This window comes from Sceloporus occidentalis, unplaced genomic scaffold (genome assembly GCF_023333645.1).
Source record: "Sceloporus occidentalis isolate IW3139 unplaced genomic scaffold, rSceOcc1.0.p SCAF_110, whole genome shotgun sequence".
Lineage (NCBI taxonomy): Eukaryota > Metazoa > Chordata > Lepidosauria > Squamata > Phrynosomatidae > Sceloporus > Sceloporus occidentalis.
The window spans coordinates 331,001-887,500 of record NW_028317090.1 but is presented as its reverse complement, the minus strand read 5'-3'; the positions used below and the strand labels follow the sequence as shown (position 1 = coordinate 887,500).

Genomic DNA, 556,500 nt, shown 5'->3' with positions numbered 1-556,500 from the left:
AGTCATAGAAGCCCCGGCGGAAGTGTCGGATAGCAGTGGAGGGTGTCTGTGCGCATTGCGGGGGTGGGGAGGCATATCAGGGGGCAGATTGGCATATAGTGGGTATAAGGCATTTCTAGGGGCAGAGTAGCAAGCCGCGAGGCAGATGTGCATAAGTAGGGGACAGGTTGGCAAAGAAAACAAAAAATGCACTTTTCTTAAATATGAAAAGAGATTACATGTGAATTAATATTTACTAATAAAACTTTTTTCTTATACGGTAGTCTTATACTCAGGGTTTCTTTTTTCTAAATTATTCAAATTTGGGCCTTTCGAGCAACAACCATGTGTAAATTGGTTACAATTTTATTCATATTAATGGTCATCTCTTGAACAGTCTTAAGCAGGATTTGTAAACAATATATTGAAAACATTGAGATCACAAAAAGCCCTTTGCACAGTAAAATGTATTCTCTTACCAGTGGAAGAAAAGCCCCTTGATCAGACTTGTTATGATCAACTGCTGGCATCTCCTCACGTTTTGCATTTTTAAATGGACTAAGTTCAGAGAGCCAACCAGTGCACACACCTTTCCTTGACACAGTTCTTTCCAAGTAAGATGGTAATTCAACTACGTTAAAAACAAAACGAAGCTTTCCAGGGTAAAATAAGTTGGAGCTGCAACGAAGAAGTAATGTGGTCACATTTATCCCATGGCTGTCACTATTTATTAATCTTATTATACTTTATTTATAAAGCGCTGACAGATTCCACAGCGCTGTACAAAGAACACTCACATACTATGTATGTATACTGTAAAAACAAAAAGCAGCAATTAACCCTGAAGTTTTTTAGTGCATCTGTTGTATCTTTTAAAAAAAAAACATTTATCATTATTAACAGAGGATACTAAGGAATAATATTAAAAAAACAGGGACACAAAAACAGATTGCGTGCTTTGCTAATTTGGTAACAAATCTATTGAATTTAATTGAATTTATTGCTATTTCCTTATTGCAAATGCAATGATTGAGCAGAACCCTCCCCTATATACAATTACTGCCAGTCACCTCCAGCGCTGGCTTAGCGAACACTGCAAGCAGGTGTCTGTCCAAACACACAGATGCAGTTTCAACATCAGGTAAGTGTGTTTTACTTTTTAATTTTTTGGTTTATGAAGACTGCATATTAAAAAGTACTTTAATATGCAACCTTGTTCAATGGGGATATGAGAAACATTAAAAACTGAGAAACTGTCCCTTGAACAAACTGACAAAATCACAGAAAATGTAGGTATTTTCTCAATTCTACCGGGTAAAAGACAGTATTCAAAATGCTTAATTATATTTCCTGTGTTTTAAACAAATACATCAAAACAATATATCTTATTGTCAATAAAATATATTAAAAGTATTAGTGCATCATATAGCCTGTAGTTATTAGAGCAGGAATGCCTCTCAGTACTTTAGAGGCAAAACTTTGTTGGTAACATTTGAGTGGGAGTTTATGGTATTCTCCAGGAATCAAAACTTGTATTTTCTTTGCAGCATTATTTAAAATCGAAAAATAGAGCAATGAATATAAATGTGTTATTACCTGGCAGCCGAATACGGTCTGGCTTGTAATTTAGGAAGGTACTCTAAAGAGAGAAAAAAAAATAAAAAAAAAAATAGCATACATCTGTAGCAAAAGTGTTGGCCAGTATAAATGTACATAAGTTTTACATGCAAGGGGGGACTGCTATACTAATGCAAAAAAAAGAAAGAAAATTACCTAGGAATTTAGGCAGCTATGCTATCAAGATGTACAGAACTTTCCACATTCAAAAAGCATGCAGTATACATGTTTCTCCTTAATAGCTGGTGAGGGACAGAAGGTCAGCAAAAACCTCCTGACCCCCATGAGTGTTTGGCTAATTTGAAGTTCCCAAAATTTCCAACTAAACCTTCAATCTAGCAGTCCTGGTTATTGTACAACTGCACCCCCTGCTTTTTCTCTCTGTTGTATTTAAAAACTGGTAAGTTTCTTAAAGAAACAGAATCTCACATTACAGCCTTTGCAATTGCTGGATCACCCTTTGCATTATGTCAAAGATAAGAAATTATCCATTGGTCAGGAGGAGGGCCATTTGTAGAAAAAGACCTGTTGTTAAGTGGACAAACATGGGTACCACTATGTTTTCCCTTCTAACAGATGGAAACCGAAGAGATACTGCAGAGGGAGCAGCCAGCCCTGGGGTAGAAAGAACTTGGTCCTCACTACAGAATTCCAGCCCCATGCAAGGTTCTCTTACACTGACAAAACACAAATGAGTGGTAGAAAGTGATACAGTCATAGAAAGACCACTATTTTCACTTACGCCCATAAATTCATCTTTAAACCCAACCATTTTTCCGTGTTTAGTTGTATTGCACTGGGGTTATCACTACTTGCCTATTAATACACTCAGTGGAGGTCTGCAACTTGGAAAGGCAGTTAGAAGGTCTAAAAGGCTGATTGCCTGGTCTCTTATAAACTGGTTATAATCTGAACTGCCTTGTTTACTACATAGTTCCTGCAGTCTGCGCTTCTCAGACACATTTGTAGTATGCTCTACCAAAGCACGTAAGAAAGCCTGCGAAAACAAAACAAAAAAAATAAAAAAATAAAAATATTATATATTATATATATATATATATATTACACACACACACACAGGAAAATTAGCATTAAGAAAAAAAACATTTAATACAAATAAAAAGGTTCTCTCTATAACCTTTCTAGAGTAACCTATAAGATTATTTCTTTAAAATACATAATTGTAGATTTATTTAACACCATACCGAAATATGAGTGTACACGCAGTATCAATTATTTTACCAGAAAAGGATAGTATTTACTACAAACAACTTGTATCTATAACACATGAAAGGCTTGAGAATTGCCAGTCACAATGGATGGGGCTGAAGGCGATATCCCAATAATAGTGCAGTTATTGCATATGACTGACAATTTCCAGGGTGAGATGTCCAGCATGTGACACAGCGGCTCCTGTCAGAGTGCTCCATGCAGAAAAGATGGTTGAGGTGCAGAAGCAAATTAGGACTTGTGTGTGACAGTAAAGTACGGCGGAAGGGATGTACACTGGAGCACCAGAAACACAAACCCGCTGCCTGACAGCTCACAGCTTTACTGAGACATGTATGGGAATTCCAGGGGTTCGGTGCTCTTAAGGGAGTGGGGAAGATTCCGCTGGCACAGTTGCCAGACCATGGAAAAAACTGCCCTGGAAAAGGTCAAGCGGTTTTGAGGGTAAGAAAAGGTAATAACTAAATAGTGTGTGTGAGGGTTAAAAGCAGTGATTACAGCAACCTGAAGAGGGCTCAATAAAGCCTTGCAATCTCAGAATGATTATTAAAAAATGATTAGTAAAAAAAAGAAAAAAAAAAAAAAGACTGCAGACCCTGGATCTGATACATTTTGGAAAATGTAGTTATGTCTGTGCGTGTTTTTCAGGAGAGATATTTTGGTTATGAAATTTAAATCAGAGGCATACATGATAGTTAATATAGAAGTTAAAAACCTAATTGAAAAGGCAGGACAGAGGAAGTTATAAAGAGAAGTAGAAGAATAGGAACCCTCCGTAAACTGCCTCATTGACCTCTCCATAGGAGAAGAGTACAGCTTTGCCCATGAGCAGCCATATGCGTGGCACATGCAGAGGGGAAAGTAGAGCCTGTCCATGGGCTCCCGAGGTAACGCCTTCCCTACTTATTGCATGTCCTTGTCTGTAACAGGCAAAACTAAAGGCTGTAGAAAGTGAATTTGCAAGGTGTTTTTTATCAATGTGCACAAATAACCACTTCTTAGCAAACACATCTGCTTAACACATTGCTGAACATTCAAGAGTTGCAAGTTAATGTGGTCTGCTTTCCATTCAATAGTAAAGGAAAAATGCCTCCTACTACCGTAGTAATAATGCAAATTATTTTCTGTAAAATTTTCTGAACACATCATCCTTCAGTTGTACAACACTGACATCTACTGGTCAAAACAGAATCTCAAACCATGAAGAAATATATACCATTCTTTGGGATCTGTAGGAGAGTGAAACCCGTTGTAGAGGTTAATACAGTAAAGGAATTTAAACATGCATGGGACAGGCCAGGGGTCGACAAATTTGGTTTGTATCTAGGAGTCAGTTTATTTTTTTTCTTTTCTAAACATGTTTTTATTTTCCAGCACTGTAACACTATATGCTGACATACACACTCATGCTAATGCTATACTGTAACATAAACACCATACATGCTAGCACCACATTATACACATATAAAATTACATACATACAAACCAACTCTACATTACAGACTGACTCAAGCACTATATATATATATATATATATAATGTAAAAGGGTGAAGCCGTATTAGTCCAGTAGACACGATGTCAAAAAATAGAGTATTGCAGAGTATGCGGTGATACCTTTTTTATTGGACTAACATAATATTAAAAAGACAAGCTTTCGAGAGTTATCCTCCCTTCATCAGGTCTGAAGCAATACTAATCAACATGATAGAGGTTACAACTTAAAACAAGTGATGGTATAAGGTGGGGGGGGTTGAGTGGGGTGTCGTAAATAATAGGTCTGGAGGTGAGAAATGCAGAGAGGTAGAGAGAGAACCCAGGGACAGAACAAATAAACTTAGGGAACCAATAACCACAGTAAAACATCAAAGATAACAGCAATTAGACATTGGATGACTAGATGAAGTTCATATGAAGTTCTGGTAGTGTGTAAGGAAACCAGAATCCACATTAAGTCCCTCTTTTATGGTGTTAAAATGTGTAATCATTTTCATCTCAAATGTTTTTCTTTCCTGAGAGTCTCTGAAATTTCCTTTGAGTACTTTAATTTTTAGGTTTTGGATGGAGTGATTGTTCTGTGTGAAATGATGTCCTACCGGGGTGCAATATTTTTCTTCCTCATGGTTTTTGATGGAGCTTCGGTGCAGGTTTATTCTAAAGTGCAGCTTAAGCCCAGTCTCTCCAATGTAGCACCCTACAGTACACAGAATGGCACTGTACCATGCAACAAATCCCGCTGCAAACTTTGCCAACATATATGTGACAGCAACACAGCCAGTCACAACAACAAAACATACAGAATCAAAGATTCTTACTCATGTACATTGGCAAACGTGGTATACATGATACAATGCTCTGCATGTGACAAAGGGTGCTACATTGGAGAAACTGGGCTTAAGCTGCACCTTAGAATGAACCTGCACCGAAGCTCCATCAAAAACCATGAGGAAGAAAAATATTGCACCCCGGTAGGACATCATTTCACACAGAACAATCACTCCATCCAAAACCTAAAAATTAAAGTACTCAAAGGAAATTTCAGAGACTCTCAGGAAAGAAAAACATTTGAGATGAAAATGATTACACATTTTAACACCATAAAAGAGGGACTTAATGTGGATTCTGGTTTCCTTACACACTACCAGAACTTCATATGAACTTCATCTAGTCATCCAATGTCTAATTGCTGTTATCTTTGATGTTTTACTGTGGTTATTGGTTCCCTAAGTTTATTTGTTCTGTCCCTGGGTTATCTCTCCACCTCTCTGCATTTCTCACCTCCAGACCTATTATTTACGACACCCCACTCAACCCCCCCCACCTTATACCATCACTTGTTTTAAGTTGTAACCTCTATCATGTTGATTAGTATTGCTTCAGACCTGATGAAGGGAGGATAACTCTCGAAAGCTTGTCTTTTTAATATTATGTTAGTCCAATAAAAAAGGTATCACCGCATACTCTGCAATACTCTATTTTTTGACATCGTATATATATATATATATACACACACACCGACTCTGACACTACAGTATACACATGCACACGCTGACTCCATCACCATACATACACACACACACCGACTCTGACACTACAGTACACACACTCACATATACTACTCCCACCGGCCCTCCCTCTCTAACCTTGTGGAGAGCAGCCATGCCTTCTTCTGCCATTGTGAATCTGGTACCCTATGCTTTCCTGTGGGGGCACAGTAAGGCGAGTGCTTTGTGTTACCGGTATCCGCTACATCCCTCCCTCACAGGAAAGCATGGGGGTCGGATTCATGAAGGCAAATCTGCAAAACCCTGGGGTTTGTAGGGCCCTGGGATAGGCATATGGCAATAATGAAGCTAAGACAAGACCAAGAACCGATAATGATTAAAGGTAAGCATTCACAACGTGCAGACTAGATAGGTTGAATGGTACTTATTTCCTGTCAATGTTTATATTGTCTTTTTGTAAAATAATCTGTCCACAACACTGAAGGCCTGGATCTGGGAACAATGAAAATATAAACAAATAAAACCTGTCATGTATTTTTTTTGCAATGCCAACAGTCTAAATCAGATCCAAGATTGAAATTGTAGATTTTTGGCACTTAACACAGAAATTCTAATTAAGCAATAGATACATTCAACACCATTGCCTGTATTTATCAGTGGCTCTGTAGTCAGGTAGATAGAGAACCTAACACTCTGTTTTAGGAAACTATACATTTTCTTGCAGACTTTTCTCCTTTTAAAAATGGGTCTCCATATTTTACTATGATTTTTAGAAAAACATGCAAAAACTAATAGGCAGGGTGTTTACCTTCTTAGGAATAGCTCTTATTTCAAGGCACCAAGTTAATAAAAATTGCAAAGAACATTTCTCAGGAATATAACTGGGCAACGAGGCTCCTATGGACAAAAACATATATTAATGATAAAGTCCAGTATATACAAAAACCATGCACTATAAAGCTATAATGTTAAATTAAAAGTATAAATTTGTATTTTAAAACACAAAAAAGAAGTCCTGTTGTCTGGGCATTTGATCCAAACATGAATTCCTGATTTAGTACAGGCACTGTTAATTTTAATGAAAATAAAATAATAATAAGCATATTGGAATTTACGCAAAGGTCACATCAAAGTTCTTTATTAGTTTCCCTTTATTAGTGCCAACCCTTTCCCAGCATTCCAATACAAGGGCAGTTGTTTTGACTGCCTTAGCAAATTTGGGACGGATAATAGCAATGGGAAGGATCCTTAACTCAGGGTTCTAGTTAAGAAACTAAATGTTGATGTGCTCAGAAGTTATGTTGTTTCAACATGTATTAAAATAGTTAAGGAGTTCAAAATGCTTCTACAATACATTTCTTTACACATTACTAGTATGCTGCTTTGCCCTCCAAACTGGCTGCGCATTTTCCATCTTTCTGTTACCTTTTTGTTAAAAATTTATTTAGGAAGGGTCATATCTGGGATAAAGCCATTACAAAATCCATTCCCACATACAGAGGATAAAGCAACGGAACGTACCCTTCTTTTTTGTGTTGGATTTAACGCCTATAGAAACTTGAAAGTCCTTCTTTGCCAAGAGTCCAAGCCTCTGAAGCAGTTCTTCGACTTCTGATGGAGGATTGGGACAAACTACGCAAAATGAATCTCCTGGCTGCCACTCAATGTCCGTGTTCTGAAATGACAAGGTCACCAAAAGAGCCATTTGGTTCATCTTAGCAACATTCACTTGCACCATTTTTCAGCATGTTTTAAAGGGGGGGGGTCTCCCCACAGAATTTTTTTTTATTTCAGCATAAAACACCACACTAAGCTTATTCTTTATGGCAATGCTAATGTAGTCCTTCACAGACTTTCTTAATTACCCAGTCAGACACACTTACTTAAGACTGAGCCTTCTATTGCTTACTATGGGCAATATGTTAAGTACATTAAGCCAACTATAAAATCCCAAATATGTAGCTGTGACAGTATTCAAAAATGGTTTAAAAAGAGATACAATACTTCTAGTGATACTAGGAATTAAAAAATAATGGGAGTTCTCCGTTAAGGTGATTAACAATGGAGGGAAGAGGAAGAGTTGATATGAGTTTACAGGCGAGTTGTAGTTTGACCTCGCCTGTAAAAGATCCAGACGAGAGAGCTTCTGCCGCAAGGAGAGCTTTGCTGGCTCTGTATAGTTAAATCAGTGTGATTCCTTAGAAATCTCCTTACCGAATGGACTATGAATTCTATAGCGCCAGCTCTGTCTTTATTTCTGGACAGACTTGCCAGAGTTGGCCTTTCGTAATAAGCAGTGAAGTGAAGGGAGAGAATCTCTCCTCTTAAACATTCCTGTAGTGAATTTACCTCCTAGAAGTTTTTTATTTTTGCACAGGGTTAACAAGGAAAAACACAGCAAACAAAAAAGTAATCTACATACTGAAACGTCAAGCTCCAGCATCCAGGTTGCTTTCACTGCATCTGCAGAGGTTAGTTTCTCTGCTAGACTTATTGGGACTTTAAAAACATTATATTCTGGATAAAGCACAGAGGGATCCATCTCCTAAAAACATAGTTAAAGACAATTAGTTATACACACTGTAATCAACAACTGAATAAATGCTGCATTTCTGCTCCAAAAGGCAAAATAAATGTAATGAGATTTTCAAGATCCACATCTGTAAACCCCCACCCCCCCAAACCGCATAAGTAAACTTTCCACAGGTTAAACAAAACATGTTTGCTACACTGGGATTAGGTTTTTCTTTTATCATCTACTTCTCTAGACAATATACACATAAAAAAATAAAGATCTAACTAAATTAATGCAGGCTTTGTAGCACGGACAATAATATGCAAAGTAATATACCGAATATCTTCTTCAGACTTCTACTTAAAGAACTGGGCTTCCTTTGTTTTACTTGCTATACCTAAAGTGAAACACATATTTGAATTACATTTACATTTGCATGTGCTTACCTGTCCTTTACAGTCTGGAATAAGAACATCCAAGAATGGAGGAGAGAGAGCGGGCACATTAAGGCTACACTGAGAGAGAGGAGGAACTGAGTGGACAAGAGAAGGCTCAGCTGAGTTTAGAGCCTCTAACTGGATATCTTTATCTGATGAACCATTTGAAGAAAAAGCTGCTTCTAGGTGGATTGCCTGTATTTGCAAGTCCAAATCTTCTGGTACTTCAGATGTCCTGTGGTTAATATTGTTAACATTAATATGATCACCGGTACTGGCATCCATATCCTGATTTTCTGTCCTCAAAGCGAATTCGTTCTTTAGAGCAGTCCACAGGCCTTCAATCCAAGGATCTACAACAAGCTCCAAACTGCAATCAACATTACGAAAAACATGGAATTAAGGAAAACAAAAGACGCAGGCCATAACAGTTAATTCTGTCAGTACTACTGTATTTGCCCATGTATAAGATGCACCTTTTTTAGAAAAAATTGGGGTCCAAAAACTGGGTGCATCTTATACAGTGGTGGTAGCTCTGTGTTGCTCAGCAGCGTCTCTTGGTACAATAACTTTATGCAATATATATATATATATATATATATATATATATATATATATTTGTTTAATTTCGGGCCCCAAAATTAAGGTGAGTGTTATACATGGGAGCGTCTTATACTTGGGAAAATACGGTACTTGCTTTTCCATGACGTCTTTTCTTTTTTAGATCACACAATATAAACAAACATAAATGTTCATGATGTAGTTTTTTTAAATAAACAAAAAAATTGTGACACACTTGTGCAATCATTGTGATGAGTTAATCATTAACATCTTAAAACAGTGGTCAGGAAACTATGGTGTTTATTCACTACAGGGAGAGCAGTATGTTCGGGGAAATCGAATATAAAACCATTTTTAAATGTACTAACAATATCTGACTTTTTGTATATAAAAAATCAAAAACAAATACGTCTAATGGCTTAACAGATGTAACCCGTGAACATGATAGCGTAAAAGGTGGAATTTGAAGGCAATCTCTGCCTCCATGAGCACATGACAAACCACTGTAAGTGACCTAGAAGCTAGAGCTGTACTTAAATATTGATCTTTTAGCAGAGCGTTCTCTTAATGTGTGATTAACCATCATAAAAATTACATAGCCATACCAAAATAACAGAGAAAACTGATATCATAAGCAGAGTTCCATAAAACATGTGAAAAATAATTTGCTTTTATGTGTCTGAAATATACTATTGTACAGTTTAAGGCATTTATGTTGCATGATTACTAGTAATAGTAAAATTATAATATATGTGATAAATAATCTTACCCTACACAATCATCTGCATAACCAGTTCCATAAAAATGCTTTGCACCCAGTTCCTGAAGTCGTTGGTCAATGATTTTTCCACCATTACAAAAATAAGTATATTCAGAGTCTCCCAGTGCTGAGAAGAAATAATATATTTGGGTAACCACAATTCACTTCATAAATGTATAAATGTTTATCTAAGAAATGGGAAATGTGGTCCAGATTATCAACAAGCATATATTTATTTTAATAAGGGCAACTCTTCCCTAGGGGAGCAGAAGGCAGTACCCTCCCATTATACCAGACCATCGCAAATTATTAAAATCATTCAAAACTCAATGAAGTATTTAAGTTATATTATAGACAATGAGTTTCTGTCAATTTTAGCAAGCCACTATGTCCTGCAAAGCAATAAAAAAAATAAAATAATAATAAAAGAACGATCTTTCTAAAGATGCCTATATTTGTTCAGTTTTGCTAGCCAGCTTTCCGACTATATATATGGTGTTATTTCAAAATAATTGTTATTTCTTGACATGATTGCAGTAAGTCATGCACATAAATTACAAAAGACAATGATTTATATCTCATGATTACTACTGTTTATCATTGTGACATGAGCCTGACCTGTTGAGAGAGAATAAATACACAGATTCCCTTTAATATGTGGTTTGCTTTGTTTGTATTTAGCTATCATTTTCCTCTCTCATTTACTGTACACCCACACAAGTTGTATATTGAGGTTTTTTTAGCACAAGAAGGGCTTTCTTTACATACCGTTATTTTGATTGTATCATATAATTTACTATAAAAATAAAAAGATATGGTGAAAAATTGAGAAAAATAAATACAATTTTCCTCATTTTTCATACCCAATGTTCTTATGTTTTTTGCAAGTTTTTGGGCATTATTTTTTTTAAAATCTGGTCATACTGTCTCATGTCTTAGTTGGGACATCTTTGAAGCTGGTAAACTTAACTTACTCCATCAAACTAGGGCTGCAACTAACGATTATTTTAATAATCCATTAGTTGGCCGATTATTTTTTCGATTAATCGATTAAAAAAATGCAATTTTTTTTTTATTTAAAATAATGTAATAAAAAACGTACAATTTACACTTTCATCTCTTTATTGCAATGGCCTCTCGCTATTCACCTTGTTATTTTACTGACATAATAATAAAAGCTACAAGAACCCAAACGCAGTGTTTCTCAAACTAGGTTTTAATACAAAGTTATTAGTAAATATTAATTCATATGTTAACTTTTTTTCATATTTAATAAAAACTGAGAAAAAAGCCTTGTTTATATTTTCTTTTATTTACCAAACTGCCCCCAGTTATGCACATCTGACCCCCAGCTTGCCACTCTGCCCCATATATGCCTTATAGCTCTTATATGCCAGAGATTCCACTGTGCCTCCTGATATGCCACTGTGCCCCCGATATGCCTTATACTCCTTTATGCCAGTGATATGCAACTGAGCCCCCTGATATACCTATTACCCCCAGATATGCCTTATACCCCCTATATGCCTTATAATTTCCAATATGCCACTCGCCCCAATTTATGCCTTATACCTCCCTATATGCCACTGTGCACCCTGATATGCCACTCCGCTTCCCATAAATGCCCTGCACCACCCTGAAATTCTCCGATTCACCACTCTGCCTCCCCCAGATATGCCACTCTGAAATTCATTATACCCCCCATAGACCACTCTACCTCTCCTATACACCACTCTAACTCCCCCAGATATGCCATTCTGCCTCCCTGAAATTCATTATACCCCCCATACACCACTATAACTCACCCATACACCACTCTGCCTCCTCCCCCTCCCATACACCCCTCTGACTCCTCCCCCTCCCATACACCCCTCTGCCTCTCTCCCGACTCCCTGGTGTTTTGTGAACCTCCGTTGCTGACAGGCACTTTCACTGCAGCTTCATAGAAGCCTCAGCGTAAGTGAAGGTGAGTAACGGAGGCTGTGCGATGCAGACCCCCACCGGCTGACAGAGAATCGAGGTCTCCTGCAGAGGATCATCCTCTCTGTCAGCTGGTGGGGGTTTGCATCGCACAGACAGCCTCCGTTACTCACCTTCACTTACGCTGAGGCTTCTATGAAGCTGCAGTGAAAGTGCCTGTCAGCAACGGAGGTTCACAAAGCACCAGGGAGTCGGGAGAGAGGCAGAGCAGTGTATGGGAGGGGGGAGGAGTCAGAGGGGTGTATGGGAGGGGGGAGAGAGACGGAAGTGAGAGACCGGCCGACAGTGAGGGGAATCCAGGTCCCCTGCAGTGTTGCGGGGGATCTGGATTCTAGTGTTATAATCCGATCTCTGTTTGAGGTCGGATTATATAAGGATAAAATCGATAAAAATCAATTCGACTAATAGATAATGAAAATCGTTGGCAACGATTTTCATTATCGATTATATCGATTAGTTGTTTCTGCCCTACATCAAACCCTATATTTTTTTTAAAACCAGAAACCCCAGGGTATTTGAATGCTAGTATTTTAACCCTTTCCATGACTACTAGCCTTTGTGAAACTTTGTGGTAGTTTTTTTTGTGCCCCACCCACCCCACAAACACAGAGTGTAACTCGGATATGAATTTCCAGCTCCTAGTATATGTCACTGTCAAACACCCCACTATGTGTGCAGCAATTGAGTACAGTGATACCACCCATGCATGGATTCTTTGGGTTGTTTGGGGGGTAAAGATCTGCTCAGTCTGTGCCCATGTCCTATTTTTTAAACATCTTTGAATCCAGCCAATTGCATTTATCCCATCAAATCATACATTAAAAAAAAAAAAAAAAAACACACACAAAAAAAAAACTAGACACTTCATGGGCTTTTAAAATGCCAGTATTTTAACTCTTTCCCTGCAATATATAGTGCTAATTTTAATACTCTCTCATAAAAATAAACTTTTCACTGATGGCGAAAGCAGTGGGCAATTATTTTTACATGTTACCATGGATTAAGAAAACAGCCCAGCCCAGGGCTCTATTATATAGTATGTATTACTCCAATTTTGACCCCAGTTTGTTTTAGGGTTTTATTCTAGAGCAATATATTTAATCATTAATAAAAGTCATCGTTAATTTAAATATCCCTCATGATATGCATAAAATAAATCTCTTGATATGACACAATTTGAATAATTTTGGCTATGTCTGCCACCACAATGGAATTGAAATGAAACAATCAACATGCCACTACAGTGCCGAATCTCAGCTTTAATTTGAGAATATTTACATCAAAGTAATTGTACAATTGACTGAGAGATGACCTTAATATGAGACTCAATGAGCTGTCAATGGAAGAAAAGCAGACAATTAGGCCAAAAAAAACCCACACCAACCCATTAGAGAGCTAGCAGTGCATAGACTGTATTTTTTAAATGTTAAAAGTTGTGCTAAAGTGTTACAATTGTGTTGTTACGTCATTACTATGCTAAGGAATACTGTTGTGCATTGAATACCTACCTAGCAATCCATACCTCAGATGAGAAAAATGATCTTCTGCCAGCTCCTTGTTTTTAATTTTTTTCATAAACTTTAAAGCATTGTCTGGTGGATCACCACTGCCAGTTGTAGAGACAACAATAACCACAGGACATCTTTCTTTTTCTAAGCTGAACTAGAAATTATTTTAACAATGTTAACTATTATAGCATATTCTTTGAACAAGAAAAACACACAATATATACGGAGCAATATTAATCAGCTCTACATCACACCCCCCAAAAAAGGGATAGTCCATTTGAAACCCCTACTATACAAGGGAGCGCCTCTTTAAGGTTAGTGCCATAGGCCTACAAGTTAACAAATCATTAAGATAAGGGTACCATTATTTAATTTTATTTAGTGACTAGTGTTACTCAGCTTTTTAGCAGGTTGTATCTTGCTATTGTCATGGTAACACAATGCTTTGTATCTCTAACCCACTATTGTATGGTTATGGTTTACTCATTACAGGCATCAGTGTGACCCATGGATACAGATGTCATGGTATCATCTCTCTTTTACTGGAGCCCAGTCTCGTTGTTTATAAACACTGTAGTTGTCCTCTGTACCATTTGGGCTTTCTAATCAGCGATCTTTCCGAGGTAATTGGTTAGGTTTAGGCAACGGAATGAAAAATCCCTTGAACTCTGCATGAACTGTGGGTATTAACTAAGATGGTCAACGTTAATATTATATTATTATTATGCACTCATCTATACGATATCTAAAGTGAGTGCCAGCAACAATTGTTTTTAGGGGCTCTAAATATTACGTTCAAATCCCATTTTTACCAAGTTAGCTGTTTAAACCATACATTCACCAAAATTGCTAAATCCTTTCATTTGCTATTGTATACCCAATTTTCAAAAAGTAGTGTACCACATTTTAGAGTCTCACCTTATTTATATCTTTAAGACAATGAATATCCGCTACTAATCCATGGTGATCTGCCTGTTGGCCTATTTCCTCTGCAATAGCTTTAGCCTGCCCTTGCTGTGTGCCGTACAGTAGCAAAAACCTCTTTTTTAGCGTGCCACACATGGTAGAACACCAACTGCTCTGTAAAAAGCAAATGGAAAAGTGGGGATACATCCTGAAAGCTAGTTTACACTGTTACACTCACTGAAATAAACTAGTTTACTCAAAAAGTATTAAAGATGCCATCTGTTTCACTTCAAAACATCACAGTAATCACAGAGACATGCAAGAATCAGTTTGTATGACAACAATTAGATTGTAATACAGAAATATAGGTTAAGAGAGATGCTGGGTTCGGTCAGGTTGCCGGTCTCAAAACCAAGAGTGTTTGGCGCTACGTCGATTGGTCACCCTGCCACAAAGTTTTAATGTGATTGGTCTTCTCCATAGCTTAACATGGGGAAGGTAGGCACCTCTCCATTTGGTCACTGATTAGAGACCGACTCTCCTCTGCTTGTTGTCTTATCCCCACCCCAGAGCCAGGTGTTTACACTCACTCACGAACTTTCATTGGTCCCTATGTGTAAACATTCATTGTTTATTGGTGGTCTTGTCTCAATTCCCCACTGACAGCATTATCTGCTTTGAACGTGCAAGATAAGAAGTGTGTGTTTTTCCCTTAACCCCTTCAATCCCAGGGGTTTTTGGTACCTCAAAGCCCAGAGCAATTTTGCCATTTTTGGGGTATGTCGGTTTAGCAACGATTCTCTTTTTCTGTGAATAGTGTACCCATGTAAACTATATATTGTTTTTTAATTTAGTAAAAACAAGCGAAGATTAGAAAAATAAACTAATTTTGTTTTACATTTTCCCTCTGAATCCTCACAAAATTAGGTAAAGTGATGGAAAATCACCTCCAAGTTTATTAATTCAGGTGTCCTGATTTCAGAAATACCCAATTTATATAGATTTTCCAGACTTTCCCAGCACCAGGGAGCATATTATTAGGTGTACAATTTTGTATAATTTTTATGCCTATGGCTTAACGGGTTTGGGGGTTGTGAACGGGAGCAGGAGGGTTATACTGGCTAGATGTTATGCTAGGGCAATGGGAAGTAAGGTTTTTTAATATTTTTTTATATATATATTTTTTTTAAATTTTTTGACATTTTTTATATATTATTTTTACACAGAAATGGTTAGAGGTCCTCCTAGGGACCTCCTGAACATGCCAGTGACATCACAGCTCACATTATATATTTTTTTGTATTATTTATATTATTATTTTAAAGATATATTTAATATTTTTTAAATGGACTAACTTTTTTTTTTTCTGCTTTTCTCTTTCAGGACGGGAGGGGGAGTGAGAGAGGCCAAATGGTTCTTATACACCATAAAATTCTAGGTTTGTACATGTTTCAACACAAAAATATTTAGATCCAGCTGCCTCCTGCTTATATGGCGGTATCTCACATTAAATACAGGAATAAAGGAATTGATGGCTCTGTGGACAACTACATTTTCCTCCGGTCTTATTTACAAGACTTGTGCATTCTGATTCATAAGAAAATGTTTTGTTAGTTTGTACAAAGACGAAACAAATAAAAATTAAGCAGAGAGCTCTGAATTTTCATTTGCGTTCTGTTGCTTTGTATGAAAAGTGTGAAAGAGCGTGAGCAACAACAAATTCCATTCCTGAATTTGGTCCGAAACTCAAAGGGCCAAATCACAAAAAAATTGTCTGAACTGTTTTTTGGCTCATTTGCACAATGAGTAATTACACTAAGGCTAAACCAAATTACAAAATATGTACTTTTTGAAACCATACATTTTGGCAGTTTAGTGTAGAAAGCCATTAAGACATTTATTACCTTATTGAGTCTGCTTCCAAAAATGCTATTAAAAGGCCAGACATTGTTTAAGCAGACTTCTAATTGTAGTAATTGTAATATTTGTTTACCATGTGTTTTGCATGCTACTATTTGAATATAGGCAGGTAAAGCTCTTTAAAAATAACTTGGATTTTATTAGTGTAATAAAGAAGTGACAAAAAGGGACACAATGTGGTTTGGGACATGCAGGTATAGTTCAACCAAATAATGAACATACAAACGGTAATTTTGATAACATTGGTGGAATCACCACAGGTACCATCGGAATATTTCTGCTCATTGTTCCTTATTCATATGTTACAATACGACCACAGTAAATTAAAACGCTAGCACTATAAATAGACAAAAAAAAAAAAAAAAAAAGATTGTACCTTGTACTCACATTAGATGAAGTAAACAAGCCTTCTATCGGTTTGGTGCGTTCTTTCACTGTAATGAATGGTTTTGGTAGAAAGTAAATAGCCAAACGCCGGTAACGACTCATAAAGCAAGTAACTTTAATCCATAATCATTGTACACAAAAAAAGAAAGAAAAAAAAAAAAGCTTTATGCAACATTTGCAACCTGAAGGGCTTTTTTAATGGTTTGGGCCACATTATTCCCTCCCATGTAACAGATTCAGCGCTCTAATGTGCAATTAGACAGGAGTACTCCATCACAGTGTTCTGGTAATAACACTCCCACAGCACCCTAATGCACTGCTTTGAAGATTTTAGGCCACTATTGCATATTTTTTCTGTGCTTACAGCTCCACACATACCATAAAATCTCGAGTAAGATGGGCACAGTTTACTGAAAAGGGGGTATATTAAACCATAATAAATCAAATAATAATAATAGCCATGGTTGCATCACTGCAGCGCCACACTTCTCACACTGGCTGCGTCTGAGAACCGGGAAGTGATGTCATATCCTGGCCATCAGACTCGGTCAGCATGCTGGGGCGAGGGAACACCAATGGAGAGGGCTTTGCCGGTGGCCATGCTCGCCACTATTGGAGACTGAAGAAGAGGACTACGAGGGAGCAGGAGAACAGACCCGTTCGCTGGACCACAAGGCATGGGCCTTCTGCTGATGTGTGTGTATGTGAGGAATGGAGTGAATTTAAGTGTGTACATGTACAAGTGTCAGTATATGCGAGTGTGGGTATATATAAATGTCTTCATTTTGTAGAAATAACCTGTGAACCTTGAGTTAGGGATGCATATTAAATACAAGTGCATCATTTTTATCTACAAAATTGTGTGTAAAGTTACACTTATACGCGTATTATACCCGAGATTTTTTGGTACCCACCAGGGTGTCTTATATATCAGTGTTGAGCACAGAATTATTATTAAAAATTAATTTTGGAACAACATTCAAATACCATCATTTAAAAATGATTCTGACATTATTCATCACTCATCTACAGACACCAGACGGCTTGTTTTTTCCCCCAGAAATCTCATGGTGCTGCCACAACCACAAGGGATTCTGGGTAGGCGCATGCAAATAAGGTCAACAATGATCACCTTTTGCCTCTATATCCACTTTATACGTGGATCCCTTGAAAGTAATTGTCCGCTGTACAAGACAGCCTTTAAGACAAAACTCGGGTAAGAGGTGCAGTAACCAGATCACCACTCATGGTCAGATGATGGAAAACCCTTCCACTTAAAATTAAATAATTAAAAAATGCTTCTACTACCCCCTTAATTTTAAGTGGAAAGGTTTTATATCACCTTTACCCACCATAACTTTTGTTATTGACATTATTCATGAAACCTAACATATAATTGTGAAAAACACACAAAACAAACAGGATGCTGACATCATATGATGTAAACACCCTCAAGAGATAAAATGATGCCATTAAGTAACTTGATTGTAAAAATATAATTCAATGAATTTTACTTCAGTGTGTTTAAGCTACTAAACTAATAACTATTATTTACTAGTCAGCATGCCGCTGTGATGTAACTTTCATTTTTATTAGTTCACTGCGTGGTGATACTTATGGACTTTAAAGTAACTTAGGCAAGTATCAATTTAGTAACAATCACCCCAAAGTAAAATTGATAACAAACGGCTTTCACACTGAAGTTAAGTTAATTGCGTTATTATTACTAATAATAATTCAATTAATTGTATGTCACATTGATTACATTACGGATTATTGCCTATTGTACAATAGTCAGTAATGTAAATAATAATGTCACCTCTTAGTGATCTACTAAGAGTTAAAGTGGATTTATTTCTGCGAGTCACTAACAGAGACTCAAATGCAAATATCCGGTGAAAGCATCCTGAAACATGCGTTATACAAGGAGGGCTTCGGTTTTTATATAAGACACTTACAATAATGACATGTCTAATGTGACAGATCTGCGCAATGATTTGCCTGTCGCTATTATTTAAGTTGTTCAGACTGTTCACATATCTAGATTGTAAAGGCACTCCTCACGTGCTGTTTCTGTAAATCAAATTGTTATGTTATATACTACTTTGTCCTGTCTGCCCATTGTACAGCGCTACATAATATGATGGTGCTATATATATATATATATATATATATATACACACAATAAATAATAACGTGCCATTTTCCTGTAGAATATTTCTTTGGGCTCTAATTATCCGATTCCATCATTCACAAACAGAATAAGTACGGGTTGTGTAAGCTCTACTTTGCCTGAGGCAATCTGATATACCGACAAGTGGTCGTGAAGTTAGAAATGGACAAATACACTAAATAACGCGATCAGCATTAACATTAATACAGTACTTTACCCACTCAAGACGGTTTCTCACCTGTCACGTTACACCGGCACAGAGTATAGCGATTTTTCTAATGAGAAAAGTAACCAATCCCTTTAGCTCCCGTACAATTGAGGGTCAGAAGCTAAAGTTCGCACGCTCGGACTCTGATTGGCTGTTCGGAACGCTATCGCTGAGCGGAATACGGCAGCCATCGTCATGTGGTCGTCGGTAGCCATATTTCTTAAGGGATGAGCGGTCTGTTCAAACCCTGGTTTGATTTTGTCTTGGGGAGCCATTTTTGTTATGGGCAACCGTAAATTGGAATGCTCTTATATAGTTTTTCTGTCAGTTTCAGCCATGCTCCACCTTGTAAAAATTGACTTTACATTTATACATTCCGTCGTTAAAGTTAAACGCGCATAACCCAATGATTGTAATCCGGGTTAATAGCCTTGCTATCGCCGAAGGTAATTTGAAATCATATAAATATTTCATAATTGTATACCGTGAGTAGCTGACTTACATGCACATCATCGTTAAAGGGTAACTTTGGTTTAAAGTCGATTGGTCCATATATACCATTATGTGTTTTCGTTTGTTTTTAAAAAAAAAAAATTATAACTGTGGGACATATTTGTAAACTGGATTAGTTGTTGTCCTTGCTGATTATATATATATATATATATATATATTATTGTTTACTGTAGTTTTTTGTACAATAATGCAAAGTATTTATACATTTCTAGTTGGCAGGTTACTTTGCTGCTGTAGCCAAATATATGGGGGTATTTTCAAAGACTGTAACTACCCATTATATTTTTCTTAAATTGGCTATTGTAAGTTATGGGAGTGGTTTGATTCAGTTTATGAAAATATATATTTTATTCATGTGTATACCACAGATAGTAAGCATTTTCCCTATATGCCCATAAAAAATGCCTTAAGGACAATAATAAAACTAGGGAATTAGGAACCCTAATTGCACTTATTATTTTACTGCTTTTTTTCTTTTTTCCTTGCCCACACTTTGAATATTATAATGTATACATTGCTGTTACTTTAGAATTTCCGGTTTACAGTTAATTACTTAAATTGACAGAAATGAAGTGGATGGTAATAATGTTTAATTTCTGCCCATTGTTGAAGAACATGTTTGCACACATAATATGCCCTTCACTACGAATAAGTAATTTCTACAAAATTATCTTACATTCCCAAATAAGGTGTAGCTTATAACATTTATATCTTGCTAAAATACTGTTTTACCAGTCTGTGAGATCCTGTGATAGATGATATTGTTAGCACCGGATTCAGCAGACTTTGCCTATGCCAGGATCATGAACTGTTTTCTTTCACGGTTGTCATTTTCTTTCTAATTTTAGACAGAGGAATATGGCTTTAATGAAGTTGCACGGTTTTCGTTCTTGCACCTCTTTCGTGATAAGTGCCTTCGGACGAAACATAAGTGAAACCTTAACAAGTATAAAGACGGACAGGAGGTTTATGCGCACAATATGCTGCGGTGGTAAAACGCTCAGGAACACCCCAAGCTTGGCTCCGTTGATGAGCAGAAGACATCTTTCTTCTGCCTTCTATCCCCACGTTTGTGTAGCAGGGTGCTCTGTGCGCCACCATGGAGATACTGGGAGCAGTCAAAAGCAGGTAGATGAAAAGAGATTCATGGAAGACCTTAGTAAGCTTGGTTCTTGCAAGCAAATATTTAGATTATTGGACTCAGTTGGGTTTTTGAATGACACTATGTTATCTGCAGCTTTGCTTAGGATTGTTCAAGTCGAAACGCAAAATGGAATCCTTTTAAATCCTTGTGATGTTTTTGAAAATCCTGTTTTTAAAGCTATTTGCGTACAACTTGAGGAAAATTCTCAGAGGCTATCTGATACTGGCCTTGTGAATTCTTTAAAAGGCCTGGTTCAACTACGTGTAGACCCCTGGAGTACTTTGATGGTGCGTTTAGTGTCCGAAAGCCAAGAACGTCTGGACAAAGGAGAGATGAGTATACAAAACCTTTGCATTCTGGGAGAAAGCTTACTAGAAATTGAAGGCCCCAAATGTGCTATGTTGCAACCTATCATGGATCAGGTGCAGCAGAAGAATGTCAATGAATGGTCACCTGAAGAAATTGCAATGGTTTATAGCTTGCTTCAAGCTGGTTTGGGTGAGAGGGGGCAATATCAGGGTCTATTAAATAAAATGCACAAAGCAACAATATATATCACCTCTCAACTGAATCCAAGATTGATTAGCTCCATACTTAGTGCCTTGGTGGTTCTTGAGCAAAGACAAGCTGTTCCGTTGGTGATAAAGTTGTGCAAAAATTCTGTAAGGCACATACCTTACTTTACAGATGAAGAGCTTGTGCAAGTGTTAGTAGCCATGACAAACTTTGAACATAGTGACAAATACTTCACTGAAGCCCTGGAAAGGCATGTCTCGAAAATGGCCTTTTCTATGTCACCACAGGTAGTTAGCACCGTAATGCAGTACTGCGACAAAAAGCTGATCCTTTCCAAGCCTATTTTTGATGCTGTGGCTGAAAGTTTTGTATATAATTCCGAGAATTTCACCACCCTACAGATTGCTCAGCAAATTATACCATTTGGAAAGCTGAACTACTTGCCACCTAATGCTGCAACATTATTTAGAAAGCTGGAGAGAATTCTGAGCAACCGTTTCTCTCAGTTCCATCCACGCACCCTGCTTAACCTTCTGCACTCATGCATACTCTTAGGGCGCTTTCCTGTAAATTTCTTGGCTAAGATTTTCAATCCTTATTTTCTGCAGCAACTGCAAGGTGAGGTTTGTTATTTTTGTATATGGTATTTATGTAAATGCCTATGTTTGGTATTGTTTATCTCTAACAGATTAGAAGGGGGCTCCTTGGCAGAACATAATCAGAAGTCAACTGCACATTAATTTGCATTTTAAGTGATGCTATCAGTATTACATTTTTTTCACCTGTGTTCCCCAATATAAATTGTAGGGTGTCTTGCATGTAATGTGACCACTCTACTGCACAAATCTTCTCTCTATGACTTGCTGGTGGCGCTCTCCCAAATTGACATTAATGTTGAAATGGCCTTGTAAGTGTAGAATTGAGCGAAGCCGGTGAGACGGTCTTGTTTTTGTCTAAATGTAATGTTTTAACGTGATTTGTTGCTGTGCATTATCATATGGATTGATACTATAAACAAAAAATCTAAAATCTCTAAAATTTGGAGAGATAACTTCCCAGTCATGTAACAAACCCAAAAGGAACAAGCAAGAGTTTCTCCCATGCTTATGAGTTCTTATGCACTACGATATGCTCTTGTAAGGCAAGACAAAATTAAAATGCTTACCTGACAAAAAAGAGGCAGCCTGCTACAGAAGCTACACTACTACCCCTGTGTGGTCCAACTATTCTGGCCACTGATTGGCTGCTACAAGGGAATTGCTCCCTTTTTAAATCGAAGGAACAATGGGCCCATTTAGTCTGCAAAGTAAATAATAGGTGCCAATATCCATACACTCTGAGCCTTAATGTGACAACACTGATTGGATGAAAATATTGCAAGTGATTATATGATAAACTACAAAAAAAACAAAACCATAGTAATGAGTTTACAGAATGTACACAATATATTGTATGAAGGGTTTAGCATATTAATGTAAGTAACCTATTAGTAACTGACAGTGATATTAAAAAAAAAAAAAAGATACTATAACGAGCTAGGTACATCTTAATAGTGTTGTAAAACAACTGCTTGTAAAAACCTAATTAAATAAATACAGATGAAGGATACCATTGTTTTAGAAACAAGGTACAGTATCTCACAAAAGTGAGTACACCCCTCACATTTTTGGACATTTCCACTTAAGGATGTACTCACTTTTGTTGCCAAGGTTAAGACATTAATGGCTGTGTGTTGAGTTATTGTGAGGGGAAAGCAAATTTACACTGTTATGCAGGCTGTACACTCACTACTTTACATTGTAGCAGAGTGTCATTTCTTCAGTGTTGTCACATGAAAAGATATAATAAAATATTTACAAACATGTGAGGGGTGTACTCACTTTTGTGAGATACTGTATATTTTAATACCTCGTTCATTTTGAAACTTGCCTAATCATTGTCTTCAATTATTTGTCATTTTTGGAAATTTCCCTTAAAATAAAAAAGGGCAGCTCATCTACTTCTTTTCCTGAAAAATACATCAACTAATATACCGTATTTGCTCGCTTATAAGACAAGTTTTCTTTTCAGAGCAAATGCTCTGAAAAATAACCATCGTCTTATATTCGAGGTCGTCTTCTCATCAGACCTCAAATAGAGGTCTGACTACATGACTAAGATCCAGATCACGCGCAGCGCTGCAGGGGACCTGGATCCTCCTCTCTGGTTGGTGGACGTCTGTGCGGTGCGCGCAGGCAACCTCCGCTGCTGCAGAGTGGCATATAGGGGATATACGGCATATCTGCATGTGAATTAATATTTACTAGTAAAACTTTTTTTTCTTATAGGGTAGTCTTATATTCAGGCTTCAAGTTTTCGGGGGTGGTCTTATATTCGAGCAAATATGGTATATATATTTTTTTATTTAAATTCATTGGAGTAGTTTCAATACATTTTTTTTCAGAAAAAGGGATCAGCAAACTCTTACAAGATAAAAGAAACTTCTCATTAGAAAGAACCAAGAGACTAAAAAAATGTTTAAGGGGTTTTGAGGGAGAGGTTGTCTATGAAAATGTTTAATAAAAGTCTATTAATGTTTAATGAATGTTGATGACTTGTTTTAGTACTATTGCAAAATACCATAAACAATATAGAATGGCAATATGTTTCAGGAAGATCTGTAAATGTTCTATGGAATCTCTGCTGCAGTGAAATACTTGTTAGATTACTAACATATTTTAACCACTAGATGGCACTAGAAAAGCATAACATGAATCAAGAATGTTTTAAGATATGAAATACTACATTTAAAACTACATCTGCAAATAGCCCATGTGGTTTTAGTCTTAATGTAATATTTAATGCCAGTCTGCTTTGATAATCAACCATTTCAGTTTTTTCACACTTATTACTCACTTTCTCTTAAAAAGTATGGCTGCTTGCAACAGTAAAACTTAGAAGAATCGCATATCACACGTTTAGCACTTCTACTAAACTTACTTTATATAAAATTAGTGTATAGCAAGATATTGTTGCCCCCTTATATATAAATATAGTGTACATGGAATTACTGCTTTTTACATGCCAAAAATGTAAAGCTTTTCTGCTCCTACTGCCTGATGGTACAGGTGCACTCAATTGAATACATAAACTCTAAAAACCAACCTGCAGTTCATGGATTGCTTGTGAAATATACCTATAAATTCCAAGTTCACTGGATTTCATTTGCTAAAAATATTTATAGTATGGTACAGTAGTTTTAAAAGGCCTTTAAAAGGTAGCATCTTAACTTACTAATAATTTCATGAGGCAAATTGTACAATTACTTTGCTTATGTGTCAATATTAACGCATGCATTGTGTTTAAATTGCTTGTAAATGGTAAAAACCTACTACTTATGAGTAATATTCTAAATGCTTGTTTTACATTTTAGATCAGACTGGAAACTTGGACAAATTTGCGCTATCACAGCTAACGCAGCTATTCCTCACTGTTACCTTGGAATGCCCGTTTTATGAGGTATAGTATCATTTTTTTCAAGCATGTGTTTTGAAGTATAAATTGCAATGCAAAAGAAAAAGACTTAAAGATACAGCGCTAGTGTGACTCCAAGTGCAATATGTGTATACATTTATGTAAAGAAATAACCCACCTTCAAGTAATAGATTAATAATGTATATTCCCAAATATGCAAAATGCATGAATAAAATAATTCCCAGCCTTAGATATATTGAGAAGCAATACTGTTCCACTTAGCAAGGGAAACCTAGAATGACAAAGGATAAACTAAAAAAAGACAGCTGTAAGCCAAAGTATAAACATAAAAAGCCATGTTTTATTATTGATAAATATGTATCATATAAAACGACAAATATGTATAAAACACAACAGAATACCAAGACACAAATAATAAGTAATACAAAATAAAAAAGGATGTAAAGATCACGAAGAGATTAAATAAAATCCCCACTTCACTCCGGATAATAGAATACTCACTGTTGAGGAGATTACGCCTGGCCAGGCAAGGTGCCAAATGCAGCTATTTCTCGCTGTTACCTTGGAATGCCCGTTTTATGAGGTATAGTATCGTTTTGCAAGCATGTGTTTTGAAGTATAAATTGCATAATGCTTTCGGTAGTAAACGTTGAATAAGGTGCAGTTGATGAAGATACACTGGTGAAAATACCGTATTTGCTCGATTATAAGACGACCCTGATTATAAGACGACCCCCCAAATCTTAATATTAATTTAGGAAAAAAAGAAAAAGCCTGAATATAAGATGACCCTATAGGAAAAAAGTTTTACCAGTAAATTTTAATTCATTTAAACACTTTTTTTAATAAAAGCTATGCTTGAGAAAAATATTTTGGTTTTATTTCCTTCTATTTTCCAACCTGCCTCCTAGTTATGCACATCTGCCCCAGAAGTGCCTTATACCCCCTATATGCCACTGTGCCCCATGATATGCCTTTTAACCCTCTAAATGCCACAGTGCCCCATAATATGCCTTTTAACCCTATATGCCACTGTGCCCCATGATATGCCTTTTAACCCTATATGCCACTCTGGCACTTAGAGGATTAAAAGGCATATTATGGCATATAGGGAGGTTTAAGGCATTTCAGGAGGCAGAGTGGCATTAAAGGGGTTAAAAAGCATTTCACAGAGCACTCTGCCTCCAGAAATGCCTTACACCCCCCATTTAACACTCTCCCTCCCTCTTCCAAACTTACCGGTGCTTCTGAGTTGGGGGGGCGCATAACACAGGAGGATCCAGGTCCCCTGCATCTGAGCCCCCGGTGCTTAGTCCGGGCAGCATGTAGAGCTCCACGCGATATAATCGCGTAGAGCTCTACACGATACAATCGCGTAGAGCTCTACACGCTGCCCGGACTAAGCACCGGGGACTCAGAAGCACCGGTAAGTTGGAGGGGGCATAACACAGGAGGATGCAGGTCCCCTGCATCCTCCTGTGTTATGCCCCCCCCCCCCTCCAACTTACCGGTGCTTCTGAGTCCCCAGTGCTTAGTCCGGGCAGCGTGTAGAGCTCTACGCGATTGTATCGTGTAGAGCTCTACGCGATTATATCGCGTGGAGCTCTACATGCAGCCCGGACTAAGCACCGGGGACTCAGATGCACCGGTAAGTTGGGTCGGGGGTTAACACAGGAGGATGCAGGGGACCTGCATCTGGGTCCCCAGTGCTTAGTCCGGGAAGCGTGTAGAGCTCTACGCGATTGTATCGTGTAGAGCTCTACACGCAGCCCGGACTAAGCACCGGGGACTCAGAAGCACCGGTAAGTTGGGGGGGGGGGGTTTAACACAGGAGGATCCAGGTCCTCTGCATCGCTGCGGGGGATCTGGATCTTAGTCTCATAATCAGACCTATTTGAGGTCTGATTATAAGACGACCCTGATTATAAGACGAGGGGTATTTTTCAGAGCATTTGCTCTGGAAAAAACCTCGTCTTATAATCGAGCAAATACGGTAATAAAGGGAACACTTAAACAACACAATGTAACTCGAAGTCAATCACACTTCTGTGAAATCACACTGTCCACTCAGGAAGCAACACTGATGGAGAATCAATTTCACATGCTGTTGTGCAAATGGAACAGACAACAGGTGGAAATTATAGGCAATTAGCAAGACACCCCTAATAAAGGAGCGGTTCTGCAGGGGGTGACCACAGACCACTTCTCAGTTCCTATGCTTCCTGGATGATGTTTTGGTCACTTTTGAATGCTGGCGGTGCTTTCACTCTAGTGGTAGCATGAGACAGAGTCTACAACCCACACAAGTGGCTTAGGTAGTGCAGCTCATCCAGGATGGCACATCAATGCGAGCTGTGGCAAGAAGGTTTGCTGTGTCTGTCAGTGTTGTGTCTAGAGCATGGAGGCGCTACCAGGAGACAGGCCAGTACATCAGGAGACGTGGAGGAGGCCGTAGGAGGGCAACAACCCAGCAGCAGGACCGCTACCTCCGCCTTTGTGCAAGGAGGAGCACTGCCAGAGCCCTGCAAAATGACCTCCAGCAGGCCACAAATGTGCATGTGTCCACTCAAACCGCCAGAAACAGACTCCATGAGGGCCCGACGTCCACAGTTGGGGTTGTGCTTACAGCCCAACACCGTGCAGGACGGTTGGCATTTGCCAGAGAACACCAGGATTGGCATATTCGCCACTGGCGCCCTGTGCTCTTCACAGATGAAAGCAGGTTCACACTGAGCACGTGTGACAGATGTGACAGAGTCTGGAGACGCCGTGGAGACTTCTGCTGCCTGCAACATCCTCCAGCATGACCGGTTTGGTGGTGGGTCAGTAATGGTGTTGGGTGGCATTTCTTTGGGGGGCCGCACAGCCCTCCATGTGCTTGCCAGAGGTAGCCTGACTGCCATTAGGTACAGAGATGAGATCCTCAGACCCCTTGTGAGACCATATGCTGGTGCGGTTGGCCCTGGGTTCCTCCTAATGCAAGACAATGCTAGACCTCATGGGGCTGGAGTGTGTCAGCAGTTCCTGCAGGAGGAAGACATTGATGCTATGGACTGGCTCGCCTGTTCCCCAGACCTGAATCCGATTGAGCACATCTGGGACATCATGTTTCGCTCCATCCACCAACGCCACGTTGCACCACAGACTGTCCAGGAGTTGGCGGATGCTTTAGTCCAGGTCTGGGAGGACATCCCTCAGGAGACCATCCGCAACCTCATCAGGAGCATGCCCAGGCGTTGTAGGGAGGTCATACGGGCACGTGGAGGCCACACACACACACACTACTGAGCCTCATTGTGACTTGTTTTAAGGACATTACATCAACGTTGGATCAGCCTGTAGTGTGGTTTTCCATTTTGATTTTGAGTGTGACTCCATATCCAGACCATGGGTTGATAAATTTGATTTCCATTGAGAATGTTTGTGTTAATATCTTTTAGTGGTGTGCTTAATGCATATATTATCCCCTTCAGTACCGGGACGTACCTGGTACTTCCTGGTTAACAGTCACCGGTAGACCGGGACGTTCCAGGTACGTCTCCTCCAAAAAACGCCCCCACATCACCACAATCGCGGTGATCGTGGGGGCGCTGCTGCTGCTGTCTGCCCAGGAGTCCTGGGCAGACAGCACAGCCTGTCTAAGCCCGCCCCCAAGCCCACGATCACTCACACGGAGTGATTTTGTAGGCAGAAACAGCGATTGCAGAAAAATCTGCAATCGCGGTTTCAGCTGCCACAGGCAGCTTCAGGGAAGGGGGGGGGTCTGATCCAACACCCCCCTGCTGCCTGATCGCTCCATGAGAGCGTCAGTGCAGCGTTAACCCCTTCAATGCCGCGATCGCGGCATTGAAGGGGTTAATTCCCGTTTTTTAGGGGGTTCTGCTGCTGGTGGTCTGCCTGGAAGCCCAGGCAGACCAGCAACAGCAAAAACGAGACCCCAGAAGTCCTCCCCTACAATCTCCAGTCTATTGGAGATTGTGTCCCAGCTGCCAGAGGCAGCTTCAGGGACAGGGAGACAGGGTTCTTTGGTCTCCACATGAGTGTGGAGACCAGACCCCCCCCCACCCTTCCTCAGTTAACCCCTACCCCCCTCTTCCTCAATTAACCCCTTCAATGCTGCGATTGTGTATGACCCCCATCGCAGCATTGCAGGGGTTAATATTAGTCCCCACAAGCTTGTGGGGACTAAATATCAATCAATGCTGTGCTTCAATGGAGCATCAGCATTGAAAGAGTTAAAAAAAAATATGTAAAAAATAATAATTAAAAAAAATATATATATATATAAATTTAAAAAAAATTAATAAAATAATAATAATTAAAAAAAAATAACAGCACTGACCTGAAAGTCCAGGGTGCTTCCAGGTCAAATGCTGGGCTGGGCTGATCAGATCGCTCCTGGCCAATAGGAGTGATCGGATCATTATGGCAGCCCACGGATGACCCTGCTCTACAAAGAGAGAGGGGTCATCTAGGGTAATTATGAAAAAACACAAATTATTAATAAATGAAAAAATCATAATTATTACCTGATCACTTGTCGGTGACATTTTAAGTTTGATCGGTCTCCCTGATTGATGTCAGCGGCCTAAACCTGTCACTTACAAGTAATCTGATGAAAAAAAATATTTAAAAAAATGTAAATGCACATGTTCCAGTTTTGCCCTCATAGCTTCCTCAAAAAATACATGAACCATGCATGTGAGGTCTTGTTGGAACGGGGGGGGTGTTGGTGAACAAAATGTGGTGTTTTTTTTCCAGTGTTACACATATGCTGTGCAAGAAATAAATTGCAACATTGAAATGTATTTGTTAAAAATGCAATAAAATTAATTTTCCGTGAACTTTGGCAGACATCAGTGAAGAAAAGGCTAGCTGAAAACTGTCAAAACTACCCTAGTTGAACACCTTGACTTGTCTACTGTTCATAAATATATACTTTTATGGGGTAATTTACAGCAGGGGGCTTCCAAAATGTCCCAAATGGGATATGGGCCCAGGAAACCAATTTCTGAAAATTCCAAATGTGGAAACGAAAATGCGCATGTTCCAGTTTTGCCCTCATAGCTTCCTCAAAAAATGCATGAACCATGCATGTGAGGCCTTGTTGGAACCGGGGGATGTTGGTGAACACAATTTGGTGTTTTGTTCTGCAGTTGCACATGTTTTATACAAAATATAATATAAAATCTAAAGCAACATTGCAACATATGCAAAAAAAAAATAATATAAAAATACCTCAAAATTTGGCAGCAATTGGCGATAAAATCCCTGTTTGAAAAGTGTCAAAATGACCCTAGTTGTACACCTTGACTTATCTACTGTTCATAAACATATAATTTTGGGGGGGTAATCAGTATCTGTGACAACTATTGCAGTTATTAGACTACCATGCCAAATTTGAAAAAAATTACATTTCAAAAACGTGATGCATGCCTTGCAATATTTGCCCTATACTGGTCAAAATAGATAAAAATCCTGGCCATGTTGGGTGGTTTCCAAATCAGGACAAGTTAATGAATATATTTGGGATAATTTTTTCCCATTGGTTTAATGTGTGTACAATTTGTATGTATACAAAACTGTAAAAAAAAGATTTTTTCATTTTTTCCCCACTTTTTCCAGTTTTTTTCAAACAAAACAATGTACTACCCAGCTTACTATGGTTTCAAATGAAAGCCCTACTTGTGCTGAAAAAAACAATATATGATTTGTGTGGGTGCACCAATTGATAAGAGAGAAATTACAGTTGAAGAAAGACATGGCAAAAACACAAAAACGGCTCCGGTCCTTTAGCGACACGTTAGTATCAAAATCCCGGTCCTGAAGGGGTTAATCATTACGTTGTTTTATACCGACTGTACTGGGCAATAACAGTAACTTCTTTTGAGAAATCAGAAATGTCAACAAAAATGGACAGATATATGTGTGTGTGTGTGTGTGTGTGTGTGTGTGTAGAAAAAATAATATAAAGTGAAAAATACAAACACTGGATTAAGAAAAATATATAATTTATTGATTAAATATAAGGATATAATAAAAAGACAAACGACATATTCAAGTAGAAAAACACTTGTGTAAGTATACATGCCACAAAAAAAATATATCACTTCAGGAAATGTTCCCAGATATAAAAAAATGAATATATACACTTGAAAAAACAAGAAAATAAGATTTGAAAATAAAAATGTATGTACCTATACAAACACACTATCTGTACAATAGTTTACCCGGTCTGGAAAACACAAAAGAATTAAGGTGCTGCTTTAAAAGCAACGCATTTCGGATAGCGGTTCTTCAAGCCTCAGAGCTACCTCAGTGTGTCTGTGTGTTTCTTTTGAGCAATATTTATCCGTTTATATTATGTTTGTTTATTGCAGGGCCCAACTCTTCTTCCTAAATACAGACTGAAGACTTTCTCTACAACTGGCTGTTCCCTGGAATCCCCATTAGATGTTCATCTGTACAACAGAGTGAAGTCTGGATTAGTAGATATCTTGGGGGCAAGAATGTATTTTGCATCCCATGTACAGTCTCCTTACTGCTACACACTGGGTAAGATCGGCAATTAGAATCTCGGCTGTGATACACGTCTGTGTATAATATGCAAATTTAGCTTTAGGCTAAATTTTGCAGGTAAATATGAAGTACTTGTGTGTAATATATACCCACCGGATTAGGTCATTGGCTGACAATCTGTGAAAATGATCAATAATCAGTCACCTAAAGAGTCATTAATCATTGATGAGATAGCAATTTATTAGGTTAAAAATTGTTAAAATAATAAAATAATTATTGTAAATAAAAATATGACCAGATCACTTTTGACGAGTTTAGGCCACTGACATTGATAGGTGAATCCAAACAAAAAACAGTGACCTAAAATGTCACTAATCAGTGATCAGATCAGTTATGTGATAAAAATGTAAAAGCACTTGTCATGTTATCATTCAATTTAAATACATAATTATACATACCCAGTGAAAATAATATCTAAAAACATTTTTCTTATTTTGGAACTGCCTTGTTTGCCCCCAGGGTTTGTGGCATTTATCACGTATACTGGCACCTACAGTACATGCCTTTATATTTTAAAGCAGCAGCCCAGCCATTTTGCATAGAGCCCTCTGCATTTTAGCGCATGCAAATTGCTAGTTAGTTTAGAGTTATAAAGGAGACATTTGTCTTATTAACTGCTCCTCCAATTGCCTTTACTGAAAAGGAGCATTGCTTGGTACCTCTTGCACATGTTCTGTTGAACTTCCATTCTAGTGAATGGGGTCTGATCTCCCAGTAAAATAATAAGCAGTAGTATGAATGAATGTTTCTGAAACACACATTTTGGTAGCATAGTTGCAATTGACTGCTACTACTTCCATTAATGAGCTCTCATTGACATCATTGGGAGCGCTACTGAGCATGTGTAACTAATGCATGCAGTTTTTTTCATTAGAGGGCCATTGGAGGAGTTGTGTAACTTAAGAATGCATGCTCTGGGGAACAATGGACACCAGCATGCATTAAAAAATAAAAATACAGGTTTGCTAACTGGACTGTCCCTTTAACTGAAAAATGAAGTGTGACTGAAATTAAGATTTGGAGACCATGAAACAGGTATCATATGTTCCTTGTTGTTCTGTGTTCTTTTTAGATGTAGAGATCAAGTTGGATGAAGAGGGGTTCGTGTTGCCAGCCTTTCAAAATGAAGAGGTTCACAGAAGGTTAGTATAATATTTGTTCACTTCTCATGGCATGTTTGCATATTTCGTGACTTGTGTTCCACTGACATCGCTGGAGGAAGTACATATCTAAATTCAAACCAGAAACATATAGCAATATTATTCATACCTTGTTAATATTGTAGTAAGTGGCTTTGTTATCTTTATTAAATGAAGAGTCGATTAGGTTTTTAACAGTGCTTTAAGTGCCCCTGCAACATCAATTAAAGCAGCCCTTCATGATCCAACATTTCCTGCAACTGTTTGGCTGCTTAAAGCAGCCAATCAGTAGCAGGAAAGCACTCCCATAAAAATCAATGGGAGCACTTGCCGCATTCATGAAGTCAGTGCTGTAGCTTTTAGAGGTAAGTATATTATGTGCAGGGAGAGCTGTTTGGTCAAAAAAGAACTGGCGGCAGGGGGATAGATGCATATGCGGGGGTTTTACAGAATCCACCATGCATTTGCAAAAGGAACACCTTGAAAAATCTTCAATCTATATATAAAAAAAGTATGTGCAAAAAGATAACGGCACCCATTATTTTATTACTGACTGTGTATGTCAGGCCCCCAGCCCCTCATCATACCCCTTACCGGGGTCTTCGGCTGGACACCGTGCTCCGTTGCGGGGCGGACTGCGTCCCCGTCCTCCTACCATGTCTCCCGTGCCGCCAGCCACGCGGCGGATCACTCGGCCACAACGGCCGCCTGCGGCAATTGCTGCAAGGCGCGCTCCCGCACGATCCCGTCCTCATGCGCCATCTGCTGTCCGCCGCACGGTAGTGCAGGGCAGACAAAAGTAACCTTACTTATGCTCACAGGTGTAGGTGGTAACACCTGTGAGTCAGTGGGAGGAACCTGGTCTGTAGGATATAAAAACCCAGCTCACCCTCCAGTCTGAGCTTAGTTATTGAGCTTCTAGTGCCTTGTGTTCTGCTCTGTGTGATTCCCCATTTATCCTGCCTTTTTGTGTTTGACCTCCTGGTATTCGACTTCGGCTTGTTTCTCGTTATTGCTCCTTCGCTGCCTGCCCTGACCCGGATTTATCACTCGGACTTTGTATTTGGCTTATTCCTCCCATCTGGTGCTACCCTGCTCTACGCTCCGTACCTTTCCAGCAAGCATCCCGACAGTGTATTTATTTTTTTGGATACTGTGAATGTTGAATTGTTCCTAATATTATTGCGTCTGAGTTTTACAACGTACTTTGTCATCAACAGAATAGCGGTCTGCATTGACGGTCAAAAAAGGTTTTGCTGCAACAGCCATCATCTCATTGGGAAAGAATACATCAAACAACGACATTTGCGGCTGCTTGGTTATGATGTGGTACAGGTAAAACAAACATTTATTTATTTATTTACCAGACAATACCATTACCCAACTGTCAGCCTCAATTGAACCTCTCTTACCTTCCATGTTAACCCTTTCCTGCCCCGACACAGCAGCCTCTTTTTATAACAACACACTTGCTTCATCCCTCGACACCATAGCTCCAATTACTACATGTTACCCCCGACAATTTAAACGCCAACCATGGCATACCAAAACCACACGGTTTCTTCAGAAGTGCTGCCGCACGGCTGAGCGTTACTTCAGAAAATCCAAATCCAGCGAAGACTTTACTCACTATAAATTCATGCTTCACACCTACAACTCTGCCCTCTCTCTCGCCAAACAGCTCTACTTCTCCACTCTCATATCCTCTCTTTCTTCCAACCCACGACGCCTTTTTTCTACTTTCAACTCCCTTCTCTGTCCCTCCACACCCACACCACAAACCTCTCTCACTGCCCAAGATCTTGCTACCCACTTCAAAGAGAAGATCGAGACTATTAGAAAAGACCTCTCTTCCTTACAACTCCCTCCTACACCACTCACCACCACTCCCTCCACTCCTACTATACTAACTGCCTTTTCCCCTACAACCGAAGAAGAGAGAGCCACTCTTCTTTCTTCCTCTCACCCAACAGCCTGTCCCCTCGACCCCATCCCTTCACACCTCACAAAGTTTCTATGTCCATCCCTTGGTCCATCACTTACCCACCTATTTAATCTTTCTCTATCATCTGGAACTGTACCATCTACCTTCAAGCATGCACTAATCACACCAATTCTAAAGAATCCTTCCTCAGATCCCGTCTGTTTGACCAACTACCGCCCTATCTCTCTGCTTCCTTTTACCTCTAAGCTGCTTGAACGGATTGTGTAGAATCTAGGGCTGAAACAACTAATCGAGAAAATCGATAATGATAATGAAAATCGTTGTCAACGATTTTCATTATCGATTAATCGAAACGATTTTTATCGATTATAAAAATTATAATCTGACCTCAAACAGAGATCGGATTATAACACTAGAATCCACATCCCCCGCAACGCTGCAGGGGACCTGGATTCCCCTCACTGTCGGCCGGTCTCTCACTTCCGTCTCTCTCCCCCTCCCATACACCCCTCTGACTCCTCCCCCCTCCCATACATCACTCTGCCTCTCTACCCGTCTCCGTTACTGACTTCATAGAAGCCTCAGCGTAAGTTAAGGGCAGTAACGGAGGCTGTCTGTGCGCATCGTTTAGACCCCCACCGGCTGACAGAGGATCATCCTCTCTGTCAGCCGGTGGGGGACTGCATCGCTGAGGCTTCTATAAAGCTGCAGTGAAAGTTCCTGTCAGTAACGGAGCTGGGTAGAGAGGCAGAGCGGTGTATGGGAGGGGGATGAGTCAGAGGGGTATATGGGAGCCACCCTCCCATACACCACTCTGGCTCCTCCCCCTCCCATACGGCACTCTGCCTCTCTACCCGGCTCCCTGGTGTCTTGTGAACCTCCGTGGCTGACAGGAGGCAGAGTGATGTATGGGAGGGGGGAGGAGGCAAAGTGATGTATGGGAGGGGGGAGGAGGCAAAGTGATGTATGGGAGGGGGGAGGAGGCAAAGTGATGTATGGGAGGGGGAGGGGCCAAAGTGATGTATGGGAGGGGGAGGAGGCAGAGTGGAGTATGGGAGGGGGGAGGAGGCAAAGTGATGTATGGGAGGGGGAGGGGCCAAAGTGATGTATGGGAGGGGGAGGAGCCAGAGTGGAGTATGGGAGGGGGCAAAGTGGTATATGGGAGGGGGAGGAGGCAAAGTGATGTATGGGAGGGGAGGGGCCAAAGTGATGTATGGGAGGAGGCAGAGTGGTGTATGGGAGGGGGAGGAGCCAGAGTGGTGTATGGGAGGGGAGGAGCCAGAGTGGTGTATGGGTGAGTTATAGTGGTGTATGGGGGGGTGTTATGAATTTCAGGGCATATAGGGGGTATAAGGCATATCGATATTAGGCATATCTGGGGGTAAAAGGGATATCAGGGGGCTCAGTTGCATATCACTGGCATATAAGAGGTATAAGGCATATATGGGGGCAGAGTGGCAAGCTGGGGGTCAGATGTGCATAACCGGGGGCAGTTTGGTAAATAAAAAAAATTTAAACAAGGCTTTTTTCTCAGTTTTTATTAAATATGAAAAATAGTTAACATATGAATTAATATTTACTAATAACTGTATTGAAACCTAGTTTGAGAAACACTGTGTTTGGGTTCTTGTAGCTTTTATTATTATGTCAGTAAAATAAGAAGGTGAATAGAGAGGCCATTGCAATAAAGAGATGAAAGTGTAAATTGTACGTTTTTTATTACATTATTTTAAATTGAAAAAAAAAAAATCGATTAATCGAAAAAATAATCGGCCAACTAATCGATTATTAAAATAATCGTTAGTTGCAGCCCTAGTAGAATCGCCTCACTAACTTCCTCTCCTCCAATTCCCTCCTTGACCCTCTACAGTCTGGTTTCAAACCCCTTCACTCTACTGAAACAGCTCTAACAAAAGTCTCCAATGACTTGCTCTCTGCCAAAGCAAAAGGTCACTACTCTATTCTAATACTACTGGATCTCTCTGCTGCTTTCGATACTGTTGATCACCACCTTCTTCTAGACTCACTTGCTTCTATAGGCATTCGAGATACAGCTCTCTCCTGGATCTCCTCATATCTGTCTAACCGTTCCTTCTCTGTCAACTTCTCTGGCAAGACATCATCACCCCTTCCACTTTCGGTTGGTGTCCCCCCTCAAGGTTCAGTCCTTGGCCCTCTGCTGTTCTCTCTTTATACTTCCTCTCTTGGCAAACTAATCAACTAATTTGGCCTCCAGTATCACCTATATGCAGATGATACCCAAATCTACCTGTCTTCTCCTGATCTCTCTCCATCTCTCATGTCCCGTATTACCAATTGCTTGTCTGCTATTTCCTCATGGATGTCACAACACTACCTGAAACTTAATCTTTCTAAAACTGAACTCATTATCTTCCCTCTCTCCACTCCACTACCTGAATTCTCTATCATTATTAACAACATGACTATCTCTCCTACTAACCAGGCCCAATGCCTTGGGGTCATCCTTGACTCAAACCTCTCCTTCATCCCTCACATTCAGTCCCTCGCCAGATCCTGCCGCTTGCACCTAAAAAACATCTCTCGTATCCACCCATTCCTCACCCAAGAATCCACAAAAACTCTGGTTCATTCACTTATCATTTCCCGTCTTGACTACTGCAACACTCTTCTGGTTGGCACTCCACTGTCTCGACTCTCTCCTCTACAGTCTATCCTAAATGGCGCTGCTAGGCTCATCTTCCTTGCACGTCGCTCCTCTTCTGCTTCCCCCCTCTGTGAAACCCTCCACTGGCTCCCAATTACCTTTAGAATTAAATTTAAGATCCTGGTACTGACATATAAGGCCATCCATAATACTGCTCCTCCGTACATTTCTGACCTCATTAGCAAATACTCTCCTACTCGATCCTTACGTTCCTCCCATGGGCTAAGGCTCTCCTCCTCACTCATCACCTCTTCCTTTTCCCGTCTACAAGATTTCACTCGAGCTGCCCCATATCTCTGGAATCTACTCCCAAGGAACTTTCAGCATTCGCCCTCCCTCCCGACATTTAAGAAACATCTAAAAACCCACTTCTTCAGAGAAGCATACCATCTTAGCTGCTAGAACATCCTTGTCATCGATCCTTATGTTTGTCACCCCATTTCCCTCTAGATTGTAAGCTTGCAAGCAGGGCTCTCTCCACCAAATGTATCGGTTTGTCTTAGTCTGTCAATTCTTGTCTTGTCATATCCCTTGAATTTATGTATTGTATTAAGCGCTGCGTAAACTGTTGGCACTATGTAATATAAGGATAATAATAATAATTTATAGATGATTTTACTTTGTGTCAAAGGGGGAGTGCCATGTAAAAAAAAAAACTCCTTGAAACACAGTGCTGTAAATGTGGGCTAACCTTGACAAAAAACAGGTTTAATCTCATTTTGTTACAATAAAACTATATTATCTGCAGACCTAGAGGCTGCCATTGTTGTCAGCCATCCAGTATTTGGGGTAATTTTCCCTGCTTCAACACCACACTGAATTGATTCTTTATGGCTAATAAGATTTGTTCCTCCATAGACTTTCATTAGTCAGATTATCTGTCTATGTGATTAAGGCTGAGCTATTCTATTGTTTACCACAGGCAGTATGGTAAATATTCGCGTGTTGGTCCAATGTAAGGGAACTACAAAACATACAAATGACTGATACGTACAGTATGTAATCCAGAACTGTTTAAAAAAAAAATAAAAAAGGAAATATTTTTTTTTTTTATTTAGTATTGAGCTTCTTGGGATGTATTAAATACCATTTTGTACCTTTACTGCTTAGTTACAAGAGAGAGCAGAAGCAGTAATTTATTTTTGATTTATATTTTATAACTCAGACTTGGTTTTATAAGCATATTATGTCACTGTGTCTCGGTACCAGCAGCAGGTCTACACGACAGGTGCTTTTTAAAAAAAAATAAAAAATATTACATTTTAAAAAGTACCAGTGTTTATTGTCACTAGGATGGCTGCACGTGTTTCTGAGATCAAAGCCTTTACATATAGTTGAAAGAGCTCCATTTAGATGCACAGTGTACTATTGCTAGTTTACTTTACTTTTCATACAAATTAAAATTCAAATGAAAGTTGGCAATTTTGTTAATTGGTACGAAATGAACAAATAAATAAAATAAATGAAAATAAACCAGAGAACTCTGAAAAAACACATTTTCGTTTGCATTTTTCGCTACCTTCTCTCACAACTGCTTTTGTTTCCCGCTTTCCTTTTCGGGAGCCCTGCTTCTTATCTTGCCTCTTTGTGGTCTTCTGTATTATTTCTTCTGTCTTCCTTGTTCTTTCCTCACCCTCTTCTCCTTATTATCTGCTCCGTTACTTCATGGGGCCAGAATAATGCAGACGGATCCGCATTTATGCACCTCTTTCTCTGTGACTCCATCTGAATCATTCTGGCCTGTTGGAGTGCTTCCTCAAATGAGGAGAGCAAAAAAACAAAAACTGACTACTGTACCTTTACTTTCAGATGTAAGGCATAACCTAAAGTAATCAACAGATTATTAAAGAAAAAAACATTCTATAACTAAATGTTAATAATTTTGTGTGCAGCTGACCAGTTTGCTGAGATACATATTTGCATTTATTAACAATTTGTTTTTCTATTTCAGATCCCATTTTATGAATTTGATCAATTACAAAACAATGAAGACATTGTTGAATATCTTCATAACAAAATATTTCCTCATAAGTACCGATTAAAGTGGTGAGTGTACCACTCAGTTGTGTACTCTGAGACACAGATCTACAGATGTGTATTCTGAAACTTCCAAATAAAAAAAATCATATATATAAATATATACAAAATCTTGTTTACTTTTTAATGCCAAGTTGTGAATATTTTTAATGTTCTTCAATGTAAGAATTGAAGTATGATGTTAAAGAAACTAGACTATAAGTCATTACAGGGAAAAGAAAAATGTCAGAGCGCTAAGCTAGTCCCAGGCTCAAATAATACAAATGTGTAAAATGAGGCCTACCAAAGAGGTATGAGCATGCTTTATATGTATAGTTTTCACATAGATACAAATAAATACAATGCATATGCTTTACCATTTGTGTTTTTGGCTACTGAGCATATATTTGGAGGTGGTAATGGATGCCTCAGTATGCACAGTCATGGCAAGGGTATTTGCACCTTAATGAACCCTTTTCATGTTTAGTATGGCCATACAAAATAATATAATGATGTTATAATAATATATACTGTATGAATAAATGTAGAGTATTTTTAATGCTTTGGAGGGACAAAATGCTTCCTGTAAGCCAATGGAAAATACCTTATGTCGGTAAACTAGTTCAGGTGCCAAAATAACATAACACCAGACACATGTTCATGCAATTAAATTAGCTAGAAGATATCAAATTAGTTAGCTTCAGTTAACATAAAGCCATGTCAGCATCAGTCAACGCCCACGATCGAGAGTACAGAATGGCTGGACATGAATATGCAGTTAGAGGTTTCAAGAGTGTTTTGAATTAATAATTGTGCACCAGATCTTTTTATACTGTCTGCATACAGCGGTAGCTACACAGTCTTCTCTAAGTGAAAATGTGATCTCAGATCCAGCAAGTGCAAAAACTTTGACCAAAATGTTGGGTCAAACTCATGGGTACTGCCTTTATTAACACGTGTGCTTCATCTATACCAGTGATGGCAAACCTTTTTGAGCCCAAGTGCCCAAACTGCAAACCAAAACGACTTATTTTTTTCAAAGTGCCAACACTGCAATTAAACCTGAATAACGAGGGGGCGTGGCCAGGGGACGGCTGGCAGCCTAAGGCCTGGGGGGCAAGTCAAGTAAAGTGGCTCCGCCCCCTCGCACTCACCTTTCACCCCTCACGCTGCTCCCATCACTATGCGGCCATCAGACTGCTGGAAAACGTATCTAAACGGCCGCTGGGTGCTGATGCCACCGGCCGGAGCTACTTTAATCCTTTTTTTTTTAAATTTATTTAATATGCCGGATCGGCTTGCCATATTAAAAATAAGTAGCGCCGGCCGGCAGCATCAGCACCCAGCGGCCGTTTAGATTCGATTTCCAACAATCTGATGGCCGCATAGTGATTGGAGCATTACATTTTTGTGGGTGCTTTTAATTTTAAAATGTGCGTGCTTGTGTGTGTGGGGGGGGGCAAAAGTAAAATCTACCTAAAGCCATATATCACCCATCATAAATCAACAATTTCAGAAAATGTATTTTGAGTTCCTGAACAATACCACCCATGCAGGATTCTTTCCCACTGCCCGGAGAAAAAAAACAACCCCAAACTGTCTGCACCAAAAGACGTGTCTGGAGGACTCCAACCTCTCCTGTGCTACCCCTGTCCTCTCTGCCAGTCCTATGTATCACACAAACCAAAAAGATAAGCGCCACTTCTCTCCACAAATAGTCAGGCCAACTGACGCCAGAACAGGCAGTAAACAGGCCTATGTGTCACCAGTTCTTGATAAACATTGATTTACTTTATTTTGTGCAAAATTAACTGAATAAAACATCCAATAGCTTGGACATTGTCTTTTTCAACCTGTGTAATCTAAACATTTAGGATGGTTAATTAAGCTCAGGAACGCTCTCACAGCAAAGCTAACATACCTAATGCGTCCAAGGCAATAACATAGATACCCCCATGGTATATAACAGAGTTGCTTTGATCCATCCAATTCCATGGCATTTATTACTGCACTAAACCTTAAACATTTGGGGCAAGGGTAAACCGGGGGGTAAATAAAAAGTCGACATCAAGAGGCAAGTCAACTTAAATCTCGCGCTGTTCTGTGCACTTAATTCAGCAGTATTTGAGTGTGGGACACCTGCCTTAGCGTGCCCCACACCCTGAACAAACATGGAATTACATATAACTGCTCCCATCACTTGGCGGCCATCGCATACGGCCGTTGGTTGCTGATTCCACCGGCCGGCGCTGCTTTAATACTATTTTTTTTTCATTTAATAGCCGATCCGGCTTGCCATATTACATTTTTAAAAAAAGTATTAAAGTAGCGCCGGCCGGCGGCATCAGCACCCAGCGGCCGTTTAGATTAGATTTTGGGCGGCCTGGGGGGCAATTGCCTGGGCGTGGCTTCAGTGTTCTCTGGGGAGGGTTCTCCCCCAGAGAACTGCGGGAGATGTAGTCCGCGGGAGCAGACTACAGAGATGGCTCGGCGTGCCAACAGCGGCACGCATGCCACGCGTTCGCCATCACTGATCTATACGCTCTGAAAAACTACATGTTGAATGAACTCTCCCAAACCAATGCCAGGAACATCAATAGTAAATACAGACACTCCTGTATTGAAGGTGTGTTTTCTTATCATCATTTTAATGGCGTTTAACACTTTGCAAGGTATCAGAACCACCTTGTTTAGAGACTCCCATTGTTTCCCACACTTACACGACTAAGGTCTGTAAAGACCTCATATGACTCCTTGCTCACTGTACCGCTGGAACTGATTGTGAACTTGCCCTTTTTGGGGCGGGGGGGGTTGTTAATTCCATATTGTATATTAACTCATAAACTTCTTTGTCTTGTTGCACAAAAAGTATCCTTTTTCTGAGTCAAATTCAAAACAGAAAACACATATTTCAACTAAATATGAGATGGGAGTTGGATCATCCACCCATAGTAATGTAATGCCTGTGCCAGATGTAACTATTACGTATCAATCTGATAAAAAGCCAAACATTGAAAATGGATCAGCTGATCTTACAACTGTAAGGCATATCTGACATATTGTCCATGTTTATTATACATGAGAGCATGACAAAAGACTTGTGCATGGCAAACAAACTTGATTTGGACAAAATTTTTGCTGGGTTAGTTTCCGGACAACAAATTCCTGACTGTTCGGTTTCCAAAGGGAGAGGCCCCTGCCACCTTCTCGACTTTCGCAACAGCAGCAGCAGCATCATCTCAAGGTTTAGGAAGAGATACAGATTCAATTTGACATTGATGAACCACCAGGAACATCACTACGACACCAATGAATACACACATACAGCTCCACGCTATGGGACTGAATTTCTAAAACTAGCCTTTCATCAACCTTTTTGATTAATTGATCCCTTGGATTACAGAATATCATAAGGAAGAAGCAGCATTATTAGCAGGACACTGGGTAGACACTGGCAGATACACACACCAGCCACATGGTACCGGTCACTAAATTTTCCCCACAATTAAAAAAATATATATCCTTCAGCAGAGACAGGGCACAGGGCAGGCCCAGGCAGACAGACACATCTAACAATATGGTACAAGACTGAATCCCTGCCTCCAATATTGGGGAAAAGAACAAGAATTGATCCTCCAGAGGCAGAGTATAAACTGTTTTTAAGGTTTTAACCCCATGCATGTTGTAACCAGTGTCATTTGGTCATTAAGACTTTGTGAAATCTCATTTAGTCTTGTTTGGCAGAAATTATCATTGCACACTATGCGTCTAACCCTTAGCATTTGGCTACATTTAGTTAGATACTTGAATTAGTCTTAAATTAGATTGGCACAATGGCAGTAGCATACCTGGGGGGGCATTCCGCCTCAGGTGCCACTCATCAAGAGGGTGCAACCAGGCCTGCATGGGGTGTGCACCCTTCCAAAGACGGACTATTCTGTTCGCTACTAGAAAAGCAGGCTCGGTTGAGGAGATCAAGGATGCAGGATCGGAGGCCTGTATTAATTATTATTTGGGGTCATATCCCGGCGCTGAAGCTGTGCACACTGCCTGTGTGATTCAGCACCAAAAGGCCTTTGCACTGGTGAGGAAGAAGCTTGAGGAAAAACAAAGCTGCAGCAGATATTGACCATGGAACAGGATAACTTCCATCACTATATACTGTGCAAGATATTCACGTGGTAGGCCTAAAGCTCAAAGTTAGTTGGGTTATGCAGCAGGGCAATGATCAAAAAGCATATAACCAAGTCTACATCTGAATGGCTCAAATAATGTTTTTGATTTTACTTAAATCTGATTGAGAGATGCTGTGGCATGCCATTAAAAAAAACAGTTCATGCTCTTAAACTTTCCAATTCTGCCATGAAGAGTGGGCCAAAATTCCTCCACAGCAAAGTTTATTGCCATTTATCATAAAATTTTATTGCATTTTTTGCTGGCAAGGGTGGCATAACTAGTTATTAGGTTTAGAAGGGCAATTACATTTTCACATTTGTGATGTAAATTGGCAAAATGTGCCAGTTTCATGCATTCCTTAGAATCTCTGATTCCGAGGGCCCCCGACAAGAGGAACTAAAACCAATGGCAAAGATTTATTAATTTGTTTGCCATTTTTTTGCGTCATTACAAACTGTTTTGGTGCTCTATGATGAGGTAAATTGGGAAGGGATTGTGTCTAGGAAGTTATATGGTTGTTATAGAGGAAAGTTTGTGTTTGAGAGAGTCAATGACAGTTACAGTGTTGAGGCTAATGTTGGGGTAAATACAAAGTATGTATATTTGTAATTAATATGTGCTTGATTAAGTTTATGTGTGTATATATGTATGTATGATAGCTGCAAGCCACTTAGGGGGGAAGTAACAGGAAAGACAGCTGTAAGAAGATATCACACCTATACACTATGTAGAGAAGGAAGGAAATGCATCACCTGGAGATAGGCATGGGAAACATAGCAAGTCAATAACATCACATGGTGGGGTCTTGGGAACACAGGACAGGGATCTCATTTACACATCAATAGAGAAATCCCTTAAAAAGACATTGTAGAAACACATAGAAAGAGACTGGATTTGGTGAGTCTCACCCTTGGCACATCACCCACACAGCATACACACTTAGCAGCAGATATTAGATAGATGGGATGTTTGTGAGTGGTATGAATGATTGTCATCTGTATATCACTGTAACTCTGGTTTTGTCTTTGCTGTAACATTAATCTGGGTAGATTCTAATTAAAGCTCTCTCTCTGGTAAGAATCTTGGGTTGGCTGTTTTATTGTAATATCAGGTAGAAAACCTTAGTAGAACTAGACATATATATTATCTGGAAAAGGGGATACGGTTATATGTTAGTTCTTGGAGGAGGTAACAAGGGTATTACATCTATCATTAATACACAACGCAGAGCGGATTATTCTCCACGCATATCAATTGGTGGTATTGGTTTGAGAGAGGAGAAGTATATACAACAGCTAAGATTGATGCTCATCTACCATACTGCAAGTGTCAATTGTGTACTGCAGAAAATGTACTGGGGTGTCGAGGATTGACGAAGCTTCTTCACAAAACAATCAATTATTAAAAATATTGGTATTGAACTGTGTGTACGCAGACAGTGTGTTTTATTTCTTGAAACAGTGTTCATGGGTAGAGTTTAACTCCTTCAATCCCCTATAGACGTACCGTGACGTCCAAAAAATGCCCACAAAGAAACCCCTATGGACGTCCCGGTAAAAAAAATATATAAAAAAAGATAATACAAAATGATTAAAAAACCTTACTTCCCATTGCCCTAGCATAACATCTAGCCAGCATAACCCTTCTGCCCCCATTCACAACCCCCAAACCCGTTAAGCCATAGGCATAAAAATTATACAAAATTGTACACCTTATAGTATGCTCCCTGGTGCTGGGAAAGTCTGGAAAATCTATATAAATTAGGTATTTCTGAAATCAGGACACCTGAATTGATAAACTTGGAGGGGATTTTCCATCACTTTACCTAATTTTGTGAGGATTCAGAGGGAAAATGTAAAAAAAAATTAGTTTAATTTTCTAATCTTCGCTAGTTTTTACTAAATTTCTCATTCAAAGTTTTCAGCTAATCATCCAACTATGGTATCAAACGAAAGCTCTATCTCTCCTTGAAAAAACAATATATAGTTTATACGGGTACACTATTCACAGGAAAAGAGAATCATCGCTAAACCGACATACCCCAAAAATGGCAAAATTGCTCTGGGCTTTGAGGTACCAAAAACCCCTGGGATTGAAGGGGTTAAGACAGCTGAACATTTACACTACCAGCAAAACATCAAGAGCAACTGTTGCACTTTTACTCTACCACGAATACCTCTTGCTTGTGGACAACACAAAATAATACATAATTTATAAATATTGGTGCATTGGACTGTGTGCATGTACACAGTGGGGTTCAGTTCTTGAAATTCTGTTCCTGTGTAGAGTTTAAAACAGTATGCTACCGACAAGACCTCTAGCAAGAGTATATATATATATATAGTGTGTGTGTATATCCATGCTATTTTTTTGATTATAGATATTCTGGTATATCTATTGTATATCAGAAGTACTGGTGAGTATTTCTGACATGGCTCTTACTGTTATTATATAATTTTTTATAAGATGCAAACTGATTAAAAACACTAATTACATATATGTTTCCCAACCTATACAAAGTAAGTAAGTGTGTGCAAGATACCTAATCATAAACAGATGTATCTGCCACAATTCTGAACTATGTGCTGCACACAGAAACTATACATATTTTTTGCTTATTTGTTAGTTACCAATACTATTTTTGTATTTATTGTTTCTGTATTTAGTAGTGTATTAAGATGGGTATGCAAAATATAAAATATAAACACAATCCGTGGTTTTTTTTAAAAAACAACTTTCAGTTAAATAAGCACTTCCTAAAGTATTGTACAGCAATCTAGGCATAGTAACAAAGCCAGTAGGAATGGAATATAAACTCACAGAGATTTAGGAATACCAGGTGCTATTTTAGTAGCTTACTGATTATTGCGTAATTGATTCACTTGGTTAAAAGCATATTGAAGCATATCTTGATTGCATCTTATTCTACCAAATTGTCAGAGCGGCACCTGCACAAATGCATCCTAAAAATAATGTGTATTGGAGAAAGAAGAAGTTGCAATAAAAAACTTTGAGATTGTTGCAGTAAATGGAAAAAAACAAAAGGAAGAGTTATTTATCAGGGCCTATCCCCAGCTCTGAGTGACTCTTTGTGAGGTCGTCCACAGTGTTTGTTGTATTGGAAATCCTGGCAACCATTATACACTTCAGTAGCTGTAGAGGCAGGGGAAACATGAGTAGCTGAAACTACAGAGAGATCAGGCCTTAAACATACATTTGTTTCAGATATTCAGGTGTCATGGAGGTGCACTTTACTGGAGAACGGCAAGAAGCTAAAGAAGAATACAAAGAAATAAAAAGAAAATATCATCAGCCGCACCTTGCATCTTTGTCTGCATTCTCAATTGTGCCCTTAGAAAAAAGATCTAAGGAGCTAAGTTATTTCAATCGACTGAATAAGGTATTTCATGCAATAGTCTGTAGGGGAGACATTATTTGTTTAGGGAAAAGGGCTGACGACAAGGAACAAGTTTATGTTTTTGTCTAGAAGTACACTAACTTTATTTTAATTGTATGTTCTTTCAAGACATGTATACATTTATGTTGCCTTTACTCTATTGTTATAAGCTATAAGAGCCTCGTTTTAAGACCCACATCAACTTCCTAGAAGGTATTTTGAAACACTTGAATATGAAATTATTAAAACATTCAAAATGAATATTAATTATGTTATAAAATATTAGGTCTACATTTTTTGATGTGCAAGTCAACCATGGCTCTAATTGTATTAAGCCTTTTTCTATATTTAGTAGTGTCACTTATGTTATCATAGATTTATAAAATGTATAAAAAGCTATTAACACACCTTGACTTATTTTTAAGAACTTTTAATAAGAATATCCTAAGGCATTGCACAGTATTGATTACTTCACTGTAGTCATAGAATGAATGATGCTTGTAAGGCTGGAATACAAACTTATACGTTTTATATCTATTATATTTAATAGCTTACAAATTATTTAATATGCATGCTGGACTGCACAGAAGCATACTGGAGTATATATTGCTTAAGACTGCTTGAAAACCACACTGTCTCTTATTCCAAACAATATAGTGAATTGTATTTGTGTAATTGGGAATCCTAACAACCACGAAACGTGTCAGTAGCTGTAGAGGCACAGAACACAATAACAGTTGAAGCAACAAAGAAACCAGGATTTAAACACAAATGTGTTTCAGATATTCAAGTCACCTCGTGAAGGTGAAGTTTAACCGAGAACTGTATGAAGCTAAAGAACTACATTTAAAAAGGCGGTATTATCAGCTGCGCCTTACTGCATTTTTGAATGTGTCAAAAGATGATTTAAGGAGCTATAATGATATTCTTTTGGGTCCATTATATTCCATCATAAATGATTTTAAGGTGAAAACCACAAAAGCACACTCACAAAATTATATATAAATTAATTATAGTGTACGTACAATACTTAAGCCTAAGAGGCAAACTGTATGTTTAGATAATTAGGCATGGTGATAATTTCCATAATACTTCATTTCATTACATGAAATGTTTTGGTTTTTTTTTGAACACCAGCAGATTCTGTTCCAGAATGGGGACGACACTAGGCTGCCTTACTGATAGTACTTTACTGCTTTCTCTAAAGTTAAACCAATTAAATATTGTTCTGTATATTATATAATACAAAAATGGAAGCATACCCTGACAATGATGTACTTCCATTTTTCTATTTTTCTGAAGATTTCGAGGTCTTGGGCGTGGGCACATGTCTCATCCCCCCCTACAGCTTATTATTGAGCTGTAAATTGTAATAAAGTCTCAGTGGGTTAAAAGTAGTGCAGTCCACTGGAAGGTATTCCTCCTATCTCCAAAGTTCAAAATCATTGTAGGGATTAAAGCTGCTATCCAATTGAGCAACTGGATAGTACTGCTTTTAAGCTTACGTCTTTATGTGACCATTTCCTACATGTCTGCTTATCTCTTATTTATGTTTGTAACACCGCTCACGGATTGGTTTTAGTTTCTGTTTTTGGATTAGTTATTTTAATCTTTACCCAACGCTCTGTTATTACATATACTCAGGCTGAACACTTGCAACAACTGCCAGTTATTTGTTGGTCTTAATGGACCTTTCCATCCTTCTCTCCTGTTCATTTCATTGAACCACATTGTATGGTAATCACCTAGCATTGCCTTGCTAATATAGATATGTGCCTATTGATGTCTGTATTTTATTACAACTCACCGCTGTACCTACATTGATTTATCATATACCTATTACTTGTTATGTATGTACACAATGTCCTAACAGTCAATGTATGATTTTACATGATGTGGTTCCTGTCTCAAAAAAACAGAATTGACAAAAAAAATGTTGGGATTAGACTAGATGGTGTATTTTCATGTAGTAGCAAAAAAAATATTTCTGTATCGTGTGAGAGAATCCACAATGCAGTAAAATTAGTACTAGACACAAAACTGTGATTTCAAGTGGCTGATATAAGTTGGCTACTATGTAGGGGGCACCAATATAAATGTTTTTCTTTGGGGGGAAACACAACTCTCCTAGTGAGCTAGGAAACGTTAAAAACCCTAGGGCTGGGCACGAATAATGATGTAACACTGGAACAGACAAAATTTACGTGAACAAAGAAATGTATTTCTGTATATCTGCCTAGCTTGGATATTTGTAGATATGGCAATCATATTGTCTGTGAAAACAATCACATGGCAGCATACTCTAGTACAGTGAACGTTACATTACATTTATAGAGAGCCACCAGCTTCAATAGCAATCTATTAAGTGAACAGACCTGTACAGCATAAGTGCAAACACATGGACACTAGTAAGTAAAAGTGGCCCAGTAAAACGCTATGCCATCTTCATTGGCTCCAGTTGTGCCACTGGATTTGTGTAGCCTCTGGAGCTTGGGGCAACCAGTAGGAGATGGCAGAACCAAGAAAACGTCTTAGTTCAGAGACAGGTCAAAATGCTAAAACAAGCAGACTGAATTGCATTTGGTGCATACAAAGCAAACAAAATACAATGCACTGAATGATTTCGTCAGAGACATTTCTGAGTATATATGGGCACCAATCTGTCCTTTTTTCCATATACATGCCCTCTGCATTGTTGGGTGTTCAGTATAGTTGTATGAGACAGGACATTGTATAGTGTTCCAGAAAACCATGAACAATTTTGAAACAGTTTTCAGAAAACAAAGTTTAAGTTGATAACCCAATACACACAGAGTGCACTAATATACACACACAGCCCTTGGAACAATTTTTAAATATTTCATTATACATTTGTAAAAAAAACTTAAATGAAGCAGAAATGAATCACTTACGTTGTAGTTGAACCTTAAAAAATACAATGTTCTGTCAATGCCATGTGGTAAATTGATACGTGATTTAAGATACGTTTCATGAAAATGTACTGTATGTCATAGGGGTCCAAATGAAATAGTTTGCAGAAGAACTTTAATTACACCAGAAGTGCTTCAACTGATCAACTCCACATAATGCTATGGCTGAAGTAAAGTACTCAGTGATGTGAAAAGCACTGTTCTTCTTTCAAATTATTATAATTTAATCCATTATTTCACAGTCCATCTGCAGAACTTCGACACAAAAGTTTTACATGTAAATAGGTCTAGTTTAAATTAGCCTAATTTTCAGAATGTATCACTAGAGTCTTGCGGTATAGAAATCTAGGTCAGCAGCGTTACTTGCCTGCGGTGACAGAAAGAAAAAAAAGATCATATATTTCATGCAGCAAATGTTTTGAATTATTTATTTCATGGAAGGAAGAGCTAGGATAGATAAAGATAAAAGTGTTGGATTTCACCTGGATATCTTTCTGTCATAATTTGAAAATTCTAGATTCACATTTTAGAACAGCTCAGAATTGATGCAGGAACTGCATGACTGCATGAAATGGTCATTGGATATAGGTAGCCACTTTTAGTCCAATAGTCTGGGTTTGTTAGTTTATGAGTCTTGAAGGGGCTGCCTCACTATATCTTAATAAGGTCAGGTACAGTTAATGTTTCACGGTAGTTAGGACTTGCTGGGTATTATGTTTAACAAAAAACGAAAACTGTCTTCGCTTCTTACCCTAATAAAGTTGGCAACAAATATATAAACATAATATAAATGAGAGGTTTTGGTTATATGGATTGGCCAAAGCATAATTAAGCTCACCCGCCACGTCAAGGCACACTCTCAATAGGGTGAGAACCTACTCTCACCTCCGACATAGTGGGCACACAAAGCAGTTTATACTGCTACCAAAACCTTATTAATGTGTTGGGGGAGGTTTAATTGCACCTTTATTTGTTGCCAACTTTATTAGGGTAAGAAGCGCAGACAGTTTTCGTTTTTTGTATACATTGTACAGCCAATACACTGTTTTTTGCAGCATGCTTACACCTATTTGGTAGGCCTTGTATTATACATTTGTATTATTTGAGCCTGTGACTAGCTTAGCGCACCGACATTTTTTCTTTTCCTTATTATGTTTAACAACCCAGGAGCATTTACACGGTTTGAGTTGATGGGCATTCATTAGGATACATAGGTTTGGGATAGCGGTGTTTGGGCCCCAGAGTTTAGATCACCGCACATAATTCAGCATCAGTAAGGGGCTGCTTTATTGGGCATGGAATATTATTAGCAGAAATAGTGCCGATGGTTCAGGTCATTGTGGATAAAACAGTAGGACATTGACTGGGGTGGGGCTGCATGGGAGGTGTGTAGGTAGAGCATCACTGAATTCAGACTTCTTTGGATGCATTTCCTACCTCCCAATTTTTTACTGGTTTCATGGCAGGATCAGTGCTAGCAGGCAGGGGCTGTGGGCTAGCATTAGTGGAGAGGTTAGCTTTCTGAAGTTAAGCTAGTTTGGTGACTCTTGCACTAGTAGCTAAGTGCAGTACTCACTGTAGGCTGGATCCTTGGTGAGTTGCAAGTAGTGCAATCACCATGCAGGTGGCACCCTAGTGACTATGCCTATGTCAGTAGTCTCAGGAACCCCAGCAAGTCATCAAGATCACATCAGTTAGGAAGTTTAACCTCACATGTTTATCAGTTGATTCAGGGGAGGGCTGGCAGCCTATGTCAGTAGTCTCAGGAACCCCAGCAAGTCATCAAGATCACATCAGTTAGGAAGTTTAACCTCACATGTTTATCAGTTGATTCAGGGGAGGGCTGGCAGCCTAAGGCCTGGGGGGCAAGTCTAGTCAAGTGGCCCGTTGCGCCACCGAATCAGCCCACTATACATGGCCATCTTTTCCTGATTTTCTAACGCATATTGATGTAATGTGATGGGACTGGGAGTAAAAAAAATTATGTTTAATACATAAAAAAACAGCTAATCTTTGTAACAAAATAAAATTTAAATATGGAAAAAATTGGACCCTAGGCATTTCCTTGGGCCCCTGCCTGTAATTATCCCCAGAGTCCCTTTGTCCCTCATTCACTAAGCCACACCTCTGTTTTACTTACTTCCGGTAGTTCAGGTATAGATCAAATAAACACATGTAAACAGCACGTGCATGTATAGATCAACTGAATAAGAAATACAAACTCTGTATTTGCAGGTATACATAAATAATGTATGCAAACATAGCATAGCAGAATAACACACAAACCCAGCTTTGCAGGTACAGATCAACTGGAAATCACATAACAACTAAGCATTAAAGGTATAGATAAAAACCCCTAAATTACAGGCATAGATCACAGGATGCACACCCCCAAAGCCAGTCCAGAGTGAGCCAACTTTGTCCCCAAACAGCCCAGGGTGAGCCAATTTTGTCCCCAAACAGCCTGCCCTGACACCAGTACAAACTCTGCAACACCGACACCCAAACACACACACCAGTACAAGCTATGCAACAGCGACACCCAAACACACACACCAGGACAGGCTCTGCCACACTGACACCCAAACACACAGACACCAGGACAGGCTCTGCCACATCAACATCCAAACACACACCAGGACAGGCTCTGCCACACCAACACACACACACACACACACACACACCAGGACAGGCTCTGCCACACAGACAGCCAAACACACACACACACCAGGACAGGCTCTGTGACACTGACACCCACATCCAAAATGCTTTCCACACTGGTTTGTTTGTTTGTTCCCGCCCCCTTTGGTTTTAATGTATTTCCCCCCACACCCTTGTGTATTGCCCCATGTGGATTTGTGCCTCCAGCCAGACCCCTTTGTACATTATGCCCCTTGTGTATTGCCCTTTGTGTATTGCCCCATGTGGATTTGTGCCCACAGCCAGCCCCCTTTGTACATTATGCCCCAACACCCTTGTGTATTGATTTATGTGATGTCCCCAGCCAGCCCCCTCCCTTGTGTATTGATGCCTCCCTTTGCATTGTTAATGACTGACCCATGTAATTTGAACCCAGCCCCCCACCTTTGTGTATTGATTTATGTGGTGCCCCAACCACCCTGTTGTGTGCTTATACCCCCTAGCCACCCCCATTTTTTCATTTAATTGTTGTCCCAATGCAGCCCCCCCCTTTGAATATGGCTCCCCTTCCACCTATTACCCCAACTATTTTTTTTAATTTTTTAATACTTACGTTTTTGCCGCATCCTTCACTGCTGCTGTGCTCCAACGTGCTCTTCTAGCTTTCACGAGGAGCTGTTCCGTGTGACTCCGCCCCCTTGAGCGGCCCATCACATTGACGATGTGACGTGCCGCTCAAGGGGGCGGAGTCACACAGGACACTGGGCGGCACTGTGCAGGCACTCTGGCCGCTTAATGATTTTAAAGCGGCCAGCGTGTCTTATGGCCGCTTAATGATTAACCATTGCAGCCGATGTGGCTGTGACTCTTAAAGCGGCCGTAAGACACGCTGGCCGCTTTAAGAGTCACAGCCACATCGGCTGCAATGGCAGTTCGGCCGGCCTACCGCGGATGCAGCGGGCGTTAAAGACGGCCCTGGTGTGGCCGAATTAGCCACTTAAATGGGCGGCCGCGCGGCTGTTTAATGTAGCCCCTGAGTTGATTCATATGTTTATTACAGTTTGCATTAAAATAAATTGTCACAGTGTTCAATACACTGTGGCCTTTTATCACCATGCTTCCTCTTGTTTTATATATTTAATGGCCGTATTTACATTGTACCATACAAGTGTTTTCTTTTTATATTATTTTTTAACTGCTTCCCCATTTCAGAAGCTCTGATTTGTTTGGACATTTCTGGCTAGTGTATTTCAAAACTATTTTATAAATTACATTAGTATCTAAAACTAATATGCACTGTGTAATATAGTGATATAATAATTCCTTTGAAAATCATTTACACGTTTGCAGCCTACAAAGCTATTCAAGTAATGGATAAGTTATGTAATAAATGTATTTATTTTTAAAAAGGATGAACACGTTTCTACATATGACGCCATTTTCAAGAGGCCACAAGAATACAATGAAAAACTTCACAGAGATGACAGAAAACATGCAAAGCATAATGACTTAAATATTAATGCTGAGGTACCTAATGTTATTTATGCAATCATGCAGCCTCCTACCAATAATGCAATATGGATCTAGACATAGATGTGCATGGCCAAGTAAATATTACTGTACTCATGTGACATTTACAAAGAAAAAATGAATTGCCCCTCTAAAGAATAAATGTGAAAGTGCTCCAAGAGGCCAGGGTAGTGCAGCGGATTACAGAACTTTTTTTGGGGCTCCCTCATCGATTTTTGGACATCGTTACCAATTAACAAAATTTAAAAATTTTGTTAAAATAAAAATGTGGACAATCCGAATGCACAAGTCAACTAAATATAAATATTATTTAATTGTTCTCTAAATGCTAGACTATATCCCATCCCATTTACACACTAATTCATGTGTTTTTGATTTTAAATTAACATAAATCGAGGCCTAAATGTTATTAGTTATTATTTATATTATAAAATATTACTGATTATAAGTGATGCTCTGTTTACTTGAGTTGGATTTCAGTTATTTGTCCGTATGCTATTAATATTTTTTTAATTCTTTTCAGGAAACCTCTCGACCAGTGGCTGTATTGAGCTCCTCAGAATATGGAAGACACTTAAATCTCCATGTTGACAAAGTTAATAGAGATCATGTTAGAATTGGTTTAGTACATGTGGACTTCCACCGCAAGAATGGAATTAGCAATTCTGTAGAAGAAGGATATGGATCTGTCGTACCATCATAAGTAAACTGTATAGCTTGATTAATAAAGCACCTTGCATCCATTATGACGCTCTATATTGTCATGATTTTGTGGTTATATTATATCAGTGGTACTCTACTCCTGTCCTCAAGGGCATCATACATAACAGGAATTGCAAATGTGTACATAAGTCATTTACTAAGTTGAAGTGCCTGTGCTCAGCCTAGAGAGCTGCATGTTGTGACACATTTGCAGCCCTCAAAGCCTAAGTCTAGGTGAGACCCGGTCTTTGCTTTGCTGATGAGTGGCTTGGACATGCTATGACTGTGTGTCCTTTTTCTGTCTGTTATGTTTAAAGAGGCAGTATTGTAATTTGGCCTTTTTTTTTGTTTTTTTTTGTTCCATTAAGCTTTATCTTTAGGCCTGGCGGCACATACTGTGATATCGGCAAACATTTTTTAACAATTCTCAACAAAAATACAGCCAAGCTGTCTGGCAAGCTGGAAAAGCCAGTTGGCAGATAATGATAAAGCCTACTGCTGTGCAAAGCCAAGGTCATTTATTATTAAATTTTTACAGCCTACTTTATGTGCTCACTTCTTTCTGTCTATCAACTCCACCTTTTAGTTTTTTTTCTCCAACAACACTGTGAAGTGGGATAATATACAAAGCAGAGAAAGGAAGGACAGGATAATAACCCTGTGAGGACCTAATGGATATGCAACAATGTATGGCTTGTGTGGTAAAGTGTATGGGAGAGTGGTTGATGGGATATATGTCTCACCTGGTTACCTCAGCCAGGCCTGGTAGCAAACCCAGGTGCTCTCAGGTGAGGCTTCCTAAGCTCGTTACTGGGGAGGAGGCCTTAAAAGAAAGGGCTGTTAGGTTTTCAGAGGGAGGGAGACACTGAATGAAGGAGCAGCTACAGCCAGCGCTGCAGCCCACCAGGTATTAAGCTTTACCCCATACAAAACTGGTTACTTTGCTTTGCGTCAGACCTTAGGCTGCTAGAGAGGTATCCTGCTGTTTAGTTAGAGCCGGACAGGCTTATAGTTTGTTTTATTTACAAGGTGCTCTGTGATTACAACATCTAAATAAACACGCTTTTACGTTGGAAACCTGTGTGAAACTGTCATTGCCGCCCCATGTGTGAGCTGTCCCCTACACTTGCTCCACAATTTGAAAGGTTAAATTGCTGGTGACAATGCATTAGTGGCTGTCCACTGGTGTATATAGTATAGCGATCTTTCTTAATCTCTCTATCTTTGGATCTGACACAAAAGGTACAGTAAATGTCATTACAATATACAGTATAGAGGCCGATGTTGGGAGAAGTAAGACAGGCAGCATTGTTGCAGTCATGTGCATATATCCTAACATTCATACCTTCATGTGTATTGCCCAGATTATTTTTATGTGGGTTGTCCAGAATTGAATCCCCATGCTCACATGCTTTGATGTACATTGTGCTTGTGAGCATATCTTGGCCCAGCTGTAAGAGCTCTGTATAGGTATATCTTACAGTTGCTGGTGATTTTACTAGCACAATTGATATAAATAAATAAATATAGCTGGCAAGTACACTTCAATAATACTGTACTGTAATAGCATGCTTAATTTAATATTTTAATGGCATGAAAGATCTGTGAGTGCAATTTCAAATCTAAATGAAGTCATGTATGTGCCAGTGAATCAATGGAGTGTGGCCACAACCTGCACTTTTACATCTACTGCCTTCACTTTTCAACGCATGTATCCAGCATACATCTGCAGGCAAAAGCATTATGTCGGCCGGCCAAGTGCACTTAAAGGTAAGTGCCCTGTCGTGCCCCAACCCACAAGCATTTGCCCAGTGCGAGTGGCATCAGGCCCAAGCCTAAACACAGCTGATGTCTACTTGCTCCTTCTTTTATCCCCTTAATACAGTGAAATAGATTTAGGAGCTTTAGGCTAAATCAACTCAACATGCTTGTCAGTCTGTGTGAAAATGCCAATATCCATTGGGATTCAGTTACTAAAAAGGTAGCTGTCATGTTCTGCCCAGGCTGCGGAGCTGCATATCTGTCCTGCTTCAGTTTCCCTGTTTTGCTTCGATCCATTCCTGGATTTCCTTTTTGCTCTGTTCTGATCTTCCATTCCTTGCTTCTGCTTCAGCTCTTTGCTTCAGCTCTGTTTCCTTTATAAGGTGTGCCCCACCCATATGTTCTGTTTGTCTCAGTCTGCAGTCTAAGGTATGTCTCAGTGCTATGTGGTTTGATTACATGTGTGGTTTGTTTCGTACCACTGTCAGCAGGGATTAGCGTTAGGACCCACCGTCATTGGAGTACTTTGGCGTAGTGGTGGGCTAAGCATACTATGGCCATATGATGTGACGGAATCTCCAATTGTTATCATATAGTTCTAGGCTAGTTCCTGTATTTGTTTGTCTCTTATGTACCTTTGCCCTTTTTCCTTGTATCATCTGAGGTTGGCCTATCCTTGCTTAAAGGAGAAGCGTCCGAGGATTCTGGCTCCTCACTCCTTCCCCTGTGTTCCTTGTCCTTGTCCTTTGTTGTGCCCTGTATCATGTATATCTTGTCTAGTAATGTTTATTCCTTGTCTGGTTCACTGTAGTGCCCTGTAACATGTATATCTTGTCTGGTTATGTTTCGTGCCTGGTCTCCCTGTCCCTTGCTTGTTATGTTTCTGCTATATCCTTTGCTTAGCTTCCATACTCCCAGCCTGCAGCATCCTGCACGTGATTCCAGTGATATGTTTTATGCCTGCTCCAGGGTGTCTGCAGGATATCACGTCGTTTCATTCTGGACTTCATCCGCTGCTATATCAGGGTGCTGGTGTTTGGCTGCACAACCCTAGGTGCTCAACACCTGGGTGAGTGTGGTCGCCCTGCAACCAGGCCCTGTCCAACTCCACTACTGCACTGTGACTCCTGCACACAATCTTTGGGCGCGCTGGGTCCTTTCAGTCATCTGTTTGGACCCAGTCCGTGACAGTAGCTAGAGTAGTCCATTGCCGAAATGCCAGGTGCTCAGATCAGGCATTTTGTGGACCAGGTACAAGAAGATTAATTGATGGCTACAAAAGTGGCATAGGGAGGACGATTGGTGAGGAGGAATGATGTAGGATTGGGATAGTAAACAGACTTTGTCTGCTACAGACTATACAGTAGAGAGGAGTTGTACCTCAATGATAATGGAGGTGCTGTACTAATGGAAGATGGTTAGAAGGTTGTAAGAGTTTTTCAACTAGGATGCTGGTTGGGTTTGGCAGGTGAATACTGAATTTCAGGGGTACCTAGTATATAAAAGTCAGGGTGGATCTTTCGGAAATTATGAAGGGAATAGAGGAGCGCAGCCAAAGAGGAAATTAAATTAAATCATAGTGTTAAAGGTTACTAAACACAAAGTGAATTACCAAAGACTAGAAATTTTTGAAACTATGGATATGCATTTGATACATTTACAAAGGCTTTAAAACAAACTTGGTACGCAAATATTAAAAAATATATAAAAAAAATGAATGAAATCAAAATTACAGCATCATCCCAACATTTGCTTTTATTAACAATATGCTAAATATATAATTTACTATTTACTTAACAGTACAAATAGAAAGTTCTGCTTACATTTGTATACATTTTATTACTTTAACCTAGTTCTATTTATTCATAAGCAGTGTTGTCCTGCACCACAGTATCCTCTTGCACGCACAAACCTATATGTACACCTGTGCTCATCCTGGCCATTTCATGTCTTTATTGGATTATATCAATACATTTGTCTTGCCTATGCAGTACTACACCCCAATGACTACATTATTTAGGTCCAGATTTATTTATTTTTTTACTTATTTATTACAAATAATAAGGTGCATTTCTTACTTATCAGCTGGTAACTTAATTTGCTGAACCAATAACAATCTATAACACATTCATTTTGGATTCCAGAGCTGCAATTCATGCAAATACCACTTGCCAATTTTAAGGCCCAAATATTGAGTTCTTTATCTTAGATCACAATGTCAATTAGATGTTTGATATTCAAGATTGGGTAGAATATGCAATGTATACTTTTCAAATGTCTTTGCCTACTTTTTTACCTAATGTTTAAATTCCTAATGCAAAAACATCATAAAACACAATTATTCTAACCCCAGAACTCATATCCTCATTGTGAAAAATAATCAGTTTATTAAAAGTTAGGTTATAAACACTGAAATAAATATGAAACAGTATAAACTTTTAATGAATTAGTTAACTTTACAAAAGACAATGACAAACATTTGATACATTTTGTACAAAACTGGCCCTAAGAGTCTCTCGTAAAGAATATGAGGGAGGTTATGTAGAATGGGTGATCCTAATGTGTCACTGGTTATGAGACACAACTGGTTAACACGTCCATATGGTGCAGGTGATAGTGGTGTAAACAAATACTGTTTTAATGCCAGACAACTGTAGCAGACATTGAAGAGGATTGTTGTTTTTTTCAATATCTCCCAACACTCATGATGCCACATTGCCTTGTGACAATGATCTTGTCATTTCAGTATGTACAAAATATGTTTTCAACTCTCCTTTTCCTTTAACATTGATAATCCCTCTGCAAGTGCAAACATATCCCAGAGCTGATAAAACATTACATGTTTCCTCTGTAACCTAGACAAAATGAAAAAGAGACCACACATTAAATATAATATATATATCTAACATATCATCAATTCTTACACGACTGCTAGTCTACCAATGAAACTGAGATCCCCACTGTTTGGTGGCTTTTAGGTATATGACAAACTGTTAATAAGCTGTATATTCTGCAGTAATGGTTGTAATGACAGCTAGTTTGATTCCACCTGTGGGTAGCCAGTGGTAGGTCTGTGCTCTGCTTTTCACTCTATATTTATATATAATGTTTATCCTTTAATACTTTTTATTCAATGGACACAAATGTAAAAAGACCAATGCAATTTATGTTGTCACTCTAGCACAAGCGGTTTAAGGGCTCATACCTGTTCCTGACAAGACACATAAAAAGTAGATCCAGGCCATATGAGCTTGCTTTACAATCATACACAATACACATCAGTTGTCAAATTGCCCCCCACATCATCTATTATATGTTATAAAGGTTCTACAGATGCTCTTGATGATTAATATATGGATGTTTTGCATTCTAGAATTAAAGAGGTAAAATAATTGAACAGACATGTTTTGCACTCCAGCTTTTTTTTTTTTTTTTCCATTCTTTATTTGCTTTTTAAAAATGTACGTACAAAAATTCGATTGTGTTTTAACAAGCGAATTTAACAAACAGAAACCATCCATACATATGACAAAAGTTAAAATTTCAATTGGATCATTTACATTATTCAGAAATATACATTAATTGATCCCCGCATCACCAGGGTTTATTCTGCCTATTAAGTTCTCATGTCTTACTTATGTTTATATAATATTAGTCTAGTTTGCCCTTTTGTAGTTGATCTACCCAGCCATTCCAGAAGGAATATTTTTCTCGGTGAAAGACTGGGTAGCATGCAATTCCCCTCTCCATTTGGCATTGATAAATTAATTGCGCTTTCACTTTAGTCCAGATAATCCCTTCAGCCTTTTTCCAATTCCTTGCCACTTCCGTTTTTGCGGCTGTTAATATATGGAGGAGAAATCTCAAATCGTTTTTATTTGTATTGGGGAGATTTAAGTGTAACAAAGCCTGATCTGGAGTCAGGCTCCATTTTTGTCCAAAAATTATTTGCAAACGAATAGATATAAAATTCCAGAATTTCTTAATAACTGTGCAATTCCACCATATATGTAGCTCATCACCTTTTAATTCCCCACACCTCCAGCAATTTGGTATAGCATTATGATACATTTTTGCTAGTAGTGATGGAACTCTATACCATCTATTCACCAATTTAAACTGTAGCTCATTAAGGTTCAAACAATGAACATGTTTCAGGGCATAATTCCAGTCTTCTGGTTCTATAACACAATTTAAATCTTTTTCCCATTTCTTTAAAGCTGGAGGGGGAGGAATTTTTTTATATGCGTTAATTATACCCAAAGATTTAGTAGTCATTTTATTATATTCATTAGATTTTAATATTTTTATAAAGAGAAGAGTAGCACTGTTTTTGTTATCAAAACAAATATTTTTAATATTTTTGTAATACCTTTAAAATACTTTTAATACCTTTTAATAAAGGTTTTAATCCTTAAGTATTTAAAACATTCCCCTGGAGATAGAGCAAATTGTGTTTGTAGTGTCGGGAAACTTTTAATGATCTGGTCTTCATACAAATCTGAGATCTTTAATATACCAGCCTGTTTCCATGATATCAGGGTTATGTCTTGAACTAGCTTTTCCATTATGGTCAATGGTAAAGACGTAATAATTTTATCTTCCAATCCCATTTTCTTTTTTATCTGGGTCCACCCCCTTAATAAATGTACCAAAATTAAATTGTTACAAGTCTTAACATATTCAAGACTTTTTTTTGGGGGCAGCCAAAAAAGTGTTTGTAAATCTTTAAATGGAGTATTCTAGTAATTCTAGTCCATACCATGATTCTTGTTGTGCGTTATCAAATAAAGTCATTAATATACGTGTGAGTTGCGCAGCCAAAGCATAGTCCTTAATAATTGGAAAGCCCAACCCTCCCTCATGTGACTTTTTTGCTAGTAATTGCGAATTCATCCTCGGTTTTTTTGAGGCCCAAATAAATTTTATAAATGCTTGTTGTATTAATTCTAGCCAGGCATCAGGGACTGAAAAAGGTATTAATCTAAAAAAAATATATACATTTTGGTAATATATATGTTTTGGCAGCATTTAGTCTTCCCATCCATGAGATGTATAATTTTTGCCAATTTTCAAATGACTGGTTCATTTCTTTTATAGTTGGTAGTAAATTAATTTCCAACCAAGCCGCAGGGTCTACTGAAATTTTTATACCTAAATATTCTATTGAGTCTTCAGCCCAAGAAAAACCGAATTTTTCTAACTGGATCTTTTGAGTATTCTTAAAACATAGAGGTAGAGCAAGCGTTTTTGAAGCATTTAATTTATAGTTCGACAAATGGCTATATTGGTTAATTATTGCCATAAGGCCCTCTGTTGACCTTACTGGATCTTGTACTGTTATTAGGATGTCATCCGCATAAAGTTTTATTTTGTGAATCTCCTCCTCCCCACAACCTTTAATTTGTCGACTAGATCTAATCTCCCTAGTTAGGGGTTCTAAAGAAATAATATATAAAAGGGGGGAGAGCGGGCAACCCTGTCGGGTGCCATTAGTTAACAAGAACCAAGAAGACTCAATCCCCGGTTCTACTACTCTACCCATTGGGGTTGTATATAGGGCCATAATGGCTCGGTGGAAATCCCCACCAATGCCAAATGACCGTAGGGCTTCTGACATATATCCCCAACTGACTCTGTCAAAGGCCTTCTCTGCATCCAATGACAGCATTTTAGTAGTAAATAATTACTCACACAACCTGAAGTCTTATGGAGTACAAGAAAATGTCCTGGTATCTGATTGGGTTTGTCTGATTATTTGTTAAAAGTTGCAATAAGCTGTAGTGTTAAAATGTTTTAATTTATTTGAGGACAAATTACCTGCAATGATTGTATTGAGTTAAATGTGTGTATCAACGTTATGTAAAGCTTGTATGTGGTCAGTAATAAATAGCTGAGGCTGCAGTCATTTTCTCAGTGATTAAAATCCATTTATAGAAAACTACGCAATGAGACTCCAAAGGAGATTCAGTAAACATAACAAAAAGGGTATTTATCAAAAAATAAGTACATATACTGTGGCAAGAAAAAGTGAACCCTTTGGAGTTACCTGGATTTTCTGCATTAATTGTTCGTAATTTGTGATCTGATCTACACAAGTATAGATAAACATAATGCACTTAAGCTAATAACACACAAACAATGATAATCTTTCATGACTTTATCGAACACACACATTAAATATTCACAGTGCTGGTGGAAAGAGTAGGCAAATCCTTTAATTACTGGTCGAACCTAGGATGTCTGGTGTGAACAGCTCTGTTGAGGTTGTTTCACAACATCTCTAACTTCTACTGAGCTTTAGCTGGTGGACAGCCACCCTGACATTATCTTTTATGACATCACGATAAACTTGGTAATTCATTGTCCCCTTGATGATGACAAGCTGTACAGACCCTGTGGCAGCATGCTCCCTCCACCATACTTAATTATTGGGATGATGTTTTAACCTTAGTTTCACCAGTCCACAAAACATTTTCCCAGTAGCTTTGTAGAGGGTCAAGTTGGCAAACTTCAGACGAACAGCAATGTTAAATTGGAGAGCAGCGATTTCCTCTGTGGTGTCCTGTCATTGAATCAATGCCTGTCCAATGTTTTGCATATGGTAGACTCAAGAAAGAGGTTAACCAGTTCCAATGATTCCTTCAAGCCTTTAGCTGTTACTCTAGGGTTCCAGGGCTTTTTTTTTTTTTTTACCTCTTTGAGCATTCTGCATTATGCCCTTGGGGTCATATTGGATGGGCACACACTTCTAGGAAGAGTAGCCACAGTACTAAATAGTCTACATTTATAAACAATTTGTCTAACTGTGGGCTGAAGAATACTGTACTTGCTTGATTATAAGACGACCCTGATTATAAGACGACCCCCCAAAATCTGATTAATTTATGAAAAAAGAGAGCCTGAATATAAGACGACCCTATAGGAAAAAAAGTTTTACCAGTAAATGTTAATTCATGTAAACTATGTGAACAGTTGTTTGTTAATAAAAGCTACGATTGAGAAAAATATTTTGTTTTTATTTCCTTTTATTTTTTTTTTCAACCTGCCCCCTCCCCCCAGTTATGCACATCTGCCCCCAGGCTTGCCACTCCGCCCCAGAAATGTCTTATACCCCATATATGCCACTGTGCCCCATGATATACCTTTAAACCCTCTAAATGCCACTGCCATATGATACAACTTTTAACCCTCTATATGCCACTGTGCCCCATGATATGCCTTTTGACCCCCTATGTGCCACTCTGCCTCCAGAAATGCCTTATACCCCTATATGCCACTCCCTCCCCCTCCCTCCTCCAAACTTACCGGAGCTTCTGAGTCCCCGGTGCTTAGTCCGGGCAGCGTGTAGAGCTCTACGCGATTCGCGTAGACAACTTCTGCTGAATCGCGTAGAGCTCTACACGCTGCCCGGACTAAGCACCGGGGACTCAGAAGCACCGGTAAGTTGGGGGGGGCATAACACAGGATGATCCAGGTCCCCTGCATCTGAGTCCCCGGTGCTTAGTCCGGGCAGCTTGTAGAACTGTACGCGATTCGCGTACACAACTTCCGCTGCCCGGACTAAGCACCGGGGACTCGGAAGCACCGGTAAATTGAGGGCGGGGGGCATAGCACAGGAGGATCCAGGTCCCCTGCATCTGAGTCCCCGGTGCTTAGTCCGGGCAGAGTGTAGAGCTCTACGCAAATCGAGTAGAGCTCTACATGCTGCCCGGACTAAGCACCGGGGACTCAGAAGCACCAGTAAGTTGGGGGGGGGGGGCATACACAGGAGGATCCAGGTCCCCTGCATCGCTGCAGGGGATCTGGATCTTAGTCTCATAGTCAGACCTAGTTGAGGTCTGATTATAAGACGACCCCGATTATAAGACGAGGGGTATTTTTCAGAGCATTTGCTCTGGAAAAAACCTCGTCTTATAATCGAGCAAATACGGTATGTAAGCTCTTTGAGATTAATTTGTAACCCTTTTCAGCTTTATGCAAATCAATACTTCTTTTTTGTGGGGAATGGTTCACATCAACAGATACTTCTTGAGAATAGTAAACTAAAAATGTTTGAGGGTTTTTTAAATACAAATAGCTCTAAAACACATTTACAATCCCACTTCAAGGACTGAACTCCATGTTTGCTAACTCCTGACTCCCAATTAGCTTTTGTTGAAGTGATTAGCCTAGGGGTTCACATACTTTTTTCCACCCACAACCAGTGAATGCTTGAATGGGGCATTCAATGTGGACAAGAACAATTGAGTAATTTGTGTGTAATTATTTAAAGCAGATTGTGTTTGTTCATTACTGTAGCTTAGATGATCATATATTTTACTTTTTCTTGCCACTGTAGATTCATGTCACCTGCTAAACTTACAAAGGAATCTCCAACATCCCATCTATAACCCATTTTCTCTAAAAATAACTATACGTTTTTGTTGAACAAAAATCATGCCAATGCCATACCTGTATTTTACCTAAAACACCTGTGCTGTCCATTCTGCTTGCAACATTTACAGTATTACCCCAGATGTCATATTGTGGTTTTTGAGCTCCAATGACTCCAGCTATGACTGGTCCATGGTTGATACCTGGAAAAATTTTAATTTTGTTTATTTACAAATAAATAAATTTCAAAGCAAGCATCTCATTCTATAAAAGAAAATCCAATTTCAATGAATTGCAGTAGTACTGATTTGCTTGCTTTTGAAGTAGAGAAAAATAGAAAGTACTATTAGGCAGAATGTCACCTACCCCAAATGCTTACAGTCTGAATGTACATAGTATCTAATCTAGAAGCACAAGTAAGTGTAAGAGTTCATGTAAAACTATATTAACAGTAATGTGACACCTACTTTCTGCTCCAAAAAGAGACATGACCACATTGACATTATTGCATGCCAACTGCTGTCAAAAGCATCAATCATACAGTGCTATGTTTATTACCATCTAATCTCCACTTTTTACATTTATTACAGCAACACAATCATTTTAAGAAATAATATGGCTACCTAATAAAATATATAAACGATCTGAGTTAATTAATTTATTAGTGAATAAAATAATCAAAGCTGTCCATTTCAGCTACAGTTAAGTGATTTATGTCATAAGATCATTAGTTACAAATGAGTCTGAAAACCCTGAATTATTAACACTGTTTATACACATACCTATGAATGCTATAAGTTTGACCCAGTGTCTTTATTTTCTGGGGCAGTGAGAATCCATCCCCTCTCCCAGTTGTCCTCCCACTCTCAAATTACTTAACACTATCTAGGGCTAGCCCTGCCTCTATTATAGGGCTGCAACAAATAATTGATAATAATCGATAATAAAAATCGTTGACACTGATTTTCATTATCGATTAATCAAACCGATTTTTATCGATTATTAAAGAGAGGGGTTTTCAGAGCAAATGCTCTGAAAAACTCCTCTCCTTATATAATCCGACCTCAAACAGAGATCGAATTATTACACTAGAATCCAGATCCCCTGCAACGCATATCAGGGGGGCATAAAACATATCTGGGGGTAAAAGGTATATCAGGGGCCTCAGTTGCATATCACTGGCATATAAGGAGTATTAGGCATATCGGGGGCACAGTGGCATATCAGGGGGCACAGTGGAATCTCTGTCATATAGGAGGTATAAGGCATATTTGGGGGCAGAGTGGCAAGCTGGGGGTCAGATGTGCATAACTGGGGGCAGTTTGGTAAATAAAAGAAAATATAAACAAGGCTTTTTCTCATAATTTTTATTAAATATGAAAAATAGTTAACATATCAATTAATATTTACTAATAACTTTGTATTAAAACCTAGTTTGAGAAACACTGTGTTTGGGTTCTTGTAGCTTTTATTATTATTATTATTATTATTATTATTATTATTATTATTATGTCAGTAAAATAAGGTGTATAGAGAAATGCCATTGTGATAAAGAGATGAAAGCGTAAATTGTAAGTTTTTTATTACATTATTTTAAATAAAAAAACAATTGCATTTTTTATCCGATTAATCGAAAAAATAATCGGCCAACTAATCGATTATTAAAATAATCCTTAGTTGCAGCCCTAATTATGACTAAACAAGTCCTTGAGACTATCATATAAAGTTAGCCCCACCCCCCTCATAAAGCCACTTCTTCAGAGGGGGAAGGGCTCTGGGAATGTCTACTCTATAAGTTTCTAGGTATCCTTATGCATCATTTCTATAATATGATTTGTGAAATTAATATTTTGCTGTGTTTTGTCGAAAGGAAATAGACATGTTTACCAGGAATATAGCCAAAGTGATTTTGAGGTATACATAATGTCTGATTGATACATACCCACTCTAAGCATGAAGTCATTGAATGAATGTTTGTTTATCACATCAAGTTTTGCAACAAGTGCAAAAGCAAACTCCACCATAGTTCCTATGTGCATGTACTGTCTGTCTGTTTCCTGAAATATATAAATAGAAAAAATACATAATAGGCATAAAATGCTGTTTAGCGATTCATTTCACACATAATTTGAACAAATGTAATAATATAGTGTACAGGCCTAATGTAATTTAAATCAGTGACCACCCACCCCAGTCCTCAGGAACCCCTAACGGTTTTTAGTATTTTTACTTTCCTCCATCACTCAGACTCTGTTTCTTGCAACCTGCAGTACTGAGGGTTCATGATGGCCATAGCTGCGCTTTGTTGGAACATTGAACAGATAAATGGGGTCCATAGTTACTTTAGTTACTTTAATTGTAGTACCACCTATGTATAATTGTAACCTCTGAAAGGTGGTTACAAGTAGTTTATGCAGGTACCCAGGATCCCATAGGTCTTAAAGGCCCTTTACAGTTGAAAGGGAGAAACTTTTGAGCCCCTAAAACTCTACAGCTTTGTAACCACTGGAACATTTTCCTTTTAAACTGCTTGCTTTTAGAATACTTTCAATCTTTGTAAAGGGAATCCAAATTCGTTTGCTTTGATGTACAATACTTAACATGGAGCCTGCATTTATTCAACCATATATCTATTGAGATACATTATCGTGCTTGGGTTTCCCCACCACTCATTCATACCTTTGTGAGCCCTGATCCTTAGAAACTATAAAACCACATGTTGTTTAGAGTGATTGTATGACCAAAACCATATGAACGCCTGACTATCACACCTATATGAGCTTGTTGACATCTCATTCCAAAACCATGGGCAATAATATGGAAACATTCCGGCCCCACTTTGTGACTATAAGAGGCTCCACTCTCTACTGTATAGTCAAGTGAGCATTTGTGAAGTCAGGACTGGCTTGCAATCGGCATTCAAATTTATCCCAAAGGTGTTCAGTGTAGTTAAGGCCAGGTCCCAATGTAGGCACTCAAGCCCCTCCACACCAAACTCATCAAACCATGCCTTTATGTTTGTATGTCTAAAATATATTTGCATGATGTAGCATTACAGCATGATGGAGCTCTTCTACGACAAATTCTACTGCCAGTATGTCTATGGGGATGACATGCCAATGCTTGCTTGATTTGATATACCTGTTAGCAGTTAGTGTTTCTGAAACACCTAAACGCAATAATTAGGAGGCATCTGCATACTTTTGGCCATATAGTATATATGGAAGTATTCTTTCTTGAAATTTAGATATTTTATTACAGAAACATGTTATATATTTATTTTGTCCCTAAGCCTATACACAAGTATTTTTGCTGTTGGTAAACAAACATTTGGTACACATGACAACCTATTTTGGAGTAAATAACAATTAGCTTAATCTTATCTCATATGATATGCAAACAATAAGAGTATAACATACCTGACTGTATTCCTGATTTGGAGTTGCACTAAGTCCTGTAGCTGCCATGTAAGTGCTTCCTATAGTCTTGATCTTTTCAACACCACTGAATTTTGGTTTAGACAATAACTATAAAACAAACATTGTCAAAAGTACATCAAATTAAAATATTCATCTTATCAATCATAAACAATATTTTAGACCTAGAAATGGAAAGCAGTTAAAGGGGAACTCCTACAATTGTTCCTATATTTTCTTATAAAGCATGTAATACATAAACCTTAAAAAAAACCCTATTAATAATAGCTTTATCACTTACCTTTATGTTTCCCATAAGTACTTATCTATCCATGATCCTATTCTACTAATAATAAAAATCTTACATTTAAAACAGCCCTATCTACCCGGACTCTGAGTCTATAATGTAGACTGAAATGAGGTCCATCCAAACACTCTTTGACCCAGTGTAACCTATGAGAAAAAATAGTTATCCACTAATGGTCATCATTTCCCTCAAGTCCACATCCTTGGCCCAGGGAGATGACCATCCAAAAATGAAATAAAATCAGTGCTTAAAAAATAGCATAAAAATGACAGGAAAAACAATAAATGAATCTATTCAATGTCGATATGCACTGGATCCTAAAATGGCTGCTGGTTGTGTGGGAGTGTATACTCCCATACACCATCAGCACTAAGTGGATAGTACTGGCACCCTTGGTAAATATGCGCAAAGAAGGTTGTGAAAAATGTTCTTTATTATTTACCCTTTTCATCTTTTCCTCAACAACAAAAAATACCCAAGAATACACAGAAATACTCTGCTTTCATGGATATCAAACAATTGCAAAGACAACACAGGTTTACCAAAAAATAAAATGTTAAATATATGTGTGGCACAATTATTGGCACCCCTATGAATTCATATGAGAAAATATATTTGAAGTAAATTCCCATTGATATTTTACATTTTTTAGTACACCTCGATGACTAGGAACAGGAAATTGTTCGACCATATGATGTGACGGAATCTCCAATTGTTATCATATAGTTCTAGGCTAGTTCCTGTATTTGTTTGTCTCTTATGTACCTTTGCCCTTTTTCCTTGTATCATCTGAGGTTGGCCTATCCTTGCTTAAAGGAGAAGCGTCCGAGGATTCTGGCTCCTCACTCCTTCCCCTGTGTTCCTTGTCCTTGTCCTTTGTTGTGCCCTGTATCATGTATATCTTGTCTAGTAATGTTTATTCCTTGTCTGGTTCACTGTAGTGCCCTGTAACATGTATATCTTGTCTGGTTATGTTTCGTGCCTGGTCTCCCTGTCCCTTGCTTGTTATGTTTCTGCTATATCCTTTGCTTAGCTTCCATACTCCCAGCCTGCAGCATCCTGCACGTGATTCCAGTGATATGTTTTATGCCTGCTCCAGGGTGTCTGCAGGATATCACGTCGTTTCATTCTGGACTTCATCCGCTGCTATATCAGGGTGCTGGTGTTTGGCTGCACAACCCTAGGTGCTCAACACCTGGGTGAGTGTGGTCGCCCTGCAACCAGGCCCTGTCCAACTCCACTACTGCACTGTGACTCCTGCACACAATCTTTGGGCGCGCTGGGTCCTTTCAGTCATCTGTTTGGACCCAGTCCGTGACAGTAGCTAGAGTAGTCCATTGCCGAAATGCCAGGTGCTCAGATCAGGCATTTTGTGGACCAGGTACAAGAAGATTAATTGATGGCTACAAAAGTGGCATAGGGAGGACGATTGGTGAGGAGGAATGATGTAGGATTGGGATAGTAAACAGACTTTGTCTGCTACAGACTATACAGTAGAGAGGAGTTGTACCTCAATGATAATGGAGGTGCTGTACTAATGGAAGATGGTTAGAAGGTTGTAAGAGTTTTTCAACTAGGATGCTGGTTGGGTTTGGCAGGTGAATACTGAATTTCAGGGGTACCTAGTATATAAAAGTCAGGGTGGATCTTTCGGAAATTATGAAGGGAATAGAGGAGCGCAGCCAAAGAGGAAATTAAATTAAATCATAGTGTTAAAGGTTACTAAACACAAAGTGAATTACCAAAGACTAGAAATTTTTGAAACTATGGATATGCATTTGATACATTTACAAAGGCTTTAAAACAAACTTGGTACGCAAATATTAAAAAATATATAAAAAAAATGAATGAAATCAAAATTACAGCATCATCCCAACATTTGCTTTTATTAACAATATGCTAAATATATAATTTACTATTTACTTAACAGTACAAATAGAAAGTTCTGCTTACATTTGTATACATTTTATTACTTTAACCTAGTTCTATTTATTCATAAGCAGTGTTGTCCTGCACCACAGTATCCTCTTGCACGCACAAACCTATATGTACACCTGTGCTCATCCTGGCCATTTCATGTCTTTATTGGATTATATCAATACATTTGTCTTGCCTATGCAGTACTACACCCCAATGACTACATTATTTAGGTCCAGATTTATTTATTTTTTTACTTATTTATTACAAATAATAAGGTGCATTTCTTACTACTTATCAGCTGGTAACTTAATTTGCTGAACCAATAACAATCTATAACACATTCATTTTGGATTCCAGAGCTGCAATTCATGCAAATACCACTTGCCAATTTTAAGGCCCAAATATTGAGTTCTTTATCTTAGATCACAATGTCAATTAGATGTTTGATATTCAAGATTGGGTAGAATATGCAATGTATACTTTTCAAATGTCTTTGCCTACTTTTTTACCTAATGTTTAAATTCCTAATGCAAAAACATCATAAAACACAATTATTCTAACCCCAGAACTCATATCCTCATTGTGAAAAATAATCAGTTTATTAAAAGTTAGGTTATAAACACTGAAATAAATATGAAACAGTATAAACTTTTAATGAATTAGTTAACTTTACAAAAGACAATGACAATTAAACATTTGATACATTTTGTACAAAACTGGCCCTAAGAGTCTCTCGTAAAGAATATGAGGGAGGTTATGTAGAATGGGTGATCCTAATGTGTCACTGGTTATGAGACACAACTGGTTAACACGTCCATATGGTGCAGGTGATAGTGGTGTAAACAAATACTGTTTTAATGCCAGACAACTGTAGCAGACATTGAAGAGGATTGTTGTTTTTTTCAATATCTCCCAACACTCATGATGCCACATTGCCTTGTGACAATGATCTTGTCATTTCAGTATGTACAAAATATGTTTTCAACTCTCCTTTTCCTTTAACATTGATAATCCCTCTGCAAGTGCAAACATATCCCAGAGCTGATAAAACATTACATGTTTCCTCTGTAACCTAGACAAAATGAAAAAGAGACCACACATTAAATATAATATATATATCTAACATATCATCAATTCTTACACGACTGCTAGTCTACCAATGAAACTGAGATCCCCACTGTTTGGTGGCTTTTAGGTATATGACAAACTGTTAATAAGCTGTATATTCTGCAGTAATGGTTGTAATGACAGCTAGTTTGATTCCACCTGTGGGTAGCCAGTGGTAGGTCTGTGCTCTGCTTTTCACTCTATATTTATATATAATGTTTATCCTTTAATACTTTTTATTCAATGGACACAAATGTAAAAAGACCAATGCAATTTATGTTGTCACTCTAGCACAAGCGGTTTAAGGGCTCATACCTGTTCCTGACAAGACACATAAAAAGTAGATCCAGGCCATATGAGCTTGCTTTACAATCATACACAATACACATCAGTTGTCAAATTGCCCCCCACATCATCTATTATATGTTATAAAGGTTCTACAGATGCTCTTGATGATTAATATATGGATGTTTTGCATTCTAGAATTAAAGAGGTAAAATAATTGAACAGACATGTTTTGCACTCCAGCTTTTTTTTTTTTTTTTCCATTCTTTATTTGCTTTTTAAAAATGTACGTACAAAAATTCGATTGTGTTTTAACAAGCGAATTTAACAAACAGAAACCATCCATACATATGACAAAAGTTAAAATTTCAATTGGATCATTTACATTATTCACAAATATACATTAATTGATCCCCGCATCACCAGGGTTTATTCTGCCTATTAAGTTCTCATGTCTTACTTATGTTTATATAATATTAGTCTAGTTTGCCCTTTTGTAGTTGATCTACCCAGCCATTCCAGAAGGAATATTTTTCTCGGTGAAAGACTGGGTAGCATGCAATTCCCCTCTCCATTTGGCATTGATAAATTAATTGCGCTTTCACTTTAGTCCAGATAATCCCTTCAGCCTTTTTCCAATTCCTTGCCACTTCCGTTTTTGCGGCTGTTAATATATGGAGGAGAAATCTCAAATCGTTTTTATTTGTATTGGGGAGATTTAAGTGTAACAAAGCCTGATCTGGAGTCAGGCTCCATTTTTGTCCAAAAATTATTTGCAAACGAATAGATATAAAATTCCAGAATTTCTTAATAACTGTGCAATTCCACCATATATGTAGCTCATCACCTTTTAATTCCCCACACCTCCAGCAATTTGGTATAGCATTATGATACATTTTTGCTAGTAGTGATGGAACTCTATACCATCTATTCACCAATTTAAACTGTAGCTCATTAAGGTTCAAACAATGAACATGTTTCAGGGCATAATTCCAGTCTTCTGGTTCTATAACACAATTTAAATCTTTTTCCCATTTCTTTAAAGCTGGAGGGGGAGGAATTTTTTTATATGCGTTAATTATACCCAAAGATTTAGTAGTCATTTTATTATATTCATTAGATTTTAATATTTTTATAAAGAGAAGAGTAGCACTGTTTTTGTTATCAAAACAAATATTTTTAATATTTTTGTAATACCTTTAAAATACTTTTAATACCTTTTAATAAAGGTTTTAATCCTTAAGTATTTAAAACATTCCCCTGGAGATAGAGCAAATTGTGTTTGTAGTGTCGGGAAACTTTTAATGATCTGGTCTTCATACAAATCTGAGATCTTTAATATACCAGCCTGTTTCCATGATATCAGGGTTATGTCTTGAACTAGCTTTTCCATTATGGTCAATGGTAAAGACGTAATAATTTTATCTTCCAATCCCATTTTCTTTTTTATCTGGGTCCACCCCCTTAATAAATGTACCAAAATTAAATTGTTACAAGTCTTAACATATTCAAGACTTTTTTTTGGGGGCAGCCAAAAAAGTGTTTGTAAATCTTTAAATGGAGTATTCTAGTAATTCTAGTCCATACCATGATTCTTGTTGTGCGTTATCAAATAAAGTCATTAATATACGTGTGAGTTGCGCAGCCAAAGCATAGTCCTTAATAATTGGAAAGCCCAACCCTCCCTCATGTGACTTTTTTGCTAGTAATTGCGAATTCATCCTCGGTTTTTTTGAGGCCCAAATAAATTTTATAAATGCTTGTTGTATTAATTCTAGCCAGGCATCAGGGACTGAAAAAGGTATTAATCTAAAAAAAATATATACATTTTGGTAATATATATGTTTTGGCAGCATTTAGTCTTCCCATCCATGAGATGTATAATTTTTGCCAATTTTCAAATGACTGGTTCATTTCTTTTATAGTTGGTAGTAAATTAATTTCCAACCAAGCCGCAGGGTCTACTGAAATTTTTATACCTAAATATTCTATTGAGTCTTCAGCCCAAGAAAAACCGAATTTTTCTAACTGGATCTTTTGAGTATTCTTAAAACATAGAGGTAGAGCAAGCGTTTTTGAAGCATTTAATTTATAGTTCGACAAATGGCTATATTGGTTAATTATTGCCATAAGGCCCTCTGTTGACCTTACTGGATCTTGTACTGTTATTAGGATGTCATCCGCATAAAGTTTTATTTTGTGAATCTCCTCCTCCCCACAACCTTTAATTTGTCGACTAGATCTAATCTCCCTAGTTAGGGGTTCTAAAGAAATAATATATAAAAGGGGGGAGAGCGGGCAACCCTGTCGGGTGCCATTAGTTAACAAGAACCAAGAAGACTCAATCCCCGGTTCTACTACTCTACCCATTGGGGTTGTATATAGGGCCATAATGGCTCGGTGGAAATCCCCACCAATGCCAAATGACCGTAGGGCTTCTGACATATATCCCCAACTGACTCTGTCAAAGGCCTTCTCTGCATCCAATGACAGAGTCAGCTGGGGAACCCCCTTCCGCCCTGAATATTCCAGTAAATCAGCAAGGACTCTTATATGATTTACAGAGGATCTACCGGCAACAAATCCTGCTTGATCTTTATGAATCAAACAGGGAAGAACCTTTTTTAATCTTTGGGCCAAAATACCTGTGTAGATTTTGAGATCTAAATTCAATAACGTTATTGGCCTATAACTAGCTATATCCTCAGGGTTTTTCCCTGTTTTCAAGATAGGTATTATGTTACCTCTTAGTAATTCACTAGGAATATTCCCTGTATTCATAACCTCGTTAAAGGCAGTAGTCAAATTATAAGATATTCGGTTTATAAATATTTTGTAAAAATTAGCGTTAAACCCATCCGGGCCAGGGGATTTTTTGACTTTTAATGTTTTTATTCTGTTTTTAACTTCATCAATTGTTATAGGTTTATTCAGTTCCTTGAGCATTTCTTTTGTAGGTTTAGGGAAGGCCTTAGTAGCAAATTTTATTTCCAATTCAGAACATTTCTGCGGAATATTATATAACATACTATAAAACATCAAAAGCTTGTCCTATTGCTCTGGGGTTCAACAGAGTCTTATCTTTATAGACTAATCTTGTAATTCGTTTCTTTACACTTTTATTTTTTTTTTAGTAAGTTGGTAAGCAATTTGTCCGCTCTATTCCTGTCACGAACCGAGGACACAGGTTGATAAGGAGCCCAGGTGCAGGGGATACGAGGGGCTCTGTCTGTACCCCACGATGCATTATGGTCTGGGGTTGTTACAGACAGGCGCAGGAATAAACCACAGACAACAGATCTGGATTAAGAGTTGTATTGAATGAGGTGGTACAACAATATATATAAAGAGTCACGCGACTTGGCAGGAAGCCCACTTGCGGGGCACACGGCAGATAAGCCCACTTGCGGGGCACACGGCAGATAAGCCCACTTGCGGGGCACACGGCAGATAAGTCCTCTTACGGGGCACACGGCAGATAAGCCCACTTGCGGGGCCCACGGCAGATAAGCCCTCTTACGGGGCCCACGGCAGATAAGCCCACTTGCGGGGCCCACGGCAGATAAGCCCACTTGCGGGGCCCACGGCAGATAAGCCCACTTGCGGGGCCCACGGCAGATAAGCCCACTTGCGGGGCCCACGGCAGATAAGCCCACTTGCGGGGCCCACGGCAGATAAGCCCACTTGCGGGGCCCACGGCAGATAAGCCCACTTGCGGGGCCCACGGCAGATAAGCCCACTTGCGGGGCCCACGGCAGATAAGCCCACTTGCGGGGCCCACGGCAGATAAGCCCACTTGCGGGGCACATGACTTGAAGCCCTCTTCCGGGGCACACGGCAGGTTGCCCACTTGCAGGGCACACGGCAGGTTGCCCACTTGCAGGGCACTCAACCAGGGTCGTCCGCTAGTGGGCAGTCATCCTGGGAGTCGCGATGCAGGGCACTCCTCTTGGGAGTCCACTTAGTGGGGCGCAGGCCGCAACTCAGGAACAAGGCAGGTACTGGAACAAGGCAGGTACTGGAACAAGGCAGGTACTGGAACAAGGCACATGGCAGATAAGCCCACTTGCGGGGCACACGGCTTGTAGCCCTCTTCCAGGGCACACGGCAGGTTGCCCACTTGTAGGGCACTCAACCAGGGTCGTCCGCTAGTGGGCAGTCATCCTGGGAGTCGCGATGCAGGGTACTCCTATTGGGAGTCCACTTAGTGGGGCGCAGGCCGCAACTCAGGAACAAGGCAGGTACTGGAACAAGGCAGGTACTGGAACAAGGCAGGTACTGACAGGTACTGGAACAAGGCAGGTACTGGAACAAGGCAGGTACTGGAACAAGGCAGGTACTGGAACAAGGCAGGTACTGGAACAAGGCAAGTACTGGAACAAGGCAGGAACTAAACAGGTAGTCCTTGAACAAGGCAGGTACAGGAACAAATCAGGAACCAAACAGGTAGTCCTCCAACTTCAATGTCAAGGCCCAGACTGCAGGGCTGGGCAGGTTTATCAAGGCTGACTTGATCAGGTAAGCCACTGCAGCTGGACCTGATAATCAGTCTGAGATGTCCTGATTGGCTAGGGCGGCCACTAGTGGTAGGAAACGTGAAATGAAAATGGAAAGTTTGAACAAGTCCAGCTAGCGCATGGTGAAACGTGACAATTCCCTTTATAATACCTATTCATTTTTAAAGAATTCAATGTTATATTTACTTTCTCTAGCAAAAGATTATTGATCTTATTTTTTATTTCTTCAATCTTTTCTGTCAGATATGCTGAAGGGGATTTTTTATTTTCTATTGTCCATAATTGGAGGTTGATATACAGTTCTGAGAGAGAAGACTCCATAGCTTTTTTCCTTTGGGCCTCTAAGTTTATAAAGTGTCCTCTAATTACCGCTTTGTATGCACGCACCATAAGGTGTGTGCTGATATCTCATCTACATCATTCTCTTTAAAATATAATCTAGTAATTTCATCTATGTATGCAATGTCTTGATCTCCCTTTATTAGATTGTCATTCAATGTCCATTCCGGACGATGCTTAAAGGCTAAGCCTTCTACTGAAACAGTAACTAAATTGTGAACAGACCAGGTGATTTCATGTATATTTGATTTCAGAACTCTGGACATCAAACCCAAATCTCCAAGCGGCACTCCAGCATTTTAGTAGTAAATAATTACTCACACAACCTGAAGTCTTATGGAGTACAAGAAAATGTCCTGGTATCTGATTGGGTTTGTCTGATTATTTGTTAAAAGTTGCAATAAGCTGTAGTGTTAAAATGTTTTAATTTATTTGAGGACAAATTACCTGCAATGATTGTATTGAGTTAAATGTGTGTATCAACGTTATGTAAAGCTTGTATGTGGTCAGTAATAAATAGCTGAGGCTGCAGTCATTTTCTCAGTGATTAAAATCCATTTATAGAAAACTACGCAATGAGACTCCAAAGGAGATTCAGTAAACATAACAAAAAGGGTATTTATCAAAAAATAAGTACATATACTGTGGCAAGAAAAAGTGAACCCTTTGGAGTTACCTGGATTTTCTGCATTAATTGTTCGTAATTTGTGATCTGATCTACACAAGTATAGATAAACATAATGCACTTAAGCTAATAACACACAAACAATGATAATCTTTCATGACTTTATCGAACACACACATTAAATATTCACAGTGCTGGTGGAAAGAGTAGGCAAATCCTTTAATTACTGGTCGAACCTAGGATGTCTGGTGTGAACAGCTCTGTTGAGGTTGTTTCACAACATCTCTAACTTCTACTGAGCTTTAGCTGGTGGACAGCCACCCTGACATTATCTTTTATGACATCACGATAAACTTGGTAATTCATTGTCCCCTTGATGATGACAAGCTGTACAGACCCTGTGGCAGCATGCTCCCTCCACCATACTTAATTATTGGGATGATGTTTTAACCTTAGTTTCACCAGTCCACAAAACATTTTCCCAGTAGCTTTGTAGAGGGTCAAGTTGGCAAACTTCAGACGAACAGCAATGTTAAATTGGAGAGCAGCGATTTCCTCTGTGGTGTCCTGTCATTGAATCAATGCCTGTCCAATGTTTTGCATATGGTAGACTCAAGAAAGAGGTTAACCAGTTCCAATGATTCCTTCAAGCCTTTAGCTGTTACTCTAGGGTTCTAGGGCTTTTTTTTTTTTTTACCTCTTTGAGCATTCTGCATTATGCCCTTGGGGTCATATTGGATGGGCACACACTTCTAGGAAGAGTAGCCACAGTACTAAATAGTCTACATTTATAAACAATTTGTCTAACTGTGGGCTGAAGAATACTGTACTTGCTTGATTATAAGACGACCCTGATTATAAGACGACCCCCCAAAATCTGATTAATTTATGAAAAAAGAGAGCCTGAATATAAGACGACCCTATAGGAAAAAAAGTTTTACCAGTAAATGTTAATTCATGTAAACTATGTGAACAGTTGTTTGTTAATAAAAGCTACGATTGAGAAAAATATTTTGTTTTTATTTCCTTTTTTTTTTTTTTTTCAACCTGCCCCCTCCCCCCAGTTATGCACATCTGCCCCCAGGCTTGCCACTCCGCCCCAGAAATGTCTTATACCCCATATATGCCACTGTGCCCCATGATATACCTTTAAACCCTCTAAATGCCACTGCCATATGATACAACTTTTAACCCTCTATATGCCACTGTGCCCCATGATATGCCTTTTGACCCCCTATGTGCCACTCTGCCTCCAGAAATGCCTTATACCCCTATATGCCACTCCCTCCCCCTCCCTCCTCCAAACTTACTGGAGCTTCTGAGTCCCCGGTGCTTAGTCCGGGCAGCGTGTAGAGCTCTACGCGATTCGCGTAGACAACTTCTGCTGAATCGCGTAGAGCTCTACACGCTGCCCGGACTAAGCACCGGGGACTCAGAAGCACCGGTAAGTTGGGGGGGGCATAACACAGGATGATCCAGGTCCCCTGCATCTGAGTCCCCGGTGCTTAGTCCGGGCAGCTTGTAGAACTGTACGCGATTCGCGTACACAACTTCCGCTGCCCGGACTAAGCACCGGGGACTCGGAAGCACCGGTAAATTGAGGGCGGGGGGCATAGCACAGGAGGATCCAGGTCCCCTGCATCTGAGTCCCCGGTGCTTAGTCCGGGCAGAGTGTAGAGCTCTACGCAAATCGAGTAGAGCTCTACATGCTGCCCGGACTAAGCACCGGGGACTCAGAAGCACCAGTAAGTTGGGGGGGGGGGCATACACAGGAGGATCCAGGTCCCCTGCATCGCTGCAGGGGATCTGGATCTTAGTCTCATAGTCAGACCTAGTTGAGGTCTGATTATAAGACGACCCCGATTATAAGACGAGGGGTATTTTTCAGAGCATTTGCTCTGGAAAAAACCTCGTCTTATAATCGAGCAAATACGGTATGTAAGCTCTTTGAGATTAATTTGTAACCCTTTTCAGCTTTATGCAAATCAATACTTCTTTTTTGTGGGGAATGGTTCACATCAACAGATACTTCTTGAGAATAGTAAACTAAAAATGTTTGAGGGTTTTTTAAATACAAATAGCTCTAAAACACATTTACAATCCCACTTCAAGGACTGAACTCCATGTTTGCTAACTCCTGACTCCCAATTAGCTTTTGTTGAAGTGATTAGCCTAGGGGTTCACATACTTTTTTCCACCCACAACCAGTGAATGCTTGAATGGGGCATTCAATGTGGACAAGAACAATTGAGTAATTTGTGTGTAATTATTTAAAGCAGATTGTGTTTGTTCATTACTGTAGCTTAGATGATCATATATTTTACTTTTTCTTGCCACTGTAGATTCATGTCACCTGCTAAACTTACAAAGGAATCTCCAACATCCCATCTATAACCCATTTTCTCTAAAAATAACTATACGTTTTTGTTGAACAAAAATCATGCCAATGCCATACCTGTATTTTACCTAAAACACCTGTGCTGTCCATTCTGCTTGCAACATTTACAGTATTACCCCAGATGTCATATTGTGGTTTTTGAGCTCCAATGACTCCAGCTATGACTGGTCCATGGTTGATACCTGGAAAAATTTTAATTTTGTTTATTTACAAATAAATAAATTTCAAAGCAAGCATCTCATTCTATAAAAGAAAATCCAATTTCAATGAATTGCAGTAGTACTGATTTGCTTGCTTTTGAAGTAGAGAAAAATAGAAAGTACTATTAGGCAGAATGTCACCTACCCCAAATGCTTACAGTCTGAATGTACATAGTATCTAATCTAGAAGCACAAGTAAGTGTAAGAGTTCATGTAAAACTATATTAACAGTAATGTGACACCTACTTTCTGCTCCAAAAAGAGACATGACCACATTGACATTATTGCATGCCAACTGCTGTCAAAAGCATCAATCATACAGTGCTATGTTTATTACCATCTAATCTCCACTTTTTACATTTATTACAGCAACACAATCATTTTAAGAAATAATATGGCTACCTAATAAAATATATAAACGATCTGAGTTAATTAATTTAATAGTGAATAAAATAATCAAAGCTGTCCATTTCAGCTACAGTTAAGTGATTTATGTCATAAGATCATTAGTTACAAATGAGTCTGAAAACCCTGAATTATTAACACTGTTTATACACATACCTATGAATGCTATAAGTTTGACCCAGTGTCTTTATTTTCTGGGGCAGTGAGAATCCATCCCCTCTCCCAGTTGTCCTCCCACTCTCAAATTACTTAACACTATCTAGGGCTAGCCCTGCCTCTATTATAGGGCTGCAACAAATAATTGATAATAATCGATAATAAAAATCGTTGACACTGATTTTCATTATCGATTAATCAAACCGATTTTTATCGATTATTAAAGAGAGGGGTTTTCAGAGCAAATGCTCTGAAAAACTCCTCTCCTTATATAATCCGACCTCAAACAGAGATCGAATTATTACACTAGAATCCAGATCCCCTGCAACGCATATCAGGGGGGCATAAAACATATCTGGGGGTAAAAGGTATATCAGGGGCCTCAGTTGCATATCACTGGCATATAAGGAGTATTAGGCATATCGGGGGCACAGTGGCATATCAGGGGGCACAGTGGAATCTCTGTCATATAGGAGGTATAAGGCATATTTGGGGGCAGAGTGGCAAGCTGGGGGTCAGATGTGCATAACTGGGGGCAGTTTGGTAAATAAAAGAAAATATAAACAAGGCTTTTTCTCATAATTTTTATTAAATATGAAAAATAGTTAACATATCAATTAATATTTACTAATAACTTTGTATTAAAACCTAGTTTGAGAAACACTGTGTTTGGGTTCTTGTAGCTTTTATTATTATTATTATTATTATTATTATTATTATTATGTCAGTAAAATAAGGTGTATAGAGAAATGCCATTGTGATAAAGAGATGAAAGCGTAAATTGTAAGTTTTTTATTACATTATTTTAAATAAAAAAACAATTGCATTTTTTATCCGATTAATCGAAAAAATAATCGGCCAACTAATCGATTATTAAAATAATCCTTAGTTGCAGCCCTAATTATGACTAAACAAGTCCTTGAGACTATCATATAAAGTTAGCCCCACCCCCCTCATAAAGCCACTTCTTCAGAGGGGGAAGGGCTCTGGGAATGTCTACTCTATAAGTTTCTAGGTATCCTTATGCATCATTTCTATAATATGATTTGTGAAATTAATATTTTGCTGTGTTTTGTCGAAAGGAAATAGACATGTTTACCAGGAATATAGCCAAAGTGATTTTGAGGTATACATAATGTCTGATTGATACATACCCACTCTAAGCATGAAGTCATTGAATGAATGTTTGTTTATCACATCAAGTTTTGCAACAAGTGCAAAAGCAAACTCCACCATAGTTCCTATGTGCATGTACTGTCTGTCTGTTTCCTGAAATATATAAATAGAAAAAATACATAATAGGCATAAAATGCTGTTTAGCGATTCATTTCACACATAATTTGAACAAATGTAATAATATAGTGTACAGGCCTAATGTAATTTAAATCAGTGACCACCCACCCCAGTCCTCAGGAACCCCTAACGGTTTTTAGTATTTTTACTTTCCTCCATCACTCAGACTCTGTTTCTTGCAACCTGCAGTACTGAGGGTTCATGATGGCCATAGCTGCGCTTTGTTGGAACATTGAACAGATAAATGGGGTCCATAGTTACTTTAGTTACTTTAATTGTAGTACCACCTATGTATAATTGTAACCTCTGAAAGGTGGTTACAAGTAGTTTATGCAGGTACCCAGGATCCCATAGGTCTTAAAGGCCCTTTACAGTTGAAAGGGAGAAACTTTTGAGCCCCTAAAACTCTACAGCTTTGTAACCACTGGAACATTTTCCTTTTAAACTGCTTGCTTTTAGAATACTTTCAATCTTTGTAAAGGGAATCCAAATTCGTTTGCTTTGATGTACAATACTTAACATGGAGCCTGCATTTATTCAACCATATATCTCTTGAGATACATTATCGTGCTTGGGTTTCCCCACCACTCATTCATACCTTTGTGAGCCCTGATCCTTAGAAACTATAAAACCACATGTTGTTTAGAGTGATTGTATGACCAAAACCATATGAACGCCTGACTATCACACCTATATGAGCTTGTTGACATCTCATTCCAAAACCATGGGCAATAATATGGAAACATTCCGGCCCCACTTTGTGACTATAAGAGGCTCCACTCTCTACTGTATAGTCAAGTGAGCATTTGTGAAGTCAGGACTGGCTTGCAATCGGCATTCAAATTTATCCCAAAGGTGTTCAGTGTAGTTAAGGCCAGGTCCCAATGTAGGCACTCAAGCCCCTCCACACCAAACTCATCAAACCATGCCTTTATGTTTGTATGTCTAAAATATATTTGCATGATGTAGCATTACAGCATGATGGAGCTCTTCTACGACAAATTCTACTGCCAGTATGTCTATGGGGATGACATGCCAATGCTTGCTTGATTTGATATACCTGTTAGCAGTTAGTGTTTCTGAAACACCTAAACGCAATAATTAGGAGGCATCTGCATACTTTTGGCCATATAGTATATATGGAAGTATTCTTTCTTGAAATTTAGATATTTTATTACAGAAACATGTTATATATTTATTTTGTCCCTAAGCCTATACACAAGTATTTTTGCTGTTGGTAAACAAACATTTGGTACACATGACAACCTATTTTGGAGTAAATAACAATTAGCTTAATCTTATCTCATATGATATGCAAACAATAAGAGTATAACATACCTGACTGTATTCCTGATTTGGAGTTGCACTAAGTCCTGTAGCTGCCATGTAAGTGCTTCCTATAGTCTTGATCTTTTCAACACCACTGAATTTTGGTTTAGACAATAACTATAAAACAAACATTGTCAAAAGTACATCAAATTAAAATATTCATCTTATCAATCATAAACAATATTTTAGACCTAGAAATGGAAAGCAGTTAAAGGGGAACTCCTACAATTGTTCCTATATTTTCTTATAAAGCATGTAATACATAAACCTTAAAAAAAACCCTATTAATAATAGCTTTATCACTTACCTTTATGTTTCCCATAAGTACTTATCTATCCATGATCCTATTCTACTAATAATAAAAATCTTACATTTAAAACAGCCCTATCTACCCGGACTCTGAGTCTATAATGTAGACTGAAATGAGGTCCATCCAAACACTCTTTGACCCAGTGTAACCTATGAGAAAAAATAGTTATCCACTAATGGTCATCATTTCCCTCAAGTCCACATCCTTGGACCAGGGAGATGACCATCCAAAAATGAAATAAAATCAGTGCTTAAAAAATAGCATAAAAATGACAGGAAAAACAATAAATGAATCTATTCAATGTCGATATGCACTGGATCCTAAAATGGCTGCTGGTTGTGTGGGAGTGTATACTCCCATACACCATCAGCACTAAGTGGATAGTACTGGCACCCTTGGTAAATATGCGCAAAGAAGGTTGTGAAAAATGTTCTTTATTATTTACCCTTTTCATCTTTTCCTCAACAACAAAAAATACCCAAGAATACACAGAAATACTCTGCTTTCATGGATATCAAACAATTGCAAAGACAACACAGGTTTACCAAAAAATAAAATGTTAAATATATGTGTGGCACAATTATTGGCACCCCTATGAATTCATATGAGAAAATATATTTGAAGTAAATTCCCATTGATATTTTACATTTTTTAGTACACCTCGATGACTAGGAACAGGAAATTGTTCGACCATGACTTTCACAGGGGTATAAATATTAGGGGACACATAGGCCAAATTCCCATTAATTACAATAGGTTAAAACAAGAAACATAGCTGTGATGTGCGGCAAAAGGTCGTTGAACGTCACAAAATGGGAAGAGGCTATAAGAAAACAGCAAAAAAATTTAATGCCCGTTTCTACCGTCCCTGGAAATATTATGAATCAATCTGGAAGATGACGTGTGTCTATATTGTCTCAACACACTGTGAAGAGGATAGTTTGAGTGGCCAAAAAATCTCCAAGGATCACAGTTGGAGAATTGCAGAAGTTAGTTGGATCTTGGGGTCAAAACTACAATCCTACATCACCTATCTATCCAAGTTGTTTGGAAAGGTTTCAAGAAAAAAACCTCTACTCTTACTCAAAAAGAAACTCAACTATCTTTAGTTTGCCAGACACTACTGGAACTTCAAATGGGATCGGGTTCATGGTTACATAAAACCAAAAATAGAGCTTTTTAGCAATAAACCAGAGGTGGGTTTGACACAAGCAGAGAGGTAACTATATGGAAAAGTCCCTCATGCCCACAGTTAAATATGCTGGTGGTTCTTTAATGTTTTGAGGCTGTTTTTCTGGGACCTTGACATTTTGTTAGGATACATGGCATCATGGACTCTATCAAATATCAACAGCTATTAAATGCATACCTGAGTTCCTCTGCCAGAAAGCTTAAAATGGGCCATGGTTGGATCTTCCAGAATGACCCACAACATACATCAAAATCAACAAAAATGGCTTACTGACCACAAAATCCCACCATGGCCTTCCTAGTCCCCTTACTTGAACACCATAGAAAACTTGTAGGGTGAACTGAAGAGGAGAGTCCATCAGCATTGACCTCAAAATTTGAAGGATCTGGAAAGATTCTGTATGGAAGAATGGTCTCAGATCTGTTGCCATGTATTCTCAAACTTTATCAGGCATTATAAGAGAAGATTCATTGTAAGATAACGCTGCTATCTTGGCCAAGGGAGATAGGACAAAATATTGACTAGAAGAGTGCCAATAAATGTGCAACACATATATTTAACAAGTTTTTTGGAAAAACCTTTGTTGTGTTTGCAATTGTTTAATATTCATGACAGCAGAGTATTTTTGTGTATTTCTTGAAGAAAAGTTCAAAAGGTTTAGCAATAAAGACAATTCTTCACAACCGTCTTTGCTTATATTTACCAGTGGTGCCAATATTTGTGGAGGGCACTGCACATTGCATCTTGCATTGACTTTAGTTGTCCCAATTGATACATAACTTGCTTATGTAATGCTTTGCTACATAATAGTTAGTGACATATCTTTGATGGGTTCTTTCCTTGCTATTAATAAGATCTAGTATTCTGATTAACCATGTGGTAGAACATAATACATGTCCCAAGAAAATCATATTCTTGTGCAATGACAATTATCTTCAACGGAAAAGCAACTCATGAAACAGACAACCAGAAGAGCTCAGAATGAATTCTAAACCACCCCTGAGGGCTTTGTACATCTGGAGAAAGGGATCTTTTGCCTACTACATGTTCAATTAACATTTGTATGAGTCACTTCTTCCTATTCCTTTCTCATCATTATGTAACTGCACTTTTGCTACTTGACTCTAATAAGGTGAAGCAGCTTCAGCTTTCCTTTGTGACTGCATTGAAGCATGATATAACTTTGCAAGGATAGAACATTAAAACTACAGCTATACTGAATAAACTCTGTTAGGCTAAAAAGAGAATTTTAGCTTGTTATATTACACAAACCCGAGAAATTTTGAGTCAAAAGCACAGAAATTATTTCCAAAAATGTCCATACAATCTTATTTTTATTTTAACCCCTTGATGACAATTGATGGTCCGGGCATGTCACGCAAAAACATTCAGCCATAATTGACGTGCCAGGACCATCACTGCTTTAAACAGGTGCAGAAAGTGATCGAAGTTTGCTTTCTGCACCCAAAATCTGCATCAAGGGTCATGTCTGGCCCCAGGGGAGGGCTGGCTGCCTACGGCCTGGGGGGCAAGTCTAGTCAAGTGGCCCATTGCGCCACCGAATCAGCCCACAATCCATGCCCATCTTTTCCTGATTCTCTGACACATGTTGATGTAATGTGATGGGATTGGGAGTATGTCAGTACACTAAAAAAAGTCATCATACACGGGAAGCCTGAAGCCACACCGACACACCAAATACACACATACCAGCACAGGATCTGTGACACTGACACCAAACACACACACCAGGACAGGCTCTGCCACACCGACACCCAAAAACATACACACCAGGACAGGCCCTGTCACACTGACACCCGGACACACACACCAGGACAGGCTCTGACACCCACCAGATGAGCTACAACAATAATAAAACAAAGTATTTTCAACACTTCTTTGTCATTGACCCCCCTTTTAGTGTTTTTGCCCCCTTTTGTGTAATGGCCCCAATTGCTACCCTTGTGTATTGATACCGCCAGCATAGATAAAATGCTGCCCTGCAGTATGGGGGATGTATATCTGACTAGTTTGTTTCTTCCATGAGTCTATACATCCCCCATACTGCAGGTCAGCATTTTACCTGGGCTGGTCAGCAGAATGTAAAAGCTATATGTGTCCTGTAAAACATGGCCAATGCCGTCACCCTAATGCGCTCACACCCTTGTGTATTGCTCCCAGCTAGCCCCACATTGTATATTTATCCCACCGCTCAGCTCCCCCCTTTAGTACTGATTTATGTGATGCCCACAGCCAGCACCCTCTTGTGAATTAATGCCCCTCCCCTTAACACCCAGATTTCACTCACAGGATCTGCCTAGCACCGAGAATAGAAGCATAGGACTTCCCACCTTTGCCCCTAAAGAACCCGCCTGTGGTATCCTCAAACAGGCGCCCTGTGCAATGGCTGTGTAAGTGGGGGGCACTTACACAGCCATGCAATCACACACGTATTAATTCATTTATTATTCACATTCATTCACTCATTCATATATTAATTTCCTAATTTACAGATACTAATCATTTATAGATACTCATTCATTCACTCAATGACAGAAACTCATTCATTCCCTCAATCACGCATACTCATTCATCCAAGCTCCCTCACCCCTCACCCCTTACCTGACCTGCAGATCACTCTGTGCCGCTCGCAGACTTCTGCAGGAGCCGCTGCATCCCTTCTGTGTTCTCTTGTACCACCCAGGAAAGCAGAAAGGGAGCGGAGTCATGTGACGTGACGTTAAGTCACATCACTCCACTGGTTTTCTGCTTGTCCTGGGTGGAACAAGAGACGCTGCTCACACAGCGAGCAACGCACAGGTAAGTGCAGGGCGTTTTATAGTAAATTTTATCATACAATTAAAAATAATGACATCTAAAGTAACAATGCCTAAGATGTCCTATGTGTAGATTTTGTAAATAATAAAAAAAAATGTTTTGTGGTTCCTAAGATGCCACAGAGTAATACCAACTGACAAAATATAAATATTTAGTAATGCAAAGACATTATAGCTAACATTTTATTCAAGCGTTATTTGAGTAACAAGCCTCTTAGGTAGTGCTTGGTGCATATGTGTACAAAAGTGACTGTACCTTGGTTAATTTAGCTTAAAAACAGGAACTTGTTTCTAAAACTCTACAACAGGTTTTGAAACTGTATTATTTGTGAACAAGGTACTGAAGCACACAGTGCAGACGGATATTTTCTTGGATAACCTCCTACTTACATCATCGAAGTCTGCGATTATCTCATTTAGCAATCTCAGACATTCCAAACCTTCTTTATTGACATCCGATTCTGTATAAAATTCCTTGAAATCTGGTATAGATGCAAACATTACACAAACACAGTCATATGACTGATGATATAACTCCTACAACAAAAAAATAAAGGGATGTTATAAAGCAGCATAGATTAATAAATTGTATTTTAGTACACTAGTCATGTTCTGACATAAAAACGTACCCAGTATGTGTTTCTGATTATATTAGAAGTAAATATAGCACATATGCATAATCAGTACAATGAATTAGGAAAAGTATAATATAGAATCACCCCTGCTGGCGACCAATAGAGTTGCTCATACAGACTTTTAAAATCCTAATGCAGCAACTTGTCCAACAGAGACCAGTGGTGTCCCTGCTGTGTCAGTTAAATGTCCGTACCAGTGACCCCTTATACAAAACCAAAAAAAACGAACACGAAGAATGTCCACGAATATTCGCCCGAGAGAAGACAGGAACAGGCGAATATTCGCGGAATACGAAGATTTTTTTTTTTGCCGAAGACAAACACGAAGACCTCCCTGGTGCCCAAGTCTATTAGTAACCAACATAAAGAACTACCCATAGACCACAGCAAAATAATATACATAGTGTAATGAAGGATGAGCCATCAGTAAAAAAAAAGAGCAATGTAAATTAACAGAAATATTGTGAATATGTTACTGAAAAATACCGCAAGAATATCATATATACTATAAAAAAAAAGACAAGGGGATGTTCCCATGTAAAGGCCCTGATGTGCTTATCCAAAGCATTTTCTGCAGTAGCAGCATTCTAGGTCAGACCCCCTCCTCCACAAACTGAGTGGGAATGTGGTCAATAACCACAAACCTAAGCATAGGCACTCGGAGGCCTTGGCCCTGCCATCAACCCTGCACTGATGGCTGATCAGTGGCCCAGAATTCTTTCCCTCAACAAAAGGTCTATTTTGCACACATATGCCAAACCACAAGGGCTGGTAATCATACATATGACATGAACAGTGAGGCATGTGATCCTGTGTTTAATAGAGTATTAATATATTTCTTAGCGTGTGAATGCAAAAATGTAGTTGTCATGTGCCTGCATGTTAGACATTTTAGGCACCAGAAGCATTCCGTGTTCCAGTAACAGTGGAGTCTGGTTTAACTAGTATATACTGCAGTTCCTTTTGTAACATAGTAGAGTTTTGAAGATAACTGGAAGAGAAGAGCCATTTTGTAGGATCCTTCAATTCTTCCTTATGGGCTTGGAGACTACGTCAGAGGCAGTATTAAACTTGGTCACACACCCCAACTGTTGCTCCTTCATATTCTTGTTGTTTTGGAGCAAATTGTCCAGTGAGTGTTGTCTTGCTTGTTGGAATTCCATGTCAACTGGGGGTTGCCACAAATGAGAGATCTCTCTTACATCTCTATCAATTGCATTGCATACAGTGTGGTCTCTGTATTATTGCATATAACTCACAGGGACTGAGAGAAAACTACCACTAAACCACCTGATGGTCTTGTAGCAAAGAATCTGTAGATTTTAGAAATAAAGTAGTGTATTACCCATCTAACAGATGTCCAGATCCAGAAACTAGATATGTTGTGTATAACAGGCAAGGGTGAATCTGACCCTGTGGGGAAGGAGTTAACCACTCCACCATCCTTACTAGGCTTCCACTGTATGCTGACTATATAATCAATATATTGTCAATGCCAGACTATAGGAGACTATCCATTGTGGAATCTTACCCGGATCCAGGCTTCATATATATATATATATATATATATAACAGATGGAATAAGTTTCTTGTGATAATAATATTGGACTAACAGAATTATGGATTGACAAGCTTTTGGGAGTTCTCCCTTTCTCAAGTCTAAAACATTTCTGAGCAAAACGACACATAGAATTCAGTGTTGTGTGGCAAGGGAGGGGAGGGGGGCTTACTGCCCAGATCTGATAAGGAAGGGTGAGATGTTGTAAAAGTATGTGTACGTATAGCGGGGGGGGGGGGGTATGTAAAACCTGTGTAGTGGGACAGGAAACCAAAATCGGCATTGAGTCCTCTATTCTTGCTGTTGAATAGTTGAATCGTTCTGACTTCAAAAGTTTGTCTTTATTTGGTATTACTGAAGTCTCCTTTCAGCACTTTAATTTTTAGGTCCTTGATTGAATGGTCATGTTGGGTGAAATGGTGTCCCACAGGGGTACAATAGGAATTTTCCTTGTGGTGTTTAATGGAATGTCCGTGCATGTTCATTCTGCCATTTAGTTGCTGGCTGGTTTCTCCAATGTAGCATCCTAGGTCACATTTAGTGCATTATATCCTATACACTACATTACTAGATGTGCAGGTGTATGATCCTTTAATACTGTAGGTCTTGGTGTTGTGGGTGCCTATGTTGTCTGTGCATATGTGTTGGCACAGTTTGCAGCGGGGCCTTTTGCATGGTCCCTTTTTCTTTATTAATTCTGTCAGTGGCTAGTTTCTGGTTAATTTTTGTTTCAAGTTTGGGGGTTGTCAGGGAAGATGTTTTTTAGTGTCTCATCTTCTGCTAGCATTGGCTATAGGTCTTTAATGACTTTCCGGATTTCTTCAAGCGCTGGGTTATAGGTGACTACAAGTGGTACACGTGTAGAGATTATTTTTTCTCTGTATTGTAGCAGGTGTGTTTGTGGAACTTTGAGAGCAGAGTTGATTTGTTTGTTGATAGTTTTTGATTTGTAGCCTTTCTGTTTCATAGATTTAGAGAGGTCGTTTAGATGCAAGTTGTGGTCATTGGGGTCAGAGCATATTCGATGGTACCTGGTTGCTTGGCTATAGATGATACCCACGCTTAGTATGGGAGGGGTGAAAGCTGGATTTGTGGAGTTAGCTTCATCTGTCTGTGGGTTTTCTGTAGAGAGAGGTGTGGGTCATACCATTGGTACATCTTACTGTAGTGTCCAGAAAGTTTACGGATTCTGTGGAGTACTACATTTTTAGTTTGATTGACGGGTGGAATTAATTAAGAGTCATGGAGTTGTTTCAGTTTTTCCTCACTTTCGGTCCAAATGATGAAGATGTCATCGATGTAGCGGTAATATTTATGTGGTTTGGTGTCCTGTGTTTCAAGGAATCTCTGTTCTAGGTCTGCCATGAAAAGACGCTACTACTACTATATATATATATATATATATATATATATATATATATATATATATATAATATAATATTACCCCCTGCTGCCAATATATATAAATATTACCCCCTGCTGCCAATATATATAAATATTACCCCCTGCTGCCAATATATATATTACCCCCTGCTGCCAATATATACATATATATAAATATTAGACCCTGTTGCCAATATATTTTATAGTGAAAAAAAGGACCCTACCCAAGCATTGCCCCGCTCTACGCTCCCTAGCATGCAATCACTCCCTCCGCTACCACACCAAAAAAAAAATATTTGCCACACTGACTGCAGATCAGTGGAAGAATGTGAGAGTCGGTACAGTCTTCCCTCTGACTGCACCGTGACAATGAGAGGTCCTCTGCCCCATAATCATCCCCAGAGTCCTTTCTCCCCTCATTCACTAAACCATACCTCTCTTTTACTTACTCCCTGTAGTTCAGGTATAGATCAAATAAACAACACATGGAAACAGCACGTGCAACGGAATAAGACATAAAAACCCTGTATTTGAAGGTATACATAAATAATGTATGGAAACATAGCATTGCAGGTATAGATCAACAGAAGACACAAACCCAGCATTGCAGGCAGTGGCGTTGCTACAGGGGGGCAAGGGGGGGGCAATTGCCAGCCCCGTTAAGTGAAGTGGGTGGAGAAAGTTGGCAGCGGGAACTCAGCAGAGTGCACTGTTAGGGCGCGTGTCATCTCTTCAGTCAGGTAAGTTGACAAACTGGGGGCATGGTTGACAGTGGGAGGCTGGGACAAAGATGGCTATGGGAAACTGGTGAGAAACTCTGTCCCCAGTTTCCCATAGGCATCTTTGTCACTAAATAGCTTCCCATAGTCCCATGTTTAGTGACAAAGATGCCTATGGGAAACTGGGGGCAAAGGCAAACTCTGTCCCCAGTTTCCCATATGCATCTTTGTCACTAAATAGCTTCCCATAGTCCCATGTTCACTGACAAAGATGCCTATGGGAAACTGGGGGCAAAGGAAAACTCTGTCCCCAGTTTCCCATAGGCATCTTTGTCACTTAATAGCTCCCCATGGTCCCATGTTTAGTTTCAAAGATGCCTATGTGAAACTGGGGGCAAAGGCAAACTGTCCCCAGTTTCCCATAGGCATCTTTGTCACTAAATAGCTTCCCGTAGTCCCATGTTTAGTGACAAAGATGCCTATGGGAAACTGGGGGCAAAGGCAAAGTCTGTCCCCAGTTTCCCATAGGCATCTTTGTCACAAAAAGGTATCTTTGTCAGTAAATAGATTACCATGGTCCCATGTTTAGTGACAAAGATGCCTATGGGAAACTGGGGGGAAAGGAAGACTATGTCCCCAGTTTCCCATAGGCATCTTTGTCACAAAAAAGCTTCCCATAGTCCCATGTTTAGTGACAAAGATGCCTATGGGAAACTGGGGGGCAAAGGCAAACTCTGTCCCCAGTTTCCCATATGCATCTTTGTCACTAAATAGCTTCCCATAGTCCCATGTTCACTGACAAAGATGCCTATGGGAAACTGGGGGCAAAGGAAAACTCTGTCCCCAGTTTCCCATAGGCATCTTTGTCACTAAATAGCTTCCCGTAGTCCCATGTTTAGTGACAAAGATGCCTATGGGAAACTGGGGGCAAAGGCAAAGTCTGTCCCCAGTTTCCCATAGGCATCTTTGTCACAAAAAGGTATCTTTGTCAGTAAATAGATTACCATGGTCCCATGTTTAGTGACAAAGATGCCTATGGGAAACTGGGGGGAAAGGAAAACTATGTCCCCAGTTTCCCATAGGCATCTTTGTCACAAAAAAGCTTCCCATAGTCCCATGTTTAGTGACAAAGATGCCTATGGAAAACAGGGGACAGAGTTTGCCTTTGCCCCCAGTTTCCCATATGTATTGCAGGTATGCTGGAAAAATACAATAACTCAATCATGCAACCATTGTGAATAATAAGATAATGTAGAATGAAGCTATTTACACAAAACCATGTTGAATCCATTGCCTTATGTCCAGCTGAGCTTTCTGTGTGTAATTGTTTTGTTGTGTTTTATTGTGTGAGCTCTAAATACCAAGTGGGAGTTTATCTATACCTTTAATGCCATGTTTCTATGTGAATTCCAATTAATTTATACCCACAAAGCTGGGTTTTTGTGTTATTCTATAGATCCATATCTGCTGTGCTATGTTTCCATACATTATTTATGTATACCTGCAAATACAGGGTTTGTATGTCATATTTAGTTGATCATTACCTGCAGTGCTGTTTCCATGTATTTATTTGATCTATACCCTCAGTGCTGAGTTTACATGTGATTTGCAGTTGATCTATACCTGCAATGCTATGTTTCCATACATTATAATTGTATACCTGCAGGATGTGTATGTCTGATTCTGTTTATTTGATCTATACCCTCAATGCTGAGTTCACATGTGAATTTCAATTGATCTATACAATGCAAAGCTGGGCTTGTATGTTAATGTGTTGATCTATACCTGCTATAGGCCGCAGGGTCTAATATATATATATCGGTGGCAGGGGCTAATATTAATATATATAATAAATAATATATTAAAGAAACTGCCAGTTCAGCTGTTATTTTGAAATCATATTTAAATTTCAAGTGATAAGTACTTATTATGTAGTTAAAAATGCATGTCTAACGAATATATATATGTGATGGGGCCATCACATAAATCAATAATAAAGGGAGGGGCTCACTGGGGGCATTAATACAAATAGTGCTGGCTAGAGGAGATCATACAAGGGTGTGGGTGCACCACATTAATCTATACTAAAAAGGGTGCTGGCTGAGGCATCAATACACTAGGGGCAAAAACACTAAGAGGGGTATCAACAACAATGCAGTGTGAAAATTCCATCCTGGTGTAGATGTCTGTGTCATAGATTGTGTCCTGCTGGTGGTGTATTTTGGTTATCAGTGTAGCAGAGCCTGTCCTGGTGTGTGTGTGTTTGGGTGTTGGTGTGGCAGAGCTTGTCCTGGTGTGTGTGTTTGGGTGTCGGTGTGGCAGAGCCCGTCCTGGTGTGTGTATGTGTCTGGGTGTCAGTGTGGCAGAGCCTGTCCTGGTGTGTGTGTCTGGGTGTTGGTGTGGTAGAGCCTGTCCAGGTGTGTGTTTGGGTGTGATTGTGGCAGAGCCTGTCCTGGTGTGTGTGTGTCTGGATGTTGGTGTAGCAGAGCCTGTCCTGGTGTGTGTGTGTGTGTGTGTTTGGATGTTGGTGTGGCAGAGCCTTTTCTGGTGCATGTGTCTGGATGTTGGTGTGGCCGAGCCTGTCCTGGTGTGTGTGTTTGGGTGTCCGTGTGGCAGAGCCTGTCCTGGTGTGTGTGTCTGGGTATCAGTATGGTAGAGCCTGTCCTGGTGTGTATGTGTATCTAGGTGGCGGTATGGCAGAGCCTGTCCTAGTGTGTGTGTTTGGTCATCTGTTTCCTGGCACTTAATTCACAGTAGGAACTATTTAATTTTTACTTATCCAGAGATAAAACGCCCTCCTGAATTTGTAGTGACTTCAGGGGACAAAACTTTCAAGGCCCAGAAATCATTTAGTGGAAAAGTTAAGGTATTGTGTTATTTACTCTATTATTTATTTCAAGGATTAGTCACACTAAATTGTGGCTTCAGGCTTCCCATGTTGAAGTATTATGTTAGTCCAATAACAAAAGTATCATTCCATAGCACATTACTTTTGGGAATATTATATATATATATATATATATATATATATATATATATATATATATATATATATATAATATGTTTTAATGGTATGATTTAATGGTGGAAATTATTAATGCCCCCCAGTTTTGACTGTGGTATCTTATGTGCCCCCCCTATATATTGTTTCTAGAGTCGCCACTGATTGCAGGTATAGATCAACTGGAAATCACATGTAAACTCAGCACTGAAGGTATAGATCAAATAAACAACACATGGCAACAGCACTCCAGGTATCGATCAACTGAATAATCCTGTATTTGCAAGTAAACATAAATAATGTATGGAAACATAGCATAGTAGATAAAGATTAACAGAATAACACACAAACACAGCATTGCAGGTATAGATGAACTGGAAGTCACATAAAAACTCAGCATTAAAGGTATATATAAACCCCCCTAAATTACAGGCATAGATAACAGGTTGCACACCCCAAAGCCAGCCCTGGCATCCACATTGGCCACATAGAACCTGAGCAGCACCCAAATTACACACACATAGGACATCTTTGTCCCCAAACAGCCAAGCATGAGTCAACATTGTCCCCAAACAGCCGAGCGTACGGCATCTTTGTCCCATAAACACCCTGCCTGTGCCATCTTGGTCCCCAAGGCTTAAACACCCTGCTTATACCATCTTTGCCTTTTTGACAAATCAATTATACACCTATGATTCATACAAACACTTTTACAGTCACTCACTAATCCACTTTCACACAATACTTTATTCTTTCACTTTTTCACACAAACTATTTACACATATTCATTAATGCATTCTCACAAATTCATTACTTTTCTCAATTCACACAATTCATCCACAAATTAATTCATTTATTCTCTCTCATTCACACAATGCATCCACACATTAATCCAGTCACACTCTCTCTCTCTCTCTCTCTCTCTCTCTCTCTCTCTCATTCTGACTCTTTATTTCGATTGAAAAGTTTTTTATTCGTAGGAACCTTGGTACAATACAGAAAAAATGCCAACAGATCACAGTGGGTAAGTAACAACCGTCACGCAGGACGGTACCATGGTAATGTGAGCGACGTAACAAAAAGACAGAAAACCACGACACAGCGATTTGACGGCAGGCAGGAGACTCCGAGGAGGCCGTAAAAGTAGGATAATTTGGAGAAAATGGGATGGTGAAAACAGCCCACAGCGCGGAGTACTCGAACAGGCGGGACAGGACCGACGACAAATTTTGCGTTTTTGTTTCTTTAACTTAAATACAGTGAGAGCAAATGTAGCATAATGTACAATGTATACAATTTTTGGAGTTTTGGATAAACAGAACAAATGGTCACAAAAGCAAAACAAAAGTAAATGAACATGTTAGCGATGTTTCAGGAAGCCATGTCCGCGTGGTATTTAGCCAGGTAGGACCGAGGGAGGACCCGTAGGCAGGAAAAACATGAAGGGACCATTGCGGAATGAAGCCTAGGTCATCATGGAAGGAGTACTGGTTGGGTGTGGCCTGGACCTAGCATAAATTCGTCTAGAGAGAGACGCGAGTCATAGGGTCAGCAGCATTCAGAGAGGACCTGGCTGGAAAGCCAGGGGGTCCAGGTTTTCATGTAGGAATGTGTGGTGCAGGAAGAATCGTGGGACATTTTCTCCAAGATTCTGTGCATCTCAATAGTAGAGACAATATCAGCGGGGGCAGGAGGGAGAGGCTCTTTCTATCGTCTGGCAATGCACAATTTAGTGGCTAAGAGAATGTGTATGAGGAGTTTGCGAGTTGGGTGTGGAATGGAGTCGGGGAACATATGGATCAGGGCAAATTCCAGAAGATATTCAAAAGGGCAATAAAAAATGCGGCGCAACAGAGCGAATTTTTCCCTCCAAATCGGCTTCAGTACTGGACAGCTCCACCATATGTGAAGCATGGAGCCCGTGTGCCCACAACCCCTCCAGCAGAGTCTAGATAGATTAGTCCACATGTGTGAGAGACGAACCGGGGTGAGATACCAGCGACAGCTGAGCTTCTTCTTCGCATCGCCTCCTCTGCCTCCAACCAGGACTCCAAGGGAATCTCCGTGTGCAGCTCCCTTTCCCAGGCAAGCATATGAGGCAGTTTACGGGCGGAGAAGCGGGCAAGTAATAGGGAGTACCATATGGAAATTGCCCCTGGGTACCTGGGTGCCGACTCACGTAGGGAAAACAGTTGGTGGAGGAACGGGGAGGAGTGACACACGGGAAAGGGGCAGCGAGCCGAGCAGATGGCGGATTTGGAGATATTTAAAAAAATCATGCCGTGGAATGTCGTGCGTGGAAACAAGATGCGAAAAGGGGGACAATACCCCATTCACATATAGGTGGCATAACGTGTAACCCAATGGGAGATTGTTAGATCCGGAATGAGTAATTCCAGAATCCGCAGGGGGGCGATGCGGGTAAGACGGTGTAGGGAGGGAAAACGCTTGGCCGCCCTATCCCATGTGTCAATGGCGTGTCAAAGAGGGAAACAGCTTTGTTGCCTTTCGCGCAGAATTTTTGTTTGAGCTTCAACAGCATATAAGCCGTGGAGCGGGCATTAATTTCTGATAATTGAAATTTGATGTGTTTGATTTTGCGCATAAGAGAGTCAGTCGGATGGCGTTTGTGGAGGGTTTCAGAATCGTGAAGTTGAAGAAGTAGGGAGGTTTTTTCTACATGGGACTGTTTTTGAAGATGGGAAGCTAGACTAATAAACCGTCCGCGTATAACCGCTTTATGAGCGTTCCATATCGTCTCCGCAGAGGAATCAGGGGTGGTGTTGTCTTGGAAGTAGTGTGTGAGATGTGTCTGTATTTGTTCCTTATGTGTGTGGTTGAGCAGCAGGCTATCGTTGAGGCGCCAGCTGCCTTTTCCGGATATGGGGTGGGAAAGTTTAAGGGACAGTATGAGTGGGGCATGATCAGACCAGGATATTGACCCTATGGAGCACGACCTGGCCGATTGGAGAGTGAATTTGTCAAGAAAGATGTAATCTATGCGGGAGTAAGATGTATGTGGTGCAGAAAAATAAGTGTAGTCTCGTTCAGAGGGATGTAGGACCCTCCAAGCATCGAATAATTAGTGAGAGTGTAGTAAGGAGGACATAGTAGAGCCGAGCGTGTGGGTGCGGGAGGCGCGTGTGGTTTGTCTGTAAGTGGAGCTGTCCAGTTGGGGATGTAGGACGGCATTCAAGTCCCCACATAGGATAACATGGCCTTGTTTTAGGGCTTCTAATTTTGACAAAAACGAGCCGAAAAATTGTGATTGGGAGGTATTGGGAGCATAGAAGGAGGCTATGGTATAGCGAATTGAATTAATGTCACACACCAATATGAGGTAACGTCCCTGCGGGTCGGGGCATTTACGTATCAGAGAAAATGACTGAGCGTTCGAAAAGAGGAGCGAGACACTCGCCCTTTTAGAGGCGGCCATGGAGTGATATTGCCAGGTGAAACGTTTGGAAAACAAATTAATCGTGCTAGACTTTTTAAAGTGTGTTTCTTGAACACAGACGATGTTAGCCTTATGGGTCTTGGCCTTAGTCCATAGGGAGTGTCTCTTCTGGGGCGTATTAAGACCCTTGGCGTTGATGGAAAGTATAGTTAATTCAGCCATGGGTATGTGGTGTGGAAAGTGATACAGGAGAAAGGACCCGCAGGGGAGCTAAACCTCCAACTTGGATTGTAAGAAAATACCGTATGGGTGACCACACCCGACCAGTCGAGGCACGGCAACTAGGACATATTGCCCAAACATGGCGATGGGAGAGTGTGCTAAAGATGTAGATAGCACCGGGGGGGTGGAGAGGTGTAGGTGGTAGAGACTCGATTAGTAGGAGTCCGCACAGCCAGAAATGAACGTGGCTGTGTGTGGAGGTAAGGTCGGAGTAAGAACAGAGAGAGAATGCGTGGGTGATTGGCGTGGAGAGGGAAGAGTGTGTGTTGGTGTTTGTAGTGCGAGTGAGCAATGCCCCGTTATGGGGGATAATCAGTGGCCCAGTAGTTGGACGGGAAAGGTCACGGGCCTCTATGGGCCAGAGCCAGAACGTAGGAGCGCTGAGCGCACATAATAAGAGGGCTGAAATCGGGGGTGGCCGAGAAAGGCTAAATTGTGTGTGTGGTGCAGAGAAAATAAACTGGTAAAAGATCAAACAGAAAAAGAAGCTTAAGTAGCGGCCGAACGGGTCTAGGCCAAGGCAACAGTGGGGGGCCCAACGTGTGAAAAAGTCAACAGGTTACCGTCCTGGAAAGCGACACTCCAGGTTTTCGTGGACCAGTCCCTTTTCAGTTTTTTTCTGAGGGGAGACCTTGTCCTTCGTAGCATCTGGAGGTGGTGGTGAGGAATCTGTGTCCGGGTCGATCCCCCATTTGCGCAGAAGGGCCATGCCGTCCTCCGGGGTGTGCAGGATAAACGTGTTGCCATCTCTGATGACGATAAGGCCGATAGGGTAGCCCCATCTGTAGGAGATCTGTTGGGATCGCAAGAGGCTCGTCACCCGGGCAAAGGAGTGGCGTCGCTGGAGGGTAAGCTGAGAGAGGTCGGTAAGTAGCATGATGTTCTGAAAGCGGGGAGGCAGGTCTGGTTTACGTCTGGCTGCTTGCATGATCTTTTCCTTGGTGTCATAAAAATGCACCCTGCTGTGTTTATTCTCCACTTACTGTAGAGGGAATTTACACTTACAGTATTTAGCAATTCAGCAGCTAGTTGCTACGCTAATATTAATGGCTCAGGAAGACAATATAATAATCGTTTAGTTTAGGAATGCACTCAAATCTCTCATACCCATACCTGGGAACTTCTGAGCTCCGGCTACCAGGAACCTTCCCTTGCGGGACACGGCCAGGACTGCACACTGACGTCAGCGGGCGGTCCAGCTGACGTTGGTGGGAGTTCCCGCTGACAGCAGTGGGAAACACCCCATTTAAAGGGGAAATGGGCGGGGAGCGGCGTGTCAAACCCGGAGAGTTCCCAGGTGTGTTCATAAGAGAGGACATTCCTATATACTGTAATTCCTACAGCCTAGATGTAATGCAATAGTGCTTGTCCAAAAGGTGATGGATTTGCTGGCATTTCTACCACATATGGAGGTAGGAGCATTTGGCCCCACACACTCCGAAGCACATTTCCAGGCTATATGACTCCAATTTACCATAAAATAGTAAGGGTGGTTCAGGAACTGTTCGGTACATTTTTTATTTTAGATTTAGGTTTTTGCATGGATGAGAGGATAATATTGTATTGTCAAATATTTTAATGTCTTACCTGGGAGTAATCTGAATGACACTTGAAATATTAACCCTTTAATAGCCCATTGTAAAGGTGTTATGAAGTGACTCACCAGCTGTGCTAACCAAATGGTTCTAATACTGGTCATTATTTAAAGATACACTTAACTGAATCACCTGTATTCAAACAGGGATATCAACCATAATATAGTGGTAGAAAAGCACCAATTGTGAGTACAAAAACATTTATTACAACTAATAAAATACTGGTGGGGAAAAAAAACATAATTAACATAATCCTAGAACTACCAGCCTAGGGGGCCCATTGCCTCCTTCTCTTGTGTATTAAAAGTCAATATACTTAAATATACTGTTTCTTTGACGTTTACCTTGGATGGAGCTGTCTAGGTTTGTTGAAACGTAAGTCTGTTTTAAATTACTTTTCTTTTATCATGGATCCTGTTGATCTGTATTAATGTAGTGACATCACGAGTCATAGCTGAGAGGGAGACCCGAATTTGGAGAATTACTAGGTGAATAGGGTTAGTCCTCAACAGGCAGTATGATATTGTTGTTTTTTTCGCCAGTATTTTACTTTTATCAGTTTAAAAAAAAGATAAGGTTTATTTTAATTTGTTTGTGCATTTTATAACTGGATTAGTTGTATTATACCTTTATCCTGAGATTGGAGCAAAAACCCTGAGACTCAAAATCCTAAAGGTCCCCAGGTATGGTAATCTGTGCTTTGCATTGTCTGATGAAGTGTGGTCATCTGAAAATGTCTAAACCTGTGGGAACTGTGTCAAGATAGGCACTACAAATCCGTAATCATTTCAAAGGGTATTATGTGTGTCTAATGTGTTCAAAGCCATGAAGTCTAAGATGACTAACAGGATGGGGAAAGTCCCTGGCTGCTGTTGCCGCCTTCCTTGTTGCGAATGGCAGGATACAAGAGAACACACTTTATTGAGACTGTGCATTGTTTATAAAGCCAATTTACCAGGGGAGGGGAAATTGACAAACATGGGAAGCAGGAAAGGATTAACATAATTAACACACAACAGAAAGGCAAAGGATTGTGCAGACAACATTGGTACCAGACTAATCCCCTCACACATTCAACCATAATGAATATATAACAGGAAAGGAGATTCGTTTAACTAAAATGAGGGTCACTCTCGGTAGCAGGCATTAGGAAATATAACAAAGCTACTGGGTAAATCTCAATTTGCAACACTCTTCTACCAAAATTAATATTTTCATTAAACAAGATCTCTACCCGATAATGCTTGAAGAGGGTATGGACACTCTCAAACTGCTCCTCTACAGATCTGGTTCAAAGAAACCCCAGCTGCCTCCGACCAAGATGTCGAGACAGCCTTACTGGATTGAGCTCTAAATTCCTGGAAAGGTTCTCTCCCAGTGCACCTGTAGGTCACCAGCCAACAGGATATAGATTTCCTAGTTTTTCCCAGTCCTTTCCTAGATCCAATGAATTACACAAAAAGACTAGAAGATCTTCTCCAATGAGCTGTTCTTTGTTCCAGGGAGTGTAACTGAGATTTCTTGTGAATCTTTGGCTTTAGGCAAAAGACTTGGAAAATTATATCCTGCTGAAGATGGAACAGGGAGAAAACCGTGTGCACAAATTCTGAAGGACCACTCTATCTTCAAAGAATTGAAGGTAAGGGTTCAAAGTTGATAGTGTCTGAATCTCATCCACCCTCCTGGTCGATGTCAGGGCTACCAACAGGACTGTCTTTAAGGTAAGCCGCTTCAGGGAGACCTCTTCTAAAGGTTCAAAGGGAGCATTTGTGACACTGGACAGAACTACATTTAAATCCTTGCAAACAACATCTGATCCAACGATGTAGGGTTAGAAATTTAGAAAGGCGCTTAAACCCACAATGTGGGTAGCTGGTGAAAGTCATTCACGGAGGTCATTCAAGTCCAGGTTCTGCTTGACAGAGATATCTAAATCCACCTGAATACATACTAGGAGCTAAAACGTTTCAGATCTTGCAGTAACTCAGGTTGGTAACCTTCTTCCAGCTCTTAATATCCCCCTTTCAAAAGCCAGGTCGTCAACTTCAAATATGCTGGATTTTAATGCAACAGGACCAATATGACTTCCAATGTTATAGGTCTTGTCACTGACAAGACCTATAACAATAGGCCAATCTGGAGCTACCTGGATCATCAGGGACCTTTCTTTCTGATCTTCCTCAGAACCTTGGCTATGAGGTGTAGAAGAGGAAAAACATAGCCCATCCTGAAGCTCCACTTCTGAGAGGAGGCATTCAGAGCTAAGGACAGACTGTCCACTGAAAGGGAAAAGAAAATATCTGTCTTCCTGTTGATTGTTAAATCCATGAGGTCTATGTCTGGCATGTTCCAAACCTCAGCGATCTTCAGGAAAGTAGCGAAATCTGCCGTGATGTTTTTCTTCCTTCTGAGACGGGTCTCGCGACTGCAAACTTTTTTAACCTCCCTATCTGTCCAGATAGGCCACCACAACAGCTCAGTTGTCAGAGAGGACTTTTGTCAGCCTTCCCATGAAGCCTGTCTTGCCATGATCATAGAGCTGTTCTAAACTAATTCCTAATTCTAGGAGACTGATATGAAGCCGACTCTCCCAGGGTGACTAACATCCTTGGAGAAAAACTCCTTCCAGGGAGGTGCCCCAGACCCTCAGTCTGGCATCAGTGGAAGTGAATGACCAGGGAGGTTCAGTCCACTCCAGTATTGTTCTTTGTAGCCACAATCTAAGAGAGTAGCATACTTCTGCAGGACATACAACCTTCTCATCCAAGTAGGTCACTGACCGGTGCCAAACACTTAGGACAAAATGACTGAGATGCCTGTGCAGAAGTGCCCAGAATAGTTCCTGTCTGGCAGAAGCCATCAGTCCTAGCAGCCTCATAAGTAGTCTTAAGCTGCACTTGTGACTTCTTAGAATAGAGAAGGAGAGTCTGGTCCACCTCAGGATCTTGTCTTCTGGAAGAGTTGTCTAAGTAAGGGATCACTCGTATACCTTCCTTTCTGAAAAAGGCTGCAACCTCTGACAGGGGTTTGGTAAAAAAACTCTTGGGGCTGAAGGGGGGAATATTCAGGGTAGATTTGATGGATTCCATCTTTCGGTAGAAGATGAAATGATTTTATGTCTATGGTTAACCTGAAGCTTTCGCCACAGACTGGGGAGTAGACCTTTCCTTCCTGATTCCCGGAAGCAAGACTTGATGAAGCAACAATTCCTGGATCATACCCTGCAGGGCCAGTCTTCTGTTTGGGTCTGCATGAATTCTTGAAACAAGGAACTGCTCAGGGGAGTTCCTACGAGCTGGCAGTTGTTCTAGAGTCTTGAATGCCTTAAATGTTTTCAGACGAAAGCGAAGGACTTCTCCTGGGCAAAAAAGTTTGCCTCCTGTAGCCTTCTCCAAAACCCTTACCCGCAAAAGGGATACTACACAAGTGGAGTTTAGATGCATTATCCTCTGAATAGGATCTTAGCCATAAAGCTCTTTTAGAATCCACACACAAGGCAGAAGCTTCCGTTGCTCCCTTGATGTCAGGAAGGTACTTGAGAATCTCTTTTTCTCCAGCATCCCCAATCATATCCTCTTTCACTTGTTGCAGGCACTTGGATCAGGAAACAGAAGCTGGCTTAAAGATTGTAGTGGATGCCTCAAAGAGTCTTGGAGGCTGGATGCTAGAAGTCGCCTTTTTGATATCACCGGATTACTAAGGTACATCAGGGTTGTCTGAGGACATCCTGACAAAAGAAATGAATGGATAAGGAGGGAGAAAAAAACAAAAACATATACCATGCAGGCAAAACAGCCCTAAATCTACATGGGCAGGGAAAAATAAATTCTAAGGCATCAGCAGCAAGGTAACAGGCAGGTATACAAACCAAATAGGAGGATACCACCTGTAAAGGGGAAAACAGGAAGTCAAAACTGCTTCCAACGCCAAGGTACTTCCCTCTGCTATATTTTCATGTAATTAGGAACTCGGAAGCGGAAGCATCCCGCACTCACTGGGGGCGCGTCATCCGTTTCAATGGACCTCCACTTATACTGGAATCCGCCATGTTGTCTCGCACTGCCAGAGCAGGATGAATATCTGGAGGAGAAATCAATGTGCAACCGGCCCAAGGGCCAGTGGTAAGTCAGGATCTGCCGAAGGATCCCATACACATACCTTTGTCCCTTTTATAGGAGATCCCCCAAAGACCCGACCAGGGGCTGAAACGAACCAGGCTCACCCCCTTCTTATAGTGGGTAAAGGAGCCAGGGACACAAGCTCTCCCCTGGGCAGGAAAAAAACACTGAAGGGAAGGGACGTTCTGGGTTTTTTCCTGCCCTACCAGGATAGACAGAGCTATCTCCTAATGTCTGCTACCAGAGAGTGAAATGGAAATATTTTGGTTTAGCAACATAAAAATAAACTCTTCCAAATGTCAAAATCAGCATTCAGTTTCAATGCAATAGGTAAAGGTTTTGCTAACCTCATTTTTAAGGTTCCGTGCTAGAAAGTGTTCAGCCACATGTGCAGGAAGCACATTTTCCAATAATACTCGATTAAGGTTCTCCATGGTCTCTATTTCTTCCCGCTCTTTATTGAACTTGTTCTTCCACAAGAAGTCTAACCTACAGTAATATTCATTCTGTTATAAGAGGACACAGAAGTAAAAAAAACAATAGGCATAATGTCCTGAAAGAATCCATTAAGAAAAACAAATAGGCATAAATACCCCACTATCAATGGTAGGAAACTGCTTAGAATTTTTTAATCTGTAGTAACTTGAACCTCGAGGTACTAATTACAAGCAGCCAAGTTCAAACCATAGAGTTTTATTAATTGCATCACATTAAAATATTTTTAAAAATTTTTTTTTTTTTTTTAACAGTTCTTGGTTTTGTACGATATAATGCACTCAGGCAGCTATTTATTAGCCATTAGTATGTGTTCCACTTTTATTAACGCTAACCCTAACCAATCTATTAGACTAACACTGTGACTCCTTATAATAACTTGGTAAACAACAGAATGGCTCATTGTTAACCCCTTCAGTCCCAGGGTTTTTTGGTACCTCAAGTCCCAGAGCAATTTTGCCATTTTTGCGGTATGTCGGTTCAGCGATTATTTCCCTTTCCTGCAAATAGTGTACCCACGTAAACTATATTGTTTTTTCAAGGAGAGAAAGGGCTTTCTTTTGATATATATATATATTTTAAAAAGTGGTAAGAGGTCCTCTTAGGGACCTCTTGAACATGTTTTTAATGCCAGTGATGTCACAATGACATCACTTAGCTCACTTTATTGTTTCTTCTTCTTATTATTATTTATTGTATTATTTTAGTGACTTTTTTATTGTTAAAAAAATCATACACTTTTTTCTTTTTTTGTTGATTTATGTTGCAGCATGTGAGAACATGTTTTTCACTCTCCTCCCTGCTATCCCCTGCATCGATCACACTGTGATCTCCATGCAGGTCCCCATAGACTTGCATAGAGATCACAGTGTCTGTGATCAGTGCTTCATCGGAGTGATTGGATATCCTAGCAGGGTCTAGACAGAACTGAATTTAATGTTTATGGCGAAAACGATGTCTTCTATGAGGCATCTTCTTTAAAGGCCAGAAAGCTTAGTTTGTGTGCCTTGAGGCTGATATACTATTCATATCAGCACTTGTACTACTTGGTATTTTAAAAATGTATACATATAACTTCAATAACTGCAATCTTAGATGTAACCAGTCATAGTCTGCACAAATTATTTACAAAAGAGTTGTAGCCATTTACAACAGTTTTAGGAGGTATTACTGAATCAATAAAACATTATTTAAACATTGTTTTGCTGTTATTTCTTTAGAATCAGTAATATCTAAATTACATTTGGGCATAAAACTAGAATCTGTAAACCGCTACTAATATTATTGGATACAGAAATTATCCACTCCACTAAATTGAACAGCGATACTAAAGTTAATTGTTACATGGCTGTTCCATTTTAAGTACTTTAACTGCCAGGTGTTTCTATGTAAAACACTCATATAGAGAGCCTAATTCCTACTGGTTTAAGCTTAATTAGCCATTTTGGTTGGCTACTACATTTTTGTGCCAGATGGGTTCATTGAAACATCTCTTAAAATTATGAAAAAAAATTACTCCCCTTACTCCCCAACAAGTTAGTTATAAAATATCTTCTCCCTTAATATTCTGTTAGGAATTTTAAGAGATTGTTCTGAAGTACACATAATGCAATACTATGTATGCCATAAAGCCTACCTGTCTGCCAAGGACAAGCAAGGTGACAAAAAATATAAAGAGAGAAAAAGATCCCATTGTCTTCAAGTCTTTTAGTACACCAGGCCTAAAAACAAGAAAAAATATGTTACTGATATAGTCAAATGATCTCCATTAAAGGTGCTGTTTCATCTGCTCTGCTGAATTTAACTATTTTATAAATACAGTACTAGAAGCATCATTCCTACTTTTGCTGAATGTCAATATATTTTCCAAGAAATAATTTAACTTTCAGAGGGATGAATAAAATGAAAGATCCACTAAAGTTTATTTGTACAACATTCTAGAGGGCTCCACTAATAGTTTATTTAAATGAATTGAAATAATCTAGAGACCGGCATTTTAGACCTCAATACTTGTGCTTTAAAATCTTTAGAATGGCAACTAATTGTTAGTATTATACTTGTTAGACTTACATGAGACAAGTGGAGTTTGAATGATACCTTTATTGGCTAACTGAGTAAATATAGATTGCAAGCTTTCAAGACCTCTCAGGTCCCTTCATCAGGCATGTTATACAACAATGGGAAAGACCTCTCTTTAAGTATCAGTCAAATAACATGGTTAAAAATGGGAAGCAGATAACATCAAAATGTCTAATGCAAGGTTCTTTGATCAATCAATAGTGTTAAAATAAGAGGTGGATTGGAGTCATAAAACGAGGTGTCAGGAGGTATTCACAACTTTAATGGGGTCAGGTTGTGTGCATGTCAGGTTTGTTAATCTACAAAGTTATAACGGGATACAAATTCCCTATCCCAGTTGAGGCCAGCATTTAAAGGGTTAAATTTAAGTATTAATTTAACCTCCCATATTTTTCTCTCCATCTGAGTTTTGAACAGTCCCATTAATACAGCCAGTCTGATGTCTCTGATACTATATCCATTTTGACAAAAATGTTCTCCCACTGGTGTCTCTGCTCTCTTGTTGTTGATGTTGAATCTGTGTGAATTAAACCTTTTATGCAATGGCTGGCCTGTTTCACCCACATAGAGGGCTGTTGGACACTTTGCACACATAATAAGGTATACCACATTAGAAGATTTGCAGGAGAAGGCACCATTGATCTTATGCTGTGTATTTGAATTTGGTATAGGCACCATGTGTACAGTGTGGACGTGTGTGCATGTTTTACACCTTCCTTGTAGTCCTCTTCCACTCTTCCATGACGACATCACAGAGCTGGTGGATGTTAGAAACCTTGTGCTCCCCCACCTTCCATTTGAGGATGCCCCACAGATGCTAGATAGGGTTTAGGTCTGGAGACATGCTTGGCTAGTCCATGACCTTTACCCTCAGCTTCTTTAGCAAAGCAGTGGTCATCTTGGAGGTGTGTTTGGGGTCATTATCATGTTGGAATACTGCCCGGTGGCCCAGTCTCCAAAGAGAGGGGATCATGCTCTGCTTTAGTATGTCACAGTACTTGTTGGCATTTATGGTTCCCTCAATGAACTGTAGCTCCCCAGTGCCGGCAGCACTCATGCAGGCCCAGACCATGACACTTTCACGCAGATCATGCTTGACTGTAGGCAAGACACACTTGTCTTTGTACTCCTCACCTGGTTGCTGCCACACACGTTTGATACCACCTGAACCAAATAAGTTTATCTTGGTCTCGTGGGACCACAGGACATGGTTCCAGTAATCCATGTCCTTAGTCTGCTTGTCTTCAGCAAACTGTTTGCGGGCTTTCTTGTGCATCATCTTTAGAAGAAGCTTCCTTTTGGGACAACAGCCATGCAGATCAATTTGATGCGGCTTATGGTCTGAGCACTGACAAACTGACCCCCCACTCCTTCAACCTTTGCAGCAATGCTGGCAGCACTCATACGTCTATTTCCCATAGACAATCTCTGGATATGATGCTGAGCACGTGCACTCAACTTCTTTGGTCGACCATGGCGAGGCATGTTCTGAGTGGAACCTGTTCTGTGAAACTGCTGTATGGTCTTGCCCACTGTGCTGCAGCTCAGTTTCAGGGTCTTGGCAATCTTCTTATAGCCTAGACCATCTTTATGTAGAGCAACAATTCTTTTTTTCAGATCCTCAGAGAGTTCTTTGCCATGAGGTGCCATGTTGAACTTCCAGTGACCAGTATGAGAGAGTGTGAGAGCGATAACACCAACTTTAACACACCTGCTCTCCATTGATACCTGAGACCTTGCAACACTAACGAGTCACGTGACACCGGGGAGGGAAAATGGCTAATTGGGCCCAATTTGGACATTTCCACTTAGGGGTGTACTCACTTTTGTTGCCAAGGTTTAGACATTAATGGCTGTGTGTTGTGTTATTCTGAGGGGACAGTACATTTACAGGCTGTACACTCACATCACATGAAAATATATAATCAAATATTTACAAAAATATGAGGGGTGTACTCACTTTTGTGAGATACTGTATGTGTATATATATATATATATATATATATATATATATATATATTAAAATGTAATAAGAAACACAAAATGTCCACATGTGCTTGCATATACTCGCAAACATCATGTATATCCGTGAATGCAAATTATTTTGTGATTGTTCACATTGAAGAGCATGTCATTTCAGTCTAGTTTAGTAAGTCAAGTTAACCCTAAGCCAATCGATTTCTGGTGAATCGACCCCAAGTTGTAGCAAAGATGTATAGGTAATTTTTGCATGTGTGTAATAAGCATGTTTCAAGTGACCTAAAATAAGGAAACATTGTGAATATCAAACCTGAGACTTTACAGTGTATATTAAAACATTTACATTTCTAGCATTGCCTTGTATGTATGTATTATACTATTGCGTTTTCAATTTTAGCTACTAAAAGGAACCTAACCCAGCAGCACTCACATACCTCTAAGTTCCAGCTTGAATTGATTACTTGAAAATGCAACATGAGACACGGCTTTAGGGAATTAGAAAATTGGACTTTTGGCCAATTTGTGCAAACTTGCTGATGAATGGGCTCAATTTTTTGTTAATTTATGCTTACGGTTTGGTGAATAGATTTCATTGATGGTAACAGTTAGGACAAAAAAATATTTGCTCGGAACCAACATGGTAGCTTTGCTGGTGGAAGGATAACTGCATTTTACTTAAACTGACATTTTTGCTACAAGAGACAACATTTTCTTTCTAAATGTAGGTCACTGTAACAAAGAATCAATTTATTTGACCACTTTGTCTTTAGTCATTGCAGCGATGTTTACTGAAGTTCAGACATCAAATGGTTTGAACAACTAGGTCATGCTAGCTTTTTGTGTCCTATTAATAAATAATGCAATTATATTTGATGCCTCCCACGCTAAAGTTGTGATAGATGTAAGCATTACATTATGAAGAGGTGATAATGGCTTGCTAAAGTCTCAACAGTATATATACAAAGGTGTATTGGACCTGCTTCAGATTAGGAAATACCAGAATAGCATTTAGCAATAAGCCCAATAAATATGATCTTCTCAATATATCTACTTTTACAGGGAGCATACAACTAGACCCAATTTGCCTTATTTTACGGAAGGCTTTAAAAGTAGGGGCTAGTTACATGTATTTCCAATGAAATAATCCTTCCTATTGCTGAATTAACTACTTGAACACACATGGAGGGACAATTAATAACAAAGTATTTTTTACTGTACCTTTCTAGAGATACGGTTGCATACAGGTACCTGCTGTAAGCTTCAAGCATAGGTGCATGTGTATGAAGGAGGATGACATTGTAAACCACAAGTGCAATCAGCATGATTGTCACCTTCAGTTCATAGTTTATCCGTAGGAAGACAGAACAAGAAACAAATCCAAGAATACAACTGTATATAAAGTACTGTAAAAATAAAATGAGAAAAACAAACATTTAAGTACTTAGTTATGTTATCTATTGCAGATAGACTGAAATACACAATAATTAATCAGGTTTACATTTAGTATGGTATTCAGGTATCCAAGTGCATGTCTTCATACAAAAGATTAGATCTAGGTTAAATCTAACCAGCCTACCATGAGGCAATCCAGGGCACAAGATGAGCATAGCAAAAAACACAAAAAGCAGCCCTAGTGTTTCAGGTGAACTAGGAGCCAAGAGGCAGTGATGCCCCAGGTCCCTGCGTGGAGCATATCCCAAATCTGGCACTCAGCATCACATCAGAGACTTTTATGACATAGGATTCTAAACATATAGACATTAATATGTAGTTGGTCTTCCCTTTACAGCTATAACAGGTTCCACTCTTCTGAGAAGGCTTTCCACAACATTTTAGAGTGTTTCTGTGGGGATTTGTGAGGTCAGGCACTGATGTTGGATGAAAAGACCTAGCTCACAATATCCATTCCAATTCATCCCATAGGTGTTCGGTGGGGTTGAGGCCAGGGCTCTGTGCGGTCAGTCAAGTTCTTTCACACCAAACTCATCCAACCATGTCTTTATGGACCTTGCTTTGTGCTCTGGGTCACAGTCATGCTGGAATAAAAAAGGGCCTTCCTCAAACTGTTCCCACAAAGTTGGAAGGATAGCATTGTCCTAAATGTCTTCAAATTAAAATTCAATTTAAAGTTCAAATTAAAATTGCACCTCCCCCAACACATTAAGAAGGTTTTGGTAGCAGTATAAACTGCTTTGTGTGCCCACTATGTAAGAGGTAAGAGTAGGTTCTTGATGTGGCGGGTGAGCTTAATTATGCTTTAGCCAATTTATATAACCAAAACCTCTCATTTATATTATGTTTATATATTTGTTGCCAACTTTATTAGGGCAAGAAGCACAGACAGTTTTTGTTTTTTGTATACATTGTACAACCAATACGCTGTATTTGCAGCATGGTTACACCTGTTTGGTAGGCCTCATATTATACATTTGTATTAGAGCCTGAGACTAGCTTAGCGCACCAACATTTTTTCTTTTCCCTAATGTCAGTTGAAGTTTGGAACTCTTCAGCCATGGAGCCAGCAGAGTGTTTGTGACTTTTACACATCATGCACCACAGCACTCAGTGACTCCTCTTTGTGACATTACATGGTCTTCCTCTTCGTGGCTGAGTTGCTGCTGTTCTCTACCAGAGTTGACCATGGATTATCTAGCAGGAATAAAATCTCATACTGATTTATTGCGAAGGTGGCATCCTATCACAGCACCACACTTGAATTCACTTAGCTCTTCTCAACGACCTATTTCTTCACAAATGTTTGTAATGGCTAGGTGCTTGATTTTACACGCCTGTGGTAATGGGTATAATTGAAACACCTGCATTCAATAAAAAAGAGGTGTGCCCCAATAATTTTGTTTTTATAGTGTAGCATGAAGGAATATTAATGTATAGGTCTGTGCTGACAAGGCCTTTTAGATTTTTTTAAAATCCCATAGGTCCTATTACCACGCAGTTTATAGATCTCCAATTGCCCTTACACCATATAGGCATCATGTATCATGGGCAACATAACGCCATGGTCTTTTGTCAACCCTTATGGGGGTATACAAAATTAAGAAGTAGAGAATGGAGAACAAGTTGATATATTCACTAAACAGTGAGTCTGTAGAAAGGTTTTTTTCCGTTTATTTTAAAATATAAAAATACATGGATATATACAAACACATACAGTACACACAGTGACATTTACATACAAAATAAGTAAATAATACAGTAAAGATATGTATATATAAATATACATATACAATATAAATACATTGTAATGTATACCTAAGAGGAAATCGGATTGAAGATATAAACTATTTTTAATTTTATCAATCCAGCTTCTACATGTCTTGCTTTGTTTATATAACTTCTAATTCATCCATTTTAGACCTTTTTCCATTTTAATAGATGGTGTTTTATCCTGTTCTTAACTTCATACAAGTTGCCCTTCCATTGCTTTGCAATCTGTGGTTTAACCAACAAAAACATCTGTAAAAATCTCTAAAAACCAGGAGGGACCCCCAAGGAAGCAAACGTGAAACATGTAAATACACTGCACATGGAACCTGACCAAGATGTTTTAGGACATCATTATGCTCTTGTTACATTTTCTTTGATGTGATCAAAAAGTCAAACAAAGTCATACTACTTATGGCCAAATGCACTGACTGTGATTTTAATAATGCCCAATATCCTGGATTATATTTGTGCCATTGCAGGAGAGATACAAGGAGAAAAAATTAATATAAGAGTCTCCCAAGGGGGCTGATAGAGAGCCAGAAAACAGGGAAGTGGTCTGCTCTGAAAAGTGCACTCAGATTTTTCACACTGAATCTGTACATATGCTATTGTCCTATGGGTTTTTATTTTCTATCCATTGACATTGGATATTTTTCTACCATCTATACAAGCTAAGTACTTATAATAGTTATTTCTCTAGTGTATAGTGCAATTTATATAGTACCTTACCATTTGTTTGCACATTTTTTAAAATATAGAGTCCAAGCCGGTTCGGCTTGCCGTATTAAATAAAAAATAAAGAAAGTATTAAAGTAGCGCCGGCCGCATCAGCACCCAGCGGCCGTGTGCGATGGCCGTCTAGTGATGGGTGAAAGCTCTGCCCCCTCGCACGGACCTTTCACCCCTCACGCTGCTCCCATCACTATGCGGCCATCAGATTGTTGGAAATCGAATCTAAACGGCCGCTGCGTGCTGATGCCGCCGGCCGGAGCTACTTTAATACTTTATTTATTTTTAATATGATAAGCCGATCCGGCATATTAAATAAATAAAAAAAGGATTAAAGTAGCTCTGGCTGGCGGGATCAGAACGCATCGGCCGTTTAGATTAAATTTCCAGCAATCTGATGGCCGCCTAGTGATGATGAGACTGAGAGCAGCGTGAGGGGTGAAAGCTCCGCCCCCTCGCACTCAAACTGCTGGAGCACCGGATGTCGTGTCACTGACGTCCTGTTACCATAAAAAACGGCAGTCTGCAGCTACCAGGAGGACAAGATGGAAAAGCCCCAAGAAGTGGAAGAAGTAGAAGGTCAGTAAACTGATTTATTTTTTGTACAAACTGTATATTTTTTTGTATTTTTTAAAAACAAAAACAGTCGGTATGTGTGTGTATGTAAGTGTGCTTTTTTAAATTATGTCATTGCAGTCCCAATTCAGCCCCCCATGTAATCTCTGTCCCCAATGAGCCCCTCCCAGTGTCACCCCTGTCTCCATGCAGCTCCCCAGTGTCACCTCTGTCCCCATTCAGGAGGCAGAGTGCCCCATGATATGCCTTTTAACACCCTATATGCCACTCTGCCTCCAGAAATGCCTTATACCCCCTTATATGCCACTCTGTCCCATGATATGCCTTTTAACCCCCTATATGCCAGAGTGGCGTATAGAGGTATAAGGCATTTCTGGAGGCAGAGGGGCATATAGGGGTTAAAAAGCATATCAGGGGGCAGAGTGGCAAGCCTGGGGCAGATGTGCATAACTAGGGGGGGGCAGGTTGGCAAATAAAAGGGAGCGATCAGGCAGCTGGGGGTTTTTGGGTCACAAGTGTGGGGACCTAATCAACACACAACCCCCTTCCCTGAAGCTGCCTGTGGCAGCTGAAAACACGATTGCTGGTTTTCCTGCAACCGTGTTTTCAGCCTACAGGATCACTCTGTGGGAGTGATCACAGGCTCGGGGGCGGGCTCGGAGTGGCTGTGCTGACGCGGGGGCAATTTTTTGTGGATGTAAGAGGCTGACAAAAACCTTGTCGAGCCCTGTATTAATATTGTTATTGATTTTTTTTTTAAAGGTGGGGGGGATCATTTTCGGTTTTTGTCAAATGAATGCTGAATTTTCCATTTCGGTCCAGAATTTTCATTTCAGTGCATCCCTACTATATACTAGGCCAGAAACTGAAGTGGTAGGCCTACACCACATCAATGTTTGGCTTAGTATATAGTGATAGGGGTTATGCTGCATTGTTGTCAATGCCTGGCTCAATGTATAGTTATGCTGTACCACCGTCAATGTGTGCCTCAGTATATAGTGATAGGTGTTATGCTCTACCACTGTCAGTGTGTGTCTCAATATATAGTGATAGGTGTTATGCTGTACCACCGTCAATGTTTGCCTCAGTATATAGTGATGGGTGTTATGCTGTACCTCAGTCAATGTGTGCCTCAGTATATAGTGATAGGCGTTATTCTGTCTGCCTTAGTATATAATGATAACAGTTATGCAGTTTTAAAGTGTGTGTGAGTGTGTGGGATGGTGCCACATACAGGATCCGCCCCAGGTGCCAAATACTCTAGGTACACCCCTGCGCGCAACAGTTTTTTTTTTTTATCCTCCGCGTGATTTGCTCATAATTTACTTATGCAGTGAGCATTTCACCTTTAAAATAGACCATGGAAGTGGAGTCAAAAGGGGTGGAAATATATAGCTCCACCCCCTTGCAATGTGAATTTTTTCAGCTCCACCAACTTCGCTTTATATGGACTGTGTGACAAAGCAAAGTGGACATTAGGAGAGAGGCTTGTCTGTCCGACAGGTTGACATTACAGTAAGTAATACTGTTGTGTAACTAATACTATATTATCACACTATAATGTAGTGCATGAGTGAGCTGTACCAAACACATAGACTAACAATTTAAATGTAACATTTGCAGAAGCATATTGTGCGCACAAAATTTTGGCTCTGGAAAAATTTTTGCACAAGAGAAATTTTCTGCGCACACCACCTAAGAAAAATTACAGGGAACATTGCTTATGGGTAACCTCAAGTTACTTCTACTAGGAGGATGTTCCACATATCCACTACCCCCACAGTAAAGTAAACTTTTATACATTAAGTAAGACTTAATTACATTAAATAAAAGTACAAATCTCAGGGGTCCTGTGGACCTCACGGCACTTCTGCTGGGAGGATGTTCCCCATATCCACCACCTTCTCATTAAAGTAAGTCTTCGTTTCATTAAGTTTATTTCACTTTATAAAAAGACCAAAAAACAAAAGGGCATGAAACGAAATTAATTTCCAAAAAACAAATTAGTAAAAAACAAAAGATTTGTCCAAAATGATTTTGGACCTTGTGCACAAGACCGTTATTCATTGAAACATACTTATATATTGTTTTTAAAAACCCTTCTCAATAATCAATTAATCAGTAATGTTAGATGATCGATGTCTTCGATGACAACAAAACGGACCTAACCATGGCCAGATTAAGGAGTTTGGGGCCCTGGACCAGTTATACAAAAGGGCTCTCTTGAGCCCCAATTAGTTTTTCTCATAAATATAAAATGCCCAGAAAGCATTACCTTTTTGTGTGGCACACCACAAACACAAATCTAATGGTAAGAAACACATTTTGGAATGGATGCTCTATGCTGTGCTACCTGGTACAGGAAGGAAAACAGAAACACATAATCACTTTTCACTTCTCCTAAACACATAGATACAACACACGTAGTATGTTAATGTTACAAAATCACAAGAGACCTCCAAATCATTAAACTTCAGTGGCTTCACTTTTTACAGATGAATAAGGAAGGCGCACATCGTGGTTATCAAAATAACTCCCATAAACGATGTATTCTCCAAAAGCATTGTCCGTGGACGTCACACACTCTGCTTACCTCTTGATGTTGCCCACAAAGACATGGTCAGTGTTAATGGTAGGTTTATTTCAACAGTGAGAGACAGATTAATAACAAAACAATCCAGAATAATGCATTTTAAATAAGTTACAAATTGATTTGCATTGACCCCTTTGCAAAACATGACTTAGTACTTGGTGGCAAAACCCTTGTTGGCAATCACAGAGGTCAGACGTTTCTTGTAGTTGGCCACCAGGTTTGCACACATCTCAGGAGGGATTTTGTCCCACTCCTCTTTGCAGATCATCTCCAAGTCATTAAGGTTTCCAGACTGATGTTTGGCAACTTGAACCTTCAACTCCCTCCATAGATTTTCTATGGGATTAAGGTCTGGAGACTGGCTAGGCCACTCCAGGACCTTGTATGTGTGTTTTGGGACATTGTCATGCTAGATATAATCACTAATAGGTTAGTGATTATATCTAGCAGTTAGTTTAGCGTAAAGGGGTACCACCGATTAGATGTTAGTCTTAGGTTACTTTTAGTGTGTTGTGTTAGTGATAAAGATGATGATCTACTTACGTCACTGCCCACTGAGAGACTGATCAATGATCAGTGACCTACAGGGTCATTAATTAGTGATCATATAGCAATCTGTTAAATTAAAAATGTTAAAAATCAAATATATATATTGTAGAAAAATATAATTGCTATCAGATCACTTGTAAGTGACAGGTTTAGGCCAATCATCTTAATTGCAAACATAAATAATCAATATAGGGTGAGCAATATAACATACGTGTAAAATGACCCCAACACCAAAAGTAGAATATTGGAACTACAGTATTTTACTTATATCTAAAAAAAAATGTCTGCACGTGATCAGCAAAAATCTTCAAAATTCTTCCAATAGTTGAGTCAATTTTTCAATTATCATAAAAAAGAAAAATACAAAATAACGTAATGCAACCTGTATAAATAAATGCACAAAACTCCCAAAGAATATTACTCACAGAGGAAGGAACATGTCATGCTCATATAATAAACTCATCAAGGGTTAATTATTAAATTCAAAAGCTTGCAGGTGAAAAACTCATCCAAAGGTACATCCAAGAAAGACATATATTTATTCTTTCAAATGAAAAATATTTAAATGGAATGGTTGCAAAGTGGTTTGGTGAGCACACCTTTGGGAGCATCACAAATATAGCCAGAAACTGAGTAGTGTGGTAATCCTGTCTGATTTCTCAAATGCTGCTTGTAATATCTTGTAGGCTGCTCCACTTCCTGGATATGTAATCACTGTTGCCCTTCGCCTGCCAATTAGGCTATTTTAAAGTTCAAGCCGCTGTAATTTTGTTACGTTTTGTTCATTTGTAGGGCAGCAGAGAGAGAGAGAGAGAGAGAGACTTTTTTGGGGCAACAAATTTTGTTTCCGAATAAAAGTCTAGTGTGTATGTATAATTGTGTGTTTTAGCATCAGTGTGTTTGTGTTAGCATGGGTGTGTATGTGTGTGTTAGTATGAGTGTATAAGTGTATATGCATGTTATAGGGAGTGTGTAAGTGTGTGTAACCTTCCTTTTACAAATCACAGTGACTGATACAAACTCCTCCAGTCAATGTTTTTTATGTGCTATGAAGTTACCCCGAACACAGTGTGTGTATACATAAAAAATAATAAACAAAAATAGTGTTTTACTATGTAAGAAATAAAAATAACCCCACAAACATATTTCCTCATAATTGGAGTAAATAAAAGCTGATCAAAGTCAAGGACTCTAGTATATAATAACCATTTGAATACTGTAAGAAAACATTCAGTAGATCCTATTTTATGTTTTGTTCCTGACTACTCTCTCTCTGATCTCTGCCTGGATTGACTTTGAATTGTTTTTTTAGACTTTGTCTGTTTTGCTGCTTGCATTGATCCCGGACTATGACTTGTTTATTCTATTGGCCTTTCCTTCTGTGGAAAACCCTCAGGGAGCTCAACCCTCAGGGAAAGGTAGCTAGAGGGTGAAAACCTTGTTGTGCCTATTTTTGGTCCTATTTCTATTTTTGCTATTCCTCACATTTCTGCCTGCAGGATCCCTCTCTCAGAAAAACTATGTATTTATTATATGATAATGAACTCTGTGAGCAGTATTTTACTTGTTAATATTAATGAGGGTATCATGGTTGCTCTTACTCGCACAGCTTTTTTATGCTGAACTATAAAGAGCTAATCAATGTTTTGATCCCATAATTGATTTGCTATTGCACAAGATCCTTATTAAATCTAAGATCTTTATAAAGCACTGACCATGGGTTCCCTATTTGAATATTCACTAATGATAGTCTGTAATTATCTTTTCATTCCTCATTGCAAACTTTTCTTTCTGCTGGTATCTTTTATTTGAAGTATGGCCAATGGGAATTATTACTGTGATCAAAAAGTCAAGATAATTACATAGCGTTACAAAGCATAATTGTGAAGGGAGGGAGCAAGTGTTTTTATTAACAGGTTATATTACATGTCTAATTTTCCTATGTTCCACCAGCACAGCGAGGCATTTCGGAAATGTAGTGCGGTTCACAGATTTACCAATACGATATGTTATTCTGTATTGATAGCTTATGTATCTACACTTCTTTGATTACTGCATACGTCTTATCTTAGCTGATAAAGGAACTAATTTAATTAGTGTTGCTCTGATTGTCAAATATATACACTACTGCCCAAAAGTTTGGGGTCCTTGTTTTTAAAAGAAAAGCAAATTTTGTACATTAAAATAACATGAAATCTGGATCAGAAATACAGTGCAGATGTTAAAGTTGTAAATTACTAAAGTAGCTAGAAACAGCTGATTTTTAATGGAATATATTCATAGAGGTACAGAGACTGTTTTATCAGCATCCATCACTCCTGTGTTCCAATTGCACGTTGTGTTAGCTAATCCAAGTATATGTTTAAAAGGCTAATTGATCATTGTAAAACCCACATAGGTACAAATGTCCTTGTTTTCCATGAAAACTTTCCCAAACGTTTGAACGGTAGTACACAATACACAATATATGACCATGAGTATGTGGACACCCCTCCTAATTACTGAGCTATGTCTTTAAGCCACACCTGAGCAACAGGTGTAAAAAGTCAAGCATACCAGCATGCTAACTCCATAGACAAACATTGACAGTAGAATGGGTCCTACTGAAGAGGTCAATCAATTTAAACAAGGCATGTTCATAGGATGCCAGCTTTGGCACAACCCAGTTTGTGAAGTTTGTGTCCTGCTTGATCTGCCACCATCACTCTAAGCATTACTCACTACAGAATTCCAAACTGCCTCTCACACAAGCCAAAGATTTCGATTTGCAATAACAAACATTGACTTGAGTGGTATGAAGCACACCACCACTGGACTTTAGAGCAGTTGAAACGTGTTCTCTGGAGTGATGAATCATACTTCACTATCTGGAATGGACAAAGGTGGGTTTGGGGATGCTGGGACCTATGCTAGAACTGTAATGCATAGCGCCTACTGTAAAGTTTGGTGACAAAGGAATAACACTGAACACTTTTGGTATAAATTGGAATACCGATCGCAAAACAGGCCTTCTCTTCCAATATCAGTGTCTGACCTCACAAATGCTCTTTTTGCTGAATGGGTACTAATGCCCACAGACACCCTCCAAAATTGTGTGGAAAGCCTTTCCAGAAGACTTGAGGCTATTAAAGCCACAAAGGTGGTGCCAATTCTATATTACCATATTTGCTCAATTATAAGACAACCTCCACTGCTCCATCTATGATGGAGCACCGGAAGGTCTTGTCATGCCGGCGCTCCGTCATAGAAGCCCCAGAAGAAGTGCTGGCAGCAGCTGAGGTTACCAAAGAGGAGGATCCAGGTCCCCTGCAGCGCTGCGGGGAATCTGGTACTAAGTCTTATAGCCAGACCTCTATTTAAAGGTCTGATTATAAGACTACCTCGAATATAAGACGAGGTGTATTTTTCAGAGCATTTGCTCTGAAAAAAAACCCTTGTCTTATCAAGCAAATACGGTAATTCCCATGGTCTTGGAACAGGGTGCCGAACAAGCTCATATAGGTATGATGGCCAGGTATCTACACATTTATATATGTATATATTCTCTCTTTTCTTGTAGCTTTCCTGAAACACCCAAGCCCTCTCCAAACCACCATCTGAAGAGATGCCCTTGCAAGAATCACAAAAGCTTTCCTGAAACATCCCAAGCCCTCTGCAAACCACCATCGGAATGGAGGCCCTCGCAAGAATCAAAAACAGGGATTCAACCTCATTTTGACTTTTTCTAGCTCTGCAAGCAAGTTTACTAATTGATATTAGTAAACCTAATAATAATAATTAGTAAACATTAATCCACAGGTCATGTGAAGCATCTAGGACTCTGTAGTGCTGAAATAAAATGAACAACTTAGGCATTAGAAATGCTATGTGATATAAGCTTTAGGGTATGGATACTTTTAATAAGATCTATCTCTAACAATCTGAAATCGGGGTGCATGAGCCAATAAGAAATTCCTTGCCAATTTAAGTGAATGGGTTGAGGTACCTTTAGGCAAAAATACCTAAAACAGCAACCACTGGATCAGGAGAGAAATTATGATGTGTTACCCAACAGGTAAAATGTGTGCTTCCATAATGTCAGGATTTTAAGTTAGTGCTACCAGGTACATGATAAGGTCCCACTGCAGAATAAGCTCTCCATTAGGAGCCTAATGTGTGAGGCCTTATGAAAGATAAAGTGTAGGTAAGGTCGTTATCTTGATTGGATTGCTCCTATTGCGTTACGACAGGTGAGCGCTTCCATTTGTGAGTTTGTGTGTTCAGGCAACTCAGCATTTTATTCATTGTGAAAGTATCCTACACTTGAATTTACATTTGATGTAAATATAACATATACATTTCCAGGTTCTTGATTACTGTAGCTTACAGTACAAGTGTGCATAATGGGTTCAATTTAAGATTTAATATTCCAGTATTACTAATTGAAAAGGGTGAACTAATTATATAATTATATACAGTATATACAAAAAGTAATTGTGAAAAAAAGGTAGGTAAAATTTTCAACACACCACACAAACAGCAGTGCATATTAGTTACTATTGGGCTTTAGCTCTAACATTGCTGGCAACGCTGCAGGGCAAAGCTGAGTACAACATATACTATATATGTAGCACTGAGATATAAAGTGAATGCAAAAATTACTGTTTTTATGTAATTATATGAGAAAAATAATGATATGGGAATTTACCCGTTTCTTGTAATTTAATTAGTAATCAGTATAATCTGTTGCATGTAATTGGCATTCAACCATATAAATTTTTTATTCTATAATGATAATGAAACTGGGTGCATCTTAACATCAATCTGAACAGGAAAAATTCTCAAAAAAATGCTTCACACAAATTTGTTTTGTTTTTAAGTATCATAATTGTTTACACTGTTCTGTGGCATAAAACAAAAAACTAACCTCACCTTAATTAATATTGTTATTATTATTATTTATCCTTTCTCTATATTTCTCTTTGGACAATAATTTCAATTTAATTTCAAAATGCGATAATTAAAAAAGTGTAGTAAATGAATTTGCCTACGCTGTATAAATTTGTTGCGTAACTACTAGGGCACACTGATATTCTGATTTGAAATATTAAATGCCTGGCATATAGGGATTAAAAGGCATATCATGGGACAGAGTGGCATATAGGGGTTAAAAGGCATTTCTAGAGGCAGAGTGGCATTAAGGGGGTTAAAAGGCATATCATGGGGCACTCTGCCTCCAGAAAAGCCTTAAGCCCCCATATAACACCCCCCCTCCCCGACTTACCACTGCTTCTGGTGTCTGGTGAGGGCAGCGGGTGGAGGCCGGCATTCATGAAGTTAAAGGGGCCGGCGTTCACGCACCGCACCGCCTAATGGTCGTGCCTCAGCTGTTCGTCCCACCCCTTTTAAGACGAAGTCGTGAGGCACTGCCATTGGGCGACGCGGTGTGTGCACACCGGTCCCCTTAACTTCATTAGGTGCCAGCGGCGGGAGGAGGTGGCCCAGGTGCCGCTTTCAATACCGCTCGCAGCCGCTCAGCGGCTGTTTTGAAGGTTGGTCTGCCGCCGGCTGGCCCACAGAGCGACCGGCCCACCAGGAAACAATAATATACATTAAATACAAGGAAAAAACAGCTAATCTGCTGTAACAAAAACATTTTTTTAAATATTGAAAAAAGTGGACCCCAGAAAGCATTTCCTTGGGCCCTGCTCCATGCTTCCTAGCATGCCATCACTCCCTCCGCTACCACACCAAAAAAAAAAATTGCCACACTGACTGCAGATTAGGGGAAGACTGAAAGAGTCAATGCAGTCTTCCCCCCCTTTCTCACCCTAACCATGACTTTGAGAGGTCCTCTCCCCTGAAATCATTCCCAGCCCATTTGTCCCTCATTCACTAAGCCATACCTCTCCTTTCCTTCCTCCCTGTGAACTATAGATCAACACATATAAACAGCACTTGCATGTACAGATCACATACAAACCCTATATTAGCAGGTATGCATAAATGATGTATGGAAACATAGCATATCAGGTATAGCTCAACAGAATCAACACAAAAACCAAGCTTTGCAGGTTTGAATTGAAAATCACAAGTTAACCAGTGTTGAAGGTATAGATCAAATAAACAGAATCAGACATACAAACCCTCTATTTGTAGGTATACAATAATAATGTATGGAAACAGAGCGTACCAGATAGAGATCAACAGAATAACACACACCCAGCTTTGCAGCTATAAATCAATTGAAATTCACATATAAACTCAGCATTAAAGGTATAGATAACCCCTAAATTACAGGCATAGATCACAGGTTGCATACCCCAAAGCCAGCCCTGGTGTCCACATTGCCCAAATAGAACCTGATCAGCACCCACATTACACACATATTACAGCCCAGCCTGAGCCAACTTTGTCCCCTAACAGCCCAGTGTAAGACATATTTGTCGGCAAACAGCCCACCCTTCATGTGCCATCTTTGCATTTCCCCAAATCACTTAAACATCCATGATAGACACAAACACTTACACAGCTACTCACTCATTCACACAAATCATTTACACATATTCATTAATGTAGTCTCACATTAATTAATTAATTAATTCATTCTTGTACGCATTCACACAATTCATCCACACATTAATTCATTCATTCTTGTACGCATTCACACAATTCATCCACACATTAATTCATTCATTCTCCGACGCATTCACACTACCCCATCTACCCCTCCCCTTCTTATTATCTGCCCCTTCTCACTATGTACCCCCTCTCCCCTTTCTCACTGCCTTCCCCCCTTTCTCACTATCTATCCCCTCTCCCCTTCTCACAGCCTTCCCCCTCTGCCCCTTCTCACTATCTACCACCTCTGCCCCCCCTCTGCCCCTTCTCACTGCCTTCCCCCCTCCCGGCACCGGAAGTTTAATACGCGTACTGCGTAGATGTCCCCCGCCAGCCCTGCAAGACCCCAGGGAGTCTGCACTGGTAAATCTTGGGGGGGCACATCTTGGGGGCAGAGTGGCAGCATATCTCGGGGGGAACAGAGTGGCAGCATATTTTGGGGGGGCACATCTTGGGGGCACAGTGACAGCATATCTCGGGGGAGGCACATCTTGGGGGAAGAGTGGCAGCATATCTCAGGGGGGGACACAGAGTGGCAGCATATCTCGGGGGGGCAGAATATCTGGGGTGGGCAGAGTGGCAGCATATCTATTCCACTGTTTTTTTTACTAAAAAGTTTTTCTTTAAGAAAGCACCTAACTTTTAGGATGTGGCCTATATTCGGGTGCAGCCTATATTCGAGCCAATACGGTATATATATCTCACATACACATTGATTAACATATACACACAGTCACATACACATAAAATGCATTTTATATTAATTATTAGGAAGCATTGGGAACCATGTTGATTTCAGATTTAATAATATATTTATATTATACATAAAATCATTACCAGACATGAGCAGTTTCAAATAATTAACCTCTCAATTACCAGACTTGTATAGATTCAGAGAATTAGTTGTTTCATTGCCAGACATGAGCAGATTCATAGAATTTAAACTCCTGGCGCCAGAGCTGCTGCAGTACGCGTTAAGCCCGTATTAACCCCTTAACCGGAAAAAAAAGAAGAAAAACCGAACACAAAGAATGTCCACGAATATTCGCCCGAAGAGAAGACAGGAACAGGCGAATATTCGTGGAATACGAAGATTTTTTTATTCCTGAAGACGAGCACGAAGACGAACACGAAGAGCCCCCTGGTGCCCAAGTCTAATTCTTGATGAGTACTACAAAAAATTAAATTCAAGTCTTTAAGGTAATGGAAGTGTCAGATATTAAAGGGGATCTGTAACTTATATAAAAAGAATGTTTAAGAAATGATGTTTATTACAATTAATTCTAAATAAATGTTAAACATGTAAATAAATATAAAAACAATAGTTTTGAACAAACTCCTCACAGCATTGACCTTTTATAAAGTGAGTGAAAAGTTATCTTGAAAGCAAAAACTTCCTTTAAAACACAAATGCAGAATTATTCTAATTTATCACATTACAAAATATTTACATTTTGCAGGCATGGGACAATATACATCATGTTTAGTTAGTGTGAAACTGAGTTATACTCACGGGCAGAAAAAAATAGTTATTTTGTACAAGCCATTGCTTTCCTTCTGTTGATTCAGGTACACTTTCATTGGACCAGTTGGATGCTGGGCTGATACTTGTAACAGAGTCATCCAGGAAAAACTACAACAAATGAATATAGACGTTTATTAAAATTCTTATTTTATAATTTAATTATGAAACAATGATTTTTATAGTAGCCATTACACTTGTGCACATGTACCAAAAACGATTCGGACAAATTGCTTTGTTTCGTTTTTGGTCCATTTCTTTTTTGACAACGATTATCTTTCCTTGCCCTTTCGATTTGGACGGGATTCAAAGGGCTTTTTAATTCGGAAACAAAATGAATTGTCCCTGACTCAGTCTCTCTCATTCTCACAATCTTTCTTAATGTCCCGCCACCTTCTACGCCAATTGCTTTCGTGTCACTACAGCTCTGCTTCTTCTTTTTCGCTTCTTCTTCTTGAACTTCATTCTTCTTTCTTTGCCTGGTGATCTCTCTGCATTATTCTGGCCTTCTGAAGCACTTTTGCATCAGGGCGGAGCCTTCACTCATACAATGGGGACAACTTATCTCTGATTGGAGGAATAGGCTGTCCCCGTGGTGCTTGCCGAGGCTCTATCCTGTTTTAGAAGGCCAGATTAATGCAGACGGATCTGTGGAGAAAGAGGAACATTTCTGTACTTCTCTTTCTTTGCAGATCCATCTGTATTTTTCTGGCCTCCTGGAGCACTTCCTGAATCAGGACGCCACAAGGACAACCTCCAATCATGGGTAACTTGCCCCTATAATATGCGCTAAGGCTTTGTCCTGATACAGACATGCCAGTAGGTCAGGTTAATGTAGTGGATCACTGGAAGAACTGGATGACTGAAGAAGAAGGAAGAATGAAGACATAGAGAACACCAAGAAAAGGTAGAGAATATGAAGAAAAATAAGAAAAATGTAGGGAGACAGGCATGAGAAAGTGTGATAGAGACTGAATGAGAAAAACAACATTCAAACAAAAATTCTGAGCTTTCTGCTTCATTATCATTTGCTTCTTTTGGGCCCCCTCCTCATTTTCAGACATTTGTACAAATTAACAAAATTGGTAAATTTAGCTAAAATTTAAATTCCCACAAATTAGAATGCATACATATAGTACCCATAATAGTATGTATTAAAGTATAAATGACTTGGTTCTCTCCGAAGCTTTTGACATTGTTGACCACCCCTCCTCCTGCAAGCCCTTCATTTTAATAATATCATTTAAACAGCTCCCTCCTGGATAAAATCATATTGCTGTATATTAGTATCTCCATCTCTCCAACTCTCTGCTACTTCTTCTGCTGTGTCTCTGGGTTCAGTTCTTGGGCTCCATTCTTCTATATCTCGGAGACCAATCTTTTCTTTTAGACTTAAGTACCATCTCTATGCAGATGACACTGTAATTTACATTTCTTTTGTATCATAGCTTTTTAGGATCACGTTGGGGGCATTTCTTCCAGACTTTTGTTTTATATGAACATTTGTCTTGTATGTTACTTTTACTGAAATGTTTTTTTTCTCCCTTTTTCTATTCTTCTCTGTTTCAGTTTGCTTTTCTAGTTACCTCAGACATAGAATGATCCCTGCAAGTTTTTAGTAAGGCTTAATGCATAAATGTTAGACAAAATTAGCCAAATATTACATTAAAGATTGTTTTTTACAACCCATTGTATGATTTATGTCACCGTTTTCTATAGCTGTATGCAGTTTGTCTGCATAGATGCATAGAGTATTGGACAATTACAAAGCAATATACATTATTAATACACCAAACACCAAATATACCCAGTAAAACATCATATAGGTAATGAGGTCGGTAAAGAAACAATTGGCCCATCCAGTTTCTTTAGCAACCTTCACTTATTAATTATTTGGGATATATTTTTGCACACCCAAGCTTTTTGAATTAGTTTTATGTGGTTAAACATTCTAAATTAACCATTCCAGTTCCAGTTCATTTATGATACATATTTGAAAGTGGATCCCAGGAGCCCATCACATATCTGTCGCAAGTTAAGCTTCCTCACAAGCAAATACTTCAATGAGCTCTTTTTATCAACCAAAAAAACTTGACCTCATCCAGGGGGAAGATGGCAAACTAAATCATAAGAATCAATCTTGATGCCCATAAACACAGCTCCAGCTGTGAGCAGCCTTGCTACATTCCGGCCTCTCTGATCCCCCCAGCAGTACGCCTCTGCTCTTAGTGCCCTTCTGCAAAAGTGGGTAGCTTCCAGGTAGACCTTCTTTCATGATTGGAGGAACAGGGTAGAGAGTGTCCAGAGGTAGACCTGATGGCATCCCAAATGGACAAAAAAGTAGATACTTTTTTCCCCCCTTTATTAAGAAGAAGGTACATTGGCAATATATGTTCTTTCCTAAAGCTAGTTCTAAGGCCCCATACTTCACAAGCATTCTCAACATATACAGCTGGCTGCTTGGAAGCTGATAAGGTGAATTTTAATACTTCTGGGCCTTTATCCTAAATTAATGAAGACAGTAGAATAATGTCATTAAAAGTGATATCACCTCAGTTACAATAAGAGCAGACTTCAGTTTTCTGGATGGTGCTATTAGAGATTTTCTACAAGATGGCCTCAATCTTTGTCTCACACTTGTTAATTTGAAAGTTTACATTACCACTATGTAGACAATTATAAAAAAAATTAACTAGACCTACTTAATGTATCAGTCCTTGACCAGTTTCTACTCTTGCACCTTGGGATGTAAATATAGTTTATATAGTTATTCAATATTTTTCCATCCCCTATTTAAGCATATACAAAGACAGCAATTCTGGTCCCCTTTAATGACTATTCAAGCTAGTTTTTTAATTACTCTGGACTTTATGAAAAAGGTAGTTGTGTTAAAATTAAAGTATATCCTCTTTGTATTCTATGGTTTTACATATCAAGACATAATAACAATCATCTGTTATGACATATTACACTATGTAATGATTTATTTAACACAAATAAAGCCAAAGTGGAGAAGCCATGCGTGAAAAACTAAGTATGCCTTATGATTCAATAGCTTTACAAAAGCAATAACTTGAAGTGATAGTTTTCTGTATGACATTATCTCTCACATAGTTGTTGAAAGAATTTTGGCCCACTCTTCTTTGCAATGTTGGTTCAGTTCATTGAAGTGTGCAGGCATTTGTTTTGCACACAGCTCTCTTAAGGTCCCCCCACAGCATATGAATCGGGTTGAGGTCTGGACTTTGGGCCATTGACACACCTTGATTCTTTTCTTCCTTTTCAGATATATCCAGGTGTGCTGCTTGGGATGGCAATAAAAGCATCAATTTTCACCTGGTTATTCTTTTTGCTGCCAATCCCATTACAGCACATAACCTTTCTCTCCCCCGAATTTTTTTGCATTATTTTGTGTCCTGAAGCTTTTATTTATATTAAACAAAAGAATTTGGGTATTGGGGGGATTTATATAGAAGTATGGTGATTTCTGTGTCCTACAAGAGGTCATACCTCGCATCCTCTCGGGTCCCCCTTGGCATCGGTACAACACCCTTACAGACCATCCACGGCACCTTCGGTCCTGCCTGCCAATCCAAATCGGCAAACGGCAGGCTCAACCACCTAAAGTGCTCTAACAAAGCACTCCTGGGGATGTGAATACATGTTTAACTCACACTAATAACTTGAATCCTCACAGTTGTCCAGCATCACCACAGTAACACCTAAACATCCTGTCCTTCCTCTAATTAAAGGTCGATTAACAACGTATATAAACACATTCCTCTTCAGAGTCAGTGCTTCCTGATTATGGAGCTGCCAGTGTGTTACGCAGGTCTTGCTACTGTGTCTCTTCTCCTGCTGTATTCCTAATCTCTGCTTGAATTTTGACCACACTACTGTTCTGCCAGCTCTGACCTCAGCATTCAACCGACTACGATTCTGCCTTACCCTTATCTGTACCTCGCCTCTGGATATATTGCCCTCGTGCACTCACTCACCGTTCTACTTACTGTTTCCATCTCTAGTAAGTAGGTTTAGGTCCTTTTAGACTTGTACATTCGTACTTAGGAGAACAGGAAAACAAACATTGCGTTTCCGTTGTTCAAACCAAATAAACTAATATGGCAGTGGCTAAATGTACATGAAGACGAAGAAGCACAGCACGATTAATCTTTTTTTGTTCGTTTTAGTGTTCATAGATATCTACCTAATCTCCCTGGTCCCTTCTCCCCATACAAGGCACTGCCTCTAGCCTATCTTAAGTCTTCGTAGTATAGCAGGGGTAAACGGGGAGTTAATTGGTCGCCGGCAGGGGTTCGTCTGGCATCAACCAATGAAGAGCAGCTGCCCTCCATAAAGCTGCCCTAAAAGAAGAGGAAAACAAAGAATGTATACAAATATTCGCCAGAAACGAACAAGGGAACAGGCAAATATTCATGAAATACGAAGGTTCCCCCCCCCCCGAAGACGAACGTGAAGACAAACTCATAGACTTAGCCGGAGCCTAAGTCTAGTTTCTATTGCACGTGTGTCCGAACTGTCTCCTGCCAGCGGATTACATATTTCACGGAAAATACTTCCATGAATGATCACATGGATAGCAGATGATTTCTGAGAAACTGTTAACTGTAGAGGCCAATAAGGGCCAATAGGGCATCTGGCTCCTGGTTTTGCAGTAAAAGATTACCTACCAACCTGGATTTACCATCCAAAACCTAGGCCAGAACACTTTACTGTCCCTGATGTTGTAATGTTTTTTCCAGCCTTTCTTTCATATCACACTATAGGATCTATATAACTATATATATATACCGTATATTGTTGCTGGCTCGTGCGGACAGAGAGGCGTGTGGGCTGTCATCACACACCCTTCTCCAGTTGATCTCTGGTAGCATGGATGACTGTATGTTTTATTAATATGCTATACCCTTCTTTTCTTGCTGTTAGTTTACCCAGATTATTTGTTTGCTCTCCTATATTTTAATAGCACCACTAAATCTCTGCTCTGTAACTGAAATGTAATGGATTAAAACAGAGTAGTGGTAGCAGGATTTGCTCATTCAGTAACCAATATTTGTTTTTATTTCCTTTTATTTGCCAACCCCCTATATGCCAATCTGCCTCCAGAAATGCCTTATACCCTCCTATATGCCACTGTGCCCCATGAAATGCACTTTAACCCCCTACATGCCACTCTGCCTCCAGAAATACCTTATACCCCTATATGCCACTCTGGCATATAACGGGTTAAAAGGCATATCATGGGGCATATAGGGGGTTAAAGTACATTTCATGGGGCACTCTGCCTCCAGAAAAGCCTTATGCCCCCCATATAACCCGCCCCCGACTTACCAGTGCTTCTAATTCCCTGGTGTCTAGTGGGGACAGTGGGTGGAGGCCGGCGTTATTTCCAGCTGGTGCTCTGTCATAGAAACCCTGGCGGAAGTGCCAGCAGCAGCGGGGGTTGTCTGCGTCTATCACGCTGCAGGGAATTCTCCTCTATGGCAGCCGGGGAAGGTATGTGCGATGCGCGTAGAGAACCTCCACTGCTGCCGGCACTTTCACCCGCACTCGGTGATAGAAGCCCCAGTGGAAGAGCCGGAAGCAGCGGAGGTTACCAGACAGGAGGACCCAGGTCCCCTGCAGCACTGCGGGGATCTTGATCTTAGTCATGTAGTCAGACCTCTATTTGAGGTCTGATTAGAAGGCAACCTTGATTATAAGGAGAGGGGTATTTTTCAGAGGATTTGCCTTGTATTATAATCAAGCAAATACGGTATTTTACCCCACACTGATAGATTGTGAAAATACCACACAATGATGCAGTTTATTTAATTCTGCTTTTAAAATAAAAGACACGTTTTCCAGAAATTCTAGCAAGGATTAAGGAGATTTTTTTGCTCAAATCCTCTTCCTATAAATTAAGTTTAAACTGTCAAATTGTTTCTTATGCTGGGCAGGGGTAGACTGAGACCATCCAGGGCCCCTGGGCAACAAAAAGCTAAGAGTAAAAACCCTTAAGTCTGACCCAGTCTAGGTCGAAAGGGTCTTTTGTGAACAATTTTGAACGGGCACAGGGAGAAAGAAACAAGTGGTCACAGGGGCTTCCGGGGCCCCGTGCCAGTTGCGACCTCTGTAGTTACACCATTGTTTGGGCCAGTTAGAGAGAGATCCAACAGCCAGTCCAGTTTAACAAGTAATATCTGTTAAGACAAAATATAAACTTCTGATCACTGTTATCACAGACTAGTTTTCTAAGATCTGTTAGTACAGAAATATTGTTAATTGTAAGATTTAGCAAAGAGAAAGTTAAAGGTCAACAGAACGAAGAAAACACTATTTGTCTCCCATGCCTATGCATTTGTTGAAGCACGCATATTTTGCTCTGAACAAATTGAATTCAGATCCATGTCATCTAACGCAGTCATTAAATTAAATTAGCATGTGAGAGCTCAGCAATAGAATTAGAACAAACCGATATGATGTCAGTTTAACATATAATAAACTAAAAGGCTCTTACCATGTTAAACACTGCCATAGTCAAAATTATTGTGGTAGTTGTCACTGTAAGAGTAATTCTAGGCCACGGTCTGTTCAAAATTAATCCAGATGATTTTAAAATCCACAAAAATGAAGCCGATGCCTTTTTGCTGCATTGCTAAACAGGAAAAATAAATAGGTAAGACATACACAATGCTTGTATTTAATGTATCATTTATACATTAATATAATGTCTGCTCCCATCTAACATAAGGTACAAAAAATACATTCTGAAAGTACCGTAATAACATGATAAACAGTTTTCTATTATTTTTTTATGTCATGATGGAGATGACTAAGTTTAACATAAATATATACACATATTTGTACAGTAGCAGAGTGGCTATTGTAACAGCAACTTGACTGAGGCTCTAGGTATGACACAAATGATTGATTGCAGCAAAAAGAAATTACAGATCAGACCCGGCTGGAGACTAAGGAATAATGAGTTTAAAGGCTGTCTGCATTCTATTCACAGCTGGTGCTGCTCCAGAATGCTCATTACATACAGTACCCATAATAAAGTATGTCTGAATTTATGTATTAAAATGAGTTAAGTTTCAAATGAAAATGTACATGTTTGTGAAGCAATCCTGATTGATGCATAATGTATGCATAAAGTATGTTTGATTATTTTAAAGCTCTATTTAATAACACCTAATATCACAGACATGTAAAACATACATGCAAATTATGAAAATTGGCTGCTTTTTAAAACACTGTCACAGGTTGTAAATAAAAAATATAAGAAGACTTATGTGAAGTTATAGTTTTGTAATACACAGAGAATTTAATCTTGGCTATCTGTGGCATTGTTTGTATGCTTTTTCCATGCTATTTTGCCTCAGTTTGTGACTTGACAGAGGCATGTGTTTCTGTTGTGTAGGCTTGTTAAAGGGTTATATAAATACCTTTATATAGTGTAGGGCATTGTTTATAATTTGAGGAACTAGTGTTTATTTTAGAGTTGCTATTTCAGCCATATTTCCAGGACACATCTAACTTTTACATGTCAATGACCTTCACCATGGAACCATTGGTGCCCCATACAGGTCCAGCAACAGATCAGGTGCTGCAGCATGTGGCCATAAAAAAGTGCCAGGGCTACCTCATGATCATCAAACCGACCCTGCTGTAAGGTATTCCACTGCACTGAGGATGTATTAACTTGATTAAGTAATTGATGTTTGTTGCAGCTTCAATGTTTTGATTGGACACATCTCAGAACCAGTTGGTAAACGCGAGGTTAGGGCAAGGCTGTAGTTGTGACCAAAAGGCCACTGTCATTACTTTAACAGCAATTAGACAGCGCACTCTACAGAATAAGACTATATGAGAGACTATAATAATGGTAGGAAAAATAATTATACCAAAATGACTCACATCTCTTCATAGCTCATGGCATTCTAGGTAAAACAGACCTTAGAATAGCAATGATTATTAACATGTTGTCCTCTAGGTGATAGTATAAAACAGGGTTGTTACCAACCATTACATGTTAATTGTAATCTTCATAAAGATAAATCATATTTATGATTGAATGTAATATATATTTAGCAATTCATAGTACAGAAAATGCATGATAGTGAATATGTAAAGAACTGTTGGATGATCATATTAAAGAATTAGCTTTAGTGAACAAAGGTGGGTGTAAGGTTTATATGAGGGTTGTAGCACAGGCACAGTAATCCTCAAAACAGGATTCAAATAATGCAAGCTTTTTTTTGTACAGTTCATGTATCCAGCAGTTTGTGATACCACACACTGGCTTTTTTCCAATTCACAAAAATGAACAAAAACCTCCCAATTGTAGAGTTAGGTATACTTAGCAAGCATATATAGTTTGCCCTTCTAAGTCTCTGGCTACTCATTTTTACCCAGCACCAGACACCTGAATAAGGAGATTCACAGCCCAGTGTCATTCTTTTGCAATCCCACATAATCTCTCTTTGACTAACTCGTCTGAGAGCTGCAAATTAACCCCCTTGGCCACATCCTTGATTGACTAGCTTGCCCCAAGTGTACCTTGTTGCCTCACTCAGTCTGTGGCTAACATTTTTCTATGGTATATGTCACAGTAGTACCATACCTTGCTTTTTGAACAATTGTGTTATTTATGCTGGAGGTAGATGGAAGATAACATACATCAGGAATGTACACTTAATATACAATTATTTGGTTTTATATTTTCTTTTTATATTAATACATACAAAACACACACAAAATGTAAACAAAACAACAGAATTAATGATGTGTTGTCGCAAGAGAATCTCATATAAATAATAAAAAAATTTAGTAGCTGAAAATAGGGGTTGACTTAAAGGGGCTCCATGCAGGCGGAATTATAGCAGCAGGGGGTGAGATGAGGATATATACAATAATGATAAATAAATATTAAAAATGAGATTCCCATATCTTTAAGGCTTTGTCAGCTAATATATGAAACTTCCCCATAGATAAACCTTTCTCCATATGTAATTGAGGGCATTTTTTTACTTTTCCAGTATCTGGCTATAGTTTTAGCAGCAATTAAAACATGGGAAAGCCAGTATGTTTTTTATATTGTCCAATCGTCCAAGAAATATATTGCTATCCTGCCTTATAACATTTATTTCCAAGATACTATTAACCATACTCCAAAATGGATATGGACTGGTACAATTCCACCCTATGTGGACATAAGTGCCCTTTTCTAGGCCACATCTCCAGCATGTATTTGTATAGGAGGGATAAAATGTGTTTAATTTATTGGGGACTAAATACCATCTATATAGAAGCTTGTATTGGAGTTCATTAAGATTTTGACAATGGATATCTTTTTTTAAGTTAACTATTACTTTATTCCAGTCAGCTTCTATACTTAGATCTTTTATCCCATCTAAGATTTTGCCTTTGGAACTGAAGGTCTTTAATGTAACCATCATAAAATTCCAGTTGACCCTGTCAAAAGCTTTTTTAACATCAAGAAATAGGGACAACAGGGGTATTCCTTGTTTCTTAGATATATCCAATATTTGTCTTCTGATATTGTTGCTAGGGCATCTACCCAATATAAAACCAGACTGATCATTGTTGGTTAGTAAGGGAATTATAGCCTTCAACCTATTGGCAATTAGAGATGCATAGAGTTTGATGTCAACATTAAGACAAGAAATAGGTCTATAGTTACTAATTGCTGTTGGATCTTTATAGTTTTTTAGAATAGTTACAATGTTAGCCTGCAACATTTCTTCTGGAAAATCTAGATTAGGATCTATTGAATTAAATAGATCTACTAGACAGCTCTCTATTTTTAGCATCAGAATTTCATAAAATAGGTTTGTAAATCCGCCAGGGCCCGGAGCCACATTGTTTCTTAGTTTTTTGATAACTGCTCTGATTTCTTCTAGTGAAAAGGAGAATTTAACGTTTCTAATTGATAATTCGTTAGAGTTGGAAGCTTAATGTTTCCTAAACATTCAAGGCCCTGAAATCATTTAGTGGAAAAGATAAGGTATTGTGTTATTTACTCTATAATATTTATTTCAAGGATTAGTCGCGCTAAATTGTGGCTTCAGGCTTCCCATGTTGAACGACCAAGTATTATGTGTATATATTTGTTTGTTCATAAAAATGGGCTGCTCAGTCTTAAATACCCGGGCCTATTTTTTGTCCCAGTCTGGGACTGGCTAAGGGTTACTCTCTTATAATGCATACAGTGGATAAGACCCATTATCTAGTAAAATAATCTAAAAAAAAATCTCTAAATGTGTTATGCAGATATAATTATACTAGTTTGATAATTGCTCAGTCCCAAGAGAAAAAAATATATAAATAAATAACTTAACTGTGTCTCGACTCTCTCCTCTATAGTCTGTCCTAAATGCTGCTGCTAGGCTTATCTTTCTTGCACGCCGCTTCTTTTCTGCTTCCCCACTTTGTGAAATCCTCCACTGGCCTCCCTATTACCCTTAAAATTAAATTTAAAATCCTGGTACTAACATGCAGGGCCCTTCATAACACTGTTCCTCCATACATTTCTGCCCTCATAAGCAAATACTCTCCTACTCGATCCTTACGTTCTTCCCATGGGCTAAGGCTCTCCTCCTCACTCATCACCTCTTCCTTTTCCTGTCTACAATATTTCACTCGGGTTGCCCCATATCTCTGGAATCTACTTCCAACAAACCTTCAGCATTCATCCTCGCTCCAAACATTCAAGAAACATCTCAAAAACCTCCTTGCCATTGATACAACCACCACACTACCCTTTTTCTGTGCCTTATGTTTGTCACCCCATTCCCTCAAGATTGTAAGCTTGCGAGCAGGCTTGTCATACCCCTTGAACATATGTATTGTATTAAGCGCTGCGTAAATTGTTGGTGCTATATAAATAAAAGATAATAATAATTTAGTGCAGATATAATAAACTAGTTTAATAATTGCTCACTCCCAAGAAAAATAAAAATAAATACGTAAGTAAAAAATAGAGTATATGTATGTATAGCTAACCTAGAAACAAACCTTACAGTGCATATAATCAAAGTGGGTAAAACCCATTTATCTATTAGAAATCTATTTAACTCAGTGAGGATATAAAAAACTGAATTAGATAATTTATCCTGTTCCACAGTACATTTTTTAGTGATTTACCATATTAAAGGGAAAAAAATAAAAAAATAAATAAAGAAATAATAAATAAAGAAATAATTAAAAAAATTTAAAAAGTGTAGCAGTCGACGCTTTAAATGTTTTTTAACCATTCATAGGCTTCTCGGGGAGTTTTAAAGATTTTCTTCTTGACTTTTTTTATAGGTAACTAAAGTGGATGGATAGCCCCTAGTTATAATTTATCTTTCTTTCATGGCATTGTTTAGTAATTTCTGAGAAGAGTCTCCGTTTTTGACGGGTATAAAATGAAAGGTCTTGGAAAATCTGTAGTTTTGAAAATTTCCCTTCTCCAGGAAGACTGTTACGCACAGCCTTAAGCACCATCTCTTTATATTCATATGATTGAAAAAGGACGATGATATCTCTTGGAGATTCTGAAGAGATGAATTCTGGTTTTGAGATCTGGTGTATTCTGGCTAAAACTTTGCTCCTCTGGTCAAAAGTAAGGCCATGATTTTCAAAAAACTCAAATAAGAATAATTCCAGTTTCCCCTGAGGAACTTCCTCAGTGATGTTTCTAAATCGTAGATTGAGACAGCGAGAGCGGTCTTCTAAATCTGATAGTTCTTTTCCAAGACTTCTATACGGGTCTTATTTTTAGAAATCTGATTTAGAAAGAGATTGATCCAATTGTTCTTCTATATTGAACACCCTATTGCTTATAGACAGAATATAATTTCTTATGCCATTGGATGGAGATTGTATTTCCGTTTTTATTTGTACCATCAGTTGCTCTACTGAAAGAGCTTTTCAGTTGGTCCGAGGAAACTCTAGAGTAAGATTTATTGCATGAATGTTCCATTTGAGAAATGTCTACAGTTGAATACAGGGATGTATTTGTATCAGTATCTTGATTGGTTGAGATTGATGCTGAATCTTTTGCCCCCTTTTAAAGAAGAAGGTGAGAAAAACATTGAAGTGTCTTTCTTATTAGGCTCTGGGCCTTTATTCACCTTTTTTCTCTTTTGGTAAGGGGTCTGTCATGGGCTTTCCTGGACATCATATTGAGGGGAAATTCTAAACAGCTTTGTATAATATATATAATCCCATATTAAAAAATGGAGAAGATTTGTTCAGAAATGGGTGGATATAACAGGCAGTTAGAGGAGCATTCTTAGCCTTAAATATAGGTAAAGTAAATTTGGTCATAGAGGCGTAGTATGACAAAGCAGCTTTCTTAGCCTTAGGTATAAGGCCCACAAAAGCATAATATAGTGGACAGATAAGGCAGCTTTCTTGTCTTAGCCATAAATATAAGGCGCCACATGAAGAAAAAAAATAAATAACCTTTACATATCAAAGAGCGCCATGAGATCTTTTCTCCTTTAGCTTTCCACGCTTCCCTGGCAACACAGACTCTGCAAAGATATCAAAACGGCGTGTGCCAGCGCTTGGAAACGGAACACAGGACAAGGAAACATTAACAGACAGAAACACTGAAGACCGCGGCTAACGGCAGAGCTCACCACTGCAAGCAACTGCGAATCGGCAAGAAGCCCAGGAAGAAGCGGAGAAGAAAGGCACCAAGGGCCTCTCCCTCAGCAGTAGGAGCAGCTCAGATGCAGCTAACCCCTGTCTCACAGAGCGTCTCAACGTGAGTGTACGCGCTCACGTCATCACTCCACCTCCCTGAGGAGAAATTATTCCCAATTCTTTGGTTTTAGTAACTAAGAGAGGCAGGAGCACATATCTTGTGAAAATAATCAGATGAGCTTGTATGCATATTACATACACTATACACAAAAGTATTGGGACAATTGTTGGTGTAATACCAACCAGGACTTTGATGACATTGCATTCTAAATACATAGACATTAATGTCTGGTCCCCCATTTGCAGCTATAACAGCTTCCACTCTTCTCGGAAGGCTTTCCACAAGATTTTGGGGGTGTTTCTGTGGGAATTTTTGCCCATTCATCCAGTAGAGCATTTGTGAGGTCATGCACTGATGTTGGATGACAAGACCTGGCTCACAATCTCCATTCAAGTTCATCCCAAAGGTGTTCGCTGGGGTTGAGGTCAGGGCTCTGTGCAGGCCAGTCAAGTTCTTTCACACTACACTTACCCAACCATGTCTTGTATGGACCTTGCTTTGTGCACTGGGGCGCAGTCATGCTGAAATTGCAAATGTTTTAAATGCAGAGTGCATGGCTAGTTGCTTGATTTTAGAAGGGCCTTGATTTTAGAAGGCCCTTTCTATTCAAGCATGATGTCTTGTCAAAGTTAAGGCAGGTCATTGTCAAAGAAGAAGTTCACTGCTGCTAATGAGGTACAAACAGTTGTTTGAGTGCTTTTATATTTGCTAATGTTTCTTTGACATCTCTTTACTTCTGTGCTAAATTAATATAATTATATATATTTATGCAGCTAATATGTTTCATAGTAACATAGTAACATAGTTCATAAGGTTGAAAAAAGACCAAAGTCCATCAAGTTCAACCTATATACATATTGTGTCCCTACTGTGTTGATCCAGAGGAAGGCAAAAAAACCCTTATGAAGCAGATGCCAATTGCCCCATACCAGGGGGAAAATTCCTTCCCGACTCCAAATATGGCAATCAGAATAAATCCCTGGATCAACGTTCTGTCCCTATTAATCTAATATCCATAACTTGTAATATTATTGCTTTCAAGAAACACGTCCAGGCTCCTTTTGAACTCTTTTATTGAGTTTGCCATAACCACTTCCTCTGGCAGAGAGTTCCATAATCTCACCGCTCTTACTGTAAAGAACCCCCGTCTGTGCTGTGCTATATTCAATATAGTTAAGTTAAAAAAAACCCTTGCAATTATAGTTGTGTCAAATATTGAAATGAAGATTAAAATATGATTGGATAAGAAGCGACCATGACTTCAATGTGACCATGACTTCAATGTGGTAACAAATAGTTCCTTATTGAGTGTCATATAATTTAATGTAGGGTAGCAGCGTGTTTTTTATGCTACAGTCCATTTGCTGACATGAAGAAGGTTAAATTAAGATTGGTATACTTCTTTGCAGGGTGTTTATCTTAAGTTTTATATACAAAGTAGGGGAAAAGGGTCCAATTATCTATGAGACCCTTTTATATAAAACCATAAACTCCAATTAAAATTTAGATGGGTTACTGAATCGAGGGCCTTAATACTCTCCGTTCACTAAAAAGTAGAGTGGTCAGTTGGGTTATGCATTCATTTAAGCAGATTTGACTGGAGTCACATCTCCTTGCACACTAACACTAACACATATTCATTACTATACTAGCTGTTTCTGAGTATATGCAATGTTAAAATGTGTAAGTCACACTAGATGGCATATAAAACCCCATCTCACCAGGCATGGGGGGGGGGCACTGCATGGGTTTCATGCATGATTTAAGCCCCGTATCCCACAAAGCATGGGGTGGCAAGTAAGGGGGGTATAGGTGGATTCTAATACTCAGCCTCCATGTTTTAATTCAATTATGCCCTACCCTTCTGCACACAGGTTAAATGAAAGGGGAGGTATTACCCATTTAAAATAAATGGTGTTTTTTGTAATTATTCCAACTCACATTTACAACTAGCAAGTAACTAATTGGCAAATATGTTGGTAGGTTCTTTGCTTTTTTTTACTCAGTGCTCTGTAGTCAACTTAATGCAATCAAGTGTTATTTGCTGTTGAAAACTTGCAAGAATAGACCTTCTTGATGATCATTAAATAATTGAAAACACTTTGACATATATCAATTATAAGTAAGTGAATAATATATGCCTTAAAATGGAAGGAGGGGTAACTGAACTATTACAATGATTGTGGATATGACAAAGAGAAACTTTATTTATACCTATATGACAAGAAAACAACAATGCTACTGCTCCCAACCCTTCAGGACCATAATGATATTGAATGCTATCATGATTTGCAGTGTCCTTCCTTCACATGGAATGCTATGCAAGTTTATCTCATTTAGCCTTTTATCTATATGCTCAGCAGACTGGCTACTTCTGGCTCCCCAAGGCAAGGAGGGACCAAAATTCATAGGTCCCTTCTCACAGAGCGCAAAGTGAACAGTGAACAATTTTTAAATGAACAGTGCTGCTCTCACTAGAGTTTTCCTCAGAAGAACAGCCAAGGGATCAGCTAATAGAGCTCTGGCACTGCATTCAATCAATTACAGGACTCATCTGTGGATATAATCAATCAGAGATCAGTGGGGTTCTAGCAGCTCTACTTTTCATATTTAGTCATTTTTAAAAAGTTCTAAAAATTAAGTAGCTCATTTTTATTTTTTCATAAAAAAAACTCCCTTTAAATAAATATATTCTTATTTTCTAGAATAAAAAAAGCAATTTATGAAAAAAAGAAATGTGAAAAATATACAAGCGTGCTTCCTGGAAATATGTTATTATTTTTGTTCTTAATGATGGAAACTTAATTTGTTCACAGGATGTAATGTTCACTAAAATATCCAATTACATTTATGTTTGCTATACAAATTGCCAAGTAATTGAACTGTTTATGGTTCTTTAAAACATAATTAGCGTCTGCAAGCTTTTTTCACAAGTGTTTTGAGACAACAATTAAGGCTTTAGACTTTAATTAATGTCCTATTAAAGTATATAGATTGTTTTACAGTAATTTGTGAGTTACCTGTTGTCCTCTTAAATAACAAGGCAACCTTGTCTGACCCTTTGTCTAAATTGTTTTCTATGCAAACACCATGTACTCTACCTACTGTCTTAATATAGCAGTACATTATTACTCAGATATATAATATGTACTCGTCTGTCAGTGTTCAGTAAATATGAAGAGGTTAAATGTAATCATTATGGATAATAGCACTTCTGGAAAAAGCTTAATGGTGTTCCTGTTAACTTACCATACTACACAAACTACAGGAAATGTTTAGCTATAACATGCATTCATAATAACTGACATCCGTGGCTAATGTTGAAGCTGAAGATTTTCAAAAGGAATCACTTGACAATATTGAAATACTTGGCAACTGCCAGCTAATTTTTAGGCATTGATTTTATTTCACTTACTAAATGGTGAGTTGCGATTTGCAGTGTGATTAAGAATTTTAATTCCCTACACAGTGCATCTTGCTTCTTGTATGTGTAATCCAGCAGACCTAATGTACCCACGCCTCATCATTTAGTACATAATACCCATAAATTTAGCATTGTCTGGCCCCACTAGCTAGTCCCTGGAATATATATATATTAGAAATGATTCCACCCTTTTATCTCTATTGAGATCCACACTTCTGTTGGTAGGGATAAGTCCTATCAAGCAAAGGTAAGGAAATGAAATCAATACATACATCTGGTCAATGGTTTTTATACATAAAAAATCAATTACATTGGATATCAAAAGCACTTTGCTTACCATTGGTTCCACTGTTCTATATTGTTATATATATATTATAAGTATTGTTCAGAAAAGTGCTTCTGATATCCAATGTAATTTATTTTTTATGCATAATGTGTTTTAAGTACACAATTAAAATACATCACTCTGAACCAAATGAACTGTTATGATTGTAAAATGAGGATATTCACAAATATTTATGAGAATCATTGCAAGGTAATTAAATTGAACCCGTAATAATGCATCTGATCAAAACTCTTTCTCACAATGTATTTTCAGTGAGTGCTTTTCAATCATTGAAACTTACGGGGCAGTAGTTTTCATTTAATATTGTATTCATGTATGCTTGAATGTGTGAATTAATTTACATGGAAAGCCACGTGTTTTAAGCATCAATTTCATCTAATTGTCTTTCTTACAAAGATTTAGTCATCCAGAAAAAGAAATTTTACTATTTTGCATTTAGTGAAAAATTAATTTGTTTTCCCTTCCTTCGATATCCTGCATCCATGTATGGAGGCTAGTTATGTTTATCTGTTTGACTATAAAAGTTTTATAATTACAGTGCATAAAACCTGACAACAAACTAAGTACATATTGAGTACTTGCAGGTGAACAAACATACATATTCGTGGAAACTTTATTTTTAAGGAAATGTGATAATCTTGTGAGTTCATATGAATTTCCAATTACAAGGAAGGCCTCCAATGTAAGAAATCAAAACAAATGGCAAATCTTAGAACATTTTGTTAAGATTCGTTCGTTTGCCAAATTTTGGCACCATTGCAACACTTTTTGGTGCTCTTTGATGAGGTTTGACGAATTGGAAGGGACTGAGAAGTAGCTAAAATGGGGGAGTGTTATGGCTGTGCTTGATGGGTTCAACAACCTGTGGAAGATTTTTCCTTACTTTTTTACAGTCTGGCCAATCAACATTTACAAGGGGAACAATCAAGCATAGACATATAAGCGTGCTGATGCCATTTTAACCGGCCTGTAACTACTATGGCCATAGCAGTCTCCCGCCGCCGCACTAGAGCCTCGAGTCACCGTACCATCCCTTTCGTGCACTACACGCATGCACGCGCCACTCCAAAAATGGCCGCCGGAACCTGAAGACTCATGCCACATCAAAGATGGCCGACCAGCAACTGACTGCACATGTGCAACCCACTATTTATAGGAACAGTACTTGTTTTTCCCTGCAAGTAGCTGGAGGCGGGGTTATCTGCCTGGGCTATTTAAGGGCGCTTTATCTGTCCATGGATTGCCTGTCGAAGAGATTCTTATCTCCTGCTCTGGTCTCTTTATGCGGTTCTGTGTTGTTCTGATTCTGACTTTGGCTTCGTCTCCCGTTGATCCTGATTTCTCCAATCCTAGACCCCGGCTTTGCTTCACGATTGTCCTGCTTGCTCGAGTCCTGACTTCGGCTTCGTCTCCCGTTGATCTTGATTTCTCCAATCCTTGACCTCGGCTTTGTTTGTGACTACTCACCTGTGTGCTCGCCTGCTTCGGCTCATGTCCAGGTTCCGCATTGCGGATCTCCTACTACCCTGCCCGGTCCGTTATAAGTAGCAGCCACAGAATGATGGGAGTTGGAAGTGTGAGACTGTAAGTGACAATACCAGTGCTGAAGCTGAGACTCATCTGCAGAAGGGTTTTTCATTTTTTTGTGTGTAATGATTGATTTAATTATTTTTGGGCTGCTTTTTAATGTGAAATTTATTTAGAGCCAATTCTTTAAATATGTTCCCATTTTCCTATGAAAGTGTGCCCTTGAAATACACTTACAGTATCTCACAAAAGTGAGTACACCCCTCACATTTTTGTAAATATTTTCATGTGACAACACAATGTATAGTAGTGAGCGTATAGCCTGTATAACAGTGTAAATTTGCTGTTCCCTTAAAAATAACTCAACACAAAGTCATCAATGTCTAAACCTTGGCAACAAAAGTGAGTACACTCCTAAGTGGAAATGTCTAAATTGGGCCCAATTAGCCATTTTCCCTCCCCCGAGTCATGTGACTCGTTAGTGTTACAAGGTCACAGGTGTGAATGGGGAGCAGGTGTGTTAAATTTGGTGTTATTGCGCTCACACTCTCTCATACTGGTAATTGGATGTTCAACATGGCACCTCATGGCAAAGAACTCTCTGATGAAAAAATAATTGTTGCTCTACATAAAGATGGCCTAGGCTATAAGAAGATTGCCAAGACCCTGAAACTGAGCTGCAGCACGGTAGGCAAGACCATACAGCGGTTTTACAGGACAGGTTCTACTCAGAACAGGCCTCGCTATGGTTGACCAAAGAAGTTGAGTGCACGTGCTCAGAGTCATATCCAGAGGTTGTCTTTGGGAAATAGACGCATGAGTGCTGCCAGCATTGCTGCAGAGGTTGAAGGGGTGGGGGTTCAGCCTGTCAGAGCTCAGACCATACGCCGCACACTGCATCAAATTGGTCTGCATGGCTGTCGTCCCAGAAGAAAGCCTCTTCTAAAGATTATGCACAAGAACGCCTGCAAACAGTTCGCTGAAGACATGGAGACTAAGGACACGGATTACTGGAACCATGTCCTGTGGTCCGATGAGACCAATATAAACTTATTTGGTTCAGATGGTGTCAAGTGTGTGTGGAGGCAACCAGGTGAGGAGTAGACTTGGGCACCAGGGGGCTCTTCGTGTTCATCTTCGTGCTCGTCTTCGGGGGGGAAAAAATCTTCGTATTCCGCGAATATTCGCCTGTTCCTGTCTTCTCTTCGGGCGAATATTCGTGGACATTTTTCGTGTTCTGTTTTTCTTCGTTTTCACGGTTAAGGGGTTAATACGGGGTTAAAGCAGCTCTGGCGCCAGGAGTTAAAATGTACGTATGAGCAACTCTATTGGTCGTAAGCAGGGGGCTCGTCTGCCATTGGTTGGCGACCAATAGGGTCGCTCGTACAGACTGTTAAACTCCTGGTGCCGTAACTTACCCAGCACATCCCACTGGTCTCCCTCCCTGTTCAATTAGTTAAATGTCCGTACGAGCGACCAATAAAGTCGCTCGTACGGACATTTAACTAATTGAACAGGGAGGGAGACCAGTGGGATGTGCCGGGTAAGTTGCAGCATTGGGGTTTTTAAAGTCCGTACGAGCGACCAACAGAGTCGCTCGTGCAGACTTTTAAAACCCCAATGCTGCAACTTACCCGGCACATCCCACTGATCTCCCTCCCTGTTCAATTAGTTAAATGTCCGTACGAGCGACCAATAAAGTCTGCTCGTACGGACATTTAACTAATTGAACAGGGAGGGAGACCAGTGGGATGTGCCGGGTAAGTTGCAGCATTGGGGTTTTAAAACTCCAATGCTGCAACTTACCCTGCAGATGCCACTGGTCTCCCTCCCTGTTCAATTAGTTAAATGTCCGTACGAGCGACTTTATTGGTCGCTCGTACGGACATTTAACTAATTGAACAGGGAGGGAGACCAGTGGGATGTGCCGGGCCACTGGAGGAGGCAGGGGATGTGCCCTGCAGATGCCACTGGTCTCCCTCCCTGTTCAATTAGTTAGTCTGTGCCGGGTTAAATGTCCGTACGAGTGACCAATAAAGTCGCTCGTACGGACATTTAACTAATTGAACAGGGAGGGAGACCAGTGGCATCTGGAGGGTAAGTTGCAGCATTGGGGTTTTAAAACCTCAATGCTGCAACTTACCCGGCACATCCCACTGGTCTCCCTCCCTGTTCAATTAGTTAAATGTCCGTACGAGCGACTTTATTGGTCGCTCGTACGGACATTTAACCCGGAACAGACTAACTAATTGAACAGGGAGGGAGACCAGTGGGATGTGCCGGGTAAGTTGCAGCATTGGGGTTTTAAAACCCCAATGCTGCAACTTACCCTGCAGATGCCACTGGAAATCCATAGGTTCGCTGTCAGGAGTTAACTTACAAAGACCGTGCGAGTGAGCCTATTGGTCACCTGCAGGGTCTTCCTCTGGCATCAACCAATTGGTTGATGCCAGAGGAGGTCCCTGTAGGCGACCAATAGGCTCATTCGCACTGCCCTGTAACCCGTGACGGCGAACCTGCGGATTTCCACTTTCGGGAACTGCCTCGATGCCGGGAAGACAATGTAAGTTAGAAGGGGGGGGGGGGAATGGTAGACGAAGACGTAAACGATCACAAAGATCTTCGTGGTGTGTGTCTTCGTCTTCGCCTACGTTTTACCGCCGCCGTCTTCTCTTCGGCGTGTCTTCGGAACGAACACGAAAACGCACTCTTCGTGTTCGTTTTCATGTTCGCCCGAAGACGAATGCACAAGTCTAGTGAGGAGTACAAAGACAAGTGTGTCTTGTCTACAGTCAAGCATGGTGGTGGGAGTGTCATGGTCTGGGCCTGCATGAGTGCTGCCGGCAGGACCGGCCCTGTCATGGAGCAGAGTGGGGCAATTGCCCCAGGCGGCACTTTTGAAAAAGCTTTTTTTTTTTTTTTTAGGGGAGGAGAGAGAGGGACGCCGAGTTGTTTTCGCTTATCAAGTTGTCAGTACCCGCTTGGCGCCCCTCTCTCTCCTCTGCGAGCCCTCTAGCTCGGTCTTGGTGCCGGCTTGTAATGCTGAGCGCCGGAATATGACGTCATTTCCAGCGCTCATATAATGAGAAGGTAGGGAGAGGAGGGGTAGATAATGAGCAGTGGCGGCGGCAGAGGGGGCGGCATTTCAAACTTCGCCACAGGCGACACTATATCTTGGGCCGGCCCTGGCTGCCGGCACTGGGGAGCTACAATTCATTGAGGGAACCATGAATACCAACATGTACTGTGACCTACTGAAGCAGAGCATGATCCCCTCCCTTCAGAGACTGGGCCGCAGGGCAGTATTCCAACATGATAATGACGCCAAACACACCTCCAAGACGCCCACTGCCTTGCTAAAGAAGCTATGGGTAAAGGTGATGGACTGGCCAAGCATGTCTCCAGACCTAAACCATATTGAGCATCTGTGGGGCATCCTCAAATGGAAGGTGGGGGAGCGCAAGGTCTCTAAGATCCACCACCTCCGGGATGTCGTCATGGAGGAGTGCAAGAGGACTTGAGTGCACCTCTGGCTTACTGTATTGAAGCATTAATATTTCTCTTCACTGGAAGTAAAAGGCCTAGCCCAACCCCTGAGAAACAAACTTTAGAGTTGGTCAGACAGGTTCAAAGTTCTCTGGCATCTGCCAAACCCAGACCCACCCATCAGACTGCCAAACAGAGAAGCATGATTCGTCGCTCCACAGAACATGTCTTTTTTGCTCCATAGTCCAGTGGTGGCATTACACCACTTGATCCGGTCCTTGGCATTGTATTTGGTGATGTGAGGCTTACATGTAGCTGCTCAACCATGGAAACCTAATCCAATCCGCTGCACAGTTTTTGTGTTGATATCACTGCCACTTGGAGTTTGGAACTCCTCAGCTATGAAATCAAAACCGCATTGGCAACTTTTACACACCATGTGCCTGAGCACTCAGTGACCCTGCTCTGTGACTTTACGTGGTCTTTTGCTTTGAGTTGCTGTTATTCCTAAATGCTTACAAATGGCTGTGGAATATCTAGTAGACTTGTGCATTCGTCTTCGGGCGAACATGAAAACTAACACGAAGAGTGCGTTTTCGTGTTCGTTCCGAAGACACCCTGAAGAGAAGACAACGGCGGTAAAACGTAGGCGAAGACGAAGACACACACCACGAAGATCTTCGTGATCGTCTTCGTCTACCACTCTCCCTCCCTTCTAACTTACCTTAGCATCGCGGCAGTTCACGGAAGTGGAAATCCACAGGTTCGCCGTCACGGGTTACAGGGCAGTGCGAATGAGCCTATTGGTCGCCTACAGGGACCTCCTCTGCAGGTGACCAATAGGCTCACTCGCACGGCCTTTGTAACCCCTGACAGCGAACCTATGGATTAAAGCGGAAATCCATAGGTTAAAGGGCCGTGCAACCGACCAATAGGCTCACTCGCACGGCCCCTTAACCCCTTAAGGTGCAACAAGTGCACCAGGAGCCTAAAAGTCTGTACGAGCGACCAACAGGGAGACCAGTGGGATCTGCCGGGTAAGTTGCAGCATTGGGGTTTTAAAAGTCTGTACGAGCGACTCTGTTGGTCGCTCGTACAGACTTTTAAAACCCCAACGCTGCAACTTACCTGGCGACTTTATTGGTCGCTCGTACGGACATTTAACTGATAGAACGGGAGACCAGTGGGATGTGCCGGGTAAGTTGCAGCGTTGCGGTTTTAAAAGTCTGTACGAGCGACCAACAGAGTCCCTCGTACAGACTTTTAAAACCCCAATGCTGCAACTTACCCGGCAGATCCCACAATGGAATCTGCCGGACAAGTTACGGCATCAGGAGTTTAACAGTCTGTACGAGCAACCCTATTGGTCGCCAGCAGGGGACTCGCCTGCCATCAACCAATGGCAGACGAGCCCCCTGCTGACGACTAATAGAGTTGCTCATACGGACATTTAAACTCCTGGCGCCAGAGCTGCTGCAGTACGCGTTAACCCCGTATTAACCCCTTAACTGGAAAAACGAAGAAAAACCGAACACTAAGAATGTCCACGAATATTCGCCCGAAGAGAAGACAGGAACAGGTGAATATTCGCGGAATACGAAGATTTTTTTTCCCCGAAGACGAGCACGAAGACGAACATGAAGAGCCCCCTGGTGCCCAAGTCTAATATCTAGCAGGGATGAAATTTCACAAACTGACTTATTGCAAAGGTAGCATCCTTTCACAGTACCATGCTTGAATTTACAGAATTCAGAATGGCACATTTGTTTCATTTTATAGACCTGTGGCAATGGGTCTGATTGAAACACCTGAATTCAAAAATTAAGGTGTGTCCCAATACATACATCTATATGTATGTGTGTGTGTATATATAATATGATCTATATATATATATATATATATATATATATATATATATATATATATATATCATTACTCAAAGCTAACAAGTCACATTGATATTCATACATAACATCCCCAACATGCTGGAAACAAGCTTTTTAAAAAATAATTGGTGGATATGAGATGAAAACAGTGTTCCACAGCTCCTTTAGGTCACAATTATAATGTGCATATAATAAAGCACAAAATCATTTATAAGAAGGTCAACAAGGTGTCAAGCAGCATTATCCTGTAAATGTAGTGTTCAGCCCCTTACCAGTTCACTCCACAGGCAGACTGAACTACCCAGTTGATCTCCTTATAACGCAATGAAGACATTGTGGGGTCTGTTCCTACAGACTTTCAGTTCAGTGATCTCTCTCACTATGATGTCATATCCTGGCGCTCTAAATTTAAGCCATGTGTACTAAAACAGAGGTCTGTAGGAACAGACCTCTCATCACAGAAGCACCGTGTTAAGAAGAAATAGAAGGAGAGGGAGAAGCTTAGATATGGGGAGAAAGATGATAATGAGAAAGGAAAGAGATGATGAGAAAGGGGAGAGTAAGCAGGAAATGGTAGAGGTGGGGAAAAAGGGAAGAGGTAATGAAAAAGGGCAGAATGATGGAGAAAAAGGGAAGAGATTGTGTGAAAGGGGAGAGATGATGTGAAAGGGGATGGGCGAAACAGAAGAGATAGTGTTTTTTGTGTATTGAAATTTTTTTTATGTTAGAGCAAGTGTATGCAAGAATGCTTTTGTGTAAGCAGTCAGGTGTTAAAGGACAAGTGTGTGAGTGTCCATTGCTAGTTCTGTTTTAGGCCTAAAGGGACCAGAATGAATCATTCTAACATATTTTTAACCAAGGGGATACATTAAAAAAAATAGTGTCCTTCAATGTGTCCAGCAACTTAAAAAATATCTGCCCTGAATAATGCCCATGCCTATTCCTGTTTACAAGTTAAAGGCATATAAAAAGCCTCATCATCTGTACTCACCAAGAGTTGTCCAGCAAAACATATACAGAGAGTGAATGCTAATAACAGAAATGCAGCCCCAAAGGAAATTCCAAGAGTAGAAGTTCTGTAATATACAATTTAAAAAAAAAATAGTATTATTACAATTCCATTATGCAAATGAACTATTTTAATCCAAAGGATAAAACCGTATGCTTTTTTGTAATCAGACGTCTTAATACTGATTCCTGGACTGTAATCAGAAGACTTGTGCATTCAGACTCGTACAAATGTCAATTTTTATGAAATTATCCAATTTTGTCAATTGGTATGATGCTTCAAAATGAGGAGTGACCCCAACGAAACAAACTAAAATGAAGCAAAGAGCTCAGAATGTTTGTTGGTTCTTTCTTACTTATGTTGTCTCACACTCACCCACTCTCATTCACATCGCCTCACACCCTCATTCACACTCTTTCCCACTGAATGTCTCCCTACCTTCTCCGATGACCGCTTCATCTCTTTCATCTTCTTGTTATTCTGTCTTCTTTTTTCATCCACTGCTTCTCCGTGGATGTGGCCTCCTGGTGAACTTCCACAAAAGGTCGAAGAATCTGAGGAGCTTTGCCATTTTGTGGAAGTAGACTAGGATGCCAGAATAATGAAGACAGATTCGCTGGGAAAGAGAAGCTTTTCTACACCTCTCTTCCTCAGCAAATATATCTGCATTATCCTGGCATATCTGTGCACATCCTCAAAGGGGCGGAGCCACGGGGACAGCTACTCCTCCGTTCTGCCAATCAGGGGAGAGAGTTTGCCTGGAGGCTACTCTGTTATGTGGAAGTTCACTGGAAGGCCATTTTCACAGAGTAGCAGATGAAGAAAGAAGACACAAGATGCAGCAGACAAAGAAAGAAGACAGAAGAACAAGAAGATGCAAGAGAAGGGAAAGCTGCACAGCAAGGAGACAGGGACACGGAAGGGGTGGGCCGAGAAGGTAGGGAGACATTCAGAGAGAGTGTGAGAGAGAGTGAATGAGACTGTAGGAGAATATAAAGGGAGAGTGAATGACAACAAATTTTGTTTTCGAAAGTACAGTAAATGCCCTCCAATGTATATCCAAACCTAAAGGGCAGAAAATGAAATTAATTGTCTTAAAACTAATGGACAAAAAACAAAAAAATAAAATTGGCTGAATCATTTTTTGGTCTATTTGCACAAGTCTACTAACCAGCCGACCTCTCACTAGCCAGACACATTAAATTTACCTGGTAATTTGTAAAGACACAGTGGTGTAGCTCTTTCTTAATGCTAATTACTGTCTTGTTCAAAGCTTTCCAGCCCAGCCCAAAGCCCAGCACTCTGTGGCAGCTGGTGGGTGATTGTGCGTTGTGTGCAGACAACCTGCGCTACAGCCAACACTTCTACTGAGGCTTCTATGATGGAGCGCCAGCATCGCATGACCTTCCGGTTCTCAGTCATAGAAGTTCCAGCGAAAGTGCCGGCCAGCAGCAGAGGTTGTCTACACGCATATGCTCACCAGCTGCCCCCACTAGACACCAAGGAGTCTGGAGCACGGGGGGTAAGTCTGGGAGGGGGCAGAGTGGCATATCTGGGGGTATAAGGCATATCAGGGGGGCAGAGTGGCAAATCAGGGGCACAGTGGCATATAGGGGGTTATAAGGCATATCAGGAGCACAGTGGCATATAGGGGGTTATAAGGCATATCAGGGGGCACAGTGGCATATAGGGGGTATAAGGCATATGATGGGGCACTATGGCATTTAGGGGGTTATAAGGCATATCAGGGGGCACAGTGGCATATAGGGGGTATAAGGTATATCTGGAGGCACAGTGGCATATCAGGGGGGTATAAGGCATCTAGGCTAAATAAGGCATATCTGGAGAGGGCAGAGTGGCATATCTGGGGGTATAAGGCATTCAGGGGGTAAAGGGAAATCTGGGCAGCAGTGTGGCAAGCCTGGGCTCAGATGTGCATAACTGGGGGGCAGGTTGGGAAATAAAAACAAGAAATGCATTTTTCTCAAAGTTTTTTTTATTCTGCTGTTTGTTTTTAACATCCAGCTTGTTTATTACATTATTTTACATAAACAAAAAAATTACATAATTTTTTTTTATCCGATCGATCGAAAACATAATCGGCCAACTAATCGATTATGAAAATAATTGTTAGTTGCAGCCCTATAGTCTACCAAACCTAAACCCTACTACTTTGCACTGATGCAGAATTTTACTAAAGTTCACTGCACATGCATAGGGTTTGATGTTTGTTCTTTCACTGGTCCCAATGCAGGATTCAGGACTGGCATCTGTGCCACTAAGCAGTGCCACAAAGCCAAAGAAGGCATAACCTTGTGGCTCTTGCAGATTGTTTCAAAAATAAGCACTCTGCAGAACAATGGTTGATCAGGGGAGCTGATACACAATATAGAAAGTAAAATTAATGTAAAAAATATTACTTTACTCAGTGTTTACTATAAATTTGTCATCAAGAAAAAACTTACTTTGGTAATACCAGAATTTGTACAATGAAGATGCAGAAAAATATAAGACACGCACATGTCACATAATACTTGAAGGCTGGCAGTGTAGTCGCCCTGTACTTAAAAAAAAAAATAAAAAATATATATATAAACATTAAACAATAGAAAAACACACATGACACTAAAGTAAACTACTGTACTATTAACTACAACAATTGTTGAACAAACTTATCTTAACTACTACATCCGTGCCCAAATACTTATCTTTCTTCATAGCGGTGGTCAGTGGCATAATACAAAATGGTGAGCTGCATCGCGAAATACCTCCTGGCCATCGTATGTGTGGGCCCACAAAAATATCTCCATAGCCGGCATAATAGGCAGCACTAGATCAATATGGGTTTATCTCTCTTTATTAAAGATATGGTGTGGCTATAGATCCCATTACATAAATTTAATGCATTAACATTTACTACATTTTTTTCTCAGTTTTGAGAGGATATGGTTTGTTAAGGGACATCAGTGTGACGGTTCATGCATGTGCAAAACACTTGCTGCACATGAACAGATGACACATACAGATGGGAACCCGCAGATTCAGTCAAATCCGACCAAAACTTCATGCAATATGGATGCGCCCAGGATGCTATGTAGGGAATGTGGGAGCTCCAAAAAAAAGCTATTTTCTTACATCATTTCAATAAAGTTTTACTCCAATTATGTTGTTATTAGTGTTTAAAAAAAATAAAAAAAATTTCCTCACTACAGTTGTCCTTTAGGTATGGATGTACTCAGTAGCGTACCTAGCAGGGGGGGGGTCCGCCCCGGGTGCCGCTCGTCAGGGGGGTGCCACGTGACCACATGTCCCGGATCCCCGGCAGCCTCGTCACCTTTTTATTTTTTTACACGGAGGAGAGAGAGGGGTGCCTAGCAACCGCTCGGCGCCCTTCAGTCTCCTTCGCGAGGCCTTTAACTCCCCTTTAACTACAAGGGGGGAGAGCGGGGGTAGATAGTGGGGAGGGAGGGAGAGGGGTAGATAGTGGGGGAGAGGGAGGGTTGATAGTGGGGAGGGGAGGGAGGGGGTAGATAGTGGGGAGGGGAGGGAGGGGGTAGAGGGGGGTAGATAGTAAGGAGGGAGGGAGATAGTGATGAGGGGGGTAGATAGTGAGAAGGGAGGGAGAGGGGGGTAGATAGTGATGAGGGGGGTAGATAGTGAGAAGGGAGGGAGAGGGGGGTAGATAGTGAGAGGGGGGTAGATAGTGAGAAGGGAGGGAGAGGGGGGTAGATAGTGATAAGGGGTAGAAAAGGGGGAAAGGTAGATAGTGAGAGAATGAATGTGTGGATGAATTGTCTGAATGAGGGAGATAATTAATGAGGTGGTGAGAATGCATTAATGAATGTGTAAATTTGTGTGAATGAGAGAGAATAAATGATTGTGTGAATTAATTATGTGAATGAAAGTGTGAATTAGTGAGTGACTGTTAAAGTGTTTGTGTGTATGATAGATGTAAAACTGATTTATGGAAAGGCAAAGCTGGCACAAGTAGGATGTTTGAGCCTTGGGGACCAAGATGACACAGGCAGGGTGTTTATGGGACAAAGATGGCACAGGCCGGGCTGTTTGGGGAGGAAGTTGACTCATGCTGGGCTGTTTGGGGACAAAGATGGTAAATCCTATGTGTGTAATCTGGGTGCTGGTCAGGTTCTATGTGGGCAGTGTGTACGCCAGAGCTGGCTTTGTGTTGTGCAACCTGTGATCTATGCCTGTAGTTTTATCTCTTGCTATGTTTCCATACATTATTATTGTATACCTGCAAATACGGGATTTGTATGTCTGATTCTATGCCTCCAGTGCTGAGTTCACATGTGAACAATAATAATAACAATATATATATATATAATTGCTAACAGCAATCACACTCCTATCATGTCAAGTCAGCTAGTACATGCTGGAATCTGGGCATGATAGGAGTATGATTGCTGTTAACAATCATATATATATATATATATATATATATCATTGTTATTGAATTTTTTGTCCTATTTTGCTGTGTTACTTTAAATAAAAGTGTGAGATTTTTTTTATGGTGGGGGTCATATTTGGTTTCGGACAGGTAAATGCTGGATTTTCGGTTTCAGTCCAGAATTTTCGTTTTTGTGCATCCCTAAGCCAGACATTGAAGTGGTAGGCCTACACCACATCAATGTTTGGGTTAGTATATAGTGATAGAAGTTATACTGCACTATTATCAGTGTTTGGCTCAATGTATAGTGATAGGGATTACGCTGTACCACCGTCAATGTCTGCTTCAGTATATAGTGTTAGGTGTTATGCTGTACCCCGTCAATGTCGGCCTCAGTATATAGTGATAGATGTAATGCTGTACCACCGTCAATGTCGGCCTCCGTATATAGTGGTAGGTATTATGCTGTACCACCGTCAATGTCTGCCTCAGTATATAATAGATTAGATTAGATAGATTACATAGGCTGAAAAAAGACATGCGTCCATCAAGTTCAGCCTTTCCTATATCTGTTAATTTGTTGCTGTTGATCCAAAAGAAGGCAAAAAAAACCCCGGTTTCGCTCTTTCCAATTTTGCACTAACCAGGGAAAAAAATTCCTTCTTGACCCCAAAATGGCAGTCAGATTTCTCCTTGGATCAATAAGATGTTTCCCCATAATTAAAGATTATGTTTTTCCAGGTATCCATCCAGTTGCAGTTTAAACGTCTGTACAGACTCCGATAAAACTACCTCTGCAGGCAGAGAATTCCACATCCTTATTGTCCTTACTGTAAAAAATAATGATAACAGTAATGCCGTACCACCTTCAATGTCTGCGCCAGTATATAACCATAGAAGCTATGCAGTTTTAAAGTGTTGGGGGGGGTGCCACATACAGAATCCGCCCCAGGTGCCAAATACTCTAGGTACGCCCCTGGATGTACTACCTTCACTTTTAATTACAGCAATATCTGCAGGGAAAGCCCTAATTTTTGGCTTTTTTTTTGTCCAAGAGCAAGTAGATATCCATTATATTATCTTCTTATATATAATATATTTTAGAAAGCAAAAAACTGATTACACCAAGCTCTCCAGCTGCTTTTTGTCGCTTTTTTATTGCAAGACAACCACTAGGGCTAGCATATTTTTAGCACACATTCAGTTTCTGTCATTCTCTAATAGACCCCTTTATTGAATAATCTGAAAATGAATCATTTTTTTACTTACTTCTTTTTCAAGAGTTTTGTTATGGAACAATAATGATATTCTTTGTATATCCTCAGATTTCAGCCATTGCCTATAAAAAAGATATTTTATATATGTCATCATAGAAATCAGAGACCCATTTTAACTCACTTTGCTAACAGCTCAAAGAATTGGAAAACCAATACCAATTCCAGTACAATATAGCTTATTTAAGATAATTTAGTCAAGAAAATCAAATACTATTATCAAGAAAATCAAATACTATTATCACTTGGGTTTAGACTAATCAATCATTTTTAATGACTAACTAAAGTTGTGTTTTATTGGAAACTGCCTATTAAATATTCAATACAGTAAAGAGAAACTTTTACTTTTTTAAAAGTCCATACATTCTGGATTAAGCAACTGAGAAAGTGCAGCCTGCTAGCATTTATGAAAGGAGCTACATCAGCTAGTAAATAAACAGCGTACTGTATTATACCTTTAAATCTTTGAGTACCAGAGATCTAGGCGACAATCTTATAAACACCTTACCTAGGAATATAAATATATATATTCATAGACTATATGGACAAAAGTATTGGGACTCATTGGTCCTGTCTCCCAATACAAATTCAAAATAGTTTAGAAAGGGTCCCTAGGAAGGGGAGACAGGAACGTATCAGGGTCACATTACGCCATGTGACAACGCAGTGAAACCTAGGCTGCTCGCACAGTGTGGGAGCTGCTAGATATAAAGCTGCAGGAGCGGTGAGAGGTGAGCAGGGGTGGGAGGTTGTATGTATGCATGTATGAATGTTAGCATGGTTGTGTAATTGTGTGTGTGAGCATGGATGTGTAATTGTGTGTGTGAACATGGATGTCTAATTGTGTGTGTGCATATGTATGTGTAGGTGTTTGTGAGCATGTATGTGTAATTGGGGTGAGATGGAGTGTATTTTAAAATTAATGTGCACGTGTGTTATAGTTAGTATGAGTAAGTGTGTGTTATTTGTGTAAACATATGTGTGCCAGAGTGTATGTTGGAAGGGGTGGGCAAAGAAGGCACAGACAAGTTGTTTGGGGGCAATGATGGCACAGACTAGCTGTTGGGGGGGCCCCAGGGCAATTTTCGCACCAGGGCCCTATGGTTTCTAGTTATGCCCCTGACCTGACCATTAGACCTACAGGGACTTTGATGGCATTGCATTCTAAATACAAACTCATTAATATGTAGTTGGTCCCCTCTATGCAGCTATAACAGCTTCCACTCTTCTGGGAAGGCTTTCCACAATAAGTGTTTTTGTGGGATTTTTTGCCTATTCATCCAGTAGAGCATTTGTAATGCAAGGTACTGATGTTGGATGAGAAGGCCTGGCTCGCAATCTCCGTTTCAGTTCATCCCAAAGGTGTTCTATGTGGCCAGTCAAGTTCATCCACACCAAACCATCCAACCATGTCTTTAAGGACCTTGCTTTGTGCTCAGTCATGCTGGAATAGAAAGGACATTTCCCAAACTCCATTGCATTGTTCAAAATGTCTTGATATACTGAAGGGCACATACCAAGACATTTTGGACAATGCAATGTTTCTAACTTTGTGGGAACAGTTTGGGGAAGGCACTGATTTTGTGTATTCCTCCAGATATGCAGTGAAGTCATACAAACTTGCATAACCTAATATAATCATGCCAATATGTTTTTTGTTTTTTTTTATTTAACTCTGAGTTATGATATGTGAAGGATTTGGCTCTGGGCCAAATCTATTCCCTTAATGTACTATGACTACTAAACATAAAGATCATATCATTTTAAATTATTTTTTACTAAAGATACTGTAAATATTATAACATTTTTTTAAAGCTATCAGATGCCTTGTAAAACACAATAACAGCAAGAACTACTACATCTCTATTACAATAATCAATTTCATTACTATGCTAAAGAATAAACCAGAAGAAACAATGCACTTAAGCTAAGCAGATTGTTTCTTTCACAAAGAAACATCAGAAATATAACATTATTTGGTATCTAGTTCAGGTTTAGGTCCAGATACTAATAAATGCTTTTGTGTACGCAAACAGTTAATGCCAAGTATGCAATTATAAGTAGGAATTTCTCAGAGTTTTAGCCAGCATGGAATCTTGTCCAATGCCAGAAATCAAATAAGAACCTGTTCTGCAAACAAATCCAAAAATCTCAATACATAAGCTATTTACCATTCTATTATAAACAGAACAAAGTTGTTATAGCTGGAAAGATATGTGCAGTTTTTGCATTGCTCTGCTCCTTTTTAGCACTTTTGTATTATAGGGTCATTATGTATTATACATTTCTGATGTGGTACACAAATACAAAAGCAAATGTAGCGTTGCTCAGCTACTGTAGAACAAAGGGAACCTTATATTGAAGCTACATTTCCATTGTAGATTTTTTTCTCTATTATCACTAAAAGTCTATAACAACTCAAGATGGGTACAATCTGCAATGTTCTTTCCTTTTATACTTTCGAATCACTTTGATCATTCAGACCAACCTAAAATCTGAAAAACATACGGGATTTAAGAAGAGCCAGGGGACAGGTAATATCGTGCTGATTATATTTCCCACATCATATATATATTTACTGATTATATTAGATAAATAGCATGTTTATAGGCTTATAAAAAATGACTTACTGTTCTGCTAGTGCCTTAAAAACATCAAGGTGCTTTTATAAAATTATATGTTTATTACTTATTTGCGCACTTATATGTGCACAGGATTCTCACAATATGGAATTGTTACTAAATTAGATTTTGTACTTTAGTGAATAAGTTTTAGCTTCACTGTGCATTACAGGAACCCAATCCACCAAGCTTCTTATTTAAGAAAGTTGGTACTTTATAATGCCAAGCTTTCATGGAATTTCATTGTCCTTACCGAAGCAGAAACTCACCAGCATATGTTTTTCATCCAAGAAGTGGGGGTTCTATCACTAAGATGCTGTTTCACCATAATCATCTCGTATGACAGACTCCAGTTAGGGAGGAAACTTGACATTCTAAGATTGCAGCCACCCCCCCCCCAGACATCTAAAGAGGGGATTACTACATGTTACTCTAAAAAAACACTAAAATGTAACAGATACATAATCCTAATGAAATTGTCTTATTTGTTAATATACTGTATGTGAACACTCATGGAAGACACCTCAGAGTTACATTTTCTTGGCAATTGGCAAAGAAGGACTGCTTTCATAGCACAGCTAAATTATTTTTTTAAAGTTGCCTATAGTTTGTACTTTTATTTTTCAGTCAGTGTTTTGGAGTTTATTCAGATGAAGTTTTACCTCAGAGAATCTCACAACTGCTGTAAAACATCTCAAAATAACATTATTATTTTTATTATTTATTGTTTTATATAGCGCCTTCAAATTCCGTAGCGCTGTACAATGGGTGGACAGGACACAACAAGTAGTATGTAACATAACTTTTTGACTTACAGAGACTACAGGGGAGGAGGGCCCTGCTCAAACAAGCTTACAGTCTAGAGGGATTTAGGGTGAATTACACAATAGGTAAAAGTGCCACTGTTAAAAGTATTGCGGGAGAGGGACTAGGAAAGTTGAGCTAAAGGAATATGGGACGGCGTTAATGTGCTATGTTGTAAGCGTCCTTAAAGAAGTGGGTCTTGAGGGATTCTTTAAGGAATAAAGGCACGGAGAAAGGCGGATAGGACGGGGGAGAGCGTTCCAGAGGATAGGGGCAGCACTTGAGAAATCTTGTAAGCGTGCATGAGGGCTAGAGATCAAAGGAGTGGATAGAAGGAGATCATTGGAAGAGCAGAGAGACCGGTTAGGAGTGTATTTAGAGATGAGTGAGGAGAGGTAGGAAGGGGAACCGCTGTGAAGGGCTTTGAAAGTAAGAGTAAGGATTTTGAAATGAATCCTGAAGTGCACAGGCAGCCAGTGAAGAGACTGACAGAGGGGAGAGATGTCTTTCCTCTGAATATACACTGCTAACTACAACCATCAGTCTCCTGCTCTTAAACCATTATTTTATCCATTCAACTATTTTGGCATTGAAAGACTGCATTTTTTACTGTATCAAATGCCTTACTGAATTCTAGATATGATATATCGATAGCAGGCCCGGACTGGGACAAAAAATAGGCCCGGGCATTTGAGACTGAGCAGCCCATTTTTATTTATTTATTTATTTATATGCCAGAGATGCCACTGTGCCCCCTGATATCCCTTATACCTCCTATATGACACTCTGTCCCGTGATGGAAAAACTGACAGCGCTAAAATAGGTATGAAAATATATGCTTTAATAAATAGACAAAAAAAATAGATAATACATAATACAATATCAATATATATATATAAATATATGGACAATACAAGCAATAAATCAAATATTACAGCAATAAAAAAAAATAAAAAAAAAGAATGCACATAATTAATAGATCCCGAAAAAATTATATCTGCCCACCAGGGGTTAATATATCAACAGAAGAAACATGGGGCAAATAAGCAAAAAAATAAAGATAATACTCCAGGCTAAGCTTACCCAGTGGTGCTTATTTGCCCTGTTTTTCTTCTGTTGATATATTAACCCCTGTTGGGGCAGATGGAAGTGAAGTAGTGGAAGTTGCGCACTAAAATCCAAATTCCCAGCAGCACTGCAGGGGACCTGGATCCTCTCTCGCAGCCAGTCACAAACTAAGAAACTCAGACCACGCCAACTGAATTGCGGCGCTCAGCCAATCCTCTAGGCTGAGCAATGTGACTAAAAAAAGTCATCATACACGGGACCCCTGAAGCCACAATCTAGTGCCACAAATCCTTTTTAATAAGATACGCAGGTTGAAATAAGAGTAAATAACACAATACCTTTACTTTTGCTGGGCCTAGAATGTTTTGACCTCTGAAGTGACAAATTCAGGAGGGCGTTTTATCTCTGGATAAGTAAAAATTAAATAGTTCAATTTAATCCTACAGAAAGTAAAGAGCCAGAAAACAGATGACTAAATACACATCAGGACAGGCTCTGCCACCCAGTCAGTCACACACACACACACAAACACACACACACACACAAGGACAGGCTCTGCCACACCAACACCTAAACACAAACACCAGGACAGGCTCTGCCACACTGACACCCGCATCCGGAGGGTTTCCACGGACGCTTTCCCTTTGATTTAGGTGATGGCCGCAGCTGGCTCTCTTGTGTATTGATGCTGCCAGCCCCCACGTGTATTTATGCACTCAAGAGAGCAGCCCCACTTTAGTATTGATTTATGTGATGCACTGATGCCCCAGCCAGCACTCGCTTGTGAATTAATGCCCCCACACCCTTGCGTATTGCCCCGTCAGCCAGCCCTACATTGTGTATTTATGCCAGCCACCCCCCTTAGTATCAAATCAGACCTGGCACCCAGACCTGCCTAGGACCCAGATTGGAAGAATAGGACTTGCCATCTTTGGCCCCAAAACAGCCCGCCTGTGGCATCTTTGGCCCCAAAACAGCCCGCCTGTGGCATCTTTGGCCCCAAAACAGCCCGCCTGTGGCGTCTTTGGCCCCAAAACAGCCCGCCTGTGGCATCTTTGGTCCCATAACAGCCCGCCTGTGGCATCTTTGGCCCCATAACAGCCCGCCTGTGGCATCTTTGGCCCCAAAACAGCCCGCCTGTGGCATCTTTGGCCCCAAAACAGCCCGCCTGTGGCATCTTTGGCCCAAAAACAGCCCGCCTGCGGCATCTTTGGCCCCAAAACAGCCCGCCTGTGGCATCTTTGGCCCCAAAACAGCCCGCCTGTGGCATCTTTGCCACCAAAACAAGGCTGTTTTGGTGGCAAAGATGCCACAGGCGGGCATCTTTGCCACCAAAACAGCCTGCCTGTGGCATCTTTGCCACCAAAACAGCCTGCCTGTGATATCTTTGCCCCCCTTACACATCCATGCTATCACACACACACACACATATTAATTCACAAATATTTACTCACTAATTCACAGATAATCCATTCACTCATTCAGATATTCATACATTGATACTCATTAATTCCCTCATTCAGACACTCATTTACATATACTCATTCACAAACATTCATTCACTCACTCCTTCACAGATACTCATTAATTCACTCACTCAATCTCAAACACTCCTTCATGCAGCCTCCCCTTACCTGAACAACTGAAGATTTAAAGAGTACGTGCCGCTCGGCGCTCGCAGACCAACCTGTTCTTCTGCACAGGAGGAAGCAGATGCGCAGCAGGGTCATGTGACGTACGTCACGTACGTCACGTGATTCTTTTGGATTCCTGCGTCCCCGGCATCCTCGGCTAGCCAGTAAGTAGCGGGCCCCCGCGGAATTAATCGTGGGGGTTGCACGGGCCCCCTAGAGTGGCGGGCCCGGTCGCAGCTGCTGCAGGGTTAAGGGGCAGGTGCCCCTTTTGCCCTGCGTTATAGACGGCCGTAGAGGCCCAGTCAGTCCGGTCCTGACTGGGCCTATTTTAAGGTAGGGGGCTTGGAGCTGCAGCTCCATCAGCCCCTAAATCAATCCGGCCCTGCCGCGGCCCGGCCCACCGGGCAAATGCCCGGTGTGCCAGATGGCCAGTCCGGGCCTGATCGATAGCACCTCCCTGGTTCATTAATTTATTTGGGGGATCGTTGGGAAATCTCACAGGGTATCACCCTTTACTGTCTGTATCTGTCATTTCCTGGTATGTGATTTGTATTTGTACTGTTTATTCTGTGGCATTTTATAAGTAGTACCAGGGCCGGCCCTACAATGGAGCCGATTGGGGCAATTGCCAAGCGCTTTTTTTTATTTATTTATTTTTTATTTAAAGCGTAGGTGCCAGCTTGTAAGGCTGAGCACCGGAAGTGACGTCAATTTCCGGCGCTCAGCATTACAAGCAGGCACCGTGGCAGAGCAGGGAGACTCGCCGCAGGACTGTTTAAAGGTAAGTACAAAGGGGGGGTTAGGGTAGATAATAGGGAGGGTAGATAATGGCGTCGGCGAAGTTTAAAACTTCGCCCCAGGCGGCATTAAGTATTGGGCCGGCCCTGAGTAGTACATTTATATTTGCTTTCATTATTTGTTTTTTTTGTGTATTTCATTCAGCCTTGTGTGATGCATTTTGCTCATTGCATTAGTGCTTGGAGAGCACTTTATTGGCTATAACACCACACTTAATATCAGACATATTGCTATTAGTTTTATTTTCTAGCTTTTGAGTGCAATTCTGATTTATAATATTCTAGTATTTACCCAATTAAAAATTAAATTAGTTTGACAAGTAGCTGGTTAAATAGGTTTGTTGTCAGTTTTGCCTGGAAACTCCAGAGCTCTTTTGATAACTTTGGGTGCATCCCATCAGGTCCCATGCATTTGTCTGTTTTTACTTTATGGTGTTCAAGTAGAACTTCTTCCACTTCTTCCACTATAATATGTATACTGGTATAGAAACATCCCAGTTATTTTGCTCATTGCACCAGGTTTCCTTAACAGCCACTAAATCCGCATTATTACTTGTTACCAATGCAGCCAAGACAACAAAAAAGTCATTAGCTAAAGAAAATTGCATCAATGATTATAGAAAAAAACGTCAATGTATCTGATACATAATCATGTTTCAGGAATATTAACATATATGTTAACTAATATAATTTTTACACAGGAGACATATTTTCCTTTAGAATGTCAAAATAGAATATTAACTTACTTCTGTGCATTTATGCCATCAATAGCTTGAATCATTCTTTCATTTACTTCTTCTTCAAACCTCTTTTTCTGTGATTTAGTTCTAAAAAGAAAATACATTAACTTTGTTACTATTAAATTAACTTACTTCATAAGCAGATGTACGGTATTACACAATCAAAGGATGTCATGATAAATAGTGTTCTGGATTTTTCCCAAATGAAAATAAGGCCAGAGGCATTTTTAAAATCATGTTCTTTGTCAAAATAAATTTATTGACTAATTGCAATGTAACTGTAACGTACCTGGCCGGGAGATCCTCCGGGTCCTCCGCTCAGCAGCCGCAGCCACCACGAAGGAGAGGAAGACCCCCCACCTCTGCACAGCAGCCACAGCCGCCGCGAAGGAGAGGGAGACCCTCCACCTCTGCCCAGCAGCCGCAACTGCCGCGAAGAAGGGGGAGACCCCCCACCTCTGCTCAGCCGCCACGAAGAAGGGGGAGACCCCCCTGCCTTTGCACAGCAGCGGCAGCCACCCCGAAGGCGAGGGAGATCTCCCGGCTCTACGCTCCAAACCCGGCAGCCGCAGACTGAAGACAGGTCCAGCTCCGGTGTCCGGACTCGTTCCTCTTCACGCCACCTAGTGGCGCCGGCGGAGATTGCATCGCCTTATACAGGGAGGTTACGTATACGCCAAACGCAAGATGGCCGCAGAGGAAGTGACGTAACGGCACTTTGAATATTTGGCAGGAAAACGCTAATTTGTGCCTAAACTCCTCTGCCTATTTAAGAGACTCAAATACACTCAGTCTTCGCCTTCTGATGGTCGTGCCTATCTCGGTAAAGCCTATTCCTCAGTACACGTTCCATTTGTCTTCCTGTTGCTTACCTGGCTTGTTCCTCTTTACTCTGTCTTCTGGTATCCTGACCTTGGCTTATCCCACGACGTTCCTGTTCTCCGGTATCCTGACCTCGGCTTGTATTTCGACGTTCCTGATCTCTGGCTCCCTGACCTCGGGTTCCTGGACTATCCCTTACCAGTCCTACCTGACTTCGGTGTCTCCTTCCTATGCTGTGTCATGATAGTAACCAAAAAAATGACAGTAAAATCAAATGTCTCTTGAAGATGTTGTGGGAAAGGCAAAATAAATGTCTTACCACTTACCAGCAGCTTCAAATTAACACAAATTCACTACTTGATAAATTAAGAAATGGGGAAGACTATTTCAGTATAGCCCATCCTCCTACACTAGCAAACAAATAATTTTTCATATATAAACTGTAAAATTTTATTTGTTTTTTCCAAAATATCACAAAAGGTTTCAGCAATTAAATTCCATTATATACAAGGACAGGGACTGTATATTCAAGTAATGGACTATCCTTGCTCCTTTGTCATATCCCTTTTATTTCTGGGCTTGGGAAATATGCAATGTAGGCTATATGTTTATAAAGCTTAATTATAAAATGTGTGTTTATTTCTACAAAACAAGTTCTCTCCATTTAAAATTAAATGTCTGTGTTGATAAACACTGATATCAAGTTAAGGTTTTCCTGCACCTTAAGCTTTTACAATAAACTCTTTATAACTATAAAGAAAAGGAAATATTCAAATAGTAATAGGATCAAGGGCAATTCGGATTTGCATTATATCATGACACTATAAAATGTCAGAGGAAGTTATCCTACAATGAAAATATCACATTATCTTTAATTTTAAGGCAAGACAGGAGGCTTCCTATTTTGCATTACTTCCTTTACTCTCACAGTAGCAGCAAAGAAAGAGTTAACATCATAAGTGGAACAACCAATAGAAAAATGTTACATAAGAGGTATATAAACCCCTAAACCATCCTCCTCTTCCTCTTTCTTTGTTGCTCACCGTAGCTGCAGGTCAGTCCTCTTCCTTTTGTCAGGATTACTTTTATTTGCAAATTCGTATATATATATTATTCAATTATCATTGATTTGTTCGGTATTTTTACTGTATTGCGGTGCCTCGTGTGATTTTGTCCGGTTCAACGGACTTTTATTCTGGTCTGGGGAGATATCTTCTTCCCCCTTCCCACCCGACCTCCGGGTCTCCGGGACTCCCCGGTTCCCGGGCCTCCCCGGTTTTCTTCCCCAGTGCCCCCCCCCCCCCTTATTCCCTTGTTTCCTCTGCCGGATTATTTCCCTCGACGTTCCTTCGTTTCTCCTATCTGTCTTCTTATTTCTTACCTTTCTCGGTTCCCTGCTTTCTCCGTTCTTTCCTTTGCCTGGTTTCCTCTTCTGGTTCGCTCGCGTTTCGCGGGCTTTTCAGCCTTCCAGTGCGGTTTCACCGTTTCGGCCGTTTTTTCTGTATTGCGGCCGGGTCTCTCGTCTCTCTAGTGAGTTCCGGTCGCCATTTTCTACCCATTTCATCGCGTTTCACGTTTTTTCTTTCTGTTTTATGATATTATAGTGTGGTTTGCTCTCCACTTCAGGTGAGCTACTTTTATTTTCTGATTTTTCCAGGTTTTTATTTCCTTTCAGGTGCAATTAACAGACTAACTCTATTCTTGAGTGTCCTTATTGCTGTTTGAGGGATTTTAAAATCGGCTATAAGTCCCAGGATGAGCCCCTGTGGATGATTTATCACATATATATCTGTATTTTAGAGTGCCTTTTTTGCTTCCATTTACCTGCCCTTACACTGCCCTCTCTTTTTCTCTACAGACAAAATGTCTCAGGAAAACATACCATCCCAAGATGCCTTTATGGCCTGGTTGGAATCTAAATTCTCTACTTCGGTAGAGTCATTCTTTTCAAAAATGTCCGCAAATCTACCTAACCAAGGGCAACCTCCTGTCCCGACCGGCCCTACTAATGCCCCTTCAGACTCTGATTCTAATATATCGGAAGGGGAGGCTTCCGGCTCTAAATGCCCCTGGAAGGGCAGCAGTGTATCTGCGGGCAAGGGCAAGGCACCAGCTAAACGCCCTAAGACCTCTGGCACTCCTAATGACCCACTATCCATAGTGGACGAATGGCGGGCAGACTCCTCCATTGGGTCTGATGTATCAGTTAATCTGGCCTCGTCCAGAGATATTGACTCCGGGTTCCTCCGTGAGTATTCGGTGGATGAGCCCCACCTTGCCGATCCCCCTCAATCCCATTCAGCTTCTACGTCCACCGACCTCCCGGTCCTTGACCCTACTGGGTCTTCTATGTTTGATCCCACTACCATGCGCCACCCTAGGGCCACCGAATGGGCTCCCCCTGAGCATATCGCTCTATACCTCCATAAATGGCTCAGAAAGCCGCTCCCTAAGGAGGTTCGTAATAAACTCAGAGCCGAATGCCCCCGGCCTTGCATCCCGGACAAAGTGGCCCTTACGCCAGAGTTTGATCCCAATGTGGTCGCTCTCCTGTCGGCACAGAATAAAGACCCTAGACGTGGTTTGGAACAAGGCTTAAAGTCCACTCAGGACAAAGTCCTGGATATGGTAGGACCTGTCACCCAAATTCTTTCCCTGGCAGACAGGGCATTTTTGCAAAATTTTCCCCTAGATCCCGAAGTTATACACAATTGGGCCCTTCGCGGGGTTTGTCTCCTGGGAAACGCCAACGTCTCTATCGCCACGGAGCGTCGTAAGGCGGCTTTGCTGCGCATGGACCCCCGCCTAGCTGAATTAGGCTCCAAAGATCTAGGAGCGGCCGCTAGCGGCTTGCTTTTCGGGGATGCGTTTGTGAAAGAACTTAATCGCCACGTGTCACTCATGACGTCATGGAACAAGGCGAAGCTTTCCATGAAGAAGGTTTTCCAACCGAACCTTCGTTTTTTCCGGGAGGGCTGGACGACTGCGGGGCCGGGCCGCCAGCCGTACCTCATCCCAAGGTCCCCGGAATTTCCCTCAGCCACAATCTTCATACAGACCGCCCTATCACCAGAGGCCCTTCAACGCCCGTGGAGGTTACAGAGGCAGAGGTGCTCAGGGATTTCCTAGAGGACGTTCCGGTTTTGGTAAGTCCAACTGTTTCTTCTTCTTCTTTCCCTCTGCGGGTTGGGGGCCGTATATCCTGTTTTTTCCACAACTGGGTGTGGATTTCGTCCGACCCTTGGATCCTCCAAACGGTCCAGGGTTTCCAGATAGACTTTGTCCCCCCCCCCATTTCAGATACGCAGGCCTCGTCCTGCTTTCCGATCCGCGGCCGATCAGGCGCTTATAGAGAAGGAGCTCCGGGCCCTGCGCGACAAAGGAGCCATTCAACGAGCCCCCGGTCCCATAGGTTTTCCTCCGTTTTCCTGGTGCGCAAACGCACCGGCGACTTTCGCCCCGTGATAAATCTGCGGTCCCTCAATGCCTTCGTAGTCTATCGCCACTTCAAGATGGAGGGCATCCATCTTCTCAGAGACCTTATGTCGGAGGGCGATTGGTTCACCAGGTTAGACCTCACAGACGCTTACCTTTCTGTCCCCATACACCCGGATCACAGGCATTTTCTCCAATTCCGCTGGGGCAGACAGATTTGGCAGTTCAAGGCCCTTCCATTCGGCCTCATTTCAGCCCCATGGTGCTTTACCAAGCTCCTGAAGCCGGTCATGGCTTTCTTCAGATCCAGGGGCGTCAGGTGCATAGTATACCTGCACGACATCCTGATATTTTCGAGTTGCCGAGAGACTCTGCTCTCGCAGACGGATTTCGTCGTTCGGACCCTTCACAAGCTCGGCTTTATTGTAAACACTCTAAAGTCGGAGCTAATCCCCAGTCAACATATTCTTTTTCTGGGCTTCGAGAAAATGGAGTCTCCATTCGGAAGGAAATTCGGGCTCTTCTCCGCCGAGATTTTTGCTCCCTTCGTCTCCTGGCTCGGGTGGTGGGACTTCTCTCGTCCTCCATTCAGGCGATATTCCCCGCTCCTCTCCATTATCGGGCACTTCAGCGCCTCAAAGCCCACCACTTACGGAAACTACCTTCTTAAGACCAGGTGATTCGGCTGACGCAGGAGGTGCGCCAAGAGCTTCTCTGGTGGCTTTGCCACATGGAGGCGTGGAACGGTCGGGCGATTTTCGGTTCTCATCCAGACTTCGTTCTCGAATCTGATGCCAGTCTGTTGGGATGGGGCGCCGCCTCCGATTCAGCAGCGACCGGAGGTCGTTGGTCTCTGGAGGAGCGCTCGCTCCATATCAACTGTTTGGAGCTGATTGCGGGTTCCTTCGCCATTCGGAGCCTGGCCAAAGACCGCTCAGACTGTTGTCTTCTCCTGCGGATGGACAACTTCTCGGCAGTCCGCTATATCAATCGCTTGGGAGGCACGCGCTCCAAGCGCCTCACGGAGGTAACGAAGGACATTTTCGAATTTTGCCTAGCTCGCAATATCACCCTACAGGCAGAATATCTCCCGGGCGTCGAGAATCTTCTAGCAGATTGGTTCTCCAGACATTGGCGGGATGCGAGCGACTGCAAGCTCCACGGTCAAGTCTTCCAGGATCTCCAACATCGGAGGGGCCCGTTGCATCTGGACTTGTTTGCGTCCAGGACGAATAGTCAGACGAAAGACTTCTACAGCTGGCTTCCGGATCCGGAGACTCTGGCAACGGACGCTTTCATGCAGGTGTGGCCGCCCTGGGGTGCGTACGCGTTTCCCCCTTTCGCCCTCATTCCGAGAGTCATCCACCACTTACGTCGCAGCAGCGGCTCTCTGGTCCTGGTGACCCCCCTCTGGCATGCGCAGCTGTGGTTCCCAGCTCTGTTGCAACTGTCGGTGCGGGACCCTCTGGCGCTGCCGTCTTTTCCTTCTCTCCTGTCGGGCTCGGACGGCCAGCTTCATCCTCTCATCCAGGAGGGTCGTCTTCTCCTAGTGGCGTGGACGATCTCGGGGGACCCGGAGCGGGCTCGGGTCTATTGGACGCAGCTCAATCCTTGCTGCGCGAATCTTGGGCTCCAGGTACCCGAAAGTCGTACCGGGCGGCTTGGCGAAGTTGGGCTGCTTGGTATGTGGGACGGCAAGTGGATCCCCATTCAGCCCCTTTAGATTTTGTACTTAATTTTCTGGCAGAGATGTTTTCCTCGGGAAAATCTTACCGTACCATTAATGTTTTCCGGTCGGCCATTTCTGGAGGTCATGTGGGCATTTCGGGTGAGCCGGTGGGTAAGGCTCCTCTGGTCTGCCGCTTACTCCGCGGCATTCGTTTGTCTCGGCCCCCGGCACCTCGCTATACTTCTCTGTGGGATGTTGCGGTGGTACTCGATTTTCTGCGTTCCTGCCCGGACAACGAGTCTCTTTCTCTGCGTCAATTGTCGGCGAAACTTACCTTCCTGCTGTGTCTTCTTTCTTTTCGTAGGGTTTCCGATGTCAAGGCTCTCGATACCCACGCCATTTCTTTTTCCCTGGAGGGTCTGGTGTTCCAGATCCATAGGAGGTCTAAGACCTTTTCCTCGTCTGTCTCCTATCCTTATTTCCTTGATGACCCTAAGATCTGTGTGGCCAGATGTGTTCGGTTGTACTTGTCTCGCTCTGCTATAGTACGTCCTTCCTCGGTGTCCCAGCTTCTCATTTCTTATGTTAAGCCGTTTAAGGCCGTCTCTTCCCCAACTTTAGCCCGTTGGGTCCGTTGGCTCCTCTCTCTGGCGGGAGTGGATGCTAGTTTTGGGGCACATTCGGTTCGGGGGGCCGCTGCATCTTGCGCCCTTTGGTCGGGGGCTGCCCTGGACGATATTCTGAAGGTGGCGGATTGGTCCCGGGCTTCCACTTTCCGGGAATTTTACTTTTGCCCGGTGTCTTCAAAAATGCAAAATAGGAAGCCTCCTGTCTTGCCTTAAAATTGGAAATTATTCTAGCCTTGGTGCACGAATAATTATAATTTTAATAAAGACAGGAGGCGAGTATTTTCCCTCCCATCCCTCCCTTTCTTGGGTAAGTTGATTGGTTTATTGTACATGTTTTTTTTTCTATGCTCTTGTCTGCTCATCTTGCTGATGATAAAGGGTATGTTGTGTCTCCCAGATGCTTTGTGATTTTATCCTATGTATTTGGAATCTGGTCCTGTTACGTTTCTCTCTTTATTTTCAGCGTGAACTCTCCGTCATGGGTTAGAGGTTCGGCTACTCGTGTTTGAGCTCGGTTGGCTCCTGACGTCACTAGTTCTTGGAGGATTCTGGCTCCGGTTCCAGTTGTGTTCGGTGTTCTGGTCGGTTATCTGCGTTGGTCGTCAAGTTTGATGGACGTTTCTTCAGTCCGGTTCACAGCGCCGAAAGAGGAAGAGGAGGATAGCTTAGGGGTTTATATACCTCTTATGTAACGTTTTTCTATTGGTTGTTCCACTTATGATGTTAACTCTTTCTTTGCTGCTACTGTGAGAGTAAAGGAAGTAATGCAAAATACTCGCCTCCTGTCTTTATTAAAATTATAATTATTCGTGCACCAAGGCTAGAATAATTTCCAATGGTAGTTTATTTTTTAAACCCAATGTGAATCTTGGAGATTTAAATCATCATGTAGTATCTGGAAGTAAATAAAGCAAATGGCAATAAAGTAAGAAGTATAATGAGTTTTGTTTTTTAAAACACAGTCATCTGCTTTTTAACATTACTGATTGCCTTTTGATTGTAATTATAATAATCTATAATTATAGCCAATATTAGGATATGCATAGAAACAGGCTGGAACAGTGAGGGAATTTATACATACTTGGGGTTGGATAAGTACAGTATATATATACACACACACTAATACTATGTGTGTGTGTAAGTGTTAGTTAATGTTGTCGGATAAAGTGTGCATGTATATAAGAGTGTGGTGTTAGGTCATTAGAGCATATAGTGTTGTGTGTTACTGTATGGCATTAGCCTTAGTGTATATATCATTATGTTGTGGTAGAGGGTATGTTTTGGTGTATGATGTTAGCATCCCTGTGCATCAGTGTATAGTGCAAGTGTGTGTGTTACTGTAAAGTGTTTTTAAATATATGATGTTAGAATATGTGTGCCTTACTATATGGTGTTAGATTGTGTTAGTGTATGGTGTTAGCACGTGTGTGTTGTTGTCAGGGTATGGTTTTATCAAGAGTGTGGGTGAGAGTATGGTGTTAGGGTGTCAGTGGTGAGCCTAGGGAAAGCGGCTCCTGGGAGAGGGAGAGAAGAAACAGGAGAAAAAAATGTGCGTGTATGTAAATGTACGGTGTTAGAGTAAGTTTCCATGTTAGTTTTGGGGAACAGCTGAAGAAATACTGACCCAGGCACCACTAACCCATGTTCTTATAAGGTTTGCTTAAGGGGTAAATCATGAGGCGAAGTGATGGGTGTTGCAATGGGTAGGACAACAGGATTGAAAGTCTGATGGGAATGGTATGGGGGCCAAGGCATTAACCTTGTACTGAGCCCCAAGATTTCTGATGATGGTTCTTTTCTTCTGTTTTGTCATCAAATTCTGTGTTTCAATATTTCTATGTCGCAAAGCTACTTGTATGTAAACTAAAAGATGCTACCAAGTACATTACATTTTTAACAATGGCTTGTTCTGAGCTGCTACTTGCAAAACAAAAAATTAAATAATAATGAAATAAACAATAACAAATTTGAGGTCATCAGGTCCACCTTTTAACAAAAGAGATGCCGATGGGGACAATAAATATTAATATGCGTATAAAGAGCCTATACTTATGACCTCCATACTGTAAAGGAGGGATGGAGGATTAAATGGTAATCAAATACCATTAATGGTTCAATGGCCCACCTATTTCCTCTGCACCATCCCTTGCCCATAAAGGATCAAAGTCATATTAACCTTTGGAAAGACCTAGATGACCCTTGTGTTCCTCTCCCTCCTTCCATCCCCTGGAGGGTTAAGTTCATAGAAAAAAACATATTAACACAGATAACAGATTATGACAAACATACCTTTCAGTTCGACGCTGGAAATGATATTGACCCATGGGCATATCCTGTTACAAAGATAGAAATGGTTTTAATTAATTGTGAGAATTGTATTAGAGGATAAGAAATAAAATCATGTGCCATGCAATTGGATTTATTTTACAATAGTTTTTTTTTGTTTTAGGCATGTACAGGATTGCAAAGTTAAAGGACATTTTATTTTAATTGTTTAAAAATAGTTTTAAACAATATGTCTTGCAATTACTCTTTTTATGGTACTTAACGGTTAAAACTTTCTTATATATTGCTGCATGTTGGCATTTTAATAAATTTCTTTTACTTCTTCAATCTAATCACCATACCAAAATAACAGTAATACATTTATCAACACATTATAATATTAATGTGAATACCCTAGACAGTGGGGTAAAACATATGTGAAAGTAACTGAACAGTAGATTGAAAAACGCTACCAAGTATTTTGATGTGAGGATGAGATAAAGAAAAAGGTTTTACGCAGATATGGAGTTATAGCACTTAAAAATTAAGATATTTTGCTCTGTTTTTTTAAATGGTATCAATTAATAAGAATTAAGTTTAACACGATGTCTGTTAATGTAATTGCCAACAGGTAGCTCTCTATCTGTTGAGATGCCACATAAAGTTCTTCTAGTACATGGCTGGACATCAGGTCCTAGGTTGACAAAATCTACCACTCAAACCGATAGAGAACAAATGTAGAGAAGAAAGAAAAGAAGAAAAATATCTGACTGTTGCATTTTATTCGGTTTTGCATATCTGAATGAAATGGGAATAGTAAATTGATGAATCTTCCACACTTAGCTGAATGTGGCATCTCTGTGGCCACTTCTTACATGAGTAATTGACAGGACAGGTTTGAGCAAAGGAACCAGCTGTACCACTGTAACCCTATCTTGAAATAAAGATCAAGAGATGAAGAAATCGGGGGGGCGTGGCTGGACGTGAACCAAGATGGCCGTGTAGTGCCTTTTCTCCTCCACAAAGCCTCTACATAAGCTACTATTATTAGCCCTTATTCTACCCCCTGCCGATCCGATTCGCGGGGATCTTCTGCAGCATGCCCGGGGGACCACGTAAGTCCACTAAGAAGTCGACGGTTCCGGATATCTTCCACCGAAAATCGGCTTCTCCTGAGCTTCCCGCGCTGCCTCCGCCCGAGCCTTTGGGCCTACCGCACGACATGGCGACAGCGGCAGCTTGCACCAGGCAAGATATCGATGACATCAAATCCCTTGTCCTCTCGGTCAAGCACGATTTGATGGATCATATCCGCACAGAACTACGAGAGTTGAAGAGGGACATCACCGAGATTGGGACGCGGACGGACACTTTAGAACGATCTCAGGCCTCCCTGCAACGTGCTCATGGCAAGATGGCTGAGGACATCGTCTCCCTCCACACGGAGGTGCAATCATTGCAGGATGCTCAAGAGGACCTGGAAAACAGGTCGCGGAGGGCGAATTTCCGCCTTCGCGGGGTGCCGGAGACATACCTTGATGTGATGCGGGTGTTGCACGGTCTTCTTCCTCAATTGTTGCCTGACACTCCTCCGGATCAAGTCCTGATTGATCGCGTACATAGGGCCCTGAAACCGAGGCCGAAGACTGATGAGAGACCGAGGGACATTATAGTCAAGCTCACAGACTATTCTCTCAAAGAGAGTATCATGAAGGCTGCCCGGACACTCACTCTATCGCTCGACAACACGGAGGTCCAAGTCTATTCGGACCTTGCTCCTAGGACTCTCCAGCGACGTAAAGCCCTTAAACCCTTGACAGATCACCTCCGGGCCCATAATGTCAGGTATCGTTGGAGATTTCCATTCGCACTTCAAGCCTCTGTCGGAGATAGGAGCTATACTATCAAATCCCTCAACGAGGCTGAAGACTTACTGATGGAATTGGATGTTCCACCGCTGTCCCTGGGCCGCAAACGGAATAGGATGGAGCCCGGCTTGCACCCCGCGGACGCATGGACCGACATTCCCCGGCGTCGGATGACCGATGACACTGCCCCGCGCTCTGAAGATGCGTCGCCTGGATCCACCGCACCTACCTTCCATCGCTGACTGTGCTCCGAACGACTATCACCGGTGTGCGCCTTTGACACTTCGTTTGCCCTCGATTGGTGCTCTACCTCTGCTTTACTCGCCGCATCAGATGGGCCGCTACGTTTGCCATGGCTGCTGACCCCGTTCGTGTGGAGCTTTGGTCCCTTCTATGGGTCTAGATGTCCCCCCACCCACCGCATTGGACCTTTTTGGGGGACTTCTTCTGCTTCGAGCACCCGGTTCCCCGATCAAACTTATTGCGTCTGGATCAGCTAAGTCCTGGTTTTTCTTTTTTTTTTTTTTTATTGTTTGATTATGGGTTTCTGGCGCGGTTTACCTACCACACCACATTTAGCGTTATGTTGCCACTGTTTGGCTCCGCACTGTGTCTCCAAGGTGCCTATGGTCGGTTCCCCTACATGTTTTCGTTACTTCGATCCCTCTAATCTGCTCCCTATGTGGGTAGTTTAACTTTATTCTCCAATGAGGCTGCGGAGGCCGTTTTGGTTGCTGAAGGTTACGTCCCCATTTCACCTGACCGTTAGGGTCTATCTACTGCCTGTCCACCAGGCCTTTCGACCTCCTGTCGAGATGGGGCCTCCACAGTGTCAGTGCAGTAGCCCACCTCGCTGGTTACGGAGTTTGAGATAGTTTTTTTTTGCATTTGTTTTTTTCTTCTATTCACTCGTCGTTCCTCTCATCTGTCCTTTCTTCTTCTCTTCTCTTTTTTTTCCCGTCTCTATACGGGGGTCATGCTGTTTTGGTCCCTTTGACCCACCCTTGTCGCCTACGCCTACCTTCGCATTATACAGCTTCTTTCTCCACCGGATCCCATGGCTGGCGATCTCAAAATAATTACACATAATGTTAGGGGTCTTAACACGCCTCAAAAGCGACGGATGGCCATGCGATACTACCAAAAGCTTCAGTGTGACGTGATTATGTTGCAAGAGACACATCTGCGAAAGACTCATATACCTACCCACTGGCATCGCAATTATAATGCACACTTCCACGCTGCTCACCCGCGACAAAAGAGAAACGGGGTTAGCATCTTTCTACGGTCTTCCCTGGGATTTCAGCTTCACACCTCGAAATCAGATAAATGGGGCAGATATCTACTCCTCACTGGGACTCTCCGCAACATTCCGATAGTACTTCTCAATGTCTACGCGCCCTCCACTCACGCTGTATCATTTTACTCCCTTCTCACTGACCTCCTCTTACCTTATCGCTATCAGCAGATTATAGTGGGAGGTGATTTTAATGCGATCTGGGATCCATACCTGGATAGGAAAGGGGGCACCCCACTACTGCACACTCCGCAGAATTCGAAATATCTCCGGGACTTTGTGAAGACGATAGCTCTGACTGATGCTTGGAGATTGCGTTATCCCAAAGATTTGGACTACTCGTTTTACTCCCATCCTCACTGCTCCTATTCTCGTATAGACTATATATTTTTGAGTCAACATATGATACCCTCTGCCTTCTCGGCGCGAATTCACCCTATCTCCTGGTCAGATCACGGTGCGGTGGAGTGCTCCATCGTTATATCTCCCCGGACTCCTACTGCACGACACTGGAGGCTGGATGAATTTTTGATGACGGACCCATCGATTGTTGCTGAAATTAACAGAGACCTCACAGAGTACTATTCTATAAACGACACCCCTGACGTGAGCCCGCAGACGATTTGGTTGGCTCATAAGGCTTACATTCGCGGTTCCTTCCTTCGAATTGCAGCCAGACGTAAACGACTCCATCAGGCTGCAATCAACGCTCTCACAACTACACTTACCGACCTAGAAGCGCAACATAAGCGCACGTTGGATGCCTCGACGCTACAGTCTATTATACGCACCAGAGGTGAATTGAATTTGTTGCTCAGTCAAGAGGTATTGCATTCATTGAATCTAACGAAACAGAAATTTTTTGCCAAGGCCAACAAGCCGGATACAATGTTGGCGAGACGGTTGAGAGCACAACGTAAATCGCAAAACATAGCCAAGATCATCGATGCTAATCACACGACATGGGTGAACCCAGCGGATATAGCGGAACAATTCGCATCTTATTATAAATCCCTTTATGACGGCAACAAGGCTCCTAGAAACCACGCAGGCTCCGAACATATCTTGCGCTTCCTTGACTCGTTGTCACTCCCGAAACTGTCAGCGTCCCACGTCGCTTCCCTGAGTTTGCCCTTTACGGAGGACGACCTTAAGGCTGCCTTATCTTCCCTTAAAGCATCCAAAGCGCCGGGTCCGGATGGTCTACCAGGCACGTATTACAAAAAATTCCAAAAGATCTTAATTCCGCGTTTGTTGCCGCTCTTTAATGCACTGCTAGACGGGGGCTCACTTACGCCCGAATTGCTGGCTGCCAGGATTATAGTCATTCATAAAGATGGGAAAGATCCTTCTAACTGTGGCAGTTACAGACCAATATCCCTCATCAACGCTGACATCAAATTGTATGCTAAGCTTCTCGCCTCACGCCTCAGTGCTGTTATCTCGACTATCGTCCACCCTGATCAAGTTGGTTTCATCCCACAGAGGGAAGCCCCCGATAACATTCGGCGCACGGTCAATCTGATTGACTTAGCTAACTCGACCGGTCAACCTGCCATGTTACTAGCTCTGGACGCCGAAAAGGCGTTTGACCGCATTGATTGGAGGTACATGTGGGAAGTTTTAGCCAAATTTGGATTTGACGGCCGGTTCCTGAATGGAGTTCGTGCTCTTTATGGGGATCCGCGAGCATCTGTGGCTTTAATGGGTCATGAGTCGTTGCCCTTTGCGATCCGCAACGGTACCCGGCAGGGGTGCCCGCTCTCGCCATTGCTGTTCGCACTCTGCTTGGAGCCATTGGCTGTCGCTATACGAAACAATCCCGATATCACCGGCATAATTGCTCATGGCCGCCAATATAAATTAAGTTTATTCGCGGATGACATCCTTCTCACCTTAACGAATCCTTTGATCTCTCTTCCTAACCTTTATTCTCAACTCAGTGAATTCTCCCTGATCTCCGGCTACAAAATCAATGATGCGAAATGTGAAGCGTTGAATGTTACTTTGTCAGACGATCTAGTTCGGAGGATTGGAGCTGCTTTTAAGTTTGTGTGGAGACAGTCTCATCTCCGGTATTTGGGTATCAACATTACGAATGACCCGTCTACTTTGTATCAGTCCAATTATCCTCCTCTTCTGTCTACGCTCCGTAAAGAACTAGTGCAGTGGTCCCAATTTCCCATCTCCTGGCTGGGCCGAATATACGCCATAAAGATGAACACTTTGTCTCGACTGCTCTATCTGTTCCGTGCTCTTCCTGTGCCGATTAAGAAATCGGATATTGACTCTTTCCAATCACAAATACTCACCTTTATCTGGAATTCCAAATGAGCGCGTGTCCAGAGGAGGACGTTGTACATGCCCAAGCGCAAGGGGGGCCTGGCTGTTCCGCATCTCTACCTCTACTATTTAGCTGCAAGGGTTTCCCAGTTGGAAGCCTGGTCCTTTCCTGAAGGAGTCTTACCGTGGGTGGATATTGAACGCGGTTTCATTTCACACCATCAACTGCAGCTGATTCTCTGGACTGACACTTTGCACTTCCAGAACTCAAACGCCCTTGTGACCATGAAAGCATCTTACCGCATATGGTCCACGTTCAAACACAAATTACGCCTTACAGAACGCTCGTCTTCCTTGACCCCCATAATACATAATCCAGCCTTTCCAGAGGGGCTTGCACCAACTAAATTCGCCTGGTGGACAGAGGCGGGACTTGGAAGAGCGGGCCAGTTGATACACCAAGGCAAGGTGATTTCGTACCAGACCCTACGTGACACTAAGCACATCCCGCCCCGGGAATTGTTCCGCTACTTACAACTCCGACACTTTATGCTGACTTTACTTGAGCGGGGGTACGTGGGTGACCAGACACTGTTTGAACGGAGATTTTTATTTCGTAAACGTCTACACCACTCCATCTCCTCCCATTACGACCATTTTTTGGCCATTAAATTTGGCTCTTCCCCTACGTATCGGCAGAGTTGGCATCAGGATTTGCACAGAGAGTTCTCGGACGAGGCTTGGGAAGCTGCTGCAGAGTCTATGCATAAAATTACCATCAACACTATGGTCAAGGAACGTCTCTACAAAGTGGTCGCACGGTGGTACCTCTCGCCTGCGATGCTATCTCGCATGGGCCCTGGGGGTGATCGTCGGTGCTTTCGTGGATGTGGGGCGACGGGCTCTTATATTCATGCGTGGTGGTCGTGTCAATTTTTAGCGCCGCTTTGGCACCACTGTTTTCAGCGGCTGTCTCAGGCCTTACACTCTCCTATTCCGGAATCTCCTGAAGTAGCGCTGCTAGTGATGGATGTGGACGTTCCAGACCTTTCTCCACATAACCACAGTCTGATACATAGAATTTGTGCGGCTGTCAAACAAGCAGTTGCACGCAGGTGGAAGGGGCGCCCTCCTACGGCGGGGGAAATCGACTCCAATATATGGCACATGATCACTATGGAAAAGATCACGGCGAAACTTCACGATACTATGCACAAGTTTGAGGCAATTTGGGACCCATGGCTTACGGCGTTTGCGGACAAGGACCAGGTGTTGCCTCTACTTCATCTTTAGCTCCCATCAGGTCACCCTGGGGGCTTGGCGCGACTCCTCCTTGCTTCCCCCTTCTCTCGTTTCCCTCCTTTTTCTCTATGCTTCCTTTCTTTTCTTTTCTCTTCTACTTCTCCTCCTTTTCTTCTCTCTTCTCATCTTTTTTTACTGCTCTCGGTTCGCATTTCTTTTATTTCTTTTGTTTTGATTTCTATGTATAAAAATCACGAAAACCACATCTGTGATATGCGCTGTCTAATTCGTCTCTCATGTCAGGATTGAAGTGACTTATGCCTGCCGGTTGTACCCGGCTACTATGCTTTACCGAGACATTTGTTTGCTTCGTCATGATTTGCTGATGTAACCCTGTTGGGCACTGTCTCTTGCTTCACTTCATGTGTTGTACGACATGCTTTGTTTTGGTCTACAGATGTCAATAAAAACGATTAAAAAAAAAAAAAAGAGATGAAGAAATCACACACTGTATGGCCATTAACAGGGACATTGGATCTTGTGACAGACCCACCAAATATGCAAATAGTCACCCCAGCTTCTGGACACCACTAAAATATTGTTATATGTGCCAGTATTCCACCCCTAGGTTGGGGGCTTTAATTGTGGTATGAATTTGTGGTTGCCAGTGATCGCATAGTGGAGTCAGGAAGTTGAAATCTTTCAAAGTTAAATGTTTCCCAGTTAGTGTTTACAAACAAGTGATGGGACATCTGCACAAGTGGCAAGTAACATGGAGTGTCGTTTAACCTGTCTAGGCCAGTGTAATGTAAGGAAGCTTTACTTTAGTGAAAGGGTGATGAATAAGCATAACAGCATTCTAGTGGAAGTTAATATGGTCACAAAATGTAAACAAAAAAATGGGATAGGCATAAAGCTATCCTGAATATGGACTGGATACGGTTTTTACAGTAGTAAAAATGAACAGCCTGGATGGGTTTTTATCTGCTATCAAATTCTATGTTTTTTTGTTTGAGAATGGGTAATAATGGAGATGGATTATTTAAGTGGCATCCAAGAACCTTGGCTGTCCACATTACAAAGCCAGGAAGCACCAATCCTTTGAAGTGGTTAAATATTGGAAGCTTGAGGTTTACCATGACACTTTAATTGTTTGAAAGTTTTAAAGAATGATCAGCATACCCATAGTCTGCAATGTACAGTCTTTATATGCCTATTGTGCTTTAAAAGAGAAGGGAAATTCACTCATAAGCTCCCCGCTCACTATGTTTTCTGAACACGTCAAGTGCCTGAATGATCAAGAATAATAAAATGTGAGTCTGCAAGAACATCATCTCATGACGTTTGATAATGCCTCACATTGTTACTTGTGCTTTCTTTGCCCAAATATTACTAAGTAAGATTTAGAGTTAAATTATGAAAATTAAAGAGGATAAGGGGCGACCTTGTGCAGTTCAATACGGTGAACTGGGTTGACAAGGCTGACAGTGCCCCCTTAACTCTAATTTGAATCACTGGAGATATATAAAGTGACTCTACCTAGCAAATCATACCAACCTCATCTTGTGGAAAACCATAATATTTATAAAGAGTAACAGTGTTGTTATTTTCTAAGTACAGGTATGGTGATATGATTGAATTGGACGGTTAACAAATAACAAAGTTTATTTTAGTATTCTGTTAAATAGGCCCTGGAAGTTCTCTCCAATCACCTTAAGAGCAATGCATTCTGGTACTCCATACAAGCAGTTAATTTCTACAACATTTATTATCAAGGTCTTTGATGTGGCATCTCAGTAAAATGATCTGCGAGTGTTGTTTTAGTAGTGAATCCTCTGTTGCTTGTCTCCTTTCATTTGGATAGTGTGTACCGTATTTTTTATTTTTTTTAATCTCTTTGATTAGGTTGTGCCACCTTCGTTATAAACAAAGGCTAAAAAAGTTGAATTTGTTTATATTAGAAAATCAACTTAGAGGTGATTTCATAGCATTATACAAATACATATGGAGACAATACCAGCCACTCTCTGATTCATTAAGGGTTCATTAATATGACTGTGGAATAAAAAGAGGTCATCCATTTTGACCGGAAGAAAGGAATTTTCAAGCAGCAAAAAAGGGTTCTTTACAGTAAGAACAATAAATATGTGGAATTCATAAATTGCCATTTTGGAGTCAAATCCTTTTTGAGGAACACATGGAAATTCTTCAATGTGTTTTTTGCCTTCTTGTGACAATTCAGGCTCCCCTATCTTCCACACTTGACTGTGACATGGAGAGGCAACCATCATGAAACTATTTTAGAAAGGTAGAAAAACAACCCCTATCAAGAGAGTTGTTGCTGGGGTGAAACCACTGCATCCTCCTTCACTACATTAATTGAATTCCCCTGACTACACACGTGTGGACAGTAATAGACAAGGATTTTATTTTTGAGTTCAGAGACAAACCACTGCCCTCACTCTTCACTAAATTAATTAAATCCCCTTGACTGCACTCATGTGGAAAGTAATAGACAGGGATTGCATTTTTCAGTTTTAAGTCAAGCCACTGCCCCTTCTTCATTAAATTAATTGCATCCCTCTGACTCCACTCATGTGTATAGTAGCAATCAATGATTACATTTGTAAGTTTAACTGATGTTTTAACACAATTTAAAATGTTTTTCATTCTAGTTAATATATATTGTGAATTTCATGTCGGGTGTCGGGGTACACAATTGTCACATCTTTATCTCACTTATCGGTTTGTGATAGTGTCTGTAACAACATAAATGTAATTCTACCACAATATATTTCAAGGTATAAGAATCACAAATGCTAGTAGTAGTCTGTGATGGTTTTCAGAGTTTCGCTAAAGTTCAACAGATATCAGCTGGTTATCAAGAGCACCGTAGTCAAGCATCTAGTCTGTTCTGAATTTTACAACTCAAATTATGTATAGAAAATTTAATTTGTCTAATATTTTAAATTAAACTAAACATAAGAGTTTGCAAAACTTTACCCTGTTGAAAAGTATTTTGTTGTGTGTTTAGGTGTGCCTAAATCCAGTGAGCTCATATTATGGTAACCAGAAAGGCATTGTGTGCCATTCCCTAATACAGTATCATACAATCATTATGAATTTATTAATTCTATGAGCAAAGATTCATGTTGTTCTTCTTAGTTGTTAAATTAATATCTGGTTAATAAAATATATACTACAAAAACAAAGGATATCTTTAAAAAATATAGTACAAATAACACGTTACTTAACGTTTAAAACTTATTTATAGCCTTAATATGCTTATATTATCCAAAGGTATAAATAACATAACATACTTACGAGTACTACGTTTTTATTTATCACAATTCCTGCCAATAATTTGCATAGATATCTGCATGTGAAACCAATTTACATAAGATAATGTATAATAAATAATCTACTACTAACCTAAGTCAAACCAAAACTGAAAACATATATAATTGAAGACCTTTTTGTGATTCACAAGCGTTTTTGTGAAATGCTCTTTACCGTGAATAGCATAGATGAACCGAGACCTAGACTCCATGGCACATTTGAATACCATATTTTGGGGTTTGATGTTTTTGTTTTGTCTAGGTATAATAATTAGGCCTATGATGTTTTCACTGATGTATGTCATGATTATGTGATTTTCAGTTTATTGACCAAAAGCTAATAAATTGAGTTTTTATGTATAATCATAAGGAGGCAATAGTATTATTAATAATAGCAAAAATAGCAATAGTCTTATTTTGTAGAATACCTCCTTTATTTCTCAGTCATTTTCTGTTCTTTTTCTTCTTATTATGTCATTTTACTTAGGAAGGGACCTTGAGTAAGTAAATTAGATGCAGTTTGGAGTAGTCAAGATATGCATCATTGTATCTATGAACTTCAGGAGGAAACACAGTCATTATCTGTCATTATTGTAGGTACTGGCTTAGGCCTAAGTCAATGCACAGCTACAGGTTCTTGCTCAGGACACTGCGTGCAGCAAACTGGTACAGACATGCCTAGTTTCTGATGGCTGTCTGCCACAGGCTTAGATTTATTCTTAGGTGCTATCTACAGGCACAGCACTGACAGAACCTAGCAGCATACTGGGGAACTGGAAGACAGCAGCAATCTGGGCACAGACATAAACAAGGTCAAACACAGAGGGAACCAGAACACAGTACAGAATGATAAGGCAATTGATATTGCAAGGCCGGGTTGAAAATCAGGACAGGAGACATAAGAGGTGTGCAAAATAGAGGCAGAGTAAAGGTTCAAGCAAGGTCAATTTCCAAAATCAGTCAGTCCCAAAACGAGGTACCAAGAGGGACAGAACAAACGCAAATTCCAGAATCCAAGTTAAGGGTCAGGAACCACTGACCGTAGTAAACAGCAAACAGGAACAAAGGAAGGATCAATGCTTAAGCAAGGGAAGCTGGGAGGAACACTATTATATAAAGGCCAATAATGAGATTGGCCGCAGGTGTCACAGGTGTCCCCTTGCAGCCAGGGGACAAGGGGAGACAGGGATCCCAGCAACAACAGAGCATCCTGGTGGCATCATGGGCAAGTGAATAAGCCACCATAGTTGCTCAGTGGTTCCTGACAGTATCACTGTTACTAAATATATCCTGAAAAGGTTTAATTTTATTAGTTCCCCTTTTAGTGAAAATAGGATCATATACATTATTATATATTTGATTTATTTTTTGGCAGGGATCCATTGCCAGAAGACTAAAAACAGGAGGAAATATGTATCCCTGTAAATATGGCTGTGAGCTGAATCACACACACATTGCAGTGTTTTAGCATCCTTGAAACATAACATATTGGTTTTCTGAATTTTTACAAGATAATTAAATATTCCATACTATGGTACTAATCTTGCCATTTTCGGTTGTCATGCTGTCCCGGTGGTGCAGATGAGCAAATGGCTTAGCAGCTCCCCAAGACTCCAAGTATCGTGTCATCCGGACAGACGCTCTCATTTTTGCTCCATCTAAGGTATGACGGGGTCTGAAGTGGTGTTGAGGACTTCGTCTTTCTGCCTGAATCGAAATAGCAACAAAGAAGACAAGTGCAGACAAACAATAAAGGATGGTTAGAAAAAATAACCATTTAGATTTGTTTATTTTATACAGTAACAATGAAGGCATTTTCGTTATGTTTCTAAGAGCCTAAATTACCTTTATAACAAAGGTATTTAAATTCCATGCGTGATGGAATTTCTATACAATACAGATGACAATAAAAGGTTATGACACCTACACTATATACCTGGTACAGTATAATTTAAAAGAAAACAGTAGAAAACATCAAATATGGAATTTATTATCTCACAGACACCACCAATGGACTAACCTTTGGGTTTATAACAAGGTAAGTTATCACACCATTTTCCTTCAGATATGCGTCTCTTATATGCCCATCACCATCCTCTACTTTGTAAGCACCATTCAAGTGTTCCAGTGTGACCGAAGTAATGTGAACACGGCTGTGTGGAAAATATTAGCACTCTAATTATATAATTTTCATATTCTCCAAAATTTATTAAAGGAATGTATTTCAATGTAATCTTCATAATAATAAAGCAAAATATATTTGTAATTTTGCTAAACATGTGTTGTAAGAAATTTTAGATACAAAGTATATTTGATTTTTGACAAGATACACACCTTTCTTATGTTTTTGTAAAATAATTATTAGAAAATGAAAACGGTATGTCACTTGAACTAAATTTTGATGAAAGAAACATATTTGGGACTTTAAAACCATCGAGGGAGACCTCTATAAATAAAACATGCCTCTATCAACATGCCTTTTTGTAAATAAATAAATGATTCCCTATCTAATAATGAAAGGAGAAGACAGCATGCTATTGTTATATGATGATGATTGGCAAATGAGGACAAATGATGTAGAGCACACTCTGTTGTAGTATCCTTCTTTTTACTAAGCATGTGTATTTGTATTATTATTATCTTTTATTTATTAAGCATCTACAAAATGCAATTACAATGTACAATTTAAGTGGGGCAGTTAACACACATAACAAATATATATTAATAGATTAAGACATATAAGGAGTTGAGAACTCTGCCTGTAAGCTTGTCATCTAGCCTTATGGTACTTTTATACAAAGTTCCAGTCTGGAATGATAGGCTTTGGAGGGCCCCGCTTAAGAGCATACAATCTAAAGCAATAGTATGGGTAATTGAAACCTACTTAATCTCTTTACCTACTTAATGTAAAGGCCACCACTGGGTATCTGCTCTTCCTCTTCTCTATTTTGAAGTCACAATTTTAGTGGCTCTTTAGTTCTTTACTTCTTAAAACATGCCATTCAAAACTAGTCATGTTGTATTAATATGTAGAAGAAAAGGTCTCAAGGACTATGTACCATGTATGACATGTATGCAAGCAGCTTTATATATGAATTTGTAAATACAGTTGAAAATGTAGAAATAAAGGTTTATTTAACAGTGACCAGTTTATGTATATATCATATATATATATATATATATATATATATATATATATATATATATATATATATATATATATACACATAATTTATATAAATTAGTTTTAATTTGTCTTACCCAGGAACTCCTCCAGCTTCCATATGATTTGCCAATGTAACATCATGTGACCATACATCATACTGCCATTTTTGTAAACCAATAACTCCACAAAGTACATTTCCAGAATGTACACCAACTCGCATGTTAATGTCAACTCCGGTGGCATCTCTTACTTTTCTAAACAAAACAAATGAATACTTTAGAAGAGCGCTGAATAAGCATTGTAAATACATATTTCAGTGTGGAACAATCATCAAATGTAGAGGGGGATTAAGATTAGAAGGGTAACATTCTCTATTAAGAAAAAATGTATATACAGTGGATATAAAAAGTCTACAAACCCCTGTTAAAATGCCATTTTAAAGAAAGAGACAAAGATAAATCATGTCAGAACTTTTTCAACCTTCAATGTTACCTATAAACGTGAACAATTCAATTGCAAAACAAGCTGAAATCTTTGAGGAGGAATTTAAAAAAAACAACCAACAATAACCTGGTTGCATAAGTGTGCACACCCTCTTATCACTGGGGCTGTGTTCAGAGTTAACCAATCACATTAATCTCATGTTAAATAGAAGTCATTACACACCTGCCATCATTCAAAGTGACTCTGATTAATCACAAATAAAGCCCAGCTGTTCTCGAAGGATTAACCCCTTGATGACAATTGCCGGTCCGGACACGTCACGGAAATTCAAGTCGATAACGACAAATGACGTGCCAGGACCGGCACGTCTTTAAACGGGTGCAGAAAGCGATCTATTTTCGCTTTCTGCACCAAAACGGCGTTGATGTAATGCCTCGACCTCGAGGCATTCAGCAACGCCATTATCAGCACAAAGGGGCCATCTCTGGCCCCTCCCCGGGGCGGACGCCCGTTTTAAAAGCGTTTAGGAGACGATCAACTTAAATGGTGTCGCTGGAATGCCTCGATCAGGAGGCATCCAGCGACACCAAACACTTACCTGGGGATGGACTGTGACCGCTCCGGAGAGCGGTCACAGCCGCAGCTGCCGGAGATCTTCGCCATCAGCAAGATGGCGGCGGCCCGGGAAAAAAACCCAATAAAGACTAAAAAGTTCGCTAGACGGTCTCCAGACCCTCTAGAGAACTCTGGCTCCACTTGCAGGTTGAATATAGGTACTGCATTCAACCATGCAAGTCAATGGAGCTCAGCTTTCTAATCACAGTGTGATTAGAAAAAATAAATTAAAAATAAAATAAAATTAATAATAATTAGAAAAAAAAAATAGTAAAAACCAGTAAAATGTAAAAATAATTTCCCACTGATGTCACTATCAGGGGAACCTTCAAGTTGAAAAAAAATGTGAAAAAAATAAAAAAAAGGCAAAAAAAAAAATATATATATAAAAAATATATTTTTGTGAGCAAGTCCTAAAATTAGCATATTAGCTTAAAACAATTCTCGCATGGAAAGAGTTAAAATACTGGCATATTAAATGCCCATGGGGTGTCTACTTTTAAAAAATGTATGATTTGATGGGGTAAATTGAATTGGCCGGGTTCAACAAGGTCCCAATTAACACGGGGGGAAGGATGGCCACACATCTAATTTCCAATTAGAAAAATGCACACGTACCAAATGTGGCCTTTTAGTTCCCCCCAAAAATGACAAACCCATGCATGTGGGGTATCACTGTACTCAGGAGATGTTGCTGAACACATATTGGGGTGTCGTGTGACAGCGGCATATACCAGGAGCTGTAAATTCATACATAAAGTAGGTGTGTGTGGGAAAAATACACACACAAAAATACTACTGCAAACTTTGAAAAAATGCTGGTGGTAAAATGTGTGCATGCAAAGTGTTAAAATACCAGCATTTAAAATACCCTGTGGTGTCTAGTTTTCAAAAATATATGGTTTTGTTGGGCACACTGAAATGGCACGGCTCAAAGATGTACCAAATAGGGGATGGGCAGTGGATCCCCAAATGCCAAAGTTCAACAGCCAGGCAAAATCATTCATGTGGGGTATCACTGCACTCAGGAGATGTTGCTGAACACATATTGGGGTGTTTTGTGATAGTGACATATACGAGAAATTTTTAATTCATACCTGAAGTAAAATGTGTGTGACAAAACAAATGCAAAAAAATGACTACCACAAAGTTTGACAAAGACTGGTGGTAGATATGGTGCATGGAAAGAGTTAAAATACTAGCATTTGAAATATCCTGTGGTGTCTAGTTTTCAAAAATATATGGCTTTATTGGGCACACTGAAATGGCCCGGCTCAAAGATGTACCAAATAGGGCATGGGCAGTGGATCCCCAAATGCCAAAGTTCCACATTGAAAAATGTGCATGCCCCAAATGTGGCCCTTTTGCCCCCAAACAGCCAGGCAAAATCATTCATGTGAGGTATCGCTGTACTCAGAAGATGTTGCTAAACACATATTAGGGTGTTTTATGATAGTGACATATACCAGAACCTGTTTATTCATACCTACAGTAAAATGTGTGTGAAAAAACAAATGCAAAAAAATTACTACCATAAAGTTTGACAAAGGCTGATGGTAGAATAAGTGCTTGGAAAGGGTTCAAATACCAGCATTTGGAATACCCTGGGCTGTCTAGATTTAAAAAATATATGATTTGATGGGGTAAATTGCATTGGCCGGGTTCAAAGATACCCGAAATGGCACATGGGGGGAAGAATTACCAGATTTGGAAAAAATGGCTTTGAAATAGCAAAACGCTACCTGTACTTATTGTTCCATAACGTGCAGAAAAAAGCAAAAAAACATAAAAACATTGGGTATTTCTAAACTCAGGACAAATAGTAGAATCTATTTAGCAGGTTTTTTTATTACCTTTTATAGATGAGTAAAAGATTTTTCAACTAAAAGTTAGAAACATTTTTTATACTTTTTTTAATAGTAAATAATATGATACAATCAAAACAATGTCATCTAAAGAAAGCCCTTCTTGTCCTGAAAAAAACAATATCTAATGTGTGTGGGTTCAGTAAACGGGAAAGAAGAAAATTACAGCTAAACACGAGCAGCGCAGAAAAACGGCCATTGTCACGAAGGGTACAAAAAGTAAAATCAGCCTTTGTCACGAAGGGGTTAACCTGACATTTGCTTAGTTGCCTCTCAGAGCAAAAGATGAAGATGAAGTTCACCTTTCAGCACGTCAACGACTCAAAGCACACATCCAAATCCACAAAAGCATGCCTTCATCAGAAGAAGATACATTTTTTGCAATGGGCCAGCCAGAGCCCAGACCTGAATCCAATATCTGTGGGGTGATCTGAAGAGGGCTGTGCACATGAGATGTCCTCGCAATCTGACAGATTTAGAGCGCTTGTGCAAAGAAGAGTGGGCAAATATTGCCACATCAAGATGTGCCATGCTAATAGACTCCTACCCAAAAAGTAAGATTGCTGTAATAAAATCAAAAGGTGCTACAACAAAGTAATAGTTTAAGGGTGTGCACACTTATGCACACTTATGCAACCAGGTTATTGTGAGTTTTTTAATTATTTTTTTCCCCCTCAAAGATTTCAGCTTGTTTATTTAAGTGTTCACATTAACCCCTTAAGGACCGGGCTCATTTTTCGTTTTGTACCCTGTGGGACCGAGGCTGTTTTGACACTTTTGTGGTGCTTGTGTTCAGCTGTAATTTTCTCCTCACCCATTTAGTGTACCCACATAAGTTATATATTGTTTTTTTCAGGACAAGATGGGCTTTCTTCAGATATCTTATTTTGATCGTATCATCTTATTTACTATAAAAAAAAATAAAAAAACATGGTGAAAAATTGAAAAAAAAACACATTTTATGACTTTTATTTGAAAAATCTTTTACTCACCTAAAAAAGCAAGTAAAAAAACTAGCTAAATAGATTCTACTACTTGTCCTGAGTTTAGAAATACCCAATGTTTTTATGTTTTTTTGCTGTTTTTTGTAAGTTATAGGGCAATAAGTACAAGCAGCGTTTTATGATTTCCAAATCTTTTTTAACAAATCTGGTCAGTCTGCCTCCATCTCCTCTTTGGAACATCTTTGAAGCCGGTTAACTCAATTTAACCCATTCAAACCATATATTTTTGAAAACTAGACACCCCAGGGTATTCCAAATGCTGTTATTTTAACCCTTTCCATGCACCAATTATACAACTACACTTTGTCAAACTTTGTAATAGTAATTTTTTTTATTTTTTTTTCCACACAAATTGTACTTTAGTTATAGATATACAGGTGCTGGTATATGTCACTGTCAAACAACACCCCAATATGTGTTCAGCAACATCTCCTGAGTACAGTGATACCCCACATGCATGGGTTTGTCAGATTGTTTGGCTGGTAAAAGGCTACTTTTGGGGCATGCGTAATTCAGGTGGTCATTTGGTCATTGTGCCTCCCTCTCCTCTTTATTTAACCCATTCAAACCATATATTTTTGAAAACTAGACACCCCAGGGTATTCCAAATGCTGTTATTTTAACCCTTTCCATGCACCAATTATAGAACTACACTTTGTCAAACTTTTGTACTTTTGTACTTTAGTTATAGATATACAGGTCCTGGTATATGCCACTGTCAAACAACACGCCAATGTGTGTTCAGGAACATCTCCTGAGTGCAGTGATACCCGACATGCATGGGTTTGTCGGGTTGTTTCAGATTTAAAATGCCACATTTGGGAAGTGCGCTTTTTTTCTCCATTTTGGTCAGTCTGTACCTATGCCCTATCTTTGAGCTAGGCCACTCCAATTTACCCCATCAGCCATTTTTTTTTATATATTAGACACCTCTTGGGTATTTGAAGTGCTTTTATTTTAACTCTTTGTTGAGATTTTTTAGAAATTTTAGCACTTGCTCAAAATAATAAACTTTATTTTTTAATTTTATTTTTTTAATACTTTTTTTATATTTTTTTTTACACATTTTGCTGGTACTGGATGGTTCATCTAGTGACATCACTGCATAATTATTTTTAAATGTTAGCACATTTTTTTTTAATTTTTTTTCCATTTTTTTTTTTTTTTTAATATTTTACTAATCACATAGTGATTAGAAAGCTGGGCTCCATTGACTTGCATGGTTGAATGCAGTACCTGTATTCAACCAGCAAGTGGAGCCAGTTCTCTAGAGGGTCTGGAGACCCTCTAGCGAACTTTTTCGTCTTTATTGTTTTATTTCCCGGGCCGCCGCCATCTTGCTTGATGGCGAAGATCACCGGCAGCGGCGGCTGTGACCGCTCTCCGGAGCGGTCACAGCCCACCCAGAGGTAAGTGTTTGGTGTCGCTGGATGCCTCCTGATCGAGGCATTCCAGCGACACCATTTAAGTTTAGGAGGCTTTTAAAACGGGCGTCCGCCGCCATACAATGTATGGCGGCTGTTGACGCCCCGGGGAGGGGCCAGACATGGCCCCCGATGCCGATCTCGGCCTTGCTGAATGCCTCGACATCGAGGCATTGCAGCAAGGCCGTTTAAGCGAAGAAAGTGATCCTTGATCACTTTCTAAGTTTATTTAATTTTTTGACGGTTCAGGACCGTCAAAGGTCATTTAGTGACCTTCTTGTTATGACGGTCCTGAACCGGCAAAGGTCGCGAAGGGGTTAAAGGTGGAAAAAGTTCTGACATAATTTATCTTTGTCTCATTCTTTAACCCCTTGATGACAATTGCCGGTCCGGGCACGTCACCGAAAATCGTGACGATTATGACAATTGACGTGCCAGGACCGGCACGTCTTTAAACGGGTGAAAAAATCGATCCGTGATCGATTTTTTCACTCAAACGGTGTTGCTCTAATGCCTCGACATCGAGGCATTGAGCAACACCAAAAAAAACATTCCCGGCCCCCCCCGATCGCTCCTAGGAGCAAATAAAAAAACATGTTTGAAAGACTGCACGTCTTTCAAACATGGCGGCGCCCGCCGCCGAAAAAACGGGTTTAGGAAGCGATCGCGAGTCGCTTCCTTTGCTTAGCTGGTGTTGCTAAGATGCCTCAGTATCGAGGCATCTTTGCAACACCTGTTTAGCAAAGGAAGCGACTCGCGATCGCTTCCTAAATGCTCAACTTACCTTCCCGGTGCCGGCGTCTTCGAAACACATGCGGTGTTTCAAGATGGCGGCGCCCATCAAGCCGGGGGCGGAGCCTGCTGTCATCATCGGGGGGGGGTGTTGCTGGATGTCATGGACATCCAGTGAATAACACCCCTAGTGGTCAGATCACTCATAAGAGTGATCATGATTTGCTAAATCAAAGGCAATGTTTTCTAAACATTGCCTTTGATCAGTATTGGATCTGCCTCCCTCCTTCACTTGCTTCTAGTGAGGGAGAGAGACAGATCAGTGTGTTTTTAGGTATTCTCAATAATATATATATATATTGATCCAAAGGCTCTTATAAGAGCCACCCATTTAATATTAACCCCTTCATTGCCATTGATCACTGCATAAACAGTGATCTTGCTTAGTGGCAATTGTTTTTGGGGTTCTTTTTTTTTACATTTTTTTTTACTTTTTTTTTTTTTGTACTTTTTTTTTAGGGGTTTTTTAATTTTTTTTATTAGAGCCATTAACCCTTTCCTTCCCCACTATTTTTGCTGCAATTGTTGCCATGCAGCGGTATACGGCTGAGGAGGCATGTTCCAAATTTGGCCCTTTTGCCCCCAAACAATCTGACAAACCCATGCATGTGGGGTATCAATGTACTCAGGAGATGTTGCTGAACACATATCGGGGTGTTGTGTGACAGCAACAACATACCAGGAGCTGTAATTTTACACCTGAAGTACAAAGTATGTTTAAAAAACAGCAAAAACAATTACTATCACAAACTTTGACAAGGGTTGGTGGTAGGATTAGTGCATGGAAAGGGTTAAACTATCAGCATCTAAAATACCCTGGGGTGTCTAGTTTTCAAAAATATATGGTTTGGTGGGGTAAATTTAATTTGCTGGCTTCAAAGATGCCCCAAATACCACATGGAGACAGAATTACCAGATTCAGAGAAAAATGGTTTTGAAATAGCAAAACGCTACTTGTACTTATTGCCCCATAACGTGTAGAAGAAAGCAAAAAAACATAAAAACATTGGGTATTTCTAAACTCGGGACAAATAGTAGAATCTATTTAGCAGGTTTTTTCAGTAGTTTTTTATGATGAATAAAAGATTTTTCAAATAAAAGTGAGAAAAAATTTTTTTTTCTCAATTTTTCGTCATATTTTATTATTTTTATTATAGAAAATTACATCATATATAAAAAATATATGGTGTCTGAAGAAAGCCCTTCTTGTCCTGAAAAAAACAATATATAACTTGTGTGGGTTTAGTAAATGGGTTAAGAGAAAATTACAGCTAAACACAAACACCTCAGAAACGGTAAAACAGCCATTGTCACGAAGGGTACAAAAAATAGAATCAGCCTTTGTCACGAAGGGGTTAAAAGAACCTGGCATTTTAACAGGGGTGTGTAGACTTTTTATATCCACTGTATATATGCATACACACATAATAACTACATTTCCTTTGAATAATTCCGGAGCTTTTTTTCACACAAGGAGCTGTTACAGATAGACGCCGGCAAAGTACTGTTTTACCTTATACTGTCAATCTACTAAGATGCTTTGAGAACGAAGACCAGCTTAGTTGGTTACACAGCTTTATTTGGGCTTTATTTTTGTTGAATAAATCATCACACGGTGTAATATGTCATGTGTTGTTCAATTGAGGTTACATTTATATAATAATCGTGCAAAAAAATAAAAATACAAACGGGGAAAAATAAATGTAATTTATTGATTAATTAAACAAATTAAATATAAGGAAATAATAAAAAGACAAGGAATATATATGTTAGGTATATTCAAGTAGAAAAACACTTGCATAAGTATACATGGCAAATAATCTATACCACTTAAAGAAAATGTTTCCAGATGTAAAAAGTAAATGTGTACTTAAAAACAAGAGAATAAGATTAGAGAATAAATAAAAATGTATGTACCTTTATACAAACACACTATCTGCATAATAGTGTACCTGGCCGGGAAAACACAAAAGACTGAGGTGCTGGTTTAAAAGCAGAGACTAATTTCTTTGATACAAAATTGGAGTTTAGGAATGAACTTAATGTTTGCACTCATTAATACATTAATATATTCTTCTATTGACAAAAAAAACTATAGGCACATTTATATCAATGATATATGTCAGATCAGTGATGCTTGACAAGTCTCGTGTGATCACGATTCCCTACACCTTTCCTATGCTTTAGATTACATGATAATGTTTCCTTCAGGCTATGATTATGATTTGTCCTTCAGCTTAATGAAATATGAAAGGACATTCCATAATTAAAACCAGCTCACTAAAAGCCTCTTTTCATGGAAACTCTGGTATCTTTTGCTACAGTACTGGTGTCCTATTTTTCTAAATGCCACACGTTACAATTTTACTACTTCCAGAAACACTTGTTTTTATACACATATTCATATTCACAAATGGCCCAATGTATGCAACTATACTGTATGTACTATAAGAATATGATAATTTCTTATAAGCATCCAGTGTATGATGAGGTAGCAGACCACAAAATACACACCAGTTAAGGAATAATATTAAAAAATAATATTGTAATATAATTAATTGGAGCCTTAATGAAAACATGACTAAATATGTTTTAAACATCCAAACTAGTCTGAAAAATGGTAACGAAATGTTTCACACTATTAACAGATTATGTAATTTTCAATAAGGCCTTCCCAATGGTTGGACCATAAATACGGTTAACAGAATAATTATGTATAGAAAACAACCAGATCTCAACAATCTTTTTTATTATTTTTTTTTTTTTTAAGTACTTTCACATGCCAAAGCTTTTATAGTTTCTTATCATTTTCTAATAATAAAAGGTTATTTTAGCATACTTGTTATGAGCAAGTCCGCCATAAGAGGATACAAACATTAAAGTTGTAAGGGGCCTGATTGTCTTGGGGCTAGTGATGTCCGGATCATGAACGAATCGTTCATTTGATCCGGTTCTTTTTAGTGATCCGGATGAGTCGGTTCACTAGACTGAACGATTCGTTTGTAACGGTTCAGTCTGTGAATCATGCAGCTGTAACCTGATCCTAGAGCTGTGAGTCATCTGCAGAGCACTCAGACACAGACTCTGGGGTCAGGTTACAGCTCATTAATTCACACAGGAACGATGACTCTTAGAGTCAGAGAGTCGTTCAAAGAGTCGAATGATCCGAAGAGTCGAATGATCCGAAGAGTCGAATGATCCGAAGAGTCGAATGATCCGAAGACTCGAATGATCTGAAGACTCGAATGATTCGAATCTTACAGGGATCCGGATCTTACAAGGATCCGAATCTTACAGAGATTCGAATCATTCAGAGAATATCACTGATACCATACTTTTATAAATAAATACATTAATAATGTTCACACTGCCCCCAGGATTTAGATTCCCCTGAGTTTGCCCCCCCTTTACCTATAACTGCACCTACAGTTAACTTTATTAAATTAATTAAATTAACCCTCAGTCATCAGCATAAAATTAACCCTTATACCCCATCAACCATAACTGCCCCTGAAATTAACCGTAAAGATCCCATTAACCATAACGGCCCCTGAAATTAACCCTAAAGACCCCATTAACCATAACGGCCCCAGAAATTAACCCTAAATACTCCATTAACCATAACTGCCCCTAAATTAATTGCATGTACTCCAGATAAATTACCTAATAAATTGGTATGGTTGATGGGGTCTTTAGTGTTAATTTGGGGGCAGTTATGCTTAATGGGGTGTTTAGGGATAATTTAGGGGCAGTTATGCTTAATGGGGTCTTTAGTGTTAATTTAGGGGCAGTTATGCTTAATGAGGTGTTTAGGGTTAATTTGGGGGCAGTTATGCTTAATGGGTCTTTAGTGTTAATTTAGGGGCAGTTATGCTTAATGAGGTGTTTAGGGTTAATTTGGGGGTAGTTATGCTTAATGGGGTCTTTAGTGTTAATTTAGGGGCAGTTATGCTTAATGAGGTGTTTAGGGTTAATTTGGGGGCAGTTATGCTTAATGGGGTCTTTAGTGTTAATTTAGGGGCATTTATGCTTAATGAGGTGTTTAGGGTTAATTTGGGGGCAGTTATGGTTAATGGGGTGTTAAGGGTTAATTTTAGGGGCAGTCATGGTTGATGGGGTGTTAAGGGTTAATTTTAGGGGCAGACATGGTTGATGGGGTGTTTAGGGTTAATTTAATGGTGAGGGTTAATTTAATTAATTTAATAAAGTTAACTTAAGGTGCAGTTGCAGGTAAAGGGGAATGTAAATCCTGGGGGCAGTGATTATTAATGTATTATTTATAACAGTATGGTGACATTCTCTGAATGATTAGAATGCCAATAAAGGCAGAGAGTCGTTCAAAGATCCGGATCTTACAATGATCCGGATCTTACAATGATCCGGATCTTACAGTGATCCGGATCTTACAGTGATCCGGATCACTGTAAGATTCGGATCCCTGTAAGATCCGAATCTTTGAACGACTCTCTGCCTTCATTGACATCACTGGAGGCAGGGGGGAGGATTCATAATGAAAGGGGCGGGGCCAATCGTTAGTGTGCCTGCACGGAGTTACTGGAAAACAGTAACTCCGTGCAGACACACTGAGTGATCCGAAGATCCGGATCATGAATCGGATCATTTCAGTGAACGAATCGAAATGATCCGATTCACTTTAATGATCCGAACTTCCCATCACTACTTGGGGCATGTGCTTGGGTAGAAAAATAGCTCTGCTGGAGGAGGAGTCCACACTAGGGTGAAGGAGAAGCCAGCCAATCAGAATAGACTTCTCAAGCTGAGAGTTCAGAAGCCTATCTTTATTGGCTGAGTCCCGGCACATGGAACTCAATGTTAGCAGCAGCCAGCACCAGGTAAAAAATCCCGACTGTATGTGTATGTGACTGTGTTTGTGTGACTATGTGTGTAATATCTAGTAATTTTATGAAACAATTACTGCTCATGGCTGCTTATGGAGGGGGTTAATTGTGCGAGACTGCTCATGTCTGGTAATGGAGGGGTTAAATGCCCGAGACTGTTCATGTCTGGAAATGACTGTATATTATATATAAATATATTATTAAATCTGAATAATAAATCAGCATGGCTCCCAATGGTTCCTAATAATTTCTATAAGATAAAATGTGTTTTATGTGTATTTGACGGTGTGTGCATATGTGAGTGTGTATGTGAAATATATATAAATATAAGATATGCCTGTGTGTGTAATCACATCGGCACCATACTGTGTTCTTGAATGGCAGAAATCAAATGTAGTCACCCTCTCCCTCACTGGTAGAGGTGTTGCTAGTGTGTAATGTAATGTAATTCTATATTTAGTTGCACTGGCATGTTATTTAACAAACTGGTTAATTAACATGATTTCCATCAGGATTTTTATCTAGCACACAGCCTTCCCTTGTTTGGTAAGATTCATTTCACTCCAAGTGAACCCATAATGTCATGCTACTTTGAGCTCCAGAATACTATCTTGCAGACAAGCAAGGGCATATCTTCAGTACCATTTATGAAATTTACATTTAACTTACCCTAATTCCAATACGAGAGCCCTTTGGGTGAACTCAATAAAGGATGCACACAACCTTACTATTGATTGCAGATAAATTCACAATAACCAAGTAAATAATATTGAAATAAATTATTTTGTAACAACACATTTGTAAAATGGATTTAATTGAAATAACTAATTACATTAGGTAGGCAATTTGCTGTACTTACTTTATGGCTTCACACATATCCAATCCCATTTTGACACAGTTTTTAGCATGATTTGGAAGAGAGATTGGCAGTCCAGACACACAGTAATAGCAGTCACCTAAGATTTTGATTCTCATACATTCGTTTTCCTAAATGGGAAAAGAATATATAGTTAAAGCAAAAGTATAATTTTCAAAAACAAATTTGCAATGTTTTTGTATATCTTGTATGGTTTGGTCACACACTAATTCTACCAGCAGCCTTTGACTTTTTGGTAGTCATTTTTTGTGTATGTTTTAAAAAAAACATATTTTAGGTATGAGTTTACAGCTATTGTTATATGTCACTGACAAACACCCCAGTATGTATTCAGCAACATCTCCTGAACACAGTGATAACATGCATAGGTTTGCTGGGTTGTTTGTAGACTAAAAGGCCACATTTGGGAAGTGCAATTTAAAAAAAAATTTGGACATCTGGTCAGTATATGCCCATGTCCTATTTGGGACATCTTTGAACCCGGCCAATTCAAGTTACCTCATCAAACCATACATTTTACCTAGAAAATTAGATTGAAACTAGACAGTCCATGGGTATTCCAAATGCTAAAATTTAAATTCTTTCCATGCCATAAATTTTTGTGAACATACAGAGCTCATAAAAGTAAAGTTTTTCTTTTTTTATATTTTTGGACCTGGATGGTTCTCTTGATTTTTTAAAATGTATTTTAAAAAAAGCTGGGTTTCTGACAGGGAGGTGCGGCACGCGCCCAACCCAGCTTCGCGTCCCAGCCGGACTGACCCAGCCCTTAGAGCGGAATTGAAGACATATAAGGAAATTTATTATGTACTATAAGTGGTTTGTGGAAATATATATTTCTGTTATATATAAATGAATTATAGACATTGTGATTGAACAATGCTTTTTTGAAATATTGCAATATTTGTGATTATCACTTTAAGAGTATGTACACCAATCAGCATTATGACCACTGACAGGTGAAGTGAATAACGCTGATAATCTTGTTATCATGGCACCTGTCAGTGTGTGGGATATATTAGGCAGCAAGTGAACATTTCATCCACAAAGTTGATGTGTTAGGATCAGGAAAAATGGGCAAGAGTAAGGATCTGAGCGACTTTGACAAGGGCTAAATTGTGATGGCTAGATGACTGGGTCAGAACATCTCCAAAAGTGCAGCTCTTGTGGTGTGTTTCTGGTCTGCAGTGGTCAGTAATCAAAGTGGTACAAGGAAGGAAAAGGAAGTGCATCGCAGTTTGTTGCTTGTGGGGCTGCATAGCTGCAGAGCAGTCAGGGTACCCATGCTGACCCTTGTCCATGGCCGAAAGTGCCTACGATGGGCATGTGAGCATAAGAACTGGAGCAATGAAAGAAGGTGGCCTGGTCTGATGAATCATGTTTTCTTTTACACCACATTGATGGCTGGGTGCGTCACTTGAAAACACATGGGACCAGGATGCATCCATGGAGGCCGAACCTCGTAACTTACAGGACTTAAAGAATCTGCTGCTAACACAGCACACCTTCAGAGATCCAGTGGAGTCCATGCCTTGACGGGTCAGGGCTGTTTTGGTAGGAAAAGGGGAACCTACGCAATATTAGGCAGCTGATAAGTGTATATCACTTTAAATATAAATTTGTAATTTGCTGATTGCCTCACCTTTTGTTTATTAAATGGGCAATAAAGTTGCACATTTTCACACATTTATGTATGGCTTGAGAAAGATCCCGTAGCAGGATCAAAACATTGCCACTCATGGTGGAATAAACGCCACATTGAAACTGAATGTTATTATTATTATTATTAATAATTTTTAGCACCATTAAATTCTGCAGCGCTGTACAATGGGTGGACGGGACATAACAAGTAGTATTTAACATAACAAGTTGACTTACAGAGACAACAGGTGAGGAGGGCCCTGCTTAAACAAGCTTACAATCTAGAGTGATATTGTTGAGTTTGACTTTGGATTGGTTGGAATCTTACTAAGGCTATTTTTGGGCTGCTTGAAATCAAATTTCCTTGCTTTGAAAAAATGTCATTCTTTGTTTAAGATAGAACAATGGCTCCTCTAATCTGTCCTTGGGGTAAATATTTTTTCCTCAAATAATACTTTGAATGCTTATGTGTGATGGGTGGTCCTTGGGTCCCTCTCAACAAGACTAAGTAAACAAATTTCAGCTAAATTCTGCCTGTATCAAAATTCCCAATCTCTTATTCAGGGCCGGCCCAAGGCAAAATGCCGCCCTCCCCTTATCTACCCTTCCTCTCCCTCCGTCCCTGCCGCCCCCCCCCCAATATCTACCCTTCCTCTCCCTCCCTCCCTATTATCTACCCTTACCCCCCCTTGTACTTACCTTTCAGCAGTCCTGCGGCGAGTCTCCCTGTTCGGTCTCGGTGCCGGCTTGTAATGCTGAGTGCCGGAAGATTACCTCATTTCTGGCGCTCAGCATTACAAGCCGGCACCGAGACCGAACAGGGAGACTCACCGCAGAGGAGAGAGGGGCGCCGAGCGGGTACTGACGGCTTGGTAAGCGAAAACCACTCGGCGCCCCTTTCTCTCTCTTCCGCTTTAAAAAAAAAAAAAGGGCTTGGGGCGGTTGCCCCACTCGGCTCCATTGTCGGGCCGGCCCTGCTCTTATTTTAACTTTGCAATTTGAGATTGAACACTTTTCAGTCACTTATTAATGGATGTCTAAAAATTAACTGCCAACTGATACTTTCTATACATGCATAATACCATTTGCAGAACTTCCATTGATACAACTGAAAGCATGCTAGCGATTGTTAGCCAAGGTAGCTGCTACCTGGCATTACATATGGCTACTGAGCTTAAAGTCACCTAGCACCCCTAAAACTCAGATGGTCTACTCTCTGTATGTTCTTTTAGATTATTAGCATAACAAGTAAATAGAGCAAGTTTCCAAATAAACTTCAGTAAACTCTTTTGAGATTCTTTCAGGTCTGTCAAATCTGAATTGGTAAGGAGCGGAATAGATATAAAAATTCAGGGATGACTACCAACTTCATAGTTTCTATTCTGCTCCTCTAAGAAAGTTTGGACTTCTTTTTATGTTTTTCCAAAGCTTTGGGAAGTTATGTTTAAATGAATTCCCTAATTTTTTTGCTAACTGGATTCCCAGTTAAGAAATGTAATACGCCCTTCATTCAAACCTTCTTGGCTGTTTGATAATCAATTTGTGACAGTCAATTTCTGAAATTGAAAGCATCTGATGTAATGCCCATATTCATAATCTTAGCTGAAGGTGAACCAGAAAGCACCACAACTGCTGTGATACATGGTTCTGGAAAGCCAAAACTTTGGAGCGTTTTTTCATATATTGCTAATGGATCCTATCAAAGGCTTTACCTTGTTTCCCAGCAATTTAGTGCCTATATTTAAGAATGAAATTTGCCTGATGTCCTCTGGAACTTTGGAAGATTTACCTGGCTTAGTTAGAGTAGTTATGTGCATGGATAACATTTGCGACGGAATGGGGCTTGATTCTCTTACGCTGTTAAAATCTTTAGTTAATACTGGTATCAGCGTTGTTGGAAATTTTTTATAGTACTTGCCAGAAAACCCATCTGGTCCCAGGGCCTTAGAAGGTTAAATAACTCTAATAGCCTGTTCTATGTCTTCCTCTGTGAAAGGCTGCAAAAGTTTTTGTTTTTGAACTGACGAAAGCCCCCAGTAAGCTAACTAAATCAAGAAAATTGTATATACTCTATAGCGATGGTTGTGTTGTACAAAAAATTAACAAATCCATTGTTCATTTTAGCTGGGTTGTAAATTTTGTGACACTTTTTCGATATGTATTCCAAAATGGTATTATGGTATATTAGATTGAGCCTGCCTAGTCTTCAGTTTGTTTACCAGCAATTTACCAGCCTTATTCCCCTGTGAAAAATAACTGTGTGTGTGTTTTATTCCGGTTTGTATGTTATTTAACCGTTTTTTTGACTATTTGAATGGCCTCCTCGTATGTCTTTGCATGCTGTGATTTTGGTTGATGGTCAGGTCAGGTTTTGTAGTTCACAAGTGAGCTTTTCTGTTTGTTCAGATGTATTTCTTTATTTTCGCTTATCAAAGCTTTATGGGCCAGCCACACTGTTGCTATAGTGTATTGGTCATTATTTATGTTGAAATATTCTGATTTGCTGAACTAGTTTAAACCTGAAAGTTTCTGGGTATAATAAGGTTTCTTTGAGCTTCCAGGGCCATTTCTGTCTATTTGGATTATCTATTTGTATAAAGGCTGTTATGGGACCTTAATCGGACCAGGATATTATTTTGTACTTCAGCTTGTCTCATACTGTTTATAGTTAATGAAACCATAAAAATATTACCTATCCTAGTGTATTCTGTGGCTTGTAGAACAGAAACATTGCTAGAGTATTTGGCACACGGTACGGAACCCGTATTGCACCCCCCACTTTAAAATGTAAAGACACCCACAAAAAATTAATGTTGGCAAGAATATTTATTAACGGGAAGAAACTAGAAATCTGGAAAAAAATTTATAAAAAAATAAAATAACATTTACTAAACAGATATGGTACATCATAACTCCTATCACTATACCCTGAGCCAGACGTTGACGGTAGTCCAGCATAACCCAATCACTATATACTAAGCCATTGACGGGATAGGCCTCTGCCCATGAAACACCCTGCCTGTGCCACCTCTGCCCCTGAAGCAGCCTGCCTGTGCCACCTCTGCTCCTGATGCAGCCTGCCTGTGCCACCTCGGCTCTTGAACTAGCCTGCCTGTGCCACCTCTGCCCCTAAAGCTCCTGCCCGTGCCACCTCTGCCCCTTAACAATTTTTAGAGTTTCATAGCATGGAATGCTGTGGGGTACTGCCTAGTATAAATTAGTAACTTTTGATCTTTTAAAATGTGTCTCCTAAAAAATATTATATCATCATTCAACAACAACAACAAGTATTTATATAGCGCTTTTCTCCCGGTGGGACTCAAAGCACTTTACAGGTATATGCATACAAGAGAAAAAGAGTGAATTATCTGGATTGGGAAAAAAGATGTGTTTTAAGTCTTTTTTAAAAGTCTCTAAAGATTGGGCCTCTCTGATTGACAGTGGTAGAGAGTTCCAGAATGTGGGAGCAGCATGATAGAATGCAAGAGACATATGTGTGGATCGAAGGGGGCGAACAGGGATGTAGGGCGTTAATAGCTCTTTCAGGTAACAGGGTCCCTGGTCGTTTAGGGCTTTAAATGACAACACACCTATCTTAAAGTGAATTCTCCATTTGATAGGAAGCCAATGGAGAGACCGTAAAATAGGTGTAATATGGCATGAGCGGGACTGATTTGTTAATAGTCTGGCTGCTGCGTTCTGAGCCAACTGCAGTTTGTGAAGTTCTTTTTCTGGGAGGCCTACATACAGTGCATTGCAAAAATCAAGGCGAGATGTCACAAATGCATGGATTAGGGTGGCAGAATTAGGTGCTTTATCCTGGCTATATTCCTCAGGGGGAAGAAGGCAGATTTTGCTGCAGCAGAGATTTGACGTTTAAGTGACATACACTGTCAAGGAGTACTCCAAGATTTCGCACTTCACTTGACCTGAGTAGCTCTGAACCAGTGGCTACTCTAGAAACAATATATAGGGGGGGCACACAAGATACCACAGTCAAACTGGGGGGGCATTCATAATTTGCAAAAGTAATGTGCTATGGAATTGTACTTTTGTTATTGGGCTAAAATAATACTTAATCATTCAACATGGGAAGCCTGAAGCCACAATTGAGCGCGACTAATCCTTGAAATAAATATTATAACACAATAAATAACTTTTCCACTAAATTATTTCAGGGCCTTGAACGTTTTGTCCCCTGAAGTCACTACAATTTCAGGAGGGCATTTTATCTCTGGATAAATATAAATTAAATAATTCCTACTGTAAGTTAAGTGCCAGGAAACAGATGACCAAGCACACAGACCAACACAGGCTCTCTCACACCGACACCAAGACACACACACCAGGACAGGCTCTGCCACACTGACAACCAAACACACACACACACACCAGGACAGGCTCTGCCACACCCACATCCAAACACACACACCCTGGGACAGGCTCTGCCACAGTGACAACTGAACACACACACCAGGACAGGCTCTGCCACACCAACACCCAAACATACACCAGGACAGGCTCTGCCACACCAACACCTATACACACACACCCGAGGACAGGCTCTGCTACACTGATAACCAAAAACACACAAACAGCAGGACACAATCTACGTCATAGACGTCTACATCAGGATGGATTTTTCACACTGCATTGTCGTTTATACCCCCTTAGTGTTTTTGCCCCTTGTGTATTGATGCCCTGCTGCCCATATATATTAATATTAGCCCCAGTTGCCGATAGCAGGTATAGATCAACACATTAATACACAAACCAAACTTTGCATGTATAGATCAACTGAAATTCACTTGTGATCTCAGCACTGAAGGTATATATCAAATAAACAGAATCAGACATACAAATCCTGTATTTGCAGGTATACAATAGTATATGAAACGTAGCATTGCAGGTATAGATCAAATAAATACATGGAAACAGCATTGCAGGTATTAATCAACTGAATAAGACATACAAACACTGTATTTGCAGGTATACATAAATAATGGATCTACAGAATAACGCAAAAACCCAGCTTTGCAGGTATAGATCAATTGGAATTCACATAAAAACACGTCATTAAAAAGGTATATTTAAAACCCCCTAAATTACAGGCATAGATCACAGGTTGCACACCCCAAAGCCAGCCCTGGCGTCCACACTGCCCACACAGCAATCACACTCCTATCATACCCAGGCAACCAGTAAATGCTGGTACCTAGGCATGATGGGACTGTGGGGTCTGCACATCACTTACAGCCACCCTGTACCAGCATGTACTGGCTGACTTGGCATGATAGGAGTGTGATTGCTAACAGCAATCACAGTCCCATCATGCCTAGGTTCCAGCATTTACTGGTTGGATGTGTAAGTGCTGGAACCTAGGCATGATGGGACTTTGATTGCTGTTAGCAATCACACTCCTATCATGCCAGGTCAACCAGTACATGCTAGTACAGGGTGGCTGTAAGTGATGTGTAGACCCCATACTGCTGGCAGCATCAATACACAAGGGGGGCAGCTAGCTAGGTTTCAGCATGTACTGGCTGACTTGGCATGATAGGAGTGTGATTGCTAACAGCAATCAAAGTCCCATCATGCCTAGGTTCCAGCACTTACACATCCAACCAGTAAATGCTGGAACCTAGGCATGATGGGACTGTGATTGCTGTTAGCAATCACACTCCTATCATGCCAAGTCAGCCAGTACATGCTGGTACAGGGTGGCTGCAAGTGATGTGCAGACCCCATACTGCTGGCAGCATCAATACACAAGGGGGGCAGCTAGCTAGGTTTCAGCATGTACTGGCTGACTTAGCATGATAGGAGTGTGATTGCTAACAGCAATCACAGTCCCATCATGCTTAGGTTCCAGCACTTACACATCCATCCTATCACACACACACTCATTCATTCATATACTCATTCATTCACAGATTAATTCCCTCAATCACGCATACGTATTCAAACACCCTCCCCACCCCCTTACCTGCACTGCAGCTCCTCGATGCCGCTCACAGACTTCAGCAGAGGGCGGCCTCCCTCTGCGTTCTCTGGTACTGCACAGAGGAAGCAGGACTGGAGCAGAGTCATGTGATGTTACGTGAACTCTGCTAGGTTCCTCTTCCTCTATGCAGTACAGAAGACCCTCCCACAGGTAAGTACCAGGGCTCGAGGTGCGGCCCGCGTAAGATCGGTTGCCCTGGCTGCCAATCTTACGAGGGACGCCCCCGCCTTATTACCCTCTGCCCCCTCTCCGTCCCTTATCACTTTCTAACCCCTCTCCCTACTCACTATCTACCCTCCCCCTTTGTAGTTCTCTCACCTTTAGGTCCAGCGACGGGAGCACGAGGCTTCTGTCTTTCTTCTCTGCTGCGGTGGCCGCTGCTGAGTGCCGAAATATGACATCATATTTCGGCGCTGAGCATGAAATGCCGGCACCGCGAAGGAGGTAGAGGCCTCGTGGAGGAGAATGGGGGGCGCAGAGCGGTTGCTAGGCGCCCCTCTCTCTCCTCCGCATAAAAAAAAAAAAAGACGGGATTTAAAGTCGCATTGCAACTATATTCCAAATTCAGCAGGGGGGCAACAGGGGGGGCAAGGATTAACCTATGGGGGGGAAATTGCCCCCTTGCCCCCCTGTAGCGAGGCCACTGCTCTGAACCCCCAAATTCTATGCCAGTTTGGTTAGTATTTCCTAGGATCAGTGCAGTTATCCTTTGTCCTCTGATCAACAGGGCTTCTGTTTTATCAGGATTTACCTTTAACCAGCTAGCTTGCATAAGCATCTGTTGAAAAGAGATGTTAGATGCTTCGTTCCTGGTGTAAAGGAAAGGTAGAGCTATGTGTCATCTGCATAGCAGTGGTATCTTAATCCATGTTGTCTCATGATGTCCCCCAGTGGCAGCATGTATATGGCAAATAGAGTGGGAGATAAAATGGAACATTCCTGATGACACCCTCAGTGACCTGTTTGTGAGGAAGGATTTAAACCATGTTAGAACTGTGCCTCCCAGCCCGCATAGGTCTTGCAGCCGCTCAATAAGACTGTTATGATCAATGGTGTCAAATGCTGCTGACAGATCTAGACGAATTAGGATTGAATAATCACCCTTGTCTCTTGCCATCAGGAGGTCATTCAGAACGCAAACCAGGGCAGTTTCAGTGCTATGATGTTTTCTGAAGCCTTATTGGAAAGAATCATAGATATCATTACCTGACATTTTTTAATGATTTTTCCCAGAAAAGGGAGGTTGGAGACTGGCCTATAGTTTGTTAAGAATTGTGGGTCTAAGGAAGGTTGTTTTTAGAAGAGGTTTCACGATTGCTTCTTTCAGTAGGTCTGGAAAATCTCTGGAGTCCAGAGAACATTGGACTATTCTTGTAAAAATTTGGCCTACTGTTTCTGAGCATACAGGGAGGAGATATGTAGGTCCAGGTCACAGGTGGTTGCCCGCAGGTTTTGTGAGATTGAGATGATTTCTTCCTTGCCCAGAATGTTAACTTGTCCACAGGGTGGGGGAATTTGAACCCCCGCTTTTGTACCTCTGTAATGCCATTGGCTGTCCTTCTGCAATAGAGGTCCAGATGGAAGCTATCTCATCTGAAAAGTAGGCTGCAAAATCTTCATATTTGGACTGTGTGAGATTTGTGGAGGTATGCAGGCAAGATTGCTTGCAGAGCCTTTCTACGGTGCAGAAAAGCTGCGCTGGTTTGTTGTGTGCAAGGCTGATTTCATGAGACAGGAATGTAGATTTTTTCTTAGTTATTGTGAGTTGGTAGTCGGTAATGTGCTCGGTTAAGGAATGCTTATCATCCTGGTTGTGTTTTTTACGCCACCTTCTTTTAAGCTTACGGACTTTTTTCTTCAGTATTCTGATGGTGTAGTCAAACTATGGAGCATGGCGGATGGTTTTTATAGGGTCAATGCAAGGCTGTTCACCCTCCTATTATACTGTTGGACTAATAAATTGGGGTCTTTGCAGGTGCCCAGTAATTCTATTAGGTCGAGGCTTGATAAAAAGATTGGTGGAGTCAAACCCTTTAATGAGCGACGTATGGCTAGCCTTGGAGGGGGACATTTGGTTAGCTCTGAGGAGATGGAGAAGTTTAGGCAGTGATGATCTGACCATACTACTGGGTTTACTTTTACATCAGGGATTTCAAGTTCAAGTTGGAACACCACATTGAGTATGTAGCCTCTTTCATGAGTGGCAGACATGACAGTTTGTGTGAAGCCAAAACTACTCATCATGTTTAGGAGATCCTGCCCAAATTGGAAAGCTGTGTCATCAATCCAGGCATTGAAGTCCTCCAGGATTAGCCATCTTGGGTGTTCCAGGATTAGCCCTGTCACAAGATATGCGATTTCCTCTATGAATCCCTTCCCATCGCCAGGTGGCCTATAAATATATGTAGAATCCTGAACCCTTTCTCAGTGGAGATGCTGGCAGCTATGCAATCAAAATGCTTTTTTTATATTAACTGAGAGTGGCCTAGAATTTAAAGAGGATTTGATGCAGATTGCCACTCCTCCAGCCTTGCGGTTGAGTCTAGCACAGTGGTGCACTGAATAATTGCTTGGGACTGCTGCTTCCAAGATAGGGCCTGCGTTTTCATCCAACCAAGTTTCAGTAATGCAAGCAAGATCTACTGATTCTATAAGTTTGGCAATGGAAGCTGACTTGTTTTTCATGTTTAAAATGTTTTTATTGACAGGAAGGAGAAACATACATCACAGTATAAAAGCGGGTGGTATCTGAATTTTTTTCCTTTTTTTTTCGAGATTGTGTACAACCAGTAATAGTACAAAGACCCGTAACATCAGAGGGAATACATAATGCCATCAGCCACATAAGAAAAATGAAGCAAGACAAGGCATGTCACACATAGCATAACTCATATGTTGTAAGAAACATGTTGGTCATATATATGAATAAACAATGTTACAGTAATGACTCGGTCACCGATAGGAGGTCCCATCAAACGGTATCTGATCCTCATAGGCCGAAACCCCATGGCGTGTGGGCCAGGACATAAAATTGTTAAACGAAGAAAGAGGTCTGGTCTATTTGTAGTGGTCCCACCACAAAGTTATACCTGATCGAAAGCAAAAGTTCCCCAACATAATGGACATAAAAATAATAATAAATGTAGCTGTTGTGGCATAGAGATAGAGGCAACCTATTGAGAGGGTAGCTTAATGTCAGCAACAGAAGCCACAATACCTCACCACCACCCACTATGGAAACGAGCCATCCCCAAGGTCCCCCTTAGATAAGCTGACTTGTTTTTTATTGATCTTGCATTGCATAGCACGGCTCTGATAGGGCTGGCTGCAGAGTTAAGATTTTCTTGCAGATTTTTAGCAACATGCTTTAAAATGGGAATTAGGCGGGGGCTAACTATTGGTCTAGCTTTTTGTACTTGCTGTTTCCTAATCTGGACGACTGCAATTGGGTAGGCCTCTCTCTGTGAAGGCAGGTCCTTGGGTGATGAGTCATTTGTTGGGGAGTATTTAAGTCTCCGAAATTGCTAGTCTTCTATTATGAGAGGTCTTGAGGCCATTTGTATGCTCAAATCAAACATTAAGCATGCTGTATCAAAGAATACAGCTTAAATACCTTATTTGTCTTTTAATATGGTGCCTCATATATGGCCCAAGATATGCAAGCTACAAGTTAACATAACTGTATACAACATTACATAGTTCATAAGGTTGAAAAAAGACCAAAGTCCATCAAGTTCAACCTATATACATATTGTGTCCCTACTGTGTTGATCCAGAGGAAGGCAAAAAACCCTTATGAAGCAGATGCCAATTGCCCCATACCAGGGGGAAAATTCCTTCCCGACTCCAAATATGGCAATCAGAATAAATCCCTGGATCAACGTTCTGTCCCTATTAATCTAATATCCATAACTTGTAATATTATTGCTTTCAAGAAACACGTCCAGGCTCCTTTTGAACTCTTTTATTGAGTTTACCATCACCACTTCCTCTGGCAGAGAGTTCCATAATCTCACCGCTCTTACTGTAAAGAACCCCCGTCTGTGCTGGTGTAGAAACCTTCTTTCCTCCAGCCGTAGAGGATGTCCCCTTGTTATAGATACAGTCCTGGGTATAAATAGGTCCTGGGAGTGATCTCTGTACTGTCCCCTTATATATTTATACATAGTTATTAAGTCCCCCCTAAGCCGTCTTTTTTCCAAACTAAATAACCCCAATTCTGATAATCTTTCTGGGTACTGTAGTCCTCCCATTCCCCTTATTACTCTGGTTGCCCGTCTTTGAACCCTCTCCAGCTCCACTATATCTTTCTTGTACACTGGTGCCCAGTACTGTACACAGTATTCCATGTGTGGTCTGACTAGTGACTTGTACAGGGGTAGAATTATTTCCTTGTCATGGGCATCTATGCCCCTTTTGATGCACCCCATGATTTTATTTGCCTTAGCAGCAGCTGCCTGACACTGGTCGCTACAGGTAAATTTACTGTTAACTAAAACTCCTAAGTCCTTTTCCATGTCAGTCGTCCCCAGTGTTTTCCCATTTAATACATATTCCCAGCCTGGATTTTTCTTCCCCATGTGCATAACCTTACATTTATCTGTGTTGAACCTCATCTGCCACATCCCAGCCCAAGCCTCCAACCTATGCAGATCCATTTGTAATCGTGCGCTGTCCTCTATTGTGTTAACCATGTTACAGAGCTTAGTATCGTCTGCAAAGATTGATACTTTACTATGCAATCCCTCTACAAGGTCATTAATAAATATATTAAAAAGAATAGGACCCAAAACTGACCCCTGTGGTACCCCACTAGCAACAGTCACCCACTCAGAGTATGTACCATTAATAACCACCCTCTGTTTCCTATCACTGAGCCAGTTACTTACCCACATACACACATTCTCCCCCAGCCCAAGCATTCTCATTTTATGTACGAGCCTTTTATGTGGCACCGTATCAAATGCTTTGGAAAAATCAAGATATACGACATCCAGCGATTCACCCCGATCCAGTCTTGAGCTCACCTCCTCATAAAAGCTGATCAGGTTAGTTTGACAGGACCGATCCCTTGTAAACCCATGCTGATATGGAGTCATACACTTATTTTCATTGAGATACTCCAAAATAGCATCTCTTAGGAAACCCTCAAACTGTTTACACACAACAGAAGTTAAACTAACAGGCCTATAATTCCCCGGGTCACTTTTTGTCCCCTTTTTTAATATTGGCACAACATTTGCTATGCGCCAGTCCTGGGGAACAGACCCTGTCTGATTGCTCAATCTTATCTCATGCACATTTTACCAGATGTTTATCCCAAATTCTCAATGTTGTACTGTGTTTTTACCAATGTTGAGGTATTGTAGTCTCAGTAGTGAAGAGAGCCATATAAACTTAAGTATAGTAACACCTCAAGCTGTGGTGTATAACCCTGCATACAGATGTGGACATAACTCATGTATGATGTGCCCATATATACCTAGAACCAATATGAATATCATAATTCCGAAGAGTACATTGTGAAAGATAGACTACATCATATAAATATATACCAGTTTATCAACTGCAGCAGTTCTTTTGTGGTTTATATTTTAGTATGTGGATGTGGACAACAGTACATAGACTGCACCACTAGGAAAATAAGAAATAGGTTAAATGAAAACTGTAGAGGTATTTTGATCAGATAAATATAGCATCCCTCTTCACTTCAAACACCATTGCCAGTCTGACTCCTCTTTGTCCCAGAGGGGAGTCAATTGTTTGACATTGTGATCTACTGCAGGGGCTGGAGTGTTGGTGAATGAGTCAGGTAGAGATAACTTAGAAGCTTCATGTATAGTACTGTTCCTGGCAAATTCAGCCAAGAGCAGAAGTTGAGTCCAATTGCCTTGATGATCACCCACAAATTGTTCTAATGATTGGTTGGTTCTTTCTGTGATGCCAATGGTTTGAGAATGATATGCAGAGGAAAAGATCAGTTAATTGATCCTCTCTGTCAAACACAACTTGCTGGGGAATGCCATGCAGACAAATATTTTTCATGAAAACCGGAACTAGTTTAGGAGTGGAGGGTTACTTTGGAAGAGGAACAAAATGAGCCGTTTTTGAAAATCGATCTACAATAACCAGAATTAAAGTGTTGCCTTTGGTCGGAGGAAGTTCTAAGATGAAGTCCATGGCCAAATAAGTTCAAGGATGCAGAGGAATTGGTAAGGGTAAGGGGTAAGAATGCAAACTCTTAGCAGTGGTACATGAAATACAGGAAGCAAAGTCTTTACAATCACTCAAAAATGTCTGCCTATTATTTCATTGTCTGTCTGACAATTCATTGTGAGCATTTACTACTCATCCATTTTCTGTTCTAGTTAGGGCATTTGCATAATTCTTGGAGTTCTATTTTAAATTATTTTGTAAGGTCAATTATGGAATGTATAGACTGGGATGGATTGTTCTGTGGACTAAACACACAGGACAAATGGAATACTTTTAAACACACATTGCAAACATTTAAGCATTATAAAAGTGAGGAATCAGCAGTATCATTTATGGCATATAAAGATGCCAACACAGCCTGCAAAAAAACAATTAAAATGACTAAATTGGAAAATGCAAAACTAGTTGCTAAGGAGAGTAAAACTAATCCCAATAAATTTTTCTTCTGTTTATACCAAGGAAGAACCAATGACAGAGATCATGCTGGCTAATTTTAAGGAATCATTACAGCAAACATGGGATTGGCTGAGACAAGAAAAAGTGCTCAAGCAATTAAATACTTTTAAGGTAGACAAGGCCCCTGGGTCGAATGGTGTACACTCAAGGGTAATTAAGGAGCTAAGCCTAATTCTGGCCCAACCATTATTGCTGGTCTTTAGGGATTCTTTCAGTTCAGGCATATTGCCATTAGATTGGCATAAGGCAGATGTTGTGCCCATATTTAAAAAAGGGATAGAAATCTCAACCGGGCAATAACAGGCCAGTAAGCTTAACATCGGTAGTTGGGAAATTATTTGAAGGGTTACTAAAGGTATACATTCAAGAACATATCTTGCTCCAGAATCCAGTTAGTAGAAGTCAACATAGATTTGTGAAAGACAGGTCTTGTCAAACCAACTTATTAGCATTCTATGAAGAAGTAAGTAAAAATATAGATCTGGGTGTGGCCGTAGATGTGATTTATCTGGCCTTTGCTAAGGCATTTGATTTGGTTCCATATAAAAGGTTACTCTACAAATTAAAAGAAATAGGCTTAGGAGCAAATATCTGTATTTGGAACGAAAATTGGCTACAAGATAGAATGCAGGGAGTTGTTGTGAATGGATGTTTCTCAGACTGTACTCAGTGGAGTGCCTCAGGGGCCTGTCCTGGGTTTTCTTCTTTTTAATTTGTAGGGCAAGTGGCAGATGAGGTCCAACATAGATAAATGCAAAGTAATGAATTATGGTAAAAGTAATAACAATGCAACCTATACTATGAAAGGAATATCCTTGGGGAAAACTGCCAATGAGAAGGACTTAGGAATAATGTAGACAACAGTCTTGGCAATGCCAGAAAGCAGCTGCAAGGGCCAATAAGGTAATGGTATGCATAAAACAGGGTATTGATTCACAGGAGGAGGATATCTTCTTTCCTCTTTACAGGTCAATGGTAAGACCTCACTTTGAATATGCGGTATAATTCTGGACACTGGTCCTTAAAAAGGACAGTATGGAACTAAAAAATTTGCAAAGGAGGACTACAAAATTAATGAGATTGGAAGATATTTGTTATAAAGAAAAGTTAAAAAAGTTAAAACGATATACACTAGAAAAACAGCATCTTACAGAGCTTATGATAACATTAAATAAATATATGCAGGGCCAATATAAAGAGCTCTTCAGTGACCTGTTCATTAACAGAAATGTACAAAGAACAAGAAGTCACCCTCTGAGACTGGAAGAGCAGAGATGTCATAGAAGACAAAGCAAGGGATGCCGTATATTTTGTTAGAAAGGCATGACATACAGAGCTATAAATAGAATAACATTAGTATTATGGAGCTTCTAGATTGTCTCTATAAGTCAAGAAGGAATTTTTCCCCTTGATGGCAGGAAATTTGAAGTAGCTTAATTAGGGTTTTATTTGCAAAGAGTAAGAAGGTTAGGTAGAAGGGTTGAACTTGATGGCCTTAGGTCTTTTTTCAAACCTTTGTACTCTGTAACTATGTAACTTAAACCAAAGCTAAAATTGTAAAATGTATCTAATAAGAAGTGAATTAGCAATTCTATAAAAACAATGTTTTCTTTTGTGTTAGTATTGTTACACCAGATAGACTAAGGGGATTTTTCCCCTTAAGATGAAAAGGGTTTTTAGCCTATCTTGGCTCATCCTTCTCTCATTTAGTTTAAAATTATATATTATTTTTCCAGGCCTTTGTGGAATGTGGAAAAAATGTTTTTTCCTAAAAAAATATACATATATATTTAGGTAGGTATATATAAAATATACCTTGGTATGTCATGTTTTTTAGATGTGGTGGGGTTAAAAGTGGGTCATGCACATAAACTTTAAAAAAAAATAATAAATCAGCAGTAATTCAGTAGGAATTTCAACCTCAAATCTATGGATTTAAGTGTAAAGAAAATATGGATTTAAGTTTCCCCAAGTGTAAAGAAAAATAACAAAAACTGACAGCTGTACACAAACTGATGATCACTGTATTAAAGAGTGATCAAGCAGCTAAAAATACAAACCTATTTAAAAAAATCTTTTACTCACCCTAACAGTCTTCTCTGCTACACTCTGCCTCATGATCAATGTAAGGCAATAATTACCACCAAAGGCAATTGGCTCCTCGAGCAATTACATGCACAGAAGTGGGTTCCATTGGCTGCTGATGGCCTGTCTCCCTGGGCAGCTAGCAGCAGCTGTCCTGCTGCAGATCACGGCTGCAATGAGCCGTGGTTGGTAACGGTAGCAGAGGATGTAATATTACGTCCTAGGCTGTAAAGGGCAGTTTTGCAGGGACTTAATATTACATCTTCTATACTTATATAGTTAAAATCAAATATTTTTTTTAAGTATATAATTTTGATCTTAAGTATATAATATCTCATACAAAAATAGGAATGCAGTTTAATTAGGTGGGTTTTGTATACCTACCTTGGCAATCTGATCAAACTTTCCAAATAACTCATTCAGCATGTGTACTAGCTCTCCTGGGGAACAATCACTGGCCAATCGAGTGAACCCAACAATATCAGCATACAAGATACTGCAAATACACAAATAAAGCAAATGTCTACTTATGGAATTGTTGAACATAATATATTAAAAACAGATTAGATGGCTTCTTTCTTGTTTTATAAATATAAGTAAGGCTAATTTAATAAAGCAATACAAACAGTAAAACATGTAATTACTTAAGGTGTATCTGATATTCCCTGGAAATATTTCATAATTAATAACACAAGATGGATATATATATATATATATATATATATATATATATATATATATATATATATATATATATAATCCTCTATGTAGATTGTATGATTGAGATGTGCCCTTCTCCATCAAATTTATTGGATGTTTTTTCCAAATGTCAAGTTTGCTTTTTACTGCATCAAGAATAGTTGAAACTGTTTTAATACATATAAACAGCAATGTTAATATATTTGTAATACATACTATTTGAAACGCCACAAAAAGAGACACACATTATTAAATCAATGATCTACACATATATGGCTAATTTTCCATCAAAAGATCTAAAAATACAGTAACTTTTCCATCACAGTAGAATTCACATTAGAAACTATTTTATGCCACTAAACACAAAAAAACTCTCATTATATATAAAAATATTTTTGAAGATAGGCTTTGAAATGGAATAATTATTTACTTTCATATAAAAAGTGCTGTAAAAGCCAGTATGAAGAATTTTTATCCTTAATAAAAGTTAAATTAGCATCTGACATCCTGATATTGGGAGAGACTCTTATTCACTCGGCGAGTGAATAAAAATCTCTCCCAGACTCTTACTCGCTCTGATTTTCATTCACTCTCTCATGCTCTCCAATTGTCTCCATACAGTCTCTACCGATCACTTCTGCTTCCGTGTATAGCATCTTCTTGTTCTGCCTCTTCTTGTTCTTCTCTCTCTTCTTTCATCTCTCTTCTTTCTTCATCTGCACCTTCGGACATAGCCTCTCAGCAAACTGCCACCAAAATAGCGGAGCTTCCGGTAACGTCCTGTCGATCCTCCAATCATCTCTGCCATTATGGCAGAAGTACAAGAAGTTGAAGAACAAGAAGATGCGAGTCATGATAGTGGTTGGTAGAGAAGGTAGGGTAGACTTTCAAAGAGTGTCAGAGAGTGAATATGGACAAGAGAATTTGGATGAGAGTGTGAGAGAATGGGGGTTAAAGAGAGCCCAAGCATTTCAGACAAAAATTCTGAGCTTTTTGCTTTACCTGTCTGTTTTGTGGGAGGCCTAATCTTGGTATAAATTGACGAAATTGACAAATTCCATAAAATTTGCAATGTCTACATAGCTGAATGCACAAGTCTGATGTACAGTATCTCACAAAAGTGAGTACACCGCTCACATTTTTGTAAATATTTTATTATATCTTTTCATGTGACAACACTGAAAAAATTACACTCTGCTACAAAGTAAAAAGTAAAGTACTGAGTGCACAGCCTGTATAACAGTGAACATTTGATGTTCCCATAAAAGTAACTCAACACACAGCCATTAATGTCTAAACATTGGCAACAAAAGTACAATTAGCCATTTCCTCTCCATATCCTTTGGTCTTTATATTCTGCTTGTTCCTGACTGCCATTGTTTGCTGCCTGCCCTGACCTATGCTACGTGACCCTGACTATTCTTTTGCCTGATCCTTGGAATTTATCATCTCGTTCCTGATCTAATCAAGACCCATATTGTTACTGTTTCTGCTGTCCTCTGCCTAGAATCTCCTTTGCACTGGGTAGCGGAGCCCCTCATCACAGCTAGGGGCGCCTTTCCCTATTACTGCAGTGAGGATCCACTTCCTGACCAGCCTTAGTGACAGTCATGGCACCCCTAACGAAAAAATTACTGCAGTTTTTCTGAAGTAATAGTGCAGTTTTTGGACATGAAAAAACTGCAATACTGCACTTTTACTGCACATTTACTGCAGTTTTACTGCATTTGTACTTCACTGTACTGCAGTATTACTGCACATTTACTGCACTTTTTTTTTTATATTGCAAACCTACAGTTGTACTTCAATGTACTGCAGCTTTATTGAATTTTTGCAGTATTACTTCAGAAAAATTGCAGTAATTTTTCACGTGCGCATATCCAGAGGTTGTCTTTGGGAAATAGAAGTATGAGTGGTGCCAGCATTACTGCAGAGGTTGAAGGGGTAGGGGGTCAGTGCCTAGACCATACGCCGCACACTGCATCAAATTGGTCTGCATAACTGGCGTCCCAGAAAAAAATTGCCCCCCCCTAGTTTATTCCTTGCCCCCCCTGTTGCCCCCCCCGCCGAATTTGTAACCACCCAGGACAGTCCTTGACTGCTAACGACGGCATGGTGCCGTCGCTAGCAGTCCCAGTCAGGTGCTAACGACGGCACCATGCCGTCACTAGCACTATCTTACCTTGATGGAGGTCTGTGGACCTCCATCACCACCTACCCCGGCGATCTGCCCCTCACACTGAAGGGCATCACCGGGGCCACCCGATCTGCCCGGTGACGTCTCGCGCAATGACGCGATGACGTCACCGCGCAACTTTATTAACAACTGACAATTGTCAGTTAAAGAGGTATGGGGGCATGCTGCTTAGATGCCTGTATCTTAGGCATCTAAGCAGCTACATACCCCCAACATATACCATGGGAAAGGTAATCGCCTCACGGTATATAGATTGTAAAAAAAGAATAAAAAATATTAAGTTAAAAAAAATAAAAATGTAAAAAAATTATTTGGGGGTCTCTAAAGGCAGATAAAAAAAAGATCAAAATTGCCTAGAGACCAATTGAAATTATTTAAACATAAAGTAGTTTAACTTTAAAATAAAAAAAAAAGTTTAAGTATTCTAGCTAAATGATCACTGTGGTAGCCAATGTTACCAAAGCGATCATATAGCTATAAAAAGTCACATTCCCTTTTTAAAAATGGCCGATACTAATTTTTAATCCTATGATCCCTTTGATCATGGGGTTAAATTTAGCCAACGGTAGAGGGAGGCATTTTTTAAAATGATGATGAACTGCAAATATTATTAAAATCAGCCATTTAGCCTGTGTGGTACGTGAGTAACCATATCATCCCTGGAGCGCCTTGCATTTTTACTGCAAAACTGATTTTTGCTGTAAAAGTGATTTTTTTTTCTCCCTTTACCATCATTTCTTTGGGATTGTAAGGGGAAAGAATGGTGTGTGCTACTGTGAGTAAATGTATGGAAAGAATGGCGTGTGCTTCTGTGAGTGAATGGAGATATGAAAGGCGTGTGAATGGTCAGTAATTAGGGTTGAAGCCTTGACGTGGCATTACTGCTCACGTAAGAAGTTATATCCCTTGGCGCATCAAATGAGGGGCTGCATGTGTTTCTAGTACAAACCTGGAGTGCGCAAGACACAAATGAACATGTCGTTATGGTTAGAAAAAACATATTTTCAAGCCAAAGCGACATATTCCATCATTATTGGTGCACTCAGCTTTTGTCCTAGAAATACATGTAGCCCCTCATTTGAAGCTCCAAGGGATGTAGCTTCTTAAAATGGATGAATTGTCTGAATGAGGGAGAGCATGAGTTAATATGTGGATGATTTGTCTGAATAAGGGAGAGCATGAGTTAATGTGATTGTGTGTATCATAGATGTATAATTGTGGAAGGGCAAAGATGGCACTAGCAGGATGTTTGAGCCTTGGGGAACAAGATGGCACAGGCAGGGTGTATATGGGACAAAGATGGCAAATCTTATGTGTGTTAACTGGGTGCTGGCCAGGTTCTATGTGGGCAGCGTGGTTGGGGTGTGCAACCTGTGATCTATCCCTGTAATTTAGGGGGTTTTAAATATACCTTTAATGCCGTGTTTTTATGTGAATTCCAATTGATCTGTACCTGCAAAGCTTGGTTTGTGTGTTCTTCTGTAGATCCATATCTGCTATGCTATGTTTCCATACATTATTTATGTATACCTGCAAATACAGGGTTTGTATGTCTTGTTCAGTTGATTAATACCTGCAATGCTGTTTCCATGTATTGATTTGATCTATACCTGCAATGCTACATTTCATATATTATTATTATTGTATACCTGCAAATACAGGATTTGTATGTCTGATTCCGTTTATTTGATATATACCTTCAGTGCTGAGATCACAAGTGAATTTCAATTGATCTATACATGCAAAGCTGGGTTTGTGTGTTAATGTGTTGATCTATACCTGCTATCGGCAGCAGGGTCTAATATTTATTTATATATATTTATATATATATCGGCAGCAGGGACTAATATTAGGCCCTGAAATCATTTAGTGGAAAAGTTAAGGTATTGTGTTGTTTAAAGGATTTCAAGGATTAGTCGTACTAAATTGTGGCTTCAGGCTTCCCATGTTGAATGATCAAGTATTGTATTGTCCAATAACAAAAGTATCATTCCATAGCACATTACTTTTGGCAATATATATATATATATATATATATATATATATGTGTGTGTGTTTTTTCAGTGGTATGATTTAATGGTGGAAATTATTAATGCCCCCCCAGTTTGACTGTGGTATCTTGTGTGCCCCCCCTATATATTGTTTCTAGAGTCGCCACTGTGCACAAGAAAGCCCGCAAACTGTTTGCTGAAGACAAGCAGACTAAGGACATGGACTACCATGTCCTGTGGTTCGACGAGACCAAGATAAACTTATTTAGTTCAGATGGTGTTAAGCGTGTGTGGCTGCAACAAGGTGAGGAGTACAGAAAGGGGAACTACAGTTAATTGAGGGAACCATGAATGCCAACATGTACTGTGACATAGTGAAGCAGAGCATTGGCAGTATTCCAATATGATAACGACCCCAAACACACCTCCAAGATGACCACTGCCTTGCTAAAGAAGCTGAAGGTAAAGGTGATGGACTGGCCAAGCATGTCTCCAGACCTAAACCCTATTGAGCATCTGTGGGGCATCCTCAAACGGAAGGTGGGGGAGCGCAAGGTCTCTAACATCCACCAGCTCTGTGATGTCGTCATGGAGGACTCCAGTGGCAAGCTGTGATGCTCTGGTGAACTCCATGCCCAAGAGGGTTAAGGCAGTGCTGGAAAATAATGGTGACCACACAAAATATTGACACTTTGGGCCCAATTCGGACATTTCCACTTAGGAGTGTACTCACTTTTGTTGCCAAGGTTTAGACATTAATGGCTGTGTGTTGAGTTATTTTTAAGAGAACAAATTTACACTGTTATACAGGCTGTACACTCACTACTTTACATTGTAGCAGAGTGTCATTTCTTCAGTGTTACAAAATTGTGAGATACTGTATATATATATATATATATATATATATATAAATAAATATATATATATATACACACAGAGAGATTGCAGAGGAGCTGTCATCTTCTACAAAATCTATTGTTTTGCAGCCATTTATTTTAAAAATACCACAGGGAATATGATATCTAAGGCCCAAGGTGCCCCAAACAATATTGGTGATTAATTTCCTGTGCTGAAGTTATGTCCCTTCTCAGAATACCTTTACATGTGACTGCTGACATGGTATATACACATAATATAGATTCCTAATATAGTGCATAGTGGATATTAGTTTCACTTGTACTTTGTTATAGAAACAGACTGCATTGAATATCTATAGCACATGTGTATCTGTATCGGTATCCTACAATTTGCACATGATATATAATTCAAAGCAACAAAAGAACATAAAGAAATAATCTAACTATTAGCACGAATTGTGATTTTTATTCTTACTGTATTAGTGGCTCAGCTTTTAAAACAAAATTTGCAGTGATAAATTCTACATGTGCTATTGTGCATTTATCCGCGAAAAAGGACTTCCTGTTAAACACACTTGGTTTTTACCAAGGAATGCTAACCTGTGGTAAATCTAACAAACATGTCTAGTGAAAACATACATATACCGTGCATTACTATGCATCCTTATATGTGCGTTTAGCATATTTAAATTGCTCGACACTATCTATTGGGCTTCCTGTAGCTTTTAAATTGCTCATATAGATCTAGAATGGAAAATGTCCCCCCCCCCAAGAAAACAAAGCTATTATGTGGAAAGCTCATCAACATCTCTTCTCATTGACCGTCCAGAAGCAAACGGACTCTAAATGAGCATTGGTGTTTGCCATTTTCTTTGATAACCATTAAATGGTAGATAATCAAATGTCAAATCAAATATGAACAAAATGGACTCAAACACCAAGGTACCTACATAACTATTTATATAAAATAATGCTCAAGTAATTAATAAAGCAGGTGTGTTATATTAACATTGTAGTATGCGTGTACATTTATAATTGCTCCTAGAGATCAAATACATAAAATTTTTAGCTTGTGAACAAATGGAGTGTACAGCAGACTTGAGTACCGGTGCTATGCAGATGCTGGGTAGGAACTGATCCACTAACATGGTTCTGACAGTGATCAGCTTTTATTCCTGCCCTGATCTGTAAAATTGTCATGTAGGTACGAGCCTGTATTTCATAGTGACAGCTGGGTATTAATATTATTGAGCTATATTAATCAGAACTAATCATGAATTGAAAAAATATATGGTGATAAGCAATTAAAATGATTAATTTTCTTACTTTGTATAATTACAGTGGTGTGCATGCAACTTTTAAAACATTTTTAAAAATACAACTCATTACAATATCATTTATCAGTACAAAGCAGCCAAGCGTTGATCTAAATGAGAATACCGTATTTTTTTGTACTGTATTATAATATTTATTTCTTCCCTTGCTTTAAAACAAGCTCAGTGTTTTTATTCTACCTACTACAATTAACCCCTTAACGACAATCCACGTACATGTACAGGGTGAAGATGCAATGTGTTAGTGACAATGCCCGTACATGTACGTGGTAGCGTTATTTGCTGTTGATCGCTTGAACGTTTTTGCCACGATAGGTGGCATTGCGGTTTTCCTGGAAGCCTCACAAGTTTTTCAGACCTTCCGATCACCGAGATCGGTGGTTTAAACAACAGACCAGTGATGCAAACCATCACTGTTAAACACGCCCTCTGAGCCCGATGCAAATCGGGTGAGAGGCATTCCAGTCTGCCTCTTCATTGAGGCAAGCCTGCAATGCCCCAGAGGGGGCTACACAACCCCAGTGTATAGTAAAAAAAAAATAGTAAAAAAAAAAAAAGAAAAAAATTAAAAAAATAAATTTAAATATATATATATATATATATATATATATATATATATATGGTAACTGTCAGGGTCCATCTAGGCTGTGGAGCTGCATATCTCTGTTTTTCCCTGCCTTGCCTCAGTTCCCATGTTTTGCTGTGGTCCACTCCTGGATTTCCGTATGCTCTGTCCTGAACCTCTGATTCTTTGAATCCAGTCTGCTCTTTGCTTCAGCTCTGTTTCCTTTATAAGGTGTGTCCCATCCGTTTGTTCTGTTTGTCTCAGTCTGCAGTCTAAAGGTTTATCCTTCTCGGTTCTGTGTTTGGATTCAATGTTTTGTTTATCAGTACTTTCGTATGCAGGGCTTAGCGTTAGGACCCACCGTCATTGGACTTTGGCGTAGTGGTGGGCTAAGCATACTATGGCCATATGATGTGAGGGAATCTCCAATTGTTATCACATAGTCCTAGGCTAGTTCCTGTATTCATGTTTGTCGTTCTCTTATGTACCTTTGCCCTTCTTCCCTGAATCATCTGAGGATTTCGGTTCCTCTCTCCTCTCCCCATGTCCCAGTTAAGTAGTCCTATCCTTGCTTAAAGGAGAAGCGTCCGAGGATTCTGGCTCCTCGCTCCTTCCCCTGTGTTCCTTGCCTTGATCCCCGTCCTTTGTTGTGCCCTGTATCATGTATGTCTTGTCTGGTTATGTTCCTTGCTCCTTGCTCTGTCCTTGCTTGCTATGTTTCTGTTGATACTCTGCTTAGCTTCTGTACTCCCAGCCTGCAGCACCCTGTCATGAGTCTAGTGCTATGTCTCATGCCTGCTCCAGGGTGCCTGCAGGATATCTCCAAGTTTAGTTCGGATTTCCACATCCAGTCAAGTTTGGTTCTGCCTTGTTCTGGACATCATCAGCTGCTATGTCAGGGCGCTGGTATGTGGCTGTACAACCCTAGGTGCTCAACACCTGGGTGAGTGCGGTCGCCCTGCACCAGGCCCTGTCCTGAGACTCCGCTCCTGCACAGTTGCCTGTATGGACCCAGTTCCGTGACAGTAACATGAAAAAATAATTCCCCACTGTAACCAAAAAAAAAAGTGAAAATTATATATATATGTGTGTTTTTTTATGAGCAAGTCCTACAACTAGCGCTATATCTTCCCCGAAAATTCCTGCATGGAAAGAGTTAAAATATGGGCATTATAAATGCCCATAGGGTGTCTAGTTTTAAAAATGTATGATTTGATGGGGTTAATTTAATTGCCTGGCTTCAAAGATGTCCCAAATATGGGACATGGGCACAGACTGACCAGATGTCTAAACGGCAAATACACACCTCACATTGGTGGTCTTTTACCTCCCAAATAACCCAACAAACCCATGCATGTGGGGTATCACAGCGCTCAGAAGATGTTGCTGAACACACATTGGGGTGTTGTTTGACACGGACATATACCAGGAGTGGTAAATTTACATGGGGTAGAATGACCAGATTTGGGGAAAATGGTTTTGAAATAGCAAAACACTACTGGTCCTTTTTGCCCCATAACAGTGAGAAAAAGTAATTTTGTTAACATAAAATCACCATATTTATCATTTTTTAAAATAGTAAACTAAATGATATGATAAACATAATGGTATCTAAAGAAAGCCCTGTTTGTCCTGAAAAATATATAATGTGTGTGGGTACACAAAATGAGAAAAGAAAATTACATCTAAACAGCAACACTGAAAAATGTTAAGAGCCTTCTTCTTCTTCTTCCATTAACACAAAGCCAAACACAAATGAATTAATGTCATTAATGACGCCCACATCCTATAAATGTGCATAATTGTGCATACCTTACATTGGTGTGCCTCTTCACGTACAAATTGTGAAAATTATTTGTATTTTCTAGTTGGCCAGCCCGAGGTCCTTGTAATCTTTGAATAATCTCTGCTTTCATTTCCATTGCAATGTGAGCAGGCAGTAAAGAAAGAAGAAGGCGTTCCTGCAATAAGAGGAAAACACATTTGAACCGCTATTAATAGTAGATAGGTGAGGAAACATTCACTATACATACACTTCTGTTCAAAGGTTTGGGGTCACATCTGTTTTTGTGGGGACCAAGGGAATTTCTATGTGTGCTGTCATAATTGTAAATGGGTTTTCTAAGGATCAGTTAGTCATTTAAACGTAATCTAACACAACGTGGAATACAGGAGGGATGGATGTTGATAAGGTACGTCTATAAAAATATTCATTAAAAAAACAGGCGTTTCCAGCTAAAATTTACAACATTAACAATGTCTTCATTGTATTTCTGATCTATTAGAAGTATTGGGACACCTGATCATTACCTTAACAGGGAATTGTTTAAAAAGTGCATTCTAAGTACACAGACATTTGCAGCTATAACGCTCTTCTGGGAAGGCTTTCTACAAAATGTTGGAGTGTTTTTGTGGATAGTTTTGCCCATTCATCCAGTAGAGCATTTATGATGTTAGGCATTGGTCTTGGATCAAAAGGCACAGCTCGCAATCTCCGTTCCAGTTCATCCCAAAGGTGTTCATTGGGGTTGAGGTCGGGGCTCTGTGTGAGCCATACTCAGGTTCTTCCATACCCAACTCTTCAACTGTGTCTTTATTGACTTTGCTGGAAGCATAGCATTGTCCAAAATGTCTTGGTATGCTGAAGCATCACAATTTCCTTTCACTAGAAGTAAGGGACTCAACCCTGAAAAACAGCCCCATACCATTATCCCTCCTCCACCAAACTTTACATTTGGCACAAAGCGTTCTCCTGGCATCTGCCAAACCCAGGACTCGCCCATCAGACTTCAAAACAGAGATGTGTGATTTGTCACTCCGCATAACACGTTTTTACTGCTCCTGAGTCCAGTGGCACACGATGACCCCACTCTGTGACTTTAAGTAGTCTTCCGCTTCATGGCTGAGTTGCTGCTGTTCCTAAACGCTTACACTTTGCAATAATACCACTTATAATTGACTGTGGAATATCTAGCAGGGATACAATTTCATAAACTAACTCATTGCAAAGGTGGCATCCTATCACAGTACCACGCTTGAATTTACTGAGCTCTTCAACTACACCTCTTTTTTTTGCAAATGTTTGTTGTGACTGAGCCCTCCATCACTGGAGCCACTGGAGAGGCCTGAGAGACAGCCTCCTCCTAATGACTATGGGGCCCTGGCTTTGTAAAGACTATTATATCATCTCATCATTTGCTGAGGGGATTATCTCCAGCAGACAGCCAGGATATGCATGCATCTACCCAGAATCTCTTGTGTGTGTGTGTATATATCTGGTCAAAATGAAAAGAAATCATTGATAAGTACATGCATATGACCAGGGCCGGCCTTAGGGGTGTGCGACCTGTGTGGCCGCCGTCCGGGACTTAAATTATAACATCGTGGGGGAGCGGGGAATGAATGCTGACGTAGCACGCTGCACGCGTCACGCTATGCGTGCAACGTAATACGCCTGCGGCTAGTGCCGGTCTTTGGAGACGCGTGAACGCTCGAATTTTGATCGCGAATGGGGAAAACCTGCCGTGATAAGTCGCAGAGGTGGTTCAAGCTGATCGAGGACTTCTGATTTCGTGGAGCGCTTGTGGACGACTGTAGCAGCCTTGGGCGTCGTGTCCTTCCTTCTCCTTTCTCAAACCTCCCTCTCTGCCGCCCCCCCTTGCGGATTCCTCTTGCCCAGACGCAGAACATCTGATTTTTTGGCCTTCGCGCCTCCATGCTTTCACGTGTCCAGGACAAATAGGATACACGGATCACGTTGTGACTGAATTTTGAATTCTTCCATACAAGATTTATCATCTCAAGATAAGTGCTTTTATTTTCCCTAATAATGAGGCTTATATTATTGCATTGACTCTGACCATTATATATAGATCTCTACACTTGATTATACACACAGATATATGATTAACATTATTATTGTGGTGACAAGTGAAAGATAAGCAAAACAACAATTAACAGAAAGGGAAGACAAAGCACAAGTTAACACCTTTGATAAGGGGGGATAGATTGCAGATTGAAGGGAGGCTATGAGGAGGAGTGGAGTGGAAGGAGACATAAAGATGAAATAAAAGGTGAAAGAAACCATGAAGAGCCTTAGAAGTGGTGAAGAAAAATAGTAATACAAACTATAAAAAGGAGCGTAAACTGGCCTTAAATACAAACGATGCCGCCTAAAAAAGATAAAGACCGAGAAAAGGAAAGAGAAAAGGATAGGAGAGTAAGCTTGGAAAAATCTAAAGCTTTAACGACATACTATTCTCCTAAATCATCAGCCATTACTACAACTTTTGCATCTAAACATCTCTCAAAAGCAGGGGCGTAACTAGACGCCTCAGGGCCCGGGTGCGAGAATCTGTTAAGGGCCCCCCCACCCCCTCACCCCCTCACCCCCCCAAAAAAAACATGATTTTTACCCAACAATTTTTTTTCAACTAATTCAACAAATTCAATTTTCATATTGAATCATATCTGTAAAAAAATCAAAGAAAAAGGGGCGCATGTACAAAGGGCATAATCCAGGGGTGTCCAAGTTTTTTCTGCAGTGGGCCACTTCATCAGAATTGTATACGTGCGCGGGCCGCACTCATTTTTCACTGTGACAAAAAATATGGCCTTTAATAAAATATGCAGATTAAAATAAAGTAAATGACACAAAACCTTTACTCTTCCTCTCACTGATTTCTGGGCCTTGAAAGTTTTGCGACTACAAATTCAGGATTCCCTAGATTTATTCTAGGGATGAACTAAAATGAAAATTCTGGACCAAAACATTCAGGGTTCACTTAGCCAAAACTGAAAAATGACCCCCACCTTTAAATATAATAATAAAAACTCACATGTTTAATAAAAGTAGGTAACACACAATTGGACAAAATTAGCAATATGACTTGGCATGATAGGAGTGTGATTGCTAACAGCAATCACACTCCTATCATACCCAGGCAACCAGTAAATGCTGGTACCTAGGCATGATGGGACTGTGCTCGCTGTGATTGCTGTTAGCAATCACACTCCTATCATGCCAAGTCAGCCAGTACATGCTGGTACAGGGTGGCTGTAAGTGATGTGCAGACCCCATACTGCTGGCAGTATCACTACACAAGGGGGGCAGCTAGCTAGGTTTCAGCATGTACTGGCTGACTTGGCATGATAGGAGTGTGATTGCTAACAGTAGTCACAGTCCCATCATGCCTAGGTTCCAGCACTTACACATCCATCCAGTAAATGCTGGAACCTAGGCATGATGGGACTCTGATTGCTATTAGCAATCGCACTCCTATCATGCCAAGTCAGCCAATACACGCTGGTACAGGATGGCTGTAAGTGATGTGCAGACCCCATACTGCTGGCAGCATCAATATACAAGGGGGGCAGCTAGCCAGGTTTCAGCATGTACTGGCTGACTTGGCATGATAAGAGTGTGATTGCTAACAGCAATCACAGTCCCATCATGCCTAGGTTCCAGCACTTACACATCCATCCAGTAAATGCTGGAACCTAGGCATTATGGGACTGTGATTGCTGTTAGCAATCACACTCCTATCATGCCAAGTCAGCCAGTACATGCTGGTACAGGGTGGCTGTAAGTGCAGACCCCATACTGCTGGCAGCATCACTACACAAGGGGGGCAGCTGGCCAGGTTTCAGCATGTACTGGCTGACTTGGCATGATAGGAGTGTGATTTCTAACAGCAATCACAATCTCATCATGCCTAGGTTCCAGCACTTACACATCCATGCTATCACACACACACACACTCATTTATTCATATAATCATTAATTCACAGATTCATTCCCTCAATCACACACACTCATTCAAACACCCTCCCCACCCCCTTACCTGTACTGCAGCTCCCTCGATGCCGCTCACAGACTTCAGCAGGGGGCGCGGCCTCCCTCTGCCTTCTCTGCTAAAGCACAGAGGAAGTAGGATGTCACGTGAACTCCGCTTCCTCTGTGCTGTCCAGAAGACCCTCCCACAAGTAAGTAGCAGGGCTTGAGGTGCGGCTCGTGTAAGATCGGTTGCCCTGGCTGCCGATCTTACGCGGGCCGCACCTCGAGGTCTCGCGGGCCGCATTTGGCCCGCGGGCCGCATGTTGGACGCCCCTGCCTTATTTAAAAAAAAAAAAAAACTTAAAAAAGATTTCGGGCGGCCCCTTGGCTTGGGCCCCCCTGCCGCCGGGGCCCGGTCGCAGTCGCGACCCCTACGACCCCGGTAGATTCGCCACTGCTCAAAAGACTCTCCGGATGTCTCAGTAGATCTTTCTATGGATATCTGTCCTGAGCCTATACAATCCGATCCAACCCAATCCATTAAAATCAACAATATAAGTCATTTATACCTTAAACGTACTACAGAAATGAAATTAAATACAGCTTCTCTGAAACATGATATTGTCTCTATCTCAGACAAACTTATTTCACAAGCAAATTCAATTCAGGCATTGCAGCTTGAACTGGAAATTGTCAGAAAAGAGTCTAACGATCTTAAGAATAAATTTCAAGCTATGGAAACGAAGCTTACATATTTGGAGGACGGATCTAGGCGTAAAAAACTTAGGATAAGAGGGATCCCTGAGGATATTATGAATTTGGATGACTATTTAAATGGCCTTTTATTAACCTTCATAAAGCAGGACTGTTTGGATCATCAAATGTTTGAAAATTTTCATAGGATTCCGAAGCCGAAGAACTTCACTACCAACACACCAAGAGATATAATCGTCCGTTTTAATAATTTATATATTAAAAATCTTTTTACAACTGAATTTAATAAAAATTCCATACAAAAGGAGCAATATAGGGATTTGAAGCTGCTTCCAGATTTTTCTCTAGCAACACGGAAATTCAGGAAACAATTTTTTGAAGGTGTTAAGAAACTTCGAGATTTGAATATAAAGTATAAATGGGGTTCCCCCTCCAAATTGATTGTCTTCAAGGAGGGTGGGACGCACATAATTAACAATCCTGTGGAACTTGAAGAACTTTTAGCCACCTCAACCTTAAATGAAAGCCAATGATTGATTGATTGGGCAGTTAACCCATTCGTTTCATAATTTAACTGAATCATATATTTACTTATTTTTACATATATTTATGACTATTTATATATTTATATACATATCTACTTATTTATTTATTAGTATATTTGTATTTTCCTATTTTTTTTTTAGGACTAGTTTTGTACACTAATCTTGCCACTATTTATTATAGAGCAATAGTAGAATGTTAATAATTAACTTATTGGCAACTTTGTATTGAGTGGGGAAATAGTTTAATACTATATTTTTATAATTTAATAATAAGCATTGATACATGCATAATTTTTTTTTTTTTTTATGAACATGCACTTTAATATGTGATATATTATCTTTTTTTTTGCGAATTTGCACATTTACCATATGTAGATTGGTATTCTTTATATATAAGTGGCACTTTATTAACATATTTCTATTTCAGTTCAATAGTACATTCTATGAACAATTAGATTAGATTCAATTTGCACATAAGGCACAATTATTTGCACATTTATGCACACCACTTCACTAGTTTAGCATTAATATCACTTTATCTCTGCAAATGGTATATGTAAATTTGTGGATTTGTACATAATTATTATTAGGATTTATTATTTTTTCCTGGAAATTTGCACTTTAATGTGTGACATAATTTTTAATTTATTTATTTTTGCGATTTTGCACAATATACAGGTAGATTGGTACACCCTACATTCAGCACTTTAGCAACCGGTTTACACCTTATTTTAGTAGAAATAGCTTAATATATACTTATATACTTTACACAGATACTGCACACAAGCACTTTATCATTGGACTGTTTAATATATTATAGTAGTGTTAACTTATTATATTAAGAGCCACACGTATTAATATTTACAAATTATTATATTTTTAAGATACAAGTATTTTGCAAATGGGATATTTATATTTGTGGATTTGCACATAATTATTATTAGGATATATATATTTTTTTTTTCTTTCTGCGAATTTGCATTTTAATATGCGATATATTTTTATTTTTTGCGATTTTGCACATTATACAAGTAGACTGGCACACTTTATACCTTTACATGTAGCACTTTATTTAGAGGCTTAGACCTCAACTTAGTAGTATATTATATGAATAATTAAGATTAGACTTAAATAGCTTATTATACACTTATATATTTTATACAGATATTGCATATATGCACCTTATCATTGGACGGCTCTATATACTATAGCAGCGTCAACTTACTATATTAAGAGCTGCACGTACTAATACTTATAAGTTAATATATTTTGGATATGTGTACTTTAAATATGTATATTTGCATATTAATATTATTATTAATATTTATTATTTATTTATTATTTATTTAATTTACTTATATAACTATTTATTTATTTATATTTATTTTTCTCTACCGATAAATATATGATCGTGACGTTTCCCAATTATCGGCACTTACGCATGATACAGCCCGACACATTAGATGGGGCAACAAACACATGAAATGTCTTCATGTGTAAACTGTGCAAATTTAATGTTTTTTGTTGTTTATGTATGTTTTGACGGCAGACCAGATTCGAGGGGGGAGGAAGAGAGAGTGATTATATTTAACACACATGACACTTAAACTTGTATCTATTAAGGATTAAATTCTCCATACAAAAGGGGCTTTTTATATGATATGTTAACCCGAGAACAAGCTGATATATGTTTTGTCCAAGAAACCCATTGGAAGAAGGGTGCCTCTCACTGTTGGAAATATAAGAAGTTTCCTACTATTATTCAATCTAGTTTAAGTGGGAGGAAAAAATGAGGAGTCGCAATTCTGATAAATCAAAAGATTAAATTTGAACAGCTGTATTTGGAATGCGATCATGAGGCAAGATATATTATTCTCTTATGTAAGCTGAATGATGTGATATATACGCTCGTTAACATATATGCACCCAATGTATCCACAGTAAGATTCTTGGAAAAAACCTTTGATAGAGCTCAAGCTATTTCAAAAGGTCTCTTACTGATCGGTGGAGATATGAATTGTATTTCGGAGGTTAAACTAGATAAAAGCTTTTCGTATGGTTCATATCCAAACTTAAAATTGAAATCTTCAGCTAGATCTTTTTCTCTCTGCCTTGCTCGAAATCAATTATTTGATATTTGGAGGGCATACAATCCATCTGAGAAGGAGTTTACTTATTATTCTGCGGTACATCATTCCTACTCAAGAATTGATAGGTTTTTGTCGGACACTAACTCTATTGAATTTTGCGAGTCGCCTAGTATAGGAAATTTGACATGGTCGGACCACGCACCTATTTTTATAACAATTAAAAACAATGAGGAATTCAATATAAGATATAATTGGAGGTTAAATGAATCTCTTTTGTTTTCTCGAGAATTTAAAGAACAACTTCGCAACTTAGCTACAGACTTTATGGAGATAAACGATAATGGAATGGTTTCAGAGGCAACCCTATGGTGTGCTTTTAAAAGCACCATGCGGGGACATCTTATAAAACGTGGCGTATATATAAAGAAATTGAAAGGGGCGACCCTCACTGATCTTAAAGAAATTCAATTTAAAATCAAAGAAAGATTAATGGAGAAGATAAATAGAAATTTAATATCTCTGAAACAAGATTGGTACTACAGTAGCAATAGAGCCAGCAAAAATTTAACAAGTAAAATTAAAAATAAAAATGTGAAAAACAGAATAAATAAGATTGTACTAAATGGCAGAGCACACTTAACTCCAAAATCAATTAGCGAAGCTTTTAGAGAGTGCTATAGTACATTATATAATCTACCATCAGTTGGGAAAGATTAAATACAGATAAATTCCTTTCTTAATACTTTAAATTTACCTAAATTATCTGAGACAAAACTACAAGGCTTAAATTTACCGATCCAACTATCCGAGCTAAATACTACTATAAAGAACTTACCTTCGCACAAAGCCCCTGGCCCAGATGGATTCTCATCTCTTTTTTATCAAAATTTGGAATCTATTGTTTCTCCTATACTATTGAGGGTATTTAATGGGATATCTTTAGGGAATAATTTTCCATCTGAGATGTTACAAACTACAATAACTCCAATTCCGAAAAGTGGAAAAGATCCAACTAAAGTCACAAATTATCGTCCTATATCGTTGATAAATTTAGATATTAAAATATTTTCTAAGATATTAGCTGACAGACTTAGTTCTGTCATGTGTGAGTTAGTCTATTCAGATCAAACAGGATTTTTACTGGGTAGATGTGGTGAGGACAATACACGTAGAACTTTAAATCTAATCTATGAGTTACATCTTAATGAAACGCCTGCTGTTTTCCTTGCGCTTGATGCCAAAAAGGCGTTTGATCGCGTGAGTTGGTCCTTCTTAGAACAAACTTTAATTACTTTTGGTGTGACCGGTCAATTTTTAAACTATACTATGGCGTTATATAAGAATTTGCAAGCAAAAATTTCAGGGTTCAATCTCAACTCAGCCAGCTTTTTTATTAGCAATGGAACAAGACAAGGATGCCCTCTAGCTCCTTTACTATATGTTCTTTCAATTGAACCTCTTGCGACATTAATACGCCGTTCGGATAAAATTATTGGAATAAGCACAGGCCCTTATGAGCATAAGATCTCTTTATATGCTGATGATATTCTCCTCACTTTAGCTTCCCCTGAAACTTTCCTTCCAGAGACTTTGGAATGTATCAACAAATATGCATCATATTCTAACTATAAATTAAACCTAGATAAATCACAAATTATTGACTTTAATATGGAACATCTTCGGTTTGAAAATATTAAGATTAAGTCTGCAATAAACTGGAGTCAAAAATATATTGACTATTTGGGTATTAAAATATATCAGAGTCTTACAGACACTATAGTTAATAATGATATGATTCTTTTAGACTCTTTTAAAACTCAATTTACCCAATGGAAGAATCTGGAAATTTCTTGGATGGGCAGACTTAATACACTAAAGCAGGGGTTCTCAAACTGCGGCCCTCCAGCTGCTGCAGGACTACATCTCCCATAATGCTCCTTCAGCTAAGGGGCTGGCTGAGGAGTATGGGAGATGTAGTCCTGCAGCAGCTGGAGGGCCGCAGTTTGAGAACCCCTGCACTAAAGTCATATGTCCTCCCAAAATTGATTTAGTTATTTAGAATTATACCTTTACCAGTTCCATTGAAAATTTTAAATCAATTTGAAAAACTATTTTCATCATATGTATGGTTGGGCAAAAAATCCAGAATTTTACGTTCCACTCTTACTAGAACTCTTTCACGAGCTGGGCTTAATTTTCTTAACCTATGTAATTTACATCAAACGTGCCTATTTAATCATTTTCTAGCTTGGGGATATTAAACGGAAATCGGAATTACCATGGTATAATTATGAAAGGTGGAAATGCCACAATTTAGATCCATTTCTTTTATACTGGACCAGTATAGAGGACATAAATAGTTTAAAGATTTCCAATCCTATTATTTAAAGTATATTGAGAAATATGATTATCTTTAAGAAAAAATTTGGCACTACGGAACCCTGTTCGTTGTCTACTCCATTGGTAGCCGTACAAAATATGATAAAAGATATTGATTTAAGATCCTGGTTCTCTCAAGGTATCGATACAATATCGGACATTAGTTCTCTTTTGGACCTGATTCCATTTAAAGAACTCCAGGTTAAATATAATCTCCCAAGTAAGGAACTATTTTCTTATCTAAGGATTAGAAACTTTAATAAAAGTAATTTGTTAAATCCTTCAACTAATTTAGACAAGTTTATAAGTAAGCATTACAAAAATCTAATTACGCGGTTAAGAAATATATTGGACCAAGAGCTTACTCTGGATAAACCAAATACCATCTTGAAATGGGAAAGAGATCTGGGGGTTTCTTACTCTTTTGATATATGGTGTGAAGCTTGGAACAACTTAAGGAAAGCGATACACTGTATAAACCTTCAAGAACAATATTATAAACTCCTTCATAGATGGTATTATGTTCCAACTTCATTACATAAAATGTATAATGCTACCTCCAATAAGTGTTGGAGATGTAAATCAGAATTGGGGTCTATGATACATATCTGGTGGGCGTGTGACAAACTTCTAAATCTGAGATCTGAAATCACTAATATATTTAAGTGTTTATTTGACCTACCTTGGGAGAATAAAGCGAAATCATACTTGGCAATTAATATCCTGGCAGCAACCAAAATCTGCATAGCAAGGTACTGGAAAATGGATCAAACTCTTGGTCCCAGATCTTATCCCAGATAAATTATCAATACACAATGGAGAAACACTTTTATCGAACCCACAATAACATTAAGAATTACGATGCAATATGGTCTCCATGGCATAGATGGATTTCTATAAATGACTAAATACATCAAAAAATTCTTTTTTTTTTTTTAATCCTTCTACATAATCCTGGCAATTATTATATTATTACTATCCAAATACGTTTAAAAATATTATCATTATCTCTCTTCTCTCCTCCTTCGATGACTTGGTCTTGTTACCGTCTTGAATTTTGAATGCTATAAAATTACTTCAGTAATATTATATGTACGATGTAAGAATGAAATGTCTTATGTACCATGTATATGTTCGTACTGTTATTTTTAAATAAAGGAAAAAAAAATTATAACATCGTTTGTTTTTTTAAATAAATAAAGTTAAACAAAAAAAACGGTGTTTTAATTTAAGTCCCGGGCAGGGGCGCCGAGCGGTTGCTCGTGAAGTTTTCAGCAACCGCTCGGTGCCCCTCACTCACCGTGAGTCCGTCGTGAGGCCGACATTTCGTGCTGAGCGCCAGAATTATTTTGGCGCTCAGCTGTGCAGCGTGTACCGCGGCAGAGCGGGAAGACGGACGCCTCACGCTCCCACCGCAGGACTCCGGCAACAAGGTAAGTAAGGATAGGGGGTAGATATAGTGATAAGGGGCACGGGGGGGCAGTGAGAAAGGGCGGGGGGGGAGGCAGTGAGAAGGGGCAGAGGGGGGAGATTTTTTTTTCCTTTCTTTTTTGGGGGATGGGGGGGCGCCAGAGGAGTAGTCCGCACAGGGCACCAGAACACTTAAGGCCGGCTCTGCATATGACACCAACCCTATTTTGTCCTTATTATCTACTGGGCATGTATTTCTTACTCCCTTTAAAATCTAAACTGTCACAAGCATGGACCATATAAAGATGTATTTCACATAACATAAACTCGCCACTGACAGCATTATATTGTACATCACTGAGAAACATGTTGGCACATTATAAACAATGAATTATAAAAGTGACATTGTAAATTGTTTTGTGATGATGCATACATATGATATAACTACATCAGTATAGGCTGTTCAAGCAAACTGAACTACAGACTAATTGATCTGTACCGATACATGTATATCCTTTAAAAGAAAAGTCTCTAAATATACAGAAAGATTAACGAATATAGAAATGTCATCTCTAGACAGCTGATTCAAGCATGTTATGAAAGTATTAGACAAGGTAATGAAGTTTTCTATATGTAGGGCAAAAACATTTGTAATACAGCAGTCATGTTGCATGTTTGAAATTGTACTAAAGAGTATAAAGATAGTAACATAGTAACATAGTACATAAGGTTGAAAAAAGACCAAAGTCCATCAAGTTCAACCTATATACATATTGTGTCCCTACTGTGTTGATCCAGAGGAAGGCAAAAAAACCCTTATGAAGCAGATGCCAATTGCCCCATACCAGGGGGAAAATTCCTTCCCGACTCCAAATATGGCAATCAGAATAAATCCCTGGATCAACGTTCTGTCCCTATTAATCTAATATCCATAACTTGTAATATTATTGCTTTCAAGAAACACGTCCAGGCTCCTTTTGAACTCTTTTATTGAGTTTACCATTACCACTTCCTCTGGCAGAGAGTTCCATAATCTCACCGCTCTTACTGTAAAGAACCCCCGTCTGTGCTGGTGTAGAAACCTTCTTTCCTCCAACCGTAGAGGATGTCCCCTTGTTATAGATACAGTCCTGGGTATAAATAGGTCCTGGGAGTGATCTCTGTACTGTCCCCTTATATATTTATACATAGTTATTAAATCCCCCCTAAGCCGTCTTTTTTCCAAACTAAATAACCCTAATTCTGATAATCTTTCTGGGTACTGTAGTCCTCCCATTCCCCTTATTACTCTGGTTGCCCATCTTTGAACCCTCTCCAGCTCCACTTTATCTTTCTTGTACACTGGTGCCCAGTACTGTACACAGTATTCCATGTGTGGTCTGACTAGTGACTTGTACAGTGGTAGAATTATTTCCTTGTTGTGGGCATCTATGCCCCTTTTGATGCACCCCATGGTTTTATTTGCCTTAGCAGCAGCTGCCTGACACTGGTCGCTACAGGTAAATTTACTGTTAACTAAAACTCCTAAATCCTTTTCCATGTCAGTCGTCCCCAGTGTTTTCCCATTTAATACATATTCCCAGCCTGGATTTTTCTTCCCCATGTGCATAACCTTACATTTATCTGTGTTGAAAGATGATTATCCTATATTGTAATACAATACATTCTAACTTTGGACTTGACTGAATGATCCATCTAAACCTTAATTGGTTTTTGTGACACCCCAGGGTTAATAAGTGCCATCTGTAGTAGCTATTGTTTGATTTCTGTATGTCTCAGTATATGTGTGATTATTGTTGTGCTTTTTGTTCCCCTCATGTACTGCCCTGTCCATATTCCACATGTCCTGTCCACGGACTTTAACCCTGTGTAGCCTGGACAATGTAACTCATTAAAGGATGAGGAAGTTATCCCGGTGGTGGTTTGAATATCCCTCAGCAAGGAAGGACATCCCACCGCTGTCACCAAATGTGATGAAGACCTGTGCTTGGACTGAGTAGCTCTGCCGTAGAGATCTTCCTTGCTGCTGAAAGCTTAATTGCTTCATATTCCCCCAAGCACAAGCCAAGACTTAGTGTAGGGGAAAAGCAGAACTATTTTTATAAATACATACAGCACACATATAAATACAGCAAACATGATAGGATTAAAGGCATAATCCCATTAACCACCAGACAGCCCGGAACCACCATACAGTTCTATGGCCAGCAATGCACACCCAACAAAGAGTCACTGTTTCAGGGGTGATCCCGGAGTACCAATGGAGAGCTCAGGGTCCGAAGATGTTATTATCCAAAAAGCGTCGTGATTTGACATCGGGACCTTGAGCAACAGCATCAGAAACACCCCCGGGAACAGTCCGCACGGTAGGCGGGCCAGAGTTCCATAGCTGTGGCTGGGTAAACCCCGGTCCTAAAGATTGGCAACAAAACCAGGGTTCCCGAACGAGCTCCCTCTCTGTAACCATCCCCACAGGAGGGCGTCCATAGTGACACTATTCCAAATGTCAGGCGCCAAGCAGGGGGAGGTGGGATCCAACCAACATTAGGGGTATACAGGGTCTGTGAGCCTTTAATCCTTGGGAAAACCACAGGGATGGGGTGTAACACAGGAAAACAGTTATGGGACCAAAATAACATAAGGGATAAAGAAATGGGCTGTCACATCAAACAAGCAAGATAAAGCAAGAAAATGACCATAGAAAAAAAAGAACGTCAGGAAGTAAGGTGGAAAAAATATGTTGGGCAAAATAAAGAATAGAACTGAAGGAAAAATAGGAAGGAAAAAAATAAAACAGAAGGGAAGAAGACAGCAGCAGAAAGCAGAGAAAAGAGGTAAAAACAGGTTGCTAAAGGCGGGAAATCCAGACAGTGGCATAACGAAAAATGCCAGGGCCTCCCTGTGAGACTTATGTTCCTCCTACATACACATACAGTAACATACACATACTGCAACATACTTGCACATTGTAACACAATAACATACAGTACACGCACAATAATACACACACAGTAACATATTTAGACACGCACATACCAAGCACTGGGAAATAACATCTCAGACCTGGCATGTGGGCACTGAGGGAATGTGGCTCGGCATGTACAGCACTCGGTTGGTAATGGTTTGATGGGGCTGCACTGGTGTTGGGAGTTCCACGCAAAACAGGGGCTGCAGGGGCCTTTGTTACACCAGTGTAGCCAGAGGAAGGGCCCTTCCTGTAAAAGCTCCTTAATCTGGCCTTAACCATATGGTTTGTTTTTTGTGTTTTTTGAAAGTTGTACATACCAACCTCCAAACATGAAACTTTCAGTTTGTTTTGCTTGCCCTATGTCTCATTTGGGACATCATCAGCCCACCAGTTGAAAAGATCTGACAAAAGTATGTTTCTGGGAAGCTGCAAGGGTATATAGCTAGGGGTGAATTCAAAAAATAAAATATTTCTTTCTTGGGTAATTTCTGTATCTGGACATGGACTGATCCTTAGAAGGCTTTTGCTGTTACAAATTGACCACTTCCTCAAAACCTCTGAGACGGTAAACACTTTATGGGATTTTCAAACGAATATAGTTGATTTATTAAGACTTTATTCTAGAATTGTGACAATTATCACTGCTTAAATATTAAATACTTTATACTTCACATGTAAACTAATGCTTTGACTAGCTATTCCAATTCTGAAGTCAGCAGAGGGAACATGTCTGAGGGAGAACCTCTATATGATATAAAGTTTTGAAACAGTAGGTTTTGGAAATTAGTTGACCTGTTAGTGTGAATGTGTATGTGTCTGTTACTGTGAGTATGCACATTTGTGTTAGTGTGAGAGTATATAAATGTGTGCGCCAGTGTGTTAGTTACCTCTCAGGGTTCTCACCCTTCCTCCACTCCATTACTTGTTTTTCTTTGTAGCAAACAGAAACACCTAAATTGATACTAATAAGCAGCCTTTCATTCCTCTGTTTCCTGGATTATCTGCTAATCAACCAGCCCCTTTTTCCTGCTGTGCTCTGGCTATTTAGCTTCAAAGGCCCAGTATCTCTCTGCCCTTGCGTGGTCATTGATTTCCAAGCACACTTACCATTCTTTCTGCTGTTTATCTGTGTTGACCCTGGCCTGGCTGACGTCCCACTCTGGTTCCTGATCCCTGGTTCCTGACTACGTTGTTCTCCGGTAGCTGTACCTGTTTTGGCTCCAATGCCAAACATATTTACCAGGATGGATGTGCAACATCAAAGGATTGAGCAATTGGCACTTGCTATGCAGACTCTCTTAAACCACACGACTCACCTCATCTCTATCTGGTTTTGTGGTTCCTGACATTACTGTCAGCCTCTTGGTTTTACCTGTCCCCCAGGCCAGAAGGCCAGCCCTCCCTGGCAGCATGTTATTTTCCTCAAAATAGTTTTTATGAATAGTTGATCGAAAGTATGTGGGCACCTGACCATCACATCCATATGAGCTTGTTGGACATTCCATTTCAAAACCATGGGCATTATTATGGAACCCCCACTTTTCAGCAGCAACAGCCTCCACTCTTCTGGGAAGGCTTTCCACAAGATTTTGGAGCATGTCTGTGAAAATTTGGGCCCATTCAGCCATACAAGCATTTTTGAGGTCAGACACTTATTTTGGACAAGAAGGCCTGGCTTGCAGTCAGTGTTCCAATTCATCTGAAAGGTGTTCAGTGGGATTAAGGTCAGATACCAGTGATAGTGTGCTATAGACCACTCCAGCAGTCGCTTGGCATTACACATAGTGATCTCCGGCTTGTCTGCAGCTGCACTGCTATGGAAACCCATGTACAGTGCTCCTGCTGATGTTGCTTCCAGAGGCATTTTGTAACTCTGTAGTGAGTTATGCTTCAGAGGAAAGGTGATTTTACTCAGTATGCACTTCAGTATTCGACAGTCCCGCTGTATGAGGTATGTGGTCTACTGCTTCGTGCTTGACCTAGATGCTTCCAGTTCACAATAATAGCACTTACAGTGGCTGGGGCAGATCCAGTAAAACAGAAGTTTAATGAACTGACTTGGGGTAAAGGGGGAGTCCTATGGCTGTGCCACATTTAAAGTCACTGAACTTTTCAGTGCAATCCATTCTACTGCCAATGTTTGTGTCTGGTAATGACCGTGGTCTCCCCGCTCTAAGAGTTAAAGGTCTGTACGAGTGGCTTTATTGGTCGTTTGTACGGACCTTTAACTCTTGGAGTGGGAGATCAGTGGTCTCTCCCGGCCAAGTTGCGGCAACAGGATATTAAAAGTCTGTACAAGTAAACTCTATTGGTCATCGGCAGGGGCCTCCTCTGCCATCAACCAATGAAGTTCAAGTGCACTTGATTGGTTCATGCCAGAGGAGGCCCCTGCAGAAGACCAGTAGAGTCGTTCGCACAGCCCTTTAACTCCTGACGGCGAACCTACGGATTTTCACTCCCGTTAACCCCTGCAATGCTGCGTAGATAAGGTAGGCTAGATGAGGAGGGGACCAAGTAGATTAGTAAACAAAGACAAACACGAAGATTCTTTGTGTTGTGTGGTTGTATTTGTCTTCGCCGCCGCCATGCCGCCGCCATGTTCATATATTTGGTATTCGGGCTGAACAATGAAAACGCACCCTTCGAATGAACAAGTCTAATTTTAATGTTATCATTTATTTGTATTCTCCCTTATTGGAAAAAGAAAGAGACAGAGTAAATAGAAAAGGGTGGGGGTGACCCTTAATTAAATAATTATTAAGGAAGGTTTGCATCATGACAATACAAATCTGGATAGAAAAAGGCTCCAGGCACTCATGGGTTCCATCAGGCAGATTTATTGGAAGAGACGAACAACAACGTTTCGACCTCACGATGAGGTCTTTATCAAATCTGGAGACACTAAGGTTGGAGATTAGCATAGACATTAAATAGACATTACTTGTGGGTTTATGCTCCAAGCCACCAATCATTATCACTAATAGACAAGATCAGCTTTTATGGCAAATTAAAAAAGATGCAAATCTGGGTGAAAGTTTTAATTATGGGAGATTTTAATTACCCAGATACAGATGAAAATTTTGGAACAACAAGTTCTGCTAAGGGCAGCATGTTTCTGAACCTAATAAAAGACTATAACCAGAATGGGTGCTTTGTCTAGATCAGGCAATAACTAACAATGAGGAGCATATAATAAATATCCAAGTAAGATATGGTTTTTATTGGAGATGAATTCAAAAAAGCCAGCTGGTACTGGCAAATTGGTATTTCACCAAACACTTAATTTTAGAAGCAACAACTTTGACAGTCTAAGGGCATCGATTAAACATATGATGACATATGATATGACACTGAGATTAATTTTTTTCTGGACAAAACACAAGACGAGTGGAATAGCTTTAAGCAGACATTAAAGACTTGCACATATAAATGTGTACAAATACAATGTGTTAAATACAAAATAAATAAATAAAAACCAATGTGGCTAACTAGTAACACAAGACAGGTAATACAAAACAAGAAAATGGCATTCACACATACAAAGACCTGTCAATTAACAAAAATGTACAAAGAACAAAAGGTCATCCTCTGAGACTGCAAGAACAAAGATTTCAGTCTATCTATAGCAGGCATGTCCAAAGTCTGGCCCAAGGGCCAACTGCGGCCCGCTTTCCGGACTGATAAGGCCCCACAGATAAGAAGGGATTCTTTACAGTGAGGTATGGAATTCACTGGCAAGAGATGTGGACATCACCGCAAGTGTCGTCATATTGCCCTAAGTTCAAGTGAGGGCAAAATGATGGCACTTTCAGTGATATCCTTGGAGGATCTGGGAGAGGACATCACAGCAATCACAATTTTGGTAGATGTTCCCGCCTGGTTACTAGGATAGAAAAGAAGAGACGTGATGAAAGATGGTAACTGGAAGTTTTCTGCTTAGAAGGTAGGGAAATATTTAGCGCATGTGAGAAAGAGAATGAACAAGAATTAGAATGTAAGAGAGTGAATGTGGGCACCAGGCAACAAATTTAGTTCCCAAACTAAAAATGTCCCTGAATTTTCAGCCAAACCGAATAGGCAGGGAACAAAATTTGTTGCCTGAAAACTAATTGGCCAGAAATGAACAAAAATGTGTCAAAATCACTTTTCCCTATTTGCACACATATAATAAATAATAGAATAAACATTAATATTTTAGACCTTCTTGATCCAAGGAGAAATCTGATAATCTATACCTATCTTTATCTGAGTATGTTGCACTGGCTCCTGCAGATTTCCAATATGTTACCATAATTAGGTTTAGGTAGCAACATTATACAATTATCTCACTCTTAACCTTAGAAAACCTATATTTTAAACTAGTCATTCATTAATAAATCAAATAAAGTAGGGAAAACTAATTATTTCTCTGAGAAGCCACAATCCTTTGTTGCATAGGTATAGTATGTTATATCAATACATACATATATATGCAGGTGACAAAATATATGTCACCTGCATATGTTGCCAAGGTCTCTATATATTTTGTCACCTGAACCCATGCAAGTGACAAAATATATAGAGACCTTGGAGCCCTGAGCTGAAAGGGTTGCATGACCCTGCCTGTCTAGAGGAAGTCCCCCCACCTCTTGGAAGTTATACTGTATTAATTAAGGTGGGAGCAGCGACCCTTAGTTGACTCTGTGTCGTCTATGAATGGGATGGGGGGAGTGGTGATGAAAAAATGAAGGGAAAATTCCCGCCAGTAAATTGAAACATTTTAAAAGGTATATAAAAGGAGGTTGCATGAAGCAGCTGATCTTTGGCATTACTTACTAAAGAAAACCGGCACAGGGAGACAGGAATATATCAGGGTCACATTACGTCATGTGACACCGCAATGAAAATAAGGCATGCAAAGCGTGTGAGCAGTCGCACAGCAAGCTGCAGAAACGCTAAGATGTAAGCTGGGGCAGGAGGAATGTGGTATGTATGTATATATGTATGTGAGCATGCATGTGTAATTGTGTGTGTCAGCATGGATGTGTAATTCTGTGTGTGTAAGCACAGCTGTATATTGTGTATGTGTGTGAGCATGGATGTGTAATTGTGTGTATGGGTGTGAGCACAGATGTATAAGTGGGGTGAGATGGAGTGTGTGTTAGAATTAAGGGACTGACTGGGCCTCTACGGCCGTCTATAACGCAGGGCAAAAGGGGCACCTGCCCCTTAACCCTGCAGCAGCTGCGACCGGGCCCGCCACTCTAGGGGGCCCGTGCAACCCCCACGATTAATTCCGCGGGGGCCCGCTACTTACTGGCTAGCCGAGGATGCCGGGGACGCAGGAATCCAAAAGAATCACGTGACGTACGTGACGTACGTCACATGACCCTGCTGCGCATCTGCTTCCTCCTGTGCAGAAGAACAGGTTGGTCTGCGAGCGCCGAGCGGCACGTACTCTTTAAATCTTCAGTTGTTCAGGTAAGGGGAGGCTGCATGAAGGAGTGTTTGAGATTGAGTGAATTAATGAGTATCTGTGAAGGAGTGAGTGAATGAATGTTTGTGAATGAGTATATGTAAATTAGTGTCTGAATGAGGGAATTAATGAGTATCAATGTATGAATATCTGAATGAGTGAATGGATTATCTGTGAATTAGTGAGTAAATATTTGTGAATTAATATGTGTGTGTGTGATAGCATGGATGTGTAAGGGGGGCAAAGATATCACAGGCAGGCTGTTTTGGTGGCAAAGATGCCACAGGCGGGCTGTTTTGGGGCCAAAGATGCCGCAGGCGGGCTATTTTGGGGCCAAAGATGCCGCAGGCGGGCTGTTTTGGGGCCAAAGATGCCGCAGGCGGGCTGTTTTGGGGCCAAAGATGCCACAGGCGGGCTGTTTTGGGGCCAAAGATGCCACAGGCGGGCTGTTTTGGGGCCAAAGATGCCACAGGCGGGCTGTTATGGGGCCAAAGATGCCACAGGCGGGCTGTTTTGGGGCCAAAGACGCCACAGGCGGGCTGTTTTGGGGCCAAAGATGCCACAGGCGGGCTGTTTTGGGGCCAAAGATGCCACAGGCGGGCTGTTATGGGGCCAAAGATGGCACAGGCGGGCTGTTTTGGGGCCAAAGACGCCACAGGCGGGCTGTTTTGGGGCCAAAGATGCCACAGGCGGGCTGTTTTGGGGCCAAAGATGGCAAGTCCTATTCTTCCAATCTGGGTCCTAGGCAGGTCTGGGTGCCAGGTCTGATTTGATACTAAGGGGGGTGGCTGGCATAAATACACAATGTAGGGCTGGCTGACGGGGCAATACGCAAGGGTGTGGGGGCATTAATTCACAAGCGAGTGCTGGCTGGGGCATCAGTGCATCACATAAATCAATACTAAAGTGGGGCTGCTCTCTTGAGTGCATAAATACACGTGGGGGCTGGCAGCATCAATACACAAGAGAGCCAGCTGCGGCCATCACCTAAATCAAAGGGAAAGCGTCCGTGGAAACCCTCCAGATGCGGGTGTCAGTGTGGCAGAGCCTGTCCTGGTGTTTGTGTTTAGGTGTTGGTGTGGCAGAGCCTGTCCTTGTGTGTGTGTGTGTGACTGACTGGGTGGCAGAGCCTGTCCTGATGTGTATTTAGTCATCGGTTTTCTGGCTCTTTACTTTCTGTAGGATTAAATTGAACTATTTAATTTTTACTTATCCAGAGATAAAACGCCCTCCTGAATTTGTCACTTCAGAGGTCAAAACATTCTAGGCCCAGCAAAAGTAAAGGTATTGTGTTATTTACTCTTATTTCAACCTGCGTATCTTATTAAAAAGGATTTGTGGCACTAGATTGTGGCTTCAGGGGTCCCGTGTATGATGACTTTTTTTAGTCACATTGCTCAGCCTAGAAGATTGGCTGAGCGCCGCAATTCAGTTGGCGTGGTCTGAGTTTCTTAGTTTGTGACTGGCTGCGAGAGAGGATCCAGGTCCCCTGCAGTGCTGCGGGGAATTTGGATTTTAGTGCGCAACTTCCACTACTTCACTTCCATCTGCCCCAACAGGGGTTAATATATCAACAGAAGAAAAACAGGGCAAATAAGCACCACTGGGTAAGCTTAGCCTGGAGTATTATCTTTATTTTTTTGCTTATTTGCCCCATGTTTCTTCTGTTGATATATTAACCCCTGGTGGGCAGATATAATTTTTTCGGGATCTATTAATTATGTGCATTCTTTAATTTTTTTTTATTTTTTTTTGATTGCTGTAATATTTGATTTATTGCTTGTATTGTCCATATATTTATATATATATATTGATATTGTATTATGTATTATCAATTTTTTTTGTCTATTTATTAAAGCATATATTTTCATACCTATTTTAGCGCTGTCAGTTTTTCTATCACGGGACAGAGTGTCATATAGGAGGTATAAGGGATATCAGGGGGCACAGTGGCATCTCTGGCATATAAATAAATAAATAAATAAATAAAAATGGGCTGCTCAGTCTCAAATGCCCGGGCCTATTTTTTGTCCCAGTCCGGGCTTGTTAGTGAGTATGAGTAACCATGTTTAATTTGTGTTAGTGTCTTCATATATGTGTGCCAGAGTGTATGTTGGAAGGGAGGGAGCTAAGGGCAATTTTGGGGGCAATGATGGCACAGACCAGCTTTTGAAGTTGGGGGGCCTGGGGCAATTTTAGCACTAGGTGTAACCACCCTTCCTGTAACTACTATGGCTGTAGCAGTCTCCGGCCGCCGCACTAGAGCCTTGCGTCACCGTGCCATCCCTCTCGTGCACTAACACTCATGCGCGCTCCACTCCAAAAATGGCCGCTGGAACTTGAAGACGCATGGCACATCAAAGATGGCCAACCAGCAACTGACTGCACATTTGCAACCCATGATTTAAAGGAACAGTACCTGTTGTTAATGTTTTTCCCTGCAAGTAGCTGGAGGCAGGGTTATCTGCCTGGGCTATTTAAGGGCACTTTAGCTGTCCATGGATTGCCTGATTCTTATCTCCTACTCTGGGCTCTGTATGCGGTTCTGATTCTGACTTCGGTTTCGTCTCCCATTGATCCTGATTCCTCCAATCCTACACCCCGGCTTCGCTTCACGATTATCCTGCTTGCTCCAGTCCTGACTTCGGCTTAGTCTCCCGTTGATCCTGATTTCTCCAATCCTTGACCTCGGCTTTGTTTGTGGACTACTCACCTGTGTGCTCGTCTGCTGTGGCTCGTGTCCAGGTTCTGCATTGCGGATCTCCTGCTACCCTACCGTCCGTTACGCCAGGTCCCTGTAGATTCTAGTTACGCCCCTGGTTAAGAGGTTTTAGATGGGACCTTAAAGTTCTGCCAGGTTAGAGTTAATAATGACATGTTGATGTTAATTTATTAAAATAAATCATTTGATTTAGTTATGTTTTGCATATTATGAATAAAGAAATGTTGTGGCATTTGGTTAATAAATGCTGTACCCAATTCAAACTCCAGTTTTTTGTGTTGTGGTTTTATTATTTGGGGGTTTTTAGGAAGTAGGGATGTCACTGTATTGGATTTGACAGTGCAAGGGCCATGCAAGGTAAACCCACACATAAAATACACAATATGGGATATGTACAAGGTTTACTACATGCCGGAGCATTGGTCTGCATATAAATCAGCAGCCAGCTGCCCCCTACTCTTTCTTTCTTTCTTTCTTGCAAAGTTTTGCGTTTGAACAATACAAGAACAGTGATGATGCTTTAAGAAAGCAATTGGATACAACCAGCAACCTGACACACAGAAAAAGTACATGTATTAGATTTTCTGTAATCCACATGGATTTAATTACTCACTGTAAAGTGTGTGATAGCAAAATATTTTTACAGAGAAAGAACCTTATTTGGATTAAGGCCATTAACAGTCAACAAGTTCGGAGAAACTATGTTTTCTTCCAGTTGTCAGATTGCTGTTATTTTTGATAAGGATAACCTCTTTGACAAGACACTGAAAGTCACTGAAGGTGACTATTCTTCTTCAACAGAGAACTAGAAGGAAGCTGGACAGGAAAATGTAATACAAATAAATATACAGCTGCAGAATTACACATTTGGGCAATAAAGTAAAACTGCCCAGATAACAATACTAAATACCCAAAGATAAACCTAAATATTTGATTACCCATACAGTTAAATATATATTCACACTTGATGAAAAATTATATGATCCCCTCTCCCAAGACTTCCAGTTTTAGAATCCTCTTTAGAAAATATATCTGATTCATCAGGGGCATATCCCTACATGAAGTCTGGTGCCCCCCATCACCTGGCCACTATACAGTGCCCACAGTTTATTGCATAGGTTGGCTCTATACATCTTTTGTGTTATACTGGATATACTGCAGTGTTTCGGTTCCTTCAAGGAAGGACATGTGGAGGCAGGGTTATAGTTTGTTTGTACACAGTGAAATAACCTCACAATAACTATCACGTACATGGTCCTGTGTAAAAAAGACAACCCCCCCCAAAAAAAGTGCAAACATTATATCGCTGTAATGGAAGTATCACTGAGGTATGTAAAGCATACAAAGGCACACCAGTGTAGTTCAACCTGACCTGTAGCACAAACATTTGCAGGATCGATGAAGATGTTGACATTACAAGCTGTATTAGATGCAGGGTTATAGTTAAGCACATAGTATCTACATGAGACATAAAATTGTTGCTTGGTCATTTACTAGAGAGTTGAGGTTATTGTTACATGTTATAGATCAGGCATGTCCAAACTTTTTTCTAAGAGCGCCAGATTTGATGAAGTGAACATGTGCGAGGGCCGACCATTTTGCCTGACATTCTTTGAACCATTAAAATTAAATGCAAATTAACTATTTTATGCAAAGTTTATTGAAAACGGCATACTTTTCATTTTGTGACTTGGATGATAGGTGTTAAATCACTCTGCCTTTAATATAAAAAAAACAGATCTATATTTGGGCAACTTATCTGTGGGGCCTTATCAGTCCGGAACGCAGGCCGCAATTGGCCTTCGGGCCGGACTTTGGACATGCCTGTTATAGATAGGGGGAGCTACATGTTATCACATGAAAAGATATAATAAAATATTTACAAAAATGTGGGGGGTGTACTCACTTTTGTGTAAATAGGATATTTTACTACTTAATACTAATTTATGATAGCTAATTATTATTATTAGTATCATCATTTATTTATATAGCCCCAACAATTTACGCAGCGCTTTTTACAATACATGTATTAAAGGGGTATGACAAGAATTGACAGACTAAGACACACTGATACATTAGGTGGAGAGGCTCGGCTCCCAAGCTTACAATTTTGAGGGAATGGGGTGAAGACAAACATAAGAAACAGAGTAATGTGAGAGGCATGGCCAGATTTAAGTAGGGGCTGGTGGAGCTGCCGCTCTAGGCCCCTACCTGAAAATAGGCCTTGTACACATGGATGCCGAGGAATTAAGATTCTGTTGTATATATTATATTTATTTCCTATAAAGGCCCTGGCTCTTAATCCGGCCCTGGTGAGCGGTATTGTGGGAGTTGAGCGGTAGTGTGAGTTAATCAGTTATGGTAAAATCTGTGACAGAACTCTCCATCACTGGGGCCCCTGGAGAGGCCTTAGAGCCAGCCTCCTCCCTATCGACTATGGGCCCAGGCCTTGTAGAGACTTCTGTGTGTGGATACAGGGGTTCAGTTTCTGCTGATTTTCCCCATGTTTTAGCACTCAGAGACTCAAAACTGTAACATCAGCTGGACATCCTGTGGTAGGTAGAAGGCTGATTGCCTTTGCATTGTTGCTTGTATAGGTATGAAGTGTTTCCCCTGTTATTGTGTGACTTAGCCCTTGTCTTAAGACCCCCTGTAGGTATGACTAGGTGTCACTGCTGCATACCTAATTATCAATTACACAACAGGTAGTGGTTAATCCTGTGAGCTCCTGTTATCACTGTGTCCTAGTCATTGTCTGTCTCAAGCCAATTATATGTCTATCATCATTCCACGTCTACGTCCCCAATTAATGTAATTATTTATGTCTCATGTCATCCTGTCCTTCCCCCGGATATTATGTTGCAGGATTTGATCTAATTACTTCCTTCCTGACATGGTAATTAGATCATGTGATATTTGTCTTGCCCCTTTCTTACCTGTGTATATATAGCTGTATTTGGTTTTAATAAAGGAGTCCTGTTTTCACCTCAACATGAGTGCTGCCTGATGCTTGGGGTGGGCTGCTATGATCCTTTATTGTCCTTTTCAGGACAATAGCCACGCTGTGTAGCTAAGCTTTGGATAGCCACAGTGCCAATGCAGCTTCGGCGCAGCGTCGTCCCCCCTTCTATCTACAACGCTGGTTTTGCCTGGCGGTGAAGGGGTTAATCGTTGGTGTCCCGGCAGGAAGAAGCAACGTTGGGTGGGAGTACCCAGTCAAGGTACAGGTCGGTCCCGTCACAAAATCATTTTCAATAAATTAAAAACAGTAAAACAATTAAAGTTATGGTTGTATGGTATAATAGACTGTTAGGTTGGTGTGGAAAAACTTGACTGGCTCGAAAAGAGCCCTACTTATACCCCATCAAACACCTTTGAGATAAAATGGGACAGAGATCGCAAGTCAGGCCTTGACTTGCAATGCCTACTATATAAATGGGCAAAAATTCCCACAGAAACACTCCAAAATCTTGTAGAAATTCTTCCCAGAAAAGTGGAAGTTGTTCTAGCTGCAAAAAGGTGGCCAACTTCATATTAATGTCTATGTATTTAGAATGCAATGTCATGAAAGTCCCTGTTGGTGTAAGGGTTAGGTGTCCCAAAACGTTTGTCCATATAGAAACATAGAAAGTGACGGCAGATAAGAACCAGTAGGCCCATCCAGTCTGCCCAACCTCTGAGTACTTTCCTTTAGTACTTGCCCTTATCCTATATCTAGCTTGGCCTTATGCCTATCCCATGCTTGCTTAAATGACTTTACTGTATTAACATCTACCACTTCTGCTGGGAGGCTATTCCATGCGTCCACTACCCTTTCCGTAAAGTAATATTTTCTGATGTTACCATTAAACCTTTGCCCCTCTAGTTTATGCTTGTGTCCTCTTGTTGTGGTAGTATTTCTCCTTTTAAATAAACTCTCTTCCTTTACCTTGTTGATTCCCTTTAAGTATTTAAATGTTTCTATCATATCCCCCCTGTCCTGTCTTTTTTTCCAGGCTATATAGGTTAAGATCCTTTAACCTGTCCTGGTAAGGTTTATCTTGTAATCCATAAACCATTTTAGTAGCCCTTCTCTGCACAACCAACTTCTCCAACATTTCTATATCCTTCTGGAGATATGGTCTCCAGTACTGTACACAATACTCAAGTGAGGTCTCACCAGTGAGCATGAGCACTTCCCTCTTTCTACTGCTAATACCCCTCGCTATACAACCAAGCATTCTGCTAGCATTACCTGCTGCTCTACTGCATTGTCTGCCTACCTTTAAATCCTCAGAAATAATTACCCCTAAATCCCTTTCCTCACACGTTGAGGGTAGGACAGTACCAAATATTCTATACTCTGACCTTGGATTTTTATGCCCCAGGTGCATTACTTTGGATTTATCTACATTAAATGCCAATTGCCACAGCTCTGACCATTTTTCCAGTTTTCCTAGATCGTTTGCCATTTTGCTTCTTCCTCCAGGAACATCAACCCTGTTGTAAATTTTTGTGTCGTCAGCAAATAAACATACCTTTCTATCAAGTCCATCTGCAATATCACTAATAAAAATATTTAAGAGAATGGGTCCAAGTACAGATCCCTGAGGTATCCCACTGGTAACAAGACCTTGTTCTGAATATATGCCATTCAATACAACCCTCTGTTGTCTGTCACTCAGCCACTCCTTAATCCATTCAACAACATTGGGATCTAAACCCAGAGATTGCAGTTTATTTATAAGTCTTCTATGTGGGACAGTGTCAAGTGTAACTTCCAAAAGTACCCCCCATTAAAAGGAAATATTTCACTGCAGGGTTAAATTTCTAAGTAAATCCTCCATTATGAAGGATCAAAAAGATTAAATCAACTAATGATCATGCCATCTTACTTTAATATAACAGTAATTACTTAGGATATATATTTATTTTACCTGTGAGATGAAATCATGGTTTTTCATGACCCTATTCCTTGTAAACCTCTTTAAAATTGGCTGCTAAACTGCTAATGTCACAGCCAGTGATAATAAATTGTAACTTTTACATAAACCATTAGCACAACATTTTTAAAGCATTTTGTAAGATCAAAACTTTAAAAGACAAGAACATTGTAAAACTCTACTAATATATGTTACCTGGTGCAAGTGTAATTTTAAACAAAGTTAAAAAACACAGTGAAAGCTACTTAGAAAAGTGAAGAGGAACCCTGTAGTGATGGACTTAAAGAACTGTTTGCCATACTGTGAAATCTATAGTCCATGATGGGTACAAAATGTTACTCCTGGTGTGGTCTTTATCAACACCATCAGAAAAGAACAAGAGCTGTGAAATTAGAAGATGTAAGGTTGTGAAGGAAAAGATAAATAACACTTTTCAAAAGCTCTCACAGTTTGATATCTCAGTACAAAGGCTTTATCTTTGAGTTTCTCAGAAACTGATCATCTTTTTTTCCACTACTTTTATTTCAGTAATTGCCCTCATTTTTTTTCACAAATTAGTCTGCAGCGAATGTCATCCGTGTCTTCATTTACAGGTGCTTGTGTCCAAAAGTAAGCAAGGAAGGATAAGAGGAGTGCATCTTAAGAAAAGGATGTATATTTTATAAAATACTTTGTATCGCAAAAAATACATTATCCTTCTTTGTACTTCAATTCAGAGAACAAATTTATCCACTACAAATGAAAAACAGTGCAAAAATACAAAGTGGCTAATTAACATCAAAAGACTTCAAAAGAAAGATTTTGATTTATTTTACTGGTTTATTTTATGTTTTTTCTTAGATAATAATATAAATGCATAGCATTTACTTTATCAGATCTATAATTGATGAAAGGTATTAGATAACACATGTATGCAACATGTATATATTTTTTTAAAAGATTCAGAAATTCATCCGAAATCTATGGCAGAAAAGAGAAAAATACAGGTATTTGTATAAATAAGATTAAAATGTGTTCTAAATGTGTAAACCTGTTAGCCAAAGAAATTTCCCAAATTGCGCACACACATTGCAGACATGATTTACCCCTTCAATCCCAGGGTTTTTTGGTACCTCAAGTCCCAGAGCAATTTTTGTCATTTTTTTGTGCTATGTCGGTTCAGCGATTATTCTCTTTTCCTGCGAATAGTGTACCCATGTAAACTATATATTGTTTTTTCAAGGAGAGATAGAGCTTCCTTTTGAAACCATAGTTGGATGATTAGCTGAAAATTTTCAATAAGAAATTTAGTAAAAACTAGTGAAAATTAAAAAAAAACACCTAATTTTTTTTACATTTTCCTTCTGAATCCTCACAAAATTAGGTAAAGTGATGGAAAATCCCCTCCAAGTTTAACAATTCAGGTGTCCTGATTTCAGAAATACCTAATTTATATAGATTTTCCATACTTTCCCGGCACCAGGGAACATACTATAAGGGGTAATTTTTTTGTATAATTTTTATGCCTATGGCTTAACGGGTTTGGGGGTTGTTAACGGGGGCAGGAGGGTTATACTGGGTAAATGTTATGCTACGGCAATGGGATGTAAGGTTTTACATTTTTTTTATTATTATTATTATCTTTTTTATATTTAAAAAAAAAAAAATTAATTTTTTTTTTTTATATATATATATATATATATATATATTTTTTTTTTAAATGATTAGAGGTCCTCTTAGGGACCTCCTGAACATTTTATTAATGCCAGTGATGTCACAATGACATCACTTAGCTCACTTTATTATTATTTTTTGTTTAATTTATATTATTATTTTAATGATTTTTTTATTATTATTTTTTAAATGAATAACCTTTTTTTTTTCTCCTTCTCTGTTTCAGGACGGGAGGGGGGTGAGAGAAAGGGTTTCTCACTCCCCTGCCCGCGATCCCCCTGCACCGATCACACTGTGATCTCTATGCAGGTCCTCACTGTGATCTGTATGCATATCCTGTCCTCCGATGAACTTCCGGGTTACATCAGCAGTGACGCAACCCGGAAGGGAATGCCCGATCGCGTGATCGGGAAGGTTAAAATGTAACAGCTGTTACATCAGATCGGACAGCAGAAAGCCGGCGATGAGTGGTGAGTCCAGGCTGTCAAACAGCCTGATCCAGGGGCGGGCTGGGCCGGGGGGCATGGGGGAAATTGCCCCCCAGGCCGCCCTGAATCCAGGGCCGGTGGGCCGGCCAGATGGCCGGCAGATCGATATTCAACGCAGCCGCTTAGTTTGCGGCTGGATTGAATGCGGCCGTCGTGCAGGTAGCGTACCTGGCGGGCAGGGGCGGGCTGGGCAGGGGGCAATTGCCCCCCAGGCCGCCCTGAATCCGGGCCGGTGGGCCGGCCAGATGGCCGGCAGACGGATATTCAACGCAGCCGCTTAGTTTGCGGCTGGATTGAATGCGGCCATCGTGCCGGTAGCGTACCTGGCGGGGGCGGCCCACCCCGACTGCCGCTCATCTGAGGGGTGCCGTCGCGGCAACTGTGGCTGTGCGTCAGGACTTGTGTGCCGGGATTTGAGAAAAACACTAAAGCCACGCCCACCGTCTTCCGCACCAGAAGGACAGGACACAGAAGAAGAGGAAGAACGAAGAGGAGGAGGAAAAGTGACAGTGACAGAAGAAAGGTAGGACAAGATTCAGGGAGAGTGGATAGTGTGTGAGAGTGATGGGTGTTATGCTGAATGTTTGTGAATGAGGGTTTCAGATAGCATGGATGTGTAAGTGTTGGGTGATAGTATGGCATAGGAAGGCTGTAATCACATTCCTTTCATGCCCAGATTTCAGCATATACTGGCTGCCTAGGCATGATAGGAGTGTGATTGCTGTTATCAATTTTTTTTTTGGTCCAACTTTGGTGTGTTAACAACACTTTTATTGAACGGAATAATTAATATATATATATATATATATTGCAAACAGCAATCACACTCCTATCATGCTAAGTCAGCCAGCACATGCTAGAACCTGGGCATGATAGGATTGTGATTGCTGTTAATTATATATATATATATAATATATATATATATAAATTAATTAATATTGTTGATTTTTTTTTAGTCTAATTTTGGTGAGTTACTTTTAATAAAGTATTTTAAAGTTTTTGGGGGTTTTTTTTTTGGTTTTGGCCAAGTGAATGCTGAATTTTCAGTTTAGGTCCAGAATTTTCATTTCGGTGCATCCCTACTATATACTAAGCCAGTCACTGACGTGGTAGGCCTACACCACATCAATGTTTGGCTTAGTATATAGTAATAGGGGTTGTAGTGCAGTATTGTCAGTGTCTGGCTCAATGTATAGTGATAGGCACGCATTGACGTCAATGTGTGCCTCAGTATATAATAGTTATGCTGTACCCCTGTCAATGTTTGCCTAACCATAGAAACTATGCAGTTTTAAAGTGTGTGTGGGGGGGTGCTACATACATTATATGCCACAGGTGCCAAATACTCTCGGTACGCCCCTGCATCATGCGGCAGTCAGACCCAATGGCTGTGCCTCAGCTCTTTGTCCCACGTCTTAAAAGGGGTGGGATGAAGAGATGAGGCACAGCCATTGGGCGGTGCGTGCACGCCGGCCGCTTTGAATTCATTAGGCGCCGGTGGAGTGACGACAGCCGCTTTCAATGTCGCTCGCAGCCGCTTTGGTGGCGCAATGGGCCAGTTGACTAGACTTGCCCCCCAGGCCTTGGGCTGCCAGCCCTCCCCTGGCCTGATCACCCGTGCAGCGGCAGGGATGTGTCCCTGACACTGCAAGAAGGGCTGGACGCACTGGTACGTCCATAGGGGATTCTTGGGATGCAGTTTTTGGACGTACCGGTACGTCCATAGGGGATTGAAGGGATTAAACCCAATTATTTAATAGGGTACTACACCAAAGCAGCTGAATTTAAAGACACAAAACATGATAAAGAAAATGTTGCACATTACTGACAAAAATGTATTTTAGTTCCATTTCCACATTTTTTGTTACACTCACCTCAGTAATGCAAGCCAAGTCATAGGTTTCTGGGTTGTTAGCAGACACATGAAATGCAACAAAGGCTTACATCCAGGGGCGTACCTAGAGTATTTGGCACCTGGAGCGAATCCTGTATGTGACCCCCCCCACAAACACTTTAAACCTGCATGGCTTCTATCGTTATATACTGGCGCAGACATTGAAGGTGCTACAGCATTACTGTTATCATTATATACTGAGGCAGACATTGACGGTGGTACAGCATAACACCTACCACTATATACTGAGGCAGACATTGACGGTGGTATAGTGTAACACCTACCACTATATACTGAGGCAGACATTGACAGTGGTACAGCATAACACCTATCACTATATACTGAGGCAGACATTGACAATAGTGCAGCATAACTCCTATCACTATATACTAAGCCAAACATTGATGTGGTGTAGGCCTACCACTTCATTGTCTGGCTTAGGGATGCACCAAAATGAAAATTCTGGACTGAAACCGAAAATGCAGCATTGTCCGAAACTGAATATGACCCCCCACCCTAGAAAAAAAATCTCACACTTTTATTTAAAGTAAGTAACACACCAAAATAGGGAATAAAAAATGCAATAACAATATTAATATATATATATATATATATATATATATATATATATATATATATATGATTGTTAACAGCAATCACACTCCCATCATGCCTAGGCATACCCAGATTCCAGCATGTACTAGCTGACTTGGCATGATAGGAGTGTGATTGCTAACAGCAATCACACTCCTATCATGTCCAGGTTCTAGCATGTGCCTGGGCATGATAGGAGTGTGATTGCTGTTAGCAATCATATATATATATATATATTAATATTGTTATTACCGGTATTATTGTTCACATGTGAACTCAGTACGGGAGGTATAGAATCAGACATACAAATCCCGTATTTGCAGGCATACAATAATACTGTATGGAAACATAGGAAGAGATAAAACTACAGGCATAGATGATAGGTTGCACAACCCGAAGCCAGCCCTGGCGTCCACACTGCCCAGACATAGAAACTGACCAGCACCCAGATTACACACATAGGACTTACCCCAAACAGCCCAGCATGAGTCAACTTTGTCCCCAAACAGCCGGAAGTGTGCCATCTCTGTCCCATAAACACCCTGCCTGTGTCATCTTGGTCTCCAAGGCTCAAACATCTTGCTTGTGCCATCTTTACCTTTCCACAAATCAATTATACATCTATCATACACACAAACACTTTTAAAGTCACTCACTAATTCACACTTTCATTCACATAATTACCGTATTTGCTCGATTATAAGACAAGGTTTTTTTAGAGCAAATGCTCTGAAAAATACCCCTCGTCTTATAATCCAAGTCGTCTTCTAATCAGACCTCAAAAAAATCTCCGCTGGGGCCAGGCTGCTTACTGGTGTTTTGGTCGCGAGCAGCTTCTCTTTTACTAGCAGCAGAGTTGTCATATGACTCTGCTCCCCTCATTCTTCCTCTGGGGCGGGGCCAGAGAAGTTGCTCGCAGAGCCGGGCCCCTGCAGAAGTCTGCGAGTGAGAGATCTGCAGTTCAGGTATGGGGGGCGGGGGAGGGTTTATGAGCAAGTATGTGTGATTAATAGAATGAATGAGTATTTAAATGTTTGTGAATGAGTGTGTGTGTGATAGCATGGATGTGTAAGGGGGGGGGTGGTAGCATGGCATAGGGAGGCTGTAATCACACTTCTATCATCCCCAGGTTCCAGCATGTACTGGCTGCCTGGGCTTGATAGGAGTGTGATTGCTGTTAGCAGTTTATATATATATATATATATATATATATATATACCTCCAGAAATGCTACTCTGCCCCATGACTTTAGCTGATGTCCTCTCGCTCGGATCCTCCAATCGAGGGAAAGGACTTCACTGAAAGGGCAGCGATTTGGGCGGAAGTTACCCTTAGGGTAAAATGGTGACACTTCCATTCACGTCTTCACCCCTAATCCTCCAATATTGGGAGAGGACATCACTGAAAGCACCAAGATTTTGGCAGAATTTCCGCTTAAGGCAAAATTGTCGCACTTCTCCGGACGTCCTCTCCCCCGATGCACCAATCATTTGGATGAAAATAGGGGGCATTTTTAGTTTGGGAACAAAATTTGTGGCCCAGTGCCCATATTCTCTCTCATTCACTTTCACTCACTCTCTAACACTGTCACTCAGTCAATCACACGCTCATTCACAAGTGGTACACTTCTGCATCCTCTTGTTCTTCATCCTCCCTGTTCTACCTTCTGTCTTTCATCTTCTCTCTTCTTCTATCTTCTATCTTTGAAAGCGACATTTTGACCTAAGATGAACATCTGCCCAAATTGCGGTACTTTTGCTGACATCCTCTCTCATAATTGGAAGATTGAGGGGGAGGAAGTTAGCAGAAGTGCTCTCATTTTGACTGAAGTTCACCTTAGGTCAAAATCACGTCACTTTTGGTGACATTCCCCATTTTAGCGGATAGATGAAGAGAGAAAATGAAAGACAGAATGTAGAACAGAGAGGATAAACGAAAAAAGAACCGAAATTTTTTTTGGCCCATTTGCATGTGTCTAGTACATGTAAAGGCTTGACATGGTATCAAGTGTACCTTTTTGCCGTAACAGCTGTTTAATTAGAGCAACTTTTATTTATAAGCCATGAAATGTATAAGTCATTTAATATACACAAGTAGAATCAGTTACACTTGTACCTATGATTAAGTCCAGTATTTTGGAAGAAATCTGTCAGAAGTAACTACCACCCTGCTGAGGGATTTTTGTTTTGTTACCTGTGTCATCTGGTTATATATATCTATTCTTTAATAGATGTATTAATAAACTTATTTTTTATACCTACGCGTGGTCCAGTTCACTGCCTTTTTTCTACATCAGTTTTTTCATGCCTGTATGGGATTTTTGTCTTTTAATTTATTTATTCTACACCAGAGTCATCTTCCTTAAGTCAAGTCCACTGCTACAATTCATTATTGAAAGGGACTGATGACCCCAAACACACTTAGAGAAAAAGTAAATATGCTAAAGTATGACCAAGGAAGACATGGAGGAGGACCGACCTTGTCTTCCACTATGTACAGCAGCGTCCGAAGAGGACGCCCCAGGGACACTTACCACAAGAAAAGGCTACATTAAGCTATTTACCTTTTGTACACTGTTTCTTATAAATTCTCATAAACACAGTTTATGTGTATATATATATTTGTATTTACAGTCTATCCATATTTTTCTTTTTTGGCCCTAAACGGAATAGACTGATTAACCCAGGGGCGCTATTTGGTATTGTTTTAATATCTCCTTCATGGAGTCCAACAACTGTAAAAATGTTAGCCATGAACCATGTTTTTGCCTATCCCTGGTTAAAATGAGTGTGTGTGGGAGTGTCAGTGTACAGAGTTAAATGTGTGTGTCAATATAAAGGAATATAATAAGTGTGTGGGGGGGTGACAGTGTACAAGTTAAATTGTGTACAGCATGTGTCAGTGTACAGTGTTACACTGTGTGTCAGCATATAGTGTGTTTAAGGGGAATGTCAATGCATGGTGATAAAACAAGTATATGTGTTAGTGTATAATCCTAGACTGTTTAGGGTGTAAAATGTGTGTGTGTTTGTGGGGGTGTTAATGTTCATATCTCTTGCTTCCATCCTCCTTCAGGTATTCAAGGAGTCGATCTCAATAAATTTTTAACGGCCTCAAACGCCTCATGTTGAGTTCCAATGCAACATAATGTTAATTGCAATTTGTTCGCCTTAATAATGACTGATTTCACTCCTTTATATATTCACTTCCAAATATAATTATTTGTGTGAACTAATGTCTGTTCTATGGTGTAGACACAGCTTTAGCTGCCTGAAGCACATCTGCACACGCACTATATGTGCACTTATAATGACACATGTCTTCACTGATATCCAACCCACCAAAAGGTGATAACATTCACTTGCCTCATATAGATGTTTTCCTGCAAATACTACACACAGTGTTGGTGGGAATTTAATAATATAATCTGCACCATGCTAACTAGGAGCGGCTAAATTATGCTAATTATATGGGATGGGTGGGGATTTTGGGACAGTGGATGTTGCAGAGTTTTAAGTAAGTAAATAATAGCTTAAATATTTTTCAAATGTTGGCAACTATGGACTTCCACTAGGACCCTGTATTTTAAGCTGTATGGATTTGTCATTTTTCCATCTGGGAGTCTTCAATTAATGTCTGTTATAATAGCGCCTCTGGTCTAATTTCAAGGAAGAGGCTGGGTCCAGGTGGTAGTAGCACAGCAGCTCGCACTTGACTGTCAATTAAGCACTACATTATGGAAATACAACAAGTGAAACATTACAGTATATTACACCAGGCGTTACACCAGGGTCAACTAACAATAAAATAAGATTGCCACAGCTGAACCAAAAGATAAAATCTGCATGTGCTAACACTTTTTTTTAAGATAAGGCATGTTTGTTAAGAGGCTTTCTCATCCCTTAAAATAAAAAAAATTATAATGTGACTTTTACCTCTGTTGTAAAGAGTTATGCTACTATACATAACACATACATGCAAATGATCATTACCTGCTGGCGTTTTTCAAACTCCAGTTTAATGCGGGATTTAATGCAATTACAAGTATCTTGATATGTTTGCTGCAAAGCTAGTTCCATTAGATGCTTGTGGTAAGCTCCTGCCAAGTTGCCACAGATAAAAATTATCACATTTGCCAGTATCTAGAAATAGAGGAAATGTAATTATGAGTTTATTTGCCCCGAAACATTACACAGTAATCATTAAGTGACATCATTTAAAGAAAAAGAAACATTATACACATTTTCCTTAGACTTCAGAAGACATCTGTTTGTCTGGCACAAATTACATGAATACATTATTAAACACTTACCTGATAATACCCTATGGCACATGGCTGGTCCATCTTTTCAGTGCTTAAGCCTTTTAAATACTACATTACATAGCCTATTGTCAATTAGTGGGTTAAAAGTGGATACATAATTGAGACATACAGTCAATCATTTAATTTGAGGTCACCATTCATGGTCCGTATATAATATACTAATATAGGTTCTTTAGTATATATAGCTAGTAATAATTCCATATAAAATATCTGTTTTACTATGCATTTTAAAGCACACATTATGAGCAAGGAAAATAATCAGATGTGGTGAGTAATTGTTTCTCCGGAGACAAGGGACATAATGAGTTAATATAATTTATAAGAGGTCATTGGAGGAATACCAAACCATAGGTACATCTGTTTTAATTGCCGATATCTGAAACATCAACATTTCAGATTTCGGAATTTAGTTTCATTCTCATAAATTCAAGTAGCTAAATTAGAATGTTCCAGTTTCCTTCATGTTTTTGTGCACAAGTATATTGCATATTACTGCTGTTCTTTGGCAACAAAAGAATGAAATACTCCTATCCATTAGGCATGATAGATGAGTAGCCTTCTCTGTATTGTAAATAGAATTTTTGATAAGAGATTTCATTTGTGCCCAAAGGAGCAAACCTTCAGAAAGAATTGATTAAAAGTATATGTGTGCTCTTTTGACCCTTTGATTATACCACTAGGGTGGAAAATAAGAAGCATTAGATTAAAAAAGTTAAATTAGGAGTAGGAAGAGGAAGAATGCAAAAAAAGACTGGTTCTAACATTTTATGTCGCTTTTCCAAAGAAGAATACCTAACTAAATGGCATGACAAATGAAGTTCTGTGTTCAGATTGTTGATGGTATTAAAATTATAATGGTAATTGAATAGAGGTCATAGAGTACTGAAATATTTATGAAAAAACATTTAGAAAGAATAAAAACAGGCTGAAAACCAGCCTCACTGCACATAAAAGAAGGCAATTTACATGTTTGCGAATAGCCGCCATAACAAGGTAAGGTATAATCCATGACTTCAATATTGCAGAAAAAATATTATTTTTTAATATTAACCATTTAGGAATGTCATACTGTCCAGGCCCAGAATGGCCATCTGGCGCACTGGGGAAAAAAGTAGCCTCCAAGCACCAGGGACACCTAGTCATCCTCCCATGTCAGAAATCAGAAATGGTACAAGCCTGTAATGGGCATCTATGAGTTTCCATAGAGTGGTATTAAAATCACTTAAAAACTAGAATATAATTCTAGTACAAAATATTTTTGAGCAGTGTCATTATTGGACAACAAGGTACACTATATGGACAAAAGTATTGGGACACCTGATCATTCCACGAACAGGGACTTTTATGACATTGCATTCTAAATACGTAGACATTGATATGTACTTGGTCCCCCTTTTACAGCTATAACAGCTCCTATTCTTCTGGGAAGATTTTGAAATGTTTCTGTGGAATATTTGACTATTCATCCAGTAGAGCATTTGTGAGGTCAGACACTGATGTTTAATGAGAAGGCTTGGCTCGTGCACTGGACCTTGCTTTGTAGTGCCCAAACAAGGTCCAATACACTGGAATAGAAAAGGACCTACCAAGGCATTTCTGACAATGTTATGCTTCCAACTTTGTGGGAACAGTTTGGGGAAGGCACTTTTCTATTAAGTTCTGCATAATTGTTTTCTTGAGAGTAAAAACTTTAACTTAATTTATATCAAGACATGTTCACCTTGTTGATTTTATATTCCTGCTCATTTATACATTTATAGTGGAGATTGTTTCACATAAAAAATACACATTAAATAACTTTGGGTGGTGATAATGATTGTTAATTTCGAGCAACTTGACATAAAAAAGTATTGTAAAATGACATACAGACATACACACAGTGAAAAGTTTTTTTTTATTCTCTTGAACTAGATCTAATGCTAATTAGTCTGACCATGTATTGAAGAAGAGTGCTTAATGTTGTTAGGACAGTTTCCTTCTGCTAAGGCTTGCTGAGTAACAGCAATTTGAACAGTAATGTTTAAATTATTATATTTTTTTGTACAAAAAGTTCTCTTTGGAAATATCACCATTTTGAGTCTAGTGGATTGCACATAAAAGCTAAAATGTTATCATTTTCACTCTCCTGCTAAACTGCTTTCATGTTCCTATATTCCTATAAAAAATGAGGGGATTTTTTTTATAACATTTTTGAAATATAAATAGTAAATAGTAAAACAATTTAATACATTTCTTATTACCTTATATTTTAGGTTAATCTTAATTAACTATAAAAAAATCAATTAAAGTACATTTTACTTTTTGTTGCTTTTAATTGTCTTAAATTATTCCAAACATAGTTAAATATTCCATTGTGTGTATTTAAGACACTGATTTATTTATTTATTAATAAATTGACTTTGCAATACCTCCTTGTAGGAGTTGAGTTACAGTACTTATTTTGTGTGGTTTCCATAAAATTCAGCTGCAAAATGGATATATTTATTTAGACACATCCCTTTAAGGCTCCCTACCCCTTGGTTAACTATGTTGCAATCATCTTTTAACAGGTATATTAATAATAGAAAGAAGATGGGGAGGACTGGGTTTCCCTAGAGTCATATGCGCATATGAAGCATGTATGCTAACTCAGTGGTTCTCAACCCGTGTATCCTCAGGACCCACATTTGTCTTTGGTCATTAAGTCGCGACCCAAAAATAACCTAAGAAAAGTTGAGGGAATGGAAAGGCTGTCCGCGGGCTGCAGCAGGAAGAGGGGAGGAGCAATCAGAGAAAAACTTTATTCAGATCCCACCAGGAGCACACAGCGACCGCAAACCAATCAAGCAACTTGCTTTGCGGTCGGGGAGTAATACTAAAGTACATGCTGGACCATAGGCTGCCTGACGGCCCTGATTGTTGCGGCCGCGATCCTGACAGCCTGCTGCACGCGCATTGCTGCTAGAATGTGTAAGGCAGCCCCAGGAAAGTGAAATTTTCCCGGTATGCCTCTAGTCCGGCCCTGACCCTCCGCGACCCACTGAAGACAGGGTCAGACCCATGAGTTGAGAACCACTGTGCTAACTCATATATATAATTTACAATTTGGAAACAAATCTTAGACAACCCTGGTATAAAATAGATAAATACCTCACTGATATTGAAGATCTATAAACAAGCATGTGGCAATTCCAGTCTAATGCAGAGGTAAAGGCCAATGCTGGACACAATATTGTAAAATTAAAGATACTATTCATGAATAGAAAAAGTTCAAGAAAAAGCTCGGACTTAGCGATAAATTACTGAATACCGTGGGTCTAGAACTTATAGAACTTAATATACCTGATATATGTTTTAGTAAATGGAGAAATGCCAGAATTTAAGAACCTAAAGGTATTACATTAGATAATACTATTAAATCTTTTGACCAACTATCACTGCAATTCAAACTATCTTCCTCAGAGATATTTTCCTATCTGAGGATAAAACATTTTTAACACAGGCATTTTATAAAGTTGATAAAGATATTCAAATAAAACTTGGAAACATATTTAATAAGAAATATACAATTAAAATACTGACCAAGACTCAGGAAGTGATTTAAAAAATGCAATAGACCCTTTGAGAACTATAGCTAGATGGTCTAAAGATCTTAGGATCCAGATCAAAAAAAAAAAGAGTGTCAAAAAGTGATAACCTTGACACATAATATTATTCATTCTATAACAATTAAAGAAAACTATTTTAAGGTTACGAATTATAGATATTGGATTCCGGTAAAATTAAGATCAATGTTTCCGAATGTATCAGATACCTGTTGGAGATATAAATGGGAAATGACAAATCTGTAATAAGCATACTGTATTTGTGAAATAACTTATACACCCGGTTAAATTTTAAATTTACATTTTTATTTATTTATATTTTTTTTTCTTCCCTCTCTTTTTCTTTATCTTTCTTACATTTTAATGTCTAATGATATATACATCTTATTGTATGTACTCGGATAAAACTATTTAATAAAAAGAAGTATTGGATTAAAAAAAAAAAAAATACAGCTGCAACATGTAGAATAGGGGAAGCCATGACGAAAGTCATTCCTTGTCCTCGTCCATTATTACACATATGTGTGGTCTTTGCTGTTAGTAAATTTAGTCAAGTTTATGTACTTGAGTGGATTAACAATTGGACAAAAGGGATATTTGCTCTAGAGTCTTTTGTGGCACTGGGCCACATTTGCTGATTTCTTGTTTTTGAGCTTGTTGTGTTAGGTTATGTGGTGCAGCGGGGGTATTGAAAAAACACAGACTCCATTTCTGGAGAATGAGCAGTGATGGTAGATGTTTTAGGTTCCTCAAATGTTATATGATCAGCCAGGAGGATGTATAGTTAAATGTTGTACTCAGTAAGAGTGGAAGCTACATAGCTCTCTGCTTAAAAGGAAAATGCAAGGTTACCTTGGAAGTATTCCCCAGCCAGCAGTTTGCAGTCACAGGGATAACAATACTCTATAGACTTAGGAGCTTGGATCCAGGCATATAGACACATAGAAACATAGAATTTGAGGGCAGATAAGAACCATTCAGCCTATCTAGTCTGCCCGTTTTTCCTGATGTAAGGAGTTTAAACCCCTATCAGACTTTGGTCAGGTCCTATATCATGTACATTGTTCCTCCTTTCAAATAACTCTCTCCAATGTGTCAATATCCTTCTGGAGATGTGGTCTCCAGAACTGTACGCAATACTCTAGGTGAGTCCTGACCAGAGATCTGTAAAGTGGCACAATCACTTCCAGAAAGTCTCCAAAACTACAATGCAATATCAACTATGTCACCACAAGGTATTAGAAGGGTACCAAGAAAAAAACTCTACTCTCATCCAAAACTAAACTTTTTAGTTTGCCAGACACTACTGGAACTTAAAATGGGATTAGGTTCTATGGCCAGATGAAACCAAAATAGATCTTTTTGTCAATAAACACCATAAGTGGGTTTGACACACAATGAGAGGTAGCCACACGGATAACTACTTCATGCCCATGGGTTAAACATGGTGTTGGATCTTTAATGCTTTGGGGGTGTTTTTCTGCCAGGGAACATTTTGTTAGGATACATGGCATCATACACTCAAATATCAACAGATATTAAATGAGCACCTGACTGCTTCTGCTAGAAAGCTTAAAATGAGCTGTGGTTGGATCCAAAACATACATCAAAATCAACTCAACAATGGTTTAATGACCATAAACCCATGTCCTACTATGGCCATCCCAGTCCCCTGACTTAAAATCTATAGTGGGGTGAACTGATTGGAGGATTGGGAGAGGAGCTACCAGGTTATGTCTACGGAGGTGTGGATGTTGATAGAAGAAACCAGATTAAGGATTGAATATTGAAGACAGAATGGAGAAGAAAGAAGATAGAAGAAAGAAGACGAAGAAAATGCAAAAAAAGATGCAGAAGTGTTCGGGGAAGTGGTCTACATAAAAGGTAGCAAAACATTCAAAGAGTGCAAGAGAGAGTGAATGAGAATGCGTGTGAGAGAGTGTGAGTGAATTTGCAATTTCTATGAATCCGAAAGCACAAGTCTAATATTAATATAAATATTGTATCTATTTCAGCACACAGTAGAAATTATTGAGAACTTGATGTTTTTTCCCTCCTTTGACATGAGTGTAGTAACTTTGGGGGTTAAACTAGGTTATGTGATTATAATAATTCTTATTGTTTTAGTAACTTCTTGGCTCCATTTACATGTGTGTTATCTCCCCACTTATTTTCTCTCTATGCTCCCTAGGCATTGTTATTAGCAGGCTGTTGTCAGTACTGTTAACCAGAATATTACTTGTTCATAAAACAGATTTGCTTTCCTTGTGGAGTACTTTTGTGGAGTAGCAGCTCCTCCAGCTACACAAAGGAAAAGGACCTCTATAAGAGTGGCAGTGCTCAACCTGGATCCTAACAACTAGTGATGAAAGTCAGGAAACCAAGGGGCTCCAAACAGGTCCTGTCACCACGATTTATTTTTATTATTTTAGGCTTATCCTTTCATTGGAGCATACAGTCTTCTGTAAGGTGTAATGTTTACTGCTGCTGCTAAAAACAAAATGTAGGGTTTTTCGGAGTTTAGCTCATGGGAACATCCAGTATGGAGGTTGGAATCATGAATTATTTTTATATATGAAAAGTACAAGATCCAGAACTCGCTGAGCTTATTATTCTATTTCCACTGAATTTTTGCTCTTAGTATATTTTTGTCTCGTCAACATTTTGTAATCATTTGAGGAGACAGCCCACTGAGCCATGATTTCCCTGTAATTATATAATTTTCTAGATATCCACAGTGATGCAGAATTAGAGCTGTTAGTGTTGTTCTGAGTGGTATGAATTTACTGAATTTTTAAGATAAGCTAAAATAAACCACACATATGTGCTAAAAGCATACAGATCATTTACCCTTCCTATGAACCAGTGAAAGTGTTATATTGTCTCCCAGGAATACCCAGGGGATATGTTACATTTTGTTTATGTTTATTCCTTTTAATACTACAGTAACTCACAGTACCAAGAATTTCACTGCTTAAGAGCTGAAATGTCTACTAATTAAATAGAAATTTGTTTATGTGATGAACTCGTTAATTGGCAATCCTTTTGTTAATGGCTTGCAGCAAGTCTGGCTTCTGTAAAACGTATATTATTAACTGAACCCATTCATTATTCAAAGAAATCTGTTTTTTAGAAAATCAGTGATCCCCTGTAAAAAAAGTCCGGCTAATGGCCTGTGGACATCAGTTACTACGCTGAGCATTGCAAGGACCATAAAGAATATATGTCATGCCCCTCTCACCCTTACCTGTTTTCTCCAGCTGTCCTCCATCACTGCATGCCTCCCAAATGATCGCGGAGTAGGCCGGATCAGCGGACTCTAGTAGCGGCACCTACCTGTGATCGTGCGGTAGGCCAAAACTCCGGCTTAAAGTTACAACAGACCCCAGGTGTTGCCCAGACCTCAGCATTATGTTGTACACCTGTGGAGGGGAGGTAAAGCCTGCCTCCACCTTCAGCTATCCAATGATGTTCACACATAGAAACAGGTGCTTGGAATCACTCCTCTCTGGTAACCAATCCAGTGAGGTGCTTGTCCAGCACAGGGGAGGAGTAGATACCTCCAGCACTATAAAAACCCCTCAGACTGTAGCCACTTTACTCCAGTGTTCCAGAACTTTGGTTCCTGTATGTCCTTGGACTCCAGATTCCTGTTCTTCTCTGCTCGCCTTGCTACAGACCCCCTATTAGATTGCATGTTACTTGGCCTTTGACTTTCCTATTGGACTACCCATTGGTCTGTTTCCTGACCCTAGCTTGGATTATCATTTTCTCTGATCGCCGCCTGCCCCTGACCTATTGGACTGATCTTACATTACAAACACAATCCTGACAATATTCTAGAAGCCACAGTTATAGGTAAAAGAACATAAACACATTTAAAATTTACACAACATATAATTGTTAAACTATATGTATGTTGTTCATCCTCCAAACCGTAATCCTCTGAACTGTAATATGTTAGTTCACCTACCTGGGTGGGCCACAGCCAACTCACTCCCTAAGCCAAACCTTCAGGCGTGAAGGTAGAGTTTGAAGAAGAATAAGACAGATACAAAATAGGAAAGCAGAGGGATTTAGAGAGAAATAAGGAAAGATGGGGAGAAAGGGAGGGAGGAAAAAAGGGAGGGATGAGGGGAACAAAAAGGGAACAATACATCACTTGGTAAGCCTGTGCTTGTGATATCTATCAATGTAATGCAAGTCGCTGTGTATTTTAGCATCATCTATGGATGAGTGAATTAGTTCCTTTCAATACAAGCTTTGTATGAGGGCACAGATGTTTTGCACCAGTGTAAGGGGATCGCGCGTTTGGCCGCGTTTAGTAAATGTCGGGTCGGGGAGCTTCTGTATTGTGACTCGGACATTGAGCTCCAGAAGAGGACAATAAGAAGGCAATGCCACCGTACGTAGATAAAGGAGCCAATACCCCCTCCACATTTCCAGCAACTTCTCTCCGTGTCTGAGAAAGATCCACTTAGTCTCCTTGGGGTTCGGTACCACAATGTTACTTTATAAGCCCTTTTCCTGAGTCTTAACTTCGAGGGAGTATTTGTGAGTCAGTCTGCAGATCTTTAACCAACAGGCTCCCGATAGTGGCCGTCCCAATAAGTCTTCCCATTTTCCCATGAATCTTAGGCAGTGGCGGAACTACCGGGGTCGCAGGGGTCGCGACTGCGACCGGGCCCCGGCGGCAGGGGGGCCCAAGCCAAGGGGCCGCCCGAAATCTTTTTTCCTTTTTTTTAAATAAGGCAGGGGCGTCCAACATGAGCCGCACCTCAAGCCCTGCTACTTACTTGTGGGAGGGTCTTCTGGATTGCACAGAGGAAGCGGAGTTCACGTGACATCCTACTTCCTCTGTGCTTTAGCAGAGAAGGCAGAGGGAGGCCGCGCCCCCTGCTGAAGTCTGTGAGCGGCATCGAGGAGCTGCAGTGCAGGTAAGGGGGTGGGGAGGGTGTTTGAATGAGTGTGTGTGTGATTGGGGGAATGAATCTGTGAATGAATGATTATATGAATAAATGAGTGTGTGTGTGTGTGTGTGTGTGTGTGATAGCATGGATGTGTAAGTGTTGGAGCCTAGGCATGATGGGACTGTGATTGCTGTTAGCAATCACACTCCTATCATGCCAAGTCAGCCAGTACATGCTGAAACCTGGCTAGCTGCCCCCCTTGTGTATTGATGCTGCCAGCAGTATGGGGTCTGCACATCACTTACAGCCACCCTGTACCAGCGTGTATTGGCTGACTTGGCATGATAGGAGTGTGATTGCTAACAGCAATCACAGTCCCATCATGCCTAGGTTCCAGCATTTACTGGATGGATGTGTAAGTGCTGGAACCTAGGCATGATGGGACTGTGACTACTGTTAGCAATCACACTCCTATCATGCCAAGTCAGCCAGTACATGCTGAAACCTAGCTAGCTGCCCCCCTTGTGTAGTGATGCTGCCAGCAGTATGGGGTCTGCACATCACTTACAGCCACCCTGTACCAGCATGTACTGGCTGACTTGGCATGATGGGAGTGTGATTGCTAACAGCAATCACAGAGAGCACAGTCTCATCATGCCTAGGTACCAGCATTTACTGGTTGCCTGGGTATGATAGGAGTGTGATTGCTGTTAGCAATCACACTCCTATCATGCCAAGTCATATTGCTAATTTTGTCCAATTGTGTGTTACCTACTTTTATTAAACATGTGTGTTTTTATTATTATTTTTAAAGGTGGGGGTCATTTTCGGTTTTGGCTAAGTGAACCCTGAATGTTTTGGTCCAGAATTTTCATTTTAGTTCATCCCTAGAATAAATCTAGGGAATCCTGAATTTGTAGTCGCAAAACTTTCAAGGCCCAGAAATCAGTGAGAGGAAGAGTAAAGTTTTTGTGTCATTTTACTTTATTTTAATCTGCATGTTTTATTAAAGGCCATATTTTTTGTCACAGTGAAAAATGAGTGCGGCCCGCGCACGTATACAATTCTGATGAAGTGGCCCACTGCAGAAAAAACTTGGACACCCCTGGATTATGCCCTTTGTACATGCGCCCCTTTTTCTTTGATTTTTTTACAGATATGATTCAATATGTAAATTGAATTTGTTGAATTTGTTGAAAAAAAATTGTTGGGTAAAAATCATGTTTTTTGGGGGGGGGCCTTAACAGATTCTCGCACCCGGGCCCTGAGGCGTCTAGTTACGCCCCTGATCTTAGGTCTGGGGTGAGCCTCCAACAATGAACACATTTTTAGTCAGAAAAATTATTTGAACCTTGTAAGCTCCTGGGAGAGATGATGTCTGCCGGGGAACGATGCTACATAGTGTTTAATCTGAAGGTAATGGGAAAGGGGACAGCACTCCACCATCCTTCTTTGACAGCCATGCTCACACTGTGGCCGCCAGTAACGGATGTGATCGCATTAACACTCTTAGCAATTGGGGTCAAAGCCTGCACCAAGCGAGAGTGGAGTATGAGCCTGTTCTTACTGAATCCACAGTTTCTGTGGGAGCCACTTGCAAGATGGGTTGACTGTTGACATTTACAGAAATCACGAAGCGCCACCCCCCCTCTCCTTGGGGCTAGTCAGAAGAACATAACTCTCCACACCCCATATTTCACTTAAAAGCCTGATAAAACTATGTATTTTCAAACACTATACAAAAATAACTATATAAGGCAGCACAGGGAATCTGATAAGTGGCATATTGACGAGTCTCATTATATTATTTATTGTTTTATATTGTGCCATCATATTCTGTAGCGCTGTATGCAGTGGCGTCACTACAGGGGCCCCCCTAGGTTAATCCTTGCCCCCCCTGCCGAATTTGGAATAAAGTCGCAATGCGACTTTAAATCCCGTCTTTTTTTTTATTATTTTTTTTTTTTTAATGCGGAGGAGAGATAGGGTGCGGCCCGCGTAAGATCGGAAGCCAGGGCAACCGATCTTATGCGGGCCGCACCTCTAGCCCTGTTACTTACCTGTGGGAGGGTCTTTTGTACTGCATAGAGGAAGCGGAACCTAGCAGAGTTCACGTGACATCACATGACTCTGCTCCAGTCCTGCCTGCTCTGTGCAGTACCAGAGAACGCAGAGGGAGGTCGCGCCCTCTGCTGAAGTCTGTGAGCGGCATCGAGGATTTGCAGTGCAGGTAAGGGGGTGGGGAGGGTGTTTGAATGAGTATGCGTGATTGAGGGAATTAATCTGTGAATGAATGAGTATATGAATGAATGAGTGTGTGTGTGATAGCATGGATGTGTAAGTGCTAGAACCTAGGCATGATGGGACTGTGATTGCTGTTAGCAATCACACTCCTATCATGCCAAGTCAGCCAGTACATGCTGAAACCTAGCTAGCTGCCCCCCTTGTGTATTGATGCTGCCAGCAGTATGGGGTCTGCACATCACTTACAGCCACCCTGTACCAGCATGTACTGGCTGACTTGGCATGATAGGAGTGTGATTGCTAACAGCTAACAGCAATCACAGTCCCATCATGCCTAGGTTCCAGCATTTACTGGTTGGATGTGTAAGTGCTGGAACCTAGGCATGATGGGACTTTGATTGCTGTTAGCTATCACACTCCTATCATGCCAAGTCAGCCAGTACATGCTGAAACCTAGCTAGCTGCCCCCCTTGTGTATTGATGCTGCCAGCAGTATGGGGTCTACACATCACTTACAGCCACCCTGTACCAGCATTTACTGGTTGCCTGGGTATGATAGGAGTGTGATTGCTGTGTGGGCAGTGTGGACGCCAGAGCTGGCTTTGGGGTGTGCAACCTGTGATCTATGCCTGTAATTTAGGGGGTTTTAAATATACCTTTTTAATGACGTGTTTTTATGTGAATTCCAATTGATCTATACCTGCAAAGCTGGGTTTTTGCGTTATTCTGTAGATCCATTATTTATGTATACCTGCAAATACAGTGTTTGTATGTCTTATTCAGTTTATTAATACCTGCAATGCTGTTTCCATGTATTTATTTGATCTATACCTGCAATGCTACGTTTCATATAGCTAACAGCTAACAGCAATCACAGTCCCATCATGCCTAGGTTCCAGCATTTACTGGTTGGATGTGTAAGTGCTGGAACCTAGGCATGATGGGACTTTGATTGCTGTTAGCAATCACACTCCTATCATGCCAAGTCAGCCAGTACATGCTGAAACCTAGCTAGCTGCCCCCCTTGTGTATTGATGCTGCCAGCAGTATGGGGTACCAGCATGTACTGGCTGACCTGGCATGATAGGATTGTGATTGCTAACAGCAATCAGAGCAAGCACAGTCCCATCATGCCTAGGTACCAGCATTTACTGGTTGCCTGGGTATGATAGGAGTGTGATTGCTGTGTGGGCAGTGTGGACGCCAGGGCTGGCTTTGGGGTGTGCAACCTGTGATCTATGCCTGTAATTTAGGGGGTTTTAAATATACCTTTTAATGACGTGTTTTTATGTGAATTCCAATTGATCTATACCTGCAAAGCTGGGTTTTTGCGTTATTCTGTAGATCCATATCTATATATTTCCATACATTATTTATGTATACCTGCAAATACAGGTATACATGAATAAGACAATTGTGGCTTCAGGCTTCCCATGTTGAATGATCAAGTATTATTTTAGCCCAATAACAAAAGTATAATTCCATAGCACATTACTTTTGGAAATTATGAATGCCCCCCCAGTTTGACTGTGGTATCTTGTGTGCCCCCCCCCTCCCCCCTATATATTGCTTCTAGAGTCGCCACAGGCTGTATGGGAAGACAGGGCATAACAAGTAGTATATAATATAACAATTTCACTTACAACAGGTGAGAAGGACCCTGCTCAAACAAGCCTCATGCAGTTGATCCCACACCAGCACCTTCCAAAGTTGGTGTCACAAATTTTATTTTTTTTCACATTTGCAGTTGTTTCTTAACAGTTGTGGGGTCAAAATGGAACATGCACAATTCAGTTTTCAAACTTGGAATTTTGACCAATCACTCTACTGGGCCCATGTCTCATTTGAGACATAAGAGAGGTCCCATGTTTCAGATTAACCCCATAAACTATATATTCCCTAAAACCACACCCCTTAAAGATTTCAAAGAAATCTAAAGGGAACAAAGAAGTTTGAGGTTTTTGTTCTACCTTTCCACATGTGTAGTGCATTTTAATAATATGACTACTGGGCCCGGTCACGATAGGGTTATTTAGTTTAGTATAGTCATATGTCTTGTGACTTAGGCGTCAGACGTCAACATGTATAGACCACTGTGCTAGATAGATAAGAAAACGCCCAGGCACATAAGAACAAAATGGCGGAGGACCTCTGTTTAAGGTGCCTGGCAAGCATCATAAAATGGAGGGCCAGCCTGCATCACATAACAGAAGCCACCTAGAGACAACACCATGACGTAAAGACACTCGTCACTGGAAAGTCCCCACGACGGCTCTAAAAAGCTAAGGCCGCGACCACAATCTCTGAAACCTCACCTGTGGTGTTTGCAAGATCGTGCACGGACAACCCAGGATGGATCCAGACATCCTTGCGTCCAAGACAAGTGGCTCGAAAAGACTGTTCTGAGGGGTTTCCCAGTCCCTGCTGAGTTGCGAGTTAATTAGCTAGAGGAGTAATAACTACTTGGCATGGTGATGTATTACTTTATTGACACTATAGCATTGATTGCTGTGATATTGATTGATTGATTGATTTGATTGTTTAAGTCGTTTTACACACACATATATACATACATATAAGTTTGCATACACAACTATTTTCTATCTGCTGCAGTAAGATTTCTATATTAAAGTTTTGCTTGATCAAATTGTTGTGCTGTCATTTTGTATCCTCATTGATTGGGCAAAACAACATGCCATGCACATTTTTGGATAGATTCTTCACATTGGGTAACCTAAAATAAAGTCAGGAAACTCAAAAAAATATTTGACATTTGAGCACGTAGATTCCACATATGTGTTGGATGTCAGCATGACACAGTCACTAGAGACCACCAAATCATGAGTGCGCAAAGAGGTTTCAAATTTTTTACAGTTGGGCTTTGGGGGGTAAAACTACACCTAAACACAAAAAAATCCATAAACTATATATTGCCTGAAGGCACATAACCTAAGGGTTTCAAAGACACCCCACTTACCTTTTCATATGGCCCAACACAAACACAAACTTAACAAGAAAACAGATTTGGCTTATTTTTCCTTTACTTTTTCACATCAGACACATTGTGGGACGGATGCTGCACACTGGGATATCTGTAACAAGAAATAAAACATAAAAAATATCCCTCTTCTCCTGAGCATGAAGTTACCACATATGTGGTATGTAAATCTTTAACTGTCACAAGAAACCCCTAAATCATGAGAGTGCAAAGAGGTTTCAACTTTTTCCAACAGCTGAACCAGGCACAGCTCATGCCTTTGGGGGTAAAACTACTCCTAAATAACAAAATAACCCCATAAACTATATATTCCCTGAAAGCACAAAGCCCAAACACCTCAAAGTCTCCCCCTTACCTTTCTACGTGGGCCAAAACAACCACAAATCTAACGGGAACACTGGAGATCAAGGTTTTTTTTCTACCTTTTCAAATTTCATGCACGGAATTTCCATTGTCTTGCACACATGACAGGGTTTTTTGATGAAGTTTTTTTTTGAAAGATGTATTTTTTGTTTGTCTCATTTGCTGGGTTTGGGGGCAATTTATAAATGTTGTTTTTGGGGTTAATTTTTCAAATAACTAACATAGTTTGGTGAAAATACCAAAGGGTTAGATTAGGGGTTAGTGTATAGAGTAAGGGATAACACCTGGGTCTTGTTAGCGAAAATTTGAAAAAAAAACACCTAATTTTTTTTGAATGTTCCCTCTGAATCCTCACAAAATTAGGTAAAGTGATGGAAAATCCCCTCCAAGTTTATCAATTCAGGTGTCCTGATTTCAGAAGTACCTAATTTATATAGATTTTCCATACTTTTCCAGCACTTATAGGGAACATACTATAAGGTATACATTATTCGTAGAATTTTTATGCTTATGGCTTAAGGGGTTTGGGGGTTGTGAACGGGGGCAGGAGGGTTATACTGGGTAGATGTTGTGTTAGGGCAATGGGATGTAAGTTTTTTTTTCTTTTTATTATTATTTATAAAATGAATTTTTGGGTATTTTTATATATTTCTTATATATATATATATATATATATATTTTTTTTTATTATTTTTTTTTTAAATGGTTAGAGGTCCTCTTAGGGACGTCTTGAACATGTTATTAATGCCAGTGATGTCACAATGACTTCACTTAGCTCACTTTATTGTTTTTTTGAAATTCTTGTTTATTCTATTATTTTAGTGATTTTTTTTTTTTTTTAAGTCACTAACCTTTTTTTCCCCCTCCGTTTCATTTTTCAGCATGGGAGGAGGGTGAGAAACATGGTTTCTCACTCTCCTCCCCGCGATCCCCCTGCACTGATCACACTGTGATCTCTATGCAAGTCCCCACAGTATTATGCATACTCTTGTCAGTTTTATAAAATGCACACCTTTAGTTTTGCCTAAAAATATGCTTCTGTTATCCAACATTTTTGGTACTTGGTTTTTGAGATGTATGTGCTCCCTGTGAGACTTACATATGTACTATGCATTGGTAAAATCTATCACCAAAAGGGAAGATTTATACATTTTCCCTTTGTAAATGGACAGTTTGATTTTTCACATTTGTAGGAAAAAAGCACATGTGGATCCAAAAGATATGTTGAGTATTTGTCTTTTATTTGTGGTAGCTATACAGTAGCTCAATCTTTTTAGCGAGTTACAATGGATTGTATTGGGCAGGGTAAATTGAACATTCCAACTCACCGACTTCACTGCATATCTATGCACCAACCTTAGTGAGCCGCTACTACAAGAAAACGGAGTTGGTCTACATAACACAGCTAAAACAATGAGATGCTTTCCTAAAACTCATGGGTTAGTGCATACAGTCCTTGGTTATAATCAGGACACAGTAGTTAACCCACATATTGTTATATTCAGTAAATAACTTTGCGGTTTGAGTATGAAAAAAAACCATGCCAAGTGATATTAAAAATGGCAAAAGTTGATTTTGTAAAAAAAAAAAAATCTCCCCCAAACCCTTGATTCTAGTGTTACACTCACTTTGCAATTTGAAAACAACATCTTTTGGAGTATCTGTTTTCAAAATATACCAACTTTTAACCCCTTAACGTCCATTGCCGGGTCAGGCACGTCATGCAAAACGGTCACTTAACGACCTATGACGTGCCACGTCATCAGACTTAAACAAGCTTAGAAAGTGATCAATGATCACTTTCTAAGCTTAAACGGTGTTGCTGTAATGCCTCGATGTCGAGGCATTCAGCAACACCGAGATCGGCATGATGGGCCATGTCTGGCCCCTCCCCGGGGCGTCAACAGCCGCCATACATTGTATGGCGGCGGACGCCCGTTTTAAAAGCGTTTAGGAGGCGATCAACGATCACCTCCTAAACTTCAATGGTGTCGCTGGAATGCCTCGATCAGGAGGCATCCAGCGACACCAAACACTTACCTCTTGATGGACTGTGACCGCTCCGGAGAGCGGTCACAGCCGCAGCTGCACGCAGTCTTCACCATCCGCAAGATGGCGGCGGCCCGGGAAAAAAAATAATAAAGTTGAAAAAGTTCGCTAGACGGTCTCCTGACCTTATAGAGAACTCTGGCTCCACTTGCTGGTTGAATACAGGTACTGCATTCAACCATACAAGTCAATGGAGGCCAGCTTTCTAATCACTATGTGATTAGTAAAATATTTAAAAAAAAAAAAAAAAAATTAAAAAAAAAGAAAAAAAGAAAAAGCTTAAAAAAAACATGGTAACATTTAAAAATTATTATGCTTTAGAGGAACTATCCAGTTCCAGCAAAATGTAAAAAAAAAGTCCAAAAAGAGTAAAATAAATAAAATTAAAAAATAAAGTTTATTATTATGAGCAAGTGCTAAAATTAGCGCTGTATCTTCCCAAAAATCCTGACGTGGAAAAATTTAAATAAAAGCATTTCAAATACCCAAGGGGTGTCTAATTTAAAAAAATGAATGGTTTGATGGGGTAAATTGGAGTGGCCGGGCTCAAAGATAGGGCATAGGCACAGACTGACCGAAATGGGGGGGAAAAAAAGCGCACTTCCAAAATGTGGCATTTTAACCTCAAACACCAGACAAACCCATACATGTGGGGTATGACTGAACTCGGGAGATGTTCCTGAACACATATTAGGGTGTTATTTGATAGTGACGTATACCTGGAGCTATAAATTTATACCCAAAATACAATTTGTGTGAAAAAAAAATAAAAAAAAAATACTACCACAAAGTGTGGCAAAGGCTGGTGGTAGAATCTGATGCATGGAAAGGGTTAAATACTACCATTTTAAGTACCTTGGGGTGTCTAGTTTTCAAAAATATATGGTTTTATGAGGTAAATTGTAGTGGCCAGGCTCAAAGATAGGGCATAGGCACAGACTAACCAAAATAGGGGGAAAAAGCGCACTTCCCAAATGTGGCCTTTTAACCCCAAACAGCAGTCAAACCCATGCATGGGTGGTATCACTGTACTCGAGAGATGTTATTGAACACATATTAGGGTGTTGTTTGATAGTGACGTATACCTGGAGCTATAAATGTATACCCAAAGTACAATTTGTGTAAAAAAAAATACCAAAAAAATACTAACACAAAGTGTGGCAAAGGCTGGTGGTAGAATCTCATGCATGGAAAGGGTTAAAATACTAGCATTTGAAATACCTTGGGGTGTCTAGTTTTCAAAAATATATGATTTGATGGGGTAAATTGCATTGGCCGGCTTCAAAGATACCCGAAATGGCACATGGGGGGAAGAATTACCAGATTTGGAAAAAATGGTTTTGAAATAGCAAAACGCTACCTGTACTTAATGCTCCATAACGTGCAGAAAAAAGCAAAAAAACATAAAAACATTGGGTATTTCTAAACTCAGGACAAATAGTAGAATATATTTAGTAGGGTTTTTCATTAGCTTTTTTGGATGAGTAAAAGATTTTTGGGGTAAAAGTCAGAAAATGTGGGGTTTTTTTACATTTTTCATCATATTTTATTACTTTTTTTATGGGAAATTAGATAATATGATTAAAACAATGGTATCTGAAGAAAGCCCTTCTTGTCCTGAAAAAAACAACATATAATTTGTGTGGGTTCACTAAATGAGTGAAGAGAAAATTACATCTAAACACGAACACCGCAAAAGTATTAAAACAGCCTCGGTCCCAATGGTACAAAAGGTAAAACACAGCCTGGTCCTTAAGGGGTTAAAGAACTCAATATATCCCCGAATATACAATTTCCTCTCTGATTCTGGTATGCCATTCTATAGCAAAGTCACAGAGACTTAAATTCCTTGTCCATTCCAGGAGTTTAATTTGTCTGCCATCTAATCTATATTGGTCTTCAATACGAAATCCACCATGTGTAAAATTATGATCCTATCCTATTGATCCCAGCACACTGATCATGTATTACAGATACAACTGAAGGTTACATTTAAGAAAGTTTGACAGCAAAACAATTACTTATTGTAATATAGTAGACGAAATGTATCTTTTTTTCCCCACTGTCATATCCTTGTTAAGCTTTACTTTTATCCACTACCATTTGCTTAATACATTATTTCTAAAGGGGAACATATATTTTTATAATTTAGATAATTGATAGGTTAGAAGAACTGTTTGCTAGCTTTTTCAATTACACATGTTCCATTCAAAACAACAGCTCACTTAAATAGAGGTCTTATTTAAGTGATTTCTAGTGTTCCATATAGTAAAATTTGAAATTGTGGTGAATAAATTAATAATGCTGTCTTTTATATAGCTTTATAATAACTTTTATAATTATTCTAAGCAATACATTTTCTTGAATAGATGTGCCTGAACAATTCCATTTAATGTAGTATTCACTTCTCTGATAAACGTCCTGCTGTATTTCCTCTGTGTAAAACTTGAGTTTTAAATTAAGGATGGAAAATAATTTTTTATCTGACCAATAACAACCTATACAGATATGTCTCTGGAAGGAATAGATAATCAAGTCTGGAGAAGGAGTCATGTGGGTGGGAATAGAAGGAATACTGCTTATCAATCGGTTGAAGATACCTCCAAGTATCCCTCAGATGGTAATGTTCCAGCAATGGCAGGGTAGAAGGCCCAGTGACATCTAGGGTAGCGTTAGCCACTAGATTAACCCCTTCGAGACAAAGGCTGATTTTACTTTTTGTACCCTTTGTGACAATGGCCTTTTTAACATTTCTGCGCTGCTTGTGTTTAGCTGTAATTTTCTTCTTTCCCGTTTACTGAACCCACACACATTAGATATTGTTTTTTTCAGGACAAGAAGGGCTTTCTTTAGATGACATTGTTTTGATTGTATCATATTATTTACTATTAAAAAAATTATAAAATATGGTGAAAAATTTAGAAAAAAATGACTGTTTCTAACTTTTAGTTGAAAAATCTTTTACTCATCTATAAAAGGTAATGAAAAAACCTGCTAAATAGATTCTACTATTTGTCCTGAGTTTAGAAATACCCAATGTTTTTATGTTTTTTTGCTTTTTTCTACCCATTATGGGGCAATAAGTACAGGTAGCGTTTTGCTATTTCAAAGCCATTTTTTCCAAATCTGGTAATTCTTCCCCCCATGTGCCATTTCGGGTATCTTTGAACCCGGCCAATGCAATTTACCCCATCAAGTCATATATTTTTGAAAACTAGACAGCCCAGGGTATTCCAAATGCTAGTATTTTAACTCTTTCCATGCACCATATCTACCACCAGTCTTTGTCAAACTTTATGGTAGTCATTTTTTTGCATTTGTTTTGTCATACACATTTTACTTCAGGTATGAATTAAAATGTTCTAGTTTATGTCACTATCACAAAACACCCCAATATGTGTTCAGCAACATCTCCTGAGCGCAGCGATACCCCACATGAATGATTTTGCCTGGCTGTTTGGGGGCAAAAGGGCCACATTTGGGGCATGCGCATCTTTCAATGTTGAACTTTGGCATTTGGGGATCCACTGCCCATGCCCTATTTGGTACATCTTTGAGCCGGGCCATTTCAGTGTGCCCAATAAACCCATATATTTTTGAAAACTAGACACCCCAGGGTATTTCAAATGCTAGTATTTTAACTCTTTCCATGCACCATATCTACCACCAGTCTTTGTCAAACTTTGTGGTAGTCATTTTTTTGCATTTGGTTTTCCACACACATTTTAATTCAGGTATGAATTAAAATGTTCTCGTATATGTCACTATCACAAAACACCCCAATATGTGTTCAGCAACATCTCCTGAGTACAGCGATACCTCACATGAATGATTTTGCCTGGCTGTTTTGGGGCAAAAGGGCCACATTTGGGGCATGCGCTTTTTTCAATGTTGAACTTTGGCATTTGGGATCCACTGCCCATGCCCTATTTGGTACATCTTTGAGCCAGGCCATTTCAGTGTGCCCAACAAAACCATATATTTTTCAAAACTAGACACCACAGGGTATTTTAAATGCTGGTATTTTAACTCTTTGCATGCACATATTTTACCACCAGCATTTTTTCAAAGTTTGCAGTAATATTTTTGTGTGTGTATTTTTCCCACACACACCTACTTTATGTATGAATTTACAGCTCCTGGTATATGCCGCTGTCACACGACACCCCATAATGTGTTCAGCAACATCTCCTGAGTGCAGTGATACCCCACATGCATGGGTTTGTCATTTTTTGGGGGAACTAAAAGGCCACATTTGGTACGTGTGCATTTTTCTAATTGGAAATTAGATGTGTGGCCATCCTTCCCCCCGTGTTAATTGGGACGTTGTTGAACCTGGCCCATTCAATTTACCCCATCAAATCATACATTTTTTAAAAGTAGACACCCCACGGGCATTTAATATGCCAGTATTTTAACTCTTTCCATGCGAGAATTGTTTTAAGCTAATATGCTAATTTTAGGACTTGCTCACAAAAATATATTTTTTATATATATATATATTTTTTTTTTTATTTTTTTTTTTTAAAATTTAACATTTTTTTTCAACTTGGAGGTTCCCCTGATAGTGACATCAGTGGGAAATGATTTTTACATTTTACTGTTTTTTTACTATTTTTTTCTAATTATTATTAATTTTATTTTATTTTTTAATTTATTTTTACTAATCACACTGTGATTAGAAAGCTGGGCTCCATTGACTTGCATGGTGAATGCAGTACCTGTATTCAACCTGCAAGTGGAGCCAAAGTTCTCTAGATGGTCTGGACTATCTAGCGAACTTTTAAAATTTGTGGTTCCTGTTACAGGACGGCGGCCATCTTCCTTGATGGCGAAGATTGCCGGCAGCTGCGGCTGTGACCGCTCTCCGGAGCGGTCACAGCCCATCAAAAGGTTAGTGTTTGGTGTCGCTGGATGCCTCCTGATCGAGGCATTCCAGCGACACCATTTAAGTTTAGGAGGCGATCGTCGATCGCCTCCTAAACGCTTTTAAAACGGGTGTCCGCCGCCATACAAAGTATGGCGGATGTTGACGCCCCGTGGAGGGGCCAGAGATGGCCCCTTCGTGCCGATCGCGGCGTTGCTGAATGCCTCGAGGTCGAGGCATTCAGCAACGCTTTTTGGGTGCAGAAAGCGATAGTAGATCGCTTTCTGCACCCGTTTAAAGACGTGCCGGTCCTGGCACGTCAATTGTCGTAAAGCACATGCTTTTCCGTGCCGTGCCAGGACCGGCAATTGTCATTAAGGGGTTAAAGTCTTCACACAGTACGATATTCACCGCAGAAATCTCCATAAGAAGTTCATAAACTTCAGCCAAAAAGGTGAGTTGGCCAGAGCATACACATTAACAAAAGTGAAGGTCTCTGTCAGGTTCCTACCTGCTCTCCCCGAGCACCAGCATCTTCAACTGCGTACCACGCGGTCGCAAACTGCCTCCTCTTGCCGCAGGCCACGTCCCACTCCCCGACCCGGGACAAGTGGGATGACGGGGGGCGTGTCCAACACCGCTGTGGGCAGCCAGGGGTGCATGTCCTGCGGTCCAACTCCGCTGTAGGCAACCAAGGGGGCGGAGTTAGGGGGTGACGGACAGTCACAGTAATAGGAGGGGGAAGGAGGGGTTGTGGGAGGTGAAGCAACTTGGCGGGCTATTTAAACTTGCAACCTTCAGTACTTGGTTATTCAAGTACCTTACTGTTTTCCTAAACCCTTGCTGCTGAATACTGTTATATTGGATTTCACGGACTTTGACCCTTGGCTTGCTTACTGGACTTTGCTTTTTAGATTAACCCTTGCTGCTGTACCTTTACCTATTGGACTTCACGGACTTTTGACCCCTGGCTGTCTTACTGGACTTTGCTTTTTGGATTAACCCTTGCTGTTGTACCTTTCCCTATTGGATTTCACGGACACTTGACCCTTGGCTGGATTACTGGACTTTGCTTTTTGGATTGCCCCTTACTGCGCTTCACTCCAACTCACCATTGACAGTCTCATTCAATAATCTAACTCGGAGGATGATATATCTCCCTTCCTTCACAGATAACGGAATGTACAGTAAATGGTAATCGTTTTGAGAGTAAGATGGAAACCCCTCTAGATTTTTTAGCGTACATAGCAGAGTAACAATCAATAAGCCAAGGAGCCCTTAACCCGTTTCTATCAGGGTCACACCAATGCGTCTCTTGGAGGTAAACAACATCAGGGTACAGACGTTTAAGATGTGTGAGAACCTTCTTCCACTTAACAGGTGTATTTAAACCCTCCACATTCCAGGACGAAAAAAACATAAAGAGGACAAACAGGTAGTGTCAGTACTAGATTGTGCCATAATAATAGAAAGACTTAACAAGGGCTCTCATCCAATGCCTCTGGAAACCCATGAAACCAACAGTGAATCCAATTTCTGTGGCCTAGGAGAGTCCCAGTGAGCCCTCCATAGCGCCCGTAGGTCAATACACGTAGAAAAACTTGAAAAAATAAACAGTTACACTTCTCCTATTTTGCAGTTTTAAACCAGAACAAGGCATGACAACCACATGCCTAGGAACAGAAACAAATAAAATGAAAACACAAACAAAAAACCAGCTGAACAAATAAAACATAATAAATGTAGGATGGTGGATTGTCAAAAAAGAGCAGACAGGAAATTCACCACCACCACACCAACCATGCTCCCAGATCCCTCAGTTTAGGTGAAGCGATAATGAGAAGGAATAGGGGAGGGGGCCCCGGAAGAAACAGGATCCAGGACCAGGGAAGAAGCAGTGACAGCATTTCCATGTAGAAAATCTTTAGCCGCCTCTGGGGTGTCGAAAAAAGAGGACCTTCCCTCACACGTGACCCTAAGTGACCAGGTAGAGGAGAGCAAACTTCACACACTTATTGTGGAGCTCCGTACATATCCCGGAATACTGCCGCCGTTTAGCCGAGACTGCAGCCTAGAAATCCTGGAACAGTAAAAGTTTATGATTGTTGTACTGCAAAGACGAAGCCTTCCTGTATGCATCCAAGATTTTAACTTTGTCGGTATAATTCATAACTCGGAAGATCACCGCTCTAGGACGGGAGGTGGGAGAAGCAGGCTCCTGACCCACATGATGGACTCTTTCAATCACTAGCTGACCTTGAGGGACAACAACCCCCAGAGATTTGAGAAGCCAGTCCGTGACAAAATTTGAAAACGTAGCACTCTTGATTGCTCCGGGTAACCCCACAAGACAAAGGTTATTACGCCTGCTGCGGTTTTCCAGATCATCAATCCGCTCCTGCAAGCTCAGAAGCAGGGCCTTCTGAGACCGATGCAGCCACAGACACTTTGCCGTCCTCCATTTCAGACACTCTCGTTTCCAATGTGGTAATCCTCTGTCCCTGAGAAACCAACTCAGATAGAACAGAATAGATGGACTCGATTATCGATGATAATTTGCTCAATTTAGAATCCAGGAGCGGAGAGAGTACAGTAATTAGGTCCTGAGCTGTCAAAGGGTCTGTTGAAGAGAGTTCTGGAGCAGGGTTAGCTTCCGCAATTGTGGTTTGGACCACATGCTTAAGGGCTGCCGCAGACTTTTCTCTGACTTTGCCTTGCCTGGTAGATGACTTGGAAGGAGGATCCATATATTTATCCATGTGAAGATAATTACAGAACAGGAGACCCCCTCCAATAGCAATAAAAAGGAAAAAAGAAACACCTTAGGAAGGCACAAGTTGTAGGAATAGCCAATAATAACATTTTCTAGCAGGGTATATCACAACCAAACACAGCACCTCAAGTGTATCTAGCAAAATAAAGGATATATAATTATAAACAATAGTGCAGGCAATGCAATGCGAGCAGAATGGCACATACGGAAAAGAAAAAAAAAAGAAAACAGCACATAAAAGTAAAATGCAAAAAGGATAAAACCCACAGCCCATTCCCCCTCCCCACCTAACTGAACCCCACCACCACCACTAAATAAATGACAGACAGTAAGTAGTAATAGGCAGGCCTGAAGACGTGCAGCAACTGAGCACATGGAGTCAGCAGACAAGTGAAGCAAATTCGCGCCCCAAAATACAGGCTGTCAAAGCGGCTTTTTTTTGTGTGTGTATTTGGAGCGCTTTTGCAAAGAAGAGACTGATTGCTGTAATAAAATCAAGGGGTGTGTAGACTTTTTAAATCCACTGTATGTGCAAATGGGCCAAAAATGATTAGACAAATTTTTCGGTTTAATTTTGGCCCATTCTTTTTCATACAAAGAATTCCGTTTGGTGTCTGATGCTCACAGGGGAGAGGATGTCATAGAAGCTCTGCAATTTTGGCGGAACTTTGCACAGGGTTATCTTAGGGCAAAATGGCGGAGCTTCCAGCCACGTCCTCTACCCTGACCCTCCGATCGTCATACCCCAACATCATAATTCATTTCCATCCACAACCACCATATTCACAAACCCCATTCTCATCATCATCATATTCTTCCTCACCATCATTTCTACCCCTAGTATTATCATATTGTACCGCAGTCATCCCCCTCCATCTTCATGACTCCCTAATATAACTCATCATATTTATACCCACTCACCATTATTTACTCATCATCTTCATACCCTTCCCTTTACATGACTCACTTCATATTTATTCAAATATATTCCTCACTGTCCTTGGAGTCTAGCAGTCTGTAGTGTAGTCTTGCTAGGCCTGTCTGCCAGTCATCGCTGTGCCGGTTATGATGTCATATCCAGCTGACCAGACGCGCAGAGGGAGTGTAAAGAGTTTAAACCTGTGCACAAATATCTTTTGCCCCTGCATCTCCAGAATATCCCGTTAGGCCAGTCCTTCCCTGTTTGTTATAACATATATTGTATATATATATAATAAAATAATATACATACATGTGTTCACATAAAATTGTGCACTTGTTTTTTGGACAACTACACAAAATGAGATGTATCTCAGTCTGCTCACTTGCTTTATTGTATCAAAATACTAGCACAAAAAATAAGTTGTTTATATATGTGTGTATATATATATATATATATATATATATATATATATAAATAGTATAAATACACACACAAACACATAGTATTAAAATTGCTTTTCAATCATGTTCAGTATAATTTACTATGCTGTTCTAATTTTCATCTGGAATTATTTGATTTCCCTTTTATCTGTGGGCAACTAGCAGATTCATAGGAGCGGTAAACTGTAAGCAGGGCAGAGGCTGACCCAGCTGTGACCTAATTATATAACCATTCTATTCACTACTCATGTTGCTGAAGGCATACTTTTAAGTGCAAGTCTTTAATGTCATATTCACAAAAAGATTAAGAAATTAATAACACCATGCTCATTCCCATTGCTTCCTATGAAATAATAGCATTTATAGCCAAAAGGGAAATTTGAAAGGGAAAAATATTTGTAGAAAATGTTTGGTTTTACAACGCAAGACTTGCTGAGAAGCATCATGCTTCTTTAAACAAGCAAGTATCTAATAGTAACATAGTAACATAGTAACATAGTTCATAAGGTTGAAAAAAGACCAAAGTCCATCAAGTTCAACCTATATACATATTGTGTCCCTACTGTGTTGATCCAGAGGAAGGCAAAAAAACCCTTATGAAGCAGATGCCAATTGCCCCATACCAGGGGGAAAATTCCTTCCCGACTCCAAATATGGCAATCAGAATAAATCCGTGGATCAACGTTCTGTCCCTATTAATCTAATATCCATAACTTGTAATATTATTGCTTTCAAGAAACACGTCCAGGCTCCTTTTGAACTCTTTTATTGAGTTTGCCATAACCACTTCCTCTGGCAGAGAGTTCCATAATCTCACCGCTCTTACTGTAAAGAACCCCCGTCTGTGCTGGTGTAGAAACCTTCTTTCCTCCAACCGTACAGGATGTCCCCTTGTTATAGATACAGTCCTGGGTATAAATAGGTCCTGGGAGTGATCTCTGTACTGTCTCCTTATATATTTATACATAGTTATTAAATCCCCCCTAAGCCGTCTTTTTTCCAAACTAAATAGCCCTAATTCTGATAATCTTTCTGGGTACTGTAGTCCTCCCATTCCCCTTATTACTCTGGTTGCCCGTCTTTGAACCCTCTCCAGCTCCACTATATCTTTCTTGTACACTGGTGCCCAGTACTGTACACAGTATTCCATGTGTGGTCTGACTAGTGACTTGTACAGTGGTAGAATTATTTCCTTGTCGTGGGCATCTATGCCCCTTTTGATGCACCCCATGATTTTATTTGCTTTAGCAGCAGCTGCCTGACACTGGTCGCTACAGGTAAATTTACTGTTAACTAAAACTCCTAAGTCCTTTTCCATGTCAGTCGTCCCCAGTGTTTTCCCATTTAATACATATTCCCAGCCTGGATTTTTCTTCTAAAATGTTGGTTGGTGTGATTTGAGGGTTCAGACTGAAATATGTTCGACTCTTTTAAAGTGTTGGATATTAGGTTTCCAAGTTCATTAGATATATCCAGTTGTTGCAGTAACATGTTTTTTTTACTGCTAATAATGTTATACTGGGCATTAAGAATGGAACATTTTTCCTTTCTCTTTAGTGGTGTTGTATTATATGCATCTTGTTTAAAGGAAGACTACATCTTGAAAATGTTTTCTCTAGAACAGAAGTACTTTCCTTCCACTGATCGCTGCTTAAGCTCTCAATCACCAGAGGAGGGTGAAACAGTAGAATATTTGTCAGGGGAGTGTAGCATTTTATTTAATGTTGTTCATTCCCTGCTGTCAGAGTGGTTTGGTCTGCTCTCTTCCTCTCTGGCAGCTGCCTATTCACAGGCACAGAGTTGGCAGAGACAATGTTTGGGCAGAGACACAGTTTGCATGCTGCAGACACATTGTAGTTTATATCAAACATCTATTGCAGTTAGGGTTAGTTACTACTCCAGCTGTTGAGACTTAATGTCTTAGGACTCTCAGCTAGTCTGATATGCTGCGTATTATGGGAATGTGAGTACTCAACAACTGGCATATGTTCTTTTATTTATTATTATGGATTGGTGCTGCAGCTGCTGTTGAATGCACATCTCAGGCATCCATTTGTTTGGCTGAAAACCATGAAAAATGTTAGCAGTTTAAATGCCAAATGCTAGCCACAACAGCTGCAAAACTTTCAAGTGACCTTTTAGGTTCTAAGCCTTTGTGTCCATTTTTTATAACCCCCTAACTATTCTCTTTGTAATACCTTAGAGTGTTTGCTGTGCATCACAGAGCCACACTACACTACACAACATTAACTTTTCCTGACTGCAACTCCCATGATGTTGAGAAAGCAACATTGCTAGTTTATTATGGGAATAGTAGCTAGTAACTGTAGATTGGGCATTGGAGTTGGGGTGTCTACACTAAGTCTGCAGTGCAAACAACAACTTTTGTTGACTGCATCTACAATAATATTCACCCAGCCATATTGCTAGCTGAACATCATGGGAATTGTAGGTATAGGCTGGGTTTGAGGTGGCCTACACTTCACACTATCTTTTTTTGTTGTGGACTGCAGCTCCCTTGATATACAGTCAGCCATTACTGGCTGAAAATTTTAGGAATTGTAGACTGGGGTAGTTGCTGCTAACATTTACCAAGCCAGCTATTGTATACTAAAGCTCTCATGTTTTGGAGATACACGGTAGTCTATTAGCTACTACTGTCATGGTCATATAAGTTTTCCTATTAATGGGTAACTAACATTTGCCTCCCACAAGCAAACCCCTCTCCTGAGCCAATAAAGGTAGGCAATGGGAAGGCGTTAAGGACGTATTGGGGTCAAGAGGGGAAAGGTGGAAAGGGGTTTTTATACCTGAAACAAATCCTGTGGAAGCCCGTGGTGTCAGGGACTCTAAACTATCCCTTTAAACATGATCAAGACATTATTTCCTTGAATTTGGAGGATGGAATACAAAATCTATACTTAGTAAAGGATTTGCAGGTGTACAAAATCAGCTTACAATTCATGAATTGGTGTGAATAAACTCCTTTCAATGGTAGACAAGCCAATCTGCTTTCATTACTCTATTTTTGTTTGGTTTCTAGTAAGAGGTTTATTTTCTTATAAGAAAATGATTTGATGTTATAGTAAACATATCCCATACCTCTTATTTCATCTGTCCCTCTTTACTCCACTGATGACACCTAGTATTTTTATAGTGCCTTTCTCCCAGTGGGACTCAAAGCACTTTTAGCACACACTCTCAGGAATTAACCAAATGCAATGAATGGTACTGATTTATCAACTGCAGAAGGATGAAGAGCCGAGTTGAACCTGTCAGGATTTCAACCTGCAGCCATGAGGTTTAAGTAGTCTCTGCAGCCAGGGGCATTTACCATTTCAGCTATCTCACCAGCTAACATCCCTTAGAAGCTTAGGATTCACACAGCCCAAAAAGTACATGTGTTTAATAATTGTGAAAATAAAGAAACATTCTTCTTTTAAATGTCTTACTCACTTTAGTAATTTCCTATCAATATGTCACATAGTCACATCCTTGTTTTGTTAAAATCCTGGTCCTAGCCATACCTCTAAACACATCATCTGTCATAAAATATACACTCCAGTAGATCTGCTGGCAACTGCTTTATTAACAAAACATTCAACATCACAAAGGCAGTGTCTGCCATGGCTTGTTGTATACTATTAGTAGGTCTGTTCCCATGACATCTTCTCCTTAAAGAAATAAGAACAAACAACATTGATATATCACAGTGTAAACAGTAATATCAAGGAAAGTAAAAATATTCCTGACTTGAGCATTGTTGTAGACTACCCTAGACCCTAGTAACATAGGGGTTATTCTGCCCATTCTTTGTGTTACTGTACTAACTAAACAGTAGCCAATCCATGTTCCTGTAACAGATTGGAGTTTTCACCACTCCGTTGATGGAATTTGTCTTGATGTTATTGGAGATAGGGGAGACCATTAAATTTGTAATGGCTCAGAGATGCCTGCGGTTCCTACGAATAACAGCACCCATCTCAGTCTGTACTATATATGAACAAGTGTCTTGCCATCCTTGTCCATCTTCACTCTGACCAGCGGCAATCCTTTGCCATGTGCACTCAGGCATTCCACCTCAAAGAGTATAGTACCTACTTAGGGACACACAGACGAACCAGCAGCTAGGCCAAAGTTTCTAGTTTGATTTTCTCCAGTCTTGCTTCTGAGAGCAGACACAAGGACATAACAGAGTCCACAAACATTTGGACCTCATTGCAGTCAGAGCACTATCCTCCAAGGGAAGTCTAGATAGAGTGTCACCTACCACCATCTTCTTCCCAGGCATGTGTATGTTTTGGACACGGAACCTCAGAAAGCTTATCTAGATCAAATGAGTTAATCAGAGGCACCAGGTGCTTGCAATCTTTTCCCAGGCTGAAGCAATCCAGGGCCACCAGATATCATTCTAATCGCTCGCAGGCCCACACGCCTGCTAGACTCTCAATTTGGGCATACTGGTTTTCTATATCTATTAGGCGGAACAGAAAGCCACTAGGCACATTATTTATCACTTTATTTGCTGTATATTGGAACTTTTTCTAGACTGAGACTCTAGAGGTATGTGGTACTGCTGAATCTACACCTGGCACTGTGTGTATATGGCTTTTTTTATTGCCTCAATTATGCTTTGAGTCTGCATACACTACAGGTCGGCCTCTATCTTAAGCAAAATAGGAAACAGTATCCAACAAGGAGTAGACTAACTGTACGAGACAGCATCAGGTCTCAGCTGAATCCGTACTGGTTCAAAATTTAATAAGGTATGTCCCCCAAGCAGGTCACTCTGTATTCCATTAATTATAGAGACAAAGCCTAATCTACAAGCCATGGTGCAGTTAAGGAGGTTGTTACCACCCTGACCTCTTATCACATAGAGGCATAAGGTTAAATGACTTGACTTATTTACACTGTGGGTAAGGAATCTGCCCACACAGTCTACACGCTCCATCTGGGGCATTGACACATGTTCTACTTGCTTCCAAGGTATTTTTTGGTAAAGTTTTAAAGTTTTTTTCAGACATAACAGAGATATCTGCCCCTGTGTCAATCTTAAATTTGATAAACGTCCCCATCACAGGGAGTTCCACACGCCAACTGTCATTAGTGTCTGGCCACTGTGATCCAAGTAATAGTTAATCTTCACATTTAGATTCAAATCCAACTTCAGTTTCCTTTACCATTTATTTTCTGGATGTCACTTCAAATTGGTCCATTGCATTTCCTACATCTCTTATTCTTAGCAGCCCATGAATGCAGTTACAGCAAGAGCAGCATGATTTCTATATTGTGCAATTGCTTTTTTCTCACTACCTCTTTCATCTCTGAATCTTGTTTCGTTTTATCCTCTCTTCTCCTCTTATGTGTTCATTTCTACCTCTCTTTCCTTCTTTTTTACACATTACAACTCTTATACCTACCATACATCACTTCCATCACACCTCACACCCATCACATCTCACTTCTATTACACCGAAACATCACACCACTTATGTCAATCATACCCAGCTATCACATATTAAACCTCACTCCCATCAAGTTCAGCCTTCACGACCCACATCCATCATACCCCACACCTATCGCACCAAGCCATCAAACACACTCCCTATTACTTTGAGCAGAGCTAGGATTTCCAGCAGATACAAAAGGGGTGGTCCAGATCAAAGGAAGCAGGATCGAAAAGATGAGGTGTGTCGAAACAGAGGCAACTGGTGGAGTGGGTGGGAGAAGGAGAGAGGCGGTAGATATCAAAAAAGTCCCTCACCTATGTCTCTATTGGTGCTGGCAGCTGAAGAGGGAGCCCCTCCCTTTGGTGAAGATTGACCCCCGGTCCCATTCATCACAAAGGAAATAAATACCATCTTTGCATTGCTGGTATTTTAGTTTGCTGGCACTGGCTTCAAAGGGCTGGTTACTGGCTGTGCTGGTAAAATACCAGCTAGGTAGCAACCTACTGTTCAATTTGGTGGAGGGATAATGTTGTGGGGATTTTTTTCTCAGGGTTTGAGCTAGGCCCCTTAGCTCCAGTGAAAGGTAATGTTAATGCTACACCATACAAAGGCATTTAAGACAAATATATGTTTCCAACTTTGTGGCACCAGTTTGGGGAAGGTTTTTTCCTGTCCCAGCATTATTGTATTCTTGTGCACAAAGCAAGGTCCATATAGACATGGATTTTTGAGCTTGGTCTGAAGAAACTCACCTTGTACACTGACCCTAACCCCACAGAACATCTTTGAGAGCTACGCCTTCTCGCCCAACACTGCCTTACCTCACAAATGCTTGTTAGGCTGAATGTGCACAAATTCTCACAGAAACACTCACGAATCTTGAGGAAAGCCTTTCAAGAAGAGTAGAGGATGTTATAGCCTCAAAGAGGGCCACCTCCATTTCAATGCCCATGGTTCTGAAAGGGATGCCCAACAAGCTCATATGATCAGGTATACACAAGCTTTTGATCACAAAAATCCCACATTTTATTTCCAGAAATGCACCCCAAACTTACAAGGAGCTTCCACCATGCTCCACTGCTGCCTACAAACACTCATTCCTGTACTGACCTCTAGACCTTTGGCAAATAAACTGCCTTCTGCTACAGCCAAATGGCCCCTGCTGCCATTTTTCTGCACCACAGTTTCTGTGCTTCCATGAATAATTGAGTTGCTTGGTCTTGTTTCCATGAATATGACTTCTAAATAGACATCTCTGGACAGAAGATGGGTGTACCAGGGTCCCACTGTCTTCTGCCAGTGCTAAGCTCATGGCACTGCTGGGCATCTTCTGATTGCAAACAGAAGTTAGCATGATGTGTCATCTGCTGCACTAAGTTTCCTTGGTCGACCACTGCATCTGCAGTCTTCAACATTGCTGTTTCTTTGTATTTTTTGAAAAGGGCTTGGCCAAAACATCTGGAAATCCACATCTGCCTTGTAATATCAGCCTGGGAAAGACCTTGCTGATACTTTTGATATTAAAATATATTCATCAACCTCTGTTGAGTTTGGCTGTTCCTCACCTAGTATTTTTTTCTACACATCTGTTTCAGTTAAAGATGTGTGTTTCAGCCTACATATTAAATTGGTGATCATTAGCACCTGTTTGGTATAATTGTTAATCATAAACCTACCTATATGCCTACAAAATCCATTACTTCATGCGAGTATACCTAGAAGAATTATAATCACTATACATTAATTTACTAGATTGCAAAATTGAATACATTATTTTGTCTGATTTATCACTTAAAAGAAATCTTACAATTCTCTGCCATATAAGGAGTGATAAAAAATCATTGGCAAGTGTAATCTATGAAATACGGCAACTGTACCAGCTGACGAAGGTAAATTGACTCAGACTGCTTGAGCACCGGATGTCGTGTCACTGACGTCCTGTTACCATAAAAAATGGCAGTCTGCAGCTACCAGAGGACGGAGGACAAGATGGAAAAGCCCCAAGAAGTGGAAGAAGTAGAAGGTCAGTAAACTGATTTATTTTATGTACAAACTGTATAATATTTTTTTGTATTTTTTTAAAACAAAAACAATCGGTATGTGTGTGTGTATGTAAGTGTGCTTTTTTAAATTATTATGTCATTGCTGTCCCAATTCAGCCCCCCATGTAATCTCTGTCCCCAATGAGCCCCTCCCAGTGTCACCCCTGTCCTCATTCAGCTCCCCAGTGTCACATCTGTCCCCATTCAGGAGGCAGAGTGCCCCATGATATGCCTTTTAACCCCCTTTATGCCACTCTGCCTCTATAAATGCTTTTTAACCCCTATATACTACTCTGTCTCTATAAATGTCTTTTAACCCCCTATATGCCACTCTGCCTCCAGAAATGCCTTATACCCCCTTGTATGCCACTCTGTCCCATGATATGCCTTTTAACCCCCTATATACCAGAGTGGCGTATAGGGGTATAAGGCATTTCTGGAGGCAGAGGGGCATATAGGGGTTAAAAGGCATATCAGGGGGCAGAGTGGCAAGCCTGGGGCAGATGTGCATAACTAGGGGGGGGCAGGTTGGCAAATAAAAGGGAGCGATCAGGCAGCTGGGGGGTTTTGGGTCACAAGTGTGGGGACCTAATCAACACACAACCCCCTTCCCTAAAGCTGCCTGTGTGCAACCGCGTTTTCAGCCTACAGGATCACTCTGTGGGAGTGATCACAGGCTCGGGGGCGGGCTCGGAGTGGCTGTGCTGACGCGGGGGCAATTTTTTGTGGATGTAAGAGGCTGGCAAACACCTAGGCGCCAGGACAAAATTCTCTGTCGCCATGGCGACCTGGCGCCTGGGATTTGTCGAGCCCTGTATTAATATTGTTATTGATTTTTTGTGTCTAAATTTGGTGTGTTACTTTTTTTGTTTTTAAAGATGGGGGGGGATCATTTTCGGTTTTTGTCAAATGAATGCTGAATTTTCCATTTCGGTCCAGAATTTTCATTTCAGTGCATCCCTACTATATACTAGGCCAGACACTGAAGTGGTAGGCCTACACCACATCAATGTTTGGCTTAGTATATAGTAATAGGGGTTATGCTGCATTGTTGTCAATGCCTGACTCAATGTATAGTGATAGGTGTTATGCTGTACCACCGTCAATGTGTGCCTCAGTAATAGGTGTTATGCTGTACCACCGTCAATGTTTGCCTCAGTATATAGTGATGGATGTTATGCTGTACCACCATCAATGTTTGCCTCAGTATATAATGATAGTTATGCTGTACCACCGTCAATGTTTGCCTCAGTATATAGTGATGGGTGTTATGCTGTACCCCAGTCAATGTGTGCCTCAGTATATAGTGTGTGACAGAATACCCCTTCACTTTGGTACGCTGTCCGGGAATCTTTACTTACACACAGTCTTCCAGGCTGCAGAGACGGCTCAGACACGAGGAGGGTAAAATAAAAGGCTGGGCCTGTTTTTATTTTTTCGTCACAGGCATTACAGAAAATAAATAAATCAAAACCTCGCTCTTGTGAGCACTAACTAATACAAGTTACTCCAACCTAACTGCAGTTGGACGGCTTATCCGTTCCAACAAAACAAAATAACACAATTGCATGTAATATTGGCAGCACTCTCCCTCTCTCTCTCAGGGAGCCAAATGATCTCCCTTGCACTGAGACCAGGAAGCTACTTAACTGCCTCTCCCATTAATTAGTGGAACCAGGTGAGTACTAGGAGAGTATCCGATAATCTCCGGACTGGATTCCCACCTGCTGGTCTTCGGCTGCTCATAAACTGTGGAGTGGAGCACTGGCCCGCCCTACTCTCCAAATGCTCCACCCCAGGGACCCAAAACACACAAATAACAACAACAGACGTTAATAATTCCAATATTAACAGTACATCTCCCTGGGGCTAGTAAAACTATTGTGGGTAACCACCCTGCAAAATATAAGGGGATATATACACTCCCTCCATTATCATCCCCTGCTTTCTGTCACAAGTGATAGGCGTTATTCTGTACCACCGTCAATGTCTGCCTTAGTATATAATGATAACAGTTATGCTGTACCGCTATCAACGATAGAAGCAGTTTTAAAGTGTGTGTGAGTGTGTGGGATGGTGCCACATACAGGATCCGCCCAGGGTGCCAAATACTCTAGGTACACCCCTGCGCTCAACAGTTTTTTTTTTATCCTCCGCTCGTGATTTGCTCATAATTTACTTATGCAGTGAGAATTTCATCTTTAAAATAGACCATGGAAGTGGAGTCAAAAGGGGTGGAAATATATAGCTCCACCCTTGCAATGTGAATTTTTTTTTAGCTCCACCAACTTCGCTTTATATGGACTGTGTGACAAAGCAAAGTGGACATTAGGAGAGAGGCTTGTCTGTCCGACAGGTTGACATTACAGTAAGTAATACTGTTGTGTAACTAATACTATATTATCACACTATAATGTAGTGCATGAGCGAGCTGTACCAAATAAATAGACTAACAATTTAAATGTAACATTTGCAGAAGCATATTGTGCGTACAAAACTTTGGCTCTGGAAAAATTTTTGCACAAGAGAAATTTTCTGCGCACACCACCTAAGAAAAATTACAGGGAACATTGGTTGTCACCTACTGACAATAAAAAATGACAAAAATATTGGGAATTCCTTTTTTAGGTTTCTAGGGAACACATAAACACAATTAATTATTAAGTTACAGGCACGTTGCATTGTGTTTTTTCCTACGTCCAACAATGACTATAACAAGCAAATTTGGTTTATCCTGTTATGACTGGGTTAATATTAATGCCTTTTTCAGTCATTGTAGCCACATGCTGCTTTTAATCTCATATGTCTTTGCTACAAAATACTTGCAAGGCTACTGTCATACAAATGTCACACCATAGGCCGTCTGCAAGGGACCCAGTGGGATTAATTAATGAATAAAATAGAAATCAGACCAAGAAATAGGACACGATGTATAAAACATGTATTTCTGGTAGGACTTTATTGCTTATATAATTGTAATATTTTTCAGATGATGACAACCAGCACAAAGGTTATTCTACCTTGAATAATGTTTGTGTTTTTTGAAGCTTTAAAAGCACATGCACACATTTTCTCCTGAATACAGTAAGTTAAATCATTATTGACATTAATCCTACTGAAGGAAAATGTTAAATAATGTTTGGCACAATTATTGGCACCTCTATGAATTCATATGAGAAAAAAATATTTTTAGTATATTTGCATTGATATTTTTTTTTTTCTAGCACTCCTGGGTGACTAGGAACAGCAAATTTGCTTTTTTTTTTTTTAACAGGGTGAACATATTAGGTCACACATTGGCCAATCTCCCTTGAAAATGCCAATTTCCACCACTAGGACAATAATTAAAATGTTTCAGTCAACTGGAAATGTTATGAGTCACACTGGAAGAAGAGGTGTGTCTATATTGTTTCAACACACTGTGAAGAAGATGGTTCAAGTGGCCAGAAATCCCTATGGATCACAGCTGGAGAATTGCAAAAGTTTGTTGTGTCTTGGGGTCAGAAAGTCTCCAAAACTACAATCTGATGTCACCTACAACACCACATGTTGTTAAGAAGGGTTCCACGAAAAATGCCTCTACTATTATCCAAAAACAAACTCAACCATCTTCAGTTTGCCAGAAATTGATGGAACTTGGGATCAGGCTCTATGGTCTATCAAATATCAACAGATGTTAAAAGAAACACCGTATTGCCCCTGCCAGAAAGCTTAAAATGGACAGTGGATCTTCCAACAGGACAATGATCAAAACATACATCAGTATCAACACAAAACTTGTTTACTGTCCATAAAATCTAGGTCCTACTATGGCATCTTTGTCCCTTGACTTGAACCACATAGAAAACCGGTGGGGTAAACTAAAGAGGAGAGTCCACCTCAAAACTTGAACAATCTAGAGCGATATTGTATGGAGGAATGATTTCAGGTCCCTTGACAAGTATTCTCCATCCTCATCAGCCATAGACTCAACGCTGTTATCTTGGCAAAGAGAGGTAGCAAAAAAGTATTGGCTAAAATGGTGCCAATCATTGTGCCACACAAAAATTTAGCAATTTTCCTTATTTTTGATAAACCGGTGTTTGCATCCGTGAGACTAAAATTTCCAAAATGTGAAACAATGTTTGCTCAATATTAATGGGGGCACTGTACATATATAAGCATGCAGATTGCATACACATGACTTGCCCAGCACCCAGATTGCACACATAGGACTTGCCCCATTGCTTGCCCTCAGATATACTTGCCCTAACATTCAAAACTTTCAAAATGGACACTCTCTCTCCCCTTTCCCGTTTTACCCCTATCCCATTATCTCTGCTTTTCTGTCCATCTCTCCCCTTTCTCATCCCCCCTTTGTCTTTTCTTTTTATCGCTCCCATTTTTCATCATCTCTCCTTTTTCCTGATATCTCTCTTCTCCCTCTTTATCTCTCCCTTTCTTCTTGCCTCTTTCCTTTCTCTTTATCTGTCGCATTCGTTTTATCAACTTCTCGTTATCTCTCTTCCTCTTTATTTCTCTTTTCTATTGCTCCCCTTTATTTTTATCTCCCTTTGTTCTCTTTACCTCCACATCCTTTCTCTTTAGCTCTCCTCCTCTATCTCTTTATCTCTTCACTTTCTGCCATTTCTTTCTTTCTGTCATCTCTTCCTTTTCTCTTTATCTCATTTTTCTCTTGCCTTTTTCTTTATCTCACCTCTCCAGTTTCACTTTATCTCTCCTCCTATTTCACTTTATCACCTCTTTATACAATCTCTTTATACAATCTCCCATCTTGTTCATTATCTTCCCCCTCTCTCTGTATATTCTATACTATCTCTGTTCTTTCTCCCGATCTGTCGCAATGCTCTATTTCAGTGCAAGCGGGTTCAATGCTGAGTGACGGAATATCCCAGTGCTCAACATCAATAGCTGGCATGTATTGCAAAGGCAGAGGTGGAACAAAAGTCTGTATTAACTGAACTTGTAATCCCTTTATTTGGGACCAGTTAGGGGGAGATACATGGTTTTCCCAACCGGCCCTGTTCCTCCAGGGGCAGGCAGTTTAGTCTATCTCTGGAGAGACCTGGCAGGGTGTCAGACATCAGCGTCTGGCTTCCTGCCCCTGCAAGGACAGGGCTGGTGAGGGGAGATTTTTTGTTCTGCCTCGGGCAAAGCCGCAGAGAAAGCATCCTCTGTGTTGTTCTGCCAAGGTCTCTAGGCCATCGTAGTGTGGCCAAATCAGAATATATAACTCAAATGTGGTTTAGGCTTAAGGTAAGTCGATTTGTGTGCAAGTTTATAATGGACTATTTTTTGAACAACTTGATAGTAGAAAGATTAAGTTTGAGTTGCCAATCAACCCCAAATTGATTGATAATGTTTAATTAAAAATGTATTGGGTAACAGGATGTCATAAGAAATTCCTTTTCAAACGACAAATGTCTAGTATTTTATGGGTCATTCAATGAGTAGTTTATCCTGAGCGGGGATATAATCATCTTGACTAATTCCTGGCCTCTCTACAATATTGTATCCTGTGTATAACCTTGTATTCAATGTGGCTATTGTAGAATCTCTGAATGCAAGTATACAGTGACCTGGCTATTCTCAGTCTCGCTGGTTATTCATTCTACCTTAATTTCTGACTTTGTTATTCTGTCGCTCCTCTGATACTTTGCTCGTTGGTAAGCAGCTAAGACTTGGTATTGGGTGAATTCAAAGTGAGGAAGTAGTTCTACTGTCCAAATGCGGCCCGCGTGACCTCGAGGTGCGGCCCGCGTGAGATCGGCAGCCAAGATCACAAGCCCTGCTGCTTACTTGTGGGAGGGTCTATTCTCTGCTCCAGTTCTGCTTCCTCTGTGAGGAGAACGAGGGAGGCCACGCCCCCTGCTGAAGGCTGTGAGTGGCATCGAGAGCTGTAGAGCAGGTAAGGGAGTGGGAGAGGTTGTTTGAATGAGTACGCCTGTGAGGGAATTAATCTGTGAATGAATGAATTTGTGTGTGTGTGATAGCATGGATGTGTAAGTGCTGGAACCTAGGCATCATGGGACTCTGATTGCTGTTAGCAATCACACTCCTATCATGCCAAGTCAGCCAGTACATGCTGAAACCTGGCTAGCTGCCCCCTTGTGTATTGATGCTGTCAGCAGTATGGGATCTGCACTTACAACCACCCTGTATCAGCATGTACTGGCTGACTTGGCATGATAGGAGTGTGATTGCTAACAGCTAACAGCAATCTGCTAACAGCAATCACAGTCCCATCATGCCTAGGTTCCAGCATTTACTGGTTGTCTGGGTATAAAAAGAGTGTGTTTGCTGTTAGCAATCACACTCCTATCATGCCAAGTCAGCCACTATATGCTGAAACCTGGCTAGCTGCCCCCCTTGTGTATTGATGCTGCCAGCAGTATGGGGTCTGCACTTACAGCCACCCTGTACCAGCATGTACTGGCTGACTTGGGATGATAGGAGTGTGATTGCTAACAGCAATCTGCTAGCAGCAATCACAGTCCCATCATGCCTAGGTTCCAGCATTTACTGGTTGCCTGGGTATAAAAAGAGTGTGTTTGCTGTTAGCAATCACACTCCTATCATGCCAAGTCATATTGTTGATTTTCTTATCCAATTGTGGTGTGTTACTTTTTTAACCCCTTGATGACAATTGCCGGTCCGGGCACGTCACCGAAAATCGTGACGATTATGACAATTGACGTGCCAGGACCGGCACGTCTTTAAACGGGTGAAAAAATCGATCCGTGATCGATTTTTTCACTCAAACGGTGTTGCTCTAATGCCTCGACATCGAGGCATTGAGCAACACCAAAAAAAACATTCCCGGCCCCCCCCCGATCGCTCCTAGGAGCAAATAAAAAAACATGTTTGAAAGACTGCACGTCTTTCAAACATGGCGGCGCCCGCCGCCGAAAAACGGGTTTAGGAAGCGATCGCGAGTCGCTTCCTTTGCTTAGCTGGTGTTGCTAAGATGCCTCAGTATCGAGGCATCTTTGCAACACCTGTTTAGCAAAGGAAGCGACTCGCGATCGCTTCCTAAATGCTCAACTTACCTTCCCGGTGCCGGCGTCTTCGAAACACATGCGGTGTTTCAAGATGGCGGCGCCCATCAAGCCGGGGGCGGAGCCTGCTGTCATCATCGGGGGGGGGGTGTTGCTGGATGTCATGGACATCCAGTGAATAACACCCCTAGTGGTCAGATCACTCATAAGAGTGATCATGATCTGATAAATCAAAGGCAATGTTTTCTAAACATTGCCTTTGATCAGTATTGGATCTGCCTCCCTCCTTCACTTGCTTCTAGTGAGGGAGAGAGACAGATCAGTGTGTTTTTAGGTATTCTCAATAATATATATTATTATTGATCCAAAGGCTCTTATAAGAGCCACCCATTTAATATTAACCCCTTCATTGCCATTGATCACTGCATAAACAGTGATCTTGCATAGTGGCAATTGTTTTTGGGGTTCTTTTTTTTACATTTTTTTTTACTTTTTATTTTTTTTTGTACTTTTTTTTAGGGTTTTTTTAATTTTTTTTATTAGAGCCATTAACCCTTTCCTTCCCTACTATTTTTGCTGCAATTGTTGCCATGCAGCGGTATACGGCTGAGGAGGCATGTTCCAAATTTGGCCCTTTTGCCCCCAAACAATCTGACAAACCCATGCATGTGGGGTATCAATGTACTCAGGAGATGTTGCTGAACACATATCGTGTTGTGTGACAGTGACATATACCAGGAGCTGTAATTTTACACCTGAAGTACAAAGTATGTTTAAAAAACAGCAAAAACAATTACTATCACAAACTTTGACAAGGGTTGGTGGTAGGATTAGTGCATGGAAAGGGTTAAACTATCAGCATCTAAAATACCCTGGGGTGTCTAGTTTTCAAAAATATATGGTTTGGTGGGGTAAATTTAATTTGCTGGCTTCAAAGATGCCCCAAATACCACATGGAGACAGAATTACCAGATTCAGAGAAAAATGGTTTTGAAATAGCAAAACGCTACTTGTACTTATTGCCCCATAACGTGTAGAAGAAAGCAAAAAAACATAAAAACATTGGGTATTTCTAAACTCGGGACAAATAGTAGAATCTATTTAGCAGGTTTTTTCAGTAGTTTTTTATGATGAATAAAAGATTTTTCAAATAAAAGTGAGAAATTTTTTTTTTTTTTCAATTTTTCGTCATATTTTATTATTTTTATTATAGAAAATTACATCATATATAAAAAATTATGGTGTCTGAAGAAAGCCCTTCTTGTCCTGAAAAAAACTATATATAACTTGTGTGGGTTTAGTAAATGGGTTAAGAGAAAATTACAGCTAAACACAAACACCGCAGAAACGATAAAACAGCCATTGTCACGAAGGGTACAAAAAATAGAATCAGCCTTTGTCACGAAGGGGTTAAAGTGTGGTTAACACTAAAATTGGACAAAAAATACTGGTACAGCCAACCAGTACATGCTGGAATCTGGGTATGCCTGAGATTGCTGTTAACAGTCATAATATATAATTTTTTTGTACAATTTTGGTGTGTGACTTACTTTTATTAAAAGTGTGTGTGTGTGTGTGGGGGGGTAATTTTCAGTTTACCCAAATTTCAAGTGAACCCTGAATTTTCGGTTTTGGTCCATAATTTTAATTTCGGTGTATCCCTAAAATCAATAAACTATTTCATTTTAACTTATCCAGAATCCTGAATTTGTAGTCACAAAACTTTCTAGGCCCAGAAATTAGTGAGAGGAAAAGTAAAGGTTTTGTGTCATTTACTTTATTTTAATCTGCATATCTTATTAAAGGCCATATTTTCTCACAGTGAGAAAAGAGTGCGGCCCTCGCACGTATACAATTCTGATGAAGTGGCCCACTGCAGAAAAAACTTGGACGCCCCTGGTCTAACACATTAAGAGAAAAAAACCCTTAGCCTTCCAAGGAAAATTATAAAAAATACATCTTCCGGCACTCAGCATTACAAGCCGGCACCGAAACCAAACAGGAAGACTCGCCGCAGAGGAGAGAGAGAGGGGCGCCGAGTGGGTACTGACAGCTTGGTAAGCGAAAACCACTCGGCGCCCCTTTCTCTCAAGCTTTAAAAAAAAAAAAAAAAAAAAAAAAGGGCTTGGGGCAGCAAAGTGCCGCCCCTTCAAAAGTGCCGCCTGGAGCGGTTGCCCCACTCGGCTCCATTGTCGGGCCGGCCCTGATTTTAATGAACTGATCCATTAGATTTATCAAGTTGATAAGGTAGCAGTAGTAAGGCAGTTGGCATGCACTAGCAGACAGGCACATCCAGCCCCACGGTACATTACTAAAAACATGTAAAGAATAGATTCCTCAGATTAAGGAAGGAGATCATCAGGAGTGCGGCAGTAAGGCACAGGGCCTGGGCAAGCACTGGCAGACACATTGTACAGAACCAAATTTCACCCAAGATTTTTACAATATGAGTGAATAGATCCCTTTAGAAAAAGGAATGAGTGGCTGCTGCTGCAGCAGCAGTAGGGCACAGGGCCTGGGCAGGTACTGGCAGGCAGACACACCCAGCCCCACAGTACAGGCCTGACTTTAAAATAAGAAAAACCTTTAAAGAATTGACCCCTCAGTGTGAGGAAGAAGATTCCAAGCGTTTTCAAGAACACCACTACCTGCAAAATTAATGCCCAGTCCTTTCTGCCCAAGTGCAGAGCCCATGGATCTTTTTCATGATGTCCAGGGTGGAGTTCCTGCAGGTTTTTATGTCCTGAAGTAGATGGTGCTTGGGTAGACCCGCTTTCACGCAGCACTGAAAGTGTTTGGCAATTTTATGGCACGTTTTGACCAGTTTTGACAGCCTGCACCATCCCTCAGTTGAAATGAGGGCCCTTACCATCCGATATAGTCAGGCCCGGACTGGCCATCGGGCACACCGGGCATTTGCCCGGTGGGCCGGGCCGCGGCAGGGCCGGATTGATTTAGGGGCTGATGGAGCTGCAGCTCCAAGCCCCTACCGGACTGACTGGGCCTCTACGGCCGTCTATAACGCAGGGCAAAAGGGGCACCTGCCCCTTAACCCTGCAGCAGCTGCGACCGGGCCCGCCACTCTAGGGGGCCCGTGCAACCCCCACGACTAATTCCGCGGGGGCCCGCTACTTACTGGCTAGCCGAGGATGCCGGGGACGCAGGAATCCAAAAGAATCACGTGACGTACGTGACGTACGTCACATGACCCTGCTGCGCATCTGCTTCCTCCTGTGCAGAAGAACAGGTTGGTCTGTGAGCGCCGAGCGGCACGTACTCTTTAAATCTTCAGTTGTTCAGGTAAGGGGAGGCTGCATGAAGGAGTGTTTGAGATTGAGTGAATTAATGAGTATCTGTGAAGGAGTGAGTGAATGAATGTTTGTGAATGAGTATATGTAAATGAGTGTCTGAATGAGGGAATTAATGAGTATCAATGTATGAATATCTGAATGAGTGAATGGATTATCTGTGAATTAGTGAGTAAATATTTGTGAATTAATATGTGTGTGTGTGATAGCATGGATGTGTAAGGGGGGCAAAGATATCACAGGCAGGCTGTTTTGGTGGCAAAGATGCCACAGGCGGGCTGTTTTGGGGCCAAAGATGCCGCAGGCGGGCTATTTTGGGGCCAAAGATGCCGCAGGCGGGCTGTTTTGGGGCCAAAGATGCCGCAGGCGGGCTGTTTTGGGGCCAAAGATGCCACAGGCGGGCTGTTTTGGGGCCAAAGATGCCACAGGCGGGCTGTTTTGGGGCCAAAGATGCCACAGGCGGGCTGTTATGGGGCCAAAGATGCCACAGGCGGGCTGTTTTGGGGCCAAAGACGCCACAGGCGGGCTGTTTTGGGGCCAAAGATGCCACAGGCGGGCTGTTTTGGGGCCAAAGATGCCACAGGCGGGCTGTTATGGGGCCAAAGATGGCACAGGCGGGCTGTTTTGGGGCCAAAGACGCCACAGGCGGGCTGTTTTGGGGCCAAAGATGCCACAGGCGGGCTGTTTTGGGGCCAAAGATGGCAAGTCCTATTCTTCCAATCTGGGTCCTAGGCAGGTCTGGGTGCCAGGTCTGATTTGATACTAAGGGGGGTGGCTGGCATAAATACACAATGTAGGGCTGGCTGACGGGGCAATACGCAAGGGTGTGGGGGCATTAATTCACAAGCGAGTGCTGGCTGGGGCATCAGTGCATCACATAAATCAATACTAAAGTGGGGCTGCTCTCTTGAGTGCATAAATACACGTGGGGGCTGGCAGCATCAATACACAAGAGAGCCAGCTGCGGCCATCACCTAAATCAAAGGGAAAGCGTCCGTGGAAACCCTCCAGATGCGGGTGTCAGTGTGGCAGAGCCTGTCCTGGTGTTTGTGTTTAGGTGTTGGTGTGGCAGAGCCTGTCCTTGTGTGTGTGTGTGTGACTGACTGGGTGGCAGAGCCTGTCCTGATGTGTATTTAGTCATCGGTTTTCTGGCTCTTTACTTTCTGTAGGATTAAATTGAACTATTTAATTTTTACTTATCCAGAGATAAAACGCCCTCCTGAATTTGTCACTTCAGAGGTCAAAACATTCTAGGCCCAGCAAAAGTAAAGGTATTGTGTTATTTACTCTTATTTCAACCTGCGTATCTTATTAAAAAGGATTTGTGGCACTAGATTGTGGCTTCAGGGGTCCCGTGTATGATGACTTTTTTTAGTCACATTGCTCAGCCTAGAAGATTGGCTGAGCGCCGCAATTCAGTTGGCGTGGTCTGAGTTTCTTAGTTTGTGACTGGCTGCGAGAGAGGATCCAGGTCCCCTGCAGTGCTGCGGGGAATTTGGATTTTAGTGCGCAACTTCCACTACTTCACTTCCATCTGCCCCAACAGGGGTTAATATATCAACAGAAGAAAAACAGGGCAAATAAGCACCACTGGGTAAGCTTAGCCTGGAGTATTATCTTTATTTTTTTGCTTATTTGCCCCATGTTTCTTCTGTTGATATATTAACCCCTGGTGGGCAGATATAATTTTTTCGGGATCTATTAATTATGTGCATTCTTGAATTTTTTTTTATTTTTTTTTGATTGCTGTAATATTTGATTTATTGCTTGTATTGTCCATATATTTATATATATATATTGATATTGTATTATGTATTATCAATTTTTTTTGTCTATTTATTAAAGCATATATTTTCATACCTATTTTAGCGCTGTCAGTTTTTCTATCACGGGACAGAGTGTCATATAGGAGGTATAAGGGATATCAGGGGGCACAGTGGCATCTCTGGCATATAAATAAATAAATAAATAAAAATGGGCTGCTCAGTCTCAAATGCCCGGGCCTATTTTTTGTCCCAGTCCGGGCCTGGTAGACATAATGATATCTGGAGCCCCCTGCTCTCTTAAGAAAGTTGTAAAAAACAATTAAAAATGTACATGAGCATTGTATGAGGAGTAATGAGCACAGGTATGACAAAGGTTGGAACATAGGCATAAGCATGCCTGGGAACTCTCAACACCCGAATCCTCTGGATCGCGGGAGCGGAGTCTTGACAAGCCCCACTCCCCGCCCATTTTCCCTCTAGATGGGGGTGATATCAGTGGGAATGTCCCCAACGTCAGCAGGAACGCACCAAAACCCAAGGGCAGAGTATAGAATATTTGATACTGTACTAACCTCAACGTGCGAGGAAAGGGATTTAGGGGTACTTATTTCTGAGGATTTAAAGGTAGGCAGACAATGCAGTAGAGCGGCAGGTAATGCTAGCAGAATGCTTGGTTGTATAGCGAGAGGTATTAGCAGTAGAAAGAGGGAAGTGCTCATGCCGTTGTACAGATCACTTGTGAGACCTCACTTGGAGTATTGTGTACAGTACTGGAGACCGTATCTCCAGAAGGATATAGAAATGTTGGAGAAAGTTCGGAGAAGGGCTACTGAAATGGTTCATGGATTACAGGATAAACCTTACCAGGACAGGTTAAAGGATCTTAACATATATAGCCTGGAAAAAAGACGTGGCAGGGGGTATATACTAGAAACATTTAATTGCTTAAAGGGAATCAACAAGGTAAAGAAAGAGAGTTTATTTAAGGGGAAATACTACCACAACAAGAGGACATAGTCATAAGCTACAGGGGCACAAGTTTAATGGAATAGCCTTCCAGCAGAAGTGGTAGATATTAAAACAGTAAAGACATTTAAGCATGCATGGTATAGGCATACGGCCAAGCTATATATAGGATAAAGGCAGGTACTAAGGAAAGTAGACTGTATGGGCCTAATGGTTCTTATCTGCCGTCACTTTGAAACAAAAAAGTTGCTTTAACCCAGTGCATGCATTCCATTTTAATTTAACAATAATACAGTAAAGAACAGTCATGGTGAATTAAGAATTTGGATATTGACACTAATATGTCTGGTTAAATGATTCCTCAGAGTAAGGAAGGAGTAGGGCAGAGGGCCTGAGCAGGCACTGGCAGACACACATCTAGCCACATTGTGCAGCCACATTTTGGTTTTCTAACTTTCTATAACATGTCTTTCTGCAGTACTGTATGTGTTTCTTATGTAGCATTGCTTTATATATAAATCTATACTTTTTCATTAGAAAGTTCACTGGTCACCAGGCAACCTTGACATTTTTCTGCGAGAGAAAAGTAAATTCTAAGTAAATAAAAAGACAAATCCAATTGTGATCATCATTGTTTTAATTTTTAGTGAACACAATTCAAAAGATGTATGCATTGGAGCTGGATAATGCATAGCTTTAGGGTGGATGGGATTCCTATATAATGGATTACAATTCATTAGACTTGTGTATTCGTATTCAGGCGAACATGAAAACGAACACAAAGGGTGTTTTTTTGTTGTTCAGCCCGAATACCGAACATACGAACATGGCAGCGGCAAAACGTATAGGAAGATGAAGACACACAACACGAAGAATCTTAGTGTTCGTCTTCGTCTTCGTTTTGTAATCTCCCTGGTCCCTTCCCCCGGGAGCGGAAATCCGTAGGTTCGCCTTCAGGAGTTAAAGAGCGATGCGAGCAACTCAATTGGTCGCCTGCAGGGGCCTCCTCTGGCATCAACCAATTGGTGAACTTCATTGGTTGATGGCAGAGGAGGCCCCTGCCAGCGACCAATATAGTTGCTCGTACAGACCTTTAAAATCCTGGAGCCAAAGCTGCTGTGTTGCGCGTACCACGTTAACCCCGCATTAACCCCTTCTACAAAAAAACGACAAAAGAAACAAAGAAAACAAAAGAATGAACACAAAGAATGTACACGAATATTCACCCGAACCGAACACAGGAACGGACGAATATTCGTGGGTCATCAACAAGGTTTTTTGCATTTTAAATACTTTAAATGTAATTTAAAATGGTGTACATCTCTGTAGTATCACTATACTATCAGGCATAACACATTAACCCTTGTTTATGGTGAAATCTGCCTTATAATCTAGGATGCTGCATATTTTTGCTTTCCAAAAAACAGTATGGTGCATGCTAGAATGTCCAGGCTGGAAACCTTTCCTATTATTCATCAGGCACATGTGCAGAAAAATAGTTGTCATTTGTAAAGCACAGTATAAATATTGAGAATAGCACTGGCCTGTTTCCAAATGCCTAAACACCCAGGTCCCAGGCACCCGTAAGGAATAAAATGAAATACATCAGTCTATCATTTTTACCATGCCTTATTCACTTTCAACCCATTTCCCCATCATACCTCTCCGACATTTACTTATTTCTTTTAACATATTTAAAATAGGTATACTAGTTTAGTATAGCATGGCAAATAGCATGTGGACTATAAATACAGCTTTGGTAGTAGTACATAAGAAAACCAATACAAAATAAAAATCCAAAAGATTTTTGAGATATGAAGTGTTTCTAATCCTAGTCACCATTTTATTTGAAAAGAGGAACATAGACGGTGATGTCATCACAAAACATATATGTATTGAAGTAAAGAAAAAAGTACTCTCAAAGTAAATCTTCACCCCATGGCTAAAGTAAACAGGCATCCGTTAGGGCAGCAGAGAAGGTTATGAAAATTGATACGGGCAAAGATTTTAAAACTGCTTTTATCACATTAGCAAACAAAAGAATGGTCCAATCAGCATGGTAGAGCATAAATACTTTTTATACATAACCCTCAATAGATCAGAGTGAAAAGGTCTACAGAGATGATGACTGTGGATACTGATGTTGCCATGTAATACATGGACGCTATATTTGTAATATTCTTAGTTTATATGCCATAACAGATAGTGGCATGTCCATTTACCATAATACCAATGGTAAAGTAAAGAAGATATAAAAAAATAATTTAATCTAAAGTATCCTAAATATCATTTTTAGCATCTTTGCAAATGGTTTCTACATCTAATCTAATGTCTCAATATTAATACATGAATGTGAACAAAACAGGGAAAAAATATTTTCAGATATTCAGAACAGAATCTTAGCAACAATTACATATACTATATTTGTAAATACAAATTTCCTGTTGTTTTCAATAAGATAACCAGTGTGAATATAGACCAGGGAATTCAGTAGATGTACTTTATTTAGACTTTTTTATACAGAGCCAAACAGGAGGTTGGTAGAAAACTAGTAGGATACAAGTAGATTTATTAGAAATAATCTTTATCATAACACTTAAAAACTGTATAGAAGAGCTATTCAAATTGGACATTAAACAATTTAAAATATTAAGAATGTTACAGTTTTAACTGGCATGTGTTTTTTTAATAGCATTAGAGCTTATAGATGTGTGATCTTCAGAGTTTAATGCACATATGATGTCATATCCCAGCATTCAGTAGCCTGAGCTGAAAACACATTTAGTACAATATTGTTGGCAACTGTAACCTGGAGTTTTCAGTCACTCCACTAGATCACCAAGAAAAATAACCGTAAGTTATTTCTCCGATGCTAGATTACCGTATTTTTCGCTCCATAAAACGCAGTTTTTTTCCTCCCAAAGTAGGATGAAAAATCAGCCGCGTCTTATGGAGCGAAGATGCAGGCAGGGAGGGGGGGGGCAACGATATACCGTATTGGCTCGAATATAGGCCGCACTTTTTTCCCCCACTTTAAGACTTTAAAGTGGGGGTGCGGCCTATATTCGGGGTCTAGCGCCCGACGCCCGGGACATGCAGTCCCGGGCGCCGGGCAGGCAGCGGGGTTAGGATACAGATCCCCCGCAGCGGTGCAGGGGACCTGCATCCTACTCCCCGATACGCTCAGACAGCCTCCCCTGCCAGCACTTCCCACGGGGGGGGGTGCCGGCACGGGAGGTTGTCTAAGCGCATCGTGCGGATGCGTTTTACCTCTGCACCCCCCGCGGACTTACCGGAGCAGACTCCCGGGTGTCTTGCGGGGTCGGCGGGGGACGTCTACGCAATACAACTTCCGGTGCCGGATGTGCCGCACCGGAAGTTGTATTGCGTAGATGTCCCCCGCCGGCCCGCAAGACACCCGGGAGTCTGCTCCGGTAAGTTGGGGAGGGGGGGCAGAGGGGGACAGTGGCAGCGTATCTCGGGGAGGGAGGACAGTGGTAGCATATCTCGGGGAGGGAGGACAGTGGCAGCGTATCTCGGGGAGGGAGGACAGTGGCAGCGTATCTCGGGGAGGGAGGACAGTGGCAGCGTATCTCGGGGAGGGAGGACAGTGGTAGCATATCTCGGGGGGCGGGGGGGGCAGAGTGGCAGTATGTTTTTTGGTGCTTTTTTAAAGAAAAAAACTTTTTCTTTAAAAAAGCACCAAACTTTTAGGGTGCGGCCTATATACGGGGGCGGCCTATATCCGAGCCAATACGGTACTCACCAAAAGTGTCCCGGACAGTCTCTGTCTCGCTTCGCCGTCCAGGGGAGGTCTTCATCTGGAGACCGCCGCCTCTGTCGCCGCCTCTCCTCTTCTCTGGTCCGTTGCGACGGCTAAGGGCGGACTGGATGGAGAGGACGGGGGGATTTGACGCAAGCGCCGTGTCACGTATGGCGCCGGCGCATGCGCAGTACGGCGCTTGTAGTCCAACTACACTTCCCATCATGTCTGACCAGCTTTTTTCTGTGCAGGCATGACGGGAGGATGATGTCCTTTTTTTATAGCCCATTTTTTAGCTCAAAATATTTTTTCCTTTTTTTTCTCCTCTAAAATCTAGGTGCGTCTTATCAGCAGGTGCGTCTTATAGAGCGAAAAATACGGTAAGTAGATATTTGGGAGGACTTCTTTAAATGTGAATGATTTATAACTCTGTCTCGGGTTTAACATACATAGACCTACTGTTTGTCGTAGTGATTTATTCATCTGTTATGTTCCTTAATTGTAAGCAAATATTTTTTTAAATATGACACATACCTGCCAAACCAAATGGTCCTTCCCATCTCCTGAAGTAGATAGGTAAACGCTAAGCACTACTGTATGGGATGCTGAGGTCAGAACACTGGCGATTATTGCATCTCGCATATTGAATGGAAGCATGGTGTACACCACAAAAATAATGAATAAAAAAAAGGATACCTGTGAAAACAGAACATAAAATCATTTTCAGAAACAAAATCTATTAATTGTAGGTGAATAAAAAATTATGTTATTAAAGACAAGTCATGGTTGCTACAAATAGAATTTTCATTATCACTTAAAACAGGGATGTAGTTGAAAAAGTAATATTCATTTGAACTTTAACCCCTTAAGGACCAGGCTGTGTTTACCTTTTGTACCCTTTGGGACCGAGGCTGTTTTAAAACTTTTGCGCTGCTCATGTTTAGATGTAATTTTCTCCTCACTCATTTAGTGTACCCACACAAGTTATATATTGTTTTTTTCAGGACAAGAAGGGCTTTGTTCAGATTTTTGTGATCATATTATCTAATTTCCTATTAAAAAAATATGACGAAAAATTGAAAAAAACACATTTTCTGACTTTTTCCTGCAAGTTATTGGGAAAAATTTAGCATTTTGCTATTTCAAAACCATTTTTTTCTGCCCCATGTGCTATTTCGGATATCTTTGAAGCTGGCCAATGCATTTTACCCCATCAGACCATATATTTTTCAAAACTAGACACCTCAAGGTATTTCAAATGCTGGTATTTTAACCCTTCCATGCACTACTTTGTGGTAGTCATTTATTTTGTGTTTTTTTATCACTAAAATTGTGCTTCAGGTATGGATTTACAGCTACTGGTGTATGTCACTTTCACACAACACCCCAATATGTGTTCAGCAATATCTCCCGAGTACAGTGATACCCCACATGAATGGGTAAAACGCCACATTTAGGAAGTGCGCATTTTTTAACTTGGAACTTTTACATCTGGTCCTACTGTCCCCATATTGTAATAGTGCCATCTTATAAGCCGGCTTATTCAATTTACCCCTTCAAACCATATATTTTTGAAAACTAGACACCCCAAGGTATTTCAAATGCTAGTATTTTAACCCTTTCCATGGACAACATTCTACCACCAGCCTTTGCCAAAGTTTGTGGTAGTAATTATTTTTGTATTTTTTTTCACATAAATTGTACATGTTTTCCAATAAACACCATTTTATATTTTTAATAGGGGGCACAGTTTGTTGTGTTTTCTATAAAATCAGTGTCTGTGTATAAATGGTCAGTTAGTTTTTTTAAGCTCTCACTTGGATGAACTGAGCAGGCTAGATACTGAGTCATGAGGAGCAGAAAAGAACTGTCAAAAGACCTGTGTAACAAGGTAATGGAAATTTATAAAGATGGAAAGGATATAAAAAAGCAGTACTATTCAATCACTTATTAAGTAGTGGGAAATTCGGGGATCTCTTGATATTAAGCCAAGGTCGGGTAGACCAAGATAAAGCAGCAGGAGATCCAGAGACTTGGGGCTTCAACTCCCTAACTGGTGCCTCATTAATGGCGACCAGAGAAGGCTTTAAATTACCTGAGAGTCTCTTTTGGGTTAAAATGCAAAGCAGCTCCACTGGTTCAGCTCCTTAGTAAGCAATATAGGGATGGAAATTTAGATAGGAGTTGCCAAAATTGGGGTACTCTAACATAATGGTGGGCTAAGCAATATATGTCCATATAGTGTGTCAGAATCCAAAATACTTGTGCCTTTTTGGAATGGTATTCACTCGGTATACGCTAAACTTTTGGTCTGTTTATGTATTTATTGGTCATTATTATTCAAGCAGCAACCTGGGAATCTGAATGTTAATGCCTTTTATGCAGAGGCGTATCTACTGAAAATAGCGCCTATGGCAAGCACTGAAATTGCGCCCCTGTCCAAATATCTAAAACCAATTTACTAGCCCCTGCTGCCCATATATATAAATATATAAATATTAGACCCTGCTGCCGATAGCAGGTATAGATCAACACACAAACCCAGATCAATTGAAATTCACTTGTGATCTCAGCACTGAAGGTATATATATATCAAATAAACAGAATCAGACATACAAATCCTGTATTTGCATGTATACAATAACAATATATGAAACGTAGCATCGCAGGTATAGATCAAATACATGGAAACAGCATTGCAGGTATTAATCAACTAAATAAGACATATTAACCCTGTATTTGCAGGTATACATAAATTATGTATGGAAACATAGCATAGCAGATATGGATCTACAGAATAACACAAAAAATCAATTGGAATTCAGATAAAAACACGGCATTAAAGGTATATTTAAAACCCCCTAAATTACAGGCATAGATTACAGGCTGCACACCCCAAAGCCAGCCCTGGCGTCCACACTGCCCACATAGAACCTGACCAGCACCCAGATCACACACATAAGACTTTGTCCCCAAATAGCCCAGCACAAGTCAACTTTGTCCCCAAACAGTCCGGCCTGTGCCATCTTGGTCCCATATACACCCTGCCTGTGCCATCTTGGTCCCCAAGGCTCAAACCTCTTGCTAGTGCCATCTTTGCCCTTCCACAATTATACATCTATGATGCACACAAACACTTTTACAGTCACTCACTAATTCACACTTTAATTGAGACAACTCATCCACACATTAACTCATGCTCTCTCTCATTCAGACAACTCATCCACACATTAACTCATGTTCTCCCTCATTCAGACAACTCATCCACATATTAACTCATGCTCTCCCTCATTCAGGCAACTCATGCTCTCCCTCATTAAGATAATTCATCCACACATTAACTCATGCTCTCCCTCATTCAGACAATTCATCCACACATTAACTCATGTTCTCCCTCATTCAGACAACTCATGCTGTCCCTCATTCAGACAACTCATCCACATATTAACTCATGCTCTCCCTCATTCAGGCAACTCATGCTCTCCCTCATTCAGACAATTCATCCACATATTAACTCATGCTCTCCCTCATTCAGACAACTCATGCTCTCCCTTGAAAGGGGAGCGCCAGTGAGCGGCTTTCAAACGCCATCTTTTTTTTTTTGATGCAGAGGAGAGAAAGGGGCGCCTAGCAACCGCTCGACGCCCCTCTTTCTCCCCCGCTGCTTCACTGCTGAGCGCCGTAATATGACATAGTATGGTGCTCAGCAGTGAAGCAGCGGCACCGGGACAGAGGTAGAGGCCTCGTGGAGGAGAATGAGGGGCGCCGAGCGGTTGCTAGGCGCCCCTCTCTCTCCTCCGCATCAAAAAAAAAAGACGGCGTTTGAAAGCCGCTCACTGGCGCGCCCCTTTCAAATGGCGCCTATGGCACGAGCCATTGGTGCCATACCCTAGATACGCCTCTGCTTTTATGCTTTATAAGTTGTGCGCTCCCCTAGTTTGTACATTTTTTATGCTTCAACTCCTTAGGCCCAGCCCTAGCAACGCACCTGAGCCAAACAATGCATCACATAACATCATACAGTGATACAAATACAAATAATAAAAAAAACCCATAATTTTCCCCTCAGTTCTTAAGCTCTTCCACCCCAAAGTCTAGGTAGAAACAAAGTCTAGATAGAAAATACAAATCAGTAGGGCACCCTTTTTGGATCACTGATGCACTCACTTTTGGGAACAACACTCATCAATTATCAGTAATCTTGCTGAGTGTGATGGGAGTTTAGTTCCCTAACGCTCATCGACTATGGGGAAATCTGAAATCATTTAAGAAATATAATTAATTAAGAAATTATATTTTTTTTGTTTTTTATTGATCTATTCACAAAGGAGCTGAGTGGCTTCAGTCGCGTACCTTCACACGCTAATGCTTCCAAGCCTGTAACTCGCAAAACTCATTAAAATCAAGTAGAAAAAATAACAGGGAATGGGAAAGAGGGCATTATAAGGGGGTTATACGCCCATTTGAATGGAAGAAGAATGGGGTAATGGCCAGTGGTTATGTTTAAAGCACTATTAAAGGTTTATGGTTAAACTTATGATAAACTTATGATTTCTGCAAAATTGCTTTTGCTTAAATTTTATCCAGAATAACAGCTTTGAACTTTATACAAACGTCACCAGCCATTTCACCAAATAAATATCCAAATATGATAGCACCATTCCTTGGACAGGATTCAATGTTGGTGGTAAAGCTACTACGTTATTAAATAGTAAAATATAAAATACAGTGATACTTTTTAGCTCATTTAATTAATCTGGGCCACTATATAATTTTGATCTCATTTTCCATTGACATTTAAGCAAGGATTGACATTCAATTGTTTGTGATATATTTATCTCTGCCATTAAATCCAGTCTACAAAAATTCCCTGCTCCTGAATGGAAGTATATATACTTCTTTAATGAAATAACAATTAAATGTAGTATATGAATCTGTTTGGGAAGTAAAACACATGTATATATGAAATAGAAAAATATGAAAAATGTTATATAATATATTCAAACAGCAGCTGAATAATACATATTTTTTTAGATAAATGTAGTAGTTAACTTCAAGTTCAATCATTTGATAAGTGTCCTTATTCAACATGCACAAGGGTTTGAAACACATAATCAAACTGACTGCATGGTGAAGCTGCCTTCTTGATTATCCTTAAACTACCGTACTACAACTGCGTATGTAGTAGAAAATGAATGAACATTTATTTTTGCTGTGAGCAGGTGAAATGCGTGCAATTTGTATTACCACTTTGACTCATGAAATTCTCTTTTAGTACACAGAGCATTGTAGATGTTATCCTTTATACTGATTTTTTGGTCCTTATGGCATGTTTATGGGAATTATTTCATTATAAAGAGAAATAAGAAAATTCTGGTGATCAGTTTTAATTATATAAATTGCTTGATTCTCACCAATTCAGATGTGACAACCTGAAGGGGAGAACTGAAAGTGGGTGGAGCCAGAGGCATGGCAACACACCCACTTTTTCTGAATAGCCACCTCATACAGCTAGTGTAGCTATGTGCCTATGGGGTAAACCAAAATGTGGTGTCTGCATTGGCCTTCATTGATTTTATAGCTTCCCTGTAGAGTCAGGGGAGAATAAGATTTTCATAACCAGCCCTTGGTCCCCCTGCACCATAAAGTGGGACTGTGGGAAGGTATCTTGGACAGCAGGACAGTACCCAGATACCCAGAAGCACTATTTTTATAGGGCTAAACTGTCAACAGCAGCTGTACATGTAGTTTAAAACCCATTAGTGTATGTTTCACTTGATGGAACTTTTCTATAGCACAAATGTTTTGCTATTACCAGACCATTCTGCTTTGAGGCGATGTTTATCAGGCCTGGACATCTGTTATCAGGCAGGTACTCTGGCCCACAGTGCTCCATAGTCACTCAGTCTGCCGATCCATTTAAAAATCCGGTGGAGCAGTGTCTGGCCGCCTTCAGTAAACTACGTGAACACTTACGGCATCAGGCGGCTACCAGCCTGGCCCTGTTTGTTATTATTAGAATCACTCTGTGAGCCTTTTGATTTTGGAACTGTCATTTTACACTTTCCTAAAATAGAAAACTCAATTTATTGCCGACAAAACAGACTAAATTTTACTTTGGCCTGAAAAGCAAAATTATCTACACAACGCCAGGCTCTATGAGTTGTGTTTCACTCAGGTGCTGTAACACTTATTCACTTCAGGGGTCCCTTAGCCACTATATGTGTGTGTGTGTGTATTGAAAAAAAAGTTATCTGCATGTACATAAACATGAATTTGAAATTCAGTGAATGCAAATTTAATATGATTTAGTAAGGTTTCATAATAGCAGACACATTAGGGAATACAAACAGGTTTTAAATTGTACTATTTTGTAAAGCTAACAAAATAATTTGCTGTGAAGCCAAATGATTGCAGCCAAGTGGCTTTGCAGATTGCAGAGATCTACACATCCAGAAACATTCTGTAGACCAGAGGCAGATGGGACTTCACAAAAAGGAACAGTCGTGTGACGCTCCAAATGAGTAAAAGCCAGTTTTCACTGGGGTGCACACAAGTCATTTTCTATGGCTTCTGAGTTTATGAATGATGCACACATTTATTACGCATGTTTGGTTAACATTCATAAGAAAGGAGTTGAAAGCGGCATTCATGTAAAAGCTATGGAAAGTGTTTTCAATTTGCTGTACAACAATGTAGGCTATGCTGTAGTAGAGATTTTAAGCTTTAATAAAACATGTAAAAATACAAACAAATAATTACCACTGCTGTGGAAATGTAATACATTGTGATTATCATTCTAAATAAGATTCAGCAATGTGCCTATGCATAGCATTTTCTGTTATGAGTCAGGAAAATGTACTCTTAGTGCCAACTATAAAACCCACTGTTCATTATATAATAGCAAACAATAGAAACTGAAAAACAGGTCCCCTTATGTGTATATTAAGGATCTCTGTTGGACCATCGTAGTCGCAGAACTTTGTGCATTCGTCTTCGGGCGAACATGAAGAGTGCGTTTTAGTGTTCGTTCCGAAGACATGAAGAAGAGAAGATAGCGGCGGTAAAACGTAGACAAAGACGCACAACATGAAGATTCTTCGTGAAAGTCTTCGTCTACTAATCTCCCTGGACCCTTCCCCATCTAGCCTACCTTATCTTCACGGCATCGCAGGAGTTGACGGAAGCGGAAATCCGTAGGTTCGCCGTCAGGGGTTACAGGGCAGTGCGAGCCTATTGGTCGCCTGCAGGGACCTCGGACCTCGTCTGGCATCAACCAATTGGTGTGTACTTTTTCTGTCTTTTATGTATACATGTTCATGACCAAAGCAAATCTTCAGTTTATATTTAAGTATACATTTTTCTTTTTTTATTAGGTGAATTTATTATGTTTGTGCAACACTAATAGCGCACACTATTATTATTATTATTATTTATGGTGGTATGGAGCATGGGAAGTGAAATAAGGTATTGCAACTGTTTAGGTATACTAGTATTTGTAGTTCTAGATTAATGGTTGTTCTAAGAAAAAAAAGAAAACTGCATTGATATTTTGTTTTTTGTTTGTTAATTCGCTCCTTTTTGTCTGTGGCCTGTGTTTTGCTTAGGTTAAATGGAACTATCCTCATTGTACATCAAGTCAATGCACGCATCTTTTGTCTATTTGGAAACGTTAATGCAATTCTTAACTGAAAAAGAATCTCTGAGCCTCCAATTAGTTTAACAGATTGGGAACTGCTAAACAAGTTACATTAAAGTGCTCTATTACAATAACCCATTTTACATTTGTAATTAGAGGATCTGTTAATAGGTATTTTTTTATAATTACACTTCAGGCTTCAGTGTTATTCTGCTGCTAAAAGCACGTTGTTGCATTTTTTTCAGATGCTTCCCTCATTCAAGTTTACTGAGACTAGATTTTATTGTGAAACCAATTAAAACATCTTCCACTCTTGCTTGTAAATGTTCTTATGACTGAGGTTGATCTCCTAGAGAAAAGAAGCAGTATGGGGGACTTCTGCTTTACAGACGTCTTGTGTAAGCCATCATCATACAATGTAAAATATAGATGCAGAGCTCCTAATGTGTGTTAACCCATGTGAAAATGGCCATGCTTGATGATGTCATATCAAGCTGCTCAGCCTGACCTTTCATTGTTCCCTCGGGATGCTGCCAACAATGTCATATCCCGGCACTCTGCAGTGAGGACAGCACACCATGATGGAGGTTTCATCAGAAAGGAAAAATGCAAATGATGGGGAGAGATAGTATAGACAAAAAAGGAAGAGATAATGAGAAAATGAGGAGGAGAGAAAAAAAGAGACAGAGGAAAGGGGAGAAACGGAAGAGAGAGAGAGAGAAAGGGAGGGGATAATGAGAAAGAAAAAGGAGATAGTGAGAAAGAGGAAAGAAAACGGGAGAGATGAGGTAAAAAGAGATGGGGAGAAGGGCAACAGATGGGGAGACATGGGAGAGTCTCTGGGGAAGTCCCGGTGTATTTGTGTAATCCCGTTGCTGGGGCAACTGCTTATGTGTGCAGACTGGGTACTAAGGCAAGTCCTATGAAACCTGGATGTCTGGTCTGGCCTCTGGGCATGTCATTTATGATCAATGCCTGCAGTTTAGGCTTTCCATAAAGTATTGATTTGATCTATACCTTAATTGCTGAAGGTGTTGCTTGTGATTTTTCAGTTGATCTATACTTGCAATGCTGTGTTTCCATGTGGTGTGTATTTGATCTATACTTGAACTACATGGGGGGTGTAGCACAGTGATGGAAAGGACAAACGGCACATCAACACAGGCGGGGCAGGTCATGTGTTTGATTTGTTCACATGACCCTGCTCGCAAGGGCAGGACACAAAGGGGAAATTTTCAACATTAACTGTAACTGAGGTATAACGATGATTGCCTTTACATACCCCTTAGTCTGTCAAGTGTCATGTGACACCTTTGTTGGGAATGTTACTAATGCCTAGCATAGGCAGGAATATAGGCAGAGCCAGGGGGATCTGCTGGGGATATCTGGCACGCACTTTCACTACATCTCAAGAAGGCCATTTGGTTAAGGTCTGTGTTGCAACGCAACCAACTTCAATCGCTTTAGGAGTTTGGTGGATCAGAAGATCTTTTCAATCAGCCCAAGATCTCCAACGCAAGAGCAGAACAGTGGGGTTGTTTAGCAAAAGAGAGGAACAGTGCCTCAAAATTTAGACTGTCCCACAAAATAAGTGTCACTTGGGAGGTAAGCTTTCAGAGGCAGTTATGTGGCAAAGATGTCAAGGGCATCATCACAAGAATTGCCATTATGTGAATTTCTCAACTCAAGATTGCTTTCTGTGTTGTTTACACTGACAGACACAATGTTGGAACTGGATTTGGCTGCACTTGAAGCTTTCCCATCAGAAAATATAAATTGGGTCATTCTCCAGATATCATAAAAAAATGTATCATAAAAAATGGTATATTGCTATGTGCACGCTGCATGTCAATTATTTTTACAACAGCATTCATTTTTTGTATACTAGTGTAATTAGCACCATCAATTCTACTAAGGGGTTTTTTATGGCATTTTCAACCAGATAATTTTATTCCTCTCTAGATTCAGCACGGTACCATTGAAAATGTGTGTTGATTTTGTGATCCATGTCATCTGCAGTAGAAATAGGTAAAGTCATTTAAAGCTGTTGTTCAACCTACTCTGCTAAATGTAACCCCTTGTAGCCCTAGAAACATTATTTCTAGTAGTGCTGAATACACAAACGCCAGCCTCAAAACCTTAATGACTTGAAGAGGATCTGCAAAGAGGAGTGGGACAAAATCCCTCCTGAGATGTGTGTAAACCTGGTGGCCAACTACAAGAAACGTCTGACCTCTGTGTCAACTAGGGTTTTGCCACCAAGTACTAGGTCATGTTTTGCAAAGGGGTCGAATAATTCACTGAGTAAAATGCAAAACAATTTATAATTTAATTGAAATGCGTTATTCTCGATTTTTTGTTGTTATTCTGTCTCTCACTGTTCAAATAAACCTACCATTAAAATTATAGACGGATCATGTCTTTGTCAGTGGGCAAACGTACAAAACCAGCAGGGGATCAAATACTTTTTCCTTTGCTGTACCATAGCACACCTTGAGATTGTCCTGGAATTGAAACACCGTCTTTTTTTTGCCACGGAGTCAGGGACTGTAAAAGTGTTTATGTGTATCATAGACGTATAATTGATTTGTGGAAAGGCAAAGATGGCACAACCAGGGTGTTTGAACCTTCGGGACTATGATGGCACAGGCAGGGTGTTTATGGGACAAAGATGGCATAGGACGGGCTGGTTGGGGATAAAGTTGACTCATGCTGGGCTGTTTAGGGACAAACTGGTTGCTGGTTAGGTTCTATGTGGGCAATAAAATTAGTTGGATGATCTGACACATTTAAATTGCTAAGTAAGCAAATTTAGAATAAATTTAAAGGGGCAACTACTTTTTAATTACTGCACCTTAATATAATAATAAAAATATCAATGCAGTGCACTTTTTATAACAGTAATACTCATTATGCCATTTTCAGTCTGATATTGAAAGTAATATAATTAAAGAAATATTAACTCATAGGGGAAAGGTCACATTGCAGCTATAGCTAAATTGATTTATTGAAATTGCCTACAGGTTGTGCTTTCTGTTTGATAATCAGTGGAATTCTTTTAGAGATATCTAGTTTAGTCATGAAATTATCTACCTTCTTATATCCCACACCGTTATAAAAGCTGCCTGAACCAATCAACAACACTCTGCAATTTAGCAATAAGGGACAGGTTACTTAATGGTGAGAAATAATCCTGCAGACCAGGAGAAGTTAAAGATAGCTGTTCCCATAGTATACACATAAGGTGGGTTTTTAATACATACATATTGTTGTAGCAGTATATTGGTCTATGTAGTGTTTAGTACTGTAAAGTACAGGATTTGGGGAATGTGACAAATCCAAGTAAAAATTCTAATTTTATTCTGAAGAAGACAGTTTTGTGTTTTGATGTGTAATATCTATACAATAACAGGGTAAAAAGGTTTATTTTACTAAAATAAATCCCAACTCATTCTTGCATGGCTAATCCCCACTGTAAATTTTGCAACTGCTATGCTTTTTTCTTTCTTCCTGAGAGTTCAAAATATCTGCTTATCTGAGGGGGCGTGGCTAGCCGGCAACCAGGATGGACGCTTAAGTCCAGAGCTCCAGCGCATCAGGCCCGATTTTACGCTTCGGTATACCGGTTTCACCTCATCATGGGCAAAACTAATAGACCCAACAATACCCCTAAGCTTTCTGGTTCCAGGGAAAAGTCATCACATGTCTCGGTTCACTCCTACTTCACGGCATCCTCGGACCACGATTCCCGCGACTCACCTCTCAGGCCTCCGTCTTCACCAGCTAGTGCACTTAGCGATGCGGACGTAGACGACTCTCGAGATCCGCAACCATCCTTCCCTCGTTCCTCGAATCCACATTGGCAGGGGAAGCTCGACTCTTTGCCTAAAAAGGATGACATCGCCGATATTGTTGCTAGAGCTACGCAGGGGATCCATGCGAGTTTGGGGAAAATACAAAACGACATCCGCCATATTGGCGACCGCGTGGCACTACTCGAGGATGAACAGCCTAAAATCTGTAAGACGGTCGACCTGCTCACTACCCAACTGAAAGACCAATCCACTACTCTTATCCATCTCACGAGGAAATTGGAGGACTTGGACAACAGAGGCCGCCGCCATAATCTTCGTGTGAGGGGTGTACCTGAGTCGGTACCTCATGCTGACTTGATGCCTACCCTGCAAGCGATATTTAATAAGGTGCTCCAATGTCCCGTGGATACGGTCATCGGGTTTGACAGGGCGCATAGGGCCCTATGACAGAAACCGACGGGCGCCGCTCCACCACGGGACGTCATCTGTTGCATGCAAAATTATCCTCTTAAAGAAGAAATTATGCGACGCTACAGAGATGCCGCTTCTCTCTCGTGGGAGTCGAATGTCATTGCTATCTTCCAGGATCTCTCCCCATTGACATTACAAGCCCGGCGCCTATTACGGCCCGTTACTCAAGCCCTTCGCGATGCAGGGTTTCCATTCGCCCTAATTGTTCGGAGGGGAACGTCTACATATTTGATCCGGCAGGCGGCTGACGTGCCCGCATTTATTGAAGCTCTGGGACTTCCACCCTGATAGGTTACGGACTGGGAATCTACTTTCGTGGCACCTGCCATTCTGTCAGATTCGTCGAAGGACTGGTCCCCAAGACCCCAAAGGAGGAAGCGTCAAAAGCCTCATGATACGTCGTAGTGGGTCACCGCTTCTATGATCAACCGCATTGTTTCTCTCGACACAGCGGACCGGCCGGAGTTCCATTGTTCCTGCCTCCGGTCCTGTTTCTCCAGTTGGATGTGACTGACTGTGTCTATGCTACCAACACCTGGGACCGGTATCCTACTGATTCCCGTTGTTTTGTTTTGCGCCGCGCCGTTTTGACTTTCGATTGTCCGCTATGGGGTTTTATTTTTACGCCGTTTTTTTTTTTTTAGAACGTTGTAGGTCATCTCTTTCTTTTCACTATTAGGGGTCTTGCCCTGTTATGCTACCTTGAATATTAGGGCTCATATGGCCCTTCTGAGACATGGGTTGACGTATTTAGCACGGGCTGCTTTGACCCCTGCCCAGGGGCTTATATTGTTGTATCTTTAGTGTTACTACGCTATGGTTCTCATGTCAGCCTACATTTGATAAATGTCACAACCGGCTCCTGTCTGTTACTCTCAGGGCTTTTTGCGCTGTGCTCTCACATTCTCTCTCGGTGTTCGGAACACTTGCTAGTGTTTCTCCATTTTGGGCTTTGTCGCTCTACCCCCCCAGAGCCTACTTGCTTTACCCTGTCCTGGGGCTAAAGTCATGGTTCTTGACCTTTCTCTAGGTCAACCGGCTCACTAATTGATGCCTAGGCATCCTGAGTCATTGTATGTGCTCATGTTTTTGGTTTATTGTTTTGTTTGTGGTTCTATGGTTAGGTTCTTATTTTTTGTTCTTTTCTTTTTATGCTCCGTGGGTGTCAATGTGTCCCGAGGGTCTTTCTGGATGTCCTGGCCATGGTCTCTGACGTGATTAAAATTACTTCCCTCAATGTCAGGGGATTGAACAAACCGCAGCAGCGTTCTAAATTGCTTCAAATACTTCACTCACACAGGACACACATCGCATTTCTACAGGAAACACACTTTAAAGCGCCCACTGAAGATGGACGTTATGCTCGTGCATTTTTTGCAAGCGCCTCAGACTCCAAGACTAAAGGAGTCGCGATTGTTATTCACAAATCCGTTCCGTTTCGGCTATTGGACATCTGGAGGGACCCTGATGGTAGGGCTATATTTATCAAGTGCTATATAGGGGCCTTGAAGGTGACTCTTGGCAATGTCTATTCCCCGAATAGATGTCAGGTTCCTTTTTTGTGTCATATGCTTAAAAAATTTGGGGGATTTCAGGAGGGTGTCAATATTTTTGGAGGCGATCTTAATATGGTCCTGGACCCATTGAGAGATTCCTCTTCCCAGAGGTCAAATATCCCTTTTTCTAGTATTAAGAAGGTCAGAAGACTCCTTCACATCCATCAACTGGTGGATGTTTGGAGGGCTCAGCACCCCTCTTCGAAAGACTACACCTTTTACTCCTCTGTTCATAATAGTTATTCGAGAATTGACAGCCTGTTCCTTACGCACCATCACCTACTACATTTGCATGACTCGGACATTGGGATACAATCTATCAGCGACCACGCACCGATACACTTCACGCTTACACTTACCCATAGTGCGCCTAGACCATGGAGTTGGAGGCTAAATGAGAATATACTTCACAATCCCTCACATATGGAGGATTTATCGACGCACTTACGTAATTACTTTGCAGATAACCTTACTGACGAATTAGCTTTCCCGGTTATATGGGAAGCTCATAAACCGGTGATACGGGGCCACTTCATTCGGATAGGGGCCACCCTCAAAAAGCTGCGCTTGGCTAACTTATTGGCGCTTATGAGGAAGATACATCACCTTGAACAGTCCCATAAACTGACGCTCGCCCCTGAAATCTTGCCTCAACTCCATGCCCTTAGGGACCAACTGCCCTCCCTCCTTGACACCATCACTAAACGACACTTCTTATTGACCAAAAAGCTGTTCTACGAGCTGGGTGACAAGCCAGGCCTCTTCCTATATTCCTAAAATTAAGTCTTCCGATGGCGTCATCCATTACGAATCCCATGCCATCGCCCGTTGTTTCCATTCTTATTATTCGGCCCTGTACAATTTAAATTCTCGAGACGAGTCCGATCCCGCTTTATTAGGCCGTATCGACGAATATTTAGCCAGACATCTTTCTTGCAAATTGGGCTCCGTGGCTAGGCTCGCCCTTGACGCCCCGATAACTAGCGAAGAAATTTTAGAGGCACTGAAATTAACCCCTAAGGGTAAGAGTCCGGGCCCAGATGGTCTCAACGTTAACTATTATCATACGTTCTTTGCGGTCCTAGGACCACACCTGGTGACTTTATGTAATTCTTTAGCTAACGGGGCGACACTTGATCCACAATCAAACTTGGCCCATATCTCGGTGATACCTAAACTGAATAAAGATGCAGAATTATGCGTCAATTATCGCCCTATATCTTTAATAAATACAGATTTGAAACTTCTGGCAAAAGTGATGGCTCTCCGTTTACAACAGTTTATGCCGTCTTTAATACATAAACATCAGGTGGGCTTTGTCCCGGGGTGGGAGGCCAGGGACAACACCATTAGGATACTTAATATCATAACACATGCCAATCATTCACATACCCAGGCCCGGACTGGCCATCGGGCACACCGGGCGTTTGCCCGGTGGGCCGGGCCACATTGACTTAGGGGCTGATGGAGCTGCAGCTCCAGGCCCCTACCCTACCTACGGCCGCATTAACGCAGGGCATAAGGGGCACCTGCCCCTTAAGCCCGCCGCAACTGCGACCGGGAAGTCCCCACCAAGGCCGGCCTTACGGGTCTGCGGCCGCACAGGGTTTAAATTAAAACATCGGGGTTTTTTTTTACTTTATTTAACATCCTCCATGTTAAATAAAGTTTTTTTTAACTTTATTTAACATGGAGGATGTTAAATAAAGTTGAAAAAAAACCCCGATGTTTTAATTTAAACCCTGTGCGGCCGCAAACCCCTAAGGCCGGCCCTGGTGGGGGCTTCCAGGCCCCTTAGAGCAGGACCGGACTTTGGGGTGTGCGACCGCACAGGGCGTCACACTCTAGGGGGCGGTCCGCACCGGGTGCCGCTCATCAGGGGGTGCCAACTTGCGGCACCCGGCACCCCTCCAGAGACGGACAGTAATGTCCGCCGCTGGAGGAGCAGGCTCGCAAGGGAGCGGTATCGGAGGTCTTTAACAGACCTCCGGTTCCCTTGAGTGATTTTAAGCCGGGTTCAACCCGGCTTAAAATCACTCAAGGGAGCCGGAGGTCTGCTAAAGACCTTCGATACCGCTCCCTTGTGATCCGCGCGGCAACAGCTGCTGTGCGCCGGGGTTTGTTGTTAGATCCCGGCGCACAACACTGAAGCCGCGCCCACCGCTGTCCGTGCCCTCTGAACCGGAAGAAGACAGAGAAGACAGAAGAACTGAAGAAGAGGAGCGAAGAGGAGGAAAAGGAGCTGTAAGGAGAAAAGAGGAAAGGTAGGAAAATATTCAGTGAGAGTGGATTAGCATATATGTGTGGATTGGTATATACGTGTGGATTGGTATATACGTGTGGATTGGTATATACGTGTGGATTGGTATATACGTGTGGATTGGTATAGGTGTGGATTGGTATATATGTGTGGATTGGTATATATGTGTGGATTGGTAAGTGTGTGAGAGTGATGGGTGTTATGCTGTACCATTTCCAATGTCTTTTTCATGATCTAATTATGCTCTAAAAGTACATCATAACTCCCATCACTCTATACTGTTCCATACAGTGGCAGAGCTGGGAGGCAGAGGCCTTGCACCCTCACCGCAGGACTCCTGAAAGGTAAGTGAACTTCAAAGAGGGAGAGGGTAGATAGTTAGGAGGGGTAGATAGGGAGAAGGGCGTGAGATGGGGGAAAGGGGGTAGATAGGGGAGAAGGGAGTGAGAAGGGGTAGATGGGGCAGAAGGGAGTGAGAAGGGGTAGATAGGGCAATCATACTCCTATCATGCCAAGTCTGCGAGTACATCCTGGAATCTGGGTATGCCTGGGCATGATAGGAATGTGATTGCTGTTAACAATCATATATATATACATATAATATTGTTTTTTAATTGTTTTGTCCTATTTTGGTGTGTTACTTACTTTAAATAAAAGGGTTTTTTTTATGGTGTGGGGAGGTCATATTCGGTTTCGGACAGGTAAATGCTGCATTTTCGGTTTCAGTCCGGAATTCATTTCGGTGCATCCCTACTACTAAGCCAGACAATGAAGTGGTAGGCCTACACCACAACAATGTTTGGCGTAGTATATAGTGATTGGGGTTATGCTGCACTATTGTCAATGTCTGGCTCAATGTATAGTGATAGGGATTACGCTGTACCACTGTCAATGTGTGCCTCAGTATATAGTGATAGGTGTTATGCTGTACCACCGTCATTGTCTGCCTCAGTATATAGTGGTAGGTGTTATGCTGTACCACCGTCAATTTCTGCCTCAGTATATAGTGATAAGTATTATGCTGTACCACCGTCAATGTCTGCCTCAGTATATAATGATAACAGTGAGAAGAGGCAGAGGTGGTAGATAGTGATACAGGGGGATAGATAGTGAGAAAGGGGAGTTTTGTTACAAGTTTTTATTCCTTTCTTTTTTTGGGATCTGGGGGCACCAGAGGAGTAGTCCGCACAGGGCGCCAGAACACCTAAGGCCGGCTCTGCCTTAGAGTGGCGGACCCGGTTGCAGTTGCGGCGGGCTTAAGGGGCTTTGCCTTAATGCGGCCATATAGGCCCAGTCAGTCCGGTCCTGACTGGGCCTATTTTAAGGTAGGAGCCTGGAGCTGCAGCTCCATCAGCCCCTAAGTCAATCCTGCCCTGCCACAGGCGCGGTCGCAGTTGCTGCTTGCTCTGGCAACAAGGTAAATAGGGTGAGGGAAGGGGCTGCAGTGAGAAGGGGCAGAGGGGGGTTAGGTAGTGAGAAAGGGGGAGAGGGGATAGATAGAGGCGGTACATATTGAGAAGTGGGGAAGGGGGTTACATAGTGAAAAGGGGGAACATAGTGAGAAGGGGCAGATAAGATGATGAGAGGGGGTAGTGTGAATGCGTATGAGAATGAATGAATAAATGTGTGGATGAATTGTGTGAATGCGTATGACAATTAATGAATTCATGTGTGGATGAATTGCTTGAATGATTTGTGAGACTGCATTAATGAATGTGTTAATGATTTGTGTGAATGATTAAATGCAAAGATGGTACATGAAGGGTGGGCTTTAACAATAAATAAATAAATATGGGCTGCTCAGGCTTAAATGCCCGGGCCTATTTTTTGTCCCAGTCCGGGCCTGCACATACCCCATTAGCTCTGGTCTCTATGGACGCTGAAAAGGCGTTTGATAGAGTAGCGTGGCCCTTTCTGTTCCGTGTTTTGCAGAAGATAAATGTTGGGACCAATTTTCTGAATCAGGTTAAAGCCTTATATCACAATCCCTCGGCCCAGATCATTTTATCGGATCCATTCAGGCTCAATAACGGGACGCGCCAGGGTTGTCCTCTGTCCCCATTGCTCTTCCTCCTGGTTATGGAACCTTTAGCTCAGGCTTTGAGACATAATATTGATATTTCTGGTATCACGTTAGCGGGGTCCAACCACAAAATTGCCATTTACGCAGACGACATGCTCTGCATGCTAACCCAACCGCTCACTTCGCTACAGCATGTTATCCAAGAATTGAACCACTTTAATACCCTTTCCAATTATCAGATTAATTTGCAAAAATCAGAAATTTTGGGGGTTGATCTCCCGCCTGACTTAAGGACTGACATGACACGGACTTTCCCTTTTAAATGGCAAACATCCGCCTTTAAGTATCTTGGGATTTGGATTTCTGCTGACCCTTCATTACTCCGCTAACTTAATTATATGGCTCTACTCTCCTCGGTGACAGACGACCTCCGTAGATGGGCCGCTCCCCATATCTCCTGGTTTGGACGTATTGGGGTCATTAAGATGAGTGTACTCCCGAAGTTTCTTTACCTTTTCCAGTGTCTACCGGTCTATTTGTCCAGATCCTATTTCAGGGCATGCCATAGGGTCTTCCTGAAATATGTGTGGAGGGGTAGTAGGTCACGGCTATCGTTTGCCCATTTAACTAGACCTAAAACTAAAGGGGGCTTAGGCTTCCCGAATATTGAATGGTACTGGATGGCTGCCCACCTGCGGCGAGTAGTGGAATGGTCTATAGAGGCGCCCAAGTTGTGGGTTGCGCTGGAGAACTCCTTTCTTCTTCGCCGCATCTTTGCTGTGCCGTGGTTGCCGGAAAAATTTTGGGGGCTTACTGTGCGCCCACACCCGACCATCTCGGCGACGCTAAGGGTCCTCAGACGTATTGCTACTACCACGAGTCTTACCTCTATGCCCAGCCCTTTACTTCCACTAACTCACAATCCTGATCTCTCTGGCTCTCCCACCAACAAACTCATTGCTACCCTGACGCCGTTACATGACACGACACTTAGGCTCTGTCACATTCTCCTGCCGGACGGCTTTCGCTCCCTCCAGGACTTGATTGGCCAGCCCGCACCGCCTTTCCATTTGCTCTTCTTATACCACAGCCTTACACATTATGTTTCTGCCTTCCTCCCGAATACCCATCTTTCCAGACTCTTAACGGGTTTCGAACAGTTGTGCATTCTCCGCCCTGAACCCTCCCATTTACTGTCTAGGCTCTATGCTCTTTTGCTTGAAGGATATGGGAACACTAAACCTTATTTTATGAGCCTCTGGGAGAGGGACCTCTGCTGTGACTTCACTGACGATGACTGGGATAACATATTGTCTGCCACTCACAAAGGGGCGATCTCGAGTTCGATCCAGGAATGTAATTATAAATTACTATCTAGATGGTATAAAGTCCCTGCAGATCTTCATCGTTACATTCCTCAGGTCTCCCCACTTTGCTGGCGCTGTGGGCTGGAAGAGGGTTCCTATGTTCACCTCTGGTGGTCTTGTCCAGATATACAAGTCTTTTGGCGTTCGGTGGCTGGGGTAATTGCTGAGATTGTGGATACGTCCTTTGTGGCGACCCCTGAGTCACTGCTCTTGCACCATTCCCGACGCTCGTTCGGTTCTTATAAGAAGTCATTGATTATACACTTAATCCACGCAGCTAAGTCCATTATACCTCGATACTGGAGGACTCCTGGTCCCCCACCTGTTGACGCCTGGTTTTCTAGAGTTAACTTCATATGCTGTATGGAAGATCTGGTGGTTGCGGCGCACGGTCGTGAATATGCCAATGACATTAAATGGTTGCCTTGGACTACTTTTGTGGCCTCTGAACGGTTACTAGACCTGCTGTCACGCTCTTGCTAGCTTCTCCAGTTTTTGGGGGCGTACCTACACCTTCACACCGTCCCGTGCGCCTTCTTTAATTTTCATAACATCTTCTACATGTTTTATTTTTTCTTACCTTAGCTGAACACCCACGACACACATTGTTTACTATGTAGAATTTAATTATGTTTTTTCTTTATGTTACCTTATGGTACCTACTTTGTTACTGGATCTCCCTCCTCCAATGTATTTTCTTTTTCTGGCAAGGTCCATGTATTTGGCGTCTTCCCTACGCTGGCTCTGGATTGCTGTTTCAAGCGTTCATATTCGCCGTCATTGTGTTATGCGTACTTTGTTTATATTCGCATATCTATGTTTTTATGGCGTATGTCTCCATGCATATTGTCAGTGTATGCTAATGACTGTTCTGAATGTACTTTGTCATGACTTGTCAATAAACGGAGATTTGACTAAAATATCTGCTTATCTAACTAACCAAAAAGCGCAATTATAGTGCATTGTCATGTAAACGACTTGATTGTATATATTTAATTACATTCTACAATATAAAATGGAATGCCAGCTTCAAGTGAACTTCAGAAATGAAGAGGCCATCATGTTTCAAAAGCTTGAGTCATCTCTTCTACTTCAGCAATAGCATTTACAGATATAAAAACACAAAAAACTTATTGAACACCTCAGAGTATGAGGGTTTAATCACAGACATAATACTTTATTCCTTTGTTAGTTGGCTTCTGCATCTAATCTACTCCTTAGTACTCCCTGTAGTCATTGTCTATATACAAAGCCCATTTCACAAAGCCCATTTTTTATGATTAAAGCATCAAAAAAAATGTGTATGTTTCAAATGACAAAAAAATATATATTTACCTTTTAAAGGGATATAAGTAATATATATATATATATATATATATATGTGTGTGTGTATTTAACTATTTCCTGCTATCCATTTAATGACTCACAAGGACAAACTATGAGTAATCATAAGGGCATGTTTCCATTTTCCCACTAGTCTAATTTGTTACTTAATTCCTTAAGGACTAGGGCTACTTTGCATTACAGAATACTTATTACTAGAATAAGTTACGTGTTTTTGCCTCTTGAAGCATTATTTCCTTCTTTTTCTCTATTAGTGTCCCCATACAAATATATATATATATATATATATATATATATATATATATCTCCTAGAGTTTCATAGGAGATATTAGCCAAATTGTTTACTGTAGTAAGGACAATACACTGTTGCCAATCGTTGGTATTGGGATGATTACATTTTGAGCAGTTTATGATCATGTATTTTAATTGGTCCCTGATGATTTTAGTGACATATTAATAAACGTTACTTTATTCCTAAGTAATAGTTACTTTTTTCAAATTTGTTAGATATTTAGATACCATTCACATATCTAAAAGCGTATATCTAGAGATACTGTTAACAGTAATGTTTGTTAAGGAATAAAACAATAGTTTTTGCAAATGTTTTTTACTTAAATCACTTCTGGAGTGTTGCAGACAGAAAATAAGTGATTAACAGTTCAAGTGCTTGTTTATATTTGGCATATCACCATGTGATTTATTTTGAGCTCATTTTTTTTGCTTTCTAAAACTATCACATATTACACCAGTATTTTCATCAGCACATCCAAGTATTACATGATTTGCATAAGTGGACTGAGGGAGCGCTAGGTCTAAAAAAAAAGGCTACATCTGTATGCAGTAACATGCACAGAATAACGAAAGTGTTATTAAGGCACATTAAGATTTTTAATGACGGGACGAGAAGTGTTTATTTGGACACTGGGAACCATGTGCATTTATTTTTGTACCTAATTACGTACATCTCATCTACTACAACAGTTTAATATCACCAGGGACATAACTTTCCATTACAAACTTATTTCATTATAGAGTCTGTGTTAAAAGCACTCTGAAATCACTTCACTAAATCATGATAAGTCTTTACTATTACATCGACAGGTATTTCAAACTAGCACAAACATAAGACTAGTATAAAAGACCAGTATTACTGTTAAAATATCACAAAATATGTTTCCTTTTTTAAAAAAGAGGTGCACTGACACCTAATGTTAGAGAAGAACAGTCCCTTCCCCTCTTTTTAGTTTGAGATCCCTACTAAGGGTTAATGGGTGAGGAATATAAAATCCACTCTCTTTCTTATGAAATATACTTGGTGGAAATTTAGTGATTTTGTCTTTTTATTTTTAATTTTTTGAAAGCATATATTTGTAGGTATGCATTTGAGCACTGGTAATTTGTTTCTTTGTTTTAAGCTTTGTTTTAAGTTGTAGTTTCATGTCATGCTGCCACTCAGTAGATTGGGACAGAACACAGTTTTCCTGTTTTTAATGTTGTAAGCCAGGGGAATCCAAGTTTTTTCTGCAGTGGGCCACTTCATCAGAAATGTATGTGAGCGTGGGCCGCACACACATTTTTCACTGAGAGAAAATATGGCCTTTTATCTTTATAATGCATATTAATACAGGGTTAATTTGGCAAAATGACGAAACAAAAAAAACACCGAAAATAATAATCCGCAGGGGCCCTGGTGCTTCTCTCTGTGTTGCGCAGCAGCGTACCTTGCTCCGGGACACAGGAACCCAGCAAAGTCACATGAATGCGCATCACCTCACGTGACTCCGCTCCGTTCCTGTTCTCCTGGGCAGGTCAAGAGAAGTTCAAACAGACTGCGCGCAATGCAGATTGAGAGAATCCAGAATCCAGCATGTACTGGCTGCCTGTGCATGATAGGAGTACTATTGCTGTTAGTAATCATATATATATATTTTATATAGCAATGGCACTCCTATCATGCACAAGCAGCCACAGTAGCAAAAGCTAGCAGAAATTACACTTTTATCATGTCCATTGGTAATACTTATGTGACGGTTCTTAGGGTCCCGGGAATTTGCTGGACTCTAGGACGTCGCTATTTTCGGATTGTGCCCCTCAGTTAATCTTATCCAGTGACATGAAACACTTTATTGCGTTATTAATTAAAATGTATATTATTGCCTTATTTTTGTAAAAGTTTGAACACGGCACACTAAGGTTTGAGAGTTAATGTAATAAAAATAATGGTGCCAGTTATTCCTTTTGTATTTTTAATCCCTTTACTGCCCCTGTTGTCTCTGGGATGCAGATTAAGGGGGCGGTTTGCTTGGGGATATTGCCTACAGATTGCGGAGAATTATTGTCCTGAAGGGAGAAGTCGCTCTTGGCGGAGAGGGACAACCTGAGGTCCCTGGTCAGTCCATCACAACTTTTTTTTACTTTTTCCTGCTCTCCTCCGGTGTGATGACCCTCTCCTTGCCACGAGGAACACCTTCTGTGGGCCCGCCCCCACAACGCACAACGGCGGCTTTGAACTTCACAGCCAGGCGGCTGCCACTTTGAATGTGGTCTGCAGGCCCACGGACTGGCAGACCACAGTGTGAGCAGGACCGGCCAGTCCGCACCTGCTCACTCACGCAGGCTGCACCTCGAAGTCCAATGGGCTGGATTTGACCAGCGGGCCGCACGTTGGACACCCCTGTTGTAAGCTATTTACTGCTTTAAAGCTCCCACAATTTGAGGAGAAAGGCCCCTATCCCTCTTATGGGATGCCATGATGTAGCAGGTGAGCTTATGTACTTTGGCCAAAATATAGTATTTGTATTTGTAGGTTTAGATTTGCACACTGGTTAATTTTTACTAATTTGTTTTTTAAAATGTTTTGTTATCTAGAGTTAAAGCTAATTTAGCTTCTGTAGCTTCCGTCCAATTCCTCAGTGTCTTTCTGTTACTTCCAAAAATAGCTCTACTTTTCAGTTAATCTGTAATACAAAATGAAACATCCATCTGTTTGCGTCATCTCACATCAGGAAGAATTTCAAAGTAGGGCAGCCATTTCCACTGAGCAATGCATGCTATGTATACTTTCACTCAAAGCGTGGACTGTACCGGTTACAAATTATTCATGTAATTATGCTGTCCATATGCAGTTAATGCTAGAGGGAATTGCAGATTCATATAAAGAAAGGCAGATAACGTGAGAACAGTGATAAGCATTTTACAATGAACATAGATGTGATTTGAGTCTGATGAAGCCTCATTTGAGGAATTTCAAATGTAGAATGAAAAATAGCATGAATTAATACATTTGTGCTCTTTGTGGGGGGACAGGTATTAAAAATGATGCAGTGAAAAAAAGTGCATCTAATTGTAGAAGTTTGAAAGTGGTCTAAGCTGGAGGAAAACCTGCCAGGACCCAGGCAAGCAGGTCGAGTAGGAGCCCAGTTACAGGGGATACCAAGGGCCCTGTCTGTACCTACCTACTAGTCTGTGCATTGTGGGGTACAGACAGGGCCAAATAAAGACACAGGAGGCTGTAGATTCGAGTAGGGAACCACTGAGCGGACTTTGAATAGGGGACTCCTCAGACGAGGAATACGCCTGGAAGCCCTCAGGCAGGGCACATGGCAGGCAGCCCTCAGGCAGGGCACATGTAGTCAGGGAAGCCGGGTCAATACCAGAAGATCACAGGAACAAAAGCCAAATTGGAAGTCGAGAGCAAGGCCAAGACAAGCCAGATCGAAAGGGGTAGAATACAACAGCTAGGAACAGCACAGGACCAGGAAGGAGAGAAACATCAAAGCTGAATGCACTTTAAAGCAAAGGCCCCAACTGAAGGGCAGAGCAGGTATGTTAGGGCAGGGCTACACCCAGGTAACATGGCTCATTATCAGAATAATTAAACAGGTGATCCTTAGAGGGAAATGGTGGCCACTAGTGGCTGAAGGTAGACATGACACTGTATAAATATCATAAATATCATAAATATTATCCAGGCTGGCAGGGTGCAACCCTTACACTACCCCTCTCATGGGATGCCATGATATGGCAGGTGAGCTTATGTACTTTGGCCAAAATACAGTACTAATGCCTAATTTTTTTTATGCCAGTACACACTGTTAGGAAATGCAGTGCGTAGAGTCCAGTGAAATTTATTCTTTGATATGGGAGAGAGCATTGTGGGTGCATGTAGTCCACTCTGCGGTAGAGAAAGAAAGCTACATGTGTCGATTTCCTACTGCTGGGTCCATTTCAAGGGGTTGTGCCTACAAATTTGAGCAGCAAATCGAAGTTAGGGGCCATTCTGCCGGTTTTCATTCATAAATATATTCTACTCTATTTCTAAAATTTTTAATCACCTCATCTGAGATTCTGAAATCAGAAAACATATTGGGAAGTACCATATTTTATTTCTTTGCTTTAGACGTGCGCCACTCACATCCTTTTTTTTTTTAACTCAAATATATACATGTATCTAACATGATTAGAAATCACCTCCAAAATAGAATATATAAGTTTCTTCTTCAACTTCACAGACTTACATATCTGATATTAATAACCAGGCTTTGCTTTCCTGAGGAACCCAAAATACCGGAAAATATGTTTCTCATCCACGTGTTTGGACTGGTTTGGACTTGTTTGTAGGAAACTTTTAAATCAAAACATCCATGCTCCATGCCTGTTAGGAGACTTAAGAAGTCTGGAGATCAGAAAACCACTTGAATGGAAACAAGAAAATATAATTGAATGTCTGTGAAAAATAGTGTTCACAGCCCAACTGTCCAATATCAGTCTCTATTATTTCTAAATGAATTTAGTTTATCACCCAAACAATAAACCCCTCATCGGGGGGGGGGGGTTCACATCTATCATGTTCATGACCAAAGTTCACTTAGAGGCTGTAAGGCATGGCTCTATAGGCTCACCAGTTGGGTAAACTTCTTGGGTAAAGACTTCTAGGGATAAATGAAAAGCCATAGGGCTCTTGTTGCCACCACAAAAAAAAAAATTACACTTTGATTCATTTGAACCATCAAAAAAGTAGAAGGCTGACATTTTATCTGCAATATTCCCAGTGGCGTCGCTACAGGGGGGCAAGGGGGGGCAATTGCCCCCCCAGGTTATTCCTTGCCCCCCCTGTTGCCCCCCTGCCGAATTTGTAACCACCCAGGACAGTCCTTGACTGCTAACGACGGCATGGTGCCGTCGCTAGCAGTCCCAGTCAGGTACTAACGACGGCACCATGCCGTCACTAGCACTATCTTACCTTGATGGAGGTCTGTGGACCTCCATCACCACCTACCCCGGCGATCTGCCCCTCACACTGAAGGGCATCACCGGGGCCACCCGATCTGCCCGGTGACGTCTCGCGCAATGACGCGATGACGTCACCGCGCAACTTTATTAACAACTGACAATTGTCAGTTAAAGAGGTATGGGGGCATGCATGGGGCTACATACCCCCAACATATACCATTGGAAAGGTAATCGCCTCACCTTTCCAACGGTATATAGATTGTAAAAAAAGAATAAAAAATATTAAGTTAAAAAAAATAAAAATGTAAAAAAAATGATTTGGGGGTCTCTAAAGGCAGATAAAAAAAAGATCAAAATTGCCTAGAGACCCCCAAATTAAATTATTTAAACATAAAGTAGTTTAACTTTAAAAAAAAAATAAGTTTAAGTATTCTAGCTAAATGATCACTGTGGTAGCCAATGTTACCACAGCGATCATATAGCTATAAAAAGTCACATTCCCTTTTTAAAAATGTCCGATAATAATTTTTAATCCTATGATCCCTTTGATCATGGGGTTAAATTTAGCCAACGGTAGAGGGAGGCAATTTTTGAAATCCTGATGAACTGCAAATATTATTAAAATCAGCCATTTAGCCTGTGCGGTACGTGAGTAACCATATCATCCCTGGAGCGCCTTGCATTTTTACTGCAAAACTTATTTTTTGCTGTAAAAGTGATTTTTTCTTCTCCCTTTACCATCAATTCTTTGGGATTGTAAGGGGAAAGAATGGCGTGTGCTACTGTGAGTAAATGTATGGAAAGAATGGCGTGTGCTTCTGTGAGTGAATGGAGACATGAAAGGCGTGTGAATGATCAGTAATTAGGGTTGAAGCCTTGACGTGGCATTACTGCTCACGTAGGAAGTTAAATTATGGCACAAAAAGTACACATTTGCAAAAACGACATCCCTTGAGGGGCTGCATGTGTTTCTAGTACAAACCTGGAGTGCGCAAGACACAAATGAACATGTCGTTATGGTTATAAAAAACATATTTTCAAGCCAAAGCGACATATTCCATCATTATTTGTGCACTCAACTTTTGTCCTAGAAATACATGTAGCCCCTCATTTGAAGCTCCAAGGGGTGTAGTTTCTTAAAATGGATGAATTGTCTGAATGAGGGAGAGCATGAGTTAATATGTGGATGATTTGTCTGAATGAGGGAGAGCATGAGTTAATGTGTTTGTGTGTATCATAGATGTATAATTGTGGAAGGGCAAAGATGGCACTAGCAGGATGTTTGAGCCTTGGGGAACAGGATGGCACAGGCAGGGTGTATATGGGACAAAGATGGCAAATCTTATGTGTGTTATCTGGGTGCTGGCCAGGTTCTATGTGGGCAGCGTGGTTGGGTTGTGGAACCTGTGATCTATCCCTGTAATTTAGGGGGTTTTAAATATACCTTTAATGCCGTGTTTTTATGTGAATTCCAATTGATCTGTACCTGCAAAGCTTGGTTTGTATGTTCTTCTGTAGATCCATATCTGCTATGTTATGTTTCCATACATTATTTATGTATACCTGTAAATACAGGGTTTGTATGTCTTTTTCAGTTGATTAATACCTGCAATGCTGTTTCCATGTATTGATTTGATCTATACCTGCAATGCTACATTTCATATATTATTATTGTATACCTGCAAATACAGGATTTGTATGTCTGATTCTGTTTATTTGATATATACCTTCAGTGCTAAGATCACAAGTGAATTTCAATTGATCTATACATGCAAAGCTGGGTTTGTGTGTTAATGTGTTGATCTATACCTGCTATCGGCAGCAGGGTCTAATATTTATATATATATTTATATATATATCGGCAGCAGGGACTAATATTAGGCCCTGAAATCATTTAGTGGAAAAGTTAAGGTATTGTGTGGTTTACAAGGATTAGTCGTACTAAATTGTGGCTTCAGGCTTCCCATGTTGAATGATCAAGTATTGTATTGTCCAATAACAAAAGTATCATTCCATAGCACTTTACTTTTGGCAATATATATATATATATATATATATATATATATATATGTGTGTGTGTGTGTTTTTCAGTGGTATGATTTAATGGTGGAAATTTTAATGCCCCCCCAGTTTGACTGTGGTATCTTGTGTGCCCCCCCTATATATTGTTTCTAGAGTCGCCACTGAATATTCCTAACAGACACTTTCAGTTTGGACTTGTCAGCTAAATTGTATTTTTCTGGCCGAATACAGAGTTAAGAAGACCTGGCCTCAGAGACTGCTTTAATACCCCCATATCTGAATCAAAAAGTGTCCTAACCTCCCCTTCTGCCTTTCTCTGATAAGTGCCTGCCCTGTACCAAAAAAGTATAGTTTTTTTGCATCTTATTTCTCTGTCTTTGAGTAGTCTTTTGTTATTAACTGGGGTTATTCTGTTATTCTAGAGGAGAGGAGTTTTATCATTTTAGAGTCCTGCCCTATCTAAGGTACAGAGGAGAAGCCTAATCTACTAGTGTCACCAGAAGTTCTTGGTACCAACTGTTTCTCATATTTTTTAAGGGATTCTGATTGGCAAAAAATCCTGCGTATTATGTGAAAAAAAATAAAAAGATATTTTCTAACAAGGATATGTATATTTTAACATGGCTTTACTGGTGTAATCACACAATATCAATAAAAGCCATTTTAAGCAGTCTGATACTGTCACGACACAGCGTACAGAGGAGACACCGTAGTCAGGTAGGACTGGCAAAGGATGGTCCAGAGAGCCGAGGTCAGGATACCGGAGAGCAGGATAATCGAGGAGCAAGCCAAGGTCAGGATACCAGAGATCAGGATAGTCGAGGAGCAAGCCGAGGTCAGGATACCAGAGATCAGAATAGTCGTGGAACAAGCCGAGGTCAATAACAGGAACAAGCAGGGAAAAACGCGTACTGGGAAGGCACTACCGAGATAGGCACGACCATCAGAAGGCAAGGTCAGAGTGTTAGAGCGTCTCTTAAATAGTCCCAAGAGTTATGGTACTAATTAGGGATTTCCCGCCAAATATTCAAACTGCCGATACGTCACTTCCTGCACGGCCATCTTGTGAATGGCGTTCACGTAATCTCTCAATATAAGTCGATGTAGTTTCCGCTGGCGCCACTAGGTGGCGTGAAGAAGAACGTGTCCGGACACCAGAGCTGGACCTGTGCTCCGGCTGAAGCTGCTGGGAACGCGGCGTGGATGAGGTAAGTCCTCCTTCAAGCTGCAGCGGCTGCCTCCGCTGTGCAGAAGCGGGGGGTCTCCCCCTTCTCCGCGGCGGCTGCATCTGCTGTGCAGAAGCGGGGGGTCTCCCCCTTCTCCGCGGCAGCTGCGTCTGCTGTGCAGAAGCGGGGGGTCTCCCCCTTCTCCGCGGCGGCCGCGTCTGCTGTGCAGAAGCGGGGGGTCTCCCCCTTCTGCGCGGTGGCTGAGGTTGCCGTGCTGGGGCAGGGGGTCTTCCCCTACCTCGCGGCGGCTGCTGCTGCCGTTCAGAAGCGGGGGGTCTCCCTCTTCTTTGCGGCAGCTGCGGCTGCCGGACCGAAGCGGGGGGTCTCCCCCTACCTCGCGGCGGTTGCCGTTGCCGGCCGGGAGACCCGGAGGATCTCTCTGCCGGTAGCGTGACAGATACCCATGGTTCTGTAGTGGCCTATATATTAACAGATATTGAAACTCTGCATGAATGTCACTTACATGCACTAAATGAAATAACTTTTTAATAATAATAAATAAATAAAAGTTTCCATCTCATGTTTTGTGCAAAAAACCTAGTTACTTTGTCCTGACAAAAACAGTGCTCATTTAACCAACTACAAAGAGTGTTCAGCACATTTTCTCCTTTTTTCCACTAACAAATTCCACTGCTCACATATTTTAACAATCAAAGTTATTAATTTAGGTTATTTATTGGGGTTAATTATGTATTAAGTTAAATTGACATACCAGACTTGACTGAGGTTACATGCTGTTGTATTCTAACATGCACAAAATGACTTGCATATTGACTAAGAAGCAAGTTATCTGAGAGGTCAAGCGTAATGTACTTGCAAAGGTAAATTGAGTATACCTGTGCATTCGGATTCATACAATTTGCAAATTTACCAGAATTTTGGAGGATTGGAAAGGATGTCACTGTAGCGCCGCCATTTTGGCATTAGTTCACGATTTATGTCCGCTGAGTGGCGGACGAAGAAAGAATATTAAGGATTGAAGATAGAATAGAGAAGATAGAAGACGCAGAAATGGTAGGGAAACATTTAGAGAGACAGTGAATAAATTTTTGGCCAAACCAAATGGGCAGGGAATGAAAATTGTTGCCAGGAAATGGATCTGCAAACATTTTTTTAAATTTCAGGCAAGGACAAGCTATCTCAATGAAAACATGTATGGCTTCGCCTTCAAACACGCAAAGTTTGATAACAAAACATTAGAACCCCACCCCAGTAATGCATTAATGTAAAAAAATAATAAAATATATTTTAAAAATTCTGGTTTGGAGAAGTAGTCATTGTTAATCTTTCTTAATGCTGTCACAGAACAGGCATCACTATAATAAACCTATACTAATTATTGTCAGCATTTCCCAAGGAGTAGCCTCCTGGGAATTTAAAGTAAAGAGGTAGAGAGATTTAGACAGATCTTTTAACCTACATCCCATTCAGGGCCATAATTTAACTAGAAACTGCAGAGCCTCGGTGTGAAAATTGGCCCTAGGCCCCCAACTTCCCCAAGCAACATGTCCACAGTGCTACTTTTGCACCAAACAGCTTCTCAGTGCCATTTTCCCCCAAAAAATACTGTGGGTGCCTCTTTTGCACCAAACAACTTATCAGTGCCCCAAAAAGCCTGTCTGTGCCATCTTTGTTCCAGCTTGTCAGTGCCAATTTTTTTCCCCAAACAGCTTGTCTGTGTAACCATTGTTTCTTGCTCCTCCTCCAACATACATTATGGCACATATATGTAATCACACTTACACAAATTTACACATGCTAATGCATACACACTTACTCATACTAACACACATGATGCTAACACACACTCCAGCTCACACACACTTATGCATCCACATCCATGCTCACACACACTTATACATCCGCATCCATGGTAACATACACTTATATATAGACACCCATGCTGACATTAACTTTTATATAGGCATGCATGCTCACATACACTTATACACAGACATTAATGCTCACATATATATACCCATTTCCTTTCACGTACCTGCTTACCTCTCCTGCAGATCTCGGTCGCGGTTTCACTGCAGGGTAATGTGACATAATGTGACCCCGCTGCGTGCCTGTGTCTCTCTGTGCCGGTTCAAAATTGTTTAGAAAGGGCCCTTCCGACCTGGAAACAGCTCTTTCTAAACAATTTAGAACTAGTACAAGAGACAGGAGAAGTGGTCACAGGGGTTGCCTGGGCCCCCTAATTATACCACTGATTCCATTGCATAAAGGATGGGGACATGATTGGACTCCATGCCACCAAATGTGTAGTCTTAATTATTTTACCTCCCCAGCCAACTGGATGAGGAAGGGCATTGTTGGGCCCCATACCCATTCATATGGTTTCTTATTATCCTCAACTCAGTGCACATGGGATGGGGAAAATGGGGTTGTTTACTGATCTACCCTTTAAACAATGTAAATTGAAAAGGCATAATTAATAATCATGAATAATAGAAAAAAAATGAAGTGACAAAATGTACATATAATAGCACATTATATGGACAAAAGTATTGTTACACCTGACCATTACTTTTATGACATTGCATTCTAAATATATTAATATGCAGTGGGTCCCCCTTTTGCAGCTTCCACTCTTCTGAGAAGGTTTTCCACAAAATGTTTCTGTGGGAATTTTTGCACATTCATCCAGGACAATATTTGCGAGGTCAGGCAGTAATGTTGGACAAGAAGGCCTACCTTGCAACCTCCATTCCAGTTCATCCCAAAGGTTCTTAATGGGGTTGAGATCAGTCAAGTTTCTCCACACCAATCTCATCCAACCATGTCTTTATAGATCTCGCTTTGTGCACTGGGGCACAGTCATGCTGGAATAGAATTGGAGTTGTTCCTACAAAGTTGGAAACACAGCATTGTCCAAAATGTCTTGGTATGTCCCCTTCAGCATATCAAGACATTTTGGACAAGCATTCTTTCCTGAGTCTGAAAGGAATAATGTTTAAGCCTGGGCTCATTCATTCCGTCTCACAGGACATGCCAGTCATCGACACACCCTGGACATCTTTTTTGTGACAATTCTCGTGGCCCGAAGTCAAGTCTAGTTCGACCAAATATGTAGCAGCTTGTGTTCTCGTTGCCACCAGCAAATCCTTGAACCATTTAGTGATAATTTTTATTGTAGGCCTTCCACCCTCATAATCGATCATTTTTTTTAAATGGCTTATTTTATCCCTCTACCCAAACTACTTAGCTTCGTATTTGGTTCCTATTTTTGTGAGAGAAATCATTAGTTTGCATGACCTTCCAGTCCAAATAATTTCTGATCGAGATGACCAACTTACAGCTCGGTTTTTTAAATGCTTTCTCTTCGGTAGTGGGGATCTTTTTGGCCCTTTCATCTGCATACCACCCTCATATCACCATCCATCTTCAGCGACAGATACATCTAAAGCTCTCACTTCAAAGGCTTTTGAAGACATTACTACAGTTATTCTGAAGAAAGCAAGAAAATCCTGAGTGAATTTAAGTGAGAACTCCTAAGTGAAAACTTTTAAGTGAAGGCGTTACAAGCAAAAAAAAAAAATTCAAAAGTAAAAAGGAGGGTAAAGTATAAACCCTTGTATATCATATATATTGTGGGATTTACATTAGTTAGCATGTTGCCAGCTTAATGCGCTGTTGCATGTGTGTGGAGGCTGCTACTTTAAAATGTGACATAGTAGATCTCCAGAAACAATTGGCAACACTGAGGGACATGATAACATGGAGAGGAGCTTACTGCAGTGCTTGGGGCCTGTATAGAAGAGGGTGGAGATAGGGAGAAAAAGTTTCTAGGGTAAAGAGCTGGGTTAGCTCTGCCAGTTTGTGTGAGGATGCTGTGAATATCAGCTCAGAGGAGGCATTTGTGGGGCAGGCTGACTCCCCTAGCAGCCAGATGAGTAGCCTTCCCAGCACAGTGGTGAAACCGTAATGATAGGAAGGTTAGACAGGTGCTGGTGGTGGGGAATTTAATTATATGGAAGGTAGAAAGGGAAATCTGTTAATGCTGAACAGTATGTTGTCACCAAGATGCTCGGGTTTGGCGTGTTGCGGACCTGGTATACAGATTGCTGGGAGGGGCTGGGGTTGATCCAGAGACCTTAGTACATATTGGTTCTAATGACAAAGTTAATAGCAGGTGGGGGGTCCTTAAAAATGACTTTAGGACACTAGGCTACAAGATTAAGAAAAGGACCTCCAAGGTAGTAGCTACATTAAGGAGACAGCAGGATCTTAGAAAGATTAATGTGTGGCTGAGAAAGTGTTGTAAGAAAGAGAGATTTGGGTTTTAGAACACTGGGTAGACTTTGCAGAATGTTACAGACAGTACAGGATGGATGGACTGCACCTCAATGATCAGGGGCTGCAATATTAGGGGACAGGATGGCTAGAGCGATGGAGAAGTTTTTAAACTAGCCTCTGGGGGAGGGTGAAGATAGAAATGGAGTGGAGAATTGGGAGAGGGATCCAGCTTTGGAAAAAGGGGTATGGGCATTGGTGGGTTTAGCAAAGGCAATAAGGAGGTACATTAAGTTAAACCTGCAGTTACAAAGTGTTTGTCTAAGGATGAACCAAATATGGGTAGTAATCTTGCAAGATGCTTGACAAACAAAAGGGGTGAGCTGGAGATATTGGTAAGTGAGGAACAATATGGATGGTATCACATAAATGTGGGATGATACACATGATTGGTCAGTTGAATTACAGGTTTACTCACTATTTGCTATTTGTTTATGTGGGAAGGAAAGTGTGCTTTGTGACTCTGCTACTAATGTGGAGACACTTTGGAGGGGGGATTAGCAGAAAGTAGAAAGGGTCATACTATACTTGTAGGTGTCTGCTACAAGCTGCCATACATTAGAATTGAGAAGGAAATTTTGTTTTTATTAGAATTGAAAAGGCTTCAAATCTGGGTGAAGTTTTAATCATTGGAGATTTTAATTACCAGGTATAGATTGGAATTCCACGTATTTCCACTAAGGACAACAAGTATCAGAACCTGATAAATGGCAAACTTATGTCACAATTAGCAGAGGCCCTAACCAAAATAGATGCCTGTCTGGATCTGATAATAGCTAACAATAATGAGCTTATCTCAAATATCCAAGCAGGGGCATAACTAGAAATCACAGGTGTGAAGATCGCCCCTTAACTTTAACAGCTTAACATTATGACCACTGACAGCTGACGTGAATAATACTGATAATCTTGTTATCATAGCACCTGTCAGCGGGTGGGATATAGTACGCAGCAAGTGAGCATCTTATCCTAAAAGCTGATGTTTTAGAAGCAGGAAATACAAGCATAAGGACCTGAGAGACTTTGACAAGGGCCAAATTGTGATGCTAGACGACTGGGTCAGAGCATGCCCAAAACTGCAGCTCTTGTGGGGTGTTTGCGGTCTGCAGTGATCACTACCTATGAAAAGTGGCCCAAGTAGAAAAAGCAGAAAACTGGGGAGGGGAAGGCTGGCATGTGTGGTCAAATTAAACAGACCCCAATACCCCAGTGCCGGTTCAAAAAAGTTTATAAAGGGCCCGGTCCTGGTTGGAAGGACCTATCCTAAATAATTTTGAACCACATCGAGGAGACAAGAACAAGGTGTCATAGGGATCACACTGGCCCTCTAGAGGCATGGGCCCCGCTGCAACTCCTGTAGTTACGCCAGTGTATCCAAGTAAGAACACTTGGGAAATAGTAACATGGTTTTCATTGGAGATTAATTCAAAAAAGCAAATTAGTAATTACTCCACTGAAACACATAATGTTAGAAGGACCAACTTTGACAGTATAAGGAAATCTATTGAACATTTACACCGTGATAGTTTGTTTTTAGGACAAAGGATAGAAGACGAGTGGAATACCTTTAAGCACACAAGTACTCAAGCTATTACATGGAGTACTTTGGGGTCTGCCCTGGGTCCTCTGCTGTTTAATCTGTTTATTAACGATGTCCTATGTTGCATTGAGAACCCTCCCCAAAACGAAAGTTGAGAATATGGCACGAGGTGGTGCACGAGCCAGGGTACCACCAGTCCTGCAAATTTATGGAATAAAGAAGCAGATGCTCACTTCAATGGTGAGGTGAGTATATTTCACACAGGCCACGTAAAATAATAAATCTGATGGATATAGTTAATAAGAGATCAACATACACTGCATTTTTGGCATTAGATGCCGAAAAGGCCTTTGACCGAGTGGATTGGAAATTTTTATCAGAAACTCTGGAGGCCTTTGGCATATTGGGTGGATTTAGAAATAGAGTTTTAGCATTATATAAAAAACCTACAGCTTAAATTATAGGACCTATGATAACCTCAAATTGCTTTAAAATCAATAATGGAACAAGGCATGGCTGTCCCTTAGCACCCCAATTATATGCCCTATCAATTGAACCATTAGCACAGATAACAGGTATTAAAATAGGACATAATGAATATTACACTTTTTGCAGATGACATTATACTAACACTTCCACACCCAGATAAATATATAAAATATGTGTTAGATATAATAGAGGAATATGGTAAACTTTCTAATTATAAACTAAATATTAATAAAACTCAAATTTTTTCTGTTAACCAAACCGAAGAGGAAGCTGTATTGATGAAATCATATATAAATGTAGACTGGAATACTGATACCCTTGATTATTTAGGCATAACAATTAAATATAATCTTAAAGAAATAATTAGAGACAATTACACTACATTAATAAAGAAAATGGGAAAAAAAACTTAATGAATGGAAAGGACTTGAGATTTCTTGGTTGGGGAGGATAAACGCATTTAATGCATACTATTTACCTAAAATACTAATCTTAAGAGCAATTCCTTTAGCAGTCCCCTATTCTATTCTCTCTCAATTTCAAAAGTTAATTTTAAGATACATTTGGCAAAATAAGACTCCAAAAATTTCCTTTAACAACCAAGTCAAAAGTACACAAAGGGGAGGCCTTTCGGTACTCAATATAAAAGAGTTACATGAAACCGGCATGATTACTCATTTATTGGTTTTGGATAGACCAGAGAATGATAATACTCCATGGTTTACCATTGAAAAAAAGGCCATTAATTTCTTTCAACTAACAGATATTATTTGGACCACCCATGAAATAAATAGGTATGCTAAAAGCGAGATTAATGCTAAACATCGTGATTAATGATCTAATCATAACCGCAGATAAATGGAAAAAAACTATGAATATTGAAGTTTTAACACATTATATAAGCGATTTAGATTTGAATAAATGGAGACATACACATTTAAAATGTATATCAGATTTATATAATACAGAGACATTTTAAAAGAGAAAGGGGATTTACCAAACTCCAAAATATTTAACTATATGAGAATAAAACAATTTTTACGAACAGTGGATGTTATAATCTCCCCAAGACTTGAAGAATTTCTTGATAAACACTATAAAACAAGATTAGTCCATCGAGTAGGTTTATCAAAGGGAAGTTTAGAAATAGATGACCCCCTACCTAACAAAGAAAAATGGGAAAAGGACATTGGAGAAACATATTTAAAAGAAGAATAGATACAGGCATATAATGAAATCAAGAAACATTCACACTGTTTGGGGATACAAGAACTTTATTATAAAATCATCCATAGATGGTATAGAACACCTGTCCAAATCTCTAAATATGATAAAAACAGTTCTAGATTATGTTGGAGATGTGGAAAGGAAGAAGGCACAATATATCATATGTGGTGGAAATGCAAGGAAGTAAAGAGAATACTAAAAACTATTTTTAAAATTATTAATGAGATATTTGGATGTAACATTGAGCCATTTCCCCAGGTATTTATTTTTCATATGGGCTTTTCTAAATTCCATAAATTACAGAGAAATTTGATAGTCCAATAAATATTAGCTTGCAAACTTGTTATAGCAAGAAATTGGAAAAAGATGGGCAAAATATCCTGGGATGAGATATATGCTCAAACCCAATTCCAATGTAAAATGGAAGAAGGATATTATGCAAGTATAGCCAAATGTAAGAAACATAAGGACATCTGGAAACCATAGACAACCCGCACACATTTAGAGACTGAGATATTAAAGGAATAAAGTATCCATAATAATCTAGGAGACACCTAACTTATTATTATTATAGAGTGGATGACTGTATGAGTTTAGAAATGGTGATTCTTTATTATGATTTTATATTTTTCCGTTTCAAATAAACTTTTAATAATAATTAAATTCTGGAAGAATATGAAGAAAAGGAATTAATATAAATAATATACAATTTCTTTGAATGTTTATTTCTGTATTTTATATGTATTTATATATGTATTTTTGTATGTAAATTTGTAATGTACTTATTTATACATCTATTTTTGTACGTTTATAAAAAGAATAATACAAATTAAAAAGAAATAAAACTAAAATTTAGTCTGACAATGCTCCCATAGATCTTAGCAAACAATTGGATATGGCTTATGTTGGATAAATGAATCCACTTTCCCCAACACCAGTTACTCCTGGCCCTGGCAGCTTTTCTTAAAAATAAGGATAAGATTTCCATGTTTCTTTATTGCCTTCCAAGCGTTTTCTTGGAACCCATACATGACTAGGTCACTTGGCTGGGCTTGTCTTCTTTGTCAAAAGTTACCCTTACCTATAATAATGCCAACAGGTTTATGCATGTATGTGATGTTACTCTACCTGGTCACAAGGAAAAAAAATGAAAAATGAAAAAAATGAAAAACACCTAGGGCACAAGTTTCTATAGTTGACATCTTGATATTTTCTTGGAATATATTTTATTAATCTTTTTTTCCTTTGATGTTAGTTGTATCATATTTTGTTCAGTGTTTTACACATTGCACTGCGTATAAACATGGAACCTTATGGAAACCTGATATACGTTATAAAATGTCTGATGTAAGGACATATTTTCCCCTTCATGTATTTTTTCAAATACTCAAGAAAACATACTCAAAAAGTAACATTGTTGACCCTGTTGGTCGCTAAATATACAGTATATACAGGTAAATGGCACCTTGGACCAATCAAGAAGGTTGTCATGACTCCTGGCCCCTGCCAGCTCACCTGAAAGATCAAAAATGATCATTGGGATGGAAAACTTAGAGTGGATACTTTGTCGTGGGGCATTCAAAAAAAGAGGAGAGGAATACTCCATGTTCCCAATTCCTGTCTTCCCATTCCAGATATGTTTGTCTTTGATTCTGAAGTGTATTTGTTCTATTTTTATTTACTCACAGCAGGATATCTTGATCAGCACTTCTCAATTATGTGAACTAAGGCTTGTTTCTCATTTAAGTAAAAGAAAGCTGCTATTATATGAAGCCTGAGGGGTATATAAAGCATCTAAAATAAAATTGGGGTTAACCTATTCTAAGCACTCTGTAAGATAAGCTATTATTTTTTCTAAAATTCTGGATCTTAAGCAGAGGCTCAGAAGGAAATAAACATAATACCAAACATACCATTCATTGCTTTCAAATTCAACTCTCTTACACATAAACCCAAGGAATTCAAAATATTTTCCTTTAAGAATAACTTCTCAAAAAGACCACGCTGTTGAAACAGTGGCCATCACCAGCTAAAATAAAAGTTAATAGTTATCAAGGTGAGCAATTGGGTAATTATTTACAAAAGTGGGATGCGAGTCATGGGGAGAACCTAGGGTAGAGATAATTATCATATAAATGGAGAAATCATAGCACAGACCTTCTGGAGTTATATGTCCAGAAAGTGGCTCGAAGCATCCAGAGCTGTGCAGGTGTAGCTGAGATGGGTCTCTCTCTGTCTGATCCTTTTACATCATGGATTATAGCAGCATTTCAGAAGTTTCACACTCTGAAGGTGAGAGGGACGTTGATAAAAAATATTAGACCTTTCACACTGGATCTCACCATTGTCTCACACAATGTGAGGAGCTTGAGGAGCCCTGTTACAAGGGTTGCCTTGTTTTTATACATATTGACATATTTTGACATAATGGAGTGTGCAATAGATCCCCAACTGTTTTATGGACATTTAAAGAAGGACTGGACCGATGGGCCTTCTTACTGGTCCGGGTCAAATGATAACTCCAATGGGGTTGGAATCCTTTTTAAGAATGTGGTTTAAAATTCTATTATTGAAATTGCTCCCGGGAATGCAATTTTAATTGAATGAATGTGAATGTGTATGCTTCACCAGATAGAAATGAAAGATTGGACATTTTAGAGTGTATCTCCTTCTTTGCCACAGGTCAGGGGCGTACCTAGAGTATTTGGCACCTGGGCCGGATCCTGTATGTGGCACCCCCCCACACACACTTTAAAACTGCATAGCTTCTACCGTTATATACCAGCGCAGACACTGAAGGTGGTAAAGCATTACTGTTATCATTATATACTGAGGCAGACATTGACAGTGGAACAGCATAACACTTATCACTATATACTGAGGCAGACATTGACGGTTGTACAGCATAACACCTACCACTATATACTGAGGCAGACAATGACGGTGGTACAGCATAACACCAATCACTATATACTGAGGCACACATTGACGGTGGTACAGTGTAATCCCTATCACTATACATTGAGCCAGACATTGACAATAGTGCAGCATAACTTCTATCACTATATACTAAGCCAAACATTGATGTGGTGTAGGCCTACCACTTCATTAGTAGTAGGGATGCACCAAAACGAATTCTGGACTGAAACCGAAAATGCAGCATTTACCTGGCCGAAACCGAATATGACCCCCCCACACACACCATAAAAAAAAATCTAACACTTTTATTTAAAGTAAGTAACACACCAAAATAGGACAAAACAATTATATATATATATATGATTGTTAACAGCAATCACATTCCTATCATGCCCAGGCATACCCAGATTCCAGGATGTACTCGCAGACTTGGCATGATAGGAGTATGATTGCCCTATCTACCCCTTCTCACTCCCTTCTCCCTATCTACCCACTATCCCCCCGTCTCACTCCCTTCTCCCTATCTACCCCCTCCTAACTATCTACCCTCTCCCCCTTTGAAGTTCACTTACCTTTCAGGAGTCCTGCGGTGGGGGTGCAAGGCCTCTGTCTCCCAGCTCTGCCACTGTATGGAACAGTATAGAGTGATGGTAGTTATGATGTACTTTAGAGCATAATTATATAATGAAAAATACATTGGAAATGGTACAGCATAACACCCATCACTCTCACACACTTACCAATCCACACATAACAATCCACACATACCAATCCACATATACCAGTCCCCACTTACCAATCCACACATACTAATCCACTCTCACTGTCACTGAATGCTTTCCTACCTTTCCTCTTTTCTCCTTATAGCTCCTTTTCCTCCTCTTCGCTGCTCTTCAGGTTCTTCAGTTCTTCTTCCGGTTCAGAGGGCACGGACAGCGGTGGGCGCGGCTTCATTGTTGTGCGCTGGGATCTGACAACAAACCCCGGAGCACAGCAGCTGTTGCCAGAGCCGGCCTTAGGCGCTGTGGCGCCCTGTGCGGACTACTCCTCTGCCCCTTCAAAGTACCCCCCCCTGCCCCTTCAAACTACACCCCCCCTCTGCCCCATCAAACTACACCCCCCCTCTGCCCCTTCAAACTACCCCCCCACACTCACTTACCTTGTTGCCGGAGTCCTGCGCTAAGAGCGGGAGGCATCCATCTTCTTGCTCTGCCGCGGTGCCAGCATTTAACTTCACGAGCAACCGCTCAGCGCCCCTGCCCGGGACTTAGAATAAAGCATCGTTTTTTTTTAAACTTTATTTAACATGAATGATGTTAAATAAAGTTTAAAAAAAACAACAAAAAAACCCCCTGATGTTTTAAGTTAAGTCCCGGGCAGGCGCCCCTGCAACCATGGCGCCCTGGCTGTTGCCGTGCGGATCGCAAGCGAGCGGTATCGGAGGTCTTTAACAGACCTCCGGCTCCCTTGAATGATTTAAATGACTCAAGGGAGCCGGAGGTCTGTTAAAGACCTCTGATACCGCTCCCTTGCGAGCCTGCTCCTCCAGCGGCGGACATTACTGTCCGTCTCTGGAGGGGTGCCGGCAAGTTGGCACCCCCCTGATGAGCGGCAGCCGGTGCTGACCGCCCCCCCCCCCCCCCGCCCCCGCTAGGTACGCTACTGCCACAGGTTCTTCACTTTTAATAGTAGTTGGTGATTTTAATTGTGTATTGCTGGGCAAAAAGTAGGTAGATCTTCCCGCCAGCTTCAACATTTTATTATTGATTTTAAATTGAAAGATGCGAAAAGGCATTTAAAACCTACTGACCCTGGATATACATGGTCTAATGGAAGACAAGGAATATTTTATTGCTTAAGAAAAAATATACAGCCTTGTTGTATGTTTACCTGACTATGAACCTGTGCTGCCTGCCCCTGAATCCAGACCGTGCTCTGTGCCTTCTCACACTGCGTGTGTTATTTGTGGCCTGTTAGACCTGCAAGAGCATTTTCACAAGTGCACTGACAGAGCGTAAGTTATCAAAGTATGTATAATATTTATGTGTGAGGAAAAGTGTGCATTACATGCACACGGGTGCTGCTTACTAATAAAAGACAAAAACATATACATAGTACACACGAGAAACACATGTCTTTTGATTTGAGTTCAATGTATACACATGCTCTGCTGTTTCAATAAACAATATTGTGACTTTAGGGCACTAGCTACCCTCTTTCTCCCCCTTCTCTCTATCTACCCCTCTCCTCCCTTCTCACATCTACCCCCTCTCCTCCCTTCTCACTATCTACTATCCCCCTTCTTATTATCTTCCCTCTCCCCCTTCTCATTATCTACCCTCTCCCCCTTTGTAGTTCACTTACCTTGCAGAAGACCTGCGGTGGGAGTGCGAGACCTCTCGCTGCTCTGCCACGGTTCGCGCAGCTTCACTGCTGAGTACCGGTTTATGACATCATATTCCGGAGCTCAGCATGAAATGACAGCACCGTGACCAAGACAGAGGCCTCACTGAGGAGAGTGAGGGGCGCAGTGTGTTTGCTGTAAACATATTCATGAACGACCGCTTGGCGCCCCTCTCTCTTCCCCGCGTCAAAAAAAAAAGGACAGTGTTTCAATTGGCCCATTGCAGGACTGTCCTGGGCAATCTGCGACATGTGGTCACCCTACTTTGTAAATGATTTTTCAAATAAAAGTCAGAAAAAGTACTCACCATACATACATAAAGTACATTTAAAGTTATGGTCAGTATAAACAATATATCTAAACAGAACAAATGCTTAATAAAACACATGCTTTTTCCCAGTTCTGAGAAGAAATGCATTATATCTAATACCACCACTTTACAATAAATTTCAAATGTGTAGTTATGAAGCCAATTAAGCTAAAATTATACTTTAGTATTTCTGGAAGGTCTGCTGACACACCTATTTTCTTTATTTCAGAAGAGCTAGTACCTTTTGCAATTCCATGGTTTGACAATCAGGTGTTACCATACAGCCAAACAGGTTTCCTCGTACCAATTCAAAATAGTTTAGAAAGGGCCCTGGCTTGTCCAGGTCAGAAGGGTCCTTTCTAAACTATTTTGAACAGGCACGGGGAGACAAGAATGACCCCGCAGTGAGACCAAGGCTGCTTGCCCATTGCGTGAGCAGCTGGAGAGAAAGTTGCTGGAGTGGTGAGAAGTATGTTTGTTTGTTTGTTTGTATAGATGTATGTATATATGTAAGCATGAATGTGCATGCATAAGTGTATGTGTGCCAGAGTGTATGTTGGGGGGGGGCAAGAGGCAAAAGAGTCACAGACAAGTTGTTTGGGGCAAAGATAGCACAGATAAGGTGTTTGGGGGTACTGACAAGTTGGGGGCAAAGATGGCACAGACAGACTGTTTGGAAGTTAGGATGGCAGTGATAAGATACTTGGGGAAAATTACCCTGTGGTTTCTAGTTACACTCCAAACAAACTCATTTCTATATCATGTGTGTCTACATTACAGATGGTCTTGGTTTGTTAATCTGTGATATATGTGGAATTGAATCTATAATATCTTAATATACCGTTAATTTTGGTTGTTAGTTTGACTCATGCATTTTCCAGACACACTGCATAAATTGAGGAAGTTATGATGTTTGTAGATAGCTTGTTCTATTGTAGAGCGCATGGAAAACAATGAGTGACCATGTGCCAAAACACTGTGAAACTGTTGCATCAGTCAGCAACTATGTCCTCATTACTAATTGAAGTCTGAACCAAAAACTCTGTGCCTTGTATTGGAGTTTCCTACACCTGCTAATCCATCCTGATCTCCTTTGTAATGTGAATGGTGGGGGCCCTGTACCCTAGCCATCCCCCTTTCGAAACTAAGAAACTTGAAACTAAGAAGTGTAAATACATAACCTTATCCATAGGAAGGCAGCAAACCATAGCCTCTGAGTCTATTTCAATCCCCAGAAAACTCAAACACGTACAGGGACTAACCTTTTCATTGACGGCTAAGGGGACCGCAAAAGCCCTGAAAACCTGCCTCACTGCTTGCAATATCGCTGCTCATTGCCCAGATTATGGAGGACCCACGCAAAGGAAGTCATCCAGATAATGAATAACTGATGAAAGTCCAATACTTGCCTCACTACCCACTCAATAAATGTATTAAGGTTTTCAACATATGAACATGAATATTCCATGAATATTCGGCCGTTCCTGTGTTCAGTTTGGGCGAATATTTGTGTAGATTCTTCGTGTTCGTTTTTTTTCCCTTCATTTTGCCATATTTTTAGAAGGGGTTAATAAGGGGTTAATGTGGTAATGGTATGCAGCAGGGGCCTCCTCTGCCATTAACCAATGAAGGTCAGCTGCTCGTAGGGTCCAATAAAGTACTGACGCCGAAAAATCGTCCAGTAATTTATTGGTTGATGCCAGAGCCAGAGTCGCTCTTATAGACCTTTAACTCCTTTTGCGACGCGTTGACCCCTGTGATGCTGCGTAAACAAGGTAGGCCACAGGCAGTGACTTATATGGGGGGAAGGGACCAAGGAGATTAGTTAGGAGATATTAACGATGACGAACACAAAGATTCTTTGTGTCGTGTGTCTTTGTGTACGTTTTGCTGCTGCCATGTTTGTTTCTTCAATACTAGTGTTCGTTTTCATGTTCGTCTGAATAGAAATGCACACATCAAATAAATACTGCCTTCCACTCACAGCCCAACAAATAGAAGCATTTAAGATGAACCAGTTTTATCCATCAAAGGCCCTCTGCCACAGGCCCTAACTCACTGGGTTGCTCTATTGAAGGACACATAAGAAACCCGGCTTAACTCAAGGGGCAATACCATCATCAACATAGCTCAATTTTGGGAACTATACAAAATATGGGAAAATACGCAAAGAAGGCGAGAGATAAAAGGACCCAGCACCACCTCTTTCTGAGTTTCTCAGATACTAAACCTGATTTTATATTCTTAACCCCTTGCAGCGCCAACTTCTCCTTAAATGGAGTGCTGAAACCTTCATTGAAACTCCTGACAATAAGTCTGCTGTCGCCCTGTCCTGATACACCAGCCACATAATCTTTACCACACTGGAGTCTGTCCCTTTTTCAACCCTAGCCCCATGCCTTATCTCACTTCTGCTCCTTAAATCACTTGGCCAGTGGGTGGCTACCCCTTCACCATGTACACTCATGAACTCATAGCCTATACGCTTTGCCAATGACATCCATATACCCAAATAGCCCAGAACAAATTCTGTGAGTAAAGGATGCCAAAACCAGCCTTCTAAATAGCCCTCTTTTCCTACCATTTTACAGGACCCTTATAACCTCAAATCGTCTGGGCCTCAACTTGCCCCAGACTTTCCTATGATTTCAGCCCCTTCAGGGCTCCTCTATTTAGGGTATTTCTTTCTATATTTTATGTATATATCTGGAGAATGTATATAGCAAACTTCCACAGTTACACATCCCTCCTATCACACAGGTACCTCTTTAATGCAGACTCTTTAAAGTCCAGAGAGTCTCAGTGTGTTAAAAGGCAGCCTTTCTAGGATACAATAGGACATTGGGGTACTTTGATACAGTGGTGGGTTAAGCAATATATTGCCATATAATGTGATGCTTCATATAGGTGCTTTTATTGATTATTGATAATCTCAGCTACACACTTAAATTTGAATTTATATGCTTTTAGGGTATGTTTTTTTATTTTCTTCAATCCACAAAAGTTTCTCACTGGTGAATTTATCACTGACTGCTTGTAAAAAGTTATTTATTCATTTCAATGGACATATTTGCATTCCCTTATGCATTTTATATAACAAATGTTTTATTTTTTTAAGATACTGAAAACTCTTCCCTTTGTTGTTTAGAAGTGATTTCTAACAGTAGCCTACAAAATTAGTAGAGCTTAACAGCTTCTTGCAGACTCAATTACCATAGAAAATGAGGTTAGGAGTCATGATTTCTTATAATTTAAGGGAAGCCAGGTAATGTGACAAAGTAGCCTGCAGGATGCTGGAAAAATTAAAATACTCAACCCGCTTAATTGATCGAACCTAATTTCGACCGTGATGACTACTTCTCAAGAGAACATAATTAATGGAAGGGCAAGCAAAATGAAGCATTAACAAAGTAACTAAAGAGTATACAGTGTGTGTACTTTAAATATATATATATATATATATGATAGTAGAAGCATTATTAAAACACTCATCTACAGAAATGCCAGAAGGCTTGTTTTTCCCCTCAGAAATCTCATGGTGCTGCCACAGCCACAGGGGATTATGGGTAGGCACATGCAAATAAGGTCAACAATGATTACCTTTTAATGATCATTGTTGACCTTATTTGCATGTGCCTACCCAGAATTCAATAATAAATGGACAGAATTTTGACAAGTGAATCTTCTTAACACGTGAAAGCCCACTTCTCTTCTACAATGATAAACTGTAGTTGCTGCAAAACCTCCTAGAGATCAATGAAGAGGCAAAGCCTGGATTTTAGATGGCTTATTATTATTAGTATTATTTATTATTTTATATAGTGCCATCAAATTCCGCAGCGCTGTTCAATGGGTAGACAGGACATAACAAGTAGTATATAACATAACAATTTGACTTACAGAACAAAAGGTGAGGCGGGCCATTCAAATATTATCTATTTGCAGGTGTATTTACACTGCTTTGTCTGCGTACTTCCATATCTCAACTATTTCTTCCCATTGGATGAAGTAGATGAATAAATGTAAAATTTCTTTAAACTGTAGAAGAATAAGCTATATCAATTAACCGTGTCACAGATGAGTCGTTCTCATCTTCTTGCCTCATACAGTACCGTAGGTCCTTAGGAAATGCCTATGCACACAGTTGAATTGGGCCAATGTGATTACAGTTTTTCATGTCCACAAAAAAAACCATAAGAGGAGTTCCCTTTTCTTTCTTTGATTCTTTCCTGAGTGTCTGTAAAATTCAGTTGTTTTCAGGGATGAACACAAATTTTACACATTCATACAACCATTTTTTACATGGATATCCCCTAAAATGTCCCCTAAAAAAGGTGTTAAAAACTATAAAGAATTTAATGAATATATTTTATTTTATCTGCTTAAAAAACACTAGCAGTTCATTTGTCCTTGCCAAGTAATCAGTAATAGGAATATTAGAGATCCCACATAATCCCCCCGGCCAAAAAATAACGTAAGTAAAAGCAACAAATATTTGTCATTGATATCGATTTTTAAATTGACTATGTTGATATTCTCTGGGTCGTGTATGTCATATTTACAATGAACATATGTTCATATTAGCTTTGCTTTTATTTATTTTTCAAAGGAAAAGGAAAATTTAACTCTATGCCTCATTTGCTACCAGTGTAGATAAGAAATAACCACAAATCCAACAAACATGCATATGCACCTACAAAATCTCAACTTACTGTATAGTAAAATGAATGATTAACTTGATGAGAGCAAGAGGTTCAAAGGACACTCAGCTTTCTTACCATACCAATTACACAGTCTGAAAACCTTTCCCCCTTTTTTTTTTTTTTTTTTTTTTAGGAAACACCAGTATGTTAAGCAAACGCACCTTAGTAGATCTGTCATTTTATTTTGTCCTCTTAAGGTTTAATCACATAGAACCAACACAAACATTTAAAATGCTTTTTCAGTTTTCCTGTCAGAAATTATTACATGGGTTTTTGAACAGTATTAAGAATTACCGTTTTTTTTTTAAACTTAATTAAAAAAAAGGGTATATGTTTCCATGTGAGGTCAAGCCAAATGAAATAGTTATAAGCTTATAAACGCAAATACTCATAGAAACTTATTTTTTACCTATTTAAGGTAAATCATAAACCCTTTGTTTAAGGCAGACCATGCATCACATGTAAAAAAGACAAAGAAAAAACAAAAATACCTCCCAATATTTCAAAAGGCCAAAGAAGGAAACTTTTTTGTGGTTATGGTTAGGGTAGTGACAAGGGCTGTGCTATGCCAAGACATTTTTATTTATTGATAGCTATTTATATAACCGAGTAAAAAATTTAAGAAGGAAGATTGTAAGAAAGAAGCAAACCTTCTGAACCTCTTGGAAAGAGAGATCAATCCTAAAGATGTAGTGACATAATAGAGACGGAGGCCCCTGATACAGAATGTGCACAGAGAGATCTATGGCTGGCGTGGGGTGAAGTGGGGGTTCATGGCTAGCTTGCTAGATTTTGGAAGAGGAAGTGAAGGCAAATAAAAGCTGCAAAATGGAGATATATATCCCCTTCAATGTTGGCGTGCAAAAGCACCCATGTGTTTAACTCCTGTAATGGTGATGTGCAAAACACCAAAGTGTGTAATGCCTTCAACACAGGAATTTGCATGTGTGTGTAAATAATGTATGTGTCTATAAAACCTTTGTGAAGTATAAAATAAGAATCTCCTCTACAACGTGTGTACTTAAATTGAAAAATGGGTGGTAAATGGAGTATGCCAGGTCTCTCTACTAGGTCTATTTTATATGTGTGTTAATGATTTTACAGAAGGTGTTGAATGCCATGTTTCAAGGTTTACAAAGGGCACAAGTTTGGCAAACAGAAGAGACAAAACTTGGTTTAAAAAAGCTGGCCTTTATATAAAACAATCTGCAATATTTAGTTTATATGTGCTTGTGATAAAATAATAACTGTATAACTGGGCCAATTGCTCTCTAGGGCATTACATGAAGAATACAACTAGGTCCTGAAAATATGCTGGTCAATATATAAAACTGATTATCAGTTTTTAAGTATATTTACTGGCAAATACAAGTGCAAAAACGTAAATGCTTTAAGTTAAATCAGTTGTATAATGTTTTTAATCTTGGTAAAGAAAATACCATTTTATAAGGCATAAGGGATCCAATCACTACATATTTAAAAGCAGTGTCTCAGATCGTCAAAGAAACACATTTATCATAACAGATATACGTTGCATTATAAGAGCCAACAGCTGAGACGCGCAGAAAGGTCATATGTTTAGTATTTTCGTTTCCCTATGCCAAGATATGAATCGGAGGTTATATTTAATATGGATCTAAGCATCTTACAAAATATCACACAAAGACCATACTATGGCTAACATTGCTAAGTCTTTTAGGGTTTTGAATTTTGTGTAGTGCTAATGCCTACTTACAACAAACAATTTGGGGTTTATTCACTAAAATGGCAGTTGGCAGGAGTTTCTGGTTTTATTTTACTATGCAATAGAAACGGCCATTCATAACGCTTAGTTTTCAAGAATTCAAGAATTCATTAAATTAAGTATGCAGGTCCATCCCAGCTATTCTTGGAGGGAAGCTCACTGGGGTTAGCCCTTTATAACATACAGCCAATAATGTGATGTGCCCATGTTAAATCCTTCTTCTTCTCCTCTTTATTCTTGAACAAAGCCCAGACACAAAGTTGCCAGGGTCACGAGAAAGAAGCCAGCAGCCAGTGTACTAGTTTTTGGTACTGTCTTGAAAATATTGGGCTATTGCTAACTATGATTTAACAGTCAAGATCATTTAGTTTGGTGGACATCCTGACTGAACATATAAACAAAACTACCACGTGCAAAAGCCACTGTTAGTAAACCGAAGTGTTTTATTGGGCATACATTGCATAGTAAAATTTGATTATTTATAATTTTATAATACTTGATATATCTCTTCAAGATTGGTGCAACACAAGTCAAATAAAACTATACAATTGTAAAGATTATTTACAATTCTCTTCATTTTAATTTAAAATTAATTAATCGTTTTACAATTTAAACCTCTTGGAGCTACTGTGTGCTGGCAGGGAACTACTACAGAAGTAAAATGTCAAATTAATTTTATAAGAAAATCACCAGTACAATACTTCAAAGTATTATTTAATGGTCTAAGATACCTTTAGAATATTAGTAAGACCTGATACTAAAACAATCTAATTAGCTTTAGAAATGCATTATTAAAAGCAAAGAAGAGCAACCTGTGCCCAATTAACTGACTGTAAATTACAATATGGATAGCAAGCTACATCGGACAGTTGCACCAAATATGCTGGACAACTTCTGACTGTTTTCAAGTCACTACATATGGAGGATGATTTTGGGGCAGTTCCTGAGGACACGAAGTCCGGAGGCCCGAGAGTGGATTCTGGATTGAAAACCTAAGACCACGGCAGAGGCGGCAGATCTGGCTAACGATTACTGTACCTCAACAACCAAACGGGTACCAGCATCACAGGGACCATGTACCTTTAAAGGAGCAGCCTACCAGTCACCAACTCTTAAGCCAGCAGGGAGACCATCACCCTCACCTTTCATAACCAACAGAGCAGGGGCCACATCGGGCCAGGGGGATACCCGATGTGTTATCAGTGTAACCAGATTGGGCATATTGGGCACTTGAGTGTCACCTGTCCTTCTAGAGGCCATCTCTGCGGACAAATGGAAATGGAGGTGCAAGTCGGGGAGTGTTTGTGGCTAGACCAAAGGAGGCACAAGGAGACAACTTGCAGTGTGTAACAGTTGGGGACCGTGTGACTATGGGACTTCTGGACACTGGAACTTCCTGCACTTTGGTCCGTCCAGAAGTTGTGAACAAAGAGGATATTAGCCCAGGGAAAATGACTATTAAAGTAATTAGTGGAGTGCAGTGCCTATGGCCTGAGTGTACCTTGATTGGGGTGCGGGAAAAGGTTTGAGGGAATCTCTGAGGCTATTCCTGTAAATGTATTGTTGGGTAGTGATTTGGGCCGAATGCTTTGTCATTATGCCCCAGAGGACAATGCCTGTGGGTACTGAGGAATACTGAAAAAAATGGCCGGGGGGACAAGTCTAGTCATTGCGCCACTGAATCAGCCCACCATCCATGCCCATCTTTTCCTGATTTTCTAACACACGTTGATGTGATGGGATTGGGAGCATACACAGGAAGCCTGAAGCCACAATTTACCACAACTAATACTTTTTAATAAAATATGCATATTGAAATAGATTAAATAACACAAAACCTTCACTTTTCTGCTCACTGATTTCTGGGCCTAGAAAATTGTGTCCTTTAAAGTGACTATAGTTCAATTTATTCCTACAGAAAGTAAAGTGCCAGATGATCAAATACACACCAGGACAGGCTCTACCACACCGACACTCAAACACACACCAGTACAGGCTCTGCCACACGACACACCAAACACGCATACCAGGGCAGGCTTTGCCATACCGACAGCCAAACACACACACACACACTAGGACAGACTCTGCCACCCAGAGACACACATTTTCCACACTGCTTTGTCGTTGACCCCCCTTTTAGTGTTTCTGCCCCCTTCTGTGTAATGGCCCCAGTTGCTACCCTTGTGTATTGATGCCCCCAGCATAGATAAAATGCTGCCCTGCAGTATGGGGGATTTATATCTGACTAGTTTGTTCCTTCAATGAGTCTATAAATCCCCCATACCGCAGGGCAGCATTTTATCTCGGCTGGTCAGCAGAATGTAAAAGCTATACGTGTCCTGGAAAACATGGCCAATGTAGTCACCCTAATGCACCCACACCCTTGGGTATTGCCCCCAGCAACCCCCACTTTGTATATTTATCCCACCACCCAGCACCCCCCTTAAGTATCAATTTATGTGATGCCCCCAGCCAGCATCCTCTCATAAATTAATGCCCCCCCCCTTAGCACACAGATTTCACTCACAGGATCTGCCCAACACCCAGAATGGAAGCATAGGACTTCTCTACCTTTGCTCCCAAACAAGCTGCCTGTGGTATCCTAAAACAGCCTCCCTGTGCAATACAGCACATGGAAACAGCACTGCAGGTATTGATCAACTGAATAAGACTGAATAAGACATCCAAACCCTGTATTTGCAGGTATATATAAATAATGTATGGAAACATAGCATAGCAGAAACAGATCCACTGAATAACACACAAACCGATCTTTGCAGGTATAGATCAATTGGAATTAACATAAAAACTCAGCATTAAAGGTATAGATAAAACTCCCTAAATTAAAGGCATAGATCACAGGTTGCACACCCCAAAGCCAGCCCTGGCGTCCACACTGCCCACAAAGAACCTGGGCAGCACCCAAATTACACACATAAGACGTGCCATCTTTGTCCCCAAACAACCCAGCATGAGTCAACTTTGTCCCCAAACAGTCCGCCCTGTGCCATCTTTGTCCCATAAACACGCTACCTGTGCCATCTTTGTCCAGTAAACACCCTGTCCCCAAGGCTTAAACACTCTGCTTGTGCCTTTCCACAAATAAATTATACATCTATGATACACACAAACACTTTTACAGTGACTCAGTAATTCACACTATTCATTCACACATCATTTATGCTCTCACTCTTTCACACAAATTATTTACACATATTCACTAATGCATTCTCACAAATTCATTAATTCTATCACTCATTCGCACAATTCATGCACACATTAATTCCTTCATCCTCTCACTCATTCACACAATTAATCCACACATGAATTAATTCATTTTCTCACACATTCTGACTCTTTGTTTAAATATTCTTACTACCCTCTTTTCTCACTATCTACCACCCCTTTTCTCACTATCTTGCCCCTCTCTCCCTTTTCTCACTATCTATACCCTCTCATTATCTATCCCTCCTCCCCTTTTCTCACTCTATACCCCCTCTCACTATCTACCCCCTCCCACTAACTACTCCCCTCACCCCTTCTTACTATCTACCCCCCCTCTCACTATCTCCCCCCTCTCCTTTGCACAAGCCAAATATTGGGGATTTAGGGTTTCGTTGATCATCACTGGAAGGGCCCTTAAATAGGTAAATAACCCTTTTATTCTATACAAGTGACATTCTTTCGGTTCAGATGTGTGCCCAAAATACCGTATTTGCTCGATTATAAGACGACCCTGATTATAAGACGACCCCCCAAAATCTGAATATTAATTTAGGAAAAAAAAAAAAAAAGCCTGAATATAAGACGACCCTAAAGGAAAAAAGTTTTACCAGTAAATGTTAATTCATGTAAACTATTTTTTTAAATAAAAGCTATAATTGAGAAAAATATTTTTTTTGTTTTTATTTCCTTGTATTTTCCAACCTGTCCCCCAGTTACACACATCTGCCCCCAGGCTTGCCACACCAATATGGCACTGTGGCCCATGATATGCCTTTTAACCCTCTATGTGCCACTGTGCCCCATGGTATGCCTTTTGACCCCCTATGTGCCACTCTGCCTCCAGAAATGCCTTATACCCCTATATCCCATTCTGGTATTTAAGGGGGTTAAAATGCATATTATGGGGCAGAGTGGCATATAGGGAGCAGTGGCGACTCTAGAAACAATATATAGGGGTGGCACACAAGATACCACAGTCAAACTGGGGGGGCATTAATAATTTCCACCATTAAATCATACCACTGAAAAAACACACACACACACACATATATATATATATATATATATATATATGCACACACAGCACATGCCAAAAGTAATGTGCTATGGAATGATACTTTTGTTATTGGCCAATACAATACTTGTATATTCAACATGGGAAGCCTGAAGCCACAATTTAGTAAGACTAATCCTTGAAATCCTTTAAACAACACAATACCTTAACTTTGCACTAAATGATTTCAGGGCCTAATATTAGATCCTGCTGCTGATATATATAAATATATATATATATATTAGCCCCTGCTGTCCATATATATTAATATTAGCCCCAGTTGCCAATATATATATCAATATTAGTCCCTGCGGCCGATATATATATAAATATATATATAAATATTAGACCCTGCTGCCGATAGCAGGTATAGATCAACACATTAACACACAAACCCAGCTTTGCATATATAGATCAATTGAAATTCACTTGTGATCTCAGCACTGAAGGTATATATCAAATAAACTGAATCAGACATACAAATCCTGTATTTGCAGGTATACAATAATAATATATGAAATGTAGCATTGCAGGTATAGATCAAATCAATACATGGAAACAGCATTGCAGGTATTAATCAACTGAACAAGACATACAAACCCTGTATTTACAGGTATACATAAATAATGTATGGAAGCATAGCATAGCAGATATGGATCTACAGAAGAACACACAAACCCAGCTTTGCAGGTACAGATCAATTGGAATTCACATAAAAACACGGTATTAAAGGTATATTTAAAACCCCTAAATTACAGGGATAGATCACAGGTTGCACACCCCAACCACGCTGCCCACATAGAACCTGGTCAGCACCCAGATAACACACATAAGAGTTGCCATCTTTGTCCCATATACACCCTGCCTGTGCCATCTTGGTCCCCAAGGCTCAAACATCCTGCTAGTGCCATCTTTGCCCTTACACAAGTATACATCTATGATACACACAAACACATTAACTCATGTTCTCCCTCATTCAGACAGTTCATCCACATATTAACTCATGTTCTCCCTCATTCAGGCAATTCATCCATTTTAAGAAACTACACCCCTTGGAGCTTCAAATTAGGGGCTACATGTATTTCTAGGACAAAAGTTGAGTGCACAAATAATGATGGAATATGTCGCTTTGGCTAGAAAATATGTTTTTTCTAACCATAGCGACATGTTCATTTTTGTCTTGCGCACTCCAGGTTTGTACTAGAAACACATGCAGCCCCTCATTTGATGCGCCAAGGGATGTCGTTTTTGCAAATGTGTACTTTTTGTGCCATAATTTAACTTTCTAGGTGAGCATTAATGCCACGTCAAGGCTTTAACCCTAATTACTGACCATTCACACGCCTTTCATATCTCCATTCACTCGCAGAAGCACACACCATTCTTTCCCGTTACAATCCCAAAGAAATGATGGTAAAGGGAGAAAAAAAAAAATCACTTTTACAGCAAAAATAAGTTTTGCAGTAAAAATGCAAGGCGCTCCAGGGATGAGATGGTTACTCACGTACCGCACAGGCTAAATGGCTGATTTTAATAATACCGTATTTGCTCGATTATAAGACGACCCTGATTATAAGACGACCCCCCAAAATCTGAATATTAACTTAGGAAAAAAAGAAAAAGCCTGAATATAAGACGACCCTAAAGGAAAAAAGTTTTACCAGTAAATGTTAATTCATGTAAACTATTTTTTTTAATAAAAGCTATGATTGAGAAAAATATTTTTTTTGTTTTTATTTCTTGTATTTTCCAACCTGTCCCCCAGTTACGCACATCTGCCCCCAGGCTTGCCACTCCAATATGGCACTGTGGCCCATGATATGCCTTTTAACCCTCTATATGCCACTGTGCCCCATGGTATGCCTTTTGACCCCCTATGTGCCACTCTGCCTCCAGAAATGCCTTATACCCCTATATGCCACTCTGCCTCCAGAAATGCCTTATACCCCTATATCCCATTCTGGCATTTAGGGGGTTAAAATGCATATTATGGGGCAGAGTGGCATATAGGGAGGTATAAGGCATTTCAGGAGGCAGAGTGGCATTAAGGGAGTTAAAAGGCATTGTATAGAGCACTCTGCCTCCAGAAATGCCTTATACCCCTATATGCCACTCTGGCATTTAGGGGGTTAAAATGCATATTATGGGGCAGAGTGGCATATAGGTGTATAAGGCATTTCAGGAGGCAGAGTGCTCTATTAAATGCCCCCTTAACGCCACTCCAGAAATGCCCTATGCCCCCATTTAACACACACACACACACACACACACACACACACCCTATACCCCCATTTAACTAACACACACACACACACACACTCTCCCCTCCCCTCCCCTCTCAGCCCTCTCTTACCGGTGCTTCCAGCCGGGGCAGCGGGTTGACGTCGCCTTCTGCTGCAGCCGGAAGGAGGTGGAGTTGGCAGCGGGGGTTTGTATCCGTCCGTCGCGTATACTTTCCCCGGCTGTCAGAGATCAGAGTTCCCCGCACCGGTGCGGGGAACTCTGATCTCTGACAGTCGGGGAAGGTTTGCGCGACGGACGCAGACAACCCCCGCTGCTAGCCACACCTCCTTCCGGCTGCAGCGGACGTTGTCTACGCGGATCGCGTAGACGTCAACCCGCTGCCCCGGCAATACAGCAGGAAGCACCGGTAAGTGTGTGTATGATGGGGGGGGGTGAGACAGGAGGATCCAGGTCCCCTGCAGCGGTGCGGGGGATCTGGATCTTAGTCTCCTAATCAGACTCTATTTGAGGTCTGATTAGAAGACGAGGGGTATTTTTCAGAGCATTTGCTCTGAAAAAAACCTCGTCTTATAATCGAGCAAATACGGTATTTGCAGTTCATCAGGATTTCAAAAATTGCCTCCCTCTACCGTTGGCTAAATTTAACCCCATGATCAAAGGCATAATAGGATTTAAAATTAGTATGGGCCATTTTTAAAAAGGGAATGTAACTTTTTATAGCTATATGATCACTGTGGTAACATTGGCTACCACAGTGATCATTTAGCTAGAATACTTAAACTTTTTTTTTTTTTTTTTAAACTACTTTATGTTTAAATAATTTAATTTTTACATTTTTTTATTTTTTTTTTCTCAATTCTCCGTTTATTGCACGTATGGTAACATAGACATGGTATAAAGTACCGAGTACAGAGGTAAAACAGCGGAGCAGTTTACAAATACAGCATAGGCAGATACTGCACACGGATAGAAATGGCCAGGAAAACATGAGACATTGAGAACACTAGTGGAACAAATCAGGTACGTAAAAGAGTAAAGCCACCCCCAAAGGGGGAGGACAGAATAAGACCGATAAGCCATTCGGAACCCAATAATACAGTACCATAAAATGTGTAAGACAAAAGGAAACCAAAACAGAATAAAACAAGTCTGTCCCAGGGTCCGGCAGGTAGCTCCACTACTAAATCACGTTAACCAAAGGCACGAACATACAAAAATGGACATAAAGAGACGCGGGAAGGAACCGTCTCTAGGACTAACACCCAGAAGGAGAGTAGTAGCGAACCCCTAGAGGGACACAGGGAAAGGACGATGTTCCAGGGACGCGATGAACGACCTCCAGTGAAACCACTTAAGTTCAACTTTATGACCCGCCCCCCTAGCTGACCATATGAGAACTTCCATCTGATATGTGAATTCGACCTGGTTAACCCAGGCCATAAAAGAGGGAGGGGAGGCTGATTTCCAGTGGCGGGGGAGGACCGCGTTGGCCGCGTTAATCAGATGAAACGTCAAGGATCGCTTGTAGCTAGAAAAAGAAGTCTGCGTGTGATGGAGCAGAATGGCCTCAGGAGAAGCCTGGAAATCGGGATTGGCGACATCACGGATCACCGTCGTGACGGAATCCCAAAAGGATCTGATATCTGGGCAGGACAACCAAATATGCAACAGGGATCCGGGATGAGCACCGCACCTCCAGCAGGATGGGGGAACCTGAGGGGCGAATCTGTGAATGTCTAGGGGAACCCTGTACCATCTCGTAAGTATCTTAAAAGACGTCTCCTGCATTCGACTAGACACCGATCCCTTGTGGACGATAGAGAGGATCTTAGACCAGTCCTCTGGTTCAAACGAGCAGGCCAAGTCCCGCTCCCACAGGCTAAAATAATACGGCTTGGCGACCGGCTCGGGGGAAAGCAACAGCGCGTACAATTTAGATAGAAGATGGGGCGGCTCCTTCAGTTCAAGGCAAAACCTCTCCAGTTGAGAGAGCGGACGTTCCAGATGCGGCAGAACCGCCAAGGAAGACACAAAATGCCTAAGTTGATGGTAGAGGAACTGGAGGGAGAAGGGGCAGGGACCCGGGCCCGACAGGGCCTCCAGGGGTTGCAGAACTGCCCCAGTAACCACATGGCACAGGCGCAGGGTACGCACCCCCGGAGGGAGAAAAGCCCGCAAGCCCCCACCCGAGCGACCCGGGGGAAAGTCCGGGTTCCCCACCAAGGGAGTCAGAGGGCCGGGTACCCTAGCAACCTTACCATCCCGCAGCAATCTACGAAAGACCCGCAGGGTGGGGAGAAGGAAGGGGTGGGCAGGGTACGTGACGCAACCCGCAGGGTCGCGAATCCACGGTAGCGCAGACAACGGGCACGTCAAGAAAGACCCCTCCACAGAAACCCATTGCTTAACCGATTCGACAGACCATTCGATAACGCGGCGCAAGTGAGACGCCTGCCAATAAAGCTCTAAACTCGGGAGACCCACCCCCCCCTGCAATCGCTGCCTAATCAAGTAGGAGAACGCCAAGCGATACGGCCTGCCCCTCCAGACATAGCGCAAGAAGGTCCTCCGGCATCTCTGGAAGAAAGACCTCGGGAGAGCTATGGGCAGCGTCTGAAAAAGGTAAAGGAATCTGAGGAGAAGATTCATCTTTATGACCCCCACCCTCCCAAACCAGGATATATGAGGATAAGCCCATTTACGTAGGTCCGATTCTAGAGTAGACAACAAGGGCTCAAAATTAAGAGAGCGCAACTGCGAGAGGTCCGTGGGGATACGCAGGCCCAGATACTTAATAGAATCATCCCTCCATTTAAAGGGGAACCCAGTCCGAATGTGGTTACAAAGTTGCGCCGGGATGTGAAACCCCAGGATCTCCGATTTGGACAGATTGATTTTATAATTGGACAACACCTGGAACCTGGCAAGCTCCGACATTGAGACGCCAATGCCAATTGGTCCTGGGGAGGCCCGAGATAGCCAGCTTCATAAAAACCGGGGCGTGATCACTTATCGTAGCCACACCAATGCTAGCCGAACGCAGGAGCGACAAATGGAAGTGGGACAGAAAAAAGGCGTCTATGCGCGAATATTTACAGTGACTAGGGGAAAAAAAGGTATAATCCCGCACAGTGGGATGGAGGGCTCTCCATACATCCACCAGCTGGTTCAAACGCAATTGATGGTTCACCTTACGAATCATAGAAAAGGGAACATGGGAACTCCCCGAGGAAGTGTCAATCTTAGGGTCCAACACCATATTAAAGTCCCCCCCCCCAAGATGGTAATACCCTCCTGGAAATCAGCCAATTTGGACAGGATCGAGGTAACAAATCGGGCTTGGTTACTATTAGGGGCATATATATTTGCCACAGTGACTCTATGAGAGCCCACATAGCCCTTGACGAAGATAGCTCTTCCCTCAGTGTCCTTCCACGTCTCAGAGGGTCTAAAGTGAATACACTTATGAATGAGGATAGCCACCCCCTTGGTTTTGGAGGAAGGGGAGCTGGACAGAAATGAGTGAATGAAGTGTTTATTTAAAAGGGGGAATTCCCTGTTAGCGGAATAATGCGTTTCTTGCACAAAGGCGATATGTGTCTTAAAGGAGTGGAGAAACGCTAGGAGTTTGGAACGCTGCTGGGGTTTATTGAGGCCTCTGATGTTCAACGAGACCAAGTTAAGAGATTGAGGAGCCATACAGAATATTGAGAGAGCACCGGGAAGAGCACATCCGATAACCTGGACCCCTGGGACAAACAAACAAAACAATAAAACAAAACATAAACCAAACTGTGTGTAGTGTGTGTAACGTGTGATGCGATGCAAGGGACAACATCCCTAGTAATATTGCTGCCGCAATATGCAAGGTGAGCACGGGGACTGCAAGCAGGCCCAAATCAACCGTCCACACAGGGACGGGAAGGCTCTGGGGGGGGTTGCCGAGGAGGGCAAAGAAGGAAAGGACCGGGACGGTCCCTAAAATCAAAGGTGACAGGGAAGGACTATACGTCCCCGTCAACGGGACTGGGACAAAACATAATGACCGCTATGGGAAGGAGAACCCGGGAGCCGAGGTAACGGTCTAAGAGCGCCAAGCGCCCTGCTGGGTAATAACATGAATGTGAAAACCAATGTGATGTGTCAGCGAGCGGTACTTAGGCCGGTGAGAGTCAGACCCCCACAAACGTCAGGGGACCCAACCTAGCAAGGAAAGGGGGACTGCCCAAACTTAGTGGAGCGGATACGAAAAATGTAGTGTGGTGTACGAGCGACGACGCGTGTATAACGAAAAACCGGAACGAAACGAGCGAGGAACGAAAAATACAGAAAAAACAATAGAAAAATGCCGAAGTCCGAAAAGTCAATATGCCAATGTCCAGAGTGCCTCACCCACGAAGTGCGGGAGAGCACAGACGTGGGTACAGAGGATAACACCGACTCACCACCCGGACCGGCGGAGAACCCCATCGAAAAGCGCCCGCCCGCCAGGATTCAGGAGCCCGGCAGAGGACGAAAAACCGGAAGTGAAGCCAGACACTCAAGGGTCACCACCGGTCGTCGTCGCTGCAGTCGTGGCCCGTCGAGACCTCTTCCTACGGTGCACCGGGGCCGTCCAGGACGAGCTGCTGCGGAGCCTCAACGGAAAGTTCCCAGTCCGGGAGGCGAATGGCAGGAAGATCCAGGTGAGTGAGAAAAAACTCCAGGTCGCTGTGATGATGAAGGGTAAGGACATCCTTGTCCTTGCGGGCAATGAGGACGAACGGGAAGCCCCACTGGTACGGAATGTTCGCTGCACGTAGAGCTGCTGTAACAGGTTTAAGCGCTCTACGCTTCTGCAGGGTGATCGGGGAGAGGTCTCCCCTTCGAAATCCAAGTCGCCCGAAAGGCGACACGCTTTCAGCACAGCCTCCTTAACGGAGTACTCATGCAAACAGCACACCACGTCCCTCGGTGGTGCCGTAGGGGGACCTTTCGGACGGAGTTCCCTGTGAGCCCTGTCGAACTGGATCGGGGTATCCTCAGGCTGCTGGAGAAGCCTATTAAATAAAATTTGCAGCGTCTTACGGACGTCAGCCGCGGAGACCGATTCAGGTAGGCCTCTGATGCGTAAGTTATTGCGCCTTCCCCTGTTGTCCAGGTCCTCAAGCTGTCTGTGTAGGGCAGTAAAGAGTTCCGAGTGATCACGGTGCACAGCAGACAAGGCATCAACCGCCTCGCAGGTCTTGACATGATCTTCCTCCAGCGTAGCAACACGGTCACCAATATGCTGAACATCCTGCTTGATCGCCGAGAGATCAGCCCGAACGCCCTGGTCCAAGGCGGCATCGATCACCAAGACCAGATCCGACTTCGTGGGCAGCTGCTTCCGGGGCGTCCTGCCAGGTAGGTGACTCCGCCGGAGGATCGGAAAGCGCGGCTTCTCGGTCTAACGAGGCGTCATCTGAACATTCGCTCGCTCGACTCGAGGGAGAGGGCGCCATCTTGGACGCATGTCCTCGAGAGTCAGAGTCCTGGGAGCCCCGGAAAAAGTGTCTCACCGAAGGCGCTAGAGGTCTCTCCCGGGAGCTGGGGGCTTTAGGAGTGCCGGCCGAGCGATTTGACTTCCCCATGATCGCGGCAGCGTAAACTAATTGCGGAAAGTCCCGAGACGGTGGACGGAGCTGCGGTCTTATGCAGCCATCTTAGATCGGTGCCGGCCCCGCCCCCCCATTTTTATTTTTTTAACTTAATATTTGTTATTATACGGTATATGTTGGGGGTATGTAGCTGCTTAGATGCCTGAGATACAGGCATCTAAGCAGCATGCCCCCATACCTCTTTAACTGACAATTGTCAGTTGTTAATAAAGTTGCGCGGTGACGTCATCGCGTCATTACGTGAGACGGCACCGGGCGGATCGGGTGGCCCCGGTGATGCCCTTCAGTTTGAGGGGCAGATCGCCGGGGTAGGTGGTGATGGAAGTCCACAGACCTCCATCAAGGTAAGGTAGTGCTACCGACGGCAAGGTGCCGTCGTTAGCACCTGACTGGGACTGTCCTGGGTGGTTACAAATTCGGCGGGGGGGGCAACAGGTGGGGGCAAGGAATAACCTAGGGGGGGGCAATTGCCCCCCCCTTGCCCCCCTGTAGCGACGCCACTGATAGAGAGGTATAAGGCATTTCAGGAGGCAGAGTGCTCTATTAAATGCCCCCTTAACGCCACTCTGCCTCCTGAAATGCCTTATACCTCCCTATATGCCACTCTGCCCCATAATATGCCTTTTAACCCCTTAAGTGCCAGAGTGGCATATAGGGGTTTAAGGCATTCCAGAAATGCCCTATGCCCCCATTTAACACACACGCACACACACACACACACTTACCGATGCTTCCAATTTCCTGCTGTATTGCCGGGGCAGCGGGTTGACGTCTCCTTCCGCTGCAGCTGGAAGGAGGTAGAGTTGGCAGTGGGGGTTTGTCTGCGTCCGTCGCGCATACCTTCCCCGGCTGTCAGAGATCAGAGTTCCCCGCACCGGTGCGGCACCGCGCGACGGACGCAGACAACCCCCGCTGCTAGCCACACCTCCTTCCGGCTGCAGCGGACGTGTGTGTGTGTGGGGGGGGGGGGTGTTAAATGGGGGGGGGGGAGACAGGAGGATCCAGGTCCCCTGCAGCGGTGCGGGGGATCTGGATCTTAGTCTCATAATCAGACCTCTATTTGAGGTCTGATTAGAAGACGACCCCGATTAGAAGACGAGGGGTATTTTTCAGAGCATTTGCTCTGAAAAAAACCTCGTCTTATAATCGAGCAAATACAGTATAAATGAAATCTGGAGATGCAGCTGAATACACTTTGGTGTATTTCTCTGCAGATGTATATAACTTGCTCAAAGAATTCTAAGCAAAGCAACATTGTTGGTATGAAAAGTAATATTATGGTTAACTGTGGCAGAGACTGGTACCCAAATGACTCCAAATGGTTCATAGTATGGACCAACATGCTAGTGAGGTCAATGCAAACCTGCCTTAAAATGACATTGTTATTCCAAAAAGATCCATGAAATGACACATTTACATATCATTGTGGGCATATGCCAACAATAACCTTTTTCTGCTTAGACAGTATATTATACTTATCGTTATAATTTGTTGGATGGCTACTGGTTACAATTTTGCACATGTGTAAATATAAATATCACCCCAAACAACCTTTTTTGCTCTTCTTTTTCTGCTACACAGTTATAAATTAAATATAGCAAGGGTAATTTTAATTTTACGATGGAAGAACATGTGTGTGTGTCATGTTATCATGCACTTTAATAACCCTGACGAATATAACATTATCAATCAGACAGAATTTAACATGCATAATATAATGAATGGCTAGATTTTGTTATTTGTAAAATCAGGAATTGAGGATAATGAAGACATGGCCTGATAATGTGTTCATGAATACGTATTTTACATATTTTACAATCTAATTTATGCCTTTAAATAACAATAAAGAAATTCATAAACATGCTTTATCCTCTGTGTAAGTAATTCGATTATTTTTTCTTTCAAGCTAAAAAAGGTTGTTTTTTTTCCAGTTCTGACTCTTTTTACCCTTAATATGTTTTTGTCTGCATCAGACATGTAAACAGCTGCTGAGCTTGATCAACGTTACGGATCATTGAAATTTAAAGGCACACATAAATTATAACACTGTCTAAACATGTATCCGTAATAATTCTGTTATTATGCTTCTGTGTGTATTGTTTCAAGGCCTTATATTGTCTCCTATCTATTGGGGGATTCTCTGAATCACCCTCACGCAAGCAGTCACTCATAATTTGCCTCATTTACCCTTGACTTCCTAATATACTTTAAGCTTGGTGCAGGGTTCACTTCTTATATACCCATAAGTCTTAGGGTATATAATGTCAGGTTTAATGTTGTCAGGTTTAATGTTCTTTCTTTTTCCACTTCTCCCTGTGTCTTCTTTCTCTTCTCTGTGAACCTGGCCTCCCAGTGCACTTGTGCAAAAGGGCAGAGCTTCCATACACATCCTCTCCCCCAATGGGAGAAATGGAGTGAGGCTGTGCCTCTGGTTCCGAGATATAGGCAGAAGTATCATTAACAAGGATTTTGAATTTTGATATCAGTATTTTGTAGCAAAATCCAAAAAAAGTGAATAGACATAACACCATTGCCTTCAGGATGCCTTCTATAAACAAACTAAGTGGTTTTTAATATATGCTCATATGCAGTATGAAAGCAATAGAAAAAATAGAGATGAACTGCACATACTTTGTGCATGGCATCTAGTGCTGACCTAGACTGCCTCCACCTTGCCAATTTATAAACAGATGGCAGTGTATATTTAAAAAAAACAAAAAACGACATTTAGTAATAAAAGAAATACACAACAATTGGGAAACAATCTCATACCCTTATAGTTAAAATAATCCACTCTATAATCATAAATATTAAGTTATCCATTACCACACTGCAAATAATGTCTTAACACATAGGAATTGTGGTTCCAGTAATTAATACTAGTTATTTCCTGTATTTTTTATTATATATAGTTGGGGACCAGTTGTCCCCAGAATGTAGCCATTGAGCAGCTACAACCTGCCAGACAGATAAGTTCTATGTATGTATTCTAAAGCAACTAAACCTACGAGAAATAATAATAAATACATTAATAAAACACAATGGGCTTGATTAAATGGACCTGACTAATATAATTTTAATTAATATTTTAACATATTACACATCTTGAACTTTTATTTGAACAGTGTTTTATTTGAACATTATGGCTGAGTACAAAAGTGAGTACACCCCTCACATTTTTGTAAATATTTGATTACATATTTTCATGTGACAACACTGAAGAAATGACACTCTGCTACAATGTGTAGTAGTGAGTGTACAGCCTGCATAACAGTGTAAATTTTCTGTCCCCTCAAAATAACTCAACACACAGCCATTAATGTCTAAACCTTGACAACAAAGGTGAGTACACCCCTAAGTGAAAATGTCCAAATTGGGCCCAATAAGCCATTTTCCCTTCCCGGTGTCATGTGACTCATTGGTGTTACAAGGTCTTAGGTGTGAATGGGGAGCAGGTATGTTAAATTTGGTGTTATCACTATCACACTCTCTCATACTGGTCACTGGAAGTTCAACATGGCATCTCATGGCAAAGAACTCTACATAAAGTTGTGCCAAATACCCCATGGGTATTTGAAAAGCTAGGGTTTTGTAAAACTTTTTCCATGCCAGGATTTTGGGGAAGGTACAGCACTCCTTTTAACAGTTGCTCATAAAAAAAAACTTTATTTATTTATTTGGACTTTTTTTTTTACATTTTGTTGGATGGTTCCCCTGATGTTGACATCACTGCATAAATATTTTTTAATGTTACCAATTTTTTGTTTTAACTTTTTATTTATTTTTTAACATTTTTCTTTTACATTTTATTTTACTAAATTAGTAAAGCTGGGCTTCATTGACTTGCAAAGTTGAATGCAGTATTCAACCTGCAGGGGAAGCCTAGAGTTCTAAGAAGGCCCTGGAGAGGTCCCTTTTGTAAACTTGTTTACTTTTAACGAGCGCACCATATTGCAAGAGGCAAAATCCCTCGCAGTGGGGCCTGTGACCGATCTCTGAAGGGGTGTCCTGGGGTGGGTTTTCGGTGTTGTTGAATGCTTCACTATCACGGCATTTCACAGTCACTGTTTAAGCTTAGGAGGCTCTTTTAAATCAGGTTTCCACCGCCATACAGTATATAGTGGATGGTAGCGCCCTACTGCAGATTTCGACATCAAGGCATTACAGCAACACCATTTAAATGTAGAAAGCAATCTTAGATCGCTTTGTAAGCTTATTTAATACCATGACATGCCAGGCACATCATTGTTTAACTGACTGTTTTTCTGTGACAGGCCACATCATTGGTTAATATTTGAGGGCTTTTGTCTTAGAGATATTATTATTATTATTTATTGTTTATATAGCGCCATCAAATTCCATAGCGCTGTACAATGGGTAGATAGGACATAATAAGTAGCACACGAGCTTACAACCTAGAGGGATTTAGGGTGTATTACTCAATAAGTAAAATTTATTTCTATTTGATCCTTTCAGTTTTCATTATGCAGATTATAGATTTATGTCCATGTGTACATTAATACCATATGAGTACTCAGGGGGTACAACCGTACAAGTCTACTGGGCCCGGCTAGGTAGGGGGCTTGGCTGCAGTGTCCTTGGTAGAGACACTGGTGTAAATGGGGTCCACTGCTTTTTTGAAGTTGCTATGACTAAATAAAGTTTAAAAATATTAATGTTTTTAAAATCATAGCATGAAAAAAAGAAAGACCAAAAAGATCTGCACCCCTAAACTATGCATAAATCAACACATATTTAATGTGTGAACAAATGTGGTGTACAAACAGGCATATGCTTTTTATATTAAACTATGGTACCTGTGGTAATTTAGTATGTGGTATGTAGTTATTAAGTACTTCTGCTTTGTTTCATTATTTTGTGAATGAACTTGACATGTGTCTTAAATTCAATTTCTTCTCTTTTCTTAATTCCACACTTGGTTGGTTTGATTACCTGTCTAGATATTTCTGTCGTCACATGCCTTGCTACAGACTTGGTATGGTCAAAGAAAAAACTAGAACATATACACATGACTAATATGCCATTGTTTAAAAAATATTTATTTTTAAACTAAAACATTTTCAAACACATTGCAGCATAATATTTTGGGAAAATAATGTTAATACCATAATATTGTTAACATTCTACATTGGCCAAACATTGTAAGGAACGTGCCCCTAGAACCACACAATTCTTTCTGTCTGTGATTCTATTTATGTTCTGAAGCTGAAACTTTAGTCAACCAGTGACTTACTATTAATATACTTTCCAGTAAATCAAATTCTTCTTTCACTCCAGACAAGATTCCTACATTAGCATGCCTATAGAGATAGGCTATTTAATCCTCTGTGAAATGCTTTATCATACAGTTCTCTGACAAATGAGGCTAGTGATCTAGCTCAGAGATTCTATATTGCACCATTAAAAATACAATAACTAAGCACTGGATCATATTATTTGAAGTAATATATCATCCTGAGAATTTACTATATATAGATAAACCACATAAATGCATTATGGAAAACAAGATTTAACAAATCATTGTCTTTAACTATTTACAATCATTGATTCAACTTGGGTCTTGTTGGTTGTTTTCTTAAAGGCATATGTTATATTTAAGCAGGAATCACTTTTGGAGACAACTTTAATTCTAAGGAGCTTGTTCATTAATTTGAAAGTACATATTACATATGTGGACATCCTCCTAATTATTGAGGTTAGGTGTTTCAGTCACACCCATTGCTAACTCCATAGAGTGGATCGTACTGAAGAGGTTTAAACGTGACACTGTTACAGGATTCCCCCTTTGCCGTAAGTCAGTTGGCGAAACATCTGCCCTGCTAGATTTGTCTGATTATTGTAAGTGATTTTATTGTACAAACCTCAAATTTCATATGTGGTGGCACATTAGGCCCCTATTAAGCTGTTTAGCTGCCATCTCCAACCTCCCCAGCAAATGGAAGCAAATTTGGTTCAATTGTAGTACATGGTTCTTATAACTTTAAAAACTAATAATAATATTTAGAAAATATAAATTAGCACGCATTTATAATTGTGTGATTTGTACCAACTATTTTCATTACTGTAAAGTCTCTTTCTATCTTACATTAACTGAGAATTATACATAATTAAAATATACTTTTTGCACCCTAACACATCTGTCCAAAGAGTGCACAAAATGTTCTATTCAGGAAGAAATGAACAGAGATGATTAGTTGAAATCCATTGTTCTATTCATGTACTTTGAGTGCTCTTTTGGTTGGCTTTTATTTATTTATTTAATGCCAAGATTTAGCTTTAGGCTGAACACTGTTAATATTGCAAGCGAAAGTGTGTCTAGCACAGTGAATTACTTATGAAACACTTTCATCTGAAAAGCATTCGCTCATTCAATATTCAGCTTCATCAAGAAATGAGAAATGACAGCTCTGGGTAGCTTTACAATAATCCTGTTTTTTATGTATTTTTTATAACAGCAGAAATACATGTTGGAGCTACCTTGTGTGCAAACAATGTACATCAAACAGTATTTTATCCTGTAAGAAAGGAAGCTTTCAAATAAGGGATAACCTGAAATGCTAATCAATAATGGATCAGTTAATTGAAGCATGAAAATTAATTCCAGAACGGAATATAATCAAAATCATTGCAGAGAGCCTATGATAATAGTATTATAAACTATTTCAATGGCAAATATATACTCGGGTGTTATCATACTTTAAGATCAATAATTAACCCAGACTATATTTCATATAATGTACACTAGATGTACAGACATTTTGCTGTATACATGTACAGTATAACAAATACATTTGGAAAGGGCCTTATCTTGCAGTAAAATATAAATTAGATAGAATTTCTACATTGGTCTTTTTGAGGAAAATAGGACACCTTTATAACACATGTTTTAGATGGTGTGGTTAGAGATATAGCCTAGTGATAATGTGACGGTTGATAACCATTTAAGTAAATGAATATACCAGTCCTGGTATTCATGGAACAGATCGGATTTTCAGGCACTGTCCTGATCTCAGTAGTAACAGCATGGGTCGGTTGGCCAGTCTCCTGACTGGCCCAGGGAGCTGTAAAATATCTGTCCCAGACCTCCACTGGAACTCCACTTGAAATGCTGGGGGTATAGAGGGCATTTAGAAAAATGGCGATTTTTTCCACATTGTTCTTAAAAAACATTTCTGCTGTTTCTGCACATAATTACATAGTAAATAAGGTTGAAAAAAGACCCATCAAGTTCAACCCTTCTACCTAACCTTTCTACTCCTGATCCAAAAGAAGGCAACCCCTAATTAAGCTATTTTTGCCATCAGGGGAAAACTGTATTCTTGACTCCAAAAGACAATCGGATTTCTTCTTGGATCTAGAAGCTCCAAAATACTATTCTATCTATAGCCCTGCATGTCATGCCTTTCTAAAAAAAATATCTAGACCCCTTTTGGAGGCTTCTAATGTATTTGATAACACCACCACCCATGGCAGTGAATTCCATACCTTTATTGCCCTTACTGTAAAGAATCCCTTCTTTTGTGGTATATGAAATCTCCACTCTTCCAGTCTCAGAGGGTGACCTCTTGCTCTTTGTACATTTCTGTTAATGAACAGGTCACTGAAGACCTCTTTATATTAGCCCAGCATATATTTATATAATTTTATCGTATCTCCTCTAAGACTCTGTTTTTCTAGTATATATCATTTTAACTTTTTTGTCCATCTTCATAACTAATATCTTCCAACCCCCTTATTCATTTTGTACCCCTTTTTCTAGTTCCATACTGTCCTTTTAAGGACCGGTGCCCAGAATTGTACCACATATTTAAGGTGAGGTCTTACCATTGACCTGTAAAGAGGCAAAATTATATACTCCTTCCATGAATCAATACCCCCGTTGATTGGTAGATGCAAAACCTTTTGTTATACAATGTTAGAGGAGATACTAGCTGCAACTTGCACACAAATTTCACAGGACAGATCCTATTTTCAGGTACTGTCCTGCTTTCCTGGGCTTGCTTTCCCACTGTCCCACATTTTAGGAAGTGGGGAGCATAGGCCGATTAAGAAGATCCAATGATCTCCGCTGACCAAACTATGTAGGTTAAAAAATCCAATGGAGGTCTAAGCTGTTGCAGCCTCCTTGCGACGTTAGAAATGGCTATTCAACAAAGATGGGTGGGCGGCCTTCTAATCTGCCCGCTTCTGGGGCAGTCCCTCACACTTCTAGGGCTGGCCCCAACCCTCCTTGTTTTTTTTTTTCACACTCCTAAACACAGGTGTCCAGTGGTGGGATTCAGACGGTTCTTGCCAGTTTGCGCGAACCGTTTCTTAAGAAATCCAAAATTCGCTGAACCTTTTCTTAATTAATATTCAAGTTTGCAGTTCGCGGAGGATTTACATTTTGTTGCGCAGTTGTTTTCCAGCAGGAACAGTGTGCAGCGTCCTCCTGAGTGAGCCTGTGGAGCAGCAGCAGTACTCTACTCTGGTAAGAGCTTGCTTATGTGTTTCTCTTTCTTTCTTATATATTTATTTCATTAATACTATAATGGTAGTTAGCAATGTATTACTTAAATAATGCATTGCTAACTACCATTATATTATTAATAAATATATTATTATTATTAGTAATTAATTGATGGTAATTAAAAGTATGCAATGGTGATTTTTTTTATGTGACTGGTATTACTTTGGTTACCTTGAGTTACCTAGAGTCTGGTAATAACTTGCTTATGGTTTTTCATTTATAAATTGTATATATTATAAATATATAATATTTATTTTTAATATAATGGTAATTATCATTAATTAATTAATAGCAATTAAAGTATGCACTGGTGCTTTTTTAGATTATTGATTGAGATTTTTTTATGTGACAAAAGAGTGAGAGGATAAATAATTGTGTGAATGAATTATGTGAATGAAAGTGTGAATTAGTGAGTGACTGTAAATGTGTTTGTGTGTATCAAAGATGACACAAGCAGGGTGTTTAAGCCTTGGGGACCAAGATGGCACAGGCAGGGTTTTTATGGGACAAAAATGGCACAGGTAGCATGTTTATGGGACAAAGATGTCCTATGCTGGGCTGTTTGGGGACAAAGATGGCATGTCCTATGTGTGTAATTTGAGTGCTGGTCAGGTTTTATGTTGGCAGTGTGGATGCCAGGGCTGGCCTTTGGGGTGTGAAACCTGTGATCTATATATACCTTGTGTTGTTTACTTGATCTATTCCTTCAATGCTGATTTTACATGTGATTTCCAGTTGATCTATACATGCAAAGCTGGGTTTGTGTGTTCTGTTGATCTATACCCGCTATGCTGTGTTTCCATACATTATTATTTTATACCTGCAAATACAGGGTTTTTATGTCTTATTCAGTTGATCTATACATGCATGTGCTGTTTACATGTGTTGTTTATTTGATCTATACCTGAACTACAGGGAGTAAGTAAAAGAGGGGTATGGCTTAGTGAATGAGGGGACAAAAGGACTCTGTGGATGATTATGGTGTCACGGTAGGGTCAGAAAGAAGAAAGACAGTTTGGCAAAGTCAGTGTGGCAAATATTGGTTTTGGTGCGTGAACAGAGGGAGTGATTGCATGTTAGGGAGTGTGGAGCGTGGCTCAAAGAAATGCTTTCCTGGGGTCCAATTATTTTCAATATAAAATATATTGGCAGCAGGGTCTAACATTTATATATATATTTGCAGCAGGGTCTAATATTAATATATATTGACAGCAGGGTCTAATATTTATATATATTGGCAGCAGGGTCTAATATTTATATATATTGGCAGAAGGGGCTAATGTTGGTATATATTGGCAGCAGGGGCTAATATTGAAAAGAATGAAAAATAACTGCCAGTTCAGCTGTTATTTTGGAATCATATTTCAATCACGCTCTTTACTTCATAATAACAATGTCCTAATGTCAACATTCAAGAATATTATTTGTAAATGTTTTATGATTCAGTTATATATACCAGATATTTTATATTGGTAGTCCTGAATGATCTACATAATTCAAATATTTGATATATACACACTCACGGGCCACTTTATTAGGTACACCATTTTTCCTTCAGAACTGCCAACATTCTTAGTGGCATACTTTATACAAGGTGCTGGAAACATTCAGTGGGCTCTTCCAGTCTTCCATTGTCCAATTTTAGTGAGCCTGTGCGAATTGTAGCCTTAGTTTTCTGTTCTTAGCTGACAGGAGTGACCTCTGACATCAACAAAGCATTTTCGTCCACACAACTGGCGCTCACTGGATATTTTCTCTTTATCACACCGTTCTCTGTAAAAATCTAGAGATGGTTGTGCGTGAAAATCCCAGTAGATCACCAGTTTATGAAATTCTCCGACCAGCCTGTCTGGCACCAACAACCATGCCAGGTTCAAAGTCACTTAAATTCCCTTTCTTTCCCTTTCTGATGCCCGGTTTGAACATAAGGAAGTTGTCTTGACCACATCTACATGCCTAAATTCATTGAGTTGCTGTCATGTGATTGGCTGATTAGTTCTTTGTGTTTAAAAGCAATTGAACAAGTGTATATAATAAAGTGGCCAGTGAGTGTATATTTTCCAGTATAACCCTGTTTATGGTGTTTTTACATCCAGTAAAATACGGATAGTGCGGCCCATTATCTTTTCCATCATAAGCCTTCTGTTCTGATAGCACAAGGATGACATAAGCATTTAATACTTCAGTAAATTCACTGGTGCTTACAACAGCTTTTCTGTGTGGTGCAATAAACTCAGTTCATTGTTTCAGTCCAAATTATGTTCTCTGACAGAAATTAAATCAGACATTCAAGTATGAGAGAACTATAGAAGCCTATGCCATATTTCAGAGAAAATTTGCTTTCACTCTATTCTTTCTGTTTATGTAAGGTAAATGTTTTATTTTGTGTATTAAAGGTAGACAGAGAGTATCATAATCTTTAAATATTATCGAGATATGAAAGTTGTTTAGACCCTTATGGGAGAGATGATAAATAGTGTTCATGTATTTATACTGTCTTCTCAAAAACAAACCTATTATTTAAAAACAAATATTTTTAAAGTAAGATGGCACTAAAAAATAAACATCCACATACAATAATTGGCTTTTAATATGACATGCTTAATGTTTGGATTAGATATAATTTGTAATGATGTAATAAGGTCATTTATATGTGTACCTAAAGGTGTCTGGTATTAAGAAATGTATATTTAATTATGGGATATTAAGAGACCACCTACAGATGGTGAAAGAAAGAGCCTGTTAGAATCAAGTAGATGAAGATGTGAGTCCTTTAAAAGCAGCAGATGCTCCCCTGTCATAGCTAAGGGCTCTTAGAGAAAAGCACGTTGGGAATTTTCTCTTGTTTTGTCGGTGGAAAATGGGTGAGCATAATACACTTTTTTAGCTCCCTGCTTAACTTAGGGGTGTTTTGTAGCTCAGACCCAAAGAATTACTAACCCAAGACCGCCTCTGCCTGAATACTATACCATGGATAGCATTAGCGCTCAAGAGGTTATATTGTTATATACTAATTTAGTCTGTAGTTATTTTTAGGCCTTGATAAAGGTTGATAAAAAATGATAACAAAAAAAATGAGGAAAAATATATAGCAATGTAAAAAAGAGAGGTGTGATCCCCACCAGCTTGTGTATAGAAGTGCAATATATATTAGTAATACTTCCCACTGTCTGCTGCTTCCCGAATTTCACTCTTCCTCAGAGTGTAATAGTAAAAGTCTGTCCAGAGTAGGAGCGCAATGACATAAAGGGAAAGAATCTAATCTAAATAGTGTAATACTGTTAATTGTGTAACTGCAAGTGTAAAAAGTGTAAGTCCCACTCACGCTTTAAATAGAAATAGTAATAAAAGGAGATTAAAAACAGTTAAACTAACTTTCTCTCGTTTAACTGTTTTTAATCTCCTTTTATTTCTTACTACTTACCTTTACACCGGACCAACCAGTGGACTCTGTGAGGACCAAGAGACTTTCCGAACTGTTCTACAGGGTTATTGCCTTTGTGCTTAACCCAAATTGTAAGTGCAATTAGTTTTTTGTGTCTCCCAATTCAGAGGTATTATCACCATTGCGGTCTGTTTTACCATTTTTAGAATTTTATGAAGAATAAAAGAAGTTTTATAAAGAACCATCAGGGCCTGAAATTTCTATTTAAGGGAACACTTTTTACACTTGCAGTTACTCAATTAACAGTATTACACTATTTAGATTTTTTCCCTTTATGTCATTGCGCTCCTACTCTGGACAGACTTTAAAAAAAAATAATGATACAGGAATCTAAAAAAAAACTGGAATAATGGCCTTTCATAGAAACACAGAATTCAACAACAACAAAAAAGTGATTCAACCCAACTACTTTCTTCTGCTGTAAAGACTCAACCCTTAGTTAGTTATTGGACTTACCTTAGATTCAGGATAGCTATATTCCTATCCCATGCAAGTTTAAATGCCCTTACTATGTTAACCTCTAAGACTTCTGTTTGAAGGCTGTTCCACCCACTTAATAAAGTAAAACCTACTTATATTATACCTAAGCATCTGATGCTATCCTTTCAGATTATAACCTTTTATTCTAACATTTCTACTCCTTTGAAATAAAGTTCCCTCCAGCACTTTGCTAAGTCCCTTAATGCATTTATTTTTTCTGTAAAGTGGCATAATCACCTTCCTCTTCCTGCTTTATTTTTCTGATGTTTTGTTGCTTTGTCTTCACACCTTTTAAGTCCTTTAAGTAGTATCTCCTCTGTTGCCACTTTTTGCCTTTAGATTTTTACACCCCGAGTGCATTATTTTACACTTACCAATATTTAACTCACAATAATTAGTATCAACAACAAGGGCAAGGGCAACAACTGTTAGCTAAAAACTGGCCAAAAAGGACACAGACATTATGAGCTTAAAATTTTGTTGTCAATGTCAATATGTCAAGCAAAATAGCTGTATCTCAGCTACATTTTCTCCTGATGCCAGACACACCACACCATCGTGCATCATTGGTACCTCTATTAGCCTTGCCACTTCTAAGCTGTTGTGTAATGCTAAGACCAGGACCACCCTTTCAAACCCACAACTGCCCCATCTCCTCATGAAAGTAAACATTACACCAGATGGCAAACAATTTCATAACCAGGGGGCATTGTTTTCTTTTCCTGGTATATGCTCCTGCCTACAAACCATTGGAAATAACTCCTCCTCCAGGTGGGGCAAGAACATTCCTAAAAAACTTGCCCCTCCCAATTGTCCAAAGTAAATGACAGACAATTCATGCAAATACGAAATGTATTTGGAGAGACAAAAACAGCCTTGTGATCCTCGGCAGCCCTGAGCATGAGAAATTGGATTTTTACTGAATATGCTACAGAGATCACTCGTGTACATTGTCAAACATCAAGCCTCAGTCTTCCTGAAAGACTGTTTGGCTTTCCTGTCCAATGGATTATAGATTTTCTTTCTTAGCTATACCAGAATCAAGCAGGAACTTGCAAAAGGGAGGCCATAACTTTACATTTAGTAACAATGTCTCACCCTTGATGGCAGATGACGGCTTAGTTAGTCTTAGATCATTGTATGGAAACACCTTGTGTACCAAGGATTTTAAATGAAAAGTTTCAAAGAAGAGAAGCTCACCATATGAGGTAGAAGAGCAGGGTGCACCAACACCTTTTCTTTTAGGTCCAACAAAAAAGAAAGCTGTGGAGGATCAGCTGAGGAAAACCAGCTTCTAAACAAACCAAATATATTTTACAATTCAAAACTGAACCCCAGCATGAATCCATTACATAAAAATAGACTTTTATTAATATAGATTACTATTAACCCGCACAAAACCTGCAATGCATAAAAAATAGCCCTGCATGCAAAACTTGTAAACATATCATGTCCAAACCTGGGAACTCTTCGGGTTTGACCCGGAGATTGCCGGGTGAGCGATGCTCCTCCGGTTCTCTGGGTTAAGACCCGAATCCTCTGGGTCGCAGGAGTGGGGTCTTCACACGCCCTGCTCCCCGCCCATTTTCCCCTTGAAATGGGGGTGTTTCACGCTGCCCTCAGCGGGAACTTCCCCGATGTCAGCTGGACCGCCAACCAACGTCAGCGGGACCGCCCACCAACATCAGCTGGACCGCCCGCAGACGTCAGTGTCCCGCAAGGGAAGGCTCCAGCAGGTATGATCATGTCCCTTAGCAACATACCCAATGATACCCTGTGACCATACTACACAGAGCTCCCCCTCCAGGCTTATGATTGGAGTTTAGTGCTGTGTCATTTTATAGATACAGGTGGTCCTAATACTTAGTGGTTGTGGGTATAAGGGCATGATGTTCTGCTCCCATGATGGTACAAGCGCAAAAAATATTTGCAGTGTTTCGCTCACGGAGTTAATTTTAATATACACACTGTGCCACAAGGTCCTTTTATTTTATGTATAATTTTATCAAGAAATACCGTATTTGCTCGATTATAAGACAAGGTTTTTTCCAGAGCAAATGCTCTGACTATGAGACTAAGATCCAGATCCCCCCGCAGCGATGCAGGGACCTGGATCCTCCTGTGTTATACCCCCCAACTTACTGGTGCTTCTGAGTCCCCGGTGCTTAGTCCGGGCAGCGTGTAGAGCTCTACGCGATTCGCGTAGAACTCTACACGCTGCCCGGACTAAGCACTGGGGACTCAGATGCAGGGGACCTGGATCCTCCTGTGTTATGCCCCCCCAACTTACCGGTGCTTCTGAGTCCCCGGTGCTTAGTGCGGGCAGCGTGTAGAGCTCTACGCGATTCACGTAGACAATTTCCGCTCAAGGAGGGAGTGTTAAATGGGGGGGCATAAGGCATTTCTGGAGGCAGAGTGCTCTGTGAAATGCCTTTTAACCCCCTTAATGCCACTCTGCCTCCAGAAATGCCTTTTAACCCTATATACGCCACTCAGCCTCCTGAAATGCCTTATACCTCCCTATATGACAATCTGTCCCATAATATGCCTTTTAACCCCCTAAATGCCAGAGTGGCATATAGGGGTATAAGGCAATTCTGGAGGCAGAGTGGCACATAGGGCGTCAAAAGGCATATCATGGGGCACAGTGGCATTTAGAGGGTTAAAAGGCATATCATGGGGCACAGTGGCGTATAGGGACTGTAAGGCATTTCTGGGGCAGAGTGGCAAGCCTGGGGTCAGATGTGCATAACTGGGGGGGGCAGGTTGAAAAAAAGGAAATAAAAACAAAATATTTTTCTCAATTTTTCTAGCTTTTATTAACAAACAATTGTTCACATAGTTTACATGAATTAACATTTACTGGTAAAAGTTTTTTTCCTATAGGGTCGTCTTATATTCAGGCTTTTTCTTTTTTTCATAAATTAATATTCAGATTTTGGGGGGTCGTCTTATAATCGATCAAATGCGGTACTATATCTGGATTTTGTGTCTGGTTACATGCATGAATGTATCAAATGAGTTTTGTAGGGCATATAGCCTTAAGAAGGGAAGTAAAGTATTTCACTAGTCATGTGTTGTCACTAGTCAGCTACCATTTTATAGTTAAAAGCCTTATGATTAATTTATGATTACAGGAAAATAGGCACACCATGAACTTCATCAGAATTAGAGTGGAAGTTGCTTTAAAATAACAAATTTACTTTTTAAATAATTTTCAGGAATGGCAGTGATGCACCAGACAATTTAAGTTAAATCATTTATTCTGGAAAAGTAATTAATTTTAATTAAGTTTACCACCTGAGGGAATTCAATGGCTATTAATTTATGCAAATTATGCAAAGACTTGTTATCATTAAAGTTTTGTCAGCTTTATGAAGAATGTTAATAATGTTTAAACACCTTTAAAAAGTGCCAGTTGATATCCATTCTTAAAAGAAGGCTTTAACTTTAGTGTGGATCAGTGCTCTGTATACCATTTTCTAACTGTGAAGTAGATACAGATGCCCAATATCTGTACTTAATATAGTTATATACACATACTAATTTGTATCACAGTTGACACTCTAGCCATCACACGCACTTCAATGCATAGGATAGTTGCACGGTCCCTTTACATTTTCATGGTGTCCTCCTTGCAAATGCGTTTGCCCCGATGCCAGCCCTTCAGCTATCTCCATCCACATCATATACTTACTGCCAGACAGCTCCAGTGCATTTTTGTTTTTGAAGAATGCATAGTAGTCACAGAGTACTTTAATATGCATCCTTCTTTAGTGGGGTTTTTAGGTATAGTATTGTTCCTAGCCATACAGGTATGCTGTTTTTAAAACATTTATATACTATTTGCATTTATTTTTGTCTGCCAGAAAACAAATAGAGAACATTATTAAAACATATTGTCCCATACTAAAAAAAATGACCAATTTCTTCAGGATAAAATGAGGGGGGCTAGATTTATTTATAAAAGGAGCCTTATCTAAAGATGCTAAAGTTATCTCAATAACAATAAAACTTCCCCTAAATCACATTTTTTTTTTAAAATGAAACAAAAAGATTATATGGATGCTAACAGTGTCTGGCATGCACACAATCAAAATGGACCAAGACCCCCATAATAAACTTCCCTAGTAAACATTCTATTAAATTAAGGATTTTATTTCTTGCAGGTGTCATTTTTTTGCTGTGGTTCCCATTTTATCTCTGTTATGTAGGTAGATGTAGATGTATGTAGATTTCTTAAAATTAGAATGCGCACATTAGGAACATCAAAGCTTTTTGCAACATAGTGTATCTGCTCATTTTGCATTTTGTCACCAATGTAATCCGACTCTCCTTAATTTTACTTTTTTAAGCAAGGACTGGCATCTACAATGCTTTTATATACTAGAGCCTGTATTGCATTGGCGATAGTAAATGTGAGTGTGAGATCATACAGTTTACTATATTATATATATATATATATATATATATATATATATATATATATATATCATATACACATGGACATAGGAACCCCTAAAAATCTGGGGGATAGCATTCTCCTCAATCCTGGTCCTTGTGTTTCTCTAAGCAATTTGACCCTCACGGTGAGCTGTAGTTTTTGCTACTTGCGTCTCCTTGGTAACATGCAAATCAGCAACAGGAGCAGAATCCTCGTGGAGAGACAGCTCCGTGAAGAGTGCAGCGGAGCAGAGAAATGTAAGCCTGCCTTTACACACTGCCTTTACACCCACCTACCCATTAACAGGCATATACACATACACTGCCCTTACACACACCTGCCCATACACATTGCCTTTACACACATCTGCCCATTAACACGCATATACACATACACTGCCCTTACACACAGCTGCCCATACACACTGCTTTTAGACAAACCTGGCATAAACATACACATACACTGCCCTTACACACGACTGCCTTTACACACACCTGCCCATAAACACACAAATACACATACACTACCCTTACACATGACTGCCCATACACACTGCCTTTACAAACACTTGCCCATAAACACACATATACACTTTCACTGCCCTTACACACCCCTGCCTTTACATACACACATGCACATACACACCAGCTTACAAACACACAAATACTGCTCTTATGCACACCTGCCCATACACACACACACATATATACACATACACTGTTCTTACACCCCTTTCTCCCCATCTCTTACCTTTTTCATCTTTCATCCTCCATCCAGTCATGGGAACGTGAAGTCTGTCACTTTAGACCTCGGCTTCCGTGCTCTCTAATCACTATGCACTGGCTATTGATGCAAAGTGCGGGGGGGATATACGGCATATCCCAGTGATCGGGAGCCATTTGCTGGCGCATAGTGATTAGGGAGCACGGAAGTGCACTAAAGTGACAGACCTTTTTGAATTATTATGCGTAGAATATGATGTTTATAGGTGCTGGAATGTTTATTAAAGAAACCAAGTTAAAGAAATTAAAAAACTAATGTATTCAGTTTTGGGTTTTTTGCGATACTCTGGTGATTCCATGTTGTACAGACTACCGAAAGTAATTCATGTTCATCCCTTCTGGAAATAATAGGCACCATAATACATTTTCTTTTAGAGTAAAATAATCTTGTTCTTAACATGAGACTTGAGTTTAAGTGATTAGATTATGATAGGGTTATTGATGATAGCCTAAGACCCAGGGGATACAGGTCCATGTTTTATTCCTTACAGTGAAATGCTTATTTCTTACATTACTGATGTGGGGGATCTGGATCTTAGTCTTATAGTTCGACCTCTTTTTGAGGTCGGATTTTAAGACGAGGGGTATTTTTAAGAGCATTCGAAAACGTCATCTTATATTTGAACAAAGCGATTCAACTAATCAATAATGAAAATCGTTGACAATCGATTATTATCAATTTTATTGAAAAAGTGAAGCCTTGGATTTAATAACTGGTAGAACCTCCTTTGGCAGCAATAACATCAAACAAGCACTTCCGGTAACTGCAGTTCAGGCCTGCACAACATTCAGAAAGAATTTTGGATCCTTCTTCCTTACAAAACTGCTTAAGCTTAGCCATATTTGTAGGATGTCTGGTGTGAATGGCTCTCTTGTGGTCATTCCAAAGCATTTTTAATGATTTAAGGTCTGGGCTCTGACTGGGCCACTCCAAAAAGAGTTGGAAACCATTCTGTAGTAGATTTACTTTAATGTTTAAAGTCATTGTCCTGCTGCATTACACAACCTCTACCAAGCTTCACCTGGAGGACAGCCACTCTGAAATTATCCTGTATGATACCTTGATAAACTTAGGAATTCATTGTCCCTCGATGACGGCAAGCTGTCCAGGCCCTGAGGCAGAGAAGCAGCCCTAAATCATGATGCTCGCTCCACCATACTTTACCATTGGAATGTGTGTTTTCATGTGGGTATGCTGCGCATTTTTTACGCCATATGTAGTGCTGCTTGTTCTCCCCAGGCCAAGTTCCGCCATCGGGAGTTAAAGGGCCACGCGGGCGACTCTATTGGTCGTCTACTGGGGCCTCCTCTAGATTCGCCCGAATACGAATGTACAAGTCTAGTTCACACTACTGGCATTCCACTCCTTTAAACTGCTGGACTGTCTCCCTCCAACTCAGGTGAGACCCAAATATTCTTTAAATTAAGTTGCACTATAGGTACACCTTTGAGCTTATTGTTTATGAACACTGAACTGGTGGAAAGATGTTGTCCATTTTGCATAATGAGTGCATATTCTGGGAAAGTTGCTGGCCATTTTTGCATGGTCACTGTTTGTTCAGTCTTATTCTGTTTTGGACTATATATGGATATAACAGTGGTTCTTTGAATAATTAAGCTCAATTGATTATTGGTGTGATTAAGATCATGTGAGTATAGTTTGATGAGTTTAGCCCTTAATCATATACAGTGGCGACTCTAGGAACAATATATAGGGGGGGGCACAAAAGATACCATAGTCAAAACTGGGGGGCACAATATGTTCCACCACTAAATCATGCCACTGAAAAAACTAAATAAATGCCAAAATACCAGAGTATTGCAGTATACAATGATACCTTTTTATTTGATTAACATAATACTTCAAAGACAAACTTTCAAAAGTTTTCCCTTTTTTCCCCCTCAGGTATTGCTTCAGACCTGAGAAGGAGAGCAAAACTCTCAAAAGCTTTTCTTTATAGTTTACATTTTGGGAGTGCAAAAAATAAATTTTTTGTTTTGTTTAACAAGATACACCAGTAATGTGTTGTAAAGTATTCTCCAAAAACACATTTCACAAAAGAGAAAACATACCTGATCCCAGGGTGATATGATACCTCCAAAACACATGAAAAGATATCCCATAGCAACCAGACATATATAGATGACCAAAGAGAACACACGGAGAAGCTTCTTGAAGACTGATTCTATACAGACCAGGACAAATATAGCAAAGAAAATAGCTATAGCTGTTGGTACTGTTATTACAAATGCCACGTGATCTTCAATTGCCTGCAGGGGAACAAAAAAAATAATAATTCAAGTGCATCAGAAGACATGGAATGAAATATGGATCAGAGTTATTATTCAATTTCATAGCTGTGAAAGGAAAGAATTGAAAATACCAAACTGTATGAGTCATTTTCATTCAAAATTTGAAAATCTATACTTAATCTTATTTTTTTTTTAATAATGTCTCTTGTTTATTTATGCTTTGCAGGTGGCTAATTTATTATTGTGTTTGCGCATGTCTATGATAAACGAAGGGATTGATTATACTCTGTTCAGAATCATAGGCGCCATTACTCACACTTGAAGGCTGTGATAAAGTGCTATATCACAGTGCACTGAATGGCTGAATGATTTAGACAAGTTTCATGTATACAAAATAATTTGTTGCAGAAAAACAGCTAGTGCTAATAAAAGCTTCAGTAATGACTAAGATACAAAAGAAACACAATATACTGGCTTCCATAGCATGTTTTTAAACTTACACTGAAATTCAACAGAATGTACATTCTATTTTCATACAATTTCTAAACACTAAAACTATTAAAGAATAGTATTTCCAAGATTTGTACCTCCTGTAAGTTCTTATATTCAGAATAGTTTTATGCTTATTCCATGCATGCTAAGGTTTGTTTAGTATATGAAAGTGCTGGCAACCTTTTCAAATAACTTTGGCTTCTCTGGTGAAAAAGTTATGTTTCATTTCCTGTAGGAATTTTCAGAAAACAAGGAGCATCTGCCGAGATGCATTTTTTTGTAGCAATTTCACTGATGGCTGATGAGCTAGAAGTGCAAGATCATGGGTTAATGAAGCAATCTTCTCTTACTGCACCATGTCAATACTGAGAACAGGCAGTACACATAGCTGCTCCAATGTTACAGATAATATACTGTATCGTTAATGTGGAGTGTGTATCTCACCCATGATGTCAAGTGAGAATTTCTATTTAAGAACGAATGTATGAGGAAGCCTAAAGTTTTGGTTTACTGCATCTTCGTTCTCCATATGATATAAGAAACCCACCATTTCATGCTTTGTTTTTGTTGTGGTGTAAGAGCTAGGAATTTTATAGAGGTATATGTGTACCCCCGTCAGTTCTTTGTTGGATCCTCCTGGAACCGCAGGGGTTAACCGCTTCCATCGCTAGACGATACTAGCGAGGAAGGGATCAGGAACTGGCTTGGTATCCTCGATGGAATAGCACCATAGCCCGCCGAGGCATAGCCAAATACAGCACTGTAATTGTCCTGAAAAGGACAATGAGTGATCCAGCAAGCCCCTGAAGCATTAGACGAGTCTAATGTCCAGGGAAGTAACACACACTTTATTGGGAAAACACAGAGGCTTATATACAGGTTAGTTGAGAAAAAGACCATAAATCATGTCCACATCTTCCCGCCCTGCCCAGACAGTCTGGCACCACGCTTAGGCCACCGAGCACAGCAATGTTCGCATGACTTTAGCCGTCGTTCTCGGGGTGATCCTGAAGGAGCGGCAGCGATCCCGGGGTACCGATGGATAGCTCGAGGTCCTGAGGATATCCTGTCCAACGCGATCGTCCGAAGGGACCCTGAGTGACAACCGTTCAATGTTTCCGTTCAACCGTTCAGACCCCGGGATAGCCGATGCGCGTTCTGGAACTGCTCCCCTGGAAGTCCCAGCAGCCGGGAATCCACGGGAAGCTCCTTCTCCGAATCGTTCCTGGTCCGTACCCCATCACCTGTGGGTTAATAGTATGAAAAGGGTGCGCTGATGTGGTCCATGGTGTCCAAGGGTTAAAGTCCGTGAGCAGGACATGTGAAACATGGACGGGCGGCACGTGAGGGAGAAAGGCACAACCAACAATCACAGATATATAGGAATCACAACCAATGATTATTAAAACGGCACTTATTAACCCAGGGTTGTGACAGTGTATATGTTTTGTATTGAAATATAAACTGCTTTGTGATTTTGTTTCTTTGTTTTATTACATTTATATTTGATTAGTGAGTTGCTGCTGTTTTTATAGCACATAGTGCTAAGTTTATTAACTTCATTTTTCTACACTTATATTTATTGATATTAGGCAAATGGGTTATGATTTCAGTAAATTTGAAGACTTGTTGAGGATGTGGCAGCTACAATCCAATTTTAATAAATGTAAAATAATGTACTTACAATTACGGTGCTGTCAACAAAAACAGAATATAGGGATTTGGGAGTGATTATTTCCAAAGGAAAGTGATGTTTTTAAATGTTTCAGCTAGGCCCTTAGTTCAAGTAAAGGGTATTATTAATTCTACGGCATGCAAAGACATTTTAGGCAATAGTACATTTCCAACTTTGTGGCACAAGTTTAATGAAGGCCCTTTCCTGTTCCAGCATGACTATTGTATGCCCCATGTGCTCAAAGCAAGGTACATAAAGACATGGTTTAATAAGTTTAGTGTGGAGAAGCAACTTAAGCAGCCTACACAGAGCCCTAACCTTAACCCCATTGAATACCTTTGGAATGAATTGGAATGATGATTGCAAGCCAGGCCTTCTCGTCCAACATCAGTGCCTGACCTAACAAATGCTCTTTTGGATGAATGGGCACAAATTCACAAATCTTGTGAAAAGCCTTCCTACAAGAGTGGGGACTGCAGAGGGGGGGCACTCCATATTAATGCCTATGGTTTTGGAATGGGATGCCCAACAAGCTCATATAGTTGTGATAGTCAGGTGCCCACATAATTTTGGTTATATCGTGTATGTACTACAACAGCACAGACTACCATTGATTTTAGAGTTCCCTGGGACAGTCAGGGGAGATCAGTAGATATTCTTAATTGGTCCATGACTGCTTGCAAAAGCAGGATTGTGAGCAGCTACCCAGGACAGAGTGACAGTGTCCAAAATTGTTACTGTCCCATGAAAAAGTCTTCAGGGGCCAACTGGCATGTTGCAGAGTCATGGAATCTCTATGACAGCCAATAATAGCGATTACTTTTTATACATGACAAAGCTAAGGTCCATAGGCAGAGGGAGACAAAGTGTAAAAATGTTACAAAGAAAAAGGTTTATATATTAAAATAGAATTAATCCATCAATCACCCATTCCTAGTATACTTGGTGAATGGGTCTTTTGTGTGTTTTTGCAGTGAGTAAAATTGATTGGAGTTGGGTGGAACTGGAAATTTGGGGTAGGTGTGTTAAGTGCATAGTTTAGTGGTTAAAAACAAATCTAAAATAATATAGTTTACATTTTATACTGGGTGGATTCAGGTGGAATTGTTTTGAAGATTTTGGTAGGGGGGAAAAAAAAATAAAATATATATATATATATATATATATATATGATTTTATGTATTATATAATTTTTTCAATTAACCTGCAAACTCTACATGAAGGACATGTATGCCTTCAAATCTAGAAATGTTTGGTGGTGAAATGGCTGCATGGAAAGTGACTAAATCCCATAGTGCAATCCTGTTGTCTTCTTTTCAGAAAAAAAGTTTGTAGAGGGGTTGTGCTTTCTGTGGACTGCTATTGAGGTTACAGTGTTAGCATTCCAAACATTAAAACTAGAAAAAGGTGATGTACACCTTGTAGTATTCATACTTTGCATATTAGGTAGTTTCTGCAGCTGGACAAGTAAATACATTTTTGTTTTTTAAATTTCTACATTCTTTATGACAGATTAAATTATGTGTACTACATGTGTGGGTATAATAAATTAGAAAGATGCAAATTATGGTTCAACCAATACATAGTAAATGCTAAAATAGCTCAAGGTATTCAACAATGTACAAGAGGTACTTCTATTTCAAAGGAGAAGAAATGTGTAGGACAAGAGGTCACATTGTGTAAAACTAGTGCGCCAAAGCATGAATACACATGAAATGGGATGACAAAAAAAATAAACATTACGTTCACATTCTACTGTTTTGATATTTACAGACAAGGCACTATTTTCCAATAAAAGACTAATTGCCAAAGCTTAGATGTTAGATGTAATTGAAGGAAGTTTTGATAAGGAAGGATTGTAAACAGGATAAATAGCTTTCCATTATACGTAGTAGATGTTACTATAGTGAGGGAGTTTAAACATGTATGGAGTAGGCATAAGGCTACCGTCAATATAACACAGAACTAACAAATAAGGTTTGATATTTGTACGTAGGAAGAAATGGTCAGATTATATAGGCCTCAATGGTTCCTAACTTATCTAATTCAAATTTAATATTATGTTTTATATTTGTTATAATATGAAAAATACATTATTTTATGTTTAACTGTATGTAGGAGCTATCTTCTTGCTACCTCATTATGTTTCATATCTGTGTTGTAAACAATCTAGGGCACTCATGGCCCAAGACTCATTATTTGCTAAAACAATACATATTATATATAATAATCATTATAAGATCTTACTTCAGCTGTCAGTAGCAATATTTACTGAGGGATTATAGGAAATAAAGGAACATCTACATGAAATGCCCTAGCTATGTTAATGTCAAAGCAGAACATATACATCTGAATAACTTTAACCCCTTCACTCCACTATAGACGTACCTGTACATCCTAAAAATGCATTTAGTAAAGCCCTTTAGGACGCACAGGTACGTCTTGACTTTCTTGCAGCGGCAGGGACACATCCCTGCCGCTACAAGGGAGATCAGGCAGTCGTTTGACACCCTGGACTCCATCCTGTCAGCCAGGGCCGGCCTTTGGGGTGTGCGACCTGTGCGACCGCACAGGGCGCCACACTCCAGGGGGCGCCGCCGCCACCGTAGCGTACCGCTGCCGCCAGCAGCGTACCTAGCGGCGGGGGGGGAGGGGCGAGCGGCACCCGGTGCCGCTCATCAGGGGGGCACCCGGCACCCCTCCAGAGACGGACAGTAATGTCCGCCGCTGGAGGAGCAGGCTCGCAAGGGAGCGGTATCGGAGGTCTTTAACAGACCTCCGGCTCCCTTGAGTGATTTTAAGGCGGTTCAAGGATCTCCCTTGAACCCGGCTTAACATCACTCAAGGGAGCCGGAGGTCTCTTAAAGACCTCCGATACCGCTCCCTTGTGATCCGCGCGGCAACAGCTGCTGTGCGCCGGGGTTTGTTGTCAGATCCCGGCGCACAACACTGAAGCCGCGCCCACCGCTGTCCGTGCCCTCTGACCCGGAAGAAGAAGAACGAAGAGGAGGAAAGCATTCAGTGAGAGTGGATTGGTATGTGTGTGGATTGGTATGTGTGTGGATTAGTGTATATACGTGTGGATTGGCATATACGTGTGGATTGGTATATACGTGTGGATTGGTATATACGTGTGGATTGGTGTATGTGTGAGAGTGATGGGTGTTATGCTGTACCATTTCCAATGTCTTTTTCATGATCTAATTATGCTCTAAAAGTACATCATAACTCCCATCATTCTATACTGTTCCATACAGTGGCAGAGCTGGGAGACAGAGGCCTTGCACCCCCACCGCAGGACTCCTGAAAGGTAAGTGAACTTCAAAGAGGGAAAGGGTAGATAGTTAGGAGGGTGTATATAGGGAGAAGGGAGTGAGACAGGGGAAAGGGGGTAGATAGGGAGAAGGGAGTGAGAAGGGGTAGATACGGCAGAAGAGAGTGAGAAGGGGTAGATAGGGCAATCATACTCCTATCATGCCAAGTCTGCGAGTAAATCCTGGAATCTGGGTATGCCTGGGCATGATAGGAATGTGATTGCTGTTAATCATATATATATATATATATATATATATATATATATGATATATATAGACTTGAAAACCGAAGTTGTTTGTGTGGTTATTTGGAAAGTCCTTGGAGTGCCGGTAACTATTTTTGGACTTTATATATATATAATATTATTTAATTGTTTTCTCCTATTTTGGTGTGTTACTTACTTTAAATAAAAGTGTTAGATTTTTTATGGTGTTGGGGGGGTCATATTCGGTTTTGGCCAGGTAAATGCTGCACTTTCGGTTTCAGTCCAGAATTCGTTTTGGTGCATCCCTACTAGGGCTGCAACTAACGATTATTTTCATAATCGATTAGTTGGCCGATTAATTGATTAATCGGATAAAAAAATGAATGTACATTTTTCATTTGTTTAAAATAATTTAATAAACAAATGATGTTAAATACAAACGCAGAATAAAAAAAAACTGATAAAATGCATTTCTTGTCTTTATTTCCCAACCAGCCCCCCCAATTTATGCACATTTGAGCACAGGCTTGCCACGCTGCCTTCCAGACATGCCACTCCACACTGCCTCCCACATATGCCACTCCACGCTGCCTCCCACATATACCACTCCACGCTGCCTCCCACATATACCACTCCACGCTGCCTCCCACATATACCACTCCACGCTGCCTCCCACATATACCACTCCACGCTGCCTCCCACATATACCACTCCACGCTGCCTGCCACATATGCCACTCCACGCTGCCTCCCACATATACCACTCCACGCTGCCTCCCACATATTCCACTCCACGCTGCCTCCCACATATTCCACTCCACGCTGCCTCCCACATATTCCACTCCATGCTGCCTCCCACATATTCCACTCCACGCTGCCTCCCACATATGCCACGCTGCCTCCCACATGCACATTTGAGCCCAGGCTTGCCACGCTGCCTCCCAGACATGCCACTCCACGCTGCCTCCCACATATGCCACGCTGCCTCCCACATATGCCACGCTGCCTCCCACATATACCACTCCACGCTGCCTCCCACATATACCACGCTGCCTCTCACATATTCCACTCCACTCTACCCCCACATATGCCATTGTGCCTGATACGCCTTATACACCACTCCATCCTCCCCAAACATGCCACGCTGCCCTCCCCACATATGCCTTATATATCGTATATGCCTTATACCCCCAGATATGTCACTCCATCCTCCCCAGATATGCCGTATACCCCCAGATATCTCATAGTCCCCTCAGAGTCACAGACCTGTTCGCATCACACTGACACCATACTTTTATAAATAAGTACTGGGTTAATCTTCACTGCCCCCAGGATTTAGATTCCCCTTAGTCTGCCCCCCTTTACCTCTAACTGCGCCTTAAGTTAATTTAATAACGTTAACCCTCAGTCCTCATCATTAAATTAACACTAAACACCCCATTAACCATAACTACCCCTAAATTAACCCTAAACACCCCATTAACCACAGCATCCCCTAAATTAACCCTAAAGACCCCCATCAACCACAACAGCCCCTAAATTAACCCTAAACACCCCATTAACCACAACTGCCTCAAATTAACCCCAAACACCCCATTAACCACAGCTGCTCCTATATTAACCCTAAACACCCCATTAACCATAACTGCCCCTAAACACCCCATTAACCATAACTTCCCCTAAATTAACCATAACTGCCCCTAAATTAACCCCCACCTCCCCTAACTTTTAGCAGCCCAAATATTAATTTTATACTCACAGTTAGATGAGTGTCACAGCCATGGCGATGCTAAAGAAATGGGCGGAGCCAATCGGCCGTTTGGCCCCGCCCCTTTCTTCCTCCCTGTCCGTCCCTGCAGTCACTGCCGATTGGCCCCGCCCCTTTCTTTCTCCAGCAGCGATTGCAGGGAGGGACTGGAAAAAGGAAGTGGGCGGGCCAATCGGCAGTGACTGCAGGGAGGAACTGTAAGTAGCAACTGCTGCTGTGACTCCTGTGAGTCACACTAACGGATTATAACACGAGGGGATATTTTTTGCTCTGAAAAAACCCTCATTTTATAATCGATAAAAATCGATTGCTAACGAATTTCATTATCGATTATCGTCGATTTTATCGATTAGTTGTTGCAGCCCTAATCCCTACTACTAAGCCAGACAATTAAGTGGTAGGCCTAGACCACATCAATGTTTGGCGTAGTATATAGTGATTGGGGTTTTGTTACAAGTTTTTATTCCTTTCTTTTTTTGGGATGGGGGGGCGCCAGAGGAGTAATCCGCACAGGGCGCCAGAACACCTAAGGCCGGCTCTGCTGTCAGCAGAAGCCAGCATCGCTGACTTTCTGCTGCCCGATCGCTTGAAATGGCTGCCGGCACGAGCGCCGGCAAGCCATTGCTGATGTCACCCGGAAGGTCATTGGAGGACAGGATATCCCCTGCAGGGTCTGTCTAGACCCTGCTGGGATATCTGATTGCTTCTTCTACTCACCGATGATGCACACTGTAATCCCCAATGCAAGTCTATGGAGACTTCCATGGAGATCACAGTGTTATCAGTGCAGGGGGATCGCAGGGAGGAGAGAGAGAAAACGTGTTTCTCACGCTTCACACAAGCTAAAAAAATAAACAAAACAAAAGAAAAAAGTGTTAGTGATTTTTTTTTTTAACAATAAAAAAAACAAAAATCACTAAAGTAATACGTAAAATAATAAAAAAAAAAAAAAGTGAGCTAAGGGATGTCATTGTGACCTCACTGGCATTAATAACATGTTCAAGAGTTCCCTAAGAGGACCCCTAACCATACTGCCCTGATAACAGTGCAAAAAATGTTAAAACAAAATACATAAATACAAAAAATGAAATAAAAAAATTATAAAAACTTTAATAATAATAACAATGGTAATAATAATAATAATTAAGAAACACTTACATCCCATTGCCCCTGTTCACAACCCCCAAACCCGTAAGTATAAAAAATACTACCCTACTGGACACTATATGTAAGGGATAGATATAGCCCTCTAAAAAAAACAACTAAGTATGTGAGGTATTTCTGTAATCAGGAGATGCAGCTAAATCATTTTGGCTGGGTTTCTCTGCTGTAACACATACCCTATGCAAAAAGAAATCTAAGCAAAACAGTGTTGGTGGAAAAAAGTGCAGGAAATAATTTCGGCAGCCACCTTTGACAGTGATTTGTGGACAAATGGCTGCATGAAGAGTGCCCAAATACCCCTCATAGGATAGCCTGGGTTGTCTGCTTTACAGAAATATATATTTTTGTGGGTATTTTTGGTTTATTTGTTTAAAATTAGAGTTGCAATTCCATCATACCTAATGTAAAATTTCTACGGCATTGTAAAAAAAAAATATTGTATGTTTCCTATAAGTGCTGGGAAAGTATGGAAATTCTATATAAATAGAACCTGAATTGATAAATTTGAAGGGGATTACTTTTAACTAATTTTGTGAGGATTCAGAAAAAGTGTTTTTTCTAATTTTCGCTAGTTTTTACTAAATTTCATATCCAAAATTTTCATCTGATTATCTAACTATGGTATAAACAAAAGCCCTCCCTCCTTGAAAAACCAATATATAGTTTACATGGGTACACTATTTGCAGGAAAGGGGAATAATCGCTGAACCGACATACCGCAAAAATGGCAAAATTGCTTCGGAACTTGAGGTACCAAAAAACCCTGGGACTGAAGGGGTTAAAAGGAGACGTTAGAGGGACAGTCTACTGAAAAGCAAAAGAATGAATGCTCCAATCATATTCACTAGTAAGTAGTTCAACTCCCAGGGCACAAGACTCAAGCATTAAACACTAACTGCTCAACCAAGTGTACATTAGGGGAACATAACAAAAATTTTCATCATAGCAAATTATGTCTTCAATGTATCACTACTGCTTGTCTAAGCAGATTTATACAGTTTATTCAGATCAAAGTAAATGAAAATTAGATTTGATTAAGCCAAACTGGCCATAAAACTATGTCCAGATTCCTTTGATACAAACTTTAAATATAACATAATGAATAATAATAATATGTGGTAATTATAATAATAATAATAAATTGATTTCTGTGATGTTCGCCATCAGCTTGCTACACTGTATCAGCGTTAAGTACAAGAGGGCTTTCCACAATTCTAAAAAGAAAGATTCACTTTTCAGGGCCTCGCTCCACAATTCTGTCATTTTGCAATGATGTAACATGGTGTACCTTGTATTGATACACTGTAGTAAGCTGTGTAAGAAAAATATTTTGATGTGATTATTTCACATGGCACCGCTGTAGCAAGTTGCTGACAAACATTTCAGAAATCAATTAACGAGAAAAATAAAATAAATACTTAATTTCTAGGCCTGTTTGGTTCTTCTACACAATGTAACCTTTTTAAGCACTTGCAATCTTAAGTTTACAACTGGTCAGCTGAGTTTAGACAGGTCATTAAATCACTAACCATGCATTTTTCACTTCTGTTAAATCCAATCAAGGTTTAAACGTGTTATTGAATTGGCCCAATGGTATATTTATGGTGATTCCCAGCTGTGAATAAATGCTTAGGTATTGAATCTCGTATATGCAAAGAGTTATTTAATTGCTAGCTGAGGATCTTCCTTAGTAGTTTTGCTAATGATGAAAAAGTTCTACATTTTACTAATTGGATGGGTCATATATACCAGTGTATATTTTCTCATACCCGTACTTCAGTGAGAAACATTACATACAGTTTCTGATTAAATCTAATGCCAGTAAATCAAATTTCTAAAACCTAGAATGTGTGCTAATTACAGATGTTCCATTTAATTAAATTAATTGGATTTAATCCAGGCACACATATTTTCCAGACCTCATAGAAATAATTTATTGAGTCCCATTATTATCAACACTTCTGTTAAACATCTACTGTATCTGTGGCAGCTAAATGATTGAACACAAGCTCAGGGAGAATGAGCAGCCTGGCTAGGTCTTTTGTCACTGTTCCGCATGTGTTCCCTTGGGCCACTGGAATCCTGAGACGTTATTCTCATTGTGCTCTTCATGAGAAAATGTTCCCTATTAGTTAATCAGAGTCTGTACAAGTGTTCCTTTAAAGGGAAGATGATTGACTGTCACACACTAAAAAGAGTCTATTTATCAAAGACTACCACACTGCAAAAACCTCTGCTCAATATTCCAATTGCATTAGCACTGAAAATTATCTCACATCTAAAGCCAATGTGGTTTAAGTTTGTATTTTAAATTGTTTCTTCATACTACTGTTATTAATCTTGTTTAATATAATTGTTATAGTATTGAGTAATACTACAATTGTATTATTTAGCCTGACAACGGGAGGGGGTTTATGTTTGCTCTATTCCTCCTATTTTCATGGTTCAGTGAATCAAACAGTATTTGCATCACTGATGCCTATTTTAGCTTTAAACACTTTTTAACTTAGAAACCTGCTAGACACATACAACATTCTGAAGGACTACAAAACTTAAAATGTAGTTCCAGAGTTCTAATTAGAGCTGGTCTAAAACAATTGTTCAAAATGTATCTTTCTGTTTTTGAGTTAAAGCCAATATATAAGGCATTGGCACATGCTCAATATCACTCATTACAGCTATTTCACATCACATGCATAGTTTCAGAAGGCCATCACTTTTCATTGGTTTTCACAGTTGGCAAGGCTTTTGTGGATGCTGGCAACAACAAAAAAAAGCTAATTTTGTTTTGAAGTAACTCAATTTTGTCAAAATTTTGGCCAGCCTTACTTCCAGTTCCATAAAACTACCTGTTTAAAAATGCCAAACATTCCCCAGAGAACAACATCAATAAGCAGTACACTCAAGGACAAAACATCTTGTTGAGAACTTGCTGATCCAGAGTAATTAACAAACCGTACTATGTTAATACATCATAAGAAGGCCAAAAAATGGTTTTCTCCTGCAAGCAGCACTCATGGTGGATATATTCAAGCATTATGCAGAGGTTGTTCTAGCTATGTTTGGACGATTATAATCATGTTTCTCCTATAACCTACAATCTGTTTAGAGACTAACCCCCAAATTATAAACCTGGCCTTTTAGAATTAGGAAAGAGATATAGTATGATTTGAGAAGAATATATATATATATATATATATATATATATATATATATATATAATGCATTCCTTCTGTACAGACTTATCTTTCCTAAATACAGCTGGAGTATTCCAGTTTATATTATGTTCTGCTAATATCATAAGCACCATGTAGTACCCTCCTTTTATTATTCTTAACTTATCGCTGCACAAATAAATTCCTGGCACTATTTGACTGTATTAACTATATTCTGGAAGCTTTAGGTTATGTAAGCAAACAAATGAGCGGTGCACATCCAGGAGGAAGCAGAGGAAGCGGAAATGAACGCAACCATTAATGTGATAAAATAAAAAATGTAAAAAACTTTATTTGCGTCCTTAAACAGCAATAAATTATCAGACCTGACGCTTGACTCTTTCGCACTAGCATCCTGATTAGTGGGAAAGTACCACCCTTCAAATACTCAACACAATCAATTAAGCTAATTAAGAAAATAATAAAAACATGTTTGATAAATACAAAAATGGAATAAACATGTTTCTTTTAACCTTTTAGTCTACTGTATATCTAAAAGAAACAGAGGCCTCGAGCACAGACATGGGTCATCTGTAGAATCTCCACACTCTTGCATCCTCTTCTATTTCTGGAAATCTTGAAGCTACCTCTGGAAGAATGAGACGTCTGTCACTCTTTGATTCAGACATGGAGCAACCATTTCAGGATTTAAAGAGGTGTTGTGCCACATTCAGGCTAGGTTTCCACTTGGTTTTTTTTAGCTAAAAACGCCCATAAAAACGCCAATAGCGCCACCTGGCGTTTTTTTAGTGAAAAAACGCAGCAGCCAGATGTTAGCTGTTCTTCAATAGGAAATCGCAGAATGCCATATCCACTTGGCGTTTTTTTGTTTGGCGTTTCAGTCCTCTTTGGCGTTTTTCTGCTTTTTGGGCTCTGTGGCAGTTTTTCAAAATCGCAGCATGTTTACACTCTGGCATTTTTTGCAAGGAAATCTTGGCGTTTTTCTCCAATAGAAGTCTATGGGAGAGAAAAAACGCCATGAAAAAGCCATGTGGGTTTATTGCCTTGGCGTTTTTTATGGCGTTTTTTCCCACAGTTACAATGCAGAGGATGGACCCAGTATCTGTGTGTCCTACGAGAAATAGGCTGGAAACAAACAGTTTCACACAAAACAAAGTTCAGATTGAATTCTACACCATTTGGAACAAACATGCCATTACAAACAAACATACGCGACGCATCAACTGGATCCTGCGTGCCAAAAGCAACAGCAAACAATTTGCACCATCATTTGGGGCCAATCTTCCTAGAGGAGCAGACATTCGGAATAAAGCATGCCTTACAAACCACAGAAAAGTGACAAAAGGGTCCGCCGGGGCGTTTAAGTAGAACTCTACCAAGTAAATGACATCAGGGGGCAGATACTTGCCATTTATCCTAATCCCTTTTAGCTGGGTGAAACTTCTAACTTGTAAAGGCTGGAAAAACTGCCTAAGGTCAAAAAAAGCAATTTCCACAGAAAGGCTAAAACGCCAGAAAAAACTCCAGAAAAAAACGCCAAAACGCAGAAAAATGCAGTGGCAGTTTTCTTGGCGTTTTTCATCAAGAAAAAAAACGCAGGACAAAAACCCAAGTGGAAACCTAGCCTCAAAGGAAAAAAATAATAGAAGAGGAGGCAAGACAAGGAGGATGACGGCCCTTGCAGCAGAGGAATGTGCTCCCTTGGAATCGAATGCATCCATAAATGTTATTACCGTATTTGCTCGATTATAAGACGACCCTAATTATAAGACGACCCCCCCAAAATCTGAATATTAATTTAGGAAAAAAAGAAAAAGCCTGACTATAAGACGACCCTATAGGAAAAAGTTTTACTAGTAAATGTTAATTCATGTAAACTATGTGAACAATTGTTTGTTAATAAAAGCTATGATTGAGAAAAATATTTTGTTTTTATTTCCTTTTTTACAACCTGCCCCCCCCAGTTATGCACATCTGCCCCCAGGCTTGCCACTCTGCCCCAGAAATGCCTTATACCCCCTATATGCCACTGTGCCCCATGATATGCCTTTTAACCCTCTTAATGCCACTGTGCCCCATGATATGCCTTTTGACCCCATATGTGCCACTCTGCCTCCAGAATTGCCTTATACTCTGGCATTTAGGGGGTTAAAAGACATATTATGGGGCAGAGTGGCATATAGGAAGGTAAAGGCATTTCAGGAGGCAGAGTGGCATATAGAGGCTTAATATGAAGACTAACCTAAAGCCTAAATCTACTTTTTATCCTATTGGTAGCACAAATACTATTATTGATATGTATAATTTGGTGGAGGGGAATCTTATTAAACTTGCGCAGAGACACAGGAGGGGGTTATTTTGGCATCCTCCTCAGGCCATGAAGGAGTTGGCTGGCAATCAGAACATTGTTATTCGTAATACAGATAAGGGAGGGGCTATTGTTGTGATGAATAGCCTATCATATATTCAGGAAGCTATACGACAGTTGTCAGATTCTGATCAAGGTATATATCATGGTATTTTGAATATTGATGAGAAGGAATATCTATATAAATCATATCCTATTACTCCTATTTTTTATGTTTTGCCTTAGACTCACAAGTCACTTGTAATCCCCCCAGGTTGACCTATTGTATCTGGGATTGGGAGTTTAAAATAGGGTTGTTTTATCCCTTATTTTTGTGATACCAAACAGATCTTACAACAGGTGGAAAAACTAAGATGGCAGTCCTCTTATTGTCTCTGGATGCTGAATCTTTGTATTCATGTATACCACATTCTCAGGGCCTAGAAGCGGTGACCTGGTGTCTACACAGGTTTAGCAATTATGCATTACCAACCCCCATGTGACCATAGAGTTTGTAAATCATGTAGCCATTTTAATAAAAGTAATGTGTTTAAATCTACAGTGACGGGTAAGGAATATAATATTAAGGCGTTTATTAATTGTTCTACTGAAAATAGTATTTATATAGTCACATGTCGGAAATGTCTAATTCAATATGTTGGTCAAACTACAAGACAGCTCAAGGCTAGAATGAGGGAGCACTTGTTACACATTAGGGACAAAGATATTACATCACCTATATCTAGGCATTTTCTAGCTTGTAGCGATGGAGAAGAAGGATATTTCTAATTTATCTAGACACATCTAGTGAAATTAACACCTCATATGAAGCTGAAAGAAACTTTAGTATAACAGTTTGAATACCAACTGTTCTGGTACTGTAACATAAAAAATAAGCCGCCACTGTATTTACTATTACTATTATTATATAATAGTACAGTATATGCCACAGAATAAGATGTTACATATACATAGTTATTACCACACAATATTTACAATCGGCAGGTAAGAATTCATCTAGTCTGCCCATTTTTCCTGCTAAAAAGATTTGGATCTTAATCAATCTTTTGTCTCATTTTAAATCCAGGATACCCATAATCCCATCCGCAGTTTAAATTCCCACCCCTGATGAGAGCCTGTTACATTATCTACCACACTCTTAATAAAGTAAAACTTAAATTAAATCTAAACCTTTGTACTTTGTTATGGTGCTTACATGCAGATGTCCTTGTAGACCAGAAGACAAATATATATTTTACAGCCCATAATAGTTTACTTGCTTTGAAATAAATAGATCTGTCAATTATTATGCAGGTTATTTACAGGGCAGTACTGTGAGTGATGGGAAATGATGCATCAAAAAGCCACAGAGGTTACAAAAGGGCATAGTTAGCACCAAGTATAATAGTCTGAGTATTGTGTTGCATGACTACAAAGCCACAGCTAAAGGAAGCTAAGGAAATGGCATTAAAGCATCTGTTAAAAACCACTTTAGGTCATTGTTTAGAAAAAAACTTTCCTACATTATTACTATCCATTACATGCATGGATACAGTAAATACAAACAAAAATAAACTTTCACTATATCACTAAAATCACAACTGTCATTTTATATCATAATGTCTAGCTAAATTACTTTTACCCATGTGAACTGCTTATTAACAGTAACAATGATTGAAAAATAATTAAGATAAGGGCCATCTGCTGTCAACTCATGGATAGCGCTTCCACAATGTAAACCTTCAAAATTATCTTGAAAACACATTTCATGCATGCTTGAAGTTGAAATAATTAAAGTTTTCTCATTTATGTTTGAGAACACACGTAAGGGGATCATGGTATGATTAAAATGTGTATAAAATACAATATGATAAACAGTTTTAAATATTCAACAAAAAAAGGTTCAATCATGTAATACAGCCACTCCCTGTGGTGATTAAGATAACGGTTATTTGTCATTCATGGAAAAATATTCATCTTCTCATATAAGTAATTTCCATCAGGCCCGGACTGGCCATGACAGTACATGAGCAGAAAAATGTCACGTGCAGCCACGTATACCTAGCTGTTAGCAACACTGTTGTCATCAGATGGTGCCTCTTTATTCCCTTAAGGGCCAGGCTATTTTTTTCTTTTTTTATCCTTTGTGACCAAGGCACTTTTCCGGGGCTCGTGTTTAGCTTTAATTTTCTTCTCTCCCATTTAAGGTGCTCACACACATTATATATTGTTTTTTTCAGAACAATTTCCTCTAAAAAAATATGACAAATTGAAAAAAAACAATTTTGAAAAATCTTTTACTCATCTACAAAAGCTAATGGAAAAAACCTGCTACATAGATTTGTCTTGAGTTTAGAAATTTTTTGGGGTTTTTTTGCAAGTTATATGGCAATAAGTACAAGCAGTGTTTTGCTATTTCAAAACCATTTTTTCCAAATCTGGTCATTCTGCCCCATGTACAATTTGGGCCATCTTTGAAGTCGACCAATGCAATTTACCCCAATCACCCCAAGGTATTTCAAATGCTGGTATTTTAATTCTTTCCATGCACTTATTCTACTGCCACCCTTTGGTAGCAATTTATTTTGTGTTTTTTATCACACAAATTGTAATTCAGGTATAAATTTACAGCTCCTGGTATATGTCACTGCCAAACAACACCCCAATCTGTGTTTAACAAGATCCCCTGAGTACAGTGATACCACCCATGAATGGGTTTGTCTGGTTGTTTGGGGGCTAAAAGGCTAAGGCAACCTGCCATTACTAGTAAAGCCCTAAATGTATTACTACATATACAGGATTATTTACATAGATAAAGTGGAAAAAATAATATTGTACCTATTCCAGTAGTTGAACTAATGTTTTTCATTGATCAAAACTAGGGCTGAAACAACTAATCAATAAAATCGATAATGAAAATCGTTGTCGATCGAATCGATTTTTATCGATTATAAAAATAGGTTTTTTTCAGAGCAAATGCTCTGAAAAACTCCTCTCCTTATATAATCCGACCTCAAACAGAGATCGGATTATAATACTAGAATCCAGATCACCCGCAACGCTGCAGGGGACCTGGATTCCCCTCACTGTCGGCCGGTCTCTCACTTCCGTTTCTCTCCCCCCTCCCATACACGCCTCTGACTCCTCCCCCTCCCATACGTCACTGCAGCCTCAGCGTAAGTGAAGGGCAGTAACTGAGGCTGGCTGTGCGCATCGTGCAGACCCCCACCGGCTGACAGAGAATCATCCTCTCTGTCAGCCAATGGGGGTCTGCATCACACAGACAGCCTCCGTTACTCACCTTCACTTACGCTGAGGCTTCTATGAAGCTGCAGTGAAAATGCCTGTCAGTAACGGAGCCGGGTAGAGAGGCAGAGCGGTGTATGGGAGGGGGGAGGAGTCAGAGGGGTGTATGGGAGCCACCCTCCCACACACCACTCTGGCTCCTCCCCCTCCCATACACCACTCTGCCTCTCTACCCGGCTCCCTGGTGTCTTGTGAACCTCTGTTGCTGACAGGAGGCATAGTGGAGTATGGGAGGGGGGAGGAGCCAAAGTGGTGTATGGGAGGGGGAGGAGCCAAAGTGGTGTATGGGAGGGGGAGGAGCCAAAGTGGATTATGGGAAGGGGAGGAGGCAAAATGGTATATGGGAGGGGGGAGGAGGCAGAGTGAAGTATGGGAGGGGGAGGAGGCAGAGTGGAGTATGGGAGGGGGGAGGAGGCAGAGTGGTGTATGGGAGGGGGAGGAGCCAGAGTGGTGTATGGGTGAGTTATAGTGGTGTATGGGGGGTATTATGAATTTCAGGGCATATATGGGGTATAAGGCATATCGATATTAGGCATATCAGGGGGGCATAAAACATCTGGGGGTAAAAGGTATATCAGGGGGCTCAGGTGCATATCACTGGCATATAAGGAGCATAAGGCATATCAGGGGCACAGTGGAATCTTGCATATAAGAGGTATAAGGCATATATGGGGGCAGAGTGGCAAGCTGGGGGTGCATAACCGGGGGCAGTTTGGTAAATAAAAAAAAATTTAAACAAGGCTTTCTTCTCATAGTTTTTATTAAATATGAAAAATAGTTAACATATGAATTAATATTTACTAATAACTTTGCATTAAAACCTAGTTTGAGAAACAGTGTTTGAGTTCTTGTAGCTTTTATTATTATGTCAGTAAAATAAGAAGGTGAATAGAGAGAGAGAGGCCATTGCAATAAAGAGATGAAAGTGTAAATTGTACGTTTATTACATTATTTTAAATAGAAAAAAAAAATTGCATTTTTTTATCCGATTAATCGAAAAAATAATCGGCCAACTAATCGATTATTAAAATAATCGTTAGTTGCAGCCCTAATCAAAACTATTTAATTATCCATTATAATATATCATAAACAACAGTACATAAAAAATATCTGGGTATTGAAATTAGTAATGAAGTGTTGCATATACCTCTCCTCTCTGAAATCAATATCGCCAATTTAGGTCAAAATATCAATATCACATTTGGGTTTTATATTGCAGCAATTGCAAAAAATGAATACACCATTATATAAACTATAAACGTTACTTTGATGCATATGATATGCATATTAAGTGGCCCCTTAAAATTTGTGAATTCTGCTATATGCATCCGCTTCTTTCCCCATACCCCAGCTCTGGACAAGCAGGAGAGGAGGTATGCTTTCCACCAGTCAGCTCCAGTGCTGGCTCAGAGAGCGTTATGTGGGAGGTCTAACAAAACCCCCTGTGCTCATGCACTGTAAGTGCGCCCAAGTTAGCACTTTCCTGCTACTGGTTGGTTGCTGCATTTTTAGTTTAAAGGCTCCCCTGGGACACTGGAGTGTCCCTTTAAAAGCCTTGTTTTATTTTTTGTTTTTTAAACATTTTAGTGTGAGATTTTCATAGTACGAAAAAATAGGCCAAATAATAATTCGCTGATATTAAATTCCATCTAAAAGTTCCATAGCATAACCTTGCTGGAGTACATGAATAGGTAGTATGTATATTTTAGCAGAAACGTTTGCTTAGAGGCTCAAATTAATCATGAGAAACATTTGACTACAACTAGTAACGAAAAAAAATTAAATTATATACATAATTAAGCTTTATGATAAAAAATTAATGTGAATGCGTCTATATTTTTAAATGTCCATAACTGTCGGGGTAACAGTTTTTTTTAATACAGGAGTGTCCGGGTTTTTTCATACAGATTGATTAAATATTCATACTGCTTTGAACACACATACTGTATACTTTACTGTGATTCACAAGACATATAAAAGCTTATTTTATAGTCCCAAGGGGAAACATATGGAGTAGGACTGAGAACAGTGATTATCCTGCCAATAGCTTCAATTGGGTTATTTTGTATATCTAGCTTAGTGGAATAGTTCCACCAGTCAGGCTTTTTTGAAATACTGAAATCCCACAGGATGTTAGTTAATCATGCAAAATTACCATTTGGATTTATGTAAACTATAGTAATACTATCCCCAAGCTTTGGTTTTCATTGATTTTAAATAGGCTCAACCTATTATTTGCACACAGAATAGATTCTGGGATTTTTTCAAGTGCATTAAAAAAGTCTATTACTGGTTATTCTGGATATTAACTTCAAAAGACACATGAAAAATACAAACTATATACAGCACGTAGAAATTATAGTTAATTAATAAATAATAAAGCAAACCCTAAGTATTAAGAGAAAATCAGTTGGTAGGTAAAAATAAATTCAGAATTAGCACTGTTACATTAATGGAGTACAACAAAGAACTTAAAAGAATATGAAGTATCTGGGCCCTCAGGAACCAGTTAAATATTGGCACAACTAGGTAAACCCTATCTTGAGGAGTAGACAGATAATAAAATAAAATGACAGTAGCTATTATCAAGGTGAACAAAAACGCCAACAAAAGTAAAAGCAGCTCCCTACAAGTTCCGATAAATAATTGTATGACATACTATATGTTTGTATTGATTTGCAAAATTCAATATATAATTTTCATGATGAATTAATGTCTCTCTGAGTTTAGAGCAACAGAAAAAAAGCATAACTAATCACCATTTAAAGCATTAGATTTTTTTTTGGGCAAGGCATAAATATACTATAATAGGGACAGTCAATAGCTTTCTGTTGCATGACACTGAAGGATATACAGTATCTCACAAAAGTGAGTACACCCCTCACATTTTTGTAAATATTTTATTATATCTTTTTATGTGATAACATGGAAGAAATGACACTCTGCTACAATGTAAAGTAGTGAGTGTACAGCCTGTATAACAGTGTCAATTTGCTGTCCCCTCAAAATAACTCAACACAGCCATTAATGTCTAAACCTTGGCAACAAAAGTGAGTACACCCCGGCGCACAACACTGAAGCCGCGCCCCCTGGAAGGAGACAGAAGAAGAAGAGCGAAGAGGAGGAAAAGGAGCTGACTGCTGTAAGGAGAAAAGTGACAGAGTAAAAGGTAGGAAAGCATTCAGTGAGAGGGGGAGGGGGTAGATGGTGAGAAGGGGGTAGAAAAGGGGGAAAGGTAGATAGTGAGAGAGTATATTGGAATAAATAAACAGTGAGAATGAGTGAGAGAATAAATGTGTGGATGAATTGTCTGAATGAGGGAGATAATTAATGAGTTTGTGAGAATGCATTAATGAACAGTGATTTCCAGTTGATCTATACCTGCAATGCTATGTTTCCATACATTATTATTGTATACTTGCAAATACGGGATTTGTATGTCTGATTCTATGCCTCCAGTGCTGAGTTCACATGTGAACAATAACAACAACAATATTAATATATATATATATATATATATATATAATTGCTGACAGCAATCATACTCCTATCATGCCAAGTCAGCTAGTACATGCTGGAATCTGGGTATGCATGGGCATGATAGGAGTGTGGTTGCTGTTAACAATCATATAGATATATATATTAATATATATATATATTAATAGTGTTATTTTTTTTTTGTCCTATTTTGGTGTGTTACTTACTTTAAAAAAACATTTTTATGGTGGGGGGGGGTCATATTCAGTTTCGGCCAGGTAAATGCTGCATTTTCGGTTTCAGTCCAGAATTTGTTTCAGTGCATCCCTTCTACTAAGCCAGACAATTAAGTGGTAGGCCTACGCCACATCTGCTGCACTATTGTCAATGTCTGGCTCAATGTATAGTGATAGAGATTACGCTGTACCACCGTCAATGTCTGCCTCAGTATATAATGATAGGTGTTATGCTGTACCACCGTCATTGTCTGCCTCAGTATATATTGGTAGGTGTTATGCTGTACCACCGTCAATGTCTGCCTCAGTATATAATGATAACAGTAATGCTGCACCACCTTCAATATCTGCGCCAGTATATAGAAGCTATGCAGTTTTAAAGTGTGTGTGGGGGGGTGCCACATACAGGATCCGCCCCAGGTGCCAAATACTCTAGGTACGCCCCTGCAAGGCAGTGGTCGTCTTGGAGGTGGAATACGGCCCTGCGGCCAAGTCTCTGAAGGGAGGGGATCATGCTCTGCTTCAGTATGTCACAGTACATGTTGGCATTCATGGTTCTCTCAATGAAGTATATTATGTTCATGGATATGTATTTAGCTAAATACATCTACCACATGGAACATAGCTGAAGTGAAGAAAGGAGTTCTGCAGAATCCCTTCACGCATTATATTAGATATTAAAAAATAGCTTTCTTTGGTAAGTATAGGAAAAACAAAATATATTTAAACAAGACTGAATGTTATTTATAAACCCCCATATACTTGATGTACTGTACAATTTATTTAGTGTTGACAAAGTGGAATCCATTTTGCAAAAACCCCAAAGGAATTACTTCCCTGATATATTTAGTATCATATTACAAAAATAACAACTCTTCTACCTAGTTTCATAATTTATATATATCGTATATATGAAGCATAGTGGGTATCCGGGTTACATTATACAGTCAATCACAAAATGAATCTATGAGCAGGTTATCTCCATTGGCTACAGACACACTACATTTTTTAAGAATACATTTAAACTGAAATGTAAACTTTACCCTATGGATGTTGGTAAAGATACACTTTGGAATTTTGTGCATATAACCGTTGCTCTTATAAAATCATTTATTTATAAATACAATAGTCCAAATCCTCAGAATGTCATATTGTTTAACTGACCTACTCGCTCACATTTTCACATTCAAAAAGAGTTGGTTAAAGAAGGTCACCACGCATTTAGTTTTTTTCTTTCAATCCTTCAATTCCTTAGATATAAGCAAAACATGGATTTTAATTTGTGAATATACTGAATTATACGAAGAATTTGGTAGATGCACCTTGTGTGCATATATGGCAACTTGTACTTTCTGTTCCATGTTTATAGCATAGGACAGGGGTGTCCAAGTTTTTTCTGCAGTGGGCCACTTCATCAGAATTGTATACGTGCGAGGGCCGCACTCATTTTTCACTGAGAGAAAATACGGCCTTTAATAAAATATGCAGATTAAAATAAAGTACATGACACAAAACCTTTACTTGTCCTCTCACTGATTTCTGGGAATTCTGGGCCTACAAATTCAGGATTCTGGATAAGTAAAAATAAAATAGTTTTATTTATTTTAGGGATGCACTAAAATGAGAATTCTGAAACAAAACCGAAAATTCAGGGTTCACTTAGCCGAAACTGAAAGGGGCACAGGGGGGGGGGGGGTAGTTTGAAGTTTGAAGGGGCAGAGGGGGGTAGTTTGAAGTTTGAAGGGACGGGGGGTAGTTTGAAGGGGCAGAGGGGGGGCAGCTAGCCAGGTTTGAGCATGTACTGGCTGACTTGGCATGATAGGAGTGTGATTGCTAACCGCAAACACACTCTTTTTATACCCAGGCAACCAGTGAATGTTGGAACCTAGGCATGATGGGACTGCCCTTACGAAAAAATTACTGCAGTTTTTCTGAAGTAATACTGCACTTTTACTGCAGTATTACTGCACATTTACTGCAGTTTTACTGCATTTGTACTTCACTGTACTGCAGTTTTACTGCAGTTATTTTTGTACGGAAGTACAAATGCAATAAAGCTACAGTACATTGAAATACAACTGTAGGTTTGCAATATATAAAAAAAAGTGCGGTAAATGTGCAGTAATACTGCAGTACAGTGAAGTACAAATGCAGTAAAACTGCAGTAAATGTACAGTAATACTGCAGTATTGCAGTTTTTTCATGTCCAAAAAACTGCAGTAATTTTTCGTAAGGGTGTGATTGATGTTAGCAATCACACTCCTATCATCCCAAGTCAGCCAATACATGCTGGTACAGGGTGGCTGTAAGTGCAGACCCCATACCGCTGGCAGCATCAATACACAAGGGGGGCAGCTAGCCAGGTTGACTTGACATGATAGGAGTGTGATTTCTAACAGCAATCACAGTCCCATTATGCCTAGGTTCCAGCACTTACACATCCATATCACACACACACAGATTCATTCATTCACAGATTCATTCCCTCAATCTGACATACTCATTCACACAACCTCCCCCACCCCCTTACCTACACTACAGCTCTCTCGATGCCGATCACAGACTTCAGAAGGGGGCGCGGCCTCCCTCGTTCTCCCCACAGAGGAAAAAGGACTGGAGCAGAGAATAGACCCTCCCACAAGTAAGCAGCAGGGCTCTTGTGATCCTGGATGCCGATCTCACGCGCCCGCGGGCCGCATGTTGGACGCCCCTGGCATAGGATATCACTTAAAAATGTTGTTGTCTTCTGTTAGCCACAGGGTTCTCTAATTTCAGATTAGTTGCTACACAAAATCGGTAACATCACTAGGTGTAATGTTGGTAACGAAGAAGGAACCGACGGGCCAACTTTCGCCCCTCACGTGTCTCAATGAGCCTTGGCCACCCATGACCCTGTCACCAGTTCACCTCCTTTCCTTCCTTTAACCACTTTTGATAGGTACTGACCACTGCAGGCCGCAAACACCCCACAAGAGCTGCAGGTTTGGAGATGCTCTGACCCAGTTGTCTAGCCATCACAATTCGCCCCTCATCAACAAAATGTTCACTTGCTGCCTTATATATCCCACCCACTGACAGGTGCCATGATAAGATTATCGGTGTCACTTCACCTGTCAGTGGTCATAATGTTATGGCTGATCTGTTGATGCTCAGCCTTAATGTATTTTTATAGTATAGTGAATAGCCTTACATTTTGTTTTATTAGTATTTCGCTAATCATCCTACCTGCTTCCCCTAACAGAATTCACCCTGCTGCTGCCACTTTTGTGCGCGTTCTTAAGTCTCCTCTGAGAGTGGTCCAGTTACAAGACTAGACCACATCCCAGTCCACGGACGTCATCACATTGTGTTAGCTGTGATTAGTCCCTCCACCATCTCTCTCTCGCCACCGTTGGAGCTAAAACCTCAGATTCAAGACAGAAAACAAGTCACCAGAGGAGGGCTGCAACGGGTGCAATCCCTGCTGAATGTGTCCACTGGTGCAGTCCTCACCCACTGCATCCCCCTAGTGACGCTGCTGCACAGAACCAATGTTAGTGACAGCAGGTCCTTGTTTTTATGAAAGGGGAAACAAAGTCCTTCTTAACAATGTAAACATACATACATGTGCAGAACATGGATTGTTTGCATACATAATTTTGGATCTACCCCATAATGTAAATGGGAAATCTGGCAACACAATCTGCCGTTTCCTCCTATACAAAATGAAACATGATATATGGAAAAAAGCAAAGGATCTAGAGATTTCGATAAAGCTTGAGATAAACACCCCTTCACTCAACACAATCACCCAAATTTTAGCTACTCTTCCATCAACCAACATTATAGCATACAAAGTCAATATAATTACTGGAATATATGCCTTTAATTGAATTAAATGATTTAATATTTTAAGTGTAAATACAGGTCCTAAATACCTTATAATAAGTATTGCTGTTATGCAGAGTTGCTGAAGTGTGTTGCATTTAGAGCACAACATGCTGTAGAAACTAGGTAACCTGCTCGCTTTCGCTACTATACTGTCAAGGGAATAACTAAAAATAGGCTGTGTGGTGAATAAAATTAGTTAAGATTTCTTTCATCCCATTAAATACCCCCAACAGGTTACTGAACCTAGTTTTCCATGAAATGAAAGAAAATTATGTTTCTGTACTAAATTAAGTTACAAGCTATTTTCACCTATTTATACCTATGCATATGGGCCTTTTCCTCAATAAGAAACATTTAATCTAATTAAACATGTCACTTTTGTATCTACTTTTGTAGAATTGTCATCACTCCACAGTGAGAGTCTTTTTATGACGAGCCAAGCAATATAGCATTCAGTATTCTGAAATAAACGTGATTGATTCTGTGACTCTTTAAAATGTATAAATGTTTTCTTTAGTAATAATATAGGTTATCATTTTAAGCAGTAAATGAGCACTGAATGTCATATGTTGGAGTTTGCTAATTTGTCACCTGTCACATGGTTTCTCATCCCCATCTGTTCATGATTGAAGTTATTGAAACAAATTAAAGGGGAATTGCCAAGGGACATCATTAAGTATCCAGGGAATAAAGGTATAAACAGCTAATTATTTAGTGTTCACTTGAAACAACAGGTTGGAGGCAAGAGAAATAATTAAGTGAGCTTTAACATGACACAATCAAATCACATTGGTCTATTTACATGTTTCTATTTGTTGTCTTGGTAATATAATGTTTTGCTGAGAAAAGGAATAAAGCATTTTATGTGTTAAAGAATATGGAATGTAATATTCTCAGTCAATGGTAGCATGCTTCGGATTGTGGTGTACAATATATAGATATTCAATATAAAGTAGTAAATAGACACAAGGGGCTTGATTCAATAACTTGTCTAAACCTTAACTGCTATTAATGTTGGTTGAAAATGCATGGTTTGTGATCAATCTCCCTGACTAAACTCTAAATAGTGATTGTGGAAACTAGACTACAAGTACTTAAATTGTGTCTAAGTGTATTAGTGTGTAAACATGTGTCTTTAACCCCTTAACGTCAATTGCCGGTCCTGGCACGACACGGAAAAGCATGTGCTTTACGACAATTGACGTGCCAGGACCGGCACGTCTTTAAACGGGTGCAGAAAGCGATCTACTTTCGCTTTCTGCACCCAAAAAGCGTTGCTGAATGCCTCGACATCGAGGCATTCAGCAACGCCGCGATCGGCACGAAGGGGCCATCTCTGGCCCCTCCACGGGGCGTCAACATCCGCCATACTTTGTATGGCGGCGGACGCCCGTTTTAAAAGCGTTTAGGAGGCGATCAACGATCGCCTCCTAAACTTAAATGGTGTCGCTGGAATGCCTCGATCAGGAGGCATCCAGCGACACCAAACACTTACCTTTTGGCGGTGATCTTCGCCATCAAGGAAGATGGCCGCCGCCCTGCAAGAGAAACAAGCAAGTTTTAAAAGCTCGCTAGACGGTCTCCAGACCATCTAGAGAACTCTGGCTCCACTTGCAGGTTGAATACAGGTACTGCATTCACCATGCAAGTCAATGGAGCCCAGCTTTCTAATCACATTGTGATTAGTAAAAAAAAAATAAAAAAATAAAATAAAATTAATAATTAGAAAAAAATAGTAAAAAAACAGTAAAATGTAAAAATCATTTCCCACTGATGTCACTATCAGGGGAACCTCCAAGTTGAAAAAAAAATGTTTAAAATTTTTTTTTAAAAAAGGCAACAAAATATAAAATATATATATAAAAAATATATTTTTGTGAGCAAGTCCTAAAATTAGCATATTAGCTTAAAACAATTCTCGCATGGAAAGAGTTAAAATACTGGCATATTAAATGCCCGTGGGGTGTCTACTTTTAAAAAAGGTATGATTTGATGGGGTAAATTGAATTGGCCGGGTTCAACAAGGTCCCAATTAACACGGGGGGAAGGATGGCCACACATCTAATTTCCAATTAGAAAAATGCACACGTACCAAATGTGGCCTTTTAGTTCCCCCAAAAAATGACAAATTCATGCATGTGGGGTATCACTGTACTCAGGAGATGTTGCTGAACACATATTGGGGTGTCGTGTGACAGCGGCATATACCAGGAGCTGTAAATTCATACATAAAGTAGGTGTGTGTGGGAAAAATACACACACAAAAATACTACTGCAAACTTTGAAACAATGCTGGTGGTAAAATGTGTGCATGCAAAGAGTTAAAATACCAGCATTTAAAATACCCTGGGGTGTCTAGTTTTCAAAAATATATGGTTTTGTTGGGCACACTGAAATGGCCCGGCTCAAAGATGTACCAAATAGGGCATGGGCAGTGGATCCCCAAATGCCAAAGTTCAACATTGAAAAATGCGCATGCCCCAAATGTGGCCCTTTTGCCCCCAAACAGCCAGGCAAAATCATTCATGTGGGGTATCACTGCGCTCAGGAGATGTTGCTGAACACATATTGGGGTGTTTTGTGATAGTGACATAAACGAGAACATTTTAATTCATACCTGAAGTAAAATGTGTGTGGCAAAACAAATGCAAAAAAATGACTACCACAAAGTTTGACAAAGACTGGTGGTAGATATGGTGCATGGAAAGAGTTAAAATACTAGCATTTGAAATACCCTGGGGTGTCTAGTTTTCAAAAATATATGGGTTTATTGGGCACACTGAAATGGCCCGGCTCAAAGATGTACCAAATAGGGCATGGGCAGTGGATCCCCAAATGCCAAAGTTCAACATTGAAAAATGCGCATGCCCCAAATGTGGCCCTTTTGCCCCCAAACAGCCAGGCAAAATCATTCATGTGGGGTATCACTGCGCTCAGGAGATGTTGCTGAACACATATTGGGGTGTTTTGTGATAGTGACATAAACGAGAACATTTTAATTCATACCTGAAGTAAAATGTGTGTGGCAAAACAAATGCAAAAAAATGACTACCACAAAGTTTGACAAAGACTGGTGGTAGATATGGTGCATGGAAAGAGTTAAAATACTAGCATTTGAAATACCCTGGGGTGTCTAGTTTTCAAAAATATATGACTTGATGGGGTAAATTGCATTGGCCGGGTTCAAAGATACCCGACATGGCACATGGGGGGAAGAATTACCAGATTTGGAAAAAATGGCTTTGAAATAGCAAAACGCTACCTGTACTTATTGCCCCATAATGGGTAGAAAAAAGCAAAAAAACATAAAAACATTGGGTATTTCTAAACTCAGGACAAATAGTAGAATCTATTTAGCAGGTTTTTTCATTACCTTTTATAGATGAGTAAAAGATTTTTCAACTAAAAGTTAGAAACAGTCATTTTTTTCTAAGTTTTTCACCATATTTTATACTTTTTTTAGTAGTAAATAATAAGATACAATCAAAACAATGTCATCTAAAGAAAGCCCTTCTTGTCCTGAAAAAAACAATATCTAATGTGTGTGGGTTCAGTAAACGGGAAAGAAGAAAATTACAGCTAAACACGAGCAGTGCAGAAATGTTAAAAAGGCCATTGTCACGAAGGGTACAAAAAGTAAAATCAGCCTTTGTCACGAAGGGGTTAAGTATGTAAGTTTGAGTGCTTGGGTTTTTTAGTGTGTGTATGTGGGTATTTTAGCGTGTACAAATGTGTCTTTGAATATGCTAATGTTGGTGTCTGGGTATGTTAGTGAAAGTGTGCGTCTGGTTGTGTTTGAGTGTCTGGGTATGTTTGTGTGTTAGTGTGTGTATGTGTTAGTGCTGCGTGTCTGGATGTGTATGTTTGGGCATGTGTTAGTGTGAGTGGTCAGGCTCTGGATTCTCCCTTCCCTCCAGCTGCCGACTGCATCTGTTAGTAGCCTGGAAAAGAAAAAATGTCGGTGCGCTAAGCTAGTCACAGGCTCAAATAATACAAATGTATAATACGAGGCCTACCAAACAGGTGTAAGCATGCTGCAAAAACAGTGTATTGACTGTACAATGTATACAAAAAACAAAAACTGTCTGCGCTTCTTACCCTAATAAAGTTGGCAACAAATATATAAACATAATATAAATGAGAGGTTTTGGTTATATGAATTGGCCAAAGCATAATTAAGCTCACCCGCCACGTCAAGGCACACTCTCAATAGGGTGAGAACCTACGCTCAGGGGTTAATAGGGAGGAGGTTTAATTGCACCTCCCCCAACACATTAATAAGGTTTTGGTAGCAGTATAAACTGCTTTGTGTGCCCACTATGTAGGAGGTGAGCGTAGGTTCTCACCCTATTGAGAGTGTGCCTTGACGTGGCGGGTGAGCTTAATTATGCTTTGGCCAATTCATATAACCAAAACCTCTCATTTATATTATGTTTATATATTTGTTGCCAACTTTATTAGGGTAAGAAGCGCAGACAGTTTTTGTTTTTTGTATACATTGTACAGTCAATACACTGTTTTTGCAGCATGCTTACACCTGTTTGGTAGGCCTCGTATTATACATTTGTATTATTTGAGCCTGTGACTAGCTTAGCGCACCGACATTTTTTCTTTTCCCTGTTTGCACATATTTGAGGTTGTTGGCTCCTCATTAGTCTGGTTGCAGCTTGCTGTCCAGGGGTTAATAGGGAGGAGGTTTAATTGCACCTCCCCCAACACATTAATAAGGTTTTGGTAGCAGTATAAACTGCTTTGTGTGCCCACTATGTAGGAGGTGAGCGTAGGTTCTCACCCTATTGAGAGTGTGCCTTGACGTGGCGGGTGAGCTTAATTATGCTTTGGCCAATTCATATAACCAAAACCTCTCATTTATATTATGTTTATATATTTGTTGCCAACTTTATTAGGGTAAGAAGCGCAGACAGTTTTTGTTTTTTGTATACATTGTACAGTCAATACACTGTTTTTGCAGCATGCTTACACCTGTTTGGTAGGCCTCGTATTATACATTTGTATTATTTGAGCCTGTGACTAGCTTAGCGCACCGACATTTTTTCTTTTCCCTGTTTGCACATATTTGAGGTTGTTGGCTCCTCATTAGTCTGGTTGCAGCTTGCTGTCCAGGGGTTAATAGGGAGGAGGTTTAATTGCACCTCCCCCAACACATTAATAAGGTTTTGGTAGCAGTATAAACTGCTTTGTGTGCCCACTATATAGGAGGTGAGCGTAGGTTCTCACCCTATTGAGAGTGTGCCTTGATGTGGCGGGTGAGCTTAATTATGCTTTGGCCAATTCATATAACCAAAACCTCTCATTTATATTATGTTTATATATTTGTTGCCAACTTTATTAGGGTAAGAAGCGCAGACAGTTTCTGTTAGTAGCCTGCCAGAATCTAGCCCATTACTGTGAGTTTTATCACTATACAGCTTAATCACCCACACTGCACATTACACAGTTTTATGGGGCTCTGTGATACACTCATATTATGCATATTATTGTGGTACATACACTGCAAGTCGATCTAAACACTATTTGACAACTGCTTTCGCATTATTGTCAAATTACCCTGTATTAATATGCATTACACATCTAAAAGATCTTATTTTCTCTCAATGAAAAATGAGTGAGGCTCACACACATACATTTCTGATGAAGTGGCCCGCTGCATACCTGCAAATATAGGGTTTGTATGTGATCTATACATGCAAGCGCTGTTTATATGTGTTCGATCTATAGTTCGCAGGGAGGAAGGGAAAGAGAGGTATGGCTTAGTGAATGAGGGACAAAGGGACCAGGAATGATTGCAGGAGAGAGAACCTCTCAAAGTCATGGTCAAGGTGAGAAGGATGGAAGACTGCACTGACTCTCTCAGTCTTCCCCTAATTTGCAGTCAGTGTGGTAATTTTTTTCCCAGTGTGGTAGTGGAGGGAGTAATGGCATGCTAGGGAGCGTGGAGCGGGGCCCACGGAAATGCTTTCTGGGGTCCAATTTTTTTAAAATTTAAGAAAATGTTTTTGTTTTTTTCTTGTATTTAATGTATATTATTGTTTCCAGTTATATATTACTGTACTTGTTTGCACTTGCACAAAGCTGTTTGTTTGTTACAAGATTTTTTTTCCTTTCTTTTTTTTTGGGTTTGGGGGGGACGCCAGAGGAGTAGTCCACGCAGGGTGCCAGAACACCTAAGGCCGGCTCTGGTCAGATGAGTATGATTGAACGAATAGTATAGGGCCCATCATTCATATAAGCACAAGATACATATCTATAAATCACTTGACATTATTTAGAAAAACATTACAACACACTATTAGTACATATTAGTACATACAATATAGAGTGCTTAGCTGATAAGTGTAACTTGGAAGAGCTATCAATTCATTCTTTTTTATTAAGGCTTAATCAAGTAAAAACAATATTGTTGTTGTGATAACAGCATTTAAGTGCATTCTTTAGTGTTAGTAGCAAAAAATATAATTTATGAATGAAAGTAATTTTTACATTTGTGAAAGAATATTTCTGTGGAAGGCTGGACACGTGAACATTTTACTTCAAGAAGTAAGATGATACTCCACATGTGTGAAAATGCCTTAAAGCTGTACATTGCACAAAGGCAGGGTATCATACCAAATAAAAAGACTCTTAAACTGCAACTTCTTGTATTTCAATTAATGATCATTTTATAATTTATCTAATTTTCTTCAGGCATATTGAAGTAAACCATACTCTGCCTAAAGTACCCTGTCAAGCACCCTGTTTGTATAGTATATAGAACAATTCAGTTATACACTCTGATAGCAAATATTCAAATTTTCCCAAGCACACTTTCCATATTGTCTCAATATAGTTACAGTAATGCAAAAAGAGAGTGAGATAATTATTCTGAAACCTACATGCACATCCAAAGTGTCAAAGTTCCCTTCATATCCCAGCATCTATAAACAATATTTGACAGATGTATAAGACAGCTCTACTAAGAAAGATGAACAGACATAGAAATAATATCTAAGATGCAATGATATGTAAAATGTGAGACCAGAAAGAAATTTAAAAAAATTATATATACAAAAGAGAGGGTCTGTAATATTAAAAATATTTCAATATTCATTTGCAATTGCAAACCATTTACTGTGCTCTAATTGGTTTTAATACTTAACTGGTGTCTGTAAAAACAAGAATACAAAGGGAAATTTAATTTACTTGTCTAATGAAAATTAAAATATAATTATTATGTTTTTCTAGTTTATGCAAATGTACTCATACATATATGTTACTGTTACAATGTGATGTTGTGTATAGAATATAAAATCTGCTATTATTAAACTATTTCATAATTTATACATAATAATATATTAGATCCAATCGATGATACATTATCTTTGAGAAGTATCCACAGAAAGATCTTGCATTTCAAGGATTGCTTACATTTTTTAATGATAATGACAAACTAACGAGTAAACTCTGAAACGAAATACATTTTAAACTTCAAGTGTCCTTTATGCTATAGTGAGGAAATGCACATTTAATATCTACATTAAAGGTACTGTTTTAACTTAGACAAAACATTAGTTGCACTCTCATTAGTAGATTTATTATCTTATTTGTTCATCTGAATATTCGCAGAAAAACCAAAGACCATTAAAAAGCATTTTCTGTTTCTATATCACATGACAATTAAGTGTTCTCTGCAAAAACTTACAGACAAGGGTCTGGGCACTCAAAAGTACTACAAAAAATGTTTTTAATGCTGCATTTAGTCATAGATTTCTCAATAGAGAAGGTGGAGCACCATTTTAATTTTTGGATTTAGCAAAATAATAATATAACTTGTGAAAAAAGACATCGGGCTTTAGGGACTTTTTTGCTTCTCATTTGGGTCTGAACTAAGTCTGTATTGTACTGACATTTTCTGACAATGCAGTCTCTCAATATTCGCATACAGTAACCTTTGGTTTGCCGAGGAACTTGCCACCAAGGTTACAAAAGACATTTTCAACTTTGCATAATTCATGGAAAAATATGATTTGAAAGGCATAATGGTAATTTTTTGTTTGGAAAGTAATTTATTTGTGTTAAGTCGGTGCTATATATGTATGCAGTAACTTAATTTGGAAATTATATATAACAAACACAAGTATCACTATAATAAAATACACTGTGCAATAAAACACACAGTGTAATATAAATATAAGAATGAAACAAAGTTTATTGTAGCCCAGAAAAGGTGGGCTTATGGATTATGTGATCAATATAATAACTACTTAATTTTATCAAATTTACCTTTACCTTGTGCTTTGCTCTTGTCAACCAGCATAATTGTAATTTAGTTCAAGCATGGGACAATTTTATGTCACGTAAATATCTAATCAATTCTCTGTCCTTAAGTTCTCTCCCTTCTCTTTGCATTTTCTTACAACAGCTGTCTAAACAAATCAGCAACTTACAAAAAATGGAAGCAAAATAGTATTAACTATATAATGGAGAGGAATAATCCTGCATATTCCAATACACATTAGGTACATGACATCAATATTAATTTAACCAAGCCTGGAAGCTTTCTTAGGCTTAGACATGAAATCTAGTGATATGTTTATTTATTTATGTGATTCCAACAAGTTATGGCAAAGAATGAAAAAGGAAATGTATCGAAAATATAGGAAATAAAATCAGATATACATATGGTTTGTCTGAGATGTAAACTTAAATAATCTTTATAAGTATCACTGATGTTATTTTTAAGAGTAGTACTCTTCTTTTTTGATAATTGCTATAATCACTAGAGGGGAAGCTATTGGCGCCAAAGCCCGAATTTGGAACTCTGAGGCTAAAGCGGGGGTCTCCAAACTAAAGCCTGTGGGCCACATCTGGCCCCCACAAATTTTCATCTCACCCTCAGCAATGTGAACTTCCTCCAGTAGACTGGCCATCCAAAATTTGTGTGACCGCAGCCATAAAAGAGCCACACAGATTTCTACGTGTGGAACTGACGGGCAAATATGCAGAGCAAGAACACACTGCAGACCTGCAGGCAGACTGAGAGATTCAGAGGCCGATGACAGGAAGATTTGGTAAAAATATGAATCCAGGTATGCTGGGGGAGGGTATGAAGTGGAAAAAATGCTGGGTATAGAGGTGTAGGGAGATGATTTTGGTGCAATACGAAGTAACGATACACACATAAATACACACACATACATGCAAATACACATACATACAAACATAAATACACATATCAATTTATACATACATAAACACACACAATCTAACATCTTACTTACACATACATATGTACTATGACACTGTACGGCATCAGGGAGATGTTGTATGTGTATTTTGTGCACAAATTATGTATATGGGTCATTGGGGTGATGTATTCGAAGAGAAGAGTGGGCCAAAGCTCCAACTACAGTATTGTAGCAGACTGGATGCCCAACCTGGATTTTTAGGATCCAATCCAGAACGTTGATGATGCTTACATTAGGCACATGGGCATTAAAATCCCCTGGAACCTGAAAATCCCTTTGTGCTCCCAGGGCAAAGAGAGGCCCTGAAGAAGATCCCCTAGCCAAGTGTGGCAAACCTGCCTGGATCCATGTGTACTGTCTGGGGGAAGTTTCCAGGGCCTTTTTTCTCTTACAATGTCAAGAGGAGCTCTATTGAGTGCAGACATACCTGTTTATTAATAGGAATATTTTTTTTGTATTTCTGCATCATCTAGAGTAGCAGATGTGATCAAAGTAGTGGTATCTAAATAAGCCAATTTTTGTCCTAAAAATATAATATATACTGTGTGGGTACAGTAAATATAAAAAAGATAATGACACCTAAACACAAACGCTCCAGAAACTTTAAAACAGCTATTGTCACAAAGCGTACAGAAATAATAAAAGCTCTGTTCTTAAAAAAAAAAACAACAAAAAAACAACTCTGTTCTTCATGGGTTAAAGGCTTCCATAATTAAGTTATGTTTTGAGATTTTTTTTTTTATGTTCCGAACTTTATTCAGCACAAAAGAGGCAGTCAATAAAATGCTCTAAAAAAGAAAATCTAGATTTAGCTACAGCAGTTGACCTGAAAGAGTCCGTTTGTAAAAAAATAATAATAAAAAATAAATATATATATATATATATATATATATACACAAACACACGCACGCAAAAGTATTTTTTGTGCCCCCCTTGAGTTTGAGCTTCTTTACTCAAATCTGCTATGGGCTCTAGCGCTGGATTTTTTGTAGACTTAGCATATACAGTATGGTTATATCTGGTTAGCATATAGTTATAATTGTTTGAAATATATCAATATTTTTTGCCTGCCCTAGTTATAGCTCCACTGTTACACTTAGGTTTATTTTATACTTGCTTGTTCCAGGTTGTATATTAATGCATACAAAAAAAGTGAACAATGCAAAACTACAGTCAACGCAATGTTTTTGAATAGAGAATAGGTCTTCAATTACCTAAAGGTATTTGATGCAAGTTTTTTTTCTGTATTAATTCCTGCCAGATGAAAAAGATATCTAATATTTGATGTCTTTTTTTCATTCTAACTGGATTGATTTAAAAAGGTAATATACAGAATACCAAAGAACTTTCTAAATTAGCTGATCCTGAGATTCCTGAAATATTAAGTGTTTAATAGCTCAAATGTCACCCAAATTGCTCTAATCATTATTTAAAGATAAACTCAACTACCAAGCATTCAAGCAGGGATATCAACCATACTGGTGGCAAAAGCACCTGTTGGGTTTTACATATCACCACCGCAGTGTAGAATAGGGATGAGTCAGCCAGAATGTGTGACCCTGAGAATCTGCTCCATCACCCTGAGATTAGGGCAAAACCCCTGAGACTCAGGGTCAAACCCCAAGAGTTCCTAGGTATGTATATACAGTATATATTGCTTAAATATTCTTCATTGAAATTTTGCAGTTTATATGAATTAGCAAAACACATGCATCAGAGCTGGTACTTAAAGATTACTTTAGTACATTTTTTAGAACATACTATGTTAGGTATTGATCATAGTCTTACTTCAGTATATTATTCCATATTTTCAAAGGAGCCCTGGAATTCTGACAAACAGCATGAACAGGGCATATTGATAAGTATTCCAGTGGCAAGAGGTCAATTTCCAGATGCTTTATTCTACCCAAAGAGCACAGATACAAGCAAATAGACCTTAAACAGGTCCCTGTTGGTTGTAGACTGAAGCTATGTTTCTTGCTGTAGCAGCTCTGTAAATAAGCATTAGGTATGAACTACATAATTGTGATTTAAAATTCTATTCGCTGCCATTCACTTTTGTACAATAACTAAAAATAAATTAATATGAGTGCGTTTTGGAGATAACTGTAATAATTCCTTCGGTAGGATCAATGAAGAAAGGATGAGAGCCCTTAGAATTCTGCTGCCCTCTATAGATTTTACTGCATGTACAGATTAAGTTCTGTATTTTTGGCAGACGGGACAGGGCTAACAGCTGCTCAGCAAATTACTTCAGCTTTTTTAGACCATTTGAGTGCCAATGGCTAAAATAGTACTGGCATCTCTACTTGCCCCCCTCAATCCCCTGGCATTAACTGCAAAACTAGGAAAACTAGGTAAGACAACTAAAGTTTTGATAATCATAAAAAGTTTTGAAGGTGCTTTCTGTAATTTATTGGTTAAAATTAATTTATGCAAAGTCCCTTAGATCCCTGAAGTAGAACCATGGAGCACAACCTTCTAAAGAAGAAGATGATTCATGGAAAGTCAGCTGACCTTAAGCACCCCTATTCTCCCACCACATAAGGCTTCTAAAACTGACAATTTGTCAACCTAAACCATGTAAGATCTTCAATGATAGACAGACCACCACCACCAACACATGTGATCTACTGATAAAATAAATTGTATAATAAATACCATGCACTATACACTTATGATGTATTTTGATACTAAATTCATTTTATCGGGAAGCAACATTATTTTTCATAGTTTTATTACAATATGGGAGACATTTTGCATAAAATATGTTATAGACAATTTAAAACCAAGCTTTTACTTGGTTTATGCAGTATGTATATTACATTTTACAATAAATATATATTAACCGGATGAAGTTATTGAAAACTAATCGGCAAATTGTTATTACTTAACGGTTTCCAAAAGGAAACATGTATGCATTAACCCAATTTTAATGGCCTTTCTGATATGTTGCTAAATTTAGTCCTATCCAAACCAGGTAGTGGGCATCACAAAAGGAGAAATAAACAACGAAAGAAACCTGTATGAATAAGATGTGCATGAATTAAAATAAATGTACTCATATGATGCCTCATTCTGCTTATCTGATGGGTCTGGATACCAACTGTCTATGAAGTGTGTTTGATTCAATGTCAATAAAAGTCCGTTTTCCAGATGCTTTCTTCTGCCCCATAGACCACAGATACAAGCAAATAGGTCTTAACAGCTCCCTGTTGGTTGTAGACTGAACAGCTGCTTCTTGCTGTAGAAACCCTGCAAATGTGCATTAGCTATGAACTACATAAATGTGATTTTAAATATAGATGTCTAATTCACTGCTATTCACTTTTTTGATTCATATCAGACATAGATGTTATGCACACTGGCTGTTAGACCAGTGTAAGCACTTTTTTTTTATGGCTATAAGCAGTATAAAAAAAAAAAAAAAGCTTGGAGTTAAAGCTTCTTACCAGCCCAGAAGCAAAGAAGACAGCCAACAGTGCCAGGCAGGCTCCCATAACAATGAGCAGCAGAAACACGATCAGTGGGTGCTGTTGGCTCATGCAGTAATAGGACTCATAAAGCCAGTCCCTTGACTTTTGCTGCTCTTGTCTAATAGCCACATCTTCTGCTCTGTCCAGGAAATAGCGGCGTCTTCTCATTGCTTCTTGCCACATTAGAAGAGGCTATGGGGGTACCAAGCTGCCCTCCTTCAAATAGAGTATCCAGCAGGAAAGAATAAGAAAATACCAAATCCTAGTAGTTCCCCAAGATGTAAAATTAAAAAAAAAAATCCCCCTTTTTCCTGTTGTGTTTCAACCAAGCAGCGGAAAGAGACCAAAGCTGGGTGATAGTAAAAGGTAGAGCTCCAGTGGCATGATGCTGGCAGGGTCGAGAGAGAGTGAATTATACAATAGCACTAGGAATTAGGATAGGGAGACTGAGGTTGCTCTAAGTTTGCACAGAGTGCTCCAAGGCGTATGTCAGATGAGAACAATAAAGCCAAGTGCACGCCCTCCCCTGTCTCGGCAGCAGGAACAGCACCAAGCTCATTCATAAAAGGCTACCTCCCTTCTTTTAATGGGAAAATAACACAGAAGCATATTAGGGATCCAGCTGCATTAAAAATGAATTTATTCCAGCAGCTTCTTAGAGGGATATGCTATTGTGTTAACAGCCAGTCAGGATGTGCTGCTTCTGCCTTCAGCTGTGGTATAATACAGAAGCTGGAGAGCTTCATGTACAGAGGATGGCTGACAGTAGTCACTGTCAGCCTGGATGACAGTTTGGCAGCTTATTTAGACTGGAGTAGATGAATCCTACTTTATCAAGACAATCGCAGCATCTCTGGATCACACAAAAAAACGTGAAGAAATAGTTGTGAGACCAAATGTCTCAGCTGCTGCAGAACCTTTTTTGAGTTGTTAATGGCTGTGATATTTGGGTATTTGAGCCACATCACAGGGCAGAATGGGAACTGGTCTCTCACCTTACCAAGGTGCCCTTCAGTATTTTTTTTGTAGTGGGCTAGTCAAGTGTTTGTCTGGTTTCAGGTTTCCAGGGGCAGACCATAGCTTTGGCTCTCTGTCCAAATATCTTAGTGTCCCTGTGAAGTATGGTGTATTAACCCTTTCTATACCACAAATAAGGTGCACACTGTATATATATATATTTATGTATTAATGTTAGTCTTTTTTTATCATTTAACAAAATGCACTGTAAGTGAACAGTAGAAACATCTACATCAAATCTATATTTGTTGCAACAACTATTTGCCTTTAAAACAACATAATTTCTCCTAGGCACACTTTGCATATAACCAGAGATTTTTTAGGGATATAGTAAGGTGTATGATTAACCTCTTTTCTGCCCTGACACCTAAATATCTCATGACTGACAACAATGGCAGCCTCCAGATCTGCAGATGAAAAAAACTTATTGAAACTTTTTGTTAACTCTAGTAGCGTACCTAGCGGGGGGGCGGGGGGGGGCCGTCCGCACCGGGTGCCGCTCATCAGGGGGGTGCCAACTTGCCGGCACTCCTCCAGAGACGGACAGTAATGTCCGCCGCTGGAGGAGCAGGCTCGGAAGGGAGCGGTATCGGAGGTCTTTAACAGACCTCCGGCTCCCTTGAGTGATTTTAAGCCTTAAAATCACTCAAGGGAGCCGGAGGTCTGTTAAAGACCTCCGATATCGCTCCCTTACGATCCGCGCGGGAACAGCTCCTGTGCGCCGGGATTTGTTGTCAGATCCCGGCGCACAACACTGAAACTGCGCCCACTGAACCAGAAGAAGACATAAGAACTGAAGAAGAAGAGCGAAGAGGAGGAAAAGTATATAGTGATAGGTGTTATGCTGTACCACCATCAATTTCTGCCTCAGTATATAGTGATGTGTTATGCTGTACCACCGTCAATGTCTGCCTCAGTATATAATAACAGTAAGTGTTATGCTGTACCACCTTCAGTGTCTGCGTCGGTATATAACGGTAGAAGTTATGCAGTTTTAAAGTGTCTGTGTGTGGGGGGGTGCCACATACAGGATCCGCCCCAGGTGCCAAATACTCTAGGTATGCCCCTGGTTAACTCTAACCTACATGTATACAGAACTAATATGTACATTTTAAAACTATTTCCCATAGTACTTTAAAAGCAGGAAGGATAGGTAGAAGGGTTGAACTTGATGGACTTAGATCTTTTCAGTGTATCTAATAACCAAACATGGGTCAAGTTGTCCCTTTTTTTTAACTGTTTATTTAAGTAGAGTGCATGGAAAGTGGGACAGTGTCACCATCCTAGAATTTGCCCCAGTAAACAAAACTTGACTGGGCTATTTCAAACTGTGCAAGGACAGGTGGGAATCCCAAAAGTGTTTAACTGTATTGGCATCTCAGAGATAATTATAATTCCTATTTGATTTTCATATTTTACTCATATACTCATCTGCTTTAAGAGGTCAATCCTTAGTTTATGCTTGGCATTGTTTTATGCTCAGGATAGCTGTATTGTCAGGACTCGGGTGATCAGGTCGGGTAGGAGCCCATGCGCAGGGGATACTTGGGGTTCAGTATGTAACCCAGGGTGCATGATTATGCAAACAAAGACACTACCAACAGAAATCCAGGTAATGCAGTGTATTTTATGTATATAACAGAACCAGCAAATAAGGGTAATAGTCTAAGCAAGTAACCGGACGTATGGCAAAATAAAATACAGGTAATAAGTCTTTTGGCAGGGAGCCCGCTTGGAAGGGCACGACAGACAGAGAGCCCGCTTGGAAGGGCACAAAAGGCACACAGCCCGCTTGGAAGGGTACGAAAGGCACACAGCCCGCTTGGAAGGGTACGAAAGGCACACAGCCCGCTTGGAAGGGTACGAAAGGCACACAGCCCGCTTGGAAGGGTACGAAAGGCACACAGCCCGCTTGGAAGGGTACGAAAGGCACACAGCCCGCTTGGAAGGACACAGTAGCAGGGAGTCCACTTGGAAGGACACAGTAGCAGGGAGTCCACTTGGAAGGACACAGTAGCAGGGAGTCCACTTGGAAGGACACAATAGCAGGGAGTCCACTTGGAAGGACACAATAGCAGGGAGTCCACTTGGAAGGACACAATAGCAGGGAACCAGGAACAGCACAGGTGCAGAGCCACAGCAGGAAGGTCCATAGACTTCAATACAAAGGCCCTCACTGAAGGGCAGGGCAGGTTCATAAAGGCAGGGTAATCCAGGCAACAAGGCCCAGCTGGATGTATTGGCTAGGGCTCAACCCAGGTAACAAGGCACACCTGAGTTCTGAGTGCTCCAGAGGGCGGAGGGTGGCCACTAGTGGTAGCAGATGTAAATGGCACAGGTATGAAAAAGCCATGGTTCAGGCAGCAAAAAAGTGGTTCCTGACAGTACCCCCTCCCCAAGGAGCGGTCACTGAACGCGAACAGTCTGAACAAAATCTGTACAACTTTAATAAACTGAGTAGAAGGGTGTACTTAATGTGATTTCTTCTTCTTCTTCTTTTTCTTTTTCGGTAAAGCTTGTTCACAGATCTCCAGGTCTTCCTTTCTGATTATATTGCCATTAGGGGTAATAACACAATCAAAGGAGAGGTTATCTGTGGTGCAATTGTAGGTCAAAGTAGGACTGAATGCTGAAGTTGAGGAGAAGGTATGGTTCAGTGCTTTCTCTGTCCATTTACCAGGGGTCACATAGCTGCCCTGTACCCAGGGCACCACTGAGGGCAGTTCAGTATGGGAAGCATTGATGGAAGGCCCCTTCTTACCCAGAGATGGAATAGGGTCATGCATCTTTGTTACCAGTCCAGAGGAGATATTAGGGGCTATGGTAGTCTCTGGTGTATCACACCTTGCTGAGGTAGCAGTGATAGGAGTTGCAATCACGGCTGAACAGAAAGCAATAGGAAGTTTATCCATATGGGAGCAACCCACACTGCTACAGACTATAGGATCACAGACGCTGCATTCCATCACAGAACAATCATCATCAGGCTTCAGCTGGACATCCACTGGAGTTTGATAAGCATTAGGAATCACAGGGGTTGGTATATACTCCATAGGTTCACTGTCCTGGGGAATAAAGCTACTTCCCCTTTTAGGAGAGCTCTGTGCTTGTGACGTAGACTGTTCAACCGGTACAGAGGGTTTGGGAGGTTTCAGAGGACATTGGGTGATCCAGTGTCCCTTTTTGCCACAGTAAAAGCAGGATTCCTCATCACGCCTTTGTTGTAATTCGGTTGTGGTAAGGGGTTCACGTTTCCTAGATTTCCTAGGAGATTCCTTTTTAATACTGGTAACAGGCTTGTTGGATTTCTCAGGTGATGTAGCAGGTGTAGGTGAATGGTCTTCATGAGAGTGATTGGAGTTGGAGTCCCAGATTTGCATTAATGATTTGCACAGTTCAAGCAAGCATTCTCCTATCACTTTGATGACTGAAAGTAACCCCGCAGACTCCTTGTAATGGCCTTTGTATTCTGTCAGGACTCGGGTGATCAGGTCGGGTAGGAGCCCATGCGCAGGGGATACTTGGGGTTCAGTATGTAACCCAGGGTGCATGATTATGCAAACAAAGACACTACCAACAGAAATCCAGGTAATGCAGTGTATTTTATGTATATAACAGAACCAGCAAATAAGGGTAATAGTCTAAGCAAGTAACCGGACGTATGGCAAAATAAAATACAGGTAATAAGTCTTTTGGCAGGGAGCCCGCTTGGAAGGGCACGACAGACAGAGAGCCCGCTTGGAAGGGCACAAAAGGCACACAGCCCGCTTGGAAGGGTACAAAAGGCACACAGCCCGCTTGGAAGGGTACGAAAGGCACACAGCCCGCTTGGAAGGGTACGAAAGGCACACAGCCCGCTTGGAAGGGTACGAAAGGCACACAGCCCGCTTGGAAGGGTACGAAAGGCACACAGCCCGCTTGGAAGGGTACGAAAGGCACACAGCCCGCTTGGAAGGACACAGTAGCAGGGAGTCCACTTGGAAGGACACAATAGCAGGGAGTCCACTTGGAAGGACACAATAGCAGGGAACCAGGAACAGCACAGGTGCAGAGCCACAGCAGGAAGGTCCATAGACTTCAATACAAAGGCCCTCACTGAAGGGCAGGGCAGGTTCATAAAGGCAGGGTAATCCAGGCAACAAGGCCCAGCTGGATGTATTGGCTAGGGCTCAACCCAGGTAACAAGGCACACCTGAGTTCTGAGTGCTCCAGAGGGCGGAGGGTGGCCACTAGTGGTAGCAGATGTAAATGGCACAGGTATGAAAAAGCCATGGTTCAGGCAGCAAAAAAGTGGTTCCTGACAGTATTCATATCCCATTTTAATTAGCTCTGTGATATCCTCTACCAGTTCTGTTCCAAAAGTATTCCATTATCCACCATTTTCTCAACGAGTAGATGCTTTCTAACATCACATAAAATCATTTCATTTTTGTACCACTACCTATTGGCCTTGTATTTTCTCTTCCTTTGTGTATTTAAATGTGTGCATCACCCTTATTCTTTTTGTCTTTCCTTCTATTTATACATGCTAAGATACCTTAATCTTTGCTGATAATTTTTAGCATGTAATTTTAATGTTTAGCAGAAAAGACTTATCAAAGACATTCAAGAAACCCTGTATGGATGAGACGTGTTGGGTTGTCTAACTCTAAACATGTGTCATGCAGATAAATTTAAGTTGAGAGACTTCCAGACAATCCTGTTGAGTGACAGTAGAATTAGTGATCGATCACCAAGTATTCTGCCAGTGGTGGAGGTGAGAGGATCAGCTGTTATATACAGAAAACGATTGCCTTGGAACTACAACCATTCAGCTAAGCATGACATCTTATCTGGCACTCAATATGGGGAGTCTAGCATTAGTTTTATATGTGACAAACACTGGTCATATGAGGTTAGGTGCAGTGTTACTTCTGAGTCAATAAGTGTCCGCCAGCAACTTGCTGTGTGTTTGGCTACAGAGGATTATGCACTCTGTGCTTGATCTGTTCAAAGATATTGTCACAATTATTAGTCTTCTTATGAACACTATCATTATTTTAGTTTATTTATAAAGTGTCAATGCATTATGCAATTCTGTACAGTAAGGAGCAAAATTATATTTAACGTTAATCTGAAAAGCAAGACCCAGAAACTTTATTATTATTATTATTTTAGGTAAAGATATCAGTAACATGCACTGACCGGCCACTTTATTAGCTAGACATGTTCAATTGCTTGGTAACAAAAATAGCTAATCAGCCAATCACATGGCAGCAACTCAATTCATTTAGGGATGTAGACATGGTCAAGACAACTTGCTGAAATGGGGAAGAACGGGGATTTGAGTGACTTTGAACGTGGCGTTTCAGAAACTTCTGATCTACCGAGATTTTCACGCACAACCATCTCTACAGTTTACAGAGAATGGTTCGAAAAAGAGAAAATATCCAGTGAACAACAGTTGTGTGGACAATAGAAGACTGGAAGAAAGTTGCCTGGCCTGATGAGTCTCAATTCCAGCTGTGACATTCGGATGGCAGGGTCAGACTTTGGCATAAACAACATGAAAGCATGGATCCATCCAACCGTTCAGGCTGGTGGTGGTGGTGGTGTAATGGTGTGAGGGACATTTTCTTGGCACACTTTGGGCCCCTAAGTACCAATTGAGCATCATTTAAATGCGACAGGCTACCTAAGTATTGTTTTAATTTGCTTTTATTTGACAACCTACCCCCCCAGTTTTGCACATCTGCCACCCTATATGCCACTCTGCCTCCCAGATATCCCTTATACCCTCCTATATGACACTCTGCCCCCCTCAGACATCCCCAGACTTGCTCCCCGTGCTCCAGACTCCCTAGTGGGGGCAGCCGATTAACGCCTGTGCGATGTGCATAGACAACCTCTGCTGCTACCCGGCCCTTCCACCAGGGCTTCTATGATGGAGCGCCGGAAGGTCATACCGGCGCTCCATCATAGAAGCCCCGGCAGAAGTGCCTGGCAACAGCGGAGGTTTCACCAGCTGCCAGAGAAGAGGATCCAGGTCTATATCAATACCTAGTTTTTCATGTAATATGTACAATGCCACAAGCTATATTTCTAGCGTATCTCTGGTACAGCCTTAACCCCACTATTGCAGGGACCACACGTCCAAAATTATCAGACATGTTTATTTTTAACTACATGATAGGCTGCAGCTTATAAGAAAATGATCAAGTGTTAGCCTAGGGAACAAGGCTGTACTGGGAAACACATTAATTGGTATAAGATTTGTGCTCCATTTTATCACCTGCCAGCTGTGCATAAATGCAGCACATTTTGAAATGGACCAATCTTAGCAATTACCTACTAAAATGAAAGTGATCACTTGTGAAGAGGAAGATGATGCCATGATCAATTAGATGATTTCTGAGAGCTAAATGCTCAGAATAAAATACACATTGTAATGCTGACCTGACTGTTTATCCTACCACTGACAGGTTCTGATTTATTGTAGTCAAATAGTGTTATTTTTAGAATTTGAGTTCCTACTTGCCATATTTTTTTTTTTTTTTTTTTTTAAACTTAGGCTCAGTCAACAATAAATGTAAAATGTTTCACATAAAGGGACTCTACCACACACATATCCAGACAATGGATACAAAATTGCATAAAGATGAAGTTTACCCTTTTATAGTTTTTTCATATAAATAATTTTGTATACCTGTTTTGCTTTACCTATAATGCTTCTGTGTTAAGGGAGATTACAAATATAGTTTATTGTATTTGCTTGCTCTTTAGGATATTATCCCCTTAAGGACAATGGGTGGTCCCTAAATCCATTGAAAACAATGCATTTTGAGCCCGTACATGTACGGGCTTTGTCATTAAGGGGTTAAACCACAGTACAATGGTTAGTAGCTTTTTCATGTTTGTTATTCAGTGCAGGGGTAGGCAGCCCAAGACAACAGGCACACTTGCCCCCAGGCCGATCCAAATTCTTCAAACAGGGCCAGTCAACAGGTGGCCGTCATGTTCAGGGCGAAGGGAGCTCAACCGGGTTGTGTAACGCAACATTACAAGACGCCGCAGTAATAATAGGACAGTCTGGGCTTAAGCCAGGGATCAGACAGAGCAAGCAGAGGTGGGGTCTGTGTTGCATTGGAGCGCGTGTGTTTGTATATGGGGGTATGGGTGGGGGCCCCCTTACAGAACTTGCTACACAGGCCAAAAAGGTTTTTCAGCCCTTCCCTAAATCTGTGCATGAAAATTTGGGATTTCAGAGAATTGTGTGTAAATGCATGTACATTGACATATTAATTCAATTGAACTGCAGGGCACATATGTGTCATGACCCTGGTAAGGAGGTCGGGTAGGAGTCCAGTCGCAGGGGATACAAGGGGTTCTGTCTGTACCCCACGATGCATGACGGCTAGTAGGATGGTACAGACAGGCGCAATGAAATACAGCACAGGCAGAATACTTTGAAAGGTACTGTATTAACAAAGGTAACAGGAACAGCAAGTACAGGCAGTAAGTCTCTAGGGAGGATGCCCACTGGCAGGGCAGACGGCAGGATCAACACAGGGTCAGGTACATGGCCAAAGCAGAGCGGTCCAAACACTTTAATGCAAAGGCCCTGACTGAAGGGCAGGGCAGGTATTTTAAAGGCAGGGCTTCAATCAGGTAATGGGTGCAGCTGTACCTGATAATCTGCTTCTGAGCACTCCAGAGGGAGGAGGGTGGCCACTAGTGGTAGCAGATGGACATGACAGCAAAATAATTATGCATGGTCCGGGCTAGCAGGGTTGAATCCTGACATACCCCCACCGCTAGGAGCAACCTCCGGGTGCTCATAGAACTGTATAGAAGCAGTGTCACCGTCTGTGGCGAGACATCTTTTTGGCACGTAGCGCTTCTTCAAACACGTGCTGATCCTCACGGCATATGATAGTTCCGTTGGAAGCCACTACACAGCCTGGTGACAGCACCTCCTCTCCTGGACACACAGATGCGATAGTCCTACATCTAAAGTCGTCAGGGGTTAGGAATACCCCCTGTACACAGAGTCCCTCTGATTGGAGTTGGTTATCACCAGGACTGGACTGGGTTGAGGCTGGAACGAAGGACAGCTTACCAGACCTCTGGTCACGCAGATATTGCTCGTAATGTTTAAGCTCCTTTCTGTGCATGATTGTCCCATTGGATGCTAGGACGTAACCAGGAGCCCCAAGGGAGTGTCTTGCGGTTTGGAGTTTCCTGTTCTCACTCCTGTGATTGATGGGAGTGGTGGTCCCAACTGCACAAACATGGTGTTCTCGATCTCGGGTGTGTCCGCTATATCAGCTTCAGAAGAACCATCATCCATGTCAGACCAGTCAGGGTCGTTACAGGCGCAATGAAATACAGCACAGGCAGAATACTTTGAAAGGTACTGTATTAACAAAGGTAACAGGAACAGCAAGTACAGGCAGTAAGTCTCTAGGGAGGATGCCCACTGGCAGGGCAGACGGCAGGATCAACACAGCGTCAGGTACATGGCCAAAGCAGAGCGGTCCAAACACTTTAATGCAAAGGCCCTGACTGAAGGGCAGGGCAGGTCTTTTAAAGGCAGGGCTTCAATCAGGTAATGGGTGCAGCTGTACCTGATAATCTGCTTCTGAGCGCTCCAGAGGGAGGAGGGTGGCCACTAGTGGTAGCAGATGGACATGACAGCGAAATAATTATGCACAGTCCGGGCTAGCAGGTTGGAATCCTGACAATATAGTCCATATAGAATGACATGGTCCACTACTGCTCCCCTACGTGCTATTTATTCGAGATCAGTTTTGGCGCCATTACAAGGTGTTTTAGCACTCCTTGATGAGGTAAATTGTGAAGCGCTTTTGTATAGGAGGGTACTTACCAATGACTGGTAGAAGTAGCCAAAAAAAACCAAGAGGTTGCCTCATTGATGGTTATGACTGTGATTCATGAGTCCAACTCATGGGAGTTTTTATTTACTTTTTTTTAGTAAAAATAGCACACAGTCTGTTTAATTGTTTATTAAATATTGTCCTATTCCTGAGTAGATTTTATTTGATTAAGGCAGTTGCCCGTTTACCCTACCAGTCAATTTGTGGACAAGTTAATTTATTTTTTTTATTATCCTTCTACCATATCATATCTTATTCTTAATTGATAAATAAGTATTGGTAACAAAAGCAGGCATTATAATATGTATAATATACGTGGGAGATTCAGTCTTGCGCCATGGGGCTGCATGTGCCTAACATCTACCAGTGTCTGCCAAGGCCTAGTGCCCTACTACTGCTGCTGCTGCTTCTCCTCTTTGACCATCCTTACTCTGGGAAAACCTTTTGTTAAAAGCCTATAAGATGTTTGGGAAATACAGTCCTGCTTCTGCTGCATGTGTCTATCATGTGCCAGTGCGTGTCTGCAGATGCTGCTACTCCTCTTTTACCATCCTTACTCTGGGAAAACATTTTTTAAAAAAAAATCTATAATATTAGGGCAATTCAGTCTTGCCTGCCCAGGCCTAGTGCTTGACTACTACTGCTTCTCCTCTTTCACAGTTCTTACTCTGGGTAAACCTTTTTTTTATTTCTATAATATTGGGCAAATTCAGTCTTGCTGCAAGGGGTTGCATGTGCCTATCACATACAAGTGCCTGTCCAACCCGAGTGCTCTACTTCTACTGCTCTTCCTCTTTCACCATCCTTACTCTTTTTTTTTAATTTGTGTAATATTGGGGAAATTCTGTCCTGCTCCAAGGGGCTGCGTGTGCCTATCATCTGATAGTGCCTGCCCCTACTGCTACTCCTGCTCCTCTCTCACCTTCCTAACTATGGGAGACCAATTCTTATTTTTTCTAATATGAGGGGCTGTCAGTCTTGTGACCTTGAGATTGTACTATCTGCGGATGTCTGGCCTGCCCTGTTCCCTGCCCTTGTGTATCAAAGGCCCCCTTACTCTGGGGAGTCAATTCTTATTTTTTCTAATATATTCGCCCCCAAATGCCGTTCCCAATTCAGGAGGGCCACTTCTGAATTGGGAACGGCATTTGGGGGCAAATATATTAGAAAAAATCCGAAATGCCCTGGAAACCAAATTCTTTGGGAGTACAGAATGTTTAGTTTAGAAAATAATACCCAATCCCCTACTCAGTCCTCTAATCACACTCATTTTACAACTAGGGGCCAGCAGGGGCGTAACTATACGCCTCAGGGCCCGGGTGCGAGAATCTGTTAAGGGCCCCCCCACCCCCTCAAAAAAAACATGATTTTTACCCAACAATTTTTTTTCAACTAATTCAACAAATTCAATTTACATATTGAATCATATCTGTAAAAAATCAAAGAAAAAGGGGCGCATGTACAAAGGGCATAATCCAGCGGTGTCCAAGTTTTTTCTGCAGTGGGCCACTTCATCAGAATTGTATACATGCGCGGCCCGCACTCATTTTTCACTGTGACAAAAAATATGGCCTTTAATAAAATATGCAGATTAAAATAAAGTAAAATGAAACAAAACCTTTACTCTTCCTCTCACTGATTTCTGGGCCTTGAAAGTTTTGCGACTACAAATTCAGGATTCCCTAGATTTATTCTAGGGATGAACTAAAATGAAAATTCTGGACCAAAACATTCAGGGTTCACTTAACCGAAAATGACCCCCACCTTTAAAAATAATAATAAAAACTCACATGTTTAATAAAAGTAGGTAACACACAATTGGACAAAATTAGCAATATGACTTGGCATGATAGGAGTGTGATTGCTAACAGCAATCACAGTCCCATCATGCCTAGGTTCCAGCACTTACACATCCATGCTATCACACACACACTCATTTATTCATATAATCATTCATTCACAGATTCATTCCCTCAATCACACACACTCATTCAAACACCCTCCCCACCCCCTTACCTGCACTGCAGCTCCTCGATGCCGCTCACAGACTTCAGACCCCGGTAGTTCCGCCACTGGGGGCCACCATTACTTAACTTTCACTTGTGAAGAGTGTCACGGTCAGGACTACTTGCCAAGCCGTGACTGTGTGGAGGGCGTGGGCATGAAGGGGTTAATAGCACCAGGCCTCTGGATTTACTAACTTGACCCCTTAACAAGGCATAAGCTATACCAAATTAACCCCTAAATCCTGCCTGTATCCCCCCAGGTAGTCTGCCACCACTCACGATTTTGATACCGGATTCGTGAGAAATCCGAATTAGAACCTTTATCTCTATATATATATCAACCCACCCCGGGCAACTAACATATATATATATATATATCCTGTAAAACTTAATAACAATATGGTAACGTGTTATCCTCTCTTAGGGTTTGTGGATATCGATACTAGAGCCTAAAGACAGACTTGGATTATGAATATTTTAATAACAAAAAGACAAAGATTACACAGTGCCAGAATTACAAAAAAACAAGACATACAAAATAAAAATAAAACGGCAAACAGTTCTTAAAAACAAAAGGGACTTAAACACAGGACCCTCACTCACGAGTTTCTCCAATAAGTAGGCCTGTGGGAACTCCTTAAATCCAGATGGTTTCTTATGATGTTGTTCTGATCACAGAATATGGTGAAGTTCTGCTTTGAGGTCGCTGCATTGTCCCTAAATCAGACTTTTGCAAGCAAACGCCTCTCTGACCACATGACTGATTATATGACACCATCCCCAAGAATCGGGTCCCATCTTTGATGTGCCAATAAGTTATGGTGGGGTAAAGGTGATGGAAACCCCTCCACTTAAGATAGAAATGGAATTCCTATAACTAAGGATCCTTATCAGTTAGGCCATGAATCACCACAGGGGTCCTTTGGGAAGATGACACCTCTAGCCAGAACAGATACAGAGGGCATGCACAAAAACACATTTACATCAACCTCAGATTAACTAATTGAATGCCTAAACAAGAAACTAACCACCTCTGCTGGGTTACCCTTCCATGCATCCACTACGTTATATGAGTTAATCATGACACCTCCCCCTTTAAGATGGTGGACAGAGGAGGTCAGCACACGCTGATCTACTATGTCTGCCTAAATTCTAGTCTCCCCCTGACAAGACAAACAGTCAGCGTTCCCATAGAAACTGACTTGTCACACCAGCCAGTAGAACAATACTGCTGTAGCACCGGACTCCATCTGAGCAATTTGCTAAGCTTCCCCTCTAATCTATCCACCTGAAGAGAAGGGTTGTGATAGATTATAACAGTGAAGTCACAACCATACAAGCATGGCTGTAACTCCTGCAAAGCACACACCAGAGCTAAGCACTCTTTGCCAACCCTGGAATAAACCTCTTCCTTTGGCGATAACTTACTCGGATGTTTTAAGGCCTCATCCATTTGTTTCTCTGCCCTGCTTAGGATAGCTAAACGCTGCCCATTCCCAAGCAAGACAGCAAATGAGTGTCCATTGTCCTGGGCATCCGGTGTGGATCCCAGGCTCTTGGCTTTACCTACACCCACAGGGCGAGGGGTTTCTTGCTGACTGGTCAATGCAGCTGTCTTTTCATCAACCCATACTATATTATCCTCTATAGCTGTCGCCCCAGCATCTTGCTGGTATGTCACTACAGCTACAGGGGAAATATTCTGCCCCTCACACTGCCCACTCGGTAAACACACAAAAGGGATAACAGGGTGTGAATTTTCCTCCCCCTCCTCCTTATCTCCAGACTTTACAGCTTTAGGGGTCTTAGGTATGGTGGAGAAACTACCCCCTTCCTGCTTCTTAACCTCCAGCACTTTAAGAGTTAAATGAAGCATTTCCTCTGGAGCATGAAAGCAGGGTTTTGGCTGTTGATTCACAGAAACATCACATTCCATATATCTCTTGTTTTCCCTTTGAGGAAAGTCAGTAACATGAATATCCGCAGACACCCCTACATCATGCATACTTTCTCCTGCACCCAAACCTAAATACTCAGGTGCTGTAGGCACGGTTGGCCACACATCCCCAGTCCCCTTTAGTTTTTCAGGGATAATACCTTCTGGGCATACAACTTCTGAAGACACTTTGGCCGAAGTATCCCCAGCATGCCCGAATCCCTTGGCTACCTGATCACCCATAGTAACACTATGCTTTTCCGTATCAGGGGGCATTGAACCAGAAGAGCCACTACAGACTCCCTGTTTCTGAAACTCTGCCCCTCCAAAGGTCAAACCACACTTTTCCCCTAGAGCTTGCTCGCTAGGTGTGGTCCCTTGGTGCTCATCCCCCTTCATCCCTTCAGGAGACAGGATCCTGGGTGCTGGTTCAGACAGGCATACCTCTACCTTCTGGGCTCCCTCCCAGCTACCCACTACTCCCAAAGTTTCAGACAGTACCTTAGGTTGGACAGGGCGCTCTACCAGCCCTCCAGGTTTGCAGGTTTCCTCAACTGGTGCATACTGGCAAACAAGTCGACCCAGATCCTTGCCCAGCAAAACATTAACAGGAATATCCTCGGATATACCCACCTCCCGCAAACCCTTGCCCACACCCCAATCAAGGTACACACGTGCCACTGGCACTGCAGGGCGCACCCCGCCAATTCCATGGATGGACATGGTCTTCCCAGGGATATGATCCTCCAATTTTACCATCTCAGGCCGCACCAGAGTGCAAGCAGCCCCCGTATCCCTGAGTCCCATAGTCACACGGCCACCTACAGTTACTCTTTGTAGGTTCTCTTCTTCATTCCCCTGAAACCTGGAAACAAACAAGACAGCTGGGTGTTCCCCAACTGTTACACACTGCAAATTGTCTCCTTGTGCCTCCTTTGGTCTAGCCACAAATAAAACAGGTACAGCTCCCCCAGCTGTACCTCCATTTCCATTTGTCCATGGAGATGGTCTCTTAGAGGGGCAGGTGGCACTCAAGTGCCCAATCTGGTTACACCGATAACACCGGCGGGTATCCCCCTGGCCCAATGTGGCCCCTGCTCTGTTGGCTAGAAAAGGTGTGGGTGATGGTCTCCCTGCTGGCTTAGGAGTTGGTGGCTGGTAGGCTGCTCCTTTCCAGGTAGATGGTCCTTGTGATGCTTGTACCCGCTTGGTTGTTGGAGTACGGTTGTTGGCATAATCGTTAGCCAGATCTGCCGCCTCTGCCGTGGTCTTAGGTTTTCTGTCCAGAATCCACTCTCGGGCCTCCGGACTTCGTGTCCTCAGGAACTGCTCCAAAATCATCAGATCCTCCAGGGCCTCATATGTAGTAACTTGTAGGCCTCCAGTCCATTGCCGGAAAATAGTCCGAAGCTGTCCCGCATATTCGGTGCAACTGTCCGATGTAGCTTGCTGCATCTCTCGAAACTTTTTTCTGTAGAATTCAGGGGTGAGGTTAAAACTTTTTAACAAGGCAGATTTTATGGCCTCATAGTCCTGATCAACTTCCATTGGTAAGGAAGCAAACACATCCAGGGCTTTCCCCTTCAGACGTGGGGTTAAATACTTTCCCCACTCTTCCTTGGGCAGCTGGTACTGCCGGCACACTTTCTCAAATCCTCTCAAAAACACATCCAAGCCAGTGTCCTTTTCCAGCATTGGAAAGTGTTCCAGGCGAGGTCGGTTAGCATATCCATCTCCGTTAACTATGCTTTGGGGAGACGGACTATATTGCTTTAACCGAAGAAGTTCCAGCTGGTACCTCCGCTCAGCTTCTCGTTCAGCAGCTGCCCGCTCCGCAGCTCTCTCAGCAGCCTCCCTCTCTCTCTCTCTCTCTCTCTCTCTTTCCGCAGCCTCCCTCTCTCTCTCTTTTTCCGCAGCCTCCCTCTCTCTCTCTCTCTCTCTCTCCTTGTACTGCAGAAACAGGTTGAACTTTAGCTGAGGATCCACGCTCCCCAGATCTTTTAGTGCCACTTGTAACTCAGAGTCCATTACACTCAAGGCGTTAACTTTATCAGGAAAACATCCTTGATCCACAGGCTCTTCCAAAATCACATCTGCTCCAATGGCCTGCTCTGCACAGAGTTTATCATATTCCAGGAGATCCAAAATCAGCTGCTCTTTGCTTTTGCCAAAAATTTGTATATTCCTTTCTTGACAAACCAGCTCCAGAGATTCTTTTGGCTGTCGTCGATATGCCTCCATAATGCAGTATGGTAGAGAAAAATAAAAGGGAGAGGAACGAACTGTTTTGCACTGTATGTCTGTAATTAGGCACTGAGTAATGTCTTTGGGAAATTACACAAAACCCATGTAATTTCTTCTAGTACTAAAATCACCAAACCGGGCAATATAAATAGCACTAAAAAACTCTAGATATCCCACCTAGCTGCCACCAAGTTTGTCACGGTCAGGACTACTTGCCAAGCCGTGACTGTGTGGAGGGCGTGGGCATGAAGGGGTTAATAGCACCAGGCCTCTGGATTTACTAACTTGACCCCTTAACAAGGCATAAGCTATACCAAATTAACCCCTAAATCCTGCCTGTATCCCCCCAGGTAGTCTGCCACCACTCACGATTTTGATACCGGATTCGTGAGAAATCCGAATTAGAACCTTTATCTCTATATATATATCAACCCACCCCGGGCAACTAACATATATATATATATATCCTGTAAAACTTAATAACAATATGGTAACGTGTTATCCTCTCTTAGGGTTTGTGGATATCGATACTAGAGCCCAAAGACAGACTTGGATTATGAATATTTTAATAACAAAAAGACAGATTACACAGTGCCAGAATTACAAAAAAACAAGACATACAAAATAAAAATAAAACGGCAAACAGTTCTTAAAAACAAAAGGGACTTAAACACAGGACCCTCACTCACGAGTTTCTCCAATAAGTAGGCCTGTGGGAACTCCTTAAATCCAGATGGTTTCTTATGATGTTGTTCTGATCACAGAATATGGTGAAGTTCTGCTTTGAGGTCGCTGCATTGTCCCTAAATCAGACTTTTGCAAGCAAACGCCCCTCTGACCACATGACTGATTATATGACACCATCCCCAAGAATCGGGTCCCATCTTTGATGTGCCAATAAGTTATGGTGGGGTAAAGGTGATGGAAACCCCTCCACTTAAGATAGGAATGGAATTCCTATAACTAAGGATCCTTATCAGTTAGGCCATGAATCACCACAGGGGTCCTTTGGGAAGATGACACCTCTAGCCAGAACAGATACAGAGGGCATGCACAAAAACACATTTACATCAACCTCAGATTAACTAATTGAATGCCTAAACAAAGAAACTAACCACCTCTGCTGGGTTACCCTTCCATGCATCCACTACGTTATATGAGTTAATCATGACAAAGAGGTAAAAGAAAATCAGGCCAGTTCATCATATTTTATGTACACATTTGACCTGCCTGTTTCTTACATCATAATAAATACTGCTGTATTAGCGTTTAGAAAGATACAGAGAGTCATTCACCTAGGTGTGTGGTATTTGTTAAAGGGGCAGTTTACTGTCCCTGACAGTGTCACCAAAGAATACATATTAAAGTACCTTGTAAGTACTTTAATGGGGATCCTTTATGCATGTCTGCAGAAACCCCTATAAAGAGTGACACCATGCAGGGGCATACCTAGAGTATTTGGCAAGGGAACTGGCTTAAAATCACTCAAGGGAGCCGGAGGTCTGTTAAAGACCTCCGATACCGCTCCCTTGCGAGCCTTCTCCTCCAGCGGCGGACATTACTGTCCGTCTCTGGAGGGGTGCCGGCAAGTTGGCACCCCCCTGATGAGCGGCACCCGGTGCGGACCGCCCCCCCGCCCCCCGCTAGGTACGCTACTGACACCATGTAAATTTAATGTGACACCTCAGCTATCATATTCATTAAAGTATCCCTTTAGACTGATGATTGGTCCCTGGGTTCTATTAATAGACAACATGTGAATTAATTTTAACTTTGTGTGATCTTAAACAAGACAGAATGCAGATGACCAAATCAGTGGTGTAACTTTCTTGGCTCAGGAGGGGGTAATCCACCAGCTGGTGACAACTTTGTTGCTCCCTTGAGGTTCTCACACACTGCCTACTTCTGAAATTACTTTGTTTACCAGGGCTCAGACTCAGCTGGGACTGAAGGAGCGCCAACGGAGAGGGCTTCCCCCTATGCCAGACTCACCTCTATTGGTTAGCCCCTCAATGCATTTACCGCTGGCCAAGGGACTAATCTAGGCAGTGAAGCAGCGGCTGCACTGGCTTCGGGGACCCTCACTGCACAGGCTCCCCCATACACAATGCGAGGGATGCATTATGCCAGTGAGGTAAATGATACTTGCCTATGAGCAAAAGAATAAAGAATAATGCATCTATTTCATAGACTGGTCAAGGGGGCAGGGGCAATTGTAACGGATCTTGGTACCACAAATGGGTATATCCGCTAAAGTTGTCATCCTCTGCTACGCCGACCAATTAACCTCTCCCTTATTGTCGGCCACGTTACGGCCTTCCCCTTAAGAAATATCAGCCAAGACTAGATACTTGAGGGTAAAATCATGAACTCAGTTTAATGGGAAACAGGGTAAGGATCCAGATCCCCCGCAGAGCTGTAGGGGACCTGGATTCTTCTCTCCGGCAGTCGGTGGACATCTGTGTGATGCACGTAGACTACCTCCGCTGCCGGCACTTCCGCCGGGGCTTCTATGGTGGAGAAACGGCGTGACATAACCTTCCGGTGATCCACCATAGAAGCCAAGGCGGAAGTGCCGGCAGCAGAGGTTGTCTCCGTCACAGAAGCCCCGGAGGAAGTGCAGAGTTGCATATCAGGGGGGGCAGAGTGATATTTCTAGGGGGCAGAGTGGCATATCTGGGGGGGGGCTATTGGTTTTCTATTTGTACCGTATTTGCTCGATTATAACACGACTGTGATTATAAGACGACCCCCCAAAATCTGAATATTAATTTATGAAAAAAAGAAAAAGCCTGAATATAAGACGACCCTACAGGAAAAAAGTTTTACCAGTATATGTTAATTTATGTAAACTATGTGAACAATTGTTTGTTAATAGAAGCTATGATTGAGAAAAATATTTTGTTTTTATTTCCTTTTTTTCAACCTGCCCCCCCAGTTATGCACATTTGCCCCCAGGCTTGCCACACTGCCCCAGAAATGCCTTATACCCCATATATGCCACTGTGCCCCATGATATGCCTTTTAACCCTCTACATGCCACTGTGCCCCATGATATGCCTTTTGACCCCTATGTGCCACTCTGCCTCCAGAATTGCCTTGTACCCCTATATGCCACTCTGGCATTTAGGGGGTTAAAAGGCATATTATGGGGCAGAGTGGCATATAGGGAGGTATAAGGCATTCCAGGAGGCAGAGTGGCAATAAGGGGGTTAAAAGGCATTTCACAGAGCACTCTGCCTCCAAAAATGCCTTATGCCCCCCATTTAACACTCCGTCCCCCTCACTCCTCCAAACTTACCGGTGCTTCTGAGTCACTGGTGCTTAATCCGGGCAGCGTGTAGAGCTCTACGCGATTAGCGGGGGGCTAACACAGGAGGATCCAGGTCCCCTGCATCTGAGTCCCCGGTGCTAAGTCCGGGCAGCGTGTAGAACTCTACGCGATTCGCCAAATTGGATCTCAGGGGCGCCTACAATCTGATTGGCGTCAAGTCCGAGGACGAGTGGAAGACGGCCTTCAACACTCGCTTCGGGCACTATGAATACAGGGTCATGCGCTTCGGGTTGTACAACGCTCCTGCGGTCTTCCAGGCCTTCATTAACGACGTCTTCAGGGATATGCTCTTGTCCCACGTCATTGTACTTGGACGACATCCTCGTCTATTCCCCTATGCTCGGCGCACACCGGCGTCACCTAAAGGCTGTTCTGCAGAGGCTACGGGAGAACGGTTTGTACGTCAAGGCCGAAAAATGCGTCTTCGAGAAGACCCGTTTGCCCTTCCTTGTGTACATCGTCTCCTCCGAAGGTCTTCACATGGACCCTGCTAAACTCGAGGCCATAACCGCATGGCCCCTCCCGCTAACACTCAAAGCCATCCAACGTTTCCTGGGCTTTGCCAATTATTACAGACGCTTCATCAGGAACTACGCTACCATAGCCGCTCCTATCACCGCTATGACTAAAAAAGGAGTTGACCCGTCTCTGTGGACCACACACGCCCGACAGGCGTTCGACCGTCTAAAACAAGCCTTCGTCTCAGCCCCCATATTACGACGACCAGATCCTTCCAAACAGTATCTCCTAGAGGTTGATGCCTCCGAAACCGGGGCAGGGGCTGTGTTATCGCAGCGACATGACCAAACCACGAAATACCATCCCTGTGCCTTCTTTTCGAAAGGTTTCTCCGCGGCCGAACGGAATTACGACATTGGTAACCACGAACTCCTAGCCATCAAAATGGCATTCGAAGAGTGGCGCCACCTGTTAGAAGGCACGGAACAACCCGTAGTCGTCATGACAGACCACAAGAACCTGTTGTACATAGAGAGCGCTAAGAGGTTAAGTCCTCGACAAGCACGGTGGTCGCTGTTTTTTAACCGGTTTAATTTCTACATCACTTACAGACCGGGCTCCAAAAACGTCAAGGCCGACGCACTCTCTAGACAACATGACAACCACAGAGACCAACAAACCAACGACCCCATCATACCATCCACACGCCTTATCGCCGGACTGTCCCTCCGCACGATGAGCAAAATCCGCATGTCCCAAGGGGCCATCCCGTCTTCCGGACGTCCTCCTCCGGGTCGTCTTTACGTCCCTCCCAGTCTCCGTACGGACGTCCTTCACTGGGGACATAAGTCCTTTCTCGCAGGTCACTCTGGTTTTCGGAAGACAGACTACCTCATTCGAAGATCGTTCTGGTGGCCATCCCTTGCCAAAGACATCCGAGCGTACCTTGCAGCCTGTCACACCTGCGCATGCCAGAAGACCTCTCGGAGGCGCCCTCAAGGTCTCCTTCATCCGCTTCCCATTCCCACAGTCCCATGGACACACGTGTCAATGGACTTCATCGTGGATCTACCCAAGTCGCAAGGTAACACCACCGTCTTGGTGGTTGTCGACCGCTTCTCCAAACAAGCGCACTTCATCGCCTTACCGCGCCTACCTTCGTCTCTGCAACTGGCCGACGTCTTCCTCAACCACGTCGTCCGTCTTCACGGTCTCCCTCTCCACATGGTGTCTGATCGAGGTACACAATTCATATCCCGCTACTGGAGACACCTCTGCCATAAACTCGGCATACAGCTCCATTTATCGTCAGCATATCACCCTCAGACCAATGGACAGACTGAAAAAACAAACCAAACACTCAAACAATACCTGAGGATGTTCAGCAACGAACGCCAAAACAACTGGTCTTCTCTCCTCCCGCTCGCAGAAATGACATACAACTGTTCTCTTCATGAGTCCATCGGCTGTACCCCATTCTTTGCTGCCTTGGGCTATCACCCTGTCGTGTTGCCTCCTCCGTCTTCTAGTTCCTCCTCCTCGGTGCCAGCAGTCGACAGTCGTGTGTCTGACATGGACAAACATTGGCAGTACCTCCGGGATGTTCTCCTGAAAGCCCAACATCGCCATAAACGGTGTGCTGACTCCAAGAGAACACCTCCTCCGGATTACCAAGTGGGTGACCGTGTATGGTTATCAACGCAACACATTCGTTTACGCCAACCGTCCAGGTCTCTAGGTCCCCGTTTTATTGGTCCTTTCCGCATCCGTGCCAAGCTCAACGACGTGACGGTGTCCCTTGATCTGCCACCTACCATGAAAATACCTTGTTCCTTCCACGTCTCTTTGTTGAAACCGTGTGTGACCAACCGGTTCACCGTTCCCATTAGGACTCCTGCTCCCCTCGACGTCCAGGGTCATGAAGAGTACATCGTTGACAGGATCCTTGATTCCCGTAGGGTTCGCAACGGCTTACAGTACCTTGTGGCCTGGAAGGGGTACGGTCCTGAGGACTTGGGTGCCGGCTTGCTTCGTGCACGCTCCCCGTTGTGTCGCCCGTTTCCACGCGCTGTTTCCCTTGCGTCCGGCTCTGTCGCGCTCGGGGCGCGCTCCTGGAGGGGGAGGTACTGTCACGCACGCCGCCGCAGCACGTACCTCGGGTGCTCGCGGCTGCTCACTCCTACCTGCCGCTGACGCCGTGCGGTCACGTCAGGGTCGTGGCTCCGCCCCCGCCGCGACCCGACGTCGGATGAACGTCACACACGCCGCCACGGCACGCACCTCAGGGGATCGCGGCGGCGCGCCCGTCACTGCCACCGGCGCCGTAAGGTCACGTCGGTGTCGCGGCTCCACCTCCGCCGCGACCCGACGTCAGCAGGGTAGTCCTGCCTCCACACCCTCGCTCGGGCTTGTGCTTGCACGCCGAGGACGTGCAGGCACATCACCTCCTCGGACCGCGGGTCAGATGTCTGCCGCGGCCGCGATGACGTCACGCAGCGCACGGCACGCCGCGGCCTAACTGTGAGTACCTTCTCCTATTTCCTTTTCTTTACCCGTTCAAAGTGTATTGCTTTTTGGGTGTGCTGTTCCTTGATATATCTCTATTGCCTTGTGCTACCGATCTTTGCCTGTTTTTTGACTACGACTCCTTCGCTACCTGACCCCGTGACACTAGTTTAGCTAAATTTGATGGGACAGGAAAAAACCAGGACTGTCCCTGAAAAATTTGGGTCTGTTTGCAGCTATGTGGATGGAAAAATGTTATAGAGTGAAGTGTGAGTTATAGCGTTAATGCTAGTGAGTGTAGAAGTGAAGGCCAGGGCAAATAACAGGAGGAAAGGTCCTTGTGATTTGTGAATTGTACATGTGTGTTTTGTGTGTGTTATGTGTTATATGTGTTATGTGTTATGTGTTATGTCACTGTGTTATATGTGTTATTGTGTGTGTTATGTTTGGTAGGTTGTGTATCAGACGGAAAAAAATGAAATGGAAATGGAAAAGGCGAATGAGTGGGCAATTGGCGACCCACTCACCTGTTTCACCCCAGGGCAAAGCATCCAAACAACTGTTAGTCCTAGATGTTTGGCAGCGGACTTCCAGAGCTCAGACACTAGGCCCTAGCGTAAGCTGGCTACTCTGGCGGAGGTAGCAGGCGTTGCCACACCGCAAACAGACGCAGCCAGGGGGGAGAAACTACCCTTACCATTAGGGACATTTTGGGCATGACTCTAGCCAGGAAGCAAACTGGCAAAGAAGAGACACTGGCACCACCACCACCAGCAGCATTGAAAAATGGAAAAGGCGAATGAGTGGGCAATTGGCGACCCACTCACCTGTTTCACCCCAGGGCAAAGCATCCCAATAACTGTCAGTCCTAGACGTTTGGCAGCGGACTTCCAGAGCTCAGACACAAGGCCCTAGCGTAAGCTGGCTACACCGGCGGAGGTATCAGGCGTTGCCACACCGCAAACAGACGCAGCCAGGGGGGGGAGAAACTGCCCTTACCATTAGGGACATTTTGGGCATGACTCTAGCCAGGAAGCGAACTGGCATTGAAGAGACACTGGCACCACAACCAGCAGCAGCATTGGGAAAGGCGAATGAGTGGGCAATTGGCAACCCACTCACCTGTTTCACCCCAGGGCAAAGCATCAAAGTCTGTCAGTCCATGGCGTTTGGGAGCGGACTTCCAGAACTCAGACGCTAGGCCCTAACGTAAATTGGCTACACCGGCGGAGGTAGCAGACGTTGCCACACCGCAAACAGGCGCAGCCAGGGGGAGAAACTACCTTAAACATTTTGGACATTTGAGGCATGACACTAGCCAGGAAGCGAACTGGCAGAGAAGAGACGCTGCCAACACAACCAGCAGCAGCAGCATTGGGAAAGGCGAATGAGTGGGCAATTGACGACCCGCTCACCTGTTTCACCGCAGGGCAAAGCATCAAAGTCTGTCAGTCCATGGCGTTTGGGAGCGGACTTCCAGAACTCAGACACTAGGCCCTAACGTAAATTGGCTACACTGGCGGAGGTAGCAGACGTTGCCACACCACAAACACGTGAAACCAGGGGGAGAAACTACCTTAAACATTAGAGAGAAAAAATTTTTACTTTCCAAGCTAAGAGCTGGGTAACTCAACTTGGGCAGATTGATTTTAAGAAAGGCAATCTGCTCCATCAGATGAGGTGCCATGCGTGAGCGCTGTGGACTCAGTATTTTTCCAGTCATAGAAAACACGCGCTCGCTTTGAACAGTGGTTGGCGGGCATGATAGAAGCTGCTGCGCAACCCATGAGAGTGCAGGCCACACACTCTTCTTTTCATCCCAGTAGCTAAGAGGATCAACATTAGGTGCATAAGGAACTTCACAGAGGTAAAGTTTGACCATTTCAGCAGCACTACTCTCCTTTCTGCTGCTAGCTCTGTCAGATGGTCCAACTATACTCCCAAGTGCCTCTTCCCAAAATGCAGCTGCTCCACTCAGCTGTGTTGTGATGCTTGTGGCACTGCTGCTGATGCTGCTGCTAGGAGTAGCAGACCACATAATCTCTTCCTCCTGCTGCACCTCTCCCTCCTCGGACAGCATTCCCATTTTACGCTGCCAGTCACGGACCTTGTTGACCAATTGCTCCCGGTAGCTACTGAGAACATTGAATTTCAAAGCTAACTTTCCCTTATATCTTGGTTTGCAAAGGCACGCTAGCATCATTTCGGGACTCTCTTCCATGCGTTTGCGAAGGTGTACTTTTAGCAGATCCTTCAGCTTCCTGACTGTGGCTGCTACCTCAGGATGTAGAGTGCCACCTTGAACAGCCTCACGGTTTTCAAGGAACACATCCATCTTGCTGACTAGATGGGAGAACACTGGGATTACCTGGGCCAGACTGGCAGTGTTTGAGCTTAAATTTTCAGTGGCATCCCTGAATGGTTTAAGGACTGCCACTATCTGGGCGATCACTGTCCAATCCTCCCTATGATGTGGGCTGCACAGCGCACACCAACAATATGACCATCTCGGAGCGCTTTCACCATATTGGCACCTCCGTCAGTTACCACAAAACCAACTTTAACATTGGTGCCGGCTTCTGCTCCCACCCAAAGGCTAAACATTTTCCTCATCGCATGCAGAATATTTTGGGAAGTGTGCTTTTCATCCATCACTTCTGCATGGAGAAGGAATGATCGGTAGCCTGCTGCAGCAGCTTCCTTGGGCACACCAGGCTGCCACCAGTGTGCTGTCAAAGAAAGAAAGGCATGCTGCCCACTAGGTGCACTCCACAAATCTGTTGTGAAATGAACAGACTGACCAGCAGCCTTGGAAAGCTCCTCTTTCACTGCTGAAACACAGGACCGATACAATGAGGGGACAATGTTCTTGCTGAAAGTGGAACGTGACGGAACTGTATATTGTGGAGCCACAGCCACCATCAATTGTTTGAAAGGCTCCCCTTCGATCATAGAGAAGGATGCCCCTCCAACAGCAATAAACTGACCAATAAGTCGCATTACTTTATTGGCCTGCTGTTTGGGCATTGACCTTTTGGATTGGAATGCCACAAATTGTTCCAGGGTGGGCTGGACATGCAGTGCTCCAACCTGCCTTGGTCTCTGGCTGCCAGCACTAGCTGCTGCTGCTGCAGCTATTGGCTCAGAAGCAGCTGTTGCTGTTTTTCCACGGCCACCAGCTATGCTGCCTGCCTGCCTGCATCTTTCCCCAATAGCACAGCGTTGTGCTGAGTGCTGAGGTGATGCTTCATGCTAGCACTGGTAAAATGGCCAGACACTTTCTCTCTGCTTATTAGCTTCCCACAATGTTTGCACTTTCCATAGCGCCCTTCTTCAACATTTTCAAAGTGCTCCCAAATTGGGGCGCGCATAGCCTTGGAGTGTGCCTTGGGTGCTGCTCCTACTGCTCGGGGTGGATGAACAGAGGCAGAACTAGTGGTGGTGGGACTGGTGGTAACAGTACTGGCCATAGTGGGACTGCTAATTGCTTTAACTTTAGATTTGGTAGGTTTTGCTGCTGCTGGTGGTGGTGATGATCGTAGCGGAGAAGGTGGAGGCTCAGGGGAAAATTGTGCACTACTCATTTGGACACTGCTCCCTGAGGAATCTGATTCCTGACCACTCATCTCCTCTGGCTCATAGTCTAGTTCTTCATTAGCCAGATCGAATGGAATTCCTGCTAGGCTGGAGCTAAGACTGATATCGTCGTGAGACTCATGACTAGTAGTAGTGCGAGCAGGAAGAACAGACTCTGCACTTGGCCTCTCAGTCTCAGGCTCCTCTGCTACCTCGCTAGGTGGAGTTCCACTATGTGTAGCCCTCTCTCTAACTGTCTTTACAAAAATATTGTGGCTTGCTAGAGGTACTAGGAGGACATGGCGTGGCGGTACCGGTGGGAATAGTAGGCGCAGCACTAGTGGTGGTAGAGGCGGTAGAGGTGGGGGTGGTGGTGGTTTTCCCTATGAAGGAATGAGATTGCTTTGGTTTGGGAAAACCCCTCTGAGTTGCTGCTAATTTGGCTCTGCTTGGTACCTTGCATGCTGCTTGTGGATGGGGAAGATGCTGCTTGGGGCAAAAGGCACTTCTTTTTACTCACTGGGGTAGTAGAAGTACTAGTTGTGCTACCCTTTAAACTTTGAACGTGCTTCTGGTGCTTTAGGCTTTCCGTAAAAAACCATAGAGCTTGTGGGCCTAGCCGGACTACTACTGCCTGCTTTTGGTGCCTTTCCTTTACTTGATGATCCTTCAAGCAATGCTTCCCCAAATGATAAGCGAGAGCTTGGCCTACTTGGCCGACTAGAGTGACGCAAAGGCTGCATCTTAGAACTGGTGGTGGTGCTGGTGTTGGTGGTGGTAGATGTAGCTTGTCCCTCCTTAGTCCCACGATACGAGTCCCAAGTACGATTTTCTTATTCTACATAATAAACATATTTGAAAAATAATACATATAAAAGACAAATAAAACAATAATAAATGGATGTAACAAAACATTGGTGATAGCGGAGCCAACAGATGATTTTGCCATAATTTCTGTTGACTTTGCAAAGTTTTTCCACCAAGATGTACCTGAGACTATTGACCATTCATGTTCTATGTTTTTGAGTTTACCTTGCTCATGTTGAAATACAATCCGTGCTTCTTTTAATTGTTTTTGGAAGACATTTAAAAATCCTACATCTTTCCTTATCTCATTTGCCCACTTTTGCCATGGAAATTCACTTACTTGTGATAAATTAAACTATAGTGGCAAAACATTTAATTTTTGAGAATTAATTTGAGAAACATTAATCTGAGAATATATATTGCTATTGGATCGCCATCAATACAATACAGACCTTTCGATAATATTTCTGTATGCGTACATTTAGGAAACATTGCTTTAATCAATTCCCCATTAGACATTACCTGTACACATATCCCGTTACCCATTACAAGATCGTTAGATGTTTTCACACTTTGAATTGTACCTGAACATGAGCTCTGGTTATGAAAACATGAATGATATATAGTTTCAGCTTGATGAGACAAACAAATAATTTTGGACACAAAATGTAAACATGCAGACAAGTCTAACTGTTCAGGTTCTGACATATCTGTGGAAAAAACTAAATCAGGATACTCTAATTTATAAAATAATAATTGAGTACTACTGACAGGTATTCCCAATACTCTCATCAGGAATAATGTTTCTTCTTTACCTGCCATTGGTATTAAAGATGTACCTTTACACACATCATTACTACATCCTAACCATTTATTTACCCATAAATCAGTATGATTTCGAGCAAATGTAAATTCTTCAGGTAAACTACGTAGAATTCCTAGAGGAGTAATACCACCTTGGAATGCTTGTGCCATTATTTTGAAATCAGTAGAATATTCAATTTGGATTTCCAAGCAAGCTCTGGCTACTTCTGATAAATCAGCATTAGTCATTAAAGCCATGGTTGCTTCCTGGAGATGTTGCACTGCAGGTCCTATCACAGAAGCTGTTTTTATTATCATATTCTCCAAGATTTTGTTTAAACCTTGTTGAATATGTGTTTCTTTACTTCCTATTAACCCTGCAGTTTCCAAATCAGACTTTAGTGTCTTAATATCCATAGTATTAAGTATACTTTCTACTGTATTTACACCTGTTAAAATTCCTTGTATTACATTTCTCTTTTTCCTATTCAAATTTGTATTTCTACCAAACCAGTCATCAACACCTCTTTCCATATTTAATAAATATTTTTTGCATTGTGGAAATCTAGATGAAATTTTCCACTCTGATATATTAAAATTCCAAATTATTGTTATAAATTTACCATCTAAAAGGAGAGGTTTGGAATGGAGATAGTTTACCTGAAATGGACTTGATTCTTTAAAAATTTTGTTTTCACACACAGATATTGCTGGTGAGATGACGGTAACATTTACATCTACACATTTCCTTTCAGAATTTTTCAATCTTAAACAACACTGATAATTCCCATTGTCATTGAGAGTAGGCCGGTCTTGATGATATGTAAATCTCTTCTCAGACCTCCTACTAGACCTCTATGTATCATACTCGGATTTGCATTAGAAAAACTTCCCAGGAACTCATCACCCTTAGTCCACGTCATTAAAGACTCAGGAGATAACACCGACTCAATACTACATGTCAACACTAATTGATCCCTTCCTTCTAGGATCTCTATAGAATTAGGAAATACTTCTATATTAGGAATAATCAAATCTGTTACAGTTATTGCCATTTCCACATTTACAAACTTTGAATCCCTAAATGCTTGTATTTTCCATACTTTAGGTGTGATTGATATGTTATTTTGTAGTATTATTCCTGGTTGCAGAAATTTATACCATACTTGCTCCGTGTATAATACCTTTGTTCTAGTTTCTCCATCTTTAGTTACTGTCAAGCCTGGAGTATTTGGTGCTAGATCTCCAAACCAATTTACTATCACATCACCATGTATAACTACACTCAAGTACGCTACTTCATTTATAATATGATCCCAAGACCCAAATTTATCATCATCTTGTGTGTAGGTCCCTTTAGTCCAACTAAATAAATGTTTAGGCCCTATCGTAACATTTAACCTTACATTACTTTGTCTAGTAAAGTTAATTATAATGTTACATACTGATAAGTACCCTTTCATTACACCGAAACACACATGCCCATTAAAATCATCAATTTCTCTCTTCTTTCTAATAATGTCTGGGAACACTTGAGTTTTGTTAATTTGGCTATAAATTGGTTGTCAAATCTGTAGATCTTCTTGACTCTGTAGATCTTCCTTAGAACCGTCAATCATCAGTATGATATCTTTGCCATGATGGACATTTTAATGATTTGCATTGTCCATTCGACTCTTATATACAACCTAAAAAACACAACAGATATGCAGCATCAAAATCTTAGCTGATACAACACCTTTATTACTGTAGCACCGCACCATAAAACAATGTAATGTTCTAATATGATTCTTAAGAAATTGTTTAAAATGATTATTTAATATTAAAAACTGCATAATTTTATCAAATAACCAAATAGCAAATTATAACACATGAATTTGGATCATGAGATGAATTTAAGAATATAGTGTTTGCATATCGGAAGCAATTGCTATGCTAGTAGGATCCAGGTAGTTAAACTTTTTAACAAAAACTTGAATCATAGAGACAGGACATTCATCATCAGAAATGTTAAAAACTAATCTGTAAGCCTGCTCAAATCTTAACAAGAAAGAAAATGGATCCTCTGAAATTGTAGGTTTCAGGTTTTCTAGTATGTCAAGTGTTGGATTTTCATTTCCAGTTGTAAACTTAATCAACTGTTGGAGTCTATCCTTATCTGTTCCATTAATTATTTCATCATTCTCCACTATAGGAGAACTTATTGGAGCTACTAATCTTCTACTCATGTATGTAGGTAACCAAATCTTAAACAAAATATTTTTTTCTTTATTAGACAAGTTATGTTTGTTTGTATTGGATTCAAATACATCTGCATTACCAAATGCATCCAAATTAGAATTATACAGCGGTATTTCTTTAAGTAATTTCATTAACTCACTTTCTATTTGTAATTTTAATTTTGCTGCTTTATTTCTAAGCTTCTTCCTTTGCAGTTCCTGTTCTGAACTGACCTCTGGTTCATCCTCTACATTTTCTGGAATTAAGGTGTCTTTGTCTATCTCCCCTTGTAATTACACAAACTTGTTTCAAGTCTTTCTGCAACTTTGTAATTAGCAAATTCTTAATTTCTAAGCAATCCGACAAATCAGAAATCTCTTCAGTTAATAAATCACATTTAAGACATTCCTTTTCTATTACACACACATTGTGCATCTCATTTTTAACCATGTCACTACTCTGTGAATTACTTTGACTAACATCATTATTAGTCAGATTAACACCACCATCAAGTAATGTATTAAAAATCTTAATCATTTTCACTACATTCCTCAACTTTTGTTTCTCCTTATTCACAGAAAATATCTTTTTGTCTATCTTCTTATTTGCATCTTCACATTGACGCCATAAATCATGCCACAAAGCTGAATCACTAGCCGTATAAGGAACAAACGTAAATTCAAGTTTACTTGCGGAAGACAAAGTATTAATAAAATCCATACTTACCGTAGATCAGTTGCTTGCTCAGTCTGCTCTCACTACGATACATGGTTCTGGAATGCTCTTGCTTCTCACCACGTGGTGTGGTAGTGTCGAATTACACTTTCTTCTGATCACACTGCTAGGTTTTTTGTTTTTAGTCAGAGGATCTCTTTGATCTCTTCAGACAACTGCACACTATCCCCCCTTTGTCGGAAGAGGAAAAGTCAAAAACAAACGTGCAGTAAAGGCTCGCCGTAGAAAACTGACTAAAGACTGGCTGGCTCGCCAATTTGTTAGAATATTCTTTGTCTTGAATATCTAAACTTCTCCAGTGATCAAACAGCAATCAAGACCACAGCTTCTATGTCTATTAATCAGGTTTATTCGATAACAAATTATCAATTCATACAATACCGATGCTGGAACAAATGTTGATAAAAGGTACTGTAGGCTAAATATCTTGGTGAGATGAAGGTGAGAGCATAGAAAGAGACCTTGTCCTTGTAGTCATGCCAATTTATACCCCTTTACATTTGGTTAGGGTATACGTAAAGGAATCCTATTGGAACAGTCATATGATACACCGGCATTCCACAGAAGACCCTCTAAACTACGTCACTTAATTGATACCATATGTTCCTAGCACTCAAGTTGCATTCAGGCCTAAAATGTGCAGAACAAAATAAAAGTATAAAAAATGATTTCTTACAATTAGTAATGGCATTTTCCCTACTTTACACTTATTGCACCAACTCTGTAGACTTTAAATTTTGGAAAGAACTACATTCTGGCAATCTATGCCAAATTCCCTAACCAGATCAAAAACTAGGGTAGAAGTCACAATTCTGGGCCATTCCCCTTGTTTTATTTCTTGGAGGCCTAAATTTAGGTGTTCAACTAGTAGATTTCCGACTATACCACATACCATAGCCTTGGACACATCATTTTTCTCAACTGATTCTCTCAGAGCATTTACAGATATATTAATCCATTGCAAATCTGCAGCAACTGTGTGAATGTTCTGTATTGATAGATCAGTTTCGGCTAGAGTGTTAAATTCCACACGTCCCTCTTTAAGTAAAATTTGTTGCAACCCATCTACAAATTTTTGTTCTCGTGAGTTTAGATTCTCTATGTCTCCTCTATTCCAAATTGAGGTCCCCAAACTGAATCCTGATATTATATCAGTACCCAGATCCCTTTTTTTTCTCCCTCTAAAACGAAGCCCTTGTGTAGCATCCCAGAATAGATTAATATGTGCTTGAAACACCTTTTTAAACCATTCTTTCAACATTTCTGGGCAGCTCTCTGGTATATTAAATGAAGAAAAATTTAACAATAAAGGTAATGTTACATAAGACACATCTGTATAAGCGACCGTTTGTGTTGGTTGTATGAATAATCCATGCTCTGGCCAGGGGGTGGTTGTTGGACAGTCCTGTGAATTAATCATTTTTAGTCTAGTATAGTATGCATTCCACTGTGATGTGGGTTACATGTCACAGAACCATCCTGGGTAAAGGTAAAATTTCTTTCCAGCAGCATCTTTATTCTCACTTCCTTTGTGGTATTGGCACTTCCTCCTGGATAGCTCCAAACTGCAAATTCAGAGGTAAGGTTAGTCTAAGGCATTGAAATATTACACTGTACCACTATCCATCCCCCTATAGCCCCAACAACTGTATGTTTATCCTTAAATGTAACTTCTGTCGATTGCCCCTTTACTCTAAAATGTTACTCTGATTTCTCCTTTTTCTTCTGCACAGGTTTGTTTCCTTTCTTCTTTTTTTTCCCATTTAGTATCGTCTCTTCTTTTTCTGAAAAACAAATACTAAAAAAAAAAAAATAAAAAAAAAAAAAAAAAAAGAAGATTAGCATCATATGTTACAACAACAAATTAAAACAAATCTAGAAGACCACACTAGTTTTATTCTGTTTTTCAACTCTTTCTTTCTGTGCCTTTAATAACATGGTAGGGAATCCAAGGCTTGATATAGTCTTTCCTAACATCATTACCTCTTCCCTGAGATCCCCACCTAGTGTAATTAAAACAACTCTTATCTCCCTGCCTCCAACTATCAACCATGGGTCTTTCCTGAACATGGTGTTCTTTAGCAGAGTGAGATTGGCAATTTCTGGCAAAATGTCCTACTTTACCACAAGCAAAACATTTAAAGGCTTCCCTTTTACCTATGGGTCCTTGATTGTTTTGGAGCCTGATTTGATATAACTGTCTCTGAAGCGAGGGGCTTAATACAGACACAGGCTTTGCAATCATTTTGCTGTGATTTCGGATGACTTTATGATTAGCATTACTTTGCTTCTCATCTAAACCTTGCCCATCTATTTCATTCACATCATCATTTTTTAACACTTTGACTGCAGCCACAACATCATTTCTTTTCTGTAGCTGTACATTTAACTTGTCACTTATAGCTGTGCAATGCACACGATCAGCCTCCCTCTTACTGCAGGCTGCCAGGGTCCTAATCTCCCCCTCGGCATCCTTCAGCCTCTGAGTAAGCTGCTCGTTTGCACTACGTACTTCCTTAATTTGTTGCAAAGCCTGCTGGTTGCTTACACATAAAGCTGCAGCATTCTGTGCAAAAAGCTTACACTTCTCAACTTCAATGTTTAAACCTAGAACTTTTGCTTCCAAAAGTTTTTTGCTCTTTCGTTGATTTGTACTGCTCCGCTATCCAACTAGCAGCAAAATCCAGAGCAGTTTTCACTCTAAGATCAACAATCTTATTATTTAACTCATTATACATCTCATCATGCTTCTCAGATTTTACTTTAATTGAAACATTCAGCTCTGCCAATTTATCCTCCTTTGCTTTCACAATTTCTTTTAATCTTAAACAACAAGAGAGTAGTCCTTGTACAATGCACCCTTTTCTTTTACTTTCTGACACCTTTTTTTCAAATAATGTATCTCCCAAAAAGTTCTGCAACATCTCCCATGACTGTTTACAGGCCTGTGGGATTTCATAAGGACCACCATGTCTCTTAATATAAGTCAGAAGCCATTTCTGAACATTTTCAGAATAAGTAACTTTTGCATCCTCCATGTTGCATGTCATATCAAACCAACAAATCACAGCAATAGAATATAATAACAATTACACTCACCACACTCCAGGCAGACTCTGTAAAGTTCTTCTGGCCAAGGGTCACGGCACCAATATGTTGTATATACTTCTCCTCTCTCAAACCAATACCACCAATTGATATGCGTGGAGAATAATCCGCTCTGCGTTGTGTATTAATGATAAATGTAATACCCTTGTTACCTCCTCCAAGAACTAACATATAACCGTATCCCCTTTTCCAGATAATATATATGTCTAGTTCTACTAAGGTTTTCTACCTGATATTACAATAAAACAGCCAACCCAAGATTCTTACCAGAGAGAGAGCTTTAATTAGAATCTACCCAGATTAATGTTACAGCAAAGACAAAACTAGAGTTACAGTGATATACAGATGTCAATCATTCATACCACTCACAAACATCCCATCTATCTAATATCTGCTGCTAAGTGTGTATGCTGTGTGGGTGATGTGCCAAAGGCGAGACTCACCAATCCAGTCTTCTCGTGTGTTTCTACAATGTCTTTTTAAGGGATTTCTCTATTGATGTGTAAATTAGGTCCCTGTCCTGTGTTCCCAAGACCCCACCATGTGATGTTATTGACTTGCTATGTTTCCCATGCCTATCTCCAGGTGATGCATTTCCTTCCTTCTCTACATAGTATGTAGGTGTGATATCTTCTTACAGCTGTCTTTCCTGTTACTTCCCCCCTAAGTGGCTTGCAGCTATCACACATACATATATACACACAAACTTAATCAAGCACACATTAATTACAAATATACATACTTTGTATTTACCCCAACATATATAACTGACAAATATAATGTTATATGTATTCAATTAATATATTCTATTAAATTATTTATAAATTCTATTATTTAATTTATCTAAGCAGGACAGGCAGTAGGCACTAGTGCCAGCCCAGGGCAAGGGCACCCCAGTGCCAGTGAGGCACTGGGTGCACTGTCAACTCAACAGCACTACACAGTTGATGACAGACAAATTACATTAAAAAAAATGATTAAATTAATAAAATTATTAAATAATAAATATTAATTCAGTAGAACTGAACACAGTACACTGTGAGAAATGGCAGGCCGAGGCTTACCAGTCTCATACAGAACAGAACAATCTCTCTGTAACGCTCGGATGCAGCACAGTAGTGTTGCCAAAGCAGTCACAGCGAAAAATGAATGGATCTCTCAGGCAAGCTCTGGTCTTATAAAGGCGGTTTCAGAAATTCAAAAAACAGCAGCACAGGCATTGGACGAGACCCTTAGCGTGACGTCACAAGAGTGAGCTGATTGGAGAGACGAGGATCAGCTCACTCCTGTTTGAATCTTCGATTCTTCGTGGTTGTGAGTCTGTATTCTCTTCGGCGTATCTTCGGAACGAACAAAAAAAACGCCTCTTCGTGCTCGTTTACATGTTCGCCCGAAGACGAATGCGCAAGTCTACTAGGAACAGACACTAAGAGGGTAGACAGACTGCTTGATCATGCCATCTACAATGGGAAAGCAGGTCTATGCCTCTTCCAGGATAGAGATGCATTACTTGCTCCCCCCTTCACAAGAGAAAAGCACAGGAATATTATGTCACAAATAACGGAGATCTCTGAAAGAGGCACGGATATGTGCACAGTTGGACCACTATAGATGAGAATCCTCTGCAAGGTAAGCGAAGTAGGGACTTGTGTAACACAGGGTGATTTCAGGGAAGCGTTCTTTAATCTTTATCCAGGAGTAGCATATCACATAAATGATAGCCAATTAGTAAGGTATTATTTATCTTTCTTCAACTATCCATTACTTTAGCAGAACACAAAATTACAAAATAACACATATCTTTTTTACTCTGAAAAAGTTAAACATTTTATAAAGAGAACTAGATTTCAATTTTTAAATCTGGCATTAGGGGTTTCTGTAGGGCACAGTTTTATTGAGACAGAATTAATTATTGTATGTGCTGGCAGGCATTAGAGGATGATAGTTTTTTTTTCCATTTAACCTGATTTGTGTAATCCCATTGTATGTGACAAGTGTAAATCTTTACACACACGTATTCATGATATAGGACAATTCTTCTTATAGCTGTACATACATACTCATAGCGAAATATACACTAAAGTTTGGGTGACTTTGAAATGTCCTTGTTTTTGGAAAAACACAAACTTTGTCCATTAGAATTGCATCAAATGGATCAAAATTACAGTGGTTAATGTTATAAATGGCTGCTTTTAATGGAATATCTTCACAGGCATACAGAGGCCCTTTATCAGCAACCGTCACTCCTGAAAGTAAGGTTGCCACCTTTTCCTCAAAAAAAATACTGGCCGTAGTTGTGGGTCGTTGAGGGTGTAGTCACTAAAGGGGTGGAGCCACCTAATGTTGCATGACCCTACAAGATTGAGCTTCAGGCTCGTTTCTACAGGTGCTCTCAGTGGTACACCACAACTCCCATTATTATATAGTGATCCAGGCACTGTGGATGGTAACATATAACCCCTATCATTATATAGTGGTCTAGGCACAAACAGGGATACTTCCATCATTATATAGTGATCCAGTGGTACAGCATAACTCCCACCACTATTTATTGAGCCATCATTCATTGTGGTGTAGCATAACTCCCATTACTATATACTGAGCCAGGCACTGTTGGTGGTACGTATTTTTGTTCGTGTTTTGTTGGTTTTCCCCTCTCACTCATACTGTTTTACACTCTGTCTCAATGTCTCCCTACCTTCTCCGCCAACTGCTCCTCATCTCGGTCTTCTTTCCCATGGCTCCGCTTCTTCTCCTGTCTTCTTTCTTTAGGGTTGCCACCAGCCAGCAAACTTTCCAGCCATCCTGCCCAACCATCACACCTTTTCTCTCTCTTTTTAATCTTCCTTTTCCCATTCTCTTTTCTTCATTCTCTTTCTTTACATTGTTCTCTCTCTTTTCTTTCATTCTTTCCACATCACAACTCACTCCGATACCTACTGTACTTTACTCGCTTCACCATTACACCTTACACCCCTCACATCTCCCTACCATCACACATTACACCTGGCAACCATCAAATTCAGTCATCACAATTTACACCCCACACCTATCACACACTCTAACCTTTAGCAGAGCTAGGATGTGCAGCAGATGCAAATCAGGAATGAAAACAGAGACACTCTAGGGAGTGGCTGGGAGAGCAAGATAGGTGGAAGACAGCTAGATAGTGCCTCACCTGTGTATCTATTACTACTGGTGAAAAATGATCATCTCTTTGGATTAAATTATTCTGACAGTATTAGAAGGGGTGGCGAATAGGAGTAAGTAAATTCAAATTTTACTGCCAGAGGAGTTAGTAGGGGAGTTTTGAGCAATTAGTTGTTTCATTGGCATCCATACAGTTAAAAAGACAAACCACATTTATTATAAAATCAAGTAGAGGTCAAACAAAAGACAAACCTCTAACATTGCTACTATTGGATTCTTGCGTATAGATTGCACAGTTATAACCCACGGGACCAGAGACAGAGGTCTTCAAGTAGTTATGAATTTCAAGGGAGAAATTTGTTTTAGATATGTCTTAGGGGCATCTTTTTTAATATTCATTGATGTCATAATGGCATTAAATGGATATCATACAACAAAAGCTATATTGATTTATTGTAGCTATTTTTCTCCTATTGTAGTACACATTAAAGATGAATCATTTAGTGCATTAATTACAATATATGCTCAGATGATGTTTTGACCAATGTCCGTCAAACCCACCTGAGAGGTGGAATTCTGTTAGAAATAGTTTTTATCGTCTTTTCATTTTGAACATTAATATGGTAATGAGACAATGCATACCAGTTTCTCAATTCTCTGTTCTGCACTTACATTAATATACATTTTTCTGCCATTTCAGTTTTCCAGAGAAACCTATGAAGCCATTTTGAGTGCCAGGTGGCTTTTCCAAAATCAGTGGGAGAAAACTCTGCCAAATGTAAAGCATGAAGCAGAATCCTTCTTTGTTGTTTCCATGCAGTTTAAACAGCTGTGTAGTGCTAGTACAAAATTACATTTCTGTTTCAGAAGATCTGCTGGTTTAGAAATAAAGAACTCTCAGTGGAGGCCAATAATACCTAATGTATAATTATAATAATTTAATTTACTGTTAGTAGTAGTAGTAAGAGTAAATGAATTTTTGGTGATCTTTTCATTGTTTCAAAGTAAAATAACTAAATATTTTACTAGTTAACACACATTACATTTTTGTAGTGATTATATCGTCTTTTAGCAAAGGAAAATGAGGTCAGTGGGGGTGATTGTGTAAAAAGTGTCACTTGAACAATGAGGAATTTTTTTCACTCTAAACAAGAGCTGTTTCCGTGAGAAATGCTTGAAACAGATTTGCAAAATAATCCAATCAGATGTTTTAAGCAGCTTACAATTCTGCCCAACATTGTGTACACAGCTCACTGCTGAACAGTATATAACTTCATTACTACTTCATTACTAGGACCTATGTAAAACAAATATTTGTCCAGTTTTCAATGAGCTGTACATAATGCAGATTTTACTGCATACTTTGCTCCATATTGAGCAACTTGAATGGAGTGTAGTGTAGCATATTAGATGCACAGAAGTGTTCTGTAATTTAGAGGCTAATTTTTTTTTAAATGGGGGGTAATGGATATGGTTTGTGACTGTTAACCACATTTGATGCACCATAAAGGCAAAATACGAAGCTGTAAAATCCCCAATGTTTTACATAGTTGAAAGTCCGAAAAGAGCATTAAAGTTCACAGGTGGTAATACAAGAGCTGTTCCTTACTTAATTTAAATTTGATATTTATGATTACTTTTTTTCAGCCAGAAAACATGTAACAAATCCACAAAGATTCTTTGGAATATGATTGTGCGTAATCAATATGATAAAAAACAGATGCATGATATATATTTTTTATTTTAAAAAGAACAGAAACAGATCAGAAGAAGGTAACAGGGGCTGGTGCAGGTTCTAGATCAGGAAGGGTATCAGACACCTAGTTGCAGCTGGGAACGCCAAAAGTAGTCAAGACCCATCCCCCCATCAAAACGCAAAAGGACACATGCCTTAAGAATCCCAAACGTATTCTCCAAGCAGCGGGTACACATCCATGTGTTTTTGTAATGTGTATTCCCACTTAATTATAAAAGATCAACAACGGTGAGTTTCTTCTGTAAAGACACTATCTGGTATGTTAAGCAAATAGAATGACAGATCTGCTAAAGTTTTTCTGCTGAAAAGTTTTTTTTTTTTCTTTTTTATGACAAAAGCTTATCAATGTATGCTTCTTTGTCATTTGACAAGTATTCCCAACAAAGTTACAAATGGACCAGTTTAACAATTAAAAAAAAAAAAAAAAAAAAAAAAAAAAAAAAAAGATACCTCTGGGAAGGGTTTGGCCTTCAACAGTACTAGGAATGATGTTTCTTATGTTCCATCTAGTTTAAAAAAAAAAAATAAAAAAAAAAAATAAGTGTTCAGCTAGGTGAAACAGCACCTTTAGTAAGGCTTTAAAAAATCTCTACATTGTTTTTTTACTGTGAAGTTAAGTGATCAATTTTGTTAGCTAATCACTGATGTTTATTGACCTTGTTGGATCTAGTCAATAGTAATTATGTGAATGATAAGTACTTTTAACCATGAAGTGGTTGGTGAGGTTTACAGAATTGTAGGGAGATGATTTAACTTACATCAATAAGAAAAAAGTCAATAAACTACTATTCTACAAAAAGGTTTGGGAGGAACATTGGGCACGTTTGTGAATTATAGTACACTGGCACAGTGAGTTCTGTTTTATCTTGCACCAGCTGTTAATCTGAGAACATCTTGAGTTGCCTGGAAAACAGTGCTTAGTGGTTTTTTTTACTAAAATATTAAGACAAGAAAAAAAATAATTCAAGTACCGTCAATGGGACAAATTGGCATTTAAAAAACAAAAATTGCACAGTATATCATAGTGAAAAAAAAACAGATGAAAATATATCAACTGTATTTATACTACTTGTTATTTTCATTATTAAGTTTCTGATTTTTACACCGTGTTACCAAAATACCATTGTGTCATTCTGTGGCAAGTACTTGCTTAACCACCCCTCAATAAACACCCTGCCATCACCTTTATCATACCTCAGTACCTCTTAGTAAGATGCTTACTCATCCAAACACGCAGTGTCATATTACCTGACCCCACAACCATCCATAAATATCTGTGGTTGCAGGCCACATGGAGAAAGACTTCAGACCACTTCAATTTTTTTCAGTTTCCAGCAGAAGGCCAGTCTAGTCATAAACACAGTGAATTCCAATAATAGTTGCCCTATTTAATGTACAACAATTTTCTGCCTTTGTTTCCATAATATAATACACATTTAGCTTAAGTTTTTTTCAAAGCAAAGTTAATTTTCCTCAATGTGACAACATGTCCTCCTTGGCATTGTGTTAACACATCCCCAACAGCTACAGACCAGCAAACAGTCAAAATGCTTTTATAGAGGTGGTCAAACTTGCTGATGATCAATTAATCAAGGGCATTTGATTAGCAGCACCTGTCTGCTACTTAGCATTTTAATTCCTATGGAAGCAGTAAGGATATACTTAGTTTTTCACACATGGCTTCTATTTTGGCTTTATTTTTGTTGAATCTCATGACACGGTGTAATATGTCATGTGTTGTTGTTCAGCATTTTTAGACCTGCTAAGGAACACATGATTGTATTTATGTCCTGATATGAAAGACCATATAATTTAAAGAAATGTACCTTTTCTCACGACTATTTCTTGCCATTGCAGGTGTCAGGACTCAGATGATCAGGTCAGGTAGGAGCCCATGCACAGGGGATACTTGGGGGTTCAGTCTGTAACCCACAGTGCATGATTATGCAAACAAAGATACCACAAGCAGAAATCCAGGTAATGCAGTGCATTTTATGTATATAACACAACCAGCAAATAAGGGTAATACAGTCTAAGCAAGAAATCGGACGTATGGCAAAATAAAATACCAGTAATAAGTCTTTTGGCAGGGAGCCCGCTTGGAAGGGCACAAAAGGCACACAGCCCGCTTGGAAGGGCACAAAAGGCACACAGCCCGCTTGGAAGGGCACAAAAGGCACACAGCCCGCTTGGAAGGGCACAAAAGGCACACAGCCCGCTTGGAAGGGCACAAAAGGCACACAGCCCGCTTGGAAGGACACAAAGCAGGTAACCAGGACCGGTGCAGAGCCACAGCAGAAAGGTCCACAGACTTCAATACAAAGGCCCTGACTGAAGGGTCCATAAAGGCAGGGTAATCCAGGTAACAAGGCCCAGCTGGATGTATGGACTAGAGCTCAACCCAGGTAACAAGGCACACCTGATCCTAGTAATAGAGTTCTGAGTGCTCCAGAGGGCAGAGGGTGGCCACTAGTGGTAGCAGATTTAAATGCCACAGGTATGAAAAAGCCATGGTTCAGGCAGCGAAAAAGTGGTTCCTGACAGCAGGTCTGACAGGTCTGCACAAACATTTACTACCTCATGTTGCAAAGAACAATAAGACTAATGAAATATATGCCCAGCTCAATAAATCAAAAAGTAATAATACTAACAAACTAAAGATAAGATTCAGAACAATGGATATGAATCCTTAAACCATATACAGTGTGTCTATAACAATGATTAAGGGCTGTAGGCTCTCATGATACCATAATCATATATTGCTTTATTATCCAATGCCAAGTTGAATAATAAATATTGGTCTTGAGTTTTAAATACAGAATGATTATTTTTAAATCTATGTATCTGTGCCAGTTATCTATACGATAGAATGTATAAGGAATGATAAGTAAATGACTTATCAAATTGTGTTGAACTACAAGGAAAGGTTCTGTCCCGTTCCCTGTTGAGCCTTAGATGCCTACCGAGAAGTTTCAGCATATTTAATTCAGAAGCCGTACTGCACACCTTACAGAACCAATGTCTGTTATAGATCTGCAATATAAAAAATATTGTCTCATGTAATTACTGGGCCTTATGTACATAATAAACAGATTTGTTTTCAGAAACACTACATATCAATGTCTATAGTTCAATCAACCAAAGTACAAAGTGCTATTTTTAGAAATCATTTAAGTATCTTTGTTGTATCATGAACACGTCTACATAAAATACGGACAAGGACCGTTTAACCAAATTATAAACCATGTAGGGGCATACCGAGACACCCCTACACCACCTAATTTAACCAAACCACCAATGCAGGGGCATACCGAGACACCCCTACACCACTAACTTAACCAAACCACCAATGCAGGGGCATACCGAGACACCCCTACACCACCCCAGGTTCTGAGCCACAGGCCAGCTCGAAACCTACCAAACTAACTTGAACCAAGTCAAATTAGTAAACCAAACCATAAAAACCACCGTACTAAACAATAATCCCCAACTATCCCCGCCACAGGCCAGACCTTGATCCCCTCAAGCCGTCTGAGCCCCACCACACCGAAAAAACAAAGCTTGGGTTAACGCGTCCTGAAAACCCAAATTCAGAAAATCTAGGCCCACATCAGTCAAGTGGACACCATCCTCCCTAAAGTAACCAGGCACAGGGACTCCAACTCCCAATGACGTATCACCAGGCCACCACATCGCCTGATAAAGCTCGCCATGAGCTTATTCACCTTACCCTTACACCAAGCAAGGGCAACCGCATCACGAGCGTGTCGCCAATGCAACCTCGGAACTATTTCAGACCATAAAATTAAAACCCCGGGAACCAAATCCCTTAACCCCTCCACATCCCTCTTCATGCGCCAGACCAATTCCCGCTGGGGGACCACACCCAAATCGTTACCTCCCGCATGAAACAAAACAATGTCCGGAACCCGCTCCACCCGTAAGAGACGCCACAGTTCCGCACGCACGTCATTCCATCCCGTACCACGAAGGCCAAACCATCGTAGCAACAGACGATCCTCCGGAAAGCCCAGTTGTTGACCCATTGTACGAACTGCGGCTCTCCGACCAGCCCAGAAGATGAAAAACCTGAAAAACAAAACCAAAATTAAACAAACCAGCAGATCACTGACTCCCAACGCCCCAATTTTTTGACCAGATCGTCACTAAAACCCAGACGGGCTGCTTCCGTAGCAGCCCCAATACGAAAAGAGTGAGTGCCAAATTGACGTGGATCCAGCCCCACACGCTCCAAACAAATACGAAATATCCGTAAAAATTGATACCAAGACAAATCTGACCCGTCCTCGTGCAGCGGCAGAGGTCCAACCACATCAGTCCGACATTCCAAAAATTCCAAACAACCCTTAACCGGACACAGCACTGACCCCCGCCAGGGATACAGTATGACATCACACCCTTTGCCAAGCGCATCCGTCTTGGACCGCCGTAAACGAATAGACACCATCTCCTCACTGACTACCACATCAGACCGTTGGAGTCCGCCACCTCCTGCCCGACTCCTACTCACCAGCTCTCCAATCCGGAAAGCCCCGAAAAACGCCAGAATGAATGCCAGTCCGAATAATCTGGATTCATAAACCGAGTAACACACCATGGGTAAAGCATCCAACACCTTCAGCAACACCTGAACAGAAACCAGACGCCTAGCGTCCCCAACACCAACCTGCCTCCGAAATCCTTTCAAAGCCTGGCGGACCAAAAATTCCTTAGTATGATGCCTCCAACCCTTACGTTTTAACAAGAACCCCAGAGCCGACATATTCCGCCCCAGGGCCGCAGGTGAAGCCCCTTTCGAAACCAAATCAAACAAAAACCATAGTAACACATCCAGGTGTTCCGCCTCCGTACTAACAGAACCAACACAGGAAACCATCCTGTCCCATTCTTCCCAGACCTTACCATAAGCGGACCACGTTACCGGTGCCAATGATGCCTTCACACCTCCAGCAAGCAACTCGTCCCTAATTGCCACATCTCGTCTGGATAGACCAGACCTGAGTCCTGAGCCCCGGGCGCCACCTCGCGGAACTGTTCCCACTGAAAACGAGATAGGGAGTCCGCTATAACATTTAAGAAACCAGGAACATGCTCCGCCCGAAACACCACGTTAAGAGACATACAGAGCAGAACAAATTTTCTTAACAACCGAACCACCGCCATAGATGAAGCTGACAGCCGATTAACTGCGTGAACCACCGCCATATTATCTGAGAAAAATACCACTCTCTTATCTCGAAACAACTCACCCCATAAGGACAAGGCAACCACCAAAGGAAAGAACTCCAAAAACGCCAAATTGCGCATGAGCGAACTGTCCCTCCAGGAATCAGGCCAACATTCCGCGCACCAATAGCCCCGGAAGTACGCCCCAAAACCAATGCTCCCAGAAGCATCGGTATAAAGCTCCTGCTCCTCAGCGGACACTGACTCCCTACGAAAAAACACCTTTCCGTTGAAATGTTCCAAAAACACATCCCAAACCTCCAAATCAGCTCTCATAGCTGCCGAAAGCTGTATAAAATGATGCGCCAACTTTGCGTCCGAAGTAGTTCTAGACAAACTCCGAATGAAAATCCTACCCATAGGTATTGCCCGACATGCAAAATTAAAACGGCCAATCAAGGATTGTAACTGCCTTAGGGTTACTTTCCGGACACCACGAAACTGGTGAACCACGTCCCGAAGCGCCTGCAGCTTATCTTGCGGCAGCCTGCATTCACCAGCAACCGAATCGATTTCCAAACCCAAAAAACTTAAACAAGTAGTGGGACCCTCGGTCTTGTCCGCAGCCAGCGGAACACCAAACGTCCCGGTGTCAGGAGCAGGAATCAGGAAGGACCAGTTCAATAGGGAGCAGAGCTCAATATGCAGGCAGAGGCGTTTAGCAGATAAGGCCAACAACGCTGTCAGGACTAGCCGAGGTACGGTACACGAGCGGGCAACGAGGTACAAAAGGGTCAGGCAAAGCCGTAGTCAAAGGAGAGCCAGGAATCACGAACCGTTTAGTAGATAAGGGTCAGGCAGGAGCGAGGTCAAAGGAAAGCCAAGTAGGTACACGGAGAATCACTAGGAAGGCGCACTCAGGATGTAGCAGGGAAGCACAATAACTGAGCACTGAGCAAAGCTCAGTGCTTGGTTTTAAACTTGCCGCTCGGGGGAAGCTCCGCCCCCGAGTGGGAGGCTACAGCGGCGAGTTCCCGCGAACCTTGTTCGGGGAACAATAAAGTTAATAGAGGGCGCGCGCGGTCGAGTGGAGAGGCCGGTAGGACACCTGCTGGATCCGATGCCCGCGGGTAGCGGGCATCCAGGTAAGAGACCGCGTCGGGTCGCCGGACCCCGGCGGGTACCGCAACGGGTAGCCGGACCCCGGCGGGTACCGCAACGGGTAGCCGGACCCCGGCGGGTACCGCATCGGGTCGCCGGACCCCGGCGGTTACCGCAACGGGTAGCCGGACCCCGGCGGTTACCGCAACGGGTAGCCGGACCCTGACAGTTCCTCCCCCTAACGGAAGGCCTCCGGCCTGTACGAGGACCAGGGCGATCGGGATGCCGTCGGTGAAAGGAGGAAACTAGAGCGGGAGCATGGACCGAATTGGCAGGTTCCCAAGAGTCCTCGCTGGGATCATAGCCTTTCCATCGGATCAAGTATTGCAAATGGTTGCGAAATAAACGCGAATCCAGGATCTCCTTAACCTCGTATTCGGAGGAATCGTTGACGATGACTGGTGGGGGAGGACTAGCATGTCTCCCTGGAAATGGGTTCATGACCCAAGGTTTAATTAGGGACACATGAAAAACTGGGTGGATGGATAAAGATGATGGTAATTGTAATTTTACTGCCGAGGAGGAGATAAGTCGTACAATAGGGAAAGGACCAATGAACTTGGGACCCAACTTCTGCGTAGGACAAGTCAACTTAAGATGTCTTGTGGACAGCCAGACCTTGTCTCCAAGTTGGTAGGATGGGGCTGCTCTCCGGTGACGATCTGCAAAGTCTTTATAGCGGTGTTGAGCCTCAACCAAAGTCTTGCGTAAATGTACGAAAGTTCTTGACATACGTTTGACATGTTCGGCAACCGAGGGTACTGGGCTGAGGATCGGTGCTCCAGGTAGCATGGAGGGATGATATCCGTATGAGGCAAAGAAAGGAGATGTCTGAATTGAGCGGTGGATGTGATTATTGTAAGCAAATTCAGCGAGTGGTAGGTATTGGCTCCAATCGTCTTGTAAATACGTAGTATAGCACCTCAGATATTGTTCGAGCGTCTGATTAGTTCGCTCTGTTTGTCCATTACTCTGAGGATGGTAGGCGGAGGATAGGTTACGGCTCATGTGAAGTTGAGTGCAAAATGCCCTCCAAAAATGCGAGGTAAATTGTGATCCTCGGTCAGAGACGATTCTCCCAGGTAAGCCGTGTAGTCGGAAAATCTCCTTAATGAATAAAGCGGCCGTCTCGGTGGCAGAAGGAAGGCGCCTATAGGGAATAAAATGTGACATCTTCGTGAACCGGTCAACAACCACCAGCAAGGTGGTAAAATGATCCGATTGTGGGAGATCTGTAATAAAGTCCATTGAGATGTCTGTCCAAGGATTAGAGGGCACAGGAAGGGGCTGTAAGAGACCTGTCGGACTTTTAGGGGCCTCCTTGGCACGAGCACAGGTGTTGCATGAAGCGACGTATCTTCGAACGTCCTTATGAAGAACCGGCCACCAAAACATCCGCTGGATCAAGTCTATGGTCTGATGAATGCCCCCGTGACCGGCAAATGGGGAGTCATGATGAGCTTGAAGGATCTGTAAACGAGCCTCAGGAGGAACATAGATGCGCCCCCGGTGGTAGTATAATCCTTGGCGTCTTATTAAAGTGGACGTCTCCGAGTTGTGGCCTCTCGAATGTTCACGTACGCAGTTCCAAATGGTATGTGTGAGAGAAATGAAATGAGTGGTTGGTAACACTGTATCCTGTTGCGCGGGATCTTTCACAGGTGCCTCAAACATACGAGACAAAGAATCAGCTTTTACATTACGTGAACCAGGCCGATAGGTGATGTGTAGTTGAAAACGAATAAAAAACAGAGCCCATCTAGCCAGGCGAGGTTGTAACCGTTTAGCTGATCGTAGATATTCAAGGTTTTTATGATCTGTATATACAGTCACTGGGTGTAGAGCACCCTCCAGGAGATGTCTCCACTCTTCAAGGGCCAGTTTTATAGCTAATAGTTCCCGTTCCCCAACGCAATAATTCCTCTCGGCGGGGGACAGAGTACGTGAAAAGTAGGCCACGGGGTGTAATTGTTCATCTTTGGCTTGTCTTTGGGATAAAACCGCTCCTACGGCAGAGTCAGAGGCGTCAACCTCAAGAATGAAAGGAACTTGAGGGTTAGGCATTTGAAGAATTGGAGCGGAGACAAACCTTGTTTTAAGAAAGTCAAACGCTTGTTGAGCGGCCTTTGACCAGATGAATGAAGTGGTCTTGGAGGTCAAAGCTGTGATGGGTTGTATGTGTTTGGAAAAGTCTCTAATAAACTTTCGGTAATAATTAGCGAACCCAATAAATCGTTGCGCTCCTTTACGATCCGTAGGTGGTGGCCAATGGAGGATGGCTTCGACTTTCTTGGGATCCATTTGGATGCTGGTTGGAGAAAGGATGTAGCCCAAAAAGTCCACGCTTTGTACCTCGAACATACATTTGTCTAATTTAGCATATAGGCCATGAGTTCTTAATCTGGTAAGCACCTGACGAACATGCTCTCGGTGAAGTTCCAGGGTGGCAGAAAAGATGAGGATGTCGTCCAGATATATGATAACGAAGTGATCCAGGATATCACGAAAAACATCGTTAACGAAATGCTGAAATGTGGCTGGAGCATTACAAAGTCCAAAGGGCATCACTCGGTATTCGAAGTGGCCATAGCGACACCTGAACGCGGTTTTCCACTCATCTCCCTCCCGAATCCTCACTAGGTTGTAGGCACCCCGCAGGTCAATCTTGGTGAAGATTTTAGCCGAGCGAGCATGCTCAATTAATTCCGGTATAAGTGGTAGAGGATAGCGATTTTTTACAGTGATATTGTTAAGTTCGCGGTAATCAACACACGGACGTAAACTGCCATCTTTCTTGTGTACGAAAAATATGCCAGCACCCGCCGGGGATGTGGAAGGACGGATAAATCCCCTGGCGAGGTTATCCTCGACATAGTCTTTAAGAACAGCGAGTTCAGGTTCCGACAACGGATAGATCCGACCGAAGGGAATGGCTGAACCGGGATACAATTCGATGGGGCAGTCATACGGCCTAAATGGGGGTAGAGTCTCGGCCCTTCTCTTCTCAAAAACATCCGAAAATTGACGATATGGTGCAGGTAACCCTTGAAGGTTGGTGGCCGACTGGGAGATGCAAACCGTAGTAGGAGACAGGCAGGTCTGGTTGCAGAAATGCGAGGTAAAGCGGAATACCCCCGTCTCCCAGTTGATACAAGGGTTATGGGTACGAAGCCAGGGAAGTCCCAATATAATAGGAGAAATAGGAGAAGGAGCAACGTCGAAGTGAAGAGATTCCACATGTCTGTCTCCCAACTTGACGAGCAGAGGGATGGTCTCCAAGACAATAGGACCGGTCTTTAAGGGACTGCCATCGACTAGCAAAATGGAGAGGGGGTGCTTCTTTCGTTGAGTAGGGATGGAGTGAGTCTGAACATACGTGGAGTCGATGAAGTTACCACTGGCTCCGGAGTCGATCATGGCTGAAAGGCTAACAGCTCCTTTATTCCACTGTAATGACACGGAGAGGGAAAGGTAAGCAGATGTGGCAGGTAATTGATCAGCATGAAGTTGAAGATGAGCTATAGGCCTCTTACCCTTAGCGTGGCGAGCCCTGGCTCTGCAGTCCTTGAAAATATGCCCAGGTCTGCCGCAATACAGGCACAATCCCAAAGTCCGGCGACGTTCCTTCTCCGCAGCTGACAAAGGACCTCTGATGATGCCAATCTGCATGGGTTCTTCCTGGGAGGAAGGTGCAGGAGATGGAAGTAGAGAACGCACCGGAGGCCCGGCAGAGGTGGTAGCCAACCGTTCTCTCCGTCTTTCACGAAGGCGGCGATCAATCAGGGTGACGAGGGTAATAAAGTCTTCCAAACCGGTAGGGGTAGTAGTACGGGCCAGCTCGTCCTTAACAGCCTCCGAGAGACCCCAACGAAATTGGTCGTGTAATGCAGCCTCATTCCAGGAAGAGTCGAGAGCAAGACGACGGAATTCGGTGATATACTCCTCCACTGGTCTTCTCCCTTGCTTAAGGTCTCTTAAAGTGGAAGTGGCAGTAGAGGCTCTAAAAGGGTCATCGTAGAGGGTGTCCAGAGCTTGCCTGAAAGAAGGCCAGGAATCCAGGACCGAGTTTTGGGTGTGGATCAAATTATGTGCCCACATCTGAGGTTCATCCGCCAGGAGGGCGATGACTGTGTGAACCTTAACATAGTCCGTAGCATAGGTTCTGGGCCTCAAATTAAACAGGATTTGACAGGAGGTAATGAATGTACGGTATTTGGTACGATCTCCCGCAAATCTATCGGGAAGCGGAATAGCAGGTTCGAAGGCCGGAACTCCCTCCGGGGCTGGAACAGGAGGAGAAGCGGCAGCCTCGGATGCAGCTCCCTGATGAAGCTGAAGTTGATGCACCTGTTGCTGAAGGTGATGTTGGTTGGTCTGCATGTCTTGGAATGATTGTGTCATAGCTGTCAATTGCTGAGACAGGGTAGTTAGTGCCTCTGTAAATCCTGCGGGCTCCATCAGGGCTCAGTTATTATGTCAGGAGCAGGAATCAGGAAGGACCAGTTCAATAGGGAGCAGAGCTCAATATGCAGGCAGAGGCGTTTAGCAGATAAGGCCAACAACGCTGTCAGGACTAGCCGAGGTACGGTACACGAGCGGGCAACGAGGTACAAAAGGGTCAGGCAAAGCCGTAGTCAAAGGAGAGCCAGGAATCACGAACCGTTTAGTAGATAAGGGTCAGGCAGGAGCGAGGTCAAAGGAAAGCCAAGTAGGTACACGGAGAATCACTAGGAAGGCGCACTCAGGATGTAGCAGGGAAGCACAATAACTGAGCACTGAGCAAAGCTCAGTGCTTGGTTTTAAACTTGCCGCTCGGGGGAAGCTCCGCCCCCGAGTGGGAGGCTACAGCGGCGAGTTCCCGCGAACCTTGTTCGGGGAACAATAAAGTTAATAGAGGGCGCGCGCGCCTAGCAAAAGCCGGTCGAGTGGAGAGGCCGGTAGGACACCTGCTGGATCCGATGCCCGCGGGTAGCGGGCATCCAGGTAAGAGACCGCGTCGGGTCGCCGGACCCCGGCGGGTACCGCAACGGGTAGCCGGACCCCGGCGGGTACCGCAACGGGTAGCCGGACCCCGGCGGGTACCGCATGGGGTCGCCGGACCCCGGCGGTTACCGCAACGGGTAGCCGGACCCCGGCGGTTACCGCAACGGGTAGCCGGACCCTGACACCCGGTCACCCACTCCAGCATCCGTAATAAATACCCACACTCACCGGAGCCGTATGGGCCCACACAAAGAAAGTAATCAAGATAGTGTACCAAAAACCGACTCCCCGTCTCCATCTTGACCACCCAATCAATGAACGAACTGAACTTCTCAAAATAAGAACAAGAGATGGAACAACCCATAGGGAGACACAAGTCGACAAAATATTGACCTTCAAAGGAACAACCCAACAAATGATGACAATCAGGGTGATTCAATATCCGCCTTAGCCATGAGGGCATTCGGGTCCGCCTTCCTAACCAACTCGACAGCCTGGTCAAATGATGCATAGGAGACGGAACACAACACTTCATCAATATCGTCATTCGCCGATAAACCCTTCGGGTATGACAGGTGATTAATCAACCTGTACTTCCCAGCTTCCTTCTTAGGTACAACCCCCAATGGTGACAAGCGTAAATTATCCAGAGGGGGACAAGAAAAAGGACCTGCCATCCTGCCCAAAGAAACCTCCTTTGCCAACTTGTCCCTCACTACCTCCGGAAACTCCAAAACCGATTTCAAATTACAACTACAACTTTGAAACTGCCGAACAGAAAAGGAATGTAAAAACCATAACGAAAACCCTCAAACAACAACTGTGCTGCTCCGCGATCACCGTAGCAGCTTAGCCAGAGTAGCATCGCGTTTAACCTCACCGGGGTTAGTCCCAGAGGAAGTGGCCCCGGACCCGGACGGTGTAGTTCCCGAGACTCCTCCAGATTTACCCTTCTTAAAACATTTCGCAAAACTATGGGAACCCCCATAACCTGAGCATTCATGCTTGAACTTACAAGCTGACCCCCACTTACATTGGCTGTCGTTAAACAGCCAGCAGAAACCTTTTTTGTTACCAGCCGACGTGGAACCGTGACCGCCCACGCCGGCCCCCGACTGAAAGGGCTGCGCCTTTTGCGCCATCATAAGCTTCATCCATAATGGCAGGTCCATTTGGTCCCACCGCATACCTGGATTAGCTGCCTAAACTGCTCGTCGTATTTCCACCACGCTAAACCCCCATACGTCCTATAAGCCTCCCAGATACCATCCAAGTAGCAGAAAAGGGGGGAGCATAAGTTAGGTGATTTCTCCCCGATAACACAAAAAAAAATACAAAATACAAAAACCCCTCAACCAATTCCCAAACGACTTGGGAATCTTCCTATAGCGCTTTTTCTTTTCCTCCTCCTCTTTCTTAGCATCCTTCTTATCCTCCTCCTTCAAATCAATAAACTCCTCTAAAGGTAACAGAGAAAATATCTCCACAAACTCCCCTTTCCAAATCTTATCCTTTATATCCTGCTTAAGATGGATCCCTAAGGGACCAGCAAAAGAAACATAGGCATTCTGCCTAGCCGAATCAGGAATTCCACCTGTCAGCTCTGCCCGCTCGGCACTAGTCACCGACGAATTAGCACCCACTGCTGACACCTTGCTACTATAAGTACCCTCAACTGCCGGTACCACCACAGCACTAACCGCTCCTAGTCCGGAGCTAGCCGCAGACAACACCTGACCACAACCAGAACCCACATGAGACCCCTTCTGCAGAGACCCCAACAAACCCCTCAATCCATCCAACAACTTTTGAGTTTCAACCAATGTTTAAGACTCACCACCGGAACCTCCAGCCATCGCTCCTGGCCCCGAGGCTGCATCCTGACCGCTGCCTTCATGAAGATCCTCCGGCAAGGCCGTACTCCTATTACTCCCAGCCGCCGCAGCTGGACGTCTCGATGAACTGGACGACGAACTCCTTCCTCGCTGGTGGACCTTAAAGGAGATAAAAGCCGAGGCACCGACAAAGATTTCCCACGAGATAAAGAACTCTGCCGTACAGGAATCCTAGACCTAAAACTACTAACCTCCCTACCTTCCCTCCCAGGGCTCCAGCTAGGAGACCTGGATCTAACATAAGACCTGCTTAAACCCCTACCTCAACCTCCGGACGAAACCAGAGCTTCGACATCCTCCCTGAGCAGACAAACATCCTATGACTGGCTCCCATAGACAGAAGAAGGATCACTATGGGGCGCTCGTGTATACCGGATAAAAAATTAAAAAATAAAGAAACAGAAAAAAATGGGAAAAAAATGATTGTGTAGTATTATATACAAATATTAACACTGTATGGCTATATAATGCACTTACAGTGTGTACATGTATTCAGGCTTCATAAACAACGATCCTTGTGTCTGCTGGATTCCAGTAATTTGCTGGTGTGGAGCTGTAGTTAGTGTTAAAATTAATATAGATCCACAATACAGTGGGATAAAATATACTATTTATTTAGGGCTACAAGCCAAAATAAAAACTTGTTCACAATCATCCACCAAGGGATGTTTTAACAAATGAATAAAAAGTCCAATAAAATACTTAAAAAGAGCTCTATCAAATCCTCTACGCGTTTCGCCGTACTTGTGGCTTCATCAGGAGTATTCTCAATGTTGATGTGTGGTCCTTTTAAATCTTATCCGGCGCCATCTTAAACTGCCGGCGTCTGACGTCAGTACGTTCATTATCGTCATTCCGTTCACTGATGGACTTTCAGATCTTTCACGGAACTCAGAAGAAAGGTAAGAGAACATGTTCATTCATTTATTTATTCGCGCAGAGGCTATATTGATCGATCGCCTATCGGGTACGTGTTTTTACTTTGCCGATATGTGCTTTGCGGTGACTATGTCGATAGAATGTTTTTTCTCTGCCGATGTGTACCCCTCCACCCAATAATGAGAATAGAATGATATGTGCAGAGAAAACGGGGGGTAACAAAGTTTAAAGATATGCCGATCGTTTTTTGTCGCGTTTGTTTCACACGAGTTGGCTATATTGAGTGCGATAGTCCCATGATTTGTGGTGAAAGCGCGATAGCCCAATGATCTATATTAAAAGATTGAAAAAACCATCTAGGTACGATAGAATGAATGTGTATGATAAATGACAGAAGTGGTTAAGTGCCAATCGGAATAATGAATGAATGAAACAGTTGAGTGCCAATCGGAAGTGTGGGTTCTGCAGATACATGTATCCATCGGGTGATAATAACTATATAACGGAGTTTACATGTTTCTGTTCTGTCTTTTTTGTTGTTAGGGACAAGCCTTGTGATACTAAGGAATAGCAACTGCTCTCCAGAGGAAAGATGCACCTACCAATGGATATTCTATTAACTATTGGACCCCAATGGCCAGATGGTAGATTCCACATGTATAACTTAAAAAATCGGTAGTGTACTGAAAAAAAGGGAAGGGCTTTGTGTATATATGACATATCCTGCCAATATTGTTCCTCTTCTGTATAGTGATCCTTGTTCTGATTTGAAAACACCTGGAAAGTGTTTTGTACGGGTTGCAGCTGGGTATCCGGTGGAGAAATATAAAAGGGAAGTATATTGATTATTACCTCCTCTCTACACACCCTAATTCACACTGGTTTCATCACCTCTTCCTCCCATAGACAGAAGTGCAGCCCGCGCGGCCCACCTGCCTCTCACTAGCCTCCTCAAAAACCCTAACATCCTGTGCAATACGATGCGCCCGGCCCAACGAAGTGGCCATGAGTCTGGGGACAGCACCACGAGGCCGCCCGTGGCCTAACGTATAACTCCCATCATCCTCAGCCAGCCGCACCGAAGGCCTGAAGATAACGCTCTGGGGCTGCCACTAACCCTCACCGCTGCATAAGCCGCTCCCTCCTCTTCTGAGGTGAACGTCGGTGAATTCCCGCCACTTTGTACCTCAGGGGCAGACGCACCGCCAACCACGCTGCCACCCTCGCAGACCTGACAGCACCCCTCGACCTCCCGGGGCCCGTCGCACTCGGTTCCTCATACCTGCTGACGTAGCCGCGACCGATACCAGCCAGGTCGACCTCCATACTCCGCCGTTCCGCCAGGACCCGCTGCAGACCACGCGGCGCCCGCGAAGTACCGCTCCCACGAACACCAGCTCCGCTCCTGCCTCCTCCACTTTTGTCGCGCCGCTCTCCCGAGCGACTCCGAACACGCCGTCCTCCCATAGACATCTCCGGGCTCAGCCGCTCCGGAGGCCTCGTGCGCCGCACAGGCCGACCCGATGAAGGGATCGCCCCGACATCCAGCACAGGTGCCAGCCGCTCCCTCAGCCATCCGGTACCGCGCTCCCACGTAGCCATCTGAATTCCCTCCAAAAGCTCCTCAATTTCTTGCTCCATATCTGAAAAATAAAGCAAAAGCCTCTCCAAACCAAATCGCTCAAATAACTGAACAACCAAGATTTAGAAAAGCAGTTAAGTGACCGTTTACAAAATGGTTGCCACTTATATACCTTGATAGTAACTCCACCCATAACAAATTTGAACCAATTAAATTAATTTCATTCCCTTATGCACACCACCTAGCTCTGTCAAGGCCCACTCCACCTAAGCTGCGCTGTTCCATGGGCTTCATTATTCGCTTCCACAAATCATCAGGTAAAGACAGGTTTTGCCTTTATTGGGCTTTAATGGACTTTTATTGTATCTTTGTGTACTACTGATTCATTTATAATTTATCTTTTAACCATTGTTGGTGTGCTGACCTTTCTTGATTATTTAGACCCAGTCATTGAAATGGTTACATTTCTTAAAACATGTATCTTTAATTATTTTATGATTTTTTATACTGTTGGAATGTAGATTTTTTTATGTTGTGGAATGCATGTGTTCAAATGTAAGCATTTATGATGCTGTAATACTCTACCCACCCATTTAATCGTTTTGTTGTTATAGTCCATAATCCACAGTTGCTATTTTGGGTTTAATAAAGGATACTGCAAACCATGTATTTTCCACAACCCTTAACAACCAGTAAGGTTTAGCTGGGTGACTGAATTAAACTCATTGTATATGTATTGCTGTCATATGTGTGAATAAACAATTTCCATAGACAAGTAGTGAGAGAAGAGGAAGGGATGTTAAAGGTTGTTAAATCCTTAAATTCCTGGAGTGAATTCTCACCCCCCATTAGCAATCACAGATTTATTGTGATGGCTGCTAATTTAGTTCACATATATAAAGATACAATTACTAATTAAGTTGAGCACTAAACAGATTTTATTATTAATATCACTTGGAAATAATCATTAACTTTTACCATTATCTTTATGTCCTAGACCTAAAAAGAAAACTTCTGTTGGCATATAAAGCACTTATCATTTCAGAGCACATAAAGCATCTTATGTGCCGGAGCTGGATAGTATTATGTACTGTATATTACCATATGTTGATAAACCTGGAACTGGTAAGCATGACTTTAATTTATGTTTCTGGAAATCATACATTATTACAGTGTAATTCAGAGAAAAGTTGCAATTAGCCAAGTCTAAAACAGCTGCCAAAGTTGACCTGCCCATGTATCACAATTAAGACTTTACTTTGAACCTTTATTTCGGAGGTTTTGCTTGCAATATGCACATATATGAAATAAAATGAATGAAAATCTGCTTCTAAACAGATTGTACAGGAAGCACAATTAAGTAAAGAATCATTAGAGCAACACATCAGATCATCAGTAAAAAAAAACATCAGTATCAAATAAGTGCATAAACTGTCTTTTTAAAATTTTTTATTTATTATTGATGAACATAAGATCAAAAGATTCTACAAAACCACTTGAATATAATTAGGAAAGTGTAAGATCAAAAAGATACAGCTGACAACTCCTGCCTAGTTTAATACTAAATCTTAAGGAAAATAGGAAATGAGTGCTTACTAATACCAGCTACTATTGAAATAGTTTAAAACTTGTACACCTTCAGGACATACTGCTACAAAAATAATAATATAACATACCAGGGGATGAATTTAAACAATTCTTTAACTAAATGCTATTAAAATAATATATACTGTATATGTAGTATAAAGATTATGTAACATGTAAAAAGTATAGTCATTTGCTGAACAGTCAGAATAACCTTGAAAATTGTCAGCTTGAGAACACACACTGGAAAAGAACATCATAATTATAGGCACCTTAGAAGAATGTAGTCCAAATGCACACCCAAGGAGAAGCAGGCACTCTTCACCTACACCAGTAGTGTTGAACTGTTGGCACGCCATGCGCTTGTGTTGTATGAGAACATTTTTTTATTTTCTATATAGGCAGCACACACTGCAGCAATATTCTCACTTATCCTGAACAAGGAGGATTTTTTTCTCTCCATCATATATAGCCCTTTAACCTACGGGGTTAACGGGAGCGGAAATCCGTAGGTTCACTGTCAGGAGTTAAAAAGGCCGTGCGAGTGAGCTTATTGGTCACTTGCAGGGTCTTCCTCTGGCATCAACCAATTGAACTCTTCGTGAATGCACAAGTCTACTACACTTTTAAATAACTTTACTCCCTTTAGGTCTTCACCGAAGTGTATTAACTGGGATCATGGACTATCTTTAAAACGCTGTTTGTACAGAAAGGTACATACCTTTGAGAAATAAACACAGAAGTAATCTGTATTACTCTGTTTAACAGAGAGGTAAGAAACACTGTTGAAACAAAGCAACGTCTTTTAAAGTTTTTATTTGGGTAATATATTTTTGGGTAATATATTTTTATTGTGTTTTCACAAATATAAGTAAAACAGTAAATCAGGGAGAGGGTAGAGGGGAAATACAGTACACCTGGAGAGGTAAGGGAAAGTGAAAAAGAAGTCCCGACGCAGCGGGAGTAGCAGCGAGTAATACAGTCACCAAGGAAGATCACAGGCAGTACAAAATGAAATAAAATACATATACAAAACTACAGTAGTACATGATGATAACCATACTCGACGCACAACCCGTGACTGGCAACAATAGGGAATGAGCTGACTAGGTGGAACGACATCACACATGGGGGACAGAAAGGAGAAGACAAGGGATTGCGGGAAGGGGAGAAGAACGGGAGGGAGGGTAGAGAAAGAAGAAGAGAGAGAGAAAAAAGAAAGAAAAAAGGTGGGGGGAGAAGGAAAAGCGTCTCCAACAGCACCTCACGTACCTCAAGGGCCACACCTACATCTAAAGTCTAGAGTCCCAAAATGGCCCGAGCATCAGGGCTTGCAACATACTCCATCCAATAGAACCACGTTCGATTATATTTCTCAATTTGATCATCAGAGGACAGAGTTAGTTCCTCCAATGTTCTAATGCTTTCCACCTTCACAATCCACTCCTTAAAGGAAGGAGGTACGGGGTCCCTCCAATGAAGCGGAATCAACGCCTTAGCAGCGTTAAAAAGATGAGGCACCACCGACTTCCTATAACTGGAGATCGAACTAGTGGTATTATGCAAAAGGAAGGCAGTCGGTGAAAAAGGAATGGAGCAATCCGTGAACCTCGGTAAAAGCTCATGAATCTTGCTCCAGAAGGGAACTATCTTCGGGCACTCCCACCAAATATGCAGCAGCGTACCCACCCCCTCCATGCACCTCCAACAGGTATTGGGCACATCCGGAAAGGCGCCATGAAGCGCTTCAGGGGTCCGGTACCAGCGAGCAAGAAGCTTATAGGAAGTTTCCTGTAACTTCGTGCTACGTGAGCATTTATGCGTAAGAAGGAAAATTCTTTCCCACTCCCGGGGGCTCAAAGAAATCTGCAACACCCGCTCCCAATAGCCCTGAAAGCACAGCGGAACGGCGGTCAGAGATTGTAATAGGAGTTGGTATAACAACGAGATGCCATGCGCAGGCATAGAGGCCCCGGTACAGAGAAGCTCAAAGCAAGTAAGTTCCCTAGTCAGAGTCCACTTCCGAGGAACCGAAGCAAGAAAGCTCGTCAATTGAAGGTAATGAAATCCGTCCAAAGCGGTAGGTACTCTGTCAACCAAAATGTCCGGCAGGGGCCGCAATTTGCCGTCAGCTAAAAACCCAGAGATCCGGGCCTGGTCCGTCAGCGTAGTGGAAAGAAAGGGGCCCGCACTTTGGCCCGGAGGAAAGTCAGGGTTGTTCCGAATAGGCATCAAGGGGGAGGGGTACGTCGTCAAAGCATGCGTCAAGTGTAGGGAGTGCAAGACTTGAAGTGTGGCTGCCACAAATGGGTGGCCGCGGGCAAGAGCTCGGGAATGATGGCGCGGCAACCACAGAAGGTGATGCAGCGGCAGCGCGACCGCAATGGACTCAATATTCACCCAAAGTTTATGGAGAGGTCGATGAGACCACTCCAAGACCCTGAGAAGGTGACAGGCCTGATAATACAAACGAGGGTTGGGGAGACCAGCACCGCCACAACGCTTCGTCCTGCAGAGGGTGGTGAATTTTATTCTGGAGTGCCGCCGCGCCCAGATGAACCGTATGAACATGGACCGCACCGAGGCAAAAAAGGCCAAGGGAATCGCAATCGGAAGCGACTGGAAGAAAAAAAGAAGTCTGGGCATGATAGTCATCTTAATCGCATTGATTCTCCCGAACCAAGAGATATGGTGGGGAGCCCAGCCATTGAGGTCTTTTTGGATGGAAACCAGTAAGGGGGCGAAATTATAGCGATACAAAGCCGACAGATCATTTGTGAGCCAGATACCTAGGTATCGCAGCTTCGCCATGCACCACTTGAAGGGGAAACTAGAACTCAAGAGGGCTGCCGCGGTGGCAGAGAGATTGATATTCAGGATTTCAGACTTGGAGTAATTGATTTTTAAATTTGCCAGTTCTCCATAATCCCTGAATTCCCGGAGAATAATTGGCAGAGATAGCTGTGGGTGCGTGACTGTGAAGAGCAAGTCGTCCGCATAGCCCAAAACTTTGTGCGTAGTCGTCCCAACCCTAAGGCCCCGGATATCAGCGTTCCGTCGGATAGATTCCAAAAAGGGTTCTAAGGAAAGTATGAAAAGCAAGGGCGAAAGTGGACAACCCTGCCTAGTCCCGTTTGTGATGGGGAAGGAGTCTGTAAGCATCCCGTTGACCCGAATCCTGGCGGACGGGCTGGAGTACAAGGATGCCACCCAACGTCTCATGTTAGGGCCAAAACCCATTCGTTCCAGAACCGCAAACATAAACGACCAATCCAACCTGTCGAACGCCTTTTCAGCGTCCGTCGACAGGAGGATAGTCTCGGTCTTAGACTGGAGCGCATGATGTATCAAATCCAGTGCCCGGATCGTACTATCCCTGGACTCTCGTCCCGGAACAAACCCCGTCTGATCAGGGTGGATCAGGGTCGGTATAAAACGCTGCATTCTAGTAGCTAAGATCTTAGAAAATAATTTAAGATCTGCATTAAGCAGAGAAATGGGGCGAAAACTGCTACATTGTTCCAAATCTTTGCCCTCTTTCGGGATCAGGGATATAGTAGCCATCAGGGTGTGCGAATGGATATCCTTGCCGTCTAATATAGCGTTAAGGGAAAGCACCATCTGCGGACCCAAGACCTCCAACAGCTTTTTATAGTAGAGCAAGGAAAGCCCGTCAGGCCCAGGGCACTTCCCCAACTTCGATCCCTTAATGGCAGCACCCAATTCAGTCAGGGTGATAGGAGATTCCATACTCTCCGAGTCTTCCACAGACAGTGTTTTCCTCAGGGTTCTATCAAGGTAAGTATGAATTTTGGCTAACCGCACAGTACGTGGGGCGGAGGAAAGAGGATCAGAGAGGTTATAGAGGCCGGAGTAATACGTCATAAAGGCCTGCATTATCTCTTGAGGGAGTCTACAATGGGATCCGGATGGAGAGCGTATTTTAGGAATATAGGAGAGCCGTCGGCGGGCACGTAGGGCTCGAGCTAAAAATTTGCCGGGTTTATCCCCGTGTTCATAGTACACCGCCCTCAGCCTCAGAAAGGAACGCCTCGCCTTAGCAGCAAGCAAGGAGGATAATTCCTTCCTAAGAAGGACCAGCCGCTGGAACATCTCGTCCGTGAGAGTATCCTTATGAGTTTGTTCAAGAGTCGCTATTTCCTGATACAGTTTCCCCAACGCAGCCGAAGCCGCTCTCTTCCTCTCAGCGCCAATCCTAATGAGATGCCCGCGGACCACACACTTATGAGCCTCCCAAACAGTCAGCGGGGACACGTCTGGTGTTGTATTTTCTAAAAAATAATTAGTCAAAAGCGTCCGAATGTCGGTCAGAAGGGCTGGGTCGGAAAGAAGCGTTTCATTAAGTCTCCAAGAAGCCGAAGTCGGTCTGGTTAACGTCGAAGCCAAGCACATAATCAGCGGAGCATGATCCGACCAGGTAATCGAGCCATATCGCGCCGCCTTCAACGAGCGAAGGTGATAATACGGCATGAATAAGTAATCAATTCTAGTGTAGAGCCCCCGAGGAGTGGAAAAAAAACTATAGTCCCTGTCGCAAGGATGGAGCGCCCTCCAACAGTCCACCAACTGAAAGTCATGGAGCAAGGATTTCAACCTGAGAAGGACATGGGGGGGTGTGCAGGAGCGCCCAGCAGAAGTATCCATCGCAGGCTCAAGAGCCACGTTAAAATCCCCTCCGAGGACCAACAAACCTTCCTGGAAGGACCGCAGTAACCCGAGAATCTTAGATAAGCAGCGATGTTGCTGCCTGTTGGGCAGATAGACATTAGCAAAGGTGTATAGGGAATCAGCAATAGTGCCCGTCACAAAAACAAATCTACCATCAGGGTCCGTCATACTAGCTTTTTCAAGAAATGGGGTATGTTTGTCAAAAAGAATAGCCGTACCCTTAGATTTAGATGTCACATTATTACTAAAAAACCCCAGGGGGTAGGAAGCATTGAGTAACGAAGGTGGTCTGGGTGCCTTAAAATGGGTTTCCTGCAGAAAGACCACAGAGGCCTTATGATAAGACAGATCCCTCAGCAAATGGGAGCGCTTTTCGGGCACGTTTAGACCCTTCACATTATAGGAGACAACGGTGAGATCCCTAGGTACACAGGGCGGGTGCCCAGCCGCTAAAGTAGCCATATTGGAGACCAAGAGAAAAGAAAAGGGGAGGAAAAAGAAAGAGAGCGAGAGAAAAAGGAGGGGGAAAAAAAAAAAAATAATAAAAAGGGGAAGGGGGGGAGTATAGGGCGAGAAGGGGGAAGGGGGAAGGGGAAAGAAACCACTTGGAGTGCCTACTGGATAGTGGAACGCGTCCCCCCTAATAAGGAAGGACGGCAGTCGTAACCACCTCAGTAACGATACACACTCCCAATGAGGGGGTAAGTGTCACCCGGCCAGAGAAGGAAGCAGGTACACCTAAAACCGTGTAACTAAGAGAACGAAAAATAACACTGGTAAGGGAGACAACCGCCGCCACCCAAAACCAACAATAGTAACATGAAATCCCGCAGGAATCATCAGAGAGCAAAAAGGGCAAAACATCAGTATGATAACACTTTTACCAATAGCAAAAACATATGTGTATAGAAAAATCAGCATACATCACAGAATGGGCCACTAATAAAGGGGTAGCATGAGGAGTGAAACAGAGCAAGGGCCAGAGCACAGAACATATGCATGTATACGACACGTATAATACAAAACAAAATCCAGTCCAGGCATGGAGCCACATCCAGGAGAAGAACCCCAAGGAGCAAGAAAACCATCGTGAGGAAAGCAAAAGGAATACCAGCGTGATAGGTGTCATGGCGGCCTAATATGACCGCGTGAAAGGAAAAACGAGAAAAAAAAAAAAAAAAAAAAAAAATAAAATCTTGTGTATGCGTGGTGTACCTGGGAGATGAGGCCGCCGAGGATCCCAGCAATTGAACAACTCCCTAGGGGAAACCGAAAAGGGACTCCGCGCCGAGACCAGAATAGCATAATACAGGGCCCATATGAAGAACAATATGCTATAAAATAACAAAAACAGAGAAAGATATATATAGGAAAAAAAAAATAAAAAAAATAAAAAAAATAAAAAATAAAAATGTGTGACAACAATATACATTCATATGAGGGCATATGGACAAGCCCGGCAAATCAACACAATAATAATAACTATACTGTGGTACGAAAGCAAAATAATACGAGGAAAGGCCCATAGAACGAGCACCGTGACACATGGTCTGGTCCCCAGATGGGAACAGCAAAATGTGATGCAAATGTACGCAATAATGAATGAATAAATGAATGACCCCAATAAACCACGTCCAGGGGAGCGAGTAAGAAGAGGTAGAGTGTCAAGTGCAATGGATATACGAGGAGACATATATATGAATAAAATAATTAAAAAAAAAAAAAAAAAAAAAAAAAAAATAATTAAATAAAAAATGCAAAAAAAATAAAGAAATAAATACATAATGCGTGATGATGTGGAAAGAGACCCACAATAACCTGGCGTGTGTGTGTGTGTGGACATCGGGGGCATACGTACAAGACGTATCGCAGTTGGACAAGCCCGATAAACCAAGGCCCCAGCAGTGTCCTAGCGGTAGAGGGACCAAAGCCAACCATGAACTGTGTAGTGCAAATGGACAATCAAGATAAACCACGCCCAGGACCGTGGTATGTGGGTGGGTAGTGTCAAGAGCAAGAGAGGCACGAGTAAGAATGGCAGGACAAGCGCCAACAGTGCTGCCTAATCACAGGTGCCCACAAAAACAAATAAACAAAAAAAAAAAATAATAAAAAAAAAATAATACAAAATGAAAGAAATAAAGAAATAAATACATAATGCGTGGTGATGCAGAAAGAGAGCCTCAATAACCTGGCATGTGTGTGTGTGTACATCGGGAGCATACGTACAAGACGTATTGCAGATGGAGAAGCCCGATAAACCAAGGCCCCAGCAGTGTCGTAGCGGTAAAGGGACCAAAGCCAACCAGGAACTGTGTAGTGCAAATGGGCAATCGAGATAAACCACGCCCAGGACCGTGGTGTGTGGGTGTGCAGTGTCAAGAGCAAGAGAGGCACGAGTAAGAACGTCAGAGCAAGCGCCAACAGCGCTGCTTAACCACAGGTGCACACACAAAGAAAAAAAAAAAAAAAACCCCAAACAGCAGTAACATGCCACACAGAACGGATTCCATGACATAATACACCATAAATAATAATAACACCATAAAACTACAACCAAACATCCGCAGAGTCAGGGCCACAGGGGGCCAGCCAGCACAGAGAAAAGACACAGCCACTGTGGTAGATGAAGCGAGGATCATAAAGCTGGAGACCGAGACCGCCCGCAAACACACGTGGCGGCGTAAATGGAAGTCCCAGGTGTATAGTCTCAGCGCCATGTTGTAGCCGGCGAAAAACCACGTGGTAGGGCCCAAATAGTCTCAAATGGGGCCTAAAAGTAAACCCCCCCCAAAGCTTGAAACTAACCAGGTAAGGTCCATGCAATATAGAGCAGGCCATGAGGTGTGCCAGCCGAGGCCAAAATGAACCCAGTATAAGGCCCAGAACGGGAGCCCAAAACAAAGGGCCGCAGACAACGATGTCCCTCAGGGGGACTACTCACTACTCGGGATAACCCTCACTCCTCTCGCAGAAAGCGTCCCGGGGGATCAGCAACACGGCGAGAGCCAGCAGCCGAAGCCGGCGGTCGTGGAGAACTGCTGGTTCTAGATGACTCCTGACGTCGTCCGCGGGAAGGGCGATCCATGCGGTCCGAGGGGAAGCGTAGATCCGGTAAACCCCAATCCTCAATGGGCAAATTAGAGATGCCCAGACCTTCCAAAAACTCCGGTAGCTCATGGAAGTAGCGCAGCGATTTAACGGAGTTGTTAACCCGTACATTCAGGCTAAAGGGGTAGCCCCAACTATATCGCAACTCTCTCCGTTGCAGCTCGCTCGTCAATGGTCGCAAGAGCCGTCGGGTCTGAAGTGTGAGATCAGAGAGGTCATGGTAAAAGGAGATATCATGGCCTTCAAAAGGCCAAGAACCCACCTCCCTCGCTCGCCGCATAATGGATTCCTTCAGCCGAAAGTCCACCAGGTGACAGATGACATCTCGAGGGGGAGCCGACGGAGGACCACGCGGCCGCAAAGCCCTATGAGCACGGTCCATACAAATCACCGTCTCTGGGGGCCTGTTGAGGAGCGTGTTGAAAAGGACGGTAAGTAACTGGAATAAGTCCTCACCCTCCTGGGAAAGCGCCTCAGGTAGGCCTCGGACCCTGATATTGTGTCTCCGACCTCTGTTGTCGAGATCTTCCAATCGCCGTCTAAAATCCGCCAAGTAAAGCGTATGTTGAGAGGAAACCCTTGCCACGTTTTTGAGGTTATGCGCCACGCGGGTAGACTCCTGTTCCTGGATGGTAAGGCGTTTGTCAAGGCCCAATAAGTCCGCACGTAACGACGCCACTTCATCCTTCACCACGTGCTTAAGTTCCGTGATGAGGGTACTGAAGTCTTCCTTCCACGGGGCCGATGAAAACAGACGGAGCACAGTGTCCTGGCCTCGAACATCGGAGGGGACATCCTCACCCCCGCTCTGCCTGCTGTCCTCAGTGCCCACTGTACTCGCAGGCGAGGGAGCCTCGAGGCCCTCAGAAGGCAGTGTAGACAGGTCTCGTGGCGTCTGAAAATATTCCCTCAAGGAGGTCGAGGGCGCTTTGCCTTTGCCCCTAGGGGTCTCTGAGTCGTCAGATAACTTTTTATTTCTGCCCATGGTGCAGGATGGCTAAAGATGGCTAAAAACGGTTAGGGCCGCGACGGAGCTCTTCACCTAAGCGTCCATCTTCTCCGACGGCTAGCCACGCCCCTCTTAAAGTTTTTAATAAAGAGGGGACATAGGAATGATTTCTAAAAAACAAAGCAAATATGAAAATTTGTAAAATAGTAATTCGCTAAAATGGAAACTGAAAAAATGATTGCAAGAGAAAGCAAAACAAATCATAAAACATTTCCCAGTAACAACAGCAAAAGAATGAAAACAGAAAATGTAGGACAACTGAAAACCAAAGGCAGTACACTGGTTACAGAAGATAAGATGAAACCAAAGGTGCTCAAATGATTTTTCTTTTCAGTTTATTCCCATAATGAATCAGTATTAAGGATTGCACAGATAAAGGAGACCATACTGTAACCTACCTCATATTTATGACACAAGACCAAATACAAGAGTGATTAAATTCTTTGAAGGTCAATAAATCTCCTGGACCAGATGGGAATCACCCTCAAGTACTTAGGTAACTTAGCTCAGTAATCAACAAACCTTTAAATTTAATTTTTAAGGATTCAGTTTTGACTGCAAAAGTGCCACTGGATTGGAGAAATGCAAATATGATGCCTTTGTCTAAGAAGAAGCCCCGTTCAGAGTGCTTTAAAGAATGTTAAGAGATGCAGTCCAGGACTTTGTTTCTGGTAACAATGTTATTACACATCGTCAACATGGATTTATGGGTAATAGGTCATGTCAAACTAACTTACTGACTATGAAATGGAAAATGGGAAAAAAAGTTGGAAAAAAATATTTGTACAAATAATAGTACATTTTCCAGCTGGACAAAGGTCTTTAATGGAGTGCCTCAAGCGTCTGTACTTGAACCAATTCTTCCAATGACTTGGAGGAAGGTTTTAATAAAAAATGTCTCAAGTTTTGGGGATAACACAACATTATGTAAGGTAATAAAGTCTGAGCAGTTTGTCTTTTGTTTCTAAAGGGATTTAGACAAAAATGGAGAGTGGGCAGTTAATTAGCAGATAGGTTTCAATAATATTGAAATTCCCATACAGTGACACAGGGCCTGACCTCTTTGTAATACATTATGCTGTTGTTCAATTCCTTACACCAACCAGAACAACAGCAGTAATTTCTAATCTTGCATCACCTAAGAGATAAAAGGAGAAAGAAGGTTAATAGTGGGATAAGGCTATTTAAAGAGACAGAAATATACATAAAGGAGGGTCAATGGGGCACAAATAAAAGAAGAAAAGACCAAGAAGACAAGTAGTATGAAGATGGAAAGAAATATAAGAAATGAGGGAGGAAAGCAAAACATCCAACAAGAGGATAGAGTTAGTTACACAGAAGTCCTTTGATATCTAGCCTAACATCAAAACTATATTGTAGATTAACTAGGTTGATCAGAAATCAGCAATGTATGCATCAAAGAGTACATAATCAGCTCCAAAAAACAACCAAAATCAAGAGGCCAATGTAAGGTAACACAAACCATGTTAAACAGCATACACTAAGTTTCACAAACATTCATACAAGGCTAAGGTCAGGAATACAGAATGGACAGCAGTATGCAGGAAAAAAGAAACGATCACAGTGTCCACGATCGTGACAAAAGAGAACAACATTAAAATTAAGCCAGGTTTTAAGGCATTCAAATAGAATTCATTAGATTTCCAATACAAGGGACAATGAGCTATTTAGGTACAAAGATTAACATTAATGATGGAGGAATCGGCACAAATCAATTCAATGTTTTTGCATAATATGTACTGTATGTGAGTGGAGATGAAGAATTTATGAGAATATTGTTAGAAACATGGTACTTGAGAACATTTCAAACATACACTTTAAATCCAAGATCCAATCTGAGAATTGCAAAATATATTATTTTGAAAACACTAATGTGTTCCATTTGAGTGCTCTAATAGCTGTATTTTAAATGCAGTGTATGAAAAACTGATCCACTACTGTGTGTTGAAAAGCATTATTATTCTTTTTATATTGTTGTATGTCTTTTCATCAGACACCTGTCACAATACCATCTCTTACTACTGATGGGTATTTCGCAACATGTCTTAATAAAGGTTTAATCAGAGCTTGCCTATATAGTTGTGCTGTGCTGCTGCCTTTTTAATATTAGATAAAATAATATACTGTTTCTTTGTTTTGTTGTACAATTTTAGATAAATTCCAGGCTCAATCAAGTGTACCTTCATTTAAGCACACATTATAACTATTTTAAGAAAAAGGATGCATTTGATGTGTGCTGTTCATTATTGTTTTATGGAAATGTGCTACCAGTAGTCTAATATAGCACCCATCACTGATATTCCACAAACCTTTGTAGAATAATTAAGCCCTTTAAAACCAATGCCTTCAAAGAACAACAAACAGATAAGGAAAAAGACATGCCTGGTACTTCATGGGGCTAAGCGATTGTAGAAAGCGATTAACGATTGATGTAAAAATAATTAAATATTTTATTTTAGAAAAAAAAATGTCACACAAACAATTGACAATTTAATACTCAGGAACATGAAAGTCAGTCTATTAAAAATTAATCTTTCAAATTTTGCTTAAAAAGATATATTAATAATAGGAACAAGTAATCCATATGCAAACTGAGCAGATAGGAAATAGGGACCAATACTGTAAGCAAATCTCAGTGACTGAATAGACATCTATCACTTGTCCTGTGGTATATTTATTTTAGAAATCATTTGAGTAAAACCATTTAGTTAACAACAAAAAATAGTAATACAATAATGTAATGTAATACAATAATGATCAAGTGATGTAACTAATATTAACTGTGAATATCATAAAATATTTTCATTTTGTATTTATGCTACTTATGCGGACTAGTGCAGAAGGTTGTAAGTGGTGTTCTTGTTACTTGTGGTGTTCTTGTTATAATTACAATGCATTAAAGTGCATGGGCGTAGGAACCCCTAAAAATCTGGGGGGGACAGCATTTTCCCCCATCAGATCCCCACTTTCTCACACTATCTACCCCCTCTCCCCCTCTCACACTTTCTTACTATCTACCCCCCTCCCTACCCTCCCTTCTCACTAGCTACCCTCTCCCTACCCTCCCTTCTCACTAGCTACCCTCTCCCTATCGCCCCCTTCTCACTAGCTACCCTCTCCCTACCACCCCTTCACACTAGCTACCCTCTCCCTACCCCCCTTCTCACTAGCTACCCTCTCCCTACCCCCCCTTCTCACTAGCTACCCTCTCCCTACCCCCCCTTCTCACTGTCTACCCCAGGGGTGTCCAAGATTTTTCTGCAGTGGGCCACTTCATCAGAATTGTATACGTGCGCGAGATACTGTGAGAAAATATGGCCTTTAATAAAATATGCAGATTGAAATAAAGTAAATGACACAAAATGTTTACTTTTCCTCTCACTGATTTCTGGGCCTAGAAAGTTTTGTGACTACAAATTCAGGACTCAGGATAATTAAAAATGAAATAGTTCTATTTATTCTAGGGATGCACCAAAATGAAAATTCTGGACCAAAACATTCACGGTTCACTTAGCCAAAACGAAAAATGACCCCCCACCTTTAAAAATAATAATAAAAACTCAAATTTTTAATAAAAGTAGGTAACACACCACAATTGGACAAAAAAAATTAGCAATATGACTTGGCATGATAGGAGTGTGATTGCTAACAGCAATCACACTCCTATCATACCCAGGCAGCCAGTACATGCTGGTACAGGGTGGCTGTAAGTGATGTGCAGACCCCATACTGCTGGCAGCATCAATATACAAGGGGGGCAGCTAGCTAGGTTTCAGCATGTACTGGCTGACTTGGCATGATAGGAGTGTGATTGCTAACAGCAATCACAGTCCCATCATGCCTAGGTTCCAGCACTTACACATCCAACCAGTAAATGCTGTAACCTAGGCATGATGGGACTGTGATTGCTGTTAGCAATCACACTCCTATCATGCCAAGTCAGCCAGTACATGCTGGTACACGGTGGCTGTAAGTGATGTGCAGACCCCATACTGCTGGCAGCATCAATACACAAGGGGGGCAGCTAGCTAGGTTTCAGCATGTACTGGCTGACTTGGCATGATAGGAGTGTGATTGCTAACGTCAATCACAGTCCAATCATGCCTAGGTTCCAGCACTTACACATCCATTCTATCACACACACACTCATTCATTCACAGATTCATTGACTCATTCATTCAAACACCCTCCCCACCCCCTTACCTGCACTGCAGCTCCTCGATGCCACTCACAGTCTTCAGCAGAGGGCGCGGCCTCCCTCTGCGTTCTCTGGTACTGCACAGAGGATGTGATGTAATGTCACGTGAACTCTGCTGGGTTCCGGTTCCTCTGTGCAGTACAGAAGACCCTCCCACAGGTAAGTAGCAGGGCTCGAGGTGCGGACCGCGTAAGATCGGTTGCCCTGGCTGCCGATCTTACTCGGGCCGCACCTCGAGGTCTCGCGGGCCGCATTTGCGGCGTTTCTATTGGGGGGGTTCCTACGGCCCTGGGGGGGATTTCTTAATTATCGGTCCCCCCCGCATGAGTTACTGGGGGGATCTGTCCCCCCCGGTTCCTACGCCCATGTTAAAGTGCTGCAAAAGCACATGTGTTTCGGTACAGTATCATTCTTCAGTAGAAGAGTAGCAGAGTTCTAAGATACCAATTGCACCAAACAAGTTAGCTGACAAAATTATACTTAGCAGTCAAATTCATATTAAAACTCTCTTTTTCTGATCCTATTTTGTATGCTTATTTGAAATGGTAGTTTTAACCTTTAACTAAATATATTTTTGCAAAACCTTGATAATGTAAAAGGACTTTAGTATGACAATACTAAACCCATTATCAATACAAATGAACATGTCTCTTGATGTGTTAAAGATTTGGTTTTGCAGCTAACGTTATATCATCTGATATAGTTAAATTCTAAACAAATACACTTATGTTTTAAATATTGACATAAAGGTAAAAAATGTATGAATTAAAAATAATCCATCTCATCATATATGTGACTATAAATGTGGTAATAAAGTCTACCTAACTCCAAATTCGGTGGCATCTATTTTAATGTAGCAGTGGCTACCGCTCACATGTTTGCATTGAAATGGGTAAATTATTACTAGTTCATGTTTTCCCTATCTATGTGCAGATATTAATGGTGTTTGTTTTCAATTTCTATGATGTGTTACATTTCTTAAGCCCTGTCAAGTATTCCAGACAATGTTTTTTAATGGAAATAAAAGTAGCCAATCCACTTTATTTATTTTTTTATTTTTTTTGCTGTCTCAGTCTAGAATGCATTGTTGCAATTTGGGATTTAGTCAAGGAGTGGATCTCTGCCATGATGTGTATAATATTTGTAGATTTTATTTCAAGACACGGAGGCTCATATTGTGCATTTAACCCTTTCTTTACTCCAACAGCAGCAAAGAAAAAACTATACAACATTTAATAGAAAAAATAAATAACCATAGATACACAATAACTCCTCCCACATCGTCATCATGGTCATATAAAGGGAAGCACAGCCCACACTCTTCCTCTTTCTTTGCTGCTCCCACAGCAGATAAGTATATTTCCGTACTCATATATATTTACTTCATTCAGTGTCAGTTATTTTGGTGCTATATATTACTTTATTGTATGTGAAGTTTTCTTCATTCACTGTGTCCGTTTTTCTGGTGCTGTGTATTGCTTTATTCTATTGGTCTGATTGTTTTTTCCTTCCCTCCCGCGTTATTCTTTAATCTCCCGCGCCTAACTCCTTTTACCTTTCCTCCGCTCCGGCTGTCGCGGCGTCTTCTCCTCGCGTGCCGGCAGTGGTGTCAGCTGTTGCGGCGGCGGCGGGCACTTGCTCGCTGGTCCGTTCGCTCGTTTCGGGTGCCGCGGCTGGTTTCCTATTAGCCGCGGCCATCTTTTTCCTCTCCACCCGCCTTTCGCCGCGTCACGCCTATTCGCGAGGCGTTGCGGCTGGTGGTTTCGCGCGCTTCTGACCCAGGCTCCTCCCCTCATTATCGCGGGTGCCATTTTTTCTGTCCCCGCGAGTGATAGGAGCCTTGGGAGAGAAACGGCTTGATTTTTTCTGGTTCTTTCACGTTAAAGGGTTGGAATTTTCTTCTCTCTAGGGATTATTATTATTTTTGTCTGTCCGTTTTCCCTTGTTTGCAGTTTCTCTGTTGAATTTCATTCAGGGGCATATATCCCTATCTATATACATTTATATTATGGCTGGTATTGGTTCTCCCTCTGGAGATCTCTCAGATCAGGATGTTCCTGTCGGAGAGGGTGTGAATTCTGGCTTTGATCCGTTAAGTGATTTACATAATTCGGTTTCTCAGGCTATTGCCTCAGCCATGAATTCAATGACCTCGGCTTTATCTACATCCCTGGCCCAGGCTTTTCAGAAGTCTTTTGCTGGTTCGGCCCTGGCCCCAGAACATTCCTCTGCTTCGGCCCCTATAGCTCATGAGGGCAGGAAAGCGGCACGTAAGTCACGCCATACGCGTGCATCAGCCTCCAGAAACTCTATGACTGGTGGTACTAAACCCATCCTGGATGGCGCTGTCTCAAAGCGCAAGAGAGCCCTTACTCGCCGGGCAGAACGGGCGAGGAAATGGAGGTGTGCTAGGGCACAATCCTCAAGTGCGTCCGACTCTGACACAGGGTCCCCTGAGGAGGCTTGGTATGGGTCTAACCCTGACTCTGATTCATCGGTGGCAGGTCAGACCGCGGACGACACGGCTCTCCCTTCTGAGAATCTTGCGCCTGCAGAGGGTCCCCAGACTACCCCTTCTTCCAAGACCTCGGAACCCTTGGTTCTGGATCAGTTTGGGGAGCCGTTCTTTGACCCTGAGGGTTTACACCACCCCCGCTCTGCTGAGTGGGTACCATCTGACCATGTGGCCCGTTATTTGCAGGCCAGAGTCCGCAAGCCTCTGAGTAAAAATTCACGAAATAAATTACGTGCCGAGTGTCCTAGGCCTATTGTCCCGGGTAAGGTTTGTGAGACGCCTGTCGTGGACCCTAAAATGGTCCAGTTTTTATCTAAATCTGGATGGAACCCACGTAAGGGTCTAGAGTCGGCCTTAAGGGCCACCCAGGATAAACACCTTGACATCTTTGGCCCTCTGACCAAGATGTTTCAAATCATTGAGGACTGGCTAGAATCAGGTTCCCCTCCAGACCCTATGGTCCTCAGGGGATGGATGCAGAGAGCCATATGTATTGCGGGAAATACTAACACTTCTCTCTCCATCGAACGTCGTAAGGCTGTCACGACCACCCCCACACTGGCACTTACCGCAGAAGTTTTTCTACCCAAAGTACTACTGCTGAAGGAGAAGCCCCCGGCGGCAGCACCCCAGGATTTAGAGGATCCCAACAGTAAGGAGGCCAGGTAGAGATAGGTAATATAGGAACGGAGTTGGATCAACAAGGTATTGGTAACACGTAGAAGGATCTGGTAAAGGATCCCACAGGGTGGAGATGATGCCAAAACGGTAGTCAGGAAAGCTGGGTCAGAGCACCAAAATCGGGTAGTCATACAAGCCGTGGTCAAAATCCAGAGAGGGTAGTCGAACAAGCCGGGGTCAAAATCCAGAGAGGGTAGTCAGACGAGCCAAATCGGTAGCCAAATCAGGGAAGGTAGCGGAACAAAATCAGCAGGCAAGAGAGACGTCAGGCAAGCAAAGGGTCAAAATACTCAGGAGACTAAACAACACAGTGCACACAGCAAAGACCACAACAGGGTAACTGGGAGGAGGATATCCGGATTTTTAAATCCTGTGCCAGACCTAAGCTCCGCCCACTGGATGACATCACTGATGCAGCTACAGCCTGCCATCAAGACCACGCCCCCAGCTTCTACTCAAGAACCATGGATGTGCTGAGATCGGGTAAGTACTTGTCTCTGGGGGTCTCCACCTCGTGGTGCCCGTCGCGCACGGGCATTAGCTTGCCCATGCTTGCCGGCACCCGGGACTGTGACAAAGGCCATCTTATTTAAGATAGAGCCCAAGTTGTCCAACCTTGCCCTTACTGAGATGGGAAGTGAAGCTCAAGGAATGCTTTTCGGAGACTCATTTATAAAAGACCTGGGTCGTTTTGTAGGAGCTTTTACAGCCTTAGACAAGGCGCAAACGTCCATGCGCAAGGTTTTTCATCAACGGGTCTCTCCCAGGGCCGGCAGATTCAGGGGCCGTCTGTCCGGCCGTTCCTCCCAAGGCTCAGCTCACACGAGCCGAGGCTCCTATTCCTACTACTCGTCCCAACGAGCTCCCTTCCAGAATTTCTCCAGCGGCAGGTCTCCCTTCTTCCCGCAGAGAGGTCGCCCTTGGAGGGCTAGAGGACAACGCGGTGCGCAGTTTACCCGCAGACCCACTGGTAAGCCTTCGTCACATTACCCGTTCTTCCCGATATCCTGTGGGGGGCAGACTCACCCATTTTTTACAGGTCTGGCAGTCGATAACCTCCGATTCGTGGGTGATTCAAACGGTACGCGGCTACGTGATCGATTTGGTAAGCCTTCCTCCTCTGAACCTTTTTCCCAAACCTTTCCATTTTTCCCGACAGGACTCCAAGCTTGTAGATCTAGAGATATCCTCCCTGGCGGAGAAACGAGCGATAGAGCGTGCTCCTCCAGACGCTCCGGGCTTCACCAGCAACATATTTCTGGTTCACAAAAAGGGAAGTGGTCTCAGACCCGTAATCAACCTCCGCCGTCTAAATTTTCACGTTTGTTACAGGCACTTCAAGATGGAAGGCATTCATCTTCTCCGAGACCTGCTGCTGATGAACGACTGGATGGCCAAGATCGACCTCAAAGACGCCTACCTCACGGTTCCAATAGCGGAGGAATCCAGGAACCTCCTGCGTTTCCGTTGGCGCAATGTGTCCTGGCGTTTCACCTGCCTACCCTTCGGGCTATCTTCTGCTCCTTGGTGTTTCACCAAGTTACTCAAGCCAGTCGTGGCTCTTCTACGCTCCCGGGGTGTCCGCCTTATCATCTATCTGGACGACATGCTCCTTTTGGCTCAGAACAAGAGCCTGCTACGCTTGCACACCCGATGGGCGCTGGACCTCATCCAAAGCCTTGGTTTTCTCATCAACTGGGAGAAATCCCGTCTCATCCCGTCCCAACGTCTGGAATTTCTCGGCTTCGTCATAGACTCCACGAGAGGCATTCTCAAGCTACCATCCTCCAAACTACATTCCATCAAGAAGGAACTCCGCAGGGTCCTTCGTCTTCGTACAATTTCCATCCGTCACCTGGCCAGGATAATTGGCCTGTTGTCGGCTTCCATCCAGGCAATCTTTCCTGCCCCGCTTCACTACAGGGCAATGCAGCGCCTGAAGATCAACCACCTGCGCCTGGGAGCATCCTACGCGGATTCAGTCACTCTGGACGCTCCGACGGTGGGCGAATTGCGTTGGTGGTTGGCCAACATCTCGGCCTGGAATGGCAAGGCGATTTTTGGGATCCAACCGGAGATGTCCATCGAGTCCGACGCCAGTTTACACGGTTGGGGTGCGAGATGTGGGGCGACGTCCACAGGGGGTCCGTGGTCTCAGTCAGAGGTTGGTCTGCACATCAACTGTCTGGAACTCCTAGCGGGCTCGTTTGCTATCAGGAGTTTTTCCAAGTCCTGTATCAACACCTGCATCAGATTGCGCATGGACAACGTATCGGCGGTTCGATACATCAACTGCCTAGGAGGGACTCGATCGCCCATTTTAGCGGAGTTGGCCAAGGACCTTTGGTCTTTTTGTTTGGACCGCAATATCATGGTCCAGGCGGAGTACATCCCTGGTCTTTCCAATACGGTGGCGGATTGGAATTCACGTTATCTTTCGGATGCCAGCGACTGGACTCTGGAGGGCCAGGTTTTCTCATCTCTTATGGCCTTGTGGGGTCCGCTCCACATCGATTTATTTGCCTCTCGGCTGAATTCACGTCTCCCGCTTTTTTACAGCTGGCGCCCGGATCCAGACGCCCTGGCCGTCGACGCCTTCCTTCAGGATTGGTCCACGGGACGCCACTACGCTTTCCCACCGTTTGCGATGATTTCCAGGACGCTTCTCCAGATTCGCCGTCAGCGGGCGTCAGTAGTTCTCGTGGTTCCCTTCTGGCCATCCCAGCCGTGGTTCCCCAGTCTGCTGGACCTGGTGGTTGCGGTTCCTCGGGTGTTGCATTCCCAGTCACAGCTTCTTCTGGATCCTTTCGGATCCCCGCACCCCCTCTTTCTGGACGGCAGTCTGTCTCTTTTGGCGTGTTTGGTTTCCGGGGTGCCGGGTTGCTCCCAGGCCTTTCGGACTCAGCTCGGCAGCTCTTGGCAGGAGCTTGGTCGCCAGGCACTCACAGATCTTACCGTGCAGCCTGGAAGGCTTGGGCTTCTCGGTGCATGGGACGGGATCTGGATCCCTTTTCAGCTTCTTTAACCGATGTTGTTCAATTTCTCACCTCTCTTTTTGATTTAGGTCGCGCCTATAGGACCATCAATTTATATCGCTCGGCCATTTCTGCCGCTCATTTCGGGTTTGACGGTGTTCCGGTGGGTAAGCATGCCGTGATCTGTCGCCTGCTTAAGGGGATTCGGCTTTCTAGACCTCCTCTGCCGAAGTACTCGTCCACATGGGATGTTAACTTGGTTCTGAACCTTTTTCTCGCTTGGCCGTCTAACTCTGCCCTCTCCCTAAGGCAGTTGTCGGCTAAATTAGCCATGCTTTTGTGTCTTATCTCTTGTAAACGTGTTTCGGATGTGCGTGCTTTGGATTGGAACGCCAGGTCCTATGTCCCTGAAGGCGTTCGTTTCGACATTTCGCGTCGTACCAAGACGGCGATCAAGTCAGTCACTTACCCGGCTTTCCCGTCCAACCCTTTGTTATGTCCGGTTTCTTGCCTTCAGGAGTACGAACGCCGCACCTTTCCCTTCCGGACGTCGGATTCCCCTCAGCTTTTCCTCTCTTTCCGCTATCCTCATCTCCCTATCTCCTCGGCCTCCCTTTCTCGCTGGATCAAGTGGGTGATGGCTCTTGCTGGACTGCCTCTCTCCAGGTTTGGGGCACATTGCACTAGAAGTGCTGCTGCCTCCAAGGCTTTGGAGTTGGGTGGCGGTTTGGAGGACATTCTCCGTTCTGCAGACTGGTCTAGGGAGTCTACCTTCAAGGAGTTCTATTTCAAGCCTATTGAGCATGTTTTTTCCTCTGTGGTGTCTCAGCTTTAAACTTGCACAATATGAGCCTCCGTGTCTTGAAATAAAATTATAAGATTTTACTAAAACATGACGTAAAGTCATGATTTTATGAAAGACACGGAGGCGATTATTGTCCCTCCCCTGGGTTTGTTCTTATTCATTTTGCATCTTTGTCCCTCCCGTCTAGGTGGGGCTGTTTGGTAGGTGCTTCTGGTCTTTCAGTTTTGATTTGTTCCCTGTTTTTCAATGTCAATTGTTGTTTGCTCACCTGTCTTTCTTCCTTTGGTTTTACCATTGCATTTCTATGTTCCCATGGTTTTTTGTGTCTGTTCTTCTGGGTCCGCTCTTTGTGCTGTTTGTTGTGAGTTGGTTGGACTAATGCGCTCCACATTTTCTGTTCCTATTTTCAGGCTGATTCCTGCGCCCTTTGTTGGGTACCTACGGTTCTGGTGCTCGGTCCTTCTCTTCGTTCCGGTGCTTGATGTTCTCCGTTGATTTGGTGGTATCCACGTTGGACTCACCGCGGTTTTTGTCTGGTTTTGGAAGACTGGTCCTTGTTGCAGCCAAGAAAGAGGAAGAGTGTGGGCTGTGCTTCCCTTTATATGACCATGATGACGATGTGGGAGGAGTTATTGTGTATCTATGGTTATTTATTTTTTCTATTAAATGTTGTATAGTTTTTTCTTTGCTGCTGTTGGAGTAAAGAAAGGGTTAAATGCACAATAATCGCCTCCGTGTCTTTCATAAAATCATGACTTTACGTCATGTTTTAGTAAAATCTTATAATTTTACATTACTTTAAAAAACCTAAAATTTAAACTAAATGGAAAGTGGATTCTAAATATCATGTAAGGATAAGAAAACACTGAAGTAATGGTTGAAAATGTCTAATATAGTAATAATAATTATTATTATTTATTGTTTTATATAGCGCCATTAAATTCCGTAGCGCTGTACAATGGGTAGACAGGACATAACAAGTAGCATGTAACATAACAAATTGAATTACAGAGACAACAGGTGAGGAGGGCCCTGCTGAAACAAGCTTAAAATCTAGAGAATTCCTTCTAACCTTCTAAGTTCTGCCCTCGGAAACTATTAAACATCTGACAACATGTATGGTAATGTACAGTGAAATGTTACATGTCAAAACATACTTTTACATTGCCTTGATGATGACCCTAGCTTTTTTGGGATCAAACTGTATGTTGGCAAAATTTACAATTTCTGCAGCACCTGATTATGTAAATAAATTATGTTTTAATTTATTTTTTTCACATCAAAGGAGTACTCTTTTTTCTACTTGCTGCAATAAGCTGTGCTTGTTGTTAAACCTGTCATAACTTCTTTACTCCAATTATGCATTTTTAATTATCTGTCATTTTTTAGCAAACTACCTTTTTGGGAGTATATACATTATAGATGCCCTAACCTAATTAAAAACATATTACTCATATAACGATAAAGGAATTTCTATAAAACATTAATGCACACACTAAAAGCGTCCTATACCATTGTATAAAAAGGAACTAACGGGATATATTTATAGTAGTTCCTTTTAATTTAAGCAGGAACAAAGGGCAGTGAAGGCTATCATACTTACCACCCATAATACTAATTCATTTTAATGCAAATGTAATATAGATTATGGATTTATCTAAAGTAATATAAGTATATTATTTGTTTAGTCTTCTGTTTTTCTATGAACTGCTTATTATAATGGCTTTACAGGAATTCGCACAAATGTATTATTTTTCTGCATATTTAATATTCAAATCCAAGTTTTTTTGCTTTCATTTTTTCCTGAGAGAATACAAATTCAGATGTATGTCTCTTTCATAATTAAATTCATTATTTTTCATCATATAGGTTTTGACAGCAAACAATAGTTAAAAAGACCACCTTTGCAGATGCAAATCTTAACTATATGAAAGTTAGTGCTTTTGTAAAGAACTATGGTACTTCACAAAGAATGTATTAAAATGTAAGGTCTTACATTTCTACTACTCTTGTTTCAAATGATGCTAGATTATTATTTTGTATACAAGTCTTTTGTTAATGTGCCCCTGAGCTTTTGTGGTTTCAGAAGAGTGTTTATAGAGTTACCCAGAAGAATCATTGTTTAATCATGTTTTCTTTAAGAAAATAATGTTGCTTCAAATACATCAAGGTGAATCACAGTTGCTACTGAGATGCACACGCACAAATATATACTTTAGCTTCAGGCTGTAGCTTCACAATGAGTGTGCAGGGATGCTTAACGTTTAAATTAAGTCAGGGTTCCCTACTGGCAGTGGTGATGTCACAGCAGGCTGAATAATCGATATGAACTGTCAGGTGTCTGTGTTAGAAAATCTCTACTGAATAGAGACTATTGTATGCATCACATTAATTTACAATATCTTGATGAAATTATGCATTTTTTATGAATGCCATATAAAGACCCTAACCCCTTAAGGACAGAACTATTTTTCCAGAGCGGTCACTGGAGTGGGTTTTAGGTGTCACTGAATGCCTCAATATCAAGGTCCAGATGAAGTAACACAAATTAACGAAGGGGATCTTTTTGATGAAATGAGCATCACTGTTTTGGTAAATGTCACGCATTTTTTGTTCCCCACACAATTCTAATTAGTTGGCAAGGAAATCAGCCATAACAAATTGACGGAACTTCGTGACAGAACAATCCCTTTGCATGCTTTGGTTTGTTTAATGATAAGAAAAGTAAATATTTAAACAGGCAACATTGCATTTTTGCAGCAATTGACTCAAGGGAGATGCTCTACCACGACACGATATCTGTCAATTTAAGAACAAAATTTTATGGAATAAGTCATAATTATGACAGCTTCAGCTTGCAGCTCAGTGAATCACATATATGGAAAATTTACACTGATTGATTTTGAGCTTTTTAATAAAAACTAAAATAAATATTTTAATAAAGCCATATCAGTACTCAGAACCTATTAAGTGATCACAGCAGTGGACAGAGAAATTATTACATCAGTGACTGAAGAACAATAATTTTCATGGACTGGCTTTTATTCAATACATCAAAATCTGTAGCTTTCAGAACATATGTTTACAAACCAACGCTTTGCAAAAACTCATCTCTCTCTCCAAGATTGAAAAAAGCTACTTTTATTCCTCTCCCTCAATGCAAAAAAGGCTTTCAACTGACTCAACTGGTCATACATGTACTAGACACTTAAAGCCTATGACATCCAGTGGCGTCTCCAGCTTTCATATTTAGGGGGGGCACATGGGGGGCCAGGGACCAAAGTAGGGGGGCCAATTATAAAACGGTACATATACACTATATATATAAATATATATATATATATATACGTTAGACGTGCATTTTTAACTACATAATATGCACTTATCTCTGAAGTAAAGACTGTTATTGAAATGTGATTTCAAAATAACAGCTAAACTGGCAGTCATTTCTCATTCTTTAATATTAGCCCCTGCTGCCAATATATGTTAATATTAGCTCCTGCTGCCAATATATATTAGCCCCTGCTGTCGATATATATTAATATTAGCCCCTGCTGATGATATATATTAATATTGGACCCTGCTGCCGATATATATATTAATATTTGACCCTGCTGCCGATATATATAGTATTAGTCCCTGCAGACAATATATATTAATATTAGACACTGTTGCCAATATATAAATAAATATTAGCCCCTGCTGCCAATATATATATATAAATATTAGACCCTGCTGCCAATATATTTTGTAGTGAAAAAATTGGACCCTACCCAAGCATTTCCTTGGGCCCCGCTCAACGCTTCCTTGCATGCAATCACTCCCTCCGCTACCATACCAAAAAAAAATATTTCCCACACTGACTGCAGATCAGGGGATGACCGTGAGAGTCAGTCCTGTACCGTGACATTGAGAGGTCCTCTCCCCTGTAATCATCCCCAGAGTCCCTTTATCCCCTCATTCACTAAACCATAGCGCTCTTTTACTTACACCCTGTAGTTCAGGTATAGATCAAATAAACAACACATGGTAACAGCACATGCAACTGAATGAGATAAAAAAAACTTGTATTTGCAGGTATACATAAATAATGTATGGAAACATAGCATTGCAGGTATAAACCAACAGAACACACAAACCCAGCATTGCAGGTATATATCAACTGGAAATCACATGTACACTCAGCACTGAAGGTTTAGATCAAATAATCAACACATGGAAACAGCACTCCAGGTATTGATCAACTGAATAAGACATACAAATCCTATATTTGCAGGTAAACATAAATAATGTATGGAAATATAGCCGATACAGATGAACAGAATGACACAAAACCCAGCTTTGCAGATATAAATCAATTGGAAATTACATATAAACTCTGCATTAAAGGTATAGATAAAACCCCCTAAATTACAGGCATAGATCACTGGTCACACACCCCAAAGGCAACCCTGGTGTCCACACTGCCCACATAGAACCTGACCAGCACCCAAATTACACATTGTATCAACTTTATCCCCAAACAGCTGAATTTACGCCATGTTTGTCCCATTAACACCTCTCCCTCCTAATCTATCCTATCTACCCCCTCTCCCTCCCAATCTATCCTATCTACCCCCTCTCCCTCCCTCCCTATCTACCACATCTGCCTCCCTATCTATCCTATGTACCCCCTCTACAGCCTATTAATATATCTCAATGATCATTTATTTATGAACAATGACTACATATTTTTGACTATTGCCTATACCAATAATTAGATATGGTCCTTTTATGTTATTGTGGTTAGCAGAGATGTTAAATGTGTTAGACTCTTTTACAATAGCAGCGGCAAAAATGGCAGCTTTAGCTCGACTCATGTATCTCTTTTGAACCCTTCTGATACATATCCCCACAAGTACCTTCAAATTATATCAACTTGCTTTTAATACCGTATTTGCTCGATTATAAGATGACCCTGATTATAAGACGACCCACCAAAATCAAAATATTAATTTAGGAAAAAAACAAAAAGCCTGAATATAAGACTACCCTATTGGAAAAAAGTTTTACTAGTAAATATTAATTCATGTAAACTATTTTTTCATATTTAATAAAAGCTATGAGAAAAATATATATTTTTTAATTTCCTTTTATATGCCAACCTGCCCCCCCCAGTTATGCACATCTGCCCCCAGGCTTGCCACTCTGCCCCATGATGTGCCTTTTAATCCCCTATATGCCCCTCTGCCCCATGATATGCCTTATACCCCTATATGCCACTCTGGCAATAGGGGGTTAAAAGGCATATCATGGGGCTGAGTGGCATATAGGGGGTTAAAATGCATTTCTGGAGGTATATATATATATATATAACTGCCAACAGCAATCACACTCCTATCAAGCCAAGGCAGCCAGTACATGCTGGAACCTGGGGATGATAGTAGTGTGATTACAGCCTCCCTATGCCATGCTACAACCCACACCCCCCTTACACATCCATGCTATCACACACACACTCATTCACAAACATTTAAATACTCATTCATTCCATTAATCACACATACTTACCCAAAATTCTAGGAATGAGTATGAGAAAAATTAATATTTATATATTTAGAAAGAGCCACTCATTTTCATACATGTGTTATCTGCACATTACTAAAAATCAACAAGAAACCTAACAGCTCACATTAACAGTTATTCTAGTATGTCATAATCAATCAAGCACTTAAAAAGCAGTCAATTTAGTAAATGTCTATGCCCCCTTGTGGACTGGTCCTATTAAAAGGTTCTGCTTCAATTAACTTACAACACTGTAAATAGAAACACTGGTCAGGAATGCTACTATAAAGCTTAAAAGTGCTCTTCTACCTACTCCGCTGAATTTAACACCTTAACTAAAAGCAGCATTATTTCATTGAAGAATCATTTCTAGTGCTGTTGAATAGGAGAAAGTATTTGATGAAACACTCCAGTTATCATTTGCACTTTTATTTAACTCTCTCGTATGCAGGGCCGGCCCTACCATGGAGCAGAGTGGCGCAATTGCCCCAGGCGGCACTTTTGAAGAGGCGGCCGCCCCAAGCACCTTTTTTCATCCAAGGCTCAAGAATAGAAGTCCAAGGGCTGGAGACAATCAACGCAAGACAAGCCAAGGGTCAAAGTGCAGTAGATACAGAGCAAAATCCTCAGCAGAACAAGGGCTAAACAATAGACTGTGCCACCGCTTCTCAAGCAATTGGCAGTCCAGTCCACCTCAGAGGAGGTGCCCAATTTAGATCAGCGATTTAGACCTTACCTACAGGTAACGCTAGCCCTCCCCCAAAGGGGATAAATATCAATCTTTAATCACTCTGACCTTGCATATTCATTACCATTTAGATAATGCAGAATTTGATATCATTGAATCAATTATTCCGAATTTAAATTTAAGGTCATGAAAAATGGGGGGGATTACGGATATAAAAGATATCATCCTTGATGATGAAATAAAATCATTTGAACAGTTGTCCCTTGAATATAAGCTACCCAGTTCAGAAATATTTAATTATTTAAGAATAAAATCTTTCCTAAAAGAGGCAAGATATAAAGGAAGCAAGGAATTACAAGACAAACTTAAAAATTTATTTAATAAGAAAGATATAAAAAAAAGCAATGTGCAAATCATATGAGGTAATTAGCAAAATGGATGAGACTCCTCCAACTTTAATTATATCGAAATGGGCTAGAGAACTAAAGAAACAAATAACAGAGAAAGAATGGTACAAAGCGATAAATACGACATACAGTTTAATACATTCTATTACAATCAGAGAAAATTATTTTAAACTTCTAAATCAATGGTACTTAATACCAACAAAAATAAGAGCTATGTACCCAAATTCATCAGATAGATGTTGGCGATGTAAACAGGAAAAGGGAGACTTTCAACATATATGGTGGACCTGTAAATAAGTCAGGCCCCTCTGGAGGTTTGCTTTTAATTTTCTAGAAAACATAGAAAATATTAGGATTAATAAAACACCAGATTTAGTAATTGGCACTTGTTCGCTTTCCCTCCACTATTAATAATATTTTAAATATTGCTGGTAATTTTTATTTTCTCTGTGCACAACTGCCAAATTCTAATTGTATTTAATGTTTTTTTACCACTTACCTCTATAGAAGCCTGTTGAGGCAAAAGGTTCTCTTTTTCTCTTCATCCATATCTAGTTTTCCTAACCTTCCTCCTGGTGCAAACTTATACCAAATTTATCAAGCTTAGCAGGTAAGTTTCTTGAAGACATCAAAACATTGAAGAAGAATTGGACTCTGCTGGGGAAAGACCTACTTAAAAAAAAAAGTTCAAATCAACTAAATGGCACCAAATGTAAAAACCTTTCTCTTAATGAGTCTGAATTTTCCTACTGTAGGAAGCCAAATGGAGACCTCATTCAGCATTCAAGTGAAATAGTGAAAGTTAGCTTTTTATTCCATGTTGTCTGAGCAGGTAATACAAAATATTTAATCATATCAGTCGTGTAGTGCGTATTTGACATTGTGATACTACTTGGGAAATAGGGTTGTGTCAGGATTCCACCCTGCCGGTCTGGGCTATGTAATATTTATGCATTGCCATGCCTACCTGCAGCCGTTAGTAGCCACCCTTCCCTCTCAGGAGCACCCGTTTAATCATCTGGGACAGCTGAGCCACGTTATCTATGTATTAGCCCTTGGTATCCCCTGCAACTGGGCTTCTACCCGACCTGCTTGCCCAAGTTCTGACAGGTTGCCATTTTGTGCCAGTGGAACTAATGAATCCTTAAATAATTTAACTCACTGAGAAATTAACCATGGAAACTTTCTTCAGTTTGTACTACTGCTTTCCCAGTATGATGTTCCACTTAAAAACCATCTGTAGAATTATATTAAATAAAGTCAAGAAAGCAAAAACCGTGTAGAAGCATATTGGGAAAACAGACAACTGGAGCTGTATCACTAGTAACCCTTTTATCATATAAAAACGTGAAGTAGATTTTTTGGCAATAGTTCGATTCTTCAAGGCATCAGTTGTTTCTGAAATAGGTGAAAAGAGACCAGTATTCAAGTAGTCTCTACACAAGATGCAGGAAGATTACCAAGGTAGTGTCAGGTGCAGTCTACACTTGATGCTACAGTCACATTCTTATTTTGTGTATCTCAGACTGCTATGATGTATAGGAAGCAAACCATTTATTTGGCCACTTAAATCGCTTGGCAACCTGGAGATTCCCATAAGCAAATGAATATTTGGAAAGATCACCTTGATCAAAGTTGAGGCTACAAAATTTCAGAAACAAGATGGTGGAAAAAAGAAATGGCTTTTAATTGGACATAGAATGTGTGTGAGCCATTGATGAGCACTGTGGATAGAAGACTGACCTCATACAAAAGCATGACCAGACCTTCAATAGACACCCAGACACCAAGTCCCAGTTTAAACATACGCTTTATGTAGACAATTGAAAAGCCTCTTCTGAGGTTTAACAACCAACATATTTTTAGAAGTTTTTGATGTGATTTTTGATGTGTTTAATGCACAAAATGCATTGGGTGGTACCATGCTTTGTACATCTATACTGCCTATTGAGTGATTTTAGGCATTTTAGAAGTGGTGATCGCTGAGTATGCGCTGAATTCTTGCTTTGCTTATTTGTTCTTTATTATTATTCTAGCAACAACCCTGGAATCTGACTGTATATTTAGGGTGTGTGTTCGCCATTTTTTTGCGTGCATTGTTTGTGTTTTGTATATTTGCAGGTTCTGACCATAACTTAGAGTTAAGAAATCCCTACTGCAACACATGTGTCTCATTCGTGGTGTCCAGAGATGGCTTTAAATAGCTTGAGAGTCTCTTTTGGGTTAAAATGGCTAATAACTCTTCTTGCTTTGCTTTATGTATTTATTGGTCATTATAATTCTAGCAGCAACCTTTGAGATTCTGACACTTACCACATATACAGTAGTTTCACTTCTTTTGCACTTATTTCTCTTCTCCACATATTAATCTTGTTTTTTGGATTCCAATACCATCTAAAAGCCGATGGCTTCATATAGGATAATCATAACAAGGTATAGAACTGATCAATGATCCCAAAATGCTTGCAGAAGCTTGATATAATTCTTTAACATTACACATTTAAAATGCCAAAGACATAAACTGGAAGATCATGTTTTTTTGTATGAAAACCATCAAGTGACATGTAGCAAACCCAGAACTTCTGTAACAGTTATAGTCATATTACCGCAAATCAAGCTGTCACTAGATTTATGCATGGACAATAGGAATTTCGAAGCTCAAAAATGCAGTTTATAAAAAAAAAACCTCTGGTAATATAACTGGAGCCCTTTACTACACATGGTCTCTTTTTATTGTTTTATTTATTTATTTTTAATCTCAATTTTAACTAACCAATGCTATGCCAATAAATAAGTATATACCTGCAGAAACTAAATTTTTCATATTTCTAATGTTTAAACTATAAAAGACAATTGTGTAAGTAACAAAAAGAAAAGTAATGATGTAAAGAATTAAAACAAAATGAATAGTTTCCTTTTTTTAAATCCTGTGTAAATATATTTAACAATAACCAAATGGTTACCAAGCAACAGAGTAAAACCTTTGCCCTACCTAGGGAAAGTATTGGTAAGGGGAACAAAACAGACATTGTCCATCAACAGTAGTTCCCATCATGACTAGGTGAGTAATTATGTTTCTGATGTTATTAAAGCTAATTATAGGTATTTGATTGGACATCCTTAACTCTTGTGTCATATGAAATTAATAGGTAAAGCGGTTATATCTGCAAAGAGGGGGGTCCAACTACATTTTAATATCTATGTATTTAGAATGTGATGTCATAAAAGTCCCTGTTGGTGCAATGCTAAACGAACTTGAAGTGTATGTACTGTCATGCTGTCAGGAATCGGGTAAGCAGGTCACGTAGGAGCCCAGTTGCAGGGGATACCAGGGGCTTTGTCTGCACCTACAATTCATCATAACTGGTAGGCACAGACAAAAAAAGACACAAAGCTGGCTATATATGCAGATAACAGTCCATATTAGAGTGTGCTGGCAGAACAGGATGATAAAGGCACAAAGGCAGATGCACCACAGCAGGATACAGACTTCGGATAGGGGGCCACTGAGCGGACTTCGGATAGGGGGCCACGGAGCGGACTTCGGATAGGGGGCCGCGGAGCGGACTTGAACCTCTGGCAGAGCACAATGCTGGAACATGGCTAGTAGCCCACAGGCAGGGCACTGGACTCAAAGCAGGGAGCCCTCAGGAGGACAGAGGAACAAAAGCTAAATCAGAAGATCAAGGTCAAGACAAGTCGGGTCAAAACAGGTAGAATACAACAGCTAGGAACAGCACAGGACCAGGAAGCAGAGAAACAGCAAAGCGGAATAGACTTTAATGAAAAGGCCCAGATTGAACGCCAGAGCAGGCATATAAGGGCAGGGCTACACTCAGGTAACGTGGCTCAGCTGTCCCAAATAATTTGAAAAGGGTGCTCCTCAGAGGAAGGGTGGCTACTAGTGGCTGCATGTAGACATGACATGTGTCTAATATCAGGCTATATGGATTGTAGCACAGATACTCGGCCTTGATTTACACGGTTTCTCTCAGCATGCGCTACGTACACATGCACACAAATCATTTATGCAGTCCTTCCTGTTTAATTGGCTAACTATCACACATGATCTCTAATGAGGTATACTATTTTTATTTAAACTGTTTATTCAAGAAGAAGGCACATCAAGAAGAAGGCACATAAAAGAAAAGTACAAATACTTTCCACAAGTTACAGAAGATCAATAATAGAAAAACACAAAGGATACAAATGTATCAGACGAGGAAATGATGGTTTATATCAGTGATTCACAGCATACAATTACATGTTCAAATTAAACAGCATATATAATGAGTAAGACAGAATGTGTGTTGCACATCAGCAGACATGATATGCAATAAACCGCATTGTCATACCGGATTGTCATGGAAATAAAGTTAATGTTGCCTTCTTGCCATTTTTATAATTTGTAAGAAACAAAACAATAAAAAACAAAGAAACAAAGCGATGAATACTATTTAAGTTTCTCATTTTGTCAGATACACTGTTTGATGGTTAGGATGGCACTGATAAGCTGCTTGGTGCAAAGGCACTCACAAGCTGCTTGAGGCAAAGGTGGTGCTCACAAGCTGTTTAGAGCAAAGGTTGCACTGTGGGACATGTTGTTTGGTAAAGTTGGGGGCTCCGGAGCAATTTTCACACCAGGGCCTTAGGGTTTCTAGTTATGCCTTCAGTCTACGACCTATCATATACTGTAGTTACACATTACTTTATGTTTTTGATGAAAAACAATATGTTTCATGTTTAATCCTATAAATTGTCTTGTGCATGGACTCTATCCTAAGAAAGTATCTTGCTAATTACACAAATATGGGGCCACTGAGTTTATTACTGAACCCAGCCACATGAAAAGAAACCAAAGGGCACTGATACTTATTAAAATATAATATAATGGACAATAACTTTAACATAAAAATCACTGCACTCCATCCAATGGAACAGATAGTGGGTTAACTACTGTCCAGCAATCCAACCACATGGCGAGAAAGGAAAGAATGTGATTAATGATATATATTTTTACATTACATTTTATTTATGCAGCACCAGCAGATATCATAGCACTTCAAGAATGAAATCAGTGGCAAGAATCATTTAACCATGGAAGAGTAGGGCATCTGCAGAAGCTCAGCTGCAGCTTCTATCTTGTGTAAGGGTTTTTTTATTGTTAAAGAATGCATATTAAAGTCATAACAGTACTTTAATATGCATTTCCTTTTAGAGTGGCTTCCAGGGACAGTAAACTGTACATTTAAAGAAATAGTTTTCTTTTGATCACATTCTGACTTTTGAGATACTAATAAAATATGAAATGCACATCTCAAGTGCCCTCTCTATAAAATGACTTTTCAGTGCAAAACATGAAATACATTTTCTTCTATATACAGCACCATCATGTTCAACAGTGCTCTTTCCACTGATAATAAACTCCATAATTTCTCTATTGTAACCAGGCCCGGACCGGTGGGCCGGGCCGGATTGACTGAGGGGCTGATGGAGCTGCGGCTCCAGGCCCCTACTTTAAAATAGGCCCCTTATGCCCGCCGCAACTGCGACCGGGTCCTCCACTCTAAGGGGTCGGGAAGCCCCCACCAGGGCCGGCCTTACGGGTGTGCGGCCGCACAGGGTTTAAATTAAAACATCAGGTTTTGGTTTTTTTACTTTATTTAACATCCTCCAGGTGCCCCTTATGCCCTGCGTTAATGTGGCCGTAGAGGCCGCATAGGCCCAGTCAGTCCGGTCCTGCCGCGGGCCCGGCCGCAGTTGCTGCTTGCTCCGGCAACAAGGTAAGTAGGGTGAGGGAGGGGGGTGCAGTGAGAAGGGGCAGAGGGGGGTTAGATAGTGAGAAATGGGGAGAGGGGATAGATAGTGAGAGGGGGTACATAGTGAAAAGGGGTACATAGTGAAAAGGGGGAAAATAGTGAGAAGGGGCAGATAAGATGGGGAGAGGGGGTAGTGTGAATGCGTATGAGAATGAATGAATTAATAAATGTGTGGATGAATTGTGTGAATGCGTATGACAATTAATGAATTCATGTGTGGATGAATTGCTTGAATGATTTGTGAGACTGCATTAATGAATGTGTTAATGTTTTGTGTGAATGAGTAAATGCAAAGATGGTACATGAAGGGTGGGCTTTAACAATAAATAAATAAATAAATAAATATGGGCTGTCCCAGTCTGGGCCTGATTGTAACCAAATGTTCATAGCAGCCACCAATGCTATAATTTATAAGGTGTGTTGATACTAAGGTGGAGAATGCTAGACATCTTCTTCTTATTGAAGAGGTTCATTTGGTCAGGATTAAAAACCTTTTAGTTTACATTATGTTATATATGTTGTAGCCTGATGTGGTAGATTAGGTTTTGTATTTAAACAAAATACAGTATTAAAGTATCATATTTGTTAATATATCTGTTTGAAGGTTTGGTATAAATATCATGAATTATGTTTAATTTACATATAATATTATTGCACCATAATATATTTAACATATTTACAAACTTTAACCCCTTAAGGCCCCTATAGATGTACATATACCTCCTAAAAAATCAATACCATGATGTATGTATGTGCAGTTTAGCCTTTATTGCAGTGACAGGGACATCTCTCTGCCTCTGCATGGGAGGCACTAAGGAGTATAGCACTCTATGACATAAAAGATTACAGGAGGGTCTCAATAAGGGCATTTTGACAAAACAAGAATACCAGTACTTAAAGGAGGAGCACACTAGGGTGCCAGTGTTTTATTTTTTTACCTAAGATACACAAAAATAAAAGGGAACCACCTAGTAGACCCATTATGAGTGGGATTGGCTCTTTAACATGCAATACATCAGAGTATGTGGATTGTTTCCTACAGAAATATGCACCCAGGATCCCTACACATCTATTAAATATTTTAGATTCTATTGAATGGTCAAAAGGCTGGCTGTGGGTAACAGTAGATGTGTCTTCACTTTATACAGTGATTAGACACGATCAAGGAATGCAATCAATCAACCAAATGCTTGCACGGAATACAGACATAACTAAAACACAGAAATACTTTATTTTTTATTGTATTGAGTTTATTTTAAAGTATTATTATTTCTGGTTTAAAAATATTTTTTATTTACAGTTGTGTGGCACTGCCATGGGTACCAGGTTCGCCCCTAGTTACGCTAACATCTTTGTAGCTAAATGGGGACAAGAATGTATATGGCAAGACAACCCATTTGAGGTAGACCTGGTCATATGGAAGCGCTACATAGACGGCATGCTCATTATATGGAAAGGGACCCTGGAAAGTTTACATCTTTTTATAGAATATATTAATAATAATAAGTACAATTTGAGGTTTACCTCTAATATACAGGAACAGTCCATAGAGTTCCTGGATGTGGAATTATTTATAAAGCATGATAAAATTTGTTCTAGGAACTATACAAAACCCACAGATGCTAATGGGTATATTGATTATACGAGCTGCCACCATCCCTCTTGGCTAAATAATATACCAAAGGGACAAATGATGAGAATTAGAAGAAACTGTACACAAAAGGAAGATTTCCTCATACAGGCATCTGAAATAAAGAATACATTTGTAGAAAAGAATTACCCAGCGGACCTGTTGGAGGACAGCCTTCTAAAGGTAGAACAAATGAACAGGACCCAACTACTAAGAGGAAAACCAGAGGGTCATAAGAATAATAAAAAAGATTTTCGTTTTTCCTTTTAATCAAATATAACACTAAAGGGTACCATATTCAGAGAATTCTACAAAAACATTGACATATTTTTAAAAATTATGTAGTTTTAGGCTCCCTATTACCAGACAAACCACAAATTATTTATAAGAAAACTGATACACTAAGGAATATATTTTCTCCTAGTGTTCTTCCAGTAGTCAAACCATAGAAAAGCAGAGATATTTTCCTGGGATGGAAACCCGCTGTTTTTTTCCATGTGGGAGATGCAAAATGTGCACGCATTTATCAAAAAAGACCAGTCATTTTATATGCACTAAGACTGGAAAGACAAATGAGATAAAATTTTTTATTAATTATAACACAAAGTATGTCATTTACTTACCGTATTTGCTCTATTATACGAAAATGCTCTGAAAAATACCCCTCGTCTTATAATCGAGACTAAGATCCAGATCCCCCGCAGCGCTGCAGGGGACCCGGATCCTCCTGTCTGGTAACCTCCGTTGCTGCTGGCACTTCCACCGGGCCTCTATCACCGAGCGCCAGCAGAAGTGGCGGTAGCAGCGGAGGTTGTCTATGCACATCGCACAGACATTCCCCGGCTGCCAGAGGAGAGTTTCGCTGTTGCTTCTATGACAGAGGACCGGCGTCACATGACCTTCCGGGTCAGAGAAGCTGCGGCGGAAGTTGTCTATGCGAATCGCACAGACGTCCACCCGCTGCCCCCACTAGACACCAGGAAGTCGGAAGCACTGGTAAATCGGGGGGAGTGTTAAATGGGGGGGGCATTTCTGTAGGCAGAATGCCCCATGATATGCCCTTTAATCCCCTTAATGCCACTCTACCTCCAGAAATGCCTTATACCCCCATATATGCCACTCTGCCCCATGATATGCATTTTAACCGCCTATAGGCCATTTTAGAGATTTCAATTAAATATTTAAATGCAACTGTACTGGAAGTATGTGGAGAGGAGCTCATTCTAGATAATCCAAAATAATCAAGACAAAAAACAAGTACTATCTAGTAGAGATATTGAAAGCCATTTGTAGGGCCATGACCAATGACTCACAAAGAGAAATGTCTAAGACTTGAAGCACATCTAACAAGGTAAACAAATCTTTGGAATTCGTGAGCGGAATATGTTTTTAGAAAAATAATCCTTGATGACGCTTTTACAAACTCAAAGCCTTGAGTCAAACATAATTACTAGTAAAAAAAAATGTGTTCCCATTTTGTACTTTGAATGTACTGCTGTTTGCAGCAAAATTGTAGCTCGCCTCTTTTCAGATTGCTCACACATTATTACTATTTTCAGGCTATTACCCATTACTTGAATTAGTCATTTTTCCTAGACATCCAAATTCTGCCCAACACCTCTATTTGCCCTTATTATTGTTATTTAGGTTTTATATTATTAGTTTTTATTCTCATTGTCAGCTTTCTGCCTAGTCCATTGTTTTTCTCCATCTTTGCAGTTATTATATTTATCTTCACTTTCTATTTTGCTCCATTTATGCAGCCAAAATATTTTTGTTGTTCAAATGTGTGCTTTTACAGCAAATTTAGTATTGCACTAGTCTTCAGAGATGGTAACATTTCTCACAATGTGAAGGAGGAATATAGAAGGTAACTTCTATTCCAGCATTAATCAGTGATTTTGAATTACTCATATAACAAAGAAACAAACACACACTATAGCATGAAACAATGTTAAATGCAATGTTTACATTTCTCATAAGCAGAAGGCATATTAAAAATGGGCTAAGCTAACATAATAGGTTATTGATAATGGTATTTTCAAGCCTACATAACCCAACAGGTTTTATAATACTAGGTTAAAACATGGTAATTCTTTGTTCAAAGTGGGGAATAAACAAAACCAAAATTTTTTACTAATACACACTACTTAAATGCCATCAAATTTATTTTGATTATTATTGTGACTGTATTCCATGCATATTTTTTAAAAATATAATAATGCATGTAATACATACATGTATAATGTGTGTCTAAATTTGTATGAAGGGAAAAAAAAAACATTAACTGTCTCCACATTCCCACCTTCTCCCATTTTGTTTAACACAGGCTTTCTGGCAGGTGACAGCACACATGCATTTAACTTCCCAAGGGGAGAAAGGGATGCTGTTCCTAGACCATTAGCTGGTGATCATGCACCTCAGGACCCATGATAGGTGTTTACCGTAGTGTGGCATCACAGGCAGGGGAGCTGAGACCCGCTCAGCCCCTTGCTGGGCAAAGGTGTTGGAATAAGGGGGCATGGAAAAATCACATTGATATACTGGCAATTGCTTCTAGGCAAGTTTAGTTTTGCATGTAAAATTATGCCCATGGGGCATATGTTTTTGTAGGAGGCCATCTCTGGTGATAGCAGTCATAAGACCACCATCATTTCATCAGATTGACAGTGGAGCATGAGGAAGACCTAAAAGATGGGATTTTTCTTTTGGGTTATAACAGCCAATTAGTGTGGTTGGATGATGTGATTTTCAATGCTGTGGGTTATGGGGCCTTTTATAAACAGTCATGGCTTGCAGGATTGTGTCCTGTAGATTGGTGTAACACTGCTTTAATTAAGCATTTGACCCTGTTGGAGCTGCTTTCCTTTGTGGTTAGTGTGAAGTTTTGGGGCGAGCATTTGCTTCTGAGCAGATAAAATGTTGCTGTGACAATTTAAGCATTGTGCAGGCCATTAACCATTTGTATTAATTCTTTATATTGATTATTAGGTTGTTAACAGCAACTGGTGCTGGGGTATCTGCAACAAAAACATGTGGGTGAGAGTGGTTCACGTTGCTGGGGTAGATCAAAGTATTGCTGATGTCTCAACAGCACTGGGATAGCTTTGGGGAGCTGAGGCCTGCTTTGGCATTTTATTTTAAATTTCAGTTTGGTCCTGACTTGGCTAAGTATTTTTGGGTGACACAAGCATCAAAGGTTTATCGCAGGGGTCTTAGGATGATGGATACTAGACACCCAGCTACAATTGCCCTAGCAGGCCAGGTTTGTGGGTGCTTACCACAGTTGTGTTATTCCGAGTTTAAACTAATCCTGTTCAGGCTAAGCTTACAGGAGCAAGATGTCCTCTTGGCCGAGGGGTCTGTCATAATATTTTTTTGTGACTCCAAGACTGATAAGTTGGTGACGGGTTCAAAGTTCATAAATTTTGGGGGATTCCATCACACTATGTGGCCATATATTGCTTAGCCCGCCACTACATCAGAGTACCCGTAGTTTGGCAAGTCCTATTTAATTTTACATGGCTATATTGCTTACCAAGGAGCTGAATCAGTGGGACTGTTTTGCAATTAGAACCTGCAAATCTGCACAGCCCCCCAAAAATGAGAGAGGTGTTGTGGTACTGAGATCTGTGAGCCCACCTTACTGTCTTTATTCGAACGACCGGTTGCATATGGTGGGTAGCAGATCAACTGCCTTGCTTTGTAGATGTTAAGGTTCAGTGGGCTTCCAGGGATCCTCCATCAAGATTGATGGTGTTATTCTATTTGTGTTTTGCCCTCAGTTTATACTGAAGCCCACGGGAGACCAGAATGGACTAAAGTGGACCCTGACAAAGTGCTGAGCACGGCTAGGCTAAGCCAGGAATTGTGGGAGGAGTTTTGGTTTTTTAAGGTTGGTGGTCACAGGGCTAAGGAGCCATTTTTTTACCTTACCTGGTGTTGTTTGTCCCACTCCCCTTATCGGGTTGTATTTTTTGGGGTGATGTTGCTGCATTAGTCATGGGCGGTAGCCTGCCAGATATCCAAGGGGTTGATGTGGTGGTATGATCATTGTTTTTGATAACTGGTGGTCTTGGTTGGGGCTCAGGTCTGGGTTGGGCCATTCAGGTATGTCCCTTCCCAAAATTGGTTGGTTTTGGTAAAGTCATTGTCTCTGTTAATGCATCTATGTTTATTATTTCAGGTTTTATGGGACAATGACTGTGTTAAGAAAAAATGGCTGTGGCCTTTTCCATCCCACATTGTGTGTTGGTTAGGGTGACCACATCGGCCATGTTTTCCAGGACATATACAATTTTTACATAGTGCTGACCAGCCCAGATAAAATGCTGCCCTGCAGTATGTGGGATGTATAGCCTTATGGAAGGGGACCAATTAGTCATTAATACATCCCCCATACTGCAGGGCAGCATTTTATCTGGGCTGAGCCTGGCCCGTGGGTCAAAGTTACATTAAAAGTATTGACACAATTGTTAATGAATAAGAAAAATGTTGGTAAGTCATTTTAGGGGTTGAGTATTTGGTAAGTCATTTTAGGGGTCTTCTCAAGTAATGGGTGGTGCAAGGGACATAGTTCAGAGGACAGTGCCGAGTTCAAGAAATTCTAAGCTCATTTCTGATGGGAATGTCCCAATATCCAAGTATCCAGGGCCAAGGTTTATAGTACATAAAGTGGTGGATCATTCTCTGCATTTCTCCCCAGATCCAATGCCCCTTCATTATACAAATCAATCACTCTTCACATAGAAATATTAACTCTAACTCACTGATTTCAGTCAAATGTATGATGGCTCTTAAAGGTGGAGGAAGTCAGAGTCAATAAAGAAATGATTAAATCTGTGTCAGATCAGTTGGTAGCCTACATAGCAAATTTGTTTAACTGGCTGGTATTTACAACCTCCCAGAGACTAAACTGCTCCATTCTCAATCCATTCTCATGGACTTCCCCTTCCTCATTTCATACTTTCTCCTCCTTCCTTACTGTATTCTTCATCCCTCCCTTTTCCCCATGCACCTTGGCTTACATTAAATGTTGGCCAAGGCTCCTACCTAGGTCTGTAAATGGTAGATAAAGTAGAAATGGTTTTTCCATGCCCCTCTCAAGGATTGTTATGTTTCAGAATTTTCTATTTCAATTGAGCAGCAACAAACAAGTGTTACTTTTTTTTACTATTTTATTTGCTCATAAGGACAACCCTTAAAGGACTGGGCTGTTTTTTTCTTTTTATACCATTTGTGACTGAGGCTGTTTTGACATTTTTGTGATGCTCGTTGTCAGGGACTTACCTCTGCTACCCATCATCCGCGGGTATCTTCACCTGGCGGGGACACCGCTGAGCACCAGCACCTTCGTCTGTGTACCAGGCAGACACGAAGACCAGGCCGCCTCCCCGGCCTCTGTTGCGGCATGTGCAGGGCATGTGCCAGGAAAGGAGTGACGGCAGGGGTGAGTGTCCTGCGCTCCGAGGACGCAGGAGGGCAGACCAGGGTGCGAGACAAGAGGTGACAGACAGGTCACCATTGACTGTGAGTATAGGAAAAGGAGGGTTGGGGGGAGCAGTCAGGCTTTGGCGGGCTATTTAAACCTCCAGCACTGATCCATCATTGCTTGATTGTTCAAGTCCCTTCGTGTATTCCCATACCTCCTTGCTGGATACTTGTGTTTTGGATTCCATGGACTTTGACCTTGGCTTGCTTAACGGACTTTGCTGATTCTCTCTACCCTAGACAACGGATTGGTACTGTTTTTGCTTTTTTCTTATTGCTCAGTGCAATAAAACCATTGCTGTTACACTATACCCTGGTTTTGCATCTGTTACTTTATCTGGTGTCTCTCTGCACTGTGCTCCAACCCCTGCACACCTGACACTCGTGTTTTTCTTCTCTCTTGTTTAGTTAAGTTATATATAGTTTTTTTTAGCACAAAAAGGGCTTTATTTTTTCCAAATCCAAAATGTATTTAGTTTTAAAGGGGGGGTAAGGGGTACAGAAAGGAAACAAGGGGAGAAAGGAATAAAGTACATTAGCAATCACATATGCCACCATACAGTTAATACAATTTATAACACGTCAACCTCTATTGTAACATAGTTTCATGCAGTCCTACCGAGGGATAACAAAACCCAAACTGCAGAGAAAATCAATTTTCCTATTAAAAAAAATAATTTCATATCTTGTAATCCTGTGCAATGTCCTATTGGGGACATCTTTTACAAACCTTTTTTTTTAAAAAAAATAGACAACCCATGGGTATTTTAGATACTAGTATTTTAACTCTTTCCATGACAGTATTCTTGGGAAGATAAAACCCTAATTTTAGCACTTGCTCATAAAAATAAACTTTTTAATGTTTTTTTGTACTTTTTTTAAATTTTGTTGAAACTGGGTCAGTTGATCACTGCATAATTATTTTTAAAGGTTACCACATTTTACTAATCACATTATGATTAGAAAGCTGGGCTCCATTGACTTGCATGGTTGAATACAGTACTTGTATTCAACCTGCAGGGGGAGCCCAGAGTTCTCAAGTGGGTGTGGAGAGGCCCTCTTGGAAACTTGTTTATTTTTTAATGAGCGCCACCATCTTGCGAGAGGCAACATCTCTTACAGTGGCGCTTGTGACCGTTGTCTGGAGCAGACACAGTGTGTCCTTGAGTGTGCTTTCATTATCACTGAATGTCTCAGTATCGAGTCATTTCAGCAATATCGTTTAAGCTTAGGAGATGAAAATGCATAGTTAAATTAATAAGATTTCTGGAAGAAACCTCATTAATTTAACATGCATTGTACATGGCCAGGTATTCTTGGAGCAAAAACTCACTGGGGTTAGACCTTTATAATCCATATTAGACTTGTGCATTTGAATTCCTACAAAATTTCAAACGTAGCACATTTTGGTAAATTTGGTGATTTGCGCACAGCCATGAAAAAGAGACCAGGCCCTCCACGAATTAGATGAAAAATAAGCAAAAAACTCTGAATTTTCATCCGAAATATGTGGACCCACATTCACTTACATTGACTTGCACTCTTACACACTCACCCTCTAATTCTTTTTACCCTTTTTCTCATGCTCTCGAAATGTTCCCCTACTCTCTCTGTTGACCACTTCTGCTTCTGCATCTTCTTCTACTTTATTGTCTATCCTTTATTTTCTCTCCTTTATCTTCTCCCTTCTCTTCTTTTTTCTATCTTCAATCTGCTATCTTCAGTCTTCTATCTTCTTCTGCATCTACACGGACATAACCTTGCTGGTAAACGATAGAAGATAAAGAAGTAGAATGCTGAAGCAGAAGTGGCAGACAGAGAAGGTAGGGAAACATTTAGAGAGTGTGAGAGAGAGTGAAAGAGAATGAGTGAATGCGGGCCAACATGTTTCGGATGAAAATTCTGAGCTTTTTGCTTTATTTTAGTCAGATTCTTGAGGGGGGTCAGGCCTCGTTTCCGTGGCTTCTGGCTTCATATGCATCCACGAATTTAAGATAAAAAAGAGAAGAGAAGGGAGAAGATAAAAGATCACTCATTGAAGATAACATAGAAGATGTGGAAGAGGATGTGGCCAGCAGAAGTGGAGGTGGTTGGTAGAGAAGGTAGGGAAACACTTAGAGAGAGAGACAGAGAGGGAAAAAGAGAATGATATTTAAATTGTAAAGAGTGAGTAAGAGCGTATGGTAAATCACCACCACATTTTTAATTTGGCATTACACAAGGAAACGCTCCATCTGCGTATCAAACTGATCACAACAATTTGGACAGCCCCACCTGAAAAGGGAGGCAAATTTTCTCTTTCTGCATAGACACATCTAGCCTTAAATAAGCGAGTATCGTAAAAAGATAAAATTCAGAAGATCTTTTTTGCAGGATGACTTAATTCAAAGAAAGAAGGCAAACAATAAGAGCAAAGGGGCTGCAAGTAAGATTTTCAAAATCCAATATATTTGATTGTTTCTACCAAATCATCTTTAGCACTAATCTTGCAAGTACAAATCTCACACCACAGGGTGGTAAATATAAATAAACAATCCTCATTATGAGAAGAGCCACACTTATCTCTCCATGATACCAAAGAAAAGTAATCATGAAAGTGGTTCCTAAAATGACCAAATTATCAAATGACAGTTATTTTCCACCTCCCACTGTTACAAATCCTCTATAAAATTTCAATTAGTTTTGCAAATATATTAATCTAACATTCTGAAAACCCACCAAAAAATATAATTACATGTATAATGATTTCAGTGTTCAAGTATAATTAATATTTAGATATAATCATAACGAAATAGCTACCACGCATTTACTGGTTACTAGTGCATGCTACAGTATCTTTTGTAGGTTTTTTTATAATGAAATCACAATGTTTTTATGCACAAAAAACACTCTCAACACCAACTTCCCTTGTGTGTTATTTGCTGTTCATTTGCTGTCTACATTGTGTTATCTGATGCCTTTTGTCAGATATTTGAAAGCAAAGCTCTGCATTATCTAATTTTATCAGAACTTGTTTGAGATTACATTTACCACAAGAGCAGAGCTGTCAGCATAAAATCACATGTACTAGATATTTTATTACTGTTTTGACTACAGGACCCCAAATATCAAGAATATAAAGTAGTGTATTTGTTTGAATATAAGGCCCCCTGATTAATCTTATTTTATTTTTTTTAAAAAGACCTTAACATAACGTATCATTGTGCTGGATAAATTGCAACATTGACATGAGCAGATGAGTCCCTGCAGCCTACTCTCAAACATAAAAATCCAATAACCAGCAGGATTAGTACCAGTTGCCATACACAAGGCAAAACATATACAACCTTAGAAAAAAGAATAGATATTATTTTAGATTTTTCATCATATCAGTTATTTTACCTTATTTAAGTTTAGTGCTCTGTGAATGCTATTCGAGTTCCTCTACACAAAAGTTTTTAAACCATGCCCAGGGGGCAAGTAAAGCAAAGTGGCCTCATCAGCCCCTCCCCCACACCGTTAACTCACATACACACTGGTACACATATTTACTAGACTTGTGCATTCGTCTTCGGGTGAACGTGAAAATGAACACGAAGAGTGCGTTTTCGTTGTTCGTCCCGAAGACGCGAATATAGTGGCGTTAAAACGTACACGAAGACGAAGACAAACAACACGAAGAATCTTTGTGTTGTCTTCACCTACTAATCTCCCTGGTCCCTTCCCCATCTTGCCTACCTTATCTACGCAGCATCTGTAGGTTCGCCATCAGGGGTTAAGGGGCCGCACGAACAACTCTATTGGTCGCCTGCAGGGTCCTCCACTGGCATTAACCAATTGGAGTACCATTCTGGCTTCTGACCTCGACTCGTCTTTTGAATTACGTTTTTGGACTTGTTTATATTATTATTAAAATGTGTATTGCACTATATGTTTGTGTCTGTCGCTAACAAGTTCCCCATAAAATGTTTTTGCACAAATTAAAAAAGATACGTTTAGGCAACATTTTTTGCACCTGGATTGACAACTGACAAAGACAAATGTTAAGTGGAGTTCCCCAGGGTTTTGTCCTAGGCCCACTGTTGTTTAATAGCTTTAATAATGATCTTGCAGTAGGTATTAAAAGCAATGTGTCTGTTTCAAAATAAGGTAAGGTTATATAGTCTGAACTTCACATTACTTTCCTGCAAGGAGATCTGGTAAAATTGGGGGAATGGGCAACCAAGGGGCCGATGACAAATGTAAAGTTATGCCGTTGAAAAAAGAAATACGTGTCTAAATTATACCTTCAATGGATTTGTGTTAGGAAAATTATTAAATGAAACTGATTTGAGAATAATTGCTGCCACTTAACTTAGCAACAGTGTTCAATGTTCATTTGCTGCAAGAGCAAGAAAGATAATTTCATGTATCCAATAGGTATTGACTCACTAGAGGAAAATATAATTTTGCTTCTGTATAAGTTAATAGTAAGACTCCACCTTGAATATGCAGTGCAAGTTTGTGTGCACATGTACCTAAAATTGACATTATGGAGATTGAAAAAATGAAAAGGCGGGATACAAAGTTAGTAAGAGGAACGGAACACCTTAGTTACGAAGAAAGGCTAGAGACGTTGAATTTGTTTATATTAGTGGGGATATGATATCATTATACAAATAAACACTGGAACAATATCCCCCACTCTCTGATGACCTGCTCCTTAAAAGGACTATGGAAAGAAGAAGATGTCATCCATTCAGACTTGAAGAAAGGAATTTTCGCTTAAAGGGTTCTTTACATTAACAACAATAAAGCTGTGGAATTCACTACTCACAGACATTCTGTTATCAAATTGAATAGAATTTGAATAGGCTTCGATGGATTCCTTTTAGCAAAAAAAGAAAAGACTGGGATATGATTATCATTAGGAAAGGATTACCGTATTTGCTCGATTATAAGACGACCCTGATTATAAGACGACCCCCCAAAATCTGAATATTAATTTATGAAAAAAAGAAAAAGCCTGAATGCCTTAAACCTCCCTAGATGCCACTCTTCCCCATAATATGCCTTTTAACCCTCTAAATGCCAGAGTGGCATATAGGGGTATAAGGCATTTCTGGAGGCAGAGTGGCACATAGGGGGTCAAAAGGCATATCATGGGGCACAGTGGCATATAGGGTTAAAAGGCATATCATGGGGCACAGTGGCATTTAGAGGGTTAAAAGGCATATCATGGGGCAAAGTGGCATAAAGGGGGTATAAGGCATTTCTGGGGCAGATGTGCATAACTGGGGGGCAGGTTGGAAAATAGAAGGAAATAAAACCAAAATATTTTTCTCAATCATAGCTTTTATTAAAAAAAATAGTTTACATGAATTTTTTTTTCCAAGTCTCCGTTTAATAAAAGATCAGGTATACAACAGTGTGTTACATCCGAAAACATACCAAAAGGCACAGGTATAGTACAGAAGCACAATGCACTGCAAAATAAATCACAATGAATCAATGGTCATAGGCAAACGACATATCGGTTCACAGGGCGATAATCATGCATGACAGAGAGCATCGTGACACGGAACGAAAGGGAGAAGTATGTAAAAGTACATAGTGTGGAGCAGAGGTGCTCAATAGACAGGTTAGATAAGTGGAGATCAGTGTCCAACAAAGACCCCCTCAACACAATGCGTATGGTAAAAAGGCACATAAGAAAGCACACGGAAATGTCCGTACGGAGAGAGCAAACAAAAACAAACAAAACAAAATCATGAACACAACATAAAAATCAGAGTCAGATGGCGCGTGTCGCTACAACCACATAACACCTAAGTGCTAGCGAAGCAGCCGAGGGACACAAAGAGAGGGGAACACCCAGAGCAGGGAAGGGTGAGCCGCGCAAACGGACCCAGGGGTGGCAAACCCACACGACCGAAGGGGCCCCTCAGGCGGACTGTAAAAGAGCAGGAAAGCGCGGGGAAGAGGTGAGCTCCTTCCACCAGAACCAGCGCCTGATGAACAAATATTCCTTGCCCCTGGAGGCCCACACCAACTCCTCCATGTGGGCAATAAAGTTCATCCTGCTGACCCAAGCCTGGATCGGCGGAGTGTCACGGCTTCTCCAAAAACGGGGGATAACAGCTTTGGCCGCACTTAATATATGGTACGTCACTGAGTGTCTATAAACAGCGACCGGGAGCGATGTATGGTGCAAGAGAGCCGCCTCGGGGGTCAGCACATAATGAGGGTCATTTACTTCCCGAATCACCCCTTCCACTAGCCTCCAAAAGGGGGTAACCAAGGGGCAAGACCACCAAATATGTAAAATAGTGCCAGGGCCCGTCTCACACCTCCAACAACAGTCCGGGACATCCGGGAGGAATTGATGTAAAGCGTGTGGGGTGCGATACCACCGAATCAATAACTTGTAGGAGGTTTCCTGGATTCTACTTGAGATAGCGCCCTTATGAACCAACTGAATAATCTTATCCCATACCTCATCCCCGGAGAGAGCCGGGAGATCCCGTTCCCAAAGTGCCAGGAAATACGGCTTAGAGGAGCACTCAAGAGTAAGGAGGATGGAGTACAGTGTGGAAACCAGGTGGGGCGGCTCAGACTTAGAGGTGCACAGGCGTTCAAATTCCGTCAGAGGTCTGCGGTAACTCATCAAGCACGGTAAAGAAGCAATAAAGTGGCGCATTTGGGCATAAAAAAAGGTGTCTTGCGGGCGCGGCCGAGACGCCCCTAACAGAGTCTGCAACGGTTTGACTGAGTCCGAGTCAGAAATATGATAGAAACGCAAAATACCGGAAACTAAAGGAGAAAACGGTCTAGTCCTGCCTGTTCTGTAGCCAGGGGCAAAGGCAGGATTGTCAGAGATGGGGAAGAGAGGGCTAGTGGAGGACGTCAAAGAACCCTTGGACATGTATTTCCGGAGGATCCGCATAGTCGGGGAAATGGTGCAATGTTTAAGGCGAGCGGTGGGCCGGGAGGGGGTGGACAGCCACGGATAAGAGTGTATGGGGTGCGGGAGAGCGTCCTCCTCCAGTGCCACCCACTGCTTAGGAGCCCCAATAGTCCACTCAACCACACGACGCAGATGAGCCGCATGGTAATACAACTCCAAGTGTGGGACACCCAGGCCTCCCAGGAGCTTAGGACGAACCAGATGGGAAAAAGCGAGGCGATGGTGTCCAGACGACCAAATGTACTTCAAAAAGACTCGGTGGCATTGCTTAAAATAATCCCTGGGAATAAAAATCGGTAGGGCATGAAAGAGGTACAGGAACCGTGGCAAGATGTTCATCTTAACGACGGCAACCCTCCCGAACCACGAAACATGCGGGAAGGCCCACTTACACAGGTCCTGAGAGACCCGCTGCAGGATGGGGACAAAATTCAATGAGAATAGCAGGGAGAGATCCGCAGGGAGTTGGAGGCCCAGGAATCGAAGGGACGAGCCGTACATGAATTAACATTTACTGGTAAAACTTTTTTCCTATAGGGTCGTCTTATATTCAGGCTTTTTCTTTTTTTCCTAAATTAATATTCAGATTTGGGGGTCGTCTTATAATCAGGGTCGTCTTATAATCGAGCAAATACGGTAATTATACACAAATTACTATAGTAGTATTTAGTGTCAGTAACTCATACATATATTGAAGATAAACTGTTTTCATTGATATAATTTATGTGGGAGGATGGGCTGGAGTGTGATACATTTAGTTACATAGTTACATAGTTACGTAGGCTGAAAAAAAGACATGCGTCCATCAAGTTCAGCCTTTCCTATATCTGTTGCTGTTGATCCAAAAGAAGGCAAAAAAAACCCCAGTTTGGCTCTTTTCCAATAAGTCACAACAAATGCCTATCTACTAGCCTTGCCATAGCACTAAAAACTAAAAGTGTCCTATCTTTGGCATATAGGGAGGTATAAGGCATTTCAGGAGGCAAAGTGTCGTATAGAGGGTTAAAAGGCATTTCTGGAGGCAGAGTGGCATTAAGGGGGTTAAAAGGCATTTCATAGAGCCCTCTGCCTACAGAGCCTACAGAGCCCCCCATTTAACACTCCCCCGCCCCCCCCAAACTTACCGGTGCTTCTGACTCCACCGTGTGTTGTCCGGGCAGCAGGTAGACGTCTACGCGATTCGCGTAGGCAACTTCCGCTGCAGCCGGAAGGAGGTGCAGTTAGCAGCGGGGGTTGTCTGCGTCCATCACGCAGACCTTCCCAGACTATCAGAGAGAATTCCCTGCACCGGTGCGCGGAACTCTGATCTCTGACACCAGTGCGGCGAACTCTGATCTCTAACAGTCGGGAAAGGTGAATCGCGTAGACGTCTACCCGCTGCCCCGGCTACATGACCGGGGAGTCAGAAGCAGCGGTAAGTTTGGGGGGGGGGGCATAAGACAGGAGGATCCAGGTTCCCCTGCAGTGCTGCCGGGGATCTGGATCTTAGTCTCATAGTCAGACCTATTTGAGGTCTGATTATAAGACGACCCCGATTATAAGACGAGGGGTATTTTTCAGAGCATTTGCTCTGAAAAAAACCTCGTCTTATAATCGAGCAAATACGGTAGTGTAGAACATATTGATAACATAAAAAGGTGAGTACAAAATCATAGCCTATCACTACACTTTGTCTCAAATCACAACAAAGATCCTATTGAAGATTTATGGCCATCTGTAGTGTCCTTAAATGTTGGAGATGAAGGGTTTGTACAAAGTTACAATTACTAAAAAAATGTGGAGGATACATACAATTACAAACATTAATACCAAGAGGTCTAAATGCAGAATTTGAGTTATGTTACTTTTTGTGAAACTGGGACTGGGCATGTATGTGGGTTTTGCTTTGTAAAAAAAGGGTGGATGCTTTAAAGAAGGGTATGTGCATTAAGAGAAAAAATCATGCTTCATTAGTAACAGATTTTATCGGGTCAGAATTAAAGAATAAGATATAAAATAAAAAACTTATTTAACCCCTTTATGACAACTGATGTGCCAGGCACATAACGCAAAAAACATCCCATTGGCGACAATGTATGGGCCTGGCACGTCATGAGGCATTCAGCAACACCGAGATCTGCGGGAGGAGCCCCATGTGGCCCCTTCCCTGGACATCAACGTCCACCATGTATAATATGGCGACGGATGCCTGATTTATAAGAGCTTAGGAGGCAATCAGTGATCGAAGCTTAAATGGTGTCGGAGGCATTCAGCAGCACCACGAACCCACCCCAGGACGCACTGTGACCACTTCATAGAGTCCATTAAAAAATAAACAAGTTCTCAGGGGGGTTTCTCAAGACCAAGAATTATTTTGTGTATGCTTATGTTAGTTCATCCAATTACTTTTGAGCCCCTGAAAATGAGGTTCCTATATTTGAAAATTGCTGTAATTCCTAAACATCCACCAAATTTGGATGCAAATACCCTCCAATGAAAGATATAAGTGTGAACTTCAATCACATCTTGATTACTTAATTTCAAATTCATTGAGGTGGCATACAGAGCCAATATTATGCAAATTGTGCCACTGTCAAAATATGGACCTACTGTATGTCAACAAGGCATTTGGAGGTTTTGATGGGCAAGCCTGGCTGCACTACAACAAACATTTTAGGCAACATATGTCTTGCTAGCCTGATGTATGGTGTGACCATAAGAACATATCCTTGTGGTTGTGTATTATTTCACCAAGATGCCAAAAATTTAATTCAGAGTTGCAATTTCTGTTGGTGGTTGCAGAAAAGTATGTTTTGTGGTAGAGCACAGAAGTTTTGATATTCCTCATTTCTTGATCTTAGGCTTTCCGCTTTTAGGGAAGTCCTTAAGAAGGAACTACGCAGATTCCACCTCATCCAAAACCTTTGTACCCAAGAGGTGATCCTGTCAATTATGGTACCCAAGGGGTGGTCCTGTCAATGATGGTACCAAAGAGGTGGTCCTGTCAGTGATGGTATTTACCCTGAATCATGCAAGGTCTTGTACATTCGGTTTGACTAGGAAGTGCAATAGGTACATGCTCTGGGGCCAGGGGCACTATTGGAAAAAATGAATGTGGAATCAGCATTTTTACTGCTTCTTATAGATCCTGACTCTATCCATTTGTTGGGATGTAAGGGGAAGAGAAAATACTATGTCATGCTCTGACTGCCCATTGGTTGTTAAATTCCACGCTTTTATTTTGAAACATTCAGCATATTTTTTGGAGTGGATAGTCACAAGGCAAGCGGGGTTTAAATTCTCCATTCATTATATTGACAGTGTGGGACTGTCTAGTTCTTCAGGTTCCATGCACATAAACATGCAGGTTTGCAGTGAGTTTAGGGTCCCCTTGCCCTTGACGTGTGACTTTGGTGCAATTTCTGGGAATGGAAATTGTTTCAGTCCTTATGGAGTTTCATTTACTTAATAGATTTTATAAATCCAATAAAATGTAACAAGTGGCAATTAATTGTTGGATGAGTTCTCTGAAAATATGGGCAAGTTTCCAAGTGATTAAGGAATGAGAAAGTAAAACAAAATGGACAAACAAATAAATGTGACAAATGTTTGGAAGTTTCTTGTTTGTTTTTGTTTGTACTGTTGGAAATTTGTATAAATGTACAAGTTAGGCACAATGAATTAAAATTAAAATTTGTATAAATCAGAGTGTGTAATTCTAATAGGCATGCTATATGTTATCACTTCCGGGATTTAACAAAGAAAAAGTTGAGCTTTTCAGTCAAGACAATCTGACATTTCCAGCCAAGAGCCAGGGTACAGACTTTACTAGTTTTTTTATCTATTATATATTACCAGATTATCTATTAAAATATACCATTCTAAAATTAAGCTAGTTTTAAAAGCACGTATTACTATTGTTGTTATTACCATTGGTTCATTAATGCATTTAAATACATGCAAATAAATATCCATTGTGAGATAGCATATTAAACTAGCTCACCTAAAAATAAAACTGCAATTTCACAGATCATTTGAGCAGAAAAGGTACTGGTGAATTAAAATTGCAATTTCTTGTTAACAGATTCAATGCAAAGTGTTTTGCATCTGAATACAAATAATTATACACAAATTACTATAGTAGTATTTAGTGTCAGTAACACATACATATATCGAAGATAAACTGTTTTCATTGCTATAATTAATGTGGGAGGATGGGCTGGAGTGTGATACATTTAGTTACATAGTTACATAGTTACATAGGCTGAAAAAAGACATGCGGCCATCAAGTTCAGCCTTTCCTATATCTGTTAATTTGTTGCTGTTGATCCAAAAGAAGGCAAAAAAAACCCAGTTTGGCTCTTTCTAATTTTGCACTAACCAGGGGAAAAAATTCCTTCTTGACCCCAAAATGGCAGTCAGATTTCTCCTTGGATCAATAAGCTGTTTCCCCATAATTAAAGATTATATCCCTGAATATTATGTTTTTCCAGGTATCCATCCAGTTGCAGTTTAAACATCTGTACAGACTCCGATAAAACTACCTCTGCAGGCAGAGAATTCCACATCCTTATTGTCCTTACTGTAAAAAACCCTTTCCTCTGCTTTAGTCTAAATCTCCTTTCTTCCAGTCTAAACGCGTAACCATGTGTCCTATGCATAGTCCTGTTTATGAACAGATTTCCACACAATGGTTTGTATTGGCCCCGGATATATTTATATTAACCTCTCAAATGATCCTCTTAAAGCATCTCTGCCACTTCGTTCAAATATTATATATTATAGTGCTATATATAAAATTACTTGTATTATGGTGCTTACAATATAAGTGTTAATAAATAATTTTAGTTATTCTATAAGCGGTGATGGAATTATTTCCTATTAAGGAGAAATGTTTCTCCTTTAGAACCCAAATGGATTGTCCTCCTTTCCTAACTCAAAATAATGTCTATAGATACAATTTTTTTTCCATGTATCTACATTTAGATTTATTTCATCAGTTAACCAAATACATAAAATATACGGTAGTTTTTCTAAATGTCATAATTACACAAATACTAGTTAATAAGTCACAACAAATGCCTATCTACTAGCCTTGCCATAGCACTAAAAACTAAAAGTGTCCTATCTTTAGGTAGTTTAAATGTTGGAAGATTTGCTTGGGGTTTTTATTACTCTTTTAATGGCATGTTAAAAACATAATTGAAAATTAGATTACAATTTAATAAAAACAGTTAAAATTAACAAAACCATAAAATTAGGTGGGTATCAAAATTGAATGCAACCTTGAATGTACAGTGCATTCCAATTTGTGAGATTTGTAATTTTAACAAAATTTGCTAGTTTTGTTAATTCACAAATGTTAGAAAACCAGGAGGGTGCCCCAATGAAACAAATGAAAATGAAGCAGTGATCTCTGAATTTCCATTTGCATTTTGTTGCGTTCTTTGCTCTCTCACTCACTCTCTGTTACACTCTTACTCGCTCTCACAGTGTCTCACGCTCCCTGAATGTCTCCCTACCTTCTCTTCTGACTGCGTCTGTGTCCCTGTCTCATTTTCTGAGCTCCCCTTCTTCTCTTGCCTCCTCTTGTTCTTCTGTCTTCTTTCTTGGCCCACTTCTCCATGCTATCAATTACATTAACCAGGCCTCTTGAAGTGCTTCCAAAAAATAGCAGAGCCTCTCCACAAACCCTCTCTGTCCTCCCCCAATTAAAGAAACGTGGTGGCTCCCCGCTTTTGTAGACGTACTGCAAGAGGCCAGAGTATTGCAGACAGATACGCAGGATAAATGCAATGCTTAGTTTGCAAATTCATATTTTATAGACCAGAGTTGTAATTAACTGTGCTGAGACATAACACCATATATTTGCCACTCATAGAATCAATATTTTATACTTTGTCACTGTAATTAATTGGCTTGAAATGCTTTTATTGTCTCAGTTTAATGCCTAACAAGACATGAATTTACTAGACATAATTAAGCATAACACATAGTCTGAAGCATAAAAGTGCTTGTTATAAATTATGATATCATTTATTTTTAGAGTTCATTAGACAGTGACAATGATGGTTTAAATAATCCTAAAAAATGTGTCATAGCTATTCTTGGTATTTAATTTTTATTGTTGAAAAAGGCCTATTACAGTTTTATACAAAGGGTCAGTTAGTGATGGCAGCTGTCATATAATAAATACTTCACTCATTGAATTTGTTTCATCCTTAACCTAGCAAAATATAGAGACAAAGACAAATATCACTTGCTTGTCCAGAACAGCATAATATATGTTGTTGGAGCCTTTAGGACATTTTATTATGTCCGGAAAAACAGTAATTACTTTTTGTGCACAATAATACATCAGATTTCTAAACACTGTGTGATCAGCTCATTGAGAGATCAGAGTAAGAAGAGGGAGACCACTATGGGTGTAATTCCTGTGGATGCAATCTGGGCAAATCTTGTGTCTATGTATAATCTAGGTGCTGGGGCAGGTCCGGTTGGGTACAATCTGGGCAATGAGGCAAGTCCTGTGGATGCAATCTGGGTGCTGGGGCAAGTCCTATGTGTGCAATTTGGGTGCTGAGTGAAGTCATATGTGTGCAATCTGAGTACCAGGGCTGGTTTTTGGGGCATGTGACCTGTAATTAATGCCTGGGTATCTTCAATACTGAGTTTGCAAGTGATTTTCAATTCATGTATACCTGCAAGACTGGGTTTGTGTGTTATTCAGTTGCTCTATACCTACAATGCTATGCTTCCATGTGCTATTTATTTAATCTATACCTGCAAATACAGGGTTTTTATGTCTTATTCAGTTGATCTATACCTGCTATGCTGTGTCTCCACGTGTTTTTTATTTAAACTGCACCAGAATTTAATGGGCAAGGAAAAGAGAGGTATGGCACAGTGAAGGAGGAGACAAAAGCACTCTGGCGGTGATGATGGGGGGTGTCACAGGGCACCTAAACACCTGAGGCCATCACCTTCCTATAGACTCCTTTACATCTGCAATTTATTTTCAACAACAGCCAGAACCAAGTGTTTGCAAACATGTTAGGGATTATTTTCTTAATTCATTATGTTGTTTTCTATAGGCAGCAAAAAAATATGACATTTAGTAGTATTAAATATCCATTAACACAAACATCCTGCTTGAAAACTCCCTACCAGATCCTATATTGTCCCCCCAGTCCCTGTGTTGTTCCCACCAACCGCTGACTTGTCTCCACCAGCCTATGCAATGACCCACTAGTTCCCTGCCATGTTCACATCAGGTCCTGTCATGTCTCTTTCAGGCCCTCTCAGGTCATTTAGTGTCCCCACATGCCTTGCCATGTCCAACCCCTTGCATGCATTTTTCATGGGGGTGGTGTTCCCTGGTGGTCTAGACTGGTAAAGGCCACTGCAGGTCTCACACAGGTGTTGGATGTGACATGACATCATGTCAGGCACTTCTGATACAGCCACGTGAGACCTTTCGCTGCTTCACATGTCTGCTAGGCATTTAATTGAGACAGTGAAGAGAGATCCTATGACCTCCCACAACTGGGGGTGGGCTGTTAGAACCAAATGGTACATAGAGCCACATAAAGTATATTTAATGGACAATAGCCAAAGGCATATTTATATCACTGCTTTTGGTCTTGTCCTGAAATGTAAATATTCTGGGGGGAGGTGAAATCATATATCAACTAATACTCCTGCTACTCTCAATCACGAGTTCGAGGTCTTGTACAGATAGTATTGGCAGTTGCACGAAAGGCGATACTACACCAATAGATCTACCTCCAATGTTCTACTATGAGGCTACAACATAATACACCTTTTGTATTCTGAATGGCGTGGTTGGACACTAGCTTTCAGAAAGAGACACAATTGTTTTTTCAAGCTGTGGCAACCATTTATTAAACTTCAATCTAGCCATACAGCAAAGTTTAAAATGTATGTTTCAACAACAACAACAAGAAGTATTTATGTAGCGCTTTTCTCCCGGTGGGACTCAAAGCACTTTACAGGTATATGCATACAAGAAAAAGAGTGAATTATCTGAAGGATTGGGAGAAAAAATGGTTTTTAAGTCTTTTCATAAAAGGCTCTAAAGATGGGGCCTCTCTGATTGATTGTGGTAGAGAGTTCCAGAATGTGGGAGCAGCATGACAGAATATGTTGGAGCTGGATTTTGTGCGCACTTTGGGTAATGAGAGAAGAGACATAAGTGTGGATCGGAGGGGGCGAGCAGGGATGTAGGGTGTTAATAGCTCTTTCAGGTAACAGGGTCCCTGGTCCTTTAGGGCTTAAAATGAAAACACACCTATCTTAAAGTGAATTCTCAATTTGAAAGGAAGCCAATGGAGAGACCGTAAAATAGGTGTAATATGGCAAGAGCGGGGTTGATTTGTTAATAGTCTGGCTGCTGCATTCTGAGCCAACTGCAGTTTGTGAAGATCTTTTTCTGGGAGGCCTACATACAGTGCATTGCAATAATCCAGACGAGATGTCACAAATGCATGGATTAGGATGGCAGTATCCTCTGGTGGGATGCTTTATCCTGGCTATATTCCTCAGGTGGAAGAAGGCAGATTTTGTCGCAGCAGAGATTTGACTTAAGTGACAAACCACTGTCAAGGAGTACTCCGAGATTTTGCACTTCACTTGACCTGAGTAGCTCTGAACCCGAGAATTCTATGCCAGTTGTGTTAGTATTTCTTAGGATTGGCCGAGTTATCCTTTGTCCTCTGATCAACAGGACTTCTGTTTTATCAGGAGTTACCTTTAACAAGCTAGCTTGCATCCATTCTAAGAGATCTGCTAAGCATCTGTTGAAAAGAGATGTTGGATCCTTAGTTCATGGTGTAAAGGAAAGGTAGAGCTGTGTGTCATCTGCATAGCAGTGGTATCTTAATCCATGTTGTCTGATTATGTCCCCCAGTGGCAGCATGTATATGGCAAATAGTGTGGGAGATAGAATCGATCCTTGTGGTACTCCACACATTAGTGGTGTGAGAGCTGATGACACCCTTAGTGACCTGTTTGTGAGGAAAGATTTAAACCATGTTTGCACCCGCTCAATAAGAATCGTATGATCAATGGTGTCAAATGCTGCTGACAGGTCTAGAAGAATTAGGATTGAATGATCACCCTTATCTCCTGCCATCAAGAGGTCATTCAGAAGTTGGAACACGAACCAGGGAAGTTTCAGGCGTTTTCTGAAGCCTGATTGAAAAGAATCAGATATTATTACTTGACAGATGGGTCCCTAGTTGCATCAACACACATTTTTCAATGATTTTTCCCAGAAAAAGGAAGGTTGGAGACGGGCCTATGGTTCGTTAAGCATTCTGGGTCTAAGGAAGGCGTTTTTAGATTGCTTCTTTCAGTAGGTCTGGAAAAACTCCGGAGTCCAGAGAACATTGGACTATTTTTGTAAAAACCGTGCCTACTGTTTCTGAGCATGCAGGGGGAAGATATGTAGGTGCAAGATCTAAGTCACAGGTGGTTGCCCGCAGGTTTTCTGAGATTGGGATGATTTCTTCCTTGCCTAGAATGTTAAAACTTGTCAACAGGGTGGGGGAATTTTAACCCCTGTTTTTGTACCCGTGTAATGCCTTTGGCTGTCCTTTTGCAATAGAGGTCCGGATGGAAGCTATCTCATCTGAAAAGTAGGCTGCAAAATCTTCACATTTGGACTGTGTGAGATTTGTGGAGGTATGCAGGCAAGGTGGAGAGCCTTTCTACGGTGCGAAAGAGCTGGTCTGGTCTGTTGTGTGCAAGGCTGATGGTGTCGTCAAACCATGGAGCATGGTATCAAGGTATCGCTCACCCTCTTATTATACTGTTGGACTAATAAGTTGGGGTCTTTGCAGGTGCATACTCAGCATACCACCTGGTATTTTACCAAAGTCATAGGTGGCAGACCACATCTAAAAGATAAATAAGTCCTCATCCAAATCTAGTTGATGACTTTTTGGCAATAGCAGGACTAGGGTAATGAAAGAGGTAGGGTGATGGGTGACAGGGTTATTTCCTGTTTTTGATGCTTTGTTTTGTCTTTATATTTGAATTGTGTTATTTTCCAATGCATGTTTAAACCAATGATCGAAATATCATCTTAGTTTTATATAAAATACCTAAAAAAACAAAAAGGGACCCCAATAATTAGAAGAGAGAGATCCTAGACGTCTGAAAAGATCTCAAGAGGTTCTTTAGTCTACTCTCTTACATACGTTGGAAATGTAAATAAACGGTAACAACTGTAATAACTATGAAACAATAAAAAAGTTATATCCAATTTAGATTTTCTTGGAGTGTAAAATGTCCCCATTAATACTCTACTCCTTCTAGCAAAAATATAAAAATAAAAAATCCCATCCACTGCCCACCAACCCCAAAATATTAGAATAGAAAATAATGCAGTATTAAAGGGATTGTTTTGACCATAAAAACTGCAGGTGGGGCATTATGATATACAGGGGGATGTTACACAACATACATTTTTTTCATCATTGGCACCTATCATGTGGAAGAAATTTTAATCAAAGTGTGATTTTTTTTCAATATTGATCCACACTTGTTTCTGTCTTTAGGATAGAAAATACCCTTTGTTGTGAAAACTGGGTTGTAATGTTAGAATTTGGGCATGTTTTAATTCTAGCATAAGTTCCATTAAAGATGGTTTCAAATCATAGTTAAAAGTTGAGCATATTTGAAAAAAAATTCAAATACAAAAACTGGCAACATAATTTAAGTGCGTTTTGCAAGGATAACTTAACTTAAATTATCTTATGGATCATTGAATCTATAATTAATCACACTCTAGGTTTTTCATCTGTGAAGTCTATAGAGATCAAGAATTAATTAGAACTGATTCTATTTTTATTATGTTCCTGTTAGAGTTGAAGCACTTAGTCTCATATTTTCAAACCTCCTAGTATATTATGTATTTTATTTTTTTTACAAACTTTTTAAAAACCTTTGCACTACCACTAACAATACTTTTAGTCATTTATGAACAAACTAGCAGGAGAGCTGCCAATTGGTCTAGGTTAAATTGCCTTTTGATAGTGGGTGCAGGGCACTAGGGTTCTGTAGTTAGATTGATACTGATCTCCAATAAAGTTGGAAGGGATTGCCACTTTTTTTGTGCCCTGAAAAGAAAAATCAATGTGTGTAATCTGGGTGCTAGGGAAAGCCCTTATGTGTAGATGAAACCTGGCTGCTGAGCAAGTCCTGTGGATGCCACCTAGGTGCTGGGTGCATCCTGTGGATGCAGTCTGGGTGCTGGGTCAAGTCCTATTTGTGCAGTCTGGGTGCTGAGCAAGTAATATGTGTCCAATTTTGGTACTGAGGCAAGTCCTAGGAGCAGTAGCGTACCTAGCGGGGGGCGGGGGGGGCGGTCCGCACCGGGTGCCGCTGATCAGGGGGGTGCCAACTTGCCGGTACCCGGCACCCCTCCAAAAACGGACAGTAATGTCCGCCGCTGGAGGAGAAGGCTCGCAAGGGAGCGGTATCGGAGGTCTTTAACAGACCTCCGGCTCCCTTGAGTGATTTTAAGCCGATTCCCTTGAACCGGCTTAAAATCACTCAAGGGAGCCGGAGGTCTGTTAAAGACCTCCGATACCGCTCCCTCGCGATCCACGCGGCAACTGCTGCTGTGCGCCGGGGTTTGTTGTCCGATCCCGGCGCACAACACCGAAGCCGCGCCCACAGTGCCCTCTGACCCGGAAGAAGACAGAAGAAGAGGAGCGAAGAAGACAGAAGAAGAGGAGCGAAGAGGAAGAAAAGGAGCTTACTGCTGTAAGAAGAAAAGAGGAAAGGTAGGAAATCATTCAGTGAGAGTGACAGTGAGAGTGGATTGGTATGTGTGGAATCTGTGGATTGGTATGTGTGGAATCTGTGGATTGGTATGTGTGGATTGGTATGTGTGGAATCTGTGGATTTGGAAGTGTGGATTGGTAAATGTGGATTGGTATGTGTGGATTGGTATGTGTGGAATCTGTGGATTGGTATGTGTGGAATCTGTGGATTGGTATGTGTGGAATCTGTGGATTGGTATGTGTGGATTGGTATGTGTGGAATCTGTGGATTGGTAAATGTGGATTGGTATGTGTGGAATCTGTGGATTGGTATGTGTGGATTGGTATGCGTGGAATCTGTGGATTGGTATGTGTGGAATCTGTGGATTGGTATGTGTGGATTGGTATGTGTGGAATCTGTGGATTGGTAAGTGTGGATTGGTAAATGTGGATTGGTAAATGTGTGAGAGTGATGGGTGTTATGCTGTACCATTTCCAATGTCTTTTTCATTATATAATTATGCTCTAAAGTACATCATAACTCCCATCACTCTATACTGTTCCATACAGTGGCAAAGATGGGAGACAGAGGCCTTGCACCCCCACCGCAGGACTCCTGAAAGGTAAGTGAACTTCAAAGGGGGGAGAGGGTAGATAGGGAGAAGGGAGTGAGACGGGGGGATAGGGGGTAGATAGGGAGAAGGGAGTGAGAAGGGGTAGATAGGGCAGAAGGGGGTGAGAATGGGTAGATAGGGAGAAAAGAGGGTAGCAAGAATATTGAAGTAAAGAGTCAGAATGAGAGAGCGAAAATGAATGGATTAATGTGTGGATGCATTGTTTGAATGAATGAGAGAATTAAAGAATTTGTTAGAATGCATCAATGAATATGTGTAAATAATTTGTGTGAAAGAATAAATGATTGTGTGAATGAATTGTGTGAATGAAAGTGAATTAGTGAGTGACTGTAAAAGTGTTTGTGTTAATCATAGGTGTATAGTTGATTTGTCAAAAAGGCAAAGATGGTATAAGCAGGGTGTTTATGGGACAAAAATGGCACAGGCAGGGTGTTTATGGGACAAAGATGGCACAGGTAGCGTGTTCATGGGACAAAGATGGCGTACACTTGGCTGTTTGGGAACAATGCTGACTCATGCTGGGCTGTTTGGGGGCAAAGATGGCACGTCCTATGTGTGTGTAATTTGGGTGCTGGTCAGGTTCTATGTGGGCAATGTGGACGCTGTTTTTTTTGGAGGGTTATTAAAGAAAGCACTATTATATGTTCAGTAAATGTTATTTAAACGTATTTATTTTACTTATAAGTTATTAATTTATTTTTTCAGATTTCTTGTCGTTTACAGTTGAAATACAGTTTACAAATTGGTGCAACAAATATTCTTAACATAATTTTGTAGATGTCTTTACATTTGGTGGGGGGGGTGCCACTTACAGGATCCGCCCCGGGTGCCAAATACTCTAGGTACGCCCCTGCCTAGGAGTTCAATGTGGGTGCCGCGCAAGTTCTATGAGTACAATTTGGGGGCTATTGTCCTATTGATGTAATCTAGGTTCTGGGGCAAGCCCTATATGTGCAATATGGGTGCCAGGGCAGGTGTTTGGGGTGAACAAGCTGGGATCATCAATCCTGCAATATAGAGTTTCTATGTATATTTTATACCATCAATGCTGAGTTTTCTTGTGATTTTTAAGTTGACCTACAACTGCAAGGCTGGGTTATCCAGTCACTCTGTACCTGCAATGACACGTTCCCATGTGTTATTTAATTAACTTTAAACCTGCAAATACATGTGTGTATTCAGTTGAGCTATACTCAAAATGCTCTGTTTCCATCTGTTTATTTGATACCCGAACTACATGGGGGACCAAAAGAGCACAGTGAAAGAGGGGACAAAGGGACTCGTGGGGTGATGACAGGGGGTGACACGGAGTGGACGCCTGAGCCCTTAAGGCCAGCTCTGCTGGCAGCTGCTGTGTCCCAACACACAGAGAGAGAAAGAGATATGCCGCTTTAAATGAGCCAACACATAGAAAGTCTCCTGCTGCCCCGAACAAGTGTATACCTGGTAGCTGTGTCTGGATCACTATATATTGATAGGAGTTCTATACTGTAACACAGTCAGGCTCAGTATATATTGATGGGCGTTATGCTGTACCATCCTCAGTGTCAAAATATTAATAAATCACTGTGTTTGAGGAAACTTATTTTACTATTTTTTTAACTCTCTGTAGTTTTAATATCAGTAATTTCCTTGTGATTTAATTACTTTTCTCAAAATAACCAAAGATGGCTCTGACAAGCTGTTTGGGGACAATGATGGCACTGACAAGCTGTTTTGGCACAAAGGTGGCACTGATAAGATGCTTGGGACAAAGATGACACTGAAAACCTGTTTGGGGACAAAGCACTGTGGGAAGCAAGTTGGTAAAGTTGGGGTTGCCATAGAAAATAGGTGGGGTTATAAGGGTTATATTTGTTAAAGGGAGAAGTTAACACCCACCTTGGGCACCAACAGTGTATGTTTTAAAAACCTACCTAATGTTTATACAACAGAGAAATGCGCATTATTTTATATTTATAAAACAGATGCTACCAGTTTCAGCATGTGGGCACTGGGCAACACATTTTTTCCAGAAATAAAAATGTCCTACACATATCCACTCAGAAAAAAAGTGTTTGTTTTTTGTAATTGTAATCAACTGCAGTGTGAGCCGTGCAGCACCGAAGAGACGTACCACTGGCAACTGTGGCAGAGTAAAAACACAAATACCAGCAGTTATATATAAGTTTGTTTTGACTAATAACACACAAAATCATTGTATGATTATGTCCAGTAAAAAAAGTATGTGAACTCCCTAGCATAATCACTTCAGCAAAAGTTAATTGGAGTCAGGGATTAGCAAACCTGGAGTCCAATCAATAAAACTGAATTTTAACTTTGCTATTCTAAAGAAATGTCTGCTGATATGAATCAAAAAAATAAATCTCAGGAGACAAAAAAAATTAAATCTCAGACGACAAACAAGAATGTATTTGTATAAAGTTGGGAAAGGGAAGAAAGTAATCTTAAAGAGTTTACATATTTATCAGTCCACAGTTAGACAAATTGTTTCTAAGATAATTTAGTACTTTTACTACTCTCCATAGGCGCCTTGCCAAGATGACTCCAAGGGCACAATGCAGAATGCTCAATGAGGTTAAAAAGTTGAAAACTAGTTGAAGGTAATTAGCTTGGAACTAGTTAACAACAACTCGGTTCATGAGATGACATGACAGGACACCACAGAGGAAGCTGATGCTCTCCAATTTAACATTGCTGTATCCCTGAAGTTTGCCCAAGAGCACCTAGAAACTTCACAACACTACTGGGAAAAAGAAGATAAGGTTGAATTATTTGGGAAGAACATGCAGCACTACATATGGAGTAAAAAGGGCACTGCATACTCACGTGAAAACATCATCCCAATGGTGAAGTATGGTAGGGCTGCTTTCATGTGTCAGGGTCTGGACAGCTTGCCATCATTGAGGGGGCAATGAATTCCCAAGTTTATCAAGGTTTCATACTGGATAATGTCATGATGGCTGTCCACCAGCTGAAGCTCACCAGTACAATTACCCGAAACATCAAAGAAACATCTCTCTCTCCCTCGCCTCTCTCTCTTCCTTTCTTTCACTCTCTCTCTCTCTTCCGTTCTCTTTACTCTCCCTCTTCCTCTCTCTCCTTCCTGTCTGTGCCCCTGCACGCTCCCCCTGCCTTGTATCTGCCCCCACTTGCTCACTTACCTTCTCCAGCCATTCTCTTATTTTCACTGATTTCTTGTCAGATGCAAAAACCATACTGACAGGGAGTAGGGAGGAGAGGGAGTAGTCAGTATGTGAGACAGTGTCCTGCTGCATAAAAAAAGAAGAGGAGGGAAGTATAGTGCACACACAGTGCCTGCAATAGAAGCTGCTCTAAATTATAATATAATCCTTGCTTTTCTGTAGAGGTAAAATAATGCACAGCTTTCCTTACAGACACTATAATGGGTAATTTTCACTTGCATAGTAATTATGCTCCTCCTGGGATTTTTACTTTTATTTATTGTAATAAAGCCTTACTTAATGTAAGGAATATTTACTTTACTGTAGAGGTTATGGATATGTGGAATAGACTCACAGTATAAGTAACTTGAGGTCAACAGAAGATTTTTTTCCCTCATCTTTGCACCTCTCTCATATAACTTGGCGTTTTGGTTAGGATTTTTAAAAATATTATTTAAAGTTTAAGTGATCTGAGTTTTTTCAGTATAGATAGCAATACCTTTTTTTTTATTTTGCTGTAGGTAACATTTTGCACCCTATCCTTGAATGTTTCCTGTTCATCACTAACTGCTAATACTTAATAAGCAGCCTCTGAACCAGGGGCGTAACTAGACGCCTCAGGGCCCGGGTGCGAGAATCTGTTAAGGGCCCCCCCACCCCCTCACCCCCCACCCCCTCACCCCCCCAAAAAAACCCATGATTTTTACCCAACAGTTTTTTTTCAACAAATTCAACAAATTCAATTTACATATTGAATCATATCTGTAAAAAAATCAAAGAAAAAGGGGCGCATGTACAAAGGGCATAATCCAGGGGTGTCCAAGGTTTTTCTGCAATGGGCCACTTCATCAGAATTGTATACGTGCGCGGGCCGCACTCATTTTTCACTGTGACAAAAAATATGGCCTTTAATAAAATATGCAGATTAAAATAAAGTAAAATGACACAAAACCTTTACTCTTCCTCTCACTGATTTCTGGGTCTTGAAAGTTTTGCGACTACAAATTCAGGATTCCCTAGATTTATTCTAGGGATGAACTAAAATGAAAATTCTGGACCAAAACATTCAGGGTTCACTTAGCCAAAACCGAAAATGACCCCCACCTTTAAAAAAAATAATAAAAACTCACATGTTTAATAAAAGTAGGTAACACACAATTGGACAAAATTAGCAATATGACTTGGCATGATAGGAGTGTGATTGCTAACAGCAATCACACTCCTATCATACCCAGGCAACCAGTAAATGCTGGTACCTAGGCATGATGGGACTGTGCTCTCTGTGATTGCTGTTAGCAATCACACTCCTATCATGCCAAGTCGTCCAGTACATGCTGGTACAGGGTGGCTGTAAGTGATGTGCAGACCCCATACTGCTGGCAGCATCAATACACAAGGGGGGCAGCTAGCCAGGTTTCAGCATGTACTGGCTGACTTGGCATGATAGGAGTGTGATTGCTAACAGCAATCACAGTCCCATCATGCCTAGGTTCCAGCACTTACACATCCATCCAGTAAATGCTGGAACCTAGGCATTATGGGACTGTGATTGCTGTTAGCAATCACACTCCTATCATGCCAAGTCAGCCAGTACATGCTGGTACAGGGTGGCTGTAAGTGCAGACCCCATACTGCTGGCAGCATCACTACACAAGGGGGGCAGCTGGCCAGGTTTCAGCTTGTACTGGCTGACTTGGCATGATAGGAGTGTGATTGCTAACAGCAATCACAGTCCCATCATGCCTAGGTTCCAGCACTTACACATCCATGCTATCACACACACACACACACACACACACTCATTTATTCATATAATCATTCATTCACAGATTCATTCCCTCAATCACACACACTCATTCAAACACCCTCCCCACCCCCTTACCTGCACTGCAGCTCCTCGATGCCGCTCACAGACTTCAGCAGGGGGCGCGGCCTCCCTCTGCCTTCTCTGCTAAAGCACAGAGGAAGTAGGATGTCACGTGAACTCCGCTTCCTCTGTGCAGTCCAGAAGACCCTCCCACAAGTAAGTAGCAGGGCTTGAGGTGCGGCTCGTGTAAGATCGGTTGCCCTGGCTGCCGATCTTACTCGGGCCGCACCTCGAGGTCTCGCGGGCCGCACTTGGCTTGGGCCCCCCTGCCGCCGGGGCCCGGTCGCAGTCGCGACCCCTGCGACCCCGGTAGTTCCGCCACTGCTCTGAACACATGTGCCCACTTTGAACCTTAATCACATTTTCTGGGAATGCTGCAAAAAACATTAACCATAGCTTGTTTAAGCTTGTATGACCCCAGATAAAGCAACATCCTTTAATTACTGCCAACTGTCCCAGAAAATGTGTGTGTGAGAGGAATAAATTAATTTAACAACTTTTCTGCGCTTTTGCAATTAGTTTCATTAGTTTTGTCAGGGATCGTCCTTGTTCTTTTGATACTCATTGGTTAAAATACAAGTTTGTACAAACCTGAATGCAAAAGTATAGTTCACACCAAACATCTTAAGAATATGGTGAGCCTCAACAGTCCTGTAAGGAGGAATGGTCTAAAATTCCTACTTAAAGTTGAGCAGGTCTGATAAGCAGCTACCAGTCAACTGCAAACTTGATGGTAAAAGATGATGGTAAAATGTGTGCATGGAAAAAGTTAAAATAAGAGCTGTTAAAATATCCTGGGGTATTTCAAAAATATATGATTTGATGGAATAAATTCAATTAGCCAACTTCAAAGATGTCCCAATAGCACATGGGGGACGAATGACCACATGTCAAAATGCACACCTCCCAAATGTGGTATCATTCTACTCAGGAGATGTTGCTGAACACATATTGGGATGTTGTATGTCAGTGACACATACCAGGAGATGCAAATTCATACCTAAAGTAGAATATGTGTGGAAAACACACAAACATGCTAATGCTAACACCCCAGCCAGGAACTGGAGCGGCACCTCTGAGTTTTGTTCAAAACATTGTTCAATCCAACTGCATAGAGCAAAAAACTAAAAGTGCATGCATACGCAGGCATCAGACATTAAGATTCAGCCTCTGGAGAAGTATTTGCATCAGGCCAAGATGATGTAACCCAGGTCTAAAATTAATCATATGAAGAGAGCTGGAATGTGCTCCTTAATATACTACCAGCAGTTACTATCATACAACACACTAAATAACTGCTGTAGATCAATTTCAACTTGTAACTCATTTATTGTACTATGATAGCCCCCTTGTGGTCCCTTAATTCAGTCTGCTTTTTCTACTTGTATTGTACATCGCCTTTGTTCAAAATTACCTTTATATAATTGGAAAAAAGGTTAAACAGCAGTAGGCAAAAATGATTTCAGGCCAGGGGCAATGTCCAGGTTTTTTTTTTTTACCAGTGTATAGTTAACAGGGAAAGGGGATCATCCAAAGTGATTTGTACTCTGAAAAAATAAATTTCAAAGTATTTTCTTTCAATTCAGAGCCGAAACTAGCTCCCTTTGCGAAGAGGCAAGAATGGAAAATTGTGCTCCCCCTGCTATATCTTTACAGAATTATTTTATTTACATTGCTCTTACAAATGATTTCCCATAAACACACACATATACACCTACACTGCTCTTACACACGACTGCCCATAAACACTGCCTTTTACACATACACTGCCCTTACACATAACTGCCCATAAACACTGCCTTTACTAACATGTGCCCATAAACTTACATATACACATACACTGCCCTTACACATGACTTCTCATAAACAGTGTCTTTACACACACACCTGCCGATAAACACACATACAAAAATTGACTTCCGTCTAGGGGCGCTTGAAAACACGCGATCGCGAATCTCTCATATAAAAATAAAATGAATAAAGAACAAAGAAGAAAATAGTGTGATACAGTAAAAAATGTTCCTGGAGTTCTAACACAAGACTTCAATGGTTGCACTCACAATATACATAAATCTTTAGCGCGTATATCGAACCACCCTTCAGTATATGTGTTCGTTCCTTGACTTCAGGTGCATGGAAGACAAGAAATATCCAATAGGATAATATCTTTAAAACCAGTGTGTACGCAGTGAAGTAATACACTCACATTTGGATGAAGAATATCAAGCGCATCTGGTTAGTTGTCCTGAAGTGGTGGTGGTCTCCAAACGAAGTTCCTGGTGTAGCTGTACTGGATCCCAGGGTCCAAAAAGATGTTTCTTTAATGTTTCAGTATAGATGTTTGTAAAGTGCAAATGCTTGTGTAAATCAATTATATTAAATTATTAAAAATGTGATAGATGGTGTGTGTTCAGTAATTCATAAATTGATCAGTATGAAAAAAAGAAAAAAAGTGGATAGATGCAAGAAATAAAATAAATAATTTAATCTGGGGCTATGCCCTTACAATTCACTGATCGGCAAACTACACTATATAAGTGTTTAACAAAGTCTGTCTGAAATGAATTAAAAGCAATAAAATATGCAAAGGTAAAAAGTCATAAAAAATCGAATAAAGTCCAAGGTAAACAGTCCTCTACGCGTTTCAGGAGGTATAGTCGTGACCCAGTGGTGTTCGTATTTTTATGTTCCCCCGGACGCGTCATCCGCGTTTCCTTCGTTCCGTGCGTCTTTCGTGCGTCGTGCGTCTTTCCCGGCACGTCGTCGCGTGTTTCTTCTGCCGCGTGCGTGCAATGTGTCCCTTTCTGAACATTTTTTACTGTATCACACTATTTTCTTCTTTTTGTTCTTTATTCATTTTATTTTTATATGAGAGATTCGCGATCTCGTGTTTTCAAGCGCCCCTAGAGGGAAGTCAATTTTTGTATCCCTTTTCAACATTCTGTGGAGAGTGTTAATAGGGTTGCAGCTATAAACCCGATCCAAAAGAAAGGAAAGTACTCTCCTTTTACTCTTACTTTTTCGGACATTTGGTTTCACCTTTTGCACGTGATAAACACACATATACACCTATACTGCCCTTACACATGACTGCCCATAAACAGTGCCTTTACACACACACACATACACCTACACTGCTCTTACACACGACTGCCCATAAACACTGCCTTTACACACACATGCCCATAAACACACATATACACATACACTGCCCTTACATACTACTGCCCATATGCATATATACAGTGGGGCAAAAAAGTATTTAGTCAGCCACCAATTGTGCAAGTTCTCCCACTTAAAAAAATGAGAGAGGCCTGTAATTTTCACCATAGGTACACTTCAACTATGAGAGACAGAATGAGACAACAAAGTCCATAAATCAAATTGTCTGATCTTTAAAGAATTTATTTGCAAATTATGGTGGAAAATAAGTATTTAGTCAATAACAAAAGTTCATATCAATACTTTGTTATATACCCTTTGTTGGCAATGACAGAGGTCAAACGTTTTCTGTAAGTCTTCACAAGGTTTTCACACACTGTTGCTGGTATTTTGGACCATTCCTCCATGCAGATCTCCTCTAGAGCAGTGATGTTTTGGGGCTGTCGCTGGGCAACACAGACTTTCAACTCCCTCCAAAGGTTTTCTATGGGGTTGAGATCTGCAGACTGGCTAGGCCACTCCAGGACCTTGAAATGCTTCTTACGAAGCCACTCCTTCGTTGCCCGGGTGGTGTGTTTGGGATCATTGTCATGCTGAAAGACCCAGCCACGTTTCATCTTCAATGCCCTTGCTGATGGAAGGAGGTTTTCACTCAAAATCTCACGATACATGGCCCCATTCATTCTTTCCTTTACACGGATCAGTCGTCCTGGTCCCTTTGCAGAAAAACAGCCCCAAAGCATGATGTTTCCACCCCCATGCTTCACCGTAGCTATGGTGTTCTTTGGATGCAACTCAGCATTCTTTCTCCTCCAAACACGACGAGTTGAGTTTCTACCAAAAAGTTCTACCTTGGTTTCATCTGACCATATGACCTTCGCCCAGTCCTCTTCTGGATCATCCAAATGCTCTCTAGCAAACTTCAGACGGGCCCGGACATGTACTGGCTTAAGCAGGGGGACACGTCCGGCACTGCATGATTTGAGTACCTGGCGGCGTAGTGTGTTACTGATGCTAGCCTTTGGTACTTTGGTCCCAGCTCTGCACGTCATTGACTAGGTCCCCCCATGTGGTTCTGGGATTTTTGCTCACCGTTCTTGTGATCATTTTGATGCAACGGGGTGAGATCTTGCGTGGAGCCCCAGATTGAGGGAGATTTTCAGTGGTCCTGTATGTCTTCCATTTTTCGAATAATTGCTCCCACAGTTGATTTCTTCACACCAAGCTGCTTGCCTATTGCAGATTCAGTCTTCCCAGCCTGGTGCAGGTCTACAATTTTGTTCCTGGTGTCCTTCGACAGCTCTTTGGTCTTGGCCATAGTGGGGTTTGGAGTGTGACTGTTTGAGGTTGTGGACAGGTGTCTTTTATACTGATAACAAGTTCAAACAGGTGCCATTAATACAGGTAACGAGTGGAGGACAGAGGAGACTCTTAAAGAAGATAAAGGTCTGTGAGAGCCAGATATCTTGCTTGTTTGTAGGTGGCCAAATACTTACCGAGGAATTTACCAATGAATTCATTAGAAATCCTACAATGTGATTTCCTGTATTCTTTCCCCCCATTCTGTCTCTCATAGTTGAAGTGTACCTATGGTGAAAATTACAGGCCTCTCTCATCTTTTTAAGTGGGATAACTTGCACAATTGGTGGCTGACTAAATACTTTTTTGCCCCACTGTATGTCGTATACAGATAAATACACTGCTCTTACATACACCTGTCAATTTAGACTCATATAGTCTGCCCTTATACATGAATGCCTATACATACATATGCACTGACCTTACACATACCTGCCCATTTACACAAATATACACTGCATCTACACACACATATAGCCATACAATGCCCTTACACACACCTGCTCATACATACATATACACACATATACACTGCCCATATACACACCTAGTCATACACACACACAATGGCTCACAGCTTACAGCACACTTTTCTCCCCATCCTCTACCCACCTTTCTCCCCATCATCTACAATCCTTTCTTCCCATCAGGTACCACCCTTTCTCCCCATGTTCCTTTCTCATTGCACACAAATCTGGATGCCAGGGGTGTCGCCTGAGAGGTAAGCACTACTGCGCACATGTACATGTACAGTGGCAAATACCTGTGAAGTTACGTCCCTCACATCCCGATTCGCAGGGCGAGAGAGTTGTGAGGTATGCCAATCCTGCAGCTGCACATCGGGCAGGAGGGCCCCATCAACAAGGCTTCCTTCTGCTTACGTAGCACACTGTATTTACAGTACATTAGCATACTGAACACACCCAGATATTGTAAAGCTCCTAATAAGTAGTTACTGATACAAAGCTGAATGAGTATTTTGATATGATAAGCAAAACTGATATAGAGAAAATGGAGTCTTTTGTCGACATTGGTACTATTTAGAGAACGATGTAAAGTTACTTAAGCTCTTTAAACCTCAGAGGACTCTTCTTCAGGTGGCTTTTAATGGCTTAAATCCCAAAAATAATATTGATGTTGACATGTCTCTTATTGATAACATTGATCGATCTATCGAAGTGAATAACATATATAGTGGTACATGAATTATGTTTAGACTGTTTGGCATAATATGAAATAACAAAGGTAATTAATGACAGCGCTCAAAAAAAAAAAGGTTGGGGGGGGGAAATCAATAAATAAAATTGTATCAAAGATATACTTCCCAAAGTATTCACAGATGGTGTAAGTTCTCAAGAATCCTAGGTTAAAAGCAAAAAAAACAAGAAAATTTATGGTGTAGTATGCACAATAACAAGTGGTGTGATATAGGAGAGACTCTATTAAAAAAAAAGACACTTTGCAGGTCAAAGCCTGGCCTCTTTGTATTTGGTTTCTTTACAATGCAACTTTCAAGTGTTCCTGACGGCGTGCAAGAAACCAGTTTTCTCCAAAATAAAATTGGAAGGTGGATACAGGGAGGTTAAAAAGTATAAATATATCTTTAATCTTGAATAAAATCTGGTAGTCTGCATTAAAAAGAGGTATAAAACGTCCTATAACTTTCGCTTGGTGTTGTGGTAGCTTTGCTACACTCCCATTGCTTTTCCCCTCCTGTTTTCGTAAATAAGCACAACGCGTTTCGCTCCAATAGCTTCTTCTAGTACGTTTGGCATAATAGGGTGGCCTTCAATCAATTGAAACCGCAGAGCCCTGGTGGAGAAATTGTCCCAGGGTCCCCCAACTTTACAATTTTGTCTGTGTCTTATTGCCCCATGCCCCCCTTCCAACATACACTCTGGCACACATATGTAAACACACTTACACAAATTACACACACTTACTCATACTAACACACGTTCACATTCATTCTAACACATACTTAATTTCACCCACTTATACATACATGCTCACACACACCCAGCGGCAACTCTAGAAACAATATAAAGGGGGGGCACACAAGATACCACAGTCAAACTGGGGGGGGGGGCATTAATAATTTCCACCATTAAATCATGCCACTGAAAAAACATATATATATATTGCCAACAGTAATGTGCTATGGAATGATACTTTTGTTATTGGACTAACGTAATACTTGATCATTCAACATGGGAAGCCTGAAGCCACAATTTAGTGCGACTAATCCTTGAAATAAATATTATAGAGTAAATAACACAATACCTTAACTTTTCCACTAAATGATTTCAGGGCCTTGAACATTTTGTCCCCCCTGAAGTCACTACAGCTTCAGGAGGGCATTTTATCTCTGGATAAGTATAAATTAAATAATTTCTATTGTAAGTAAGACACACACACCAGGACAGGCTCACACCAGGACAGGCTCTGCCACACCAACACCCAAACACACACACAGGACAGGCTCTGCCACACCGACACCCAAACACACACATCAGGACAGGCTCTGCCACATCCACATCCAAAAACACACACCAGGACTGGCTCTGCCACACCGACACCCAAACACACACAGGAAAGGCTCTGACACACTGACACGCAAACACACACCCCAGGACAGGCTCTGCTACACTGATAACCAAAAACACACAAACAGCAGGACACAATCTACGTTACAGACTTCTACATCAGGATGGATTTTTCACACTGCATTGTCGTTTATACCCCCTTAGTGTTTTTGCCCCTTGTGTATTGATACCCCACCCTTTTGTATAGATTAATGTGGTGCCCCCACACCCTTGTATGATCGTCTCCAGCCACCACTATTTGTATTAATGCCCCCAGCAAGCCCCTCCTTTTATTATTGATTTATGTGATGGCCCATCACATATACGCATTAGACATGCATTTTTATCTACATAATGAGTACTTATCTCTTTGAAGTAAAGACTATGATTGAAACATGATTTCAAAATTACAGCTGAACTGGCAGTTTTGTTAATATTAGACCCTGCTGCCAATATATATAAGTATTAGATCCTGCTGCTGATATATATATATATGTATAAATATTAGCCCCTGCTGCCCATATATATTACTATTAGCCCCAGTTGCAGATATATTAATATTAGTCCCTGCTGCCGATAGCAGGTATAGATCAACACATTAACACACAAACCCAGCTTTGCATGTATACATCAATTGAAATTCACTTGTGATCTCTGCACTGAAGGTATATATATCAAATAAACAGAATCAGACATACAATAATAATATATGAAATGTAGCATTGCAGGTATAGATCAAATAAATACATGGAAACAGCATTGCAGGTATTAGTCAACTGAATAAGACATACAAAACCTGTATTTGTAGGTATACATAAATAATGTATGGAAACATATCATAGCAGATATGGATCTACAGAATAACACAAAAACCCAGCTTTGCCGGTATAGATCAATTGGAATTCACATAAAAACACGGTATTAAAGGTATATTTAAAACCCCCTAAATTACAGGCATAGATCACAGGTTGCACACTCCAAAGCCAGCCCTGGCATCCACACTGCCCACATAGAACCTGACCAGCACCCAGATAACACACATAAGATTTGCCATCTTCGTCCCCAAATAGCCCAGCACAAGTCAACTTTGTCCCCAAACAGCCCGGCCTGTGCCATCTTTGTCCCATAAATACCCTGCCTGTGCCATCTTGGTCCCCAAGGCTCAAACATCCTGCTAGTGCCATCTTTGTCCCTCCACAATTATACATCTATGATACACACAAACACTTTTACAGTCACTCACTAATTCACACTTTCATTCAGATAATTCATCCATACATTAACTCACTCATGCTCTCCCTCATTCAGACAATTCATCCACATATTAACTCATGCTCTCCCTCATTCAGACAACTCATCCACATATTAACTCATGCTCTCCCTTATTCAGACAACTCATCTACATTTTAACCCATGCTCTCTCTCATTCAGACAACTCATCCACATATTAACTCATGCTCTCCCTCATTCAGACAACTCATCCACATATTAACTCATGCTCTCCCTCATTCAGACAACTCATCCACATATTAACTCATGCTCTCCCTTATTCAGACAACTCATCTACATATTAACTCATGCTCTCCCTCATTCAGACAATTCATCCACATATTAACTCATGCTCTCCCTCATTCAGACAATTCTTCCACATATTAACTCGTGCTCTCCCTCATTCACACAATGAATCCACACATTAATTCACACTCTTTAATTATTTCAATATTCTTACTACCCTCTTCCTCACTATCTACCCCCTCTCCCTCCCCTTTCCGTACTACCCTCTTCCTCACTATCTACCCCCTCTCCTCCTTTCTCACTATCTACCCCTTCTCCCACCCTTATCACTTTTTACCCCCTCTCCCTCCCTTATCACTTTCTACCCCCTCTCTCTTAACTTTCCCTATTCACTATCTACCCTTTAGGTCCAGCGACGGGAGCACAAGGCTTCTGTCTTCCTGCTCTGCTGCGGTGCCCGCTGCTTCACTGCTGAGCGCCGGAATATGACATCATATTCCGTCGTTCAGCATGAAGCGCTGGCACCGCAACTGAGGTAGAGGCCTCGCGGAGGAGAATGAGGGGCGCCAAGCGGTTACCAGGCGCCCATCTCTCTCCTCCGCATCTAGGAGAATGAGGGGTGCCAAGTGTTTGTCCCCCCTTGCCCCCCTGTAGCGACGCCACTGCACACACCTACACGTCCATGCTCACACACACACTCACATCCACACATCCCTGCTTACACACACAAATACACATCCCTGCTCACACACACAATTAGCTTCATCTCTGGCATCTCTGTTTCACCGTGGGGTCACTTATCATCATGTGACCCCGATACACTCCTGTCTCCCCGTGCTGGTTAAAATAGTTTAGGAAGGGCCCTTTTCACCTGGAGCGGTGTAGTCCAGGTTAGAAGGGCCCTTTCTTAACTATTTTGAACTGGTACAAGGAGACTGGAACAAGGGGTCGCAGGGTTGCATCGAGCCCCCTAGAGACACAGACCCCATTGCAGCTGCGATCCCTGTAGTTATGCCAGTGGATGTAAGGATGAATATTAAAACACTGACAGCTTTGGAGGGCTACAGTATCACAATGACCAAAAGAACTGCATATTTAAAAAATATATATATTTAAAGCTTAATATTATTGACATTTCCTCTTAAGGTTTTAAAATTAAGAGAATTTTAATAGCATTTTATTAGGCATAAAGTATTTACAAAAGTTTTAAGCGATATCATTACAGTACATAACTGTGTAATTTCAGCTTGGCTTAAAAAGAAGCAAGACATAAATCAAATTTTCTTTTAGCGTCATTTTTCTAATCCACTTTTGGTTTGTACTTTGTAAGTGGATTTAGCAGCAAATCAGGCATTTACTGAGGTGCAAGATATTCAATTTGTTCATTAGATGTAATGCTCCCAAGGTCAACTCATGCCACTTGGTTCATCTACCCGTTCCGAACAGCACATTTTATCAAGACAATTTTCAAGATATGTAGTGACAGGTAGATTAGCTGTGAATTCAACTGAGCAAGTGAGAAAATGAGTTTGGGGGGAAACAACAGATCCTTATGATGCAAGTTAAACACCATTTCAGCCACAATTTTGAGTCAAAATACAAAATATTTTTTTTTCACGTACACAAAACTCAGCTTCACATATATTTCCTTTGTTTGTACACTCCAGACCTGGTGAATGTCACCATTTTTTCACCATTTACTAGTATCAGATTAAAAATATGTAGTGTTTTCTTACAGTTTTTACATAATACAATGTTTTTAGGCAGCTGTCTATTAGCCACTCGTATGTGTTCTTGCTCTGTTATCCAACCCAATCTACTGGACAAACACATACATACTAACTGCAGTAAACAATGCCAGTCAATGGACTTGTTTAGTAGTGCCATAAAATCAGCTCAGTGTGGTGTTTAAGCAGATAAAGTCACAGAAAATATAACAGGGCTGACGATAATGGCCTCCCCCAGGTCTGCAGATAAATGTGTTTGTCAGGTCTCACCTACATCCTTGAATACAGCACTGTGTATTATGTTAAATATAAGTAAATGCACAGTCAAAAGCCATGCAGCAATGGCAGTTTCAACCAATCTTAGGGGCTGAGTTTTAAATAGCATGTCATTGGAGGTCAGAATTGGGCAGACACTGGTTAACAAACACAAAAGCATTTC

General features: G+C 40.8%; 3 protein-coding genes across 3 annotated transcripts in view; 1 reads left to right on the top strand and 2 right to left on the bottom strand.

Moving 5' to 3' along the window:
- LOC149283167 (methionine synthase reductase-like) overlaps positions 1-16,905 on the bottom strand; it is a 22,313-nt gene extending 5,408 nt beyond the window's left edge. Inside the window, exons 1-11 of the mRNA XM_089497899.1 lie at positions 16,804-16,905; positions 14,509-14,670; positions 13,591-13,744; positions 10,112-10,229; positions 8,791-9,151; positions 8,252-8,374; positions 7,351-7,504; positions 6,638-6,726; positions 2,413-2,593; positions 1,576-1,618; positions 459-657 (exon numbers count right to left, since the gene is read on the bottom strand). Of these exons, the coding sequence (XP_089354025.1) occupies positions 459-657; positions 1,576-1,618; positions 2,413-2,593; positions 6,638-6,726; positions 7,351-7,504; positions 8,252-8,374; positions 8,791-9,151; positions 10,112-10,229; positions 13,591-13,744; positions 14,509-14,670; positions 16,804-16,905 (1,686 nt within the window). The remainder of the gene's footprint in view (positions 1-458; positions 658-1,575; positions 1,619-2,412; positions 2,594-6,637; positions 6,727-7,350; positions 7,505-8,251; positions 8,375-8,790; positions 9,152-10,111; positions 10,230-13,590; positions 13,745-14,508; positions 14,671-16,803) is intronic.
- A 3,650-nt stretch (positions 16,906-20,555) lies between these two features.
- LOC149283166 (FAST kinase domain-containing protein 3, mitochondrial-like) lies at positions 20,556-39,230 on the top strand. Its single transcript, XM_089497898.1, has 6 exons — positions 20,556-21,975; positions 24,770-24,855; positions 31,212-31,386; positions 32,483-32,552; positions 33,770-33,884; positions 39,132-39,230. The coding sequence occupies exons 1-6, from the start codon at positions 20,556-20,558 to the stop codon at positions 39,228-39,230; spliced, it is 1,965 nt and encodes a 654-aa protein (XP_089354024.1).
- A 32,040-nt stretch (positions 39,231-71,270) lies between these two features.
- On the bottom strand, positions 71,271-426,127 carry LOC149283165 (adenylate cyclase type 2). Its single transcript, XM_089497880.1, has 25 exons — positions 425,921-426,127; positions 388,014-388,211; positions 308,042-308,203; positions 257,730-257,879; positions 221,940-222,088; positions 212,869-212,980; positions 196,065-196,192; positions 184,298-184,456; positions 183,057-183,189; positions 182,567-182,743; positions 171,033-171,076; positions 162,195-162,275; positions 154,520-154,589; positions 151,308-151,405; positions 148,825-148,909; positions 130,901-131,038; positions 124,372-124,491; positions 109,805-109,989; positions 106,164-106,248; positions 104,380-104,538; positions 87,735-87,881; positions 83,015-83,122; positions 81,538-81,652; positions 79,680-79,804; positions 71,271-71,423 (listed from the first exon to the last, which is right to left on the bottom strand). Exons 1-25 carry the CDS (start codon positions 426,125-426,127, stop codon positions 71,271-71,273), a joined length of 3,288 nt encoding a protein of 1,095 aa, XP_089354006.1.
- Between the last annotated feature and the right edge of the window lie 130,373 nt (positions 426,128-556,500).

Excerpts from the sequence above, each read along its gene's own strand:
- LOC149283165 (XM_089497880.1), bottom strand. The coding sequence starts at position 426,127 with ATGTGGCAAGAAGCAATGAGAAGACGCCGCTATTTCCTGGACAGAGCA. Across the intron at positions 154,590-162,194 it reads GATGGCATAAATGCACAGAA|GCAATGGCTGAAATCTGAGG; the intron begins GTAAGTTAATAT and ends TCTTTTTTATAG. Across the intron at positions 131,039-148,824 it reads GTTTTGCTGGACAACTCTTG|CAATGCAGCAAAAAGGCATC; the intron begins GTGAGTACAGAT and ends TTTCCTGTTTAG.
- LOC149283166 (XM_089497898.1), top strand. The coding sequence starts at position 20,556 with ATGGCTTTAATGAAGTTGCACGGTTTTCGTTCTTGCACCTCTTTCGTG. Across the intron at positions 31,387-32,482 it reads TCCTTACTGCTACACACTGG|ATGTAGAGATCAAGTTGGAT; the intron begins GTAAGATCGGCA and ends TGTTCTTTTTAG. Across the intron at positions 33,885-39,131 it reads TTGGTTATGATGTGGTACAG|ATCCCATTTTATGAATTTGA; the intron begins GTAAAACAAACA and ends TTTCTATTTCAG.